This window comes from Manacus candei, unplaced genomic scaffold (genome assembly GCF_025592945.1).
Source record: "Manacus candei isolate 608988 ecotype Guabito, Panama unplaced genomic scaffold, ASM2559294v1 h1tg000028l, whole genome shotgun sequence".
Lineage (NCBI taxonomy): Eukaryota > Metazoa > Chordata > Aves > Passeriformes > Pipridae > Manacus > Manacus candei.
In genome coordinates this window covers 9,945,254-10,521,969 of record NW_026138076.1, presented here as the reverse complement: position 1 = coordinate 10,521,969, position 576,716 = coordinate 9,945,254, and the positions used below count along the sequence as shown (strand labels likewise).

Genomic DNA, 576,716 nt, shown 5'->3' with positions numbered 1-576,716 from the left:
GAGAGGGCCTCGCGGGAAGGCCCGCCGTGGGGCCGCAGCCTTTTGACTGGATGGGAAAACATGTCTGGGTTTGATTATCGTTACCCACGTTCAGCGACGCACGGAATGGGAGTCACCCTTTTTACCATTTAGAGCAGGAACCCTTGCCTGGTGAAGAGCAGCTACAGCGTGGAGCAGAGAGCCCTCAAACCCCTGAGACAGAGAGAAAACAGAGCGACCTATCATAACTTGTCGCTATAAATCCATGCTCACATCTGCCGCGGGGGCAGGCGAACTCAGTGGCGAGGGCTTCCTGAAATAGACGGGGACCTAGTCAGGCGACCGCCAAGGCCCCGAGCCCCTCCGAGAGATGTGCTCTGCTGGTGGGAGGGCCCTGTGTACATTTGTAGTCCTACCAGGTTTTTAATCTTTTCGTATTTCCACAAATACAGATTCCCTCATTTTGTTTGTTCAACAGAATTTGGCTCTGAATAGCAGGGGTCCCGTGTCACCGGGAAGACAGGGAGCCAGACAAAAGAAATAACTTTGCCCAGCCTGCCCTCTCTAGCCTTTATTTTTATTCCCCACATGGTTGGTTATGGTAGTTCCCCGTGCCCGTCGTTTTCCCACTGAGGTCGCTGCTGCAACGACGTCGAGCTGTTTTCCTCTTATTGTTGCGTTTGGCTCTTGACGTTAAAAGATGCCAGAACAGCCGTGGAAGCCTTATTCTTTGAAAAACAGGCTTTGTTTTTCCTTTTGCTCCCGCCCTGACGTTTTTTTCACTGCGGCAGAACAGATAGCCCGCTTTGGGCCAGAAGCAGCCTGAACCAAGTTTAGGGGTGAGGTAAAGCAAGGCGTTACCCCTCTTAGCCTTTCGCCGGCGCCTGGCTCCGCGCTCCTCTCCACTCCGACACCCCAGCCCCCAGGTGGGGAGCCCCAAGCCCCGGCGCTGCTCCGACGGGCGGGAAGGCAGAGTCGAGGCAGAGTCGAGGCTGCGGGCGCCTGCGGGTGCGTTCGTCGCCGGTCGAGGGGGTCGGTGCCGCCGCCCGCGACACTAGAGGGCACCGGAGCCCGCGGGAGCAGCCAGCCCAGCCGGGCCTGGCAGGGGCACTGCACCCCGCCGGCCGCTGCTGCCTCTGCGGTTCATTGAGCCATCGACCGGCATTGGAGAGAACGTTGAAGGGAGGCCGTTCTCTCACTCCCGGCAGTCTAAGGGCTCCAGCCCTGTAGGTCCAGCCCCGCAGGTCCAGCCCGGCCCCGAGCCGGGCTCAGCAGCTGGGAGTATGTGGCATGTTGTAAGCAAAGCAGAGAGATAAATTCCTCCTGTGACACAAATGAAAAATTTTCTCTCTGAAATCAAAGCATCTCTTCTGCTGATTCAGCCCAGGTTTCACTTCGGTTCATAACTCCCGAGACCATTATCTCTGCCTTTGTTCTTTCTAGCTGTAGCAATTAATGTATTACAGCAGTACAAAACCACAGCCAGACAAGACTGCTTTCGTTCTGCAACTATTTACTATTAGTACCAGCTTTGCCCCCTTGGGCTACTGTGCTTGGGAACCCAGCCCTGAGCTCTGCATGGTGGAGCTGGCTGGTGTGGAGACCACCCCGGGCGTCGTGGTCATGGTCATCCTTGACACGGTGGGCATGGGCCAACTCTCAATATCAGTCCCCTGGACTGACCACTGCCATACGTTCCCCCCACGTGCACAGAAGAAACTAAATAGGGTGAGCTTTACCAAGTGCCAAACTCAGGAGAGACACAACATGTCTGTTTACTGATCACCCTGAATTGCTCATGCTCCGAACATGGGATATAATTTTTCTGTTTCATGCCACAGTAGGTTTTCTTCTGATGCTTAGTGATTAACACACGCCTTTGGCATGACTTGCTGTGGAATATCTGGAGCTGTGGCCAAGGTTTCTAAATTGTAATTTTCAGTCTGTATCTCATCTAATTCTGCAGAGAGCATCTTCTGCCTCAGTTACACGATCGCTTGCCTGTCTGTTGTTGACAATCCTGGAGAGTACTCAGTTATATACACTCCTCTGGAGCGAGGTGGTTGCAGAGAGAGAAATGACAAAGTGAGATGAGAGGAAAATGCAGCTATAGGTCCCTGCAGCCATGGATGTAAAGCTACAATTCAGACTTAGCTTAGTCATGTAAGCCCTAATGTGGCTTGAGAACGGGATACAGCAGCATGTAGTTACATTTTGGTCCTTAGATTGCTTCCTCTTCTAGTCAGATATTCTGTTTTTTAATTTGAACTACTTTTTGAGAAAGAGACTAGTGTGGAAACTGGGACAGATTCTGCTTTGTGTAAACCTGGTGTAAATCTAACTTCAAGGGAAATATTCCAGATTGAATCTGGTATAATTAAGTCTAAAATTTGGCTCTGGAAGACTTTTCTTTGGCAGTAAAGTTAGAGAAGTACTGAGAAGAAAAATAATTAAAACCAGGACTTTGTGCTCTTTTAAATAACATATGCTATAGGCTCTTTGAACGCATTTGTTCTCCATGACAGCAGTATTTTAAAACTTTCACTTTGGTTCCACTAACCAAGTTAACCCTTGACAACCAACTGTGTTTAAAATACGTTATGTACAGAAACCTATAATTTTGCAGGACATTGTCCAAATAACAAACAAACTCCATTAAAATGATACGATTACTGCTGTGGCAGTAGCAAGCTTCCACTTGTTGGTGAAGTCATGAATTTCCCTGTCCTAGCCACAACATTGGCATTGAAATCAATCTGAGTTTATACCTTATTTGTCAACATGGTTTTTTTACATGGTGCAAACCTTGTTTTCTGACTGCTAAACTCAACAGACTGAGGAGCAATTGTCAAAAGGTTGTTGCTTTTTTATCCCTGGGAAGTAAACTCTGAAAGGAGTTCCTAAAGGAGCACTGAAAAACTGTATATTGCTACACATTTTTCTATAAAACAACAAGATGTCATGTAACAGTTTCTGTGTTCAATATCACTTTATTTGTTAGGCCCATGCCCCTAACAGAAAATATCTCACCATAATTTGATTGCAATTGGTGAGAAGATGCTGGCCAATTCTTGCCAGGTCTGGCTTTTATCCCTAGTGAAATCACAAGGACATCTGTCATTCTCTTGAGTGGTCCCAGATTTTCACCATGGGTTAATCAGATCTTTCTTTAGGGTGTGTAGAAAAAGGAGGGGGGAAGGGGAAAGAATCATTTATCTTTGATTCTTTGTGATATATGAAGAATATGGATTTAGAAAACATGTATTGCTGTTTTTAAATGGGGTTGGCATGTAAGAGGAGTCAAATCTTGTTTGTTATTTCAAAATACAGGAATATCAAGCCTTGTCAGCCTTCTTTTTTGGTAGAGGATCCTTGCTGAATCAGTGAAAAAAAGACATCAAAGCTCACTCTTTCACAGAGCAATCTTTTAATCTCTTTATTGAGTAGGTTTGTAGAATTAGGGAGCAGTCAGACACACATCATGCCCAAAGTCCTGCTGCAATGAGTTTATCCACCATCCTTCCTCCACCCTGCATGGGTGCCTCAGAGGAAAGCAGGTAGTAAATGTGGGAGGAGAGCCCAGACTGCATCTCTGAAAGAACCTGTGCTGCAAGAGCCAGGAAGATGGAGCCAATTCTGATTTTACACATTTGAGTGTTTTTTTGCAAAGAAAGGGAATTGTGGAGTAATCCCTCACCTTCCTGGACCCTATTTCTATCCATGTCTTGCCTCCTTTGTCCCACATTAACAGGTTGAGTACTGAAGGAATAGCAGTAAGTGTGCAAAAAAAATGCCCAATTCAGAACAATACTTTTTTTTTGATCAGTCAAGGACACCACAAAGAAAGAATAAGAACAGCTCACTTCATTCCTATTTTTTATTTTGTAGTCAAAGGGAGTAGAAGTGTGCTCTCCTTATTGTCAAGAAAGTACAGAATTTCCTTTCCATCTCTCTTTGTGATGGAAGAAAACATTTGTAAAGCCAAAGTAAATCCAAATAAATTCTTGCAATTCCTTGCAAACTTACATTTTTCTATTTTTAGTTATTTTTCTCCCAATGTGCTTTATACTACTATAAGAAGAAGGTATTATTGAAATCTATGCCTCTATGAAACTTTGTTGGGAATTTATTGCTAAGCAAGCTGCAAGAAGAGTCTCTGATTGTCTGGATCAATTTATGAAGGCTGCTCCGATTATCCTTTTCCAAAACATTGTAGGATTTAGTCAACTTGACAAGATGAAGGCCTTGAGGAAATGCTTTACACCAGAAACATCAGCAGCTGTAGAGCTGGGGGCTGATCAAAACAGTACTCAGAAGTATAACTGTAGCCTCTGCTGCTAACAGGGATGTTGGAGGCACACAGCTCTGCTTAGGGGAGGTTAAAATATATAGGTAGTTAGACAGTTGAAGTAGATAGAAGCCATTGCAAATATCTGAGGAATCTAGTGCTTTTTTTTCTTGCTGGGAGACAAATGGTCCCGTAGCCTACTTAGCACCTGCCAGTGCCTCTCTACTGCCCTTTGCCCTGTAGGGTTGCTTGTTCTGACAGCTTCTGAAGCTCTCTGGGCTTCAAATTCCTTCTCCGTATGTTGGCCTTTTTCATTGCTGCCTATCCCAATATTGATTTAGGAAAGAAGGAGAGTTAAAAATAGCAGGCTTCAGTACTGTCCACAGACCTTCTGCCTAGCTTTGCTTTAGGCCTGTGAATCAAAAACATTGGTTTAAACCATCATTAGCATCTGAATGAAGATAAAGGGGACAAGAGGAGCTAGGATGGGCTGTCACCTTGTGTAAATATGGCTTCTCAATTATATTGAAGAGTAGGAGAGAAGCAGATCACAGTGGAGTATGTTTGCATCCCATTTCAGCAGTGGGGATTATTTGGAATTAAGGATGTAACAAATTGACTCTCAAAAAACCATGTTGGATCTCTCAAAGAGTCCACTGGAGCCTGAGTGAAACCTGCTGTCATTCTTGGGTAGCTTTATTTCCTTCTTTCTCCTTGCTGCCATCATTGCCTCTAAACTGCTCTGCCTGCTGAAACACATGAGAAGCGAGGGTGAAGTCCCAGGTCACAGGGGTATGCAGTGTGAAGAGGGATGTGTTTGATGGGGGAGTAGGCAGTCATACTGTAGTGGGTTGCACGCTTTTATGAAGGTCAATAAACCTCGGCTCCATCAGACCACCGGAGAGAGTGGCTTTCCCAGCTGGAATCATTCAAACATGTGACCCTGCACTAAAAAACACCCCAGCTCCAGTCTCCAGGAATGAATTTCTGCCATGGTTAGTAAAAGTGTCCCAGAATATCTCAGAGTCACAGTGTTAGACAAGAAGAGAGCCAGACTCTGAGAGAGACACATTCAAATTGGGATTAAAACCAACTGCTGGCTTCCCACCCAGAAGCAAAAATAAAACGAGCATTGGCTGTAAACACAGGCACCACAGGCTCCCCCCACCCAGCTCCACAGCTTTGCCAGCTCTGCAACTCCTGCAGCATCTACAGAAGCCACAACAGAAAGGAGACACCACAAAAGTCAAAAACAGAGTAGTCTGTGGCGAGGTGTCTTTCAGGGAGGAAAGCTTTCAGATCTCTACAGAGGTTAAAATGTGCCAGGAGTGGCAGGTTTGAACCTGTTTGGGTCAAAAAAACCCTATTATTCTGAGAGCAGGTGGTGAATCCAAAATACCTCAGCACTGTGGCTTTCTTTAGTAAGAAGTCAGTGCGGAAAAATATGATGTCATCCTGGCAGCTTGAATTGGTATGGCAATGCAATGACTAACCCATGTGGACTAGTGCCTCTACCATTTGCTAAGGAGACCCAAGCATCAGTCCCACCACACAGTGAGCCTGCAGAGGAAGCCAGTGGGGCAGGAGAGTAACATGCTGGATGACAGGCTTTCTATTGGGAAAGATCTGGACACAGTCTGTGGGCTACTGAGTCCAGGAATTATGCTGAGACCTGGAAGCAGAACAGGACCACAGTGCACGAAATGCTACATGCAGAGGGTACAGGCAGAGTAAGTCCTAGTCTTTAAAGTGGTGATGACAGGTGTCCAGGCATATTGAAATGCATTGATGCCAGCCTTTAAATCCTCCATTCAGATAGGAAGTTTTTTTGCTGATGATTAGTGCCAACACAGTGATTAGGACCACAGGAGTTTGTCTGGGGCGAGAAAAACCTAGGGTAGACAGGACAGCTAAGCCTGTGGAGAAAGCATAGGCAGAGGCTTGTGTCCTCTTGCTGGGATTTAAATTAATTATTCACTTAGCATTCACTAAAGCAGCTACACGGTTACAAAGGTGAAAGTTTAGATTGCTTATCATTTCTGTTCATGTTAGCTTGGAAAACTTTAGGCCCACATGTACCAACACATGTAACTCTCCCTTTGGAGTTACAGTCTAGAAGACTGGGTTTGACCAAGTAAATTAAACGGATCAGTTTGCATTTAGCACTAGTTTTACAGGTCACTTCATAGTTACAGTGACTTCACCAGGTAAATCAGGGATAACTGTTGAAATCCATGAAGTTACAGTGACTGAAGTTACAGTGAGCAATGTTACAGTGATCATTCATGATGTTTTTTGCTTTTGGAAAACCAAAATGGTGAATCAGAAAATCTGTAAGGACAACATTATATGTAACAAGCTGTACCTACAGGGTACAGGTCTGTTAGATGTATCTCAGAAAAATCAGTATCCTAAAGGTGGGGTTCTAAGAAAAGTTTCTAGTGTTTTTGTTAAGAATATCACCAAAAGGATTTTGTTTTGGAAACATATGAAAAACAGAGCCAACTTTCCACTTCCAGCATCTCCCATTCAGAAGGAATGTGCAGAAGACCTTGATATGATATGAATTAAAAGGATTCTGCCTCTGCCAGCCCTAAATTCCAGGAAGTGAGACGCAGCATCCTCATCTGCTCTTACAGGCAACATTTGTTTTTACTCTAGCCTAAATACCACACTGTTTCCTAAATCTCAAGAAGTTGACCGTTCACTTAGATTCCTCAACCTCTCACAGCAGAGCTGCAAGCTCTACATAGGCATTTCAAGTGCTCTTGCATGACGTCCAAAACTGACTTCTACCCCTAGAGATTTAGAGGCACCTCTGGAAGAAACACAATGGATTCCAGTGTGTGCAGAGCTACTGGGACAGAGCTGATAGGTCACACAGGCTGCCTAGAGGCCCCTTGATAGCAATGCCCGGAGTGATGGGGCTACAAGATCTTTTCCTACCTGAAGCCAGGCTAAAACACCAGCCCATGATCCTGCAGGGGAGTAGATTTCATAATGTATATTCAGAGCTTCATGAAATCCTTCCATAGCCCTGTAGGGGCTACTTTCAGATTTTGCTTCTTTCCTTCCTCTCTATAGCATCTCCCATTATTCTACTTGCTGTGCACAGGCAGCAAGCATCCTACTTGTCTTGCACACATACTTCCAAAAATGTGAAGAAATCCTCTGGTCCTGGATTCTGAACTGGCAGATATTACCGAGCCAGTCCCTCACTCCCTACAGAGCAACTGCCCTGATGTTCTCTGAGTGAGGAGTGCATTGTGCTAGCAACATCTGACACTCTTCAAGGAGGTTGTGCACTGCATCTGATGGAGTCACTGGATTTGCTGCTATCATATAGAGGAAGGATGCAGATAAAGAGGCTTCTGCAATCACCAGACAGCTACTAAAATTTGGAGGTCCTGATCCTGAAGGACAACTGCGTCAATAAAAATCTTATATTTGTTGGGATGCCTATGCCTGCTGTAGGCTGGTAAAACACCACCCTCTCACCTCCCCCTCCTCTCACCAATTCTACTTACAGTGGCATCCCAGAAGCACAGTACTGGTGCGGCAGAATAAATAGTTAAGTATGCTGAAGTGGGTTTTCTCCTGATTTCCCCTATCTCCTTACACTGGTGTAAGTTAATTAAAAAAAAATCCCAAAAAAAAGCTGTAGCATACAAAATATTTTGCTAAGTATTTTCTGAGGTTGCTGAGGGATTTAAGTCGTGAGTAACATTACTCAGAGGTAGTATAGTTGCTTTTCATCTCAAAAAATAATTAATTAGACACAACAGAATATTTTGTCAAGCATTGCTCTTTCCCAAACATTAAAAAAATTATCTTTGTAATAACTACATAAGAATTAATAAGGGACTCCATAAGCATTTGGTCACACTACCTGAGGCCTGGGTTGAGATCAGTGTTCCTAAAACTCACTATGAAATGATTAATAAACTTCAACAAGTTATACCCATATGTATATCTCCTCATGTCAGAGGTTCTCTTTCAGCATCAGTAAGGAAGAAACTCAAAACATTGAATGTAGCTCAGTAGGATGTCTTCTATCTCAAATCCCTCTATGGCAAATCACTGATCCAAATGGGCTTCTGGCAGTCGTTAACACAAAGCAAAAAGCTTCAACAAGCCAAAACAGATCACTATTTTTCTGGAAAATTTTAACAGACTCTTGTGGAAGTTTTTTAATTTTTCTCTGAGAAATCTCTTCTTTTTTGACAAAATTAAGAAGACTCAAATTGTATCCTAGATCAAAAACTATTCAAAACACTGTCAAGTTCTCATTTTCCACATCTTTATGAGTTTCATGTTTCCTTTTTTTTTTTCCCTTAAGCATATAGAAAAAAAATAAAAGGAGAATGGGAAAGATCTCTGCTGCATGGTGACCCTCCCCAGCTTGAAAGCTGACACGGAACACTTGGGTTATCTCAACTTCATACTCCTTGGACTTGTTTACTCCTTTGTGCAATGATGAAGTCGTGCTGGCTCATTTTCAAGCTATTGCAACAGTCACATACTGAGACTCTTCCTCCATCTGTCTGTCTTCAGACTGTAGCACATTCCTATTTGCTGAACTGGGAACAGATAAAAACTGGGACAAGAGAAAGACGGGTTGTTTACCCCTTTGTGGCAAAACCAGTGGCAAGACTCTAAACTGTGCTGGTGGCACAAGCAAAGTGGATGCTTGCTGCAGTTATGGACTCAGTCAGAAGACACCTGAGAGAGAAGGAAATTGTGATGGATTTGGTCAATCTGGAGATGCAAGACTTCTCTAAATAATTCTGAGAACAGAAAGTGGTGAAAAACAGGGACAGGATCAAAGAAATATGCACAGTTCCTTTCCAGCTCCTTCTGCCTCCAGTATCATCTTGTTATAGTTGATATGACTGCTACAGGCTGAACAGACAGTGTGGCTGCAGTCCTAAGTGTTCCTGTGGTACATCAAAAGACAGGAAACTTTGAAGAAATGCATAATTTCATGAAAATATTGATAAATGTTTGGTGTGCTGCCTCAAGAAAATGAGATATGTTGCATTTGCAGTAATGCAGATAACATTCATGCAAGAAAAATCTAGAAGAATGTGACTGCACACAATATTTAGGCTAATTTTTACTTTATTTGACAACTGCTTTGAGAGGAAAACAGCATTTTAGAAAGATTTTTTGTTTCCTATACTCATATCATAAGGATTTTGAAGTGCAAAGGTCACTCATTTTTCTAAAGAGTGTGGTGACACAGATCAAAAAGTTATATCATGGCATTAAATTATCTTCATTACAAACTTTGATCACTATCAGGTTGTTATTATTCTTACTGGAGAAAAACTAAAAAAAAATCAAGTCCCACTAGCACAGTTTTGAAATGCTATCTCTAGTATTTCTTTTGAAATGCCTTTGAAATATTTTTGTCACATTATTTGTTCTTAGTAGTTTGTTTTCCTAATCTTTGAGTTTTATATTTTCACAAGGGTCTTTTTATTAAAAAAAAAAACTGAATAGCTCCCTCATGAGAGAAAAAGAGATGCCAAGTTTGTTTAGTATATTACATATCGCTTGCCACTTTGATAGTTACCTAATTTGCAGACATGGGCATAATTTCAAGTTGGCAGTGCCGCCTTAAACTTTGATTTCAAGAATGCTGTTTTATTAACATGATCTGTCAGAGTCCCATAAACCAGCAAAGTTGTGCAATGCTTCTTCCGTGTTTTCATCTCTTAGCACAGATTTGTTATTTTCAGAAAAGAATGACATTGCACCATTTCTGGAGCAATGTAGATAACTTCAAAAGTCACCTCTTCTAGCAAATGATTACTATAATCTATTATTTAATCCTCTAACTAATCCAGGAACTGTCAAAAACAGGTTGATTACTGCCTAGAACAAATGAATGGAAAAAATAAAACATAGGGAAACATATGAATAAACTACATACAGACGCACTTTTTTATCATACTTTTCTATGTACTTATATATGCAAGCATACTTCTACCTGGCAGTTTTCTTAATTCATCTACATTCCCCCTTCACACTTGGGTTTGTTTTCAACAGTCATTTACTTGATTTTTTTTTTTTTCAGAAAGTAATCAGTTAAGATCAGAACTCTGCCATGTTCAATGTTTTTTATACACATATATAGCTATAAATGGATATATATAAATACATGTAAGGCCCAGAGTCTGCAGTGACATGAGTGTGACAGAGCGAGTGTGACAGAGCAAGTGTGACAGCCCTTGTCCTAGCAAAGGCTGCAGCTGCTCTCCAAAAGCCTCTCCAGAGCAGCACAGCAAGGAAGATTCTGCCAATAAAGTCTATTGGAATCAAGTTGGGAAGCATCCTTGGCAGGCAAGAGGACAGCAGTCAAGAAAGAAGTTAAGGACCAAAGTGAGAGAAGTGAGATGAAACCTGGTGTGAGAAAGTGCAAGTTCATGTACCAAAAAGTTACAAACAGTTTTTGCTGTGAATATAAGAAAGATTAGTAGACAGATGGGATAATTTTGAGCTCCCAGACATTTAATGATCAAAATAAAATATATTAAAAAAAAAAAGAAAAAAAAGAAAAAGAAAAACAGATAACAGAAAGTATCAGGATAAGAATTGACATCAAAGACATCAGAGAATAAATGCCATTCTACAAGGCACTAGGTATTACCCTGTTTAGCTGTATTCAAGCATATCCAGGAAAAGGAAATCCTAGGTTCAGGAGAAGGGTTACCTTGAATAGGGTAAGATAAGAGGACACATAGGGAATCTGGCTATGTCAGTCTGTCAAGCTGAAAACTGAAAAAGAGTAAGTGTCCTCAAAATGTATCAACAGAGTAAATACCAGAAGAGAGAATATTCATTTAAGAAAAAGCAAAAGAACAAATATGCTAAAAGGTAATGGTAAATAATGTATCAGTAAAGAAGTAAATGTTGATCATGAACATGTTTACAATGATAACAAAATGTTTCCAAGCAACCAGAGTGATGAGTTTAGAGACAGTCCTCTAAAATGATGGGCTGGTCATCAAGAGCACTGCAGTGACCTAAGAGGTGAAAGACCCCCCATGGCTCCAGTCTCAGAGGACCAGGTTCTGTATAATCCCGAAGACCATTTGTTTTGCCAGAAGGATGGGACAGCAAAGACAAGTGGGCATCAAAACTGTTCCATCCCCAGCTTGGGGTACCAAGCTATGAAGCAGTGGTTCCTATTATGGGAAGGAGGTATCTCCTTCACCTCCACTACTATAGTAACCTCCACTATACACATTCCAATTCATCCCTTGCTGGTGGCTGCAGTAACTGTAGTCTGATTTTCCAGAGCTTTTAGATACATAGAAGAGGCTGAGCTTTGTCCATGCTGAGAATTAGTGCTGAATTATGACACTCTACAAACTACTGCAGTGCAGAAAGGAATAAATCTCTTTATTATGATTTTTAAATGTTCTAAATAAAAGGATAGTTATTACTTGGCTTGTTAGAAGCTCAGTGGTTGCTCAGGATTTCCTGAGCAGGTTACTGGGCAGGTCATCAGACAGAATACACTTTTCTGAAGCTTGCAGTAACTAGCTGCTAGCTATGGTTACTCTCCAGTATTGAATTAAAATGCTGGGGTAGGTGGCAGAAAAAAGACCAGGAATGGAATCAAAGCTGCAACCTGTTAACTTCACTGAGACCTGGCACACTCCTCTGAGAGCAGCTCAGCATGTTGTTAGTGCACGAGTTTGTGAAGGCTCTCTTCTCACCACACAGCCCTTCAGAAGTTGGCTAGGGCAGACGGCATATCACAAAATACCTTGGCGGTGTGCTGGATTCTCTTATTACACCACCAGGAGTAAAGGAACACTATTAAGTCAGGCATAGCTGGAAGTTGTATTTGCAGAGTGATCTGGACCTCATGTTATTTGTATCTGTAAAACGATTAACCCTTGCACTCTTCTTTCAACGCTCTGTTCTATTTTCTTTTCGAAATGATAAAGGGAATGAAGTTTGTGGGTAATTCCTAAGTAACTCTGCGCTCAGCTGCCATCATTGCTTGGTCTTAGGGGTTTCTCTCTCTTCAGGACTCACATCTAAGTTTATTCAAATAATGGTATATAGGGCCTAATGCTGTGCCAGCCTCTTCTCATTTTCATATACTTGTTGCTTCTTAGTTGCTCGAAGACACAGAACGAAGATTTCACCAAGGTGGACAGAAATATTTCCTTCTGCCAGCTCAGACTCAAAGGGCAAATGCCACCCTTGCTTTTTGAGTTTTCTTGTCATCTCTCCATCTCCCCTTCTTCTTTTCTGCTTCCAGAAACAACAGTATTTTGTCTTGAAGCAAACTTTCTACATTCCACTTGCTATTTTTGTCAGTGGTGTAAGGCATGCGCCTGCTTTTCATTACTCTAGCAATCAGCCAGATATCTTTCTCACAAAGCTTCAGAAATACTTTTTTGAATAGGGATGCCAGTATACCTCTATGGATGTGGCTCACCCTTTACGTCTGGGGACATCACCTGTAACTCAGAGGGCAGAGGTCTGTATTTTGAAGCTGAAGGACAATACTTCTGTTTCTATGTTCACAGCTCATTGAGTTTTAGAAATAATTTGTCAACTGCATCCTGAGTCTGTGCCACATGGCTCCACTAACATATCCACAAAATCTGTCAGAAAAATACACTGGTTGACTGCATTCAGTGAAAATGTTGCATGTTTCCTGCAGAGTGACAAATTCCAGCATTAAAATGAGGTCTCTGTATCAGCACACATGGAGGCAGAAGGGGATTAGAGTCCTTTCAATAATCAAAAATGTATAAAGTTGAGGCTTGATTCATAGCCTGAATCACAACTCATTGAATTTTCTGGAGTAAGTCCAGAGGCTGCAGTAGGCTTTGGATCACTTCCAGCCTCCAAAAAAATAAATAGCTGAAATTTAATATCCTGATATATATATGGGAGTCCACATTAGATGAGCTAATAATTTCATTTTGGACTTTAACTTTGTGCATCTTGTCAAGTCTGAAGCTTTTCTGGCCTCTTAAAAGCAGCTGTAGCATGAATTGTCTCAAGAAAACACAAAGTAGATGTCTACAGTGCACAGCAGGGTATTCTACAGAGATCCCAGAGCCACTGCTGACTGTACATTGTCCCCTCAGCTGCATGGCACCGTGCCCAGGCTAATAAGACCTGCTGAATGACATAGTTTGTTAGTGTCATAGCAGTTTGGATTTTAGAGCTTCCGATCTCCTCTGTTCCTTGCACCCATCCCCACATGGAAACTCCACCAGTTTCTGTCCTTTCCACTCAGCTTCTTATAGGATTGTTCCCTGATATGTTTCTGACAAAATGGCTCAGGTTAGCAAAAGTCACTTCTTTAATCCAATTAACTTAACGTGGTCCATCTCTGTTGGCTATAAAAAAAGGAATGGCTTTATAGGAGCCTCTCTGTTGGCAGATACAAGCGGCATGGAGCTGCTGGGACTGTAAGGATAAACAGCTGTGCTGAGACATCTTCTATCACCCAGCTGCCACCAAAAAATTCATCCCAAAGATTTTACCCCAGAAATATTACCATGGTCTGTCATCTAAAAGTGTCTGTGTCTTTTTCTCTTTTAAAAACAATGCACCAAGTCCTAAACATCTTATCCCAGGCAATGCTTGCAGCCTTCTACACTGACACAACTGTTTTGTTCTTGAGCAAAGATGTAGCTCAGCATTCAGTCAGGAATTTGGGATTCAGTATTAAATGCAAGTAGAACAATTACAAACAAAAAAAAATCCTTTACTGATTTCTGTGGTCACACTTCAGTTCTTACAGGAGAGAAATCAAATGTAAAAAGGAGAATGGTATTGCTCCATCTGCTACAAGTTTCAAAGCAGAAAAATTTTCCTATCGTCCTAAACACACAGACACCAACATGATAATATTTTTCCCAGACTTTTAAGTCTTATTCCCTCTTCAGACCATTGATTATGCTTCTCTATGAGAAGAAAGACTATAATTGCAGGTTTCTCTCTAAATATTAAAAGGCAGCAGTGGCAATTTTGCTGAAAGGAGATGTGGCACACAACATTTTCCCATTATGTTTTAAAGTTGCTTTTAAAGTAGAGTGAATCAGCACTGTTTTCCAAATTCCAGGAAGGCACTAATAACTCTTACGAAGGAGGAATGGAAGTAACAGTTGGTCATTTTACTGCAAAAAGTAGTATTACTCTAATAATGAATCATTTGAAACCTTCACATGGTCCATTATAACAATATTTTAAATCAAACTGTAAGAGACTTAACCCCATAAATCTGAAAATGGCCTAAACCCTCTGGGAATGACAATACTTTCTTGACAGGCCAGATTCTTTCTGAAATCAAGAAAGATTTTTACTTTCCTGGGAAAAGATATGAGACATTCATGTTGTCAAAACTCAGCCCACTGTTTTAAATTACAGCATCGCCAACTGACCATCCTGCGCTCTGTATTATAGGCATTTTCTCTCATCAAAATATTTTCCTGAGCAGTTTAACAAAATGTTCGTCAGTTCAGCATAAAGAGATCCCACACTTGCCTACATAGGTCCAAATCATGAGGAATCCAATTGAACTAACACCATACCACTGCACATCTGATATATGAGAGGAGAATCAGGCAAGAGAATGAAGCAGGTATATGCTACCTGCCATTTAATATAAACTTCTCAAACTAAGTACCTGTTAACATTAAGTTATACAGCTGTATCATGCATATTTGTGGGGAAAAAAATCTTTATACATATGTGTTTGTATTTCAAAATCTAGTTTCTTTTCCATTTAAAAAAGCATCAGTCTTTCTTACCCACCACAAGAAAGGTTCTTTCATCGTCTCAGACCCAATTTCTGATGTACAGTAAGGGTTTCCCAACCTTGTTGTACTGTAGAAGTGAATTAGCAGCATTTAGGAAGAGGAAGCAAAGAATGCCAAGAAATCTTCCCAATCTGGACAATATACAAGCACGGTAAATCTGGGACCCAACAGAGAAACTTATAAAGATGACCTGAAACTGAGGTCAACATCAAAATAAAGAAGCAATGTCATTAATAAAAGTGCATGTAATATTTTATGTTGTATGTGCTCTCTGTATCTGGAACTACTCTATATCATGTGCAAAGGTGCTTCTAACTAAAACCTGAAAAAAGTTAATGTATAGTTACTAATATTATATAATTCTGGTACTACCCTCTCTTTTTCTTATAAAGTTGTCAAAATAGCACAGTAGATATCAATCTCTTTGGCTTTTGCCCAATCTCTGCCTCTTTACCAAGGTTGCATGAGTAGCATTCCCTCAATAGCTCTTGACTTCATGATGGCGAGAGCAGAAAATTCCAATCACTATTCTTTTGTGATGTGCATCCCATACAGCAACTAAGCATGAGCTGCTCTATGAGCTCCCTCCGAAGCACGCCCCATGCTCTGACAGTCACGGTACAGGTTGGATGGGGATGGAGGAATTGGGAGGAGCAAGGGGCTTGACCTCAATTATTCCACATTTGTTTACCAGTCGGTTTGATTTCTTGCCTACCAAAGGGCTAATGTCTAGTTACTAAGCCAGACTGCCTATGCAGTCTGCTTGTAATTGCTATTCCTAAGTCAAGTTATTTCAGATTTCCTGATTCAAAACAAAACCCCTTTGAGATGCTATAGTCACTAAGGAGTAACCTTCCCCAGGAAGAACCATAAAAACTTCACAAAGGTACAGACATGGAGTGTGGAGAGAGCAGGACTGGAAATAGATCTCCCATCCACATAAAAAAACCCCACACCAGAGAAATCCTCCCACCCCTTTCTACATCATCACCCTGTGCCCAAATAAAACAGGAAAAATGTAGGAAAATGTAGAAAAAGTTTCTGAGCAGGCAGGAAATACCTCCACAAATGCTTTTCTCCTAAACATTAAGGATTAACATCTAGTGAAGAAAGCAAATGGGAGGGTCAGACAAACCTGTAAGCAGAAGACATCCCTTGAAGAAGCCTGCTACAACCTTCAGAGCTATAGCACAATGAGCACCAGAATTCCCTCAAGAGAGTGTAGTGCTTGTTTGAATGAGGTTTATCTGCCATAAGACAGATCTGGAGAGGAAAACATTGGCTGATGGAGTTTGACATATGGGATCTGAAAATGAAACACTGTCCACCCTTCTTTTACAGCTTTATCCACCAAGAAGGATCTTAGAGCAGCCAGCTCTAGCCATCTAAGCAGGTACCCAGGCTGAGCCGGTTGCCTTTCTGTATTCACAGAAAGAGAGGTTCTCCAGAGAGTGGTTCAAGAAAGCACTTACACATACTTAACCTTTGAAGTGTGCTTGAACAATATTGAATTCTCTGATTAAAAGAGGACATTTCTAATGTATAGCCATAGTCATGAGAGGTGAATAAAAGGAGACAAAATACTAAGAGCATCAATCCACTGTTCCCTCTAGTTGCAAACTGTTTTCAAGATTTCTCTTTAGAGCACATGCCTGCAGTGTCTTTAGCTAACCTGGCCTGTTGCAGAAGTGGAAGCAGGACTAGGTCTATAAAGAAATCATCAAATAAGAAAATCTTCTGATTCAAGGGTCTCTTAGACTTGGTTCCCAAGGGGAAATCCCTGGGAAAACACACTGATGAGTAAGATTAACAATAACACTGTCAACTCATCTTGTAAATCCACCACGGTATTTCTAAAATGGTTCACTCAAAACACTATAAACCAGACAATTTTTGTGCTCAAAGCAACAGAAGTGTTTGCTTATAGCAAAAGTGTACGTGTGTCTTCCTCTGACGCTCTTCAGGTATTTCAAGCTAAAATCCTCTATGCAGTATAATGACTATGTTTCCCAAAGAACTCGAACACACTGCTGAATATTTTAGGTGTATTGAAATAAAAATATTCCCTTGACAATGTTGTATGCTCAATTTCAGCACCAAAAAAAATAAAAGAAAGTACGTATGCAAATGCAGAGGCATACTTACAACATTTTATAACCATTACTTAGAGCAGAGAGTGGGTGGTTGTCTTGTCTTTGACAGTTCTCACATTTTTGCAGTCTGAGTAAATGTGGAACAACAGGAAGCTCTGACACCCTGTAAAACATATAGCACAGCCAACTCTTGTACTTCTGTTTTCTTCCAGTCAGTGAGGGTTCATTTTTTCTTGCTTCGGGCATTCAGTTTAAGAGTTTGTTTAAGCAGGCCAGAATACAGTCCATGAAGGAAAATAAGTGTGCTGAAGTGGCTTGAGTCTGTATTTTTTACATGTGATTTTATTTTTTCTTGAGTTGTCATGCTTAAAGTAAAATTGTTTTCAAATATGTGCTTTAATCATTATTATTCAGTATTAACAGAAAATAACCTCTGTACACATTTCCACTTGAAAGAAAAAAAACAAAACCAAACCAGACAACAATGATGTTTCCACCCAAGGAACCTTACTGCATGCAAGATTTTTTTGTATTTGTATTTCCTATTTTTGAATTAATAGCTTCTTATAGTACCTCACCATCTTCAGAGCAAAGGCTGCAAGTTTTCATACTGAATACTAGTATTTTGTTTATCTCTCAAAATTTGCAGTAAAGCTTTGGTAGTGTACCTGGATATCAAAGCCAGTGGTCTTTTGGCCACAAAATGACAGTAAAACCTAGTGTGCACAGTAATTCAATGTAAAAATTCTCTCCCTGAGTATTTAATAAAGCATATTCTTTGTTGTTGTTGTTGCTCGAAAATATGGATGTCTGAGGAATAATGTATGACTGAATGCATAGAAGAATATCATAGGAAAGCTGTCATGTGTTACGTTACAATCCAGGGTTTGTATGTTCAAAGTTCTTATGTCAGTCAATATTATCTTAGGAACTGGCCCTGCAGTCAACAAAATCAAAGAGCAGTTTGTCACTGATTTCACAAAAACATGCTGTAAAAGAGTAGGCATTTCTCAAAGTGAAACACTTCCTTCTTCCAAACCTTTTAGGCAACCTATAGGAAGATGTAGAAGACTGGAATGACTATCTGTTGAATGCAAAAGGGGAGATGGTTGAAGGGTACAAAAGCACCAGCACTCCTTGATATTGGCTGATCTTGAGTAGTGAGTAACATAGCCAACAGCGTTTCCAAAATTTGGTCTTTGGTTTTGTCTCTGATCCTGTACACTTTGTGGTGCATTATTTTCATCCTCCTCACTCAACATAAGAAGAAATGTCAGTAATTGTTCTCTAAGAAATGGACCAGGGAAAGTTCCAACAAACAATACTTTCCGTTATTGTAAGAAACTGAGAAACTTAAATAAATAAATAAAATCCGCTAAATCAGTGTTAAGGCAGTCACAGTTTTCCATTCAATTTTAGCAGAGAGCTATTTTGAATTGAGGTACAGTACTGCCCTAAGTGTTTGCACTGCATAGCGAATGCAGCAAAGTAGTTTGGTTCATTGAGGCTTAATATTGGACCAAAAAAATCTTAGAAGAATAGAAAAAGAAAGCTGATCAAAAATCTCCTGCATTGCTGTTACTTTTGGGTTGCCCTGAGCATGCTGCAGTGACTCTACAAAGGCATTAGCTTCTTTTCCTGTAGATATCTAAATGCAGTACCAACATCAGTCTCTTCAGGTTTGCATCTGAATATAAACCTTCAGAGAGAATACATTTCATTTAGACAACATATTAGCACCTCCTACCATTTCATAACCTGCACATCTGGAAAATTATTTTGCCCTCATGTTGCTGAGATGCATGAATGCATTGTGATCCTTTCAGCACACCACTTCCAGTCTTCTCCTGGTGGTGGGTGACTTCCAAATACCACATTAACAGAAGGAAAATAGGAGCATTTTTAGATTATTAAGTACCAGAAAGTATTGAAAAATGCAAACGAGGAAAAATAGCTAATTTCTCTGGCATGAATAATTAAAACAGAAATACACAAACACTTTTTGTATTAGATAGAAAACCTAATTCAGCCCTAACTATAAAGCCATCACCTATCTTGTCTTCTTACCTCTACTATGTATTTAAAAAAAAAATAAATGTGAATTTACATTATAAACTTGACCTGAGTATGTTTCCCCCCATAGGTATATCTCAAAATTGTAATTTATTTGCTAAAAGATGCAAAATGTTGGATTTTCCGAGTGTTCTGATAAGGTGCCAGTGTATATTTAGAGATATATAGATATATAGGTATAGATATCACAAAATCTTTTAATCAGTTTTTAACAAATTCTGTTAACAAATTCAAATGGTCTACAAAAAAATTATTGTGAGAGTTAGAGAATCACCTAACTGGAGAGACTTGGCTTTTGCCTTGGCTCACACTTATTTGCAGTCCTGCTCCAACTCTACTCTGACCTTAGTTTTAAGATTTAGCAGCTCTTTAACAGTCAGCAGTTCTCTAACAGTCCCTAGGAGGTTTTTCCATAAGGATCTGTTTGACCCTTACTACAATTCACTCCTGAATTCCTGTCCCAGTTTTCTTCTAACTGGATACAGCCCAGTAACCTGTACCTACAAACCAGCAAAGCCTTCTCAGTGCTTTCCCAAGAGGGTGGGAAATGGCTAACAGCATGAAGTGGCCCAGGCAAATATCACCATTCTGCTTCCCTTTCTAAAACAATTAAAGCAACACTTTCATGCTGTTTTCTGCTCCAGCAAGTTAGTGTATGAGAACAAACTCCCATTTCTTTATACATCCTGCTTTGCATGTGCAAAAGTATGCTTGCATGGAGACTTCAAGGTTTGTTTGCAGCTCCAGTTGTGTTTGCACATATCTAAGCCAGGCACAGGATTTGAAATGTTTGTCTCTTGACTTTTTTCTGCTGAGAATAAATACAATTTATCTTAGAAAAACAAACAAACAAACACTTTTTGGAGGGCTCTAAGTTACTGGAATATGCTGATACAGAAAGTATTGCTTTAGTCACAGTAACATTACTTTCACAATGCTATAGAACAGTTCAAATACATTTATTGATTAGCATTAATGTAATTACAATGGAAACTCCTGTTCTCCTAAGGTGAAAATGTATTTGTTAATTCAATGCTCCAGGGTACAAGCATGCAGTCATTCTAGCAAAGAAACAGCAAATTACACAAAATAAAGAGCCAAAGGGCGTTAGGACCACACAAGTGTACCTTGTTAGGACTGGAAAGGGTTACCTTTGTGCCATTCCATTCCCACTTACAATCATTGCCCCTCGAATGGATTCATGTTGTGCCATTTTCTCCTCTAGCTACAATAACAATGAAGTTTTCAAATCCCCGTCCCCTCTTTGATTTGATGGTCATTCCTGTTCCCTCTTTTATACAGTCTGGCAGCCTGAACAGAAAAAATCACCAATGAATCAAAATACTCCTTGTCATAGGGAAAGCTTTTGTTCTCCACTTCTTTTTTTTTTTTTTCGACTTTCACCTTTTGCTTTCACCACACCTTCCAAAGAGGACCTGGGGGGAACCACCCCCCGGCTCCCCTGAATTGACCCCAGACTTCATTCTTCTGCTGTAGTGATTCCCACTCTCCATTAGGTGGCATTAGTTCAAATTCCATCTTGAAACAAATTGGTCCAATGACTGTGCTCCCCATCAAATTTTCTCCTGGAGTTGGCTGGACCGTGTCTTCTTTCATTCCTTATCCGGGGATGTTTCCAACCCCAGAGCTATTAATTCTGTAGGCTTACCAGCATCACCTTCCAAAAACATGCCTTTTGCAAATGTGTAACATTTTGATGCTTAAATAATCTTTTAAAACACAAAATTTCCTATGAATTTCTATAGTTCTTTTCAGCGTGTAGAAAGAACTATGTGTGTACTTATATGTTTAATAGAAATCATGTGTATAAAACCAACAAAAAACCTATAAACTGTTGTCCAACATTATATTGCTTCTTTACAAAGAGTAAAGCTGTTAGAAGGTGAAAGGGAAGCAAGTGCTTATCTCACTCCTAAATCACCTCCAAAACAGAAAAAGGGAATAACACAAATCCATCAAAGCCAGTTTTTAGTTCTGTGAAAGACATTGTTACATAGTAGAAAGACTATGACATAATACATCCTGCTTTCCCATGAAAATAAAAAAAAATATTTCTGCAAAATGCAACCTAGGACATTCACAAGTTTCCTCAAGATAAGTGGAAGCCTGAATAAGATGAAATGGGAATCAAGGTGAAGATACAGAGGGGGGCATGCTCGCTGAGTACTGCAGTTTTTTGCAGAGCCTGGGGAAGCTGAAGCTGACAGTTCTAAATTAGGGTAAGACAGAAATAGCTTTCAAACATCTGTATCTCCTGTTCACCTTTTACACAGAAAACGCACTTTAATTTCAAATATAAAATTTCTTCAAATGTCCTGGAGTTTGTCTTGGTGGGAAGGGCATCAGGGTGAACACTAACAAAAGGAAAAAAATAGCAAATTTCTTCCACTTGTCTTTAGAGTATGGGAAGAACTAAACACAAGACTAACAAGGGGAAAAACAGTTATGAAAAGAACAACAGATCAGTGCTGTCCTTTGCTCTAAATGTGCGCTATGTTTACTCTCTTCTCTTCCTGCAGTTTTATCCAAGTCTTTTCTTTTTAGGTCAGAACCCCGTAGTTCTTATAGCAAAGGACCCACGAAATATGTCAGTTTTGTGTCTTCAGGTACACCATATTCCTGCTGATATTCCTGTACCTCAAGGCAAAAGTCTTCCTCCAGGAAAAAACTCTTTCAAAGGCTGTGTTTATACTGAAGATTTTTTTAAACCATCTCAACTTTGACTCTCAGCTATGATAAGGCTGGTTCTGGCAGCAGTTGATACTGTAAACCTCATTTTCTAACGAGATTAAATTTATGAGAGCAATTTGCCTGTCCATTCCTCTATCTGTCTCTCAAGCTTGTCCCACTCACTCTTCTCCCCTGTAATTTTGGGATCTATTAGCCAATGTCAATTAGAAAGGAGTAGAAGTCTTACAGACATACTGATGCTCTCTTCTCCCAGGTAGGTGCAGAGCTGGAAAGAGGATGACCTGATCATATCCTCTGATTTTGTGTATTTTTAAAGAAGTGGAATGAAGGCAAGGGTGGAAGTTTCCATAGGAAGGAAACAAGAGCAAAGGATGGGACAGCCCAGAGAACTGGAAATGACAGGAGGCAAAGGCCATGTTTTCCAGCAATAACACTGTCTTCTTTCATGAGGCTCCAGCATAAACAAGAATGATACACATCATCCTGGCAGCCTGCACTTCTCAGGATTCATTTCCATTTACTTTTGTGGGATTTCCCTCAATGTAAAAAGTAGCATCACCCCCTTTGCTTGTCTGATGGGCACAACAGCCAATGCCCTCAGGATGGTTAACTCCAGCACTGCTGCTCTAATCTCAGCAGCATCAAGCTGCTCAGGTCAGCGCTGTGGTAGGGGACACATGTTCTCCTACTCCATGGAGACACTCCCTGGTGCAGGGCAGCCTCCAATAACTGCTGGCCCTATTACACATGCTGATAGTACAGGTAATAAAGAAGCCCTCCGAGGATGAAGGTGATGATATCTCAGTCTTGTTCTGGAATATTTCCAAAATCATGAAGTCCTGAATCAAGGTGTTTGAAGGACTCAGTGCCTATTTTGTAAAAGGTCTCCAGCTGGGGTTTTCTTTCTTCTAATGCTCACCAATAGTGGCAGCTATCCTGCAAGGTCTGAGTTGTTTCCCTAAATCAAATTTCTAGCTAAAAACTAATTCTGAAACTTAGTTCTGAAGATAAAAAGATCTGCTCATTTTATCAAAAATTGTGAGACTGTCCCAAGAGGCAATCCACTGCTGAGGCAGACTAATGTGGAGGAACATGCATTTGGAACTCACTGACTTTTACCTTTGCCTAAGAAAGAAAAAAACCAAAAAGTTCAGAGATAATTTCTGTGCATGCAGAAAGTACTCATATTTACTCATACTCATCACTTACTCATATTTTATAGCTGTTGGAAAAGAGAAAAAAAATTGACAACTTTACTGTAATTTGACAATTTTTGCTGAAAATCCAATGGACCGAACTGCCACAATCTATTAAATTGTACATTGCCTGAGCCCACTCAGTCCTGCATTAATTACAAAAGACAAATCAGATCTTGAAAAATGTTTTATGAAGAGAAAACAGGCAATACCCAAATACCCCAAACCTCCTTTGATCTTTTCTTAACGGCAGCAATATTTCAATATAATGATTCTTGAAGCGGTATCTGAAATTGGCAGGTCCTGCTGAAAAACAACAACAACAAAACAAACAACAACAACAATGAAACCTCCTCGTGGCTTTTAATTTGACTAATGAACAAAAAATGCGATTTCAAAATAAAGTTATGAGAGTGGATGAAAGTGATGACAGCAAAATTAAAACTGATTCTAATGACATCAAGTAGCAATTTTTTTCTGCTACTTTCCCAGCTCCGCTCAGAGTTATTGCAGATTTTAGATAAGCAAGATTGACTCACCAACACTGTTCTCCTGTCTTCAGTGGAATCAGCCACATGTCTAAAGACTTTGTGGTGTCTTTACTATCACTAACTCAATGCAAGTCAGCATAGGATCCTGTATATTCACTCCAGGACATGTATCATAAGCCAGGACTGGCCTTTCAAGGAGACTAAAACAAAAAAGCAATATCTCTCTCCTTTGCAGTACCTAAACTGTGGGTATCTACTTGCTTTTGTGTAGTAACCCTGAGAATATTAGGCTATGACTGCTTTAGAACCTTTTTCTAGAAGAATAAAGCAATAGTGCTAGGTTAGTTAAAATCAAAGCATACTGGAGAAAAAATAGAACCTTTTTCTAGAAGAATAAAGCAATAGTGCTAGGTTAGTTAAAATCAAAGCATACTGGAGAAAAAATAGAACACCAAGTTTTTGTTCAAATGCATTGTACATGCCATGTACAAATGTCAAGTATGCTTCTTGGTTTAATGGTATTTGCATCATCTGCATGTATGGTTGACCACATTCTGGCTTAAACTTCATGCCATTTTGAGAAGACTGGGAGCGCTCATAGCATAAAAACAGACTGATTTTTCTCTGTCATTGTATACTTCTACAGAAGAAAGGGAAAAGATGTGTGGTTATGGCTATGCATTTGAGGTCAGGGTTGAAGACTGCATGATCCTGTGTGCAGTGGTACATAGTTCTGAACTAAAACTCACCTGCTACTATAGGAGTTGGATTATTTAGAATAAGATGACTATGTCATGCAAGATATTTCTCAGACACTTTGAATTCTGAAGTCTGAAATTGTGTTTTACATACCAACTATGTTTATGTTGTAGCTATGCATATATTATGGCCTGTTGGCTGAGGAAGCTAAAACTGGAAAGCAAATGGATTGCCCGGCTTGACCTTAATGTTAGGTCTCCAGTATTTTCTTTGGATGGCCTTCAGTCCACCTTGGGGTTTCATGCCCCTCAGCCTTTGGAAGTCCATTGGTAGGCTCACAGTTGACCCCTGTAGAGTGGCAATTAAAAAAGAGAGAGAGAATTCTTACAGAAAACTGGCAGCTTTGTTGCTATATTAATCGAGAGTTTCACAGCCCTCTCCTGCAGCCTGGCAGGCAGCACCCCTTGCTCCTCTTCGCAAGGGGATGCTCCTGCAGCTGTGAGTGGGCCCTGGCAGCGCCGAAGGCTCCCCAGGCCGGGGTTTGTGGCTCCGGGGCAGCGCCCACCCTGCCCCGCCTCCTCCCACTGTCCCTGCCACCAAATTACGTACATAAATAATGGTACCGACAGATAAAAAACCAAACAAACAGACCCAACACCCAGCCAGAGCCGCGGTTGTTGGTACTTTTCACCGCCCCTTCGCATAATTATTGTATTCGCGTTTCCTCCCACTCTCCCAATGGGCTACCAGCTGCAGAAGTCCTGAATAGCGAGCTTAATTGGGCTTTGTCATGCAGAATACCTCCATTTTCTATAGCAGGTTACAAAGGGGCCCTTGGCAGACGTGGCGGGCTCCTCTGGCGACGACGGGTCGTGCCTGGCTGCGCCCATCACCTCCGCACACCGCTCAGGTAGCGCGGCCGCCAGACCGTCCCGGCGCAGGGCCACCTCCACCCACCGCCCCCAGCACAGGCTCACCTCCAGCCCACCACTGTCCAGCGCTGCCCAATGCAGGGTCACAGCTCCTTTCGCACAGCTCCCCAGGCTGCTCCCAGACGCCCCCGGGACATTCCGGTCTGGCCGGGCCCCTTTCCCTTTGCGAACACGCCAAGAATGTCAGCCAGAGTTTATTTCCAACACGACTTTTTAATAAAACTCAGACATTATGACCGAGTGTTCCCATTTCGTAGCAAATCGGTGTGATGAGGGTTAATTGGCAAACCCCGGACTCAAAAGAGGTTAGCCATTATAGGTTAATCATACATTCTCTATTTGATATAAATGGTGTAGAGTACAGGGTATAGATATTCACCGTGAATTACAGCTAATCGTCATTTGGAATCTAAGCTACTGCTTCTGCCCATTTATTGGCACTGTTTCCTTCAGACTTATCTTTTTTTCCTCCCTCTTGTTTCTTGTTTTGACAGTTTAAATCCAGGTCTATATCACATAGAAAGCTAATAAAATTCTCATTTCATTGTTAATCTGATTTCATCGCAGTATAGGTTTTTACCCGCACACCTGCATAGCAGGGTGTAATTCCATTAATAATAATGATAAAAAAACCCAAATCAACATATTCATTGCATGTCTTTTCCCTGATGATATATTGTGAGCAGTGTGAGTTGAAAAAGAGCCATTTATTCTCACCGTGAATGAGTCTGCCTGGAACTGAAGACTTCACCTGCCTCCTCAGTCAATTAGGAATGTATCGAAAATTCTACCAGAAAACGAGTTAAATTAACCGTTAGCTAATTTCCTTGTGTCCCTCCTACATAATCCCCCCTTTTCAGCTTGCCCCAGAAATTACCACATGTTGCAAGGTTCAAATAGTGCCTAATGAAACAGTGACTAAATGGTTCGCTTAAACCCGCAGCGCTCAAACCTTTCGCTCTACCTTCAAAGCCTGGGGAGCTGCAGAGGTCGGGGATGCCCATCTTAAAAAGATTTTTTTTATAGATATATGTATCGAGTTTGGCAGCAAAATCTCCCCTGGCAGGGCAGCACAGTCCCTCCCTTCCCACTGCACGCTCCGGGGCTGCCCCCGCGGGCAGAAGAAAAGTGTCGTCCCACCCTGAGCAAGGCGCCCGTGGGAGGACAAGGGCCAGGGACCTGCGGAGACAAGACCATGGAGAGACTGCACGTACACGCGGGACCGCAGGACCGTGCCCCGGCGCGGATGGGAACACGCGTGAGCTCCCTGAGGGATTCCGTACAGCTTTATTTCTAACACCTCGTGTCGGTGCTTTCTCTGAGGGTGTAGAAAGTGGTTTGGAAGGGACCGCCTCCCAGGAGGCAGCATTCTGTCGAGGTCTCCCTTTCACTTTCTTTACATTCACGTGGAGGCGGAGGGTTTTTCCTCTTGCATGGCGGTTCCAAGTAAATTGTAAACCTTGATTTTACCGAGGTTCCTTAGTTTGAGGACGGAAAGAAAAAAAGCAGCTCTGGGTCGGCAAACTTCTGTGCAAAGTCCGCCCGAAGAGAAGCTTTGCCACGCAGTTACAAGCTCTCATTTCTGTCTAAAGCGGCTTCACTGAAGTGTCATCTTATAAAACTCGGTGAATTCCGCGAAGAGAGTCACTTATTTGAAACGGTGAGGCTAATACAAAGTCATCAAAGCACTATGGTTCTTGTCTTTAAGTGACAACCCTCTTTATAGAACTGTTTGAAATACGCCTCCTGCTTTTCAATGTCTCTCTATCCATCTTTGTCTGCTCTTCAGAAAAGCAGACAATATAAAGCAAAGCCTGGCGAGCTCCCCACGCTCTGGCTTGGGCAGTGCCAACGTTAGCCTTGAAATTGTCACTCCTTCATTAATCTGAAACTAGTTATTTTTCCAGAGCACACAGCACACGCTTCCGATCTTTTTGAGTTCGCTTCCAACAGCTTAAATCCCACTGGACACGTCGGCTGGGGTCGGGGCAGGGGGGAGGCGCGGAGGGGCCGGGGCCGACCCATTGCTCTGAGCGGGGCCGGCTGGGAGGCGCGCAGGGGGCCGAGAGGGGCGCGGAGCAGATCCTGTGTGAAATCGGCGCTTTCACGGCGAGGTTGAGCGCGCTGCAGCGCGGACTCACGGCCCGTGGTTCCCCGACTGGCACTGTGCGTTCGGGCTGTTTGTTATTCCGCTGTCATGCGGGACTCCCCGGCAGCTGCCGGGCGCACGGCCTTCCGCCACCAGCGGGGGCCAGGTGGAGCGAGGGCGCCTTCCCAGGGCCGGGATTCCACCGGGATCCCCGGGCCCAGGCTCCCAACTCCTCCGGGGTTTCTCACTCAGACTGATACCCAGTTCAGCCAACAAAAGGTGCGCGGAGGCTGCGGGACGCGCTTCCATCCCTCGTACTTTACATACTTTTCAAACAGACGCAAAAACTTTAACAACAGCAATAGTAATAGTAGTAGTAGTAGTAGTAATAATAATAATAATAATAATAATAATAATAATAATAATAGAGAGGGTGGGGGGAGTTTGTCCCCGTTTCTTTCCCGAAGGACTGCGTGCGGTAATCTTCAGGCCCTGGATTCAGGATGGGAGCGCTCCCCGCCCTACCAGTGTCAGGACGCTCTCTGGGTTCCCTGAGAGGTGGCAACAGGATTTGTCCCTTCCTGGGCATCTCATCTCCATGGGCACGACAGAAACTCCGCAGAGGGCATGACCCTTTTTGGTCGTGGCTTTCCCCTACGGCTCAGCCGTCGTCTGTGCCGTGTAAGAGGGAAAAAGAGCCCCGGGCAGCAGCCGAGCCGCCGCACAGCGCTGCCGGCGATTCGGCTGCCCCCCTTCCCGCAAGGGCAGTGCCAGGCACCGACACCGAGGAAGCGTCCCAGAGGGGTCCGCTCGGCGAGAGGGGAGGGAGTAGGAAATTAGGACAAGCTATGGATAAATGCAAAGGAATTAGTTAGATCGTCCCCTCTCCTTTCAATCTCCAAAACGGGGATAATGAGGAAGGAGAGTTTTCTGCAGTCCCCTTGCCTGGATCCCGGGGTCCCTGCGCTGAGCCCCGCTCTCCATGAGCGCTTGGGCTCCGACTGATGGGGCCTAGCCCGTCCTGTCCACTCCATGGAGGATGAGCAGCCGGCCGGGACCTCTGAGCTCTTTGGTCTGAGGGTCCCTGGAGCACAGGACGTGTCCTGCCACGGTGCCCCGACCACACCGCGGGTGGGAGCAGAGAGCTGCCACCAAGGGTTTGCGCTGCCCCGTGTCGGGGGCGGAGGTGCGAGACTGGCGATGGGCGTTGCGGCAAGAGCTCCGACAGCGGGGAGACGTTACACCAGATTCCAGGGCAGGACTGGAAAGTGCAGACGGGGGAGCGCGGTGCCTTCAGCACTGCGAAGTTCCGCCAGCCCGCGGTCGGCACTGCCCGTGGGCAAACAGGTCCTATCAGGGTATGGGAGCACGTTCAATCGAGAGATTCACAACCGGAGAGGTCGGTGCAGTGGGGCTGATCTCGGCCGTGCAGACTGAGGTCAGGGAGACTCCTCAAGACGGATGTTTTCCTTCTCCGAATTTTTAATCGGAAAGAGTTAAATGGAATTAAAGGAATGAAATAAATATCTGAGGAGGAATGCTACCCCGGCATGTTACAGAAGGTCGGTAGCGAGGTCACTCACACAAACATAACTCGCACCCCTCATACAAGTGCTCTGGCTTCCGTTGTGCGACCTTCTTGCGGGTCTTTGCCTGTGCGGGGCCCGGCGCTGCGGCTGCGCCGAGGGTTCGGCAGCCCGTGTGAGGCGCTCGGGGCCAGCCCACACCTGAAAGCCATCCAGGATACAGGCAGCTCCTCTGCTACCAGTTTATGCCAGGATGAGCGGCTCCAGCAGCGGCAGCCGCAGCCAGACACCACATGCTTCTCTTCTCCTGACTGCCCGGAGTGGAACACATCTGGCGGATAATGGGCAGTAACTGCAGCTGGATTATGTCAGGGCCGTGCTTGGATCATATCTCGTGCCAAAAACGGGAAAAAGGCTGGGAAGTTGCATGGAGCCTCATGACGTGAGGGCGGTACCGCAACACCAGTCTGAACCGCTCCAAGGCTTTGTCCTTGGCCTCTACAGAGAAGCGAATTTATTGCTCCCGCGGGAGCGATGAAGACATATGCAGTCATGTTTCCAGTGCTCTCAAACATCGCTGTGACAAGTACCAAAGAAAATGAGAGCTTTTACATATTCAACGCACTTGTAACGAGTGCAAAATTCACGCTGAGTGGCAAAAGAAAAAAGTTGTTATCAGGGTGCTGTCCCATATCCCCCAGGCCCTTCAGTCTCCTCTATAGCTTCTGTTCTCAGTCCTGTTGCTGGACATACCCTCTATCTCAAGGGTCTGCCTCAGGCAGGTCTGCCTCCCTGGATAATCTTGTTCCCCCTGCGGACATCCTCATCCAGCAGGCTGTTGGGCAAAAGACATCCCTCTGTCCCCCAGTTATGGGTTATCTGATTCCTACCAGAGTGAATAGTGGCAGCTGAGGTCTCTCCCGGGTCTGTCCCCTGCAGCTTGCTGGTCAGCTCTGCAGAACTCATAGGAACTCAACATCTTGGAGACTCTGGTGGAGCTATCATGTCGGGTGGCTGGTTTGTATTGATCGTAGAGTTTATGAGTTATGAGAGAATGAGGGTAACTTGCGGAAAGAAAAGCACAGCGACTGCATAATCCTTATTTCCATAGAAAACTAACTTCAAGAGGAATATTAAATACGGAACTGAACACTGCTTGTCTTGGGCACTGAGTGAGGAAAAACTGCACTTCACGCTTTGTGGGAGGAAAAAATGGATAGGAAGGAGAAGGAAAAATAAAAAAAGAAACCCCCAACACATTCTAATGTAAATTTGCCTAAATTTCTAACTGTTGAATGTTGCACATGGAAACCCTACAATACATATACTGCAAGTTAGGGTATGCTCAACTTCCACTCCTGTTACACTGACTTGGACTGCCTAGTGCTAAGTTCAGGTTGAGTTGGTTGTACCAGCCTTTTGAGATGTGTCAGGGCAAACCATTGCACCATTCCTCTTTTCCAAATTTTTTAGCATGAAACATTCACTTTAAAACAAAACGAAATCTGGTGGTTACAGCAACTGTCTCAACAACAGAGCCTGTGTGCAATAATCATATGCCACTAGTACCTCTCAACCCTTGAAAGGTACATACAAAACCGTTGATTACTATAAGACATAACTTCATTTTCCTTTTATTTTTTATTTTTAAGAAATTATTGAATACTGCAGTGAAGAGACTCCTTGTGTATCAGAGGGAAATACCAGTTTATTCACTGAGGTGCGTGTTTCCACAGAGTTACACTGAGAACACATACACTCTGCCAATTGTGTCTCTACAGTTTTAAAATATCTTTGAGTTTTCCAGTATCCCTAAGTCTTAATTTCAAAGACTGTCATGCTTTTTCTCACCCAACAAAGCTTTGTTTTCCCAGGCTGCTGCAGGCCTGTTAAGTCCCCCCTCTTACATAATGGGATGACACTGCTGAGAGGGTGGGCAGGACTTCTTGTGTAAATAAGCTCTCAGAGCTTCGAGGTTGGAAAAGACCCATTGTGATTACAGAAGCAAGCTAGACACAGGTGAACTGAAGCAGAAGAACGATAGTTTCCAGAGACCACCTCAGCAGATTTTAGGGAAAGAGAATGCAACCCATTCAGCCAGACCCTCCATGAGTTTGCCTGGGAGGATATCACAAGGACTTCAAGCCTTTTACCCTCTGGTCTCCTCAGGCTGGCAAGTGAGAGGACTGCCACTTCGGTAAACAACATCCCCAGATGCTCATGGCATCTGGGCTGCTGACCTCTGTACTCAGCTAAGGTAGTGAGATGGAACAGTGAGATTTTGTATTTGTTTTTTTTAAGACCAGGCTAGAAACATTGGTCCTGCTTTTTCTTTCCCTTCCCATCACACTGTGTTTGTGCTGGACACTGCCTCTGTCCCAAGCCCCAAAGCTGGTCCAAGCTGTGGGGCAGTGCCCACACCAGGCCCTCTCTATCCTACCCCAGCCCTGTTCGTGCACCTGGCCTCTCCTCCAAGACAGGCAAGCAGTGCCAGTGTCGGTGCGGTGCGGCTGCATCTCTCTCCAGCATTCAGAGTGCTTACAGGCAAGTCAAATTGGAGATTTACCTCTGAGCTGAAGCTCTGAAGTTAGGGATCAAACAAGAGAAATGTAGGGATTGTTGAGAGAATTATTTACCAAAAAGATTTTGCCACCGTTTTGGAGGTTGAAGTCAAAAGTGTAGATTGCATTAGAGGGATTGTGTTTCCACCCAAGGAAAAGAAGTGAGCGGGGAATAACATAGCGTGCAAAAGGCACTTCTGATTTGCTCATATGCTGTCTGCCAGTATGGCAGGAATTAGAAAAAAAGTTATAAAGAGGCTTATTTGGGACTGACTAGCTCCAGCTCCATCCTGCTCTGCACCAGCCATGTTCAAGGAGCTTGGGATGGGCCGTCCAAGGCAGAGGAAGGATGGGGCCTGTGGTTAGGTGCTGCACAAGTGGGTTTCTCCTCAGATCTGTTCCCTAAGCCGGGCCAAGCACTTGAATGAAATCAACACCGAAAACACTGGACACTGTCTTGGTGCCTGAGACAAAAAAAAAAAAAAAAAAAAAAAAAAAAAAAAAAAAATCAATTATTTCTGTGTAACATCGCCCTGGAATAACATAAGCAGAGCTTCAGTCTGGCGAAGGGCCAATGTACGCAGGCAACCTCCTCGGAGGGGGAAGAGGTGGGTGGTGGTGCTGAATGGAGCAACCGGGCCGGGCAGCATCGCCACGGCGGGACACGGGGCGGTGCGGGGAATCCTGGCGCGCAGCCCCTCGCTCCAGTCCCACTACCAGGATCGGCGGTCCTGGGCCAGTGGCAGGCGGGTGTCCCCGACGCTGTGTTGCCGAGCGAGCAGACGGGAGAAAGCTGTCAGTCGCCAGGAGGGCATGCGTTGGCTCTGCTTGTGAAGGAACACAAAGCTGCTGGGCTCAGAGGACAAGGCTGCATTTGCATTCCGGCTGGAGCGGAGTCCCCCCCCCTTCTCTACCTCGCAGCCGGCCCGAGTCGCAGGGGAAGAGAAAACATATTCCTGTTAGTAGCCGATGGCTTTTATTTTTGCTCTTTACGGAGATCTGACACATATACAGCGATGCTTTCACCGTACAAAGAACTGTGAAGAAACGCACCTTGCCCCAGCCAGTCCCCTTCGCTGCTGGGACTGGGCTGGTGCTTGGAGGTGGAGGTGGGTGTGGGGGGATAAGAAGAAAAAATTAAATTCTCGTCTGATCTCATTTATTTAAATAAATATAAATATAATTTTTATATAAAACTATTCACAGACAAACAGTCGTTCCAAACCCAAACGACCGATCTTTATGTCTTTTCTTATTTTTGTTAAGAAGTCCGCCCAAAAAGTTCTCTACAGGTTTTAGTTTGCTTTTCAGTTTTTGATGCCTCGCTTATCGGTTCCAAATGCGTTTGTTTTTTGCCTTTAAATTGCTTGGGGGCAGATGGAGGAAGGCACCCTGGGCCACGCGAGTCTTGTCCCATGTTACATGTTAGGAAGAGCAGGTGCTCTGTCCTGGGGTTACATAAATAACGTTTTAGTTGAACTCTCACGACTAAAACACTTACATTCCGAAAATATATTTATATATCTCTTTCTATTACTGCAAAGGGATGACAGTTAATCTCCCTGGCGAGGGCCAGGGAGGGCAGGTTAGCGGGCTGCCGTCCCTGGGCAGAGGTGCCAGGTGAGCCGCCGTGCCGCCACCCCGCTCCGGGCTGGGACCCGGCGGCGGCAGCGGAACTCCGAGCCGGGCTCATAACGGGGAGACCTCTTTATCTTCTGTAGCCGATGAGGGGGATAGAGATTCTTCGTCCTCCGACCGGGGGTAGTGCCCCTGGCTGGTGCTGCACTTGCAGCCCCCGTGAGAGTTTCGCTGGGTGCCTTTGCCTTCTTTCTTGTGCTTCACCCTCCTGTTTTGGAACCAGATTTTCACTTGCTTCTCGGACAGGTTCAGGTACGTGGCTATCTCGATCCTCCGCAGCCGGGACAGGTACATGTTGGAGGAGAATTCCCTCTCCAACTCCAAGAGCTGGGTGCTGGTAAAAGCTGTCCTCATACGTTTCCCGTTTTGAATTTGGCTGGATTCGGACCCTCCTGGATGGGAGAGAAGCGCGAACTTCAGCGTGACGGGGGAACGGGGAAAGGGGAAGAGGGAGAGAGAGAGAGAAAGAAAGAGAGAGAGAGGGAGAAAGAGAGAGAGAAGGAGAAAAGACATTCTCCCTCAGCTTTCCGACCCGGGGCAGCCGCTTTCCCTCGGGGGACCCCCTTCTCCCACTGCCCCCCCTTCCCCGGCGGCCGCAGGGCTCCTACCCATGCCGAGGCAGTGAAACCTCCGGGGGTCGCTGACGCTGTAGGTGGTGGCGGCGCAGGCAGGTGGGTGATGCGTAGGGTGTCCCAGGGCTGCGGCGGCGGGCACCGAGGCGGCGGGCGGCGGGTGCTGCGGCGGGTGGTGAGCGTGACCGGTCCGCGGGCAGCACTGGGCCTCTCCTGCGGCGGTGGGGAACTGGCTCTTGAGCAGAGGGATGGCCCCGCCGCCGCCGCTGCCGCCACGGGAGGAGTGCAGGTGCGAGGTGACACAGAGCGGGCACACGCAGAAGGCGCCGCTCTTTCGGGACGGGCAGCCCGGGCCCGACACCGACATGACGAGGGGAGAAGGCATGCTGAGAGGGATGAAGAAGTCCTGGCCGTGATGATGCTCAGGCAGGGACGGAGCTGGCCTCGAGGAGTCTTTGATGATTAAGGAGTCGACGTAGAAGGAGCGGGACATTGCGGAGGGCTGCGAGGCCGGGGACGGCTCTCCGAAAGTCGGGATTTTCCTGCTTGGCCAAGTTGCCACTGAAGTCCTGGCGAGTCGAGAAGGTGCTTATGTTTGAGAGCTGAACAAAAGGGTCCCTGGAGAGGGCTGGTCTTAAAGTTCCCCCGCCTGGATCCCCTGCGCCGGGGTTTTATATCAACTATTTAAACACGTGATGGCTGAAAGCCTCGCAGATCTAAATCTCCCCGGGTTCCCAGGCCGGCAGGAGAGGTTGCCGGGGGGGTGGGGGTGGCAAAGCGGGGTAGGGGGGCGGTAAAGTGTGCGTGTTTGCTCGTTGCCCGATGACTTCACTCCTTCGCCTCCGCCTCAGATAAGTTATAGCAGCAGAGAAAGAGGGGAGGGGGTGGCTGCCCCACGGCCGAGTTACACGTCGCGCTCGCAGGCATATCCCCCTCTCAACAAACCCGGGGTGTTGGGGTTTTCCCCGAGAAGAATGCTCCTTTCCTTCTCCAGGAGGGAACAAGAGGTGAGAACAGGTGATGCGTTGAAAGATGCGGATCAACGCCTTCCCACTCACACCCAGTCAAATAACACCCAAGGAGCCGTGGATCCCACGGAAGCCTGGGACTAACATCTTTCTCCAGTCTGGTCCACTCTCTGCACTCAAGACTCCTTCAGGAGGCCCTTTCCGCATCAGAGGAGCCAGGGACACAGATGCAGACATGGATATAAAGTTAGGGATGGCTCGCGTTAGTGTGTCTGCGCATACATATACATGTCGGGTGGGTTGAGTGTGGTTTGTTTTTTTTTTTCCCCCTCGCCCTTTTCACCCCGAGTGAATCTTGTCAAATTGGCAATTACTGCAACGGACAAAGCCTTCAAATATCTGGACACTTCTCAGCCAAATGGTATCAAAACGGAAAACTTCCAAATGAACTTCCCCGTCCGCTCCAGGACCGCAGTGCGCAGCGCTAATGAAAAGCGAACATGTCAGGGAGGGATTCTTTGATCTCCACCAAGTTTGCTGAAGCAATCACTCAAAGTAAAATTGGATAAACAGCTAAATACGGTCGGTGGCTCCGAAGCATTTCAGAGTGCATTAAAAAGCCAAGGTATTCGCAGATTTTCCAATGACCTGTTTTATGGGAGTTTAAGATGACACTTGTCATTAATAGAAGGGCGATCGTATTCTTCTTTGGCAGATGCGAAGCGCCCGTTAAAACCGAGTACGAATCCCATCCCACTTGATACGGGAAAGGGAAGCGACAATTGTGCTCTAAAGCAGAAAACAGACTACGCCTGATTACCAGGCTGAGCATAGTCTCGGGAGCGCAGCAATAGCCGAAACGTGTTCAGAAGCCGTTGTCGTGAGCAAGGGCCGGATCGGACCACGGACATCCTATTAGCCCTCCCGCACACCCACTCTCCCGCTGTTAAAACCCAGCAAAATAAAACCGCCTTCTTGGTGGAGCCGGCATTTCGGCGCCCGAGACCAGGGAGGCTCGGCTGTGCAACTCGAACCTTGCTAAGAGAAGGGCCAGGTCTCACCCTGCTGTGCTGTCCCGTCCCCAACCTGCCACGGGACAGTGCCACTGTGCGGGCCCCTCTGAGCAGGGGCCGGCTGTCCCCCAGCCCTGCTCGCCTTTCCCCCCCCGCACCTCCCCGAGCATGCACGATGCAACAGCGTTTTTAGGGACACTCCGCACTCAGCAATCTGAGGATTTATGGATGGCAATTAAAGTTTTATGAATTGCAGCTGAGGCTGGTTATGAAGCTATTTGAATGTGATTAGAATTCAATTAGAAAGTGTTTACCGGCCGGCGGGGGCTCCGGAGTGTAAACAGGCAGTTATTCCAGCAATGCGCTAATCCCGCGTCTTGTGACAACAATTAGGGGCTCGCGGGGTTTAGGCCGGTCGGCTCCGACCTCACCTACTTTTCCCCAAACCGCTGTCGAGGGCCCAGCCGAGGCCCCGGAGCCGTCAGACCCCAGGGACTGTTGCCTGTGCCGCCGCCGAGGCCCTGGGATCGGTGACCCCGGGATACGCGGGGGCTCTGCCTCCTGAGCTCCGGTGGGGCCGGTGAGATGCTAGTCACGGTCACCGTGGACAGGCATGGGACTCCTTTGTCTGGCTCCTCCCGTTTGAAACACTACTTACCTGGAGAAGATTTGAGTTAATATCTGCATCTTATTTTATTTTATTTTTATTCATGTATTACTTTCCTTTATGAGAGGCTATTCTGGAAAATGATAATAATAACAACAATAATAATATAACCCCAAACGTCAGTGGAAAAAGCTGTCTGCAGTGATGGAGTGGATCTGGGGAAGGGGCTGTCGTAAGGGAAGGCAGACAGAGTAAGAGTCAGATCAAAATTGCAATTTGTAATTGTTATAATAAACCAAGTGCAGTGATAAAAGAGAGAGAGTGAGAGAGGGGAAAGCACTAAGAAAAACCCACCCCTGAAAGCTAGAGCAAGAAAAGAAGTCATTTGAAAGCAAAGACATCCCAAACCAGGCGGAATGATGCAAGGCGTGCGCCCACATCACATCGGCCTCGTTACAATTTTATTTTTCAATAATTCTGTCCGATAAAATTTCATTGTCCATTAAGTAATCCCCGAAATGAGAGCTCTTATGAGCCTATAATGAGCTCTAATTGCTACGACTGGGAGAGCCACGTGGAAGGATTTAGAAGGTATTAAGCAGTTGGGTACAGAGCACAGGCTGTTACCTAGCCATTACTTTCATAATTCAAGGAGAAAATTAGTCCTTTTAAGGGAAAATCCTTTGATTCCCTTCATTCTGCTCGGGGTGACAGAGTATAGCTTTGTCTGCCTTTAGTTCAAGACAGTGTAACAAATGAGAATGTAACGAAATTGCCCCCTTTTGAAAGTGGAGCAGTTCAAAAAGAACATCAGAGCCGCTCCCCTGGTCCGCCGAGCGCAGGACTGGGTGCTGGTCCCTCTTTTCTTCCAGATGTCTCTAACACCTTTATGTAGAAGAGATTCACGGCTTAAATGACAAAGCAACTCTTTCCCTTCCCTCCCCCAACCCCCGCAGCTCTCGGCAGAAGAAAAAGCCACGTCCGCTCGGCGAAAGCAACGGCTTTTAGGCGCTCATCTCCCCTGAGTTCACGGGAGGAGCTGCTTCCGTGGAAAGCGCCGCAGCCCGGGGACAAGTTTCGACCAGGAAAAAAAAAAAGGCCAAAACAGCAACCCCAAAACAACCCCCACAGAGTAGCCGTAGTCGCAAACAGCGCTTGGCAGGATGCACCCCGGGCTGGGGCAGTTTCCGTACGGGAAAGCCCCGCTCAAAATAAAGCCGTGCGTGGGTAAGCGAGGGGCCGCGGGCTCCTGCGCTATAATCGCGTTTATTCGCTACTCTAACATTGATTTCCTATTACTTTCCAAAGTGATGAGCGATCTTGACGCCGGCTGTTCTGAAGTGAACGCAAGCAAAAGACAGGACTTGCCCCCAGCTCCCATTAAGGAGGTCATTATAAAAGCGTGAACAAGTCTATTAATGTTTTATTGAAAGCGCATCGTTAACTTGTATCCATCCTTTTCTAAAAGTGGCATTGTGATATTGCTGTCTGTGGCACATCTTACCCAATATAGCCCGAGATTTCTCCATTATCTGTAACCAAGCAACACTTTCTGAATACCAAAAATTGAAAAGAACCGCTTAGTCTTCAAGAAAGTCCTCAATAATAGTGGAAAAGAACAAAGATCCAGGAGACAACAAAATGCCACAGGGGTGACTTTTCATGAGCAATTATCTCTCATTAATCAGAAGAACAGCTGCAATATTAATTTTCTCTCTTTCTTCCTCTCTTTTCACAGTCCCCAACATTTGAATAATCATAAATTTTGATTTCATGGAGCAGCAACATTGCCAGAGACTTCGAGACACAAGCTACCTAGGCAGGGCGCACGCTTTGCACATAGCTCTTATTTTAAGGCTGCCAAAGAATAAAGCGAAGAAAAGAAAAGAGGGGAAAAGTTTGGTCTGAGTTGCTTTCCCCCCTCCCTTGGCCTCGGAGCACGGATTAAACCAGCAGCCCCTTCCCTCCACCCCTGCCGCTTTCACTCAGGGAAAGTAACGGGCGAAAGTACCGAGTGTCTGCGCCAGCTTCAAGCGTGGGAGTTTCAACAACCTCGCTGTCCATTTAACTTCCAAACATGAAGCCAAGCGTTGTAGATCTGTCCAAAGAGACAATCTTTGGGCGTAACACGCATTGTGAGACATCAAAAGGCCCTGGCGTTATGCGCACTGAGAAGCGCATTCAGCACGAAGGGTGCAATGCCTGTCTTTTCAGGGGCTCAGCCGCGGATTGTTTAACAAGTGACGTCGCCGCGGCAAGAAAACCACGCTCCTCCAAAGATAAGGATGTAACATTAAATCTCGCTTTTTTGGATTTCAAAGAATCTCATTAAGGGCAGGGGCTGGCGGCTGCCGCGCCGGGGATGGGAGTCGTGCCCCGCGGATGTGAGCGCGCAGTGCCGCCTGCCCAGCTCCTCGCTGCCTGGGGAAACAGGGCAGAGCCGAGGCCGAGACCCCACCACCCCTCAAACTCTGCCCGTCTCCGGGCACCAGCCTTTCTCTCCTCGGCCTCCGGAAGGCAGGGACGTGGAGCCTCCCCCCAGAGACCGGCTCGCAGCCCGGCAGCGGCCAGTGGGCTCACCCAAGAGTTTGAGGGCTGACTGCGGGCTGAAGAGCGTGGAGACCACTTCTTGCCCTTCACTGCAGATGCAGATGCCCTGTGCCCTTCCCTTCCGTGGGAGATTTCCTTTGCTTCCATCCTCTGTCATAAATTATCCCACCTCGACTTGGCACGGCAGCCCCACCCCGACTCCGGGAAATCAGGCCGTATCCGAGGAAATGAAGAGATGCCCCTGCAGTCAGGAAGGACAGGCCCCTGGCTGTCCTTCCCGGGACTGCCGAACCCCTCTTGCCCCAGTGCCCTCCTGCACCTCGTGGAGCAGGGGTGGTGGAGAGTGGTGGAACATGGAGCTCCAGCTGGAGCGGGAGCGACCACTTCTCTCTAGGAAGAAACCTGCTCCCTCCTTCACCCCCTTCACACCCCTTGGAGAGATGATGCTGCTACCACTCTACAATGTTGCTGCTTTACACAAAGTTACTCTTCCACCCCATTAGCAGGAAATTTCTATGTGAGTCCTTCAGGGCAACTATGATCACTTGCATTTGAGTGAGTGTTTCAAAAAAGCTCCAGCAGCAGCCTTCTGCCTCTCTCCCTTTACAGCCCAAATCCATGCCTTTTGTTTTCACCTATAGGCCTACAGTGACAACTGTCTTTCTCGTAATGACCAGCCAGCAGGCCTAATTCTGCTATCCTTTTTATCTAGAGTGGGAACTTTCATTATTCACTTTGTGAGGTTCTCCCTAAGTCAGTCAGGTCTGCACTTAAATACAGGTGTGTAAGCCTTAATTCTCTTCCTCTTCAACCCTCTTAAGAAGAGTGTTAGCTCTTGGATATGTTCCCCTTAGTGTCTGGAAGCACTTGTCTGTGCCTTCTTACCACAGTGAAGTCTACAGCGTTGTTTCTGCGCTGTTCTACAAGAGATTGTGTGGAGCAGAAAAAGGAGGAAATAGCCAGTGAAATTATTACCACAGTCTGGTCTGATATTTCTCTGAGCCTGGCTTTGCCATGTCCCTACCATTCTTCAGACATGGGGCAACATCAGGCCAGACACTCCAGGCGGTCTGGGCCCTGTTTTCATTAACAAAGAGGTAAAATTTTTAGCTGTTACAAATAATGTGTATGAGGGAAAGCTGTAGTGGTGTATCGTTAAAGGGGGTAAAATTAAACCACTACAGCAGCCTCAGTGAAGGTTTAAGCTGGGAGATGGAAACCCCAAGTTCATGTGAGTTAGAACAAGGATTCAAAATGCTGCTGTGGACTCTAGAACACACCAATCACTTCCAGTTTTGGTTTTACCAAGTGATGTCGCACAAATCAACATGAGAGTGATACTTTGTGGTAATACAGGCCCCAATATAACAAAGAACATGAGATTCTGCGTAATACTAAACATCTTACTCCATTTCTATCCTTGAAATTCAGCCCTCATGCATTTTGATCCTTACATGTCATGCTTAGGTTAAAGCATTTGGCTTGACAGTGACCAAAAAGCAGTCTTTTGAATTTGCTACCAGAGGAAGTGCCACTTTTTCTAAAGCCAGATTAACAGGTACAGACATTAAATGTTGCTTATGAGAAAAAATGAAGATGCCATCAAACGTATAATCATATTGTAGGAGCTAACTATTTCACAGCCAGAAAATCATATGAATTTTGAGTTCAATTCATGCAACCTAAAAATTAAAATGGTTATAATTTCTTCCTTTTTCCTGTAATGAAAGTATGGAGGTAGGATAGTTCAAGAACTGTAGAGTGATGAAGGAATTATCTAAAGAGAGATGATATCAATCCTGAAGACTCAGAAAGCAGAAAGGAATACAGTTATGATGGAGGTCCTCAAGGATAGTCTAAGAAGTAGTTGAACTACTTTTTTTAATTTGATTTCTTGCCACAGTCAATAGGACTTCACTATTCATAGGAAAGAACTGAAGTCAGTACCTGTGAAGACTGGAGTGCCATACTGGAAGAACTGCAATGACAAAACCAATATAAGCTGGGAGCTCCATGGCTGAACTTGATATTGTGACTGAGGAACCTGGACACATTAATCCATATTTATGATACATGACGATGGTATGGTCAAGTGACAGTTATCACAGAGCGTAATAGGCAAGGGCATTTCACTAAGGAGATAGAAATACTGTGCATATGGACTCTGAAAGATGCCAATCATGCATGAGGAAACCCATGTAGCTGGTCAAAGTCCATGACACCGTGCATGGAGAAACCTTGTCTGGGGTAGCAGACACTTTTCCGTGTCCATCTCAGAAAAGACTAAATCAGAGCATGTCCAATGAACAGCTTTAGGATTACAGTATCAGAGCAACATGGAACCTTATGAAAAGAGAAGACTCAGAGAGAGGAGGCATGATTGTTGCTTGTACCAGTGAGGTAAATATCCACAAGAGAGAGGAGCTACTCCGTGTAAAAAAGAGTATCACCACAAGAACAAGTGGATATACTCTGGTTGTGTAGAAATTTAGCCTGGAAAAAAAGCAAAAAGACCCTTCTAAGTATGAGAGAAATTAAGTTCTGGAATTCATGATGGGATTTAACAATGTGAATATGAAAAAAAAATAGTTTAAAGAGAAAACGTGACACATTTCTGACTGTTATATAACAGTGCCTGAAGTTACAGGATTTTTCTCTGAAGACACTCACAAACACTGCTTAATATCCATTTTGACATAGTACTGACTTAATTTTTAATTGTTGATTTTTTGAGGGAATGTGTTTTCAAAGAAATATGCTGGATTTGTATTCCTGAAAACTAAGGTTCACAGAGCATCTAGAGTACCTCTGGACGCAGCACTCTACTACACCCTCCCTGTCCTCTATCTCATCCTTGCATATTCATAGCCTGATTAGTGTTCTGGATACTGCCTCTGTTCCAACAGGAACTGTTGTTTTGTTTGTGGTTTTTTCTCCCTTTTTATATTTGATGTTAAGAACTGTAAAAAAAGCCATATGTACCAAAGTGGTCAGATTTTTCGTGTGTCAGAATAAACATTTGTCTGATTTTGATACAATCTATAAACCTGTACAAGAAATAAATCTATCCTCTTATTTCTCCAGTTCTCTGTTCACAATATAATCTTAGCTTTGCCCAAGCAGCTGTTATGTGAAAACAAATCTCTAATGCCTGTAGCTGGAAGCAGCCCTTTATCACATTCATCCTTTTATATGTATTTGTATCATCAATTTAATATAAAGAAACAAACCCAAAAGTTTCAGGAAGCAGAGTCTCAGTGAAGTACAGGCTAGAGGTAACCCACCTCTTGCTTTCCTATGAAGAAAGTAACATTTTGAAGAAGAACACAATATGAGCATGTCAAAATGAATCCAAAATAAAGGCTTTTATTAAAACAATGTATAAAAAAGTTTTGCACCTGCCTCTTCTTATTTATCATGAATACATTGTCCAAGCTTGTATTTGAAGCTTCCACTTTGAAAAATCAGGAACAAAGTAATTTCACATGTTTTATGATCTTGTGTAAGTATATTAGTTTGAAGCTTATTTAGTCTGCTATAATGTTGAGGCTTTGCCAAAATCTAACGGAAAGAGAATGATGGGAAGTCTTGAAAATTATTTTATAAAGTTTAGAGCACTACTCTAGGAAAAAACCCAGAACAACATGAAAACAAATGAAAAAAAGTAACCTAAAACAGGATGGAGCCTCTGAAGAAAGAAAAAGTATTGGAACCTAAACTTCCAGAAGATGGTATAAGTCACAATTTTATTGTGCAAACAAAATATAATTACTATTATACATTGACTAGACAAAAAAACATCAGGCAAAAAGGAGCCCAAACTTTGAAGAGCAGTTCAGACACAACTATCTCCACTTCAGCAGTCCAGGTTCTCTCTGTTACACTTCAGCTGAGCCAAAGAACTAATATTCCTATTAAAACACCTACGTGTCTAGAATATAATTAACACTACAGTCTTTAAGAGGTATGACTGTCTGCACTCAGACATACTAAGACAGACTTGTTACAAGCCAGAAGGTGGAAAGCTTTGGGTAAAATATTACTTTTAGTTCAGAGACATAAGAATAAGTCTGCAGTTATTCTGAATGGTGCAGTGGGAGTAGAATTTGGCGTGGTGTTTTCAAAGGTTAGTTAAACAAAATATGACCTTCTTCAGGCTAGGGGAACAAAAGAGGTCAGCTCATTCTCCAGAGCTACAAAAGGTCTTTCAAGGATACCAAAGAAATAAAAATAAAAGCCATGATCACACTTCCTAGATGCACACACAGAAACAACACTTGTATGTTAAGGTATTACCCAGTGGAAAAAAACCCTGGGAGCTTCCCAATCAATGAAGAGTCCTGCCAGTAATTTACCCACCATGGAAAAGAGTTACAGATTCAAATAATCAATTTTGTCCAAGGTCCCAAAACAAGAAAATTGTGGAACTAGGATTTGACCCAAAATCTTGTATTTTTCAGCATCTTGCAGTATATAACAGTGCTTCATAAGGCACCTTGAAGAACTGTAAAGAGTCTGCTGAATCTGATTTTACTTGAATAACTCCTTGGGCAAAGGAAGCGTAACACAGCTTCCCTATTCCTTTCTGGGTATGGATTTACATAGGTTATTCTCCTGCTTGCAAAGACATTCTGGTACAAGCTGGCCATTGTGTACAAACAGATCAGTTACCCAAACTTCAGTTCTCTGCTGCAGATTGGAATTGATACTCTAGTCTCTTTGAGGGGAGGAAACAACTCTACTCATATGTCTCTAACTAGCTGCAATGAATCTGATCATGAAGTGCCTCTGAATCAGGTGTGCAATTCTTTCCTCTGCTGCTGCTTCACATGCACATCAAGAAACTGTACCATTCCTATGGTGACTGGACAAAGCAGAGATTTTCACTTTGCTACATCAGGCCAATGCTTAGGGTGAGACTGCTAGCAGCCAAATTAACTCAAAGAAGGAACTGAATCCTGAAGAAAGGCAAGTCCTTTCCAATGTCTCTCTTGTTCTGAAAGGAAAGTAAGTTTATTTTTAGGTTGCAGATTATTCCCCTCTCTCATGCTTTACCACAGAGGTTGGAATTGTTATTTGTTCTTGACCTTCCTTAGGGACTTCATGCTCTAGGACTTAATATATTCTACTATAAGTGAATTTTTCATGCTTTAAACAACTCATAAGAACAGTTGTTTTTTCATGCTTTGAGGATCATGCCTCATACTATCAGAGAGAAAAAATATCTACTTAGAAGCAGAAAAGATGCTATTTTAAAAGTGTTCAAAAGGAGATAAAATTGATATGTCTGAAGGAGTCTGGTGCTAGAAATCTCTCTATGCTTATATGCTATAGGAATGAATATGTTAGCTGCCCAAATATTAATGAACATAAGAGTGTTCAGTGGAAATTTCAATTGTTCATGTTTTGATGATTTTAAATTAAAGACATCCTTCCCTTTCTCTTTAGATCAACATTTGTCACAGTAACTAATGAGGAAGTAATTATAATGTAATTGGTCAGAATAATCTGACAGGCAAAGAATTACGTTCTCAGTCCTAAAGGACTACATAGTTCTAGTTTTCCAACAGATTGGGTACATGTGGGTGGCATAGTGAAGGGTATTTGCCTTTAAGCAGGATAAAAACTTTTGCAACTTCTATTCTCAAGAAAATATTGACAGAGGCATTGTCTAATTCTCTAAAATATGTTACATGAAGGCATTTCACCTTAATACAGATTTATAAATCTTATTTTAAAAATTTAATCATATAAAAGCTACTTCTTTTTACAGTGACTTTGAGATTTGCAGTCCAGCTGCAATAGTTAAGTAGTCACTCACTGTTTCTTTAAAATGGTGAGTAAACAGCTTAGTCATTCAGTCATATTTACCAAGAGGAAAACAACTTTCCTCAAGATAAAGATAAACTAAAAGATGAGGCATTGAAAGATGGAAAACCAAAGAAACAAGTTAAAATAAAGACATTAATTTAAAATCCCTGCTGACTTTCAGGGAAGTATGACTCTTCACTTCAACAGCAGCTAGAGGAGGCTTGCATTTGTCATTGGCCTTTTTGGTTTGGGGTTTGTATTGTTGTTTTTTTCTAGAGTAGAAGTTGACCACAGCTTTACCCAAGTAACAGCATCTGTATCTCTAACACATCCAGCTGAGGACTCAGCCCGCAGTATTCCTTGATACTGTTTTCAGCACTTCTAACAGATCCTGTTCTCAAAGATGATCTTCAGAAGAAAGGATTGAACAGTTTTGTACACTTGCTCTTTTAAAAATATCTCTAAAACCTACTACTTGCCGTTCCCTTTGTATGTTTATATGATTTTGTTTATATTCTGTTTTAGTGGACTTCAGCTTTTGTACCCCCAGCACTGAAAAAACCCCATTGATTTCAATGCTAGATTAAACTCAAACAAAATGAAAAACTTTTTTGTGTTTCTGCTTAATTGATTATAGAAAAAAACAAAACCAAACAAAATTAAAAGCAAAATCAAGCAGCAAGGATTCTGCTATATTAGGTTCTAGTACTGACAGGAAGTGAAGAAACAAGTGGCCATACATATTTCACGTCAGTGAGTCTTACAAGAAAACCAAAACCCAATGTCATGCCTAAAAACAGCCAAGAGTTTATCTTGCCTGTAGGCTGTGTGAAACACAAGTAGGTCTTTAAGTCAAGCATATCACAAATTCTTTATGGATTAGGAGATTCTGCCTTCAGTATCATGTTGTCATGTGGCCCTTGGAAGAGCAGGACTATCCAAGTGCACCCATCCAGAGTTTTAACAGACTTGAAACTGTAAGGACTCTATTTTTCATTTTTTTATATGTTAAGGGAATTCTGAAAAAGAAGCATCAGCTTTTCTCTTTACATGAAATCTATGCCTTCTGTACTGCATTTATGACTTAAAAAGGGTGTCTTTCAGAAATACTATTTTCTATATAGAGGTATCTTTTGAACTCTTCTCATTAACCTCACATAATATAGGAAGCTAGACCAAAAGGAAAACAAAAAAAATTGCTACACAGAAGGAAAAAGCTAATAAAAATGACATGAATTGGAGATACTAAACATATCTTTTTACTCAATTCTGCATCATAAGTCAGCAACACAACTCTGACTCACTGTAATGGTTTGATGTTAAGACTTTCCTTTGCTTTTTGCACAGAAAATATTGATTAGTTTACCAGTGGTTTTACAGAAATTTTGCAAAATAATGAGTTAATCAGCAAGAAATGACACAGTGGAACTGATCAGAGAAACAAATGCAATCCTGTGACTCTAACAGTAAGTTCTGCTTCGTTATTTGTAGCACCTGTTCCTGTTCCTGCTTTCCACATTTCTGCAATATTGTAATCAAAATCTAATTTTTATTTTCTTTTATTTTATTTTGTTAAAACTAAAATGGTGGTGGTGACTGATACCATTAGCAGGAATGTTTACATTATCAGATGCATTTTTCCCAGATTTGTTGAGGTCAATGGGACACTTAAGCAGAACAGAGGAGCCAATCCACAGGTGAGTGGCTCTGTGTCAAGGGAAGGGATTGAGGTGGGAGGAGGTCTTAGGGCAGACCAAGCAAAGCACAGCCTGTTGTGAGTATCCTCAGAAGTTTGCTACAGTCGTGTAGCTTTGCTAAACTCCCCCTGTGGTGTCTATTATTTCTGTCTTCCCTTCTCTGGCTGCTGTAGCATCTTATCCTCCCCTGCTTGCCCTCTTCCCTTGCTATCACCACCCACTCTTGATTTCCTTCTGACTACCTCTTTTCTCTTAATTAATCAGGAAAAGAGAAGCTGTTTCCACCAGCTTTGCTTTGCTGTTGAGTGGTGGTAGGAGTTCAAAGAACAAGGTTACTTCTGCACATGCTGCTTGTTCTTTAAGGCCCTGTTGCATGAAACTGTTTCCTTCAGAAGTTCAACAATGTGCTAATTAACAAAGGAAAAGACGGAGAAACAAGATGAAGATCCTGGGAGGAATGAGATGAGTGACAACAGAGAAGATGTTAGAGGGAAGCAGGGGAAAGAAGCAATGACAAAGGGAGGCCTGGGAAAGAAGCACACAGGAAAAGGAGAGGTACAAACAATAAAGGAGAGGAAAATCAATAAAGCAGACATCGCAAGAGAGAGGTAACTGGAATAAAGGGCTACATAAAAAGAAACGTGACGATGATTTAAAGTTCCCTTTAGATTACAGTACGCAGTTCTTACAGAGCAACTCTGAGGACAGCGAGTACCTCAGTCAGAGAGAGCTGTGCATGATACAAATTCTCCCCTGCCGCAGTAAGGAAGTTCACTGAGGACGGAGGGCACTCCTGTCTGGAACAGCAGCACAGTGCTCCTCAGGCTAGACTTTAGGTTTACCTTCTTTTTTTAGATATAAAGAGAGTAAGTGGCTTAAAAAGGCAATCAGTACAAGCCCGGCACTACCCTCCCTGTTCCTAGAAAAAAGACAATGCACTATAAATGCGAAAGGTGTCCTACCATTTTGAGTCAGAGTAGATACCAAAACAGTCCAAAGCAAATGCTATGATGTGAAGGCACTCAGGAGTGTGTAGCAGGTGGCAGGGCCGGTGCATGGAAGGGAGGCATTGGCAGTGGAGAAAGTGATGATTCACATGATACTTCTTCAAACAGAGGAGAGGCCCACCTTATTCAGTATGTGGTAGAACACCAGCTGCACCAAATGAGTTTACTGGCTGCCTCTAAGAGTGGTCCAGTAGTGATGAGACCAGTGCTGAAAACTTTGAGCATAGCAGGTGCTGCAGAATACATGCTGAAACATCATGGGCAACTCAGCCTAGAAACTTAGCACTTCTATGTCATACCTGCCACAGCTCTTCATCTATTAAAGGCTACCTCATACTGAACAGCTCGAAACTGCAAACCATGCAACTGCATTTGTTAGGTGAGTAATGTACACCTAATGCAATGAACTAATAAAGGGCCCTAGGACTTTCTTTTTGTCTTATCTCAAATCCATCAAGTCAGATAACCAAGCTTGTCATGCCAAGCAGTGCTGCTCCAAGGGCTGAAGTGTGATGTAGGTAAGCCCATCCCTCCAATGTAATTTCCAAGATTTCCAGCATAGTGCTTCACAGTATTAACTCTCATTACCTGCATGCTACTGTGAAATAGGCATCTAAATACAAACAGGTTACCAAATTAATCTGTAGAGTGAGCTAGCACAAGGAGGTATAGCTTCACTGAAATCAGTGGGTTTCTCTTGTTTTTGTCAGTATTAAGTTTCAGGAATGTTAGACAGAATGAGTGAGTCATCAGTCCTGTTAAATCCAAATTCTACGTGTGAGACATGTTTTAAGAACAGTAACTAGGTAAGGAAAACCACACATAAGCATACTAGTATGAAAGCACACTATTACTCCGGGGAATTCTGTGTAATTCTGTAGAATTCTGCTATTTGGCAAACGAAACCTGTTACAAGTAGCTCATGACAAAAATATTGTCACACTTTTCCAGTGTAGCAGCAAAAGATACTGCCTTTTGCTTTACAGCACAGACAGTGTCATGGATTCTCTCACAACCACACTGCTTCTACCCTGCTTTTACACAGAGCAATAAGCACCATCATATCTTTGTACAGACTCTATTCCTGAGAAGTACACCATGAGGATCTTTATGAATAATGGAGAGTAAGTGGCAATGTAGTCTTCCAGAAAATAAGCTGATCAGTATTACGAATCCAGAGGAGGGCCACGAAGATGACTGGAGGGATGAGCACCTTTCCATTGAAGACAGGTTGAGAAATTTGGGGTTTTTCAGCCTGGAGAAGGCTCTGGGGAGACCTTACAGCAGTCTTGCAGTAGCTAAAGGCAGCCTACAAGAAGTCTGGAGAGGAACTTTTTACTAGGGCCTGTAGCGATAGAAGGGGGCCTTAAATCAAAACAGGGTAGATTTAGATCAGATGTTAGGAGGAAATTCTTTACTGTGAAGATGGTGAGGCACTGGAACAGGTTGCCCAGAGAAGTTGTGGATACCCGATCCTTGAAAGTGTTCAAGGTTGGATGGGTCTTTGAGCAATCAGGTCTCATGGAAGGTTCCCTGCTCCGTAGCAGGGGGACTGGAACTAGATGATCGTTAAGGTCCCTTCCAACCCAACCATTCTATGATTCTCTGATATACCGTAACAAGACAGGAAAAAAGAACTGCAGGTTTCAGAAGAAAAATGATCTAATGTGAGAAAGAGGCTATTGTAATTAAGATATATGAAGTAAAGTACTGGGAAAGAAAAGGGAAATGTAGAATTCCCTTCACACTGATGAAAGTGGACAAGGAGAGGGCTACAGATGTCATTTATCTGGACTTTTAAAGCCTTTGACGTGGTTCCCCATGATATCTTTCTCTTTAAATTGGAGACAGATGAATTTAAGGGGTGGACTGTTAGATGTATAAGAAAGTGGGTGGATGGACGCATTCAGAGGGTAGTGGTCAATGGCTCAGAGTCCCGATGGACATCAGTGACAAGTGATGTCCCCCAGGCGTCCTTATGGGAACCACTGTTATTTAATATCTTCATTAATGACATAGATGAAGGGTTTGAGTGCACCCTTGGCAAACTTGCAGATGACACGAAGGTGAGTGGTGTGGTTGCCGCACCTGAAGGACAGGATGCCATCCAGAGGGACCTGGACAAGTTCGAGAAGTGGGCCCATGGGAATCCCATGGTTTAACCCATGTTAAGCCCATGAGGTTTAACAAGACCAAGTACAAAGTGCTGCACCTGGGCCAGGGCAACCCCCAGTACCAACACAGGCTGGGACATGAATGGATTGAGAGCAGCCCTACTAAGAAGGACTTGAGGGTGCTGGCAGATGAGAGGCTGGACGTGACCCAGGATTGTGCACTTGCAGCCCAGAAAGCCAATTGTATCCTGGGCTGTATCCAAAGCAGTGGAGGCAGCAGGTTCAGGGAGGTGATTCTGCCCTATTATTCCAGTCTTATGAGAATCCACCTGCAGTGCTGCATCCATGTCTGGGGTCCCCAGCACAGGAAGGACACTGAGGCGTTGGAACAAGTCCAGAGGAGGGTCATTAAGTTGATTAGAGGGATGGAGCACCTCTGCTGTGAGGAAAGACTGAGAGAATTGGGATTGTTCAGGCTGGAGAAAAGAAGGCTTAGGGGTGTCCTAATTGCAGCCTTCCGATACCTGAAGGAGGCCTACAAGAAAGATGGAGAGGGACTTTCTACAAGGACATGTAGTGACAGGACAAGGAGGAATGGCTTTAATCTGAAAGAGGGTAGGTTTAGATTAGATATTGAGAGAAAATTCTTTACTGTGAGGGTGGTGAGACATTGTAACAGGTTGCCTGAAGAAGTTGTGGATGCCTCATCCCTGGAAATGTTCAAGGCCAGGATAGATAAGGCCTTGAGCGACCTGGTCTGGTGGAAGGTGTCCCTGCCCACGGCAGCAGGAGTAGAACTAGATGATCTTTAAGGTCCTTTTCAACCCAGGCTATTCTATGATTCTATGAAAAGCAGATTTACCTGGTTTTTTGACAGTTTGGGGCTGAATCCTCTGACATTATACATTAAATACTGCTGCAAGTATATGATCTACTAGTCAACTCTGTAAAATAAAAAAATCTGCTCTCCCTTTTTAAAATGTTTTCCTGCTACTACTGAATCCCCTGTCAGCACTGCCTTCTCCTGTTGTTACAACAGCTGATGGCCTACTTGTTGCTAAGGCTATTATGCTCACTCTGGTTTTCCAGGTTTTAAGTTTTGGTTTTGACAAATAACAAAACTGGAGAGAGAGAACAAAAGTCTCCACCATTTTTAGGGTTTTCTGGTTAGCTTTCATCTATGTAGTCCTAAAGGGGCTGTTCCTCTGCAATTTCATTGTTCATTGCACTCCATGCAAACAGTGGCCTTGGCATGGTGCCTACCATGGAGGGCTGCAAGGCTGCTGCAGGAATGGCAGACGGAGGCACTGACAGCACCAAGGGACATGCAGACACCTGGTCTCAGACCTTGTGTGAGCAGACTGGCCGTGGCAAGGGCCACTTCCCCCACATTCCCCTCCACTAGATCAGATTGCCCAATGGGCAATCCCTTAGCTCACAGCAGGTATCCAAAGCCCTTGGTTGACTTCATGAAGACCCAAAAAGGGGCTAAACCCTTGTGCTCTTGTGGCCAAGAAGGCCAATGGTATCCTGGGATGCATTAAGAAGAGCACTGCCAGCAGGCTGAGGGAGGTGATCCTGCCCCTCTGCTCAACCCTGAAGGCCCCATCTGTGGAGAGCTGTGTCCAGTTCTGGGCTCCTCAGGACAAGACAGACATGGAGCTCCTGGAGTGGGTCCAGTGGAGGGTGACAAAGATGATTAAGGTATTGGAGCATCTCTCTTATGAGAAAAGGCTGAGAGAGGTGGGCCTGTTCAGCCTTGAGAAGAGATAGGAGAGGGGACCTCATCAATGTCTGTAAGTGGCTGAAGGGAGGGTGTCAAGAGTCTGCTCGGTGGTGCCAAGCAATAGGACAAGAGGCAACGGGAAGAACCCGATGCACAGGAAGTTCCACCTGAATACAAGGAGGAACTTCTTTACTGTGCGGGTAACAATCACTGGAACAGATTGCCCAGAAAGGCTGTGGAGTCTCCCTCACATTCAACAACCAACTCGATGCAATCCTGCTCTAGGATGACCCTGCTCGAGCAGGAGGTTGGGCCAGATGACCCGCTGGGCTCCCTTCCAACCCGACCCACCCTGTGAGTCCGTGAAACTCGAGCACCGCAAACCCCCGGGGCCGAGGCCTCGCCCACCCTTCACGGACCCCCCGCCCCTCGCGGACACGCCCCGCGCGGCGGGGGGCGGGGCGGGGCGGGGCGCGCGGCCGGATGTTGTTGTTGTTGTTCCTGCCCCGCCCCGCCCTCCCCCCGCGGAGGGTGTCGGGCGCTTCCCCGCCCGGAGCCGCCGCCGCTCCAGCCCCGCCGCGGCTTCGCCGCCCGGCCCGGCCCGGCCCCGGGGCGCCCCGCCCGCCCCCTCCCGCCCGCCTCCGCGGTCGGCTCCCGTCGCGTCGCCCCGGTTCCTCTGTCTCAGCGGACGCCCCGGCCCGGCCATGGCGGACTTTGATGAGATCTACGAGGAGGAGGAGGACGAGGAGCGGGCGCTGGAGGAGCAGCTCCTCAAGTACTCCCCCGACCCGGTGGTGGTGCGCGGCTCCGGCCATGTCACCGTGTAAGGGCCGCGCCGGGGCCTGCGTGGCCGGGGCGGGCGGTGGAGGAGGCCCGGGCGGCGGGACGGGGGCGGCCGGGGGCTCCGAGCCCGCGGGGGCAACTCGGGGCGAGTCGGGGGCAGGCGGGGGGAGCGCCAGGCCGGGACTGCTGCCCTTCCCCGGCGGCCGTGGTGCTGCGAGGGGGCTCTTCCCGGCCCTGCCGGGCAGCTGGAGCCGCCTGGGACTCGCAAGCGGGTGCAAACCTCCACCCAGGCGCTGAGGAAACAAGGCTGGCATGGGCTGTGACTGGCGGAGGAATGTGAAGTATTTGTCCAAAATGATGAGCTGTCAGGAAGTCAGGTGCCTGTGTTCCTGTGTATAACAGGTATGTGCCAGCACATGACTGGCTGGACTATTGCTTAGGGTTATTTATGTACCTCTTTCCCACTCCCGTTTAACATGTGACCGCTAATATAGCTCTGAGGGCTTTAACAAAGAAGAGGCATCAGTTAGATAGGTACATGTAAAATTATGTGAAGCTGTGATTGATATGTGTTGTTTCACTGTGTTTACCATGGGAGCAACTTTAGTTTTGATTTGTGAATGTTTGGTATCTCTGACAGTCAAGCAGCGAGTGACCAGCTCGTGTAGTACTTTTCCATAATGTAACAGATGAGGATATCTTTCCTTCAATCAGTTGAAGTGTAGTTGTTGTCAGTTATGAGGTATACTATCAGAAGCTGAAATATCAAGCTGGAAACAAGACTCAGTAGTGCAAACTTTTTCTTTTTTAGCGTTCAGTGTTCAGCAGGACTAGTCTGGGAATAGAGACATAAAAGTTGAAGGGATTGTAGTCTGTTGCTCTGAGTCCCATAAATATTGATTTTCGGATACTGACCTGCCCAGAAATCCAGGGTTAAATTTAGAGTAGTTCTGTGGCATTTTGGTACATTGCTGCTTTAATATCTGGTTGGCATGAATACTAATAGCCAGACAGGACAGTTAGCTCTCTGATTAAAAAGAGGACATAAGTCATGGATAGACTGAGAGGGATTTGGAGAGCTCAAAGAACATAGATGGGGCAGGAGGCCGAGGAGGCCCTGTGAAGGAACAGAAGCGTGAAGTCAGTGTGTTCAGCTTATGACTGTTTATTGTGAACAGAAGTTGTACCAGTGATTCACTGAAAATAAGCCAGTAGCCTTAGCCTGTTTCTGGAAAACAGAACAAAACCACAATTAGATAGTTTTCATACTCGCAAATGAAGACTATAAAGAAGTGAAACAGAGGCAAACATTGGTTTCATCTCTAATACTCAAAGGTTTAGTTGTGCAAGACAAGATGAAGGCCTGCTAGTGGAATGCTGGGGAAGCTTGTGAAGTGTTAGCTGTGACTAGTTAAGGACATTGTGGTTGAAGGATGGCTACTTCATTAATTGTTCATTAGTGGTTACTAGTTTATTACTTTAAGATCTTCCTTAAAATACTTGTTCTCTAGGTTTTGGATGAGCAATGAAATATGTACATATGCCTCCAAAATTAGGCAAATGATCTTCATATGTTTTCTTTACTGTGCCAGGTGTCAACAGTTCATTAAATAGCATCAGCCACTTTTAGCTCTGTAGAGCCTATAACTTTTTTTGTCATTGATCCAGAAACTTATTATTAACAGTTAGATCCCTGTTAGAACATTCACTTGATGGATATAAGGGATAGGTCAAGTCCTTAGGTACATGATGAATTAGTCTTGCCAGTATAAAAGCATGTATACGTTTTGAAGGTCTGACAAAAATTATCTGCAGTTAAGCAGATACTGGATTGATCTGTCCCTAGCTCTGCAGATTGAAGAGTTGCTGACTGCTTCTGCGATGTGTATATTTAAACAGAAGCCCTCTTTTCATAGTCTGTTGTTATATCCTCTCTGATCTCACATAAGAGTCATAATGTTGAGTTTGAAATATGTCAATTCCATGACTACAGATTAGCATCAGAAAGACATTTACCATTACTTGATTTCATCCAACAGAGAACGGAAGTGTGTCAGAGTATTTTCTAAGCTGAGTAGTTAAAAGCAATTAAAGGAAAGCAGGTAAATATTATCCAAATAAAACATACAAAGGCTTTGCCTTTGCGGGATGTGGGGCTTTTGGTTAGCACTAAGAGTTTTCTCCTTAAACTCACTGTTTGGAGCATGCTGCAGACAATACTAATTTTTTTTCTAACATCATTTTTTTAAACTGTTTTCACACCGGCAGAGTTGAGGTAGCTTGGTAGACAGTAGTAACATTTCATCTAATTTCTGGTAATGTGAGGTGATCTCTTCTAATGGCAAGAAACTTGAAAACTGAGGAAAATATAGATCCTTACTTACAACTGAACTGAAAGTCCAAGGTATTTCACACTTGTTTCTAAAATCATATTGTGGTAGGAAGGGAGGTACATGATGAGTTTGAAATCATGAAGACAATATTTATGTGTTTTTCAGTGATTGTTTTCCTGTTCCTTGACCAGTTGAGCCTTATATATAGCAGACTGCATTAACTGGTAATACTGAATTTCTTAGTCTCTTGCAGTGTTGGAATGATGGAGAGCTGTTGTGTTGTGCTGATGAATGCCTTTCTATGCTGTTTGTTGTTACAGCACCTTGTGTTTTGATGCAAGATAACTTTTTGTAGGGGGAACAAAACCTTGCAAAAGATATTTTCACCCAAGTCAGTTTCTTTGATGTTAAACTGCAGTTTCAACCTTACGCTGTATCAAGGACATATGAGTGAAACCAGGGCTATGTGAGAGTAATGGAGTGTGTTAAGATTTGTGGAATATGTATTTATTTTGTAAGGGTTGGGAACATGTGAACTTAAAGTTGAGAGCAATGAAAAAAATGGTTTAGTGTCTCAATAAGAGAGGACAAAGAGGAAGAGGATAGCATGTATGAGTTCTTTTGTGTGAGAAAGATCTGAACTGCAAGCTGAAAAAGGTTACAAATTGGCTGTATCCTGCACTGTAAACTTCTGTACTTTGAAGTTTCCACCTCTCACCATTTCTTTCTCCACTGTACATAAGGGCAGGAACTCATCTGAACCTTTCAAGCAGAGTCATGTTCAAGAAGCACTTTTTCAGGTCCAGGAAGGTTAAAAGAAGTACTCATGCATGAGGTGAGCATGGATCTGTTGAAGACACAATGTAGAGTGGAAAGGCATAGAGCAAGCAGAGAAGAGTGTGTGTCACTGGAGATGCAGTATTGCACATAGGAAATCTAGTGCTATAGTAGGACAGCTCTCTGAGGAAATGCATCTCCAAAATATTGATTTCCAGTGTTTGATTTTGAGACATATTTTTTCTGCTTTTTTTATCAGAGCTGTTAAGTCTTTGCGGTGAACATGTAGTAGTGTTCTGTGAGGTTTCTAATATTTTTGTTTCCAAATTGCAGCTTGCAGTCAAGAGTGACAATTCTGAGATCACGTAACTACTTACAATGTGTGGTATGGTTTGCTTTTAATGTACAGAGTCACCCTTTTTTGCTACCTGTGTATGGTGACAAACTGTAATGGAGAAAGCTCAGAATTATGTTGGTAGAGTTAGATTCAGTTTCACTGTCCCACCATGCATTCAACATTGCCACAAGCCTCAAGGAGCAACTCTTAGTCTATTTGCTTATAACTTCGACCAAGTGTAACAGCACTGGTTGGAAGTTTCTGTGCTTTACTCTGCCTCAGTGTTTGCAATTTCAGGGTTTTCCAGTAGAGGTACCTTTGCTAGGCATGGCTTTTACGATCTTCATGAATATTTGTTTGTGTTTAATGGAGCTGTCAATATTTGAGTACTTTTGGATCATACATTGACAAAACAAACCGCTTTGTTTCTGTCCTGACAAATCTTCGGCATGAAACTGAGGAGTGTTTTCCCTGCAATTACATCTTTTCATGACTTAAGGAGGCTTTCTTGTGCCTGTAACTTACTTGCTCGTGCCTCAGAGTCAAGGGCTTCCGTAGTATTCTGGGTAGAGGGACAGCTGAAATTCTGTCTCATCTCTTGGTCAGGGGCTCAGCTTCATTTTAGTTCTTGCAGCACGAGCTGCTTTAGCTGCTTCTGAATGTGTGTGGGTCCAAGGGATTTTTTTCAGACTTTGGTTTCCATTTCAATTTACTGGCAATTTTAAAAAGCTTAACTGATAGGGCATGACACTTTCTGACATTTACATAACTTTTGCCTCAGCACTTAGTTTCACTCAGCAGTTTGGGGAAAGGGTCAATGTTCCTCCTGTGTTGGAGTAGTCAACAGGATTTTCAATGGTAGAGCTATGTTTCCAGTAAGTATAAGTTTTCTTTGTTCTGTGTCGAAGTGGTAATGCTTGGTCGCCATATGTTTCTCTGGTCAACAATTTTCATTTGTTATTCCACCAGTTTTGAGAGATTTATAGAAGTTGCAGAGCTGAGAGATAACTTATGTGTAAATAAGGTCTCTGGAAAAATCGTATTGTGGCCTTTCAATATACAAAGGAGGCTTATAAGAAAGATGGAGAGAGACTTTACCATGTCCTATAATGACAGGACAATGGGCAATGATCTTAAACAGAAAAAGCATAGATTTAGCTTGTATATAAAAAAGACACTTTCTGTGACGAGTGATGAAACACTGGAATGGGTTGCTCAGAGAAGCTGTAGATGCACCATCATTGCAGGTATTTAAAGTTCAGTTGGATGCAGCTTTGAGGAATCTGATCTAATGACAGAAAGGTTGGAATAGATGACCTTTGATCCCTTTCAACACAATCATGCTACGTTTCTACAGCTGGACTGCCAATATTCAAGTCTTGAGCAGTTTAGTTTCTGATTTGTGTTGTTTGTAGTATCTGATAGTAAGACTGCTCTGGTTTATAGTCAGAGGCTTGTTAATTACAACTTATATTTTCCACTGACTGCTGTTTACCAAATGACTAGCCAGTCATACAGTTTTATTCATGACTTTTAATCTGTATCGTTCCTATTAGAAGTTATAGCCCAGTCCAGATGCCAGAAAACATTCAGATTTTCTTTGAGGTTCATCCATTCATGAATCAACCAGGCAACTATAAGGTAGAAAACATTTTTTAGTTAGAAAAGCTGAAACTCTTCTATCTTTAGATCTTGTGAAACCCAGAAGATTCAATAACTCTAGCTCATTTCAAACTGCTTCCTAGCTTTACATTCATAGTTAGTATGTTTCTTTAAAGTTAGTTATCATTTAACCCAGGTTTTGTTACACAGTATTTTGTGTTTTGAAACTTACTATGTATTTCTTTTCTGAAAAACAAGCTGGTGTTGATTTGATTTTTTAAGCTTAGAACAGTTATTTAGCACTGGATGAGCTTTTCTTCAAGATGCATCTCTGTTGGTGCAGGAGGGAGGTGATTAAAATTGTGCCCTTAACTTACTTCCCCTTTCCCCATAAGTACTTAATTTTCCTCACTTTCCACTATTGCTTATATGTTTCGCTGAGTTTGGGGAAGAGTCAACAGTATCAAGAGAACTATGAGAAGAGACTCTAGGCAAGATGGATTTCAGTCTGTGTACAGTGGTGTGCTTTTGTCTGTTAGGATAATTTTAGGAATTTTAATAATGAGTATTACTTCCCTGAAATGAATGCTGTTGCTGATACAGACACTGAAAGTATAATGAGGTGCTTGTAATTTGTGGCATGGATTAGGGTTATTTATAATTTTGGTACAATCTTAACTTTGTTTTTGCAGGTTTGGACTAAGCAACAAATTTGAAGCAGAATTTCCTTCATCTTTAACTGGAAAGGTGAGTATCTTTGAATGGGAGCTTGAAATTGGAGTTCAGATTTTATTACAAAAACAGATGTTCCAAGTATAGACCGCTATAAAAGTAATAAATTTAACTGCTGGAGTACTAGTTTGTTTTTTGTTCTTTTTTTTTCATTGTAGGTTGCACCTGAAGAATTTAAAGCCAGCATCAGTAGAGTTAATAGTTGTCTTAAGAAGAATCTTCCAGTTAATGTACGATGGCTACTATGTGGATGCCTTTGCTGCTGCTGCACTTTAGGTTGTAGTATGTGGCCAGTTATCTGCCTCAGTAAAAGAGTAAGTTGAATTATTCATATAATTTTTGATAGTTACAATTGTACTGGCTTTATTCTCATTTTGATTTACTTTTTTTTTTCTTCCTCCACCATTAAAAGCTTTGTGCTAGAATTTACTTAAATCAATTTTGTTTCATACATTTTGATATCAGTTGTCTACCATACTGGTTAAAGTTACAAAAGATACCAGTTAGGACTTTGAGCTTATAACTCAATGAGAAGTAGTATAGCTGAATATCTCTCCTAGAACTATCTACTGTACAGTTCTTATTGTTATTGAACTAACATTCAACATGTTTTTAATAGCTGCATCTTCTCTGTGATGCACTGAGTTTATCAGAATTTGGCAGTGATTGAGTGACAAGTTGCTTTTGAGGAGCTTCTTATTACACTGTGGCCCAAGTAACCATATATTTTTGTTAAAAAAGGCTGTTTTTTAAAAGGATAATTGATGTTTCTTTTTGGATTTTCCTTCCAAGTTGTAGATGAGTAAGATTCTTTTTTTTTACATTAAGAACTTGAAACTAGCCTTTTGTCTGTGTACACTTGGCACTTAGTGTATTGCTCATAACAGAAGCTCATTACTTGTGCCTGGTTTTCACTTCCTTTCCCTCAGTGCAGTTAAGTAGGCTACCTTCCCACCTCTTCTGTTTTTGTGTGTGTAAAAATTGTCTTTGACTAGTTCTATTTCACTACTTTACGAGAAGTCTCTGTGCCTCCTCATCGTTTCCTCACTATTTAGTTCATCTTTCCATTTCATGGCAAGGTTTGTGTATATTCTCTCATGTCTAATACTTCTTAATGCTGCAACTTTTGTACAGTTCAGTACACTGAACATCATCATGTTTTTCTCTATAGAAGTCCTCATTTTATAGGGTCAATAAATGAAGGCATTCTAAAAAGTGTAGGGTGAACAGTAATTATAATAAAACCTTTGTATTTTTATATCCTCTAACTTTCTGTGTTAAGATCTTAATGCTTAGTCTGTTTAAGAGATTACTTAAGTCTAGTTTTAACTGTATGCAGAATAAAGTAGAAAAGCCTTCTGGTAATGTTGGTGTCTGTGGGGAAAAATCACAAAAATAACCAAAATAAAAATATTGGTGTCAGTGGAAATTATACCAAACATGAGGTTTTCTGTCTTCAAGCTGTAACAAACTAGTAAGTCTCCTGTAGCATGATTGTATATCCATAGCCCAAAAGTCTGCTAGAATAAATTAGAATCTCGTGATTGCTTCAACAGGTTAGTTGGTGACTTAACTAGCTCGCATAGAAGACTACCTTTACCATTCTAGGTCTAGTTCTGTTCATTACAAACACAAGGGAAGCTTGCATTGCTACTGTCCATGCTTAACTTCTAAATGAAGATGCTTCTGATGCTTTGTAGTTTGACCCATTTTTCTCATATAATGGGTTGTAGCAGGAAATGATAACAGGATGTAACCTGGTAGGGGCCGATGTTGCAAACTCTAATCTATTATTAGAATAGATTCACAAGTAAACAACTTTTTATACACTGTTAAACAGAGTCAGAAAAAATACAAGGGCTTCTAGCATCTGGGGTCAGAAAAGAGCATTTGAAGCTGAGGAGAGAGGTTCTGTGTGGGAACTTTGTGAAGCAACAGTTAGAGAAGTTCTGTTGAAGTTTTCATGGACGGTAAACTCCTTCCAAAAGGATTCATCTGAAAAAAAACCCCAGCCATGTATGCTTTGTTCAGAGGAGTTTGGAAAGAGGGTAGTGGTGTCATTGTTGCTGTAATATACAGAGACTGGATAAAAACAGAAGTGTCTTGAAAAAAGAATGAACAGCAGGCGCATGGACACAGACTTGGGGCTGAAGTTCTGTGAGTCATCCCAGAGGTCTGGCCTAGATTGTCCGTAAATGTTGCATTGTTCCTGTTAAAGCAGGTACCAGAAGACATTTAAGGACCTTTGCACCTTTTTCTGCAGTTGGATGTCCAGCATTAGTGTAATTGATCTTTGGACTCAGCTGTCCAGACACTGTAGATGGCACAATGGCACTAGACACTGATGACACTCAATGCCTGTGCTCAGGCAGTTTGATTATTCCTCCAGAGTAAGTCATTTAAGTCAATCTGGAGATTTCTGATCAGCATCATTTGTCCATATCAGCAGTTCAGAAAATGGATGTGTGCTTAGAGAGAACTCAGAACTTGGTGTCTGTTGGGCATCTAGAAGGTTAAATATATAGACAAATTAATTAGCTTGTGTTCTTAAAGACAAAATGAAAGGGAAAAGAGTGCTTTCCCAAGCTCTTAACTCTGAACTCTTAATCCTGGAAATGGGTGGGAAAGAATATTTTTTTCTGGTAGAGAAGGTAAGGAGAAAAGCTGTGGAATATATCTGAAGGACATATTTGGAAATTCTGCTGTAACCAACAAGCAGAAGAATTTTTAATTGTTCTAGTCAGGGCTACTTCTGTCAGAAAAACAGTGGAAAGTTACTACCACCTGAGTTGCTTGTACAGGTATGGGTGGATTCAACTTTGTCTTGGTAGATAGACCCAGAGCAGGAAAATACCAACTGATATAAATCCTTTAAAGCCCTCTTACGTGGAATTACAGGTTTTGTACCCTTTAAGATCTCAGTACTGAATTACATCCACAAGCTTGTAAGATTTTTCTTTTATGCAGGACTTTCCATCAGTTTGTTGAAGTGCTGTGACAAGTGCAGGAAACTAATGATATGTATTTTCCTAGAAGTGGGGAAAATGAAATTGCATTACCTGGAGCTGCTCAGCAAATTGACAGCAGTTGTAAATACTACCTCGTTCATCTATGTTCCAATCTTCTATTTGCTCAGTGGATTCCAGTAGAACTGTAACTTCATATTCTTCCACTAAAAAAAGTAAACTCATAGACTATTTTGATTTGCTGCTAATGACACAGTTTTGCTGATACATAAGACTAATGTACTCAATATGAAGTACTCACTAACATTTGAACTCTTGAAATGCTCATGTCTGACCTGAGCTGTGTCTTAGAAAAGGGTTGTGTTGATCAAATGATCTTTCATGCTTTGACTTCCTTTTGCTGGCCAGACTCAACCATAGGTATAGTCACAACAGCCAGGATTCACTTTTTGAGGAAACATGTTCTTGTTTCTTCCCTTTAACTTTTAGATACAGTGAATTATTTCCCACTAGTGCTCATATTGTAAACCAAGTATAACAAATGATCAATAAATAAAGTGTTACTTATTTTGCAGTACCTACACTTGTCCAAAAAGTGTTACCCAGAGAGCTTTCATAATTCAGTCCTGTCCTAAGTGATTCCTAATGAAAGGCCAGTTACTTGGAACTGATCTGTGTAATATCCTTTGCTACAGTGATCACAAAAAACTCCCAAGACAGTACAATTAGAGTTTGATTTCTGAAAGCAGGATGGGAGTGTTCCTGTCCTGAAATTCATGTAGATCATGTCTTAATTGCACAATAAAAATGTATAAGCCTTCATCTTTGCGCTTTTCTACTGAAATAGAAGACTAACAAATTTGTTCTGTTAAATTACATATGCAGTGAGCTAGCAAGTGGGAGTGTTTCTCAAGGATTTTATTAAATGAAACAACTGTACAATTGCTTACTTTTAATATAGAAGAGTAATTTTTCTCAGAATGACCAATTAAGAAATGTCTGGTTTAAAGAGTCTGAATCTATCTACCATACTCTTAAATTCCTGTGGTACTTTGTAAAAAAAGCAGCTTCAGAGTGCGTGAAGTTACAATAATTCTCTTAGTCTTTCTCTGAATTCTGTATTTTTACTGCCTTTCATTGACTTTTTAGATTCTAACGTGGGAATGTTATCACAAATTTAGATAAGATTTTTGAGGTTACAGACAGTTATTGAAAGTTTGTGTATAGTTGGAATACATGCTTATTTTTGTGCAGTGAAAAATAAGGTAACGGTGTTTCTCCTTAAATCATCAGGTGCTTCAAACTAGGAATTTGTTAAGTCACAGACATTTGTAAGCTTAATTGTTAATTATATCACTTTAATGCATTTCCATGCAATGAAAACCTTCCCTTCACTGAATTTTTCTTTTCAGTGCTTTGTTCAGTGCTAGTTTTGTAAGTCTTTGTAGAGTGTTGTTTCCTTTCTTCATTTGCATTGAGGTATTTGAGAAAAAACCTGCTACTCTTCACCAGTAAAATAAGTGTTTTATTTGATTCAATATCTTGTTGCCTCTCTCCTTTATGTGGTCTTGATTCGATTTTAATGAATAAAAGCTGCAAGAAAGTTGCAGGAAGTAGTCCCTCATTTGCAGATCTACATCATCAATGATCTTCAGCAGTTTTACTCATAGATTGCACCATAGTTTCTGGGACAAGTTCCAGACTGTACAAATGAACATTAAATCTTTTAAGTTATTGTTCTTTAAGTAAAAAGAGTGTGAATTATAATTCAAAAAGGGCTGCAGACTGAGGTGCCCATTTGAAGCCACTTTTCAAATGAATTGGCATTCATTTTCAGTATTAACTAAATGCTGTAGTTCCTGATGTGTAAATAGGATATATAATTTCAACAGAAACAGTAACAATGAAAGCTATGGTAGAATTGCAATACTGCTAGATTTTTAAAAGCTGGTATTGTACAAGTAAATTGCATGTTTCAAAAGCTTTATGGACAATCTCTTAAAATGAATAGAATTAGATATTTAATAGTGATCTGTATTAATACTTTCAAGAACTGCTTGTTTGTTTGTGAATTCACACAAAGCTGATGAATGCTGCTTAAGCCTCATCATTAGTTGTCACTTAGCAGTTCACATCTTCAGAGTGCTGTGTAAACATAAGCTAATTACAATGTCCCAAGTATTGATTAAGTTAAATATGTGGTGGAGGAGCTGGAATGAATTTTCTTAAATACAGTAGTCTTGCTTGTCAATGGATGATACTGATGTTAAAATATATTAGCTCCGTTTATTGAAGCTATGAATACATTACATTTATTTTCAAAACTGAAGAAAATGTATATTTTTCTCTTATGCTTATCTGCCAGGGACTTTACATTGGAAATACTCTTAATAGCCTAATGCTTTTCCAAGGAGTTCCACAAGGCAATTGCATTAGACAGAAGGTACCTTGCTTTTGAAGTCTCTGTTATGACAATTTACATTATAATACAGTTTGGAAGAACCTTTAAAATTGTAATATATTATGTTTATCTTAACCAGAGCTTATGTCATCTCTATGTTGGCTCTAGTCAACTTATTAAAACTTTTTTAAAAGTAAGACTTGTATGTATCAAATATGCATTCTTTACCATTGTCTTCAAATGTATTCAAAGGTCCTTTTTTATTTATTTACTAACTATGAAATGAAAACTTTAAAAGAATCAGAAGATTCAGACCTGGTATATTTTGCTTTAAAAATTGTTCACTATAATTTTGATCAGAAGAATCACCAAGTCCTCCACATACTAAACTGCAAGTGACAAAGCTTGTAGAACAATCTAAAAGTGAAATCATCATGTGTATAGCTATGTGGTAATTTTTTTTTCTGTATCTGAAATCAGATGTTCCTTCAAAGCACCTTGCAAAAGATCATCAGGTTTTCATGTGCTTTCCTAAAGGGTATAGTAGTGAGTTGGTGCATAATGAGATGTGGGAGCAGCTAGTTCTACCATGTCTTTTAATTTGCAGACCTGCTTGGTGGAGGACAGGGCATTAAGATTGGCATGAAGAACACAAACAAATATATCACAAAATACTAGTTTGTTTCTTTATAGGTCAAAAATGCAACCTTTAGTAATTAAAGAATATGTATTCTGAAGTTAAATTTGTAATTTGATTTGTTCTTAGTAATGGGTTTTGTATAAATCCTAAATGTAGTGTATCTCTGGTATCTGTAGCGAATATTTTAAATGTTATTTAAAATCTATTTGCATTTGTAATCAGAATTCCATCTCTGAACATTTTAATATTAATCAAAATAATGCAGGTGAAATTAACATTTCCGTGTTGTAACCCCTTTAACATTGTGATGGCTGAGGTATATAAAGGGATCGTGCAGTGGTTTGGGTTTAATATTGCTTTTTATATTGCTCTTCTTGTCCAACGTGACGTGTTTTTGAAAATACAGACATGAGCTAGCTGAAATTTGCATGGAGCTATTTTGAAAGAGCATGCTAAGAATGGTCTAGTTAGTTGTTAGATTTGGAAATCAGTTTAGGAAGGAACGTTTTTAGGATTCTATGTTAAGCAACATATAGGTAATGCAAAGTGGGTAGCATATGCAAACACCGTTGAGGAAAAAATTAGAAGGCAAAATTACCTGCAATCTATATGATAAAATTAAAATAAGTAGAAAGCACTTACTGAACAATAGCTTGTTAGACTATGGTACTGTAAAACAAACATAAAAGTGAATGGAGTTCTGGCAAATGAGAGGTAGTGACACACTTGTGTGCCTCTTCTCTTGACTTTTCTCCCAGTAGTCTAGGTCTGGAAAGTATTCACTTTTCCACTTCACTAAACAAATCAGAGTAAAACATTATTTTCTGCCTAAGTGTAGCATTCTCAGTAACTCAAGCACTATATATAAAGAAAATAACTTGTTATTTAACAAAAAAATAGTAGTTCAAGAAACATTACTACTGACAAAATGGTTGGGAGGGTGAGGAGGGCAGTTCTACAAAAGAGAAGATGAAAGGAATTAATAAATATTCTTCTGCCATACCAAACATACATGTAAAGTGACCAGGTACTTCTAATTTTTTAGCTCATAAAAATAAGTTTTGCTGAATTTTGGAAAAAATTGGTGAATTTGGAACAATAATGATAATGGAAGATATTTTTTTAAGTAGCCAGATTTTTTTCTAAATTGGTTAAGTAGCTGCAGATCAACTTGGGATTCTGTATTTTTCTGAAATCAGTCCTAGATGGACAAAGCACTGTAGAGGCTGTCCCTTTCAGAGGGATCATTCTCTTCAGCATACACACTAGTGAAGTGTTGGATTTTACAGGGTCTTCTATGGAGTTATTTTGTTAAGTTGTGCTGCCTTTCAGTCTTTCTGGCCATGTAACTTCTGTTCTGTTCTTGGCCCCTTAGATACTCATAACAGCAGGAGTCAAAGGAATGTTCCTAGGAACTGGTGCTTTATAATTTGTACTTTTAGGGAGGCCCCTGGCAGGCTCTGGTTCTGTATTGTGTAACAATTCATAGGCATTACCAGAATGCTCTAGGCACTACGAGTGGTTCGGAGGTTATGAAAACTTACTGATATAGATGTAAGCTGTTCCCTGCCAGCTGGCTTGAAGTGAATGAGAATATTTCTGGGCACAGTTTCATTTCTTAATAGAGATGTAACCTGAGATCCTTTAGTTTCTCCACCTACACTGGTCTTGAACTGTGTTCCATAGCATACTGCTGGATATTTTGGAAATAAATGACGGGGACTGAAGTTAACATCTCTGTAACCTTAAAAGAGAAGATGGAGGTGAAATTTTCATTAATGTTCAGTTTAAAATTTCTCACAGAGAATGACATCAGATGACTTATTTAATGGAGATTTGATCCTATTTTCATACATTTTATATGTTCATTTTCTGTGGCCTTTTCTGCGAGAGTGTCCTCCAGCAGGAGGTGGATGCTTTAGATCATCATGACCATATTTGAATAATTTGTTTGGAAGAATTGGAGCTTCATGGTTTTTGTTTTTGTTTTCTTGTAATGACAGAGTCAGAGTTAGAATTTAATCCTAGAATAAAGGAGTTACCAATCTTAATTTACTAGTCCAAGTAACAATATTAATTACAGTCCTGGTGTTTCATGGATCAGTTCAACATTTGTCTGCCTGTGAAATGTTTTTCCACATCTCAATTAGGCCTTCTTGAGGAAAGTGTGTTAATTTTGCCAAGGTCAAGACTATTTCTTCCACAAGGCTTCTCCATAGCATGAAGTTTTCACAATGATCAGCTCTAGTCATTGTCATCTCATTACAGAAAGTAGCTAGCAACACTTACTTGGTGACTTAGCTCTTACTGGACAGCTAAAATATCAAGTTAGCATCTTGAGTCTTTTGGGCTTTCTACAGTTGAGAGGAAATTTATATAAGACTTGTAATCATCTTCTAGGAACTTCCCTTGATAATTTGTCTCTGCTATGTTCTTCTGTTTGCAGACTAAGATGACTTTGAAAAATACTCATCTAGTATCTGTCAGTACATTGCTGATAATTAAATATCCTCTCCATTTTACTCCTGGATAATACACGTGGGGTGTATGTTTCTGTACACCTTCTCCATTCTCCACATATTTCATGGCTTTACTGCTTTCTTAAACAGTCTAGGAATCTGAGAATCAAGGCAACCAGTCACTAAGGAATTGTCTTTGGCTTAGATGTTAAAAAAATACTACATGTCAAATAAAGCTGACCTGCTCTTTATACCAGCAAACAATGTGGAAGAGACCTTTTGGTCTGTTTTGGTTCATTACGCTTTAAATTCATCTTTCTATGATGTACCAACCCAGGGTTGAGACACGTAAAATTTAGGTCAGTTTATGGATTGAGTGCGAGACAATATTCTCAGGGCTGTCTTTCAGAATGGGGAGTTTCATGAGGTCAGTTTGATGTTGTCAGTTCTCCTGCTCCAGAATTCTGCGATTATGTTTCTCTTTGCCTGATCAGTAACTGTGATCTGTGCTTTAGGTGGGATTTGCTTTCTGCACAGAATAATCTATAGGTAAGGCAAGATGCAGCAGTAGTAATCTTGTTAGACAAGGCAGTTATTTCAAGATCCTACAAAAAGCACTACTATTATATTTTTTTCGAGATATTCTTCAGTCTGTTTAGTATAGGTTCCACTCGCTTTCTTGCACAGATGTTGCAGTGGCATCTGGGATGAGCACCCTTACAGTAGTCTAAAATAAGAAGTATCCTAGTTACTAATAGGAGAGATGATGCAAGATCTACATGTTCACCTATGTAGTTGTTCAGAACACCTTTTCAAAGTACTGTGTGTGCTGAAGCAGGTATTCCAGCATGTCAGTACCTGAAATCAACTTGGGTTTCCCCTTTGTCCTTTTCGCCCTTCACAAATAGAGAATTCCTCAGTGAGATGGGAATCTTACCAATTTACAGTTCATAAGGGGTTTCCTTGTGAGAGTGTTCAAGATGAGGACTTGATTAGCACAGATGTATGTAATTCAGTTATGTGTGTTCTGAGTACAGCTTTGGAATTTCTGTGGTACCAATATGGGCCTCAAAATTGGCCTGGGGGATATTCTGGCATGGTGAAAGTGACCACACAGTTCTGTGACTCAGTTGACTTCTAACTTTCTATTTCATTGTTTGTGCTGATAACTAAATTACTTGGGTATAAATTTTGTAGTCAGAATGAATAGAAATTCCCACTTCTGTCGTTTCTCTCTTTAAATGAGTGGAGATAGTATAGTTCAGACCTCTGATAGGATCCTTTGACTTTTTTCTGGTCATTCTTTCAATACAAATTCCACCCATGTGACAATCAACAAAAGTCTGCTTGAAATGGTCTCTTTGTATTTTGAAATTTGAGCATGAAGTGTATTTGTTCAGGGCAATATTCAAAATTAATAATATTTGATTGTGGTGAAGTTTTGTATGAAGGAATTTGAAAATCTCTTGCTACTTGTTGGACTCGTTGTGCAACATTTACATGTGTTTTCAGATGAGAAGTCAAAGATCGAATGCATGTAGCAGGAGATTCTTCGGTTTTTCTTAGACAACTATGATTAAAATTGTTAGATCATGTAGTTACTATCCATGTTGTTTCCCCACTTAATAAAGACAAAGGGAGGTACTCAGATCAGCAACGTTTTGGGAGTCAAGATCCTTTTGTTTAATATTGTACCAATCATTTACTGATTTGCAGAAGAAGTCGAGGGGGCTTTGGCCCGTTCACTAGTTTAGTGTTGTGTGTGTGTTCCAGGTCATGTACTGCAAGAGGGGTCTCTGTTGCTGCACAGCCTTCCCGTCCAGATCGTAGCTACATCTGGAATTGTAAGCTAACTGCATTAAACACTTGCAAACACGTAACAGAAAGGTCTTGCAGTTGGTGATACATTCAATACTACCTTGTTTTTGCATGAAAAGTTCATATTTAGGCTTGGGATTTTTTTGTTCTTCCACATTTAAGGGAAAACATTTATTTTTCTGAATCAAGAGCAATAAGCACTGGTGAAAGTTTGTTCTGAGTTGGGCTTTTTTGGTAGTCTCATTTTTCGAAAGACACTGTTAGACATTACTATCTCTAAAGAATCATTTTACAGGAATGTTTCATTAAACATTGCATCTAGACAGTTGAAGAGGTCTATTTCACAAAATTCTGTGGGTAGCATTAAAGACTTATGTTTTTTTTCATGAAGTATGTTACAAAGCATACTTTCTTATCATTGGTATGCTAAAAAGTACATGAATTGCAGTTTTTGCTTTGCTCAAATATTGGACTGGGTTTTAAAAGAAAATAAAATTTGAAAGCTGGATAGTATTAAATCTTCCTAATAAGCAAGTCTCTCTTCCACTTAATTTGTGCTTTTGTTGTGGCTAACAAATAATTTGTTGTATGGGTTTTTCTGTACACCATTGATAGAATATATAAGCTTGTCATCCTAGTGTGCTGGAAATGCTACACTCAAATCAAGTGTTCCTTTCTGGTTTTGTATATCCTCACCTGCTCCTCACTGTAAATCATTGAGATGTCAAGAGCAGTGATTAATTAAGCTGCACGTGCAAGTGCTTTTTTTCACCTGTCAAGTAGGAAGAAAACTTACTATAGTGAATTGTGTGATGCTGTTTAATTCATTTCTTTTTATTCCAAACTCTGAAGTTTGCAGAAATATTTTACAGTCTAATTTTCATTAACATTTCTGTATTGATAATATGATGTGATTTGGGAACTATATCCCAGATTATACTATAGGAAGGATTATATTTAAGGCTCTGGGAAGATAAATAATCGTGGTCTTGAGGCTGCATGTATTTTTATTTCATGCTAGTCAAATGATTTTAAACTGTGTTATTTATGTAAACCAATTAATAGTACATAACTACCTATCGATTTCTTATTTATATGTATAATTTGTAATACAGATGTAGTTTTATTGGAATTTGAAAAGCTTGGATGTTTTTCACAGTCTTTGGGGCAAACAAATTAAATTGTATAGTGATCTTAATCTATTATTACAAGGTCCTGGAAAGGAAGATTACAAGGTAGATTCAGGTTTTGAATCAGTTTTGCCATTGGTTTAGCAGCGGGTGGGCAGGCAGATGCCTGCTCAGAGTAGAACCTATTGCCATTTTTCACCATTGATAGAGTAGCCTTTCAGAGTCAATGAGCTCTGTCAATGTGAGCTTGTCAAGGCTACAACTTCATAGACCTGAGAGGCGGTTTGAGAGGTCAGCCCTTTTCAGGTTTGCTGTGATGCAAATGAACTTTAATGCTTAAACAACTATTGGAATTTTTATGTCTGCTCCTTGTTCTTTTTTCTTCACAAAGTCATTGACGAGACATTCAGTGCTTTTTAAATTGGAAGTTGCATTGTGCTAAAGACCTAGTACAGATTTACGGAGGGCTGAAAGCAGTTAGATCATGTTCTTTTCATGGTGCGATTAGAATCAAATCGATTTCCCTACAGCCTTCAGCATTCAGATGGCAATTTTAACAAAGCTTGGGGGCTAGACAAGGGACAAAACGACTGAACTGAATGTTAATTACACTCTGCAGCCTTATTTTCTTTTGATTTGGAGCTGACTGGCAACTAAATTAACAAAAGTGTGACCATAACTGCTGCCCTATTTTCATTTAAAAGGAGAGCAGACTCTAAAAGGCTATCTTTACAAAGAAACAAGTGAGGTCTACTGATTATTGTTAAAGGGCACTGTCTTTAAAAACATAATAATAAGAATAACCCCAAAAATACTCAATTTCCAATTGATGTGATAAAATAGTCACTGGCACATCCACCTTCTGATAATTCCCTGACTTGTACTTTTTGAAATAAAACATAATAAAAAGTTCAGTGTAATGAGTACACATAGATAGCAATGATCTAATTTTTAATCATGTGACCACAATACATACTTAGATGTGTTTCCCCACAACCGCATCAGTATAAAACTAGAGACAAACTGGTGTTTGAAAACACCAGTTAATATTTGAGAGGAAATTAATAAATTTTTGTCTAATTTTTATTTTACTCCTTGTTTCTCATGACAACATTTAGTTTGATTTGTTAAGGTTCATTTACAGTACTAGTATTTTGTAGTAATAACAGCAAGATGCTCTCTCATCCTTTCCCCTCACCCCTCTCCACCTTGTAAGGAAGCTGCAGCTGCACTAAGTTGTATTTGATCCTTGTCATTGCTGCGTCCTTTTGCACCTGCAGCTCTGTTGGTCTCATCTTAACACCTGGCACCATGAATTATCCTCTTTTTATTCACAATCTGTAGCAAATCTCATTTAGAGCTAAGCAATATATATTCTGGCAGTCAAATGACTATAAATGTCAGTATGTGTTTCTCAAATGTAAATATAACTGAATAGTTATACTCAAAATGCTGTGAAACTTTACAGCACAGAATGTCCTTTACTTCTAGCATACATAATCTTAAAAAGCTGCGCAGAACAGCTTTCAGGATTCCCTGTCTGAAGTGTCAAGTGTGGACAGTACTTGCAGTACTGTCAGGCAGTAAACCTTTGCTTTAGAATCCTAAATATTGGGTTTGTTCTTTATAAAAATCACATGAATTTGTGCAATTTACTGTAAATTCTGCATTTGTTTTTTCGGTCTCTAAATCTGGATGTAGATGTAACAAATTTCTCGTTTAGAGTATTGTGTGTTTGTACTTGACTTCCAGCACTGCAAAATAGCTTGCAACATTTTTGAGTTTAGCTGCTGACCTTAGTCAGTGCACTTAGACCACTGATACTGAGGGAGCAGTGTTCCTGCTTTTTATACTTGGATCACTTCAAAATTTCTGCGATTTTAAAGTTATAACTGCCATAAGAACCAGACAGCATGTATATCAACAGTTTTTGTTCCAAAGTGGTTGAAAATAATTATGTGACTGTCATAAAAAGTTGTTTCTGTTCTAGATACTATTTAATAATGGAGAAGTTCTGATAGTACTGCAGACCACCCTGTACTCAGTCACTGTCCCGTACCTCTCTCCTTTTCACACAAAAGCAGCTGCAAAACAAAGTTTTTCTAAAACCAGTCAAGAGTAAAATTCTTTCTCATTTGTCTTCCAGACACGAAGATCGATTGAGAAGTTATTAGAATGGGAAAACAATAGGTTATACCACAAGGTGAGTGCCGCAGGGAGCAGCTTCGTACTGTTGGAGTTTGAATTGCACAGTATGGAAACAGATGCTTTTGTTGAACGAAAAATATGAAAGGTGGACAAATGGGCTAGTCTGTGTGCTGCAATAAAATACAGCTCATTTTTCTTCTTTTTCTTTCCTCCTTGTCTAGCTGTGCTTGCATTGGAGACTAAGCAAAAGGAAATGTGAAACGAATAACATGATGGAATATGTAAGTTAAAGGGCTGTTTTGTGAGTTTCTCTATTAAATGATCATTTATTTTGCTTCTGATCTTATTCTTTTCATGATTATTAATCAGTAAAGGTGTCAGGAGCTTAATCGCCTGAGTGCAAGGATTTTCTACGGTTCACAGATGCATGGTTTCATGTGCAGGACTGATTTATAAAGTTATGAAAGACTTGAAAACAAGGCTTCACTGTGTTCTGAAAAATAATAAATTAATTGCCAAGATAAAATAGCTTGAACATGTGCTGATGGAGTGTGAAATTTTAGATGCTGTATAAAGAATAACCACAACTTTGGTTACGCAGCAAGTCAGATATGGCTATTTTATATAATGCTAATCAAGTCTAAAAGTATGGAAGAAGACCTTTCAACTAAGCTGTTGGAGCTTAAGAAACCTTTTTAGATTTTAACTGCCCCTTACCTCAACTATCTTAAAAGCATCTTTATCTCCAATTGGTGTCACTAAAATATTTTTAAGTCAGTCTCTGGAGTTTTAATTCAGCCTTTGGCTGAGACTCCATAAACCCTTCTTGGAAATACACAGTGAGAAGTTATATGTGGTTTAAAATGACTGATGTCCAGTATGGGATTTCAGTTTGTTTAACTTGCAACTTTCTTGTTCTTTTTTTAGGTGCTTTTCTTATTTTCATTTTCAGAATGTCTTGGAAGTACATAGGATAGGATGAAATTAAGCTGCTAAAATATGAGAAACATCAGAATTTCCATAATTTCTTTTAATGCTTTAGGAACTGGGCGATAGGAAGGTTAACTTTTTAAAAATTAAGATTAGTTTTTGAGAAATATCTACTGTGTTAGTTGTAATTGATTTGTGATCTTCCATTACACAGTACTCCATCTATTCTTTGAAATAACAAAGCTATAATGCATATTAAAACTTCAAAGTTTATTAAACAGTTCAAAATTATATTAAAATTATCTTTATGTTTTAGTCTTCCCCTTTTTCCTGTTTCTGCATTAGATCTTATTTCTAGCCTGAAATATAAGATCTTAAACATGTTTTTTTTCAGAATGACTCTATTCAGTTCTCTGAATAAGTACATTTTTTAACATCTATTCTACCAAATTTTTTGGGTTAGATGCATGAGTGTGACTGAAAACAGAATAAATCAAATTTCAGAAAGTAGACTTAAGCTTTACCTAAGTGGTTCTTATTTTCCTGAAAACTTTGTTTTTCCACAGGAAACACTGTCAAAGCCAGTGGTTTCAGATTCAATTGAAAAAAACACAATGCAAGTTTATAAATACTGTGGCCCACCAGTGTTTACAGATGAATATTCATTTTATTAAATATAATTTATAATCAGTTGACCTGTTTACATTAATAGTATATATGCATGCACATACAGTTTTATGAGATAAAGGTCAAAGATTTTATTTTCATATGTGAAACATCTGGTATTATCTCTGGATATACTTAGTGAGAAAATTTTTACAAAACCTCACTGTACTGTTTTCTCATTTTCAGTGAACTGATTTGCTAGTCTCTTTAAAAACTGCCCTAATTGTGTTCATGATTTAATTTTAAATAATAAATACTTATCCTCAATTCTTTTTCAAAACAGATGATTGAAATTAGATTCTTTCACCCAAAACTTGGTGCTCTGCTGAATTTGAAATTTTCACTGTTGTAAATGCTAAATTAAATAAATAATTCTAGAAATTAAGAAAGACAAGATAATCTTACATCTTTGGCATAAACAGAGTGTTCCAGCTTTACTTCTTGCTCCCTTCTTGAAACCTTGCCTGAATATCAGAAGCCCTGGTATCTCTGCAGAATCCAGTGGTTGACTAACATCACTGATCAATAGATTTTGAGCAGTTTGCATCACTTCTGAAAATAAGTCCCTTCTGAATCTCTCAAAAAATAAATTTGTACACCTGATTTCAGTATACATTACTTCTAATGTGTTTGCCTTAGAAATAAAATCAGAGACTCATTTATTTGCTGATGTTTGGTACACTATCAGAGATAGTGTATACTTGCTAAGCAGCTAAGTGGTGTTCTTCTTTATAATCAAAAATATTCAGAAATAATTTTTAACTTTTATAAAGGTGAGTCCCCCTTACAAGTAAATAAAATCCTTAGTTATGTTACTAGATGCATTTATTTCTTTATGAATCAGATCATGCTGCTGTGTTATGACTCTCTCTCTGAAGAAAGAAGATGCACAAGTGAACATTTTCTTTAAGCTTCCTATTTAAAGGAGGATAAATACTTGGATTGTGTTCTGGAGCAGACCCTATTATGTACTTAGCTCAGAAACACATAGTTTTAATTTGAATCAAGACCATGAGAATAATCATGCAAAAGCATTAGTCAAGTTCTTGACTAATCACATTTGTAGATATGGGAACTTTGCAAAAGTTGGTACACTTTTCTATACAGGTATTAAACTATTAACATGATTTAGAATCCTGTATTAAGTGGAAATAATTCTGAAGTAAATGGAATTGCCTGTGTAATTGAAAATTAACTTTTTATGCATTGTGCCTTCTGGATTTTTTTTTTATTTTTTTCAAATGAATGCATTTATCTCTTTCATAATTTTTTCCCAATAAAGGAAACGAATTATGTTAAGGAATTTTGTGTAGTAGCTTACTTCAGTTCATTTTCGTATGTTACGTGTCAGTAGGCAAGCTTATTCAATTGAATTTGATTCTTTAAGAGTTTGGAGTTTCTACTGATGACCCCAAAACAATTAACATGCATGACTTTTCTAATGGTCTCCTACCTAAGACAAGCTCTGTGATCTTTGATTTTTGTCACAACTTGATATACTAAAAAAAAAAGGAATATGAATTATTATTGTGATAAATAATAGGATTGCTACCATCTTTAATATGTATTTGTTTTCTTTTTATACAGGTCATCCTTATAGAATTTTTACCAAAGACACCAATTTTTCGACCAGATTAGCATTTGATTTATTTATAGAGACTTATTCAAGTATGTTGTCTTTCCAATGGTGCCTTGCTTGGTGCTCTCCTGGTAGTGACATAGCATTGGTTCTACAGAGTCTTGTGGTGTTTTCATTCTTTTTTTTTTTGTTTCATTGGTTGTTTTTTTGGTTTTGTTTTTTTTATAAGAACATGTTCTAAGTGCATTTAGTCAAACTCTGCTGATTTCACACAGGTGTTAATTACTACTTAAGTTATTTTTACTTTTGCTACTTCTGTTTATTAACGTATCTTGATTTTCAAAGAGTCTTTTATATGTGTGCGCGCGTGTGTACATATATATATATTACCATAAATACACAGCTGAAAATTATATACAAGTGAACAGGTATTTTTTTATCCCAATATGACACAACTGATTGACTGTACATTGTGTAGGTCCTTTGAGTTATTCATTTACATGCTGAAGTTCCTTCTAAGATATTCCTAAACTTCTGTCAGTGACTAGTCAATTGTAAATATTTTTATTTCTTCTTGGGATATTGGCTAGTCTCTTCCAGCGAAAGGAGATAAAGTTCTTTTTGAAACTGCTTTTTGGAACCCAAATGCCATTGCATTAGTAGAAATCTCTGTGCTTTTCATGAAGAAGTCCTGTCAGCTGGTTCTGAAAAAGTTCGGCTTTGAAAGTTAAAAAGAAGCAGCAAAATGGAATTATTTTGCTTGGATTAGAAGACTCACTGAGAGAATTGCATGCATCTGGTTAGTAGAACTCAAGATCACAAAGATATATTAGTATTGCATTTTATACTGTACGTGTTTTAATTCAGTCTAATGCCATGTATCAGCTTTATTCCTACTGTTTACCAGAACCTGTACACAGGGGTGCAGAAGGACTTGTTTTACTAAAACTTATTGTCCAAGAGGACCTTTCAGGGTTTTTTTCGTTTATTTTAAAACTACATAAGCAGAAAAAGTTATTGAAGTATTCTTGAACAGTAGAGTTCCAGATGCAAAGGCCATTTAATAATCAAAGCAGGGTACACTGGGCAACAGCGGGATTTTAAATGTGTTAGACAGTTATTTATTACACCCTTTTCTTTTGCTCATTTTGGTTTACAAAGCTTATTTTCTGTGCAAGTATAAGACTTTTTTTAACTGGATATATGATGTATGCTTGGGTCAGGCTGGTTGTGTTTTGTTTCTTATGCTTATACTTTAGTTGTTCATATCTTCACAAAAGGTTTTGGTTTTTTTAATTGCAACTCTCGTATTTCAGAATTTGCTCTAGATACATAAAATTACTGTACATGAACGCTGATGTAAGTTAAGAACATGTTCCTTGTACAGTTGTGGTAGCAAGCAATAATGTGAATATATGAAAAAACAGATATACTCTGCTTAATATTTGTATGAATGAAAAGTTGATACCACTACAAGAATAGTCTTCTCTTTTTAATCTTTTAAATACAGGTACCTTGATGCTGTGAACTATTTTTCTATGTCTTCAAGATATTTATTCTCTGTAAAATATTCTCTAGTGAGTATTATATTCCTGAATTGTTCATAGTAGGAGTGGTCTAGAAAGTTTTAAGTTTTCTTAAATCTAAGCCTTCTGTATCTGTTCCCAAAACTCGTCCTTTGCTCAGCTTTCATCTGTGGATTCCTGCTGTTCACTTTGAAAATAGCTCAGCTATGCTTTTCATACGAGCCTACAAGTGTGTTTCTTTGACATGACAGAACATGATTTTTAATTAACAAATCCCAATTTCGTGCTTCCTCGGTCTTCTGGGTGCCACAATGGTCTCTCTCCAAAGTAAATGTTTATAATTTTCTAAAAATCAATTTCAACCTGTTCTTTAATACGAATCTGGGTCTGCAACGCTTCTCCTCTTGCCCAGAAGTATTAATTATAACCTCAAACTAGTTTTTAGCCTGTAAGGGAGGCCAGAAACATAACATTGATGGCAGCTGAGACTGGGGAGATTGGAGGTCCAGAGGAGAGGTTGAAATGGAACAGAGGTCATAACTGGTGATAAATTCTGATGACCAGAAATATATATTGATTTCTTTAAGTGTTGATTTTCAATAAAATGAATATTGAATCATATGAAGTCTAGATTTTATCAAGATTTTCAGTTGACTGTACAGATAATTTGTGTCATGGATGCAGTTTTCCACTGGTGTGGAAACCTATCCTTCCACATAGTGTGAAGGGATAGGTTGGATAGGGCTTGTGATACGTTAATAGTAGCGCCACATTCAATGTGAGCTGTTTGCCTTAGTTTACTACCCAAACTTTCCATGCTACATTCTGTGGCACCACAGATACCTTGCCAGCAGCACCCAAACCCACTGACAGTAAAGCTGCTTTAGGCACAACAAGTGCTGAAACCAGAGCAGTGAATAGAGTGTGGCATATGAGTTTACAAAGAGTATCTCATTAGTAAAGCTTCCACATAAGTGGTAGTGCTGGTTAAGTTCTTACCTACTTTTAGGTGCATCAGCAGTCATGGGCTTGGTTAGCAGGCATTTCTGTGTTTTAACTATGACTTTCTCTTAAAGAACTCTAGTACAGAGGTCCAGAGCAGAGCTCGGAGCAATTAAAAAGTTAAATCCCTTAGTAAGGAGGCCAGACTAATTCCCTCTAAAAGTATTTCCGATATTGTATTAAAACATTGACTCTGACCTAAAATACAATCAGGAAACTTGAGAAACTGCATATACAGAGAGATGAGTTTTATCTCAAAGATGTTTTTCTCCTGAAGAAGTAGTACACTCACCTAGTAAGAATGTTATAAAACATTCTGATACAATCCTTTTCAATTCATTAATTACAGTTATGGAAATTGAACATGGCAGGAACTTTAGTCACCTGTTTAATGCCTGCGGCAGTTGTCAGGATTTTCCTTTGATGTTGCTTCTGAAATATGAAATCTGTTTACTTTGTGTGCTAGTGAGGAGACATACATTACCTTTTTGTCTATTTGGCAAAGAAAGAAGGTACATAGTTTGAACAGACCAGAAGCTGTAGTAGGACTTCCAGGACACAGCCTACACTTTGCTAAAATAAATATTACATTGTACTAACTTGTTCAGCTTCTTGCAAGTCAGCAATTCCTACAAATAATCTTATCTATTTGAAATTTCCTTTAACAGTAGGAGTTGATATTAATCATTTAGCAAATGATGTTCATTATGCCTGTTTCACCTTTAGCCTGAAGAACTAATGGTGAAGGCATCAATGACTCCCTGTGAAAGCTAATAATTATTTTTAGATAGAGTGGCCTTTAACTGGTGAATAAAGATTTTTTTTTCTGTAGTATAATAGAAATAAATTCTTTTTAATCTTTTAGTGATAGATAGAAATAAGTCCTGAGGGAGAAGGTCTTTCTGTCTGACCCTACATAAATAATTCTGTAGAGCTCATCTATTATTAAATAGCTCTGATTTGAAGTTTATACTGGGATTGGCAAATTTTACCAGAAATGAAAATGTTTGTGGAGATAGGCTACAGGAAGTCAAGTAATTTTTTGGTAATAGCTCAGTAAGGGTAATTTTAATAAACTATTTATGCAAATCCAAAATTTCCCAATATCTAAATATCCAAAATGATACTTAAACTGAAGTAGAATAGATTATAAAATCTTCTTACAGTACTTAGATGTAAATTATAATCTCTAAACGAATTTGTTAAATGGTATTTTTTTGTAACTCCCAAGACCATGGTGTTTAAATGCTCTGTCTCTCATATACAGGCTTACTTAAAAGTCGGGTTTAATTTTTTTTTCTAAAAGTCATTATTTAGCCCTGAAGATTGTAGGGAAGAGCTTTAAAATGCAATTTGTAACTGCTTAGAAGCCAGAAGGAAAGGAAAAAGAACTTTTCTTTATTCCTTTCCCTCCACCCCCCACCCCAAAGTCTTAGTTTTAAATTGGTCTCCTTGTTTTGGAGCCCTAGCTTATGGTTTTTGAGCAGCTGGCAATAATGCAAAGTGCCCACCAAAAAAACCCATTTAAATTCTGAACAATTTAAAGAGATCACTTTAATTAAGAGTCAAAAGATATGTTAAGCAAAGAAAATCCCTGGTTCTTTTAAGTTCTCCCAGCACTGCTACTGAGTAATTAAAAGAAGAATCGTGATGGCCCTACATTAGGTCAAAATCCAGATGATTTTGTGTAAAGGAAATGCTCCATTAGAGAGGTCTCAGAGCCCCAAATGTCTTGGATTCATAGTAGCAATTTATTAAGGGTAAGTGACGCTGGCTAGTTTTGTATCCGTGACTAAAATCATTTATGTTGCTCTTCAGCAACTTTGTTTACGAAAAGAAAGCATTTCAGAAATAAGATCTGTATTCATCACTGCTAATTTGCTGTAATTTCTGTGCTTTTCCCTAAAGCCACATTGCGTTTCCGTCACAAACAGCTACGTGTATGATCGTTATAATGCCTTTAATAGCCATATTGTAGGTAGAAATAATTAACTTCTCAGGGACTAATAGGAAATATGAAAATGGAGTTAATGAGCTGAATGCCTATCTGCATGAAGGCTTACTTTGCAAACATCACTCTAGAAACCTGATTGTAATATGCATGACCATTATGAATGTTATCAATATACAGTTATGAGAGCTTCTTTTACCCTGTATTATTAGGCTGCTGAATGTCAAAGTATGTTGGATAAGGATAAATGAAGGTTTTTCCCTGATTTCGATGGAGTGATTATTTCTAATGGTGCTACCTTCTTAATTCCTGTGTTTATTCTTTGTAAAGTTCTCTTTGAATAGGCTGGGTGAAACAGGGGATACTGACGTAATGAGAAAATAGTGTCGTTCTTCTTAAGGAAGAGAAAAAATTTGAAGGGGAGACGTAGTCTAGAAGCAAAAAAATTTCACTGCTGGAAACATGCATTTATTCTTCATTAGTTACAGATATTCATTTGTGTTGTTTTGTTGGTTACAGAATTTTGCCATTCATTAATTTTTGAACTTTCATCTCTTTGCACACTGATGTTTCAGTTGGTGTGGGCTGAATTAGAGAGTATTTTTTTAAATTTAAAAACATCTGAATCCTTGCATGAAACTTCATTTGCTGACACTTGTGCTGGTGCGTGTATCTCTACCACATGACACCGGGGTAATATATATCCTTTATAAACTACATTTTACTGTTTTCATGGAAGTTGTCCTTTTAAAAAAGAATTCTGCTTTGTTTAGCTCATTAATATTTCATTAAGATTTATTTTCTTGAAAAAGGATTCATAAATGCTTGGCTCCTCAGAATACGACAGACCATTAGGAACAATTTAGTGAGGCAAAAGATGAAACATAGGAATTAGGAGAAGCAACAGCCAAAAGCTTGAGTTTGGAGATTAGGTTTGGAGTTCTCTGAGTACGATGGAAAATAGTTTTGAACTGAATGAATTGGCATTGAATAATGCAAGTTAAGTAAAAGCTAGCAGACCATTTCAGTAATTAGGTAGACTGTGTTAACTTCTATTTTTTTATTTTAATAAGTGTGTTATTAATTTATTTTAGTTATGCTCTAGTCGATAGACAATTCTATTATACAGAATAATAATGCGGAAGGTAAGCTTCTTTTTAAACTCAGTGTCTCTTCATTTGAAATAGCCAGACCAAAACGGAATTGCTGATGAGAGCTGCACAGTAAGTGCAGAACAGGCTTTTCCTAAGCTGGAGCCTGTAATGCATGGCTAATTGTTTCCAAAGAAAATTCTTGACTTGTCCAGACAGCTCCTGTCATGTGACAGTATATCTAAGGCCTACAAGTAGGATCCAGTTAGTACAATTCAAGTTCGTGTGAGTAAGAGAGACTTCTGTAGTTAGTTGTAGCTTTTATGGAGAAGGGAACCATTGACAAATACTCACTTTTCGAAAGCAAATAGTAGATTTTATGATGTTTATTGAAACATACTTTTTTTGTTGCTGTTTTCTCCTAATTTATAACTTCTTCATTGAAAGTTACTTTGCCTTGTGTTGAAAACTAGACTTAGTAGTCAGCTGAAGGTTTTTTTTTGTTACAGTGTTTTACATTTGTGAATCCATTTTTTAAGTCACATTTAGAATTTTTTCAGAAAGTCAGGTATCCTGATGCAATATAATTGATATTTTTAGTGGCTCTATGTTTAAATTGATTTCACTGTACTGATGTAAACATCTAATTCATCCACTCCAAGTGTTTATCTCTGATCCTTTTGTGCTTGCAACAGGCTTCCTGACTTGTTAGGATATGCAGTGTACCTACTGGTTAATATTGTCAATGAACAGTTTGGTTCAGTGAGATAACAAGGAATACAGAGTAGTTCCTGATTTGAAAAGCGTAACTTAGATTCTTGTTTCCATAAAGGATGGAGTATGGCAATCAGAGTAGCAAAGTAATTCCAAACATAAATTTGAAAGAGAATAGTAAGCTGCAAAACGGTGCCTAAATGTTGTGTGCTAAATTAGACCTGTGTAATTCAAGTTGCTTTAAAAAAATTGGCAGAGAATTGCATCAGATTGTGTGCACTTAGGAAAAACCTGTAAAATATATAAAACCGCAATGGTAAATAAGTCAGAAAGGGTGTTGCCTTTCAAGAGGGCAAACTTAAACCCCAGTATTCTGGAGTTAAAAATCCAGTTATGTTAAAAATCCATTTCAGGCAAAAATTATGTAAGCAATAATTTAACCTAGAACTGGATATTAAAGAAGCTGCTATTTACAGAGAGACTTGATGTTAATTTTGCCTGTTGGGCGCATCTCTCCTCTCATAAAGAGTTTAGAAAGATAGGGTTGCTGTGATTTCCACTGTTGTAACATTCCTCTTCAAATATTTTAAGTCTGGGTGAGAGACTGAAAGCTTACAAGACAGTACTGTGTTCACAGGGTGCATTGCTTTGGGAGGAGAAGATAGGAAGAAAAGGACTTTTTTTAAGGCTGCACAATTGTATATATGCGTATTTAAGAGTATTTAACCATGTCTGCTAAATTACTGAAGTTAATCTATTGTTGAATTATAGAATATTATTTAATGCATCAGCATTGTTTTTTCCTGACTTGACCCAGAATTGGAATGGACTCCAGTATAAATTTTTTTTAAAGCATTTCTTAAGTTGTATGTATTATAAACTAATAAAATAATTGTTAATGTATCTACTAAGCCTTGGTGTTTTTCATCTGTGTTGGGAGGGGGAGTGGTAGAGAGTAGAAGAAAAAGACAGAAAAAGCTGAAAAACTCTGGCATATGATTTAACGATCTCCTCTTGTTTCCAGTTGATAGTTTTAGTCTAAATTGGCAGGAGGGGGGAAGAGAGAACAGTTTTGGATAATTTAGGTGACAGTATATGTGACTTCAGGACTGGAGTTACCAAATTACAAGCATTACTTGCCTTAACTGTTTCAAAATGGTTTTTCATTAAGTTTGCATTTGGAATTCTTCAAGCTTTTCAAGCCCTAATGATAGTCGGATTTATTATATGTACTATCATTCTGGTTGAATGGTGATGTTGAAGCTGTTTGTACACTTATTTATATATACACTAATACTCTCAAACAAGATATGCTTTTCATCTAATTGAGGCAGACACCACCTGTTCAGAAAGGAATCAATCCCATCAGTGCAATTCACGTATTTTTAAGATGATCGGATATGAAATGCTGGTTAACCTGAACCTTATGAACAAAAACTAACGCTGCACTCTCCACTGTGCTGACGGCGGCCTTGGCTCTCATCAGTCAGCCGCTTTTTCTTGCACGAAACGTTTTACAGCTCTTTGGTTACCCTAGTATGGAAATCTTGACACCTTCTTTATAATGTGTGTGTGCATAATGTCTATAACATGTACGGGGGGGGGTGTTAGACGTGCACATGTCCCCAAAGTGTGGGTGGGGAGGGGTGCTCCCTCCCGGTGCTGTGAAGCATTCCGGGTGTTGTAATGTGGGCTTGCAAAGCGGTATGATACAATGTTGCTGAGCAGAAAAGCGCACGATAGATTTAATGTAGCCAATTGTGTACTTTTGAAAAAAAGAGTAACTGTTCAGTGTGAGTTAATTTTGGATTTTTTCAGCATCTCTCTTTTAGGCTTTGTGCTGCATTCTTCTGGACAAATGCGTATTCCATGTGGGCCACTGTTCTGCTAAATGCTCTCAGTTCTCCTTTTGCAATCAAGATTATGTTGCTAAGGAGATTTTGCTTTTATTGGTGCCATTGATTTGTGTTAATACGTTTTGAATACCTCTCGGTATTCTTCCGCAGACAAGGCCAAAAGAAAAACTTCCCTGAGTTTCCCGATTTACATCACAAATGGAGCGGTGGTGTAATGAAGCCGATATAAAGTGGGCAGTTGAAAGGGAACCAAAGAAGGGCACTCAAGTGAGAAATGAAGAAATGTGCCGAGAGCGGTCTGCGGGCCGCCTCCGGCCCAGCTGCGGGAGCGGGCCGGGCCCGGCGCCGGGGCAGGGGGACAGCCCGCGCCTCCGGCCGCCCGGACCACCCACTCGCCGCGCCCCGGCCCGCGGATTACCCGTCGCGGGGGCACGGCCCGGCCCCGCCCGGCTCCCCGCGGCCGCAGGCGCGGGGAAGCGGCGGGAGAGCGAGCTCTGTGGAGCTGCGGGAGCGCGGCCTTGGCCTCTGCAGCGCTGCCCTCACCGCCCGCCCCTGCCGTGCCCTCCGGGCCGGGCCCCTCGAGTGGTACCCCGTCTCCCCGCGGCTTTCGGATGGGGCACAAAGAGGCAGAGGGACCCGCTTTATCGAGGCACCGCTGTAGCCAGGCTGTGCTGAGTCTGCGCTCGGCCGCGCTGGCTTTGTGGTGCCCTCGGCGAGGTGGGGCTGTCTAGGCACTGCTTTATCCCTCTGAGCGTGCCTGCCCTTTAAAAACAAACAGACCAACACCACCACTCCAAAAAAGCAACCCCACCAAACAAATAAGCAAAACAAGCCTCAAACTGAACCTAACAGTTTAAAATAAAAGTACTAAAGAAACCCCAACCTCTAACCTTGTGTTCATGATTGCTCCACTGAAGGCAAGCCCCAGGAGGACATCAGGCCTCCTGCCTTCATGGACAAGGAAGGCTCTCCCTTGCTCTCTCTGGCTCTTCCACATTAAAACAATGAGCTCCTAAAAGACTCAAAGACCTGGTACTTCTTTTATGTGAAAAAATTATTCAGAGAACATTCACACCAAAAAGCCAAAGAGCATTCCCATGTTCCAGGGTTTGCTGTCACAGAGATCTGCCTGCGGTGTTCAAAACCCCTGCCCCCTGCTTTGCTTTGGGATGGCACAAAGAGGACCTGTGTCTGTGTCCACAAACAAGGAGCAATGTATGTACTTGCAAAGCACAGGAGTGGTTGCACTGCAGGTATTCAGAGATGAAGACTTCTGTTGTGCAGCCCCCCAGGTGACGTAGGAAGCAGTTGGAGCCCTGTGCCATGTGCTGGTGAATGAGCTGGGATGGTGACTGGTTTCAGGCACCTTGTTTATGTTTTGGTGACCCAAAGTCACAGCATGACATGACTTCTGATCCAAAGGAGCAAATGTGGTTTATATATGGAAGTGCTCTACCTTTTGCATCGGAAGTAGCAGTCTCCTTTATGTTGTATATTGCTTGCTGCAAAAACGTCCCATTGCATTTATGTAGGCTCAGCTTGCTTCTTTGCATTGGTCAAGCCAGAGGTCGTTGTTCTTAGGCTATTGATCATATTATATGTAGAATAAACTTTATGTCTTCTACTCTTGCTCTCTGCAATATTAAGACTCTGCCAGAAGGTTGGAAACTCAGGCTTGCTGAAAGGGTGGGAGGAGAAGAAGAACTCAACCTCTTTACTCATTTTTGAGGGGACCTCTGGAGGACTCCATGTTAAGTGACTTTTTCCTATTTGTGCACCTTCGAAGATCTGGATCTTGAGTAATTGTTTAATAAAATGAGAGAAATGCATAAGGATAGCTTATGAATGATGTGAAGATCATTTTAGCAGTGGGTCTTAGGATTTTATGCCATTCTGTTTTAATTTCACAGTTCTAAGTGAAATCCTTCATCGTGTTTCAAGAGAGTGTGCCAAAACACATCTTTTAATTTGTTGTTTCATACATTTTCCAATACACTCTGTGCAAAGGTTCTGGTTTTATATGAGATAATGAGTTTTGAGGTTAATGAGGATAAGGCCCAGCATTCCTACTGTATTGTGTGCCATTAGTATACAGTAGAAATAAATTGAGAAGCAGACACTGTTTTAAAATCCTCTTTCATTTAGGCATTTTGTTTAGCATTCAGAACACAGCCACATTACATGATTAGCTGATTTTAATGACTGTCCTCTAATCAGATAAATGGAAGTACGTGGAAAACCTAAAAAGAGAATATTTGTGGAGACAGTCTGTTTACATTGTTACACCTCAGCTAAGAGGATACTTGGCATGTATGATGCAGCTAAGAGAAGAATGTGGAAGGCCAAAGAAACCTTGAAGACAATTGGATCCAGCCTATTCTTTCTCTCCCCACAATGCAAGCTCTGATGACTTGGTATTTTAATTAATGTCAACCCTTACCATCAGCGCTCATGGGAACAATCATTAAACCAACACAAAAACATTTTAAATGGCTGGCAACCTACCAGATACTGAGCTAAGCATTCCCATGGTGGAGTGGATGGTTTCATAGCCAATTCTGCACTGGATTAAATAAGTACTCTAATAGTACTGGCTAGAAAGGCTATTATTTTCATACTAAACAATGCAGTATGGTTTCTAAGTTCTATTTTAAAATGTTTTCATACTTACTTCCCAACACTAGTATCAATGTTATTTATATGGATGTGGTTGAATTTTACTCTTTGTTGTTACTAAAACTTGTTTTTTCTTATTCTTCCCGTTCTTTTTTCTTTGTTTGTTTCCTTGCTGCTAAACCAAAACCATATATATTTTTTTTTCTCCCAGATAATGCACATGATCAGACACAGCCTAAACCAAAATTGGTTTCCAATGTAGCTTAAAAGCTGCTATCCAAGTGAATTTTGAAATTGGACAAGTAATAAATTTTTTTGTATTGTGTTACTTTTGCACGGTAGGATCTGGGTCATGTCTCTAAGTACCTAGTAGGTACTCTGTTGTCCTTACCGCTGCAATGTTTGCTTGCCAAGTGTACTGAGTAGTCTGATCTTTCTTATTCCTCGAAGGACTCTTTCCCTCCTCCCATTTTCTGTGTTTGCTGTTTGCTCAAATTGTTTAAACATGGAGCTCAATGACAGGCTATTAGCGCTGACCGGAGCCACACATAATGTGGCCACATGTTGTGTAAGCTTCACAGCTTGTCTGCTAATTTGCCTCAGGCCTGACCTGAAGTACCCTTACTAGTCTAGCTCTTAGCCCTTCCCCAGCAGAGACAGACACTCATACTAACTCTTATGACACATTGTTGACATCTTTGATTTCTGGCCAAGTCCTACCTCCCTTTCTGCCGAAGGTTGTGCCATGGCAGTCAGTGAATCTGCCTGAGGAAGAGAAGAGGACAGAGCCAGCTGTGCTGTAAGGATGGGGATGAGGGTGAGAACTCTTCCTCTTCTGGTGCAACCCATCAGGAGTTAAAGCCCGTGGTTGAAGTGCATTGGACTGGCAGTGCAAGAGGAGCTGCCCTGCTCTGCCCATGGTTGCGTGAACCCCACTGGCGGATCCCTGGGGAAAATACAGTTTCCATAGAAAGTCCACAAGCTACAAGGAAGTCACGTGGCAGGGAAGCCCAGGCTGGCAAGCAGAGAGTGCACTCTGTTTCATTCTTGTCATTAGGCTCTCTGATGCCACTGTGATGGGTAAAAAAAGGGGGGATATTTTAGTCAAGTGGGAAAACAAAAAGAGCAGCCTGTTTAGGAAGAAAATGAGGATAATGAAATACATACTGAGGAGCTCAAAGAATGTACTTGTATAAATGAACCTAGAAGGATCCAAGCCAAAAGTGAAAAGATCAATGCAGATGTGTGGCACTGGTATCCAAAAAGGAAATTAATTGGAGAGATGGATTTCAGATGATGAGCTACATTGATTGGGAAGAGGGGTGTGTGGTAGATTAGGCAATAGGATTGATGGGTTGATACAGTTGATCAAGAGAATGGAAGTATATAGAGGAAACCTTAAAAAGGCATTGGAAGCCCCAGCAACAGTGTATAAACAGCATTAAAAAAGACTGTAAAGCTAAGAACAGACTAGAAAGTGGAATATGAAAGTTTTGTGAGGGTGAAATTTAGGAGAACATGAAATAATAAAGTTTAGTGAAAATGAGTAAATTTTGAGCAAGGGAAGACAAACAGCACAGAAGGAAAAAGAGGAAATTCAAAAGACCTGGAGGGAAAAGAGTTAGAAGTGAAAAGGGGAGAGAGTTTTGTACATTAAAATCACAGGGGGAAAAACTGAAATGGTACAGAGAAAAGAGGAGGGGAAAAGAGCAGAAGTGTACCTGCAATGTACAGGCTGGGTTCATCTCTTTAGAAATACCTTTAAACCTTTTGAAAGGTGCACAGCTTTGGAAACTGCAAACCCCAAGATCACCAGCTCTGTTTCAGGTTGGGAACATCCTTACCATTCCCATTTAGTGAATGCACTTTCTTATTCATGCGATTTTTAAGTCATAGGAAGAACTCTTGCCCCATTTTATTTTTCTTTCTGCATCCTGTCACTCTGAAATGCTTCCAATATTCAGTCCTCTGTGTATCTCAGAGACTGAGACCCACAACATGCTCTTTTCAGATTCTTGTTCAGCTTTTCCTCATTCACAAGCTGAATTTCCTGACATAGTGAGATATGAGTAGCGGGGGAGGCTGCATTTTACCCTCAATAAGCTGCTGCAAACATCTTTTCCCATTAAACTGTGATTTTTTTTTCCTGAAGATGAAGGGTTGTTTTCAAAAGCATTGTCATGATCTAAGGGAGTTTTATTTTGCCCCTTCAATTCAGTTTATGACCCATATTATGAATGTAGGCTGTAAAACCTTCAGTTGTTACAATGTCCAGAAAGTTTCTGGCAAAGTCATCATCTGTTCCATAAAGGTGAAACTTGCTGCAGACAGATTAATAGAGTTTTTCTAGCTGAGGCATATAATTAGACCAGCAGAATTTTCATGCAAATTCCTCCCTTAGGAATAATGAACAAATATACAGATTTCAGCATGCCATGCCAGACCATGGGCTTAGGACAGATGTTCAAAGGATCTATAAAAAATTGAAGGCAGGCATCTAAAAACAATTTAAAGTTGATGTAGCCAAGTCTGTGACAAAGATCTTTCCTTGAAATGCCTGTACGAAGTGTGCAGTGCTCTAATTTACATAGCAAATAGGTGATCTTATTTATATAATAAAGCTTAAAAGTTTGAATTAGGAAAGTAAGCTTGTTTTCCTGTGTGCTGTACAAATATGTATGCTAGAGATGGACCTTATTTCAAAGAATGTGCAAGTAGTTAAACAAAAGAAGCAAATAGAAAAGCTGAATACAAGCAAAATATCTTATTAGTTCCCTCAGAAATAATGGTGCTTCCTCATCATTTCCCCTTACTCATTTGAGTCGTGTCAAAGCTAGCCCTGCCTGTCACTGCTAACGCATACCAAGCATCCTCTGTCACCCACACAGCAAGGATTTAGCTGGGGGGGAGGTGTGTGTTAATCAACAGGATTCTTCTGTGGTTTTTTTTTTTCCCTTCTGAGAAGCAATTGTCTTTCTCAGGTCTGGTATGAATAAAAAAAAAAGAGTAAAACCAGCATAGCTGACACAAAAAAACTCGAGACACTTTGGTGTTCTTCCCAAAATACAAGGCATCTCATCCTTGAAAAGTTTTGCTTCTGTCTAGTGGCATATAGATGTCTTGCTTTTCCCCATTCAGGTTAGTTGAATGTTAAAACTGATTTTCAAAATCCTCTTTCTTTTGCCCTAGTCAGCAGAGAACTGACTCAGCATCCCAACAACAATGCATTTAGAGCAGGCATTAGTTTTGAAAATGTTGTTTCAACTCTGTAAGAGACCATGGCAACAAAGATAGGATGAAGACCTTTGAAGAAGCCTCTGAATACTATTTAGAAGAAGGAGAATGGATAGGAAAACAGAGGGAAAGAGAGTAGGATTCATTTGCTTCTTAGTGATGCTACCATTTTGAGGGGCAGTACTAATTCCTATAATAGATTTCACTCCTGGGCAAAGAATGCTACCAAATAGCCCTGAATGAGTGCCACTTCCCATTGAGATAAAACTGAGCGTTTTTTTCCCCTGTGTTTGTTTTGACAAGTAGATTCTTTTGCTTTATCTCTCTTAAACAAGAGAAGTTTTAAGGCTTAAAGATTTGAGCCCTCTGAGAAATCAAAACTTCAGTCTTTGAGATTGCGCTAAGTATATTTACTCAAGATTTATGACAAATCCCACAGAAGTAAGGAGAATGCTTAATACAATTCAAATAGGCTGGAACTTACCATCTAAATAAGGACTAATCTACTGCCTGCCTGTGCTTCCCTAGGAAGGGACACCACCACTCCCAGTGTAAAACAAAAGAGGACTTTAGGGAAATAGAAAGTCTGAAAATCCTCATAGTCTATTCATGGGTTGTCTCCTTTTAACTGACATTTCAAAAGTTATGCCCGCTCATGACAAATGCACTTTTCAGGTTTTGCAAGTTTCATTCTTTTTATGATTTTTAGTCCATGCTAAGAAAATCCTATAATACTTTATCTTGCTCTAGCTATAAACATGGAAGAATTTTGATCAAAGGAGACTATTTTAACAGCTGTCTTTCAAGGCAACATGTGGAGCTCTCTTGGCAGCTTCAGCTAGTAAGGTTTGAAGAAAACAGAAGTCTTTGAAAAGTCTTTGCATGTTTGAGGTGTCAAAAATATTGAATATATTGCCTTTGCTTGGTGCTTTCCGGGATCTCAAAGCTGTGGTCAGGCAATAAAAAAGCTCTGCAGCAGGAACCCTTAATTTAGTTTAAAGAGATCTGAATGATTGTTTCTGTTTTGGGGGTTTTTTTGGGGTGGCTTTTTTTCCCCATAATCTGCTTTATCCAGATATTTGTCATCAAAAATAGAATTTTATTTTCTTGAATAAATATGGTCTGGGATTAGTTATAGAAGAAAAGAAGGGACTGTTGCTCTTTTTGCCAAAATAGAGAAGAGGCACTCCCCTCCCATTACCTTTTCACAGCCAGGGAAATGAACACTTCCATTATGCTGGACAATGTGGAGCAGAAGTAGCAGGTGGTGACTGCTACTAATCAGGAAGTTAAGTAATAGCCATACTTGAGCACTTTCTAAAGGATTACCGTTTATGGGAAGATTTGTCCCCTATCTGGGCACCCCTGGAAAGAAAATAGAGTGAGAAAGATGAAAAGATGCCTATTAGTTACAGATTTTCCATCCTCTCCCCAGCTCCACACACATACACACACTGCCTGCTGCTCCCCCTTTACTGCCCCAACCTGTTCAAATGACTCCAGCAGACAACTGGTAAACCCGTAAGAACAGATCCTGCACTTAATCCTGCCTCTGCTCCTCCATTCCTGCTTAAGAAAAGCCATCCTTTTCCCCTGAACACTGACTGGTGTGCCTGCAAGCTGTTGCTTGGCTGATCTAAAGGAACATGATTTACCTGGGATAGGCTTATAAATCGAAGTCCTCTACTTTTAACAGCACTTATTGGCAGGGAAGGGAAAGGAAGCTATTATTGCCATTTTTACTCTAGGAATTACTAATTTACTGCCTGACAGATGCCCACAAAGTGGCCTAGATTTGCCAAAGAGAGGTAATCCTATGTCACAAACCCTTCTCCATAAGGTATCACAATGCTAATTCTCCAACATGAGGAAATCACAGAATGGTTTGGGTTGGAAGGGACCTTCAAAAGGCCTCTGTTCTATCCCTTGTGCCATAGACAGGGACATCTCTCACTAGACCATGTTGTTCAAAGCCCTATTCAACATGATTTTGAACAGTTCCAATGATGGGGCACCCACAATTTTTCTGGGTGACCTGTTCCAGTGTCTCACCACCCTTACTGGAAACAATTTCTTCCTTGATTCCAGTATAAATCTACCTTCTTTCAGACTGGTCCCACTGATTACCAAATCTTATTGGCTTCATTGTTGAAGACAGGAGAAATTTTCCAAATCTTCGAGTAGGTCACAGTGAGTGACATTGTTACAAATCTCTAGTTTTAATGTCTTGCACTTTTGTCTGTTCTTATGTCAGCAGTGACATGTCACCCAGGCATACAGATTTGAGTAAGTAACCAAATTTGATATACAAATCCAAGCTCCAGAACTGCAGAATGTATGAGTGTAGTGGGTTGATCCTGGCCAGATAACCAGGTACCCACTAAAGCTGCTCTCTCACTCTCCCTCCGCAACTGGACAGAGGAGAGAGAAAAAAAACATCTAAGAATTCATGAGTTGAGATAAGAGTTGGGAGAGGTCAGTGACTGATTACCTTCACGGGCAAAACAAGACTCAAAGTGGGGATAATAGTTATATTTATTACTAACAGGATAAGAGCCAAAGAATGAGAAATAAAAGAGTCTTAAAAACACCTTCCCTCCCCCTCCTTCCTTCCACGTTCTCCCTCCTCCCCCCCAGCGGTGCAGGGGGACAAGGAATGGGGTTGCGGTCAGTTGTTGTTTCTGCCTCTGCTCAGGGAGAGGAGTCCTTCCCCTGCTCCCATGGGGTCCCTCCCAGAGGAGACAGTCCTTGATGGACCTCTCCAGTGTGAGTGCATCCCTTGGGCAGCAGCTCTTCCAAAACTGCTGTCCCGTGGGTCACTCCTCCATAGGGTGCAGTCCTTCATGAATGAGCTGTACTGATGTGGGTCCCCCACAGGGGCCACAAGTCCTACTCAGGAAAAACCTGCTCTGGCATGGGCTTCCCTCTCCACAGGCTGCAGGTCTCCAGCAGGACCCTGCTCCATCTTGGGCCTCCCACGGGGTCACAGCCTCCTTCATGCATCCACCTGCTCCAGGGTGGGCTCCTCCATGGGCTGCAGGTGGGTCTCTGCACCCCGATGGTTCTCCATGGGCTGCAGGGGCCTCAGCTCCTGAGCCTGGAGCACCTCCTCCCCCTCCTTCTGCACTGACCTTGGTGTCTACATTGTTATTCCCACGTTCTTGCTCCACTCTTCCCTGGCTGGAATTTTTTCTGCGCAAAAGTCTTTTGTTCTTAAATATGTGATCACAGATGTGTTACTATTACTTCAAATTGGCTCGGCCTTGGCCAGCAGCAGGAAGTCCATCCTGGAGCCGGCTGGCATTGGCTCCATGGGACAGGGGAAGCTTCTGGCAGCTTGTAACAGAAGCCACCCCTGTAGCACCCCTGCTACCAAAACCCAGCCAGAGAAACCCACTACAATGAGCCTCTTCAGCCTGCTAGCATCTCACAGGTTGCCCTCAGAATCCAGAGGGGATTAGGAACCCAAGTAGGGACCCAGCAGCTGTCTCATGAAGTTCACTGCTTTTCATGCAGGGAGGAGAGTAAGTGACAGAGTTATCCAGCACTGCCCCACATCTTGCCAAGATTACATATATTTTGTGTGCCTTCTTAAATTTGTCCACAGGTCAAAACTACCTCAGCAGTGGTTTGGTGGTTTGGTTTTTTTGTTTCATTTTTGTGTGTGTTGTGTTTGGGTTTGGGTTTTTGTGGAGGTTTTGGGTTTTTTGTGGGTTTTGTTTGTTTGTTTGTTTGGGTTTTGTTTGTTTTTGTTGTTTGTTTGTTTTGGTTTTGTGTTTTGTTTTGTTTTGATTTTTGGTTTTTTTTGAGGGGGGAGTGTAGTCTAAAAGACTGTGCTAAGTAGGGCTGACATTTTAAAATTTTTGGAGCAATACAGGGCATGTAATTCTTTTACAGTATGAACTTCAGATTTTCAGGTCTCCCCTCTGGACTGATCTGATTAATACAAATTACTTATGACCCCTGGACCTTGCTATACTGCCAGCATGTCCTGGAAGCATAAAATAATATCTTAAAGAACACCAAGTATAGAGCCCTCTGAATTTGCCGCAACTCCCCCAGAACAAAACCTTCTTTTAAATACAGTTTGTTCTAGCCATTTCAGTACCACTGTTCGCTTTCTTATCTGTTGACATGGAGGCTTAGCTTCCTCAGAACATTTTTGTCTGAAAGATCATTATTTTCTTTTCCAAGCATCCCATGAACAGACCAATTGTACTTCATCAATTTTAAATTTTGACCATCTGCCAATTGCTTTCAAATCTAAAGCCAATCAAAATTCAAAGAGATTCAGAAAACAGTGAAAGAGGAGCACATCCACTTCAAAAAGGTTACCCAACTGTTTGTTGTTGTTGTTTCATTTTGTCTCAGACTTTATAATGATGGCTTTCAGCATTTTTGCTCTGTTTATGTGTCCTTGTTTAAAAGTCAGGGCTGTGCCTGCCCTTCCCCAGGCTGCAGACACACAAGTGGGCTGCTGTGCAGTTCATCATTCACATTCGAGCCTCTGTTCACTCAGAAGTCTGGTGAATAATTGCCAAGAAAGACGCCTTCCACATTTATGTGGAGGGACTTCGCTTTCACAGCTGCTGTTTATCATAAATAACATGGCTTGGAAACATCATACAATGTCTGTGGGTTTTTATGGGCATCTAATTTTGCTTGTTTTAACAGACTACAGGTAAGCCTGATAGTTACAGATATTTCATGAGTAAGACTCTAACCTAGCTGTATGTCAGGGAAATAATAAATACTCTTGGTACCTAGAATAACCAAGGTCCAATGTTACTTAGCTTCTCAGGACTGAAATAATTTGTGCTATAATACCTCTGGTATCAGTAGGATCCCGGAAGGATGAGTTTGCTGAAGTTTGCTGAAGAGCCTTTTAGTTTTCTTCTAAAAATTAGAAAATTCTACACATATATGAAACTATGTTAAAACCTATTGCTGCACCTCAGATTTTTTTACTGACCACAGGGTCTATATCTTCTGAGGCCATCACCTGCATGAGCAGGCCTGCCGACCTTCTTGGTCATCAGGAAACCTTCTACCAGCAGGAGGCAGGGGCAGACGGCTTCCTGCTTTACAGTGACACCCTGATTTCTGTGCTCTCCCATTTTGGCATCCTACTGAGAAGCTGAAAAATGAGTGCTTCCCTGTGATGACTTGTGCTTATTTTTCATTATCCAAACTAAGACAAAAACATTTCACATGAGCTGCTTTGATATTTTCAAACCGGCTAGTCTTTGTAGTTGTGATTACTTTGTTATATACCAAGTATTTCTGTGCTATTCACTTGAGACTGAAAACTTTAGAAAAATACTGGGTTTTGAAGGTTTGGAGAGTGACTTTCTTTCTCCTATCAGCAATAGGAATGGTTATAATGTATTTTGTCTGTAATGGAAAAACAAACAGTAAAAAGTTATTGTTACTCATGTAAATGCAAGACAGGCTTTTTCCATATTCTTCATGTTAAATAAAAGAGTTTGGCAACAGATGGAAGACTAACATTACTAGCAGTTTAATAATGAACAGTACCGAAAATGAATGCTGCCATTGCTACGGTAGTTGAAGGTGAGAACAAAGCCTTATGGTGTTTCTTCTTGGGACCCTAGAAAATAAAAGTAACAAAGGCAAATGGGTTCATTCTGTGCCCTGTATGCTCGAGTATTGGCAAGGCAAAAGAAAGGCTAGGAGACAGTATCAACTGTGTTAAGTCAGGTTTTGTACACTGAAGGCATGCATGCATGCTGAAAGAGTGGAATCACAGCAGAAAATTACTTTTCAGAAATTGGCTTGAGCCATAAGACTCCATCTGTGTCCTTAACGAGAGGAAAGAAGAACCACAACCCACTGCTTTTCTTCTGCCAAACTTGAAACGAGAAATGTTGCCCAGGTGCCAATGTCTTAGGGAGAATTTCTAGGCTGTGAAACTCAGCTTCAAGAGACAGGAGATGAACTCAAGCTGCAAGGAAGAGTCTACGTCTCAGAGAGGGCTGAATTGCAACCATATTTCTCTCTCAGATGTTACCAGGGTGTTGTCTTCAGCTTCTCTGCAGTCAGTGCTGCTCAGGTACTCCTAATTCTCCCTTTACAATGTGTTACATTATTTTCTGCAGGAACTATGATGTCCAACTCAGGAATTTAAGTCTGGAAAACATAAGCTGGAAGTTATGAGTGGCGATGAAGAACATAACTTTTGTGGTTCAGGCTGTAAGCAAGGTAGATCTGCTGTGACTGTACATGGTTCGTTTTCTTAAGAAATCAGTCTAACTCTCTTCATCTTTTCTTAGTGGTGAAAAGTTGAAAAGAGAAATTGTGGAAAAGTACAAAATACTTAGGAAAGTGAAGGGCATGTGATTTCAGTTATAGTTTAGTTTGTAGTACTATAAATGAAATATGAATGTTTGCAAAGTACCTACTAAGTAAATATTTCCATATTTAAGCTGATAGTTTGTGGGATGCTGTTTTGAAGTGCTAAGGTGAAAAGATTACTAAATTGTAAAGTGTGTAAGATAGTGACTTATATAGGCTGAAAAAACACCCAGAAGGAGAAATTCTTGTTTGCTTATTTCACTGCTGGGGTTCTGTGCTCTTTTTCTCCTGGGAGAGCTCCTTCCTTTCCCTGTTGTTTGTCTCTCAGGCTGTTGGTAACATCATTAAACACCATAACATAGCTTAGACAGAATAGCCGTGAAGTACCAATTGCAGCAAAAATCACATATGAATCTGTAATGTGCTGGGCAGGGTTCTTGTCTAACTGTAAAGCCAAGCTAAGCAATAAGATATATAGCTTTTAATTTTTAAATGCAGGACTGTTTTTAATCGATATTCAGTATATCCTTGTTAAATGATGTTTTGCAATATCTACCCTATAAAGAGGATATTATAAATATATTAATATAGTAATTATATGAGAAATCTTAGCCTGCTTTTACTTTTATGTGAAGTACAAAATATACTTTCAGATGTGGTTTAGGTAGTTACAAGTATGGCATGTCTGATGGTGATGTACAATGTGGCAAGCTCTCAGTATCCACACATTACAAAAAAAGTGTGAATCCTACACCTACGACCTTAATTGAAGTTAAAGTTTGCTAGCCTGCATGGACCACCAGTATCACCTAAAGAAGAAAAAAGGAACAAATGTTTAAATCATTGAGCATCCCACCCACGCTTCTGCCCATTAGTTCCACTCAGCCTGTACTAACACTGCAGTTGTGCATCAGCAGTGTGCTACGACCATCTGGCTAACCTCAGAAAGACATGTGGGCAGCTTATCTTCAAAGATGAATACCGGCTTTTAGCAACAGCACTAACAGCTGTATCAAGCCAAAGAATGGAAAATAGATCTCCTAAGTTCATCTTCTTCTATAAAAGACCAAACGACCTGCAGTTGACAGTGCCATTTTAAATGAAGACACTTGGTCAGATTTGCCTGTATTTTTCCTGTTTCTTTGGAAGATGTGCTATATAGCTAGTTATAGTTAAAGAGCATAAATTATGACGTGAATCTGTAGGATATATTAGCAGATGAATATTTTTTCCTTGCTTAGTGGAAGTGAGGAATGTCCTATGGAGATAAAAGATGGGAAAATTACTTATAACAGTTCATATGATCTTTAGCGGTCTCTTCTTAATAAGCACTACATAATTACTGTGAGCTGTTTGAAACTAATTTTGGAGATGTCTCCTTCAACTCTTGCAAGTGTACAACATTTTATAAAAAAATTTGAACAGAGAGGTATTTTTATTTCAAATCAAGACCATTTAGCCCATCCAGCAATGAGAAGTGTTGCATTGTTTCCTGCTTACCGGTTGTGAAACTAATGTGTTCCAGAAAGGATAGACTTACCGGAGCATCTGAATTCCTACAAGGAGGATGAGGGTGAAGTACTTTTTAATTGTTTTGACTCTACAAATGATGCAAAACCAAGTGCATGGAGGAAAGAGTTGTATATTGGGAAGTGTGCTGCTTCATTCATCACCCTAAGAAAGAATCATGAATCATGCATACAAACTAGATTTGATTCTTTCTGCCTCTTGGCCATGATATTATTTTTCCTCATTCATTTATGTGAAACAGGAAATTACTCGTTGTCTCCCTTAAGAGAGCACCTTCATGTTGTTTGCTTTGTTAAATGATTCTGTAGGAATCACAGAATCACAGTATGGGTAAAGTTAAGAAGGGACCACAGTGGGTTGTGTGGTCCAACCTCCCTGCTCAAGCAGGGTTACCATAGAGCACATTGCACAGGATTGCATCCAGATGGTTCTTGAGTATCTCCAGCGAGGGAGACTCCACAACCTCTCTGGGCAATCTGTTCCAGTGTGTGTGGTCACCCACACAGTAAAGAAGTTTTTCCTCATATTCAGGTGGAACTTGAATGCATCACTTTTGCCTGTTGCCTCTTGTCCTATTGGTTCGCACCACCAAGAAGAGCCTGGCTTCATCCTCTTGGCACCCTCCCTGTAGACACTTACAGACATTGATGAGGTCCCCTCTGTATTCTCTTCTTGAGGTTCTGCTCCCTCAGCCTTTCCTTGTAAGAGAGATGCTCCTTCAATCATCCTGCTTCCAGTCCCTTAATCATCTTCATCACCTTCTGCTAGACTCACTCCAGGAGCTCCATATCTCTCCTGTACTGAAGAGCCCAGAAATGAACACAACATTCTGGATGTGGCCTCACTAGGCCTCACACCCCACGACTGAAGTCAGGTTCTCTGAGCTTCGGCGCTAGGGCAGAATAGAGGGGCAGGATCACTTCTCTCGACCTGGTGGCAATGCTCTTCCTCATGCACCTCAGGGTACTGTAATTCTCCTTATGAAAGAAAAGGTGACTCCATAGTAAGGATGCTGAATGCATACTCACCAGTCACAAAGAATAAGGATCATGCAGAATAGTCACATTTAAAATAAAAGTAAAAATACTTCTCGCTTTTTAAAGGGGAATCCCAGTTATCTATATGTGTATGACTGCAGTATCATACAGTCCTGAATGGATCATGGTGTTGTGAGCTCCCAGTGGTTTTACAATTGCTTGGTCAGCCACCCAACAGAAACGTGCATGCAAATGTATGTGTTCTCTGTACAAATAGTGTTTCCAGTGACAAACTTAAAAATAGATCATTATATAGGCTAGCAGAGTCCCTGCATATAACCAAGAAAAAGAAGATGAATGTTCATAATACTTTGCTAAGTGATTCTTTTCATCTTAACCCATTCCTTTTCTTCTAAGCTCAATTACTAGCCATACACATGGCAACTACAGATATATAACTGTGTGATAGGAAGATAAAGGGCAGGTAGAAAAAATTCCTCTGATCTTTTCTTATCTCCCGTCTGCAGGGTGCCCTGGAAGAAGCAGATGAAATAAACAAAATACAGAGATCCACCTCCAGACTGTCTTTCCACAGTCATGACTATCACCAGGCTCTTACTGATGTTTCCCTAAGAAACCATGTCTAGCTCACACATCCCACATTCAGTATCTCTGCTGTGATAATGTACTTTTTTTTTTAACTGAGAATACTCTTCCCCACACCTTCAGTAACTAACCACACAGCTTTTTAGACAGATTGTCAAACTGTATACTAACAGCCTTTTAACTCTACACTTTCCTCCAGCATCACTTGTTCTCCCACCACTCTCAACCCCACTTCATTATATAAGACCCTCCTTCTCCTTGTTTGCTTTGTAAAGATGCATCGGGAACTGAACCCAGCTGCTTCTTGTTTCAGAGGTAATTGCCAGCATTTCCACAGCTGCTCCAGGGATGGGTTGAGGTTTTAAATGGCTGGTGGCAGGGGTAGTTTTTCTTTCTCTCTTGTGTGCGGTTTCTGATCTCATACACTGATACCTACTGGCAAAGCAATGAGTGCCTCAGTAGTGATGTGAAAATGCCTTGGTCCTAAGCACAGCTTCTTTTTTTCAAAAAGCAGGAAGGGATTCATCACATCTGCACCAGAAATGGTACAGATTAAGGGCTCAGTTTTATTGTGAGATGTATATACTAACTTGTAATCAGACATACATGCTATATTTGTTCAGAAGGATGACTTGCAAGTGATTTTAATAATTCAACTTGCTTTAGCAAACTTCTGGTTGCTATGTGGAAATAGAAGAGGCAATTGAACTTTACCTGAATAACACTGGGGAAATGGCTCCCTGATTATCAATATATGATATGTGGTTTAAGTAGCATAAAAAGTGTTGAAGGAACTACATCAAAACTACAAAGACAAGCAGCCCAAAGACTGACTTAAAATTGCATAATTTGGCTTCTAAGTGCATACTTGCTCTGGTGCTGTTTATTTTCTACCTTGTCCTTGCTCAGAAGACTCTAAAAAAAAAACTTTAGGCTGTTTAGCATAAACCCTTGTTTCACATCAGAACTTCAGAGACAAAATCTGGTGCTCCCAGAAATGCTTAGTAGTTTTAACTGTATGACTGTTGTTGCTCTTGCACTTATCTTGCTTGTGACAGCGATTTTACCATGGGACTCTGTTGCGCTGCTAGAAAGTACATCCCATGCACTAGAGGGAAGCCAGGATCCTGTGGATTAAGAGTCAAGACTGTCAATACATATTGACTGCAACAGCAGGATTAAAGCTTCTAAATGATTCTGTATTAGAAATGGCTTGTGCTCTGCAGATTTAGAATATGGGCAAATCTGTTATGTGACTCTGTATCCTTGGTCAGCAGAAATCTTGGCCAGGATGAGGGATGCTGCAGAGTATGCAGAGAAGCTTTCCTTATCCAGAACTACGTGTACATCCGCAGCTGCTGTCTTTGTCTGTTTAGTTTTGTAAAAATAAAGATAAGGTTACCTTCATCCGCAGACAGATGAAAGACTTTCCCTGAGTCTTTCATTCTTGAAGTCTAGATCCCAGGGAATTCACAGTGTAAGAGCCATAGTCAGAGGTTTTGAGGGGTCATGCAGTGCAGTTAGGGTGCTATTACACCTCAAGGTAAGCTGAATTAACGAAACTACAAGTGTACCCTGTAGGTGAAGGCTGGTGTCTGCCTGTCTTGTGGCTGGGAAGTGGGAGAACTTCTTTTTCTGTTATTTTGTGAGAACCATGAAGAGCAATGATTCTGTGGTTCACTGGTCTGACATGGGAAGAATTAGCTTTGCACCTTTCTTATTTCACTTCTGACTTTCTTCTGTCCTGAAAAAGCAGGGCGTGTTTGATTATTGGAGTTCAATGTTCCTAAGAGAATGGTATTTGGATGAATACAGCAGAACTAAGCATGCTCTGAGAAATGGTTTGGTTTGAAGGTGTTAGTGAATCCTAAAGAGTTGCCACGGATCATCTTCTGGAAAACTGATATGCCATTCTCAGTCACAAATAAAAAAGCTTAGAGGAAGTCAGAAAGATGCATTAAAAGACCTGCTCACATCCTTTCATGTGTTAACTGAAAGGTGTTTGATATACTCAGTTTTTATGGCATGACAGGATGGAGGTGGCTGTGGGTTTAAATATCACAGCAGAATCAGCTGACTGCTGATTCTACCACTTTGAAAAATAGACCCTGATAGCAAAATGCAATAAGTTTAGTGAGAAAATCTAATATGGGAAGGCTTTTTTTTTTTGGTTGGTTGGTCAGTTGTTTTTTGTTTTGTTTTGATTTTGGTTGTTTTGTTTTGTTTTTCCTTTTAAAGTACTTCAGTCTCTTGTCTTGAAGTCTCTGTTTTTCTTTTAATACCTCTGTGTATTGGTTTGCCTGCTTTGGAAAAGAAAAGGGTAAAATGTGTGTTCATACATGTAATTTATCTGAAGTAGTGAATAGTAAGAAATACTTCTGTCGACTTCAAGTGATTATTACCAGTTTTCTATGCAAGGACTTCTACGGCCTTAGAAAGGCATACTTTCTTGATTCTCAGTGGCTTGTGACTGTGATGATCTATTTTCACAATAGAACACAAAATTGGTATTGAACTTCTGGTATTTGTTGCATTGATGCATTGGTACTGTTTTGTACTAGAAGCTTTTCCAGGAGCTGTGCTTCTGTGTAAACTTAAGCATTTCTGGAAAGGACTCAGCTACCTGACTTTTTTTTACATTGATCCAGAAATGGTCTGCCTGGCATTGTGGGCAGGTGCCTTACCATTTATTATTTGAGGAAAAAAGGGAGTATGTACTGCCTGGTTTTAGGATGGCATCTTTTTAACCTTCACATCCCTCAGAGTATTTTTTTTCCTCCCAGTAAGTTGGAACGTAGTCTGGTAGCATCTTTAGTTGTTGTCTGTGAACTTGCTGCTTTGTGATACTTTAACAGATAAAGGAAAATTAATTCTTCAGTAGGTAAATGCATGTATTCTATGAAGTAAATTTATGAAAGAAATCACTTTCAATTCTAGATCATTTAAATGTAACTTATGTATTTAAGTTGGTACAAACCAGTGGAAATTTCGTTGCTGTATTCTAGGTCACAACATACCGTAGTACTTAAGTTTCCCTTCCAGCTGATGATTTTTAAAGACTCCAGATAGTTTAAAGTCTTAAAATTACTTTTCAAACTATGCATTAATGGTCTTGTTTTATACTCTTTGAAACTTTACCCAAGGAGTGTCAATACTGTGAAAAATATGATTATATATTAATCTTACCTATAAGCCCAGGGTAAAGTTAATCCACGGGGATATCTAGTATCTTGTCATCTGCTGTCCATACATTGGTGTGAATCACACTGCTTGAAGTAAAAGGCTTCCTTTCTCCTGACATATGCAAATTCACCACTAGGGAGAAAATAGAATTAATCTTCAATATCAAAACATGAGTAGATGAACTCTGAAGCACCGTGTGCATTTGTCTAGTAAGTAATTCTTAGGTAAATGCCTATTTGGGAATAGTGCAGAAAATGGCCCTTTAAAAAAACTACAAACTGAGTAAATGTACTCAGATTCTCCTGTTTTCGAAATAAATTACTTCCATATGTGTTCTACCACTTCTAGGTGGACCTCCTGAAGCTATTCCAGTATAATTCACTTCCAACTTATATAATACAGTAAAAATATCTCATCTGCTAGTATATGTCCAAACTGACCCAGAATTGCACATTCAGGACCACTTTATAAGGAAAACTTGGTTGAGCAAAGAGAAACAGATGTTTCCTGCCTAGTAGCATGAAGTAAGTTAGTGTGTTGGAAAGCCAGCTGAAGTTAGTGGAAGGAGATCCAGGACTGCAGTTGCTATGATATTCTCTCCAAGCAGCTTCAGGGCTAAAGATTTTGATTTTCAGCAGCTTTAGAGGGGGGCCAGCATCCCTTTAGATGCAATTGCAAAAGAAGAATGCAAAAGGGGAGATGAGGATTACTAGGTCAGGAATCAGCAGCAAGTTGTTGTGTGTATATGGGGTTTTGGCCTCCGCTACTGTCAGTCCCTGGGGACTCACCAGATGGTGACATGGGCTCTTGGGTGCTTCAAGCACAGTGGCTCAGGTGCCTGTGCTGTTGGGATACTGTGTTGTGGTGGTTTATCAGCTGCCAATACCTAAGTGAACTTACTTTAGGCTGCCTTACGTGTCTCTCCCTTATTGGAAGCATTCTGAGAGTCCTTGACACTCCAGACTAAGGCATTTTATAAGAACATAAGGGTGAGGGGTGTGTGTGTGTGTGTAAATAACGCAAAAGGCCACCAGTTTCTCCAAAATGCAAGGCAGCTGTTGCCTCTCCTGTGGCTATATGTTTTCTTCTGCATAATGGTTTCCCTTTGTAGGCTGCTTTTTTTTTTCCTAAGGCCCTTTTTGCTTCTTCTGGACTGCTGTTAATATCCTAGTTTTCCAATTTAATTTTACAAGCTAGAGCATCTGGAAAGTGAGGTTCAAACCCCTTATGTATAGCACAGGCTGAAATTGGGGTATCCCACTTGCATGGAGAGTGCCAAAGACGCCTATTTATGAGCCACCCCCTATATACTCACTCTCTAACATTTCAGAATGTACAAAAGAATATTCAGAGTTCCTCAGGCAATACAGGAAACTTTAATGAGGCAACAAGACATGAAGCTGTGCAATTGTCCTGGAATGTCAAAAGGCTTGTGTTTCGTGCCTACTTTTAAGACTATTTCTGTATTTTATTGCATGAAAAATTTCAGCAAAATGATCCTTTATTTAACATCAGATTTATTGCTTAACTTAAAGAAGCCTATGTAGTTTTGGGGTTTTTTTTGTTGCAGAGGAGATTTTAGTCCAGATTATTTCTGTGTCAGACTAGTGCTGAGGAGTGATGGGTTCAAAAGAGGTAAATCTTGCCTTCATCAGTGTTCTGTATGCAAACAGAATGACTGGTGCAGTTTGGAGTTCTTTCCTGGAGTCTGATTGCTGGAAATGGAAAAATTAGTAGAAAGATAGTGGGTAGATTAGCACCCTACAACCACTGTTTGAGCAGATTTCTGGTGTGTTTGGGCTTTCTGTCAATTTTCTGTTCCACAAGGTTTCCTGAGAAACACTTTGCCAAGTGAAACTGAGGAGGGGAGGGGGGAATCACCACCAAAAGCCTATGTGTGTGAGGGCTTTTATTTAATGATTAATGCTATGGCTTGCAATTATACTTTGAAAATGGTGACAAGAAAAATTAATAGACTGCTTTTGTTTCATGGTCTCCATCCAGAATAGTCATGTACTTTGACTTTTGGGTATTATTTTATTTGAAGTAAATTTTGTTTTTATAAAGCATTCAGACAAGTATTATTTTCACTGATTTGTGGTCATTTCTAGTGTAAAGTACTGAGTAAATAAGTACATGGGGAAAGCTGTTCATTGCAACTATGTTACATTGAAACTAAGTCTGATTTATGAATAAAAATAGAGTTTTTTTGTTTTATCTGTTAATATTGGAGTGCATTTGCATTAGTCATGCAACTGCACAAAGAAGAGGAGGTTACAGTTGCTTAGTGGAATTAAAGGACTGGGAAACAGTTATTTTTAGACTCAAGTATTCTGTTTTTTCAATATTTTGTCTGGGCAAGAAAACTGGAAACTACTTGAACACTAGGAATTCATGAAGAGAAGGGACAGCTTGTAACATCCTCATGGGACTGATGAAGTTTTGTGAATTGCTACCACTAATTTTATTTGTTTGAGTTTCTAGGGAAGGTCAATAGATGTAAATGCAGTTTTAATGGGCTACAGCTCTCCACTGCTGTTATTCCCTATGTGCATATGACCTTGAGGTCTCCCACCCCCGTAGCAGAGAGTTAGTTGCCTCTGGGTTAGATGATCTGTGCAACTCCAGAACAGTCCTCCCTGGCAGATTCTTCAACTATCACATAAAATAGGTGGGAGAGGATGGGACATCTTTCAGGTTATGGATTAAGAAGAGGGTGAGGGAACACATGGCAGGATAAGGAAATACAGACCTTTATTTCTAGCCCTGACCTTTCAGTAGTGCAGTGAGAAACTGGGTGCAGTAGATAGCAGTTCTTAATTTATAACAACAGTGGTAAGCTTGGAATGATACAAATATAATAGAACTTTCTTACAGCTAACTTATACATAAAGAAAAACAGGGTAGAGGAAAGAATTGTCTGTTAACTTCCATTTCCAAACCTTGAGCTATTACTGTGATTGCATAACAATTTGTTCTCAAAACAGTCTTGTGTACAATTATGGTAGGTCCATCAGAGTCTGTTTTCTGCTTCTAATGTTCAAGTCAGTCACTGAATACATTGGTGGCTTTTGTTAGTAAAAGCTTGTATTCAGTTGAAAGGCAGTGCATTTACTTCTACAGATTTATTCCCAGAAATTTCTGTAATGTATAATCTTAGTATTGACAATATAGCTGCTACCTTGACAGATTGGTGGTGGCTCCTTTTTGAAAGCCACTCTCCAGCTGGGGTAACGCTGGTGCTCTCTAGCTACCATTTCCTAGGGTGTGACGGCTCTTCTTTGGTAACTTCAGAGCTTATTTCTGTATTTTGGTTCCTGAAACTTCTTAACGCATTTCTCACTTCTGTCCATAAACGTACTGAGAAGGTATTTCTAAAACAAGGACAGAATTAATTTATTGAATTCTTAAGTATTACAATGACTCTTCTACTAACTTGTTTATGTTGGCATGATATGTATGTACATAACTAGAAGGAAAAGTCCCCATCTGAACTCTCCTGGGCTCTCTGACCCCCAGTGCACACTGAGGCTTGTACAATATTTCTCAGTGGACTGTGCAGCAGTTTTCTTAGAAGTTTGATACTGTGTGAGATTTGTGTCATCCATCTTGATGACAGAAGTGATACTTTAGGTTGTCAATATTGCTGCTGATGTTTTTGTGGAGGTAAGGATACAAGCCTGATTCCACTTCAGACTGGTGGCAGTGGGCGTAAGGGTCCATGGGAATGCAGCAAGGGAGTTGCGTAGAACATGGCTTCAGCTTCATGTGGTAGCTATTTTCCACTCCTTAAATGGCACCACGCACCACTTGAGCCCAGCCCACGTGGATTCAGGAGTGGTGAAACTCTTCCAGCACCTCATGAGAGCATGCCTATGAAGGACAGAGTGGTGGGAGGAGGAAGGGGCTGTCTAGCAGAAATTTTGCTGTTAGAAAGATATTAGTGAAGGAAATGAAAGTTTTATATTACACAGGTCACATGAAATCATTAAGTCCTATGCACCATCTGCATTACACATCTCTAGAGCCATTAGGTTTCTGGTCACTTAACATGGTATTAATCCTGCATTATTTAGGAACAGCTTAAACATAAGATGTAGAGCATTACATTTATGACAGTTATGTAAGTCCTCCAGCAGATTACTGCAGTTAAATAAAAACTGCTACCACTTAATCTAGCCACAAAACTGCAACATAATTCCAGGATTTGTCATAATTATGATGACATTAAGTAATTCCCATTTGTTTTTATTTCTTTGCAAATGAGATTGAAGTATCATATCTTTCAAAGATGGCATATCTAGCTGCGTGACTCCCAGGTGCATGAATTCCGTTTGTCTGCTAATCCCTTGCTGGCTCTGGAGTTTTTTGGCAGCTAAACATTTCCTGGAGTGCACTGTAATAACAGGCAGCTGTCCTTTCAGCTCCACTGAAAAAGGAGGTAATATGGCAGACAGCATTTGCTTTCTCCCAGATCCATTTCTTACAGTTCCCTAAATTGATTCAAGTAACTGCTCTTAGCTGATGATGTACTTTGTGTAGAACCAGGATGGATTTTTCAGGAACAAACTTACAAATTATCTGAGAAAGCAGTGTGCAGTAGTTTGCAATCAAAGCACTTGTAAGGGGTTGATGTGTTTGTATGGACCAATGACTGCTTGTTTCAATACAGTCGAATATTCCCCCTGACTTTAATCTGGAAGAAGGGTCTGTGCAATGACGAACAGTCCCTTCTGGATTCTGGCTTTTCATCTCTTCCCCAGTCATCTTGTCACTCTGGGGATTGAAAATGAAGAGCATATCTAATGAGGTGTTGAGTTTTCTGCCATCATTCTGGCTTGAACTTCTCTGCTTGAAGCATCCATGTGAAGTAGGAAGTGTCCAAGGCTAATTAGAGCAGTTTAATGCTTTGGTATGTCTAGATGATAAATGTTACAAGGAGATACTTTTTTGAAAGGCTAAGTACTCTGAAGTTAACCATCATGGGTTGCATGAAATCCATCCTTTAATTTATGGATGTTAAGTAGCTAATCCTGATTACAGAATTTCTTCTCAAGTAAAACCTTTTATTAAAAAAGCAAAATATCTCCCTATCTCTGTTTTCACTCACAGACACAAACAGAAGTCTTCTGAGTGAAGAAATTGTGACTTATTTGCAAAAGACATTTCCACGTCCTGGTCCACCTGGCTTTTATTTGTCTCTCTAAATCTGACTGTATTCTTTTGCACTGAAGTCACGTTATCCCTTGGGCTGTACCTGGCAAGTTTTGCAAAGTAATATGTGAATCCAGCTCATCTCCAGGGCTGCAGCATAATAACCGCCTTCTTGGCCTGTACATGGCTAAACTACTGCTTTAAGTACTCTTGGATCACTGGGATGTAAACCATCTGATGAACTGTTGCTCAGTGTTTATCCTTTTATCAGCTCTCTTGATGATTGCACTTTTATCAATTTACTGCTCTTATCTAAGTGTGATGGGTAGGATGGTGTTCAGTATTGTTGTAAGCTATAGTTGTGTGATACCTGAAGTCTGTAAAGCAGTGGTATCAGCCCTGTGGCTTTTCAGTAGGAAAGCAGTTCTATCCTTTGGAAATGAAGGGCTACCTTGATATAAGACTAATTTGTCTTTCCTTAGCACGGACTTGATTTTGTTCTGGAAAGTTAAGAGAAAAGCAGTGTGGGATTTCTTCACCCAGATGTTTAGGACTACTTCCCTTTTTTTTTTTTTTTTATTTTGTTCCTTCTAATGTAATTTAACTGGTGCTCAAGGTTTAAAAAATAGACAACTTGTAAGCATACCTGTGGGCAGGATATGATTCATAAGAGGGACAGAGTGGGATTTCAGCCAGGTCTGATAAACTGGTAGAGAAGGGAAGTATTGCTGACTTACCAGCTGCTGAACTCCTTGAAGTTTATTTAATCCTGATGTCAGGCACTCTTTCCAGTGTGGGCAAACAGCCCATAATGTAAACTCTGGGGATGAAACTGAAATTGGTGGTCACTTGCATGTCTTGCAACATGAAAACAAACTTGTGGTTAAAGCATTTGTCAGGGGATTATGAAGGTCTAAAGTTGAAACAACGATCTTTTAGGAAAAAATAACTATCATCCTCTAGCAGAAAATATGTATAGCTGCTCTACTCAACACGGGCAGTGCATATATTATGCATTATATACCTTATAGTGAAGGCATCAGACACTTGGTGGTGTAACATGACTCTTCGGGCTTCCATGCAGCACTACCAACTTACACCACCTGAAGGCACAGTCCATTGCCTCCTAATAAATGTGGGTCTGGCATGGACTGGGGAGCAGGTTTCATCTTTCTAATAGCAGTGTAGCAGACCACTTGCTAACAGTACCCTCATCTGATGAGGGACTGAAAGACAACATGATTCATTTTTGGAGAGGAAAGATGTCTTGTACTAGCTTGCTCATTTCCAAAGAGCACAGCCATGGGTAATGAACTCTTGTTGCTCCTGAAGCAAGGGATATTATTTCCCCCTCCCATCATGCAGACAACCTTTGAACTCTACTTGTAACTCTGCCCATGACTCAAATGTGAAGTTGAAACTCACTTTTTGTTTGAGTTTGTTTCCATTTTGTTTTGTCAAGCTTTTGGAGGAGCTGAAAAACAACTTCAGGAAAAAATATACCTGAAGCTGTCAGGAATTTGGTCTCTGTATGAAACAAGGCCAAGCAGATCCTAGGTACCTCAGACTTGCATGGGTCAGTATAAAACCTCCTTAGTAACATGGGCTGAAACCTCTCAGTGCTTGTCTTGCTCCTGCATGAACTGGAGCTCTCTGGTCCTCAATTTTGCAGTTCAAGATTGTTGGAAACCTCACAGTGAAATGTGTGATGCTGCTGTTACCAACTCCAATACTTTGTCATACAGGCAGGGAGCAGCTCAGATGAACTTCTTGGCATTTTTCCTCAGCAGTGGTGGCAGTGAGTTCGAGACTGAGAAATATAGAATAAGAATTTTCTTGCTTCTTAATTTATTGTGGCTATTCATGGATAGATGCTGGACTTTTCATATCTCCTCCAGCTACTCAGCAAGACTGCATATGGTTGTTAATTTGTTGATACCATGTTTTGTGGCTCTTTGGAATTTGTGAATACATTTTAGCTTGTTTGCACAACTGCTAGTGGAAATGTTAGATCCCTAAAAACTTAAATGCTCTAAAGTTCATAGATCTTGTTTCAAATATCCCAGCCAAGCTTTGGTAAAAAAATTTCCTTTTAGCCATTTTACTTTTCAAACTATCCTTTAAAACACATGTGTAATGCTATGATTCCTGAGTGCATTTTCCCCAGATGAAATTAAAATATTTTTATATCAGTTGGGTGTGACAGCTGTAAGAGAAGACTGAGATAAAAATAAATGGCTGCCCTTACTGTGAAGATTTGTTACAGAATAGAGCTTTCTGTTGTGTATCAGAATATGGCATCAGTGTTGTGAGCAGCTGTGATACTGCTAGCATGAATTTTTCCCTCCCAAATCATACTGTGGAAGTTGAAATTCAGCCAGAACAGAACATAGCCCTGTGCCCTAATGATCAGTGTGTCACAGCTTCTAGAAACCAAAGGGTTAATTTTCAGTCCAAAGGCAGCACCTTTGGCAGCAGTGCTATAAGCCACCGCACTGGGCAACTTGGTGCTGGTATACAGTGAAGAATGCTTTTCTAGCGAAATGCAGTGTTTGGCAGTGCCCACAAGCCTGCAACACCCTGTTTAGTTTATGGGTGCTGAGATGATTATATCAACAACCTTGAAATTCTGGCCAGCAGCGCTTGGTGGTGGTCTCTCGAACTGGCTGGTCTGCATGTTTCCGGCTGTTGATTGCATTAGAGACAATTGAAAATTTATGGATGTGTTCTAAATATTGCTTATCTATGTAAGACACAGTTCTGGTTGCCAAAAAGAGGTACTGGGATCATGAATAACTAGAGACACGGTCTGTGCAAATGGGGTGGGAGATTTCCATAAATCAGAGGGTTTTATTAAGATGCTGTCTGAATACTATATAATGTTGGGGAATAACCATATTATAACATAAACTGGGCTTAATGGACTGTAGTGCAGGGATGGTAATGAATAATATCTAGATTCACTTGTTTGGCTATTGGTGTTTGGTGTTATTGGTTCTCATTGGTTTTTATGATCCACTCTGTGGATTACCCAGTTGCAGAACTGCTCAAAAGCCCTCTTGATGAAAAATTATACTTCTGCCAATGTTTTTCCTAATGCACAATGCATTTTCCCTTCTTACAATAAACAGAACATTTGTATTTTTCTGTTTTCTGGGCTTTTGTGAAGCATAAAATCTTCAACAAATGCTGAAAGTGACAAAGTTATCCTGTGTCTTGATTCAAGCCCACTTTACAGAAAAAAAAAAAAAAAAAAAAAGAAAAAACTGGTCCCTGCAGGTTCTGAGGAGTAGCACACAGACCTGCCCCTTTCTAACAGGTTCAGGGGTCCCTTATGCCAGGCTTTAGGTTTCTGCTTTTTGGCAGAAGAGGTGTAGCCTTTGAAGGCCTTTTGATGTGTTAGTTCTAGTGTGAGCACTCTACAGTTCTTCAGGAAGGTTGTCCAGGTCGTTTAAATTGCCACTATCTAAGTTACCACTTGCCAGTTGATGGAAGCCAGAAATAACACTTAACTGAGTGAAGTTGCTGGAGACATGCTTCGCAGAAGTAACTGCCTGATTTCCATTCTCCTGCTATTCTTCTCCAATTAGCTGCTTTCAGCATCAAAAGAAGTATGAAGATGCCGAGCCAAATTTATCTGCCTGTGTGACTCCAAATACATATAGCAGTCTAGTATCTGACACTGAGACCTCTAGACCAGAAGTTTAAAAATGGCAGTGACAAAAAGAGTATGTTGCAGGAGAATAATGGGCCTTCTGGCTGACTTCAAGTCCTTTACCTCTGCACTTCTCAATAAGGATAAAGGAATGCATAATAAGGAAGACTGTGTGAAGCATTGTCCAGGATGGAATGACACCCTGGATTGCTCCATAGTTAACTCTCCGAATGAAGAACTACATGGGTTATACTGATTTAAAGCTGTCAGAAGTGTTTTCCTCCACCACAGAATAGAGAAAGGACGAGCTAGATCTGTACAGTACCACCTCTGATACTCTCAGTGTTCAAAATGGTTAAAAGTAGTTCTTGTGCAAACCCAAGATACTCTAAAGTAAGCTGACTGCACTATTTCTCTAAACTTCCCTGCACAGATAAGGCTTGTTGGAGCTTCTGAAAGCCAACTGTGTTCAAACAAGCACACTGCAAATCTGTTTGGGCTCATCTCAGGCTCTGGCTGAAGTTGACGGAGCTCTGTGTAGAGAGCTGATAAGATATGTCAGTCTCTTGTCTCCTGGCTTTACATCTGAAAGAAGCATGTGGTGAAGATTGATTGTATGGCTATGGAGAGATTTGATTTTCCCATATGCTTCACAACAAGAATCAAAGGGTGTAGAGGTGTTTCACACCACCTCAGCACTGCTGCTGAAGGCCCCCAGGAGTTCATAAATAGGTGAAATCACTTGAGACAGGCCTGAACACAGCACTGAGGTAGCAGTCTTGTGGACTTCCACCTTGATGGAAAAAAACTTCCTGTAAGTTTTTACAGGTTGGAACTAACGTTTGAGATGAGTGCTCTGCACAGCAGTAATATTGCTGTGCCCAACAATTACCTGAGATACTGACAAATCAATTAAGAAGTATAAAAATCACACGTGTGACTTGAGATGACATCACTCCACTAACAGAGCAGAAACTGAGATCTGGATCTGAATGCAGGAGCTGTCGTGTCTGTGTTGCTTTCACCAGTGAGTTGGCTGAATTGCCACCTTTATTAACTGTATGCTATATACAGCTATATATATACATATATATGTCACTGAGGAGAAAGTGGAAAGAATGAACTGCATTTCCATCTCAATTTTTCTGGTATCCCCTGAAATTCAGGATGTAAAAAACCATGAACATTGTATCAACATCTACAGTAATGGGTAATTGTGTTGCTATAATTAAATCCGACTATCGGAATCAAGTCTCAAAACAGTGTTGAACTATGTATTAAATAATATCTGTCCCCTAATGATGAATTCATTTTCAGTTAATAACAAGTCTTTGTGAAGTATAATGAAAAATACAGTGCCATGCATAGTAAACTGGCCTCTGTTTTCTTTGACAGCATGCCAGTTCCTCAGCTGCAGCACTACTATACTATTCATCTCCATAAAGGACCCTTTTGAAAGCATTATTAAACAGCAGGAAGAGATGGTGTATGACAGCTTCATTAGTCACTAGGAGCCAAACCTGGCCACTTTCTGCTGGGAATTATTAGCACATTCCAAAAAGTCCCTGGGTTGATGGCATCCAAACTTTTTTTTTCCGAATTTTTGGAGTGTGGCCAAATCTCCATTTGAAAATTCTGGAATGGCAGTTGTCCTATCAAGAACTCTCTAGGTGAGGTTAGTCTTTATTTGTGATGGAAATCTGAACGTCTCTGTCTTACAAATCCAGAAATATTTGCAGGAGGCTATTTGATCTAAAACACACACACACAGGAAGTCCTCTCTGAGCGCAGAATGTGATCTTGCTGAAACTGCAAATGCCCCAGTACCATTATTACAAGCAAACTCCTTTGTATCAGATACAAAATTTGATTGTTTTTCACATTTCTGTGCAGTGTTCACTAGAGGTGTTTCCAGCAGGCAGGGTGCTCTTACACTTTACAGATGTTCACGGTCCCATTGAGAGCAATAAATGTGAGGTTCTGAACTAACATAGGCTCTATGTTGTTAGCCTGAGACCAACTGTATTTAAAGTGAGTCACTTCTGTGTCTTGCTCAACAAAAGTCTAAGGTACAGGACAAACATGAGGTGCAGAATCAAGCTCTTCCATGCATCTGTTGCAAGATTTATTGCTCTTTTGAAAATATCACAGGCACTTTGTAAAGTAAATTAACTGTTTAAAAAGAGTAAAATTAGCAAAGCCTGTGAAAAATCCTGCTGCATGTTTTAGCTAGCTTTGATTCCAAGAAAACAAAACCTAAAAGCCAGTTCTTTGTTCAGTGAAGCCTCAGTACCAGTGAAGTCCAGGGAATTGATGGAACTCATATTAAAAATACTGTATACAAAGAAGTATTTTACTGTCCAGCTGTTCTTAATTTCCTGTATATTTGTAAAAATGAAATTATCCCTTAATACATAGTTAGTTATGCTTTTCTACCCACATGGAACTTTCTGCGAATATTTTACAGGTAACGCCACTGATAATTAACAACAAACCTTCAAATGCCTGGTGCTTGAGTGATGACTTAATGTACACTTGCAAGCTTAGCCAAGCCTCTGGTGTGACTAAGCCAAAAGCAGGAGGGGAGATTGTGCAAGAGCGTGCCTCTGTATGCTATTGGAAATCTTGACTGTTTCTTTCTCAACTGGTGTGACCACTCCATTTGGACTGCTCTGTGGGCTCAAGCCCAAACGATGGGCTTGCCTCAGAGTCCCTGGAGGCTCCAGCTCTTGTTGAGCTTCCTTGCAGCGTACACCGGATCATTGTATTTGCACAGGCCTGCAAGCTTCAGCTTTGGTGTCTCCTGTTGCCAGTAACAACTGAGATTCTTCAACGCAGAGAAGATCACAGGAGACAACTCTCTTCCAAACTTCTTGTTTTCAACATAGAGTATTTGGTGTGAGAGTCAGTTCTTACGATTCTTGGGGGCTCTTCCTTGTTCAAACTATCTCAATGACAGCCTTGAAGTTAATGTGTGTTGGCCCACAAGCCTTGTAAGGGGTTTACTAGTAACAATAGCCACAAAGCCGCAACTGAAAAGCTGTGTGCTTAATCTACAGGATTAACACAAACAAGATGTCCTTGAGCAGGATAGGTTTACAGCAGTCTAGCAGGAGTTGTTTTCTCCAAGAGCAGAAAACAAAACTTTTACAGCCAGTGCCTGGGGAGACACGAGCAGAGCAGACCCACAGGGTGATTGTCAGCAATGGACTACTGGCTCTCCCTGCTGTTAATCCAAACGAGACGCTCTCCATTTTGGTAGCATCTGTCTCTGCATGTGTGTGATTCTATGATGAGGAATTTGTTTCCAGTTCTCTGCAAGCTGGAGCCATTGCTGCAAGTACTGTTTAGTGCAGCTTTTTCTGATGCTCTGACGTGCCTTAGAGTAGATCTTGGGCATGAACTACAAGATACCTACCCCTACACACTGAATTCACGTGTTCTTTCTGACTTCTTTTGGTGTGTGAAAGCCAATCCTTGTTGAAAGACAGGATTTGCCGCTGGTGGAAATAATCTGCTACTGAACAACAGAGGGTTGGAGAAGAGGGTGATGCTCGCTTGTGAATGGCAGCTGATTAACTCCATCTTCCACCACAGCTTCCAGTTCCACTCCGACAATAACAACACATTTCTTCCCACACCTCTTATTCATTTCTCACCTTATGATTCTGCAATGTGTTTGTTCAGTGGACTTTTGTTTGTGAACCTATCCTCTGCCCACTTGTTCTTGCTGTTGGACCTCACTGGAAACCCTCTCTAAATGTAATGGGGAGTCAAGGAGGGAAAAATATTTCCTATTTTTATACTGTTTTCAAAGCTACCACTTAAAGTGAACTTATCTGAAAACTAGTTTGAAAGTATTAGACCCTTTTCTAGTCCTCACTGAAAAGGATACTGTCTCTTGTTGATATTATTAATAGAATCTTTGCAGACTTAGAAAGTTGTCCGGATTTATACTTTCAAGTCAGTCTATGCATCCAAGAGAGCTAGGAGTTTCCTATGAAAAATGAAAAGTTTTTTGGAGTTTAAAGAGAATCCCTAACATGCATGAATAAAAAAAAAATCATACTCTCAAAAAAAAAAAAATTGCCAACACACCATATATAGCTTTAATTGTATAATTATTCTGCACCAGTTGGAGGAACTATGCTTATTAGGAAGGGCATGGGTTTATAGAATCTTCCCTGGTAGCAGATTTCTGCAAGAATAAAAAGAGAAAAGTGTATGTGCATGAAATGTAATCCTACCCCAAATGTTTTAGTGGACTTAGTATCTATGTGCTGCAGCTTTGCAGGTGTGATGACTAAATTAAGTTTCACAGCACTCCCTTGGGATGGTGCCCAGAGTAAAAATCTAGGCCTGGAGATTTGAAGCTAAATCCCTCTGAATAATTCTAGAAGCAGATTGGTGGGACTCTGGAGAATAGCAAAGTGAAGCAGGGGAGGAAGGGGGGATGGGGCTACTGCTATCCAAGCGGGACTGGATCAGAGGGTTGAGGAAGACATACCAATAAGGAGGGTAAAGACGTAGGAGTCTGAGTTAACAGGTGACTTGCGTGATGTTAGGGAAAAAAAATTATTTGCTTTTGTAATGCTGGGGAAAAGATTGATTGTTTCCTAATGCTCTGTGTAAAGACAGATGGAGCAGTGGCGGGTGAAGAAGGCAAGTGTGAAAAGGCAGTGGGTTTCCTGTGACTGTGTTACATCTTTCTCTTTCAGAAACTGTTTGTCAAATAAATCAGCAGAATTTGTACAGTCTTTTGAAAATGCTTCCAGCCTTCAATACTGTAAACATAACTGCTTTGTATAGTGAAATAACACATTACAAAATTTTAGCTTCCCTCATGCCTTATGTTCCCCTTGCATTTACAGCTCTCTACAACATAGCAGCTACTATCTACCTGTGTCAGCTGAATCTCAAACAACAGTAGTCTAAAACTGGTTATGAGGGATGTGGTGAACCTAGGCAACCATCAGAATATTTCACTGGCAAAACCTCAATAAGCACAGGTGCAGTTCTTCTTGAGTAGAAAGACCATATATTAGAGCAGTTTTAAGAAATAGCAAGAAATAATGCTAGAAACACTGGTCTAGAAGGATTCTGCTTCATTCCAGACATCTGACAACAAGACTTATGACCTGGGCTTATAGAAGATAGAAGTATTAGTTCTGTGAAGGATTTCTCCCACCGTCTCTGGGAATACCTGGTTTGAGTTTGGACTCAGAATCATTTCCAATTGGGAATTTACCTGGGTTTGGCTGTCTTGACTTATTGACATGTAATACATTACCTGCCATACTGACCGATTAACCAGCCTTCTAGCTGAGATGCCATAAACACCTCTGCACTATCCTATTGCAACAGCTATGAACAATTTCAGAGAACACCAATTACGAAAACAAGCATTTTTGACTCTGAAAAAACAAACCACTTTGAGGATCTGTCATCCCCTCACTTTATTTAAGAAACAGCATTGATGTGTCTGTCAGCATTTTATCCACGTTGCAGGTTCCCTATGCTGTGTGTGGTTTGGACACAATTGCCTCAGAGCCAGGTGCTATCACATCTGCATTGCACAGCTGAAAAGATGGTGAGACACTGAACTAATTGTGCAAGGGATTAACCCATGTCCAGCATGATCAACCCTGCATTTGGACTTGTAAGGCTGGATGGACTAGAGATTGCCCTGTGTAGTCACCTGGCAGTTTGAGCCCCTTTCCAATACCTATATGACATAGATATTTTCCAGTATGTGGAACAGAAAAGTTGATAATTTCTGAGTGATTTCTTCTCCATCAGTTGTAAAGTTAACCAAGTCTGTGGTGACATTTATTTGTTTTGAGAAGGCTTAGGAGAAGACTGAGGCCAGTACAGTAGCATTCAGTTAATAGCATAGAAAATGAAGACTCAAGTGCAGCACATCAAAGACTTTTCTTCCATTAAGCTGTGCCAGTGCTTCACATGATCTTTCTGAGTGGAGAATGATGAATACGTTATTTGAAGTGTGGGCCCAGTATCTACATACAAGAATAAACTCTCCAAGGCAGAAATGGCTTCTTAAGCCAAAATGACCTCTCAAACGAGACTGCAGGGCTACTGTGCAAATGGGTGCCAGCCATCTGCTACTCAGCTGGCAAATGTTGACTGTGCTTCAGGAGTTGAATGTTCCTCCCATGCAGTTAATTTCTTCCTTGGCAAAAAATGCTGATGTACAGTTTGATTTTAAACAATGGGAATAATGGGAACTACAAAACAAATGATCCAAGGAGCTCTGTTTCCCTCACTTGGCTCTGTTTATGCCCTCAGACATTACACTGAAAGAAAAAAAGCCATCCTGGCAGAGTTCAGGAGATACCCTGCCTGATGGTTTTTCAAAGGCTGTCTGAGAGGTAGCATTTGATTACACCAAACCTGCACTGCAAAGAAAGCAATCTTTCCCTGAAATGAAAATAAGCTGCTCCAGTCATAAGCGGTTTCTCTCCTTTTGGCCTTGGAATCATGGTCAGTGGTTGCAGGCATGGGGTGGTGAGGTCTGCACGGTCAGCTCTGAGGACTTGGAGCAGCCTTCTGTAGCTCCGGGATGGCTGAAGGCACCTTGGTTCCCACTGCAGCCTTGCTGATCAGAGGGCCTTTCTGAGCTCCACATGCCCAAAATCATTTAAAATGCACATGATCTATGCAAGTGCTTTTTAATCTTTTTTAACAAAGATACCTACACCTTTGTCTCTACCTCCCTATTCTTATGCTTTATACTTCAGATATTTATTGTACAATTTAAGTATTTACTTTAAAGAAAATGTAATTCAATGTCTCCCCAAAGATTTGCTGTTCCCCATAAACATTGCCTAGAAACATCTGCTTCCCTCATATGGATCTCATAATTTGTGCTTTGGATTTCATCCAGTGCTCTGTGGAAAAGTGATGCCTTCCAGAGACAGAAACCTGATTATGAGAAACCTCATGGGCAATAGTGAGTGCCTTTGTTGCAACTGATTTTGAAGACAGAGAGCAAGAAACAGAGAAGGGAGAAGCATTTTTTTATTAAATTTTTTGTTGGTGGTGGTGATTTTTTTTCTTTTTTTTTACAGACGCATGCCATGCACTCTTTTAGTCTCTTCAGTCAGATGCAGGATAGCCTCTGTCTGTCTGAGTCTCTGCCTCTCTGTGGTTGTGACCCTTCAGCCAGCTCCAACCACACCTGACAGACATGGGGGTCTCAGAAATAGCAATGTTCTTGATGTTTCACCAAAGTAGGTTAGTGGAAAAAGAAAAGAACCATTTTCTCTGAGTGCCCTGACTGCAGCACTACATTGTTAATTAGAAAATCTATGCAGCGGAGAGAACTGGCAAAGAATACCAGAAGTAAATAAGCTTTAACCAGTCACAAAATACAAGTCAGGACACCAGACTTTCAGTTTCAGCACTGATGAAAATAGTTGAAAATACAGCACCTACAGACTCCAAACATCTTGAAGAACAACCTGTGCTATGTTCTGTACTGAGTAGGAGCTGTGCAACCAGCAAGATATAGGACTCTTCCTCATCATCTCACTCCCTCCCTTCCTCCTTCCCCGGCTGTGGAAGGTGATCTGTTCTGCAGAGCAGCAGTCCAAGGAGGAGGTGGAAGAAGCCTTGCCCTTTGAGCTGCCTTCCCTTGCACCAACCACTGGTGCATAAGAAGGATAATGCATTCATTACCAGCCTATGTACTTTTAGTGCTCAGCTGTTTGGGTATTTCTTAGGGCTTGTTCTTGTGGAAAATAAGAACAACTTATGTTAGAATAAAACAGGTGGAGAATAAGAAGTGGCAAAAAATGGTGAAAGGAGGAACTTGACAGAAGAGGCAGGAATACAAATTCCTTTTCTGTGTTCAGTGTACAAATCCTATTGACCTAGCCATTTGTCTTTGAGAACAAGCCTGAGGAGGAGGTGATAGTTGTTACATACAGATCTAATGATTAGAGAGTTTGTCCAGGGATGCAGAGTTCAGATACATCCTCAGCCTGAAGTGTCTGTGATCCCTCACCTCCTACTTCCCTCCATCCCCGGGACAGTGCAGTTAAGCATTTGCATCTGAATGGAACCCTTATCCACTACTGTGATTAAAATCTGCATAACAAAGTCGGTTGGGCCAAATTTGCAGGAAGTCAAGTATTTTATTTTGGATTCATCTCTTCATTTAGCTTTGCTCCACGATCGTGGTGAAGCTCTGGATAAATAACCAATCTGTGCTGTATTGTACTGACCTCCTAAACATGTCACAAGACTTAATAGTTCAGCTATGGGAGCAGGAACTTTATTCACGTTTTATGCAATGCCAAATCCTTTGACAAACATTAAGAAATGGTCCAAGATTACCGTTGTCTCTGCACAGGAAAGGTTTTACTTCTGCTTGGAAAAATGCTGTGGGTCCACTAGGCTGTACATTCACTTGTGACATCCTACACTTCTTGGCTTTTGGTAGCTGCCCACACCCTTCCCTTGTGTTGTTGTAATCGGTTACATATGTCAGTTTGTTTTTGTACACATACTGACCTCAAATAGGAACAGGAAAATCTCTGTTTGGGAATAACCATGATGAGGTACATATCCTTTGTATCAGTGCTCATGATCCCTGGTTGTTTGGTTTGGGCTCACCTCTCTGTACACACGTTTTGGTTTTGCCAGGTCTATGGAATTTTCTTCTATTTTGCCCAAAGCTGCTTTTAGGGAGAGGCTTGCCGCCTTTAGCAGTGCATTTTAGATGCTCCCACATGCTACTATGTCCAAATAGCATTACAAAAATGCTACTACATGAATTGTTCACTTAAAATTGCTGAGTCTGAGGTCTTGGTACAGTACAAACCTGGGGCATAGTCAATGTAGCCATTGGATCTTGACTAAGTGAAAGCAACAGCTTCAGTCCACTACCATCCTAAATAATTTGCTTTTATTGTAGTTTCTTATTTCTAATTCTTCATCCTTTGGTCTCCTTACATCTGAGGAAATCTCTATCTTCTTGCCCCTCGCCACCCTCCAAGAAACCTAACACAAAAGTGTAGGTTCCTCTTGGTGGTTTAATGCTTAACTAAATGCTTCTCTCTCACTCCATCTCTTTCTCTCCTCTCGATGCCCCAGAGGAGTGTGCCTGGATATGGGCCACAAAGCAGTCCTCAGCTGAACAGTGCAACCCTGCAAGCATGAGCAGTAACATCTTCCTCAGGGTTCTTCTGGCTCCGACTTTGCTGTGCAGGAATGGAGCTGCCAAGTTCCAGTCAGAGAGTGGAGAGAGATCTGTATTTATGGGATCTGAGCATTGTTTATGTCACAGGAAGAAAAATAGAGTAGATTATGCTCACCAGTTCACTTCTGCCACACAGATGCACAAGCATCATTAATGTTTGAGTCCAGCTAAGACATGGTTTGTTTACAGTGTACCTCGACATCTTTTTCATTTCTGGGGAATAAGTGTCTGCTGGTTTTGAGTCAAATATTCACCAAATGGTACACTTTGGAAAGAAAGGAAAAAAAGTGAAAGAAAACAGAAATTTGAGTACAGTTTGCAGTCCGTCTCTTCAAAATGCAAGCTGTGCTGAGGTAAAACACTTCCCGGGACAGCAGCCATCTCTGGGTGGGGTTGTTTTGGAGGAGGGAGTTTAAGTAGGTATGGACATGGACAAGGAAACTGTTGCAGTTTCCCTGAAATCTGAGTGATGTTTTTAAAATTCCTATCCACCCTCAGAACGTGGGGTTTGCCGCCTGTCTCTGTTAGACAAACATGTCTCAGCTTAAAATCTAGCATGAAGTTCATGCCCACATGGCCTTCTGGCTGTAGTGAACATCAGCAAAATGCTTACTGGTTTCAGTGGGTTTGGACCACGCATCTGTCACTTCAGGAGAACTGATCCTTTCCTCACTGCAATCCAGCCTGAAGCCGGCAGAGTGTGGGCTCTGTGTCTGCAGTCAGGTGATGTGGCTGGATTTGGGAAAACCCAATGTGTGATCCTTCAGACCCTTCCCAGCCCTCTACTTGCTCATCAACACTGCCTATCCTTCATTTGTTTGTTCTACTCTTTATATTTATTATCATCTTTCCCAGAATTGAAAAGGCACCAGGTGGGAAACGTGGGACATCACTGCTCCTGGTCTGCCCTCTCTTGGGTAGCAGCGGTGGTGTCACACCTCCCCAAAGGCAGGCAGCAGCACATGCTTGCCAGAAGTTTTTTAACCAAGGTCTGGCACGCCAGCGATGCTGAGCATCGCCCGAACTAGTCCTGTCCTCACTGGAATGCTGCGGAAGCCCGAGCCTTGGTCCTGGCTGGCGTCCAGGAAGGGGACATGCTGACGTGGCGCACTCACAGGAGCATATAGAGCTTCTGAGTCCCAGGCAGCAGAACTGCTGAAGCACTACAGCTTTAGCCAGTCAGGCTGCCCACTTCTTGCAATTTGATCTGCGCTGTGTAGTGTACCCGCTGTTCTGAGGCCAGGGAAGGTAAAGCTTGGGAAGTGCAGTTAAGCAACAATGTGATGGCGCAGAAACTTGTTAACCTTTCAGTTGGGCAATCCAGTGATGATCAAGGAAAAGCAAAACCCTGTATATTTCTTCATTTTTTGTAATAAAGCTTCATAAAAGATTCCTTTTTTTCCCCCAATCTACACACTTGAGAAAGAGAGAAGGAACGGCCTCCAGCTCAGGATGAAAAGGTATCTTTTTAAAAGAGCAACTGTTTTTAAGAGAAGGCAAATGGAGCTTGATTGCTTGCTTTTGGTTTGTTTTGGGTTGTTGTGGGTGGTTTGTTATTTGCCCTGTTTTTGTTGGTTTTTTTTTTTTTTTTTTTTTTTTTTTTTGTAACAGCGTTGCTCAATATTTAATCTTCTGCAGAACACATAACTTCTGTTTCCTGTGTTACGAAACCCTGGAAACAGCCTTGAATTTTAAGGAAAGCGAGCACACTTCTTCAGAGAAGATGCAGCAAAAGAGCTCCCTCTGTCGTCCATTATATGTTTTGGCCAGTTTGCTGCAACGTTAGAACATCAGGTTAAAGCCAGCGGGAACTGGTGTTAAATTACATTGGATTGAGGGTTTATCTGCAGTATTCTGCTTTATGTCAGTTTAATTCAAATGTTTGGAAAAAGATGAGTAGCAAGCGTTGGCATTCAACACCCAGCTGAAAAAAACTCAAACCCATCCAACTGTTTTTGATAAAGTACTAAAATGCTACTTCTGAAATAAGTTCTTAAAAGCACAGTGGGAGATATATCTTTCATGATATCTAGAAAATATTTAACTGAACATGTTTTTGATTATATTTTCTCATCAACTTTAGTTACCAGTAAAATGGGGTCAAAATAAAAATCTCTTTAACCCTCGCTTTCAGAATGAGGTTGGCTGGGCTTAAGCCAGACTGATGTTTGTGAAGACATTTAACAATGACAGCTTGGACTGAAATCTGCCAATCTTATCAAGGGTGGGGATACTGACTTTGCAGAAAGAGTTGAATGACTGTGAACACCACTAAATGGATAAATGATGTTGCTTTAAAACAGTGGGCAGAAAGGTCTTCAAAGTCTGAGACAGGGATTCATTAAAGAGAGAAAACAGATCTTCAACCCAACTTGGTTTCTTGCTGTTCTTAAAGAAACATTTCACTTAAACGAAAAGCTGATGATTCAATGAAAAGCTAATTTTGTTGCCTTATTCGAAAAGGCTACTTCAGCACTTTCAGATTTCTTGTTATTTCAATAAGACCAGGCATGGTGGGACTTTTTTCTGCATATTATGTATCTTATTCAGTCTTTTCATCATATGATCACATTTTTATGATGGCATTTTCACAGTGTTTCCAAATCACATGGTGAGTTCTGTTAGCTTGGTCTTAAGTTTTATACAGACTCTTCTACTGATGGGAGACAAATGAGCACAACCTGGGAAACTGTATGTACACTAAGAGAAAAATTCTTACTTTAGTAAACACAGGGTACGGAGAGGTAGCAAAAAGCAAGTCTGTCCTAGAAAGGAAAACACTTCAGCCTTGCAATGAAAATAGAGAGAACCTCCTGATATACTTGTGTTCAAAAATTTTAAAAGCATTTAATTTGATTTTTTCTAATTAAGACCTCAAAATTCCCTTGTGTTTCTTAAGTGGGCTGTAACATAATGGAGATATGTTCTATAGCAGGTAAGAAATAAATTACAGAAAACAGCCTGGTTGTTTTAATGGGCTAGGTCCTCCAAGGAGGAAGGAAATCTTCATCTGCAATGGGATGTTTTTCCCTCCCCTCAGTGAAGGCACATGCTGCTGCGATGCATCCCTACCAGAGGTGGTCAGGCGAGATGGGCATCCTTGCTGGACCCCATCTACCTGTCCTCTTCATGTCCTGTCTTCCCCTCTCGGTGACTGTGTGACTACATCTCAGCTCCAACAGGGCATGGCGACTCCAAACCTTAATTACTACCTCCTGGAAAAGGCAAATAATACCTGGGAAAGATGGCTTTCTCCAAGCAAACTCAGTTTTACTTCAACAGACACCATATTTATTTTGAAAGTGACCTAGCACGTTGAAGGTGGCCTTGTCAGACTGCTGGCTTCTGTTTTGTACAGGCTGTGATACTAGCCTGTTGACAAATCAAGTGAAAAATGATAACAAAATTAGAACAGGTGCCTACTGAAAAAAAAGGAAGGCGGGGGAAGAGGCTTTTTTAGCTGACCTTCACACAGAAGTCCAGAATCCATCAGGCTTAACTACTCAGTCTTTGTTGCTGCCAGAACAGTTTTGGTGGCATTGTGCTCTGGGCTCCACACGCTTTCTTTTTTAATTTAAATCTCCATGAGCTAACTGTGTAAATAAATAAGGAGTACAAGACTGCACTGTCTCTTTCCAGAGTGCTCCATGATGTTGTGCGTGAGGCCAAGGTACCAGCAACCACCTCTCTGAGCAGACACCCACCCCATCTGACAAAACAGGTCTCCCAGAGACCTGCCTTTGAACTTAGTGTCAACAGACAGAAAGGTAGGGGGAAAAGAGTGCAGGGTGGAGACCCCCAGCCCCTGCCAGGCTTTGCTGCATATTTTCCTGCAAACCATGGCTAACAGCAAAGGAATTTTTGTAGTGTTACACAGGTTTCAAAGTACTGTGATGTTGATTTCCAGTGTGGTACTTTTTCAGTTTTTTCATACTTGTTTGGTCTTAAACAATCTGGGGAGATATTCAGAAGTAAATAAATGTCAGGATGCTCTGGCTGAAGCCCTCAGGGGGTCATGCTAGTCATAAGTCAGCTCAAAACCAGCTCAGACAGCCACCTTTTTTTTTTTTTTTTTTTTTTTTAATCTAAAGAAAGCCAGCTCACAAATTTGAAGGCTGTAATCCATATAATAAAACACAGGGTAGGCGAGACAGCTTCAGCAGCATCTGCTGAAAAGTCCCACAGTATCCAGAATGTACAATAATGGATGCTATCAGCCAGTGAACTCTCATTTACAGGGCCATATGCTTTACAAGGAATGTTGATAGGTTCTCCTTATCTCTGTTTGTCATCACTCCTATCCTTCATTTCACTGGTTCCAAAGGAACACACTCCAAATTGTTAGTGTCCTCCACTGAGCCGCTGACATTTCTTATTTCTTATGTTGGCCCTTCTACCCTGGACCTTTCTGCCCCCATATCTGAGTTCCCTTGTCATTTCACTTTAAAGATGACCAAGAGGTTAGATTTACAGAGCACAGTGGTACTCACACAGTTGTCTCTTTATAACTGGCTAGCAAGCTTGTCGCTTGCTGCCAACATCTGAAGATAGGAGCTTAGGAAAAAATGACACAACAAAGCACACAAACCCATAAAACTACACTTAGTGATTTGTTGTGTTTCTCTGTATCCTGTTAAAACAGGCCCTGTTTTCACCTGCAGTCCGAAGGCTGCTCTGTTTCCTGCATGCATTCTCTGCACAAACCTTGTGCTAACCCTCTTACACGCCAGCAAACTCCACTGAGACCACTGCTATTTTGGGGTGTTCTCACCTGCAGGATGATGCATCAAGGTGATGTGTCTGGTGTCCTGGAGTGCAAGCAAAGAAAAAGGATCAGTAAGACTCTGCTGTGTCTGGGCTTGGCAAATACCATATTCTGCATCACAGTGTAAGACTCAACATTGACAATGACATCCCTTTTCCAAAGGAAAATAATCAGGTATGGTGTGGCAATCCCATGGGACATGGAGGGTACAGTGGGGAAGAGGTGTAGCCCGATCCCCTTCCCTGTTGCTGCCCAGGGATTGTGCAGAACCTCCTTGTGCAGGGACCTCATAGCACTGGACATAGACAAGGAGCCTCCGCCCATGGGCACAAAGCTTGGTCAGGAGAGGAATGGTCAACCAGACCCCAAAGCACACAGCAATAGAGAGAGCAGATGGTGCTTGGGCTGCAAGTCCTTGGTCAGATCCATGCCGTGTAAATAGATATTTTCTCCCTCTGGGTTTTCCACTGAGCAAAACATCAGATAGGGGGCATTTCTCTTCCCGTTCCTTCAGACTTTTACAATTCTTACACTCGTTGAGTTTTCCAGGTGATTTTGCAGTAGGAGGGATGCAGAGCTGTGGACAAGGACCTGTGCTGCCATTTGCAGTTCTCATGTGTCAACGAGAAACAGCATCCTGGTACCATCTTCATGAAGTGGGGCCAGGTTTTTGCTGTTCGCACTTCCTCTCCTCTGCCAAAATTTGTGCCTCTGACTGGTTACACAGTGCAGGACGCTCTGTGCTGTACTTTTTGACATTGTAAAACTCAAAGGCAAGAATCTATCAGCTATCAGTGCACAGAGATTTGGTAAAATGCCTGTGGTGTGAGCAGGGAGAAGAGACTTGCCACAGAGCCAGCTGAGTTCAGATACAGTAAGGCAATACTATACAGGGAAATGAGGACACAGGAAGTTTCTAGGCTCAGGCAAAAAGGCTGAACAGACTAACAGTCCCCTGGAAGGCCTCAGCTGAGAGCAACAGCAGGAGGAGCGGGGCAGGTAACAGGGGGGCTGCGACCTTCTCTCCCCACGCTGAGTGGCAGAGCTGGTCTTGTGCAGATGGGCTGTACAGAAGGATATAGTGAAGCTACTGGAGCTGGCTTTGTGCTGCTCTCCTCAGCCGTAAAGACAGAAGAGTGAATGATTCAGGAGGTGTCTTGAATGCTTGTTTTGCTTCATGTTTCATTTAATTCCAAATTGAAAGTATTTTCTAACTCAACCACATTTTTGTCCTCCGTATTGTGTTATTACCTTGCTCTTAGAGGAAAAGCAGTCCAGAATTTCCTATTGCCTAGCGCAGAGGGGGAATTGCAGCTTCACTTGTACTGCTGCAAAATGTCCGTATTCATAAAACATGCTTGTTTCACAAAAATAAGGAAAGGGGAGGAGTGTTACTGCCTGTAATATTTTGTCTGACTTTCCTGTGTTTTAGCTCAGATGATTTTATAATGTCAGGAGAGTCGCACTTTAGAGATGCGTGGCAAACGGGCTGTTGTACGAGTCTTGCAGGAAAAGATTGATGGCAAGGTTGTTTGTTTTGACACATCTGAGAGGCTCATCTCTCATGTGCTTTTAGGAGTGCATAATGTGTGATTTTACTTGTTACATAAGGGCTCAGAGGACCTGCTCTTCTGCGCCTTCTTTTTCTGGAGCAGCTTTCAGTAACACAGCTCAGATACCAACCAAGCTTACAGTCATGCCTGAGCCACCTCCTGGTGTTGACTCATTGCAAAACTCAGAGAAGGAGAGATATGGGCTGGGGCACCAGCTGTAGACACAAAGGAAAACCATTAATATGGGAGAGACTGCCTGTAGGAAAATACCTTCAAAATAATAGGAGAAACCAGGATTCCTTCGCTGGAAAATTATTTTTTTCAGCCTCTCTATCCAATCACGTAAGAAGAAAGTAGTAAAGAAATCCAACTCACTTTTTAAAACTAAACAAAATTGCTTTTCTTCCTTAATAACATACGAAAGGTATGTCGTTTGTTTGTTTATGTGAGGCAAATCTTTCTGTGGGAGCACAAAACTGCATGGCTCACAGCTGTGCAAACAGAGGGCACACTTGCAACTGCCCTGCACATGCAGGACTGCTCCATATGGGGCAGTGGGTGGAAAAAAAGAGGCTTCAAAGTTTTTTTTTTTGATAATTGCTCCTTGTTCACTCTTAGCTCAAAGCTAAACAGGCAGCAGTGCTAAGCACAGCTCTTGTTACTGCCAGGGTTTAAACATCACGCCTTGTAGCAAATAGGGGATTATATTGTTGCTCAAGAAGAACAACATTATTTCATAACAGCAACTGCACTTCCCAGAAGTGTGTATAAGGTCCAGTTCTCCCCTCTCACCTCCCTCAGATAATCAAGGTGCAGGTAGCCACCACTCTGTCCTCTGAGAGGCTGCATGCAGTAATGCACTATACAGTGCAGCACCCTACTCTGGCAGCCCAAGCTACCCCAGTTTACTAGGTGTAGGTGCCAGAGGTGGTGCCTTGCCCAGTGTGTGCTGAGTCTTGTGCTCACATGTCCTTTTTTCTGCCTTCTGTCTTTTAGCATTGCTTTCTTCTCTTGGTCAGGTCTCTGGGCCTTACTCAGCAGGGAACAGGTCCCACTTTGGGATTCTGCCTTGTGTCTCAACCTTTGCCTTGCAGTGGATTCCTTTGGATTCTCTGGGTTTCGATCACAGCACCTCTCTCAGGTCCCAAACACTTTACCTGTATCCATGCTTGTCCAGCAGCCATTCTGACTGCCATTCCCACCACTGGCCTTTGCTTAGCAAACACTGCTGTAGGTCGATGTCCAGGCTGTGCAACTGAGGAGCACAGAAGGCTACTGGAAGATGGTGAAACAAAGGGCTGACACATGGCAAAATGCCACTGCAAAAAGGTTCCCTGCAGTGAGTGCAGTGGCCTGGAATGGCCTCGGCCTCAGGGCTTGGGGGCTGCTTTTTTCTGTGCCATGTTGACTTAACTTTGTAAGAAGCCCATCTTGATTGCATCTGAGCATCCCCGTGGAGTTGTCTCTTTGTTAACTGTGTTATCAATTAAAGCCTCGCTGCAATCTAAAGAACCTTTCTATTTACCCTTCCTGGCACACTTTTTATTGGAAATGGCTCTTATGCATTCTAGCCTGACACTTCTCCTGCTACAGAAGATATCTGAAAATTTTTCTCCCCAGTTCAGAGCCTTCTTTTGTCAGTTTTCCCATTCAGAGGTAGGAAAGGAACAGCTTACCTGCATTCCCTCAAAGCTGGCCAATGATAAATGCAGACACAGGGTGTTGTCACAGGGTGTTTATACTGGTCCGGTATAAAACAACAGAAACTACAAAAACCCACTGGATGCATTTTTCTTTTCCATAGAATAACATTTTAGAAACTGGACAGGAAGGTTTCCCATGTGATAGCTGTTAGCAAAGATAGACTGAATTCTGGTGATTTTAGGAGAGTTACTGGCTTTGGAGAATTAATTTGCATGGTATTCCCTAATTCAATTTGCTTGCAATCTGTAAATGTACTTTTCTCTACTTTTTCTAGCTTATGTTTGTATAGCTTGATAGAGAAATGAGGTCTGACTTCTGCAGAAAAAAGAAAACTCCCCTGTTCTTTGAGAGCCCATGTTCATTCATCTCCTTGCCCTCAGTGCATTTTTCTGTTGAGATCCCCATTCTCTGAGCTTATAACATTTCCCATCTCCTCTCCCCTCCAGGCCCCAGCAAACATCTCCCACTAGCCCTGCAGTTTGACCTTGGACCTCAGTTGCTCTCCCTATCTGACCCCAGCTGTGGATCCTGGCAAACCTCCAAGTCAGGGAGCTCTGGGAGAGAGAAAGGACAGAAATTTGCCTTACTTTACTCCTGTTCTCCCTAAGACACATGGCAGCTGCAATAAGAGGTCATCACTGGGCACATGGATTCACACTTACTGAAAGAATAATCTTTTTGTGAAAACTCTCCCAAAATCAAGGACCAAAATACTTATGCTTTCTGTACCAATTTGTAACAACACAACAATGCAATGTCAGGTTCTGGCACAGGATCCAAAAGTCTCAGAAGAACTGGGAGGGAAAGGGGAGATCAAGGCTTTGGGAAACAAGAGACAAGTCTAAATGCAGCTTAGACATTCAGTTATGCTTCAACCCAAACCATAGCTTTTACCAGTCACCTTACTGCTTTCAAGAATGTGTTTTCATGACTAGATATAAATGAGTGCTGCTCAATAACTAGCAATTTCACCCAAAAAAAAAGCAACAGGCCAGTGTGTGGTAGAATGCAAATAGCAATTGTAGAAGGGATGATATTAAAATACAATAATGAAAGTTGACATGTTTGGGATATCTGGGAACAGTGACCTGCTGGTCATCTCTCACTCTCAGTAATTGTAATTGACAGGCTGCTGCATTTGCAATAATTTAGGAATACTAGAGGAAAAGCGATCCAAAAGATATTTTGCAGGAAGTTCTTGGTAAAAATTGTCTCTATACACACACATCATTTTCTGAGAAGTTGAGTAAGCAACTATATTTCTATTTTTTGTGAAAGTAATACATCTCAAAGATTACAGGATCTTTGAGATTTATGATGAAAGGGCAGTGTCTGACTGCAGAAAATTTTATTTTATGCTTCTGGAGTATTTTCCCCACTTTACTGGCCTTTGACAGGGCTTCGTCTGAGAGACTCACTACTATAATTAATACAGTTTGTCAGCCCTCGGTTTCTGAGAGATCTCAGCTTTCTTTTTACAAAGCAGGAGAAGAACAAATCTCCTAATTGCAAAATGAATCTTGAGTGAATGAATGGATGTCATTATGCACAAAGGATTCTCTGAACTCTAGAAATCAGTGGGTTTACATTAAGAATGTGAGACCTGAACACTAATGAGGTCATTATCGATAACTATTTCTTCACTGATTTTACAAATGCCTATTCAATACCCCAAGGTTATGGAAAGTTTTATTTTGTGGGTAAAAGGAACTGTCTGGACTTCTTTTTGTCTTTGGACTTTTCACTTTCCTTCCTTTGCTCTGGTGCTTAGTTCTAGGAAATAACTAAAAAGTAAATATCTACACTGAATAAATTTTCCTCTGAACACTAGCATTATTAATGAACATTAATATCCTAAACAGATATCAGAATGAAGTCTATACTATGGCCCTGTCTTTGTGTCCTGTGCAAGTAGCTGATCAGAGTTTGTAAATCAGGCAGCACAAACACAAGCCCAGTGGTTGGCTGGCTGGTGGTATCTGTGAATACAGATGAATAAACAAACTGAGCATGTTGAAACATACGTCTGTGTTTATACAATACGGATTTTGAAAAACCTACCTGCTGTTTTGATAGAACGAGGGCAGAGAGTCTCCTGGGCAAAGCTGGGCTTTGCCCAAATGCCAGTTTTTGTGCTGAAAACATCTTTCAGAAGAGCGATTCAAGTTAGTTTTTCTGGAAAACATCACGGTCAGCTTTCCTACAGAGTAATCTTCAGCACATCCAGGCATCACTCTAGTTTTCTTCTCTTGTAGTACCTTAAAATCTTACAACTGCTATTCTTCCAGCAGGAAAATCAAGTAGACTTGCTGTCACTCTCCAGATGGGAACTGACATCTGCTGCTATAACATGCAATTGCACTTAAAGGAGGAAAGCAATGTGGCATTTCTGGGAGTCTGAGCCCACCATGACTCTGTCTTGAGGAGAAATCCAGGTGTGTACCTTGCTTCCAGCAGAAAGAAATCCATGTGCATTCAGTGGGAGAGAGCCAAGCTGCCCAAACAGATCCCAGTCTGGTTACAATTTCCTCAGATTCTCCTATGAAGCTGGGGGCAGATAAAAGAAAGAGGGATTTCCTAATTTATTCTGTGTCATTTTTCCCCTCTACTGGGAAAGTGAATATTGCCTGGGAGCTAGCAAAGAAATTTTACTGTGGGAATATGGATGCTACTTGAATGAAGAACTGTCTTGCTCTGGAATTTATGGATCAGTGCAAATAGCTGTTAAAGGTAAAACATTCTGTATACCTACATGCACTTATGTAAACAGGCTCTTTTAAATCAAAAACTCATTTTGAACCAGACTTCAAAAAGTATTTTGCAACAGAAAGAAAAGTAAAAATGCAGCTATCAAGAACACAGCCAAAATTGCGCTTTGAAAAATCACCTCAACAGAAGACTTGATTTATTAGATTTAAACGCTGTTTTATATCTAGATATTGATTATTCTCAAAAGGCAATCCTTTAAAATGCTTCTAGTCTGCCCAGTAGCTTAGTAGTAGGTACTTTGTCTGAGGCAAAACAACTCACTTCTATAAATCAGCTGCAATTTGGGAGGGAGTAGTATCTCTCAGTGAGCTTGGAGTCAGTTCATTCTCTCACCAAAATTCTAGGTGTTTTCAAGCTTTACTGATCACTCTGTACAACTAAGCTCAGTTTTGTTAATTAATAGCTGAGGATTTCAGCAATGTTATTTTCTCCCTGCTGTCTATAAAATAGACAGTCCCAACACTAGGGCCAATGTTGCATTGGAAGTTCTGCCTTTAAAGAACATATCAGGGCTTCATCTGAAGGCCCATTTGATAATTCCTTCATGAAGCGTGTCTAATCTAGATATCCTTTCCCTTTAGGGAATCTGAGGACAATAATTTCTGATGAATGTTTTCTTTTCCAGTGTTTCTGAATGGCAGTGAATCATTTTGACTTTTGCTATTACTGGTATTCTGTGCTTTTTTCTGGTCTTTTTCATGATTCTCCCATAAAAGCCTATCTCTGAGTAATAATTCATTTATTTATTAATTTTCTGTTTGAATGCTCTAATTTGCTCCAACATTACTGCCCCTTACAGGCCAGTTTGGGATTATCACCATAATTTGCTCATCTCTGTGTGGTACCACTTTGACAGCACTTCCCCAGCAGCAGCCTTGCTTGCTTATTTGGTGCAACTTTCTAAGGCACCTTAAACTCACCACTTCACATCTATTGACTATTGCTGTTGAATTCCCAGTTTCTTTTAACAACTCTTTGTGGAGAAGCTACAACAATATCCTTTGAAATATGGGCTATGTTCTGTAGAGGTAAATTGGAGCGGAGAGAATGGGCAGAGGGAGGGGAAATATCCATTAATTTCATTGAAGATTGATTAACAGCAATGACTTTAGCCTTTTCAGTTCTTGTTTGTTTGTCCAAGCTTCATTATTTCAAATGAGACAAAGTGCTCTCTCCAGCAGGAAAACATTAGAGACATAATTAATTCAAGGGATTTGGCATTTCCTGTCAAAATGGCAGACATTCATCAAGCTGTGAAGATTGCTGAGTTTCACGTCCGCTTAGGGCTGATGCTCAGAGCATTTTCCCAGCATACCTCTCTGCACAACCCGCACATCTCTGCGTTTTTCCTCCACAACTAAACCCAGTTCCTCGTGCTGACCCTCAGTCTCTTTAAAACCTCCTGTCAAACCCATTGCTACCACCTCTCCCTGTCCTTTTCTAGGGCACTAAGACACTGCTGGAACTTACCTGGTTCCCCGTGCCCAAAGGAGGAGCAGTGAATTACCAGCATATGCTACAAGAATGCTGGACTGCCTCTCTTTACTGTGATTTCAGGGGCCCTGGAGTCATATCATGACCTTTTTGCTGTTCATTGATGGGCTGGGCAGGACAGGGCAGCAAAGTGGGTATAGGAGCAAGGGTACAAATACTGAAAAACAGAGAGAACAGAGCTTTGGAGAGTTTAAAGACACAAAACATATGGCTACATGACTGGGTGCAAGCCAGCTCCAGACTTTCAGGCACATTAGCAGAAGACATTAAACAACACTTAAACAGTAAAATAAAGAAACTGTTCTTGGCAGCAAGGCTCTTCTGTGGGGTGCTATGCCCCTCAAGGAAACTTCCTGGCAGCAATCTGCCTTGGGCTGTGGAGACACAGCCGGTGACAGGGAAGGGCTTGACTATGAATAAAACCAGCATATTTAAATACTTATGTGGTTTGGTATCATTTGGATTTCCCCTTCAGCTTTTTGGCTCTTTCCATATGGTCACAGCTCTCACACTGTCATCTGCAAGACACAGGCTCATATATTTTTTTTTCCCTCTGTTACATCAGAAATGGAGTGGATCACTCAGAGAACCTGTCTGTTAACAAACCCTTGTTTTAGAGATTAGATGTTAAAGGAAGAGTGAAATGGTTTTCTGATTTGTCAAAAGTCTGGCAGATTAGACTTTAACTTAGCAGAAAAAGATTAAATTAGATGTGACAGTAGTACAAGAAGTCCATAGTATGGCCCTGTCTTGTAACTACACTGAAATTAGGTGAACAAATCTGGTCAATAATGGCTTTAGAAAAGTAAATGCAGCATCTAAATTTGACAGCTATGTGGCTGAACTGATAGATACGGTAATTGTTGTTGGCACACAGCGGAAAAATAGAATTACATTGTGTTTAATCAAAAGGACCTAGACTGGGATAAGCTTTGGATCCCTCCTCTACATGAAAAACAGGCTTTAGAACAAAGGAAGTTCTGCATAATGTTATTTAGTCTGCATGAACCACTAACTGTATGTCAGAGCCCTGATGAAGTCACCACTTAGAAACCATTAAGAGATAGTGCACAATCAATGTGATATACTTTGCTTTAGTTGGGTAACATGCTTCTGGCAAGTAATGCAGCAATCAAGTCTGGTGTGCATGCACAACAGGGGCCAGCAAGCTAAGATCCATCAGATATAAAACCCTGAAGCTTTCTGCCACCCTAAAAAAAGAGTTTCCTTTTAAAATGTGCTGTAAGGCCAGTCTTTGTGTTGTCTCATCTCTAATGTGAGTCAGGAAAGTAGATTTGTCTGAAAGGGAAAACCTCTAAGGAGCAGTTTGATATTAGAGAAAATATCTTTTCTGGCTCCTATAAAACTTTAATATGCATCTAATGCTGACACTAGTGGCCAAGGGAAGAACTGTGTTCCTTGCTTTGGTAAAAAAAGCATTTCCTGCAGGAAAGAAGCCTTGCCAATAGAAATGAATACCTGAGCCCCAACACATTATTTGCTGGGGGAAACATTTTAATTTAGTCATGCAGTTCACCCCCACCTAAATTCATTATATTATGAAGGTAAGGCAACTCCTGTAGTACCAAGGGGTTTAGTATGGGAGCACACAGGAGGAATGAGGAGTGGAAGGGCATGAGTGCCATCCATTGCCTATCACAGAATAAATCAGAGCCGAAATCTTCCTTTTGTGTGGTTTGCAACAGACATGGGCCTCAAAGACAGATGATTTGGACCCAAAGACATGTCATCCCTTTATCTAGCTGTAATTAACTGCAGGTGTTCCTGCTAACATAATGCAGATTTGAGTCTCATTTATTTTTTTTATTTGGAGGCAGCCCAGCTTTCACATTTTTGGGAAAATTCAGAAGAAAAAAAATTAATTTTTTTCTTATTAGGGCAGATCACATCTTTCAGTTTGAATTCTTAGCTAATTGTTTTCTTTTGATAATAATAATAGTGTCTGCTGCTCTCCGACAGATGAGCTGAACATGACGTGGGACAAACAAAAACTCAAGGTCTGGACCAATCATTAAAACTGAGTCTTGTCTATCAGAACAGCTATGAAGATACCTGTTTCTACTGGTGCATACTTGACTCTCTCCCTGACAGTAATTCAGTGCCATCAAATCCTCTTACTCAGTCTTCCTCTGCATGTTGTAAGAGAAAGATTTTTGAATGATTTCTTCCTTTTTGCTTCTTAGCTGTGTCAACTACAAAACCCTGTAGCCCTGACACGTCTCTTTTTATCCTCTCTCTCTTTTACATCAACATAAATCAAGAAAAACTCACTGGAGAAGCCAAGATGGTATAAAGCTGCTGGGATAAAGATGGGGCTGTTCCTCTATTCCATGCCGGCCTGAGAGCAGATACCTAACACTGTGTTGCCTGAATGCAGCTTGTAATCATATTCCTCTCTGGAAACTTGATCTTTCTTAAGGGAGCCCTGAGCTCTGGATAGTTGGCTTCTTTCTGGTCCACTCAGTCTCCAAAGAGAGAAAGGGGCTTGAAGACCAATTGAGAGACTGAGAAGCACAATTTACTGGAACAGGATAAGATCTGTATGGACTGTGTATGACTTGTGATGTTATAGTTGCATGATGTGGCTCTGCAGTGATGGCTGAGAGGAGCCGGGGGTAAGCTCCAAGAAGGAGCTTGTGCTTCTCCTTGTGCTGCAGTTGAAGCTGATTTAAGTGGACTGGAGCAACAGTGCTCCTTAGCACAAAGCAAACAGCAGCAAGAGATGCTGGGAGTTCTCTGGATACTTTTTGTGTTGAAAACAGCCACCACTTGCATGAGACTATTGCAACAGCAGAAAAGGTGAAATATGAAACTGCTTTCCCACTCTGGTTTGTAAGGAAGTATCGGGTTCTGGCAAGTTTGGACACCTGCAGCAATTGACTTCTTTCCAGCACAAGTCCAAAGGCATTCAGTTTTCCAGCAAGTAATTCTCTCCTAGGAAAGAGGCATAAGAGAAGGGGGAAATGGAGGGAAAGTGAGCAAAGATAATAGAAGGACAAAATTTTTCGACAGCAAAATGCTGTGCAGGCTACATGTTGGAAGGAAGAAAGAAAGGGAACATGCAAAGCAGAGCATATGTTTGAGGTAGCTACAGCTGTCATATTTGGTTTCAGTATTATTTCTTATCTTTGGGAAAAAATGCTGAGTGGAAAGATGTACTAATATGTTAAGGCTGTTAAGACGGGATGGAAAGTCTCGGTGATGCAGGGTAAGTGTATGGTTGGGGCAGACCATATAGCCATTTCTTTCGCCTCCCCCAAAACCAGCAATAAGACTGAGAGAACTGAACATACCAGAATAAATTCCTGTCTTGGCTACTTGGGAGAAACTCCAAGACAGCCCTTCTAATATAATCAGGGTTGGATTTTGGTCAGAGCTATAGGATGCATTAGGAGACTGCTGCAATAGTCCTGATGGGTGGTGTGCTGGTGCATTTAGTGCCACCAAGGCATTCCCCTTGCTTAACATGGGTATAGGCCCTGCTGTGACTTTGGTGTGTTCAGTAGGGTTTCCAAATATTCAGTTTCTCTTTTAAGTGCTTGTGTTATTTTTGAGAAGTATGACATGTTTTCATGGTAATATTACGATTTTCATAAATTTAAAATGGGCTTCCAAAGCATTTTAGTCCAAACCTTCCTGATGATTTAAATTTGTTGATTTTGTCTGATTCAAGAATCTACATTCTTAAATCATTTCACTCCTCAAAAAATGCATTTGAAGACCCTAACTGAAAACTCTGAGTTCATTTTAAGCGAGTTTCATTTTGAACAGCTAACTTTCTACACTGGCTGTGAGGTGACGTTAGTTAGTTTTCCTTTGGTTGGTTACAGCCAAGAAACTATGTTTGTCTGGCACATCAACATGGAAATCAGTAAGAGACATAAGCAAGAAGACGATCTAGTCCCCAAGGAATATTTTATTATGTAGAATGGATAGGAATAATACATATGCAAGTGTACACACAAAAAGCATTATAATTACTCAATATAGTGTGTATAGATGCATTTGCTGCTGACAATTAGTGACAACAAATTAAATGCATGAAGTTCCTGGAATAAAAACAAAACAAACAAAACCACCAAAACAAACAAACAAAAAAAGAAAGGGAAAAAAGTGGATAAATATTGCAAAACATAGATTTAACTCCCAATATTTGTGGAAAATATTTAATCTTTTTGAAAACCATACTTACACATTTGCAATGGACTTGATTTCTTATGAGTGGAAGTTATTCAGTCTCCCTGATTGCACTAATTCACCAAATATGATTTGTGCTTGAAATTTGTAGTATATTAATGGATTTTAAGTGCTTCCAGCAATTCCATTAAATACGGATGGAACAAATAAGTGAACACTTTGCCAAAGGTGGAGACACAACAGTTGTGAAACCAGACAGTGGTTTATGTCAAACACAGTCATTTAAAAATATAGCGGTGAATTAAAGTGAAAGTGACTTAAAGATTGGGTATTCTACAAAGTGTTGCTCTAAGTGAAGACAAGAGTATGAGCAGTAACATCTGGACGGAATAAAGACCCATCTGAGAACTAAAGTAAAATGGCATTGTTTATTTGAACAATTTCTGTGTTAGAAAATAGAACTTAATACAAAGAACAAGAGTCTCTGGGAGTTTTGACAATTGATACAAAATTTTCATCAGCTTTACTGTCCATGTTAAATTAGATAATGTTTAACATTTCCTTATGATGTGCCCACCACCTGATCACGCTGCCTGCTTTGGGCATCTTGGAGGTTTAAAGTCAACAGAAGGAGACAAAACCAGATGACAAGAGAGCAAGAGTGGCACAGCACTTAATTGTAGTATTGCAAGATAATCCCCTGTGCCTTTACCTGAGGCCGCATGGGAACTGAACATATGTGTATGCTTCTGTTTGTGAGAAAAGCACACATAACAGCCCAGTTTAGATTTTTCTTTTGTTTAAAGTTTTACTCCTATAGTGGTTTTAGTCACTGTGGAGGTGCCACATAGAGACACTTTTAGTTTCATAAGATCCACCGTCTTGCATATAACAATTTTCTCTATTTGGCCAACTTCTTCCTCATTAACCTACCAGGGAATTGTAGACACCAGGGTTTATTTAGATGATCTTTTAAGTGTCCTTCCTGTTTATAGAGTCATTAACCACATGCACAAGACAAACTAGAGGCCAGGGAATGGAGAATACCATGCTAACAGGAAACACCTTCATGTAAATAACAGTGATGCTCCACGCCATCCAGCAACTACATCTTCCTGCAGGATACGACCAGCTTTGAAACACTTGTTTGGAAACAGAAGTATTTCTTCTATCAACAGGATTAAGCAAAATAAGAGATGGCCATGTTTGCATTTACACACACACATTAAAAAAAAAAAATCACTTCTGAATTGGAGTTTAGAGGATTTCTTTGGGTTTCTGACAGTGTCATACCCCTGGGAGAGTTGCCTGATGGACTGAGATAATTTCGCTTTGAATTTTAGCTTGGCCATATGAATGAACCTTCAACTATGCATGCACTGGAGAGAACAATGCAGGTGATTGAACAGACTCCTGGAAGCAGACATTATTCCTAGGGTACCTATTAATGGTGTAATCATATCTGGTTTTATTACTGTATTTGTGCCATTATTTAAGGACACACATAGACACCAGAGCTGAGATATCACCAACATAAACACATCACCATCATCAACATAATATCCTGCCAGATTTCTTTCTAAAAACAGAAATGTCTGCACTTTCAAAAATGCTTTTCAAGTAAAATAGTGAAGACAAATTTGTTAGTTTTTATTAGGATTTTTTTTTTCATTTTGACATCTTTTGCATTTTATGGTGGTTCCTAGTGCTCATGGATGAAAGGTTTGTTTCCGCATCCAAATGGACCTTGGTGGTCCATTGGTAGGTGACAGTTGCCTGTGACCTTCTGTGGGCCCAGGCCTGCACATGGTGCACTGACCTCACCCACTCACAAACAAACAACAAAGATGATCTAGAAGCTCACTGGTGAAGAAAATTAAACACTGCAGGTCAAATGGAAATTAATTACAAGCTGGGCAGAAGAATTTGGAAGTCAACACCAGTTCTCACCCACGAATTGGGATGAAGGCAATCAAATGTTAGGTCAGCTCAGGTCACCCTGTGGCTTTGGTATCCATTTTTCACTCAATATAGGATAGGGAACTCTAAACATCTGCGACAGTGGATGAAGTTAACAGATGACTTAGATATAGTGATAGATCCTGTCCTGTACACATTGTGCCAGTGCAAACAAAATTATTTAAGAAAAAAGATAGCTCTTTGTAGTAAGCTGAAACATGATCACATTCATCTAAACAAAATTTGTTAATTTTTATATTTAGCTCAGCCTCTGATTTATGTATGAAATCTGTTTGGTAACATTTGTCTAATGCAATAAAACAGTTTTCAGCATTGATACTCTCTTAACATTTACATGAACACAGAAACAGTTCTCTGCTGCAATAATAAAAATTGGCAAGACTTACGGCAAAAGTACCTAAATGAAGTAGAACCCCAAAGCTCACTCATTTCCATTTCTATATAACATAGTTCTTTGAAATGACCTATGGACTAACGTAGGATGTTATTTTATGTCACTAATCCTTGAAAAGAGCTGTGAATGGAGATGGCATCAGTGCTTCAACTTAAAATGCAAGTCATGACTCCTTGTAACACTTACACATCTGTAACATGTACAAAAGTATCCTGAATGAAGAAATAAATTTTTACTGTATCTAGTGGTTACTGTAGACTTCTGGAACTATAATGAGACTGAACCCATCATAAGTTAACTTTGTGTCTTGAAATGGAGTTTCAATGTTAACTGGTAACAAAATATACAGAGTATCACAATGGTGATGATGGACACGGATGTCTTCACTATAGTCCTTTTTATTTCCAAGGCATTTACAAAAGTCCTGCAGGGTCACATGGGATAAAACAGGCCCAACTTTGTTGACCCAAAAACTGAGGACTGTCCTACCAATGCTTTTTTTGCCTCTGGGTGACTTCATTCTCTTTTTTTGTGCTTTACATTTCCTGCTACTTCTTGTTCTTGTTTTCTTAAAAAACCCACCCTCACACAGAACCTAGCACAGCCCCATCATGCTTCTTATCCATTCCTGAGCAGATGTAATATGTGTATCTGGCCTCTGGCTGGGGTGGTGATGAATTCCTGCGTCTTGAGAGCTCTGGACTCAGGAGCTTGCTGGATTTGTCTGTCATTTGGATGTGCTTGCATGGCTGGGAATTTTCCAGCAATATTGCAGCAGGTTTATCTCTTTCATGGATCATAGGACTAACATAGGAACAAAACCTAATTTCAATCTATGCAAAATGGAAAGCAACAACACTAGTAAACCTGTGTATTCAAGAGTATTTCTATGCTGCATTTATTTGAGGAAAGATTTTCCTGTCTCATAACTTTTATGTGTAGGAGGCTGTGGTATCTCATGTAAGTCTTCCCTGGCCAGGAGTCCTGGAGGGAAAAATTATTTTGTGTAAAATGAAATGGATAACAATCTATGCTTTAAAGATAGGCATGACCACCGAGGAGGTCCTGGGTCAGAGTATTAAATATTCTCCCTTGATCCCAGAGGTTTGGCTTCAACGCACACAGGGATCTGAAGTCTCCAATGATAGGTGACTACAGCTGCTTCCAAGGAGTCTCAACTGTAGAGTTTTACAGCCTGCATCTGGCTCACAGCTCATACATTAAACATCCTCCAGAGAGACAACAGTCTCATTTTTGTTCTCTAAACACTAGAACAAAACTACAATGAAAATCTAAAATGCAAACCTTTTCCCCAAACCAGGTGAAGGTCAAGGAAATAACTTCTTCTGCAAAAACATCAGGAAAACACATACAGAAAAGCAGATATCACAAATAAAAGCAAGCAGCTATTATAACACCACAAGCAATCTCCTTTTAAAACTGGCTAGCAGTGCGGAAAAGTTGAAAATGTTCTTTCAAATTACTTCCAACAGCAAAGGATAGGATATTGCACTGGGCACAATATTCTAGCAGGTGGGTCCCACTACCTTCTGCTCACATGTGTTTTCCATAATAAGTCAAAGCAAAGAACTACTTTTCATGATTCTGTTTTCAAAAGTGAACTATGAAGAGAAAATTCTACCATGGTTCTAATGTCACAAGAGGTCTAACAGCAGGTGGGGACGTGCACAGAGTCCAAAAGAGATAGGGAACAGGGCTCCCTATTTACCAGCAGATTCTCCGTGAAACGCATGAAGGGCTGGAGCTTAGGGGCTTCAGCCTCCAGTTCCTGTTTGTAAGGAAGCTATTTGGCAGCAGTGCTCCCACACTGCCCTAAGGCTTCTGAGCAATGTGAGGAGAGATGATATTCCCTGCCTCAGGATGAGCTCTGGCGTCTCCCTCCTTGCACGGGAGATACTGCAGGAAGAAGGACAAGCAAAACTGAGCATGGGCAGACAGATGTTTCTGTCAGAAGCCACTCCATCCTCTCCCTAAAGGACTTCCCACCCCATGCACCCTGCAACCAAGAGCTCAACAGCTCTTGGTTGACCACATCTCTGGCATAAGTGACAGAATAAGAACTCCTTCATTGCCACAGGAAAAAACCTACTCTCACTACTCACAGGTCAGGAGAAGTTTGATCCGACTGCTCTATCCATGTGGAAGAGCAATGATAATTTTATTACACACAAAATGTACTGCAACCCAGTGGCTCAAAAACCCCTGGACTTTGTTGCAGCATTTTGTGCTGACCGTGTTTCTGTGCTTTTATGATGCATATGTAGACTGTAGATCAAAGGCTATTTCTAAGTCATTTTACCTATAAGATTGTTGAGGTTTCCTGCTAAATCACTGAGAATAACGAAAATTTGAAGTGTTTTTATTAAACTTGCACAGTCATCACACAGGAAAATTAGAAGGTATGTCAACTTGGGTTTGAATACCTCAAAGAAATCAAAATGCTTAAAAATCAAACACTTAAACAAAAGGCAACTTATAAATCTCTTGAAAAGTCCCAGAGATCTTCCAATCTGTCTGCTGACACCTTCTGCCTGTCTCTGACCCTCCTAAATCAAAGAATTTATCTAAGTACAAAAGTTGACAGTTTGCGTTTAATAAAATTTGCTTGTCTTGTCAATCTGCAGAACTCTTGTTCCCACTGGCCATTTCCTTGATCATGCAATGGCCAGCAGCACTTACAGAAATAGATGTAAAAAGTGGCCTGATTAATTTTAAAGATGTTTATTTTTTAATACAAAATGTAGGTTGTAAAGAGATGCTGTGTGTTTCATAAATTCTGTTTTGAGGGAGTGATTATTGTTCCTGATAACACACATTGTATGACAAAACAAAAATTCATGTAAGGACCACACTTTTCTTATTTTCAAGGGGGTTGTAATTAACAATTCTGAAACAGTTTCAAATTTCTGCGCACAATTCTGCTCATCAGTAAAGTTAAAGATCCATTACACTTGCAAGCATCAGAAAAAAAAGTTTATGTCAATATGTGCTGGTTTTGTGTCTCTGAAGTTTTCCAGACTTACATTTCAGTCCTGTGTACTTCTACATGGGGTTTTTCTTTACCCATGTGCTTTAAGTGAAGCTTTCACCTACATTTTGTAGAATGTAGATTGGCATTAAGTTGTAATTTTGAGAAATGTGTTTCCTTGCACATCATGTACCAAGTCCTTATCATAAGGTAATGTTAGTCCTTAGCACTGAGTACCCTACCAGCCCTCACAAAACAGCCTCATGTTATGTTCTGAGGGTATTGAAACTAATTGCTTGTACTTAGTTTCCCTTTTGTTTAAAAGAAAGATCTTTTCTCATATACTGTAGAATACGCATCAGATGGAGGCAGTGTAGTTAATGCTATACAATCTGCACTTGTTTATAAGCAATTTCTCTTCCCTGGACTGGAAGGGAACTGTGGAGCCTTCCCAGTGATCATGGATGGCTACATCATCTGAAACAGCCTCTGAAATTTTAGGCTGCTTCAAGGCTATAAACTCTACTTGATAGCTTGGAGAGGAAAGCCAAGTATGTTGCGACCCATTTAGGCACCAGGCAAGATCAACCAGAGTGTAGAGAGCATCAGGCTGCTGGTAGAAGCCTAGGATTACCAGTAGGTCCTGCTGCATATTTTACCAATGCTGAGCTGTTGCATCTTCTTCAGGGAAGGGGAGAGGTAAAAGGGAAGCAGGTGAGCATGTCCAGGCCCAGCAATAAGGAAGAATGGGCAGGATAGCTGAAGAGCAGCAGACCCACTTGAAGACTCTCAGCCTCTCCCTACCTGCAGACCCACAACTGATGCCTCTATGGAAGGCTGTAACAGGGTGTAGGGGACTGGGTATGTGAGGAGTGGTGGCAAGCCTGCACAGACAGATGTGGTGAGACGAAACAGTGGTTGAGAACTTTTGAGTATGGTTCATTTTTCCCAACAGTGTTCATTGGCAACTCCAGAAATGCACACATAAACCTCAGTCTGGGTCAGAAGAAGCACTAAGGCGTGTCTGTCTCTGTTTCTCAAGACTTCATGGGTGTCGTCTTCTGTCAAGCTCACAGGTAGTTTTGAAACTTTGTTTCTGTCAAATTTAAGTGGTAACAGAGCTAATACTCTTTTATTGTCCCAAGCTGTCAGAATAGCTTTAAATCCATCTATTGGGGACATCAGTCAGGTATTTTTATATAGAATACATTCAGTTCCCAAGTCTCCGTAATTAGAAGCAACATGGTTTAAATATGTATTTTCTTTTTTATTTTATGAACTATAGTCTTCAAAATATAGATTCCTTAATAAAGTACAAAAACCCAAAATCCAATATTTTATACATTTCTCTTTGTTGTTACTTTAAAAGAACCAAAGTAATAAATATGAGTTTAAAAAAATATTTCTGAAGTGGGGTTCAGGCCTGTAACTTGAGTTTAAGTTCAGAAGATAATGCTGGAGGTGCATGGAAAAGCCTTGAAGCAGGTATTTTAAAAACACTTACAAATTAAAATTGAAATAAATATTGTTGAAAAACTGAGTATGCAGACTGTGGTATGAGGCTTAGAAAAAAGCAGCTGAGCTTCTATTGACAGAAGTAGAAGGCAGATTACCTTGTGCTCCTCTCCCCAAGGATGCTTGTGGGAGGCCCAGCTCATGAATCTCACTGTTGGACAGTGCTGAATTCTGACCTACATTTGGTTATAGAGAGAGTGGTTCTTTGGACAGCTTGGAAACTCATGACCCTTGGTTTGCAAAAGGCATTTTAAATAGCAGTATTTTGGACTCCACAAGTGATCTGTGCTTCAGCATAGTAAAACATTCCTTTAGTTCATTTTTCTCTTAAGAAACTCCATTCCAAGTCAGCAATCTCATCTTCTGGTCCTGGTTAAGGCATCAAGCAAAGGAGTCAGGCTTTTACAGTCGGGCTTATGCAAACATGCATCTGTGCACACCCTGTTTTGTTTTCTTATAAGGCAACTAAGAGTCACTCAAAGGTTTAGCAGTGAAAGTTCACAGTCTTAGTCCTGACACTGACTGTGTTTTAAATAGGTGGAGCACACAAAAGTTGTGATTTTTTTTGCCTGAGGTGTTAGTTGTTTATTAGTTGTATTTGCAGTGCCAATGAGAGCTTGGGCTTTTGTGGCACATCATCTGCCAAGCAGAGCAGACCAGCAGGGTGATTTCCTTGATAAGGAATCTGCTCTTGGGCAGTAGCCTGGGTTGTGAAGATCCAGCTCAATGACCACCTGGGTTAGCAAGTGTCAGGTTTTAAAGTAACGGGACAAGTCAAGTTGTGAGATATTGAATTTCATTTGAGAGTCCTAAAATCAGCACAGCCAGTGAAGCTGGGGGAGGCCTGGGGGATAGTGTGAACCCGCTCCTGGCCACACCAGAGTCCCTTCCCAGAGGAGGGCTGTGATGTACCTGAGCTTCCTGCAGCCACTTACTCTCTGCTCTGCAGAGTTTTTTTTGAGTGTGGGTTCAAAACCATGTTGTCTGGACTGAACACGTAAACCACGCTGTACAAACCTAAAGCTTAGGCTCAGCCTCCAGAAGGAAAGTGTGGGGGTTTCCTCTGTTCCCAGAAAGCTGTGTTAGCAGTCTCCATGCCAGGTTGTGGTGAGGAGGTGTGTGTGAAAATGGCCAGTACCAGATGGCTCACATGCCTTTGAGACCACTTTTTAGAAATATAATTTATTGTATGAAAAAATGTATTAGCATAATTTAGGGTTACCCTGAGCTCTCTGATTTAAGGCTACTTTGAATAATTTCTGGGAATCATAGACAGCCCTCAGAAGTCTCTAAAGCAGGGAGAGAGGAACCAGGTCTCTTGTATCATTATTTCTGTGCTGGTTTGTTCACTGGGACATGCAGATGGTCATACTTAGTTACCATTGCAAAAACTACTTTGTCAGAAGGCCAAATTTCTGTTTGCAATTCACCCATGATGGCTGAACAGGTCAGCCACAGAGTAGAGGTTTAACTTACTTTGGTTTTATCTGTATTTTTAAATCACACTAATATGCTATTTTAATATATATGTATATGTGTGTGTAATTATATTATACATATAATGTGTTATATACAGTAATATATATCTTATATTCATGTCATACTTGTTTATATATGTAAAATATATTATTTCCACTGACAATCTTACTGAAGAATGGTCCTGACAAGGCAATGGCCAGGAATGAATTTTAGACTTAAATTTGTTTTTAATAACAGACACATTTTTTGTATTCATGACATTAGACTCTACAGTATCTACTAGAACTATGCTGTCTGATTGCCTGCTAGATCACCATCCCTATTGTTTCTCTTGCACCTCCATATTAAGTTTTTATGCAGTACTCAACTCCATAGCAAAAGTTTTAACAGGACACTGAGTCTTCTATTCTTTCAACTTCTCTCCATAACTCCTATTGCAATGCACTTTATTTACTTCATTGCAACTCTTTTTCCATTAATTGACCATTTGTAATTCACTGGAACCATAACAATGACCTGTGCACTACAATGAGAGTAATGGAGTGTCCCCCTGACACAGAGCCAGCCCACCTTGAAAGCCCTGACATTACCATCACCCCACCGGATTAGTGGAGATGTGGTTTATATTAGTGACCTGAAGAAGGTTCATGCCCTCTGGGAGAAGGCTGTTCCCTGGAATGGCAATGTGATTAATGGTTTATTTACAGCAGTGACATCAAGGCTGTCAGGACTCTTCATCAGTCTTTGATGTAAAACACACTAAGAGGCCCTAGGTCATTCTTATCTGCTCAGAGAAGAGAAATCAGAAATGAGGAGTTGTTCAGTGTGGTCACAATTCTGGTAGGATTATTTTCCATGATGGCAAGAGAAAGAAGAAAATTACAAGGTCATTTCTACTTCACTGGCCTTACCGATGAGACAGGGTGACCACAGAAAGACCGTGATTTCTCTTTTTTGGCTGGGGGAGGGCAGCAAGAGAGCACTAGTGACAGGTAACGTGTTGAGAAAATGCAAATGTCTACATCAAATCTACAGGACATTGTGAGGGGGAGTTCTTCAGTTCTGCACAAATCACCAACCAGGACAGGTTTTTCATGTCCTGGGTGAAGTTGAGCTTTGATAGGTATTTTTAGGGATTAGAGCGTACTCTTCAGAACTATCATGTATGGACATTTCCAATTTTTAATATTTCATACTTCAATGCTATTTTAGAAAAGGCTTCCACTCCTTAAAACTTCCTGTGTTTTCTTGCTGAGTTGGCTAAGCATGGTCTGATTTTCCTCAGCTCTGTGTACTGGTAACTCCCACGCAGCCCAACTGATCAGTGAGATAATGTTGAGGCAGCGTCAGCCCTTTCCCTCAGCCCACTGATGGGAATGGGTTTGCTGATGCTCAGCACGTTTGCAGGGGCAAACAGCTCCTCCCCTGCCTGATCCAGATCCTGTGGTGCAGGACTCTTCCAGAAGAGCTCTTGAGTCGGGGGTTTTATGCAGTACTGTGTCCATGGTGCTTCGGTTCTGCATTGCCTTCACAGGGGACTTAAAATGACTAAAATTCCTGAGAAGCTCTCCTGGGACTAGTTGAAATAATAACTGAATGAAAACCAGTTACTGAATCGGAGCCATATCAGACTGAAAATAACATTTTTGAGGGGGAGGGGTGAAGAAAGCTATGTTGGAGAGCCTCAGCCTCCCCAGAACTTCCCTCTGTTAAGAGGTCTGGCACTTGCACTATCAACATGTTCCAACCTACTTGGCTTGGTGTGGGCTCCTCACTATTTCCCTGTGCCTGAGCAACACAACCTCATGAGACAGCTTTTCTGGATACGATAGCCTGGCAGACTGCACTCTTTCATACTGGGTTAAGATCTACACATAGCAAATCCATGACTTGCGGGAATATGCATAGGATATATCCCTGTGAACCAAACCATTGATCTTAATAGAGCCTTGACTTGTTTAAAACCCTGTTAACAGGCTTGTTTGGCAGAGCTGGCTTCCCAGAGCATATTTTGTGGAGCCTGCTCTCTCCTTGGCTTCTTGTAGAGTACTGTTTGGAAATTAGTGGACGCAGTGAGGACCACCCAAAGCAAATTATTTCCATTACACCTAATGAGTACTTAAACAAGAGTGTAGCATGTATGTGCAACAGGACCCAGAGATTTCTCAACAGCAGGTGTTACTTAGGGGAAGCAAAAAAGCCCCAGGATGTAGTAGGAACAAACCACCCGAATGAAGCAATCAAGAAAAAAGTTTACACACAATGAAAAGAGCTAAACAAAGCTGCACATCCCTGCCCTAACTTTAATCCTCTAAAAGGTCTTTAGACATGGCTTCTAGCCCACTGTAGTATTTTCATGGCAAGTATTTCTATTTGATTAGTGCAGTTCAGTATACAGAACCTAGAGCAAAAAGACTGGAAAAGACAGAAGAAAAAAATACACAGAAAGCAAGTCTTTGTTGATGACTTCCCCTGTTTCTCTTTTCTCCATTTCATGGAAGATTCGAGGTAACAGAAGTTTATGTGGCTGATGAGTCACAACCAGCGGTCATTATACTCAATACACACTATACATATATTTTGCTATTTTCCAGCTCTCAGAGAAAATTGCATAATTTTGTCATTTTCTAAAAGTTTCCCAGACCACTCCCTTTGTAAAATCTGTGAAAGGGCTTTTAGCTACTTTGTGGTCAAGGCTGTGTCCCCTGTTCAGCTTGCGTGTCCCAAAATACACTTCAGTAAACTCAGAACAAAGTTGGGCTACCCTCAGAAGACCCCACTCCCTTTCTTCTCTCCCTCCTCAATTCCTTGTGGGGACTCAAAAGCCTAATTTATTAAATGCTACAGGCTTTGTTGGTGATGAGCAGCTGCAGCATAGAAATCAGTGAGGGAAACCTGGATTTTCTGGCACCCATCTTGGTAAACATCCAGACTTCCAGCCTGTGTCTCTCCCATTGCTCTTGTCTCGCTATTGCAACCTGGGGCTCCTCCCTGGCCATGTGCATATCTTCATTCTCCCTGTGCCAGCCAGAAAGAGCCCTCCACTCCTCTGCTGCCTACCAGCCTGCCTACCTGCTGGAGGGGACATCCACAGCTTGAGCTGCTCAGGGCTGTCTCCAACAGTGCTTCAGTCAAAGAGTGTGCATGATGGGTGAGAAACCAGCAAGGTTTAGGGAGCACTCAGGCACCAGCAGCCCAGCTGCTATCTGGGAAGCTCTGTCCCTTGGGTGCTAGGACAGGGCATCTGGAGCTGCTCTGGGCTGATGCTGGTCAGATCAGGCTAAGGAGCATCCTGCTTTTGTCAGACTCCTTCCTACCTGCGGTGCCTCAGTGGAAAGCAGAGACTGCTCTCCCCTCACAGGGAGAAGTAGGTGATGTACGTGAATGTTTTAGGTGACCAGCAACCCAAGGGTTAAAATGCAGCTTTACTACAAACTCTGTTTTAGGTACAACTCAATCATTAGCAGCTGAATCATATCTGCTCCCTGGATCCCCTTCTCAAGGGAAAGGCAGCACTGCCAGCTCCCTTCATGACACACAGAAAGACCTGCTGGCTTGCTAGTCCTGCTCGCCACCCTGGAGTCAGCTCCCCACCCACTCTGCCTGCAGAAGGAGGTGTGTAGGCTTTATCCAGCAGTCAGTGTGAAGCAGGGGGGACAGTAGGCCCTTTTTTCCATCAGCATAAGTTAATGGGATGGGCCACAGCTTGTTTCCAAAGCCTAGTTTCTGCAGCAGAAGTCACAGCTTGAGCAAGCTGCTTTGCCTAAAGAGCATGTCAAATTTCTATTCTGTTTCCTGTATCCAGAGTCTAACATCTCTTCTTGAGTCTGATATAACCTTCTTTGCATCACACAGAGTCCTTGCTGTGGGATATATTGCAGGGTCTGACAGTCCTTATATTGTATGTAACAGTTCTTCAGGTGCCAAATTTTTCCAGTTTAACATGCAGCAGATGTGCTTGCAGTCTTTTCAAAGCTGTTTTAAAAAAACAACTACAATCAATCTATTTTCAAAGCTGGCTGAGTAACTAATGCGTCCTTGTTTAAGGGTGAATGTTTTCAGAACTACCCCGGGAATGGCTCATCATTTTTTCAGTGCTTTGTCTATGAAACATTTCATTGATGACTATTGAAAATTTACTACCAGATAAATTTGTTGATATGATATGATCTTTAAAGTTTTGGCATCTGGCTGGAAAGTTAATGGCTAATAGTCAAGCTCTGACAAAATGCACTAATTCATTTTTTCAAGAATGTACTGCAACTTTTTAGTTCTATAGGTGTTTCAATTATGAAATGCCTGTGGGTTTTAGATGAGGTGTCTGAAACACAGATAAACTAAATAGACATATAACACTCATGAACTGAAAAGCAGAGCAACCACAATACTCCAGGCACAATATCCCTTAAGAACTACAACAAGCCTCTTTTGAAAAAAGTGCAAGTGTGGAATGGATATAATGCTACTCCATCACAGTTAAAGACAAAAATCCCTTTGACTTAACTGGGAATAGTATCAAAGACAAAAAAATAATGTCTGATAATGAAGAAAATAGGAACCTTATTGCACTGGGAGAAATATAAATGATGGTATACTCTGTTGCTGCGGGTGAAATTTTGTTTGACAAGAATTGAGTGTGGGGCATGAACTCTTCTTCCTAGTACACAGAAAGAAGCAGTGTTGATACTGCTGTTTTAACCATACTTTGTAGTTATTTCTCCTCCTGTCGAAGTATAAACACAACAATGTTAGCTAAATTAGTGTCTTTTTTTAACACACCAGACTGCAGAGGCAGTTTTCTGCAAGGACAGACTGTACTATAGTCAGGATACAGAAATGGGGCTCTGGTATGAAGTGACAATGCTTCACCCCACTGGCTTACTAGGACATTGTTGCCTGTTCTTGAGCTGGCCTGAGAGGTGTAAGTTAACTTTTTCTGCTCCTTGATGTGGTGTTGAAGGTTTTTGCGTGGTGCCTCCACGGGTGGGTTGTGAGCCTCTTGCAATGCCCAGCCACAGCAACTTGTGTTACTCAGCCCAGAGAGAGAGGACCATTGACTGGGCGTCACACAAAAAGGTAAAGCAATGGTTGCTTGTTCTGTCTTAGACAAGTCTCTTATGATGAGATCAGTGGAGGAACTCTCACAACTTGAGTAGGATCTGGGATATGTATGGGAAGCCCAAGTCCCACTGTGACAATCCCCAAAGATCCTGCTCAGCTACTCTTCCAACCTGGAAGCAACCAAACGTCGTAGGCCTCCCCCCTTCTTTAGACTCTCCAGGAACTTAGGGCTACTGTACTTTCCCAGTAGTGCTCAGGGCTTTGGTTGAACTTACATCCAGGACTTGATGTTCCTCTGCTGAAGTCCCCTACAGGGGGCAATTCACAACGTACATCTAACAGGCACGGGCATGACAACCCTTTACAAAGTAGCGGAGGCTGTAGGCGAACACCAGGATTAAGAAGCCTGGAAAGAACAGCTTTCTTTTAAAGGATGGCAAGAGATGAAGAAGCAGGTGGCCTGACACCTTCTGTTCCAGCTCTCCCTTGAGCTAGGACATCTGGATCTAGGTCTCTCCTCTGTTTGAAGGCACTCAAATCCACTGGTCTTGTCAGCTGAGCAGAGTTCTACCTCCAACCTTTATTCTGCTGTACCTCTGACTCCCATCTTACTCTTGAATATGTACCCACGCTGATGGGCAAGCCAAAGTGACCAAGGCTCTGATGAGAGCCTGTATGTGGGATGGAGTTTGAGGTGGTGTAGCAGGCATGTCCTAGGCAGCATGGGGCACAGCCTGATGAGGAAGCCAAACTGTCCTATAGATAAACCCTGCTCTGGAGGCATGAGGTTAGAAGTCACAAGTGTCCAACAGTCACCTTCAGGATAATGAATTCACAATCTTGCCCTCTATCTTCCCGTGCTTTTTCTCTTGTCTATTTGTGTCACAGGATTTAATTTGAAATCAATTTTACTAACATAAATGCCAATATTAGTCAAGGGAATTAGGCTTTACTGGCAGCAGGAGAAGTGTAGAGTACAGCTGAAGGAACAACGTCCGAGCGTAACACATTAGCAAACCCTGAGTCAGCACAGGCACTGCACTGTAATCAAGAACATCGCCTGTTTACTTCAGAGTGATGAATATCAGTCATCTGCTCTTCATTAAATGACTAGATCCTTGATAATAGGAAATTTCCTGAAGTTATATTTGGAAATCTCATCCATCTCTCAAGAATTTACCTGCTGGCTCTTCACCTTGTGTGGCAACAGCAATGGCTTTGGCACCAGGGTGGCCAGCAATGAGGCTGGTCCAGCTAGAGGCACTGGACCAGCACTCTGGAAATCCCAGAGGCAAATTGGAGCTGAAGATGAATTGCATTTTAATTTAGCTCTGATCTACAGGCCAGGTGTGAAATAAAATAATGCCTGAGATATTAACAGTGTTCCTGGTTATGCTAAACTTTAAAAGTAATCTCTTAACCTTATGTAGATTAGGCCTCAGTCTTTGACATGGAAACAATTACTACTTGAATGTGGTCTCTTTTTCACTGTCATCCTGAATTTGTCTTGCCTTTTAGCAAACTAATGCATGTCGAAAAGATTAATGGATTAAACACGGCCAGGGATAAGCCTATTACACTAAAACTCCTTAAAATCAATCCATACTTTGTAAAGGAAGAGATCACCTGAAATACAAGCCTCAGGGAATATCTACAGGGTGCCATGACCATCCCCACACCATGGTTACTGTTGCAGGCACCACTAGATTGGACATGCCAGCTCTGAGTGTCACACAGGCCACAACCAAAGCTGGACACTGTGGCCTAGGGTGAGCTTCTTGCTACCTCACCACCACCACCCAAGCCATACCCTATGTAGCCAGTTTTAGCATTGGGAAAGATTTGCTCTCAGACAACTTTACTGGACTATGTTTCCTTTGACTTCCCAGAGGTTTCTTTTGCAATTCGTGGTCTGGGCTCAGGGACCAAAGCGACTGCTCCAGAGAATCTTGCTGGTGTCATTTTCCACTCTGCCTGCCCTCTGGAGCCTCATGCTTCCCTGCAGCTCCATGATATCTCTCAGCATTTTCTCAAGAGATTTTGAAGAATGTTTCACAAACAATTGGCCTAGAATGCTGAAAAAAATACCCATCTTGTTTATCTATACTCCAAATTATTTACCACAACTGGTCACTTTAAAATATAGTTTACAGAGTGTTTGAGCAGTTCATTCCATAATTTAAGGATTATCTTTAGAGATTCTGTAAACTATAAAATGTAAATAGAAAGAGGGACAAGAGAGCCTGACCCTCAAAACAGAGCCTTTAGAAAAGAGAAGGGAATCACTCTTTCAAGTCTAGACCCAGCATCACCTTTCTGCTCCAAGATCTAAAGCATACACTGTGCCTTAAATAACCTGCACCTGGGACTTACATCCACTGGAAGTGGCACAAATAGAGGTCAATAGAGATCTGATTCTTTTGAAACCAACCTTGCACATGTTCACTCCGAAGCCAAAGGGGTTGCCTACACAGTAGGCTACTGTTTGCACCTATGGCCAGGTAGCAGAGGCTCCATGTCTCCAGTTTCATGCTACCTGTTAAACTTGCAGTGCAAGATAAGCCTCATAAAGAGCCATATAACCTTCTCCATAGTTTGGCAAATCAGTGACAGTTAGTACATCAAGATTTTCACAAGACAAACTCTTAATTTGACCTCAACCCTGCAAGACCTGTCCATATATGAGTGCAAGTACTTAAGAGAGTTTATCTTACATGAGGGGAATACAATATTGGAGCCAACTAGAGACAGCATGAGCAAACACTGCGCAGCTCCCAGGGCATGGTGTTCAGCCCATTCCCAAATTACCTGGTTGTATTGCAGTTGTCTAACTTTGTTTGACTGCAAATTATAGTCATCATTCTCCTGTAACATGACAGCTCTATCCTAGTTGTATGTCTTTTGATACCGGAAAACCAGATGAACATAATAGCTGCAAAAAAATTCAGACTAAGACAAACTCTCTTCAGGAACATCACTTTGATGTCAAGCACAAATTAAAAGAGCCCAACAAGCAGGCCAGGCAAAATGAAGTGAGAATCACTGATCATAGTGTGAAATACAGAGTCTTTGGGAAAGTACAGAGGGTCTTGAGTCAACCAACAGTTAACTAAAGCAACAAATCATTTTGAGTATCTCTGCTGTTATGTTTTCAGATGCAGGGAGCCTGATTTTTAGAGGTGCTTACCCATCCTTTTCAGAAAAACAATGTTTCTTGAAGTCATGTCAGATGGTAAAGCCCTCACTGAAAAATTTAAAATATTTCCAATGTAGAATCTGCAACTATATAAGTAAATAAGATTACAAATTATATTTTAAAAAAAATGAAGCAACCTTGCTCTTTTGGACAGTGTTTACATTGCATAGATTTGACTGATGAATTAGAATCTGATTGATGGTCCAAAAATACCCACCTCCATTCCAGGAGACTGGATAAATATACAATGCTTTCTTGAGGTGAAAGAAGATTTTGTAAGAGCTGCATACATACAACATAGTACTTCGTGAATAAAAGATATTTTATTTCCATAGATATACTTGTCTTTCAAAACACAGTATCTTTCATTTTGCTTCAGATATATAGGACAATTTCTTTGTTCCTTTTTCTTAAGGAAAAAAGGCACATTTTCTTAAGGAAAAACAGGACTCACTTCTGAGAATGTTTTTCTGTCTTCCTTTTTCCTTAATTTTTTTCAGGATGAGCTTCATGATGAAAATCATATTGACAATTTGAAGTCACTGTAAAAAAACAACAACAAAAGTGTTTTGTCTTACCGAAATAACAGTGTAAAAGTTTAGATGCTGGCAGGAGCACCCTGAGGGGTGTAAGGTCACTTGTTAGGTTTTTCAAATCCATTCTCTCTTCATTTCAAATGACCACTGGAATGTCATGAGCATTTGGAAATCACTGTTTTTGCCTTGAAGGTATGTTGAATCTTTGCTGTGGAGAATGACAATAATGCCTTAAAATCTAAGTGACCATCAACATTTCCAGATGTGCAAGGAGGACTGATTTCTTTCTCAAAACTCCTTTTCAACACACAGCCAGCCAGCAACACAGTTCAGAACATATGGAAAAGGCACCAAGCGTCTGACCTTCTGTTGGAAGAGACCTTTACTTGAGATTTGTCCAGTGTGTATCTTACATAGAAACTAGTGCTAAGTATACAAAGCAAAACCACATTTTTGGCTTTAGTGAAACAAATTGCAGCTCCTCACACTCCAAAAGAATGTAGGCTACAGAAAAAGGAAGAAAAAAAGAAATAAAGCATCCAAAGTAAAAGAAATCCAATATGCTTAAATCCAAACCCTCCCAAATGTTGTGTTAAAATATCAAGGGATTAATTTCCTTTGATTGACACAGTACTTCTGCTAAAAAGGTCCTGTGCAACTCCCTTTCTCCATGCACATCTACGGTAATATTGATTTTCAATATTTAAATTACTGTTGATTCTTTAATAGAACACTAAAGGGAATAACATTATTAATTTTTGAGAATCACAAATCCTCACACAAATTAAATGACATATCCAAGGTGGTACACACTATATGTATTTATTCTATTACACATGTAATGCAACCACTAATACCATAATTCCTCCTTCAAAACAAGAGCTTTCTATTTTTTGTCTCTTTTCCCCTCTCCATGTAACAAAGCAATGTACCTTTAAATGAGTAAAATTCCCAAAGTAGCAAGCAAACAAAAACCTAAAGCTTGATTTAGTGTTGTAATACCATGGCAGTAAATGAGGACTCAGGAAATGTTCTATTCCAAAGGCATAGCTAATAACAGAGATTTAAAGCACTGTTATAAAATATAAACTATTCACCAATTCTTTGTTGGGCTGTACTCCAGGGAAACTGTATTCTGCTTTGCAGAATTCTAGGGCTGACAGAAACATAAATAGAATAAATGTCTACATTGGAGGAAGATTCTTCTTTTCCACATTGAAACTATCTCAGAGAATTTATAAATGTAAGTGAATAATACTTTATTTTGCCAACCCCAGGTATGATAAATATATCCTCTCAGAAGTGTATTTTAGCCATTTTTGTTTTGAAGCAACAACAGCAGAACTGTTAATTGTATGAACTAATGAACATCGCAGGACACTTAGCTAGTGAAGTTGCTTTAAGGTTGTCTAGCAGAGTACAATGCCTGTATCAGTCCAAGTATTGTTTGATTCTCTAGTGTCTAACATGTCTTTTTCCTTCATTTTGTGGCAGAATTTGGCTCCAGAGCCCAGGAACTAAAAGGTGATTACACAGCTTTTTGTGGTTATCACTCTTGCTGCCAGTAAAATGCTGTGAATCCTGCCATAGGCTCAGCCTTTTAGAAGCATTTGGAACAAATGTATTTCAAACTGTAAGAAATTATTTTTACATTATAGAAAAGGGTGTAAAAAGAACCTTTTATGTTAATTTAATTGGATCGGTTTATAGGACTAGCCACTTGGCAACAAAGTGATTTTCTTCTTGTGGATAAATCCTCCACTTGCCATTAGACCCCACTGAAATATATCCCCTTTCTGCAACGGATCTTCCACTTATATATTTTTGTCTTGTTCTGAAAAAGTCATCATCTGATGGATGAAAACATGAAATTGTTCAAACAGAATGACTGAAAGATGGCTCATCCAAAATACTAACTACATTTGCACTTTGTTGGTTGAGCCATTCCAAATTCCTGCACATCTTGTAGAACCCTCTCAGATATTTTCATTCTTCAACTGCTGTACAGAGGAACCTCGTTGCAGAAGCCCTCTCTTTATCTTCAAGACACTAGCTCTGGGAGGAGTTGATGTTCTCCTTTGTCTTGTCCAGGTTCAGTATGGGGTTTGTCCTCAAAGAAAGATTCCTTGTATGTATGGCAAACAATTAATAATAGCTGTGTCCTGAGGGTACTTGGTGAGGGGTGACACAGGCGAATGCAGCTGTAGCCAAAGGGTATGTGAGAGAAGCACTCATGCACAAAGAGCAGGCAAGAAAGTGAGAAAGGGGCCAGAAAAAATCCAGATGGACTTCAGCTGTCAGGACCAGCAAAACAGGGATGGGTTGGTATAGACTGAAAAAGGCTAAAAGTGAAATGTAGAAATTCTGGGTGGTTATTTAAGCTGCTGAGTCCAGTCACAGTTCAAGGGAAGAGACAGAATAAGATTTATTCCAGACAGCTTTTAGCTGTACAATAAAATGTTACAAAATGTTTTAGGAAAAGGTGTTGCTCAGAAGCAGTCCTAGATGAGTGTCCAGGGAGATGGCAGGATATAATGCCAGGTCTTCATAAAGAAACATCTCATGCTGCAAAAATCTGTCTGAAATTGATCCTTTAGTCACACTTCATTGGCCTCCTAGATAACTTTTTACACTTGAAAAATGAAGAGGATGTAAAAATAGCAATATGCCATGAAGTCATTAGGGACTGCTCACGTGTGTCCAAGAGAAAATATATGGCCTCTGTTTCCATTTTGTATCTGCTGAAGTCATTAGATTGTTGGCTGATAAGCTCGGGGATGAACAGGTTCAGGTCCTTGGCCACAATGCCCAGCATCTGATAGCAAATAGCCCCATCCGCTCCAACCGACTCTCTAGCCAGTACGTTCTGTTTAAAAAGCTTATGCCTCTGGCATGAGATCTGTTTAGTATCAGTACACATGGGCATTGACATGTTCCTTGTCAATATTTTTAGGAACTCAACTACTTGCTAGCTAGTGCAACAGACTGATGTTGGAAGGAAGCCCATAATGGAAAAAAGCCCATGGGTTTACACTGAAACAAGCTGATATGTGAATGAGAATATACATCAACCTTGGCAGGGCATGCTATTATTGAAATTTCCCGTCTTTCCCACTACCACAGGGTGCTTTATGCCTAGCAATAAGAAGATAATTGAAGACTGTGAGGGTTAGAAGTGATTTCTTTTGGACCCAACAGACCCTGGAGATTTTTACTACTATTACTACCATTATGCATGTGCAGAAAATTCTCTAGGGGAACAAACAAGGTCTGTGGTTGTACCATAGCATAAAATGGTCAAAAGATGTTCTGCTTCGATTCATCCTGACAAATGGTTTATGCCTTTAGACTTGCAGGGATGGGACTAAGGAGTGGATAGGGATCCCAGGTAAACAGGATGGGCTTTGATATCTCAAATCAGAGGTCCTTTCTTTTTTCTCCTTGTCTCATGCATCTAGGTTGAATGAGAAGTTGCTGTACATCAGGCCAGTGCAGGGGAGAGAAATCAGTCATTGCTATTTCCCCACACTCAGGTTTGATCAGATGTTACTTTTTTTAGTTAAAAAAATCTTCGTTAGCTCCAACAATAAGCAATTAGTTGATATAATTTGTGTTTTGACTTAAAGGCTTCAAAATGCCATTTATCTTAAATAAGCCTCTGATCTTGTTTTTCTGAACATGCTAAACTCCTTCCTCTAGTCATATCCTAAACCTCTCACAGACTTTTTCTCCTCCCTGGAGGCCAAACGTTATAGAGGGGCAGCTGATGTGGGCTCCTAGTCCTGTTCCTTCAGTTGTGCATCTGGAATGGTAGACAATCATCACCTCTGCCGCAGTGTTCACATCTGGAGATGGACAGAACAGAAGTTGCCTCCTCTTGTAAAACATTTTGAGTTCTCTGACATGTCTCTGAAAAAGAATGACCTCCAAACTGATTTGCACACCACAAAAGCAAATGTCTAATAATCCTAATATTTGCAAAATTCCTCCCATTTTTACAACAAGCAGCAACATTTATTTTAATTGTGCTGGCAAGGATGTTACCACAGGAGAGTCTCTGCCCTTTAAGTCAGTGCTGAGACCGTCACAAAGAGTGCACATTCCCTCTGATTATTCTTTTTGCTTCGCAGTCCCTCAATTTTCTATTTTTTATTTTTGGAAAAGATGGAACAAAGTCAACGAGTGTCTGCCTAAGGGAAGGACTGGGGACTGTGGATTACTGGGTCAAAACCTAAGCAAGCAGGGAGAGAGCAGGACTGTCTGTTGTCCTGAGTACAAACCAATAGGTTCCCATGGGAAGTGGCAACAGTGCTTGCTGAAGGGGGTTTTGAGAATGGGTTCAGGAGGCATGTTTTAATGGCCGGTTACACCACATCTTTTCCAGCACAACTCTGATCTACACCTCACAGAACTTATAGAGGGCTGCAGTGGGTGTAATGAATTCTATCAGCAGAGTTGGATTGTACATTAATTTCTTCCCCTGCAACAGAAGTTCCTTGGTATTCTGCAGGCCCTTCTCACAGTGAAGGGTGCTATGATAGCTAATGCTAGTGAAAAACATTCTGTCCTGTTATCTAAACAAAAGTTGATTTTAGGATTTATAATAGGTGTAAATAATTTTGTTGAGTGCAGAATAGGTGTTAATATTAGGATTATAAAGTGATATTTCTGTAATTCGTATCTAGGAACATAAATAGTAACTTAAATGCTTAACTTTCATGACCAGTGTTTGAAAATAATGGTCCTGTGATTTCATGTATGGTAATCTCTGGAACATTTCAGAAACACATGCTTTACAAATGTCAATGTGCACTTTCTGTGCAATTGGAAGATATGTTATCCATCATGAAAAGAGGGGTGTGCAGAGCTGCTTAGAAAACAGGCCATTATGTCTCTGCGGCATGTGACTTTTAAAGAGGTTTTAATGTGCTAAGTGTTGTAAAAGTCTTCCCTCCAACTTAAACTTCAAAAAGGCAGGAAATTCACAGGTAACATACAACATATACTTGGCAAAGTGCGAGTTTCTGCCATTGTCTTAAGCCTTCACGTAGCATGTGCTTTACTCGCTGAATTCTAGGTTTTCAGATTACAAAAGGATCTTTCTAAATAAAAGGGTAGAAAAGATGGTTTTCAAAGCTGAGGCATGCTTTTGTTCAGAGCTCTCCCAGGCACAACAGTCCATCATGTAGGAGCAATACAGATCTGTGCAGGTTTGCTTTTCCATGAAGTCAAGAATATAATGGCTTTTCTCCCTACCAAAAATACATTAAGTAATCTCTTTTACTTAAGGGGTTTCTTTGTGGAAGCCAGACCTGTTTCAGAAAAAAATCTTCTGATGCTGCCGCACCAGGGTGTGAGAGTCCCGATTCAGCATGCATTTCACATGAGAATGACATCTTTAATGTGCTCTAGGAAAAGTGTCTTTGAGGTTATGTACTTCAACACTTTTAGCTGCTGCTGCTATTAGGGAAACTAAGGCAGAAAAACATGCTAAAAAATCAGCAATATTAACAATATTCTAGTAATTTTCTACTCAGTTGTTTTCTACTGTTACTGTGGTAGCACAGCAGGGTGGGAGGGGAGTTAGCAATATTTTGAAAGGACTGGTTAAAATTTAAAAGACAAATTTTGTTGCACAAGAAAGGAAATATCCATTTATCTCCAGGATTTCACATATTTTTGCCATTAGCAAATGCCTTTTGTATTCTTCACTCTCCCAAAACCCCATCACGACTCATTAAAGAATTTTGTTTCAACAAACTGCTTGCCATTGTTCATATTTGGGGTCACATTTTCTAAGACACCTCAGAGTAAATTCACAAAGGACAAGGCCTCTGCTGTGCCCCTCGTTAAGGCATCTCCCTGGATCCCTGCATGTGCTGGCTGAGTGCTGGACTGCCCACATGGAAAATGGGAAAGTTTGTGCTCATGTGAAGAGACAGACAGAGGTGAGCCCATGGAGCCAGGAGCCGAGCACCCAACAGTGCTGAGGAGAGCAGGAGCAGGGCTTAAACCTCTGAGTAATCTGGGTACTTCCCTTATCTTCCAATTAATTAGTCCCAAACTCTCTGCAAGAGATAAGCCACAGAAGACACCTAATGGCAACCTGGGCATAAAGTGATTTTGAAACTGAAGAAGTACTAAGACATTATTTTTGTCCAGAATCACTCACAATGGTTAAAGTGCTAATGATATGAAAAGGGATTCAATAAGTATTTGCTCATTTTAAAAGCAGTGGCATGTTGTCTCCAGATCTCATGAGAACAATTAAGTTATTTTCAGTTTCTTAGTAACCGAGCGGATATAAAAGAGACCATTTAGGCAGAAGAGTTTTCAGTCTGGTTTCCTACAGGCTGAGGCAAAAAGGAACTCAAACTGCCAGATCCTGTCCAAATAATTCCAAATCCACAGACTAATTCTTATCAGTTTAGCTGAGGAGATATTTCGTAAATACCAGCTCCTGCAAACTTTGTGAAAATCAACAGCTGTGCAGAGGAGAAGGACCCCGTTAATGTTTCACTCCATGAAGGAAAACTCAGCTGCTCTCCATGCTGTTTGACTGCAGACAGCCTGCCAAGCCTGCAGGTATATCTTGGCCAGCTGCCCAGCAGCCTGTGGCTCCAGGTTTCCACATGGCCAGCCAGATTCACACATTTATGCTCCAGAAAAAGGAGCCTGGGGTGGAAAGGTGAAGCGGGACAGAAATCTGGCTTCATCCTTTCCACTGCAATGGTCTGTTTCACTTACAGATTAGGCTTCTAGAATGGCTGTTTGCAGTGATTTGAATCCTACTGCCTCTAATTTCTACTGTGTTTTGGAAATCACATTGCAGAAGTAGAGTTGTACCATGCATGGTAACTAATTGTAAACTGGTTAATTTGATATCAGTTGTGTCAGCTGCCTATTTAGGAGCTTAAGTAAGAGACAAAGGCAATAAAAAGACTTTACTAACAGCTAGTTGACATGGATCAGAAAAAGAAGTAGGACTTATTAAATGCTCCTGGTGTCAGAGCTCGAGGACAAGGGTTGAATGGGGCAGATAGCTAACACAGTGGGCTTCTGCTGTGCATTAACACCACAAAATGTCCTGATTACAGTGCTGTAGTGTATCTAGCAAGACACTGAACAAGTGACTTAAGATACGGCTAGCTGACATCTACAAATGCAGTCATCAAAAGAGAAATGTAACCAAATTGTTGTGTGGTGCCACAGAGACCAGTGTTTAAGGCACTGCTATCTAATGAGGTTATTAAGGACCTCCAGGAAAATATTAAATTCCTGCTGACTAAAGTTTTGCAAAGATTAGCATGTTCAGTCTCACAGCATAATTGTAAGTGCAGAAGAATCACCTTCTCTGGAGTTTTTTTAAGAATAGGTTAGAATAAGTCCATTTCAGATGGCTGGGCTGTCCTTTCTCTGTGTACAGTGTAGGGGGGTAGACTAAACACTCTTTTGAGGTCCATTCCAGGGTTACATGTCTCTTGGCTTGTAGGCCTGGACCATAAAGTCACTATGTTAGGCTTATCATCTATGACTTAGAATTTCTCAAAACTTTCCATTGACACGATAGCTTAAAGAGTACTAGAATCAAAAAGTAAAAAGTCTGCTCAAGACTGATGCATGTACATGTCATCATTCATGTTTAGTCTTTGTTGCTGTGAAATGAAGTTGTGAATTCCTCCTAACCGATGGGTATGTCTTCTAAATTATGGTTTCCCATGAACTATGAAATGGAAAATGGTACAAAGAAACAAAGAATAGAAGGACTCTTTCTACTTGTATTTTTAAGCAACACCCTTTAGTAAACTATTACCAAGTCAGATTGTCTTTTTGCAGAGACAAAATGTATACAACCTAGTGTAAGCAACTCTTTCAAACCTGGCAATTCCTTAATGCGTGAGCCTTCGTGTGTTTGGAAATTGGGTGGTCTCTCCTAAGACAAAAAAGGATCTTTGCACTCCTAGCCTGACTCTGAAGTGTTGTGTTTCCCCTGTTGTTGTTTTGTAGTAAGGCAGTGCTGCTGAATAGGCACAGTTAATAAATCCTCACATGCTGGTGTCGTGGCTGCCTCCATTCCGAAAGGGAAGGTCAGGGTACTTCCATAAGTACATCCATAAGTTTGGATGACCATTGCCAAACTTGTATCTGATGGGATCCTGGCCTCTGTCATAGTGGGGCTCCTTTCACAGCCACACACAAATGGAAGAAGGCATTTCAGCAGTTACAGATGTTTGCCAATCCAACACCACTGAGGAGCCAGAGAGACTGTGAACTGCTCTCACAGCACTGATAGGGACCCTCTCAGTAGGTGGTAGAGATTTAGGCAGCTTTTTTTGGAAAATCTTTCTGTTCCCACTTCTTCTGCTAGGTTTCCCTAAGGCAGGGAAGCAACTACCTGACAGAGGGGATTTCTTTGCACTGCTGCAAACTAGTTATGCATACAAGCAAGAAGCTGCTCTGTTCTCTGAGCCAACCAGTGCAGAGGAACAAACCCCTGAAGAAGAAGGAGAAGAGCTTCAGTCAGCTCCCCGAGTAGTCAGCATTGCTCCCCTCTCTGCCTGCCCCATGGCAGGTGGGAGGAAGGAGGTAGCTCTGGCTCTGGGGCTGCTCTCCTGGCACAGGGCAGGACATGAGTGCGGAAGGTGGGCTCCCGCTTTGGGCCCAGCATGGCCTGATGCAAGAGGAGCAACTGAGAATCAGCCCACTCTCATCAAAGTAGGACCCAGGGAAATTAAGTATGGGCATAGTCTGGCTCATGTGGTGGGGGATGATGCAGAGTAAATCACACACACAACATATCCATGATTACATAGGCTACTCCCAGAAAAGCAGAGAGAAAAAACCAGCTCTGCAGCACATTGTGCCAGTGGGTGAACTCAGGTGTTGGAGGAGGGTATGTCCACATGCAAGGGTACTGGGGAGAATTGAGTGGCTGTTGCCTTGCCTCTGGCACACACATTATGGAGTCTCCTTACTGTGTCTGATATGACAACCAGATGAAACTACTAGATAGAAGTCATGAATCATCAAGCCCTAGAAAAATGCATATGTTACACAGCTGTGCTCTGAGCCAGCCTCTTTCTTATCAGCGTTATAAGGCTGTGCTAGATGCTCTAGAAGCAAAAATAAGTAGTGAAGTAGTTGCTTGCTCTTCCTGCCCAAGTGGGTGCATTTCCCCAGACTTCCTGAACGAGTAAGTGTCTGGTCAGATCCAAGCAGGCATGGTAGCCCAGCAGTTTGAAAAAGCATCTTGGAAGAGCAAGAGCAATGTGTTAGGTTCAGTGTTAAGTAGTGTTTACTTACAGGGAAGTTATTGAACTGGTTCAGAAAACTACTTCAAAACTCTACCAGGTGTATTTCCAAAGACAGAAGTTCATCAAATGATGGGCTATTATCCCCTAACAACAAAGAATTTGCTTGTTTGGGTTTTGCTTTGTTTTGTTTTCATTTTAAAAAGCATGGTATTTATATAAAATGCTTATCCAGGAGAAATATTAGAAGAATGTCATGAAGCTTGTAAAATTAGACACTCAAGAAATACCAGGAGTCAAACTGCAGTACATTCTTAATTCATCTCTGAGTATGCTTAAATGGTAGTGTCTAACCACATGAATGCAAAAGTCTCTCATCCTCCTTGTTCAGAGTGGATGGTAGTTTCTCAAGTAATATTACAGCTTCTCATTCAGTACTTAGCATTCTGTCTTATTTACTGTGTGATATTTAAGATCTGCTTTGAAGATAAAACAGCTTGTTCCTGGCTTAGTCTGATACTTGTCATTATGGTAACTTGGTGTTTCACAAATATTACCACAGTTATTTTTCTGGTTCATTGAAATAAATGTGCATTCTGACAGCTTTGTGCATGGGTAGTTAGCCAAAGGAAGGCAAAAGAGAAAAACTTGGGATTTGGGAGTCTTCTGGTTTAGGGGTACACTGTGTGAATGCTCATGCAACTCATCAAACAGCCCAAAGCAGCTTAAATCAGGTACCTAGAAAAAGAGGACTGTACAGTAGTCCAATGAAGAGTTTACTTCAGCTAATCTAGTACTGTCTAGGAAGAAGTGAACAGTAAAGCTGGTTTGGTGGCTGATATTCTGCTGCATTAAGTGTAAAACTAACTTTTTTTCATCTGCAATCCCCTGCCTCATCTTCCAAAGTAAGTTATTCTCTGAAGAGTCTGGGTTATATCAACAGTTTTATATTGTACCTGAATCTACTATATTTCTACAACTTCTCTTTCCTTTGCATTAACTGTGGTAATGGATTGTACGGAAAAAATTCTAAGTACTTGTGTAATTTCAAGATAGTATCCCAACAAACAAGCATAAAAGGAACTATTTTAAATTTCTAGAGACAGCCTCAATTCATGCCTTAGCTGATATCGCCAATCTTAGTCTTATAAGTACTGGTCTTTACTTTTTCCCTGTGTGTAACCTTCCAGTTTGCTCTTAAAAAATTATTTCTGCCCCCAAATGTTTTGCAACACAGCATCATACAGGCATTTATTTGGCACCTGTGCTGCACCTACAACCTTAAAAAGTATACAGATCTCTGGCACTTTAAATAACTTAGTTACTGACCATCAGTAATTGCTGTTTATCCGTAGGGACCTAGGCAAGACCAGAGGGAGAGGCCATTGGTCACCATCTCCTTGCAGCAGAGGGATGGTGAATCTCAGACAAGCTGGGCTCTGTCCTGGCCTCAGGATGGGGAGCTGCTCTGGTAAGCAATGCCTTTGTGCATGGATATTTCTCCTCTCTGCCCACTGATCCCTGCCATTTCTGCCCCTTTGCTGCATTCTTGTCTGTCCCTCTGCTATTTTCCCTCAGAGGCTTCCCACTCTTGCAGTCATGACTTGGGTGTCACAGTTCCTGCACGCCTGTGCTCCTGCACCCAAATTCCAGTCCCATCCTCAGAGAAAGAGAGCTTGAGAGTTTTTCTTGTAAGTGCATGATGGGTTTTTTACTGTGAGCTAAAAAATGTGATTTTCCTCAGGCTTTGTTCTCAGAAGTGACTGAAATATTTGGTCCTGCTCCTGGTTTTTGTTATTACTGTCTTAAGGGTGAAAATAAGCAACTGTAATAGAACTGGAAAGGATTGGGAAGTGTTAAAGACAGGTCAGGCTAATCATGCAGTGTGTCTTCTATATACACAAAGACCTTAAGACGTTTATATTTCCCAAAACAGTGCTTGACAGCATAAAGTATTTACATGCAATACAGTATCTGTGAAATAAGTTCTTTTATAGGATGATTTAACATCAATAACAGTACAATTTCATGCCAAAATTATTTATACTTTGTCTCTGTTACAAGCTATATATTAATCAAGGATAGCAGACAAAGTACGGTGGGTGAGAGAAGCTAGGTCAGTGTTTCCCTCACGAGCATAGCAGGGGCCATGGACTGCTGTTAGACCCAGACTTTCGGGTGAGGTGGACCTTTTGTCTGATCCAGTATGGCAGCTTGAACAAAAGAGAGATTTTGATGAAGCAAACGAGGACAGACAGAAAGCTCCAGCTTCTTGAAGGTGCAGTAATAGCCAAGGAGAGAGGTAATGGCGCTGCAATCCCTTTGACAAAGGCTCGATGAGTGAGGCTTGAATCAGTCAAGCAATGCAGTAGCTCTGCTGACTCACAGCTCAGGACCTAAAATCCTGGAGGCTAGAGTCTTGGACTAGGAACACAGCATTAAATTGAAAGGAAGATGCCTTCTAATTTGAAGTGATGGCAAGCATCATCGTTTTTCCAGAAATATGTGATGAAGTAATGAATGCTGTACTGCAGCACACCTAATCTACTCCTTCTCTCCAGTGATTTTTATATCTTTTTGTCAACAGGATGTATTTTGTGGCTGCTCTTCGTTTACACACACAAAAGGGCAGTTTATATTCCCTCCCTATTTCATAGTACTGTCCCTATTTCATAGGGCCAGCTGCTTGCAAGAAGTTTCAGATAGTAAAACTAAGTGAATAATCTCCTGCTAGGTAGGAGAATGAAAAAATACATGTGAAATGTATTTTTTGCATGCTGGCTTTAATTTACTTGGTCACAATGTCACAGGGGACTAATTTTATCATTTTCTGGAGGCATGATTACATTATTGTTGTGTATGTCTGTCTGGTTTTATCTGCTGTGTATGGCATCACATCAAATAATATGAAGTGACATGACTAGTAGAGTCCGACAGAATGCTCTGGAAGAGCCTCTGAGCAGAGATGTCATCTTTAATGCATCTACAAGGAGTTTTGGAGTGAGCTTTGTTCATCCTCACCATTCCTTGTAATTAGTGTGCTAGAAAGACCCTGCTCCTACTGTGATGGTCCTGGGAAACAGTTCATTCATTTGCTGCCTGTAATGTGGGCCACGTCTTTTGAGTTATGATGTCCAGAGGGAAAAACAGCCTCTGAAGATATCAGCATCTTCTTAAAGGAACCACAGAGACACCCTGAACAATTTTTTTTTTTTTGGTGTCTGTTGCTTTTGTCTTTTATGCAAGTTTTCAAAAGTTTACATCCTTCTGACTTTGCTTCCTGTGATTCATAGCCAGAGTCTGCCCAACTTTCTGCCTGGGGCAAGAAGATAGCGGCTGGCAGCTCTTCAGGCTGTGTGAGTTTGTGCAGATCATATGCCTATGTACCCCTCTCTCCTGGAGGGCCACAGGAAGAAAGCAGCCTGAAAAAATGCAGAAAAGCTCTTCCCTTTGCACTAATCTTTGAATAGTATTGAGGAGGGAGGAGTCAGCAGCAAGGCAGCCCTCACCCCCTTGACAGTGGGGAGCAGAGCACTGGTCCTTGGCCTGGTGTCACCTGGATCTTGTGTGTTGATGCAAGAACTGCATATGTCTCTGAAACCTGCCACAATTACAGTAAGATTTCTCCCTGAGACTGAATGCCAGACCCCTTTCTACCTTCATGCCAGACAGCACATCTCCCCTGATGCTAACAGAGAAGGCTAAAATTAACCAGGAACGTACAAGCAGCTCCCAGATGAACCATGGCCAGAAGCCCATGATTAAAGACATAGCAGGCTGCAGGTTGGTTAAGGTTGCCAACAAGCCTCCTGAGCAGGAAGAAAACACTTAGAACTGTCAAAGCACTTAAAGGTATGATACTGCTTTCTGGGCTAGGCTTCTTTTTTGTTACTTTTTGTTTTACCTATATTTTTTTCAGGGAATTCACGCTGCTAACAGTAGGTTCCTGAGAAAGATGCTTCTAACCTGAACAGTGTTTCGAATTTTTAAAGGATCGAGGTTGCAGAGTAACCGAGAAAGGATTGCAACAGGATCAGGCTGTGCTGCTCTCCATTCTGGTGCTGACTCTCTCTAAAAACTAGAAACTACATGACTTTTTAGTGGTATTTAAGGCAGCCAGTACTTGAAGTTAATGACTGCATGAGATCAAACATGTTACAGTCTTTTTCTATATTTTATTTACTTAGTGCATTTGAATTTCTTGGGGGAGGAATCCTGGCTCTGCTGATTTCTGAGTACTGTCAACTGCAATAATACCAAAACATTACCCTTTGGGTATAGAAGTTATAAAGTTTTGTCCGGACATTCACTGTATTAGTAACTTTTCCTATTTCTACATGTCTTAGCACAGGAACAGAGGAAACATTTACACTTCTTTTTTTTAATAGGAAAAAGTGATGGCTAAACCACATCTTGGCAAGGGAAGTAGGGAATAGATGTATGAGCTAAAATTTCTTTTAGCTCTCTTTATATTGGCTAATTGTCAAGTTGACTTGTTTCCACCCATGGCTGAGTCCAGTACTGGAAATTTGTAGGTATGTCTATGTTTATATATGTAGGTATGCGAGGTGGACATATTTTTTTACAAAATTATTATGCTGTCACTGTAGAAAATAAAAAAATACAACTACAGCAGACCCGGTGTTGTAGATGATGCTTGTTTTGATTTTGTCACACACAGCATTAGATTTTACCACTGAGCAGTAGAATGGACTTGTCAGCAGGCTACTGCCTCAGGTTCACATGTATTTATTCTTCCTGAGTCATTGTATGCTGAAGGAACTGTAACAGCACATTAAGATAAGCACACAGTACATGAGAAAAAAATTGCAGTTAAAATCCATTTTCCTAAAATTGTTCAGCTACATCTCTTGAAATATTTAACACTAAGCCATACATCTAAGGCTCCAAAATTTGGGGTGATTTGACTATCATGTTGAGCCACAATGAGTTCAAGAGACTATATCCTTCTCCACAGGAGGTGGCAGTCTTGCAGAGAAGGGATCAGTCTGAATTGTGGCCCAGATTCATGGCTCTGGGAGAACCTGCTGCTCAGCTGCTGTCAGTGGGCTGGCGAGTGTTTGGTGCCTTCTGCACTAAGGAGGACCCTGGGAGAGCCAGGGACCCTCTAGTCACCCTCCTACTGCTTTCAGACTGCCTACTGCTCAGATTTGGATATCCAAGTAATGAAAACCAGAAAAATTACACAGATCTTATGATCTCTTCTCTACCACTATTTTGCTGTACCAACCTGGAAGTCATTCTTATTTTGAGTCTTAACTCCATTCACTGTATAATAGAAACAAGAGCTGAAACCATTATATTACATTTCTGGATGAGAAGTTCTTCGCAGGAAAGGATTTTTTGCAAACATAGCTGTCCTGCCTGTGCCGGATGGGATTGTTGGCATCCACTCACACTTTCAATGTTTTGCATGTGCAATTATGGATCCTTGTGTTTGGCCAAATCTCCTAAAATCTGGAATTTGAAATTTAGAGACTAAAGTGCTTCCTGAAAGGGAAGTGTCCACTATGTGGACCACAAGATTTGAAATTCAAATTCAAGCTCAACTCTTTTTCTGGCCAAGGAAATCCTCCAGCCAAAGCACTGCTGTAATATCAGGGAATAGATTGGAAAATCATCAACACCATGGAAGACTCTGTTGGTGAAAAGTGCAGCTGAACTGTTCAGAAATGCATTTTGTTGAAAGAAAGGGATTCCTTTTTTTTTTGCCTGTAAGCTGTTAGCAGAATTTTCTGATTGATAAAGGGATTTCTTTCACCATCTGTTTCACAGACCCAAATGGCTTGTGATTGGGTGTGTGAGGTCTGTCCTTGGTTAGGATGGCAGAGGATCACAGCTTATCCCTGTCTGATGAGTGAAAACCTAGAGATTGAAAGAACAACACTGAGACAGCTTTATTTTGTGCTATGGAATGATGGATGTTTATGATGCACAGGATGAAAATAAAGCATTTTGTATTGCTTTTTCTATAATGTGAATGACTGCCCCCTTAGTTTGAGTGAGGATTGCCTGTTAGCCTAACATAGATATTTTAACGACTTTTTCAGCCCAGGTTCTGTAATGATGATGTTGGCAAGGGACCCCATGAGGTGTACAGGGCCCCTCCAGGCGCCTTGCTGCTGCTGGCTATTCAAGCAGCATCTAGAGGTACCTCCTTTCATCTGCAGTGAACTGCAAGTTTGTATTCCCTACTGTCAGTTGTTGGATAGGCCATTGAGATCCACATCTGCAATTTCTGGGCTGGATAACAGACACTCTGTCCAATGAGAAATTTTTCTTCCAGACCTCAATTTGATTGTGACTGTCCCAGACTCTCTCATTTGGCCTCCAGCAGTTTGGATTGCTGAGGGAAGATCACCACAGCGCTCTGCCCAATGCATTGACCTCTGCACAGCCATGGGTCTACTTGATTTTTGCTTTGACTTCTTGTAGGGGGCAGCCTAGCCTCAAAGTCCATGTTCTTGGTGAACAACCCCATCAAGAACAGTCTTTTGGCATCCTGCAAAAGAGGTGCTGGGAGATGAAAAGGAAAGATAAGCTGCTTTTGAGAGCTCAACTGGTGCAAGCATGAGCTGTAAGGGCTTGCTGTTTTTCTGGGACTGGCTGAGGTGGTAGAAAATAAAAAGAATGAAGAGCCCTTTCTCATCTGCAGAATAATCTGTAAGGGCACACAAATATGTTTGCTCAGTCAGCATCCAGAAGGTTTCATCAGTTAGTCTTGAAAGTTTTATGATTCTTTGGCTTGATTTTTAGCCTTTCATCTGTGTACATTGAAGTAACAGCTTAATGCGTCCTCTGTTTTCCTCTTGTGAGTAGAAATAAGCCAAAGAATACATCTATCGAAAAGATGAGAAAGAAGGGGGAGGGTAGAGAAATGAAAAACCCCATTTTAAGTGCAGTTCGTTTCAGTCCCAGTGGAGGCGTGTGAGACTCCTAAGTGCAACTGTGATTCATCACGAGTGTTCAGCGGGGTCTGGTTTCTGCCAATCTCTGAATTCAGAGGGTGCTGTGGGAAAGATTGCCTCAATACAGAGTTGTGTATCTGTTGATGTGGCAGTGGACTAGCTCTGGAGCTTCCATGTATTAAATTACAAGTTGGTGCATTCAAGAATAAAGCTCTTTAGTGTGTCTGCATCTTAATTGCCATTGAATGAGAGAAGGAGGGAAGGGAGGGAGGGAATTAGATAATTCCATTTCTTTAGAGTATAAAAAATCATCATATTGTTAACTGGATGAGAGCCATTGCCAGTTCAGCCGTAGCATATGATCTGCTGAAGGGCAAGAATGCTTCAGGTATTTCTGAGTTTGGAATAATTGCATTTTCTGTTCAAGTAATACCTTGCCATGTTATTTGGCCATATGGTATAGCACTACAATAGGATGCTTAATTCAGCTTTAATGTGACTTAAGTGGAAGGTTACGAATCTATTTATATATACCCTGCTAAGTCACACTACACTGAAAATTGGACTGTGTGTTGAGGCACACACACAAATAATCATAGCAATGCTCTGAGTGTTCCTCTGATGTTCCTTAGATTACACTGAATTTGGCTTGGTTTGTTGGAAAATTTTTGGCACCCTTTTAACTGGGTTTCCTGTAACTTCTCTAAAAATTGTTTCAGTATCAAAATCCTTGTTTTAGACTCCTCTTTGTCCCCCAAACATATACTTATTCCCCCTCTTATGGTATAACATTACTGTACAACATAGAGATATTAAAAAAAGTTACCAGAATATAAACTACATTTCAAGTGACTTTATTTTTCTATGCAGTGCTTTATATTCAAGAGATATATCTAAAAGAGCAGATTTCTGTTAACTTTTATTTTAAATATTTATTCTTGAATAAACTAAAGCGTACTAACTACAGACGAACATGTAATGTATCCCACCTACACAGGCAGCAGTGCAAAAAAGATGCTCATCTGGAAAGAAATCCACTTGGACTAGAAAGTAACATGCATCTTGATTAGTTGTTCATCCAGAAAGCATCCTCTCCTTCCTGTTTTGAAGAGCGTTTCAGACTTCCTGTGAGCAACTGAGCTATTATTCTTATTTTTAGTTGAGATTGAAAACTGTTTTCTCTCAACACTCCGGAAGCTAAATGTCTTTGCTTGTAAGTTAGAATAGGTGTTAATATGTTTGATAGGCTTGTACTAATCCATTGGTACAAACCAGAAGTATGTGCTGTGTCTACAGCACATCTGACACCAGCGTGAGGACAGGGCCATATTTTTAGCCTCTTTCAGAAATTGCTACATCTTTGATTAATAATTTAAAAATGTGGGAGTCTTTCCTGTGTTCCTGTGTGCAAGAATGTGAAATCTCCTCTCATGAGTCAGACCAGATTTTGCATGATTCAGTTTGTCTGACTAATTAGATGACACTAGATGAATCGCAGTCTGATAAGTCCTGAAAGGAGATGATGTATCATCATCCAGGACAAAGATCCTGGCATTTGCTCTGGAATTATTCCCCAAATACTAACCCAACATTTTGGACAACTGTGTCTGGAAGACCAAGTGTGATTACAAACCTTTGAAAACCAACGTTTATGGCATGAGAGTCAGGGCTGTGACTACCAGCACCTCCGAAAGAGTGATCCCCTCACTTGCAGAACTAACTCAGTGGAAGTATTGCTTGTTGAGGAGACTCCACTGAAACCCCGATACCTAAATCTAACTGAAAACATGATTTCCATTTCCTGATCTTCTAGGATAGACTTTAATCTAGTACCACTTGTCCTCAGCAATTTTTCTTTTGCAATGACATTTCCAGGAATTGTGTGTAGCTGCTTAGAGCACCACCTCTGTACTTGAACAAGATAGCTGAAATTCAGCACTCAAGCCTCTGAAGGTGGACTATTTAATCCAAAACCATTTACCTCTCAGATTTGAGCTCAGGATTTATAACCCCAGACTGTAATCACACAAAAGTTAACTTTTGACAGTTGCGGGTTTTCTTACTGCGAGCATTTCTTGCAGACTGAGGCTCAGATGAGAGGATATATTTCAGGCTGAACAAAGTCTTTCTATATTTCATGGATCAGACTAGTGCCACTGCTGAGCAACAGTGGATTGTGGTTGTGTATTTTGGGTTGGTTTTTGGTTGTTTTGGGTTTTTTTTTAACTTTCTGTCTTTTTGAGGCTGGGACGGGACAGGACAGTTCCTGTGCCAGGCTTCTCAGCTCCTATCCCCAGCCCCAGTGAGACAGGAAGGCCGCCGGGATTACAGTCAATGCTGATGGCTGTGCTCCAAGGTGCACATTTCCTTCAAGAAAGCTCAGCTGGGAATGCTGAACACCAGCTGGAAAACCAGGTCCTACACAAGGCTTCTTCACTGGAGCCTTTGCTGCAAAAAGAAGTCAGAAGGAGTTCAGTGGTGTGAGATGCTGATCCTACAGGATTTTCCAAACCAGAAACAGCACAAAGTGCTTTGTCAGGGACCTCATGCAAGATGTACGTGTGGGCTGACTTCCTTGTCCCTGTCTAGTCCTGCAAATGAAGACAGGGTGTGAGGCAAGGGAAAGTCTGGCCAACATGTATGAACCTGACTGTGGCTCTTGATAAGGATGTGCCACTGTTTGGGAAGCAGTGTGCTGGCTGCTTCCTTGTGATCTCTCCCTTGTGCTGAGATCTGGGGCTCCTGACTGTGGCAGCATTGAAGGTCACAGGCTCCTCCTTCGAAAGCATCTGATGGTCCTGTATCCACATCAGGGCTTGTCTTCTCCTTCCCTCTCATCCTCCTGGCTGCAGGTGCAGTACCATCTCCCTCCCCACTGCTTCCACGGCAGTGACCCACAGCAAATGAAGATGCTCCTGCACCCTCAGTAAGGCAATGTCTCTCTTTTAAAAGCCTTTATTATGTGCTTGCACACCTCTGCAATAAGTTAAAAATACAATGGGGGGAAAAAAACTACTCTGCCCTGACAAACTGCTGCTCCTTTGCAGAAGCTTTTGTTTGTTTGCTCATTTGCAGCTCTTGTACATAGAGGATTTAGTTTCCTTTTCTCCCCTTTATTAGTAGGTCTGTGCTCTCATGCTTTGGATCTCCAGTTTAACACGGAGACAAATTGAGACCACACGTGGAGGCTGGAGATGAGATGATGACCTAGTAGATCTGCACACCAGGTGCATCACCTCTTGAGTAGTGCTTAGGCAGCACAAATGCCTCTTACTGTGCCAAGCAGAAAAAGCCACTAACCATTGGCTTAACAAGCTCCCTGCTTACTTTCACTGGTGCTGTCTGCCTCCATGTGTACCCCTTTCTTGCTGCTGATGGGCTCAGCAGTGCCTCTTCCCCTTCTTCCCTTTCAGACTGTGCTCGAGGTCCCCAAAACAACCAGGTCCAGGGCTGTACTGCTGCCCACTGTGATGCAGAAATGGGCAAGTCCTGGAGGTGATGGGTTTGCTGGGCTTGCAACCTCCCCAGAGCCCACAGGTGCTAGTGCTTAGAAACTGGGCTCTAGGGAATTTCCCTTTGCATTGACTGCTCCGACCAGTCTTTCTGTGATCCAGATCAATGACTATTGCTGTTTGGCTTCCAGTTCAGAAGAAGACAAATGCCTGGTTTAACAAATGAACAGTGAATGCATGTAGCTTTGTAAGGCTTCCTCACTCTGCTTGCCCTCAGAGAAAGCTTTCCCTCCATCTCTTGAGGCGTACAGTTGTGCCACCAAAATATCTTGGCTACTTCTCTTTGGTGCCTCTCCTGCAAGACATTTACTTCTGTCTTCCACAAAACAAGAGAAAACTGCATATATTGAAAACATTGTGGTGAAATAAGACCTGTCAGATTTAAACTATAAAATAGTTCAGCCTCTGTGATGTGCTGCTGTAATTCCATGGCTGTTCATTGTTTGAAATGAATTCTTAGTTGAATTCAAAATTCAAAAAATTGAGGCAGAAATGTACAAGAGCTGTTGATTCACGGGCAAGGGGATGTCTAAAGTTTACTCCAAATACACTGATGGGTTTGAGAGAGAGACAAATATCACAAATATCAGCTTTTTCAGTCATCTTAAATTCAACCTGGTTTAGGGTCTGTCAATTTTGTCTGACCCAGAACACCACCATAAAATCTGAGTTTCTCCAGTAGGTTTTATGGACTATAAGAGCTATTCCATACTCACCTCTGTTACAGGCTGACAGTAGGCTGAGACCTTTGCTGGGCAAAAAACTGCAGCAACAACTTCCCATGGGAACAGCTCGTGTCTGGGCAGCCTGCCCTGAGGTCCAGGGGCTCTGCTACTCTGCATCATGACATGGCAGTGTGATCTCCATCTCTCCTCCTCTGTTTTTCCTCCCACCTGGGTGCAGATAAGGTGATTTGAGCATTAGTTATTCATTCATAATTGTAGCATAAAACAACAGTAAAACCAGAGAGAATCTGTGATCCCTTCTCAGCCTAGTGCTTGGCCATTGAACCCTGGTTTTGAAGGCATTTGTACTGGTACCCCTCTGTTGTGATGGTTATCACAAATGTAAATATCTGACAGTGCTAAAAGGGAGAGAAAATCGTTCTTAGGTCACCAAAAATAATGGATTATGTTATGAAACCTTTTAATTTTAAACAACTTGATTTGGTCAATGTAGGCTGTTTGCATGCAGGCAGGACACTTCCCTACCTTTTAGAATTTGTGGTTAAAGTATTCTCCATAGATTACCTTTTCCACTCATCTAGCTTACACAAATATTTGACTTGAACAGATACTGCTATTAATCTGTTTAGAATGCTGCTATACTGTTTACACAGAGAGGAAAGCTGTAAGCCTGCTTGTCCAAATAGTTTTAAGCAAGGGCAATGCTGCTTTTTAGCACCTGGCATAAATATTTGGAAAATTTTATAAATCCCAGATAACCTTGCCTCTCTCAGATGTATTTACTGCTTCCTAAAACCTTTTCCCTTAAGGTCCTCTCATTTTTTCTGTTGTTCATTTGGGAAGAGCTTGATGTTTTTTTCTCTGCGAATTTTATTTGCACATCCTTCATGATCCTAATCAATGCTGTGACATTATGAATTAAAATGTTTGTCTACCTAGATTGGTACAGATAACACAGTCTGGCAGAATGCAGCAAGATCACTTGAAAGTGCCTGTGATTTGAGTTAAAACATGCCTTCTTGAAGACTTAATTTCAGAACAATGCAATAAGCTGTCTCATGTTCCATATACCCTGGCTTTCTTCTTACATCCATTTGAATTGCGTTATTATTCCCTTGAAGGTTTCCTATGCTGAGAGACATTGCCTTTAAATAATAAAATCCTTACCACCACTGCAGTCTGGTGGAGCTTTGTTTTGAGGCTGTCTTTTCTTTAGCTGAGGCGTGTCTGAAAGAGGTTTGCTTTTTCTTAAGATTTTATTAATTACCAATGCTTTTTGTAATTTCTGTTAAGAAAAATATATGTGATTGTATATGGAAAGGAAAAGAAAATCTTCAGTATTCTCTGAACAATTTATGGTTGGGGTTTTTTTGACTATGAGACAAAAGAGAATGAAATCAACCAGAATATTTTTATATGATTATGATTATTATACTAATACTTCAAGAGCAAGTCACCTGCTCTATAGTCTCAGCAACCCCTGCAGAGCAAGGGGGAGCTGTGTACCTTAGGGAAGGAGTGTGTTTTGTGCATTGAGATTTTTATACAAACTAGTGATAACTGCTGTGAGATAAAAATATATCTATGAAGTGTTTCCCAGCTTAATTTAAGGTGTTTGTTTGTTTAAAATAAATTTTAAAAATTGTTTAAATTAAAAAATAAAGCATTGCTTTTGGACGAGAGCTTCTTTGAATTTGAGATATCAGTTTCAGTGCACTTGACCTCTTGTACTAGTTGTTCAGTCTTTCAGAAAACATTAGCTCCTGAGTTTTAAAAATCTGGGTCTGTTGAATCACAGTCATAAATATTCAAATTGATGAAGACTAAAACTGATCACTGGAATTGTGATCAAGTGCATGATAAATAATGATATTATCAACAAGTGCAAACTCACTTCAGAAAAAATTATCTAGATTTTTAAATGAAAAATCCAGTTTAAAAATATGAGTAGAATTTGGAATGTCTTAGCATAATTTCCACCTGCTTCTGTCTCACTTGCCTTGGGGACAGTAACGTGGGGGGATGCAAGGAGCTGACCCAGAGGAGACCTGGAGAGGATGAGATCTGCCTGTTGGAGGCTTTGTGGGCACTGAAGGGGAAGAGAAGGCAGTTCAGTGATGGAGGAGGAGGAGTTCAGAAGCAGCTGTGGATGGATGCTCAAAAGAGAGCACACTGTAGAGAAGGCAAGGTAAGAACCAGCCAAGCCAGGAAAGGCTCAAATATATTTAGATATCTGCTACCAAAATTGGATATACAAACCAGGTAATTCGTATGGCTGTGAAGTTAGATCAGATCTTTTACAGTGATGTGCACAAATATCACCTGGAAATTGCAATCTGTTTTCCCCAGGTTCCATGGATCTGGTGAAATTTTGTGAATTGTCCCAATTGCCATGTGTTCAGGAAATGAATAGTCATACAGATAAGGAAGTGATGAAGGGGTGCATATTTCCTAAAGTCAGAAGATAAAGAGGCAACAAAATTTAGGATGCACTTTGAGAGGAACTGCATCATACTTACATTCTGTGCAGTGTCATGTGTAATTTCTTTTCAGTTCACAGGAATCTGATTTCTTTCCAGTCAGCTTTTTCAGATGCAGAAAATCCACTGAGTTGAATTTAATTACAACACAAAGATTAAAAAATGATTTGTTCTTCTTGAACTGGTGCTTTGTAGATGTTCAGAGTGCCTGTAACCCATCCTGTATATTGCAGAGCAGATCAGTTGCATCCCATCTCCAGGAAGCTTGCCAGAACCCTCTTCTCTGCATTGTCTCTGAGTCAGGAAATCTAAACATGTATTCCACTTTGTCAAACTTCCCAAAGTGCTCTATGTATTTTGGGGCATGGTGAGACTGTTTATACCTCCCTCAACCACCAGTGTGAGAGCATGGAAAGAAGAAAGGAAAAAGAAAAATGGGAAAGAAGAAGAGAAGTAAGATGTTTCCCATTGGAAACTGCAAGTAACGGTATACAGGTTGACTGATTTCAAAGTTGGGGGCCCATGTTCAGCCTTTGCATATAGGCAGCCAAACTCCTGGAAAAGCTGACAGTGATTGAACGGAGTACAATTGTTCAGTTAAACCTTTTTGGAGACAAGGAGAGGGAAAGAGGAAGGGAGAAAGGAAGAAGAGGTGGTAGATGTAAACAATGAATCTGTATTTAGTGGTGTGGAGAAATATTGTGAATTTGGGTACATGTTAACAAACAGTGTTCGGAGAACAGAAATGCAAATACAAACGTCTGACAGTTGATGCAGTTCATTTGAAATAAAAATGGTTACAGAGTTTCCTTCTCAAATGTCCTCTAATTCTGTTGAAGTAAAATATTGCAGTTTTAGGAGGTGAACAAAGCAAGAAGGACAGATTCTTTTTTATTATATTTATGTATACTTGATTCATTAAAATATTTGAAAAATATTCATCAGGTTAACCTTGAAAATGTTAAAAATCTCCACCCAAAGCTACCTGTATATTTCATATCATTACTATTTATATCCTTCTCCAAAATTCCCACAAAAAACTAATGCCAAGGCCAGATGCTCTCAGTATTTTGAAATGCTAGACACCTGTGAAGCTGTCTGAAAAAAACACAGATAATCCATCTGTAAAAGTTGAAGTTTGGAAGTGTTATGTGTCTCTTCATGCTTACCTGCAAGGAAGCAATCCTTTGCAATAGACCACAAGACAGGGCTCCTCGGGGCTGCCACTCACCTCTGCTCTGAACCTTGCTACCAAACACAGAGAGGTGAGAAGCTATTGAGTTAGATCTACTTTCATGTTATTAGGAAAGGAAGGCAAGAAAAGCCTCAGAGGGTCAGATCTTGGACACTCCTGCTGTCCCCCACCACTCCGCAGAGCTTCCTTCTGACCCAGGAAGTCAGGAGGGAAGTCACCATCTTACTTGCATTTTACTGTCATCCAGACAGTTTCCCCCATGTTTTTTGTCTCCTTCCTATGAGCACACTTTTCTTCAGTTACCACTGGGCTGAGACCTGTCTGTAAGGAGAGGACTTGGGAAACCAACAGGCTGAAGGAGGTGATTCTCCCCCTTTGCTTTGTGCTCGTGAAACTCCGCCTGGAGTACTGTGTCCAGATATGGGGCCTTAGCCACAAGAAAGATTTTGACCTGTTGAAATGAGTCCAGAGGAGGACCACTAAGTTGATCACAGGCTTGGAGCACCTTTCCCACGAAGACAGGCTGAGAGAATTAGGGTTTTTCAGCCTGGAGAAGAGAAGGCTCCAGAGAGACCTTATAGCAGCCTTACAGTACCAAAAAGGAGCTGGCAAGAAAGCTACAGAGGGACTTTTCACAAGGGCATATAGCAATAGAACAAGGGGAATGACCATAAACTGAAGATATTAGGAATAAATTCTTTACTGTGAGGGTGGTGAGGCACTGGAACAGGCTGCCAAGAGAGGTTGTAGGCTTCCCATCCAAGGAGGTCTTCAAGAGCAGGCTGGATGAGGCTCTGAGTAACCTGGTCCAGTGAAAGGTGTCCCTCCTCACAGCAGGGATGTTGGAACCAGGTGATCTTTAAGGTTTCTTACAACACAAATCATTCTGTAATTCTATGATTAAACAGTGGCCAGAAGAAGCTTTTTGGGTAAAAGTAGACCAGGACATGCACAGCGTAGTGCTCCCCCTGGCGCAATCTTCAGGCCATCAGCAGTGTGTGTTGACATTGATTCATGATAAATGTGATTCGGGGTTCACAGTTCTGCAAAAGAAGTACACACACCACAGAGCTTTTCCTGCAAATATTTGTGAAGTTACTGAACTACCCTCTTTTACAAAAAACTCTTTTCCAATATATGCAGGTTGAAACATAGAATTGGGTCTGGGTGGTGGTTAGGGTGAGCTGTCTCCTGTGGCCCTGGCTGGTTGCATTTGCCAGTGAGAAGAAAAGGGTCAGGAATTTAAATCTACTTCATCTCCTCTTCCCGAGCAGACCTCTGCAAGCAGGAGGCAGAAAGAAACTCATGCTTGAAATAGATGAGTCCATATTGCAATGTGTCATGGCAGGAAAGGTTTTGAAAAATGAGCAGCCTAAGCGTTATGTGCTGCAGAATAATTCAGGCTCTTCTAAGACTGCTGAAGAAGTTTCCTTCTTCGTCAAAAATGCCTGTACTTCCAGGACAGGCTCTGACTTTTATGGCCTTAGATGGAACAGAAAATGGTTTGAATTCAGGTCATCAAAACCACAGACATAAACACTGTGCTGTGTTGTCAACTCCTTCCATGAACAGGCAAGGGAATGCATTGGATATTATCCTCTGTGGTTATCTGTTACTTAAATATGCTGTCCCAAATTTATGTACGTAACTAAAGTCATGATAGAGACTACAAGACAGAACTCAGTACAGCCTCTACAATGTGACTCTCCTACTGGAAATCACAAAAGAAGAATGACTTGTTTCTTATTCCCTATTAACACATAAATTTCTGGACAGATTTTAGTCTTGCACTAACCAAAATGTAACAATTCCCCAAAAGGAGGAAGGATGACAGGAAGACTGAATGGTTGGGGACTGGGGGAAAGGATGAATGCTGTGGAACTGGAGTCTCTCCAGGTCTCCTGAACTATTTCTGCTTTTGCAGCACTGATTAGTTTGCAAAGCATTTTTTTGTGTTGTTTAAACCTCTCTGTTTTCATGAATGACTCATTTTAAGAAATAGTGTGCTGGCTAAAGGCAAATCTGTGCTGTGTGCTTAGAGCGGAAATATCCTTTCTTTTCCCCCACAAAAAAAATAGGTGAGATCTTCTGTGCCGTATAGTTAAATAGTCTGCCTGAGATGGAAACAGTTCTCCTAGTATTGCTGTTAAAATTACTTTCAAACCCAATAAATCTGAAAATATTTGTGTTGGGCAATTAAGGTAAGAGTATGACAATCCCTACTGAAAACACTAAAGAGCCATCTCTGTGGCATTAAGTGAAGCTCCACAAAATGAAAACAGGCAACAGATAAGGAGACAGATAATTCCAAGCACTAAAAAAATATTGCAAAGAAAATGTATACTTGAAAAGCATTTTTTCTGAAAACAAAACATGCAACCTGCAGCTCAGATATAAAAAGAGAAAAAAGAGTATGTTCCAGCTTGGCTATAGTGGTGGTGTAAGAATCAGCTGGGTAATGTCTTAGCATTGAAAAAATCAGCTAATCAGCAGTCAAATAATGGGTATTTTATCAAACTATTTTTACAACAGAGAGATAATTTAAGATCTCTCTCTGGGATTGCATATTACAGTTAACATTTAAGTTACAGACTCCATAAATGGTTTAGAAATGCTATAGTATATTGAAATTCTCATAGATATATAAATTTACAGTGTCTTTATGGACAAAAATATTCTAATGCATTCTTGCTTCCTAATGAAGTGGAGTAGATTGGGTTTTTCCTTCCACAGAAACAAATCAGGTGTCTGCATGATAAAAAAATTTCAAATGCTCAGCATCATTGGCACAAGAAAACAGTCACCTGCAACTGATCTGAAATCAGCTTGTAAGGAAATTGGTCCATAATGACTGGTCAACAACCTTGGAGACCATACCATACATCATAGTACAAGTAGGAGAAGTGGTGAAATCACTGAAGGAGAGGTAAAAATTAGAAAAACCTATCTAATTAAACACTGTGACTTGAAACCACAGAGCCTCCTGCTTCCCAGGACAGCATGAACTTCTAACTTGCTTTCAGTGGAATAAGTTTGTTGAATTTCCATTTCTTACTGTAGATTTTTTTGGTAGTGTTTTCTTTTTCACGTTGCCAGCAGGATTCCTTGCTGACCCCCTTTATACTTTCCCTTCCTGTTTAAGATCTCCTCTTCCTTTCTTTTTCTGAGCACTTTCAAATATTTACCACTAGGTGCACAAACAGATGGTACAGCACCTGTACTCATCCTTGGAAGAGAGACTTCCAACAGATTTGCTCATTTAGTGCTCTTATTCATTACGGCCAGAATATGCTTAGCTCTCAAGTGATTGCAAAGGTATAAAAGGCCCTATAGGATATCTTTCTTGTCTACTAGGACCAACAAAGTGGCTAGCTTAAGCTACTGCTGTTCTTGTGAAAAATGTTTTTTATTACTCATCTTTCAGATCGATGAAGTGGAAAGCAGTCTTCATCATTAGATGACCTACATGTTTTTTCCACAAGAAAACTTAATAGGCATCTCCTTGTTCAATAACTAAACCTATAGTAAGAATATATGAAAAATATAATTCCACATTATGGCAACATTCCTGAAGAATATGAATAAATGAGAAATATAATAGTAAATGTTAATGGGTTTTTAAATGTTCTAAATTCATAGAAAGGTTATGCAGATTTGTTTTTGTTGTTGTTGTTGTAAATGCACATTTTTTTCTTGCTTATTTGCTGAAGTATAGGTTACCACAAAGATTTTTAGTACTCCAAAGGCTGTCAGTTTGTGCATGTAACAGTTAATGGCGTCAAAAGGAAGAGTATTCCCCTCACCTCAACACCACAGTGGGCTGTTTTTCTAACCACCGTTTTGTTAGGTGGCAGGTAGTCATTTTGGGGAGATGGGAGGAGAGGACTGTTTCTAGATAGGACTCCCATAACATCTTAGTAGTGCCCCGCAGTTCACCCCTGGACTTGTGTTTATGCATGACAACAATGAGTGTGACACTCACAGCTGGAGAAAATATTGACCTTGTCATGTGACACTGTATTTGACTTTGAAACCCTGACCCAGATATGGTGATTATGCCAGAAAATAGGAACTCCCATTTTCCTGCCAACATTCCTGGGTGCCAGATACTTCAGAGAGCAGGAGAGAGCAGGAGCTTGGAGCCCCATTATCTTATGTGCTTTATAACTCACCCAGGGTTTGAGGTGGACGGAAGGGGTTCACACTTTTTCACTTCACACCTCAGCTATCACTTTATTTGTTCCCCTGTATCCAGATGTGTACTCACTCTCTGAGACTAGTGTTACTTGCAGTGCCTTCAATTCTTCTCATCACAGGTGATGAGGAGAAGGAAGCAGGAAAGCATCTCTGTGGAGATGTTTTGTTCTCTTGCTCATTCCCGGACACCTCCTGTGGCGCAGAAGCAGGGTGCTGGTCAGGATCCTCTCTCTGACCCCATGTGGCTCTCTTCACTTATGACTTGGGTGTTCGTCATTTCATTTCCAGTCAAAGCTGCCTAGTTTGTGTAAGAGCTTGCTTATTTCTTGTTGATGTGTCATCTTAACATACTGAAATGCTACCACCAACACTGCTGTGTCTCCACAGGACTTTTGGAAGGAGGTCAAGGATATTCAGCTTGCACAGTGTGTTGAGTTTCCCTGCTGATCACAACAAGGATGTGATTTGATTAGGTATTCAAGCATCTATTTTTGGTTTCATTTTTTTTCGGCAGGAGCATTATTTTTGCTGATAACCTCTCAACTGGGCAGAATCTCAGCATAACTCTCCCCAGGCTGATTGATGACTTCCTGGAGCTGGTGTTGCAAGGCTGTCTGCTGAACACTGCTTCCTCCAGGGGCTCTGCCGAAGCTGTTTGGGCTGTAAATGGATTGTATACACAGGCAGCCCAGGAGTTGCAGTATGCTAATGTTTTATGGCTGTTTTTTCCTTCTCATTATGTCTAATTTTAGTCATCCAGGTGCTGTGGGCTTTCTCTCCCCCAGTTGTCTTGGTTGCATGAACTTGTTAGGAACTGTTTATCTGACACTTATATTACCAGGATAAAAAATTGCTACATTTGTATTTTTTCATCTTTCAATGTAGCTGTACCCCTCCAGAGGCATTATCCACCGTACTGCTGCAGAAGTATTTGTTTCCATCTTTTAATTTGACTGATTTCCATCCTGCATCTGCTCTTTGCTTTTAGAGTCATGGTGAAACTTGAAGTTCACATGTGTGATAAAGATCTGTATGTAATGGATCTAATCAAGATTTCTTCTAGAACAAACTGTGGAGATTGTGCTGACCTGCCCGACCAGTCATCCAAAAAATATGTTTATGGGTTCAAGTAATTTATTAGTCTTGGCTTGTATGTTATTTTTTTTATATTGCTCACCATGAAAATTTCTCTTGCTAAACATGAGATCCTGCTGGGGATTTTGGTAGCTCTGCTCCACTTCTGTTCCCGTGTGATTGAAATATGTTGTTGTTTTTCTTCTATAAGTGTGAATCTCTTTCAGTTAACAGAGGTTTTTGTAGTACACAGACTGCTGCATCCAATGTCTTGATCTGGATTCCATGCTTTTACTCATCCCAACTTGTTAATATTATCTGCTGGTTTTTAGAAAAACAATTTTAGCTTTTATTTCCTGTCAGATCAACTTCCAGCCTCGTTTATTGCCTCCATCAAAAGTCTCTGAGATGCTACTGTTTAAATGTCTTGAGCTGTAGTATAAATAGATCTTGCAATTTGTTTATAAACAAGCCTTTTTGCACAGATCATAGAAAAGGAAAAAAGCTATACAGGCATTTTAAAAAGCAGCCCCACTTAGGCCAATGCATGTTTATTCAATAGTCTTGGCTCCTTCTGGAGTGTATGATAAATAAATACCTGCCTGAATTAGATTTACTGCACAAACATCTCCCATGGACTGATAAAGGATGTAGCAAAGCAGAACAGAAAGTCCCATCCTGTGGGGTGTTTGTTTGAGCAACCCCACTTGGAGAGGTTTATTCCTCCTCAAATCTCATCATCCCTGTGGGGCTGGGAAGGATGTCAAGTCTGTGGAGGTGGATGTGCTGCTGCCCTGTCCACACCATGGTCCTGGGGTCAGATGGGAGCCTGACCCCAAGCAGTGACTCCCACGGCCGAGGTGTGTGTGTGTGTGTGCGTGTATGCATGCACAAGAACCCCCAAGCAAAATTCCCACCTCCCCATGTGCAGGGCATGCATTTCATCACAGCCTTAGATTGCTTCCAGATGAGCGGACACCACTACAGAGGAAAGAGTGTTTGCAAAGGGGTGATGCTAGAAATAGACTTTCTGCTTGGGTAGCCTTGCTGCAGGCATGCTGAGCCTAGTCTCCCATCTGGCATCAGGAGAGAGGAGGAGGTGTGAGCTGGTGAGCCACCATGGCTCTCTCTCCCAGGGTTGTTTCTCTGCTCTATAGTAGCCGAACCAGAAAACCATCTCTGGATCAACTCTCCTCCCTCCCTACAAAACCGACAGGAAAGATGGACATCTTGGTGGTATGGGCTCTGAATCATACCAGAGGGCTGCCATCTGCTGACAATTATGCCTTTCTAAAAAAATTAATTTAATGAAGTGCCATTAAATAGACTTTTGGGGGCACACCAAGGCTCTTTCACTTAGTGTGATTATGACGAGGAGAGAACTGCCCATTGCAGCAGTCAATGGAGGCAGGACTGTGCCTGCCTGGGTGACCACTCAGACATGGGATGAGGGATGGTTGCATAGGTGGTGTACCCAGGAAGCAGGCTCTGGAGGTTGCAGGATATCACAAATAAGGTTGCAGAGTTGTATTGCCACAAAAAAGGAAAACATCCATGGCTTTGCATAAGCAGGCATATAGCCTGCAAGAAATGTGAAGTAATCCCACTGTCCTACTTCACATGGATACTGCCTCAGCTGGAGTATGGCAGATGATGCATTTCCAGAATGCCTGAAGAAATTGGAGTTAACCCAAAGGGCAGCAATGGGAGAGGACATGTTTCAGAGTCCTGTGATCATTGAATGGAGGATGGATGAATTAAGCTTACTTTTATATTAAGAAGGGCAGTGGTACAGGACCAGGCTGCAGCCTTGAAGGATGGATAAATGTTACTGGGGCTAGTCTGTCCTCCTGGGCAACTATAGAGAGGATATAAACTAATGACTTTAATTTCAACCAGTAAAATCCCTGTTAAACACTGGGAAAAGTTTTCTCTTTGGGGAGGAGGGAAATAGCTCTTGGGAATAAATTCTGTGACAAGGCTGCAAAGTCACCAGCTGAGTGCCAACATCTGTCTCCTTCTTGGGAGGACAGGGAGACAGCAGGCAACCTGGCCTCTCTTCCTTATCCTCTCCTTCCGTAGGGCACAGGATGTTCACCTGGCACCTATCTCCCTCCCTGTCCCTGTAACAGATTTATTCTCAGGCAATGCTAGACATTGCAAAGTTTCAAAATGTATGAGTGTCAGTGTTGCAATTCCAGATTGTTTCTTTTTCCCCTTTGAAATGTATTATGCTTGGTATTTTAATGACTCCAGTTAATACCTCAGGTTTTTTTCAGTGTGTTTTGATTTTTGTTCAGAAACACAAAAACATTAAAATGTGTCATTTAAAGGAATTTTGGAGAAGTGCAAACCATGTCCATGTACTTTAGAGCTTGGGAAATTAAGAACTTCCATATGCCAAGATACAGCCCTGGGTCAGAGTATAATGTGTGTGTTCACAGCATGTAGAAATGGTAAAGCATTGCAGTCAGTGTCTGGGAGAATTCAGCATTTGTTTCACGTGAATTGATCAGTCAAAACCTGAAAATATTCTTGGCAAGGTTCTAATTAGCATGACAGTTTCAGGTTACAGCTGCTGCAAGTGCCAGAGGACTATGAATTTCATTCATTTTTCTTGAAGATCTTGGAAAGCATTAGCACAAAAGTTTTTTTTTTCTTTTTTTTTTAACTACACTTGATAATTACAGTTTCCATTTAGTCTGACTCTGGCATTGGATAACTTAAAACAGGAATTCCATGGCTTTGGAAAAAGAAGTTTTACATGGCAAATTTAGATACCTCTGTGAAGCGGATAGTTGAAGAGCAGCTGTAGTAGCTCTTCATATCTAAATTAATGGGGTTTTATCAAATGTAAACACAATCCCCAGAAGTTCAATACTGCGACATGAGGCCCCAAGGTGTTTATCAGAAAAGAAGCATGAGCTGGTATCCGCACCTCCCAGCAAACTGGGGACATAGGGGGATGGCAGAAATCTTGCATCGGTTTGCCAATACTCTTTCCGAGGAAGTTTCTCTTTGCAATAGTGGAAGCTACTTTATTTTCTGATGTCCAGAAATACTGTCCTAAATCAGAGTAGCACTTTCAAGCACAGGTTTATGTAGTTTGAGCTATATTTTAGAAGGTCTGCTGCTCAGATATGGGTTTTCCTATAAAAAGTATTTTCACACAAACCCTTCCTTGATAAATGTATTTCCAAAGTTGTTGGTGTAAGGGTTTGCTTACTTTAAAAGTATGTCATTTTTGTGGAATTTTTTTTGCTTTTAGAAAAAAGTAAATGTTCGTCAGAAGTGCTGTTTATTTATTCATCAATCCAAAGGCTAAAACATTTGACCCAAGCATAAATATTTTGGCTGTAAAGTTGCCACAAACATCCATAGGGATTTCTGTTTGGGTACCTGAGACTTGTGTTTCCCTGCAGATGATCTTCAGCAGATATTTGGTTTATGTGATGCACTACGAGCATGACTGCCATGAGGAATTGCCTTCTTTTCTTCACTAAGAGAAGAAAATGCTCTGCTGTATAAGGACTGTGACTTTCCTCTAAAACCTAACCAATGTGCAAGAAGGAAAGCACCCCTTTCCTCATTCAGTTCAGGTTAAAAATATTTCTTACTTCTTCCATTGCAAAAATTTTGGCCATTTCAGCTGAAAATTTTTCAAGAGCAGAAGAAGGGATGAATAACCTTTTTCTGTTGAGTTCTGAAATAAATCTTTGAACCACATTTAATAAATATTTTATTTTGCTGTTGCTGCTTCTTTGGTGTCAGCCCAGAGCAGATGCTCACGAGTTTACTTCTTACTGACTTTCTTAAGCATCATTCTTTTTTTTCTGTATAACTTACCTCTCTTTTTGATCCTCAGAAGGAACCATCATATCACAGTGACATAGAAGATTCTCAGATAATTTTTACCCAAAATTATCTTTGCTTAATTTATAAAAATTTAATTTCTTTTAAATTCAGGAAGGATGATGAATTTTGAAAGCAAAATAGCTATTTTTCATTAGGCAACCAGGAGCTTGTTTTGGGCAGAATAAGAATAATGCAATGAGAGCAACTGATTTAAATTATACGGCGATTTTTGCTTTTTTAAAGCATTACTTTGGCTCTTTGAAGGTCTCTGAGTTGTTCTGGATCATGTGGCCTTCCTACATCTGCCTTCTGTTTTATTTTCTTTTTCTGGGCTACTCTTTGGGAGAAGAGGTTGTTTTCCTTTGGTTCACAACTTTGAATGTTATCTTTAAGATACGAGAACTTCCAGGAAAATCAGGCTCTCATTTAGTGCATTAACATCCTGTTACCATCCCTGAACCCTCCCAGATGCTGTTCCATGTTGCTGCCTCCAGCTTGGCAGCCAGCGACGTGTCCCACCAGTGTGAATCACAAGCCCTTCTCTGGGAAACCAGGCATGTCTGAGCATACTGTGTGCCAGCAACAACAAAACAGCAATAAATAATGAGCCAACATGATGGGGTGACACAGGCAGTTCTCCTCCAACATCACTTCCAAGGGATCATTTCAAGAGAGTGATCAGTTGATCCCAAGTCATAGCACCAATACTTTTCTGCACTGTTGTGCAAAAGTTTAAGCTTCACTCAAATACTTTCTTGTCCAGTTTTTCTGCATTTGACAACAAAAATTGGCTTGCTTTTTTCTTTTAACCTCTTTGTAAAAATTACGCACTCCTGAAAAATGCCTGAAGAGCACCCCTAAAGGACTAAGGCTATGAGTCTGAAAACTTGTGTTGCTCCTGGTTGGCAGGCTCAGCTTGCTGTAGGAACCTGTCCCTGAACACAGAAGGCTCTTTTCTGACTTTCAGACCCATTCCTTTCTTTTCACTGTTGTTTATCTTTAGTGCTGAATGCATAGAAAGAGAGATAAATCAGTTAAATTGCTGGTATATCATACTTATATAAATGCATAACTGATGCAGTATGTATTTCCATCTTGTGAATAGCTAACCGCTGCTCAAACTGAGATTAAGTCAAAAGTGCACAGAAACCATCTAGGGGTTTAAAAAAAATAAATAAATAGCAGATTCTGTTGACTCTGGTGTGGTGAAATGCACATCTGAACTCCCTGTTGTATGCATGAGGTGTTTCCTCATTTACCAGACAGAAAATTTTGGAAGAACTTCCTGTGCTGACACATCTCACATCAGAACTCAGCATATAATAACAGGGAAGGAGGCTGTGACTTGGGATTAGCACAGTGCATGCAGGGTCCTGTCTTAGTGGGACTTGCTGCACCAGCGATGCCGCAAAAATTTCAGGAGCCCAGAGCAAACACCACAAAAAAATATGTAAACATTAGTGAGAAGAAAAAGAAAAAATGTTGAAGGAAATCGATCCTTTTATATTTCATATTCTTTTCCTTCTGGATATCTGTCACACAGCAAGCAGAGCAGAAAGAAATAAGCAAACAAGCGGAAGGTGCCTTAGATGGGTGGACGTGGGCGACAGAGGCAGCAGGAGAAGGGAAAGAATTTGAATGTGCATGGTGGCAGAATCAGACCTCCTGTCCTGGGCTGTGGTCTTGCACCCCAAACCTGCTGTGGTGAGCAAGAACCTCCTTTGTCTATGGGGAGGTCAGGGCTGTCCGCAGCTGCCTCCCCTCCCTGTTTTGAAGGGTGCAAGTTTGTGTGCTCAGTAAAGCACTAAGCAGGAGGGAGTTGGAGTCTGTAAGGAGCCCTTAACTGCTGGAAATGGGTTGAGTTAGAAAACAATGAAAGGTAATGACAAGAGACAGCAAGAAGTTGGAGCACGGTAAAAAATGTGGACTATTGTGAAGGAAAGCAGTGAAAGGCTCACTGCCTCCATCAGGAAGGGAGACATACTTCACCACAGTAGTGGTTAGGTTATGTACTAGGCCTTTTCCATCTCTGATTTCTGAGCTCATACAGCCAGGCATGTTACCTATAATTAAGCATACCATCAGGCACCATTTACCCAGGGGTGTGTCTTGGCTCCTCTGCTCTTCCCAACGTGATGCAATTACCTGCATTAGACATAGCTCCCTGAGCACAAGCATCCATGACTCATGGAGGGCTGTCTACCTGTCTGACTGCTCAAAGACTCAATTAAACACTGTCATGGAGCAAAACACAGGGTCCATTTGCACTGCAGCATGCCATGGCAGTCTGGTGCATGAAAGTACCTTGAAAAGGCGCCAGGTCAGGACCATGGGGGGGTGTGGTGGCACCTTCCTGCATATGCATATGGACAGCCATATGTTGCTCCAGCACTATATCGACAACATCAGGCTTAATACAAATATTTCTCTCTCTAAAAAAAGAGAAAGTAGAAAAAAAAAAGTAGAGCAGAAGAAGTGATGTATGCTAAATACTGTCCTTTTTAAAGGTGTGATCTCTACTTGTTCTGATTTCAGTGCTGGTTTTTGTCAGTATCAATTTTAATGTTGCACACTTGGACTGCTGAATAGCAGCAATTCCCAGTATGATGTAGGGGATGGTGTTAAGACTCCAGCCTAATACTTGAGACATCCTGGTTTTATTCTCTGCTTTGATGGTCTAATCCCAGATTCATCCCAGCTAAATTTAGGCATTGCCTGAAGTAGGAGCTTTGCTTCCTTTCCAGAGGAGCTGGGGATGATGCTGGGCTGTGGTCTCTCTGTGCCTTATATTTCTCAAAAGCTGGAAAGAAGGCTGAGTAGATTGGGGAAGGGCTGGTAAAATACAAAGAAATTGGAAAAGAAGAGACACTACTACCAGGCACCGAAGTGAAGGACTGACCCTCAGGTAAAAGCCGTCAAATCTCATCTCTGAAGTAGGAGAAATGGTCTTTATGTCGAAAAAGAGTGAGGAGGAGGAACATGTTGAGCATAGCAAGGTATGTTGATGAGAAAGTAATGGGGAGCAGAGCAGGGAACTTTAGTTTAGAAATCAACCCTGGACTGTTTCCTCATGCACCTGTGTTGTGCACCAAGTAACTCTTAGGATTTGAAAAATGTTAGCTTCTCCTTATGGACTTGTCAGGTCAAAGTTTGGATTCTCTGTAATAATTAGGAAAAATGGCGACAGGCAAGCTCCTATCTTTTTGTAGACCTCTGGAAGAGGCTGGGAGTATGGGGTGAGCCATAGTCAGGGGAAAGAAGTGTTCACAGAGGTACCAATAACAGTACTGCTTGGTACATCAGCACACACTGTAAATGCTTTTCATGAAAGATGGTAGATTGACAGATATTGTGATGGTTATTTTTCAGAGGAGCATACCAAGGTTAGAGCAGATGTGGTATTTAAGAGACCTTAGTATGTGGCTACATATTGTTACCATAATGTGCAGAGAAGAAATCACTGGATTCCTGTAAGCAGATGTCAATGTACTGCATCTGGCTTCTTTTTTTTGTTTTTGTTTTGGTGAGTACAGCAAGTATGTTATTACATGACTGTGGTAAAGAGCAGTGGACTCTAATGACCCCAGAAAATTAATCCTTACAAAAGCTCTATGCGTAGTAGCATTACTATTGATGTTGGCAAAAGTCTTCAAAGGCAAAGCATGAAGTAAATGTAAGGTGTTTACATTAGCATTCCAGAAGTTTGATAATGAACAGCCCCATGGACATGCATTTGCTCCCACCATCTCTTTTGAAACATGTCACAGATGAGAAGTGTTGCACTGATCCTGAGAATGACTGCTGACTTTTTGAAAATGTTGTCCTAAATCCTGCTGTAGCTCTATTGTGGTTGTTGATAGTGCCAATTTCCTTCATTTCTGCAGCAGGAACCTATGGGATTGGAGTGTTTCTATGCATCTAATAATTTGCATCTTAGTGGACTTTGGCTTTACTATGCAAAATAGTTTTATATGAAACAAATTACAAAAATATATATAATTACATAATACAGATAATTACAAATTACAAAAAAGCTGTCACTCTACATAGGAAAGACAAAAGGAAAGATGTGTAAAACAATGGGAAAATTAAGCACCTCTGGCAGCTTCCCTGTGGTAGACCTGTAATCCAGAAACCATACCAAAATACTGTCTCTCTCCTCTCTGCCACTATTCTGTTTGTCTACATTTCTGATTTTTTTTAAAGTGCTTGGTAATTTCTTTCCCATTCCTAGCATGACCTTTCTGAAAGTTTTGGTTTTGGGTTAAGAGTAAAACCAGATTCAGAAGAAAGCTTCTACTTAGTGACACAGCACGTGAAACTTCCCACTAGCCTGTGGCACCCAGTGAAGCTTCCTTCTTGAGGGAGAGCTCTGCCTTCAGCAGCCACAAGAGGTATTGCCCCACTCCTGAGTTGTTAAATTTTCCCCTGAAGGAAGAACCAGAAGCATCTTCTCGAAGCCTGACAGGTGGAGTAGACATCCTGCTAGTCAGTACAAGCTGCTATCCAGTCACCCCACCAGGCTGTTGCATCCTGAACACTTCACACTGCCTTGGTCACTTAATTGGAGAGAGGGACAGGCTAAAATTAGCCCTCAACTTCCTGAGCTTGTCTGCATCTTATGAAATAAAGATGCTTTGGGGAGCTCTGAAATGTGGATGTAGTCCAGAGGGTGAAGGGGACAAACATCTAAGAAATTCATCCTTAATAAACAGTGTGCCGTGGTCTGTGTGAGCCAGTTGTCATTTCTGTAATGATTTGGAATAAGTCACTCCACTGTGCTTGTCCTTGCTGTGACTCCCCAAGTCTTGTCTTAAAGGTGAGATAAAATAAGTTGCCAAGGCTTATGGTGACTTGCCCAGGGTACCTTGATGGGTTATTTGGCTAAGCAGGGTGGGAGCAGACGTGTTTTATCAAGACACTTGCTACCCTGGATGGGCTTGTGTGCTCTTCAGCTCCACAATACTTAGGAAAATTACTATGCAAATGTGCAGGAAACATGCTAGACCTTCTGTCCAACAACCAAAAAAGAGATAAGGGACACTTTTTATTCATTTATTTATTTACTCATGAGCTCCCGAAGTGACAGTGTGACCAGAAGCACTAATGGGGTTTTTTGAATGTAGATTCAGGGAATGCTCTGGGGTTGTCAATCTGGGGCAAGGATGTTGTCAGTGTGAGAGAAGGTTTAGTCTGGGAATGAAGGTGTGTGTGTGCACTGAAAAATGCTGAGCAAGCTTCTCAGCTTTTGAAAAAGATAGTGAAAGAAATCTGATAAGACTTCCCTGGGAAGTCTGGACACTCACCCTGTGACATATAACAAGTTGTTAACCAGGTGACCTGCCAACTTTCATGGTATGTTCCCCATCACTGGGAGTTTTTGAAACCACAAGTTAATTTTTCACTGAAGAGTTGTATTTAGTTCAAACTGGAGTTAATTCAAGGAAGCCTTCTCACCTGTGTCATAAAGCATATCAAACCAGGTACTTGTGCTAGTCCTTTTGATTTCAGAATTTATGAACATTTTCTCCAAACAGTATGTTCACTGGATATATTTCCCAGATTGCAAAAGATGTTCTGTGGGATTTTAAAAATTTATTGTGATTGGCAGTTTGCATTAACTTTTGAACCAGGAATGCATTTTCCTGTAAAGTACAACTAATTTCCACCCCCTCCTTTTCTCCTCCACCCTGGTTTGTGAATTGGTTTCCAATTTCAAATACCTAATTGGAGGGATTTTTGGTGTTTTATATTCTGGGCAGAATTCATAGATTGCAAACTTTCTGTGATCCATTCTATTGCAGCAAAATTCTTTCCAGAAACGTTATGCTATGTGTTGCTGTTTTGTGACTGGGACATGTGGTAAATCTACTTCAAGAAGGAGTCAGTGCCAGATTTCACAATACATTTCTACATTGTCATGCATATAGAGGAAAATCAGAAACATCTGTCCTCTTGTTTGTAATTCATTGAAAGAAATACTATAAGCACAAACTTGTATAGTTAGTAGAAGGTGATGCAGAAGAATGAAATAAAAAGAGCCATGTGGAAGCATATTCTGGAGTTTATTAATAAAAAAGGCAAATTATTAACCATTATTTAATCATGATAAACATTGGTGTTTAATATTCTGCATCTCTTTAGGAGTTGTATTTGATCTTGTGACATGGAAGGCTATGATCAGCTTCCAATCTCTGAAATCAATTGCAATTTTTCACCTTTGCTGAGGCTTGCAGCTGTGTTTCCAAATATTGACTCAAATTTTATATTTTATAAATTATTTTTTCTTTAAAAATAAATTTATTACTGCGTTGCTCTTTAGACCGTCCTTTGGGCCAGATATCTGTTCGCTGGGACACATACTTCCCTTCTGTTCACATTTTGTCATGGACAGCAACGTCAGCATAACTGTATGGAACATTGTTCCAGGCCCTAGAAGTTAAAATTGGAAAGATATTACTGGTATGTTAACACAAAGAAAAAACCAATTGGTTTTACTTTAAGAACAGCAGACAGGATGGACAGCTTCTTAGACCCGGTATGATACAAATTTTTCTATAAGTTCACAGGCACTGCTCTCAGTAAAGACAACAAAATTACTGTCACATTTTTTATGCTGGGGTGTTTCAGCTCTATGGGATAAACTTAGCTGTGTTCTTGCTCTGAGTACTTGGAAAGCATCCCTTTATGTCTCAGTTTTCAGCATTCCTGTACATTAGGAATAAACTATCTCCCATTTTTCACCCTTCGTAATTCATACGGTAATAGCACTTTCCCTGAGTGCTTGTTACAGTTATTTTTTTGGAAAACAGCATGCATTTTTCCAAACACTGCTGGCTGATAATATGACAAGAATACACCAGTGTTCTTCCCTTAGATTAACAAACCTCAGTCTAAACATAATTGAGAAAGTAAGGGTTGAGTGAAATGTTTTAGTTCAGACTTCCTTAATGAATCTAGGCAACAATTTAATATGCTTCGAAAAAAATGGGTTTATCATAGCAAATTATTTTGCTGGGGCAAGACAGGGCATAGTTTTAGAAGCCTCTGTATAATTTTAAAAATATAATCAAAATACTTTAAGCATTATTTTGTTTCAAAATGCTTTACAAATTGGAACACAAATATTTCATCTTCCTAACTGAAATTATTTCTTTTAGTTTACTGAAAGCTTTGAAAAAGAACTGTTAAATTTTTTTTTAGCAGAACTTCCAATGCACCATATAATCAGTCACATGTATCACTCATTGGCCTCATATTTATAACCCTGTCAAAATTACCAGAAGGTATATAATTGAAATGATGTTGAAATATTTTTTCACTTTTGTTTCTAATTTTACCTGGATAGGGTTTGTCCTCTCTGATACTCACTCCCATGTGACTTCTTGTGACACTGCTGCCTTTTGTGTGTGCATCAGTAATTACAAAGTTGGATACAGTGCTATACTTTTGTAAAGACCAAAAGAGTAATATTATTCAGTAAGTGTTAGTCAGAAGTGATAGATAATTTACTTGGAATTTCCTCTTTATATATGCCCTACTGTTCTTCTAATACCTCATTAGGAACCTTTGATTGTGCAGAGAAAATGCCCAAGCTGGCATGGCATTTTCTTTGCTCTTATGGCAATTTTAATTGTTGGTGATCATGACAGGAACAGACAAATTGAAATCGAGCAGTTGTAACAGTTTAGTGAAGATTCAACAAGTTAGCAATGTCAAGAGTGCACTAGCTTGTTTTTAGGAACACTATCAATGCACCCTTTATTATGTGGGAACAGTTGTGTCTTTGTTTTGGTGGTGCTGTTTTTTGAAAGATGAGTGAATAAGAGACCATTGATACTTTTTTTACCCCCCAAATCTTATGTGTGTCCTTTGCCTGGCATGTCTCTCTCTGAAGTGTAAAAACAGTGTGCCACTTTGATTTTTACATATTTGAAGAGCCAAAAAGTGGGGAGGAGCAGTGAGTGCCAACACTGTAGGTAATAATGGCTAATTTTATCCTGAGACACATCAAATGAGGCTATTTCCTGGCAAAGCCAGTGAGCATCACTGCTAGGTTCCCAAGCCTCTAACAGCTAGACACATGTTGATGAAGGATGAGGTAATTTCCAGATGAAGGGTGGCAAGTGCTGCAAGAGTAACTGTGGCAGGAGAGCTGGTGGTGGGAATGGTCTCCTCACAGGTTGTTACCACAGTTACGCTCCGTGGATGTCTGAGGTAGGTCCCATGAAGGGAAACAGAAGGGAAGGTGGAGAAAAACAGTAAGTTACTGACAAAGTCTGCTCTGTGTGTTCATATTTTTTTTCATTCAGTTCTCACCTTGGTTGTAACAGAACAGACTTTGCATGACAGATGGTTTATTGTTTTTCTCCTGTAAGATGCTAAAAAAATTCTGAGCAGAAACATGCAGCGTTCCTTTCAAAAAGGCACTTTGCAAGATCTGAGCTCTGGCTGTGAAATACCTGAGGTCTAAGTCACGTAGACCACAGGGAGGAAAAAAGTGGTGGGGCTTAACGTGTAGCATTCAAAAATATGCTTGCTGCTTGTACTAAATTGTCTGCAATATTAGTATGGGATTCAGAAAACATAACGACTTCCAGATATTGCCAATATTAATATATAAAAATATTTCTTTTTGTGGTATAATGTTAGTTGAAAGCAATGAAAAGAAAATACTGGAAATATAATCTTCCTGTAGAAAAAGTAATTTTAAGTTTATAGGCCATACGACCACATAGTGAGAAGAAGCAAGACATCTTTAGAACCATAATGAAACTTATGCTTTTGTAGAGAGTAAAGAATGTAAGTAAACCTAATTCAATCTTTCAGGTGAGATTTTTTCAAGTAGTTATTGCAAAACTGTGTGTGAATATAAATATATAATCATTATGAAAATAAAAATAAAACATAAAAATTATTTCATCTTAGATATTGGTCAAGATCTGGTCTATAGCTGCAACAGCAAGTGGTTGGCTAGATCATCAAAGGCCCTAAAATACAGGGTCAGAGATAGTACACTATAATAGGAATGGTTATTTAAAATCATGGAATATGCAGTGTGGAAATTTCTTTCAGAATTCTCTATTCCATAATGTAAGACAAAAGTTTGTCTCTGGCTGTTTCAGTTTTAGCATAATATTTTTATGGATGTGGTATCACTTTAAAGCTCATCCTGTGGCTTTAATTCATTACATGAAAGCTGACTAATCTTTATGTATATTTGTGAACGTTGCAGCAAGCATAAAATAACATTGTGCTTAATAACAAGTTATTCCTTTATTTGTTTTGTTTAAAGATATAATGAATCTTGAAAGTCAGGTTTGATTAACAATACTTTTGTTTGCAGTTCTCATGCATATCCAGTGTCTTACAGAATCATGGAAGAAAGCACTGGAAAAAGTCATAACCATGGGCAGACTTGTAGATGTAAACAAACCTAAAATTGTTACCTTAAGACAAAAGAAAATTTGTCATATCTCTGACCTATCATTCAAAAGATTTGATGATATTCCTGTAAATCCAGAAAAACCCTCTAAATGTGGCCCTGTAAGAAGGAAAAAAGGGACAATGAAAAAAAGTCCACCACCACAAGCAGACAACTTTTAAGCAGGCTGATGCAAGGTGCTGAATGAATGCAAAAATGGACCCCCAAGTATTTAAAGCTGGATCATTCAAAGGTCTTCTGAAAATAAGGCTACTTGTTTCCTCACAGGAATCACATGACAGTTTTCAAGCCCTCCACAGTAGCTCAGATCCTGCCTCCACCAAAGTAATAGGACGTTACACTGGCTCAGCTGGGACCAAGTTTACATTCACATGCTTTACTAAAAGTAATGCTGAAATTAGAAAAAAATAATGTTTCCAGTCACGTTAAACCTTTGAGTGCTGTAATACCTTTTCTGTTTACCTGTGAAGACCTATCACCTGATAAACCTTGGGGTTTGTTTTGCTGTACTTTTGTGGTCATTTTCTTTAATGGTTACTGTATCAACTTCACAGATTTGAATGAAACAAGGAGCTGCCTTGGTGACCAAATTCTTGTTAATGATTTAAATGTGTTCAAGGAAGGGAGTAGGATTTGCACTCAGCAAATGAGCTCAAGCTCACAAGCTCGTATTTTATTCCTTCTTTTACTTGGAGCTGCATAACAAGAATGATTTATTTGCAAATGAATTACTTTAATAATAGGTTTTGAGTTACAGAGAATATAGATAATCTTGACCCCATCTCTGCAGCTGTAAAAGTAAGAGTGTGGGTGTGGTTGTCTGGAGGCTGGCCAAGATGATCCAGTTCAAGGAGGTGGATAAAATAACATTTACACTTACAGTAACTGTTTAAAAATGTAATCTGAGTTCTGCCAAATTCTTCAAGTTCATTTTGTGAATCCAGTTTGTTAGGGTTGCCAACACTCAAGTCTTCTCATCCTAGTTTTTTGCAAGTTATCTCCTCCTGCCAGAAGCATTTCACTGCAATACTCTCACTACAGAGCACGAGGTTCCACCAGCCTTGCTCTGTAAATGGTTATGGTGGGACACTCCTTGCTGTCAGCCTGCCTAAGTAAGAAGTGACTGAGCCTGGCCCATGAGACTCAGCACGGAGGGGGGACGCAGTCCCAGAGGAAGTGTTCCACTTACAGCTCTGTTTGTGTCTGCTGCAGCAAATGCTCCCAAGCCAAGTAAGGTCAGGTGTTTGTTGGATCCTGGAGGAAGCATGTGGCGGAGAAGATGGAGGCTTGGAATTTGGAACTTGTCCTTCGGAGCTGGAGTTGCAGAAGTGCTCTCAGGCAGTGGGGGCAACCGGTACCAGGCTCCTTGTCTAACAAGGACACAGAATGAGATCTTGATCATTTTGCAGTCTCACAGTTGCTTTTAAAAAGGGGGTAAGTATTGTCTGAAATAGCCAGATGACTCCAACCGGAATAAGCACTCACTCTCACGGTGTTCATCCTAAGGCAGCACCTGTTTGACGACACAGGGTGATTCTGTACCATGTCTGGCACAGGCTGCCACACACAGACTATGTCTAGTCCTTGCAGCCCCTTGCAGCTCACCACTGCACTGAGCAGTTGTGAAGTGCTGTAGAGCTCCTGAATTGAAAGTGCAAGGCAGCATATACAGCTAGGAATAGCAATCACTTCCAATGGCATACTGGGAGCTGTGTTCACCTGTGGATGGGTTATTGTTCTTTTTAGACAAAGACCCCAAGCAGGGTGGTGTTTGGGCTGTTGCTGCAAAGTGTTTTGAAGAGTTGGCAGCCTCTGCTGGTTGAAGGTCCATGTATACATCAGGTCCATTCAGCCCTCTGGTTAGGACTAATCACAGAGTTCTTGCTAATACCAACCTATTGCATGACAGCATCCATGAGTAATGGATTTCTACTATTACTGTGCCACACTGCAGAATGGTTCACAGAGCTTAAGACTTGAGGATCCTCTGTCTGCCCTGCTTATGTTGCACCATCATACTCCATCAACTTTGGCTAAAATATTCTTTTTTCAAATCAGTGTCTAGTATTAAACACATAAGAGATGTAGAATCAGCTCTTCAGTGGCTTGTTCACGTGGTGAATTATTGTCTTCACCAGTTAACATTTCTGCCTTGAATGTGGCAAGCTTTTTCAGGTTAAAAAGGTGGTGTGTTTTTTCAGATTAAAGAGTACTCTTAGTACCTTTTCTTAATGAAGGTACATATATGTCAACACTGTCATCCAGTCAGCCTTATTTTGCACCTGGATCCTGCAGTGACCAGATTTGTGATCTCCTTTTGTCCCTCACCTTTTCTTATCTAACACGTTTGGAAAACTTTTCTGATTTCAAACAAATTTGAAAGACTTTAGAAGTCTCAAAGAAAAGTATTCACACAGGCTTGATGAAAAATTGACCTGGGTAGAGGAGAGGGACTTGGAAAAGGGAGAGCTCAGCTGTCACATACTCTGTTTGGAAGCCCAGGGCCAGCCAGTCAGTGTTAATATATTTACAGGCCACCTGCAGTGAGGGTCATCTTGTGTCTAGGTAGGGGAGTCATAAGAGACATGAAACTGAGGAGAATTTTCCCTCAGTTTTGTTTACATCAAACCCCTTTACACCAAAAATTGATATGATGCAGCTCTTAGTCTCACTCCAAAGCCTGGTAAAGTTATGGAGAAGACTATTCTGGAGGTGTTGAAAAACACCTAAAAGACAACACAGTCATTGGTCACAGCCAGCATGTCTTCATGAGGGAAACATCCTGCTTTTCAAATCTGATTTCCTTTTATGACAAGGTAACTCACCTAATTGATCAAGGGAAGCCAGTTGATGTAATCTTTTTGGATTTCAGTAAAGCTTCCAATACTGTCTCTCACAGGATCCTCTGGACAAAATGTCCAACACAGCTGAATAAACACATCATGTGGTGGGTGAGCAATTGGCTCGAGGGTCGAGCACAGAGGGTGAATGGGGTAGCATCAGACTGGTGACCTGTCACTAGTGGGGTTCCACAGGGCTCCATCTTTGGCCCTGTGCTCTTTAGCATCTTTGTAAATGACTTGGATGCAGGACTGGAAGGGATACTGCAGACAACAAAAAAATGGTAGGAGCTGTTGACTCCCTTGAAGACAGGGAGGCCCTGCAGAGAGACCTCGACAAATTAGGGGACTGGGTAATCACCAACCATATGAAGGAATAACAGAAAGGAAAGTGCCAGATTCTGCACCTGGGATGGGACAACCCTGGATGTACATACAAACTGGGGAATGAGATGATGGAAAACAGTGCTGTGGAAAGGGACCTGGGGGTCCTGGTCACCGGCAAGTTGAATATGAGTCAGCAGTGCCCTGGCAGCCAAGAGGGCCAACCGAGTCCTGGGAGCATCAGGCAAAGCATCGGCAGCCGGTCAAGGGAGGGGATTGTCTTGCTCTTCTCTTCACTGGTGTGGCCTCACCTTGAATATTGTGCAGTTTTAGGCGTCACAATATAGGAAAGATATGAAGCTCTTAGGCAGTGTCCAGAGGAGGGCAACAAAGATGGTGAAGAGCCTTGAGGGGAAGCCGTATGAGGAGCAGCTGTGGTCACTTGATCTCTTCAGCCTGGAGAAGAGCAGCCTGAGGGGAGACCTCATTGCAGTCTACAACTTCCTCATTAGGGGAAGAAGAGGCACTGATCTCTTCTCTCTGTGACCAGTGACAGGACCCAAGGGAATGGCCTGAAGTTGTGTCAGGGGAGGTTTAGTTTGGATATTAGAAAAAGGTTCTTTACCCGGAGGGTGATTGGACACTGGAACAGGCTCAGGGAAGTGGTTACAGTACTAAGCCTGCCAGAGTTCAGTAAGCATTTGGAGGATACTGTTGGGCTGATGGTGTGACTCTTGGGGATGGTCCTGTGCAGGGTCAGGTATTGGACTCGCTGATCCTTTTGAGTCCCTTCCAACTCAGCATATTCTGTGATTCTGTGACAATATAATAATCTTTTGGAATAAATTTGCTCAGCTTCCATAGTTCTCTGATCTTCAGTTATTCTGCAGCAGGGAAAAAGAAGTGGTGGTTTGCCTGAGGTCCTACATACATGGTGTCAGATGGTCATCAGTGTCCTCAGAACCATTGTATGTAGACTTTATGGATATGTGACTTTGCATTTAATTTTATTTTGAATTACATTTTCATTGCCAGGAGAATATTCTTATCATACTTAGGTTCAATGAAAGCCATTGCACGTTCTACTGTGTAGACAAGAAAATCCTCCCAGAATAGATCAAGATTGTTTTTCCTTTAAAAGTTCTGAAACTCTGCATTTTTTATGGGAAAGTGGGACATTGATTTTTAAAGGAAATTCATTATAAAAATCTTCAACAGCTTTAAATAAGGTGTAAATATTTATTTTTCCCTTCACAAGGTTTTATTCAAGTCTTGAACAACTTAAGGTGATTCAAACATTGAAATTTCCATTCAGTATCAGCCCAGAATTTACAGAATCATGCAGCCAAAATTCTAGAAGACATTGAATAAACTGTACCCCAATCTTCAACATTTATAAGTCAGTTTAATCAGAAGGAAACATGAGACTGTAAAATTGTTTAGACATTCAAATAAGTGAAAATTAATTGTGAGGAAATTTTTCTATCTCCATTCACTAAGCAAATTTAATCAACAAGATGTGCTAAAGGCATCATTTGAAGCAAGCATTTAGGAGTATTTTGTTTTAATTAGGAGATGGCAGTTTCGAATACAACTTTTGAATCCAATCCAAGATTTTCAGTGTACACGGAGTGTTTCCAAAACACACTTTTAAATATTAGAGCTTCAACTCTGGTTTTAAGTACTACAGTTTGATGAGCTGTTCTGGTCTGGGGCTAGTAAACAAGTCTAGAACTTGCTGGATTTCTCCCAGTAGATAAATCGTCATCCACTTACTTTTAATGTTGTCTGGATTTGTCAAATCTTTCCTGCAATCTTTGTCTCCAGGATAACATGGAATGCAGTCATCTCATGGGAACGTGGAAAGCTTTTCAGTTGTAATAATAACATTCAAGTGAGTTTTTGGTGAAAAATCTGCCTTGTGGCTATAAAAGAGGTCATTTTTCTGAAGCTAAATTTTCACAGCAATCTGCAAAATTTTTGATATATCATTCCTGTTGAATTTTAATAAGGGTAGACTGTTTGGGTTTGTATGTAGCAAAGATGTTTGATCTATATCCAAACCACGGGTCTGTTTTTTTGAGCTTCCCAACATACAACAGTTGTACAGGTAAGAGAAAGCTAGTATGGATGCAGGACAGTGTGAAATTGTCAGCTTTTGTAGTCATGCTATCCATGGATTTAATTGGTCAAAAAAGATTTTTTCATCCACATGCAACACTCTTCTGGCTGTTAAGAAGGTGTGTGGATATGGGAACATAAAGTTATTCCATGCTGTGCTTAGACTGAAAAATTTTGTGCAGTTTAGAGAGAGAGATGCTTTTAAATTTTTTGTTTGTTAGTTTGTTTTGGCATTTTTAAAACTTCTTTTGGTTCCTGTGCTATTCTATTGCCTTTACTAGCCCAACACATCCTAACACGATCAACTTAACTAATACTTCACAAAAAAAAAAGGTCCTTATTAATACTATACTAGGCAAAACGTCTGTTGGTTTTGAGAAGCACTGTATTTTTCAATTTTATAGGGATTTTTATTTCTGAAGTGTCGGAAAAGCTTCCCAGGTGCAGACAACACTGTGGATAGTGCATGTAAGCATTGCAGACACCTTGTTACATCTCTATCCACAAACATTTTTTGACAAAAGTCTAAGACAACTGCTGTCTGAGCTACCAGATGCTTTCTTCTAGACAGCTGATGCTGGTCCCTTCTGCTTTTCTTGGCACCTCCAAAAATACCTGGAGACCTCAAGGTATCTTGCTGTGCTTACTGCAGGGAAGACCAATTATTCATGGTAACAGCTGGGCTCTTTGAACCCAGGCTTGCTTTATCCCCTGAAGATATTGTGATGGTGTGCTTGTCACTCCATCAGAAAGTATATGTTTTTTGACACACATGCACAAAAAAGGTCTGATCAGATGGGCCCAGTGTCAGGGATCTGGAGGTGGGTACTGCAGGGAGAAGGAGAAGAAGGGAGTGGGTAATCCAAGCTGCAAGGAAAGCTGAGAAATGGAGCTAAGTCACAAGTTCCTGATGAGGCTGCCTCCAAGTTTCCCAGACATTCTTTCCCATCAGGGCGGCAGGCAGCAGGGCTCACCCTGTGAGCTGTGTAAAGTCTCCCTGGCTGGCCAGGGAGTCTTTCTGGCTGGAAGACAGAAGATATTTCTGGTTAGTCTTACCCTGGTTGACAAGATCACTACTGTGCTGATTTCTTGTAGCTACAAAAAAGTCCTTTCATCCCACAGAAGTGATGTAAGATCTGATCTCTAGTGGGCTGGTTTTCTTTTCTTGGTGTGCTGCATAAAAAGTCAGAAAGGTTTCGCTTACTTTTGCTGCTAGCCTGGTTGTTACATGACACTTTTTAAGAGCTGCTTAAAATCTCAGCTGACTGAAGTGGGGGGGGGAAAGCCTGTTTTGTATTTTGTTGCACAAAATATTATGTTTATCCTTCATTAGATAAAAGAAAATAAAATCTAAACCCTTTGTTTTAATGTGGGTTGAGTCTAACAGGGGAATTCTTTAGGTTTCCAAATTTACAAAGTGTTCTTCCTGAGTGCTTAACTGTTCCCACATTTGTAAAAAGGAGGGGAGAGGAAACAGCAAAATCGCCCTGGACATTAATAATTGTTTTCTGATTGTTTTTTTCTTGTTCTAATTCTAGTAAAAGTTTCTCAAGTCACAATATTCTGCTGCTCTCTTCTAAGTGTCTCCTATGGAAATAAGTTCAATGTTGGGAAATTTGTTTGGAGTTTGGCTGTTTTGCATTACAAAGCATTTTTACGTCATAAAGCTCTGGACCAGGTCTTTACTTCCATCATTAAACAAGAAGAGACAGAAACTCACTTGGCCTACATTGGCTTAGTTCCATGGATTTTACTGCTGTGAACAAGTTAAAGATTTCATCTTTTGCAATAAGATTCCTCCTTGTGAGATTTATTTTCCTTTGTTTATGCAAATAATCCCCAAAACGTAAAAGAAAAACATTGTATTGTTTCAGCCTTGCTTAACTCATGGGAGAAATCAGGTGTGAGGCAAATTGCAAAATTACAGCTCCAGCTGCAGAAGCCCACAAGTGGCAGGATTGCACTGGATTTGCCCACGTGGCTGGGATAGCCATAAACTAAGTTAACCATCTGCTTAGAGAACAAGCAGGTAATTGAATCTTAGCTTAAGCTTGTGCATGTAATAAGACGTGGCTCTTTCCTCTGTGCAGCCTACCAGGAACTCATAGGCAGGTTCCTGACAAGTCCACAGCTCTCCTGGCACAATGGCACAATGGCACAATGGCACAATGGCACAATGGCACCAGCCCTGCCTGGTTCCTGGCCACTCTGGCAGAGGTGCTCCCACTAGCCAGGCATGACGAGGACTGAGTCAGTGACAAGTGCAGCAGTGGTAGTGCCCAGACTGTGGGGCAACAGCAGTATCACTGTTTACATGGTCCCAAAGCCAAGGCGGTGCATTCCTAATAACCCTCTGCTGTGAAAGCCTGTTGATTTATTTATGGATTTATATCAACCAGCCACAAATCATTGGCTAAAATAAAAGAAGGGACAACCATACACATTGATGGCAGCCACCTTTGTTATCTTGTCAGAGGTGGAGCTTGATTTTGACTCCTGTTTTTCTGTGCTCTAGGGTAACAGATATTTTTAGATGCATGAAGATACCAACAGTTGAGGACAGAAACCACAAATTTCTGAATACCCAGCTTGGCATCCACTTGTACCATCAGGCTCCTCCTCCCTTCAGAAAACTCCTCCTAACTTTCCCCATGCAGTTACCTACACAGAAAACAGATGTTTCTCTTTGCAGGACCCTTTCTTTGATGGGACTGATAATTTTTCAGGCTTCTGGAGGATTTTTTTGGGGATCCTATTCTGTTTTTTTTTGAAACCTGAACAAGTTGAGTTGCAGTAGCATAGAGAGTCCCAGCAGAGTGCTGTATGGTTGGAGGGTATGTAGGCACAGCATCCTGAAGTGGAGTGGACAGATGATTAGCCTTCAAAAAAAGGAAAGAAGAAAATATGAAAAATCATTATTTGGGATGTCTGGCAAGCTTACTTGTGAGGCTCTTTGAAAGGGACAAAGTGGTGTTTGTAGAGGTTGTTATTCCATGAGCTAAACCAAGAAGACAGGAAGCTCCTATCAATAGCTTTGTGGTACTGAAATCAGACTGATTTTCCACCTCATCCTGTCCTTTCTAGCAAAGAAGAAAAATGCGCACCCTTTAAAGTGGAAAAAACACAAGGAAAGTCTATGTAAGCAAGCTCTGAAGAAGTGCTGCATCTGTTTGACTTGGTGTGACTGTTCTTCTATGCATGGGTTTATACACTCTCAGCAGGAACAGTATACCCCGCTGGACAGGACAAAATCCTGGACAAAAGTCCAACCTGGAGTCAGAAAAAGGAAACCAGTGTAGGAATAACCAGTATCTGTCAGTCTCAATGACAATCATTCTGCTGCTTGCTGTGGGCTGTTTCTGGTTATCATTGAAAGCATTTCATGCTCAAAAGGTACCCTGTACAGGCTGGTAATTCTAGCCACCAGCCAAGATCTCCTGCTCCCCATATAAATGTGATAATTCCAAAGACATGGAAGTTTTGCTTTTCGCAATTATGTACTGAAAGCAGAACCAGTCTTGTTTCAGGTTGGTAGCAACAGTTACATTGCTGAAGAAGTCAGGAAATTAACTGCACTGTCATGGTACAAACAGCAAAGTATCCTTGTTTCTCTTAGGCTCAGTGCAGTGCAGTAGGCAGACTTCAGGGAAAAAGGGCTGGGTCAGGCCAGGACTTAACACTGGAGAAGGGGATGTTTAAGTGACACCTGCAGCAGGCACTGGTGTGTATCCAGTTCCACCTCACTGTTTTTACCACTGCTCTCTGGTGCATGTGGTGATGTCTTCTGTGATGTTTGGAGTGTGGGCTATCTCCTCCATTCACCCTAAACAAAGCAACATTACTGCACTTTTCTCATTGTCTATATGGAAATTGTAATTGTCACTTTTTTCCTTCCTCCAGTTAAAGGAGGGAGGTAGGAAGATCTTTTTTTTTAGAAATAAAACCTATGAAAAAGAAAGGCCAACATGAAAAGTTATATATATTTCCTTCCTGGACTCCAGTTTATCTGAAAGCAGCTCAAGCTTCCCTTCTCCTTCAGAGCCCAGGTTCTGTTCTCCTTCTTTCCAAGGCACCCCTGGTACAACACTTGGTTCCACAGGGATTTGCAATGGTATCTGCCTTCTGTTAGCCCATCAAATGCAAAAATTTGTAGAATTAAGAAAGCCAAAAGAATGAAGCCAGGGCATGACTGGATATGCCTGAGAACAAGGCATATGTTCTCAGGATATGCCTGAGAATAAGGCCTCTGACTGCTGCCTTACTTACTGTACCTGGCAGCACTCAGATAACTTTGCCTTGATATGGTACTCCTGAGTTTAACAGATGCTATGTAAATCACTGTACAAGTGTAAACCACCGCATTGTTATGTGTATGGCTATGTTTATCACTCAAGGGCTGCTTACCTTGCTTCTGAGTTATTTTTAGATTGGTACACTGATTTTTGCATTTTGGCACTGGGTTTGGTTTTAAAAACCACTCAATTGTGGAAACCATTGAAGAGATAAACCTGAATCTGTTTACAGTTGATGGAAGGAGTTAATTGAAAGAACAGTGTTTTCTTCCTTTGATTACCAATCTCTTTCAGATAAAGCAATATCATGTTAAAAGCATCTTAACCAAATAAGATATTTTAAATGAAGGACTTCATAAAAACTCTTGAGAGAGGCTCTTTTAGTTTTTATTTCAAATAATCCTGGAGAGTTCAGCACAAAAGTCTCCTGTTCTGATGTAAATTGCCTGGAAAACAAAGCACATAAGTTCAGCCACTTCTCTCCCGTACGCATGTGTAAACCTGCAGTTGCACAGGTAGTCCACAGACAGGAACAGACTACTGTGACAGCAGGTTATGACAGCACAGGTTCTGGTCATGGAACTTTTCATTTTTGATTCCTATGTGGCATCAACCATGCTTTGGAGAAACAGTTTAATGGCTTACTTATTTAGGGATTTCAGCAAAGAACTCAAAAGGGTAGTATTAATTTGGATAATTTACTGCCTTTTTCTGCAGAACGAATGGACTCATTTTATTTTATCTTAAGCTCTTTTTAAAATCTGATCAAATAGTTTGGGAATGTGGAGTTCCACATATGAAATGTTGCTTATGAGCAATTAGAAATACATAATACTGTCTCTGTTCTTATTTTGGGTGAACTCTCTATTAAGCAAAGAACAGGCTTGTAGGTCTCTGAATGTCTTGGTGCCAGCACATAATAATTTGTAGTGTTCTCAAATTCACCATGATCATGGAAACATAGTCCAAGTCTTGCTTATGAAATGCTTTCACCAGCATTGTTATGTGAAGAAGTACTCTACTGGAGATACAGCTCCAAGCTCCTTACCTTAACTTGGCTTCTTTTCCTTCTCCAAGCCAGGGTAAGTTCTACTGCTAAGAGCATATTTTATAGCTGTGCCTACACCAGTGCTAGTTCCTGCACAAGAGCTCTACATAGTCCATATAGCCAGATAACCCTATATTTAGAAATGGGCAGTAACAAAAGTCAGTGAAAGAGATAAAAAATTTATGCAGAGTGCCTGAAGGCATCTTCAGGGACCTCTTCAGGTTCGGAAATCCTGAGGTGCAATTTGAATGTAATCTGTTATGTTTAAAATATGTAGAAGAATAATGCTCTGTGGCTCTGATCAGGTTATGTTTTGATCAAGATGTGCTTTGGATTTTTTGCAGAGCTTGGAAGTGTATTTCCTTGTGTTGGTTTTAAGCCTGCTGTTTTATAACCTGATTCATTGTCGCCTATTTCTTCTGTGTGAAGGAAAAGGGAATAATCATCCCCTGTTTATTTTCCCTGTGTCTTTCATGATTTAATAGATCTTCATTGCGTCTCTTGTGCTGTCTTGATCTCTTGCAGTTCTACTATTGCCTTCAGGGAAAAAAACCATCTGAATATATCCACAGATGAATGCAGTGAGAGAACATTTTCTTCTTTAAATCATTTCTGGTGTTTCATAGAGCGTCTCCAGAGCACCAGGTTGACATTTTCCCAGTGATCCCGATATCTCTTTTCTGCGTGGTAATGGCTATTTTAGAGCTTATTACAGGTACAGTTAGAGTAATTTTTCCAAGGTACACTACTTTTAATGTACCAATCCAGCTGTAACATGACAAAGCTACATAATTAAAACTCTTACGCCAATACTAGTTCTGCAAAAAAGTCATGTATAATTCCAGATAAAGCACGGCTTTGTTTTCTTATTTTTAATTGTCTATATGTCATAACTGATTATCCATTTTGTCTCAGCTATTAGAAGCTGCAATTTACCTCCTTAGGCAAACATACAATACACTGTTCACAGAAACTCGAATATGTTGCATCTTCTTTCATTTTGCTGTAGTGTTACTAGCACTGTGTGAACATTTAGAGGACTTCCATGCCTATTCCTTTTTCCTTTTTTTCTGATTTTTTTTCCCTGTCATTTTTTTTTGTGAATTTTCTGTCAACATTTTAATAAATGCATTTGAGAACTTCATGATCTTCAATAAGTAGCTATTGGATTGCAGGTTTTTGTAACTTTGTGAGAAAAAATAGGATTTAAAGTGTGTTAATTATGCAAGCTATGCAATCAAGTTACGTTGGCTCTTTATTTAGGACTGGCTCAAGCACAATACATTGAAAATTGTATAATTTATGGTGCTAATTGAATTATTTAATGCAGCTGTTAACTATAAAGGAAGCATAGAGTTTAAATTCTCTCCTAACAAAGAAGTGTGCACCTGAGAGAAATGCTGTCTTCCGAATAGGAATATTTGAATGTTTTTAAAAAACAATCTCTTAGGACATGGTTCTGTTACTGAACCATGATTCCCCTCAAAGGTAAATGCGTGGTTTTGGTGGTGGTGGGGAAAAGAGCAGTTAGTAGCCATCAGCAAAATTAAATTCCTTTCTCTCCAAATTTCCTCCACCTGGCTCGTTCATCTACCATTTCTTTCAATGGTTTGAGCCCTAAACATAGAGATGACTATAGACAAGGACTGCTTATATGTAGTTCTGCACAGACAAAAGGGATCACTAATCTGAGGAGCAGACTGAAATAGCTCTGTCACTGAAGCTGTGCATTGCACACTTCACTGCTGGCAGTGTACCATTTACCCTGCATGTGCAAGAACTCAAAAGGCTTTGTTTCAAAAGTTATTGAAATGACCTTCCGAGAAGCCAATTAATTCTATTTAAATACTTGCTAATGGCCAGAGAATAAACACAGTGCAAACTAAAGCTAAATCTTCAAATGCTGTTTTGCAAATAATTAGACTCAGGGCCTGCAAGCAATGACCTGCTATTACAGTTTGCCTGAAAGCCCTGACATTTTTCCTCTGACAACAGTGGTATTGAATGCAGAGCTGTTCTGAAAGAGCTGCAGTTGCATTCATTGACAGTATGCCCGAGGGTAAGAGACTTGCATTTATACAAGGTGTAGAAAATACTTAACTTGAAAAATCAGTTCCTTGTGCTGCTTCCGATTAGAAAAGCCTTCGCCAGCTCTGACTATAGATCCTGCTAAAGCTTCATGGAAACAGTTTCTTTTTACTCCTGTTTTTGCAGGTTGGATGTTAGCTCTTTGTGTGTTTTAGAAATTTTAGGCAGAGATTTCTGAAAGTGGGAAGGAAGGAGCTGCTCTCTCCTGGGCCGCTTGGTTGAGATGAGAGGAGATGAGCCACACAGGTGACAGCAATGTGCTCTTCTTTTAGGTGTTCAAACAACCCAATGGTGTTTTGTCTGTGAATGTTTAAGACCTGGAAGAAATAGGTAAAGCATTTTATATCTGCCTTTGAAGAGAGGTGTGTGCCTGTGCTTTCTGGTTCAGTAACATTCAGTATGTAGCACTTGTCTTTCTAAAAGATGTAGGACCTGCTTCCTGGCTGCCCAGTTTGCTTTGTGTCTATGACCAGCAAAGACAAACTGCCTGAAGTGTGAAACTATCCCGAAATGGAGGCACATTGCTCTTTAAAGCCAACACTGAGAGATGACACAGTTAGTATTAATCTATGTGTGCAGGCACACAGAGATACACAGCAACAAATATCAGTTAAAAACAGAGAAAAGAGGCTTAGATGCAGTTGTGGTTGAGGAAAAAGTAGTTAGAGAATCCAACAGTTGTCTTGGAGATCCTGTATGCTACCAGCTTTCTCTCTTTGTGAGGGAGTCATGTACTTCCCATGCAACAAGTTTCTTATTTGTAGCAAAAGACTTGCTTCCTTTTCTCTTCTTTGTCTTACTATGTGTTTGCACTTTTTGCTTGCATATTATCTTTGCTTAGGGTCAATACAGACACACTACAGATTTAATTATATGAATAATCTAATTTCCTAGACTGTGAAGAGCTCTCATGAAAATATGATGCTATCCTAACAGAAGATTTAAAGATCTGTACATTCTCAAATTGCACGTAATTTTTAGTTCTTTTTTTGTTTTACATTTATGTCACTAATTGATTTGTAAAGTTACAACAAATGTAACCCAAAGATGGGCAAGAGCACTGTTCTTATCCTTAGTACTTAAAAGAAAAAACTATTTCAGCAAAGTCAAACCCTCTGAAATGGATCATGTGGCAAATTTGCTCAGACATTACTGCCAGACTTTGAACCATTGCAGTAGGATCCTCATTTCTAAGACCTTTTCATTCTGGGGACCTTGTTCCAGTATGGATAGGCAAAGTTGGATGCAGGATGCTCTTTTTGATTCCTAGAACTTGATGATCTGGAAGGAAATCTGCTTTCAAAATCAAAAAATTATACAGATGAAAACTTTTTGCCTCTGAGTGTCTTAGCTGGTTCACAAGACTGCTCAGGAATAAAAATTCGCTTGCCTTCATATGGCTTAGCTCATAGTAAAGGCAAGAGTTGTCATTTAAGCTTAAAGTTAGCCATGGATCCAAACTACTCTGAATAGTGTTTGCAAGGTTGGAATCACCATTATTCTGTAGCTTCATGCATAGTTTGTGCTTCAGGAGAGTAATGCATAATCACTGTGTCCTCATCTGCTTGGTGTCAGGTAAATAATCATGAGGGTTGTTATGGGGGGGTTGGGGTTTTTTTTTTTTTGCCTTAGAGATCTGAGGGAAAAAAATAGGGAGAGAGTAGCACCACCCAAAAAGCAATGTACTATCCTGTGCTTGATCATTTCCTAACAACTATTATGTAGGTCCTGTAGGAATTAGGGTTTCTCTCCTCCAAAAAGTGGTGGGATCGAAAGCCCAAATGAGGTGCCCCTGCACAAATGCACACAGCACCGACAATAAACAGGAGGAGCTGGAAGCCCTCGTGTAGCAGGAAAACTGACACAGTTACTATCATGGAGACATGGGGGGATGATTCCCCCAACTCAAGTGCTGCAATGGATGGCTATAAGCACTTCAGAAGAGACAGGCAAGGAAGGAGAGATAGTAGGGTAGCCCTCTATGCTTGGGAGTGTTTTGATTGTCCAGAGCTTAATGATAGTGATGTTGAGAGTTTACGGGTGAGAACTGGAGGAAGACAACAAGACAGGTATCCTGGTGGGAGTCTGTTATAGACCACCCAGCCAGGGTGCAGAGACAGATTAAATACTCTATAAGCAGCTGGGAGAAGTCTCACAATCGCTGGTCCTTTGGGGGGACTTCATCTTACCGGATGTCTGCTGGAAATGCAACACAGCAGAGAGGAAACGGTCTAGGAGGTTCCTGGAGTGTGTGGCAGACAACTGCCTGGCATAGCTACTGAGGGAACCAAGTAGGACCTGGTGTTTGTGAACAGAGAAGGACTGGTGGGAGATGTGGTGGTTGGAAGCCTCTTGGGCACAGCAGTCTCCAAATGATAGAGTTTTTGATTCCCAGAGAAGTGAAGAGGGACTCAGCAGAATTGTCACGTTAGACTTCTAGAGGGCAGACTGTGGTCTGTTTAGGAGCCTGGTTGAGAGATGAGGGGATCGAGTGCGCCCTCAGTCAGTTCACAGATGACACGAAGTGGTGAGAGTGTTGATCCACTAGACGGTAGAAAAGCTCTGCAGAGGGACCTACACAGGCTGGATTGATGAGCTGAGGCCAGTTGTATGAGGTTCAGCAAGGTGAAGTACCAGGTCACTTGGGTCACAACAACCCCATGCAGCGCTACAGGCTTCTGGAAGAACGGCTGGAAAGCTGCCTGGCAGAAAAAGACCTGTGGGTGCTGGTTGACAGCCAGTTGAACATGAACCAGCAGTGTGCCCAGGTGGCCAAGAAGGACGATGACATCCTGGCCTCTATCAGAAATACTGTGGCCAGAAGGACCAGGGCAGTGATCATCCCCCTGTACATGGCACTGGTGAGACTACACCTCAAGTACTGTGCTCAATTTTGGGCCCCTCACTACAAGAAAGACATGGAGGTGCTGGAGCATGTCCAGAGATGGGCAACAAAGCTGGTGAGAGGTCTGGAGCACAAGTCTTATGAGGAATGGCTGAGGAAACTGGGGTTGTTGGATATTAGAGAAAATGTCTTCACTGAAAGGGTTGTCAAGCACTGGAACAGGCCACCCAGGGAAGTGGTGGAGTCACCATCCCTGGAGGTATTTAAAAGATGTGTAGATGTGGTGTTTAGGGATATGGTTTAGCAGTGGGCTTGGCAGTGTTGGCTTCATGGTTGGACTTGATCTTGGAGGTCTTTTCCAACATAAGCAATTCAATATTTCTAAGATTTCTAGTGAGGGTAGTATAGATCCAGTTGTAGAGGTTGGGAAAAGATTCACAAAGAAATGTTTGTTTTTGTTAAAACCCAAAAGGTTATATTTCTGTTCAAGTCATTCGTCTAGGAAAATTTAAGTATCGTTAAAACTGTTAAGTGCTTTCTTTGGTGTTTCAGTTGGTTAACATAGTCCCAGAGAAAGTTTAACAGCTGCCAGCGTTTTTGAAAATGCTCTGTAAAATAAAAAGAAAATATTTGAAAATATTAAGATACCCTTTTCAATGAAAATAAATATCAGTTTTAAATAAAAATATTATTAGCTTTATAATTTAATTAAACTTCACTAATGCAACTAATTAAAATTTTGATTATACAAATTAATATTTTGCACTGATTGCTTAATGACTGAAAGACAAACATCCCATTGCAAGGAGACAATAACTCAGTCATTCAAGTGTGTTGAAATAGTTCTGCAGGTACATACAGGCCTAACAGTACTGTATTGTGCTGATGCAGAGTTCACAGGTGCCTTATTTTTGTAAATTGTCTCATTATTCGACTCTTTTCTTGGGCATCTCCCTAAGTATGTTCTGCCACATGGGAGTAGTTTGCTGGTGCTGCTCCACTCCCTCTGAACAGAGCTGCTCCTCTGTAGGGCAAGCGATTGGGTGGCTATGAACGAGAGGGAACAGGACACAAAGGACATGCAGGCTATGTGTGCAGTGAAATAAATAAATGTAAAGCATGCTTCAGAAGAGGGAAGAGTGTATGCTAAGGAAGAGAAGAAATGGCTGTGTCCCACGAGGAGGAGAAGGCAGGGAGGGATGATCATGTCCCGTGGAGAGCCCCAGACGTCCAAGGTAGCCATCTCTCATAGCACTGTGGCCAGTTTACCCCTCTGCAGTTGTAGAGTCATTTCAGGAATGGTCCTGGTAGGCTCTAGAGGAAGTTAGACAGCTGTGCTCTGCCCTTGAGATGAACATCATGATGTGATGGAAGGACCACAAGGATGAGGCAGTAACCAGGAAACATGGCAAATTCCTCAGGGCTCCTGTTGTTGACAAGTCTAGCTGGGGCATGAGGGAATATATGATTATTCCAGGAAGCTTTATGATTTTAGCAGTTGGCTTGCAAAGAACCTGGACTTTTTTTATTGTTCTGCACAATAATTGCATATTTCTTGAGATGCCATGAATACATTAGATTCACTTTGCTATGATGCTTTAGATTTTATTTGATCTCTTTCTTTTTGTACACCATTATGATGTCTTGCTTCATTGCAAATATTCCTCTGTCCCTTAACAATTAGGAGATTTCTAGTGAAACTCATGTGTAATTTTATACAAGTGCCTGAGAGCCAGCCTGCTAAGTCTGCTTTATTTCTTCTAAGAGAGGTTTGTTGCCCTGGTGGAACTAACTGCTTTTGTTTCCAACATGGTTGAGAAAGGAGGAAGATGCATGTCAATGTGTATATGTCCCATATGCACATTATTCTATGTAAAATATGGTTTTCTGTATACATGATAATAAACCATAGGTATAATGATGTGTATTTGGAGTATGGATATAACTTCTCTTCAAATTCATATGATTTGGTGAGAGGTAGTATGTGTTTACAGTAGATACATTCAAAAAATTGGCCCAGCCTGTACTTGGTGTTGTGGTCAGACTGCTGTTTTCTGGGCAGCCCTTGCAAATGTTCAAGACTTGCTCTTAATGCTATAATTTTAGGTCCCAAATAAACTTCAGCAGAGTGTTCCTGAACATCAGGAAGCTTTTTTTGTTTGTTTAAGCGAAAGAGTGACCAAACATTGGCACAGGTTGTCCAAAGATGTGGAGTCCCCATCCTTGGAGATATTCAAAAGTCATCTGGACATGATCTTGGACAACTGTCTCTAGGTGGCTCTGCTTGAACAGGCGAGTTCCAGAAGCCCCTGCCAACCTCAACTATTCTGTGATTCTACTTCACATTGGAGCTGGTTTGTGCCTGTTCATGTTTAGCAAGACTTAAAGAACTTCCCTGGCTTTTTAAGCACACCTATCATTCTCTTAAGAAGAAGTAACCAAAGGAACAAAATTTTTTCTAGGAAGAGATGAACTGCCAAGATACTTCAGTCTGGTACGTCTTCTGTGCTGCTACTACCTAGATTTGATTTGCTCAGGACTAATGGCAGGCCTTCCAACATGAGGATTATTCACATGAAAGTTACCGCTGCTTTCTGTCTAGCAGAGATGTGCCAGGCAATTCCTAGGACTTGGTACAAGTTTCTTTCCACTAACTTCTTAATTAACTTAGCAAAGCATGCCCTGTATTTGATCCAGCTCAGCCACCCGCTTGGATGGCACACAGTTGAGTTTTCTGAACTGGAACGGAATGCAAAGCACCCAGACAACATTGGCACTGCATAGCGAGGAGGGAAGAGCTCCAGTATGTCAGGAAACTAATCCATCTGTTGCTTTTCATCTTGGTCTGCAAACAATTTGCATGGTCCAATTGCCCATGACTATTTCTATGAACCTGTGATTGCCACGTTCTTATCCCAACTGTTTCAGTGCAATTTTACCCCTTTGAGTTCTGTATATAAATTTGAGTTACAGAGCAACTAGTAATGTTCCAGTGTAGAGGAATTTTCTAGATTTGCTAAGAATACTAGCTTTCTTCTCATCCCAGCACGAGGAGGAAGCAAGGGATCTCTGTGGTAGGAAAACTGGACTCTGAGCCCACCCAAGGCACTGGAAGCCAAGTCTCTTGTGGTAGCTCTAGCAGTGGTCTATGCCTCTCAGGTCCAGGTCCTCTGCTTCTAGGGCTGTCACTCTTGCTTCCTTCTCACCCCCCTGCTCTGCTGCATTCCCTCTTGCTTTTAAATGCCTCAGCATTGGAGCTCCTGCCCCTCAGTATGTACATGAGTTAGGGCAGATCCCTCTTTCCATGCAGGTACATTTCATCTTGAGAAGTAAGTCACGCTGATCAGTGCAGTCCCATTGCAGACTGAGTCAATCTTCTATCTGCTTTCTCCAGATAGAAGAAAAAGTTAATGATGAAAGACTGGCAATATTTGTCATACAGCAGTCTTGTGCAGCCTGTGATTTGCAGTCCATGGCTGATCCATAAGACAGGAAAATAAAAGGAGACATGATGGCTACAAAACACCCTACCTTTGGGTCATAGCAATGGGAACGTACCTTTTCTGACTGCAATGCCCAAGAGAAAGTGTGCAACTAATAAAAAGAGATACAAGGACAGTGATTTCTCTTCCCCCACAGTGGTAGATTGTCCTTTGGTTTCAAAATGACTGGGAAACATTGCTTTCAAGCCTGCTAGCAGGAATTGATCCTCTGGGAAATAGTCGATGTGAAGCATAAACGAGTTTTGAAAACATTCTGGCTAATAGCTGACTGTGACCAGCTGATATATGTAAGTGAGAATAGCTGTTTCATGTTTTCAAATACTATTTAATTAAAACAGACTGGCTACCTCTCTCAACTTTGTGGCCACGGCAAAGCCCAAGACAGGTAGCTGGCTGTTGCAGGGAAGCTATTCCTGGCTACTATTAGAGATGCTGTTTTCAGCAGTGCTTGAAGAAATACAGTTGCCTCTGTGTTGTATCTAGTCAGCTTATGTTTCAAATGAGAGCACAAATCTTCTGGCAGGCGTGTGGTTGCAGTTATGGAGCTGGGGACCACAGTGAGAGTGGGGGCTAGAAAGGGCTCTTTACCCTGGGTCAAAATTGGGGCTGCTCTGCAGCCGAAAAAAGGCAAGGGTAAATCCAAGTCAGAGAGTACTGAGAGAGATTCTATTTTCCAGGGTTTTTTTCCAACCAAACTCCAAAATATTTCTGTGTTGAGAAACAAAGGAAGACGTTTGTGTCTCCTTTAGTGAATGGTGGAGCAGTTAAGGAATTTGTCTAGTTATCCTATTGCTATTTTGCCCAAGGAGGGAGCACTCAGGAAGACCTCAGCCTTTCCTCTTGAAGTTGTTCCACTTTGGATAAACAATTAACATTTACTAGAAGAGGGACTGGTGTTCAGGAAGTCTAATCTCTCAAAAGAAGACCCGCCAGGCTACTGATTCATGCACACACGTGTGCTCTCTATCAATGAATAGTTAATGTTTTATTAAGAGTGGAATGGATCCAAGGGGATGATTCAAATCTCCTCCCTGGATCCAATACTTGGCTTTCAGCTAATATACTTTTTGTTCCATTAGAAATGTCATTGCTTTTACACAACTCCTTCTCCCCATCTAAATGCCCTTCTTTGTTTCAGCTGACTTTGTTTTGTTACTTGCCTAGACCCTGCCCTCTCCTTTGCTCCTTGACCTTAAGAGTAGGAGATCTGTACCTCTTTATTTTTGAGATTAGCTTGATTCTATGGAAGAGCCAAAAGTAGGTTTTCTTTTGATTCAAGCTGGGGAGGGCTAAAATGTTCCCATCTCCACACCGTCTCCTGAAGCATTTGGAACACATTGCCCTTGATGAGCCTGTGGATGCTTGGCGCTTCTCAGCAGCCTGTTCCAGACATTAACAGAAGTACAAGGGTGCATTCAATGCTCATCAGACCCATTTTCATCGCTGCCCACCTTCTGCCTCTCTCGGAGTGGTCTTAAAGCCAGGGATGGCAGTTTCCCAGGGGAAACACAAACTACAAGCACTAATCAGCACATGCAGGCAATAGGGTCATGCCACACTGCTTCATGAAAGGAGAAACCCTAAGGGAAATCCCAAGTTGAGGACCTACACATCACCTTTACTCTGAGAAATATAACCCCAGCCTAAAGCTGAACCTAACTTGGACCTTACCATGCAAACCATTAGGGATTTCCATCTGCTTTTCAGGACTATAAGGTGTAACTTGGGCTGTGATGCCTCAGCCTGGGGTTTTGTGCTGAGGTTGTAGATAACATTTCTCTGCCCGCACAGTGACATTAATATGCATGTTGTTGCACAACATATCCTGATCTCTGGGAGTGGAGGCAGACAGGGAAAGTGAAAGTGGGACTGAAACAGATGGAGGAGATGAGGTGGTTGTCTCTGCACTGGCTGTTGTCATGACTGGTTGGATCAGCCACAGCCCAGAGGAAAATTAATGGTCATCCAATGGTTGATAGGAAGATAAGTGGCATTTACAGGACTGATCTCTAATTGAACTTCACATGCAACCATGAACATTATTCATTAACTTTCTGCTTTCCTTTGTTCCTTCTGTCTTTTGGCCAACGTGTCCCTTCTAGCCAGCTTCCCTATCCCTGAAGATGTCTCTTGTCTGCTTCAAGGGGTGATATGAGAGCTGCATAAAATGATTGTAAAAACACCCATGGTAACTGGCTCCTTGTCTAACCAAGCCCCATCTGTTGCAAACCACAGTGATTGCACTGATATCCCAGAACCATTAAACTGTTCCATGTGGGACGCTTTTCCATGTACATAACCTTGTCCACAACAAAGTCTAGCAAAGGAGTTGTGATGTTAGGAAAAAACAATACAAATCAAAACAACAGTTAACATATTGGGAGAACATGTCAGCAGCCTGCCAGCTGTAAATTATAAATTCCATTTGCCCACCATGCGGCTGTGGAAGAGGAATGTGAGTGCTACTATCACCTACGCTCAGATCTCAGACCAGTCGCACCAACCGCTTTGCCTCAACTTGGTAAAAGTTGGTTTTGTGATATCTGTTGTTCTTCATGTGGAGCAAGCTGATTTTGTGAGTCAGAATGTGTATGGCTTTGCAAATTGACATCACCTCCAGACTTCTGGGTTTTTTTAGAGGACAATCATTGTGTTCTTAACATGTTTTCTCCGTTTTGTTGTTGTGTCCACCCTCAGCATGGCAGACTTGGCTCTACTTGGCTCTCTGAATAAACTCCCTCTTAGAGAAAAATCTGTAGCACACTCTGCCACAGTTTGCAATATGCATATGGCTTTATTTTATCCCAAGTAGCATTTGAGCTAACTTGGGCAATGCAAAATTAATTCAGGTTATTCTATCCAAGACAGTTTAGGCTAAGTTTTGCCATGATAGGGAAAGAAAGTAAATGATGTAATTACAGTGAGATTTAGTGCTAGGTTAAAGGGCAGGATCTCACAGGAAATGCAGTAAGAAGGAAAAGTCATCCCACTTTTGGAAACCACAGCCAATGTTCCCTCAGAAACTCGCCAGCTGCCATTTGCCTTCTGTTTTGCCAATGTTTTTATTAGTTCCTTTGTAAAGGTGCCAAAAACACCAAAGAACCTGGGAGCTTTTTCTGCAAGCACGGATTAAGTCTCTCCTAGGTGAAATGGTTGTTCAGAGACTATACTGCAACAAAAGCCAAGCAACACCACCTCAAAGTCTACTTTGGGATGGGGAAATTACAGCCTAGTAGCCTCCAGCTAAGGAAAGAGATATCTGAGCTACATCACCCTCGTTAGAGAGATGATGTTCACTTTAAGAAGCATGGACAGAGTGACCAAACTGAAACAAGCTCTGATGATTTTCTCATGTAAGCCCCTGCTGTACTGCCTTGCTGGCCTTCATTTGGTCTGTGCAAAACACAGCCCACCTGCAGGTTTTGTACATCTGGTCCCTACCGCTGCTTGGCTGACTTGGGAGTGTGTTGGGACCAGAGATGCACAGGCTGTCTCCCACCACTAGCCTCACAGCATGTCTCTGTGTTTGATGCAGCTGGGAGTTTAAATATTTGGTTGAAATGCAGGTCCTTTTGTGTGGTGGGGTTGGGCTGTTGAGCCTGCAGCTTCCAAGTAATTTAACTCACGAAGCATCTCTGCATCCGCCAGAACCCTGCTGTCTGTTTTGTGTCTTTACAGAAGTCTTGTCCTCTCTTTCCCGAACAACATCGTCTCCTTGTGGAGCCTAACAGATACAGGCAAACTGAAATTGTTATGCTACCAGCAGGGTATCAAATTTCCATTTTTCATTAGAGATTTAGAATATGTCTTTTTTAGAAACAAACGAACACCAAAAAAAACCCACCAAAACCCCCAAACCAACCAAATAAAAACAAAAAAAAACCCCACACCACCCAGTGGGGAAAATATTTTGGGAACCTGGTGTTTTTCATGCACAGGCCAAAGTCAAGCCTTCCCTTTCAATAACTGAAATGCAATAAGAAAGATACAGCTGTGACTCATTCAGACTCTCCTCTGAAGATCTGTTAACCAGGGGCTCAGAAAGGAGGCTGCTCTGCAGCAGTTCACAGGACTACAATAGATTTGTAATTTCCAGCTGCTTTTAGGATGCTTCCTAGTCTCTTATTAACTTATAGACTTTTAAAGTAGCAGATATTTTAGGATTTTTCTACAGAAAACTGAAAGAAACATTCTTCATTTTCTTTCCACTCTTAAGTGCCTTTTTCTGGTTTTCCAGATCTGAACAGCAATTTGCATTTTCTTTCTCATTGTAACTATCACGCTTTAACTCTCATTTTATCTTTGCTAATGGCTACATTTTTGTGAGCCTGTGGGACCTGTTCCATGAGCACTTTCCTTTTCCCTCTGAACATGTGGTAACTTGGTTTCAAAACATTGTCTTTAGCAAGTCAAGGTACTCTGAAGGGGAGTTTTCCCGTGTTTCGTGGTAGCAGTGAACAGGCAAATAAAAATACTGGGTTTGAAGCACATTGGACACCTCTTAGAGGAAAAGATTGTCAATTAACAGACTTTCTTCTCTGGTGAATGGCAACAACACAAACATTTCTGCGACTGCAATTTTCCTGTCAGATGAAGGAAGTTCTGATCACCACTGCAGTTCTTATTCTGCATGGGTGTACTTCTGCAGACAGCAAAGGTAGTTCAGAGGTCTGTCCATGCCCCACTGACTGCAGCATGGGTGGCTCAAAGGACACTGGCGGGCATTGCTGCCTGAGAACTTGTGCTCCAGCTCAGCAACACTGCAGAGCAGATGGGAGAGCAGAATGGCCAATCCTGCCCTTCTTTTCTCAATGAGGTTCATGAAAAACAACTTTTCACTCTTCTTCGAAAGCTTTTCCATCTGGACGTTTCAGGTTTTTATATTTTTTCATTTCAATATCTAATCTAGAACAATTTGAGGTGCCACGGATTTCACAGCCAGTAATATGTCAGCAATACTTGCCCATGTACCTTCTTTTTCATTAATGCAATCTGCTAAGCTGGAGATAGTTCCCCATCTCAACAGGCAGTGAGTAGCAGGGAGCAAAGCCTCTGGCCCTGGTTCAACAAAGACACGGCTGTAGTTCCACCAGCAGCAGAAGAGAAAGGATGACAGGATTACTGCTGACCCTCTCATACAGGAAGGTATCTTCTCCTTTTCTCTTGAAGTAACATAGGCCAGCAGTCCTGTTTGAGCAGCTCCAGGACCAAGTTCCGAGTATGAGACCTCTTTCTTCAGCTGCAGCAATGCTCTCTGCAATGTAGACTGGAGACCTAAAGAGATTTTTTTTCTTATTTAAAACAGGTTGTTACACACATCAAACTAGAACAGGCCTTCCCATAATCAGAGAGAAGGGCAAGAAAACTAAACCAGAAAGTTGGTTATAGAAATTGCTGTCCAGGTAAAGAGTGTCTGTTAAGCTTTCATTCTGGCTGCAGATGAGCCAAAAAGCAGCCTCTTACTACCTTGAGTTAACACTTTGGATCAGAAACCTGGGGCTTTTTTTTTTTTTGGAGACACTCAGAGGGACTATTTTAAATAGGATTTTGGCAATGCTAATGATAATATGCCAAAAATATTTTATCTCCACTCAACTTACATCTTGTTAGTATTGAACTAGCATTCTATGAAATGACTGAGAGTGATCAAAGGAAGATGAAACAGACAAAAAACCCACTGCGCAGTGTAAAGCAAATAGATTATCAAGCATGTCCTTTTAAAATAAAAACAAAAAGCCCTTTCCATTAAAAAAAGAGCAAGAATACTTTTTTGTGTGTTTTTAGGGTGAGATCCACAATAGTTTCTAAAATGATGTTTCAATTATCTATGATTTATTTTCTGCTGTTATGCACTTTCCTTTTCCGCAGTTGTTGTGCTGTGTCCTACAATTGCATTCTAATGATACTCTGGCATGCGTTTTGAGTCTGCAACAGCAGACACTGTGAGGCCATGTAGCATATTCTGATTGGTCTCTGAGATCCTTTCTCAATGAGTGATTTTGGCATTGGAAGGGTTATTTGTGAAATAAAGTTAAGGAGTGCGATTCTCATTCATAAGACTACTCTTGCCTTTTAAGGAAGACCTTTACAGCCAGTTTTCCATGTTTCCTGTCAAATTTTTTTCATAGAGAAGCTAAACCGGGGTGCTGCCCACCACCCTCTCCTCTGAACTCTCATAAATGAGCAGGAACAGGCATTGCAATTCCAACTGACCAGTAAATGAAGTGTGAAAAAAAGCCTTACCTTTCTATTTTAAAACAGAAAAAGGTTTTAAACTGCTGTACATGGAGCAGGTATTGAAACATTAAAATAGCATATATCCTGTAACAGATGATGAGAGATGAATATTTCAGTCTTTCACAATTTTTACTCCATTTTCCTCAAGTGTTTTATATAGCTCTGTTGAGACACCTTAATTCCTATAGGATATTCTCTCAGCAAAGATTTCCAAGAATATTTCCAATTTGCAATACAGGGAAAGAGAATACTTAAGCAAAAGCAACATCTTTAATATAAAGCCCTTCTCTCCACTTAAGAGTCTGATTGTACTCTCGTAAAGGAATGAACTTAGAATACAGCGAGACAATTTTGAAATTATATAGTTTTGGGCGTGAGTAATGATGCAGACTCTTGTCAGGTATCAGTTAGCATCAACTGAAAATACTTCTAGGTTCAAATTTCTTGGGGAAGCTCTAGTTCAGAAAGTAAGAAGGCAGAGCACAGCAAGGGGAATAGGAAGCAAGACGCACCCAAAGTACCTGGTTCTGAATATGTAACTCCAGACTGATACTTCCAAGCCCTGTTCATAAACCACTGGTAGGTTTGCGATAATACTAGTGGCACACAGAAACTCATTGCTGTGTATGTCTAATAAGATGAAGGAAAGGTGAAAATAAGTCATACAGTGGTGACCTGAATATAGAGGGGTACATTTTAGTGGTGGTTTCTTTCTCTGTTGCAGATTTCTTGAAGTTTTGTAATATTCAGCCTTAATTTTCTCCACAGGTACAGTTAACATGCTCGAAAATACATAAAGAAAACTTCTCCTTCCCACTGTAGGCATACAAAAGATTCTCAGATTTCTGCTGTTGTCTTTTTAACAGTGACGCTGTTAAAAAAAAAATAATAAAAAAAAAGGTAGCTGCTGCCCCAGGTGTGGCTAAATGAGCTTAAGAGGATGTAAACTTGTTTTTTTGGAGCCCTCACCAGCTCCTGGAGTAGGAAAAGGGATTCCTTTGGAATGGGTCGTGAAGTACTTTTCTGCTTCCTTGGAGAAAAAAACCCTGTAAACATTTGACAAGCAGATCTCTCACTTGATTATACAGAAGACACAGTTTTGGCCAAAAGCCAAGTCAAATCCTGTTGTGATCACTACGAATCTTTGGACAGGCTCTGTATTAAAGTAGAACAAACTGGAGATTATCTTTCAGAAAACAAACATAAATACCCTTTCAAAATCCAGCAATTCCATCATCTTGCCCTTATATATCTGTTTACTCTCAGTCTCCAAAACACCATTAGGAACTGAGCCTAGCTCTAAGGTGTGTGACTACTTAGTCATGGTATATGGAAAGGACTTAGAGGAGAGAGAGAGAGAGAGAGAGAATGAGATGTACCACGCATGTCTGTGCAAAAAGAAACTGTAACCTGAAGTCTGCTGTTATCAGTAAAAACCTGCAGTTCAAATTCCACTGTCCTTTTAGAGTTTTGTTGACTGTAGAGTGAAGCTGCACATCTACCTTTCCATCTTTAGTGAGGATGCTGCCATAGAACCTTGGAGGATGCATATTGTGAGGAGTGACAGAAGCCTACAGCTTGAAATGATCAAAACCACAAACTGAAACTGCAAAATATACTATTTCATTAAACATACTCCTAATTAAACATATAGCTAATTAAACAGCAACATATTTCCATGATTACCCTAAAAATATGTTGGCATCAGGAATCAAAAATCAGCATTATTCATCTCAATGAAGGTTCATCAGTTCTTTTAGTCTGAGTCATAATCAAGTTTTCTGCAACATTTTTTTTAAATATTAGGGATAAAAGTGTCTTATTTGCTCATTGTTTCTTTACTGTCCTCATCAGTATAAGTGTTTCTTTTTAATTGCTTACAGTTCTGGTTTTACATGAGATTATATTCTCCCTTTCCCTCCTTCCAGGTGTGTACTTGCTTGAGCTGCTGGTGTGTGAGAGCACAGCTTTTCTATCTACAATGCTGAAGCTCATGGAGATACTGCCTCTGCTGTAAAACCAATTCCACAGTATTTAGCACAAGTGTGCCGTTTCCTCCTCTCAGGCTATGATATTACTGTGGTCTTTCATATGCCAGAACTGGAAACATTTAGGAGTTTCAGTAGGATAAATTTTTATGAAGTTACATGTCCCTTGCAGGTGACACTGCTGTAGCACAGGGAACTTACTCTTTCTATTTCCCCTCACATCTTTTAATCCCTGTATGAAGGCCAGGCAAGGCTGTTCTCTGGAATAATCCTGAACATTAAAAAAGATGCCTGATTAATGCACGTGCACATGCAGCATTCCACAGAGATGTGCCTGGTTAACATTAATACTGCTGTCAGTAATGTATTTTCTGGAAGATTGGGTGCTCAGCCACTCTAAGAAGAAGAGCACTGACCATGCCTGGAAACATTCATGTGGTGTTCAGTCCCAGGACAGACTTGCAAATGGAGTATGCCTTGCATTCTGTCCTGATGATCTTTATATTGAAAGTATCATTAGTGAGTGAACTATTATTAGTAAGTGGACGTTTTGCTTCCTAGTGCACTAGTTTTGGCAACTGAAAAGACACATACACTTGCTCCTGTCATAGGTAGCACTCAGGAAGTGCAAGCAGGTATATCACTATATGGACTACATGAGGATGCTGTAAGAGAGAACATAGCCTCTGTGGGGAAACTCTTGAAATCTCAGGCAGGTGCCTGAATTTAGGCATCTAATACTAGCTGAGAGGTCCCACAATATCTGACATCCACATGGATCTGGCAGCAATGACACAAGAACTACAGAAGGTCCATGTTATTCTGGAGGCTGGGCGTCTTCAGTATTTGAGTGTTTTGAAAGGGCAATAGAAGCCCTGAGTTGCACCCCTAAGCCAGGAGGCAACAATAAAAACATAGTTCGGTTCCTAGCAAGTTATTTTCCGTAGATAATTAGTGTTTGTTAATGGGAACCCAATTAGCATGAATCAGGTATTATTTCAAGATTTTTGATTGCCTTTCTGCCTCCTGTTGTGGAAAGAAACATCTCTGTTATGAAGTTAGGGGAGCCATCAGCTATGAGACAATATTTGAGCTCAGTTAGCAGACCATGAAGACTACTTTAATGCCTCAGTAACAATGCAAATGCTGCAGACCAAAGCTTCCTGCAACACATTTTTAAAATAACAACAACAACAATAATGATAATAATAATAATGTGATTTGTCTTGCTGAGTTGCAGAGATACTGTGTTTCCAGCTAAAGGCTGTGTGGTTTGCCTTGTCCCTTCAGGAAAACCTGCTTGGTTTTTCCTGGGGAAGATGGATAGTCCTCATTCTACCTTGGTCAGGTCAAGAGCTGAGCAAACATGCAGAGTGGTAGGCAGCTCCTTGCCTATGGATCAACACCACTGCTTACACCCTCTCCCGCTTTCTGTTTTTCACTCCCTTCCCCCTCCCTGCCTCCATAAATACGACAAGCGGTGCAGCATTACACAAACTCTTCTTCCACAGTGAAAACATCTGCAGCTCGAATGCTCCTGCAGAAATGTCACTTGGGGAAATTGCTCTTCATTTTGCAAGAAACCTCTCTTTTGAGTGCTCAGAGGGGCCAGAGAGGGAGGGGACACCGAGTTTGACATTAGTTCTGTGTTGTTTTTCAGGGATTTTGCAGAAGAATGTTGTGTCTGATTTTGTGGATTGTCAAAATGAAGCCAGATGGCAGTGGATTAAGTGTAATGCTGCTTTGTTGTTCTTGGGTTCGCGACTGCGCTTCCCCTTGAGCGAGGGAGCCCTCCCTTCACAGCAGCCCTAGCCCTGTATGCCCCTGGCCAACAAGGGCCCCTTCCCACGGGCTCCTGAAAATGCTGCCCTGGAGGGGGGTAGAGTGGAAGCTTTCTTTTGGTGAGGACTGCTAATTGGAAACTACTTCCTTGACATTTTTCATGCCTAGATTATTCACCAAGAGCCTGTTTGCTGCGCTTTCCATCCGACGAAATACAGGTATTTTGCAATTGTAGTAAGGGGTTTTCTTGCTGAAGTGAAGTTGCTGGGTGAGCAGCTGAGCCAGTGAATCCTGGTTTCTTGCAGATTTGTGCCTGGTAGCTGGATTTCCTGATGTTTAGAAAGATGTGAGTTTAATTGAAGTGTTTCCCATGAGGCATTCAAATATTTCAAGCCTTTAGTTGATACCTCAGTGTCTAATAAGGGATGTATTTATGCCTCAGTCTTCTTCTTGATATGAATGCTTAGTGGGGTTTCTTTCCTCTACCACTCTGTCTTATTTTCTTTATGCTTATGGACACATACTATCTTGGAAATCATTATCCTTTGTCAAAGTTAGGAAACTGGAAAAAGCCACTGGACTCTGAAGACATAGAGGGAAGACAGGCAAGCAGACACAGACAAAAGTGTGATTGCCTCAACTTTGTTTCCCTAGGAAACTGGGTTAAGGATAAATTATTAATTAGGGAAAGGGTGAATTTAAAGCTGTGATGCTGAGCATTTTTTAGTTTCTTAATTAAAGATAGATAGGCAGAAAATTTCCTCTTGTAAGAATTGTTCTTCTCTATATCCTCTCCCCTCAACATGACACCTTTTTCCTTACAGGATAGCTTTTTACTCTTTGGGTCACAGAGCACTTTCCTGTCACTCACCCAGAGCCTTGCAAGGGCCACTCAAGCCCTGCTCCCCATGCTCAGCATCTACAGACCAGTTCAATTCTCCTCAGCTTATGAAAACACTATCAAAGGATGTTCTACAATTTTCCTTTCTGACTGCAGCATCATTTCGGCATCATTTCATAAGCTTAATACTTTCCCTTTAATTTACTCCTCCATGATCTTTCATTACAATTTCTGTTCAAACCAACAAATTTTATTTTGTAACAAATCTGCATGTTCTCATGTAGACCAGTAACAGTCTGTTCTGAGTTTGTCATAAGGTCCTTGGGCCTGGAAACATTCTGACAAGAACCTGCTGCTTCTTAACAAGGGAGAAACCACAAGCCAAGTCAGTGCTGCTGCCTTGCTGTGCTCTGCCCTGTTCTTTCCTAGGACAGCTTCTCAGCTGCTCAGGAATTTGTTTGAAAGTCAGCTGTGCTTCACAACTGTTCAGAGCTTTTTAGCCTTCTTCAGCAAGTTACCATCCCCTTCCTTTTTTGAAAGTCAGCATTATCAGAAGGCTGACTTATCAGACTTTCATGTCACACGCAAAGCCCTGTGCAGATTCATGCAATGTTGAATTGTTCTGGAATTTCTTGTGCAGATCTGATCTCCTGATCTCATCTGCTTAGCTTGCAAAGTCTTTGATGTGCAGACTGTCTGCATGGCTTTTACAGCACAGTCTACTCTGACAGATTTTAGCTAAAGAAATTGGGGTAGGAGAGGGGTGCAATTAGGATAATATTTGCTATTATATTACATGTTATTACAGTGTATAGATAGCTTTCATCCAGTCACTGTCTCCAAAACATAATAAGCAACGGCAATTTTATAATGACCAGCTATTACCCAGATGATCAGAAAGACTGGGTTTTCCTAATCTTCAGTTCAGTGATTTTAGAGATATTTTTTTCCTGATTCTTGAGGAGATACCCTGGTTCTGTAAAGTACTTTTTTTTTTTCTGAGAATTTGTGTCCTAATACTCAGCTTGTAACCTCTGCATTTCACCTTCTGCCTTGGTGGTCCAGTGGGGGTGGCCCCAGCACCAATTCTGAGTGTACTTTCATCTTCCTTGTACTACACTGCACAGTCCAGAAGGTATAAATTAGATATATTCAAGTATTCCTCTAATGTGCTTAGTCTATTTTAAGTAGAAAATTCACTAAATTTCTGTTAAACAGAGGTAAGTTTGGATGTCCTTTTGTTTATGTTTATTCTCAGAAGTATTTTTCATTTATAGTGTGAGCTTCTCCCCCTCAAATTCTTCTCCTGTTTTCTTTACTGTATCCTGTTGTAATATTCCCTTTGGAAGGTCTTTTAGAGAGTATTTCTTTACGGATTCTAAAAACTTCCTTCCTGGCATTTGCATTCTCTCTTCAGATGTCAAAATCAAAGATAATGGTCCATTGCTGATGTTTTGGGAAGGGAGGGGTAGGCAAGGGAGTCTGCAGCCTCAACACACTCAGCAAGTCAACTTTACATGCAGTATGAGGGACTTAGTGTGTATCAACAGTAGCTCACTGTTAGTCAGTACAAGAAGGAGACATTGAAATTCAAAGCAAGCATTTTGAAAATTGTGAGTATTTTCTGATCCATTTCCCCACATACAAAGAGAACAGATCTTCCAAGGAACTTTGTGAACATGGTGCAAATCTAAATATGAATGGCAATTTTGTCCTCAGGACATGAATATAGACTTGTTCTCTCGGCAGCAGGGATGTGTGTCAGGGATGCTCTCAACAATCGCTTCAGCCTGAAGCCATTGACAGATAATAGTAACGCCATTGACATACCCTTAGTAAGTACCTCACACAGTGTAAAATGTCAGCACCAGTTCCCTGGCAAGCAGCAAGAGGAAAAGTCAGTACCACGAAGCACAGCATTGTACCTGTGGAGATTTGGGTTCAGCTCCTGCCATCATGTCATATACAGAAATAGTTTGATGACTCTGCTGTCCCACATCTGAAATATTTCAAATGTGGCCTACAGAGGCCTAAAACCACAACAGCAAATGTTATGTCAGTGTTATCAACTGAGATTCAAATAGATGAGCTGTGGTCCAAGTGCTTTTTTAAAAGCTTCTGCTTTGAATGTCTGGGTCAGACCTTCATTTTTACCTTTTTAGAAGTTAAAGACATCCAATAGAGATTCTCCAGATATAATTATGCTGGAAAAAGCACAAAAAATATTCAAGACATCACCAAGGCAGTGAAAGCTGAGTTCATAGTTTTGTAATATCAAATAAGTCTTATCTTCTCTATTTTGCTGAAGAGCTTTATATGGGTTTGCTGCAGGCCAGAACACACTGAAAGGGGAAGTGCACTATGACACTGACCCAATAACAGGAGATTTATAAGTCAGCTAAATGGACTTTCTTAATTTCTTTTAAACAGTTTTGATGGAGTTGCCATTTCTAAGGTGTTTCATGGTAGAATGCATAAAAATAAATGTTTACTCAAGGACCTCCTATTTGAAATGATACTTAAGCAATCACATTGTAGACCACAGACAAATTCATCATCATCACCATGATTATTGTTAATAATAATAATAATTATTATTATTCCATTAGAAACTGTTCAAATATCATTCAACTTTTTGTTGAATTTTATGTGTATGTATGCATTATATATAATGTATTATACAATTATATATCCATTTGTTATGATTTTTGAAAGCATACAACATCTGAAGTTTTTAGTGTAGAAAACAAGTATCAGATCCATGAGCACCAATGCCAAGGAATCCTGTCTTGCTCTAGATTCATGAGTGCTGTGAGCCTCAGGGGGAGATTTTAAGGCTACTTTCCCATGCTACGAATAGGACCTCTGCATTTTAGTAAGATATTCTCAGAGAGATGTTCTGCTGGTGAAAATGCTATCAATCTTTCATCTCTACCTGAAAGCTTACCTGCTTTCATCAAAGTTGTTTAATTGCTGTTGAAGTTCTTGTCATCTGGTTGAAATTGTCAGTGGTTGAAATTCTTCCTTGAATCGAAAAGTCATTATGTGTTCTTGGAGACTGACACTTACATAAATACAGTTACATGAGCTGCTGCAAACTTAAAATGCATTTCCTGTATTGCAGAAGAAGGACAGAAGCCATGAAAGGGGCCAGGGCTTGCACTACATGGGGAAGGTCAGCAGCCCAGCTGCTCTTCAATCCCCTGTTTTCAGACTTTTGGCTTTGTAAGTAGAGGGATTTAGGACAGAGCAGCACTTACTCATTTGAGCTTTAGCTTGCACCTCTGAGCTAAATATCTTCAATCATCACCATCTCTCAGTTTGCAACAGGCATTGCTAGGGAAGTTCTCTGTGTGTATGTATAATGTTATACTCTTTATTTGCCTGTATAAATATAAATAGGTTTTTGCATCCTTACAACTTTTCTTTCTGATGTAATCTATCCTCTATGCATTGCACTCTCCCTTTGATAAAAAAATTAGCAATTTAGCAATTGGCACTTAAAGGAGTGCACTTAGGCTGATGCTTAACTCTCTTAAAACTTTCTTAACTCTCTTAAAACTTAGAGGTTATCTGCAAGATGTGCACTATACCCTGTTTGCTGAGCTTGCTGGATCAACACGCTGTGCCTCAGTCTCCAAGCAATAACGTGTTCCGACAGAACATGCTGGGCTGCTCAGGAAGCAGTGTAGTGAAAAAATCTCCCTGCCTTCAAGGTGGCCCCTTTCTGTGTGCTCTCTCCTACCAGCTGATACCTTCTGTGGTATGCTGTGTGGATATACTAGAACTTGCAGTGTGTGTGACCAAAAGAACACTTGAATGCCTAAAGGCACATCATTCCTCCAGTTGCAGCAATTAGTCTAGTAAAAGATACAACCTTGCCACACATGGAGAAGATCTCTCACCTCTCCTACTCTTAGTTACCTGACTCAATTTACATCTTTGCAAGTTCCTATAGTATGTGTGGAAGTAGCACACTTTAAAAAACATGCCCCGTATGTTTTTTAACATGCCCTGTATGTTTTTAATCTAGCCGTGCTAAATTGTACAGGCTTTGAACACTTCAAGGGACAATCCAGGGTTCAGTGCTGAGTTTTGTCCTCTTATGAGAAGGCAAGTATCAGCACAGTAACCAGGCACATCTGAGATGGCCATGGGCTCCTTCCTGTTCCCAAAAAGACTCTGCAGAACTACCTAGTTTGCTCTGCGTAGAAAAAAAAAGGCAGCTACAAGTGAGAAACTGTCAGACATGCATACATATACAGATATTAATGCATTTCTTTCTCCTGCATGGGACACATCTGGGTCTCCAGAGAGTTTCCATGACTGGCTCAGGCCAGCACTGAGCCTTTTGACTGCAAGGCGTTGCAAGTACTGCAGGAGACAGCAGTTCTCCTTGATAAATTGTGCCTGTGTGGCCTACGTGGAGTACTCACACTGATATTAAAATTGTATTTGCTGACTTATTTTGCAAAGCCATGGGCAAAACGAGGACACTTTGACACAGAAAGAACAATGTTGAAATTCACTTTTTAAATAGTGCTGCAGAGACTGTATCGCAGTCAGGCTGTGTCAGCATCCCATGGGTCAGCACAAAATATCCATGTTGGTTTTGGACTGACTACACACCAAGGAGCAAAACTCTGTACTGGCTTGTAATATATGCAGTACTAAAAAATGGAGAGATTGAATAGATGTGGAAAGGACAAAATATCTTGGCTCTTGGGCCACAAGATTATAAATATATATATAAATATTATAAATATATATATAAATATTATAAATATAGTGGGCCACAACTATATTTAAAGTAACAGCATGCAGAAAGTGGCTAAGAAAGTAAATGTGGCTCAAATTTACCTTGTCAGGAACAAATTAAATCAGTGTGGTAGAGGAGCCAAAGACAAATACATTTGGAAATGCCTATACACTGAAGTTGGGAATCTGGGTAGCAAGAGGAACTGGAATTTCTCGATAATCAAGATAAATTCAAGTTAATTGTCTCATCAGGTTTCAGTGCTGGTGGGATTAATATTGTATTGTCAGAATATTGTATAAGCTGTTTAAGCAAGCTAAGGATGACAAAAGAAGTTGTGTGAGAGGAATGATTTTGTCTATGACCTGGTGATATATATCTGCTTAACTTAGAACTGGGAAGTGCAAAATCTTGGGAAGCACAGCACAATAAATACACTGATTGCCAAGGCCCAGGAGTGAGCAGGGGTGGACAGGGGTGATATTATAAGTCACTGAAATGAATCTGAAAACAGAATGAGCTACTACTGCATGTGGGAAGACAACTGTGTAATTATGGGGATCTTTATTTGAAGATTTGCTGAAGATTTTATTTAGCTACCTGTGAAACATCGCTAGAGTAGCATTAACTACTGGATGATAGTTCTGTAAAATACATGTTGTTATACCTGGGGTGGAAGAATTCTGCTTTCAGGCAGCCTGATAGATAAAAATTATTTTATCCACCAGACTGGAAATCAGGGGTTGTCTCAGGAAGAACTGATCATGACCTAGTTACATTCAATATAGTTGAAGAGAATACAGTCCCAAACAGTAATATTCATTCTTGCTATTTTGAAAAAGCCAATTTCCCAAAGCCAGAGACAACCCTTAGTAAAATTGACTGAGAAGAGAAAAGTATGAAGAAAACTGCAAGTTTTTCAAGAGGAGGAGGAGGAGCTTGCTAAATTGGCAAGACATTGTAAAGACAATTGTATGGCAAAAGAAAATAGAAAGTAGAAATGGACTTACACACATGTACATGTGTTTAAACAGGTTTAAATTTGTCCACACGAGTCTGTATATGGAGTTATGTAGGCATACATATCTACAGACACTTATGTAGGCATGCATATACGTGGTACTTACATACTTAAATAAACTGTGTGGCTTTATACTGAAAAAATGGACAATAAAAGGGAGATAGATATCCACTGATATATATATGTTATGAAGTATGGAAATTACCAGCAAAACCTAGACCAAAATCTATTCTTGGCAAGCAAATGGTGTTCTGAATGTGTTTTGAATTTACATAAGGGGAAAAAAATAGAAATGGTATGGGCTGAGCAAGGGTCGAAGGCACTAAAACTATTAATAAGAAATATATTAGATGTATAGATGGCTAAAATGTTCAGAAAATATTTCTGGCTTATGTTTGGAAAGAAACAAGATGATGTACACATATCATGTGTGGATGACGAACTTTTTTCCAACCTAAAAGAGTCTTGGACAACTCCTACTTTGAGGAAAAAGCTTTAAAGCAGTAGCCCTTCTATTACCTACAGCTATGCATCCTAAATTTTTGTTTGTTTGTTTTTGTTTAAATTGGCTGAGAAACTGTCTGGCCCACTGCTGTGAACTTTTAATAAATTTGGGGACATAGGAGAAATTTTCCAAGACTGAAAGCATGCTCATTTTTTTTGCCAATGTCCTAACAACACAAACAGGATAATTCTGATAACAACAGGGCAGCTGGCCTGACCTCACTTCCAGCAAAATAATAGAGAAGCTGATATGGGAATTCAAGTATAAAGAACAGGAATATTATTAATGGCAGCCGATGATGTTTTCCTTGAATTCAGGTCTTGTCAGGTAAGCTTGATTTGCTTTTTTAATGTAAGATTACCCACTTGGTTAAAAAGTAACTATATAGGCATAAAAGACCCTGAAAGAGTTCAGTTTGATATCCCACCATAATTTGATGAAAAAGGTTGCATTTTACTTTCTTGTGTAAGAACATGTGCAGTGGCAAAGAGCTGGTATATCAAAAGGAGTTGATGCAAAATCACACTAAAAAGATTTTTCTAGTGAGATTCCAGACCCAGATCGGGACTCAACCCTCTTCTGTTAATGTTCACATCTTAGTCTTGCAGGAAAAATACCAAACCACTCAATCATTATGCATGGTGCTACAGAAAAGGGAATCTAAACTGCCTAAAAATGGACTTCAGTTTTAAAAAAGTACACTTTAATATGGCCAAATGCAAACTTATAAACTTGGAAACAGAGAACATGCAGCATATCTACCAAAATGGAGGAGACAGCTTAAGAAAAAAAACCAGAGACTTTGGAAAGACTTTGGAGATCTTAATGCACAACCTTAGAATGCAGTCATAGCCCGGTGACAGGGCAAAATATCTAGTGTGATCCTTGAGTATGTGCACAGAAGTAAAATAAACCAGGGCAAGAGTCTCACTTTGTCTGTCTTCATACTATTGTATGCATGTGGAGAGATTCACAGAGTAACATCAATGACATCAGTCACATACAGCCAGCACTCTAAAAGATGATTTAAAAGTTGGAGGAGAATGCAGGGAATAGCAAAAATCTTACCTAAGAGCTAGGTAATACACCTGCTATATTGACAGGTTTATACCACAGTCCTTTTGTTCCCCATAAAAAATAGATGCGGATGTCAGCATGAATGTAACACAGGCAGTGGTACAAGATACAGACACCACCTCAGGACAGGCTCTTTCAGCCAGCCAGGAAACGCATAACATGAGTTGATGACAATAACTGGAAGCAGTGTCATCAAATTAGCAATAAATTATCCATACGTTTTTACAAGTATGAACAATTACTTTCCAGAACAAGCTACCAAAGAGACCAGTGGACTCGCTACATTTTGGTTCTTCAAACTTAGTGGACCAGTGGACTCGCTACATTTTGGTTCTTCAAACTTAGTGGAGTGCTTTTCTAGAAAGACTCCTGGTTAAACCCAGGCATTGGTTTCCATAAAGGGCACAGAGCAGGGGATATGCAGCTTGTGACATGGAAGAAGTCAGGAAAGATGACCTCCATCTCTCTTCTAATCTTGAACTCTATGAACTGCTCCCAGTATATAAACCTGGCTGTGAAAGTTAATTCAAGAGCAGACTGAGCACAGTATGTACTTGTACATGCTTTCAGTACAGACATTTTACTCTGCCTTATGCTATTCCCTTTACTGTGTATAACAACGTATGGGAGAATTAGAATCTCTCTTTATGCCAGAGAATTCTTTGGTAATTAGGAGAAAGTCACTTAATTTCTCTTTCTTTCTTTGCCCACTTCTAGAGAGTGAACCCAGCTTTTTTCAGTCCTTCCTCCCACACTAGAGGAACTGCAGCAAACATATCCTTCCAAAAAGGCATAAATAATCTGAAAACTGGAGTAGGGCACAGGACTGATGTTTCTAATAGATCAGAGAGCTTTCATCCTGCAGAAGGTCCTAATGTTACCTTGGTCAGCAATTCACTCGTACTGTGAACCTTGATGAGATAAAAATAATTGTCCCAGGATTCGTTATGTAATGAGCTTTCTTTGTAATTTAACTAATGAATGTGCTGAGAGACCAGCTTAATCTTTTAACTTCAAGAATTTCTCCCAAGGGAAAACATATAGAGCCTGCCTATCTATAATATTATCCTCTCCCTGCAGCCAGAGCAATTTGGCCACTTGAATGTTTGTTTTGCTTATGTATGTTAAGTTCATGTGCTCACAGATTTTTCTGGAGGAGGTGGAAGGACCCCAAGCTTTACTTGAGATTTTACAGCTGAGTCTGTGGGCTTTTCCAATCAGAGCCTTTCCTGATGGATGCCATGTGAGCTCTATGGTGGGATGACTTTAGTTGCTGGTATGGCACAAATTGCTGTTTGGGGATTTTTCCCAGTAGAGCCATATTTAATCCTGTGCCGTCTTAGTCCATGAAAGCAGTCCATTTCAGAAAAACAGTAGTCTGGTACTAGTATTGGTTAATTAATTGAGGACAAAATATTAGAATACTCTAGTTTTTACTTTCTTCCTTCTCAGGAGTCATCAAGAAAATGTAAAGATACAGGATACAGAAGATCCAGTAAATTCTTATGATAAGTGAAACATGACTTCCCAGAGTAACATACACTGTGTAAGATCTTTGCCAACTGTAAATTACACCAAGTAGGTCAACTTTGGAAGTCAACATCTTATTTAAACTGTCACACTGTACAGAATTGCTTCTTTAATATTGGTGATTAATGAGTGCAGAGTGCAGTCTCATTTCCAAGCAGACCGTCAGTGACACTCAGTAGTCCCCAAAGAGTCCATAGTACAAGTACTTGGCAATAGTTTTATATTTTGTGATCCAATTCAGATTGCTGATTTTCCACAAAGGGAAAAAAAGAGAGGGAACTGACATGAAAACGCTGGCCTACATTCTGGAGTTGTTTCAACACCTGATTATTCTCTCAGAGCTTGTTCTTGTTCTCCTGTATGTCCCTACAAGTCAAGGTGCAATCCCATGTGAGAACATTGAATCAAATGCTCATGCCAGATGTGTATGTGGCCTGCCATCGTGGAGGTTCAGGAGAGACAGTGTATCCTGGGGGACTTCAATCTCCTCCTCTCTGGTCTGTCCCCACAACCCTAAGCTGTGACCCACAGCCCTTGATGCTCCTTTCCTGGCACCATTCCTTCCATCGCTTCTCCACTGAGGCAGTGCCAGCCAGGGCTACCCAACTTCCACCTCCTGGTCCCCATCCTACCATCCGTCCATGGGGCTCAGGGACAAGGGTGTATTTTACCATCGTGGGTATATCACAGAAATACACAAGGAATCTCCAATGCTGTTGAGGACCTGAAAGAGACAGCATAGCTCAGTCCCCTGCCAGAACTGTGTGGACAGGAATGCAACATGCACTGGAGATAGCTCTTTCATTTCCCTTTTTGCAAGCAGTCTGCTGGTTGGCCAGGACCAGGGGCTAGAAGAGAGTGGCCAGTGACAGGCAAAGAGCTGACCTGCCCCCTGACTCTTCTGCTCCAGTTTCACAGAGCTGCACAGGCCTCTGTGTTTGCAGGACACAGTGATCTTTTCAACCCAACACAGATGGCATCCACTACAATATCATCAACTAATATTTCACTATTACAATTTCCCATAATTTGACTTGACTAATCTTCTAACTTAGCTGGCACAGTGCCAATGATTTCAATATATGCTGAAATCAGTTAGTTGAAGTAAATAAATGAGTTTACTACAGTATAGCTTATGGCATGTTGTCCTCCTGGAATTAATTTCAACAGTACTGAAGTATGTAATATCTGCAGCTGAAAATGTCTGTCCTTGTACATCTATTTGCATAGCTTGAGATAAATGTACAAATTTATTTTAAAATTAAACAGACATAAATATGGGGGTTTTTTGCCTCCAGTGTATGAATCTGTAACAGGGAATTAGAAGTTTATCAAACAGTCAGTGCACTGCACCGGTCAGATCCATGAGATGCTGCTGTCATTTTGATGCAAAATAATGAATTGTAGTTGGCAAATGCTCTTGCTTTTCTGTGCTGTTGGTGAAGAAAATCTGCCAGAGCCTTTTGCCAGCTGCGGGCAAAGAAGAGAATCAATAAATAATGCAATACACAGGCTGGAGATAGTTTCAAAGGATAGCTTCAATCTTCCCAGCAGATGAAAGATAGGTTTGGCTAGGATCTTCCATCAACAGGTACAGATCACGAGTTCTTTGGTTCAGAGACATTAAAAAAACTCATCTTCTAGGGAAATGATTTGCCTGGTGTGTGTAAGGAAGTATAAATGCCATTCCAGGAGGAAAAATTCGGACAGGAATGAGTGCCCAAGAGGGTTGTTTGGGTGAGCAGGAGAGTGAAGAGCAGTGAAAAGCCTTTCTTCTGAGCAGAAGAACTTCTTAGAGAGTTTGAGTGGAAAGGAAAACAGGAAAACATATCATGAAATGGGAAAGGCTATTAAGCAATCCAGTAACATTAGTGTGAGAACAATGAATTCGAACTGGCCGTTAGTCTGGAAACTTAGAAAAGCCTTCTGGCAGTGGGAGGGAGTAAAAACTTGGCTAGTTTCTAAAACAGAAATTAAGTCTGTAACTGTCTGATGTGGTCACCTGTGGCAACAGGGCTCTGGGCTTTCTGATCTGGGGCGAGCAGCCTCGGAGAGACCTCCCATGAGAGGAAGGATTTAAATTCAGGCTTTGCTCTGCAGGGATATATTTGCTAATGTTTAAGCTTCTGTAGCTTAAGCGTGTTTTTAAAAGAACGTTGCATATGCATAGTTCAATTTTGCAGGCGACTGACGCATGAGGCTTTCATATCTGGCCTTGTGACTGCCGTGGACATCTGGTCCCGTGCAGGCTGTGTCTCTCAGTATTGCACCCATCCTGGGGGAAGAGCAGCAGCTGCACAATGCCCCAGATCCAGGACAGTACTGCTGGGTTTTGAACAACTGCACACTGAGCACTGGCAGGCTGGCTTGGCAGGGACCCATCCCAGGTTTCCTAGAGCAACTTGGAGCAGAGGTGCTGTGCTGTCAGGGCAGGAAAGGTAAATATTATTGCGAAGAAGCATCCATCAGGCTAAGGGTACGACTGTCACACTTGCTGGTAGGACTTGACAGGTCCCTTGATGATTTCTTCTAATAAATATTTAACATGGGATTTTATAGTCACAAGCAGCAAGTATGCTTTTAAAATGTTTGAAGGGAAACAAACTCGTGTAAGAGTGAATTGGAGACCAAGACCTGGTAGCCATAAATGTTTATATCAGAGCCTGGGGATTTCCTTCTTGTTTTTAGTATATACTGCAGTTTCTTGCTTCAAGTCCATCTCCAAAGCTGCCTTGCTTCCTGAATAACACTTCCTTCCTTAGAAGCAAATGCTTAAGATGGCTGAAGATGCATTTATTAGTGATTCATATAGTTGGAAGATGAGGGTTTCTTTTCCTCCACTGAAAATATTTTTTGAAAAAAGATCTTTTTTGCTGCCACTGCTTTTGTTACTAACACTCACACTCAGCTGTTGCATTACAGTACAGCAGCAAATACTTCATTTACAGTGCACATCTTATCCCCTTCTTGGGTACTTTAAAAACTGAAAATGACTCAGTAAGAGGGTTTGAAACAGTCTTAATTTTGCAGCGTTCAGAAAATTAACAAAGCTTGTATTTTCAGAGAGCTGATTCTGGAGTTTACAAATTGCTCTTATATGGTTCATGAGTTTACCACCAACTTCAAGTGTACAGGAACAAGGTGAATATTCAAATTCCAAACTATAGACTTGGGGTTAGAACTTGTGGGCCTCATCTTCCTTTTCCAAAGGGAAAGTCAACATGAATCTTTCATCTTGAAGCAATTTTTAAAATGGTCCACTTGACTGTTAAATGGTTCATTTGGCAATCTAAAAGAAGAAAAGAATTGCAAGTAAGAGCCTGACTGAAAACAAAGTTTGGTATATGCCGGAAAGAAAAGTAAAAGCTTCAAATTACACTATTGTATGAGCAGCCTGCTTATCTGCCTGCGGGAGACATGACTGGAAGGGTGTGGTCTTTTAAACCTTAAACTGCTCAGGTTTATGCAATTCAGCTTTTCTGTACCTTCTGTCATACCACAGGCTTCCCGGTCTGACACGGCCACCGACCGCTCTCTGCCTGCTGCAACACGGCTGAAGGTGGAGTGCAGAGCCCCTGCCTGGCCACGCCAGCCCCAGCCTGGGGATTTTACACCTGCAGGACTCTGCCAGCAGCAGATGAGAGGCAAGCTAAAGCCAGATATGTGAGTTGAAAGACTTGTATCGGGTTTTGTGCTGTTCCCACTTTCCCCCTTCAATTGGGCATGAGTTGTTCAAGAGGAGCAAAGGTGGAAGAAGATGATCTGGTAAACAAATCAGCCTCATTTTGTGGCAGGGGGAGCAGGTCCGAACCTCAGCCTGCACTCTCTGGAGCGCCATGCAGCCAGGTAGTGATAAATATCTACTCTGACTGTCATTAGTGATTCAGCCTCCCCATAATCTAATGCAGAGATCATTTTCATAATCTAACAGAGAAGGCCATATAACGTACCTGTAGGTTGCTGTGTTTCTTGGTAGTTAGTGTTAAACTACTTACATACCTACTACATGCTAGTATGCAAAGTACCTGTGCTTAGTTCATTACCTTTTTGCTAATCAGATGTGTTTGGGTTTCTGCCTTCCCTGTTGTTAAGAAAGTCTATTTCTTCTGTAAACTGTGTTGAAATCCAACTGATTATGTGTGGAGAGGTGCCATTTGTACTGCAGCTGCTTTTTAGCCCATCATTTTATTAATCCTCTGGAAATCCATTTCTTCCCCCCTCCCCCCAGGTTAAAACCCACAGTCTCACTGCAGCTGTAGGAGGTAAATTGAGGCTACAGTCACTGCTGCTGTATCTTGCTGCTTGATTTTATGCATATAACTGCAGCTGAAGTGAGGAAAGAAAGAGAACTTGGTTTAGTTGTTATCTTTAGCTCATGTTATCCTCCACTTACTTCAGCTTATCAGTTCTTCACTCAAATCATCTTGCAATTCAGTAGAGGTATATGCAGGGGTTGCATACCTGTGAATATGAATGAATAGAAATAACTTCTTATAAATTTGATTTCTACCCAGAAGCCTGATTGTTCATGTATTTGCACGGACATGCCAACATAGAACCCAAAACTGCAATGAGGATATGTGGACATCCTCACACACTGAAATACATACTTAGAGTATTCTGTAGACAAGAGGTCCAAGTACATAAATCAGCAGGACCTGTTCACATGTTTGAACATCGTAATGTTTTGGGGTGTTTTTAATGACCATGGATGAACTTCTTGACATCTACCAATGAAAATCATAAAAAGCAGGAAAGATATGCATATTAGACATATTCCATGCTTTCCTACAGTGCCTGATGACTAGAAAAGGGTTCATCCAACAGCAGGAAAAGCAACTGTACGTTAGGTGACTATACTGGGCACTTTTCCCGCAATCTCCTGTAGTAACAGAGCTCCTTGGTCATCCCACTCTCCCAAGCTCTTTTCATTTGATCATTCATGTTCATGCAGAACAATATCAAGGCAGCTCCATCAACTCATTGAAACAGCACTGTCTATTATCTGCTGTTGTTGGAAAAGCACAAATGCTGATCTGCAGATAAAAGCCAGGATTCACTGTCAGGCATTTGGAAAGCTGCTGCCATGTGAGGAGTTGTATCCTCAATACTCACATCCACTTTCCTAAGACTGAAAGGAAGTAATCTGTTACTAATTTGGTATTTTATTCTTCCATCCCAAAACTCAGAGTTTATGTGTATTTTCCAAAAATATAAATTGAATTAATCCGGGAAAGTTTGTTTCCTTGTTATCTTTTCTTTGCCACCTGAAAATATTCTTTCTCCCACTGCTAACTTCTCTTACTTGTTTGTGGTCCTGTACAAGTCTCCTCCCCTTTGCTCACATGGGTTCTGCTTTTTGGATGGGTGTTTCAAGCCCATGTGTTTGAGCATTAACTGCATCAGGACTTCATTGTACACAGAGTTGGCAAGAAGAATTTTCCTGGCTCTGGGTTGAGATCGTCTGTCAGAAGAGAAAATTGAATTGTCTTTTGGAAGAAGTTTGAAGGTGCTGGCATCTTCCCCGAGCATAGCCTTTCTTTTGTAAAATGGGAATAAATCTTGCACGCAGGATGAGATGATAGATTAGCTTCATTTCACTGCAAACCAGGAAATCAAACAGCATTGTTTCCAGAAGCAAGGTAAATTAAAAAAAGGCTTTCAAATGCAGAGAGTCTTTTCCAGGCTGGCTGCTGGAGGGAAGCAGTCCAGTATTTCTGGAGCCCTCAGCCCTGTTTGCAGGGCTAGATACTGCAGGGGCAGGTGAAGGCCTGTGGCTGATATGGAGGTGCTTTTGAGAAGACTAATGAGGCCCCTCTCTTATTAAAATGGCTGGGCACTGGTGTCCTGCAGGGCTGCCTGACTTAGCACTTGTTTGCAGTACATGTCCCATTCTTTCACTGAAATTTGTGCTCCTAGAAGCTGGGATGCACAAGTGTACAGTTGATGTTTCCAAGGCTTTTCCCAAAGGCTCAAACTGAATCTGTAAATAGGATTGTTACCTGAATTATGTGATTCAAAGGGACTCAACATGGAAGATAAACTTTCACCTTCAATACGTGTTCAGGGAATGGTTAGTTGGCAGCTTCTGTTGCATACAACAGCTTCCCAATGCCTACTGCTCCCATTCCTCTGAGTAAACATCAGTTAGTCCTTTACAAGGAACTAAACACTCAGACTTCCTACCTGTCTAGCTGCTCCTGGTAACTCTCTCATTGGTCCTCCAGTTTTACTTTAATATGCCTACAACATCCTTACTAAAACAAAGAGTCTTAATAAAGTAATGGTTTTCATCTGCCAGTAATTTCTTGTTAAGGAATGATGGCTATTTCTCTGTCTGGACTGATACATCTTTCAGAAAATGGCTTGTCTGAAAAGAGGTAAGTTTTGATTGGATTTTGGATATAATTCTTGTCTATTTTTTACTTGTCTTTTCCCTACTCTTTTGCTTTTCATGCCTACAGATACATGGTATAGTTACTGTTGAGATGCTGATGTTAAAAAAATACAGGTGATGCTGTTATTTTATTTTATTTTCTCCTTCAAAGATGATTTTGTGCTATATATTTAACAGTATCAGTTCACAGAGGATTTTGCAAGTACAACACAGTTCTGAAAAATATAGCTCTGGATTTTCATAGTTGCAGTCTGAGAAGTCATCTAATCATACTACTATTATTTAAAAGAATATTGCAGTTTAGATTGAGTCAAAAAGTGTTTGAGGCACGGAAATAGTTGTGACTTGTAGGAGGAATTTCAAAGAATTAAAAAATCCTCTTGCCTGCATGAATGCAGCAGATCACATCTGATCATGAGAAAGGATGCAGGAAGCAGGACAGTTTGAGCATGTAATTCCTAATTGGTTTCTCATCACAGAGCTAACAGCACACAATTGGTCTTCACACCCACAGAACCGGTTCTGGAAGCAGATATTTATTCAGCCACAGACTTAACTATCTTTCCCAGGCTGGTGTCACTCGTGTGTCCTGGCTGACAAAACCTTAGTAAGCCCCTTGTTTTTAAGGAGAATATTACAAGGCCATCAGCAGCACATGCATGCTAATTGGCAATGGGCTTTGGGGAAGTTCCCACAAAGCCCCAATTAAAACAGTGATGAATCAAGAACAGTGAGTAGTACTCACATACTCAGGGATGTTGTTTCCCAGCACTGAGCAGATGAGGGCAGAACCAGGCTCTAGAGGATGTGTTTTGGTAGCTGAGGGCTTGGTCACTATAATAAACAAAACTTACTTGCCGTGACATTGGTTGGACAGGGATATTAGTCATTATCCTGCTACAAAAAAAAAAAAAAGATGCCCTGGAACAGAAACTATTGCACAGCTTTATCTAGAGAGACCTGCTTCCACTCCTGCTTGAATACTTTGTGTTTATCCAGTCCTTTCCATTTGGAAGAAAGTTATACTGCACAGCTCACTCCCAGATGAGCATTAAGGACTATCTGCAGATATAAATGGGCACTGTCAGCACTACTTCGTAAGAGAGGTTTGTTCAAGAGCCCAAAAGTAACCTGTATTAGCCCCAGAAAACTGATAGATCACAGTTACTGGGCTTCAGGGTTCAGCCTCTTCAGTGTGCAGTATGTCTCCCTCTTTCAAAGACTGCTTGTTTCTTAAATGTGAAATTCAGCACTTGGCATTGCAAAATGTCTGTAAGCTCATCAAAATTTCTTCCCCGTGCCCACTGAAATTTCAATTTATGGCTGCATATTGCATGTTTGCCTGTGATTTCATAGGCTCTCCCCGGGCTGGGCCACTCTTCCAAGCTGTTGAAATTTACTTGTTGGCTACCTTACCTGTGCTTGTCCTCTCCTTTCTCCAGGTTCCTGAATGGGACTGGACTCCAGCGGCTGTGACCCTGGGACTGGGTGAGAGGGAATGCTTTCAGATTGTGTTATTTTAAAGATCAGAGTGTCGCTGTTTTGTGCAGTTCTTCAAAAGGGACTAGTTTTTTTCTGGTTAGAATGTGTTTATTCAGTCATTTTTTGTGGATCCAAGTGGCAGGAGGAGGAAAGAGTAAGACACAGATATAATTTAAGTTACAGACGTTTACAGACCTGCAATTTAAATTATATATTGTATATAATATTTACTAATGATTTTTATTATTATATCTAATAGAATAATAATTATATCTAAATTATAGTACTGGAGTTAGGTGCAACATAAGTGGAATTGAGATACAGATAATTAAATCCTTACTCCATTGAATTTGCTTAATTTTGCTTTTGAGCGCAACAGACCAGAGGTTTTAACTCAAGCATTTGCTTCTCCTGTTTAGACAAGTCACTCTAAGGAGCGAGATGCTGCAAGTTGCTACTGTCCTCCCATGGGTCCATGTTCACAAAGCAGAGAATGCAGTCCTAGAATTCAGGAGGACTTTCCCTCAGATCAGATCTGAGAACATCTCTGTTCAGATTGCTTCACGAGGACTCTTGTGACAGAAGCTTGGCCTTGGCCCCATGGCGTGGGAGCAACTAGGTGCCCCTTCCCCTTCTCACCTTACCATGCTGTGGGCTGCTTCTAAAAAAAGGTCCCCACAGGGTGTTATGAGAACTTATTAAGTAGTTTGTCAAGCATTAAGAAACTCCTGGATCAGAGAAGCAGTTGTAAAGGCACAATGTAATTAAAGCTTGGCTTATTTTATTATGTGTTATTAGCAGGGCTATCCATCACATGTTCTGCACTTTGTAGTTATTAAATATTATCTCATGGGCACATGTGAGAAGATGCTCTGTGGTCTGAGGGTGGCAGGCACCATGGCTGTGAGAGGCAGGTTGAGGTGTAAGGCTTCAGTATCCTGTGGGGAAGAAGTCCTCCACTGCTTTTTCATTCCCTCTTCATCAGCTTTTTCATTCCCTGGCACTGGGAGGGCAGAAAGGTAGCATCACCCACCTCCCCAGCTGACCCACTTGGGGCCCTGGGAGAGTATTGCAAAGACAGATTAAGACTTACTGTGACGCTGTATTAAGTTACGATTTTCACATTCCCATGCATTTTCCCCTGCCTATTGCATTGTTATTTTAAAGTTAAGTAGGGCAGGCCCACACAGAGAACACATGGTCTGCATTCCCCATCACAGCAGACTCACTTGCAGCAAGGACCTGGGACACACTCCCTTATGCAGTTCGCTTGGAATGTTGTACTTGTTTCTGGCTACCAGCATCTTAGAAGGTAGCTGGGGCATGTGGTTGTCCAGCCACACAAATACAGTTTTGTCACTTGGTCAAATGGCTGAAAGCAAGCTTGTGGTATTTGTGAGGTTGCCAGTCTTGCCACAGTCAGAGCAATCAGCCAAATCGGAGTGGTAACGCACCTTTTGTTACATAACTAACTGTGCAATTTTCTAATTTAGTATGTGAAATGCTGATGGCATTTATCATGTCAATTAGGATGAGCATATGTTTAGGAAGCCCTTTAGGAGTCAATCATAATTGCTCACATAGCCTTGCTTCAGCCACATGATTGACTTCCTTTGGGTAGGTAGACCGTGTGCCTTTGGGCAGCAGTTACCCACAGCCTGCCCATTTTGCTACAACACATCTTTGCACTTGGAGTCTGAGCATGTAGTTCTGGCATAAGCTGTTGGTCCAAGTCTGGGTTTACTGAACTTTGAAAAAAGCAAGACACAGAAGTTGCTACCTCAACCAACACAGTATTTGACAACTAGAGACATGCCAGCAACAAGTTTTCTCAGAAATACTTCTTTCTACTAAGGTGAGTTCATTCCTAGGACATATTCCTGGTACTGTGGGTAGGTTAACATGTGGATATGTACTGTCTTATTCAGATCTTCTCTTCGCTCAAATCTTGACCAGCTGTTCCTAATATTCTCAAATTACTTCTGGGCTGATTTTTTTCCATTTTAACATGCTGAGTAAAGTTCTGTATCCATGAAATTGTCAGAAAGAGCAATTCAGGTTTGTGTGGGCGTGTGAGAGACAGACAGACAAAAAGGCAGAATATATTTCCATACATTCCTAACAGACATTTCAGCTATGTAATTCCACAATGAAAAGCTTTTTCCAATATTGGTTTATTCTGAAAATTCCAGCATGAGCAACAGAGAAAACCACTTTTTTTCAAACAGTCTGGTTCTGGTTTGAGAAGTTGTTGTGCTTGCAGGCACAGTATGCCATTTCTGTTAGGTTTCACAGCTTGAGCTGTGAACAACTTAAAAAGTTGGGGTTATTCACCTACTATACTGTACCACTGGATTTTTCTATTCAGTTGGAAATGCCTTTCATCATTAAAGGCTCTACAAAGAGCTTTGATTGTTATAAGGTATGAGAAGGACTTTTTGACTAACAATAACTTTGAAAAACTAGTTGTCTTAAAGGTGGGACCAAGCAGAGAAGTAGTTTTGGAGCTCCTATTTATTGTCTCAAAGGCATCCTGTATTGACTGTGCTGAACTTTTAAATACAATTTTTTTCCTCTAAGACCCAGTTCTAACAGTCTTTCTTATCCGTCTTAAAAGCCAAGCTGAATTCTTATCTGCTAAATCTTTATCTCCAGGATCACCAGCTATCCTCCAGCTACTGACTTGCTACCTGGAGGTATGCATCTCGCCTCTGCCCACAACAAATCTCCAATTAACTACACCTCAGGCAGAAAGAAAATGTTGTGACTGTTCTTTAGTTAGAATAGATTTAAAAATAAGTGAAAAGAGAAAAGAAAAAAAGAGAAAGATATACGTAGGAGGGTAGCTGATCTCAAGGCATGATGATAAGATTTTGAGCACCTTAGTGTTTTATAACCTTCCTTCAAACAAAGTTTCAAATCTAGGCAGACTGACCCACCCCTTTGGCCTTTAGTGCAGCTATGCCAGAATTGGTGCAAATTATTACATAATATTTTATAGTCAGATCTTTGAAATGTGAATCACTGCCTTTTTGAATCTAAAATACTGTATAATACATATTATTGGAGTATGGGTCACTCTATGTTCTCCACAACTCTTACATAGTATCACTTTGAACAGTAAAGTCAGTGTAATCTGAAAAAAACCTTCATTTGGGTAGAAGAAGTTAGTGGTACAAAACATGGTAATGGGAAACCTGGGAGGCCTGTTACCACGGAAGGCAGTTTGATTAAAGATAATAAATTAAAACAGTTAAAATTTTACAAAAGGCAAACAGTTTTGTATAAGCATTCAACCTGATACTTCATTATAAAGTCCTGAATATGAAATAAGTGGTGTGATCTCATAACCCTGTGCTCTAACAGGAGCAGTAAGGTTTATACCCTTTTGAGTATGGTCACAGCTAACCCTGTGTAACCTGAGGGCTTTGTGCTTTTGCTTGTGAGGGTGAAGGAAGACCTCTGCTCCCTCCTTCTTGGCTCTGATCAACTCTTCTCCCCAGTGTGGGTGAGCCACTAGATGGGGACAATGCCTACATCGCCTAACCTGGTCAGGTCTAGCCACTGGCAGCTGGGCTGATGCTTCATTAAAGAGCTAGTTCTGTAACTGTGAAAGCTACAGAGCCTCCTAACAATCTGATGTGGGTACTTTTTAACATTAGAAGCAAGATGGCAGTCTCCAGGCTCTCAGCTGAGTATCGAGGCAAGTGTTGGTTGCAGCATGCTCACAGGTAGAGCGGTGAAAGGAAGGCCAGGTTAAAGCATCTCTGGAAGAATAAGGAGCTTCTAACTTTACTTGGCAGTTGTTGCCGTGGGAGTTAGGTGCTGAAAAAAATCTCCAGAGCAGTTAATTAGGGGTGAGATAAGAAAGGGTTTATTATGCCAAGGCAAAGATGTTACAAGACGCGCGCGCAGGCCGTGCCTGAGATGTTACATTTTATAATACCATCCATCCAATCCTAGATGTGTCCACCCTGTGGCCTTTACTCTGGACCGCCCCGGGTCCACCCCCTGAAAATGGGTCTGGGGTGCATTTCGGGACCCCCTGTTCATCCCATCTTCATCTTCATCAGAGCACAAAGGGTACATAGTCACCCAGTTTTTGACCGTGTTCTGTGGTTTAGGCCCTGATATGCTGTTCTGCCAATAATCTAGGCCTTGCCTTGACAAAAGACTAAACATTTCTGCTGTATTCGGGGGCAGGGGTGATATAGGGAGCATAGAATGGGGTAAGAGGGTTAAGGAATGTGTAAACGAGGGTGCTAGAGGGAAAGGGACAAGGGACAAAGGAGGGAGGGTTGCTTCTTTTAAAATCTACTTATAAAACTTATAAGGCTTACCAATATTAGAAAAATAAAAAAAAACATTAGGGGTTTAAGGCATCACAGCTGACAATGCCGCTGTGGCAGAGTGGTTTCCTTGCATGCCTGCAGACCAGCACCATACAGTGTCATGCTGAACCACATAAATGGATGGCTGTGACTCGCTCAGAGATGCACATTCGTAGGAGATAACAGCCCATGCAGGGGCTGGGGGAAGGATGCAGAATGACTTTGCTATCACAATTTAGCTAAGAAGAGCACAACACCTCAGTAGTACCTCCACCTCCTACAGGGTTGTACAGCAGAGAAACAGGGCATGAAAAAGCATCTGCTTTTAATGAGCAGGTACAGGATTTGTTATGCACACACTCAAAGTTCAAAAATAAAACAGGAGCATTAATCACTTAAACACAGAGAGAAAACCAAACCAAACAAAAACCCAAACCAAGTCAATCTTACTGTACTATTCAGAATCCCTTTTCCTTTCATGTGCTCCCACCCTTACCCTTGATTAAGGATTTCATTACCACCAAGCTATGCTACTTCATAGCCACTGGGGCTAAATTCCTCTAACTGTTCTGCTGCTCATCTGTGTTGCTCCTCTGTTTTCCAGTGATGCCTGCTCAGTGGCTTGTCTTTCACCATTGGTGATTTAAGCCAGTAGCTGCCCCTCCAGGCCCTGCGTCACTGTTTCTCTGGCCTTTAGGCAACTAGTTTTTCCTTCCTGTGATAGCCAATTCCTCAATATCTTTCATCATTTAAATCTTTTCCTTTCAGCCTCTGTTACTCACTTTTTACTACCTGAAGTTTCTTCCATTTTGTGCCATGCTACTTCCAAGTGCAGCCTCCTGAACAGCTGGGTTAATATTTGATGGTGTGGGTGGGCAGAGGCAGTGGGGTTCTGCCTCTCTGCTTGGCGAGCCCTCCTCTTGCTACACTACCGCCAGTGTAACTGTCGTGGTAAGTCAGTATTTAGGCTTAAGATTAGTTAAATGCTTCTTGGATGGGACAACTGTGGGCTTGGCTACTCTCCATGTTTACTGTCCATGCTTTTTGTCTGGGTTATTCTCTTAAATGCTTCTGGTGGCTGCAAGTTCCTAACCAGTGAAGAGCAGTAAGGTACAAACTCTGTCAAATCAGTGGAGGCTATTGGGTAACTTTTTAAAAAATACGTTACCATGATAGTGGTTTTCACTGTGGTCACAGCCTTGGGGGTTATTTCATGTCCTGATGTGACCATTCTCTTTCCATCTTGTGGCTGAAAATTTAGCAATCCAGATGACAATGTTCTTCCTTCATCATTTGCACTGTGCTTCAGGTCTCTGCCATGGACTGAAGCTTGATTTACTGCAGTGTCACAACACTGACATTCTTACAAATCAGTACTTAATTTTCTTTATCCAAGACAAGCTGTGCTAGACACTGTACAACTATGGGATCTGAGCTGTTGAAAACTACCTTCACAGCAGCAAAGTGGCAAATGCTGGTGATGTCTGATTAGGCATGGCACCACCACCTCCTCTAAAATCTCCTCCTGCCAATCATCCGTGCAGCAACCAGTTTCTGTCAATATGGTTTTTACTGTAAGAAGCATGAGACTGCCAAGGTGGCATCCACGCTCTGCTGAGGCTGCCAGTGGTGGTTGTAAATGAATGTAGGATTCCTTCCCTCTCTTTTCCCCTCTCCTCTTCCCACAAGAAGGGGCCTTGAAGAATGGAAGTTCAACCCGGTAATAATTGCCTTTTTTTTTTATTTCACTGGGGTTTGCCATTTATCTGTACAAGTTTCCTTGCTTAAAGTGTTTTATTCCTCTTATTTTTTCTTAGGTAATAGAAGAAGTAGAAATAAACTCTGGTAATCAACAGGTCAATTTTAAATTGCCTTCCCCCTCTCTTCTACACCATTCAAGAGGAATTAAGGCTTTAATCTTCCTGAAAGGACATAAAATTAATTATGTAGATATTATGACAGCACATAAATGTTATAAATACGAATGACTGTAAACATTGCAAACAACAATCTGTGTGAAAACTCTGTCACATGTCCTCTATGCTAACCTTTTTGGTGGTATAATCACCCTCTCAAAGATGGCAGTAATTTCATTACTTGATATGTCCAGCAGTTTATGAAAAGGTTCATCATGGATGAACATGGACTGGGTTAGCTAGGAGAGGCTGAGATTTTTTTTTTTCAGAATTTATATTATTTATATTATTATGTGGTCTAAATTTTCTAAATAAATTATTAATATGTCAGATTCATAAAAAGTATCTGTAATGTTACCAGGACAGTGAGACTTTGCTTCCTCTGGGGCTTCTCTGATCATTTTTGCTGCAGCAGGGCATGGCCTTAAGGCAGTGATGCCTCTCTGTTGTCATTGCAAAAGTAATTGCAGTCACTTTGGAGATGTAGCAACATTTCCAGCTGTACCTAATTTGTATCAGGGGAATTGATGTGTTGTACATGTGGGAGCAAAGAAGCAGTACTTTCAGGATTAGGGCACAAAGTTGGGAAGGGGCTGTTTGGATGCCCATGCTCCTGTTCCTGCAGACTGCTCCCTCCTCAGAGCAGGGCTTCAGCTTTAGCTTTCAACAGGTTTGCTGATGGGAGCTGTGTGTTGGGTCTCCTGCCAGCAGCAAGCAAGAATTTCTGTCCTTGTGAACATCCATGAGGCAACAAAATGTTGGGGTTGGTTGTATTCTGGTGTATGGTGCATGGGGAGAGCACCCACATGGATCTACCTGTGTATGGTGGTACAAGAGAACGTGGTAGGGGAGTGGAGGAACAGCATGATAATGCCCACATCCCTGGTTGCCCCAGGTGCAAGGTCTTTTGACAACATAAGAAAAAACAAAGTTCATAATGCAGTACTATTTTTGTCATGCTTTACCAATTTTTAAATCATTTTACGTCTATTTTTAAAGCCACAATCCTGCAAGTTCCCAAGCCATGTGTTGCCGTTCTTGCAAGCAGTCATGTTGATTTGAGATGGGCTTCCCCTGTGAGTGAGGGATGTGGAGAGCAGCTGAATGCTCTCCTTCTCTTTTGCAAAACACAGCTGCTGGTAGATCAAACACCAAATTGCAGCTACCCCACTGCACTGAGAAGTTGTCTAAGGGCTTCCTACTTGGACCCACTTGCAGTGCCCAAACAATCCCCACCTCTTATCATCTTTTCTCTTGTTTCATTTTGCTGTGTTTCACCTTAATGGGACCAAATAATAATTCCTATATTAAGATAACAGGCAGAGCTGCTTTCTGCACTATGGAGAGATGTTCATTCCTTCACAAAGGGCTGTTCATAAAGCTCTCATGAATATCTTTACAAAAAGAAACATTTGACCCAGTATAGAGTATTTTAAATATTTGCAAGGGTTCTGATTCCACTGAAGCTACTGCTAATCAAGAGACAGAGCTTATGCAGAACTTAGACTTGCAAGCAAAACCTATTATTTTGCAGGCACTTAATGTAATTGCTGTATAAGAATAAGATCTAACAAATCACTGAAGTGAATGTATGACATTTAATCATCTGGTAAGAGTTAGTGGAGGTATTATTTTACCTTCATGTCAGAAAAACCCTGCCATGTTAAAGTTTAATCTCTCAGGTTTAGAGCCCATGAGCTTTGCATAAAAATAAGGTTTTTATTTATATGAAAATATGCTCTGTCATAGACAGACTTCTTTTATTATTCTTTCCCTCATTTGCCCTCAAACGTGTGTGTCTGAGGCTGACACATTGTCTCAGCAAATTAAGTCAAGCTGGAAGCAAGGGTAGAGTGTTACGGCAGAGCACCAAAAAAGATTTACATTTTCAAGCAAGAGCAGTAATTAGGCCATTGCATATTTTATATCTTCATGTTTATTTTCAAAGCAGTATAACAAAATAAGCATTGATATAATGAGACATAAGTGCTCCAACGAGCAGTTGGGGTTCATCAAGTAAAAACTACAAATTACTCTTCAGTTTTGCTGCCACCCACAGAGTTTACATCTCTAAAATACCAGCAGACAGGTGCTTCGGCCAGAGCTAATTGGGTTTGTAGTTAGTGACCTACTGGGTTTCTGTATTACAAATTATGAAGGGAATAGGCCTATTTTTTAGTGATACAGTACTTGGCATTGTGTTGTCCTCTTCAGTATGTGAGGTATTTGGTGCTTTGGGAAGTAAATGAAGTTTTGAACTGATTATGCTAGTGCAGATGGTTATAACTGCTTGACTTCAGGCAGATAAACTTTGAATGCAGGGGCCCAGGTCCATTGCTACTGTGGTATGAGGATGGTCTAGAGGGTCCCGAGCTCTAAGTTCTCATGACCCAAATTGTCTTCTCTCTGGCTACACATTAAGTGTCTGTATGCTTGTGTGCATTGGGTGAAGCTGCTGCTCTCTCATGCTGTGCTGAGCAGGTGGTTTGGGCAGTAACCATTATTCTTAACTATATTTCTTTCTTCTTTCATTATTTCTTAGCTACTTTATTGCAATCTTTATCTACGCACAATGCTGCTTTTCCAGCAGAAGTAATGTGGCCACAAAATCAGCTGATGGAACTGCAATTATATGCTAATTTAAGGTTTTCAACTGTTAAATGCCAGTAGTATTTCTCTCTATTTTGACATCTTCCTATACACTTAGAGTATTTGTGTAAATTGAGCTAGATTTAAGAAAATAAAGTCCCTGGAATTAACTCTCTCTTTTTCTGCCCCCCTTCTTTGCTTCACCCTCCTATCCCAAAGATGCAATCCTTCCCTAATACCTGCTAAAATACTTCATAGCCATATAGATACTGCAAGTATGGTAAGAGAACACAACGCAGAACATAATTCTCTGGCTTTTCTCCCCACAGATCTGATGGCACTCAAGCCTCACTGCAGCTCTAATGAATAGAAAACAGGCTGGGTATTCCCACCTGCCCCCTTTTGAATTGCATCAATTCTGATTATGAGCCAGAAAGAAGAAGAAATGGAAGAGAGCTCCCCGCCACTCTGTGTCACCTGCGGCCAAGCACATTTACCTGAAGAAAACCACTTGTACAGCTACACTGAAGAAGTAGATGATGATCTGATATGCCACATTTGCCTGCAACCTTTGCTTCAGCCATTAGATACACTCTGTGGTCACACCTTCTGCACAGCCTGCCTTACAAACTTCCTTGTGGAAAAAGACTTCTGCCCCATGGACCGCAAGCTTGTGATTCTCCAGACATGCAGGAAGTCCAGCATACTAGTGAATAACCTCCTGGACAAGCTAATGGTTAGCTGCCCTTTCACAGAACACTGCTCAGAGGTCATGCAACGGGGTCACCTCGAACAGCATTTCCAAACCCAGTAAGTTGTTGTTGATAGACCTTTTTTTCCGTCTTTTCTTGAGTAGAGGAAAAAAACATCATCAGTTAATGCTGATCAAAAGAAACAGTTAATGTAAAGAAAGATTTGTTGATTTCATCCCCAATGAATACCTACAGTATCATTAATTTAGAGCTCAATTTAGTCCATTATATGACAATATCTCACTCTTTTCTTTAGAAATAAATGCATTCAAGGTACTTCATGCTATAGTTAGCAGTTCTGGGTGGATATCTTGTGGTTAGCTACATAATGGAACTGTGTATGTAGTCCAAAGAGATCTGTGAGTTTTGGGAAGCTGAGTTATTATAAATATTTTAATAGCACATTAAGAGTTTTATAATTGCCCTTTCTTCAAACCTTTTTTGAATCACAAATGACCTATATGAGAAGTAGAGCAGAAAATATTCTGGTTTGGTATTGGTCTTTGGAGCTGAGTGCTCTTTTCTTCCAGGTGAGCACTTACCCAGGGCACTGCACCGTGGGGCTCACAGAGTGACATAGTCTGGAAAAGCATCCTGGCTGAACTGCCCCTCCAGGCTTACCTCTCCTGGTGACCAGGATACTCTCCCTCCTGCCTGGGGGAAACATGCCCCCCCAGGGAGCAGTTTGGTTCCTCTGCAAGGAGAGTACTGATGACAAACGATTCTCTGTTTTGCAGAGTAAAAGCATGTGCTGCTGCTTTTGTCTTTCATCTTCTACTTTTTTTAAGGAAAGGAGTAAATATGCAGGGCTGTGATTTCTGATGGCAGACAAATGATTTGGCGTAATCTGGGTAAGAGCACCTCAGGTTGAAGGAGAGATGGGGTCTAAGAGATGCTCTTTTCTGTGGTCTGTATCTGTTGTCCAGTGAAATTACTTCCCCTGTGGTTTGCAGGTATAAATCATGTTGCTAGGTGTGTGCTTTGGTGTGTGCATTGTGGAGGAAGCCTTGAACAACCAGTGCAGGGCTCCAGACTGCTGCTGGGAGCACATTCCTGCACAGCAGGCTGGTGAACCAGAGAGCAGAGATATGTTCACATGGCTGCACACTTCACAGTCTTGAAGCCCATAACGGGAAATGGCTCTGCAGCCTGCCATTCAAACATGTCCCCATTTGAACTGGAGACCTCATTTCCTGAAGCACCTGAATTCTCACTAGGAATTTACTCATTGAAGATATTCACTGAAGTTACAGTGTTTTAAACAACAAAAAATGTGACCATTTTACATTACTGAAACCGGAAAAAAACCATTAGCAACAGGTTTATTGACTCCTTGCAAAGATCAATAGACCACTTTTCACATGCTAGAAGCTTGGTGTTTGTGGATTTGGGTGCCCTTGGTGCACCCATTTCTGGACCTGGCTTTCCTTGTGAGGGTGCTGCTGGCTCATGGCATGGCAGCAGGTCCCAGACCAGGCCAGCAGTGCTCTGTGAGGTTAGCTGTCTGCTACTAAGGGTAAAAAATAGCAAAGTTAATAATAATTTTCTGCCTTTGGTCAGTACTCCTCTGACAGGCCTCAAATGCTAATTTCAATAGTAATACAGGTAGAGGGACTGTCAGTCTTCTGTGAGCTGCTGTCACTGAAATCATGTTTCTCCAACCACAAAATCTTGAGGCCTTAATGCAAATGTCCTTTCCCTTTGCTATACATATAGCTGACTTTAATGTGTTTTAGATCTTCCTGTTTGTGTTAACTTTTTTTGACATGATAATTCTGTGGCCATAAAAGTAGCAGGACATCCACCCCCACCTCAATAAATAAACAAATTAGAACATTGGTTTTTAGATGGAAGCCACACAACTAGCATAACTGATTTCTAGTGTTGATTCTCCTACATGGACGTGTGCAAGTCACTGCAATGTCTTAGTTTCTCCTCCTTAAGGTAGTAGTAAAGGCACCCTTCACTACATATCTTACAGAATTGCATGCTATACACCATGATTTGGTCCTGTAAAAGCATGACAAGTTTTATTCTAGCACTTCTTATTGAATGCCAGTGGCCTGGATCTTGCCCTCAAGATCTTCAAGATCCTATGCCTCTGGCTTCTTGGCCTGAGCCCAGTCAGGGTTAGAAAGAATTGTCTCAGTAACATGTTCCCACAGTCTCTTGGGGTTCCCCCTTCCCTATGTCAGGCTCCTTGCACGAAGTCCCAGCTTTGCAAATCCAGGGAGCAGGAGATTGGAGAGGTTCACCAAGGGTCTTCTTAGCCTCTGAGGTAGTTTGGTACAGAGCATTGCTACATAGGCTGGATGTTTGCTTTTTGCTACTCATGACATGGATTTTCCTCCCTCAGAGTGGCTGGGAGGGCTGAGCTACCTGAAGAGACAGGAGAACAGGAAACCACAGGGAACTTCTGCTGTTGGGGGTTTCAGCTTTCTGGGCCGTGGGTAGTGCAGCCTCACTGGCATTCCCACTTGATGGAAGAAACAGGAAGGAGCATTCTGAGTGACCCCTAAAGGTGGACTTCTGCAACCTTGTTCTTGCAGACACTGTGCAGTACCATTATTTTTTTTTTAAACACAGCATTAATTAATTATCACCCAAGGTATCTTATGCCTCTGCCTAATTTAATTTTTGGAAATGCAGAAACCTCTCTTGCCATCATCCCACCTCCAGCTCATGGCAGGGCAGGAGAGAAGGACACTGTGCTCCGTCATGCCCAGGGACAGATTGAGCAGACTGAGCTGACGCTGTTCTCTTTAACTCTGATGAATCAACAGAGAGGAGACAAAGTGTGGGACTTTGCTAATAAAACTAATACGATGATAATCATAAACAACCAGTGCCTGTGGTGAGAACAGCTCAGACCCCATCTGAAATCTTGACAGAATGTGATCTGTGTACTCAGTGAATAAATTAAAGTAGACTCTGCTAGAGTTACTAGGGCAGTGAAGTCCTCGCATTTCTTGCATGATTCAGGTTCAGAACAATCCTGGTTTTCAGAAACAAAATCAAAGTTTGCCCTGATCAGAGACGAGGTCACTGATGGGACAAGGTGAGCTTGCTGTTTTATGCTTTGTAATTGACAAGAGAACTTTATAATTTTTTTTAAACACTGGTTACCATGGAGCAGTCCACTGAAAGCATCCTTATTTAAAATGTTTGCTCTTGTATCCTTCAAAAAAACCCTGAGAAGGGACATGTCCTTGGATTATTACATGATTTATGTTTGTACAAAAACATCTGACTGGATTAGGGGAATTCATACTGAGATGCAAACAGCCAGCAGTTGACTGTGATCTTTTGCGGTGTTTTACTTTAAAAAGGTGTGGTCTTCTGATATCGCCTGCTACAAAACTCCATGGGGGGCATTTTTTTCCCCCCTTGTCAGACAGCTACACCCTTCCGTGATGCAGTTCAGCTCGTAACCCATCTGCTTGTGGGCAGTGATGTAAACATACCAGCTGCCTCTGAAGAACCACTCTGAATCCTGCAGGAGGCAGGTCTCTTCTCTGAGCATCGCTCTCCTCTGCAGCATAAGTCACTGTCTCGCCAACCACGCTGTGCTGTCCCTAAACCCTCACATCTACCCATCCGAGAGTCAGATCGAGTAATCCTCTTACAGGTCAATGATTTTTGCAGTGTAGCTTCGCTTAAGGGATTTAAGCTTGATTCATAATGTGCTACCATTGCGTTGAAATGGAAAGGCTTGCTTAGAAGGGGCTTGGCTGGCACAAAAGCTTCTCGTTGTGTGTCCCACCAGCACAGAGAGACGGTGGGAAGGAGGAAATCTAGCAGCAGTGCCAGCACTGCACTGAAAATGAAGGCTCTCCTGTTACTGGTCCTACCTTGGCTAAGTCCTGCAAACTACATAGACAATGTGGGCAACCTGCACTTCTTGTACTCCGAGCTGTGAGTACGCACAGTCGCGTTGGCGTCGTGCTCTCTGTCTGTCTGTCTCACCCGAATGGCGGGAAGGGGCTCACCATGAGCATTTTGGGGCGTCTGTCTGTCTGCCTGTGTGTCTGTGCCTGTGCATACGTGCAAAGAAAATCCTGCAACATCTTACTAACAGCTTTAAACCGTGCTGCTTCCCATCCGGAGGGCTAATAATAGCAGTACGTCCCCATTGCTTTCTGCTTTGGAAGCAGCTGAGACATACTGAGTGAAGCTGCTTTTTTGCGTATCAACTTGCTTTTCTGTGCCGACGATTTTGGTGGTTGTTGGGTTTGCCTTTTTTTTTCCCATTTCCAAATCTGTGTTTCTTCTTTATTTCCTGTAAATAGCTTTGCAGGGAGCTGGGCAGAGAGAAGGGCATCAGGATAGACACCCCCAGTAGAGCACTCTCTGTGTGTACATGCATAATGTTCTGTGTGTAAAGCTGCATGCCTGTAGCAAAACGCTGAGAAGCCTTTCACCAGAAATAATTCACTTGAGACAGGAAAGAAATTTCCCATATTTCTGTTTTTGCCCACAGCAGAATGTTATTTTCTCTGTAATGCAAATTTAAATGTAGCAATCCATTCATATATCTTCATGCTTTAACAAAACCCACCTCAAAAAACCCCATAGCTCATCTTTCCTACCCATAAAACAAATATTCTATGGTATCATCTGTAAATGTTACAACTTTAATTTGTGCTTGAATGTTATTGTACTTAGTTAATAGGGTTTTTATGACTAGAAATAGATATTTGTTCCAATATGATTTCATTTATTATGTTTTGTTTGTGTTTTAACAAATTGTTAACTTTCAAGATCTTCATTGAGATAATGAATGAAATGGCTAATTCTTCTCAAAAATGAATAATTACTGTATTATGCCTACGTAATAGATAATGTTTTAGTAACAGTTGTGATTAGTACCAATGAGAGTAATTTCCAAATGACTTTGTCTCCACAGAGAGACAAAAATAGCAGTGTTTTTCAGAAATACAAAGTCCCCTTTTAAAATTCTTGTGTGATGTGCATGGCAACTATTAATAATTTAGTCACACTGCGTACAACAGCTCAGGATTTCTGTATGCCATAGGTGTTTTTAAACATTTAACAAATCTGGTGTTGAGGGTTGCAGCTATGCCCTCATTTTAATTTGCTGGGATTTTGTTTAAGAATAATAATTTAAAAAAACACAAACAACAAAAACAAAAAACAGTTAAGCCAAGCAGACTACAGGAGCAATCAAGCTCAAAACAGAGCAGATGAACACTTATAATGGAAACAATGGCATCTGGGACATCTAGTTTCCAGGAAAACAAACCAATGAGATTAATCAGAGCATAGGCGGAGACACAGTATACTTGCTTTTCTTGGGGAATTCAGGTTCACTGATTCTGCCAGGGTAAAAGGCTATGATGTACGGTAGCTATTCATCTCTTATTTATTTAGCCTTCTAACCCACAGAGATGTTAGTCGTGCTGGATGCTGGCAGTTGTTCTTAATGGAGTGGGTGTGGACTGGGGCTTGGACGTGCATCTTCAGCTGTCAGCAATGAGAGGTGCACATCCCCTCCCCAGTGCCCAGCCCAGGATGCTACCTGGCATCTTGGTGCCAGGAGACAGTGCTCAGGACCTCCCGCACCACTCTGTCTCTGGCCAGGGCAACAGGAAGCAGGATTTGCGGAGGCTGACATAATCCAAAAGGGCACCAGGCAGTTTGAGCTCATTTCAGGAATTTCTCCTCCCCTCCACATGTATTTGGTGCCTCTGGCTGCTGCTGGATGCTGCACAAGGCGTTGACATACTAATCTGTGGGATGGTTTCAAGGTCCTTTTTAATAGCAGCAGTTAACAGAAAAAGAGAAATCCCATTTTCGGTCCTGTTTAATCAGTTTATACAAATGTTATGACCTACAGGTTGCTACTTCAGTTGCTTGGGCACTTATATGTGGGATGTTTTTAATGCAAAGATTTGTGATACCACAGCCACCAGTGGCCCTGACACAGGGGGGCACAGGTTAACTGCCACAAACTTTTGTATCCCAAACCCCACAGAAGCAGCTTCATAAATCTTTCCCCACAGCCAATTGAAGAGAACCTGCTGTATGTAGTATGGCTTGCATCACAGCTCAAACTAGACCTTAGGAGGCAGAAAACTTTTTTTTATTATATTATCACACTCTCTTTGGTTGCTGGCCAGTAAAAATACTACCCTCAGTCAGGACTCATTATTTGCTTGGCTGTCAGCCACCGGAGATACCAGCCGAGGAGGAAGAGGGGGATGACAGGTTTGCAAGCAACAAGGGAAGAGCTGGAGGACTGTGGGGGATGCAGTTACCATCACTGGTGCTGGTGCAAGAGGAAGAATAGAGGCACTGGGATTCATACTGCTCTCCTTCTCACACAATCCATCTCTTCCCTTCAAACAAAGGTTATGTTATTTTTGTTGCATTGTTGAGGTTGGCTTTGATTCGAAGGCATTTTTGTTCCTAAGTGCAGAGTGGGCAGCTTGGGGAATAAGGATTACACTATAGCCCAAAATCCATCTGGAGATGCAAGCTCTGGAATCCATCTAAGAAATAAAGAGGAGATTTTAGGAGATTTGAAGAGGAGAAATGAAGTTGGGGAAAGGCTGTGCCAGACCTTTGCACTTTAGCTGGATGCCACATGGGTAGGAAAGAGAGGTGTGTGGATGTGCTGTAGTGGCACTTTATAGGACAGCTTATAGGTGCCACTATTTTTAATTTTCTATTAGCAGTCTAATAATTATAGACATTCTCAGCAAGCAAATACATACCTCCTGATATTGTCACCTGCACTAAAACTATTTCCCTGGTCGTTGCCTGTTGTCCCTCCCTTGCCCCCAGCAAAGATATTGGCACAGATGATGTTCTTGTCCTTGCTCTCAGTCGAATCATGAAGAGCAGCACGTGGTAAGACAAGGTCCTCCCTCCTGAGGAGAAGCCCATGGAAACCTCTGGCAGAAAGACAAGAGAAACCTGTGAGGTCTCCCTTGTGAAACCTCTGAGAAGGGGGTGGGATGTAGCCACACCAGCCCAATGGCTCTCAGCATTGTAATGATCTACATGGGTGTTGAGAAGACCCCATCCCAGGGTCCATGCCTTCTTCTTTATATCCCTGTAAAGTGGCTTTGACAAGCATCTGCTCTCTTTAAGATATCTTCAGAAAGAGAATACTTGCCCAAACATTCTTTTGTGTCAGGTTATGTTATTCCCTCCTTTTAAAAAAAAAGATATATGAATGAAGAGGCAGTCTGTGGTCACTGTAAGAGGCTCTCCTGACTGTGAGGGCCTGGTGGCACTGCTCACACCGTCACTGTCCCTCTCACTTCATAGCATGAGAGCTGTGTAGCAGAGTATTTCTCAATAGCAGGGTTTTCTGCACCTTGAGCTCAAAGAGCCACTTAGAAATAAAATTGAGGGGAAGGGAGTTGCAAGCCTAGGCAGTGACTAACCTCACCTTGTCCCCTCAGGGACCTCAATCACATGGAAAGCATAGGTTGGTTTTCAGCCTGATCCCAGCTGGGCACGTGGCCATGCTGACCGAGTGAGTGCCTGGGAGGGCTCTGGGCATTGCGTGTGCTCAGCACAGGTCGAGCACTGGGGAGCCTGTGGCAGCCGCTCCTGCTGGCACTGCTTTTCTCCAAGGATTAAACAGCTCCTGGCCTTCGTCCTCTCTTGTAATACACCAGCTAGATCTATCCCACTAATCTGAATCAAGCCATTATTTTTTAAAATCTGTTGTTTGTCTGGGGGAGATGCATAACCTACACCCTTGCGCAGAAAAAAGTACTTTTTTTTTCTTATCCTTCTGGAGTTTTACATGAAACAGTCAAAGGAATCTCACCAAATTAACTGGCTCAAGTTTCCCCATGTAACTTTTATATGATAACTACTCTCTTAAATTTCAAAACAGCACTTTGGGCTGGAAGAACTAGTAAAATTTAGTTTCTCTGTTCATTCAATTTGAAGAGATGCAAGTTGCAGCTGTCTTCTAAGTGTCATTGAGCACGCATTTTTTATGGTAAAAACAATAAGGTGCACCCTCCAGCCCCCTTCCAGCACTGAGCTGAACTGTGCAGCAAACTTATTTGATTTCTGTTCAACTCAGTGGGGAAACTTGTGTCTGACTTCAAGTCTGTCCTTGTGAAATTAGCCAAATGGAGGCTGGAGAGCACAGGACATGCATTATTTGTGACAAAATTGATAAGCCTGGAGCACCTTTTGGACTCATTTGTTAGTCCACTGCAAAAGCCACGTGTTGGCCTCCTTACTCTGTGTAAAGCCGCGTATATGGAAATCTGTAGCAGAATTAAGCTGTGAGGTTAATTAAAGCTGAAAGTGCTGGAAAGCAAGGCTTGAATGGAAATATTCTTGAATGAAAATATAAATGAAATATTTAGGATAACTGCATTGAATAGGCAGGACAAAACACACAGATAAAATTCAAAGGGTCTTTTCCAGGATATTAGAATTGGATGTCTCTTAGGGAAAGCAGAACTGAGATGAATTAAAGCAGAAAGGCATGAACATGTCAAGGACTACTCGTTAGCTTCACCTCTATGCTTCACAGAGGCCAGGAGGGAACCAGGAAGCTGGTTTGCCTCGAGAATTCTGAGCTCTCTCCCAAAATTTCCACCAAAGAGCCACTAGTGTCCCTTTCCCAGCCTGTTCTCTCACTGCAGTTTGTCTGACCTCACTCCACCAGCCCTCTCGCTTGCTCTTCCAATCCTGTCTTCTGCTTCATACCTCTTCTGGTCCTCAGTTTTGTTTATTCCCCTCATCTTTCATGCCTTGATCCTGCCTCTGTCATTCTCCTTTGTATTTCCAGCCTTTAAACTTGCACAGGAAAGCTTGAGATTTTAGCATGAATAAGGCCTGAAAGCCCCCAGGTAGAAGCCGATATGTGTGAACTGCAAATATGCTGTATTATTGTTAAAAGTATAGGAGGGATTGTAGTCTAAACTCATAGTATTGAAGTGCCCAAATTGAATTTTCTAAATACACTAAGTGTTGTATTCAGGAGTGCTTGATACAGACTGTGCAGTTAGCATGGGACGTGCAGCAGAAAGTAGTCATTTAATTGACTGAACTATCTGGGTCCAGTCATCCTCGCCAAAGACTAATTGCCCTCTGTCAAATATGCAGAGCCTTCCCCTAAGCAGCATGGTGGGGTCTGGATGTCTCCCTCAGTGTCTGCCACCCTCTTCCAGAGACAGTACCTTTCCCCACCCACACATCCCTCCTGGTTCCATAGCTCAGGTTAAAGAGTGCTGTGTTTTTGTGGTATGAGTGTTACTGGTTAGCATCTTTTTCCCCAGCACTGTGATTCTAGGTGCAGAAATAAATTCATTTGGAACAGCTCCAGAAACCAAAAACCCTTTGAGAGCATTAAGAATTTGTTGATTCTGCCCGGGAATTTCGTGTGTCAGGAAAGTTGGCATTTCAATCATAGACTGAGAAAGATCTCCTTCATTTCCTTCTATTCATGCAAGAAAGCCACCTTTACTCCATTCACAGCTACCTACACATACCTGAGATCAGAATTAGACCTTTTATTCTTCTGGAGTGTTTTCTCAAGGCTTCTCACACCTTTGGATAAGGCTGACATTGGCCAGCTTCAATCTCAAAAAATATATTTTGTTGCCAAAATTAAAACCTGAGCCAACCAAAAAAAAGTGAAACTCAGCCAACCTGGAAATGCAATGCAACAATTATGGTTGGCAGAATGGTTTCTTTCCATTAATGACTTATGTCTCAGTTATGTTTGATTTTCGTGTAGGCTGATCAAAAGAAGTGTGCTTACAAGCTTTGCCTGTGTAACAGGAACACAGAGGGGTCAAGTCTTATTCCACTTGGAGGTGGCTTTACAACAGGAAATCCACTTTGGAATGGGGACCAGAGAGAGCAAAGCACCAAAGGTCTGGTGGGGTAGGAGGAAGGAGTGAGGTGAGGGGAGTTGCAGGTGGTCAGTGGTTACTCACAAGCAGCAGACTCTCATTTCTTGTCTGACATTAAGCCACACAGGCCGTATGCTGCAAGTTTGGCCGACCTCCGCATCTCTCTGACAATTAACCTAGTTTAACACTGGCACTGGCAGCATGACAAGGATATTTTCCCTTGAGCTATTTCTCTGACAAATCTGCCAGAACTGGGCTGTCCTGCAACGTGAGGATAAGCACTGCTCTTGCAGAGCTCTTATGCCTGTCATAGCTTAAATCCTGCTCTGAATACTGTTTGGAGATCAGCTGCAACACAGCTTGTTTCACTGTAGGGAAGCAGACTAGCAGATCTGAGGGTCTTCTTGGATTTTTTTAACACTCTTGACCTTTTCGGGGAATCTGCCTTCAAGGTCCCAGGTCCACAGAATAGCCAGCTGTGTTTCATGACCTTCTCCATGATAAGAGCTATTGTTCGGGAGCTAGAGCTGATTTTCTGCATCTTGGCATGTGACTGCATGTCCATACTGCCTCCCTGAGCCATGCAGTGACATGTGCACAAGGATACCAACAGCACAGGATACAAAAGCAAAGGTTTTTAAGTCACATTAGCAGCAATGCTGGACTAATAACAGCCTGTATGACAGCACATGTATGACTTCTTGGGCCTTCTGTTTCAAAAGGAGGCTCCAGGCTGTCCCTCTATGTTGAACTGGTACCTCAGTGGAGGTATCTGTTGGTCAATGACATGTCTTATGTCATGACTAAACCCCCACTGCCACCAAAGGACTCCTGGCTTGGAGCTGAACTCTCGGGATTAAGAATGTGAACTTCTTTCAAAACACGTTAGAAAGCTGAATACACCCATAAGCCTCAGCAAAGTCGCAGCTGGTGAAGACTGCATTTTATGAGTGAATCCTTGGGCTCTCTCTGGAATGTGCTTTATCCATTAATTTAATTTATTAATTGACAACTGATTCTGAAAATAGAGTGAGGCGAGTTCAGGAGCAGCCCAGTGAAATGGCTGGAGATTTCAACAGATGCTGTGCAACTTTTTCATTAAAAAAACCAACCAACCAACCAAAACTGTAAAGCATCCATACATATTGTACAATATATCCTCCCACTATGAAGGAAAATAGGCTGACTGTAGAAGTGGGCAAGTCAAGTCATATTTCTAGGAAGTTTCTTTCTCGTTTCAGTTGGATTTCTGTTAGCAGCATCCTCAAACTTTATTGATAAGGTTATGTTCTTCTCAGCAGAGCTGGCAGACAACCAGATTTGTAATGATCACACATTGCATTGACTGTATCTGCTCTGGTATTCATTCTCTCTTCTTTTTATCAAGACACTGAGCTGAATATAGAAATACTTGGGTGAGGAGTAAGAAATCACAATTGAATCCTCTGTCTTAATGGAGTTGTCTTGCTCCATGACACTGTCGTGACACATGGCACGAAGTAGGCTAAGACAAGATGTTTGCAGTTGCTGGAGCCATGCTTAATTTTTATTTGTTCTTCTGCTAATTCACTGTATGTTGCTAATTCACTGTATATTATTTACCTGAATAATGTAAAATAAGTGAATAAAATGTCTTTAGAGCTATAAATTTCATCTAAAAAATTCAGACATTAGTGTATTACTTTGGAAATTGCTTTTCCCTCCTCCACTCTCTTGAAATCATGTTGGCAGGAGGCAAGCATTTTAGATCAGCAAGTCATTTCTTGTGCATGTATTGGGAGGCTTACACCTCTCTTTATATTATGCATTGCAGTCCCATCATTTACTAGACAGTGTGTAATATATTCTTAATATAGAATCTCAATAATTTAGTAATCTCTTACTTAGAGGACAAGGGGAATCTGACATGCTCCATGGGTTGTATTTTCCTCTCTCCTCTGCAGAACTTAGTGAACAGAGATTAGTAAACTGATGGTCTGGTTCTGTTTTGTGTTCTATCAAGAACAGACGGTACTAATTTTAAAATTCAGGTATTTTCTTTTCTCCTCCCATATGTGATAAGCATTACTGCTAGACATCATTTTTAATATTAAGCTAGCACTAGTGATGTCCCACTGTTTTTAACTTTCTTCCCATGTAAAGGGAGTAGTGGAATGGTTTCACAGAAACATCCAGAGAGGCCTCTTTGCTTGTGTATTTTATAACTCAATAGTATGAAAGGTCAGAAAACATCCCTTGTGGAGCAGGCTTTAATGGAAAGGAGATGGGCGTGATTAACCAAATCCATCCTGTGATCCATGGGAGAGCACTGGAAGCAGAGACTATGCTGTGCTGCTGCTATTATATGAGGATGTGTAGGTTGATATGGATGAGCAAGGCTGTTTCGCTTGATATGTATAAGCACCTCCTGCCAAGCAGCTAAATTACAGTCAGAAATAAGTGCTCTGTATGAAAAGCACATGTTGCAACCCAGCCCTTTGCCAAGCAGGTTTTGCAGTGGGAGTGGGAATCCCAGGAGTTGGTTGTGACTTGCCCGTGTCGGCTCCCAAAGGAACCTCACCAATGGTTCTGGTTTAAACAATTGGCACATCTCTCCTTCAAGCATTGCTACCTGGTTTGTATTTACTGCAAAACAAATAACAAATAAATAGAAAGTGCAGTATGTATATACTGGCATTTCTTTTTTTGTTCTTGGTACTGCTGTGCTTACAGTTGTCTTCAGGATCTGTTGTGGGGATGAGCAGAGTTGAAACTTTGAGTTGAAAGTTGCTGTTACTTTGCTCCAATGCAGCCTGTGATGAAAATACTGATACTAACAACATTAGTAAATCAGTTTAGATATGCTGAGAAGATCCTGCTGTGGATGCCCAGTGGTATCTACTGCAATCTATGCCATCCTTGTGTCCCCCTACCCCCCCTCCTATGCCCTGGCTTAGGACTAGCAGGGTCCTGCACATCCTGCACAGCCTCCAGTGTTGGAAACATGCTGTATTCTCCACATCTGCTTTACACCTGCACTGTGCTGTCACGGGTCAAGGATATGGCCAAACAAATGTACTTTTCTTGGTGCCGTGTCTGTAGATTTTCTCAGTATCCATTTTTAAATGGCATTTAAATTTTGCATATCTTGATGATTTTTACTGGATTGAGTGTGTGCTGTTTCTAACAAGCATGCCGCTTTCAGTTTCTTCCCTCAGAGGAGATTAAATTTCGGTACACTTTTATTTTATCCTTCCAAGGCATGAATGTAATGAAGTTGGACAGTAATGGTTCCTGCATTTCAGTTTTTTTCTGCTCTTTCCCCAGTGGCCTAAGTATCTGTAAGTTTGAAGGCACTTACAGTTATGGTCTTTGAGTTCAAAATAAATCAGAGGAGAATAGACCAAAGCAGGACACAACACTTAACAAGATATATTGTGTACATATAAACTTGCACTTAATATGTTGAGCTGACAAAACAAACAAATGCAGATTTGCCTTTTTTATAATCGAGGCTTGAATTAATGTGACCTAAATGAACAAAAGAAATTTATGAGGGGAGGTCAAGAGTGAGAAATCCTCTTCTAGAACTGAAGAACTGTAATCCATACCAGACATTTTCAAAAAACATTTGCTCCTATTCCACCTATTTCACAACACCATATCCTCCCCTTCCCTGTCCTCTCCTCCCCTCCCCTCCCCTGCCTTCCCTTCCCCTCCCTTTCTCTCCACTCCAGCACACGCTTAATTACATCCTTTGTATTTTCGCTAACTCAATATTGGAGAGAGGTTAATAGTCTATTTCTTAGAGAGAAAATGCATTTCACAGATTTTCTTTTTGTTAAGGGCTGATAATTGTTGTTCAGATTTTCCCGTGCTTCATGTCTTCTCTGTTATTCAAATCCCCAGGAAATAGCAGTTGACAACTAACACAAAAAATACCATAGTGATTTTGTGCCCTGTGGTGCTTTACAACACCAAGAAAACTCACAGCTGACAGCATGAAAGTTTTTTTGCCTGTGACGAGGGAGCTCGATTTGCTTGTATGTTGGGTAAAAATAAGTTTGCTCTTAAACAGGTGCTTATCTTTATGCAGAGTTGTGTAAACTTTCTTGACACTACCTGCCAAGCACATATAGGTTGTTTCTGCCCTATTTATATTTTGAGAGAAGATTTATGTTTTGAGAGAAGATGCAGGTTTGAAAGTCTTAAAATAGGTTTTTCTGTTGGTTCCCTTGACATGACTTGTAAAGCTCATTCAGTCTCTGTCATCACCAGTGCCAGACCGTGTTTTGGTTTCTTTAGCCATTTTCCACCTGACTGCTCCTGGCTACTCTAAATCTTTGTCTTTCCTTTGCTTGCTCTCAATTCCTCTTTTCTTCACACCTCTGCCCTTGCCTCTTGCCTCTCCCACACGTCTGCCCCACTGGGTCCAGCAGTACCAAGAGATCAAGGTTATCCAGGAAGTGTGGCCTTGAACACACACAGCAGGACAGCAACATGTTTCTTTTCTCTGGTAAAGGCAAATGGAACTGGTTTAAAAACACAAGGTGCTCTTGGACTGAACTGTGAATAGAGATTACACAACTGTAATGTTAAAGTCATGTGAAGTTGGTTAATTCAATTAATCCATTGATAGACGCTTCTGCCGGGGCTGCACAAGCGCTGTGGTGGAAAGACCCTGTCTGCTCCCTTCTTTTGTCTCCAAGCACCTGTCTGGTCTGTGAAACAGTCTATGGAAGGGCTATTCCCTTGAGTGTCCTGTCTTGTTCAAGGAGAGTAAGAAAGAAAAGGAAAGAGAGAAACTGGCTGATTTGATCTGTTAAAGGCCCTTGAGGTTGACTCCAACAATGCTGAAAACACCAAACCATGTGTCTTCCATCACTTTGCACCATTGCAGCACTGCAAAATTCTGAGCTGGTTATGTTTCTTAATTTAAATTTATGGATTATTGTATGAGTAATGTATTGTGAATATAAGCTTCAGAACTTAATTTCAGCAAAACATGTAGAGCTGAAGGCTAAAAACAAGGAAACCTGTATGGATTGACCAGATTTGGTGAGACTCTCTTTATATTAACTTCACTTCAGCAGTCTTGGTGAACTCTAAATATTTATCTGTTAGACTAAACATAGGTTAAGGCAGGCCATGAAAATAGCTCAGTTGAAGAGCTGACATCTAATCAGAGTTTTATCAACTGATCTGCTGCCTAAATTACCGTCTGGACTGAAATTCTTAAAAGAGTTGCAAACTGCCCTACAAAACCCACTACAATTGGTGAGAATAAAATAAGACAAAAAATAAGGATCGTAAGTTCTCTCCCTATATCGTTCAATTCCTCTTGCTTAGTTGATTTGTTTGGTTCAAGAATCTGGCTCTAGTTGTTCTCTGCCTGCTGTTCCAGTACCTAGACAGAGGACAGTATGGAAGAAGTAATGAAAACAGAGTGATATCAATGTGCTTGATTTTTTCCTCACTTAAATTCGTACTATACAGATATTATCCCATTGACTTCAACAAATTACTCTCTTGAATTTCATTTGAATGAATTTGGAAGAAAATAAGGTTTTGCATACATGGACAAACTTCTATTTTTTACACCTATAGAGCAGAGAGATGGAATAATAGAGATCAAAAAAAATATTTTTGAGAAAGGAGCATCTAACCACACTAATTCACAGCATGCAGTTTTTAGCAGAAACAGCAATTTTAAAAAACAGAACATCCCTTGAGGGTATGTGGGTGAATGAGTTGAAACAATATGAATAAAATGTCATGGACTCCAGCTTCTGCAATCTCTGTGACAACCTCTCCCTCCCTCAAAAAATACACACCCCTGTGTGGGAGCTTTGTAAAACCTCAGACTGCACTTTTCCTATCCCTTGTGACAATGGTAGCTGTATGACAACAGATCTTAAAAAATCAGGACTTTTCTCATGCTTTCTTTTGTTGAAATTTATCTCCCTGCATTGACAGACACAAACTCTGTGACCTTCGCACTGACCAGAAAGTCCCTTTGGAGTAGAATATTTTTGGGAGAGTAGCAGGATGGCGATAAAACAGTGTCCCATTGCTGAATGGTCAGATCTGCCCCTTAAGGGCAAGGGTGTGAAAAGGTCTCTGTCTCCAGCATTGAAGCTTGTTAAGTCCTTGTAGGGGTCATCCACGTCACTACAGATAGCTTCAAGGGGTTTGGGGGTGAACAGGTCTGCTGCACGTCTCATAAGCTACTGAAGAAGCTGAACAGCATAGTTGTAGGCTAGGGATTAATCCTGCCCCCCTCTCACCAACCCCTCTGTTTGACTAGAATGATGGGGATGAAGCAGAAATCATTTTGACTTCTCTATTTCACCTCGGTGTGCCAGGCACAAGGAAACGGAAGGCCCAGGTTTGGGGGTTTTTTCTGTTGACTGAAGGGAAATTCTGGGCTTGCAGTTTCTTCCTTCAAAAAAACCTCAGTGTGTTTTTTTTCCCTACCTCTTGGCAGTGCCTCAGGGTGGGATAGGTCTGGCACCATATGACACACCTCCCTCTGTCTGTCCCCGTCCTCCTGCCTGGGGCTTCCCAAGGCATCAAGGAGGACAGGAGACAGCCCGTGTCCATCTGAGACCTGCTTTGGCTTGCTGCATGGGCATACATCAGCAGGATTTCAAAACAACCTTGAGATAGTGTTTTGCCTCAGAAGGTGCATGCCTTCCTGCAGAGCCCAGGAACAAACAGCATTTCTCTGCTTTCTGTGGAACAACTGGCCCTGCATGGATCAGGTGGCTTGCCAAGGAGGTAGATGAAGGGAGACAGGTAGAGCCATGGGTATGATCTGAAATCCTCCTACTGGCATTCTGTAGGCATGACTGTGACTAAGCAGGAGAGTGCTGATTTAGGGCTATCTCAGCTGCAGCTTCTGCACTGAGACATGCCTGTGCTCCCGTTTGTCAGAGAGAAACAGGTAAACTGGATCCTAAGTGATTATATAGCTTACATGTCCGTTTTTCAAGCAACTGTTTGCTATTTGGAAAGTTAGTCAGTCTTGGTCTCCCTGAGCAATGTTTTCAAGAAAAGATTATGACTGTGTGAAGCATTATTCTGGAATCACATATTGTGCTGTCTGCTGATGACAACTCCCTCAGCACCTTTTTTTTTCCCCTCTCTGACATTTCCAAAAAGAACAGCTGTGCTGCTTATGGTCCCCTGTGCCAGGGAAGCAGTTGCTGATGTTATTCTCCCCTCCCTTCTGGCTGCTTTGCAAAGAATGCTTCTTCCAGGTCTTCTGAAATTGTCACATTGCAGAGAAATGGTCCTCACCCTTGCAAGCCAATGGTGAGTTGTCAGGTACAGGACTGAGCACAAAAATTTAGATGACCTGTGATTCTGCATCTTTAGAAACACATGGACATTTGAAATCCCACCCTTTTTTGTGCTTTGATAAGGTAGATGGGTGTCTATTATTTTCATTCTCCTCTCTTCTTTTTGCTAGAGATGCTGAGGAGATCCAATGGAGAATAAAACCTTCCTATGGTTAGGGCTCTATGGGACTGTTTTTATTCTTACTCCTTTTTGTGCTATGGTAGTTTAAAGAACCCAAAAGTGAGCCAAATCCTGTGTTGTGGGAGACATTGAACAAAAAACATTGTAAGCAGTAAGTATTTTTTATTACACATTAAATAATGTGAACCTGTAATTTGTTTTCAAGATGTGGCATGTTGAGGGGTAGACCCTGGCTCTCACATAAACCCAGACATTGAACAATGAGACATTTGGTGCCCAGAAGAAAGGACAGGGAAGACGGGACAGAAATTATCCCAAAAAGATGGTTTAAACACACAGGGAAGTTAATCCATAATAAAGTTTGGTGACGTGACAATACTGTTCTTACTCTAGGGTAGCTTCTCTGGTGAATACTCTTACTCTGGAGCAGGCATGTCTCCTGGGACGTTATTCTCAGATGCATGTGTCTACATGTATAATACACATAGTGTACCTAAGGTGTCATTCCACAACCACTACAGTAATCATGTATTTGCCTGTTGCAGACAACCCCTTAGGAAGCAGCACCATCTCTGGAGACTGAATGTGGTTAACCTTTGCAGAATAGTTTGTGCTCAATTTTGGAAGGTCGTCTTAATGTCACTATCTAAGTACTCAGAAAACCCTCCAACATGATGCTGTAACAGCTTCAATTAGCTTTTAAAGAAATAAGAACATAATTTGGCACAAGGCTGTTCTGTTTGCAATCACTAATTGTTAGGTATTTAGTTCCCTTTCTTCCACCTTCTCCTTTTCTCTCTATATTGCACTCTTAGAAGCACACAGTTCTGAGTGTCTGGCTTTGCCCTTCAGGCAGCAAACTTGTTTCAGGGCAGTTAAGGAAGTTCAGAAGCTGAAGATAGGTAAACCACCAACCACTGGTCCAAGGCATTACAAAAAATTACTAAAACAGAAATCCATGTCTCAATTTCTAATATAAATATTTAAATGCACTATCAATTTTGTTTAGTCTGTCTACTCATTTTTCTTTAATCCTCAGCGTCCATGTCAGGCTGAGGCAGATATTTTGGAACCAGAGGAAATTTTCTCATTGTGTCTGTAAGACTATTCTGTGTTATATTGCTTGTTGAGCCATCTGCATTGACAGGCTGTTGTGGTTACATTTACATGAATTAAGTAGGACTTGTTTTATATATGTTTGAATCTGGGCTGCAAACATGTCCAATGCCCCCAGCATGCTGCTGTCCACTGGACATTGGTGTAGATGTCCAGCTGGAGATCTTGTCTGTTAGTGATGGCTTGGGTCACCTTGAGTGATGCCTTTGCTGTGAAAATTAGCAGATGATGAGGCATGGCATGAGCATGCTGCTGGAGGTTAGATTGCCAGCTGCCTTCTGAAGGACCAGGGTCATCTCAGTATGAAGAAGGCAAATGTAATTATCCCCTTCTCAGAGCTGATAATGAAATGACATCATTTCCTATGCCACCTTGGTTTTCCTTCAGGGAGTCCATCATTACTGCTAACAAGACCCAAGTCTACTTAAATTGTGACGTTAACAAAATCACAGCCTGCACTGGAACAGCCTCGGGCACAGAGGCTGTCTGAGTCACCCAGATGCCACAAACTGTCACAGAGAATTCACGGTTTGGATTCATTTCAGGACAGCCTGACGCACAGCAGCCCAGACCCATTTTGTGGGAGCAGCAAGGTCAAGCAGGATGTTCCCTCTCCTAGGACGGCAGAGGCAAGGCCACTGTCGTGGATAACCCAGGGGAATATAATTGCAGCTCGTGCTTAAGGTTCAGTACTCCAAACCTGCTGCCCAGGTTTTCCCACCCTGTTCTAGGTGCCCAGTTGCATGCATGATGTTTATATTTTAATACTGAAAGCAAAAATAGTCATTAGAGCTTGAATATTGGAATTTTCAAGGCTGCAGTGTTGTAAAAGGGGAAGAAAAGAGCAGCTTTCTAAAGAACGTTTTGTGACTTTTTTTTCTGTTTCCTGTATTTTAGTAGGATAAGCACCAAGTTAATGTGTTTTGTAACAGGATAGTATGAGATGACTGCCTCTTATCCAGAACGTTTTTAAAAAAAATGGAATAATTAAAGAAAAAGAGTGTAAACATCCAGTATCTGAAGTATCTGAAGGGGGCCTACAGGGAAGCTGGAGAGAGACTCTTCATTAGGAACTGTAGTGATAAGACAAGGAGTAATGGGTACAAATTGAAAGAAGGGAAAATAGGTTAAATATAAAGAAGAAAGTCTTTACTGTGAGAGTGCTAGATAATCTCATCTAGGCGTCCTCTCCCATAAAAGACTGGACCGCATGGTCTCTCGGAGTCCCCTCCAGACTAGGCTCTCCTATGATTTTACAGTACTTGTCTTTGTTAGGGAAATACACTTTGTGTTGTTGGTAATGTGGTACCCACTTCTGAAGGCATCTTTTGTAATTAAGGAGTTTCAGGGTTGAATTCCTGTTTGCACCCTAATTTGTGTGTTTTATTCCTTAATTCACTAGTTATATCTTGGTCATCTAAGAAAACAATACACAAATTTACAGAGAGGTTCTCAACCTGTACCTGAAGCCTCTAAGGACATTTCTTCAGCTTCAGATGGACTTGTGTGCCTAGATGGTATTGGCAGGTTTTTCCCAAGAGACTGGCTGGACGATGAGAGGGCTATGCCTTTTCTTCTTAAGAACCTCTCCCAAATTCAATTGAAAAACCACAGCAGACTTTGAAGCAGGGCTCAGTTTCTCCCTCCGCAGGTGACAGTTTTTCATTTGGAGGCAGCATTGGACTCCCTCTTGCTTAATATACTTCTGAATAAGCTTCAGCAGGAGGAGCAGAGATCAGCCTTGCCCCAGCCTGACCTGAGCTTTAGTGGTTAGAACATCCAGAAAACTGAAGTGTGAGGGTGCAAGCTCTGTCAGCCTCTCCTGTCACCAAGAGCTGACAGTGGTCTGCATACAACAGGAGGAAAACTGCACCCCTGCCTTTTTGGATGCTTTCCATGATATTGAACTCAACACTGCCAGTAAGTACCTGTGCAGGGATAAGGGTGACCAGATTGGGCTTTTTTTAGATTTGGCTAAAGGAACTCTGTTTAAAAGTATCTCTGATAGTTCTGTTAAAAAATGGTGATCAAAAAAAAGTATTTTTCACAATTTTTACAGCATAAGTGAGCATTTCCTACTATGTGAGCTTTCAGAAGACTATAAACAACATTCCAACCATACTTGTGCTGTGGCTGGATTTAGGCTTTCTAAAGCCCTTAAATGCTTTTACAATGTCTGTTTATTTTAATGGACGGGTGAAATATCTCACTGAAATATCTCATATTCAACTGGGTGGAACCCACAAACAGTGAAGATTTTTTCATGTCCAATGGTGCTGGGGGTATTTGTTCAGTAAACTGGCTCATGATGTCCCTCTTATCCATCTTCTTCCAACCATATGTGCAAAAGAGAAGACTGGAGAGCTAGGAGAAGTAGAAGCCAGAACAGTGTTTCTCCATCCAAATGTGCTGTTGGCTATGTTATCTTCACACACACACACACACACACACACACAAAAAGAGATTTTAGTCAATAGGGTGACTTATGTACTCCTTATGCCGGTGTCGATACTAATTCAAGTGGAAACCCTGAAACTGAGCTCCGAGGCACACCAGGAAATGTTGTATTCTTTCTTCCCCACCCCTACAAGAAGCCCATGTTGTTTTAGGGTCTTAAGACACAGTGATTCATGAGTCACATGCAGTTTACTTATAGGACTGATTTGGGGTCCTTGTTGAATATTAGACATTGGATTTGATATGATTATGGGAAATATATATGACATTTTAAAAAGCTACTTAGTTGTACCAACAGAGATGTTTGCTCAACACTCAGATGGGCATCTGATATGGATCTCTGTGGTTTTTCAACTGCTGTGGTCTGCTGAGATCTCCTTTTTGTGATCTTCCCTATGAGGAAACAAATATGTGTTTAGAGCTTGATATGTACTAAGATGTGATAGCAATATAATTTAGATACCCATGCTGACATAAAACGGATCTTACGTGACTTTTGTGTCACAATGGTCAAAGAGAACTGCCACAAGAGCTAGAGCTGTGCATGGCTGTCTATAGCATGTTCTATGAACCAGACGGTCTGAAGACAGAATTAGTTATTCACTGGCTGCAGCTCCCTTGTTTCCTATAATTTCGGATTCCAGTGGAGAACATAGTAATAAACCCAAGGGCTGGGTTGAAAACATCTTGAAATTGAACACAGTAGTCCCTTTTTATTATTTTATATCTAGAGATTTTTGTGCATGTGTAACTGCTTTGTGCCAACAGAAGCCTCAAACCTGCTTTCAGGAGTGCTGGCCTGTTGAGTCTGTGACATAACAGATATTGTAGTTAGTTTTATTTTAAAAATAAATGTGTGCTAAGTACATGTAAATTCAAAGTTTCTCTCTGTCAGGTTCTTCTGTCTGTAGCTGCAAGAACTGGGTTACACTGATCCTGTCAGTCTTGTTAAAAAACCAAAGACTGCTTGCCCCATTGCAAGCATATTTTGCTCACTGCATCATGAAGCTTTTATAGTATAGGTGGGGATAGTAGGAGGGGAACACAATGCTGAGATACTGAGTTCCAGGAGACTAGTTATACCTGTTGAATATAATCCAGTGATCAAAACACTGAACAATAATCATGAAAAGCACATGAATCAACAGACTGCATGCTTATTCTTAATGTTAATTATATGTGTACCTGCATAATTTGAAAAATATGGTATATTGGATTGTGTGGTACTATGAAGAACAGCATTGCAATGGCTTAAGAATTTCTTTTTCTTTGCACTTGTTATTTTTGTCACAGATAACTTGATTTTAGCAGCATTAATATTTTTTGAGCTTTTGTGTATATATGCTGTGATTTTCCTTAGGTTCATCTTTTTTAGTTAGTGTTCTAAATGATGAATATTTTAAGTGATCACTGCAGCCTCATTATGTGCAGTCTGAATTCCTACTGTAAAAAGGTTGTGTTATTATAATTTTATTAGTATAAGGCAAAATCAGTGGTCAGTATTGCCAGCAGAGTGCTAGTGCTGTTCTTTGAGTGGTCTTGGATGGGCTTGAAAAGCAGATACGAAGCTGAAAGCTGCTGATGGCAGGTCTTATGTTGCTTTCCAAATACCCAGCTGACACATATTGCTCATGATTGCTCCCTTGTGCACAACTTCAGTAGATAAAAGAATGTACAAATATTGAGAAGTACTCAAACTTTTCATGAAGAAACCTCTCAAGGGTCTTTTTAATTTGTATTCTCACTTTCTTTTGGAACAACATTCAAGTTTTACTCTTCTTCAAGAGTGGTGAAGGTTGGAGGCTTTAGGTATCTTTTATAATAGATAATGATACCATTCTGGAAGGTGATGAAAGAACCCGGTAAAGTTTTCATCAAGCTCCACTTTTGCTGAAGTCAAGAGGAGTTTCCAGTGCTTTAATACAACACTTGAACAGGATTAGTGGGTTTAAATTATGTGTTATATGTTGAATGCTATAAGTACTGGAAGCCATTGGCGAGGTTTACAGGCTCTTACCAGCTCAAAAATGCTAGTTCCATGTGTCTTATTTTTCTCAGTTATTTTGCTCTGAATCTCCTAACCAGTTACTCATAGATTCCTTGCTGTGTCACTAACAGAGCACCTACCAAGAATTAGAGATAGTGTGCTGCCTCTCTGTTTTCCTTGTTTGTGTCAGCTGGTGTGAGTAGATTGCATATGTAGATCACTCTTAGGGAGCTTCAGTCTTTAATTAAGTTCAGTATAAATAAATACAGCTCTTGTTTTGCCTCACACAAAATCACTCTGGTTCTGTACTTCTGGCCAGTAACTTCCTTGCGATGACAAATGTTTGTTTATAGTAATCTAGGAGCAAATACTAGGCTGACTGCAGTCTCTTTCACCCTGGTTAACTCCTCATTTTGTTGCTCCATGTCTACTTGTGCTCTACAAGCATTACATTTAAAGGCAGCATTGGAAAACAGAGAAGCTCTAGGAGCAACTCAAGGCTATGCCTTATGTGAGCAGTGGGAACAGGCTGCTGGTATGCCTTTGTGCATTCTGAGAGCATTTGTGGCTTGAACACAGGTGGGGAAGGGGCAACAGAAGGCAAAACCACAAAGTCAGTTGTGAATATTGGCTTCTATAAAGTAGTGGTTATGTTATGCAAACACAGAAGGTGTGCTGACCCATAAAAAAGAGCTGTCATTTCCAGCCTGGCTACTGACTTGCCCATCTCAGCTCTCTCTAGCAATTTACAATTCCATTCTCCTCTATGTTAGACAACTGCAATTTGTTGGAGTATTTTTAAGACTAGAACATGAAATGATAATTGAATCTTGAAGAGAAATCAGTACAGTTGTAGTTTCAAAATCATCAGTGACAGAATAATGGCCTCGAATAAATGTCAGGAGAGACAGAGAACATGTTCTGGACCAAAAATTTTTACATAGTCCCAACAACAACTGGGGTCATTGCACAATAATTCCAGACATGATTTTTGCCCACAATTGCAGGCAACTAGTATTGTTTACCTATTTCTTACAATTCCCTGTTCCCATGATAGACGTTAATGGTCCTTTTAAAAGATTTCATAATAGATGCTGATGATGCTGGTTGAAATACAAATTTTTGAGTTTTAAAGAGAAGGGAGAAAAAAACTTAAACCACATGTTACATGACACTTTGGTAGCATGTACATGAAGTCAAAACTCTACGATTTATTTAAGATTAAGAATGTGTTCCAAGTTCTTTCAGCTCTCCTGAAATCTAGTAGGAAATGTGGAAATTCCTCTTTTCTCTTGGTATGAGCAGTCAAATTTGAAATAGGGATTTGGTTTCCATTGAATGTTTGTTCAGTTTGTGCCTGGCACCAACTTTGTCTGTTGGTAGTTTTGGAAACTCTGGGGTATGAACTCTGAACTGCAATTCCATTCTTCATCAATGCAAGATACTTTCAAGGGCCTGTACCAAAATCACTAGCCATGCTTACTCCTTCTCAGCAAACAAATCGCAGAAATGGGAATATGTCACTGTAGCTGAGGACTAAATTGTAATCATAAAAAATGATCCATATTTATTTTCCTCATATGCTTAGAAAACCTTACTTTTTTTAATCTATGGGAACTGTGACTCGTTTTTCTAGTGGTGGACCCAAATTTATACAGAGTAGCTGATGTGGAAATGTAAGTACACAAATACTCTTGCGCACGTTCCTTATATAATGCACAAATATATTTTGTTTGACAGCATCTTAGTGCAAAAGCATTGTGAAAATGACAGCCCTTCCCTGGGGTCAGATCTTTACAGACAGGACAAAGCACAACTTTAGGCTTTGCTAGTAAGGTAGTTCCAGAGTTTATTGAATTGTGATGTCTTCATTAATACAAAAAAGTGTGGAAAAAAACCTTGGGAAACCATAATAGGAATAGGCAGAAATTAAACTGAAAAAGATAGGTATTTGAGAGGTTTTTCCTATATTGTGGGAAATTATTTAAGCTTAATAACTTTAGCTTAAAGAAATAAATGTTATGAGGACCTTTATAAATATTTGTAGAGTAATAAAGCAGAAATATAGAACCACTAAATCTACTCCATGTTTATACTATAGTAAAGGCCCCTGGCTGACAATAGAAAGCAAATAACATGAGAAAATCTCTCTGACAACTAGGCAGATAAGCCATTTGCCTCATCTTAGCTTCTATCATATCTATCTCTGTGCTGACACCAAAAAGAGCAGTGTTTATGGAAGCGTAGGAAGGAATTGCTGATCCTCAACCCTCTGGAGGCAGCGGGGCTCATGCCACTGGCCCATGCTACCCTCCCAGCTAGCCCTCGTGCCCCAGGTGTCAGGAAGCTGTCTCTAAAAGGCTTTTGTTTATAGGGTTATTGAAATGAAAGAGCAGTAGTAACTGGGACAATTTCCCACTTAAGCCTCTGACACTGAGAGATCATCAGGGACAGGATACCCAAGTGCATCAATGCCAGGGTACAGAGGGCACAGAACAGCAGTGGTAAGCACTTGGAAATGTTGCTGGCATTATGGAATTCAAGTGCAGGTGCAGAGAACAGCCTGTTTCTAGTTGCGTGCTTAGATATGTTTTTTGCAGCCTGTCTTTCAGCAAGTGTCCACTGGAAACTATAATCCAGGACTTTAAGCTTTGCTTATTAGATGGTTCATTCCCTTCTTTATCAATATTGAGGAATGTTTAATGCGGGGAGGACCTTTCTAGACATAGCTGATGATTACAGTAGCTTGAGGAATGCTCTTGATATTCTTTAAGAAAAGCAGAAAAAGCAAATGCATTAAAAAAAATTAGATACTTCTTTATGAAGCTTTTTTTCGTATGCAGCATTCACACAGTCGTTATTCCTTGCAAGAACTCAGAATTATCAAGGAAAAATCATTGATGTTAAGCATTCAGTTCCAGGATGGATTTCCCTAGAAAAAAAAACAAGAAAAAAAAAAAAAAGAAAAGAAAAAAAGAGACATTTTGCACATAGGATGGGGATTCACAGAAGCCAGTTTTCTGAGCAAGGATGATATAACATCATTGGGTGCAAACAGCAGCAGCGTAGTGGTCACCTTCACTGCTGAAGACATTGATGTCTCTGGCCTCTTCAGCACCCATATAGTTGGTCCTGATGGGGACTGTGCATTTGGTGCATTTTAGCTTAGAGCTGTAACATGGGATTTGGCTGGAGTTTAGATGCCTTGCTCCTTTCTCATTTTTGGCTACATTTCCTGGTGCACAGTTGGCAAAAGTAAGAGCAGAAGAAGGATGTCATCCCTGTCTGAGAGCTGATCCAGTCACTTCACTTCCTCATGATGGAGTTTCAGAAAACTTTAGAGTTTAGGTGTTTGGCCTGAAATCCATGTGGTGGGTATTTGGGTTGTGTCAGTCACTGCTGATGCACACATGGTGAGAATGGTTCCCGTGGGGCAGGAATTGTCAACACCATCTTGTGAGTCAGGCTCTCCAGTTCAAGCCCCCCTCTCCTTTCTTCCCAGGCACAGCAGGAGCCTCTCACCAGGGTCTCACAAGTGAGGTTAATCAGCACCAGGTTATCCAGGACGCTCCTAGCTGATCAGCATTGGTTGCTCCCTCAGCCTTTCCACTGAATCAGTTCAGGGGTACCAGAGCAGTAGGGAGCATTTGTGTGACAGGGGGTAAGATACACACTGTTGGTACTTTGGATCCCAGCTTGTGTCCAGCCCAAATTACACAGGGATGAGGCTGCTTGCAGTGAGAGTATAGCTGAAACATACTTGTCTACCCTGATCAGGGTTTAGTTTTGGATCAGCAATGACAGCCCATTATGCAGTATTTTCTTCTGCTGGGCAATCGTAAGTGCTTTGTATATATTATTTTTAATTTCATTCAGACAATATGTCCACGGCTGCTGTACTAAAGCAAAATAGCTCCAAAATATGAGCGTACTGGAAGTGAGGTTGGGAAAGCACCACTTGAACTGGGCAGGGAGGGTTCCTGCTCTGTTTATTTGTGTCAGACCTGGCTCACAGGCGCTGTGACTCTTTAGATTCACTTTTTTGCCCTGTTTCAAGTCCGAGACAGGAAGAAAGAGGGATAGCCTGTGAAGTGACACAGGAAGCAGGGTATTTTTAAGAAAAAATGCATTATAAGTCATGGAATCATAGAACAGTTTGGGTTGAAGGGACCTTTAATATCATCTAGTTCCAATCCCCTTCCATGGGCAAATACATACATGGTTTTTACCTGTGGTATTGTTTCATTTCAATCACTAGAAGAGAAGCAAAAAAATTCATGTAGTTGTCCTTGCTTATGTTTTGGCTTTACATTTTGTCCCTATGTCAGCCTGGGTAATTGAAATCCTTGAGGTCAACCTCATTTTCAATCCTTCCTTTGCTGTGCAAGTCAGGGATGCTGCAAGGAAAAATCTGTTTTCAAACCACTGTTTTGATTTGAATTTCAAATGATGTGAATATGTTTCTTTTGGCCTTGAGTTTCACTGAAGGTTGTTTTCACAAATTATAGGACCAAGTTAAGGCAGCCATGGTGTTTTGGATCTCCTTGCTCCAGTACTTTGGATGTGCTGCTCCTGAAGCCTGGAGTGCAAAGCCTCCCTTGCATGTGGAGCAGGGTGCAGAGCAAAGATTGCCCTGTGGCTGCTAGTGTTGATACTAGCCAGAATTGCAGTCCTGGGTGAAGTTTCAGGAGCCACCACTGCTCTCCACTGCCTAGTGGTTAGCTCGTATGGCCAGAATTTCAGACGGCACATTTCTGCTTCATGAAAGAGGCTATGCAAACAGAAGAAGCTATTTTCTCAATTTCCTGTATGCACCTAGTGACACTACATTAATGACATGAACTGCACAACACACATTATTAATGTCTGTTTATCTCTCTCGAGTTTGGCCTTCAAATTGTTTCAGTATCATACAGCTGTATGGATGTACTTGCTGTCCAGTGCGACCGAGAAGGAACATAAATCTGTAGTTCACCTTGGCCTGCAGACAGTGTTGGGTTCACTTTCTGACTGGCCTGTGTTAATCAGGTATCCTGCTCCTCCAGCTGTAAATCAGGCATTGTGATTAATAATCACAATGAGAGAGCTAATTAGTACTGGCATGTAGCTGTTTTATGGATTCCTCTTTTCTGGGAGCCAAATCCAACCATATGGAAAAATGTAGCTGAGACACTATAAATATGATTCCACTTAGACAGTAATTTCTTCTGTTTTCTGTTATCACAGCAGTGTCAGCATAAGCAAAACAATGAAAGTGAAGAGATGCCGTTGCAGATTTTATTACAAGTTTGAGGTCTTGGGACTTTTTTTTCTTCTTCAAGGACACTGTGTTAATCTGAAGAAAGCAGGCTTGATTTGTATTCATTTATGCCTGCCACAATTATTTAAGAAATAGCTCCAGTGCTCACACTTGAAGAGCTTCGGTTCTCTTTTAACTATTTCTGGCAGAGTTAGAAAGATATGCTTTGTGCTTTGTGTCATGACAACTTGTCTTCTCCAATAAGCCACATCTTAAACTGTGTCAGTCCTCTCTACATTCAAAGTAACTGTCTTCTGTTCATTGCTGTTGGATTGATGCTGTTGACTGAGTGTCTGCAGTGCAGCCAGCAGCAGTAAGTGAGGATTTCCACAGAAAGTGAAGTCTTTAGTAGTAAAGTGCAGATGGGCACCAGGCAGTGGTTGACTCCAGATAGCCGGGAATCCTTGGGCAGAGCCGCTTCTGATCTTCATGTTGATCTTCATAGAACCCACAAAATATAAAAAATCATATGTATTTAAGGATCCATTCACAAGGCTGCTGTTCTAGTATCAGCTACTGAAACTTTACTGGCATGGTGAAAGCAGAGGCAAATGAAATAAAATGTAGAGGAGTAAGAATATCTCTTATACTCTAAATCTTTGCAGGATCACTGCAAAGCAGAGACTGTCTTCTGAGAACAAACAGTTCTCCCCAAAGCCAATTCTTTGTGTTCACTTTGTTGTGTTGTGTTTTTAGACTATTTTTAAACTATTTTGTCCAAAATTACTAGCCTGGATCAGCAAATGTGACTTGACTGCAAGTGAGAGATGTCAAGGATGGGTTTCCAAAATGCTGCATTGGAGAACTTTAGATAAGCAGCAAGAGGGAAAGGCCTTTGTGCTTCTGCTTCGTGTGAAATCTAAAGGAGAGCAACCTGCCACAGTGTAGGATTCTGGGGGAGTGAGGAAGTCACACCCTGTTTTCTGGAAGGAATAGAAAAATACCTGCTGCAGGAGAGGCAGGAGAGCTCTTCCTTTCTGGTTTACATAATTATTTTTGCAGTCTTGCCTTGCAACAGGTGCCTCAAATAGCTTTTTTTCAGTCTTTTGCAATAGTTGACCAACCTTCTCTTCCATAAGAGTATTTTCTACTGAGATTCCTCATTTTGCTTGTGAAAGGTTTCAGAAATAACTTCTGTTACAGCCATTCCCATCCAAGCCTTAAAGTATATACAAAGCCCTTACATAGTTGCATCAATATGACACAGTTTGCTTTAGGGCTTTTTCCCCTGTTTGAGATGAACATTGTCAGAAGTGGTATGAGGTAAATGATGGTAAATCATAATTTAGTGCCAAAAAAGGTTTTTCAATTGTCTCATCAAAAGCCAATACCATAGGAGAAATTAAACTGCTGCTCTAAAGCTAATACAGAGAGCTCTGTGACTTCTTCTTTCTTTCTGTCCCAGAAACTGCTACCATAAATCATTTCTCTTCCAAGGCTTCTGTTCAGTGTACTACTTCTTTTCGTGACACTTAACCCACTAGCATTGTGTACTGCATGTATTATGCATTGCCTTTTGTGCATGCCATATATTACGAAGAGCTTTCTATCCCTAAGGGTTTCTACATCTATTTCTGTGAGTTTGCCCTACAGGGTACTTTCATGAAAGTCATCAGTTAGCCTTTGCTATGAAGAAAGAGATAATAGTAACTGAAAGTAGGTCAAGCTCATTAGATTATGATTAAAAGGTAGATTTCTTTTTCTAATGCGGTGAATGCAGTTCTAGTGGGTGGGCACTGGGCAGAAGAGGTGCTGGAGAAAAGTCACAGGTGCTGTGTCCTTGGCCACTCTGTATTTTCAGTTATTTTATAGCTTTTGTTGAATACTGACTCATAAAGAGTACAGCAACCTTCAATTTCATTCTAGCGACTTTCTTTAATGCATCTTAAAAAAGAAATGCCACACATGGTCCTGCCTTCACGCTCTAGGATGAATCTAGAGCAGATAGTTGGCACCACCAGTAAGTTGGTTTCAAAGCAGGCTTGTAATTTGCCTCTTATAATGCTTTATCTTCAGCTTTTTTGGGAACATGCATGTCCACCACAAACAGAGGATTTTGTCACTGTGGAGATCAAGTTAGGATTTAGGATTTGGATTTTCCTTCAGAAGTATTTTAGGACCTGCCTTGAGCTCCTCAAGCTAATGAAATCCCAGGTTGACCTTGGTCTGAGGTCTGAGGACCTACTCTCAGTACCTTGGTGGGAGCCCTGCACTCCCTCCTTGTCACTGGTGGGGCTGCAGAGGAAGTGGGACACACCTACCACCTCTTGCACCTCTTCCTCTGTCAAGGCACTGACCTCTTTATTTTAGTGTCTCAACTGAGCTGGAATAGCATTGTTGGCAACCTCATCTCTGTGGCTGAATTTGAAAACAGTTCCTCAGGTGCAGTTCAAGTAGTAAATGGTCTGTATGGGCACCTTATGGGGAGTGGATTCCCGAAGCTCTCAAGTGTTGAGCTCCCACCTGCAGCTTTCCCTTCATTGATTGCACTGGTCTCTACAGACAACAGTACTGTGCTTCAGGTGTGACTGCCTTGGTGACAGGGAGGGTTTTTCAGGGTGCAGGACTGGGTAAAGCACCTTTTATTTCACCAGCCTCTGATTTAATTAGCCCCCTGCTGTTCCTGTTGTCCTGCATCTGCAGTAACTGTTTATACACGTGAGACTACATGCCAGGCTGAGGCTCTCTATTGTTCATTGATCAGCAGTAGTCTTTCTATGTAAGATGTTAACTCAGCTCCTTTGAAGGACAGATTTCCTTCTTTTTGATTCTGTGTAACATGACAGGGTTGGCATTTTTCCCTCTTGTTAATCATCCATGTTTCACTGGTCACCACAATCATCACAGTTTGTTCTCCAAGTGATTCCTTGACACCAGATAATTTCCATAAGTACGCAGCATTTAAATGCAACTTGCTATCATGTGTCTCTTTTCCTCACTTGTCCTTAGATGTAAAGGAGCATCTCACTATGGCCTTACCAAGGAACGGAAGAGGCGTTCCCAAGACTGCTCTCCGGACCATGGCTCCAGCTTAGCGGTAGCTGCCCTGGGCCCTGAGCTCTCAGCAGCTGCGGCCATTGCCTTAATGACAGATGAGCCAGGGCTGGTGAACCCGGCCTTCAGCCCCACCTCGGAGGACAGCCAGCTGGGCAGCAGCCCCGGAGACCTGCACCGCAGCAACCGAAACAGAAGTAAGAGCTAAAAAGGTGGCTTCAGAGCCTGGTGGCCTCTTTCAACATTGATTTTTCTGTGAAATATAGGTTGTTGGAGGATTTAAAAAAAAGGGGGAGGATATCGAAAGCTTTCATTTTACATGGTATATCCAGTTGTGTACTCAGTGACCAAATAGACTTGAGTTGAAAACAAAATGGCTTGGCCAGGGGCAGCATCAAGCTGAAGATAGACTAGCTGTACCCATGCAAACTGCAAGTCTTAAGAAAGATTATTTAGACAAATCAGCTCAGTTGGAAGATTAAATGTTATGTATGATGTGCTGGGGAGATGGTGTAGCTGTGTAACGGCTTCACCAGAGCCTGGTGGCCCAGGTAACCCCCATGGATGTGGACACATACCCAAAAGCCTGTTTGGCAGTTACCAAGTATTCGTAGGAAAAATACACCTTAAGAATTGCCTTACGATCTTGGGAGGCGTCTGCCAGCTTCTCAGGAAGGTGCAGCTCGGAAGAGCTGGTCCTGCTGAAATAACCACAGTCAGTGACAAGTTGCGTCAGGAAATCTTGCCTTGATCTTTCACCCTGTGACACCGCACTCGTCTCTGATGAGTGTCATATTTGAAAAGCATGTCCTGCCACAGGCAGACTCAGAAGTGTTAACTGTGAGTTCAAACTGCGTATTTGAGGATTCTAAAGCCAAAATGGATAGCCCACCTTGTTGGACCAGTTGTGTCTTGAGAGAATTGATAAAGGGCTGAAGAAAGACCAGAAAATGAGCAGTGCTTTCTTCTTGTGTGCATGGAGCTGGAGGGGCGAGGAAGGGGATAATGCAGGAAGAGAACTCCAGAATCTCAATAAATCCTGTCAGTTTTATTGAATTTAGAGGCCACAGTCTGGTTTAAGGGAATGTTGTACTATTAGATTACAATGTTTGGCTAGCATACAGAGCTGGAAGAGACAGAACAGCAACTGCCATGAAGATGTCTTTAGCAGGATGGAAAAGAGCAACATGTTTTGAAAGTATTATGACTTTTCTTTTGTATTGCCTTACTCAGGTCAGAATATGTGACATATTTGATCCTTCCTACCTGATAATCCTTGAATTTTTGACATGAAATTGTTGGCAATCGTTGGTGGCTTTGGAAGCCTTGCAAGGTTTTGAGGCAGTAATAGTAGTGGGGATTTTTTCAAGAAGAGTTTTTAACAACTTCCAGCCTTTTTTTTGTCACACTTTTGTAGCTTGGGAAAGGCAGTGCTTCTTCCTTTTACTTGCATTTTTCACAGGATTTATGCTGAGATTTTGTCTTGGCAGAGGATTATTCTTTCCAAGGCTACCACACTCACAGAAGATGTCTCTTTGTGGCTGGCAAAACAGACTGGGAAGGAGGCAATTCCAGGGTGTAGAACTGAGGTAGGGTAATTGTACCCAAATTCGTGTGGGTGCAGCCTTAGAGTATCAGCAGGACTCAGGTGGGAAGGTGAAGTGCAGGCAGCCCTGTTGTTGATGTTATAGCCCATCATATGCCAAGGGCTGCAGAAATGCTATGGTTCTATCTCAGAACTGTTGAACTATATTGATTTGTTTTTTCCTGCTGTTGCAGCTCGACACTTTGAACGTTCCACTATAAGAAGCAGATCTTTTAAAAAAATAAACAAGGCGTTCAGTGTTCTTCGAAGGACAAAAAGTGGAAGTGCTGTTTCCAACCAGACTGACCGTGAAAGGGAAACTGTTGGAAACTCTGCTGCTGGAGAGGAAGGTAATGCTTTGTTCTCCTTGTGTTATCACTTAAAATGGGGTAGGGGATCCTATCCACATGGGAACCGGATGTCCATGACTGACATGCCTTTCATGTGGTGGACTGTGTGTGATTAAAAAAAAAAAAACCAAACAGAAAACTCAATCTTTCCTTATTTTTTATTTAAAAAGATGTAAGTGACTAGCAGGCAGGACTGTTGCTGGGATGTGTGGGACCTCATGTAGGGCTGTTCTGGTAACAACCTGAATGCTACAGCCAGCCTAGTATCTAGCACACAGGATGTGGGATCTGATGTCTAGGATCTATCACTGGAGCTGTCATTGACTTGCTCTGTAATTTTGTTCAAGTCTTCATCAGCATGTGCCCGTCCCCCTAAAGCAAATGGATCGCAGTGATCATACTTTATAGGAAGTTAATAAGTTTTGGCTAATGTTTATGAAGCACTAGGAATTTCCATTGGGAGGATGGTATGAAAGTGCAAAGTACTGTAATTATTCCAGCATTTCTGTGGGATCCTTGGTGACAGACTTGTATTACCCAACCCAGGCTGGTGATGAGGTAAGAATGTTCTGCTCTTAAACGGGGGGAGAGGCAAGTTTGCCTCATGCATGTCAGGGATGAGGGGTCTGGCAGGCAGTAGCACCTAACATTTGACATTCTCAAAACAATAAGCAAATGTTACTAATCACTCTGGACCATAATTATAAAACCAACATTGGCATTCAAGCATCAGTAGGACGTGATGAATGAGTGGTAATCATTGCCTTAATCAAGGTCTTCAGTGAGCTTATTATTCCTTTGCTTGAGACCTCAGGAACTCATGTCTCTTCCCAGACCAAATGTCCAGGATACAGGCTTTAAGAAGACAAAATATCCAACTTCTCTTTGCTCTGTATTCAAGTTCTCATTGAAACCCCCACAAAATAAGGACAAAAGGCCACCAAATGCTACTTTTAAGCATCATTGTTCCTGAAGTGGTGAATTGGGGAACCATGTTCAGTATTCTGCTTTATTTGCTTATTCTTTCAGGAGAGTTTCACTATGTTACTGTGTTTGTGGTACTTACTCTCCTACCTCACATACTTGCTGATGTAGCCAAAATAATACGTGGTTATTCAAAACTGTGAACCTTTTCCATAAAAGGAATGTGAATATCCTCCTTGACCTGGAAACATTATTAATAACTTTACTGTCCCAAATATTTTATTATGTTTCCCCAAGTAAAATTTTGCAAATAAGTTGTTTGTATCTCTATATAGGCAGACAGGTATATTTCTCATTCCCAAGCAACTCTTCAATCCACTGTAAGCAAAAGTTTGCCTTTCTTCAGAAGTGGAATTCTGCATGTCCCAAGTCCATACTTTTGAAAAAACACCTCTTCAGGATGGGACACAGTGATTTTAATGACCGCTTTCTGCCTAGACATATAGTTGACATTAGTAACTCTTCCACTGAAAGCTTGGTTTCATGTCCAGAGTGTGTGGATGATCTGGATGTCAACAGCACCTATGCAGTAGCCCAGTGTAGTCCAGGTATTAACAGAAGGAGGTGTGTACTCTGACACTGGCCTTTACATTTCCAACAGAATGAAAAGTACTGCTGTCTCAATTTTAAGAAACATATAATGGGGCCCTGAAGTGGCAATCACTTCAGGGTCCCACTGACAGTATCAAGGTTGTCCATTCTCTCCTTGGCTCTGCTTGCAGTTTCATTCCTCTGTACCAAGCATGACTGTAAACTTGCAAATGTATTTGGCTGCACTGGAAAAACCAGGTAGGCATGTAATTACTTAATAAGCAGTTACTCTTAACTATGAGATCACAGAAGCTGGGTACCTAAATTACTTTATTAACTACATTTGCAAAGAATGCATTTTGATTACACAGTTCTGGAATTTAATCTTAAAAAAATGCAAGCAAATAACTTGCAGCAATACAACTTGAACAAAAATCTCTATTCAGTTCTTTGCAACAGGTGCTTTGTGTAATGTCATTTCAAAGGCTCTCTCTGTTTCTTCTTGTTGGAGGAGGAAATGAATGTACTTCTTTCTGTAGCAGTTATCCTGACAGCTGGAGGCTGGTTTTTTTCTCCAGCTTGTACATGTTCCTCTTTCATTTATTTTTTTTAAATCCTCAGTTGCTCTGAACAGTCTGCTGTTGGACTTCTGATTAGAGCTGTTGGTCAGTCTTTAGGGATAGCTACAGTATGCTCTACCCTGTGCTTGCTGCAGCTCTGGTCCTAACTCATCGAAGAAAAGGCAGTCCCATGTGTCTGTCTCCCCATTGCCACTCCACTTTCCCAGGCATGGAGATGCTTCTGTGGTGGTGAATGGAGATGGTTCCTGAGGTTTCACAGGTTCATGTTTGGGACCACCTGAGACCACAACTCAGCTGTGCCTCATTGCTCGAGGAGATTGGACAGCACTTCACCAACTTTCCTCACCAGGCTTAGTCAGTGTATGTACACAATAAAGCTGTGACTATGCCAGCCTCACAGTGGGCACAGAGTGATGTGTACCCTTCTTGCTGATAACTTCTTATTGATAAAGGAGCTGTCAGATCATCTGGCAAAGCTCAAAGTTCATCTGACCCCAGTTTTCAGAATTTCCTCATCTTAGTTCAGATGTCTCTGTTTGATCTGTGTTTTGCCCATATTTCAGTCGAGGGAGCTCTGAGAATGAAAACCATAATGAGTATCTATGTATTGACCTTCAGCATTCCACTGCAGTGTGTGTAGGTGCCTTTAATTTGAAGCTACTATGTTTATTGGGCCAATGCTCAGTTGCAATATGACTGTCAGAGTGCAAGACAAACTAATCATTTCTGATGTGGAAGAAAAAATATTCAAATTCTGCTTAACTTGAAGCTGAATGCAGTACTGGTTTTGGAAAACCCCTTTGATATCTATAGACATTGAAAAATATGATGTATAATGTCAAATGTGTTTCTGTTATAATTACAGCAGAGAAATAGTTACAGTCTAATGCTATCTTATACCTGGAGCTGCTAGCAGTTCTGCACTGTGAAGATTAGTTCCCTATTTATGTTTCTAGTTCGTGGTTTGATTTGTTTAATCAATGTTATATGTGCTATTTTGAATTTAAATTATTCAGGCTTTCTTTGTGCCTCTGTTTAAACATTTTTGTGACATTTTCAGCAGAGAATTGTTAAATGTCCAAATCAAATAAAATGTTAGATGTGAATGAGAAGTGCAAACACTGATGAGAAAATATTTGAGGGAAGGAGTTGTTAAGATTTTCTCATTTTTAATAATTTGGTGTTTATCAATAACCCATGCAAAATAATATTTTTCTGTAGTGCAGCACCCAAGCTTGTGATATCTACCGAAGAGTAATTTTATTAATAGCACTTGCAGCTACAAATAGCTTTCCAGGACTGAAGTAGAAATTCAGAAAGTTTAAAAGAGGTGGTTTTATTCTGAGACATGAGGGAAGGTGACAGGGACATGCTTACGGCACTGATGCATTTAAGATGTAATATCCTCTGACTGGATCTAGTAGTGTAAATGACCTTGACAATCTACTTAAATGGTGAAATATCTCCAAGCAAAGACTGCTCCAGCTTTGCTATGCTTATTTGTATCATTGTGCTTTTAGCTTGGCATTACACTTTTAATTCACTTCCAAGAAAGACTATAAACAGATATACTCTTTGCTTAAACTGATCTACAAATACAAGTTGCAAACCAGCTAATGTTTTAGGAGGAAAGAATTTGCAGGTGCAACTGAAAAAACCTCTATACAATTTTACAGTAAAAGAGAGCTGTTTCTGGCTTTCAAAAACATTGATTAGTTCCATTTTGCAGTCAAGCCATTGTAAAAGAAATTGAATTTATGATTGCTTGAGGATGACAAATGTTTTTCAAAGTCAAACTCATTCTTAGTCTCATGGTAGGTGCAGTTCTACCACCTGTTATTGCAGCAGTCAAGACCAAGGCAGCCTCAGCAGGCACTGGCAAGACCACGGAACAGTTCAGTTCAGTGGGAAGCCTGTTGTATTATATATATATATATATATATATATATATATATATGTATATATATATACACATATATATATGATAGATAGATGGATAGATATGCTTCAATATTTGGAAAAGTACATGAAGAAAAAGAAGGTAAGTGAAACACACATGGTATCAAGCATTTCATGACATTAAAGCTCTCTATGTGCAGAAAAGAAAGTGGTTTATTGCACCCCAGTACAAGACAGTGCAGCCCAACTTCTGCCTCAGGAAGGCTGCACCCCACAGAAATGCCACACTGTTTGTGTTTTTCCCAGATTTGATTCAGTTGTGGTTCTGATTTCCCAGAACAGCTGTACAGAACTGGTTCAAAGTGCTCTGCTCCGGAACGATGAGCCAGGCAATTTCCAAAAGAAAGGGGTTGTCTCTGTAGCATTTCCTCTACTGCAGACTGATAAATTTTCCTGCTGTAAATAAGAGAGCCACAACTCTTTTGAGACACATTCAGCTCTACAACAGTTTAATTTTAGTTATTTTGGGGCTCCTTTGTTGAGAGGAATGTCCAGAAGGAAGAAGAGATGTTAGAACAGGCATCGCCTTCTACCTGCCCCCTCTATCAGAGCAGTATCCCTGGAGAATTAATGGAAGGCATTAAATCAAAATGATGGCAAACCACTGGGAGAATGAAACACTGCATGAAAATCCATTGGGATGGAAGTGTTGCAGAATAAAGTCCCACACCAGTGCAAGGGCATGTGACATTCAGAGACACAAGAATTTTCCTACAATAAGTTACACAAGCTTCATTTAAATTCTGGTGTCCAGATGCTGGGAAGCATGAGTGTGTGTCCCTGCAGACAGCATTATTTGTGGCGATGGGCTGGCATCTCACATCAGTCAGGCCTTCTGATCTAAATGAGGACTTGCAAACACAGACACAAGTTTTGTTTACAGTGACCTTTGATTAATCTGGACTCAAGAGTCACAGCAAACCTTACACAGTGCTTTGAAATACCAGGAATGAAGACAGAAGTTACACTCATGGCTGCACTATCGGAAGGAACGTGGTACGCATAGAAGTCAGCTGAAACCTGAGCATTGAAGGAACACTATCATTAATTACTATAAACTGTGGGGATAAAATATTAAGCATAGTTAAAATTTTGTAGTACTATCTCATGGCCACTGTACTAATGAATGTTTGGTGTCCTACATTGTGCCAGACAAGCGGAGTTTACTTTGCAAAGCTGGTCTCTCCTATGTTATTTGTTACTGTAATGGGATGTGTGAAAATATAAATAAAATTGCACACTAGTATAAGGGAAATATTTTTTGAGGAAAAAGCTCACACAATCTTTCTGAATGCAGATGACATTTTATTATATTGACAGATTCAGAGTCCTCCATACAACCCCCGGTGACAAAAGCACAACACTCTGTGGGAAAGCCTGCAAGAATCACCAAAAATGAGACAGAAAGTCTCCTTTCTAGATTCAGCAGCTCTTCGATATTTAAGGACTGGAAATATAAAATGGTAAAGAAAGGTATGCAATACTCCTGGGTTTTCCAACTCTGGAAGACCTGGCCTAAGATAACGGAGAATTCCAATAAGACTGTGAGGGCTGGAAAATGGAGTATGTGAAAAATGATACTCCAGCCTCACAACAGGCTGAGTGATGCAAATCCTCAACCCAGTTGGAGCTGAAGACCCTTAAATTGGCCTGCTGAGGCCCCATTCACTGTACACAACCAGATACCATATCCACCTTTTCTGGGCATGGTATAAACATTCAAAAATTCAATTCAAAGACATTGCTTTCTAGACATGGCATCATCTTATAATAGGTGTGGTAGGTTTTGATCAAACTGCACACAGTGTATGTAGGCTTTTTGGTGAAAAATTATTATGAATTCTCTTATTTTAAAGAAATGTGTATTTGTGTATTTTATACATTTAGTTTGCCAGATGTTACTGTTAGTTTATCAAAATAGACATTGGCCTTTCATTTACAGCAGTCTAGGTTGTTGGCAATACAATGTCTGTGTATATGTCTGGAACAAAAAGAGGCAAGTCTTCAATGAAGAGAGCAGAAATTAATGGATCATGGAGTTATTTTTGTTGCTTAGCCCGTCTGGAGAAAATGGTTCAATTTATTAATTATATTTGATAGAGTGCACAAATCAAATAAAGGCAAGAAGTAAGACAGTACAGCCTGCTAACTATAAAAGAGAAGCATTAGAAACTTGTAAACTGGCAAGAAAAATGTCTTGAGAAGATTTGCTCTGTTGTAGATTGCTCACTTCAGAAGGAAATTAGGCATTAAAAATTCCTCTAAAAGAATCTCCATAAACTCATATTGAAAGTCAGCCAAGTGCAACTGCAAGACTTAACAAACCAGTTAAGGCATTGTTCAAGATGCAAAGAAACTTATATAAGTTTATACCCTATGTAAAGATATATGTAAGTCTTGTACAAGTGTAGAGACTTGTTCACTGCCACGTTGCCCTGATTTTGCTCTGGGATTACAGACTGAAGTAACATGAGAGTGTCAATAGCTTGTTCAATGCACAGTTCTCCATTGACAAGAATTGTAACTGAATAATTCCTTTAGAAAAGTTTTCAGATTGAGCTATGGGAAAATGAGTGTCTGAGTCAAAAAGCACAGTTTGCTAGGATGTGAAGTGAGTCGTGCAGTGGGAAATGGAAGTAGTTCTACTATAGGAATGTTTTGGTCATCTTCAAAATATATATATATATACACATATATAAATTTATGCTATTTGTGTTCTGAGAAGATCTAGGTATCCAGATTTTCATTTGCATTTTACACATAGCTACCTTTGTAGCCACACTAAGAATGTAAAATTTGCATGCTTATTCTGATGCAGGGATCAGACCACTAGTGATTTTTGAGGAGTACTTGTATCATCTGACTTAAAGCACCCCACTGAGATGCCAGAGTTAATTGCCTCATATTTCTTAAGCAGCGGTGGAGAACATTTGGCACTTCCAGGGGTGACTTAACAGTTACAGGGGTATTGATTCCTTTGAATGCGTGTGCACTATAAAGGAAGTCAGAGCAAGTGGATCACCAAATTGTGCATTTGACTTAGAGACCTGGATTTAGATCAAGTGAATCCACACTTCAGGCTAGAGAGAATTGAACAAATTATAAGCTGAGCAATAGCATTTAGAAAATAGAAGAGTATGGGGAAAATGAAGCACCTTCCGTTCCTGAGACATTAGTTGCATGCCAAACTTAAGTAAACATGTATTAGGGCAGGAACTGCTATTACAAGAGTATAAACTAAATGAATACTTGAGTATTAGGTTGGAAAAGGCTGTGTAGTTATCTAAATAGACTTTTATTGCCTGTCAACTCTTGTAAAACCACAAAGTCGAAGTCTGTGCTACCGGTAGGTGCTTTTTACAGATGTGGAGGAGGACAGCTTCCCACCCCGAAGAACATATGATCAAAGAAGTGGTAAGGGATGCAACATGGTGTTTCTCAATATTTTTTTCCTGTACTTTCTTCCCCCTTGCTCTCTCCCAAAAGGTTTTGGTGCCTTGCTGGTTTGTTGCCTGCTAATTCTGTACTAGCAAATATTTATTCTATCTCAGATACTGGTCTGTTAATTTTCATTTTACACTTAACCACTATTCAATAACAATTACTGTACTTTCATTTCTAAAATAGGTTATTGAAAAAATACTAGCAGTTAATTTTTTGGTTTACAGGTTTTTCATATAAGCACTGGATTGGACCCACATGCAAAAAATTCAAAAGCTTTCTCTCACCTGTGAGGGATTCAAAATTATTGAAGGCTGACACACCTGTGCTGTAAAACTCCTAGGTGCTTTTACTTCAACATTGCTCACTGCTGAGTGTGGACCTAGAAGGAAGGAGACATGCTGTGACATGCTGTGAAATCAAACAGGCCAGTTGAAAAGTATTGTTTGGAGGAGGATACTCTTATCCAGTGCATTATAAATACAAAAAGACCTCTGCCCACCATTAGTCCCTCCTCCCCACAGCCAGATTGCCACGGCCAGCAGAGATCTTTCCCTGCAGGCACTTTGAGCATACCACAGTTTTAACACAGATACATCACAGTAAGAGCCAGTCATTCCTACTTCCTGGAGCTCAAGCAGTGATGAAAGGAGAGGAATCCGGTAGGGAAACTACTGTAGGGTTTGGATTGTCCAAGATATCTTGTCCTTCTGTTAGCTGAAGATAAATAAAATGCTTCCTTGGATATCACAAGCCAAGCACCCAGTCCTCCACTATGGCATCAAAACCAGAGAACAGCCTGGGATGCTACCAGTGAGACAGAGCGTACAACCCAGCACAGAAGGGATGGATGTTTGTTGAGGTGTCCACGCCCATCTGCTCTAGGGCCAGCAAGGAACTGTGGTGTGGTTCTGAGGTGTCTCTGGGGACTAAAAATGTATTTTGTTCCCCTAAAATGTGTAACAGTTTTTAAGTACATTTCATCTGTCCGGATTACATCAAAGGTTTAGGGCTGTGTTTTGTGGGGGGAAAAAAGGAATATATTAATTGTGAAAAGATCCCTTCAAGTCCACTCAGCAAGCATACCTATTCTTTCCTACCCTCTTACTATAAATTATATCCATGCATAAAACCTAGTTTGGCTAACTGGCAGGTACTTGAGCTTGTGCCATACGTATTTCAACAAAGTAAAGCTGTGATGTCAAATAAATACCTTATGTGCGTTTCCAGGTTTTCCCAGGTTGTATCACCTGATTCCAGATGGGGAAATTACCTGCATTAAAATCAGCCGTACCGATCCTCATGAAAGTCTGGCCATTAGGATTGTGGGAGGCAGTGAGACTCCCTTGGTTCACATTATTATACAGCATATTTATCGAGATGGGGTAATTGCCAGAGATGGAAGATTGCTGCCTGGAGACATGATACTAAAGGTACAGTACTGTGGAGGTACAAGATAAAAATATCCTAACAAAGAATAAGGTTAAGTCAATTATAATGATATTTGCAACGTTGCATGCAGAAAGACATTCAGTTCCTCTACATGCTGTAATGATTTCATTAATTTCAACAGTTTTTGAAGTTCATGGATTTGTTTCTGTTTCCTAGTAGCTGACAAACCACTCTGATTTCTCCTCAAACATGGTGGATCCAAAATGCAATGTAGGACAGTAGACTGTCGGCATTTCTGCCCCAGTGGTGCAAAACTTGTTTCTGTCAGTAGAGACTGGGCTTTTTGTCCAGGTTGTTTCCACTGAACTGTGGGCCTAAATCTCAGTTGGTGAGGGTTCCACTGCCTCATATTCCACTTATACCAGGATAGGTGACAGGAGGCTGATGAGTGTTATTTCAGCATCTAGCTCCTCTGTATGATGTGTTCAATACCACAGGAGTGTTAGACACTGCCCACTTTATTTTGTGAGTGTTGCTCCACCAGCAGCCCCAGGTGAAATCTTTAAGAACAACTTGAGCGGTCTCCAGGCATTAGCTGTTGACTGCTATTTCTGCTCATACTTCTATAGAAATGTACAAGAGATGAACAAGAATTGGGCCAGATGGTTAAAGATCATATATCTTTACATCTTTACATCCCATCAGCAACAGCTTTTGAATGGGAACTGCACTCTCAGTTGCCCCAGTGACTTGGAGTTCAGCGAGGATGGTAAATTATATTAATACATCAGTCTTTAGACAAAAAGAGTGACTACAAAAAATACTAGTTCCTTCCTTGCTTTGATACTTTGATGATGTGTATTTGGAGTGCACAGGTATATTCACATTGCAAGCCAGAGGTACGGCTGCAGCTCACCCAGGTTTTCCAAATTAGAATCTCTCACATTTGAGAGCAGGCTGCTTTGTTCACTGTAGGCAGGTCATACTGCCATGGACAGACTGGTACTGATGCCCAGGCTAACCATTGTGGCATTAGCTGGGATAAGGCTACAGGAGCTGGAAGTTGCATGGACTGCAAAGATCTGACATCATATCTCTGGGTTGGACTCTCGATGTCCATCCCACTGCCTGCTCTGGCATGCCTAGCTGGTAGAGTTAGTGAGTAGTTCCCCAAGTCCTACTGACTTTTTCTACTACATATTCCATATGAGTAATTACTAAGGATACAATCCTCTAAAGTTCAGAGCACCACGTATAAGCCACCATGCTTCCCTAGCTTTTGCTGACCCCAGTGGTATCTGAGGACACTTGAGGCATGCCAAGGTTGTGCCACGCCTTCTACTTCATGTCAGACAGACCCTGGCCAAAGAGGTTTCTCGGGATCACAGTGTGGACATACTTCACTGTAGTAGTGTATAAAAATGCCTCTGGATTGTGGTTCTGGGTGTTAGCTGGATAAGTGTCTCTCAGTTGTGCCTTTCATGGAGGCTTTTTGTCCTGGTGCCAGCACAGAGTGGCAGAGTTACTGGCACCACTGAAACAAAACTGTTCCTACAGGGCACATCCAAACTGCACTATGAAGCTGTGACTGTAGCACGGATGGGCCCAGCTCAGCTCTCCCCAGCTGTGGCTCATTGCCCAGGGATTTACTGAGGATTCTTAGGAATTTCAGCCCCATCCTGCTGCAGCTCATGCTGTTTATGGTACCCAAGCTGGCAACTTTTGAGGTGTGTCTCTCTGGGTGCAGACCCCCCCCACCAGACTGTAGCAGGGACAGCCCCATCATGCCACACTGGCAATCTGCAAAAGCAAACACCAGCCAAATGCTTTTGTCCATGCTGGGGACCATTTCTGTTACATTTTGGAGACATTTCTTAATATTTAAATGGTTCAATCTGTGCAGTGTAAAACTATGTGGAAATAACTTGTCTGATTAGGGTTTTCCAGCCAGCAGTGAGTTACAATCTTGTAACTGGTTTTTATTTAGCAATATAAAGTGCAATGCCTAGTCATTCTTACACATATGGACATGACAGGATTGACTGGAAGCTCTTTCTTTTCACCATCCAAATTAAAAAAGTAGTAGTTGTGCAGTTTTACTGTCATCTGAGTTAAATCTTACCTGGAAAACACTGAGAAACTTTAAAAGTCTGATTTCTGGTGTGGTAAATCATCACAATTTCTGGTAAATATCCAGGGCATTTAAAGTTCTACTTGAGGTTCTTTTCTGCATTTTAATTAGAGATTCATTACTGGGAAACATTTTTTTTCTTTGACTGTACCGAGAACAGCTGGGAGATAATGAAGGGGAGAAACAGGAGGAAAGTGGTGTGAGTGAAAGGAAAGGTTGGCAAGGCAAGTTGAAATCAGAAGCTAGTGGAATAAAACTAAGATCTATGAAAGGATATTGAAGCTTGGGAAGAACAATAAGAAAGACGGAAAATAACATGTATGTCTGGAGACTATCAGGGAGAAAAGGGAAGAAGGGCAGAAACTGTCTGTACAGCACATCCTTTCCTTGGGGGAAAGGCTGTTCTGCACTGCAAACTTGGCCTCCTGCTTGACACAGTTTGAAATAGCACGTCACTTTGTATGAAGACATCTGTGTAAATAGAGCTGCTGTTTCCAGTGCCAGCTCGGAATAGACTGGCTTCCTGCTGCTGATTTACACTTCTCTCTTCCAGGTAAATGGCATGGACATCAAAAATGTGCCTCACAACTATGCCCTGTCAATCCTGAAACAACCCTGCCACGTGCTCCGACTGACAGTGCTCCGAGAGCAGAGGTACCGATGCCGAAACAGCGGACTTTCCCTTGATGCTCACTGCAATAGGGATGACAGTTTCCATGTTGTGCTAAACAAAAGCAGTCCAGATGAGCAGCTGGGAATAAAGCTGGTTCGCAAGGCCGATGAGCCGGGGGTATTTATTTTCAACTTGCTGGAAGGTGGCATGGCTGCCCGTGATGGACAGCTTCAGGAGAACGACCGGGTGTTGGCCATCAATGGGCATGACCATCGGTACGGCAGTCCAGAGAGTGCAGCCCAGCTGATACAGGTTTGTCATCACCACTTTGACCACAGTTTTTGAACTGTGCAAAAACCAAGCAGTGTGTTTTCACCATCCACTGCAAAGCGGGACCAAACATTGAGTTTGTGTGTTTGGAGAAGGGAAGGAGACATTCAAGCTTGGATGAGAATTTACTCCTCTAAAAGCTCCTTGGTTTCATTGTGTCTTCAAGGGTGAATGTGGGCATGGACTCTCATGTGTCGGGTAGTGGTGCCTGCTACCATCAGGCTTTAGAACATACAGATCACTGTAAACATCTCTATCCTCTGAGCATCATCAAAGCGTGATGCCATCTGCCAAAAGGCATGCCAACCTGCACCCTGGAAGCACTGGGTCCGGTAGGATCCTAACTCCTCCAGCTCAGAAGGAGTCACAGTGCTCTCTGGTGCAGCCCTGGAGCAAACCAGAGTAGCCTAAGGCAATGGATGGCAAGTTTCAGAATGAACAACACCCTCCCAAACTCAGTGATTTCCCATGGATGTGTTTTACAACTGAAGGTAGTCCATTCCTTATAGGTATTTCTTACCTAAATCCAGCATATAGAAATCCAAATGTTTTGGAAAAATGGATTTGTAGCTCTAGTTTTTATAAATCTCTATTTGGATGCTCATGGAGAATTAAAGGAATGCCTCTGCAATGCACTAAGCAGTCTTAACACGAAACTGTCACAAAAAAAAACAAACCTGTGCCTTTCTTAGCTACAAAATCAGTCAGCTTCTGCCTTATTTCCCCTCCAGAACCATTTTCATTTGTTTTCTCTGTTTACAGACTATGGGTTTTTTTAGAAAACTTCAACATAAAAAGCAAAGCCAAGAATCTTTTGTTGCTTTTATCTCGTATTTATAGCACTTATTATACTTGTGCATTTTTAAGTTTCATTTGGAGGCATGTAGAGTGTTCACATATTGAAGAATTTCATGGGCTTCAATAAAAAGATGTCAAATCAGGCTGGCTGCTTCCCCTTTTCTGACAGGTATAATCAGGGTGATATAAGTCGGACTGAAAGAAGCATTCAAATGCATTCGTTTTGTGGAAAGGATTCCTCTGTTAGCATAGAATCATAGTTGGTTGTAGATAACTTTTATTAAGAAGTTTATAACTTAGGTAAAGAAAATGTCATCCCCTTGCATAATGCCAGTTGTTGAAATTCTGGTCCAGCATCTTTCTGGATTACCTTATGTATCTCACTAACTGGGAGCAGAAGGCAGAAGGGGAAAGGTTTAAATTCTCTGAGGGCAACAAGTCTGGAATGAAAAACTTTGTGAAAGAAATTGTATTCTTGGAACAGTTCTTTATGGCTACAAAATAAGGCAAAACAAGACTTCATAAGCAAAAAACACATGCAGCCTACAGATGAAATGGAAAAAATTACTAACGAAATAACCATTCACATACAAGTGTTTAAAAACTCAGCTAAAGCCCTTATTGGGGTCCAAAGAGTGGATGTTATTCATAATAATGCTTTTAATACACACCAGTTCCTGGGAATTTAAACAACATGCCCATCAAAGGGGAGATTCAGATTTCCAAACAGCCAAGATTACATTGCATTGGTCTGAGCTCTATGAATCACATTTGTCTAATGCAAAATTCCCAGAACCTGTGTCTTTTTTGTCATGTTTTTTCATCAGTTATCATTTACCTTTCCTGTTTCCATGTTATGCCAGAGAAAAAACGTTATACTGAAGCCACAAATGTTTTGCATTTGCTTCTTACACGAAGGGATATTTCACTGTGTCCTCTGATTTCTCAACAGCAACCTGGCTGTTGAGACCTCAGCATGTCACTTGCGGTACGTTGAGGTCTTCTGATTTGTTGTGGCGGAAGCTACAAATACACCATTGGTTTCTTTAAAAACAGAACTAATATTCATTAAAAGGTGGTGGCTTTTAATGTTGGACTTCTAAAGTTGGACTAAGTACAACTGGAAGAACATCAGATTTCTGTGGAATCTGATAGTTTTGACTTTTAAATAATGAATAATTGAGACAAGTCTTATTCATCAGGCCTATAGTAATTTTACATTAGCATATGTGAAGCAGTTTTTAATCAGTAGATTAGATGTCTGGCTGTTTATAAGCTCAGTCACAAGAACTGAAATGAAGAAAACGTGTAAGTGCTAATTAGGAACGTGCACGCATCTAGCACGTGGGAGTTTGCTGCTTCCCTTTTGTCACGTCATCTTTAGTCATGGTCTTGTGTCAGAAGTGGCACTTTTAATCTAAATAACATGACATTCCACATCTGTTTTCCATGAGAGTGACAAGAAAAGGAACAAGGTAACAGGTCAGTGGGTGCTCATGTGAGCACATCAAGCCAAGCTGCATGGGTTGAGCCAGACTTTACTGACCCCAGATGTTCACCCTCATCTCTCCCTCTTTCCCTTACCGCAGTTCAGAGCACCTGTGGTGGACTCATGAGCCCCTCTTCATCACAACAACTGCTTCTGACAAGCAGGTTGTGATGTGGAGTGTATCCACGTTCCATTGTCCCCGTTAGAGATGGGGCAACTTCTGCTGGGAGCAGCACCACTTCCTCTTTTCAATATGCAGTTGCCTACTAGATGCTCAGAAGTTGCCACCATGTCTCTGCCTTCCTGCTTGATTTGCTTTGGCTGTAATACAGATTTCAATTATAGTCGATTGTTTCAGCTATTACTTGTACTCAGTCTCAAAGTTAATCTCTTTTCTTTAATTCTTGCTCCAGCATAAAATACAGAAAAAGAATTGTATAAAAAGCAAGGGGTAAGAGAGAGAGAAGGATCAGAATGAGTCAGTAATGAATATTCTGATCAGTAGAAACATTAATGGCTTTTTATTTGTACGTAAATACAAAAGCTGGTCTTATTGTTTGGATAACTTTTTAAAACACTCTGGACTTCTGAGAAACTACTCAACTTGACTGACCTGGAGACAAATGTGATATTGCAATAGAGACTCTTGTTGAACTTCTGCTAGTTGTTCTATGAGAATTAATCACATTTACAACCTTTCTCTAAATAACCAACTTTGAGGCTTACCATGTGGCAGCAGATGAGTTTTAAAAAGAAGTTGCGTTAAGGTGAAGTTGTTCATTTTAGAGAAAACTGGATTTTCATGGGGCCACGTGCCCTTGGGAGGTTTAATCTTGTGTTGTTTAGTTCCATTTCAATCATATTACAAACTAGGGACCAGAATGGTTTCCTTTCTGACATGATACAGCAGTCTGTTTTTGGGTACCAGTTGAGTTCAGAGTCCTCAAATTAATATTCCATAAAAACAGGTCTGGTAAAAATATCCAGAAAATTATTTTGAAATACATGTGTATGCACCAAATTATATATTATGAAGCTGTGGAGATTTGAGTTTCTGGTGAAAAAAATAGTGTTCCCCAAGATTCGGGGAAAGCAACAAAGTGCACATTTTTTACATTATTGGAATTAGCACAGCCTGAACATGCATATTGCAGGCCTGAAGTTAGAGATTTAGGAGAAGTAGATTGCTTTTTCTTAACTAAAATTACATTTTTCAAAAGCTTTTTTTAACTCTCAGCTACTACTATTGAATTAAGCTCCAGAAAAGACAAACCAAGCTACAACCCCCAAAATCCCAGAGGCTTTCTCTGGCTTCTGTTAGTTGTCTGTGGGAGATTTGATTTCAACAGCGCAACTGGATCTGGGTTTGGTTTCCAGCTGCTTGCTCAATGCCATCTCTCCTTGGAGCTCCTCCCCAGAGAGCAGGGCATGTCACTGTGCCAGTGAGCAAGCCAGGAGGTCTGATGCCTCCGGAGCTGTGGTACCAACAAGCACTGCAGCTGCAGCCCCAGGGGGATCAGACCTCCAGATGTGCTTGTGTGGGGGCTCCACGCTCAATATACTGAGCAGTCCCTTGGATATAACCTGAGAGCAAGCAGGTAGGAGTCTCTCTGGAAACTGGTCCTCAAGAGCCCCTCCTGCCTGGCACAACACCAAGGTCTTTAGCCTAGAGGGGAGGAGATTAGAGGATTCATTTTTACATCCTCTGAGTATACTTCTATAGCGTTGAGGTTATTTCTACACTGCTCTTCATTTTAGTTCAGTATGTTGATTTGCCCCTAAGGCTGACTTCTATGATTTACCCAGCTAAACCCCAGTCTTCTCAGCTTTATCTTTGTAACACTGTTGTTTTGAACAGATTCATGTGAGTCTTACTGAGGGGTGAATAAAGCCATTTGCTTCTAGGGATACAGTGCTGATTCAATAAGAGAAAAAAAAAGCCACCTGTACACAAAATTAACACTGATATCAGGCACACATATAGCACCCTAAAAATAACACACAAACACAACTCAGTAGAAGCACTACAGCATCTCTCAGGCACATAAGTATTATGACTGCATTGTGCAAAAAGGCCTAGGAGCACTTTGAGCTTGGGTTAATTGTTTTTGAAGCTATTCTTCCAAGAATAAACTCCATTACTTTGTGTGCTTCCTTGTGCCCTCCCTCTTTCTCCATGCTCTAGTGCAGTACAATTTTATTTCTCGAAATGGTTGCACATTTATTTCTTTAAGCTTTCTTTCATTTGTCACACTCACTGTGTGCAGGTGAACTTTGTTACATTGTTTAGTCCCCATTTTCACCAGCCAAGGCTTAAGCATGTACATCATTTCAAGGTTAGTTGCATCTTTCCCAGCTTTCCTGTCTGTCAGGCAGCAGCAGCTCTGGTTGTCTGTCTCTCTGCTGTGGCAGGCACATGCTGCTTTGCAGTGCTGTATACAGGTGTATGTGAGAGCTGTGGTGCACTGTTGTGGATTACTGCCTCCAGCCTAACTTGGGGCAGATAAGAACGGGTTTTTTGCGTTAACACCAGATTTTCAAGAGAAATATAAATGCCTGGCAGGAAACTTTTATGAACTTTATTGACCTGAACTGATGCTACTGCTTTATGTCATTGCAACATTAGTGGGAAATCCAAACCGTGCTTTAATGGTACCCACGTTTCACGAACGCTGTGGTGCTGAGGTGCAGGGGTTTATTGACTAGAGCAGTGCAATTCACACTGTACCTTCTCCCACAGGCCAGTGAGAAGCAGGTGCACTTTGTCGTGTCGCGACAGACCCGGCAGCAGACCCCCGACATCTTGCAGGAGACGGGCTGGAGTTACAGTGGCAGTGGCCCGCAGCCCTGTCCCTCCGAGAGAAACAACCCCAGCAAGGTGAGTGCACGGGCACTCATGTGGCTTCTCTGCCATCCATGGGACAGGGGAATGGGAGGGCAGCTAGTGTTTGCACGTCTCAGGGTGTTGTCCCTGCTTTCTATCAACCAGAAAAACATGTCTTGCTTCACAATGGAAACATAAAAGCTGTGCTCCTCATTATTTATCCATTGATTCTGCCCTGGCTCTGTCTGAGGTGGGGAGGGAAGGAGAAGGCAATGGGCAGTGGTGGGGCAGGGGTTGGTGTGCACATAGCATCCTGGCCACGGGCATGGACCTGGCCAACAATGTGAGCCAGCACAGGGCAATGCACTCCAAGAAACAGAAGAGGTTTATCTAAAGTTTCTTCATCTGAAACAAAGTCTTCAGAGAAAAACCTTTCATGTGTTGGCCTGAAAGATTCACATAAGCTGCTTGAAAATTATGGTAATTACTAGTCTGTTGCTCATTTATTAAGATACCCTTGCCTTGACTTGGCTGATGGTTTGGTGGCAGGGTGCAGCTGTGGTCTGCCTGGCCGCTGCAAGCACGCTGACTTTCTGTGGAGCTTTGGACCCAAAGCATCGGTTCTGCTTCGGCAGCAGCTGGAACTTGCACATTATGAGGGCTGTGAGGGCCGGCAGTGCACAGCATGGCTGGACCCAGGGACACAGCACAGAGCAGCCATCTCACCCAGATATGGCTGTGGTTACCAAACTGTCCCTCCAGCTGCTCCTATGTACCTGGTTACATGTGCTTAGTGCATTTAGACTTACAATATGCCCTCTGCATGAGGCAGAGAGATGCTGATGGTTAAACATAGGAGGTTTTAAAGTAGAAACCAGTGTAGCTGGAGCTTTGAAAATATGTTTTATGAGTTTACTCAGTGTTATTCTTTGCACTTTAAACAGAATAAGGCATGTCCTTGCAGGAACTGAATTTGTTTATTTCACTGAATTTAAAGTCACATGCCTGGCTAATTTGCATTAATTGCTCTGTATGTCACCACCTATGCAAACCCACCAACCCTGGCCATCCGTGCCAGGGGTGCATCAGGGAGGTACACAGGCAGGGTTTAAATTCTTTCTGCCTGATGGGCAGCCAATTCTGTCCTTACAAGGCCTTTGGACCAGACATTGGGTGCACAGTTGTCATCAAGGAGGCAAATCTAGCTCTGGATTTACAAATGTTAAAAGACACCCATTTTTGCAGGTTTTTTAAAACTACATTGTTCAGTGGTTTTATGTGTTAAAAATGCTAATGTATATTTATTTTTAGCTTTCCTTTTCCACGAAGTCCCAATCACAGCCCTTGTTAGGTAAGACTGGATCAGCAGGAGTTAAACCAGAGAGCAGAGTCAATGCTCAGTAGCTGCTGTGGGGTAGCAAGAAGTGCCCAACTAATCATGCATCTGCAAGGCATTATTTCCTAATGAAGTAATGATGTCCTTGGGGAGATATGTGTAGGAAAGCAATTAGCTTGTGTTGCTACTGTATGATTTCTATGGAAGCTCCAAGCACCTGTTAGTTCTACCATATTCATCCAATTAATTGATGCCACATGGGATTATTTGGGAAGATGATTTGTCTTCCATAAATGGCCTGAGATTCTCATTTTCTCACCCTGTACTGAGAGGCGTTAGAGGGGAACTCTTGGTAAATCTAACATTATTTTGGGTAGCTGTGAGATTGAAGGCACAATGTTGACTTTGCAACAGTCCTTTAAAGACTAAGGACTAAGGGTTTTAAAGACTAATGAATCATCTTTTGTTGGATAGGCCATGGCTTTTAGGGGGATTTCCAGTTTGCCACAAGAGATGAGTACTACATAAGCACATAAGTGGGTGTGCTGCTGTGGGCTTCTGTTCAGTGCCACCATTTGGGCACTTTCCAGGGAAGATCGCCACCAAAAAAGAAAATTCTGAGGTGTTTCTATCTCCCTTTAGCTTCATGTGTGTGCAGTGGAGAAAATGCTCTGACAGTAGATCAGGAGAGCAGTACACCCAGTAGACAAATGAGCTTCAGGCACTGTGGGCTTTTGGTTGCCCACATTAGTTGCCCTTTTACAGGGCATGAATGTGTCAATTTGAATTTCTCATTGTTTTTTGCTGAAGGTTTAGCTGAACATCATTTTTAATTCAAGATCGTTAAACTGCAGGCTTTGGTAGACTTAAAATGTTATTTGTTTTAAATAGACATTAGTGCAGGAGCAATGCTTCCAAGCCAAGGGGCCTGTACAGTGTCCTCAATGCAGTGCCTGCTCCTACCCAAAACCAGGGTAATGCTTGTTGGCTGGACTTCACTCTCAGAGGAGTTTCCTGAGTGTGGTTAGATGAGTCTGCTACCTGCTGCCATCAGTGGGATTGCTTTATTAGGTGTGATTAATAGAGATTGCTAGCTGACTTGAATTCTGGTTAATTTTAAGGTGTATTTTGTCCCCTGAGCTTACTGTAGCAGGTGATAGTAGCAGGTCAGGAATGCTCTCTTTGAGGGAAACTGCTCTTGCTGTAGAGCATATATGTAAACATGGGCTGAAGTCGGCTCTCTATCCTTGGCTGTATTCAGCATCAAGAATAAATTCTAGCTTCTAGCAGCCGCCTGGCTCACACAAGGGCCCAGGAACTTCTTTTGGCCATGATGTTGGCCTCATGACAGCCTGCCTCCATCTCTAAGCCATGAGGAAGTGGCTCTCTTTCAGGCCAGTGGCAACCAGCCATGCAGCCCACAAGGCGCTGCATGAGAGGAGGTCATTGTGACCTTGTCCTTCTCTGGTGGCAGTGATGCTGGGTGTATGGTGTGCCAAGAGATTGGTCCTGCACAGGGTTTCAGGGATCTGTTTTCCTGTGTACAGAGTAGGGGAAGCACAGCCCAAACCTCTTCTGGCTGCTGCCTGGATTCAGAAAAGAGGAGATGTCAGAAACACTTTCTTGTGCAGCTGAGTTTGCAAAGCCAGGCTGTAATGCATAAACAGGCCAGATTCAATTCCTTTGAAGTCACTGGGAGCTTTGCCATTAATTAAACAGCACTTGTTTTTAATTGGAACTGTTTTCTTACTCTTTTCTAACAAATTGTCTAGTATTTAAAGCAAAGAAAATGTTGCTCAAGCAGGCAGTGTTTCCTGACCATATGAGCAGGTTAACCTTCAGGTGAAGTAGATTTTCCAAACAGACACAGCTATGTCTTTTGCCTGCAAGACACGTGTCATAGCTTCGATGTTGAGATAATCTGCTGTAAATATTTATTTTCCAGTAAATATATAGAAAAGGAAAAAAAATAAAAAGAGGAGGAGATGAACTGTTATGTTTTTCTTCTCCTGACCTCCAAGGTTACTTCAAAATGACAGAGGACAATTGTTTAGAAGAGAATGAATTGAAATGCAGTCACTGATAAACACTGCCTTTTAACTGGTTTACTCACTATCAGTTGTACCTCCAAGTAAGCTTTACGTGTGTTTACTAAAAAAGGCTTTATGTTCCTTTCATCACTGCCTTTGTCTCAGTCAAGTCACCCCAATTCCTTTCTATCTGCAACCATGTAAAAATGATATGTGGAAGAATAGCTTCAAAGAAAAACTGGTCTTTTGTGGTTGAGCACACAAGTACTTGTACCTTTATAATTCTTCATTGAAATGTAACAGGACAATTTGTTCCCAAGCACTGCTTTGAAATCTGTTTCTCCCTGTGATGATTCCTCAAAAAATAGTGATAAACTAGCTAATGCTCTAATGGTTTGGTTGTCTGAGACTTGATGGATAAGTAACAGGACTGCCCTGTAACTTGGAGCCCCAAATAGAATTCCAATGTCATGTTTTGCTACAGAATTTCAGACTGCAGTTTTGTGAAAATCAGAAGTGCCCCTATCCCACATGCTTCAGAAAGTGGCCTTTTCCTGATGAAAAACCATTCCTTTCCAAGGGAAAAAGGACATTTATACACAAACATGGATGAAACATTAAGTTTAGTTTTCATAAAGATAGAACTACTATTTTTAAAACATTTACACCTTAAAGACAAAAGTGAAAGGTTAAAATCATCTGGATCAGAACATTTATATTCTGAAGGTTTTAAAATCTTCAGAAATTTTTAGATTCATTTGCAAGCCATGAGCCCAGTTATTCTGACACAGTGACTGCGTTCTGCATGGACCAGGTCTGATATGTCCAAAAAACTGTGTTTGGTTTTTGTCCTGGTGACAGAAAGAATTCCTCTTTCCACTGAACTCTCTGCCTTTTTGTTCCTGGCATTCTGTAGCAGCCACTGTTCATCTGCTCAAGCATCTAGATATCCTTTGCTAAGCTCCTGAACAGTCCTGTGTTTTGTTGTCAATATTGCATCACGGAAATCTTGATACAGAGTTAGTTCTACCAAACATACCGTTAAAAAACCCACAAATCCAAGACATAGCCTGCCCTAGTCCCACAAAGAATTCTTGCTGTAATCTTCCATGTCCATCATTGTCACTTACGAAAACATTGTGGACTCATCTGCTCCGCTTTCTGTGCTGCTGGCCCAGGAAACAAGGTGAAATGTCTTTGTGAGATGTCAGATTTTTAAGAAGAGATTATTTTGGCTTTGAGTTTCATAGATTATTTTTGCATATTATGAATGTGAGGTCATAATATGCAAAAAAACACTTGTGAATGAGACGGTGGGTTTTAATATACATTTGAAATGTCTTTAGAGGCGTGGTGTTATATCTACATATGAGCCTGGAATGGATGATGCTGTTCCTGCATGAGAGGCTGGGATTGTCAGGAGCAGATGCCAGGAGTACTGCTTATGAGATACTTAAGGAAAGCAAAGCAGTGAACACTTAAATCCAGATTTTATTTGTCTTTTGAAAGTGAATATCTATCTTCTAATATGTCCTCAATAATTTTTTTCCTTACACCCAAGAGAACTACTTCTCACTAATTATATAGATGATGCACAGACTGCAAGCAGTAAGATAAGAAGCATGACCTGATAGTCAAAGATATCCGGATGACTAGTGATATAAAGAACTTTTTTTTTCTTTTTAAATCAGGTTCCTTATTTACATTTCAAAGACCTGCTTGTATTGCCTTAGCACTAAAGCAATTCTGATTTTGGTGGGAGTAGTGCCTGATTTTAACTATTAAAGCACAGTTATCTTGGTGGTAGCTCTGACTCCACAGATGCCTAAGCCCCGCAAAGAATCCTGAGTGCCATCAGGAAGAGTGGCAGGCATCTGGGAAGTGCTTTGATATTCCCTTGATGAATATTTGTTTCGATAGAAAATGCCTAAGTGTCAGGGAGGTCACCATGCCCACTGTGTTTGTTGTTGCTGTTTTCTCCATCACAGAGCACCCTTCACACTGTCACTTGCCATGAGAAGGTGGTGGCTGTCCGGAAAGATCACACAGAATCGCTGGGAATGACTGTAGCAGGCGGAGCATCTAACAGGGAGTGGGATTTGCCTATCTATGTGATAAGTGTGGAACCTGGAGGAGTTATCAGCAGAGACAGCAGGATAAAAACAGGTAAAATGAGGGGATTCTGAAAGTCTGCTTTAAATCAAGGGTTTCTTTGGAGAAACAGAGGGATAGTGAAAGAGCATCACACCCAGTTCACTTGCCCTTCATTCCCTATGCTCAGCTTCAGTCCAGTCACCACCTGGAAAGCTGGAGGGAACTTCTGAGTGTGAGGGAAGGGAAGGCACCCAAAAATTGGGCAGAACAGCTGCAGCCCAGCTGGGCCCCACAAGCCTGGGTCTCAGTGCCATCACTGGCACACATGGGAACCTCCCCTTTGTGTCTGCTCATCAGAACCCCTGTGAGAACATGACAACAGGAGCAAAACAGCAGGTTTCCCCTTTCCTCCTGCTGGGAAATGACTGCCTCTCAGTGGGATACACTTTCCAAAAACTATTTATAATGAGGTATCACGGAAAATTTAGCGTAGTTAATTTGATAAAATTTGAAACAAATGAATATGTGATGTTATAACAGTGCAACAAGCCTCCATGGCTTAGAGCAGCTCTTAGGCAGTTGTCCTTCTCATTGGGGCAGACCACAAGAAGAGGTTAATGTTCACATTGCACTGCCTGGACTGATGGGGAATACACCCCTACCTGGAGAAGCATTCAGGCCAAGCACAGAGGGCACCCAAGGAAGCTCTGGTGTGAGAGCCTGGTGCCAAGGGTAGCAGAGCACTTGGTGCTGTGGCTGCTTGCATGACATTAATGATGTCTTTATTGTTCTCCCTGTAGTGATTGAGGTCATCTTTGCATTTTTCTCTGAAGCTGCTGTGCCTACATTATAAATAAGGCACACAGAAAGAAGTTTTGGCTTCAAACAGGCATTAATATGAAAATAATAACACATTATTCCCACAAAGCAAACTTTACAAAGAGCCAGCTGGAGTGGCAGTCCTCAGCTTAGGGAGAGCTGGGAGAAAAATACCTTTGAGCTGCCACTTTTCGAGCCCAGGTTGAGTACAAAAGTTCTTAGCTGGAAGTGGACATCAGAGATGTGGACTAGCATTAGGTGCCAGTACCAAAGCTTGTTGGTACAGCAGGACCCTAGCTGTTCGTTTGGCTCTGGATGCAGGATATGACATGGCAAGAAACCAGGACCAAATCCTCTGTCCAGCCTCTCAGTACTCCTGCATACAGGGACCTAGACCCTTCCCTCATGCCTGTGGCATGTTTACTAGCATATGCTTCACATCCACGTTAAACCATAGGATTAACAAACAGCCTCATCAGGCAGCAAGTTCTTGGCCATGGCTTTGACTCACTTGTTTGTGGGGTTGGGGAGCGGATCCTGGAAACATTTGCAGGGGTTTTTATCATCCGTTTTATTGGTCTCAGGTGACATCCTCCTGAACGTGAACGGGATTGACCTGACAGGAGTCAGCCGGAGTGAGGCCGTCGCCCTGCTGAAGAACACCAACTCATCAGTGGTGCTCAAAGCCCTGGAGATGAGAGCATGCGAAGCCCAGGAGGAGCAGGATCACCTGCCACCCCCTGAGCCTGCACAGGAGAGCAGCAGCGAGTGGTCACCATCCTGGGTTATGTGGCTGGGGCTACCACGGTAAGTCCACAGATTGCATCCTCTTGCTGAAGGGGAGTGGGAGGAAAGATTTGTATTTTCTGGCAGTTCTTTCTTTTCGTTTGATTCATTGCACTGACATGTTAATTAAATCCAGGCTCTGTCACACACTTGATTCTAAATACCTTTTGTAAATGGGTACGTGTACATGGCAAAATAGACATGCAGTTCCCCTTGCAGGGGAGGATAGGATCCTGAATTGTTTGTCTTGAAAACATATCTGGCACTTTGTGAGTGAAAGAAAAACCTTGCAGAGATACAGGACCTTTCTGGGGTCCAGGCTCGACCACCCTGCAGAAGGCAGACACCCCTCCTGCAGCCCTCAAGCTTCACAGCCCCTTAGCCAAATCCAGCTGAATTGTTTGACTTTACCCAGATGTTGCAAAGTGCATGAAGTTGGCCAGTATCTGCAAATCACCTCTTTTAACCCCACCCCCGGCTGAAAGAAGTACATTTGTCATACACAGGAAGCAGCTGTGTTGTCATTTCAGTTAGGATAATAAAAGCCACATCGCATGTCTTGTTCTCTCAAACACACTTGGTGAGCAGAGCGTACTACAGCTTCCTAGACATTTTGTAAAGTGTAAATGAGGACGTGAGTCTGTGAATATGCAAAGTTAGCATCACAGACTCGAAACTGGTATTCAACTTTAAGGAATGCAGAATTTTGCTTACAAGTTTCTCTTGTCTGTACTCCTAAACCCTGGCAGCAATTCTCTTTCTCTTTTGCGGGAGGGCACGAAAAGAGGGTTTGCAGAACAGGTGGGCTTTTGCTCTAGGGACAGTTTCAGGACTCCTCCTCATTTCCCACTCTTGCATAACGGGTTAGATGCTTTCCCTCCTTCTAGCTGAGCCATTTTGAGCTCATTCACCTTGCAGCAAGGTCTGCTGTGAGGGACAGATGTTTTTCAGGGCTTGATCTCAGGCTAATGATGGTATAACATGTGCTGAAGCACTGTAAGAGCAGAAGGCAGGCTGTGTGTTTGTCACCCACAGGCAAAAGGTTCCTCCTCCAGTGGAGAGGACTATGTACTTATTCCCATGAAAGAAAAGCAGTAAAAAGAAAAAGGATTAAATGGATGACCCATAACTTGCTACCCCAGGCAATGGTAAATTTTCCTCACCCAGTCTCTCTGGAGAGAGGAAGCCCAGGGAGGTCCTCATTCTTGCTGACTTCTCCTGCACCTCTGAGCTTGACCAGCAGCATTGTGAAGGCACTAGAGTATTGGTGGTGCTCCCAGCAGAGACAGCAACAGACTAGTGGCCTTATAGCTGCTGTAATCTACAATGCCATGTCTTGCCTTCTGTCACCATCCATTGCTAGATGGACTGAAACAAGTGCACCCTGCCTATGCCACCTTCACTAGGCTGTATAGAAAACCTTAACTGCCTGGCCATCATCTCCTACCCACAGCTACCTAAGTTCCCATGTCCTTAGGAGGTGGTGGAGATGAAGAACAGAACTCCACAGTACTGCAGTCTTGCATCCAGAGTTCACATCAGTCAGTTCCACTTTGTAGTTAGGGAAAAAAAAAGATGGTTTTCCCATTTTAAAAAGAGTCTCTGAGTTCACTCTATCCTCCCCCATTTGAAGGCTGCATTGTGTGAAGGCATTCTAACCCTTTTGGTCTAAAGGAAAATCAGCTCCAGCGTCAGCAAGGCTGAAGACAGGAATTCATTGTAACTCTATCCCCAGCTGCAGTGCTGTGTACAGAGCACAGCATGGCCCTTCTCCTTCAAAGAACATTGGTATGCTGAGCGGGTACACTGCTCTGAACATCAGACTAGGTCCTGAGACAGGGACCGACGCTCATTAGATATACCAGTAACAAAAGGTGCACTGTATCCTTACTAGCAGCTGGTTGGTTGAGTAGGGGCGTGTGAGGATCAGGTTTGTGATTGATCATTAGGTACTATCAGACCTTTCAGTCTTTTCCAGCATGAGTGCACTTACCCTTTGATTGAACTGATTCTCCAAGGCCCACATAAGACATCTGAAGTCCTTCAACCAGTTCTCTCACTAGGACATGTATCATGTTAACTCGTTGCACTCCAGGCTGAGCATTTAACCTTTCCCTATCTAGCTTTCAGTTTGCTTTTGGCAAGGATCACACCTTACTAGATATTAAGGTACTGTCACCAGTCTCATGACATTTTCCAGGCCGTCAGAGAAAATTACTCTCTGTCCAAATAGACATCCGACAGGTCTGTCTTGGCAAAAGTACCCAATGTGCTGCTATGGGGCAAGATGGTGAAGAATCACCTACTTTAATTAAAACCATTTATTGGAGGGACTGCTCCAAGATATGCGAGTCTAAGAATGTTTAGTACAGCAGATGAAAAAGTAGAAATCTCAAAATGATGATTATAGAGGACCATGCAAGGCACTTGGGGAGATTGGCAGGAAGGGCACACCTACATAAGACAAACTGAACAAATAGAAGAGGTGGTAAAACTAGTAGGCCAGGAATAGGCATGATTTAAAAAGGAGGAGGCTGGATGGTGGATTATTTAAACTCTGTTGAGAAGGTAAGGATGTGGCTCTAGACAAGCCCTGGCAGTTCAGTGTGTGTATCTGTTCACAACAAAAGGGTGGAGAGAGCAGAGGCAGCCTGACCTCATAACTTAGAGTGGCAATGTTCAGGCTCAGGAAACCAACAGGAGAGGGTCTTTCCTTCTGTGTTCCAAAAACATGAAAATCACTTGAATGGTCCCATAAAAACGTGCTGAGTTGAACTAAATACTAGAGCATGTCTACAGACCTCTGCCCATGACTGATGAAGTTGAAAACAGGCTAACATGAAGTTGAAAACAGGCTAACATTAGTAATAGTTACATGATTACATGATTAAGAGTAGCTTACTGCAAATGCCCATTTTTATTAGAACAGAACTCTCTCCTTTTCCCAGGGACTGCAGGCATATTACAGAGATGGTCACAGACAAGAGACACAAATAATGAGAGTTATAGAACTATACCATTTTTCTATATCAAGTTGGTAGCAGCAGAATCAGACAAGTTATCTGATCCCTCACACTGAAGTTCAAAGACTTGGAAAAGCCATCTTACATAATTTAACATTTGTGGATCTCACTTAAATTTCAGTCCTTTCCTTATGAGATATTAGAATTGGCTTTTGTTACTTTTGTATGGCTTAATAATGCATAAACAGCTCCTCTGTTCTTTTTGTAGCACAGTCCAATATGTGGTGGTTATAAAATAGATGCACATGTGCATCTGACATCTGTCAAAACTTGGCCTGCATGCGAGCAGAGGGGCTGTGGGCTGGGCGTTTGAAGGAAAGAGTGATGCAGGACCTTAAGCATTCCCACCTGAAGACTTATTTCAGGGTAGCAAATTGAATTGTTTGTTGTTGAGGAAGACAGCTCTCCTTTATTGGTAGAGGGACATGGTGTTATGAAGCATACAGAAAGGAAATAACGGGGAACAGCTGGTGAAAAATGTTTCTCAGCTCTGTGATGCTGCTTCTACTCTTGCTTGTTTTCCCGCTCTCCTTTCTTTGCTCTCCTCACGTTTCCTTCTCTCAGCTAGCACTTAAAAATACTTTATAGATCATCCTGTCATAACATTTACAAACATTAGTACTTCACGAGTGCTTTTCTTCATCTGCAAAGTGAGATAAGAAAGATAGGAGGTGGCCAAAGTCATTAAGCAAAACAGGGGTAGAACAGGAGGTAAACTATGAAATTAGGACAGAAACTCCTCCAAATTAACTTAATCTGGGTTCTAAGGCTCTGATGGACGCAATTCTCAAATATTACTATATTCTACCACCACTTGTGTACTGTAACAGGACAGGGGGAGGGAGTTACGCTTTTTATAGCTGCTATTGCAGTTGGGCTGGTTTGCATTCCCAGAGCATAAGGCTACTCGCATTTCATGAAAATCAGCAGGGAATCATACATTTAACTATTTGAAAATAGGCACTTGAAAATTCTTTGTGCATCAGTAACTGATGCTCAGTCATAGTATTTTTTAGGATGGGACCCTGTGGCTAGACACTGCAAACTGCCAAATCTCTCTCTGAGACAAGTTCATATGTAAATTATTCCTTGTTCTCATCTTTTGGAGTGTTTTGGAGGTAGAAGACTGCGAGCTGCTCTCTTCCAAGGCAGAAGGGGGTTCTCTTTAGTCTGGTTGCAGTTTAGTGGGTTATGGCAGTTTGACTGAGTCAAAACACACAAACTGGGGCTTTTACTACCACAGAGAAATAACCTACTCAAATACACTGTGCATCTTCAGATTACAAGTATTTATTTTATTTTCTCTCTGTGGCACTTTCTAGACTTGTCTTTATGATTATACAGACCCAAATGAACTCACTCCCTTTGGGCTGCTTTTTGCTCAGGCAGAGCAGGCATCTCTGCTTAGGCACTGAACTGTTCAGAGCAAGCAGTACCTGCACTACATGCAGCTCAGCTTTGCACATCCTGCCTGCCAGCATCCTTTTCACATTTCTGACAGTGCTAATAAATACTTGATGGATGGTGCACTGCCATGCTTATACTCTATCCCAGAGGATGGAGATAATTAAAAATCAAGTTAAAGGTGTAAACACCTCCTAGCCACTCCTATTCTATCAAGAGTCATCTCTAGCTATGGCCAGTGTAATGGGTTGCATTTGCCTGCACCAACACCCACAGCAGGACGAGAGAAAATAGGAAGAGTGAGAGAACTCAAGGGTCACCCATTACTGTTGTGGGCAAAACAGACTTGGCTTAGGGAATTATTTTTTTCATTACCAATTTGGGTATTGGAAACCAAAGATGGCAAACCTGTAAATACTTCAGAAAGCTTTTTCCTTCCCTTTTCAGAAACTCAGCATCACACCAGCACCTCTCCTCCTGATTTCCTGGTCTCTGCTGCCTTGTTGTCACAGCAGGTTATATTCTGTCCCTTTGGCAAGGCAAGAGGCAGTGCAGGGCCTTGGAGTCAGGATAGAGTAGTTGCTCTGTGCTGTTCCTTGTTTCCCATGTGTTTCGTCTTCTCTGGCAGTGAGAACAATCCCAGTGCTAGGATACTGTGTCTATTTTACTTAAATTCAGCATACACCTTGACAGCAAAGATGTATTTATGCTTTCTGGACTGATGGAGACCATGCAACTGATAACCTTACAGACTGCATGTACAGAATGCACATAAGACTTGTTTGGCTTCATTGTGTTTTCTCCTTCTGTCTTTACCTGCTTGTCTATTACTTTTCTATGGCATTAGGATTCAGCCGATCACCTTTCCACTTCAGGAATGTACTCCTTAAGGCAGTGAGTGTAGAACCAGGCAGCAGAGACCCCTGCCCCCAAAAATCAACACTGAGTTATAGCACTAATGGCTGAATCCTGGCATCACTTGGTCATGACCTTGATAAGTACCATCAAACATAGAGGATTTAAGTGATTTTGCACATTGAAGAAGTCCACAGATGGTAAAGTAATAATGCCTAGCTGCTGAGGAAAGAAGCACATGTCACCTGTTTCGTACATTAGCGGCCAGTGAATTCTTGTGCAAATATTACATACCTACCATCCTGGCAGCAAGCAAGTATTTGTAGGTCCTGGGGGACTAATCTAGTATTACTATAAAATGTTGCTATGAAAGACAGCAAATGCACTATTTGACAAACACAATTTTAAAAAAGCTAGACATATTGGTCTTTAAAGGCTATTTGTCTTTCTACAGAAGTGTTAGCTGCTTCTTAGAAACCTAAAAAGTCTCTGAATAGAGCTTGTAACAGTTGCTTGCTGTAAGCCAGCCTATATTTTCAGATAAAGAATAGCAAATGGATTTTCAGCCTGAAAATTCAATCATTCCTGGATACATTGCTAATGATGAGCGAGTTAAGTACTATGGACAAAAGTTTCCATCGCTCACTCTGTAACTAATGAAATTAATTTGGTTAAAAAAAAATGTAACAGAAAAAGTACTGAAATGAATGTACTCAGAGCAATAGGCAACATATAAGAGTCTAATAACACTATTCTTGCTTTCCCCTATTCCTAGTTTCAGCTATGCTTTGACTCAGCATAACATACAGTATCATAAAATACATTCAAAAGACAAATGGAGGGAGAAGTAGATTTCAGCTCTGTTACTGTAAAATGCTGTGTTAATCATTACAGTGAGGAGAAGTTATCTTGAGAGCAGACTCAGTTCTCCAAAGCACTGACTGACGTGGATAAGTTTCTCCCATCTTCCATGCTGTGACTTACCACATTACTTGACAAGAAAAACTCAGGATCCCTTCTTCCACCAATACTTGTCTTTGTGTCATCTCTGTCATTTTTGTAATTCATTCCACTGGCCTTAAAATTATTTAACTTTGATATGCACTACAGTAGTAAATAACTGACCACTTTGACATAGTTAATCGCATGCAGGCTCTTATCTGGACAATAAACAAGAAATTGGACTGTACAATGTAAGTGAAATAGAGGTTTTTGGATTGCTGATTTATGAACATGAACTCCAGTCTTAAGTGCTGTTCTCCATCACACCAACTAAATAATTTGCCTAAAATTTTACCGTATAAACCAACCAATTTAATACTTTAACCCCAAATTACTTAGTAATTTTACTTTCAGAATAACTGGTTGTGGAAAGCAGAAACAGAAGTGTAAGTATTTAATACAGTGGTACTATGGTGCTATTTTGCACCTTCAAAACACTCTATGGGTGCACAAAAAGGCAGATTCATCATGAATGGTTCATCAGAATCTGAAGTTAACTGTAAGACATTTAATTAGACTGGTTTGTTTCAGGTATTTGTACAGCTGCAAAGAAATCGTATTACGAAGAAATACATCTGGAAGTCTTGGCTTCAGCATTGTAGGAGGTTATGAAGAACTTACTGGAAACAAACCATTCTTTATCAAATCCATTGTTGGGGGAACACCAGCATACAACGATGGCAGAATTAGGTAATGATAACTATATAAACAAAAGTAGCATTTAAGTAAGTTTTTCTTCTCGGTAATTTGTGTTTTTTTTAAAAAAAACCACCATGTTTCATGAGGACAGTGGGGGAGGGGGGAAAGGACTCATTGATACAGAACTAACTCTGACAAATCTGGAAACAGGACATAAGTATCCTGAACTTTAACAGATCTGCCTTCATAGCAGAATGTTTTCAGATATCTAGTAATCACTACTATATGAATAAAGATAACTCAGTTTGATCTCTGGGGTAGTACAAAGCATGCCAGCACAAAGAAGTTTTCCCACATACTCAGCTCTAAAAAACCCCAACCAAAAGCCTTCCCTGCAAACACCAATACAAATTTAAGAGAATAGATGCACAATTATGGTGCAAATTTAAATCAACTAACAAGCCTTAAAACATAAGTTTACTCAGAAAATGGATCATTCCAATATCTAAAGAGGGCCTACAAAAAAGGTGGAAAGGGACTCTTTACAAGGGCATGCAGTGACAGAACAAGAGGGAATGGCTTTAAACTGAAAGACAGCAGGTTTAGATTAGATACTAGAAAGAAATTATTTAATGTGAGGGTGGTGAGGCACTAACAAGTTGCCCAGAGAAGTTGTGGATGCCTCACCCCTGTTCAAGGACAGGTTGGTTGGGGCTTTGAGCAACCTAGTCTAGAGTAGAAGGTGTCCCTGCTCACAGCAGGGTGGTTGGAACTAGATGATCTTTAAGGTCCCTCCCAACCCAAGCCCTTTTATAATTCCATGATGATAATTCCCATCTGAAAGAACTATATCCTGTTTTCTTTCAAATATGTCTAATTAATTATAAATTTGTAAGAAAACCAAACAAGTGAAGTATTTTTCACCTGCTTTATTATTCCCTTATTCATGAACAGTAGTTAGCCAGAGAAGAAACCATTGTACTCATTTCTACCCTTTCCTCCCAGCTTAAGGACATGCTTTGGCAATGTTTAAATTTGCAAACATTTAAGATAAGAAATCACCTTGTTTAATTGTTATCTTGCATTTGCATTTGTTTTTTCAGATGTGGTGACATCCTCCTTGCTGTCAATGGCAGGAACACATCAGGAATGATGCATGCCTGCTTGGCAAGGATGCTCAAAGAACTGAAAGGAAAAATTACTCTCACAATTGTGTCCTGGCCTGGCACTTTTTTATAAAACAAGTCTTTGTGGAGAGTATGACAAGTAATTTAACACAGGGGGGAAAAAAAAGGAACATCAGTCTTTGCTTTTTGGGGGGCTCAAGTATGTATTTATAAAGAAAAGGTTTGTGAAACTTCAACCTGCATGTCAAGAAAAGTCAAGTTTAGGCAAAGCAGCAAAACCTGTCAGAAAGTCACTTCAGAGTGATCTAAGCTACAGACTTAACTCTTTCCTTCCCTGTGTTCTTAAGGGTTTTTTGTTGTTTTTTTATACATATATATATATCTATTTAATGCATTATGATAATAATGAAATTTAAGGAGCAACAGCTCCTGCTCACCCACTCTATTTTGATTTACAAAAAGAAATCCATGAATAACTTATGGAAAAATTTCTTGCAATTTTTCTAGTTGCAATAATCAGGTGAAGGGTTTTATCCAACACATTAATAGCACTTTGATTTTGTGTACCTTTTCATGGTCAGCATGAAAGCTGGTATTTTCAAGACTTTCAAGTACTGTTTGTTAGTCTGTAAAACTGTGAATTAAATTTCTAAAATAATTAAAAATAATTGTAACTGTGTACTTGTACAGACATTATTTTCATCCAAAACCAGATGACCTCATTTCCCTGGTATGTTTTGATTAATACTATTAAATCTGGGATTTTTATATAGAATTACTGCTTTTAATGAAGTACACTTCACCCTGCTATTGTCATGGAGTAAGTCTTCTAGATAGCGCCCTGACTGGGCAGTACAACTTTTGCAGGACCACCATAACAATCACACTTGATACTGTTCTGAATGAAGTAAATCTGAAAGTGATGATATGTCTCTTAAAATAGTTCTTTGTCTTTGAAAATTACCCACGTTCTATAGTCTTATTTTTGACTCACAAGCTTGCACTGGGAAGAGGATACGTTTGTTAATCTTTATCATGTTAAGGACAGCTGTTCCCCTAGAACAAAGACTAAAATGAACTTTCTCTTAAGCCACCGAAAAGCAGCAGGGATGATTATCCAGCTTAATTCATCCTTATGCACCCACACAAACCAGACATAATTACCAAGTGTATCATCACCACATTTAGTGTTCCATTAGACTAAGAACAATCGGCACCTTTCCCACTTTCCCTAATTTTTTTTTTTTGTTTCACCTTAATACAATACAAGGTTCTTGAAGAGTCTGCAATTTCTGCCTGCCCCCGTAGTAACGGATGATGTTTCCAAATAGGACTCCAAAAGCTAACTAAACCCACACTGTTCCAGATGTTGGCATATAATAAAATGAATGCACACTGTTTCTAAAGTCAGTAAAGGAATGACCTTCCCGTTGGCTTATGGAAAAAGGAAACAATTTAATACAAAGAATTTAAGCCCTACTTATATTGTAAGAGCATAAGCCTCTAGCTTTAAGATGTTTTCTCACTGTTTCTTAAAAGACAAAGTCAGTCCAAGAATCTTAACATGAAAAATTCAGTCTTTTATTTTCAAAAAAAACCCAAAGTAACCTTTGATTTCAAACTAACAGAACAAGATTAAGAGCAAATTATTATAATTCCCAGAAAAATAACAAGATTTATAGTAATCTATTTCTGGCACTAATATATATGCAAGTAGGCAAAAATCACACAAGCCTATTCCACAGGGGCAGCTTCAGTGTTTTCCTGTTCAGGAGCAGGTTCACCACTGGCTTCTTTTCCTTCTTTGCTTCTTTTGGATTTTTTGTGTTTGTGCCTTCTGTGGCTGTCCCCTTCTTCACTGTCGTGACGACGTCTGCTGTTACTAAATAAAGAGAGAGAAAATATGCTTCAAACACTTGACACTTCAGGCCCCATTTAATTACAAAGGACCAAAAAAACAGCTTCTGCATTCATATTTGAAAAGTGGCACCTGCTCCCATTCCACCTCAGAGCACTTGGATGTGAGTGCCAAACTGAATTTTTCATTAAGCAGTACATACATCCACCAACCCTGTACTTTTTGTTGGGAAAATGGAATGATTTTTCACATTTGTAACTCCTATTCTAATAGCAATACTTTTAAATAATGTCATGTCCCTATTGGCATTCCTTAACAATTTGACATTCTTGTTGACCACATTTCCTGGAGATAACCTTAGTTTCTAACTTAAAATGGATCATGTAGAAAAATTTCCATCAAGTGACCATGAGGGATATTTTACTAAGAATCACTGCTGAGTTGTTTTGTTTATGCACTGAATGTCAGCTTCACTCCACCTCTTTCTGACCAACCATTTTTACCCTTCTTTCCCCAAATTCATAATTTCTGTTCACCAACCAAGACTGTCACATACACCATTCAGTATGACGTTACCCAGGGCCAATATTGCTTTTTGTCTGTCCCCATTTTATATGGCAGATTTGTTCCAAGCAGCACACTTGAGTGTTTACAGTCTTTCCACAAAACTCCAGTTTGTTTGGGGTTCTTTTAAAAGTTTACTCTATTTTTTTTTAAACTGGGCAACTCTTTCATATCTTATTAAAAAAAAAAAAAAAAAAATCAAACCTTCGAGATGACTTATGTCTAGTCTCTTCTTTCTCTCTGTGTCTCCTGTCTCTGTGTCTGTCTTCTTTCTCTCTACTTGTTCTATGGCGGTCGTACCCTCTTTCTGCATAGTCTCTGTATCTGTAGCGTTCTTCATCACTGATTCAAAAAGAAGATATTTTCAGGACAGTAACACCAAGCAATACATATATATTAGAAAAAAAAAGAAATTTTTACTCTCAAGCTACATGACTGGAAAATCTTAATATTGTTTCTAGGTGTCTATATGAGATCCACAATGCTCAAAGGACATTAAAGCTCTTCACCTTACACAGTAGACTTCTGTAGTTAGTGCAATTTTGAAAGGAAATTGTTCAATAAAAACAAAAGAAAAAAGAATACAACAGTGTCCCATTATGTTTGTACAGGAGTTACCAAGCTGTTAGCTTCAACCTGTATCTAACTGCAAATGAAATACAATCCTGCATAAACTTCAGCAATGTCTTCAGATCAGTGTATGTAACACTCAACACTTATCAGCATACTTTTTGACTATTACACCATTTAGGTAAATTAGGTTAAATGTTGATACACTCGATCTATTTCCTTACATCAGCTTCAAGAAAATGAAAAGCTGGATACAAAGAGACTGACAGTAAAATATACTCAGTGGTTTTGAGTTGCTTTTAAAATTAATTTTTTTCCAGTGCCAATGCCATCTCTACTTCCACTCCTCTGTTGGATTACCTTGACTGGTGTCCTGACACAATGCTGGTAAAAACCCCTAAATATTGCAGGCTAGGTAAGATTTTAAAGGCTTTACTTAAAAACATATTTTCATATTTTGACTTGGTGAAAAGGGCAGTTCCAAGAGTTCAGTGAAATTTAAAAAAAAAAAAAAATAAGAACACTATCTGTTGTTAGCCAACACCACTCAAATCCTACATTAGCATAGCTTAAAAAGGCATGATCATTTAATCATTTCTCTACTAAGAAAATCCTACCCAGATAGTGTCCAGCATCATTTAATAGCACGACCTCAATGCAAATGAATTTAGCGTAACTATTTATATATATCATGTGAAGTCTTCTGTAACCATAGTTTGGCAGAAGATCCCCAACAAATCCTAAAGAAAGGCACAATGCAACCAGGCTTTCTGAGCCAGTAATGAAAACAGGAAACAATTTAGATACTATCAACTTGACAAAAGGCAAGTGTTTTGTCTTTGCCAACATTTACCATTAAAGAAAGTATCTTCCTGCAGTCCCTGACAGCGGCAGAACAGATCAGACAGATTACACAAGGAGAACAGCTCAAGTCTAAAGAGATTTCTCATGTCCTGGAGCAGTGAGAACTTAGATCACACCAATTTTATCTCCCATAACTTGGATCCTCTGGCCGTTTCCCAAGTGAAGACATTACATTAATGATTACCACAGCTATGCATGAAAACTCAGAGTGAGAAGGCAGAATGTCTGAAGCAACAGCACTAGTCTTTCTGTGAAACTGTATAATTATATCATTAAGCAAACTTCAAAAATTAGCAATTTAAGAGACTGCAGAGAAGCATCAAACACCCCATAGTAAATCCTGCTTTTCTAAGGAACACAAAATTATTCACACATCAAAATCAGGAAAACTACAGCTATTACAGAACTCAAAAGTTATGATTTGCCACTGAGTAATACAACTTCATTGATTTTTATAACGCATTTATAACTACAGATCTGAGAGTAGGCTGATCACATCCTGCAAAGTACATTTGTGACCAGATGACACAGAATCGCAGACTGACTGAGGTTGGAAGGCACGACTGGAGGTCATCTGGGCCAAATTGCTGCTAAAGCAGGGCCATCAGGACAATGTCAAGACTGGTTTTGGATATCTCCAAAGATGGAGACTTCCCAGCCTCTCTGTGCAGCTACAGTTTCCTCTCAGTATCTGATATTGCTTCCCAAAACTAGTATTTTGACAATCTAATTAAAAAGTTAAAATCTGAATGTGTAGCACTACCTTCTGATAATCTTGGCATAAGAAATCAGATGGCTACTTGTAGACTTATGGCTTGGTTTCAAAGATGAACCCAAAACCTTTAACGTTAACCCACAGTCTACATCTGTTCTGTTACACAGCTATTTTAAAACACTCTAGAAAAGTTTAAAAATATTATGGATGCTCCTTTTTAAACCTTATTTTGGCAAACTATGAACAAACCATGACACCTTGTTAAGTGTATCTGAAAATAAACGACTTCTATAAGTAAAGTAAAAAATCAGTTTGCCAAGATCAGTATGTTGGGAACTTTCAGGAACACTCTAATGCTGCTCAGTGCGTTTTGACCTTAATCACACACTGATCGTGGAGTCTCTTTCAATTTGCTGACTGTCAGGACACCAAGTCCTATAAAGCTGCTCTCTAGTCAGACAGACCCTTATCTGCTCTGCTGCATGGGATTACTGGGCTCCAGGACCTTAGAAATACAGTTGCTCGGGTTTTAGTTTGTTGTTTTGTTTTTTTTTTTCATTTTTCAAATTGCTGAGGAAAAACCACAAAATGGTAAGATATCAATGAAATCCCAAAGTCTACGTTTTTAGTCATAACTAATTGACTAAATGCACACTTTCCTCTGAGGATAGCAGGGTAAAAGCAAAACAAAATATAAAGACAGCTGGAAGTTCAGCTTTTTAAACCGCATTTTGGTTATACTAATAGAATAAAAACAATTCCCATTTTTTTACAATTTTAAGAAATGCTGTAGCACAAACACAGGCTATTTATCTGGAAAACAAATACTAAAACCATTGAAAGCAGTAATTTCTGAGCAGTAAAAGCTAAACATGATGCTTACTCCAAATCCCACGAAAGTATCGCCTGATCAAAGTTTAAACAAAGAGAATATAAATAAAAGTTATAAATCCGTGCAGTCTCTAAAATAGTTCACATTCTCTTCCTCACAGCTCAATTCATTTTATTTTCTTAATTGCACAGAATTGAAAATCAGCCTTCCTAAAAACATTATGTCTGCATGTTCTTTCTTAAGCCTCTCCCACCTTTTCTGTGATTCCCAAACCAACTTATCCTAGTTTAGGGCCTCCCATTTTCTTACACAGCCATGTGGCAACAGCTTTGCTACAGATGGTGGATAATTTAGTCACACAAAGTTGAGGCCTGCTCTTCCCCCTCCTTTACAGATAACTCTGGCAGCAGCACAGAGATTTCTCAAGGCCTGGAAGCTATTAAGGTTCATTTCAAGCACCCTTGAATGACCAGGGTTCTTTCTGGCCTTCAATCAAGCTGTCTGAGAAACAGATGATTAGAAAGGTCTTCAGTTGTCAGAAACTGACCCTGGAACATAACACATGCACACAGGAGAGGACATCACCACACTGGCATACATGGAAAATCCCCCATCTTGCAGTGTGCACCCAGCTAACAATCATCAGGCAAAAAAAGCAATCTCTCAACCGAAGTAATGTTGACTCTGGGTGCTCTCATTCCTCACAGCATAAAACCACTGGTAAGAACAATCTGCCTAATAGCTAACATATATATTCTGCAAAAATTAAAACTTAAAAAAAAACCACTAAAAAAAGAATCAAATATTTACCCCAAAATGCTCAGCAAATAACAAGCAGAGGAAATTTAGAAAAATCTGGCAAGCCAACAGACCTCTGCTCTACGGAGTCATAGAGCATTGAATGCTCAACATTAAATGCTTTGTACTTGTGCACATGAATCACAGAACAGTTGCAGCTTTTTTTTTAAAGCCATTAGAGAGTTGAAAGCTGAATTAAGTTATCTGCCATGATTTTAATCATCTGCATGAAAACGAAAAAAATTATTTCTTGACCTTGAAATAATAGTTTTAAAGAAGACAGATTATTATCCAGCCAGTTTTAACAACTAAATTAACCATTTTAGCAGGTAATAACAACATTAATTAAGGTCAAATGTTGCAACACATTGCTCTTTGCACCAAATCCGCAACTAAAATTCATTTAGTACATCTACAGGTTTTTTCTAGACCTACTGATGTCAGAGATGGGTATCTTAATCATTCTCAAGGCTTAAATCGCACCTTTAAACTGTAAAGCGCTATGACCAGTTTGGATGTTTACTGTCCATTTCTTTCACTTCTGTTTTACATTTAGAAATTTAGAATTACAGTTTCCAAGGGAAAAGGGTGAAGGGGAGGAAGCCACACCCTCTAGCTCTTTGGAATATACAGCTGAACACTACATTTTAATGTTGTAGTACACTATTTAAAACAGACAAGGGTTTTGAACAGAGTTACAGTATGGTTAAGACATTTCACTAACCTGTTGAACGCACTTGAAGATGGACTGTGATCTCGGTCCCTTTCCCTGTCTCTGGTACGTTCTCGATCTCTGTCTCGGTCCCGGTCACGATCCCGATCTCGGGATCGCTCTCTCTCACGTTCCCTATCTTTCTCTCTTCGTGCATAGTAATCCCATTGCTTGCTGGTGTCTAGAAGACTAGACCACGAAGGTGCAGAACCCGCAGGGTGTGGAAAGGTGACTAAAAAGAGAGATGTAGGTATTAGAAAGAACAAAATTAGAAATCATACAGAAATTGCAATACTACTTATGCACGAAAACACAGAGGTTTGTCAGCCTCCTCTGATGACGTTTTTCAATTTTCCCCTTTCAAATTAGAGTTAATTCTAAGCAAACACCACATTTTTTCTATGATGCTAATAAAAGCCTCTGGCCCTCATTTAAATACTTCTTATGACGATGTATAGAACCAGGATATATACCCCAAGGACTGCCTAAATACTTTTGGAAAAAAAAAAAATTAAAATATTGTGCGAAGATCTTCTGAAAGAATCTGATTTTATGTGGTCAAATGGCTTTGTTTTGGGGGAGCAACAAAACAAAAATAACCACGAACAAAACTGCATTTGAAACTTAGTTGTTCTGAAACCACAGTTCAGAAAAAGAAGCAAAAAGGATGCTTCCAACTTTATATTTAGATGCTACTATTTTTATCTTTCCCCCTTTAATATCACTGTATTTAAAAGTGATATACGTTAGTTATAAAGTTCTCATTCACTAATTTATATTCTATACTGTGCTTTGTCATGCTTTTCTGATTAGAGATGTAACAGGAGCTTTAGATATAAATTTAATCTGGGAGAAGAAATAACATTCCCACTTGTACTTTGTATGATGACATTTCTGATGAATACTCAGGACAACCACCACCACTAAAATATAATAGTTTAAGAAAATTAAGCATAGTCTTAATCTAAAAGATGATATGCTTAAGAAGTTAAGAAGGAAGACACAACACTGTCTCAAAACCGTTTTTTAGGGGGCTAGCAATGGGAAGAGAGAGGGAAGATGCTTCTTTATTGCTTTCTGCCAACTCCAATGTAACACATAATTACTATTCCTAATGTCCCAATTATTCTGTCCTGCCCTCCCTCCCCAGAAGTCCCATGAATGCATCCCGTAAAAAAAATAACAAAGTCTGAGTATTTAGCTGGAAACAGCACTCTCTAGCGGACTTACAGTACTGAGGACTTACTTCTCCCTTTCTGTTTATCTGCCTTGCTAGCTTTCCTAACTTTCAATAAATCGTTTGTTTTGAGCTCCACTTCATCATCTATAATATGAGAACAATATTTACTTGACTTCATGGTGTCACAAAGAGATTAACAGTACAATTAACATAAATATTCACTGAACAATGTAAAGTGTGTTACTGATACTGTATTTAAGACTGTTGAGTTATAAAACCAGTGGCTTCTGCTGACAGCTATGTTCAGGCTGCCTTGCCTGTAAAGTCTGAGATATTCCTGCCCCAGAAAGCTTTGGCAGAAGCTTAAGACAGCAGTTTGTCAAGCATCCAGAGGAGGAATACAAAAGACCTTTTGAGCAGGCAGCGGAGCAAGAAAAAACATTTCATTGTTAAAACACGTTTGCAATGAAAAGTATTATAATTCATTAAAAAAACATTTATACAAGGTTTTGCCACTAATAAAATGCTTGACACTGTTTAGCTCCAGGTCTACAGACAAAATGAAGGGTTAACAGAAAAAAATGCCCAAATACAATATTATGCTGTTCATTATACTGCCGAAACCTGAAATTCTTCGAAGGAAAGCAGCCAGAAATAGCAAAAAGACAGCTGGACTTTAAAGACTGCTAATTTCCTTGACTTGCCACGATGTCAACAACACATGTATGGTCTATGAGACACTGGCTGCCAGAGCATTCTGATCTAAAGTTTAAACTTAAGTTTAACTTTAAATCTATACTACAAAACAAATATTAATGATAGTATAAACTTTTACAATAAATTTTGGTTACTGCACCACATCTGGAGTAAATCTCATCAGAGAAAAGTATGTTATTTCCACCCCAACAACTTGACATAAACCAGTAATTTGACACTGCATTTTTTTATCTAGATTTTCACCAGGAACTATTCACAACACACAAGAAGTTTACTTTTTAATATGAATTGGTGTTCTGCACTTACTATACCAAATGAAGTAATTTGTCACTTCTACTATTTTTACATGGATTATTCCAATAATTTCTTCAAGAAAATAGACACTTGCAAAATTTAACATTGATTTTATTTTTTAAAATAGGAAGAGAGCTTTGAACAATTAATAGTTTTGGAGACTTGAGTCCTGTTTTGGAGATTGTTTAAAAATTTAACGCTTCATGCTGTCACAGTGTAAGGCAAACTGTTTCATGTATCTTCTTCATGCCTCAAAAAATACTGACTCTGCAACTGTTTCTGTAACATTAAATGTCTTACAAGTTCATAAGATATAAAGAACATTTAGAGCATGGAACAGAGAATTGCTTGAAAAAAGACCAAACAAGCATACAGTACAAGTTGCTTCAAATGCAGCTCAGTAAATTTCAAAGATCTGACAGCAAAGGTAGCACTGAATTGTGGAAGATTTAAGAGCAAACCAACAAAACCACATCGATGCAGTGGAAGAGCACAAAGACAAAACAGACGTTCTTGAAGCTGCAAGTTAAGAATGTAACCTTCCTAATGGGCTTGCAATGGGAAACATGCCTTTTCTAGGGAAAAGACACCGAAGTATGAGCTGAGGAATTTGTATAGGCAGAAGAAAGGCTAGAACATTCCATTTGCTCATCTTCCCCAACAATTTCACCAGGAAAACTAGGAAATAACAGACTGTCAAAGACGACAACAGGTTGGAGATTCAGCACTATCATCCAAAGCAACTATTAAATAAATATACTTAGTGATTGTTAATCACAATGATCATCTGTACTCTACTACACTGCTGAGCTCTCAACATATTAAGTTCTGATGCACAGAGAGCACTGGAAAATGCTGACCAGTGACCACACTGCGCAATGGCAACCGCGAGAGTATGAAGTTGGCCAGGAAAACATCTTTCACTAAGAGACAGCAACAGCAATAAAATGTCACTGAGCCTCTACAGATCCAGAAGTCCATATGACAGGGACAACTTAGAGACAGACAATTTGCTTTGTGAAGCAAATACAAAATTTTACCAGACTGTAGAAGACTGGGAGAAGACTGGGAAGATAGGAGCAGACTGTGCTCCTTGGTCTCCATAAACCACATAAAAAGGCAAACATAATTTTTTAAATCCTGCTGAACAAGTTCAAATTCAATGTTGGCATGACCATGATAACAGTTATCTTTTAAATATCAGAGCTGCAAAAACATAAGCATGCCATCACCTCTGAAGGTCAACATAAAACTTGGAAATATTCTCATGTCCCTGACAATACTTGACAGAATAGAAAATTCTAACAAGAGACACCAAAGTGGAAAACATTCTATATTGGAGACTAAATATTAGATGCAATATACATACTAATGACTGTAAGACTGCTTTCCTTATGATACTCTGCATGGCCTTAGTTATATGCCTCAGCTTTACCTTTTTGCTAAAACTTCAGCAAACACAATTTAATTACTGAAAAAATAGTGTAAAGGAGCTGTTTACCCACATCAAGAATTCTTGAAAACATAGTAAGCTTCTAATGCATGAAAGCAAACATTTGATAACTGATAAGAATCCCGAGAACCAACAAAATACCACTTGTTACTCCATAAACTGCTACAAATTGCAAGGTCACTGCATAATGTCATTTTGTATATCCATGCTGAAGACTTAGGAACATTCAGGAGACAGATGTTCTGAACATTTGATCTGTGCTGAACATTATTTATCCCCATATACAGGCAAAACTTTTCCTACAATTTCTCCTCCCAGCAGTTAAGAGTTCAAGGGAACAAGGAGCAAGGCAACAGAATTCAGCTGAAAGAAAAGGCACTAGCCATGGGGCTGGATGGCAGATGTCCGAAGGGAGACAGAGGTAGTGACTGGTAACATGCAAGGTCCTGCAGCTGGGTAGGGGCAATTCTCAGTGTCAGTACAAACTGGGTGATGAATTAATTCAAAGTAGCCCTGCAGAGAAGGGCTTGGGGATACTGCTGGACAAAAAATTAAATATGAGCCAGTAATGTGAGTTTGCAGCCCAGGAAACTGCTTGTATCCTCGGCTGCATTAAAAAGAAGAGAGGCAAGCAGGCTGTGAGATTCTGTCTCTGTGTGCTCTCATGAGACCCCACCTGGAGTACTGCATCAAGCTCTTGGGCCCCCAGTACAAGAAAGACATGTTAGAGCAGGTCCAGAGGAGGGCCACAAAAAATGATCAGAGAGCTGGAACATCTCTCCTAGGTTGTTTAGGTTGTTCAGCCTGGAGAAGAGAGAAAAGACTCTGGAAAGACATTACTGCAGCCTTTCAATATTTCAAGGGAGCTCATAAGAAAGCAGGACAAAGAAAGACTTTTTACCAGGGCCTGTTAGTTACTGGACAAGGTGCCATGGTTTTAAATTGAAAAAGGGTAGATTGGACATAGGGGAGAAATTCTTTATGATGAGGATGGTGGTTGCCCAGAGAAGTTGTGGATGCCCCATCATTAGATGTGTTCAAGGCCAGGTTGGACAGGACTTGAAGCAATGTGGAGTAGTGATTGAAAGATGTCCCTGACCCGGCAGGGAGGTTGGAATGAGATAATCTTTGATTGTTCCTTCCAACCAAAACCATTCTGTGATCTTTATCTTCCCATTTTATCTTTTGGCACAAGAAGCAGAGCTGTGCCAGGTAACAGTTCTAAACTCACTGCAGGTCCTGTGGATGCCTGCAATGAAGCTTGTATTTTAGTTCACTCTAACTGGAAGAATGGAAAATGAAGGTTTTCAGGATCAGATTTTTTTTCCATAACAGTAATTAAAAAAAAAAAAAAGACTGACTTTGCAAGAGGATAGTTGAAGACTACAGTGTCTTAGACAAACAGTTTCTCAAAGGAGAGGTACATCACTTAGGATTTTTCAAGGACTGGTCCTGCTGGTTCAAATTCTGATGATATCTCAACAGTACTTGTTTTTCTGCTTCAAAATCCCACCAGTTCTTGAAAAATTCTCCCTGATTTGTAGTCAGTATTATGGAATATAATTTTTCAAAATCACAGTTCTGCAAAAGCAGCAGGAAAAGATATACAGTATACAAGTAAGCAAAACAATAGTATTCAACAGGGGTTATATTTGCAAAAGCATGTATCTATTTACAATGGTCAGCAATGAGCTTTCATAATGAACTACTGACGGGACCTGTTTAGTCTTCTAGCTAAAATCCTCATAAGTATATCAAACGATTTGATATAGCACTAGTCAAAATTTTCAAATCCAGCAACCTTACTTACCACTGCCATATGAAAATGCGCGAACAGAACGACCATCATAGCCAGAAGAATGTCCACTGTTGAAAAGAAAATACATATAAAACCCCAGTTTTACCATCAGAGCTACCTCCATCAATAAATACATACTTTCGATATTCTTGCCACCAGAGATGAAAACCCAGCATTTGTTACAAATGGATTTAAGTTCTCCATTTTGAGCATTACTAAATAAGGAAGCTGTCTATCAACACAAATATGTATATTTCATGTTTTACTACAGGAGGTGAAAACAAAAAATTATGGAATTTTAAAGAAAAATATCTGTATCATCAGTTACTCTCTTTATATTTTCAATGAATTTCCTATTTCAAATGTTTCTCATATCATAATACATTTCTGCACAGATACTGAACTTAATCTACATTTGCTTGAAAGTGCATAATTCCTGAACGAAGCTGTTAAAAAGAACAGGTGGACTTAAAATGTGTAGTTCTATAAATAAGCTATTAAATTAGCTACACATTTTCTAGGACAACTTCTTCCAGTGGCAGTCAACTCAAGTAGGTAAAAAACAGAAGGGTTAAAAAAGATAATACTCACAAAGGACATAATTCATACATACATAATTCTTTCATGACTTTCAGCACTTCCTACATAACTTGCATGAATTATTTTTGCATATTTAACCTAAGTGTTAATTCTGTTCTTGAAAGCACTTCAATACTGACAAGTATGTTTTGGGTTAGCTTAATTCAAAAAGGAAAAAAACCACCAATGGTAATGAAAGGCCCATGCAACATCTTAACATTTAAAAGTATGAGAAATAGTTCCCAGGTTCCATAATAAACTTGATTTTTTCACATCATGTTTCAAAACTACATAAATATTCACCACAAGTAAAGGCAATGACCACTGCTTAACAATGAGAAGCAGCACTCACAGCAACTGTCAGTATGAAATAATAAATTTACTTTCATGCACATAAAATGCCTCCAGTTATGGTTTTTTCTTCAATTAAATCAGATGAGAATTTTCTCAGAGATTTACATCATCATCCTCTAGCATATATGTTAATAGAATTTTCAATTTCAAAGGAACAGTTGCATATATCTTCCTTTGGTGAGATCCAGAGGACTGACAAGAGGCTTGTACCATCTTCTTAAATGAGCTTTGTATATGACCTGGTTTTGGCCTTTAGCTAAAGACAAATACTTTTCAAGGACTGTCCTAGCTGACTTTTTTCTTCTTTTTTAGAAATTTGTATCTATATATATAAATACATGTATGCATGTACACATACATGTATATAAAAAAGAGGTATTGAAAAAGTACAATTAGGCCTATCACAGCTGAACACTTACAACAAACAGAACAGAAATAAAATTTGTATTCTGTGGAACTCTGGAATGTCCTGTAATTTTTGAGGGCTTGAATCTGTGGCCAAATTGTTTGCTTGCATCTATAGAAAAGGATATGGGAGCGGAAAATTATAGAGTTCATTTAAATAGGCCTTCAGCTTACTAAAGAATACTTTAACAATTATTTACCTTGATTTTGTTCTTACGTCTTGGCACTGATATACTGTCAAAACTATAAGTTATACTGATACAGTGCCATAACTAAACTAGTAAGTGGTCAAATAACCTACTCAAAGAATAGGTTGACAGGTGAGACTAGTAACATTTCTGTAAAATTACTGTAAAAATCTGAAACTGTCTCCCCTATCCCAGATAAAAATCCATAAAGCACTGGCCAGTGTAAGAGTGCTTACTCATTTATTTTAGTTACAGAATACTGATATATTGCTTTATAAGATTTCAAACAGATAATCACCTTTCTATTGTGGGTATGAGGGACGGTGGAGGACCGCCAGGTGGTGGTGGAAAACCTGTAACAATAAATAAGGTAAGGGGAGGGGGGAAGAAAAAACTACTACCCATAAACACATAGAAGAACTCAGCTAAGCTTACAATAACAAACGAATCCCAGAGAGAACAATGCAAAAATTGTTTCTGTGTAAATGGGTTTTATTTTGTAAGACTAAGAACGACTTTCCAGCTTTACAAAGGTAAAACATTAAGCATGCATTATGAGCGCTTCAAATAAAATATTTTATCATTATTAGAAATATGCTAATTTAGAAGCATAGAAAAATTCCTGACTATCTAACAATACTTAATGTACAGCAATCAAAATTACTTAATGCATAGCTGAGAAAAAAAGATTTTAAAGAAAAGAAGGAATATACATCTGACAACCTGGCTTATTAGGTCCACCAGTCAACAGCATTTTCACACGTTTTCTCTTCCACCTGGCATCAAAATAACTGAGCCTACATATATACACACAGTTTAGTATTTATGACTGTTTATTTGTATAATTAAAAGGAAGTTGATAAGCTGCCCACCAGTTTTCGTCTCTTAACCAAATGTGGAAAAAAAATCTAAGCAAATTTACCTGGTGGTGGCACTGTTATTGGTATACCTAAAAAGACAACAAATGATATATCAGATACAGTAATAGTTTATGCTTATTACCTGTAGATCTAAAACCAGATTGAGCTATTACTACATATATGATCAAGAAGAATGATAACATATTTTCTGCATCCTCAGATGAAGATCTCACACTAACACCAATTGTTAAGATTTTATGCAAGCTTTGTGAAATCCAGCTTTTAATTTAAATTCCTATTCTTTAAGATCTTATTTATTAAGAGGCAAAAATAATGAAGAATGACTCAGGATCTCAAGATTAGCATTAAATTCATAAAATGTTTACTATACAGAAGAAAAGTAACATCCCACAGACTACATTTGCTTTATTTTATATTCCATGGCTAGATGGAAGGAAATGCAATTGGTTTATGACCTTTAATAGCTTGGCAGAGGAAACAGTAGGTCCACATGAACAAAGTATTCTAGCAGCAGTAAGTATTACGGATGTTTGAGCCAATGCTATGACACTGCAACTAATCATTGAATTGCTACTTGGAGGGAAAAAGATTGTTTGGTTCTCTATTTTCTTGTAAATATCTGAAAAAGAAGCATCCTTTAACAGAAACATGTGCAAGAATTACTCTAATCTGGTGTTCAGATCGACCTTAGTTGTTACGAATCTAACTAAAACTTGAGCAAATTTTTCCCAACTAAATTAGCTTACCTAACAAAATATACTGCCTGAACATGTAAACCTATCTTATTGACTATGAAAGGAATGATACAAGATAAAAATAATCTGTATACTTTATAGGACATTACCTTCTAATGCTTTGCAAAGAACTAGCTTTACCTCAACCAAACACACAGAATTGTACTACATGAAAAAAATAAACTGGGCTCAAACAATATTGTCAGAAAATAGACTACTTCACCAAGCATAAAGCACTTTTAGTTATGAATGACTCTGCTTCCATTAAAAAATATGTATTTTCAATCTCACTTTTCACTGCAAAACTTTGGGGAGGGAAAGAACAGAAAACTTTTGCAAGTGCTTTCATCCGTTTTGCCATAGCTGTATAAACATCCAGACATTAGTACTGGTCACTGCATGATGAAATTTTTATTATTAGTTCAATATTAGAACTAAAAGACTATGGTATGGCACCATCATTTTACTAAATCTACATCAGGAAAAGCCAACTGCCCCTAGATTGCCTTGGCAAAAGGACAGAATGAAGGAATATGCAAGCTGAGGAAGAGTAATCAATATCAAAGTTCACTAATTGCTGGTGATTACACCAACATGAATTCCTACCAGCATTAATCCTACAGGATTAAACAAACTGTGAAATACAATTGAGGTTTCAGGCCAATCCTGAAGATTTAAAATCTAATCTCTCAGCCAAAATGTAAATCTGGAGGCAGTGAGGTCCAACAGCCAAATTTCTAAACTGCATGAGCCATTTTCTCTTCACCAGGACACAAGGTTTCCAGTGTGCATTATCATTGTAAAGAACACTCGAAATCACACCATAAAATATTTGACAGTGTGACATTTAAAACACTAAACAATCCTGCTGAAAATTTCTGAAAGAAAAAGAAGACTGAGAACTCAAACTGTTGCATAGGCCAAGTGTTTTCCATTAATCTTTTTCATTAAATTGTTCACATGAATAGATTCTTCACGAGCCTACAATATAAAAATTATATACATAAAAATATATAAAAAATACTTCTTAACAGCTTCTTACGCTAAGAATGTAAGCTAGAAAAATATCACTTCTCTCAAATTGATTTTTTAGCTCTATGCTTGAAAAGATTTTAATTGCTGCACTAAAACCAATATATTGTTAGCACTGAACATGGCTTTCAGCACTATCCAGAGAACTGCCTGGAAAACCATCAGCTAATACTCTTTACAAAAAGGAAAAAAATCTGATTAAACAATTAATATATTCCTCAGAATTTTATCTTGTGCAGAAATGAAAGTAAAAATATCATCACAAGACTAAAAGCCAAATGAAAATTTTAATTTGAGAGCCATTCAAACAAAACTAGGACAAACTGAATACAACTAATATCCAGAGATCAAATGTCCACATAATTTTAATGAACTGTTTTTTGTGGTGTATTATACAAAAAAAAAATGGATAAAATATCCATTTTTTCCTCCAAACCTTTAAGAACATTTAAAAATTCATGATTAATGCTTATATAATTTTTAAACAGAAGCTAATTTACTTGAAGGTATAACAATGGAAAAAACATTCTACATTCCAAGTTAGCAAGTAGTAGTGAAAGATCTAAACAAACGTTTTTCCTCGCTTTCTTCACTAACATACACATGTGACACAAAACAAGAAAATAGTTAATGGAAAATTGAGAATTTCGTAACTCTTCACTCCTTTGCCTTCTACTAAAGCAATGTATGAAAATATACTTGTAGTGTCATCAGCCAATTACTTCTTCTGAGAAAAAAGACTCTGAAATATTGTGTAATCTCTTGCAATGAAGGGACTAAACTTGCTTACCAATGCAAGAAGGTGGCTTAGTATAGACCTTGTCACATCCCTACAACATGTTGCGCTGCCACAAAGACACATCAAGCCTAAACCCAAATACTCAGACTCGTGTCTCAAAAGCAATCCAAATGGCATTAGTGCAGCATTTTACCTTATGTGCTCAAAACTGCTTTCAGGACATTGTATACCATCCTACTAATTCAAGGCTGGCAAATATTTACAGAAAATATTTACAAGTGGGTTTTACTAAAGAAAAGCAATGCCACATGTACTCTGCTTGTGGAGTAAGGAATCAAACATGATCAATGCTGCCAGAGTATAACAACATACTGCAAATTAGCTGAACTGTGTAACAGCCCACAGAAACGTAATATAACTCAACTTGGTGTAAAAACTTCTTTTGCCACAGGCTAAATTACGTCAAATTCCCTCTATCACAAAATAAAATGTACACACTCAGGTTGCTGAGGCTGAGAGGATGTACAGTCATTTGCCAAATCGTGGTACATATTGCAAAACCCTGGTAATTATACAACAGAAGTTCAATACTTAAGAGGAACTTTTTTTTTAATATCACCAATACATGGCACATTTTAACTACATGCTTAAACCAAAGCATGTAAACCAACTTTCAAAGCCTGGGGAACAGGAGCATCCACGTTCTTCTTTAGATGTAAATTACCCCAACATAGCAATAAACCAAGCAAACAAAAACCAACACTTTTTTGCCACAGCCAGTCATCTCCTAGGACTATTTGAAAATTTTCTGCATTTGGCCCTTTGAATCGTTCCAGGACTTGTTCCTCAAAAAAGATTTGAATCACAAGAGTGAATGAATACAGGACAAGAGATCTAACTTCAAAGCAAGATCCTTTTTCAAAGGCACTTTCGGAGGATGTTTTATATTTGGAATACTTAAATTTTCTGGCAAGTAGTCCTGGTTTAATATTGGTTAAGCACAGTTTTTTTCCTCCTCCTCCATTGAACCTAGGAGGGATGGCAGAATCTATTTTAGGAACAGCTTTGAAGATAAAGAGCTGGCAACTGCACAATTAAAACACAGGCCTGAAGAAACCAAATCCACAGTTCTTAATCGTTATTTTCTAATCTACTCAAATGACGGAAGGATGTTCAAGAAGACCTTCTGAGTAAGTGTATGTCATAAACCTGTCTGTAAACCATAGGACTAAAGCCAAACCTGCTTGCTAGATCTGTAACACATGTGGCTTTCTTTCACCTTTAAAAATTCAACAGGTGAGAGATTTCGTAAGAACAGTCCAGTACCCGCATGTGACATTCCTGCACCAAATGTGTCTGGGGTGTCTGTGAGGGTTCTCATTTTTTTTTAATAATATACAACTTAGATCACCTTTTCTGAACCACAATTACAATTCAAATAATTACTTTCTAAAAGCTTGTCATGCATTACATTATCAGAAAGGTTTTAATGCAGCTTAAAACCACAGTGAGCATTAATGTCACATTCTTCTCCTTTCTGTCCCCTCCCTGCAGTAAGAAAACATCACAAAATTGCCAGAGCAAAGTTTTTAAAAGTTTTTAAAGTTTTAAAATTAGTAGGAGCAATTGAAGAAAGCAACTTCTTCTATGAGGACTTAAACCCTAGGAAGGTACACACAACTCTCAAATAATAATGTTATTTCTTTGCTTATACATAAGGGTATTAACAGAGAAACTTTTAGAAGATTCGCTGTGCAAGAAGAATAGCAAAGAAAATGCTAAGCATGATTTTCAGAACAAGTAAGCAAAAGAATGCAAGGAACAGACAAATGCTTCACTTTCCTACTTAAATACTCCACAAAGTTTCTCCATCTATTTTAATTTCTCACTGACCAATCTTCTAAGTTCCTTGCTAAATCCTTTTGAACTTACTGCCTAAAAATTACCAACACTCAGGTAACTGCACTATTTGTGCAAATGCCCATGATACTTCTCCCAGTAAATTTCCATAAATATCAAGTTCCAACAAACGTTCAGGAAATACCAGTAAATTTAAAAACAGATTTAAAAATGGGAAGAGTTCTCAAAAAGCTTTGATTCCTCTAAGATTCACAGACACAGAACACTGGAAAAAAACATCAGGAGCTAATAAGACCTCAGACTGAAAGAAAGGCTACAGCACAAATCTGATACTTACCAAACTTCTGGGAATTCATACATGCTGTGAGGGAAAAGGGGAATTAGAGCTTCTCTTGCTGCTATGACCTTAGACATCAGAGAATCCAACTTGTGACACAAATTCATGGTATGCTATACTTTTAGTTTTGTAGAATGATTTGTTAACATGTACTTCTCAATTCCGTTAGCACTTACTGAATTACAAAAACAGCTTCTCACTTCAAACATTTTCAAGAACACAAGAATGAACAGTCTCTTGGTAATTATTTACTATTTGGGATTATGTGGAGAAAATGAAGATAAAAGTTTCTGTTTCTGCCTTAGAGATACATTTAAGAAAAGAGCAGAACACAAAATTCTGAAATTCTGCACGATGCACCTCAAACATTTGACGTTAATGAATCTCCCATTATCCACATCCTATGTAGTGCAGGACATTTACCTGGTGGGGGAATCAGAGGTGGAGCAGTACTGACAGTTGGAGGGGGTGGGAGGAAAGGAGGTGGTGGAAGGTGGGTAGGTGGAGCTCCTGGAGGGAAAAATGGAGGTGGCTTGGTAAAATTGTCTACTTCAGGATTAGAGCGTTCTGAAAGAACCTGTAAAATATCAAACTCTAGTTACAATTGCTATGTGAAAACGGCAGAAAATAGGTTTCCTCTCTTTCCCGTTACTACAACAGGAAGGTATCACTTCACACATTAAGAGCCATATTCAGATGGTTTAAGTTCTACCTGCATACCTATGCTCAATGTCCCACAGTTGCCAAGTACCTTTAAAGGTCTAAGAGCAGTCAACAGGGGACAACAAACGTGAGACTTCAGAGGGAATATAAGCCATCTGAATATGGCCCAAAACACCATCTTAAATTTATATAAGGGAAAATATTTTAAAAATCAATATGAAAAGCATGAAAAAAACCAAGACTATAAATTACTTAAACATTGTGAGATCAGATGAAAAACACATGGCAGCGTTTTTAATATAAGCACTACAATCCATTATTATTTCCACTGTTTTACCTTAACCTAAGTTAAGTTGCATGAAAATGCAACTAGGACACCAAGCAACCTTGATTCTTCTCTCTGATTCTTCAGGAGAGAAGAAGTGTATTTCCTCTTAATAAATTTACTTGCTTTCTTAATATAATACAAGTCTAAAGACTAAGATCATAAACACTCATCTTGCAATTTATGTGGTAAAATAGTACAATATATTTAAAAACAATCTACTATCAACTATTTATTCCTTCTCAACTTATTTTTAAAAGACTGCATTTCTTATACTACATATGAGGGGGCTTTCACTTTCAGCATTAGTGTCTGGCACGAATAGGGGACAAATGAGCAGTTTAAATATTTATCTTTGTCACTCAGTAAACAAAACCTAATCCCATGCAGATCTAGCAGAACCAATGCTGTCTCCTGGACTGTAAATCTGCAGTATCGCTCATTTCCTTTCAGTAAGAGGCATACCAAAATATTTATCTTTTGAAATTTATCAAATGTTTCATCTTAATATATTTCAGTAACTGCCACAACTTTATTCCTGAACTTAAAGCTACTTATGTGTTACTCATTCATGCACACTGACATGTTTTAATCAGAAGCTATGGGGAAAGCAAAACTGTCTTTTAGTCAAAGGTAGAGTGCAAATGTAGAGTATAAAACCTGTATGTTGCTGTTTTCATTAGCACGCCGTCGTCCTTCCACCCTGCTGATAGTGATGCTCTGTCCAATCACATCTATTGTGCCAGATATTCGCCTGCAACACAGGACAAGCCAGATCAGCAAGCAGAATAAGAAAAGGGGAAAAAAAAAAGAAAAAGAAAAGAGAGAGAAGAAAGCCTTAAGGACTGCTCTCATTCCATATGTCAAAGTTCCTTCTCCTGTAGAAAACATAAAAGACTGTTTCTGAAAAACATTAAATGGGATGCGTTTGCTGAAGTATGTGAGTGTATAGGACTAAACAATGTAGCAATAAAGACTCCTGCAGGAGAAAGGCTGACTCTCTAACACTCTCCTTCCACCCCATACAAGATAATAATCTACTCTTCTGTTACAAAAAAAAAAAAAAAAAGAAAAAAAAAAGAAAAAAAGAAAGAAATCCCAAAACTTCAATAATAAAGTAATAAATTATACAGAACTTCCACAAAAATCTAATGTAAGATAGCTATAAACTATTAATTAGAAACGATTTCTAAATTGCATGAAACCACAATGAAGAATTCCATGGAAGATCAAGCAAAGGTAAGATAGAAGGCACAAATAAACATAAGCAAATCCTTCCATGTGTAGTATTGATACTGCAACACATATTGAACAAAATGAGATGCTACCTCTCTTATCCTGGAATACACAATCTTATAGAAAGTATATGAAACTAGTAAACACTGACTCCCAGACTAAACCTTCAAAAAGAATCTTAGACCAGCCATTCATACTCCTTTTCCTCAGTTTTTTTCAAAACACTAAGTCTCTCTCCCTCACACACCTCTAAAACATTTCCATGATTAAGCACCACGTTCACCTCCTTTAAAGAAACCAGCAGTAGAGCAGCACGAGACCCACCTCAGTCTCTCTCACAATCTAATCAGGCAACAACAGAACACAATATAAATTAAGAACACTTACTTTAGAAGTAATTAGTAATGAATTTTTAGAGAAAGATGACAAGAAAAGCGACACATATACACATTCTTTCCCCCCCAGTTTCTGCCAACTTGCATTTGACAATTTCTTTTGAACAACACTTTTACTTTTGATCTCTCAGAGAGATCAGTTTCGCCTGTTTTTTTGACTCTGTGAGTTTCATTATTTTTTTGACTTTTAACTTTTCAAAGAAGATTAAAAATGCTACACTAAGGGTAAAGACATGATGGCATTTTAGTGGATACAAACAGTAAAATTCAAAGCATAATCCATATCTGAAAATCTTCAGTAAATCAACTACATGGGAATATACTGACACTAAAGAAGTCCTCCAGGTACCAGACCAGAAAATATAACGAGGATCTGAATGTCATCTAGAAAAACTAAAACCTGATATCTGTGACAATGGGAATCATTATTTTGAAGAGAGGAATAATCTATATTATAGAACTTTCCTATTTGCAGCCCTAAAACAAATGAAACCTAGAAACTAAGCTTTACAGAAAATGTATAAGTCTTATGCAGATAGAAAAAAACCTATCTGCACAAGAGTTATAAAAGCTAGGTTGGATAAGGCCTTGAGCAATGTGGTCTAATGGGAGATGTCCCTGCACAAGGCAGGGGGGATGGGACTAGATGATCTCCAAGGTCCATTCCAACCCCTTAACATTCTATGATTCTACCTGATCCACAGTTCATTGCTAATTTCTAAAAGAGATTAAAAAGTAGGATTCACTTACATCAACTCCATTAGAAAATGAGGTACAAAATTACAATACTAGTAGTTGAGAAAAACAAAGGTATATCTGTGCCTCACCCATAAAGGAAACAATAGCAGAGAAAATTGACAATATTTATTAATAGTATGATATATTACAGATAAAAGAAAGATTCAGAAAAAAAACATAGAATTTTTTTTCTAGTTTTAGAAGACATGTTCTTGTCTTTTCTGCATCTAATGTACTACTAACCACATGAATACAAATAGCAGGGACTACAGCTGGAAGTTGGAATTACAGGCTCAAAGTTCTGCCAGACCAATAGCTCTGACTCCAATTACTCAAATACCTAGATTCCAATGCAGCTAAAAAAGATGCAGTAGACACTAGGGCATGAAGAAACAATTAGATCTCCCAGAGATAATATGAAGTTCCTTGGCAGACTGCATACTGAGGATGATCCAAATGCCTGTCCTCTGAGCTTTTCAATATCTGGGTTTAGAGCTTCCGCCTGGATTTTAAAGCAAGTTTATTAAGCACAATACTTCGGAGTAAAAAAAAAAAAAAGAACTAAACAGTCCAGTGGTACAAGAGTCTGAGAACACAGCCACAAAATAGAACATGTAGACTATACAGCAGCTGCTCCAATGATAACACAAATTTAAGAAATTCTCTGGTCTTCTCATACCCCATCCTAGGAGTTAGATTATTACACTCTAAATTCTGAAATAATCAACACCTGCTTTCCTAAACCTCCCCAGTGGTCTTGCATGGCATTCCAGCATTGCTATACCTTGAATTATTATTCTGCTTTAAGTAATTAAATGGAGAACATAGGTATTATAAAACAATTGTTAAACCAATAATTGTTTTCACTGTCTCAGTCTTCACTCTGACAATTCATTTGGTTTTAGAGTTCTCACACATTTGTACTTCCCCATCACTGGTATCTTAACTATCTAAACCATATCCTAGAAAACTCATTTTACCTAGCTTTAGTCCTTGTGTATGATAGATGACACTATTCTACAGCAAGAAGTCCCCGCTTGGCTCGCTCCACTGATTTACAGGGCTTCCACTTGGGAGTGATGTACACAGCACAGTCAAGACTTTTTCTCTCTTGCACTGTCTGCACACTGCCAGAAACTCTTGGAATCAGCACTGAAAACACACACAGTGACACCAATGCAAGAGTACTGGTATCAAAGCAGTATGTGCCTCAACCATACTACAAGAAGAATTTTGGCTTGGGAAGCAACCCAAATACACCACTGCACTACCAAAGGAAAGGGCTCAGAAAGTGCACTGCCGTATCTGACTTGGCCGTGCTGATCCTCATGGAGTGAGATGATCATTTTAAGGAACTTGGGGGCACAACCTAAATGTTCCAAAATCTGCCATAGACCTTTCCTGCTCGCAGTATCGAAAGCCTTGGTGAGGTCAACAAAGATTATATAGAGACCTTTGTTCTGTTCCCTACACTTCTCTTGCAGTTGTCTGAGAACAAATACCATGCCTGTGGTACTCCTGTTGGCTCTGAAACCACACTGGCTTTCAAGTAGAATTCCTTCTGCTATAGCAGGTATTAGTCTGTTCAAGAGTATTTTAGCCAGGATTTTGCCAGCAATGGAGAGCAGAGTAATACCAACCAGACGTGCCTGTCTCGTATCGGCCTTTTTAGCCACCAACTCGCTTGTAACAAACGTGGGTAAAGCCCTTCCCAAGTCTTTGTTCGCGAAGCCCAGCCATGGCGATGATGATGATGACCAAAGGAAGCAAATCTAGACTACCAGTTAGTTGGTTCCTAGACATCAATTTTACTGAAATGAACGGAGCTTTCACTTAATTTTTCTAGATTCTGAAGAGTAACACCTATGCTCCCTCAATCTCACTCAGCTGGTGCTTAATAATTATTATTTAAATAACGTTGTATAGTGTTATGTCCATTGTTCTTCCCGACAACTGCCAAGAGATTTAATTTTCATAATGATGGATGACTTCAGGAATTTGCCATCATACCTTGAACTTCACAAATTCCCTATTTTCAAGACTCCAATAATGATTTCATTATGTACTCCACTAGAAGAGCTTGAAATTGAACAAGAGGAAGCATATATTCTGTTGCAGATGGAGCAGCAGATGACACTACTGTCAAAAACATAAACTGCACAAAAGCAGGGGAGGCATCTGAGTGTCAGAATTTAAGTTTGGCAGTTTTTGTAAAAGGGCAAATCTGACACCTTGGATCGTGTTTAAGGCACAGCAAGTTGGCACATGGAAAAATTATCTAGACATTATCTAGACTAATAATAAGATGTTAAGCAGGCATTACTAGGTTTCTGTCTGTGCTGTAAGCAAAGAAAAGGAAGAGCATGGTTTGTCTCTTACACAATCAGGGCACCTGGGATACAGATGAATTCCCAATGGATACACCCAAATAAAAAAGGCAGTCCACATGTGTGGGATGCATGTGAACCCAAAACAGAGTTCATACAAAGTGTATCTTGAAAGGAACATTCCAGCAACTCTGAGTTATTTCACTCTAATTAGAGAATGGTTATTTATGAGCCATTTGCACTAAGAATACCATTCTCCATGGAGATTTAATTCAGAAAGATAATCTCATTTAGCAAGATGAGTTTATTTAGGTTCTACAGAGCAAAGAGAAAGAGGGGAACAAAGAAGCAGAAAAAAAAAGACAAACCTAATTATTTTCCAAGTTCATAGCTTCATATCCAAGTTCATATCCTTACCACAGATAATCTAAATAATCTGCTTTTTGGAATATCTCCATACCACTTTTCAGAACTCAGAAATAGTCTAACTACTGGATGTCACATTTATTCAGCAGACTTATAAGATAGTCTACTAATTATAGAATTGTAATGTACTTCAAAACCCATATTTAATATGTTTTTCTGTTCCTTCTTGATTTGCTTATGTGTTTTGTTTTATTTTCCTCCTCTTGAGGACATCCTCAACTCTGCTGAGTTCACTTACCACTGACTGATATAAATCAGAAGCAGATTTACTACAGAAATCATTATTATAGAAAATAGACTTTTTTTTCCAAATAATATCTGAGTTTCCATCATTTAGTCTTGCAAGGTTAGTTCGTGAAACAAGAGAAACCTGTATTTTTTCACAGTAATGACAGATCACAAATCCATTTTCTATAAAAAATCTGCTTACAGAAAGGCCCAAGCACAGATAAAGCTAATAAATAGCCCACTGCACTGATGGGTTAATTTCTCTGAAACTCATTTAAATGTAATGCACTCTTTAGTCACTGTAAAAGCATAAATGGAGGTTAAAAACCAGAAAACTTCTGACAGAAAAAGTTTTCTGATGGAGAGCTGTTCTAGGTATTGCTTTAATGAGAAAATATCAGCTTTTGAAGCCAGCTTATAAATGAAACTTCTACTTATTTTTCTACTACTAAAGAAAAATTCTCTCACAGTCCTTGAAAAGTGACATAAGGAAAAGCACTGGTCTGAAAAGATATAAGATATTTCTATGAAGTAGCTGGTTAGGACAGGTTTGAAATACATCAAATCCTCTTCATGTTCTAGAAAGCACAAAAGTCAAAAGAGGTTCCTTCATGATTTTACCTTAATTGTGGCTATGGACACGATAAATCTTTCATTAACTACCACTAGAGAACAAAGATTTTACTTTATACCATATTGTGTGTATGTGATGTCCATTCACTAAACCATTTCCATTATGAACCTAACTCATCCTTCAGGGCTACACTATACTTTATGCTACTCAACAGCTCTAAGTATTACAGAAAAAAGGCAAGAAATTCAGGTGTCATTTCTAAACAACTAATATCTTAGTTATAATTAAGATAGCCATTGTTTATAAATTCAAGCAAAATTTCTCAGAGACACATTATATGAACAAGCACTGAATTTTGCTTTGAATTACACAGTTAGGATGCAATTCTAGTGAATTAGTAACACTGATTTGCTGGTGAGCAATAATTCTGTTTTGTCACCTACAACTTCCATATTGGCAGGGAGTAATATCACTGCTAGGCCTCACAGGTTTTTGAGTTTTTTTGAGAAATTCATCTGCAACTATATGCAAACATCTACTGTACTCAAACCAAAAAGGTAAAAATAGTAAGCAAAATTATTTTAGTGTTTGTTTACTAACAAATGAAAGAAAGCAAACCCCACAATCTGTTCCCAGACTTGCAATCTAAGAGCAATATGTAATGCAATATCCATATGTAAAATCATCCATGAAGGAACGCTGCAGCCCTGAGTAGTAAGTGCTAGTAGTAAGCAGTAATTTAACGTTAGCATCATGCCCTGAATTTTTTTCCCCTTTACCTTAATTACTGTGATTTATCCCTCCGGTATTATTCCTCCCACTTTCTGATGCCTAAACTGGCTTTTCTGGAGGCAGTGTTTGTCTGTGACTGAGAAGAGCTGCTGCTTCTTCCAGTGAGATAAATTGCCTAGGTCTTTCCTTCTCCTTACCAATGCTTCTATACTGAGCTGCATCAGCTTTCCCTCCTTTTCACAAAACGTATCAAACTACTGCTAGAAGCCTAGAGAAGTTTTATTACTACATGAGAAATGCTTCCAGCAATCTCACAACAGGGCTATTGCAAATGCCTCATGGTATAAAAGCAATTATTTTAAATTATCAAAGAGTTGTATTGCTGAAAATTTTCTGCCTACCTATAATAAACTCTTTAACTAAAGAAGAAAATAAATCCAACCCCACAAAACACTGCTTGGATATAAAGAAATTAGTAATATAGGCTTTCATATACAGAAAACAGTAGCTGCGTTAAGCAAGTCAATCAAGCAGAAAACTTATATGGATTGTATATATAAGACATATTCATTCACTGAGCCAATCTCAAGACTCCTGGGCATACAGTTTTCTTTCAGAATCTCTCCTGATCACTTGGTAGAAATACTTCTTTCTTTACAGAAGAATCTATTTTAAGCAAATGTATCCAAAGGAGCAGGTATTAAACATGGGAAGAAGTCAGTTTTGCTATTGTAACAACTTACAATTACCGTATTCACACTAAATGCACATAAAACAACGTACTCCAACCACTGAAATGCACAAGTGATACAACTGTCAAAGTGACATGTCACAAAGTGATACAGTTGTCACAGCAATTGTAGATTTCACACAATCACAGAATCTATGCGACACATTGTTCTACAACTTTAAACTTGACTACATTTTGTAACATCCTGGTTACTAATTACTTCTTAAAGTAGTTTAGAGGTTATCTGTGCACCAGTGAGATGAATAAAGAACTGAAATCCTGTAACAAAATCTGTGCTAGATACAGATTAGGAAGCTTTACCCTGTGAAAAACACATCCCAGTTTGAGAACTCTGTACAAGAACAACACATATCAAAAACAATTCAGAAAAGAAAATTACAAAAAATAGCTATAGGGTTTGCATAAAGTTTGGAAGACTATTTTTGTTTCTTAGACAAAGAAAAACAGAAAAACAAAGAACTAAAAATCCAGTAAATACAGAGCAGTATAACCTGATAGCTCAGAGAAAAATTTAGGCTACCAGAAGGAATATTCTAGGAGTGAAAGAAAATTGCAGGCAAGGATATGAAACAAGTTTTTTTTCCTGCCCAAGAGAAATACATTTGCATGTTGGACTGACTCTTACAGGATGGGATAATTGAACACAAGTGCCTCTAAATTAGTCGAGGTACTCATGGATGCAGCACTAAAAACAGGTCATAGCTCAATTTTAACAGTCAATGATGAAAGTGTACAGTCTGTTCTACCTCTCTTACTATCATTTATAATACAATGGCTTTTAATCTGAACAGAACCAAAACTCTTAAACAGGAACACTAAATAGCTAAAGTAAAATAAAATAAATAACTAAAGTAAAGAAGCAGCACAGATTCATCCTAAGCCAAGTGCCAGGTATCAAACAGCAGTAGCTTAGATATAAAAGACAGAACTTCTTAAAGCCTGGGGCTGGGAGAAGGAGGGGAAGATACCTAGGAAATAATTTATCTCATTTCAAAAAAAGTATTATAAATTATTAAAATATGGAGAAGCTAAAGCTACCTTACAGGAAAGAGACTGGGTTCCAGGAATTCTTCCTGTTGTTGAAGTCATAACTGTTTGATTCCATTTTGTTAAACTGAAAAGGTGTATTAGCTAATACTCACAAAAGCCCAAGCTAGAAATATTTTGTTGGACAATCTAATTCTACAGAGAAAACATAGTGTCATACATCAACAACTGGATTTTTATAGCTGTCTTGTTATTTGGTCCTGCTGCTCTTTCTCCCTTTTCCTTCTACTTCCTCTTTCCCCAAAAGCCAAGAAGGTAGCACAGCATTCATGTGTGATTAAGCCAAATGTGATTAGGGTATCTCTTCCCCTCATTTCTACCTGTTACAGAAACATATTTCCCTTTTCTTCCTACAAAAATCATAAGTTTCAAACTCACAGATGTAATAGTGGAGTTTTTTGGGTTTGAGTTACAGCTAACTGACCTGTTTGCTGGAATTCCTGATTTGAATAAGGCAGGCGGAGACGTGAAATCAGGTTTGGTCGACTGTACTGCCAACTCTTTCTCCAAATTTCCAGTTCTGCCCTGCTGTACCTTCAAAATAATGTTTCATCATTAGTTCATCCTCAGAAGCGTAGTAGCTCCAATACTCAACATAGAACATAGCCAACACAAAAAGAAAGTAAGTCCAACTTTACTTGGAATTTTAAACAGTTACCTCTGCGCAGCTAACAAAATTACGTATTTGTAAGGATATACTACTTAAGTACTGTGTTTAATAGACATAAGAAACAATATGCCAGAGAATGAATTATCACAGAAGATTAGATACTTTAAATATTTATTTTCCAAGCATTTGATTTGTACATGAACAGACCAAACTGATTTTCTTATATAATTTCCTGTATGAAAAAATAACACCTTTATTTTTAAAAGAAACAATTTTAAAAAAGATCTTCATAATCTTAACAGAGATATCTAACAAGCCTGCTATCCAACAACAAACCATGAGACAAGAAATTTGAATGGATTCTCCATTTGCCTCACTGACCATGAGATCTAGTAACCACTTAATTTCCAAGTCATACCAGGAAGTCACCTCATACTTGAGGTTATGCAAACTGTAAAAGATTTTTCATTAACTCAGATTGAATACTTCAAAAACATCCTACTGTTTCTGAAGTACTGTAAAATTCCACCGACACTTTATTAAAACTACACAAGATCTTTAGTGCAAGTACTTCAAGTACTGTTTTACTTCAGCAGCAGTTATACATGAAAGAAAAACCTACACTAAAGACAACTTTGTGCTGAGTCCGTTTTTAAAGTCACTCCCACTGTACCAACCATGAAGCAACATCACTCTACATAGCTAGTTCACTCATGCTATATCATCAGATGAGCCATGATCTCACAGCTTCTCGTAGGCAAGTGAACTACTAGGTTTCTGCAGAATCTCCCTTCTAAACACAGTCATGTCTTTCCCAAACTCACAAAAATGAACATAAATAGTTAAGAGCCAATAAAAATCTAATTAATCTTTCGTATCCAGAAATATGAGACGGGAAAAGGTACCAAATAGGTATGGTATAGGTTTGATATATGTATTTCTCTGAAAAATCTGTAAGACTTCTATTAACTAATGAGTAACTGGAAAATGCAGGAGACAGTCTTGCCAGTTACAGGAGATTAAATCAAATATATCATGTAAATTACATGAGACTTAGTATTACAGAAGAGAGGGAAAAAACCTCATAATTATACGTAAACTCCTTGTAAAACATACGACAAACTCTTACAACACAATTATTATCTGTACTGTTTGATCACCACAGTCAATACTGAGCTAGAAACAGGCAAAGTTTTAGTTTGGACTATTTATTCTTCTTCCTTTAGGACAAGAGTTTAGAGAAGTTTGAGAGTTCAGTCAGATGCAAATTTTAACTTCTATTGCCCACTATGTCTAATGTCCCACAGTATTATATTAATGATAACTGAGGATGGCAAAAAGCCCCAGAGAGCTTCTGATTTGATAAAATCAAAATAACTCAATACCCTCAAGTAGCACATGAGGGAACACAAAAATACCTGTCTGCAATTGACACTTCTGTCACAGGAATATACAGAAGAAAGCAACAAACAGTTCCAAGTAATTTTAAAGACAGTTCAAGAATAAAAATTACTGCATATTGAAAATCAGCAAAATAAATAACCTTTGGATTTTAATTTCAACTCTAGTATCAAACCAATGAGTAAATGAGAAAATGAGAAGTTGAAAAGAAAGTTTAATCCTTAGGATAAATCCTATCATATAGATTCTTCTGCTTTCTGAAAATCAGCATTTCTGAATGGAAAAATTATTATACATAACTTGATTTATTGCCTTCTAATCCCAAATGGAAAACAGAAAAATATGAAGGTTGATTTTCATATCTCAGAGTTGTCAAGGATAACTGTTACAAAACACAGTAAGAGCTAAAACAAAACAGTAAAAGCTAAAACACCACAGGAAAAATAAACATGCCATAATCTACAAAAGCTTCCCAAGCACATCTGCACAAGCAAATGCACTGCAACTAAAAATAAATCATCACATAAAGAAAAATTAGTTTCACTGGGAAATTTGTTAGTTTACCAAGCCACTAACTCACATGCTTCCAGAATAGTGACGAACAAAGCAACACTTTTTAATCCGCATTTTGTGACATACACAGAAGTCACTGATGTAAGATGAAGAGTATGAAATAATGGGCTGTGTCCATTTCAGTTGTTCTTCTATCAGTCTGTGGTGGCATGGGAAGCAATACTCAAGAAAAATGAGAGCAACCAACAAAAGTTTACTAAAATTCACCTTAAAAAGATGGTATCTGCCATCGAGAATCTCTGCACTTGGTCTTACTTCCATAGCTTTGTCTTCAGCCTAAGTTAAATAACACATTGCCCATTAAGAAACCATACAACTCTTAAGTGATGGGCCACAATCTCAATAAAGGTACAGATGCAATCTAGCTGTAGCTGTCTGTCACACTATCCAAACAACTGCCACTGAAGCAACACACTAATACTCAAGGTTCAGGGTAGGGAGTCAGGTGCAAACTCTTAACAAACACACTGAACTGGGCAGAACAAGCTTACAACACACAAGCAGCTTTACAGGTCAAAAACCCATTTACAATACCAAAAAAGTACTATTTACCGTAATTTTATTTGTGGTTGAGGTAACTGGTAAAATTTCAAGACCCATTCGTATTCTCTTTTGTTTTTCACAGTAAGCTTTCCAGGTATCTTCATTGAAACCATAGTTAAAATAATCAGAGAGATCAGCCCCTTTAAATACAAAAGCACAGGTTTTTAGAACATTACGAAGTTCATCTTTTCTTCACTGAACACACATACGCCACTACTGATAACAGCAAAACTGATTAGGTACTGACCTAAAAACACACGACTGAAATGGACAATACATCAGTAAGCATAAAGTATTCATGGCTATGATTATAAGAACATTCAAATTTAGTCAGAAAGAATATCTTGCTTAGCATCGTGAATTAGGGATCAAGAGTAAATACTTAGAAAACATCCTAGGATAATTCCCCATATCTTTACAACAAGATAAATGTAAGATCTACAGTTTTGCTGTATGTTAAGTGAAGAACCACTCCCTTTTGCTTGTTCATTACATTTTGCTTGTTTGATGCCATGAAGTATTTTTATTTTAAGAGAGGGACTAAATGAAAGTCAAATGCTCAGAATACATTTCAACAGTTCAAACACCAGATTATCATCAAAGGTTATTTTTCCTATTTTGTAGACACTATTTGCACCGCCAAAGCCATATACAAACACTGGAAAAAAACTATACACAGCAGCAAGATGTACTTCTACTAAAAACACCAACCAATGCTGGTATTATTAGACAAGTGTGGACAAATCCCTTGAGCCAACGAGATAATACACAGAGAAGACTTATGGAAAGCCCATGTGGAAAGCCACAGTTTCCTTCTTCAAGGTTTATGGATGTCTATGCATGAATACAACGCAGCACAAGCAGCTACGTTTCACCATTCTTCCTGCTCAAACCTGCTAGAACTGTTTTCCATTCTGCTTTACCTTCTGTCCCCTAGCATAGACCAGTGGCAGTAATCTCCCCAGAAACACAGATTTCCAAGGAAAGTTCAGGATATACACATACCATAAAAAAAAAAAAAAGGGCAGGTCCTACAGTCTTTTTCCTAACATATGAGCAGGATGAGTACTAAGAAACATGGCACAGCCACACACTCTCTGGCACAGCAGGAAGGCAACAAGTAACTTAGTTGCTTTTTACAAGTTAGACTGCACAGCACCTTCTAGGGATAGGGCAGGTGGCACCTGTATGCAGTCACCAGGATTACTATTAAAATAACCTACCGAACACCTATATATCAGTTAACATAAACCAGACATTACCTGGCTTTCTCCACGGTTTATCTTCAAAAGAATCTAAGTCTACTTCCAGAAGCGGCACACCATTAATACTCCCTGGTGCATCTAGATCCAGTCCTTTAACTTTTGCACCTGTAAAGAAAAGTTACCAAGTTAGAGCCTTCTGTCTCTACTAAATGGAATTTTAACAGTTGCAATATGCTTCAGAAATAATAACAGAAAGAAAAAGCTAAATTTATCAAGAAGTTTTGGAAGTTAAAATTATTTCTTTAATCCAAAACTATCCAATGTTTGGGGTTTTTTTGCATTTTTATTAATAGTACTGTGTAAATTTTCTTACCAGAAGATCCATAAGCTCGTCCTCCTGCCTTAATATTGAGATTCACAGGTGCTGCTCCATAACTTCAGGAAATTAACAAAAAAATGAATTAGATAAAGGAAACTTTCAAACCAGAAGAAAACAAAAAACAAGAGATAGCTAGATCCAGAAACAAATTGGACCCAGGCTCAATCACCATCCTGAATCTCTAGCTTTCCAAGCTGGCAACACTGTAAAAGTAGAGAGATCAGCCTAGGAGGAAGAGAGAGTACCTTTCTATGCTCAGTAGCAACTTCTCCAACTAATAAACAGTTGTGAAGCAAGTCCCAGTCACTCCTCCTGAGTTGAAAGGATAAAGACCTTGATAGAAACAAGAATGGACAGAACCAGAAGAAGAGAGAGAGAGGAAAAATGCAATTCATTTAGGGATACAGATGACAGTCTGGGGATTAGAGTAAAAATAAAATAAATAAAAAAAGGAAGGGGTTAGATGGATCATTTTCTCTCTTCATAATCATTCCATTTAATCTGTACAGAAGTGGAAAATACAAGCATCTCTCTAAAATTATTGAAATGCTGTCTGTTTTAAAGTGCTTCTAGCAATCACCTATCCCTGTGACCAACAGAAAAGTACATAACTTTTCACTTTCTAAAATACTTGAGAGTTTTCTTCATAAAAATGCAGTCAGAAATCTAAATACTGAACAGATTTAACTAGTTTAGGAATTACAGTACAGTTAATTTGTAACATTAAGAGCTAGCTTTCATTACCATTTATGTGCATCTTATTCTCACAGGTGACTCATAACATAATAAGATGAAAATATAATTAGAAGGCAAGTGCATCCACTTCTATGCAGTTTTAGTTTTCATTCAAGGGCTAGAACAGCATAAAACTGATACAAAACATTTAACCTTCTGATCTGCCATGCTGTATTTGTGCATGACTTTGTCAAACAAATCCAATGGGTTTTTTTTTAAACAGCAGTGGACTACTAAAGGGAAAATCATTTAATCCTATAAAAGAAACTTGTTTACTGGAGTTAAAATGAACAGCAATGCTCTGTTTGTTTTAGATTACTAGCCTTCCATGAATTTTCTGTCCAATTTGCCCAGAAAAAAAGGTTTTTCAGAAAATAAGCATTTCTATATAAAACTTTCTACTCCAATTAAATTCAGGATCATCTGCTCATTGTCTTCTGTATTCATGGAAAGAGCACCAGCAAATCCACGGAGAATACAAATCTAATTTTGCTTTAGTCTCATAAAATTTGAAGTCACTGCCAACATCACAAGAATACTGCAAGTTACTGAGAGCGGAAAAATAAAGAACTGAAAGAATTTCTATTTTTTTAAATATTACATTGATTTGCACAATAATTTAGGATATGAAATACTGAAAGTTTAAAAATATCGTTTCAAATGGGAGTAAATCACCTTCATTCCAAAGTTAAGAACATAATGATATATATGAGTCAGACCTACCTGCAGACCTGTCATATTTCTATTAAGAAACAGCACCCTAGTAACTCTGGTTTTAATAAGCATAAAAATATTAAGATTGTCAAGAAAAACAAGCAAGCCACTTTTCTCAGAAAGTTTCCATGCAATGAATAATACTATTTTATAATTTTGGGTAAAAGTAACACTGTTGAAAAGCATTCAGAGAAAACAAGTTCTTTCTCAAAAGCAGAAGAAGTATGGGGCAATAAAAGCAGCAAAAAAATTCTCATATGGTACAAATGCCTAAACCATGAGCTTGAGAAGTAACCTCTAGAGACTGGCAGCTCCATCCTGAACTACATTAAAATCTTATTTGAGAACATCAATAGGAATTGAAACTACAGAGGTCTAATTAGAACTATATCCACTATAAACAGGATGACAGACAAATATCTCATGTCTTGGCACCCAACCCTTTGCAACCAAAATGTCACTATCACAGTAAGAACACCAAAAATGCTATATAACATAGCCATTCCAAAATAAAAACCAACTCTCCTCTTTACAAACTTAATACAAAATCTGAAAATACAACTCATACAACAGCTCTTCCTTGTACTTCACTGATTTCATTTCACTTTATTATCAAGTCATCTATCATTAAAAACATTGCTGAAAAAACTCCTAATTAACACTTATTGCACATACAATTTGTCATTGACAAGTATTAAAGAGACTAAGTTAAAAATTAAATACAATTTTAAAAGTGTTTGCAGATAACTTACCTAAACTGTGGAGCTCCTGTTTTAATATCTCCTATGGTGACTTGAACATCATCTTCATCATCATCACTATCACTATCACTATCATCCTCAGCCTCTGCCACTTTCTACAAAAGAAAAAGTCATTGCTTAGACAATAGGCAGTCACCTACCTTTAAAGTGGAAAAATAATCCAGACAAAATTATCTGCTCTAGAAATCTTTGAAAGAAGAAAATTCTCCTCTTCCTAGTCCTTAGAAATGAGTAGCATTAACAGTAAATTTAGGAGGTTACAAGTATCTGAAACATGACATTTCCTAAATAAGCATAAAATAGTTTCCACTATCTAATATCCTTCTTCCCTCTATCTAGCTCATACACATTGGTTCTACTCTTACCTTGTCATTCAGGAAAGAACTTAGAGATATGCAAGACTAGCTTCTTGCCATCATCAATTATATATCCAGAGTAACTCAAATACATGTTTTTCCAGTTGATTACAAACACTGCACTTCAGAGAAATCTATTCATTCCTAACATCAGTAAACTACATAAAATACTTCAGATACAAGAGTACACTTTATGTGTTCTGTCCCACAGCCTTTAAGCTTGGTGGTATACAAAATAGACATGCCAGCTCACACCAAGAGTTCACCTCGTCCACTATTTTGGGTTTGTTAGGTGTTTTGTTTTGGTTTCCCCTTATAGGGACCACAGAGGAGAGAAAAAAATCCATATGATGTTCCTCCCTAACTCGTTCAGCTGCTGATTATTATAAGCTTGGGGCACCTCCTAAGCCAGTTATGGTTTGGTTTTTTCAGGAACCCCCAATGGATCTTTCTCTCAAGTACTTGTCCAGACTTTCCGCAGACTCATGAAAGGTCCCAGCAGTGACACTCTTTGGCAAGGCATAAAGATCCAACATATTTTATTTGTTTTCATTCTGACTCCTATGACCTTTATTTAGCAGACACAGTCCTCATATGGAAGAGACTGTGAGGAGTCAATCCTTATTTATAGTCTCCATACGTGATTTTGTCAGCCTCCATCATATCCTATGTATGTCTTTCTCCCAGCTGAGAAGTCCTTGGCTACTCAGCCATTCCTGGTATGAAAACTACCTCAATTAGTCTTGCTGCTCTTCTTCTCTCAACTTTTCCAGTTGTAGTAGCCTTTATGACAGGAGGGGAAACAACAGCAGTCAGAATTCAGGGTGCAACTGAACCATGAATTTATGGTATAATGATATCTTCCATTTTGTTCTATATTCACTTCCTGCTGTATCACACGGTTTAAGTGCTTTTTAGACTCCAGACTAGCACTTAACCATCAACTTTGTGGGTCTGTCTACATATCTTATTGTGTCCCTAAGTGGTAATGATCAACTCAGAGACCATCATTTTATTTGTAAACCTGTTTTTTCACCAATGAACATCACTCTTTCTATACAGAATTCAATAGCTGTGTATCATCCAGTCAGTCCTTGCTCCTACTATCTTGATTAACTTTGTAACATCAGAAAACTTGTGATTTCACAACTTAGCCCTTTTCCAAGTAAACACATTAAACAGCACAGGTTATGCACAACATTCCAGAGAATTCCCACTGGAGGTGACCTTCCTTCACTATGAAAACTGAACCTTGACTTCTACCCCATGTTTTCTATCTTTTACACATTAATTATCCATCTGGGACTCATTCTATAACTGCATAGTTTTCTTAAAATCCTTTGGTGAGTAACTTCTTCAGAAACATAGTGGAATCCAAGTGAACTTTATCAACCAAATCACCCTTATTCATGTACTGGAATCCTTCAGGAAGAGGCTGAACACACCAAAGCCAAGCTGATTCTGCCCAGGCAGCCTGCAGTTATCCATGCACAGCTGACCTCTAGCCCTTATCTATTATACTGTTAACTTACCTGGTACATAAATTAGACAAAAATAAGCAGCTGCTTAGAAGATAAGATGTTGGAGTGCAGTTCATCCTTGCTATACAACATTAACATAATTTACATAACAATGATGAGTCTAGTCATGGGGCAAAGGCAACCCTTCTCAACCAAACCCCATTTCTCTTATAATGAATGATTGCTTAGCTTCCTCCTCACAGAAATATTCCCTTTTCCTTATTCAACCAACTTGAACAACACCCATTTTTCTAAGTTGCTGCTGAACCTTCATGCACACCATTTACCATGAAGTTCTCAATTTTATGGAGATATGCTAATGATATCCTAACAATGCTAGGCTTTATATAAGTGAAAAATACAAAGGTATGCAAGTACGAGGAAACTGCACCTATGAGGATTTCCAGAAATACTTTAAAATCAGCAAGTCCAAAAAAGAGTATTATTGTTGCCTTGTATCTAACAGACTAAATTTACCACCCACTTACAACATTAGCATCACACAAAACACCTTTGATGTACTTTCAATAAATATCTTTTCATCTTAAACAACCAAAGTAAGTTTTTAAGTTTTTATAACTTTTTTCCCCCAACTTTAAATTTATAAAGTTGTACTATCTTTCAGAAGAAGTTATTGAAAAAAAATACTTTTGAGAAGCCAGCCCTTAAAACTTACACAAATATCATGATCGTGGTTTCTGCATCATTCAAAAAAAATTCTTGCAAGACACAAGCTAAAAATTCCCAGTTAAGTAAAACTACAGTTTTGTCATAGAACATATTTAAATTGTTCCAATCACAGTAAACTGAGTCCTCTTATCAACACTGCAACTGTAAATTTAATTTCCTGGTCCTTTCCTTCATCACACTAACACTGAAATTGTAAGACACACTAAACAGTGACGACTACTACCAAACAAGTCTGTTATGTTGCCCCTAAAATGCACAGGTAATTCATCTCTTGATCCATATTTACACATAGTTCTGCAAATAGTGATTGTTTATCCCATTCAAAAAAGAAAAATGATCAGAGGATTTTATTTTCCTATCCCTGAGAAAAAAAACGGAGCATCATTTTGAAAAGGACAGCTTGGATAAAAGACAGCTCTCTTCAAGCACCATCTTTCCTCTCCCCCTCAAAAAATATAAGTACTATTAAATTTATTGTCTGTAAATTAGATTTAAAAAGTGGAGCACACCTGGAAATTTGACTTCCTAACTTAGTAATTTCTACAGTTTCTGCAGTCTGCAAACACCTTCTAGAAAAAATAAAATCAAAGGTGTACACTTAATCATTAATTCATTTAATTATAGGTCCTAGTCAAATCATGAATTCCCGATAAATCATAGAATCAAAATATATTAAAGCAGTATTTCAAAAACACATTTAAAACTACCGTTTTCACAACGCCATTTTCTGCAGCTTCCTCTTCACTTCCAGGTGGGGGTGGAGCACTTAAATAAAAACAAACAGGAAAAGATGAAACTAGGTATTTATGCATGTATTATTTCACATGTATCAGCTGCTGATGAAAAAAGCTTTGCTAGATCATTCCAGATGAAAAGCCAAAGCTCCAGCTGTCTTCTGCACTAATTAAAAAAATCAATTTATTAAAAAAGAAAAATCTATATTATTTAGCTATCGTACTAGCTGGATGTTTGCAGAATAGTTGGAAGTAATGAGGCATTAGACCCGGATCCTCTTTTGAAATCAAAGTGAAATATTTCATAATATATGAAGGGAGAATAACAGGGTTTTTTTTCCCTGTAGACTGACACTTTTCAAAGACATAATGGAAAAACATTTAAACACCCACAGGTAATGTTGCACTGAAACAGAATTCCCATATCTGCATTGTGAAATTTTCTTCAACCATATGGAATAGCTACAATTCAATTATTAATTCAATTATATTTTAACTGTAGAGTGAAAACTGTAAAAATTTTAAAACTACCAGTCCACCAAAAATGACCAGACCAGTTCTGTCAATCCCATGCAAATAAGCTCACTGAGCCTACCTACTGCTGTTTCTTACACAGCAATTACTTTAACTTCCATAGTTCCATTAGCTATTAAGAGCTGCACCACAACAGCGGAGTGAGCAGGTAGCCATTTAGAAACAACATTCTTTCACTGAAAAGGTATTTCTGAAATGAGTGAGCAACTGCCAATTTTTATGGAATTGAATTATTCTAATCCCATATTCTGTTGGCAAAATACCCACTCGCAAGTTTTGCACCAAAACCCAACACAGCCCTGGTATTGCCTCGGGATTCAAGCTTTGAGTTCATCACCTGGTAAAAGGACAGATTAGCTACAGAATCTGAATAACACCTCACAATTTTTCTAGATATGAAGAATACCAAAACTGATAATATTTGTTATGGTTTTTTGTCCAAAACTATGTAATGAGGCAGCCAAAAGTCAAGCTAGACACTATTGACCAGAAAATGGAATAAACTGTTTCTAAAGATCATTCTGGTCGCCATGCAAGTAATTTTCTTAAATAACACTAATACTGACAAAGATGCCAGGTCAAGAACATGAGGAATCAACTGATAAGGAATAGCTTCTAAATAAAGAGCAAATAAATAACTAGAATTCTTTGTCTTGGAAAAGAGATGGATTCAAGACAAATGCAACAGAGGTCTAAAAACTTGTTAAGTGACAGAAAACAACTCTGCTTCTTATATTACAAAACCAATGGGAATCAAATAATTACATCTAGTAGCTGCTTCACAACAATATCATATATAGTCATGTGGTGGAGGTCATTACTGCTTTATCATTCTGTGCCTGTCAAAAGTTGACATGAGTTCAGAAAAGCAACTGAGCAAGCTTAGGAACAAGCAGTTCACCAAGGGTAACTAAATGCAAAAGTTTGCACTGAAAAATTGAAGCAACGATAGAAAATAACAGTGAATGCTTTCATGCACTGGCTTTCCTTTTATTTGTTTAATATATCTTGACAATCAAAAATTTCCATATTTTACCAATTGTGGGACTTCCTTCATTCAGCACAAGCAACTGATTCCCATTTCCAGTCAGTCCTTGCTACTAATCTTCATTAACTTCACTAGAAGTTAATGAAGCATCTTTGTGCTCTACTACAGCTCCTTATAACTCAAATAGGCTCCCCCCAAATAATTCCAAAGCATTTTCAATTTTTTTTTCAAATACTGTCTTACTAGGGAAAAAAAACAACCCCAAAAGCCTAAGCAGATGTGATGTTTAGATCCACCTATCTGGTAACCTTCCACTGCTTCCTTGTATTCTTCTTTTTGCAACCACACAGCAAACTCTTTGGGAGACAGGCTGTCTTTTAGTTTCTAAATCATCTTGAACAAATGAAGTCCTGAACCATTACTAAGACCACAAAGATGAATGATTACAGAAATAAGAGACCTGTTGACATTTTATGAGGGGTTACTGTCTCCATACAGTTAAAACTTAAAATAACTTTCATAGTCTAGTGACCTAATTTCACAGAAAAGCCAAGTCCAACACACTATCTTAAGGACATTTTCAAAGACATCAGAGCATGGTCAGGTGTCACCAACTTTCAAGCAGCTGGGAAGAAGAATGTAAAGAACACAATTTTTGTGCAGCCATGCTGCAGGGCTTCCAGTTGCCAAGATACTCACCTAGATTTTTCTTCCTCTGCTTTCTCTGCTTCATTTTCATCTACCATAAGAGAAAAGAAACACACCACTTAAGAATAAAATCACCTGAATATCAACTATGACAGATATCTTGCTATGCAGATTGGGTAACTCTTCAGATTACTACTGAAGACGTGTTCTTAACGTTTCAGTTTTGAAATTAGTCGAGCAGACCCTCGAGCCCTCTACACCGACAGGTCCACCACATAGGCAAGGCTTAGTTTACAGGTTTCATCACCATTTGAACGTACAGAAAGTCCCTAAAGTTGTAAAAAAGTTTATGTATAAAAGGCTAAGGCTGTTTCAGTACTGCAACGCCGGGACCCCGGCCAGGGGCCAGCGAGGGGACGGGAGGCCGCCCTGGGGGTGCGTGTGAGGCGCGGGCGGCACGCGGGGCCCCCGCGCCCAGGCCCAGCGCGCCTCGGCCTGCGCGGCCCGGCCGGAGCGGTCGCGGCACTGGCAGCGCCCCGGACACCGGGCAGGGCAGGAGGCCGGGAGCCGCGGCCGCCGGGGGGCTGGCCGGGAGGAGAGAGGGGACTGAGCAGCCACGGGGGCGGCGAAACGGGGGGACACTGCTCAGCGGCCCGGCGAGGCGGCGCACGCCGCGGCCTGCGCACCCCCGCACGGCCCCCCCGCCGCGGCCGCGCCTAGACGGCCCGCGGGGGAGGCGGGCTGGGCACGGGGGTCGGGGAAGGTCCGTACCGCCATAGAGCCACTCCTCCTCCTCGTCCCCCGCGGCCCCGTCGGCGTCCGCCGACAGCCGCTCCGCCTCGCCGGTAGACATGGCCGCCTCCCGCGGGACGCGCGGGCCCGGCCCGGGCAGCGCCCGCCGCCGCCGGGCGGCCCCGCCGCGCCGCCCCGGGACTCTCTGGTCGGCTCGGGCCGCGGGAGGGCGGCGCTCGGACGGGCGGCTGCGAATGCCCAACGCCGCCGCTCGCGGAGGAACCGCCGCCGCCGCCTGGCGCTTCCCCTCCCCCGCCGCGTGAGTGACACGCACAGGAAGCGGGCCCGGCCCGGCCCCGCGGCGCCCCGGGCACGGGCTGCGGGGGGCGGCCCGGCCGGCCCGGCCCCGGCACTGCCCGCCCCACAGAGCCGGCCCGGCCCGCTCTGTCTGCTGCCGGACTCACCTCAGCTGCGCCTTCGCCACCCTCCCGAGGCGTGGTGTGCCTGCGAGAGCCGCCTTCCCTGCTTTTCGCTGCCCTGTGCTCTCCTGCATCCCTAAACGCCCGTCCGTGCCCTCAGCAGGGATCATGGGCAGCGTGGCGACCTCCTCCTCGAGAACATCCTTGCCTGTCTCCAGAAGCAGGACTGGGCTGAACACACGTGCCGTGCTTCTACTGGCGGCTGATGGCAGCTGCTGGGGGAGCGTAACCACGGGGTAAACACGCTCCTGCTTCTACTAGTGCTGTCCTAGCTCTCAGCTTTTCAAGGGACTCTCCCAGCTGGACGTAGTGCTTTAGCTTTAACAACTCTTTGGAGATTTTTTTTTTTCTCCACAAATTTCTTGATTTTATTTTTAGCTCCAGTAACAATTTAGCATTCGTAGTGTGCTTTGAGCATTCTAGAGTGTTTCTATGCATTTAATGAAGAAATTGCTCAGTTTTAAAAGCAATGGAAGTGGCAAGCCATTTTTCGTGATGATTTTCTCACTTTACATCTGTGAATGCTAAACAACAAGTGCATGATTCATTAGAAAATGTAAGTACCAACAACTGTCAAAACAAGTTTTGACCAGTTGTGGGTACAAATGGAGCTTGTGGCATTTTAGGATGTTTGTCAAAACTCAAACAGGGAGCCCGTTTTTCACAGCAGGTCAGCTTGTGAGAAGTCGGACTAGAGGGTTTGACTGTAATATAAACTCATCACAACTCTCAGTGGGGGAAGCTTATTCAAATTGCCTGCATAGAAAAGCTTGTTCAAAAGTTTCATGACATTTCACTGGAGTTCAGATGAACAACCAACCATCTCAAAAATTTTGTCATATAAAATTTAATGTTTGGGTATCATATACAGGTACAGATTATGTGGTGTAATTGGGTATGTTTTCATCATGCAATCTCATTTTTTATACATACAGTAGTGCAAAGGCATTTTTCACCCAAAACATTTCTAAATAGTTGTTTCTCATAAGACAAATCTGTGTTATAGTACTTACTATTAGACATCAGTGTCTGAATTTTCATTCCCGTTTTGTTTACTTGGTCATTTAATACACTTCTGGCTGACATTAAATGACATGGAAGAACTCGAATAGTTTTCTTTGATTGCAGACACAAGGAAGAAGAAAGAAAATCACATTTGTGAAAAATAACACAAATAGAAACCAGGAGTATGTGTAGAATGTAAAATCTCTTAAAATACATTGGTGGAGATCCTCAAAGCAGTTTTCCTCACGGAAACCTTCAAATAGAAATCACACTGAGCTAGTAGTGATGTAAAAATCCACCTTGAACAGCTTGAGCAGCTTCAATATTGAAATCTGACCCAAGCAGGCTAAGTCTCAAAAGTAGTTGCCAGCCTTCTACTGCTCCCTGGGAAGATCTTTACTCACCTCTGGCTCTGGTTGGAGAGAGGGTGCTCAGAATCTGTTTCCTGCTTTGTTTCAAAGGACAGAGGGCTGTTGGCCTATGTGGCTTTTTAACTTCTGCCCTCAAAAGTAACAACTCTCACGAGTCCCAGCCTGTGGAAGGGACCTTGGTGTTTCTCCTTGCTGCTTCACAGAGGGAGAGCAGCAGCTGTGGCCTGTAGAAACTGCTTCTGCTAGGGCCCTGAGTAGCTGAAAGCTGAAGATAAAAGAATACATCTTTGCAAGCTGCATAAACATATTAACTCACAGGTTACACTCCAGAAACCCACAAAAAGATATGAAGTTTATGGGAAACTTTTAATACAGTTCTTTTTCTAACACAATAGTTGTAAATTTGCACATGGGATAAAATAAGCTGTAATAAATACTAAACATAATAAATGTAATAAAATAAACACATAATTTATTTAATAATTTTCAAAATTTCATAATTACTAGATAATTTTATTTTGTAATTTAACCACTATGCTTTAAACTGATTAACCTCATTTTGTCTTCTGGATAGTAAGCCTTTTTTTCAACATTGGCATATGCAAAACTAGATGCAATCAACATCGTATTTATAAAGTAAAAAGCTATTTACTTTCTTAAAAAAGCATCTGATGTTTTGACAATATGTCTCAAAAAAACCCGTCAACCTTTAAAAAGAGATTAAAAACAACTTTTTAAACATTATAAAACTAAAAAAACCTTTTGAAATAGTAGGGAAAGCCATAATATATATATAGATTTTTGCCTATGGCACTCAACCATACAGCAAAAACTCAGAGATACATAATCTCTGAAGTAATTCAATGTGAGAGGAGGATAATTCTACTTGTGTAAAAGCTTAGGGGCCCAGTGGTTAACCATCCCTTCTTGGCATCCATTTTTTGAATCAAAATAGTCAAGAAGGCTATTAACTTACATTTTTTCTGGCATCATGAAGTTATATGCCCTAAAGTTAAAATAATAGGTTGGGGTTAGAACAGCACAGAGAGAGAGGAGGTAAGAATGCATCTGTGTAGGAATGTGCATGGAGCACAGTGGAAGGAGAGGATGTGATTTAATTACTGGAAATCTGGTGGTTCTGCATTACTCGTGTTTTTCAGTGTTCTGCAAACAGCTGAACCTGTGGGAGACCTAAGAAGACCAGTTAAGATGGGGAGGATGAACTAATTAAGTATTTTATCTCTTTGTTAATGCTGATAATCCTACTGTGCCAGAGGTATCGTCCTCACTCTGTACTAAGGAAGTTGCCCAAGTGAAATACCGCGTAGAACACAAGTTTGGAACCGAGCCTTCAGTTTTCTGGGGAGAAGAAACTGTGGGTCCTTGTTATGTCGTTTTTGATAGTTAGCTTTGAAACTGCTTTTGAGATAAAGGGCTTTTAAAAGGAGAAAAGGAATTAGACTAGTTTGTCACGTCTCCAACTGTATATCATAAAAGTTGCACTTCTTGAAAGAGAACACTCCTCGTCAGTACCTCAACCAGTGCATTTGTTAACAGCAGCAAGAAACACGGAATCCTGTGACAGGGAACAGTGATGAAAGTTCCACCCTTCCAGTGCTGTAAATGCCAGCAAGGCGGTTGTTTTCGCGGCGTAGCAAAGACCGGACCCTGAAGACCCCCAGCCTTGCCCACAGACCCCGCACGACCCGGCGGTGGGCGGGGCCGGCCCCGCCCTCAGCCAACCCGCGCTCGCTGCGTCATCGCGCGGCGCCCGCGGCGCACCGGGCACGTGGGGCGTGTTGTGCTGTCACGGCCATGGCGGGGTCGGAGCTGCTGCGGCGCCTGAGCCGCCGGGCCTGGGAGCCCGCGCTGGCCCGGGCGCACCGCGCCGCCGTCCTGCTGGACGCGCCGGCCGCCGAGGCGCTGCACTGGGGCGGCGGGGCAGGCGAGCTGCTGGCGGCCGGGGCGCTGGCTATCGGGGCGCTGTCCTCGGAGGCGGCGGTGGCGGCTGGCGCGGCCCGCGTCGTGTTCGTGCTGAGCGGGGCGCTGCGGGGCGGCGCGGCGGCCGCGGTGCGCACCGTGCTGGGGCAGGGCGCCGTGCAGCACTGCGTGCTGGTGTGCGGCGGCGAGGCGGAGGGTGACGGGCCGACCGAGCTGGAGGAGACCTTGCGGCGCTGGATGGGCGAGGGGGGCCACGCTGAGGTCGTGCTGCGGGGCCCGCCGCTCCTGGCACCCGTCTCGGCGGAACTTTGCCTGCTACCCGCCCTGGCGGCGCTCCTCCCGCCGCTGCCCGGCCTTGGTGGCCCCGGCCCCGCGGAGGTCGGGCTGGGTGCGCTGCCCGCCGAGTTGCGGGCGGCCGTGCGGACCCTGGTGGGCGACCTGGACGCTCTGTTCTCCGCCCTGGGCCTGCGAGAGGAGAGCTTCGCCGTGGGGGCCCTCAGCAGGATCGTCGCCGCTGAGCTGGCAGGCTACGCCCCAGCCAGGAACAGGAGGAGGACGGCCACCAACAAGGCCTCTGTCGTCTTTGTGGACAGGACGTTGGACCTCGCTGGTAAGACATCCACTGCTGGGTTGGTAGCTGTCATCCCTGCAGGCCCACACACACCCCACCAGGAGGGTGTCAGATTGTTTTGGTGGCCTGGGAACATGTTTGACACCATGGCCACGGTGGTTGCTTGCACATCCTTGCACCCCAGTGGGTCGTGAAAACCAAGAGTGAATCAGAAGGCTCTGCTGGAAACCTGTTTGTTTCTGGCACTTCCACTTTGCTTCAAACTAGAGACCTTAACTGTGCCTTTGTGTCACCCCAAGGACTGAAGGAAATGGTCTGCATGTTTCAGATGCAGCCTTATGGATTGCTGTGAAGCATTTCCTAGTGTATCTGCGTGTCACTCGTAGCATTATACCTGTCCAAGCAGATATACATCTCTGTATACCTGTAGCTATATCTGTTTGCCTGGTTGTGTCCCTGTCTGTGTGTTTGTTGGTACAGGAGTGACTACATTCACTATCCCATCATACCTAACTCCTGCTGACACAGGCAGTGTGTGGGCCTGGTTCTGTTTATGTTATCTGTAGTCAGTAATTCAGGTCACAGTTTTTTGCCACCACATATCCCATAGCAAATGCTTGGTACAATGTTGAACCTGCAGCTCATCTCTTTCTGAATTTTCTTCTATCTTTTTTTTCTCCCATAATTCTACCTGTGTGTCTCCTTGCACTGCTGTGGGGTTCATAGCTGTCAACAATGTGCTCAAGAGCAGCTATGGATCTGGGCAGTTAGTGCTGTGCTGAGGTTTAGAAGATTGCTTTGAAGGCTGCAGGAGAGTGCACTTGAATGAGGAGCCTTGAAAGGAAACTGAGAAGAGTGCCTGTTTGGGGTGGGAACTAGGCAAGGATTTATGCACTCGAGTTGTGAGAAGAATTAAAAACAAGCAGAAGAACCAGATGTGGGATGATAGGGAGCTGCATAACAAGGAGGCATGAAGAGAGATAATTGGTACCAGCTTAAACCTGGGAGAGGAAGTGTGGAATATAGTACTTCAGTAGGAGAAGATTTTTGAGTGATAACAGCGGGGCTGCGGTGGTGCAGCTTTGGAGGGGGAACAGCAGAGCTCTCGGAGTAAGGATGAGAAATTACAGGATTTAGCTTTTTAGGATTCTGTTCTTCTCACTACCTGTAACTGAAATTGAGATCCCTTCATGCAACCATTCTTTCATTACCAACAAATGTCTCCAGAATTCGCTGGCAGTTTCCCTGAAATATTCCTTTGGACGTGATACTCTTGCCATCAAGTACAGTGCAAACGGAAGGAAGAAAAATTTATTGCGTTTCAGATGTAAAGCACTATATGGACCTGAATTTAGTGCCACACAATGAGATTTGTTTCATGGTTTGCTAAAAAACTGTACAGTAAAAAATATACAACCCTCCCAGCGTTTAAACTGTGAAATCAGTTTTAAAGAAGTGGGAAATGGCAGAATTAAGTTGTACCTGAGACCCTATTTTTCTTAGACATATTCAGCTTTTTATATACTGACTTTCCTAGCCCCCTACCTCTGATTCCACTTCTTGGCCTTCAGGTGAATGAGTCTGTTGAGTTTCAGCCTTACACTTTGTAAAGGCGGAAGCTTCCTATCTGCAAATTTATGGCTTGGTATTGGCAACTGGGCCACTGGATCTTTTTTTCAAGCAATGATATGTATTTGCAGTCAGCAGTGTAAAAATAAGTAATTTTGCTTTTCAAATAACAGCTTGGTACAGATGGAAGCCTTTGAGGCAGACTTTCTAATTTGGAGCTCATTTCAAATAACTTTTTAAATCTTCCCTCTATAAAGATGCAAGATTTTGGATTTGATTTGTGTCTTATTTATACCTGAATCTTGTCCAACATGTGGGCTGCAGAAATGAGCAATGGGTATGTATCCATGAATTATGAGAATGCTTTTCATATTCCAAGAACTTCCATGGAAACTTGGAAGTTCATTAGGAGTAGGTGCTGGACTACTTTCTGATTAAGTAGTACTTTTCTGATTAAGGCTACTGCTTTGAAGAAGGTGACTTTGAATCACTATCGGAAGCCTGTTCAGTCTATCAGTATTTTCTAACTCAAAGACCTGGATAGAATACAGCTTTAGGTATCTCTAGATGATGTGTAAAGGAGTTCCAATAACAGATGTCTGGTTTTTGGCTCACGTTGCATTCCTATCTAGAGCAAATAAGATGTTAAAGTAGAATAACAAATAAGTTTCAGTAATACCAGTAGATTTCTAATAGCACAAATCAAAATATGTCAAAAATGCTTTTTTCTGGTACTGCAATTGCAAAACTACTGAACTAAGAGAAAGCACTGTTACTTAAATATTAATAACTTTCTGTTTTAAAGAACATACTAAAAAAGTATTAAGTACATTTTGATAAAGAACCTCTGGTGCCAGTGTCAAGAAACTATGTTATTGTGACAATTATTAAAAAAAATATAGTCACATGTAACATGGCACATTTTTCTATCCAAAAAATGAGAAGGCATCTGACTGACTAGGTTAGCTTTCTAGGTTCCATGAAGCAAAGAATCTCTTCTGAGTGATTACTCTAAAATTTGGATTGAGCTCTCTTGAATACTTTTTATAATATATTTGTTTATGTTCAGCATTGCTTATGTATGCTGTATTTACTGAGTAGAGAGGAAAATACAGAATTAAGATAATTAATTCTCATTTTTGTCCTGTGTGGTATAACATTCAGCTGAGCTCTAACAGGGAATTTATTTTTATGACCTTTACTGCCCTCACTGAAAGGGCATGGCTTCAACTGGGGATGACAGGGATTCTACCCACCCCTGCAGTGTAGAATCTTCTGGGTGAAGATTATGTTCCCCAGAAGGTGGGACATGTGTTTTTATGCCCTGGGGAGATTGCATGTTTAGTACTTTGTGCTCACTTCTTGAATTCTGATTGTATAAAACTTTGTTCTTGGTGTCCCTGATCCGTATGCATGTGTAGTGCTGCTTTTGTTTGCCTACTTATTATTTTAAGGTCCACTACTTTTGCTTTAAAAAGCACAATAAATCCTTCCAGCTAGAAGGGCACCATGATAAGTGACACTCATTAAAGTCAGAGCTAACTTTGGCACTTTAATTCCTGGTTTTTTATCTCCTTAATATTTGCACCCCTAAAGATTTGCATTGTGGTACCATATTGTAACTCTACTCTCGTTCCACATGTTTCTTAGTTACCACCTTGCCAACATTCACACCTCTTATGAAGTAGTTTTTGCAGCATTCCAGGTTTCTGTTTTCATTTGTTAAGCTCATTGGTATCTTTCAGATATTGGTGTTCAGAACAGCTTGACACATTTCTCTTTCCAGTCTCTTTGAGGTTTGCAGCATTTGGAATGTGGCCTGTTGTAAGCACAGGGTCTCACCCAGTGGTATGTGCAGGTGATTCTGAAATCCAATATAGTGAGCAAAAGACAGAGAATAATGAATTGCAGGGGGTGCCTGTGCAGTTATTGTATAGTTTTGAATAATGATTTTTGTATAGGTGTTCTTGAAGTTGGATGTTTCAGTGCTGTCACCAGCAGCACTTTTATTATCTTTAGCACTTTTGCATGTGTCTGTCAAAGTCACAGGCATGTTTCTCCACAGCCAACTTGTGTTTAACTTAATGTATCATCTCCCTCACTGTCAGCCAGGCATCTTCTCCACGTCACTCCCCTGCACTGGTTGTAATGTTGTCAGTGTTTTAACAGATACAAAAAGCACAATTCAGGTTCATGAATGAAGTGCAGGTACCATTTCCTTTCAGTTCCTGGGAGCAGCCACAGTGACAAGAAGGTGCTTTAATCGTTCTACTGCATGATCCCATTCATAGTGGAGGATGACAGTGAAGCCTAATGTGCTTTTCTGGTAAAGTCTGGTTCTGACTAATCTCTTTGATTATTTTTGTTCTAAATTGTTTTTAATTGTCTATTTCTTTCATTATATTTGTCATGTTCTTAATGTGGAGTGCTTTACTAATGCTCTTTTTGTTTGCAGCATCTTCCAGGTTGATGCATTGGTGAATTGACACTAAAGTCTTTCTAGAGAAAACAAACCCATGGTTTTTTTCTTCTTTACCATCCAAGCGAAGGCTTTGGAAACATAAATACTGAGACCTGTGGAGTGCAGTAGTCCCCTTTTTTTAAACCAGGCTGGGGCTTTGACACAGAAGGCAACTGATGCTTAAATTATTACGGTTACTTGAGGTTGAGACTGCAGGTATGAAGAGTAATGCCAGGTGAAAGTAGTGTGGACACTCAGTACTGCAGGTCCGAGTACAGCCTTTGCTGTGGCATGGTTTGTAAAGATTTGGCTATCACAGAATAGGCACACAAATTTTTGTAACAGGTTTCTAAATGCTTAAGATCTTCAACTTGTTATAGAGGCTTTACACAGATAAGCAAATAAATGGAATGAGTTTTCCCTGTTTAAAGAAAACTGCAGATGACTAGGTCAGTGCAGGACACCTAGAAATTACACAAACCTTGAACAGATGCTTAAGTGTTTTTTATCTCCAAATTTGCTGCTCTTTACGTATGTTGCAATACCTGTCTGTGAGGGATGGGGAATCTATCATATTTTTATGGCAGTAGTCTGATGCTGCTGTGCTTGGTTGCAGACTTCTGTGCTCCTACTGCTGGACTGCAAATTGTATTTTTGGAGGAGGGAGGAGTTGGGGTGCTTTTTTATTGATTGTTGTAAGATTCAGTAGTCAGCATAGTGGGATGGGTAATGACTACTTTGATGTTCTTTCATGTGTATGAAGGAGAATGTAGAATCTGTCTTTTGGCAAGGTAGAAGGGTGTTCTAGTTTGCCTTTAATGCTGCACAATGGTTCCTGGGAACATATAGACTGCTTTCCAGCACTGGTTAGCAAAGTCATCTTCAACTAACACTGGATTAAAGAATATGTCAAAACATTGATAAGGAACTGGAGTCTCAAATATCTATCTTCTTTCAAGGGAACAGGTGTGAGCATTTCTGCCTTCTGATATTTTAAACTATTCTCGCAGAGGTGATGTATTGCTTAAGAAAGTTGCATCAGAGGAATTGTCCCACTAGACTTCTTTATTGTAAAATCTTCCTAGTGATGATCTTATTCAGAAAAGCATTGGGTGAGTGTACAGTGTTGAAACATCATGAAAACTGGGATGGGTTGGTCCGTGTATCTTTCCATAATTACCCATCCTGAACTAGTCTGTAAAGCAGGTAAAACAGCAGACGTTAGAAAAGCTTGATAGTAGGCCAAGATATGCCTTGCATACTGTTACAGTGCACACTGTATTGAAACTTTCTTTGAAGGAAAAGCCCCCAGTAGAAATTAGCTGCATTAGTTGTTAGCTAATGAGCAACACCTTTGTAGCAGAACTGCTTTCTAAATCAAACTCCTCATGTTTAGCAACTGACTTTAGAGTCTTCCCGTTGCCCAAGCTCTCATGTTGCTTATGTGGTATGCAGTTGTTCCTTAAATGTGCTATTTTTTTGGTTTGGTTTGGTTTTGAACCAGTCAGTAGAGCTAGTATGAGAACATAAGAATTGGAGCACAAGTGGTATGACATGGAGCTCATAATGAGCTTAAGAAAATATTTTCTAGTATTTCTGTCAGTGATGCCTTTCTGGGGGAAGTAGTGAGTGCAGTTAATGAGTTCCTGGCTGCTGTTATAGAATCAGTTGGTCGACTTTGCCAATTGTGCCAGCTACAACTTATCTAAAATGTCACATATTTCAGTTTGTAACTCTTAATGAGAAGAAAAAGTGAAATTAGAACAGCATGATACATAAGATTTCCTGTATCCTGAAGGCTGATGTTGCCTGTCATGAAGAATCCTATTTTGCAGTGGTCAGATAACTTCTCCATGTCACTTTAATGCCTGATCTGTTTGCACGTTGTCAGCATTAAAAAGCATTGCTTGCCTTGAGTGCTGGTGGCCATGAGAAGCTGCTGAGTGGCTGTCCTCTGAAGTGATGAGCAGAGAGCATAGAAACCACTCCCATGCACCCTGCTGAAGTCACAGTGCAATTGGAAAGTGACTCCCTGTGATTTCCTGTCCTGATCTTTTGAGTTTTGACTGTCTTTTCAGTCTTGATTAATTGGTGTATTTGGTCAGGGGTGACAGTGATTTTTAAAACCTCCAGGAGATGTTTTATGATTTATTTGATGATTAAAAATTTATTTTACTACCGAGGAGTATTGGTTGTGGGAAAGAGACTGAATCAACTTGAGTATGCTGTGAATTCCCTATATGCCAGGAAGAAAGGAGGAATGTTAATAATTAATGTGGTTTCATTTGCATTCAAGGTGTTTCTAGTTTATCCAAATGTCTTATGTAGCTAAATGTTGCTTGGATGCAGCATGTATGGAGAGATAGACATTGCTTCCAGCATATGGGGGAGGAGGTTGGGATGGTTACTGTTTGTTTTCCCTGTGTAACTTGGTGAGTGTTGCAGTGTGGCGTACAAGTGACTGACCTGGTAAGAAGAATGTAGGGATTTTAGAGAGCAAGATGGCTTAGGAAGTCACAAAGACAACACAGCTCATTTCATCTGTACTTCAGTGATCTAAATCTGGCTGGGGATGGTAGAGAAGAAAGTTGTCATTCTGTGACTGTTCACTGAGTCTTTGGTGACATAAATAGTAATCCAGCTGAGCGTTTAGGTGCCCACACTGCGGTACCACCACATGCTGAACACGTGTGCCTTTCTTGCCTTCTTTGGATAAAGGCATTGCCAGCACAGAGTTTGACGTTATTTTTCTCCTCCTTTTTCATCCTTGCTTCTATTTTCAACTTCTTCTACAATTCACAATAGTGGATAAACCATGGAAAACCATGTTTTACAGCATGGATACCTGGTTGCTGTAGAATCACTGGAGACAGTCTTCTGCTTATTCAAGAGCAGTTAATAATCTGACGTTATAAATGTTTTTGATGTAAGGGCCTTGTTTGAATTTATGGAGCATGTGAAGCTACTTCAGCTGTTGTAACAGACCTCCTCTGCCTTTGGAAACTATGAAAAGATAAAAGCAGATAGGGTGCCATGCGGATGGACTTCGATTGAGTGGGACCGTAGCCTGAAAGATCTTTCTCCTGCTGCTCAGTGGTGCTTCAGAAGTTCCTGTTTTTCTGTTTAAAGCCAGAACAATACTAAGCTCAGCACTGCTGTCCAGCCCTGTGTTGATGGCTGAACTGTAGATTAAGTGGCAGAATACAAAGACCTTCAACTTGTCTCTGACCTAAAGGCAATAAGGTTTCTGGTCCCCCTCTCTTGACTTTTTTATCTGTAGTGTGTGTCATGTTTTTCTGCTTTAACTTGGCTCACAGTCGTCCTAACATTTTATAAGTTGGTTGTAGCACCTGTGTTGAGTTCATGAACGGAAAAAAAAGCATGTGTGTTTGAAATCAGGAAAATTGGAGAAAACATGCCAGCTGGAATTCAGAGTTTCTCTTGGAACATGGCCAGATTGACAATGTATACTCTGTAACTTGGGTTGGTTTAGTTATTTCATGTTTGTTTCACCTGAGCTGCCCTCAGTCCATATAGAAGTGATGATCTTGATGGTGACATACCATTGGTAATTGTTTATTTTAATATCAGGCTAGCCTGTCTGGGTAGCTATTTATGCAACTTGCAAACGTTTCATTTAAGCACAGTACTATTAGTTTAGGTAGAAAAGTATAGTGTGCATATAGTGTATAGATAAATGTTTGACTGCTTGTTTTAGTAACTATTGCAAGTATTATCTAACAACTCCTTAGGCAAAGAAAAATGTTTTTCATGTCTAAGTGCAAAATCAGTGAATATCTGACAGCTGTAAAACTAAGTCTAGTTTGTGCTTTTTAAATTAATTCTTCTGAAATGTTATAAGTGCTTGTAACTTCACACATTCCAGAAATGAATTTTACTTTTGTAGCAAAATATCTTTGAAAAGGTAAGCGTGATTCTTGATGTTATGAATACCAGCATTGTTCTCCCCAAAACGTGGTTATTATTTTGTTTTCAATTCCTTGTGTTTGATTAGGTTTTTTTTCCTATTTATGCACCTAGTTTTTTGTTTGTTTGTTTGTTTGTTTGTTTTTTCCCCAGGAGCAGTTGGTCATCATGGTGACAATCTTGCAGAGAAGATACTTTCTGTGCTTCCCAAGCTTCCCGGCCACAAGACTGATGTGATGGTTAACATGGTGGAACTTACAACACTGCAGACTACAGATGAAACTTACAGTATTATAGCACCTGGCTGCTTAGCACAACCAAAGTAAACATTCTTTTCTTATTTCTTTTTTTAAAATGTCAAATGTGTTTCTTATCTGTCTTTGAAAAAATGAACAAGAGAACAAGTCTTAAAAAAACCAACCTACCAAAATAAACAACAACAACAAAAAAAAACCAAACCAAAAAAAAGCCAGTCAGGCTTACAGCAAAACACCATCTGGTCGTAATTCTGCTGGAATGTAATCATCTGTATGTGTGCATTAGGTGACCAGGCCAGATAAGACTTCCAAAAGTGGGAGAATCTCAAGACCTTTTAGATTTGGGTTGTTTAAATTTCTGTAGATTACTGTAGTAGAAATCAGTACAGAATAAACACTAAGAATTTCCCTTGTGACATTTCTTTTTCTGCCTAAGTAACAGGTTATGCAAACAGGTAGGTCTTAATTATGACTTCCTTTTCTCATAAGCCTGTTTATGATTATAGTGTGAGCTGCATGCTAAATTTTTGTTAGACTACCAGTTAATTTAAGGTTTTATTCCCATTTTTCAAGCACAGTACCTGTGAAGAAGGATAATAAGGCACAAATTTAGGTATACAGGCAACTTCATAAGGGCCTGATTTTAACTTAAACAAGGACAATCCAAAACCAGTAAGTTCAAACAATTGTATTTAGCTATGTATAATCTGTAGCTAAGACTTTACTAGCAAAGTGCATCAGATTTTATGTTTCACTTTCCAAATTTAGTTGTCCAATCTGAAACTTTCCTGCAGCTTCTGTTATTATGCATAAACAGGAAAATGCACCTGATTCTGGTTTTACTCCACAAAAAAAAATTTGCTCAGTAGTGCTCTAGAAATTAATGAAGTGCAAAGGAGATTAAAAGTTCTTTCTCTTTTGCTATAATGTTCTCCTCATATGTTAGAAAATGGTTTTTCAAGATAGGCTATCTAATATAGTTTCCGTTCTTCAGATTTGACTCCTTTTGGTGTTTCACACCTGCACTCTACTCCTCTCCCCTCTCTCCTTCTCCCTGCCCCCCACTCTGCAAAGATTTCAGATTTCCACTGTGTCAACATTACACACATTATTTTCTGAGAGCCTCCAGATCCTTTGTCACCTTCCATCTCCCATACATGCTGTAACTGGGTCCAGTTTCTAGGTTTCATATTGTGTAACTCACTTCTTCTGCAGGAGTTGGAGAGGAAACATTTCCTCATAGAGGTGGACTCAGTGGTAAGTTGCTACTGGGGTCCCTAAATTAAATAAAATTTATTCTGGTTTTCTTCTCACTCTCTGCTTTTCAGCCAGTCCCTGAAGTAGAAGTGAGATGTCCTTAAGATTTGTCTATGCAGAAAAATGAAGAGGTCGTTGTCCATGGTAGAACACTGTGGTAGCTGTTTGTGCTAACTTTGAGTAGCTACCAGAAATAAAGAAAATTTTAACAGCATGAGCTAGGGAAAAAAATAGATATTTATTGCTCTGAGATTGTTGACCTATGCTATCACTCCATTGTTTTTTAACACTGACGAGTCTAAAAGTAGTACTGGTATGCCTTCCCATGGTGAAATTATGACTTCAGTCATATATTCATGTTTTCAGGAATAGCCAACAGAGTTTTATTGTGTTCTAAGGCGGCTAATAGTGTATATATATATTTATATATATTCACAAAGGTTTGTTTGTATATTTACTGGCTCATGGGAAGGTGCCCTGTGTTAACAGTACATTTAGACTTAATATATTTTGCAAAGTCTTCTATGGACACAGCTGCTTAAAGAACAACAGGATTTGGCTGCAAGATGCAAGTGTGGCAAATTTGGATGACAGCAGCTGACACCTGGTAGCAAAGCAGTGGTGCCATTACCATACCAGTCTATAACAGCTTCCCCAAAATACTCTCCATTTGCAAAGTCACGTTACAGAATCTGTTGCACTGGAAATTTTTAAGAACAGATTAGGCAAATACTGATTTAATCTTGCCTTGGAGCAGACCAAAGGGACTAGATGGCCTTTGAAAATCTCTCTTGTGATAATTGTTCACAACTGAAGAAGAGTAGAAGGCCTTAAAATAGTCTCCAGATTCCAAAGAAAATGGCTCTGTGATGTTCAACCTGTGTTTTACTTTTTCTCCAACTATGTAATTAACAGGAACAGTTTATAGTTTAAAATAGGCATTTCCAAACTAGTTTAAGATTATTGATGATGAGTAATAGAAACTGTAACAGTGGCTGAACACGTGGCTGAAGGTGGGTAGTTGTCATTCTGTTCAACAGATCTGTATTCTCAGTGTTGGATTATAAACACCAACATTAATCGTCTTTGCTAGTGTAAAATGATTGTTCTTCTGAAGCACTGAAAGGGATTAAAAATTCCCACCAGTAAGTTTCTGTGTCAATTCTGTAAGAAATTCCATAGGATGCTCTCAATTCCTCATAAGCATGGTTATTGCCATTGGTAGCTGGCTCAGAAGTGTTACTTGTAATTGAAAACTTAAGTCTTGATTTATATTTGTAAATGATGCGTGGCAAGTAGTCTTCCTCTGCTTGTAAATTTTCTCTTTACTCTGATTAGTGAACGTGCCAGCACCTTTCCCAGGAACAGGAGCGGTAACTTCAGTTACACCCAAGTGGAATGTGTGAGGCTCTTCTACATGAAATTTTGCGATCAGACTGTGGCATTTCAGACTCACATATTCAGAATATTTTTGTAATGTTTTCATTGTTTTCTCTCAAGTAGTATTTGAACATGCTTTGGTGAGGGGGCAGAGAGAGAGACAGAGAGAGAGAGAGTCTGGTCCTTCCACACAGCTTACTATATTTAACTTTTCTTGTGGAATGCCACTCCAGCAGAAACATCTGGGCTCAGTTACAGAGTTAGCAAACAGAATTAATGAATAATTTATGATTGGTGTGGTGAAATAAAGCAGGGTTCTTTTCTAAAATCTAAGGAAATAATGGGCTTTTTTAAAGATTTAGATGAAAATGTAAATGCCATATGCTGCTGGAGTAACTGTACTTTGAAGGTGTCCTCTTTGTGAGGAAGGGAGTTTCTTAAAAGAAAAAACATTCTAGAGTTCTTTGTTTTATTAGTCTTATTAGCCTCAAAAATCTTACAGAGTAATTGTTTGTCCTGCTGTAGTCACTGAGATGTTGCTGTTCCAGTGTGACTGTCAGTAGTTATGCTCTTTGAGAATTGTGTCAACATATTTTATTCATTTTTATATACAGATGGATGTATGTAACAGAAAAGAAACAGGTCATAGACATTAATCTAAAGACATCCACTCCTAATCAGAACTGTTGATTTCTGATTTAGAAAAGCAGTAGCCATCCTGTCCTTTCAAACAAATGGCACATAATAGAAGTGAAATCTTAATTGTAGAGGTGATTTGAAAAAATTAATTACAGTTCTCTTGCTGGTCTTTGTATTTTGGTAACCCACACAGAATTTTTGGGGAAATTCTGCCAAGTTTCAGCTTCTGATTTTAAGCCTACATGTAGTGGCTTTTAGGAGTCGTCTGCTTGGATGAACATCAGGCTCTGTGTATTTGTGAGCAATCCATCCTGTACATTTGATAACAGTTTGGTCACGTTTGTTTGTCAAAGCACCTATCTTGTGTTTTTCAGACTGTTTTTTTAGCATGTGGAAACATCCTGCTGTCAGTAATGAGTTTATCTTGATGGAAGTTTATAATTTTCATCTCTTACAAGGTGGGAACTGAGGTGTGTGGAGGCCCCATGGCTCCCTAAAGCCCCAAATTAAGGTTCAGATGCTTGAATCTTGGCCACAGGTCTGTGGTGTATGGGAACAAGAAGTAAAGGGTTAAATGACACCATGGACAACTGTATATCTGTGTTTTCTCTTTTTTTAATCTGCTCTTCTATTACCCAGGAACACTTTTGATGTGCTCTGCTATTTTGCTGAATAAACTGAATATTTAATTCCCTTATGCACATTTCAAGAACTTGATGAATAGAGATTTCTAGCCTGTTTTTCCACTCTTGCAGAAAGCATTGATATGCAGGCCAAGTGTTTGAGACACAGCACCCCCCAAGTATTTCCTTATGTCTTTGTGTGAGGGGTGGAAAAGTAGATGTTCTGGGGGCAGCTGATTAAAAATTAGGACATTCCTGAAGATGGAATGGTAAAACTTCAGGGTCTGATGTTAATACCAGTTGCAAATACATGCTTCTCCCGGTCCTCCTTAGTTCTGAGGTTGTTATTCATGTTTTAGACCAATTAGTACTTTTAACAAATGCTACAGTCTGGATGGAGAAGAAAGCCCTATTCAGCTGCACCTCTGCATTTGGGCATAGTGTGATGATGCAGTGCTCTTCTGGTGCAGGTGGGACTTGGACAATCCTGAGAGTAAAGGAAGGCCATGAGGTGAGGGGACTTGTATTCCAGTCCTGGTTCTGCTGTCAGCTTGCAGTGTGATCTTGGACAGGTCACTTAATTTCTTTCTGTGTCTGATTCCTCTTGTAGTCCTTTTCTGAGGAACTTGATTTTTAAACCAGTAAAACAGGGAGTTGCTCAGGAAGTTTGAAGACTGTAAGGCAGAAAACTCCTAGGGGTTCTGATCTTTGAAAGGGTACAAGTAACAATGCAAATGAACACAAGGAGAGTTAGGGTGTCAGAACAATCAAAGGCAGGATCTCCATATGTCCTTTCTTTGGTACCATGTCCCTCCCACTCCTATGAGGAGTGCTTTGTTGCACTGGGAAAGGGAGACAGTTTTGAGTTGTACCGCCCTGACCTCCTTTCCTGTGAAATGATGGAACAGCAGTTCCAGTGCTTTCTGTTACACACACTGCCGTATTCTTTGAACAATCAAATGTATGATGTGAATTTCAAATGAAAGATTTTTTTGTGCTTGTATGGCAAAGAAAAGAGCAACAAGAATTAGAACTGAAGAGGACAATAAAGTCTCCCTTAAAGCTGGGACATAGACTTTTTTTGAATGGTTGATTCTATTCTCTTGGAGTTTTTTTGTTTAATTGTTTTTTTAACCAGGCAACAAGCATCTGAAGGATATCAGTGATATTTCTTTTTGTTTTTAACAGTGAATTAATTACAAGCTAAACTTTGTGAGGATGGTTCTTGGATCTCTTTCATATTTTCAGTTCTTTTTAAAGTATTTCCTTTATGTCGGCTGTAGGTATTAATTAGAAAAAAACCCGCAACTTTTTTTTACATGCATGAGTTTATAAAAGCTTGCTATAAGAAGGTAATTTGAGACAGTGTTATTCTTGAATGAGCTGAAAATTTATGGCAGAAATTAGAGTACTTTTTCTTTCTGGAATGTTAATATTAAAGAGGAAACATTAATACCACAGTAAGAAAATCCAGATGTCACGACTATATTCCTTCATATCCATTTTGAGTCTTGCAGAGGAGGAAGGGCAACCTAAAACAGTGGATGGCAAGGCTCCTTCTGACGGGTAGAGCAATGGCTGTGCGCTGAAAACCTCTTTTGGATGTGTCCTGGTGCGTTGGTGGTGGTTCAGCAGCAGCGGGATGCTGCCTGCATGGGGCTCCCTGCCTGTCGCTGCATCTGGGGTGCTCCTCGATCTTTTCCGCTGCTGGACACTTCCCCCTGCTGGGAGCTGCGCGCTCCTGCTCTCCCAGGACCCGGCCTCCTGCCTCTTCTGCTGTCCTGCGCTGAACTCGGCTTTAAACCTAAACTCAACCCCCCAAGACAAAAAAAAGCCCAAGCAACCAAAAAAGTCACTACCCATGCAGCTTTTTCCTATCTACCTTTCTGTACAAGGTGAGCAGCACTTTTGTGGAGAAAAGGAGATCTTAACTGCAGAATTTATGAAAAGCAGACGTTCCGTTGCATTAAATAAAACTCTGAAACTTACTTTCACCAATGACAGGTGAAATTGCAGCTCAGCCCTGTGCTTCTAGGACTCCTGTTGTGCTAATAAGGTCCATTTACAGGGAGATGAATTGCGCTTTAGAGGGTTTTTATGTTGGGACCTTTTGCCTTTTCAGCTAAGTGGTAAATGCCCCAAGTAGGAATGCCCCCAAACACAGTATTCCCCACTGTCATCATGCTCCTGGACTAGCAGCCTTCTTGCTCACCACTTTTATTTTAGTCATAGGGTCTTAGAGTGCAGTCCTGAATCGAGGCCCATTCAGTTTCCTCATTGTTTGAAATTTCTCAAGGCATCTTCTTGTGGGGAATAACAACCCTGGCTGCATCAGCTTCTGGGGTTTGTCAGTGAAGACAAGCTTTCCAGGAGACACTTTCTGCTCAGTTTCAAACCAGCCTGAATCAAGTGAACATAATTGACTGTTGCCACGGGACGAGATGAACAAGCTGATAAGATTTATTATATCTTACAATAAATGTGTGTATTTGCTCAGATCTTTTCAACATGGGACCTCCTTGAAATGGAAAAAAAAGAAGAGGTGAGAGGGGTGTGCTAAGAGTGGAAAATTCTGGAAAGAGGTCAAGACCTCTAGCTTGCCTGTGCTGTGTAACATACAACATTGCTAGAAGACCTTGCTGCTGCTCTGCAAAACCCCAGTTTGTTGCAGTAGTAGGTTTGCTGGAGTAACTGACAGAGGAATCTCATGAGGATTTTTCATCTGACCATTCTCCTGCCTAATAGGTGCCATGTTTTTGTCAATCGCCTGTTATGACAGAGCTCAGAAACCTTAGAAGTTGTCTTCTAGATAAGGTGAAGATTGAAGCTTATTTTCCTTGAGATAAAGAATGAATTGGGCTGACAAGCTCTCGGCATCAGCTGAGCGGTTCTTCCTTATCTATGCCTCTCAGCCTACAGAAAGGCCTTCTGGGGGTTGTGGGAAACTGGACTGTTCAAGATTTTGTTCCTTGTGCTTTGAGGACCTCTAACTGCCTGTTTGTCTGGGCTACCCAGGCTTAGTAATGAAAGTGTTCAGACAGAATTCAGATTTTTTTTCCTTGGCCCTCTGACACTATCATAGCCATCCTCAGAGTGCAAGGTTCAAGAAGTTTCAGATACTGTTGCCTGTAGAACCAGCTAGGTGAAAATGGCTGAATCAGAACCTTTCATGCTTAACTTTTTGAAGACATATTCTTAGTTCTTCTGAAGAAGGACTCCCTGTATTTATATTATTCTCAATATAATCTCTATTTGAGTACTATCATTAAGTCCCAAATTTCTGACTTTCCTTTATCCATGGAAAGACACAAAAAATTTGAGTGTTACCCAGAAGTTGTCCAGCTGTCAAAAGGTCTCTGAGTATGCAACTGGTTAGCAGAGCAAGGTAACTTAATGCCTATAAGGAAAGTCAGTGAGTACAATCCCTCAGCTAGTTTATTGTCTAATTGTTCCCTTGTTAGAATTGTGCTTTGTTCTGCAGGTACATTCCTTGCAAGATATAAAGAAGGACAACTCTCTTTCTGATTAACTATCAGAAACAGTAACACTGATGTCTGCAGTCAGGACAGAACAATCTTTATGTTGCTTAGGGGTGATGGTTTTTTGGCTGTCTGCAGCATTTCTTTTGAAACTAACATCGCTTTTTTGTTCCCTTAATGCCTTTGTTTGTGAATTTTGTTTCTTTTTTCCCCTCTGTAAGTTAGCAAACTGCTTTTCTTTTGGTGTGGCCACAGTGCATTTTCCTGCAGATGTATTCAGAGCTCAATAGCAGCATAAAAGTCTGTTAAAGGAGACTTCATGATTCTCTAAAGTGAGCTCTGATCTCTCTTGTGTTATAGTAGGATCTCCCAGCGACTATTGCTTTGGCTGACTTTGTGAGATTTTTCTTAGACTAGCTCTTACTCTGCTTGGCCAACTGCCTTCAAGTTTGCCTCCTCAATGACCCCAGCAGCGAGGTTTGAAAATGCAGTGGTCATGGCCAGGCTTCGCGAACGAAGATTTGGAAGTGATCAAATGCAGTGATATGCATTGGCCTTATTACATACTGCAGAATTTCTCATTTGCTGTTCAGTCATAGTGGCAGAAGAGAGTGTGACTGAGTGACCTGGAGGGGTGTTTTGGTTTATCATTCTTATACTATAAAGTAAGCCTGCTGTATCTTACAACAGAGAAAAATGTGCCGTAATAGACTGATGAGAAGAACAAATGACAGCTGGTCATTTGGATGACAAAGTAATGTTTGGGAAGGAAATGGTATTATCTGTTGGCAACAGGTTTGGTTGTAAGTTTTGACTATATGATTGGGGTTATTTCTTGATTCCAGACTTAATATGAAACAGGAATAAAAGCTTAGGCAGGCTGAAATTAGTATGAAGTGAGCTATTTACCTGTCAGAGCTTAAAGATGCTTTTACTCTGGAAAGTAGACAGAATCTGTGCATACTGAAATACTTTGCTTTTATACAGATAAATGCTTACGTGACAGTTGAGTTTAATTTTTTATGACTATTGATTTTATTTTTTTATAATTGAGCCAAAAATCCAGCATCCTCTTCTGTTATTTAGCATGGCTAAGTAATATTTAGCATGACTTCTGTTATTTAGATGGCAGATCTTTTGGAATCTAATTCATAATGCCTAGCTCTGGTGCTCACCTCTCTAATGGGTTTTGCTACTTTATAGCTGCTCAGAGTTTCAGAAGTGGTTGTGAAAATTGACCAAACCACACCAGTTTTTATGCCCTGATGAACTGCAGCCCCCAAAACAGACCACCTGTGGGCACTGGATGACTGTGCTACACCAAGTATCACTTAATTTGCATAGATTGTGAATATATTTTCTAAAATTATCTTCAATTGGTAAAGATTCCCATCCTCTGTAGGAGAGAAAAGTCTTATGACCAAACTAATTCTCCCCACAACTGTACTAATTTTTTAAATAAGCAACCAGAAAAAGAAATCCATATTGAGCAATTTTCAATTACTGTAAACAGCCGCAGAACATGTGCTGAACGTGTATGCTCCATGTGGATGCTCAGGCTCCAGTTACCCCTTAAAGAAGGGAAATTAACCTTCATAGAAAAAGCTACAGTTCTTATTAATGACAGGGGAATATGCTGTGGCTTCAAACACTTCTTTGCACAGGTTGGAAAATTGGTTTGGTGGTAAGAAGGGTGTGTGGAGAATTAGACAGCACCCAACACACTGCTTATAGAATCCCTTCTTAGGAGGAGGATGCAGAGTTAATATCATATGACTACAAAAAGTGACTGAAAATCCAGAGATTTTGGATTAGAACAAAATTCTGCTCTCCTTACTCATTCTGTGGCAGGCAGAAGTGTATCAGGAAGGGCTTGTGAGAAGATATCCAGAACACAAGATAAATATATGCAATGTAGACAGAAGTCCTTATCTCGTTCTCTATGACAGATCAACCAGAGTATGGAAATGGTTATAAAAATGAAAGCCTGAGGCTGAAGCTTTATTCTTTTTGAATAGATGTCAGTTTGGACAGCTAGAATTGTCCATATTAGGTTTGCATGAGATCTGAGGAAGCTAGGGCTCTAGGTTTGAATTGAAACATGACAAATATGCTACTTTGAAGTACCAGAGGGGAATAATGAAGATACACAGGACCAAGCCCTCAAATTCATCTAAGTTTCACCAACATGATAGCAGAGAATCTGACCCTGCATGTTCAAACAACTCGTCTTTAGGATGTAAAGTCTGCTTCAGATTAATTTTTTTTTTACTATTTATTTTGGATCTCCAAGTATCTACCTTAATACTTGTTCTCAACTCATAAAGAGAGTATCTTCGTTTTAAGGCTATAAGACTGTTATGCTGTAACAATGATTTTTGTGGTAACTGAGTCATCTATGGAAAGGTCTGTCTTTCCATCTGTGAGAAAGATGTATTTTTGTACATTAAGCCCTCAAAATGGTGAAGAGGTTGCATTGGTTACTCAAGGCTTTAGGCAAGCAATTGAGGGAGAGAGGTCAAAGACAAAGGAGACTACCAAAAAGTGACCTTGTAAATCAAAAACATTGAGGAGAGGGAATTCCTGGCATTCCGTGGTATCTGGTTATATTTTCTTACATTTCTCTAATAAGAAAAACACACTTCAGATGTGTTCTTGGTGAATGTTTTCACTTGTCTCATCTATCTATGCTGCCAAATGCGACTCAAAATATATTGGTCTTACATGCCTCAAGAACATCTACTGGATAGCTAACTAGTGCATCTGTAAAAGTGAACTTGGCACTCCAATGCAATCCCTGAATGTAGATTCAATTGTCAGCACCTCATTACTAACTGCTCTTTCTCTGGAATCATTTTTATTAAAATAAACTTATGCAATAGCTTTAAAACACAGAGTAGAATGCTGTAATGTAACCTATTGTGTTACATGTAATGTTCTTAAGTAATATGTTTGTTGTAAGGATCAGATTTACTTTTCATATAAATCATCGCTTTGTCCAAAAATGAAATTAAAATTCTGGACAAGTAACTCTTTAATATACACATTTTAAAGAACTGCTTGACAAGAATTTTGCTATACCTAGTAGTGTACAAAATCCTACTCAGAAGCTTTCAGTTAATTTGATTCGTACAGTAACTCAGTCTGGCATTCTGCATAAGATATCCTGCAGCTTGTAGGAATGAAACATTTTACTGAACCATTTTGTTGGCCTAAAAGGCAACCAGTTGAAACTCAGACAGGACTAAGTGATGGTTATGAATATGAGAAAGTTTTAGGAAATTATTTGCATGCACTTTTTTCCTTCACCCCTGCACGATTTGTCCAGCTGTTAGAGGAGCAAGAGTGGATTTTGGGGCAATGCTGGAATGATGGGCTGCTTTATTAGTGACCAAGAGGGCTAAGAAGGTTGTGATGTATCTGGAAAGCCTTTCAGCATCAAACCTTCTCTTTATTTTGTGAAGTAGTGTATATCCACATCTGCTAATTGGAAAACAGAGTGGGTCAGGTCGCAATAAGCAATTCCACTTCTGAAAGTAGAAAGAATTTCACTTTTCAGTGATTTTTCTTTTGTTTGTCTTGAAGGAAGCAAACTGGCTTCAGCATTCATCTGGATGCTCAGTTGGTTTGTTTCTGGCAGTCCTCCAATTGCTGAGGTGTGCTTGGCTGTTTATCTGGATCAGCCTGCTTTTAATTGTTGCTCTGGGGTCTAAAGATTAGGTGCCACTTTTGTTTTTGAATGGTGGTGGACAGCTGGAATAACCTTTTTTTTTTTTTTTAACTACATGACAATGAATCCACATGCTATTCAAGGCTATACATCTTACCTTTCTACAGGAGACCCTTTGGAAAAACCTTTGAAGACTTCCAAAGAGTGTATTATGGTTGTGGGGGTGGGCATGCAAGAGAAGAAGAGGAAGAAGCACTCCTAGACCTGGTCCCATGCTGAGTCAATGCAGTCCTGAATACCTGTCAAGAAGTGACAACACTACCATGTATTTGGAGCTAAAACTTGTTTTTCCAAGTCCAAGTATGATGCGTAGCTATCCACGGTGTCCCAGTATCACCATAATTGTTTAAGAGCCCCATTAGTACTACTGTTTGAATAATGGAAAAGTGTTAGGGTAACTGAATGTTCTGTGACCTGTAATAAAGGCTCTTCCACAGAGATGACTGCTGTGAACCTTTTGCAGAAGGGAGGCAACCTTACCAGGGGACTAATAGTTGAAAATTCTAATAGTATGTATTATGTGTTTTGAAATAACATAATGTAGAAAAGGAACAGATAGGTATTAGAGGAAGGACAGAGTTAAACTATTTTGGAGTGTCCTGACCACATCTTAGAGCTAGGACATTTTGCCCAGTGGATAGTTAATCTTCTTTTCTCTTTGCACAGAACATGTTCAAAATCATGTCTGTATACAAGATGGAGCTTGGTGGGATTTAATACTTAAAGGATTAGTATGACCTAAACATCAGTCGGCTTCTGTCAAAACCAGCCCTACTTTCCTGAGATGCATCTTGCTTGTTCTCCATTCTCTCTAAGTAAACTGCCATCTCCCTGGGCTTAGGGTGTCAGCAGGCAGGGTTAAAATGATCCAACCTTGTGCTTGGTAAGTACACTTGCTGTAGATCAAAAAGAGGAAGCCTTAAAAAAAGATTAATAAAATCCCTCTTTTATTGGTACACTTGACTTCCAGTAAAGTTTTTGAGATAATCCAACTTTTGAAAAAGACACACTGGAATTCATATATTTTAAGACAATCAGAGACATTTGGTTGCAGGATAATAATCATGCAAGATTATAAACTTCAGAGGTTCTTGAAGTCAGTAAGTAACTGTCATAAAAGGACTTCAGGCAAGGATGATGAACTGTTTCTTGTTGGTGCAATTGCCAGGCATGGCTTCTGTTCCAGGCTGTTTGCATGACTAATGCTTCCCTTTCATTCCTGCCTCAGCTTGGTAAGCAGCAGCAGCTCTGCATGGGTTCCTTTTCCTAACCCCTTACTATCCCAAAGTGCCTTTGTTTCCTCAAGACTTGCCTGAGGGTAACATCTTCCACCATTAGCATGAGGACAAAAAACATATTGCAGTTTGCACAGTAGTCATGTAATGGTGTGAAACATCAGTGGCAGTCCGTTTTGTAGACTGTGAGTAGAGCTGGCTTCAGAAATGGATTTAGGGAGCGCCTGGTCCTTTGCCAGTCATTTCATGCTTGTGCTGTTGCTTCTTCCAGTAGTTCGGCTGGAGCAGCCTTACTTGCTTAGAGGAATTCTCTTCCCAACAAAAGATTTGATAGCTGCTGCAGAAATGTATTTGTAAGGCTTTTGTGTTCTCAGTGTTGCTGGTCACAAGCTTATACATGTAATAGAACAAGTCACTGTTGTAGCTTAACAACAACAATCAGTGTGGACTTCTCTTAGAGGGTTTATGTTGCTTGTGACAGTGAGAAGATATTTATACAATATTACAATTTTTGGGCTATATTTTTATTCCATCTGTGTACTGTTTGATGAATATTTTTTTACTCATTTTATTCTGATTATATAGCATTTTCTAGAAAGGCACAGTTAGTGAATTTTAAAATTTCTCTATAAAAGGAATTGCTAGTCACTCTGTAAATCCTCCAAATTAAACTCTGGCTCAATATGGAGTTTATCTTCTTATCTTTTCTATTACTAAGGAATAAAGAAAAAAAAAGTGTAGTTTAAGGAAACTGCCTTTATGTTTCACAGCATATAATCCAGTGGAATACTCCATATTATATTGTTTCCTTATGTTTCACCTTTTGTTGACCTTCAAGTTTATGGGTTCAAGTGGATATTAATGATCTTGGGAATAGCTAGAATAAACAGAACTCAAAGGTGATGAGAACCCATAGCTCCACAAACTATTTGTTGGACTGGGTAGTTTTGGTTTTTGACACAGGAAAATGCTGTATTGACTGTGTATAATCAGATGAAACATTGTAGAAGTGCTGTCTGTCTAGAGGATATCAGTTTGAAAATATATATATATATATATGTAAAATTCTATTTTAAAAAAAGTTCTGAATGTTTTCCAAGAAATTTTCTCTAAACAAGTGTTCTAGTATTAAGCTGAAACAGAAATTTTGTATATTACTAGTCTATGTAAATGGAATAGAATAAGAGGATTTATAAATCAGTTTTCAGATATTCTGTGTGCATATTTCCATGCATACATTTGTGCTGACTTTTATTATGGTAAAATACAGTCCATGAATTATTTTTCTGCTAGCTTGAATTATTTTTTTTTGGTTTAGTGCACACTGGTGCCATTGGTTTATACTATTATTCTTTGATATTGGAAGCAGCAATGAGTGGAGTTGCATTACTTTTGAATAACATCATTAATGCACAGCTGCATTGTCTCATGTATGTGGTTATTAGCAAGTAAAGTTGTTTTCTGTCATAGATGCTAAAGTGCATATGTTAAACTTTTTGGCTTTCTGAAGCCAAAAAGCTTATTATATGTGTATCACAGCATATATATATATAAATATGTCTGTATTTAGATCAACGTGAAACAAGACTGTGGTTAAAATGCTTGTCGTTACAAGTTTACATGATGCTTGGACTGAGGAAATGTTTGATAAAACTGAAGATGGTGGGTTTGGCAAGAGACAAACCTGCCTCACATGGTGGTTGACCACACTCATCAGACTTGTGTACATATTCTAATTTATAACTATGACCATCTGTAAAGTAGATACATGAATGAGCCAAAAAAAGTTAAGTTTCTCTTTTATTTTTTTTAATCAAAAAAAAAGGCAAAATGTAGAATGCTATATTATCATTTACTTTTCTTGGGAGGATTTTTTCCCTTCTTTTTAATTAATTCCTGATGTGAACTGAATCCTTGCCAACCTTTTAATAATTAATTGTTAAATTTTATTGTCATTCAGTTCACCTTTGAAACCAAAAATATATCAAATTTTAGGAGTCTGATTTACTGTCCATTATCTGTGAGGGAGGGAAAAAGAATTTAGCCCAAAGCAAAGAACTTTGGGTAAACAAAGGTAAACAAAGAACTTGTGGGACAGTTTGGGGTTGCTGTGTGTTTGTTGTGTTTGTAAGTACCTCTGAACCGTTTCGTTTTTAAGTTTTCCCATGCTCTACTGATAACAGGGAGCATATTTCTTCCTGCAAATCCTGTTCCATACTTCACATGCTTATTTGTAAGATGAATGGAAACTTATTCTGTCATGATACTCAGTAACAAATTCAAATCATATTTTCCCATTACTGTTGGTCTTAGTCACTGGTTGCGTCTGGTGAATCTTATTTTCTCTTTTCCTAATGTTAATTAGCAGTTTGTTTTATCATTTTTTGTCTGAAAATGATGGCAAAATTTAAGTTAACTTGACTGGGTGTACTACACTGCCCTGCAGTGTCAGTATCTGTAGGTATGCCTTTATGAATCTAAATATCATAGGTTGAATATAATAACTTGCAACTGTTCCCTCTCTTATTGCTGTGTTTTAACCAAATTTCCCCTTGTGCACTAAACAGTGTACCCTTCATCTGTTAGCCAGAGCTTTCCAAGAGTAACCCCTGTGCTCTGCCTGTTGGATTTTTTTTTTTTATGGCCATGTTGAGTCAGCTGTAGACAAAACCAGTAATGAAGGAAAACGTGGGCTGTATCCTGTGGAGCTGCCTGGAAGTTGCTCCCAGCTGTCAAGGAGTAGGCAAAGCAAGTTCTCTGCTTCCCACTTTGGTTTGCAACATGATTCTCTATGCTGGCTCAGTGTTGCTGGCACAGGGAGATCCATGCCAAGATGAAAACAGGGGAGAGGAGGCAAAATATTATGAAACTTTTTGACTTCTAGTGGCAAATTTTGTCTTTTTATGAACAAGTCTATGTATTAATCCAATTAATACTGTACTTCCTTGGTATTTATATCTGTATATTGAACTATATACAGTGAACTGAACAATAAACTCATTATATAAATGTGTTACTTCTCACCCTTATTATTACTACAGATATTTCAGGTAATCCAGAGGAGAATCCACTGTAGAACTGTGTGGCTGATCAGCAGCTCCCAGTTTTGCTCACAGCACTTTAGCCTTGCTGGCTGCAAGCTGATTTCCAGCACTTCAAATATTATTTCAGAACTGTTTTTAAAATGCCTGGCAGCTTCTGTTTTATACATTGGTTGTTTAAAATAAGTGTTTTAAAATAAATCGGTGACAAAAGGCTCTTAAGAATTTAGTCTTATTTTAATGATTTTTTTTTCTGTATCTTTAGAATGGGATTATATTTTTAATTAAAAATCTATGCTGCTTGTGTCTTGCAGAAAAGTAATTCTATAATTTGATAATGAAATTTTCTTACATCTAATAAATAGTAATTTGGGCATATAGGACTATGCTTTAATGGTACAGAAACATTTATATACCAGGAAGTACTCCTAGTGTAGATGTAGTAAATAGCAAAGTATATCACATTGGAAAGGCCTTTAGTTTTCTTTTGGGGAAAGTTCAATAGTTTGCAGAACTAACAATATAGAAAATTCATTTATGTGACCCTTTCTGTTGTAGGACTTGATTTATTTTTTGCTTAAATATCTCATGAAACACTGAAATATCTTCTGAACTTTGCAGTGCACTTTAATTGACAGATTAATTTCTCATAGCTTCTTTCATCTATTTTTGTAGTGGGATTATTTCTTTAAAATTCCTGTTTGCAGTGTGGAAAAATGCAAATCTCAAGACCTTATGCGTTGTTGAGGCAGAAAAGTTGGTGTTTTAACAGCACTCCCCATGACCTTTAGTGAATCAATTGTTTTATCAATCAAATTATGCTAGTATGAGTTAATTAATTAACTTGATCTTGATGTGACACAGCCTTCCTGGAGTATATGCAGAAAGGAGAGAGAGGAAAGAAGGGTCTGTATAAACACCACATGCAAAGGCTGAATCTATCAGCCTGCCATTAGCCCTTTATCTAAGAGGCTCTTGGCATATAAATCAAACAATAACCTCTCTGTTTTGACTCTGTGCCAAAGTATACAGCCACAGTTGAGTCTAGGACAGATTACACCCACCGAGTGGCTTGAGGGCTTGGAGTGAAACTGGGAAATAACCATTAAATTCTTCAGAAACATGTTTATGTTATTTAATGTTGGCTGTTGGACTTTTTTTTTGGTACCATTTATATGTTCTAATCATAAAAACTAGTGCATGTAAGCATTTTAACATACATCTAAGTGAGAATGTGAGAATAATGTTCTAAGTTGAAGGGCTGTGAAGAGCTTTTTTTTTAAAATGTTTTGTGTGTTATGCCACATTGCAATATTTTTACTAATCTATGGCAAAGGTGGTAATATCCATGCTCCTGCAATTTTCTTCAAGCACAATACAAAGATGACATGAGGTTTTTGTTTACTATTTTCCTCAGGTTAGGATGGATCAGAAAATAGTTCAAGTTTCTACTGTCTGAGGGGCATTTAATTAGGCTGAGCTGAGCTTCCAACTACAAAATATCCACCAGCAGAATTACAGTCCACTGCTAAGGGCCACTTTAAAACTTATTTATTTTACTTTCTTAGAAATAAATAGATTTAGTCCCTTTTGAGGATGTGCAATTTACGTTTATCTAAAAATAAAAATATTGAGGATTTTGTGTTTTCCTGCTGAATCTTCAGTTGAACACATTGACTAGCCCATCAAGTACATGTGCTCGGGATGCACACAAGTCACAGCCATGCTAGAAACTGAACTCCTGGAAATACTGATAGCTGTTTCTGTATGGAAAAATTTTGGGTAAATTGTATTGGAACCATTTGGTCACTTTTAGAAGGGTGAAATTAAGAGCAGATTAATTCTCTGAGCCCAGCTGTGTCCTGGGAGCATGGCGATGTGGAGGTCAGCTCTTTTCATCCACACGGCATTCCCTGCAGCTTCCACACACGATCCTGTGACCTGGAGCAGCTGCTGTTTAGGGGAGGGTGTTCCACATCTTGTTGGTTCTTTCCAGTGGGGGGCTACTGTGCAAGGAGTGGGGTGCAGCCAGGGACTTGGCTATCCCCACCACAGTTGCCGTGCTGGCGCTTGTCCCCGGGAATCCACAGTATATCCGTGTAGCCTTGGCACAGCCTCCACTGTCTCGGAAACAGCAGGGCAGTTGGAGGAGGGAGGATGTCTCTTGATACATGGCCCCTCTCTCCAGGCTCATGGACAGATCATGGCATCTTATCGCAGGCTTGTGCTTCTCTTTGGTTTATCGGTATTCAAATGACATATTGCCAGCAATGGATTTGTCCTTCATAGTTATGGCCTTCTGACCACCTGGTGTTGTTTTTTGAAGTGCTGTGCACTTAGTGTGGACGTTTTATTGCCTTTAAACAAATGTGTTATTGCAAAGGCAATAGTTGGCAGCATGCTTACTTTTTTTTTTGTTTTTTTTTTAGCAGTCACTCAGTTTTGGGCAGCTTTGTGGTATTAATGGCGCTTTAATTTAATCTTTACTGAATTTTTCCCTTCTGCCTTCCTCTTATGAAAATATACAGGCGCAGCTGAGGCAGCTGAGCTATAAAGCTACATAGACGAAAGGTGAAAGTTTTGCTGATACAGTAACCACAGAATCTGTCACATGTTGAGACTATCACAATTTTCTTTCTGATTTTTTTTATCTGTGAAAGTACAAAGATGAATTTGTCATGCTGAAATTCTGTCATTTCAGTTGATTAATTTTTGAACCCTGTCACATTTATTTTCTGTCACCTATTCAGAGCCTGTGTCAGCAAATTGTTCTTTGAAATCCTGTGCCCTTTGCCAGGTGTAGAAATAACCACATTTGCTTGTTCTTCCTTCCTTAGTATATTGCTTGTATGATGTTCTCCACCTGGTTATTTGTTTTTTCTGTTGTTGGATGTGCTTTCACCTGACCCCAAGAGGTTTAAAACCAAAGAAAAACTGTACAATTTTTTCCCCTTTATTAATTTGAACGAGAGGAGATCTGGGAAGGAAACTGTACATAGATACTGATTTCTCAATTTGACCTTCGAAAAGGTTATGGAAGAGACTCTTGACCTGTTTTTCAGTAAGCTTGGGAACATGGCAAGGGTTACGTGTAACTGAAAGAAACGCTGGTGTTTTATAAGGAGAAAACAGGATGACCTGAACTTGTCCTGTTAGGCAAAGAAGTCCAGACAAAAATCCAGTAATAGATAATGTACATGTCAGTTTTATGTTCCTTGACTGGGAATCAGATCACATCAAAGTAATTTGCAATGGCTTGCCAGAGACTACTGATGTGGCTGATAATTTTGGTGATTATGGTAGGCTGCTTGGACAAGAGTGTTTGACTTGTTCTTATTGGTTAATTATTCATGCTGATTGAGGAAATATATTGGCAAACTAATATTATAAATGCTAAGTGGGCTAGGAATGGACTATTTATGTATCTGAAAACGTAATTGTAAATGGGGAATACTTAGTGATTGAATGGACCTATTTTCTAGTATAGGCTTATTGCTTCTTGCCCTTTTGCTCTTGCATTAGAGACCTGGAAGACAATATTTTAATAATTTATAAGTGATGGACAAGACCTGGAGCAGTAAGGGAAGTAAATATCTTTCTATACAAAGCACTAGTCCTTTCAACCAAGGGTAAAATTGTGGTGTTGTGTATTGGACCTCCCAGGGAGGTGCCCCCAGGTGCACTTCTTTAGTCAAAGACTAAAGTCTTTGACTTTAGTTTTGCATCTCCTCTGAGAGTTTGTTCTCCATTGACTAGCACTTGATTTCACCTATTTCCAGACTACTGCTTCCAGCTTGGTGATAGCACATCTTGGTGCCACCAACCTCCCCTGTTCTCCCCAAATGTGTTCAAAATGAGTAGCTTTGAGACAGCCTACAGACGATCACAGGTAGGTAGGGGCACTTTCTGTGTCAGATAAACTTGGCAATATTGTCCTTGCAGGACTAGACCAGACCAGATCAAAAGAATAAGTTACAATTATTTTAACAGACGCAAGATTAGAGATTTGATTTTCAACTTGTAAATGTCTAGATGAAGCAAATTAATATAGTGATCTGAGCTGTGTTGAAAAATAACCAACTTTTTCCTGTCTGACTCAATGCATAGTCCCCCACGGAACGTGTTGCTGAAAGGCATTCCATGGGAATGAGAACGAGCTCCCCTACAGTGAGTGTTACTGAAGCTAGCACACCATCACCAAAAGAACTGCTTACCAAACTGCACCCTTATTTCTGCTTAGGGCTTTGGCTTTGTAGCCCTGGCATCTTGCTACCATTGAACAACAGACTTCATTGTTTGGTCTTTCCTTTGGTTATTGTAAATTTGGGAAGCCAGCTAGTTAGCTACTTCATGGCTAAACTGTTCTGTTACTGATTTTTGGTTTTCCACCTCTCCTATCTTTAATTAAAGAAAGTGTGCCTCTGAAGACTGCAAATCAGAGCTGCTTTGAAGCACCTGCAGCTATCTTCAGTCAGCATGGAACATCTCGGTCTTTCTGACCTGGTTCTCATCAGCCCCCCTCTCCTGGCACTACTGGCAGTTGATGTCTCATTTTAGGGTTCATATAGATTATGGATCGGATGATTTGGTCCTTTTTCCCCTCTTTCTCTTCACGATTCAGTTTTGAAAACTGCATGCAAATACCAGTAGGGAAGCTGCATCTTTTAGTTGTCTAGATTTCTCCCTCTTTGTTTATATCCTTCTTTATTGTTGTTTTAAAGTATGAATTATATGCAGTTAAGTGTTAATTAGTTTTGTAACAGAGAATAACTCATTAAAAAAAATGTGTGTTTGTGTATGAGGGGAAGGGAGAAATTTGCAATTATCAAATGTCTGCCAAAGACTGCTTTATGTATATAGAATGGTATAGCTGTGTCTGATGGGGCTTTTCACAGACTTCAGCTTTATCTCTGGACATAATGCAGTATTTTTGATTAATAAACTTCCAATTTTATACCAGGTAACTGCTACACTTGTTTCTATTAAATTCTGTTTTCTGAGATGACTGGTTAATAGGTACAATGACCATAACAACTAAAGGAAGGGACAGGGTATCAAACTCGTGAGCAAAACTCCGAATTTCTTGGTGAAACTGGTTAATCTCACAGGCCTCTGAATTTTAATGTTCTCTTTCTCAGGCTTGCAGTGCCCTGCAAAACATTTTGTAATAAAAATGCACAGAAGTGGACACTAATATTTGCCTAATTTTGTGACATTTATTTTGAAGGGTGGTTTTGAGTTCCTGAGCTGCACTGTAGTATAACTGTAAAGAATTTATTTTTTCTCAAGCAAAAACTCATCCTTCAGACGATATCTTTAAGGGTTTTGTAATGCATAAAGTATTTTAAAAACCCCAAACTATTTAGTTTCAGAAAACTACTTTCAGAGTGCAGCGGTTCACTAGATAACCTGTAAAATCAATAAATAAGTGTTGGGAGGTCAAGGAATGCAAGAGAAAAGAGAAATTTGAATTGGGGTACTAGATCCCATACAAATCACTGATTACCAGTGTCACTGGATTAGGGCATTTGGACCAAAGCAGAGGAACTCAGATGAGAAAAAGAGGAGGGGAAGGGCACCATGACAAGGGCTGGAAGGCAGTCGCAGCCAAATGTCTCACCAAAAGGGGAAGATAAGATAACGTATTGTCCAAGTGTTAGAAATCTCTAAAAGGAAAATGTGGTAACTTCTCAGATCAGGCAGGAGGCAATACCACAGCCCTGTACTGCATCCTACTGACTCATTCCCAGCAGTCATTCCTGTCTTCTCACTGATGAAGGTTAAGAATGGGCAGTGTTTCCAAGCAAAAACCCTTCTCAGAAAGGGTAATAGAGGGGGAATAGGAAAAGTGTTTGCAGCAGAAAACATAGAAGTACTCTTGTGGCTCTTTTTCCCTATTAAAAAAAAAAAATAAAAAAGACTGAGTTTAGGAACTGTTGCTTTCTCTGGGTTGACCTAGTCAGTTGACTGTGTTAGCTATTGATATATATTGATCTCATCCTGTTTATCTGTTGTTTTATATATGATACCTAAACTACTAGGTATTCTGCAAAGCAGTGGGAAGAAAAATGTCTACAGAAACTCGATAGATTACACAGAGATGCAAGCATGCAGGAGTGTGGTTGACTCCCATCTGCTTTTAGGCTGTACCACAGTTGTTTTACTTTCTGCTATTTTTGGTGTATTAAAGCAGCCCTCAGGGACCCCTCAAACTTTAGTCCTTGGGATTAAAGAAAACCTACTGTGGCTAAAGGAGGAAGAAAGAAATTAAAAGCAAAAAGCAAGTCAACACCCCTCCCTTTTTTTTTTTTCCTTAAAGCATTAGTATGACTTATTCATATATTTTTAGGTTTTTGTTTAGTTTAAAATATTTAGTCTGTTATTTTGGAGGGGTATTATAGTTTAAAATATTAACAAGTAGAAGTACCAGCCGAAACAGGGACTTGTAGTGATTATACAAATATAGTGCATGATGCTTTCAAAGACCTTGCTGTCTAAAGTGACAGGACTAATCAACACATGGTGTGGAAAGGGAGAGCAGAAAGCAAGGATAACAGCTGAAAAAATGGTGTAACCTTATGTACATTCTTACTTTTACTGAGGTTTATAGATGTTTTGGGGATGAATTTTCCACACTTTATTGTTTGCTAAATATCTTTATGAAGTACAGGAGTAAGAAAGATGAGACTACAAAAATGTGCAAAATTTCGGAGGCTTTTATTTTAGCTTCCTGATGTTGCCTGTTTTCCTTTTTTTGAAAGGCTTAGCTCCTGGCATCTGTGTTTATGTGAGACTCTCTGCTTACATTTTTGGTCATGAAGAGAATTGTGAAAATAAGAACAGATTAAAAATCTTGAAAAGAAGTTTGAGTTTTCTTCCAAGTAGGAAAAAAAGTTTTTTTAACACTAGCTTCCTGCTCATTTAGGCCCAATTCCTGGTCTCTCTCGATTCGGTATTGCAACTGCGTGTTCAGGAACAGATTACTTAACAGGCAAGGCAGTGGCCTTGTAAAATTCAAATGTGAGGCACAGTTGTAAATGACAGTGAGACATACCCTGTGAACAGGATCAATAGGCTGCATTTAAAAGTGATGCCTGGTGGGGAGGACTGCATCGTAATTGAGTAGATAGTGTATAAAAATAGCATACCTGAGGATCATAGAATCATAGAGTCATTAAGGTTGGAAAAGACCTCCAAGACCATCAAGTCCAACCTCTGACTGAGTACGCCTATGCCCACTAAACGATATCACAAAGTGCCACATCTGCTTGGGTTTTGAATGCTTCCAGGTACAGTGACTCCACCATTTCCCTAGGGAGCCTGTTCCAATGCTTGACAACCCTTTCCATAAAGAAATTTTTCGTATTGTGTTGAAGCATCTAGTTGCTTTGGAAATATGTTCCTTATTTCTTGCACTATTGTATGTTAAATATCAGTGTGCGTTTTCTTGTGAGGAATCCCTTTGGAGCCGCTGCCCATGAACAGTTGAAGCATCAATGCTCACATCCCACTTGGTGATGGAGTAGAGGGATTTGCTGCAGATGTCCCTGGATGGCTGCTTTTGGGAGGTGCTGCCTCCTGACCCTGTTACTGGAAATTTAATTTTTAAATTTCATTTAATATTTAATTTTAATATTTTTTTTTCTTAAAGCATGGCAGTAGGGTGAAATTTGCTCTTCCTAGTCATTTACAATTAGTTCAGAAGAAGAGTAACTCGACGCTCTTCCCATGGTCCTTCCACCCACTCAGGCTTTGACAGAGGATGTGGGTTTCTAGGATGTCTGGAGTGGGGTTGGCAATCCTCTTACCTGATTTGGGAGATAGCTCAGATTTGCTAAATACAGCCCTGATGTTGCAACAGAGCATAAGCACAGCTGCTCTGTAATGGCTATCAAATGAATTATTGGGGTGTCTTATTTTCCATGAAACAAAGCTTGTTTTGGCATTTTTATAAGCCTGTTGTAAATTACATCAAAACATATTTAGGAGTTAAGTGTCTCCTGAAGAAAAAAACAGAGGGAAGCTTTTTCTTTAAAATAGAAAATAAATTAAAAAAAAAATTCTACATGGTTAATCTCAATGTGTGGCTTTAGCCCCAAGCAAGGATTTTTCCTCCCTTCTCCTCCCCTGCCAATGAGAAAACACTGAATTCATTCACACCAGCAACAAATGCAGCTTCCTGGAGGAGAGAGAAGACTGACAGGGAACTGAGTGCAAATGAGCTACATGAAAGCCTAATTTAAGTTTAGCAACAGCAACGATAAAAAGGAATCTCTAAGTACAACAATCATAAGAACAGTTATATTCTGCTATGCATTATCCTTTTCATGTATGGAGAATCCATGAATCCAGAGTGCTGAAAGTTCATCAGTTCATACCAACAGCCTTCAGAATTGGAAGTACTGGCTTTGGGATTTAAACTCCCATGATGAAGCTAGAGCCTATCCTTTCCATAGCTTTTTGGTAGCTGAAGTAGTTTGAACTGTTTCTGCTATTCCCGTGGTTAAACAGTAGTGGTTACTTTGAGGATTACATGCTTAATTATTATATGTGAATTCTAATGCTTTATAATTGGCAGCAAAAAAATCTAGCTTCTTTTTTCTAAAACTGTAGCAACTGTTCTGGTAAGAATAATCAAGCTTTTATATCACTTTATTTTTGCTTGTATCCTGCCCACCTCAGAGATTACTAAGTAGAAGCACTCATCTCAAAATATAAATGTTGTCTTAAGCCTACTCCATTATTCAAGCATTGTTTAGTGTAACCCTGTCATATTCTTATAGTGATCCAGCTGCCAAAGCTCTCTGGGAGTCCTTCATGAACCTCAAACAAAAGGAAGCTGTGATGGAGGCCAGGAGACACCTTGTGGAGGCTGCAAGCAGAGAAAATTTACCTATTAAGATGAGTATGGGTGAGTAATGTGACATAGCCTTCCTGACATAACCCTCTTGGAAAAAACTCACCCATCCTTGGTTCACCCCCATCCTTGGTTCACCCCCATCCTTGTCAACAGATTTCAGGTGAGCATTGTGGCTACCATAGGATCTTTCTGGTATATAAGTGAGACACAATTTTATTTTGTTTTAAATACAACAACCTTAAAAAGATCAAGAGCCATGAAGAAGCAGTGGGTTTCTAGAAGGAGCGTTTTAAAGGCATATGCGAATGATTAGCAGTGCTACTTGTCTGTATTTTGCAAAGCATGAGAATTTAGGCTTTCTTAAAAAGCCAGCAGGATTTGTGTCCTGAAAGCAGGCATTGTAAATAGCAATTGATAGAAGTTGTGCAGATCTTACATATGATTACTTTATATAGGTAGTAGTTTCATTACATAAGTAGTGAGTTTTACGTGAAGTAAGGCTGCCTGCCTCAAGAGAGTTTAAGCTGAAAAACACGTCTAGACACTCTTTAAACCTGAATTCTTCAAAATGTTAGAGATACAGATTAAAACATAATGGCTTTCAATAGCTCTTTTAGAACCTCATTCTCTTTATATACCATACTCAGTGATATGCAGGAATTGATATAATGTTAGTTTTATAAAAACTGATATTGCTCTATACAGCAGTATTTTTCTGTACTGTATGTACTCTTGGGACTATTTTATGCTGAACTTTTCATCAAGAGAGAAAGGTCCTCATGGAATAAGAGCAATAGACTTTTATCTGTGACTCCAGAGTAAACTGCCAAGATATTCTGGAAGAATTAGATGTACAGCCAACTCATGAACTCTTAATAACTATAACATGTAATATATTGTATGGTCTTTACAAATACCTGGTAGATTATTAATCAGAAATTCTAAATTTATGTAACATTAATGCTGTAAGCTGTTTTAAAGAAATGGAAAAGGAGCAACTGTGAGAGGGCTATTACAAATTTGTCTGAAGGAGGCAAGGGACAGTAAAGAATAAAATCCTGTTTAAGCTTTCAATGTACGTATCAGTATTCACCATAATAAAGTTAAGAAGCCCCCATGTTGTTGTATGACATGCACCATTAAAAAAATTATTATTAACATTGAAACTCTGTTATAAAAGTAATTTCTTCTTGTCTTCGAGAGGCAACAATCCATCTATGACCTTTGCTCCTTTGTGTGAATGATTAGATTAGCCACCCTTTCTTCTGTGTCTCCTTCCTGTGGTATTCAGTGAAGGCTGCAATAACCTGGTTCTTAATCATAGTAGGTGACACTTACAGATGGCAGTCTAAATGTCTAATGTATGCGGGCCCAATGTAGTACCGTACAGAAACATTTAGGAGTTGATGGTGAAACAAATTTTTGATTTTTTTGTCTTGGTTTTTTTTGAAATGTAGCATAAACTAATGTTTATGGAATTTTGTTCTTTTGTAAATTGTATATTTATCTTGCACTAGTATCATAATCAGTTGTTAACTTTGCAGTTGAACTTCAAAGGATGAAATAAAATTCGAGGCAGTCTTGTAAATGATAAACAGGGATAAAATGAGAAACAAAGAAAGGAGGGCACTACAGTCACCAAAATAAAAAATTCTTATTGGGCATAAATGCAGAAAACTCAAAACTCATGCCCAGATGTCACACTGTGTGATGACATGTATTTATTAATGACTTTTTAAAACAGATCTGCATTTTTACAGCATTCATTGCTTGTTTATTGTGCTACAAAACATCTTAGTTCTCTGTCAGGAAGCTGAAAATTGTGTTGTTTATCAATTGCTGCATTTGCTGAGACAGAAAAAATTCTAGTGGCCTGTTCTGGTCCTGATTGCTGTGTTTTCTTGAAAGGTTCCTTCCACTGCAGCTGTGATATGAGGCAACATTGGCTGGAGAGAAGGGAAATGCTTTCACTCTGCTCTGTGCTTAGACTTGAGTTTTTATGATTTTACCTCAGGTTCTGCATGTACTGGAAGATCTCAGTGGATTGCACATTGGTTTTCCCAACACTTAGGATATTTTCTGAGTTTTTTATGGCTCTAATATTAAATGTCAGTGAGTTTTTCTAGCATGAAAGTTTCCTCTTACTCTCATTACTAAGACCGGCTGTGTCAGATGGTTAGAGTATTTTCCTTACTACTACTTTCTTGCCTTTTTTCCCCCTTGGAAATAAGGAGTGAATTACATTTGAAAGCAAAGCTTTGAATTACATTTGGTGTAGCCAAGCCCTCCTGCAGTGGCCACCTGCCTGAAAAACCGCATCACGTGTGACACTGGCAGCATGGGAGCCCCGTGAAGTGATTGGAAACTTGATCCCATCCCGTTTCCATATTTTCAGTGTAAAGGAAATAAATTCAGTTGTTTTCTGGGCTTTGAAAGGCTGCTCACTGCTCTGAGGTGTGCATGTGCTTGCCCATGTTTCCCCGCAAGCAATGTGCCTGATGCCCAGCTTTCCTCTTTCTCTGCCTGGCTGCGTGTGGCAGGAGCTCTGACAGTTGTGGGAGGACAAGCAGCTCAAGTTTTTGCTTTCCGATATCTTCTGAATGTGTCTGCCTCCTCCTGAGAGGGAAGGACAGTAGGAAAACTGTAGAAGGGGACTCATATCTTTTCTCCAACACCTCTAAATGTCTGCAGGCCACTGGGAACTCCATCTGCTTCCATTGAAATCAGCAGGAGTGGAGAGAGGAGTTCTGAGGAAGGAGAAGAAAGAGGAAAAAAGGAAACAATTTTGATCACATTTTTTGAACTGGGTAGATTGGAGCATTACTTTCAGATGTCCATGATATTGTGAGAAATAAGTAAGATGGTTTTGTTACAAGCAGGGATTTCCATGGTTACCTCATGTTGGAGGTCATTTGAGGAGATTGAAGAGCCATTTTGTGGTCAGGAGTTGGCGGGTTGCAAGTTGTTCTGGTCACTGTTACTGACTGCTGCTTACTGCCTTATTTGCTGTTCTTATTGTTCTGGTTGTTCTGGTCACTGTTACTACTGCTGACTTACTGTTTTGCTTACTGGTCTAGTAAGAAGGTGAATCGGAAAGTATGTAAGGCAGTGAGACCAATTTGGGCTCACTGCCAGGGGACCATGTGGCCAGGGGCAGGGAAACAACCTGATAGGTGGATGGGAACAACCAATGAACTGTACCAAAAGGCCTTTTGAGGAAGAGGGGAGCAGGGCCTGGCACGGGAGGTGCAAGGGAGTGGTTATGTAAATCAAAAGACCTTAAAAAGGCTTGTCTGCTCCCAGTCAGGTGTGCTTGAACCAGGTCACGAGTTTGGTGCACCCAGCGCTGTTAATGAAGTTCTTTGTTTCACTTTATTTGGCCGTCTCTGAAATTTTAATTAGAGATATTTCTCACAATATGCATATCCATTTTATTAGTTGTATTAAGGAAAGTGGTAGTGGGGTTGTCTGAAAGTTCTGTTAATTGTTTCGGAAGGAGTCTATGGAAAGAAGGTGGTTAAAGTTGTAAGTTTTGGTGGATGGATTCTTGGAGCAAGCACAGTTTCAAATTTAAGACCATCTCCTTCACATTTGTAAATACAGCAGGATTCTGACCTTTTTCTGTAGCTCTGTCATACTCAGGTTTTCAGGTGGACCATTAAGTGGTCTTATACGATCTTCAAGGAAGATTTGCTTTTTTTTTTGTTTCTTTTTTTCCTTCCATGTTTATCTGAGAAAAGAGCATATTTTATCTGTCACTCACTTTGTGAGTGAAAGAACTATGTTGTTGTTACAAACTTCATCAAGTGATGGAGGGTAGTAAGCTGTTCAGAGCTGTTCATTGCAAGCATTTTAAAATTCTGTTTCTTCTTGAAAGAAGAATTGCAAGTCTTAGGAAGAGACTTAGGGAGACAAAATGCCAAGTGTTGGTCCATAAAACCAGCTAGAACATAAAACTGTGGAACTGCTTTCCCCTTTATTTGCAGAACAAAACCTGAGTTGCGTAGCTATGGAGCATATTTGATTTTCTGATGTCAGCCCTGGAGAAGGCATCGTGCAGAATTCCAGCCACCACAAAAGCTGTGCTGGATGTGCTACATCCAGTTTACATACTGCTTAATTAGTTTAATCCACAAATACATGACATGAGTATAATGGTTTTTAAGATGTAATTTCCTTGGAGTTGAGTAATGCTGTCAGTATTGACTTTTGGGGAGTGTTTGTTTGATATTGCTTACTGTGGGCATGTGGACACTGAACTTCTTTACAGGATGAAACCATGTTACCAATATAGTAGTTACATCTAAGTTTTGCCTTAACTCTTTCAGCTAGCTACATTTCTCAAAACAGTATGTGTTTGCACGTAAACAGGTATAGCTGTCCTTTTCTAGATGCAATTTAAATAAAGAGGCACCAAAATATTCCATGTCAATCTATATATACACACAAACACTGTAAAAAAAACCCCTAAAGCCAACAAACAAGGCTTTTTAAGAGCTACATTTTGCCTCTGAGGTAGTTGCATTTGTGATTTAGATACCCAGATGAATACTGATAAATACTTGATAAAATCTGTTCAGATATCCCACTGTGTAGGTGTAAATTATTTTGGCATAATAAAAATCCTGGTATTTAAAACAATGTATTTTATTTAAAGAATTAAATATTTTTTTTAAAAAACTATTTGGACAACAGTTTAGAGGATTGTCTTAATAGCTTTTTGGTGAGATTTATAGCATTGTGCTAAATTCACGTGAGATTGCAGATACTGGATAGGGATTACTTCTGCCCACCTCTTAGTAAGTCACTGTAAGGAGGCTGCTTTGAGGCAGTGGAGAGGTTGCTGCTTTTTACATTCCTCTACTTCCCTTCTTCACAGGACTGATGCATATCTTAATCATCCTCTGAGCAGGGCAGCCTGTGAATCTCTCCTTTAAAGCTTTGCTATTAGCATAGTACTTGGCAGCGGTAGAAACTTTGCTACTATTGTTCTTTTGTGGCTTTAGCAACACCCTTGCTCTTCTCTTTGAAAAGAGCACAGTAAACCTTGATCAAGTCTGAATTCCTTTATTGTGTCTTTTTACTGGCATGGAGACTGATGAAAGTCAAAACACTGGTATAGTAACAGGAATGAAGTGCAGTGTGCTGTTACACAAACCCTTGTTAGCAAAAGAAAAGCCATTTGGTTTCTGTCCATTTGAACTGTACAAATACAGTTTTAAAAACCAATCTGACTATAAATTTAGCAAAGGCTCAGTCTTTGTGAGGTAAAAAAGAGTACTGTGACTTTTTCAGACGGGTTGGTTTGTACGGATTGAATTGAACTCTAAAATTGATTTGGGTAGAAATGGGAAGATGCTGACATTTTAGTTTAGATATATGAAATAACATTTTGAGTTAGAACAGTATGTTAAAATGGACTATATAGATCAATACTTTATCTGAAAGCATAAAGAATATAAAATTGCGATTTTTTGGTTTTTTTAATGAAAAGTTGCATTGGACTGTAATGATGTTTAGTCTGCTATTTGCTCTTTACCAAACCAGTGTAAAAATATTCAAGATTCAATACCATCAATGCCTGGAATAAGCTTTTGGGATAAAAGCTACCTGCTTAGAAAATGAGCTAATAAAGTAGATAAGTACATATATATCTTTCTAGATAAAACAGATCTGATTTCAGGTATCTAAAATTCACCCTGGTCAACCATTAGGACAACTCTGTGAGAGAGACAAGTAGTAAGACAGTATCAGTCTGAGTTTGAGGTTCTTACAAGGGAAGAGAAGGCAGATAATCATTGCAGAGCTCGACGTGGTCTGCGGGGTGTTTGAATCCATTCTGCAGCATGTCTCTGGGTAAGTGATGGGTACCTGGATAACAGCTGGGCTTGGGAGACACTATAGCCACCCACTTTGGAGAGGACACCATTTTGTAGTCTGGTTCTTGGGGTGTTTGTTACATGTCTGTGATGCCTGTTTACCTGGTCTCCAAATTCTTCGGGAGACCAAGCTGCAGAATCACTGAGGCAGTTTCCCTCCAGGTATCCTCATGAAGCAAGTGGCTTCCTGTACCAACTCAACTGAAACAGGCCTGGCTGAGGAGTCCCAAATTCTTGACAGTAGGTCTCACAGTACTGCTCCAAGGGCTCCCTCATCGGGGCACTTTTCGAAGGAGAGGGGATGCTGATTTTCTCTGACCTGAACTCCTTCCATTGTGCAGCCTGGATCCTGAGCAGGCGGTTCCTGAGTTAAATTAGTCCGCTCTTTGTCTCATGAAATGTAACAGAAGTCCTGCAGTGTAGGACTTTCTAGCCAAGTGGACTTGTTTTTTCCTGCCTATTGCAATACTAAGTTCCTGATTTCTCCCTGTAGTGCAGCTAAAAACGTAGTCTTGACCTGAAGCAAATGTTCCCAACCTCACTGATGGTCAATATAGCAGATGTTTTGTTGCATCACTCACCCCCGGAGGCTGGAAGGCGTTTTGCTTCTCAGTGTGCTAAATGTTTTTGAAGACTTTGAAGTGTTTCTGTAAGTTTTGGATATGTTCCTATTTGGGGAGCTTCTGTATAGGTCTTTGCATTTCTGGGGGAATGGTCTTTGAATGTAATGGGGTTAAGCTTTCCCTGATAACTGTTAATGAAGATGGTCTCTCTGAATAGTAATTACCACATTGAGAGCTGTAGAAAGAAACTGATATTATGGCTGTTTCACCTTGCAGCGTTACATCAGGCTGAAGCTCAGGGATTCGACCCTGTTGAGGGTTCATCTAACTAACTAAATAGATCCCATCTTCAGATAGTCATTTGGGTTTGCCAGTCTAGGACAGAAATGTTGCTCCAAGCTCCAGATGTTTAAAGAGTGTGAAGCCTTCTGCTGTTTTTCTTAAGCAACTAAACTTTTCAGATAATCTCTGTAACTCATTAGATATAACAGAAAAGATGAAGGACACTGGTATTCCCGCCCATGAATTTATCTGTTTTTCAGGAGATATGACAAAATAGCTGAGATGGAGAGAGATTCAGGAGCAGAAGCTTGGTTTTCATCAGTAAGTGACACTGCATTTGTATGTAGTGTTGTTTAGAAACATCACCAGCTGAGGACCCATCTTTGCACTAATCATTATATTTCTTTCAAGTTGAATGGTGGGCCAATTCATTTTTTTTCACTCTCATCTGCCAATATTCAGAGTAGCATCTGAGAGCACAAAACAATTACTCAAAAGAAAAAACAAACATAACTTAGAATAGCTGGAACTATGTGAGGTGTGATGCCCATATGCATATTTTGCAATTTATCCATCCCTTCTTTTTCCATCTAGCACATGGAGATTCCTATAGTTGAAAGAAACGCGATTTATGAGGAGTAAGTACTTATGCTCTTGGTGTGAATCCTGTACAGGTTGAAGAGTGAACGTAGTGCTTACTGGGCTTGGAAACAACTATTGATTTGGAGGCAACAGCGTGACAGAAGCTTGGTGGTAAAGAGAAGATAAGGCAGTGGCAGAAGGCTCATTTTAAGAGCCCAGACATGGATCCTTTCTTATCAAGGATCCTGGAGAAAGAGTTATGTAAATATGAAGCTGACTGAAAAGACTTGGCAGAAAGTTTACCCTTTTTGATGACTGCTTCCATCATAGCACAGAATGAGTGGTATCAACAAATAGGGATGAACTGTAGAATAACCCCATGCTCAAATCAAGGACAGCTTTAAAACAACTAGATATGTTGGACTTTGTTCAGCTGAATTTTGAATATGTCCAAAGATGGCAATTCCACAGCCTATCTGGGTACCCTGCACTGGTCTTACCACCCTTGTGAAGAAAATGTTCTCCTTTATGCACAGTTTGATTTTTCACTTGCTGCAGTGTGTGACTATTGCTTCTTATCCTCTCCCTGTGCATCTCCCAGGCATCTGATTCAGTCTTCCCTGTAATCACTCATTACATCCTTGAAGGCAGGAAGTAACACTCCTCACCACTTTTGTATCTTGAGATTAAGCAAACGCGTCTTCTTTAGCCTTTACTTGTGCATCCTTTTCTCTAACCTCCTAAACCATTGTAGTGACCCTTCTCTGGACCTGCCTGAGTGTGTCTTGTACTATGGAGACCAAAACTTCATACTCCAGATATTGTCTCACAATATCTGTACTAAACAGAGGCTTATAATCACTTCCCTCTGCCTGCCAGCTGCGTTTGTGCTGATGCCGCCTCGTACGTTTCACTTCCATTGGTGCAAGGGCATATTACTGATTCATGTTCAACTGGACAGACACATTTAATCCTGAAGTTCGAAGAACTTAGGTCAGAGATCCACCAGTAGACTATTGCAACGACATAATCACAGAAAAGGTTGAAATAAGGGCTGGAAAAAGAAGATTTTGATTGCTGCAAAACAGTGTGTGGAGTGTGGCAAAAGGCTTCTAGTGTCTACAGTCACTCCTGAGATGTGTTCTTACTGAGTAAGGTTGTTTCTACAGTTGAAAAGAGAACTGGAAACTGCTGTGTCCCAAATGTTGAAATATTGTGCTAGCAAACAATAAATTTTAATTGTCCTTGTTAGACTTTTGCTCAAACACTGGAAATACGTAAGAACGAGAGGACTCCCTGTGTGCAGTTCCTTAAGTTTACTGCTGTTAACTGTGTTTGTTTTATTTGAGCAAAAACTTGAGGATAGAAAAAGAGGTACTATGCCAGCTCCAAACACAGATGGTGACACTTTAATACCAATGAATTTAAAAGTGAAAGAACTCTTAACTGGTGAAGCAATACAGTGTATTTCATGAAGAAGAAGAAAAGTCTAAAACCAAAAAGGCAGCTGTAGGTAGCTTGTTCTTATCCAGCTCTGTCAATCTTGTAGCTGCTCAGCTGATTCAGTCAATTCTTCTTTCTGCTTTTGTTTTTTCTTTTTTTAACAACTTAGCAGGTTCTTTCATTTGTCTCTTGCCTTTCCTTGTTCCCCTCCCTCTTTTGCCTACTGAATTGTCCTTCAGTAAGTTATATTCCTTTATGACTTGAAGAAAACACCACTTCACTACTTCACATCTACCTGTTATTTGTATACTGGTTTGTATTATCTTTAATGACAGAGTACCAATTTGAACCTCAAAGTGCAATTTTTTTTCTGGGAAACGTACACAATAAAATTCATGTTATTGAAGTGAGAAGAGAGAAAAAAATTATGGTAGAACATCTGTGTCATTTACACATCCTATCTGAAAAAAAATACCTTGGAATCCAGTGTAGAGATAAAAAGAATGGTTTGGAGTGTGCAACTCCACTGAGTTGTCCTACTGCAACAACAGCTATAGCTTTTGGGAATGAGTTTGGAAGGAGTCCTGGGAGTTAAGTCCTGCCTTCTGCTTAAAGGAAACTTGCCTAATTTAGAGAAGGAGATGGAGATAGGTAATGTGAAGTGGACTCATAACAAAATTAAATAAATTTAAAGCAGAACAGGTTACTAGATGTTTTAATCCAAAACTGCAATTACTTAGGATAGTATTGAAGAAAAAAAATAGAATTTTCATAGAGCATTCTGTAGTCCCTATATTGCAAGGAGTTTATTTGGAAGCAAAATTTCTCCCTCAATATTTTAGGAAGGTATTCCCCACAGGTGACTATAAATGGCTTTTTGCTGTTCTTATTTAGCAAATCAAGTGTTGATCAAATTTGTTTTGAGTGTTGTGAGTTGGTTTGGGTTAGGGCTTTTTGTTTGTTTTATAACTACTGAATTATGCATTGTGTGAATTACCTTAAAAAAGAAGTATTATATTGGGACTACTCACTCTTGATTTAAGTTTAAAGAAAGACTTCAGCTGGTTCTAAAGTACCAACTACCATGATTTACCCTAAGATCTTATTGAATTTTTTTTTACTTTATTTTTATTTCTGTGACTTCATATTCTTGCAAAAATAACAGCTCCAAGGTTAAGTTAGCTTAAAAAGTCTCAGTAAAGGTATTTTTGTCTCAACTGTCTCTTGTTCTGTGAATAATGTACTGCATGCTAAGCAATCTCTTGTGGTGTAAGATGGGTAATGGTTCACGCCCTAATAAAATTGTAAAGCATGTCATATTTGTGTCTCATACCTTATTTACTTTGCACTTCACTGCTATAAAACAGTTAGCAGATGGAAGTGAAACGCAGAATCCTGTGCAGTGATGAGAAACAGAGAAATAATCTGGTGGTATGTTTTCTTTGATTAAATTGTAGTTGGCACATGGATGCAGGACTATTTGGCTAACTTAACTGTTCCTTTTAAGAAGAGAGTGAGGTGACAATAGTCTTCTATGGGTCTGGATTTTTTTTAATAAAGTTTTGATTTTTTTGTTATTTTTATATCAACTTTTTTTCTGGGCAGTAAACCTAAAGACTTAAATATGAACTTGGGGCCACATCCCTTCCCTGTCTGGTTGTGATTAGAGCTGACGATAATTCTTAAAAATTTAAAAATAAACACACATGTATTGTTCTTGCAGGAATTCTGCAAATATATAATTTCATTATTTGTATTATTTGCTAATGTAATACTGCAAAGCTTATATTAACTTCATTATGAAGTCTATTTGTCTTAATAAAACTATAGTAAAAAACCTATGTTAGTGTGGTCTTTCTCTGGGCAATTTAGATGATGTCCACAATAAATGGGAGTAAACATTAATGTGCAGATAAACATTTGTGAAATTTTGAAACAAAGGTTTAATGCAAACTATATTGTTATAAATTTTTTATACTGTTTAAATTAAGAGAAAATTACTTTGAGTTAAAACTTGAAAATTTAAATAGCATTTATTTGCACGTATGTTGGTAACTAGTGCTGTTTTGAGAGATTTCATGAGTAGCATTACTTCATTTTCTGGAATCTGTAGCGGTAGCAAATTGGTGTTTCTAATGTCTTTAAACAAACAACTTTTATACCAAACAAACCAAATCGACCAGGAAAGGTTGAAATGCTTCTTCCAGTTTTTGAGTACTCGTGAATTAGTGTTCTGATAAAGCTAGATCAGAAGTCCTCTATAGAAGTAAGCTGATTAAAAAAAAAGAAAAAAATTTGCATACACACATATTTGTAAAGTAAGGTATTCAGGATACTATTCATCACTTACTGAATGCTGATGCAATTTCCTGAAGAGAAGTCATTTTGTTACTATTTTCTGTTCTCTGCTAAAATTTATTTGGTGGGGTTTTTTCAGGTAAACACCTGAGATATTTTTTTACTCACTAAGCTTACATTATTTTTTGCTGATGTTGAGTTCTTCTCAGTCTTGAAAGTAAATATTTTCAAATTTTAAATTTGAGGTTTTAAAAAAAAGTCACTGTACTAGTAGACTGTCCATTTGTGATGATCAAGACATGGTTAAAACACAGAAGCAGGTCCCTTAAGCCTCTCTGTAGCTGGGTGAAAAACAAAATACTAATTCTTTAAGTCTGGAAAATGAAATTCACTGCAACTGCTGTTATTTAGATCTGTGGGGAAGCAGCCTGGTTGAAGATAAGGTAGAACTTGCTGCAATGTGTGCTGTGAGATCTTCATTTCGTAGGGTGCGTCAGCCACAGAGACTGTTTTACATCAGCAAGAGAGTTGATGAGTACGGGTTGGGAGATGCTGACTCTGGTGTCTGCTTGACATTCAGTGGAAACTCATGGCGCCTGCACTTTGCTGGAACACTGTGGTAGTTGTGGCAATCAACACAGTACTGTGCTTTGAGCCATCTAGTCAAAAACAGAGAGGGAACAAACTCGAAGAAAGTGGCTGAAAGTAATTCAGAAGGAGTGAAGTGTAACTGAGAACAGCCTGTGCTGAAGGATTTAAACCAAAGATACAGTACGTGTTGGTGTGCTTGCAAAGTCCCTAAGTGTAAAACTTGAGGTGGAACATGGCAATTCAGTAAAACTGGGTGGTTTGCCCAGTGCTTTTTTTCCAAACATAGTTGTGTAAGCCTCTTCATTCAGTCTCAGAAAGGATGACTCGTTACACATGAGACATGGTGAATTACATGTGGATGTACTCATACAATCATCATGTTTTCCATCCCCTATTTATTTGCTTACCACCCAAAATGATTATTAGGATATTCTCAGCTGCAGAAGTCTTCCAGAAATCATTTGAGAAATAATCAGTCCTGTGAATAACATAGCAAAGAAGAACAATGACCTCCCTTTCTCTGGGACAGCATGCCAAGAACACGATGAAGTACTTCAGTGTCTGAAAACATATGTCGTAGTGCTAAATGAGGACATGCGCAAGCCACCTGAAGTCCTTCAGGAATATTATTTTAAGACAAACAAGTTGATTCATTTCTGTGAGAAGTTTAGAGTGTTCCGGAGATAATTCAACGAAATTTGTAGATTTCATGTCCTTTTACAGTCACAGTCAGTTACTGTTTTCAAGGGCTACCAGCTTTTAAGGGCTGGAGACCCTCTGGTTGGAATGTGACCTACAGAGTACTCTGTATTTATTAACTTGGTGGAAGAGTTAAAAAGTAAGTAATAAAATATGACCACAATACATATTTAGTCACGATTAAGAGGAGTATTTGGGAAATTCTGGTATGCCAGCATTAAATTAGAAGTTTTATATTGATGACAGCTCCTAGAAAGCTTAATTCTGGAAGACAAGATTTCACCTGTTTATTCAAACAGTTCTAAAATTTGCTTTAATATTTGGAAGGGCAATCAGAGAATATTGTAGACACTGGCTAGAGAGGGTTGTTACTTTTTTGTGCATACTGATTTAACATTTAAAAGAGGGAAAACTGAATGGTAGAGTGTACGAAGAAGGAAACAATGGTTTGAAGTGCCAGAACATTTAAAAACAGAGCTCTGAAGGACAAAAAAGAAAGAAATTATCAGTTCATATTGAGACGCATAAACTGCCAGTTATATTTATCAAATCCCTCAGGATGTATTATGGAAACATGAAACAATAAGTAATCTAGGAGTCATAAATCATGACTGAGGTCATATTTAGGCATCTGCATTTAGGTGCTTAAAACTGAAAATCTTGATTGTTATATTAGAGTGCTTTAGTTATCTTTGTCCCATATAATTGATTAGGTTTTATTTGTTTTAAGGCACGTAAAAGAATTTCAAAAGAGTAGTCATCAGAACTGATATTTAAGTATGGTTTCCACTTTGTGAGAGAGAGTAAAATAGCATATGGCATTTGTTTGAATATAAATTGTCTGTATAGGAACACTGTTAAAACATGGATTTAATGGCACCATACACATCTAGTGATAAAGAATACACTGCTTTTGAGATAACTAACTCAATGCTACCGTTGATGAGACTGAAGCCAAGTCTGGTTAGATGTTTAAGCTCACATGGCAAGTGCTAGTTGAATAAGTAAGTAGAGTCAAGTTTTATTTGTTCCAGGTGTATGCCTCTATTCCAGAATTTACTAAACCTCAGTGTAGTTATAACCAGTCTATGACTCCATGAAAACCACTGCTGTACCTTTAGACGTGTGAGATGTGACAGACTCTGCCTCCCTCAACGTCTTCAGATGCACTGGAAAACCTATGACAGGCAGGGAAAAGTGGCTGTCCTCCCCTGTTTATGTCCCCCAGCTGTTGTTAAAGTGGCAGGAGGAATGGGGGTCAGTAAGGGCCAGGAAGGAAGGCCAGTTGCAGCTCTTCCTCGATGGCACAGTGCTGCAGGGAGCAGGCAGCAGGAGGCTGCCACTGCCATGTGGCAGTGTGTTTAGGGGTGTGCTTCAGGGACTGCTGAGATCCCCCAGATGGGCTTATCCTGGGATTGTTCTAGTGGGGACTTGCTCATACCTGTAACCATGGGGTTATCTGGAAAGTGATGTTCCTGCAACAGAAAAGGGAGAGGCTTACAAGTGACAAGAGCAGATGAGTTCATGTCTGTGGGAGATGAGCATGCACTCTTAGAAATAAGCTTGGGAATTCTGCTTTCAGTCTGCTGTAAGTTAGAACTCGTTGGGTCCAGAACCTTATTCTGGAGAAGCCAGCCAAACAGCATCTCATACTGGCCTACTTTCCATCTCTCCAAAGAACTAGGGATTAGTTGACGTTCTTCTCTTCTTTATTAATAGTTTGAGGGCTGGATGACTTTTGAAGTAAGCTAAACAAAAGTTGAGATCAAATTATTTCTGTGGCACTTACTTTTAAAGATTGCTATTGAAACTTCCCAAGAATTACAAAAACATTTTGAATTAATAACAACATCTGGAAATTGTACTAACAAGGAGACATAAGGGGCATCATCTGTCCTGCTAAATTGCTCTCACTTGGTTTGTAAAATATCCAACTCCCTTAGTACAGTTTCCCAATTGGCTTTGTGGAATACAAGAGCTTTCTACATTCCTCTCAAGTATCCGGCATTGCTACTGGGAGAGATAGGTCTATATTCCTAAGACTGTGGACAAGCAAAACAATTTATCTGGATTTTCTTCAGCCCTCTACTGACTTGAAAAATCTCATCTGTGAACACAAGGGTGCCAAGATTCTTTCTTATTCATGGTCCTTTCAAGTGAAAAATGGACCTCAGCAAAAGCCTCCAGCCAGTGAAGCTCTGACTGTGTTCTTGCATTAAACTGAACAAAGTTTAAAGCTGTGTGTATTTGGCGGTTCCTGTATTCTTGGAAGAGCATCCACTTATTTACTCAGTTGGTAACAAAATGTACTTTCCTCTTTACTTGTTTTCTTTACTTGTTTTCTTTTACTGTGGAGATAATTAACTGTTACATGAAAAAATAAGGCCTCTATGGTTGGAACACTGCATTGATAATTCTGACCTTTGCTCTTTTGACACCTTGTTCATCCATAAATTTTTATGTTACAAAAATATGCAGTTTTGGATTATGAATTTAAAAAATTACTTTTACCAGTAAATCTATCTTGAAAAATAATTATATTCCTGAAGCAATGCCTACATTGAATTACACAGACTGCAGCATTAGTTTAAAATGGAAAAAAAGTCATACTGCTGAATTGTGTCTTGAAATCTATAAATGTGGTTTGTCCAGTTAACTTTTTGTTTAACTGTTGAGGTGGAAGTCCTTCTCTTCCACTCAGTCTACTCTCACTACTCAAAACCAGATTTTTGACAAACCTTTAGTATCGGTTGCTGGTAATTTCTGCTACAGTATGTTTATCTTGAATGATCTGCTTTACTAGTAACAGAAATACTTCTTCCCTTCAGTCTAATCGTGCACATCATCATCAGTACATGTCGTATGAACTGTGTTATTTTTGATGTGATACAATGTTGCAAGTGTTGGTATTCAGTGCTGCTATTTTCATAGTTAACAAAAAATTATTTATTTCAATTAATTATTAAGAAACAACCAAAACCAAGCTACAACTTCTGTAATGTAAAAGTTGGCAAAAGTGATCTGCAGTTCTTTTGAGATCTGCCCTGAATTCTTGAAAGTTGGAGGTGGAATTCCTATGTCCCAATATGTTTGCAAATTAATTATCATAGCAGTGAAGGATTGAAGGCGGCCATTTGTATTGAATTAAGTCTTGTGAACATTTATGCAACTGCTCATTAGATACTCATCAAACTTCACATTAGACTGAGTTAAATTTGTTTGCCTCAATTCATCTCCACTACTGGAAGATTGGTTGATACAGTGATGTTTTTTAATGTCTTGTGTAAATATATCCATGCTTTATTTATCCCCATTAGTTTTAGTATCAATATTGAACCTTAATATAAATATTTTTCATGTATTCATAGAGACCTTTTTTTTTCCAGCTGGGACAGGGAACTTGTATAAACCAGGCATTTCTATTTTGCTTTAGTAACTTTATAATCACTATAGTAACCTCTCTGTGCATGTGTCACAATTTTGAGTTAAACTTCCAAGAATGGGACTGATTGGAGCTGCATGAAGTGCTCGAGGAGGGAGAGGCTTTATATTGAGGCATTTCTATGGCCTTGTTTTTACTGGAACTATATCACCTGGTACGAATTGTACCTGCTTTTTTACGATGAGGAGGCCTAGACATTATTTCCTTCTTCTGTCATTTCCAGGTTTTAACTCCTCATTTACAGCAGATGCTCTTATCCTAGCCTCAAAATCCATAATTTTGCAGTTTATACTGTTAAATTTCATCCCACTTACGTTAGTCCAATTCTCAAAGCAATCCAGCTGTGCCTTCTGCTCTTTCTCCATGTTAATGATGTTCCACAAGCTTCTGACAACCCCCATTCTGGAACCATTTGTTACCAGAATTTGTACTATAAATATGTACATGCACACAGATGAACACACTTTTCTTATTATATGCTAATACTTCTCTATTGCATATTACCTGCCATCTACATTTGGATGTTTCTTAGATATCTTGCAATTCTTCTAATCCTAGTCTTTTCTCACTCAAATATGGCTATGGCATAGTTAATGCTATGCTAAATCCATATGCATTATAATTAATTCGTTAACTGGTTACATATCAGTTTGTCATTATATTATTTGATAAATGTACTTTGCATTTTATCTCCCTTTTCTGTGTGATGTAAGGTATTTTTTTTCTTGGATATTTGTCCTGAAGCTTTTCATACTCCTGACATCAGCTAATACGATAGCTAATTTCACCATTTCTTAGACACAAATATTTGTTTTCTCTTTTCCTAGACTAGCCTAGTCCCTGTTATCACTTCCTTTTTATCCTTCATTTTTCAGAGTACTAAAACACAGAGCTGCTTTGTCACACTGACATTTAGCATCTCTTGGATGGAACAGGTCCTTCAGTAATGAGCCTGATCCCTAGTCCATCATCTTTCTGCTACTTCCGTAATGTCCAGTTTCGTTCCTTACACTGTTATTTCATTCTGTTGCCCAAGATTCTTATATTAGTGCACAAATATGTTAATTGTACCAAACTAACCATGCATAGTTTCTTAGCTGAATCAATTCCCCCACATCATCAGTCTGTCAACATCACTCACTGTTTTTCTTCTCTGCTCCCCATCCTCCTATATTCTGTTAACTTTTGAGTTTCACTGTGATACTTCCCAGTCACCACCTACCCATTTTATCGTCTTTGTTGTACTTGGCAAGAGGCATGAAGCTTTGAAATGTTTTTTTGTTGTTGGGTTTTCTTTTTTGTTGTTTTTGTGTGTGTGTGTGTGTGTGTTTGACTTTTGTTTTGTTTTAATATTGCTTTCAGTAGATATTGTTTTTATCAAGTCCTGTGTTGGGATTTAAAGTAGATGACAGAGTTTGGGACAAACATACCTGTTTCACAGGTGCTGCTTGATAAGTATTAATGGCAGAGGTTATTTCCCAGACAGTACGGAATTCCTTGCATTTGTGCAAGAAAGGTTATCAGTATTTTTAAATCCCTTAAGGGTGGTTGAGGTCATGCTTCTCTTTTCCACATCCAGGAATTAAAAAATTATCCAATGCTTTGTCAGCATAATGTAGCCCTCACAAGTTAGACTTTGATGCCCACACAAGACATCTGGCTATGCATGGATGTAGAGTTTGGAGCAGAGTATGACTGTGATGGAGCAGGAAGAAGAGAAGAGAGCAAGACAAGATGCTTACAGTAAAGTCTTCTGCCAGTAATTGCCATCTTCTGCCTGTGAATCTCAGAATATGCTTTAGAAGAACAGTTGAAATATGATGGTGTGATTGAAATCTATCTCCTCTCGATTTCTTAGGACCTGTCTGCCACATTGCAACACAAAATGACTTGAAACAGCAGGGGGACTTTAAAAATCCAAGAGGCTGGTGGGGTTGAGATTAGATTAAATTTAGTCTATTGTGCTGAAGTCTCCCTCTGTGAGCAAGCAGCAGGAAGGTGATGAGGATTTAGGCCTCAGGAAAAGTAATTTAATTGTTGATTACCACCAATCACTTTCCTAAATTCCTTTCCTCAGCTTCTGAAATAGTTGTATTTATCAGCTAGCTATCCAGGGAGATTTCTGTGTAGAAATTGGCTGGAACTCTCAAACCCTGGATCTGAGTGGTTCCATGGGTATTGTAAATATCACAGATGAGATGCTGGACTCAGTAATGCCAATGTAAGTTTTGTTAATGACTTGCTAAGGTCAGGATTTTACTTATATTTACATATGTGTTGGACTTTCTTTTGGTCATACTCTGAGGGTGGGAAAGAGTTTGATTGTTTATCTAAAATGGTGCTGAATGGATCTCAAACTGATCCAGTGCTGCATCTGGATTCACTTTCACAAGGAACAATATAGAACAAAACTCTTGAATTTTTTTTTAATTGAAATCAGAAGTCTCGAAAGCTCTCTTATTTTACTGTTTCGTATGAGGGAAGGCTGGCAACTGCATGTTTTCTCAATTGAAGCAAGTTATCAGATTTTGAATATGCTACAGTATATCAGGACTGCTCTAGGTAATAATGCAGTCATTATCAAAGGTATGCTGCAAGGCATCATGGTTGACATTTTCAAATCACCGTGTAAATCTGCCTGACACAGCTTTAAAAGAAATAAAACAAGACTGAAAGCTCCAGTGTTTAGTCTAAAAACACACATGGCCATGGTTGCTGTTTTAGCCTATGTGGGCTAACTGAAAGCCTTTTGTCGGCCCTCCGGCCTACTGAGTGGTGTCAGCTTGATTTGTGTGTTAATTTGCTGACTTTTCGGTTTGATGCGTTCCATTAAAATTCACATAAAGAGCCTGTGTGCTTTTGCTTTATTTAGCAGCTTTCCCAAATCTAAATGCTCTTCCAAAGACTGCCCTTGGTATCACTGAAAATAATAGAAGGAGCTTTCAGCATTTATTCACTGTTGGAATAATTTATTCGCCATTTATATGACACTGAAAGGATAGAGGGAGACGGGGAGCCTTGTAAAGTGATGATATAACCAAACGCAGAGAAAAAATCCAGAGGCAGTTTTAAGAGAATTTTCCTTTATGGAACAGTCCTGAGTAAAATGATCGGTGGTGTCAGCCATGAACCACTTAGCATCAGCTCACCCTAGTGTCTTCCTGGCACCAAAGACTGTCCTGTTAAAGGATCCTCCTCACTCCATTCATATATCCCTGCTCTTTAAGTCTGGTTTGCTTGAGGAATATAACTTGTTATTGGCAGAGGTTGCCGGGAACCAGCCCTGGACTGGATCACAATGCAGACTTGCAACTACGATGGTGTTTTGACATAACTTTTCATTGCCTGTTGATGGCATGTGTGATCACCTGTGATGAATTTCTTGGGGCAGATGATCTGCCATGGGCCTACCTTCCTTCCTGAAAGACATTCTTTCTGAGATATGAATTGGTTGAGCACTTCAACTTGCACTTTAATGTTGGATGGAACAATGGCTAATTTTGTAGTGTTTGTATGGCCCAAATGGTGCCCCTCATGCTTTTCTAATAAGGAGACATCTACAGGCCCATGTGTGGGCACTTGGCTGTCTATTTTCAAATAGCCAGTGAAATTATGCTATGCTAATTATGTCTCAGAAACTGAAGAGTCACACCTTGGAAGTGTTCCTTCCAAGAACAACTCTGGAAAACAGTTCCTTGCATCATTAACATTATATCTATCTTTTGAGTCAAGACTAATCAAAAATGCATCCTCAGGAAGTGGTGAGAGGGTGTGAGTTTGGTGTAAGGTAAAAGGCTCACAAATTGCCACTGAACTTCTGGTAAAAACAGAAAGATGTTTTAGAAGCAGTTGTCAAGTATTATTTCCCTAGCTTAAGTTAATGTCCCTCTATGTCTGAAAACAAAAAATTATATTGCCCATTATGTCAGCATCTGTTGTGCATTGTTAAAAAGCTGACATACTACAAACCTTAAGCCACAATTCATGGATGAAGTCTTTGTCTGACCTGTTGCTGCAGCTGAAGCTCCCAGTGACTGCAGTGAAGCTAGGATCAGGCCCATAGCAGAGAGAGCCTCTACAGTTCTCTATAACCCTTTCACTGTAATTTAAAAAGATTAGGTTTGTATTTGCCACCACTGAATGCTGTTTCCTTTTTTCCTTTCCACAGGCAGAGTCACCCCAGAACAACTCAGTTCATACATTAAGCTTTTCAGAAATAATCTTAAAGCTTTGGAGAACCATTGTGGTCTTCTACAGCTTGTACTGGCCACAGTCCAGACTTTGAAACACCCTCAGACTTCCAAATGGGACAACTTCCTTGCCTTTGAGAGATTACTTCTGCAAGTATGCATTATATTTAATTTTTGAATTTCCATTGCATTCTGTAGCTTGTATTTTTTTAAGAAGTGTATTGGATGTCTTGTTAAAGAGCTGTTCCTTATTGCCAAACTGGTAAAAAGAATGGGAACTTACATACGTAATATTTTATAGCTTTTTCTAAGGACTTTTATAAATAAAGGGGTAGGCATTAAAGGTGAGGTATACTGAATTGGGTGACAATTATACATCTATATAAAGTTGCAATATGATATAACTTTTAGCACTGAGTCGAATTATTGTTATTATTATTATCACTACCAACCAGAAGACACTTCTTGAGGTAAGATGCTGAATCAGATACAGAGAGGAGATAGTTATGATGTCAGTGTAAAACTTGTGTAGTTTGCTGAGTAGATGAAATCATAGTTGGAAATTCCATGCACACAAGAGAGTAAAGTTTCTCTTGTTTTCAACTGTCACCTACCCTCAGCTTTACCACCACCTCATTTTTTACAACATCCTGTTGGTAACCACAGTATTATTTACATACCATTTTGTATCACAGGAAATTAAGAGTTAGTGGTATATTGAACTCTATCCTACTAACCTTTGGAGATGTACCAAAGAAAGGAGCAGTTTTTTCTAAGAACCTGGTAGAGTTAATTTCTACTGCAGTTCAGGGAAAGCTCAAAATTTTTCTTCCTGTGCTGTCTCTTCTGCCATTGTGTTGTTTTTAAAGGAACCATGTTCAGAAACCCTAGCAAGGGGCAAGTCTTCATGAGCTAACTCCTACTGAAGTTAGAGTCAGCCTTAAATGAGGGAAATATATAGTGTTGTTCTCAACTAAAACCAGATGCTTCTGTAAAAATTAGCCATCTTTTTCTAGATGTGGAAAACAAACAATCAACCTGACTCTCCCCATGATCTTTGGCAGCAGGATAAGATCCCTGATCCTTTAAGAAGAATATGCCCACACTTTATAGTTTTGTAGTCAATGAATTTCTGCATGGTCTGGGGAGAAAAAAAATGCAAAACTTAGATAGTAGCAAGCTCTTGACTACATTCATTTTAAAAACTATTCTCTCTTGGTAAGACTGAGATATTTTTTAATACCATTAGCAACCTTCTTTCTCTAGTTAGAAAACAAGCACATCCCAGGTAAAAGAACTCATTGCAGCCATTCTTCAGTTTGTCTGGACTGTAGAAGATGGGACTGATGACCCATAGTCCCCTTCTCTCTCCTGTAGTGAGTCATGTCACATAGCTCTTCTCAGAAGCTAAGTTCCATCTTAAAACCAGTTCAGCTTTAAAATCAAAATAAAGCTGCAAACTCAGCATTGTTTTCACAGCAACAGGCAGCTGCCTATATAAAAGCCATGCAGTAAATCAGCAGGGAGTAGAAAAACAGAGGTAAGAAACAACCAAACTATACATTTCGTGAAAAAGAAATGTTTAACAAGCACTGTCATAATCGTAGGTGGCTTTGGATTCTACCCACTGCCTTCCACTCATCATAGTAGGGTAAACTGTGCTAGCCAAAGCAAACTTTCTAGGCTAACATTTGTAGCTGTTCCTTAAGCACATACTCATTTTCAGTAGTTCAAACAGCAGTTATTTTCAATTACATGGACTCTGTTTTGGAGACAGTTTTCTGAGCACATGGCCTGTCTCTGAGCTGTTGACAGGGGTTTGTAAGAAGAGCAAAGTACTGAGACCCAAGATATTTTTATTTTAAAAAAAATCAACTAGGACATTACATTGTGAACGGTTGGTACATAGCACACTGCACTAAATTTTATGTTTATTATGGAAGTTTATTTCAGCAGTACTACTGAGAAATTATTTAGCATATTTGTTATGTTTCAGGTATTTTAAAATAAGAAAGAATCATAGGTAAAAAGTAATTGTTTCAACATGAAAGTAGTATTGTTTCTGTTGTGTATTGGAACCACATAAAAGACAACTGCTTGTGAAAGATCTGCTGGGAGTAATGTTATTATGCTCTGACAATGTAGGAATTCAAGATTTTTCGGTGATGGATGCATGTCAAACTCCAGCTGATGTTAAAGGAGATAACCCAGTATAAACAACTGGTGTTAGAATCTCAGATTTCCCAAAAAAATAAATCTACGCAGTTTTGGAATTTCTGTCATTGCTGGATCTCTCTGATGGGTCTCATGATTCTCTGCTTAGTCCACTTTGTGCTTTTCAGAAGAAAAAAACATTGTTGACAAGAAACCTTTAGTCTAACTCTTACGTTGAATAATCTTTTCTGTTTTTCTCTTTCTCCTTGCTTCTTGATTCACTCCTTTCACTTGCAGGTACTCAGTTCTAAAATGTCCTGCTAGAGGTAAAAAACAGCCCACTTCTACTATTTTACCATAACTAAAGATCTCTTACTACATTTTTCAGACTTACGTTAGCTCAATAAATTTTTTACATCTGCATCAAGAAAGTTTGGTTTTGACTGGAAGTGCACCTACATGCTTACCACAGAGTTGTCCTCTCCTTAACTGGGATGGATGGATGGTCTGAGAGCCAAATTGGATTTTGATGGAATCATGACCTTGACCTCAAAGGAAAGAGGATCATGTGCTGGTTAAGAGTAATGCATTAGAATGATTAACCTTGTTGATCACAAATTTTCTCTATGTTCTGCTGCTCTACCTCTGCACATGATAGAGCTTTCACTACCCAGAAGTTTTAAATGATGTGTGAATTGAAACAGTATATCCTATTTATCAAGAAGATATCCTGCCCCATCTTATTTTCCGTCTACTGGGGTCCTCTTTCTATTTTTTCTGATTCTGACCATCCATAAAACTGATAGATGGGAAGGGGAACACAAGCTAAATACTACACCAGACTGCCTGTAACTCCCCAGTATTCCTCATGCAACTGCCTTATTTTCCTTCAAGAGAGGGTTTAATATTTAGGGAGGTAGCAAAGTAAGAAACAGTGTTGCCACTCCATACTTTTTAGCTATACCCCTCTTCTTCTACAATGTATGACTTTAATGTTTAATGTGGGTTCATTAAGCAGGATGGGCCCATAAAATACAAAAGCACAAGAGGAGCCATCTCCAGGGTAAATAATATGTGACACTGTGAGAGAAAAAAAATGTTGTTGTTTTTATCTTATAATACTCATATATTCACTGAGAGTGATTTCTACCTCCAAATTCAGTTTAAAACTAAGCAGCAGACAGTGTGAATGGGGCCATAATTGTGACTCAAGGAAAAGGGCTGTTCCTATTCAAAGGGAGCTGCTCTGAAATTGCCTGGGCTGGGTGCTACCTCTTAGAATTGGCTGCGTTGTTCTGGCATAATTTTGCTCTCAGATTTAAGAGAAAGTACTTGTCATACTGAGTAGTAGTCTATTTTGTTAATAACCCCATCCATTTAAATTCCAAGGTTGGATTTTATTCAGTGACCTCTCCCCAGAGGGGGAGGTGGGTGTTTCTTCTTTAAGATGAGGATATTTTCTTCTTTTTTAAGATGTCTAACCTTCCTTTTAAAACTGCAAAAATATACCAGCACTGTTGTCTTAAAATAGCCATATTGCCCCAAATAAGGAAATCTGGAAGATTATTAAATTCATTTTTATTATAGTGTTGGGAAGGGAAATGTTGCTATTTTTCATGGCACAGAGTTTTTGTACCTGCTGACCAGCAGTTCCCAATTTACCATGAAATTAGACATCTTCAACATTGACCTAGAAACCATGATGCTATGATGCTACCATTGGATATCAGAACTGTCAAAGTTTTGGTTTGTGATGCTGATTGATGTCACATAATCTCAAGAGTAATTGGAATTAAATTCCTACTAAATCATACTAAAAAAGCCCCACAAAACCAACAAATCCATAAAATTGATCCCTAACACATTCACAGCTTCATTGTATAGATGGGTGGATATGGTTACCTTTATGATGCCTATCCGGCTAAAAATCGTTTCAGTTTTCACCTATTTGAATTGTCCAACTTCTCGCACTTAACGTCCCTTGATCTGGGACCAAATCCCTCTGAACTTTGACTCTTTTAATGACCTGCACTGTCTCTGAGGTAAGTGCTTTGATGATCTAGCCAGTGCTCCCATACATGACATTTTACAGCTAAGGCATCAGAAATGTCATCAGTGAGTTTGGAAATGGCCTATTTCTAGCAGAAATTGTGGACAGCTATTCAATTGACCTGACAGTCCTGTTGCTCTTGGATTTGAGCACATGATCAGCCTACCTCGCTCAACAGTGTGTTACTTCTATGCTAGTCTCTGCCAAGAATATACAGGTGAGCACTGCACATCACCTTGACTGCTTAGAAAAACCAATACAGTGTGGCAATGCCAATTAGCAAACAAAGGTCTCACAAGATAGGCTGCCATCTATCTGTATATCACAGTCGTTATTATGTGTGAGTTCGACATAGAATATGTGATGTATCTATCAAAATCATTATCTTCTAAAGTTATCTTACTCCTTTTCAAAGGATGACTTGGTAGTTTTTTAAATCTTACCATTTCTTTTCCACTCTTCTTTTTCCAAAACTTTGCTGTAATAAAAAAGAGAACACTGTAATATTTCAGCAAAGTTTTTAATGACTTCTGGTAATAATATAAGTAGGTCAAATATTCTGGTGGTGGAAGCTGTGTACATATACTTACATGGAGGGCTCTTGACTCATGTTTAAAATTCCAAATACTAATTAAATAATTTTAACAAATTTTATTTTATTTCTATTTTCTCGTTTTGGTGCTGTAAAATTTGTCAGAAGGCAGTTTTTATTTTTGTCCTTGGTGTCTTGAGAAAGAGAAAATACAGACATGTTTTCAAGAGAAACAGAAACTTCATGCCAGATGTCATTCCAATGTTTTTACTTTTCTGTTGGCAGAAAGTGGTTATGAGGTTAATAAAATGACATCATTCTTTCTCCTATGAATATTGGAGTGCAAACTCACAAAAAAAAAAAAGAAGTGGAAAAACTGCAATACAGCTGAGTATTTTATATTGTAGTTAATCTTTCAGTAGCAAGATCTAATAGCTAGGTTGTTAGTAACCATTCCATTCTGTGCTGTGGTTCTCTACCATTTTTACAAATGCAGGGTATGCATGACTCATTACTTCATCAAAGGTGACATTATTATTTACTTGCACATATTATGGTAGGCATTGTTCACATATGCATGCCTGCACAGAACCCTCTGCCAATAAATTTAGAAACTCTTAAGACACCAGCTTGCAAATTTTCTGTGCCTAGAACTCACTGTAGTTTTCATGCTTCTCTACAGGGTACAATAGTTACTGGATGACTTTTATTGACTCTAAGCTGGAATAAACTAAAAGCTTGAGCATCAGTTCCAGGCTGCTGAAGCAAGCAGTTTGGTAAAAAAAAGTGAGGAAATAGAAAAGCTTTTGAAGTACTTCCTCTTGCTCTGCAAGAATAATTCACAGTTCAGCCATAGAGACCTTTATTTCTACATAGAATAGATTAAGATCAGTGACATTCCTTGTTGTTATTATTTATATTGCTTTAGTCAACATGTAATTTATAATTACATAGCTCAGCTCCATGCAATAAATAGTCTTTTTGGTGGCCTACAATGTTGATCAATTAATCTCTTTAGAAGAGATATTGCAACAGTATTTGGAAAGAAGACCCATCATGTTAGCTGCCTGTATTTAGAGATTTTACATTTAAAAAAATAAATCTTGACATTTAATCAGTCACATTTCAGCATAAAGCGGCATATGGAATTAATTGTCTTGGTGGGAGTTTTGCATGATACCATGTTGATTGCAAAGGTCATCCTTTGGAATTTGGTACCTTTTGGATGAGATTGAAGTTTGGACACTAGAGGATAAAATGTAATTTGTTGACGAAGTGAAAATAGTCATACATCAATTACTTAAAGTTCCAAATTATTTACTATAAGGTCTTATTTAGCCATTTGTTTGTTAGACTTGCTGCATTTAAAGTGGAGTCATGTCCAGAACATGTAAACCATTTGGATTCTGCCTTTCTACATGTGATATTTTTAACATTGCAAGTATTTATTCTGTATAAGATTTATGTCGCATTTCATGGCCTTGCTTAAAAACTGATGTATACAAGCCATGAAATAGTGTTACTTCTTGACACCTGGTTCACATGGTCTCAGATTGTTTCTTTTGCTTGCTCAATGCCTCTTACATTCATGATACCTTGTTTCTAACAAGAATTCAGTTGTATTATGTGTTTTCTATACATTTCTATAAAACAGAGCCCTAAATTGCTGGGAACACCTCAGTGTTACAGCAATACAACAAAAACAGTGGACTAAATTTGAGGAAGTGATGAGCTCTTTTGAGTGTGTTTGATTTGGTGCACCATCTGTGACAGTCCATAGAGGAGGAGCTTATTGGTTACAATTCAATACCATGTGCTAAGAGAACTTGATTATGAACCATTTCACAGATTTGGCATGCCAGAATTAAGTCATTCCAACAAGTTTTGCTCAAAAAAAAGATGTGTGTGTATATGTGTATTTACACATATAAATTCTTTTATATGTATATAAATTCTATCTATATGTGTAGATACAATTCTTCTAGTCAAAATAATTTTCTGTGAGTAGAATGCTCTTTTCAGACTACTTTGAATACATTTGAATACATGTATTTTGAACAAAATACATTAAATAAATGCTTTGAGAATGAACAGAAGCTATTTTTACAGACAATTTATTAATCTGTTGAAAGAAAACTAGTTTAAGTTTTTCTAACTCTGGCTGACAAGAGGTTAAAATATTTTAAGTGTGGTTATGATATCACATGGGAGTTAAGAATATCTTTCTGTATTCTTGTCAAAGAAATGTGTTTTCATATGGTCTTAAAGTTACAAAGTACTGCCATTGTGCCTCTTATTTAAAAAGCAGAGACCTCCCTTCCTCATCCTGTGAAAGAGCTAGTATTTTGTATCCAGACACAGGTCACCTAGAGCCTCTAAAATGAGCACTTAATGAAGAAATGTCTTTCTTAAGTGAACAAATGTCTACATCAATAAAATTTTAAAAGCTTTGTGGGAAGAAGGGGCTAAACAGATTAAGTCAATTGAAACTGTTAAATTAAAGTTCTGTGTACAAAACCGAAATACTTCTTGTTAAATGAAAGAATTCCAATGTATAAATGATTGTAATGGGACCCAGCTTTTCAGGGGGGAAACCAGAAAACGACTATTACCTCCTCTACACGTACACACATATTTGTTTTGTCAGAAGTTTAAACAATTAATACCTTTGTAACATAAACTGCTTACTTTCTGTAAAAGATAACATTAATGGGACTGAAAGACAGATGCCCTGAATCCCTGCCGATATATGTAGAGGAGTCGTGAGGAGGCACAATATTTACAGTATTGAACAAGTCACCATTTACTCATGCACAGATAATTGTGCTCCAAGAGGCAGTTTTTGTTGTGTGTACTCCCAGTAAGCCCTTGCTTTGCTCTACATATTGCTCCACTGATGAGAGTTGTGTACTACCTGATTTCCATTAGATGTAGGATCTGATTTCCAGTCCCTGCTTCTGAAGGAGATTGTTGACACCCTCACAAAAGAAATTTGTCTTGCTTCTTTCTGTTTTGAGTTGCACAGGGCAGGCTGTCATACATGAAACAGGTTTTATAAAAACGCTTTTCCTAAAACATGAGAATTATCTCCAATAGTCTGGGCAAATCTCATGGCTTATTAACCTGCAGAAAAATTACATGAACTATTTTGGATCTAACAAAGTGGAGTCATCAAGCACTCTTGGCAGCAGCATCTTTTATTTTGGGAGGAAGGGATTTGTAAGCAGTGCCTTTTTAGGTGTGGCTTCTGTGGTCACAGGTAAGCAGTGCAAGACTGCAGATTCATCTTTTTGCCTCTTAACTACAGAAATCCCATTAGCAATACCCATTCATCAGCCTCCTGACAGACAAGTTAATTGGCAAGATTTTGCTGAGTACTGAATCAAGTGTGTTATTGTGGTGTTAAGTCTATGCTAATAAGCTCATTAATTTGATGTTAATTGTGTGTTACTGGCAGGCAAAGTCATATATGAATGGAGATGGGAAGTTAGGCAGCTCCATCTATGCTCTAGCATTTAATTTTGTATCCATTTTGTTCATTATGATACTCATGGTTATCTGATAAAAAGATTTGTTTGGTGTAATTTTTTTAATGCTTTCAGTCGAGATGGTTCACTCAGCTTGTCATAGTCTGAGTTAGAAAGGCAGGGTTTTTTTGAACATGATACGTAGGATTTCTTAGCTAATAATCCTAACTGGATTTTTCCCCTTCTACAGGTTTGGAGCAGGACTGCATTTCCTTTTGGATTTTTTTATGCTTTCGCTAATTATATCATAGCCTTTAAGGAAATGAGTATTGCCTTATTTTCACAGCCCATGTGTCCTCCCTAGGTAAGATTCCAGACACTGATGTAATAATAATGAAATCAACACCACAAAGCATAGTGTATAGTGAGAACTTTACTTATAGGAACTGCTTATCATTTAGGTTCTTAGCTCAAAGGCAGTAATCACCAATCAAATCTTTTATCTGAAAACCAGTTTGATGGTGCCAGCACTGTATATCCGGGTTTGAGTGTGATCATATTGGTTTGTCAGCTTGGTTTTCCTTCCTTTGGAGGATATATTTGATTATTTCCTACAGACTAGCAAGGAAAAAGCAGAGAAACAACACATCTGAAAATTAATGAAAACTTTACCATGGGCTATAGCCAAAATTAACAGTGGGGCTGCCACATTACATTCCCTCTGTCTCCCCAATTTAATGAGTTGTATATTTCCCTTTCAACTGGCCCTCAGAATTCCTTGGATCACAGACATTTCTGTGCACATGGAGCATGCATAGACATACCAGTGCACGTTACTTTCAGCAGGAAAGCAAGTATATTCATAATTTGATTTCACTTATTTGATGGAAAGCAAGGTGGTGTTACTTTTCTGAGCTTTCAGACCAGCAGAGATCGGAGTGGTCTTGGACTTAACTGCTTTTCCTGACTTAAGATTTTATCTTTTACATGTGAAATGGAACTGGCAGTGTGTTAGAGAACTCACAAAACTCTGTTGTTGTTGCCTGTTTTCAATGACAACCCCACTCCCAAAGGAAGCTGCACAAAGCTACACAAAGAGACAGTACTAAACAACAAGTTGATGTGTCTCAGTCTAACTATAGAGCCATGGTAGATTTTTGTTCATTATTATTACATCATTTTTTGCAGATGTATAGATTTTCTTGATATCATTTGCTCCCTTCCATTAAAGAAGGCTTAACTCTCCTTGTCCAGGTTAGAAAAGCAAGTCTTGTTTGAAGACAACATGCTGACTCAGCCAGCACGATATTAATGGAATTTTACCTCTGCAGTAGGCCATGAAGAATAACTTTTAAAATCAGATCTGGCTTGCCAGAGGTCTGCCTGTATAATACTTACTGCTGTGCATCCTCTTGAAGATGACCAGATAGCTCTACTTAAAACAGAGTTGATAATCTAACTCTTTCCCCTTGGAGAAGTGTAGAATACTAGAATTTAATTAAAGAGGTTACTACATCTGCTGTCCCAAAGGTATATGTAACAGACAAATGACTCAATCTAGTAGGTGCTTCCCACATGATCCTAAGTTTTCCTGGGAAGTCAAGAGAGATTTCTTCTAGTGGTTGTCTTTCTTTAGATTTTCTCCAGTTCACGTCTCTTCAACAAAGTTACCTTTTATTGCCATGAAGTTTCTCTAGGAACTTTCTCGGTCTAAGAAGATGTCTCTTTGGAAGCTTGCCTGTTTCACCTCATGGCAATGTTTGTGGGCACAAGAGCATTAAAGTCAGCATACTATAGACCTGACAACAGTGGATTTATACTCAAAGCTGCCTGCTGGCTGTGGTGTTCCTGGCTTGGCACAGGGCACTGTGAAGGCTGATACAAGACACTGGTGTAACAAGTCTGCTTCATTCTCATTTGTCCCCACCTTCCCCCAAAAAGCAAAAGGAAATATTTGTTCCATACCTATAAATTTACCTGCATTTACCTTATCTGAGGCTCCTGTAGCATTGTATTCTCTGTGTTTACTGTTCTGTGTATTTAATAGGAATGCTTTGTTAATTAAAAATGTGGTAGACATAGAAGAAAAAATTAAATTTCCCTCTGGATGTCCCCCCTGCACCACCCCATCCCAGATTGTTTGCCTTTGTGTGCCTTTAAAACAAATAGCATATGGTTCTGTGACTGTTCCTGTAATTTAAAGTAGTCATGTTGCCTGCAGAAATGAAGGGCACCACGCACACATAAAACTTGCACAGTATTTTCTAATGAAATGCGACAGCCCATTTGTGCAGCTGTGTCTAATAAGGCATGAATACAGTTAACTGCTGTTTACCTCCTCACATTGTTTGTTTGAAGTACAGAAATGCTGTACATTCGCATTAAGCAATTCAGTATAGAAATCTGACTTGGACTGACTATTGATGGGAAGTATTTAATAATTTTGTAGCAGGTTAAAACATATGGTTGTAGTTACAATAAATAAATGACTTGGTCCATAAACCATTGCCATTCAGCGCAACTGTCACATTGATGTAGGTTTATCCTTCGGGAGAATAAAATGTAGATAACAGTTAAGTAATAAATGACAGTCTGGGTCTTTGGGGAAGGGAAAAGTTTCAAATTCTTTTTAACGAGGGCATTTGTAAGAGAAGAGGAAAAGGTAATGTACCAGAGATGAGAAACTCTCTAAACATGTTTTAATTCTACCCATCAGGTTTTCTTCTAGTATTTCTTCCCTACCCCTCCCCCAAGTCTAGGGAAAGTAATATAGCTGCTAAGCCATAGGCAGCAAAGAATTCACACATACATCATAGTTGCATCTGACTTACCCTTGCATAGTACTGCCGCCTTTCCAACAGAGCAAAAGTGTTCTTCTCTGACAAAAAATAAGGAGCATTTTCCTTTAGTTTTTAAAAAATGTCTCTGGTTTTGTCTGAATTTCTTAACCTGGTATTCTTTTGCAACACAGAAACAAAGATGACACAGTTAAATTTGGGAAGATGTAGGCACTGTATTAAGTTATCTGTAACTATTAATAGCTGTAGCTATTAAATGTATTTGCTCAAAATATTGTTTTCCAGTACTAGGGTCAAAGTGTTCTTAACATAAAGGATCGCCAAGGAAGACTGGCACAGGTCCCCAATGGTCTCTTTTATTAACAGATATTTTAATAACGGTTGTGGTGTCCCTGGTGTCCAGGCTCTCACTGGCTTGATTTGTTTTAGTTCTGTTTGCATTTGAAGGTGAATTTTTTTTCATTATTCTTTCTTATATCTATTTTAACAGATACAGTTATGATAAGAACTCTGAAAGTCTCTGCTTATGTAATAAATACAAAAAATAAAAAAAGCTAAAATCCTTGGTATCTTATACCGCTACCTAAAGTTCATTATCTGTAATGGAGAGTAGCCTTAGCTGGATGTAAGTCTTCTATTGTAACTGTATGATACATAGGAATAAAATTCAAAATACATGTTCTTGTAGCAAAAGAAAGAAAAAAAAACAAATTAAAAGCTCTCTTAGCCTTCTCACTTAATTTAATTATCCTGCTCCCCTCTGTGTAGGCTTTTTCTCACTCTGTAGATGTATTTTCTGTCCACATCATTTAATTTCTGGAATTCCACAAAAAGTACTCAATACTCAAGGAGTCAGTACATGACATTCAAGTACTCTGCATTCCACAGCAATTCTGGAGAGCTTTAGAACAGCTCAGTTATAACCTTCTGTGTCCTCTTATCTACTGTTTCTCTTGTCTTAGTGAGAGGTTGGCTTTTGCCACCACTACTGGAAAGCTGATGCTTCTTCTCCTGTGTCCCCTGGAAAAAAAGACTGTTTTCAAAGCTACCAGCTGTAGGAGAGAAATGGTTCACTACAACTTCTCATTGCATCTCCAGAGATGGCAGCAGATACACAAGGGCATACACTGCCAGTGCTGCTGCTTCAAGGGAGTGTCAGTCACTGACGTAGGCCAAGTTTTGCATTGTTTACATGCTGGTTTAGTTTCATCTGCTTGTTCACTGCAGAGAAGAGGTTGAATGTACTGAAGACACATGTGCCAACTCTTAATTGGTAGGGGTCTGACTGCATGCATTGGCAACAAATGTATAGATTGGGAAGGAACCATGTGTTTCAGGGGACAGAGTAGCTGTTAACAGGAGTTAACAGAAGTCTTGTTAACGGGATGCAAAACTTCAGCGATTAGCTTGAGGTTCTGATTTCACTGAGTTTTTGTGGCTACATGGAATGAAATTTTTTTTATGTATGAATTCACCGATGTAAGACTAGCAGTTTGAACTTCAAACGTCAGCAGCTGCAAATGGTTTTGTTGCCTCTGTGAAATTAATTGTTGCCTAGCCTGTCACATTGTGCATTTGTGTTTTCTTAATGGCCGGAGCAAAATCTCTTTTAGAAGTGATCACTAGCACAAAATCAAGGGTTTCTTTAGTGTCTGGTGGGTGGACTTGGAGAAGAAAAGATAAGCATGGAGTAGTGTGCCTCTTCTCATCCTGTTTCCCTTCTGTAAGTCAAAAGAGGAGATGCAGTTCTAAGACATCACTAAAGCACTCTTGCCTGGCACCAGTTATCTTGTCCTTTTCCTGCATGTGCTGGTCATAGGAGTTTTCATAAAATACGTAGAGCCAGAGGATACCCTTAAATCTTTTAACTCTTAAATGTTTTCAGTAAGTAGTGGAAGGGGAATGGAATTTCTTACATAAAAATACAAAAGCTAGATGCTATCTCAGACAGGGAGAACCAAATTTCAAGCACATGGGCTCTCAAACAGTGGTGGAAACAGCAACTCATGGATGACCAGGTGACCTGTTTTTCTGTCCTGAAGAACTGAAAATAATTTACATATTTTTGTTTTTAAAGCATTTGCATGTCATCTTGGTGTGATTATTGGCACATGTTGTATTGATTCAACTTTATTGTCGCATTATTCTCTCACATTCAAGGGCCACATGTGCTCCACATCTGGTGAACATTCAAAGGCCTTTTGAAAAACATCACCATGTTTTTGTTCTTAAAAATGCTTATGACAAATATCACACTCTTGCATCTGCTTCTTCTATTGGTTGCAAACAGGATGCACTAGGCTGTGTCTACTGTCCAGTTACAAAACCACCAATGATAACACACTACATTTCCTGTTAACTGAAGTGATTAACTGCTTGACTGTTGGTCCTTGTTCCATGCACCAGAATGACTGATAGGAACGAATAGGAATGCTCTCTTTTATAGTTATTCATGATCAAATATAATCTTGTTTTTGAGGAGGGCATGCTTTAAAAATTGCTAGCATAGTATTCAATATCAAAAATGTCCAAGGAACTCTCCAGAAAACATTCTGGAAAAAGTTGAATGTTTTCGGAGAGATCTGCCAGTACTGTTCTGGTACATTGGTTTGGTACATTGCTCAGTGCATTTTATAGTGTGACTGCATGACTATTTACCATGCTTCCTGACTATGGCGTTGCATTATCATGAACATCTGATGGTGTGGAGTATAGGAATTGTGAATGCCATCTGTTTAGAATATGTGGTTCCCTGTATCAAACCAGTTGCATGCAAAGAATACTGCAGTGTGATTTTCACACATTATTTATTTTGTGGGGCAAAGTTAAAAATCATGATTAGCATCTTCTTACATTTTACCCTTAGGTGCATATTGTATAAAATCTCATTTGGAGATACCTAAACCCAAACTCAAACCTGAAACATGTTTAGTTGGGCTTAGAATGAAGGAGAAAATATTCTCCTGACTCAATAATGAACTTCATTTCTCTTTTGGGACTTGACTTCTGACACAGAGAGAAGGCCAAAATAAAACCCAGACTGAGTGAGGGCCCCGACTTAAACCTGCTTTTAATTAAGTCTTGTAAAGGAGCTTTTCTGCTAAAACTCTCAGGTTGAAGAGTTCATGCAAAAAAACCTCCCTGTGGCTTATGAACAGCCAAAGTGGGGACATTCAAACACACATTTTTGAATAGTTTAAACCAGAAAAAAATCCAAGTGAGAAAGTGCATATTATTTATTCAATGCAGTTTTTAGCAGGTCACTCCTTTTCCAGTTATCTTACTTTTTCATTATTCTGTGTGTCTCAGTTTAAAACTTAATGCTGCTACAAGATGTTTTGATATTAACAAACATGAAAACTAAATTGCTTTGTTTTCCTTTTTTCCTAATTGCACATAAATCTGACCCAGTTCATCTGGACACAGTTACAGGGCGTTAGACATGTAATACACATTTCAAATCAGAATCCTTGCACCAAGGCAAAGGTCAAAGTAATTTTCTTGTTTGTTTGTTTTTAAAGGGATTAAATAAATGTAGTTTTACCACAAGGAAAATGACAGCCCCCATTGCTCAATTATGGCTTTGAAGTTCGCGTTTAAATGGGAGAAGAAAATTCTGTCTGGACCAGTGGCAGGGATAATTTCAGAAGTAAAGGCTGCGTGTTTTCTGTGCAAAGTGCTGTTCTTTGTGCAAGACTTCTGCTAGATCACTTACACTATCAACCCCAGACAAGTGCTTATACCACATTAAAATAAAACTGTGGCTTCAGTGACAGGCTGTAAACAAAAGGGGTGGGATACAGTTAATGGCAGCAGTGTAGCGCTAAAGAAAAATAAATAATTTCCTTTAACTTGCAACTGGCAAATGCCCAAATCCTGAAACATCATCAATCATCCTTGATGACTAAATGAGATCATAAACCGAATGAGGAAAAATAAACTTGAATTTAACTTAAATTGTGATTGGCACAGTAAAAATTAACTTTCACCCAAAAAAATGTTTTTTTCTTCCAAAATATTTCTAATTGCCACCCTTCTCAACTTTTCCCCACCCATTGCAGAACTTCCAAGTGCAATTTACTGTTGGTAATGTCATCCTTCCATGTCTGTTTCAGCATATGCTTTTAGTTTTTATGTTGAGAAGCAAGCTGCTTTTGCGTTTCTTCCAAAAAAACATTTTAAGTGTAGTCTTCATGTAAATACTGAACATCATGTTATTCAAAACCTCATAATTCACCAGTCTACCAGCTGAATAATGTAGCAGGCATAGAAGATTGAGAAGCAAAGAATGTTATACAGACCAGAAGAGCTATTCTGACAAAAATCTGTTGGGGAAATATTTCCTGAGAAAAAATACATGAAGTTTCTTTTTCAGTTCTTCATACATCTACAGCTTATTTTGAACAAAATACACACTCTAGGGAACAGTTATGTACTGTCAGGAAAATTGACTTGATATTTTAATTTTTACAGCTGTTTGTGTTTTGCATCAGGACTTTTTACAAAGTTTCTGTATCATATTCCTTGAGAGAGATGTTTGTTCTCCTGAGTGAATGGCTTTACATATAACAGTTTAGTTCTGGAAAGTTGGAGACCTGGTAGAAATAGTACTAAAATTCCACCAATGGTATGAAGTCCTGACATTGTGAAGTCAGTTTTGGAGTGGGCAAACTATTTAATTATTTAAAAGATAAAGCAGCATGTCACAAATATTGCAGTCAGGCAGTGATCATTATTGATTATTTGAAAAACATGAGACATGGTTGGGAGAATCAGTTTGACACTGATTTTGATAAGCAATAAGCAAGGAGATTTTGTAGTTTTAGACCATTGGTTTAAAGGCAATGTTACATCCTAGCTATTCATGGCACATACCAAGTTGAAAATATCAGTCTGGTTCTTAGGGGTCTAATTGATGCCAAATTGGCAGAGATTGAGGAGTAAGGGAGCTCGGGCTACCCTCTAACCTCCTGAGCTTTTGCATACTTACTTTATCAGTTGTGTAGATAAGGGCTTTTGCTTCACCGTGCTGTCAATCTAGTCCTTGCTCTAAGATGAAAACACTGAAATTAATTATGTAGCTGGAGCCTGGGTTCAGCCATCCCCTGTGATATCAGATGTGTAAAGTAAACCTCAACTGGTAATTAGTGTATTACTGATGAGTGTTGGGAACAAACTATGTGAGTGACCTTTTCAATAGATACTCTGAGAGGGTTTTTTTCCTCCCTTAATTAAAAAAAAAAAAAAAAGGCATAAATGCTGACTTAGAATTGCTCTGATTATGTTGTGTTAAAATGGTGATCGGTCATGCGGTTTATTTATTTATTTACATACTAAGATTTGAGGGGAAAGCTGTTCTAGACTGAGCTGAATTTCTGCCAGCATATGATGATGCCACATTATTTTGTGTGGAGAGAACTTTGTAAGTTGAGAAAACTTGTGATTTTGGAGCAATGTCTTTCGAAGACTTGCTGCTCATTGCAGCTCAGAGGGGTGCAGCCAAAATAGCATTTTAACTTTTTTCCCCCAGTTATACATGTCCATTTTTCTGTCTGTGTTGACAGGGGGCTCAGTTTGTGGATAGATGTTTATCCTTTTATATGTGATCATGTTCATGTAATCATTCTTGACAGAAATTGGGGGCATAAGTACAGAGGATTTTGAGATAGCCAGTGTAGCTTTTGTGGACGTGGAGGTTTTGATGTTAGTCTGTGAGAGTTGTCCCAGTGGCCAGTGAAGGAGTGTTTGGATGTGAGAACTGTGGGCTTTGTGGGAGTGCCCTGCTGTTGTCAGGAGAGGGAAACACAGCTGCCATGCTCTAGGGCCACACGACCCTTCTAAGGCCACAGTGTCTTTTGAAAGGGCCAGTAGTAGTTGTTAATTGTAACACGTTGTTCTGGAGTATTTTGTTTCAATTTTGCTTTACTCAAGTTACCATGTTTCTCGAGTGGTTCTACATAGAAATTTAATAACCTTGTCTTCTAAATTCATCATGTTTAGATGAGATAGATGGGTAATGAAACATGTGACCTACTTCAAGGCTGAGAACTGGTGGAATGGTACTTTAGGACCAATTCTCAGTTATTTTGCAGTTGGCTCACTGTTTGCTAACCTGGACAGAAAAGAAGAGCCAGGTGGTTGTGCTGTTTCCCAGGAGAGCTGCTTACTGCTCAAAGCTATGTCAGCTCTTGCAAATCCCATTGATACCTCAATCTGAGGATACAGGCTGAGTTTGGACATCCCAGTAGTCCCAAAAAATATTCAAATCAAGAAATTTTCCCCATTGTTTTGCCATTGCCATCCACAAAGTTGCCTTCACTGGGTGGTTTCTACATTGATAGCTGCAGCATCGTAGCCTGTTCTAAACTTCATGGCCATGTCATTAAATGTTCTGAATTTCATAGCATTCTTTGCAGGGAATGGCATGATATGCCAGCTTTTATATCTCACCCTTGCTCTTTTCCTAATGTTTGGGTTATTATTGGTCATTTGGTTGTTGATCAGTTACCTACTAGTTATTCTCAGGCTAAATGTTTTGATTTTGCTGTGAATATGCCATTGTTCTGTGCCATTTAAGATAAGGATTTGCCCTTCTTACCAGGATGTTAATAGCTCCACACCAAAAGTAGTTAGCTCCACGTATTTGGAAGAATAAGGGTGTGTTCTGGAAGATTAGGTGAGTAACAAGTATAACTTTCAGGCATCTTCCATGAATTCAGCCCTTCGGATTAAATGTGACATGTTGCTGTTCCTGTAGTTATCTAGAAATTTAACAAACTGTTTTTTTGGTAAAAGCAGCAAGAATTAGGGGTAACTGAGAGATTTTAGAATTTTTGTTCTGATAATCATTTCTTCTTTCAGTAACAGCAAATACATATTTTCCGTGTCCTTCACTTTATCCATGTGTACCAAAAAGTTGCAAATTTTAAGTGATCACTAAACTAGTTAAATAATCATTCTTCTTGTTCTTCACTGATCCTTTGGGAGTCTGGTACTGGGAAGAAAGATTCCAAGAGACAGTTCTCCTGCAGGAATGAGGAATTCTGATTGCTTGTTTCACAGTATTTGTCCACTCAGTGGACTGGTTTGGGTGTCAAGATCTGACAAAGACAGTTCACTCCCAAGGGGAGTGGAAACCATTGAGAGCCGTGGATAAATTTAGGTAGCTTCATTTTAATTTTCCAATGCTTCTGCCGAGGATCATCTAAGCCCTCACAAAAGTTTTGCTAAATAAAAGAAAACTGTTGCACTTAACGTGTACATTTGCCTTTAGTGCCTAATGTAACATTTGTGCCATATATGCACATAATTTTTCACTTTGGTCATGAAGTATATAGGAACTTCTGGTTTTTCTTCAAGGAATTTGGTTTGTCGGGGAAACATCTGGTTTATGTAAATGAGCAAGGAATTCAGTACACGAGAAGATGATTGCAAAATAGCATCTATGTGGTCTCTGCGTCAGTCATTCAGCTACATTTTGTAAAAATAAACAGTTGTTACTTCCATGTTTGCTGTTCAAGTGTGCGGTGTTAATGAACGTGATTTGCTCCCGCGAATTTATAAAGCTACAAAAAAAAAAAAAAAAGAGAGAGAGAGAAAAAGAGAGAGAAGCAGCATGTCCGCAGAAGAAACGACGTAGCAGGATTTTCCTGGTGTCGGGTAATTGCTACAGAAGGCCGAGCTCAGTCGGGATCAGTTTTCCCGGCGGCCGCTCCCTGCTCTCGCCGCTCCAACAGCGCCACCTGCAGGGCCCGGCCGGGCGGGAGTCGCGCCGGGCAGGGCGGCAGCGCCGGGAACCCGCGGGTTTGTTCCTGCCCCGCTCCTTTGCCTCCTGGATACAACGCACTCCGCCGGCTTGGTGTGCGGGGGGCGCGCTGGCCTCCTCCAGGTGTAGAGCGCTGCGCTCTTCCCTTTGCTCTTCTGCGTAAAGCAAACCAGTAATTCACCTTAATAAATTCAAAGCGCCATTAAGCACAGAGAAACAGTTCTTGTGTCAAAGTTTGATTGTTGTTATTTTTTTTTTTAATCTGGCTTCGTCTCGGCTGTGTTTTATTAAAATTATTTTGGTGGCATTTCTGTCGCGTGTTTTCTGATGTGGAGAAACAAATCAAAACCCACTTATCACATGAATCATTGTTAAAATCAGCAGTAGTCCTCTGTGTAAAATCTGCCGGTAAAAGCCGGGAGGATGGGGATTAAACCTGGAGCACATTAAATTAGTTCCAGTCTATCCCAAGTAGGCTCTGCATTGCTTGCTTAGGCAGGCAAAACGGAAACAGGCACTTTATAACGAGGCTGGTTTAAAAACTGTGGGGTTCATTTGAAAAAGATTTATGTCCCCTGCTTATATAAACATTACAAACGTGGGCTGCAAGCAGGAGGCAAATCTTTATCGAAATCTCTTTAAGAGCTTTTTCATTGTGAATAAAATGAAAGCGTGTACTCTTGTTTGAAGATTCGCCAATATCTGTACACTAATCTTTTCTCAATGCTCTGACTAATTAAAATACAACTCAGGGTAGAACAGCAAGACCACCAACCAGTAGTTTGCTGGGGTCTGACAAAAGAGGCAATAACTGAGGTGGTGGAGAGAAATTATTTGGTTGAAGAAGGAAAGATTGTCCTGAGACAGCTTTAGGTTTTCTGTAGTGGTTATTAAAAAAAAAAAAGTGAAATTTTAAAGAGAAACAACAGTGTCTAGATTTATCTCCGCTCACCCCCTCCCTGGTGGACGCTGCCATTCTCACACAGTAACACAGAAATTTTGTGAGGTTTATGATCTTTGCTAGGGCCTGCAGCACTGTCTACTGGTAAGATCAAAATATTTGCTCCAGAAAAATTAAAAGTAGTCTGGGATATGAGAGTTCCAGATGTCAACTGAAGTGGCTACTCTCATTGTAACGTTTGTGGGTAATTTAATTGTGATGGTGTTATTTTGGAAGTTTATTTTTAGAAGGATTAAACATACATTAGTGCAGTATTTTTAGTACTAACACAATTTTATTTCTAACTGTTGCAATACCATTTTACTTCATTTAGTATACATTATAAAAGTTGTTCAAATCCTGCATTTAACAGAAAGTGCTTTTCATATTTCATTTTTATGTTAATAAACAGTGTCTGAAAGAGCTTTGTAATACTAGTCTGCCTTCCAACATATGATCCAAGACTCAGACAAATGATTCAAAGTATTTTGTGCATTGTAATATATAAGCAGTCTCCTCTGGATTCTCTCATCAAACTAAGGTGTGGCACACCTACTTTTTTGCTGCCATGGTGTCTCCATACAGAATATCACTTATGACCCTCGTGTCTGATTATCGTGTTCTGAGAGCAGACTGACAGATGGCTTGTTAGAAAAGTGGGAGTTTTCTATGCTGCAGGGGATGAAGAATTTTCTACTGGTTCTCAAAGAAGAAATTAGGATTTTCCTGCTCCTGTAGTGGTATGAGTATACTGCAATGATAGAAGTTGAAAGCACTCTCTCCCTGAGGTGTGGGAAGCCAGATATGAAGGAAAGAAATTATATCAAAATGCTGCATTTCCTCTCTTGTAAGAGTTGTGCAAGAGAGACTGTGAGGTACATAGACCTACCCATACTGGCTTTTGAAAAAGAAGCCAGTTTATAGGGAGCTCCACCCTGTGACAGCTTGATGGCTATCACTAAGTAGGTTACAGTGGGCTCAAAGTGAGCCTCTGTTGTATTGACATCAGCGTACCATGACTCACAGTGTAGGTGGGGACCGTAAAGGGAATTCTTTGCTGCAGTGAATGCTATTTCCCTTACCCAGGACTCAGCATCAGACTGTCAGAGCACTCAACACTTGGTAGCGTGAGAAGCTATCGCTGCTTACAGGTGGAGAAAAACAAGAAGTCTCCATTTGGACATGGAGGTGAGCATCGGTCTCCAGAGTATCAGTCTGGTGCCTGACCACTGGGCCATGCCTCCTTTCTCTGCTACCAAAAAGCACAATGGGGAACTAAAAAATATCTTGGAACCTCAGCATACACAACTGAATTTGTGTGGGTTTGTTTTGCTTGTTAGATAGGTTTGGGTCATGGGGGTTTTTTATATTGCACATACAACCACCTTTTTTCACCTTTTTATTGCAATCTGAATTGTGTTTTATCTCAACACAGCTTGATATCCTCCTAGAATAAATTTTTTAAAAAGTAGTTAATCTAAAAGTAGCTTAAGTCAGGTCTGGTCTTATCTTTAAGGCTGGATAATTTTTTTTTTTTTAGTTAGAATGAAGTGGAATATACATTTGTCCAGATCTTCGGAGTGAAACTTGAACGTAAGAAATCCTTTCTGCATGAAGCAACTGGGAAATATATATGAAAGTAACTGAAAACTTCTGAAGTCCTTAAGTGTTTGGAATGACATGCATGATTTAAGTGTTTTTAGATATTGGGACCAGATGTCCTGTGCTCCAGTCATCTCCCTTTGCACAAATATAATATCATGAGGGATAGTTATGCTGACTCAGACTTTTGGCTGAGTGGGAGGGAAATCCCAGAGGAACAGAAAGCCACATTTGTTTTTCTAGTTGTAGCTCATTCTGGACAAATGGATGGGGAGGAGGTGTGGCAGGAGCAATCCCTGGCAGCCAGGATGCCCTCATGTGGCCCTTACAGCTGGCAGCAGGAAAACAGTCAGATGCATTCTCTGTCCAGAGCAAGGAGCCAACAGCAAAACCACTGCTAGTGCCACCCAGCATAGCCTGGCTCCATGGATGGACAATGGGAATGCTGAAAGGAACAAAAAGAGGGGAGGATTTGCTGTATGCCAACCACAGGAAGGGCATGTGGGCCAAGAGGCAAAGAGCATCATGATGGACAAGTAGGTGTTGGGTATGCTGTCTAATAAATAGCGTCCTAAAAGTTCATATACCCATGCACAGGTGTGCCCAACCCAGGGCATGCAGTCTATTCACCCACTTCATATGAATACTAGCATTGAAGATTTGCACTGAGCAAACCCTCAGTCGGCGAGGCAACACCAGAGGTGACTGAAAGAGGGTTCTGGGGTGAGTTTGGGCTGTGCAGGCATTTCCAAGACCACAAACACCCAAGCAGCAGCCTGATGAGGACCTGGGGGCCCTTGGCAGCCAACCGTGCGAGGAGGAGGCAGTGCCGAGAGCAATCGAGGGAGATTTAAACAGTTCCAGGGAACACAAGTGACTCGGACTGTGGCAAACAGGAATGGGCAAACAGGGACCTGGCATGGCAGTGAGGGCATGGCATTGGCAGTTTGCAGGGCAACTGGGGCAGGCAGGGTGAGCAGGAAGGGCTTCTCTCTGACCATCCAGGAGTAGCCAATAGAGGCAGCAGACTCAGTAGCTGATAAGGACCAGCAAAGATCCTTTCAGCCCCAGTCTTACTAGTATATTAGTTTAAACTCCCTGAGTTATGCTATTGACTTGCTGTAAAGCTCGATCCCCTGTAGCTGCAGGAGTGGGATTTCGGAAGTTTTTCACCATAGCACTGTCACAATTGAAAAATAATTTTCATTTTGCTGATGCCCATGTTTCACGTGATGTTTTGTATTAGGCATATGCTGAGTAGTCATCGTTACTGCAGTTCTTGCACATTGATAGGGAAAAAATGTCATTTTCTTTGAAGTGTCATTGTTCTGACATCCTCTGCTCTCTGAAAGATGGTAACCTAATTAGTTTTTAATGGTAGTGGAAAACTAGACAGGAAAATTAAGGTTTTAACCTGATACATTTCATAGGATGAAATGAGATAGAGTTGTGTAATTAAGCTTCTTTTATTCTTCCCAACCTAAAAAGGGGAGGGAAAATGTTCTTCCTTGTGCAAATCATGCCACAGCGAGCATCCTCCAGTGGAGATGTCCTGTCAGTGAAAGATTGCTTCCACACATGAAAATGGATGAGGGGCTCCTAAGTTATAAACTTACTTATACATGTGACATCTGCCTTTAATCACCGTGAAAGCCTGAATCCTGCTTGAAACATAGTGAGTCTTGTACAAGAACTAGAAATGTCAGTAATGTATTGTGATAACATTTACTGTACTGATTATCAGCTGTGGTGCTTTGCAGTGGACTGATAATCTGCCTTTGCGTTGCCGTTCTGTCTCCTTCCTGTGGTTCCAGCTGGGACTGTGGGCAGAGCAGTGGGATCTTCTCCTGTACAAACCTCCTATGTCCATATATTTTTGCTTTGTGGTTTATGTCTTATATTATGTTTTTGTCTATCAGCATACCAGGGTGTAAAATATTTCAAAGACAGAGCAAAACATTTCAGTATGTATTACCTTCATCCTTTCTGCTATTTGTAAAGTATTTTTCCCTCACAGTCCACAATTCCTTTAACTGTAATTAAGCACTGTGCCAAACAGTTTACGTTTTTGTTCACCAGATGCATTTTATGCATAGTGTTCTATTGCGTGAGACCACTGAGTTGGTGCTTTCTGCTCATTTTCTGTCCTTTCACCCTTGAAAGTCTTTGCGAAATATGCATGCCACTGAGAGCACCTCCACCAACTTGAGAACTGGAAAAATCATAGCTTCAACTTCCCTTGTTTCTCATGCCTTTCTTGACTAGATTCAAGAGCTATCTCGTACTCTGAAATTCTCTTCTGTCTGAAGAAACATACATAAACTGTTTTTCTTCCTTTTGATAAGCAACTGTCTCCCACTCTGAAGAAATTTACCCTTTCAATTGTTTTGTAACTCCTTCCAACATTATCTCTAGTTTTTCACAGCCTCTTGAAATGTGAACACTGGGACTGGGCCTGATATACAGGAATTAATCCTGTTAGTGCCACGTACTGTAATAAACCTACTCCCCTACTTCTGTCCCATGGATACTGTATTTTGTAGTTATATTGGTCCTTTTGCCATGGCTTTGAGGTAAGTATGTCCATTGTGGATTGGATCAAAATGTAGCTGAGTTGGTTTGATTTTTCTAACATAGTTCACTTTTTCTGCTCAAAAGCAGCTGCCTGCAAAAGATTAAGAGAAGAGGACAAGGTTATATGATACTCTCCCTGCTCCAACCATTTTGAGTTCTGCAACAGTTGTGGTTTCTCTGTATTTACTAATATTTGATGGAATTCTTTTCCCCTGTGAGTTTTCCATCATCTTTGTGAACCTAAGTAAGAATTTAGCAGCACAACAACCTTTGGCAAGAAGTTCCACATCTGGGCAAATTGCAGGAAGAACTACCTCTGTTTAATTTGCTTTTTAACTGGCTTTTACCAGCTTTGTTTATTGCCTGTTAGTCTTGTGTTGGGACAGAGAGTGAGCAATCATTCCCTACCTGCTTTCTCTAGTCAACTCTAATCCACTCTCTAGTGATTTTTTTAGGCCTTTTCTCACCACTGGGTCATCTGTTTTCCCAGCCTAAAGGGTTATAAGTAGTGATCTAAGCAGTGATTAATTCCTTTTCTTTGTCCTGAGCATCTCTCGAATCTTTCTCAGTAACCATCTCCTGGAATAGAATCGCCTCCTTCTGCAGATACCATCTGCACTATTGAATGACCGATTTGGTTGTACTACATTTTTCTTGATTTATATCCCTTTTATTTGTTTTTTCTCTCTGTGGTTTCTTATCCTTTCCTTTGTAGTGGCTGAACTCTTTCCCATTGTTTTCCTCAAAGCTGATGTGAGTTTTAACTTCATAGGGTATTACATTATCCCCGTACCCCTTTTCTCTATTTTGAACCCCTACCATCTTCTAGCAGTTTTCTCAATATTCCAAGACTTATAGAAATAAACAGACAACCTAAAAAAACCCACCCACACAAACAGCCTGACATGCATACACCAAGTTCTTTCTCTGATACGTGTTTTGTCTTGACTGTACCTGTATTCCTTTTTCGTTCTTCTGACACTATTTTTGCTATGCTGATTCATGTTTTTACTGAGCATGCCTGTAGAAGACATCACAGCTAAAAGCTTTGACTATGTTGATGAGTCTCTTATGTCAGACATGAGGTGATTTAAGTAAAATTGTCCTTATCCTTGCATGGCTTTGTCTAATAAAATCCAGACTTGCTAAATATCCTTTTTTTAGTATGCTCTTGTTGCTGAGCCCCCATGAACCCATTAAAATATCTTCACACAGCTGTACACTTAGATGGTCTCCAAAGAGAGAGAGGGAAAAACTCACCATGTGATGTAATGATACATTGCCAGACAGCATAACTCACTGCAATGAGGTGATTTCTGTGCTGTGGAAGATCAGATATCAGTGGACATTTGAATTTTCTCAAAATGTATGTATAAGTCTTGCAGTTCTGACACAGTGACTGAATCTGCTTCTTGTAGCACAAGATACGAAACTAACTGAAGAAGTTCCAAGATGATTGAAAACAGGAAACTGTTGTGCTCAGTAAAGACAGAAGAAAGGTGTTAAAAGGAAATCTTAAATATGTTGTTCAAACTATAATTTCTTCTATGTCCTAAGGAAATTAGGTTGAAGAAAAATACTGGATTATACTACTTTGGCTGTGGGTTATAGCTGGAATCCAATTGCTTATGTCATGATCATGGGCTAGGGAGTTATTGGCTGAAAGAACTGTCTTGGGCTTTGCTTTTGTTTTGGTTTTAGAAATGATAGGGATTGAACAGCTTGTTTTAAATACTTTTGTTGTTATCACATATTAGCTGTTAAGTGTCAGTGCTGTGTTTCTGGAATTATGCAAGACACTTTAAAAAAATATCTCTGACCAGAAGAGCTTACAAATGTTGTGCTTTTAAAAAACCTTATGTTGTCAGTAAATTTTTCTTGCCTTTGGCTTGTCACTGTGTTCTGCAGTAAGTGCTAACGTCCTGGTTAGATATTCAGCAGGTATATCAAAGGCCTTTTGATGTCTGTCATGTTGACTGATAGACACCAATTAAGCTTCTGGCCATTGACAGTATATTGAAGAAGTCATCCAAAGAGCGGGTGATTATTTATATATTTTTCTTTTATCTCTTGGCAGCCTTAAATTCTAGTTCACATAGACTTTAAGCCAGCACTGTTGCATAAGGAAGCAGTCCAATTCTTGGCCTTCACAGCTAGTTTAAGTTTTTCTGTGGCCAAGCAGAAAACCCCAGCAGAGAACCAGTATGGTTAAAATTATTTGTTTTAGTGCACAGGCACAGAAACACTTCAGTAGGCACAGAAGGAAGAGGCTGCTGTGGTGAGTGGAAGGCGAGAATGAAGGCCAACTGGGAGAGCATGCACATCGGATGAATGTGAATCTGTGCCTTTGACAGCATGAGCCAGGTTAAAAATAGCTTCTGAAAAGCTTACTCTTTTCCTTTTATTTGTTTTTTATTTGTTTATGGTAGAATTTTAAGACACTGTCTGTCTACAAGGGGTACCTGGAAATTATCTCTGCAGTTTTGAGAATATAGATCCTTGGACAATGTTCGGAGGGGTGATAAATGCAGAAAAGGATTCAGGAGATAGAATTGGCTCCGTATTTCATTAAAAGACAGAAGAGTCATTAAAAGTAATGACAGAGGAGACAGGTCCTAGATGCTTTTACTGTTTCCTGTGTCTCTCACTAGCGGTTTAGTTCTCCAATGTGTTCTTTATATGTGTGTTCTTAGTTTCTGTATCGTCTATCAAGTGAATAGGCAGACGCTGCCATTAAAGAGAGGAGGATGCAGTCTCTTGGACTTGGCAGAGGCAAGTCATAAAGCTGTTCTGGTCCCCAACAAAAGGCGATGTGATCTTTCTCCTGATCTTTAGTGACTTACACTTCTTTTTTTACTGGAAGCAACCATTTACTGCCAGCATCTTACACCTCCACTGTCAGTCTGCTGTGAGTTCCCTGGATGCTTTGTCTGCTTTCCCCTAAGGCTAAAGGTTGCTCCTTCCCCCTGCAAGGTTACACTTTGTCAGCCCAGCTAGAAACATAAGTTTGTGACTAAAACTTTACAGATGTGCAAACTCATTTCCTGCAAGATATTGGTTATGTAAAATAGCCTGTCTGAATAACTGGATGCTCTATTCAGACAGATTGAGGTGTTTCCTAATGGTGAGAGTGTAGTACTTTGAAGACCTTCATTTGTTGTGCTCTGTTTTGGGTTGCTTATTCTTCAATCATACCTTACAGATATGTAGAGAAGACAAAGTAGACGTACATTTTTATCAAAACCTGCCCAAGTCAAGAATTACAATGATTTCTAGAGCTTCATATGGAGAAACATAATTTGAGTGGTAAGATCATACTTAACTGATATTTTGTGTCAAATCACTGGTCACTTATAGCTCATTTAATGAAAACTAAATGCTTGAAATTATTGTTTTGCTGGGACTAGGGAGTACAGACGTCTTCTTACCCATAAGGAAATTATGTGCAATCAACCCCAAATCTCAGATGGCCAAACAGTGTAAAACAACAAGTAACAGAACTGCAGCATTTGATTTATGGGCAGCTGAGCGCTGCAGGCAGCTAAGACTCCTCCTTAGTTTGGCAGCGCCTGTCGTTTTCACTAATATGACTATTGCTGCAGAGATCTATTGCCATCAAAATATCTGAGCCAGTTTCCCATACCTTTGAGGTCCTCCCTTAGTGCCGTTGTCGCTTTTAGCAACTAGAATCTTCTTGCCTCCATCTGGGCAGTGGGAAAGTTAATATGCTGTGCGACAGAATTAGAAACCACAAGTCAAACCCAGGTAAAACATGAAAAATCAAATAGAGCGACTTTGGAAAGCTGCTTGTTCCACAACTCTTTTCTGTCCTAAGTTTTCAGTAGAAGGAGCTGTTATTAAAAAGAGTGGTCCAGGGGCTTGGGGCAGCAAGTGAGCCAAGGCCTTGTGAGTTTCCACTGATCCTTTTGCTGGTGTTACCTGCAGTTGGGTTATGAGGTTGTTTTTTAGTTTTGTTTTTCAGCAATAAAATTCTTCACTTGTATAAAACTGTGTGGTTCCCATTCCAAAAAGTTCTGTTAACTCATGCGACCTCTGAAGGAATTAAACATGTTTTACTTCCTAAATAGAAAGCCGCTAGAATATTTACATAGCAAAGTAGTCTCTAAAGATTTATCTCCTTCTTCCTCCTGGATTTTAAAAGAAAATAAATTCCACTTGCTTGAAGTTGATTTTTGCTTTAATATTTTTAATGATGTGTTGAGGACAGTGGGCTGGAAGCACAGGGATTAAAATGCTCAGTTCTCTTTTCAGTTTTGTCAGGGACACATGTTAATTCAAGTAAACTCTGACCCTCCTCTTCTCTTCCTCCCAAGCTTGCTCTGTTTTTTAATGATACATATTACTTTAGATTCTTACAGGTTTATTTAATATTGAAAATAATACCTCGCAGAGAATTGCAAAACGTTTTTTCTTGGGTTTGTTACACTTCCTCTTAGGTCCCGTATTCACATTAAAATGTGAATAAATCACATTTTAAATGTCATTTTGTAGCACAATATCATGTTCAGTGTTTAAAACTGAAAAAATTATTTTGTACTTTCTTCATTATTCTCCCATCTGCCAAAACTCAGGTCTTCTGCAAAAATCAGCAAATTGACGTCAGTTCATTTACCCTTAGGGACACTAAATTATTACATGGCTTAAGTTCTAAAAATAAATAACTAAGAAGGGTGGAGGAAAGAGATTGGAAAACAACAAAAAAAATCTGTCACAAATTCTCCCTGGATTCTGAAGAATATATGATGATAACATTAAAATGTCCAAACAATTCAACCAAGCAGAAGGTGTTAGAGCTTGGGCCTTTTGGCTGTCTCTGCATTAAGCAGCATTAATGTTTTTATATAGCCTTTGGAAAGCTCAGAATTGACCTGTTTTTATTATTTTTATTGGCTCCCTTGGCGATAGACAAATGGGGCTAACTTGAGGCCAACATAACCAGCAGGAAATTTGGGTCATGGGTAGTTACATTTTTAAAACTTGTGTTTTAGGGCTGTTCAATCAGGGTAATTGATTGATTGTTAGGCGGTGCGGGGAGCCCCTAAATTATCAGAGGTGGCCAGTACTGACAATCTGCCAGTGGATTTTGTTTGAGGCAAATTTCCCAGCTCCCTGTGGAACCGTGCTCTGCAGTGAAGCTGCAAGTCCCATTTTTTTCATGCACAGTCCAGTCCAATTGGCCTGTTTGGACAAAATAGCCTCTGAAATTTGGCAGTTACATTTGAAGCCCTCTGTGGTGCCATTTCCCAAGAGATAAGGGAAAAACATTCCAGAGAAGTTCATAGCCCAGAAAGACCCTACATGCATTCTGAAGTTAATGGTTTATTACAGCTCTTTAATTTTTTGTCCTCTTTCATTTTTACTTTGAAGATAAGAGGTGGCAATTGTTACTTGAAGTTGTTGAGTTTTAGCCTGCCCCATAGTAAATCACCCTGAAAGTTTAGGCACAATTTTTTTTATCATGTATGTTTGGAAGTTTGCCAGAGTTGCAACTAAAGTCAATGGAAGCCCCTGCTCCAGGACAAAATCAGGCCCAAGGATGAAGCCGAAAATTTAGAGGAAGTGTTTGACCTTGTGCTTTCTACCCATACCACAGGAATGGATGCTTCCATCCTCTTATCATACTGGTACTTGGAGAAGATCTAATCATCAGGCTTTTCAAGTGCTAAGGTGCTGCTATCATGAGTTCTGAAGAGAAAACTATAGAAAACTAATAAATTTACTGTCTGAGCAGCAAGTAAGTTACAGCACCATTTGCTGACTAATGAGAATGTGAATACTGAACAATGTTTTATTAAATGAGCTCTGCTATTATGAGAAATAATAGCTTGCAGGTGCAGGCAGGAGTATGTCTGATACTAACTGACAAGCACTACGGAGCCAATCTGACATGATCTTCCTTTTGTTTTTCAGACTATTGGCGAATCAGAAATGCCCAGTGTTTTGAACCAGTTGTTGCCAATGATCAAGTCTTACAATGAGAGAACAAAAGATGATTATACCTGTGAGGACTTCCTTGTCTTACTGGTATACATATATTCTGTGGTTGGAGAAATCGAAAGTGGAAAAGAGCTGGATGCAGCTGAAGAAGAGGTGAAAAAGGCCCTAGTCAAGGCAATTTGTGATGAGCCAGAGCCATCTCCTTTGTTGCAGAAAATTACAGGTAAGATTCTGCTTGTGTGATGAGAAATTGGATGGCTGGGAATGTGGGAACTGGGAAAAGTGTATAAAAATGGCTTGACTGGTCTGTGGTGCTGAGAGTACATGAGTAAGCAAAAGGATTTCCTGTAGCTTTGTTCCATCTCCCGTGTTCATATATGCCAAATGCTGACAGGCTGTCCTTGAAGAGTGCTGAGTCTGATGAAAGCTCTACAAGTTGTTCTTTTTGTTAAAGATTGGCTAAGTTTGTGTGTTTTTGTAAGGTAATCTTTTCCACAATTTCTTTTACTGATTGGTGTAAAGTTGACCCTGGGAAGTCAAAATTAGTCCTGGAAGCATGTTCAGTGAACCACAGTTGCTTTGTGAATACAAGGAGCTGGCCTGTCCGACATAAAAGAAGAAATGTGTCTAAAACCAACACTGAGCTTTTTGCTGAAACAAGATGAACATAAGCCTTTAAAAATAGCATGCTAAGCCTTTTTTTAGGTGAGCACTCACAGAGCAGGAAAGCCATAACCTCTTGCTGCTGGTGTCAGATTTTAGAGAAAAAATATTAAAAACTTTATTTGAAATGAATGAGTTATGGCTCGGGGTGGTCTAGCGTGACAGAAGGGACATCACTTCCTGTTATCAGTTTTTCTCAGTATTTGATAATACTGAGGAGGTCATTGACCAGGTCATCTTTGAGGTGGTGAGCATATGAACAGAAATCAAGATGTTTAGAGGAGCTTACAATTGAAAGCCTTTGCAAAGGATGGGCCTAAGTGTGGAGTCTCCAGGGAAGTGTAATAATACTGCTGTTGGTTATTCTGGTACTGTTCTGCTCTTAGTTTGAAATACAGATGTGGTCTTACCAGTCTGCTGTTGCTTTGAGTGTAAAACACTGTAATAGTTGAAAGACTTACTGCAGGAATGGACATATTCAGTCATATTTGCAATGTGCTGTTATTTTAATACTCCTGACATGGTGCCCACAGCGTTCCAGGCTTCTTGTAGGCTTTTGCTCTCCTTTTTTTTCAATATGTACTGTACATCTTGTCCACTATATGGTGTTTCCTCGGAACTTCAGTGGTGTCTTCTACTGGATGCAGTGTAGTAATTTCCAAATCTCCATTTTCATATTTTCCATTTTCTCCTGTGATCCGAGATGTTTTAAATCACAGTTTTATCACAGTTTCTCTTCATTGGGCCTAATGTAAGTATGCAAAGATTTTAAGTCTCTAAAACTTCAGTCAAGTATCAAAGAGAAGCTCTAGAGAGACCCAGTACAGGTAGTTTTAGACCAAGCACATCATTGTTATGTGAGGAAGTTAATTGCATAACACAAAGCCGGAGTCCTTGCATCCTTCTGTCTGTACCTGTGTGTTTAGCACAACTATGTTTGTGCTATCTGCACAAGTATATGATAGTATGCTTCCATACTTTTTTGATTCATCAACATTCTTCATTTTTACATCTTATTTAGTTCTTTTTGAGTTATTAATAGGAGAGGGCAAAGCAAAATTAAAACCTACTGTCAAGACTAAAAATAAGGATTCTCTTGGGAGCAAAGTATAAAATGAAATTTCTAGGAATGCTCCATAGGTAGTTTTTAAGGCTTTATTCATCCAGCAGTTTGCTTTCTTAGCATTAGTGGAATTTGCTGAATTTGCCAGTTGCTATATTTGCAGTACAGTTGAATTGGGAAGACTAATAAAACTTGACCAGCCTTAGACGTACTCCTCCTTGATCTCTCTTTTGCCAGGCCTGTTTTACAGCCTGCTGTCCTTTGAACCTTAGGTACTTTGCTCACTACTTGAGAGGCAAAGCAAGTCAGAACCAGAGGAGCATCCACAGGCTTTCCTTCAGAGGTGCAGCAGGACTCTGTAGCAGGGCTGAAAATCAGGGAATAGATAGCGGTGCTGGTTTCTCCTTTTTGTACAATCACAGATATAATGTTGAGACATCTCCTGCTACCAGCAGAACTTCTATGAGCTACAGACTGACTATTCCTTTTAGCAGATACTGGTTGGCATATTTTCACAAAGGCAACCCAGCTCTGCAAGTTAGCAACAGCCATGCGTCTGGACAGATCCTGGTTCAGACCTACAGCATTCTACCCTCATTTTACTGTAAGAAACAGAAACAAGAGAAAGCCTTTTTGCTCTTGCCACAAAAGTTAATTAGACTAAAAAAAAATTGCAATAACTCTTGGAATCTCTCACTCATGATCAGAAAAAGTAAAATGTTCACAGTCTTTTATTTTAACCTGTCCATCAAGGTGAGTGATAGGAAGAATGTTAAATGGGATTGTTTCAGGAGAGAAGACTGGGCCAGTTACTGGGTGAGTTCAAGACACTGACTGCTGGCTCACTCCTCACCTCCAGATTGAAGTTTCAAACCCTACTGGCAATCCATGATTGGACAGCTGGGGTTATAGCAACAGATAGAAAAATTCACTGTTCCCTGTAAAAAAGCTACAGAGAAGTTATAATACATAGGCTGCAAAGCCAAGCGCTCCAAAGCTGAGAAATGTCAGTAACTCTGTTTCCCTTGTAACTGTCATTTGACTCCTGTGTGCGTTGTAGCACAGTCTTCAATTTCATGATTATATACTGTATTTTCTATGAGCCATGGCTGCTTTTGGTGTACGGACTGAACACCACAGAGGACTAGAACAATATAGTTTTGATTATTCTTACACGCGATGAAGAAGTACTTAAGAAGTAAATGAGATTGTATGATATTCAGCAAGTAACTTTCTCTGGATCTCAGTTTGAAGTTGATGAAGTGGACTGGTGCTCTCAGCTTTGTGTGATTCATTTTGGAACTTGAAGCAGAAAACCATGGAATTACATTTTCAGGTGCTAGTGATTATGTGTCTTTGAACAAAGGGGACTTTGTGTTCTGCTTCCTGATACACCTGGTACCTGATGTTTTGGGTTTTGTTTCATCACAGTGTTGCACTAAGGCTGTTTGGTTGGTTTAAGTTGAAATTCAAAGCCATATCTCAGCTGTGGCTCTGAACTGCTTCCTCAGCCTTTTGCTTTCCACTTTTCTGCAAGGCATGGAAGTTGTGCAGTCTTGAGAAATACACATTTTTGTTGGTTTTATCTGTTGTTCCCATACAGTCACTTGAGAAATAAAATGCAAAACCCTTGTAAAATTTTAGAAAACTTGACTTTCAAGGTCAAATTATCAGTGAAAGTAAAGGTTTATACGAGGTATCTTCTATTCCTATTTTACTTGTTAAATGTAAACTTACTAAAGCTTGTCCACACTTATAGGCAATCTCCAGTCATATAACTACCTCACAGAACTAGTGCAAATGTCCTCTAAAAGAGGCAGCTCATAGGTGTACATGGTATATTTGTGCTGTTTGATTTTACCTAGTGAAACTGGACTAGTATCTGCAGTAAAGAAAGCGGTTCTCAGAGACAGACAGGGTCTGTCTGTCCCATTGGCCACACTAGGTTTCCCTAAGGTAGCCTAGATGATTACATCCCTCTGCAGAATACTTTTAAGATGCAGCACTTGAATAACATTATATTGTGTAAGAAGCGTAAGCCCTTCCAATTTCCTGGCCGTTGAGTGTTAGGATTTTCAACCTTATTGTTGCTTGAACATGTGTTTTCCAAAATATTTATGCAATAACATTCTGCATTTACGTAACACCCTGTTTCATTGAAGCACTAAAAAATATCCTGGAACTGTTAATTAAAATGAAAATGCAATGCATTAATCACCCAATGAGTTTTAAGAAATATTATACAATTTTTTTGCATGCATAATAATATAAAAGTACATTAGCATTGTTGTGTTTGATGGAACTGTTAAATAGTAAGTGTAGTGGTAGACTATCTTAATGCCTTGGGTAATAAAACTGCATGTAACAGTTCCAAGATTTCTCCCTGGTGTGATTTACCTTGAACATATGTTCTCCATCACTGATTTCAGCAGAATGTTACAAATTGGAGGGGAAACAGAATAGACCAAAACATAATGGAAAATGATGCTTTTCCCATAATGTTGGGTTTGGGAGCTTTTGGGGTGGGGCTTTTTGGCAGCTGTTAAAAAAAAAAAAAAGCTGTAAAAAAGTGTATTTATCTTATAATCTTATCTGTTCATCTAGTTCTTAAATGTCAGTGTAGAGTTGTGTGCAACACATGCAAAAGCAATGCTAATAGAGCCACAAAGCAATTAAAAAATTTATTTTTTCAGCTGTGCTGTTCTCTTCTTTTTCATCTGCACATCTCTGTGGGAGCTTTGTAGAGCAGATCTGCCTTTCATGGTGTGCTCTGGAGGCCAGCAGCCCAGCCAAAGGCATAGGCAGCCAGCTGTGCTGCCCAAATGCAGTACCTCTCACCTGGCAGTGCTGTAGGTATCAGTTGCATCCTCTTGAGCACAGGTGTGGCAGAAACCCTCTTGTGCCAGGAACTGCTGTTTATCAACTTCTAAAACCTGAAAGTTTTAATCACAAAATGGATTTCTGGACCTTTTCTGCCTTTTTCTAAATTCTATGTGTTGTATAATGCAGGGGGAAAAGCAAACTGAGAAATCTTTGTTTAAAGACCAAAGTGGAAATGCAGAGTTCTTTTAATGTCTAGAGTCTTGCATTGGGGTAGAGAGGGGGCTGGGGCTGGGGAGGGGAAGTACAAGCTGTCTGAAATCTGTCTTGTAGCATTTTTAGACCTATGTATAAATTTAGGGACTGGGAATCATAAGATCAGATTCTTCATCTTTTATTTGTCTGGAGATACGTCTGAATTTTGGGGTTCTGGGGGAAGGAGTTGGAAGCTATTTCTTCTTTTTTCCCATAGGTTCGGGTTGAATTTGGAAGAACAGGGTAGAGGTGATGGACCAGTGGAAGGTTCCCTGCCTGTGGCAGAGAGAGGTTGGAACTAGATGATCCCTTCCAACCCACACTATTCTGAGATTCTGGGATTCTGTGAAGTTTAGGCATTGCCATACTGAATTAGATAGATGGTGTCTCAGCTGCTTGTCCTCTGCACGTGATTCTTGGGGGGAGATGTTGCATGTTAATGAAGTTACATACTAATGAATGTTTATAACTTCATTACCTTGATGCTACTGTGGCCCAAGTATCATTAATCCTAAAATCAATCCTGGTTTTGCAATAAACGTTTACATTCCAAGACAGTAACAGCCAGTTCCCTTAGAGGAGACATACTCACTTTTATTTGGTTGTGGTTTTCTCTTCACTGATGGTTTGGAGCAACAATTTCCCAAACCTGGCTATATTAAGGGTAGGTAGGTATGAAATTAAGTCCTTGCCTGAGGATGTAGCTCCTTTAGATTGAGTGTGCCACCTGCCTTGTGTAGGAGAGGGCTTTCCCAGCTTCACAGTGGAGGTCTAGCTCAGGTATCTGTAGTGATTTCCCTCCACACACACACATTCATACAGTTCAGAAAAATATACCATTGTTTAAAACATAAAATACAAGAGTAAATTCTGAGTGCTTTTAAATTTTCCATGCCTTTATTACAAGTGTTTTCTTTAAAGTTTCCACTAGTTCAGTGGAAGGCTAGCCCTATCCCTCCCATGAATAATAGCTTATTTCCAAGTAATCCATGGGTTTCACAGCAGAACTGATGGGAAAAAAAAGTCATGACTTGAAAAGAAATTAAACACTTTGTTAATGGCAACATGTAGACAGAGAAGAGTTAATCTGGTGTTCCTATGTAGTGTAGATATTTGTTCTGAGAACTATAAAATAAAAAAAGCTGCAACCAAGCTGTTTCTTGCTATCATTGAGGGAAGTACAGAAAAATCAAAATTAAATATTGTCTTTTCTAAGTTTACAAAGATTTAGAGAAGTTTTAATTAGCTGTGCTGTCTTCAAGCCTTCTCAAGAGCTTCTGTTTTGCCCGTTCACGCTTCAGGAACTCAGCATTTACATTATCTGCACAAAAAATAAGAGCCATGTGTTAGCAATGCTGGGTCCTGCTGTGGCATTCCTGCATGTCTGGGTACTAGACTCAGGTTTAAGGATTGCTCCGTGATTCCAGGCATCTGTGGAAATCTGTCTGCCAGTAGGTTTAGTAAAATAGGCATCAGCTCCCCACCAAAACAAAGGTTTCTGATTGTTGTGGTTTAACCCCAGCTGGCAGCTCAGCCTCACACACCCACTCGCTCGCTTCTCCCTGGTGGGATGGTGAGAGAATCAGAAGAGTAAAAGTGAGAAAACTTGTGGGTTGACATAAAGACAGTGTAAGAGGTAAAGCAAAAGCTGTGTGCACAAGCAAAGTAAAACAAAGAATTCATTCATCACTTCCCATGAGCAGGCAGGTGTTCATCCATCCCCAGGAAAGCAGGGTCCATCATGCTTAATGGTGACTTGGGAAGACAAATGCCATCTTTCTGAACATCCCCCCTTTCCTCATTCTTCCCCCCGCTCTTTATGCTGAGCATGACTCCATATGGTCTGGAATATCCCTTGGGTCAGCTGGGGTCAGGTGTCCCGGATGTGTCCCCTCCCAAGTCCTTTTGCATCCCCAGCCTCCTGCTGGTGGGGTGGTATGGGGAACAGAAAAGGCCTTGACTCTGCGTAAGCACTGCTTATCAGGAACTAAAACATCCCTCTGTTATCAACCCAGTTTTCAGCACAAATCCAAAACATAGACCCATACCAGCTACTGTGATGAAAATGAACTGTATCCCAGCCCAAACCAGCACGTTGAGCTAAACGGTTCATGTTAAGAGTTCAGAAGGGTTACAGAGGGTGGGAGAATACCTTCTAAACATTTTGAATGTCCAAATAGGCTTCTCTCAGAAATACTGATTAGCTTCTACTAGTCCCTGATGCTAAAGGGTCATTTTCAGGCCTAATGTTAGTGGGACAGCTTTGCACTCCAGTTTAAACTGGGAGGAAAACCTCTTCCCACCAGGTTAGCCTGTTTATATGCATGATTGTAGGCTGTGTTGTTTGATTATTCTGCTCTGTCCTGTAACCTGCAGCTACATAGTGAAGGCAAATGCCAGAAATGTCACAAAGTGTGGCCTGTGTAGGGCTAAATCTGCTGTGATACAGGGAGGAGCAGTAAATGCTGGTGTGGTGTGGCTGTGGTGTGGCTGTTGCTTCCACCATGGGTAAATTTCAAGGAAGAAAAACTTTGTCATAGAATAGCCTCTAATCAAATGATTAAAATGAAAGTCAACTCAGATTATGACAATGTTTCTTTCTCTTTCTCCCATGCTCCCTGTGTCTCCCCCAGTAGCGAGGAGGTGATCCTTGCCCTACAGAGCCTTCCCAGGCTGGTGTGCAGATAAGATACAGTTGGAAAGAGTTTTCTCTTTTGCTTTGTACAACAATGTTAGAGCTAAATAGTTTCATCCTGCCACCATGCAGGCATTATTACTGCAGCCAGAGAAAACCCAGATTATTTTCTTCCCAATTCTGAAGTGAAAGTTGGATGTTCAGGAGACTTTTCCTGTTGCCCCAGCTGATTTTATAGACACCTAAAATACTCCTCTCTAACTGGAACAGGGTGTGTGTAAGATGATCTCCTAGTATCTGTATCATTTTCTCAATGTGTTTTGGACACAACCCAGTGGAAAGCATTTGTGGGCCAGCAGTCCCAGAGGACGGTGACGTTCACTCTGCCAGGAGCACTGGGAAGACAGGATCAAAGCTGTTTTTTGACTGTCTGAGAGGGGCTGCATAGGGAGCTTCTGCAGTTTAATTAATCCTGAGATGCTGCCACTGCTGCAACACATCAGTCCTTTGCTTCATGGTAACAGAGCCATTGGGTGAAAAAAATCACTTCACATGTCCTGAGATATTAATCTGATTTACACAACAGTCAGAAGGATTCAAGGGTTTTGTTGTAATCTCTGCAAAAACAAGGAGAAATTGGCTATGCACCGAAGCAATGACCTGCTCCACTTTAGCCACTGACTCTGCAGGTGCAGAGTACATGACCTAAGTTTTATCAGCTCCCCTTAGGATCCTTGAGCTCTCCAAGACCGAAGTACCTTTCTGCTGTGACCTTTCTAAAAGCTTTTTCCCATTTTTGTTCAAAATCTGTGGATGGCAAGTGGAAGATGAGTGAGCCAAATCAGCAGTCGCTGACTGCAGGCTTTGTGTCACTGCTTGGGTGGATTCCTGGGCTATTTCTCAGCTGGGAAACATGGAGGGTTTTCTAGTGAATTGTTTGGAAGACAAATTGCAGTAGTTTTCTGAATTACTTTATATCTAGATTTGCATGGGCATATTTTTTGTAGGTTTTAAAAATAGGAGGCATATCTTAAATATCAGTGTTAAAAAGCTATGTTCCTAAAGGCAAGAAAAATCTGATTGCTCTGTACACATGCAAGGATATTTTTTTTAGATTTCGTGATGTATGTTAAAATGTATGGTAGAAGACAATGCCAATGGAAAGCCAGTGCGTTGGGGATTTTTTTTAAACTTTCATATGTTGTCTGTTTATCTTGTCTTCAGCACCTGGTCTCAGTTGACTCCAAACTGGATAGTGATTTTCGTTGAAGTGTTTATAACATGAAGTCTTTTTTTCTGTTTTTTAACATGAGACATATGCCTGCAGCTCTGCAGGCCACTGTCTCGCTGCCAAGTTAGCAGACAGCCAACTGCAACAGGAAACTGATATGGTGTGATTTTCATTAATGATTTATATTCTTTTTCAGCATGCAATTTTAATAGCATTTAGAAGATGCTTCTAACATCAAATACATCTTTGCTTTAAGAATAAAATGAAAACAGAGACTTCTTTAGAATTAGGCACCTTTTTAAAAGGTTCTTTTATGTGCATGTGGCATGGTTAAATAATTTTTTTCTTCTTTTCATATGAGTGTCTTCCTTGACAAACCTTCAAGTTTTGACATCATGTTGTAAAATTATGAGTAAATTCTTGCTGTTTTTCAGAGCACACCCAGCCTGGCAAACCACAAATGGTAGAATATTAAATAACTGTCAAAATTAAAGAAAAAAAAGGAAGAAAAAAAAAGATTTGTTAGTAACCACCCTTATTACAGAAAACTAGTGAGATTTTTTGAGAGTTGTCTTTCTTTAGTATACAGACACAAATATTAAGGTTTTTGCTGTAGATTGCAAAACTTTGCTTGGTTCATTTAGAGTGCTTGCTTGTAAGAGTTTCTAAGTATTCTATTGTAATTTTTGTCAAGTTGGTGTCTGTTTTAAATACCACACTGTGTACTGGATCTGATGGCACAAGCATCACCTCTGCCAAGGTAAGCAGGAATTATTGCCACCTTTCTGTATTTCTAGTTATTTTATTCAGCTCAGTGGTGGTGGTAGTTCTCTAGTGCTTACCATGAGATTTTATCAGGTGCGAATTCTGTTCTTTGAATTTTGGATGGTCAAGCTATGTCAGGCTAGCAATCTCCACATATTTTAATGATGATGCAATATGCTGAAATCCTGTATTTCAAGAAGCAGTCAAGCCCAGACATAAAATGGAGTTACACAGTCCTCTGGTATCGCAGAGTTAAACAAATGAAATCTCTCGAATAATTGACAATAACCCATCTTTTATCTTGCAACACTGTTGCTGTGTTGGTCACCTTAACATCTCAATAGCAGAACCATATGTACTCAAGCTCTTACAGTATAAACATAAGAGGCAGATCTCTCATGGTCTTGTATTTTAAATCAACAGGGAGAAGGTGCTCTCGTAATCCCTTTCTCCCTATTTGTTCTTGTTTAGTTTTAAATTTTATAGTTTAGTAAATGTCACTGCTGATGGTTAAAGTTCAGGTCAAGTTACATTTTGCTGTGACCCCTCTGCTCTCTTGCAGACACTGGGACTGTGGTCTGTCAAGACAAGAAAGTTCACAGATCATAGCCTAAGGATTTTTCCCCCACCCCTTTTTTTCTTGGATATCATTTCGTCAGGCAGGAAAAGTAATGTTTGCAAAATTGGATTGAGGGTGCTTTGTTAATTGAGAGTTTTGTGAAAATAACAGAATGATGTTTATGTCCTACACAATTTTAGAAAGTCAAATGCATTGCTGAGGCTAGTCTAGTACCAGATGTCGGATTCTCTTTTAATTTCCCACTTTATTCATTAAAATAAACATTATTGTAGAAATAGTTGCCTGATGAGAGGTGGCAGCAGCCAGTCATAACCAATTAGACACATTTATCTAATGAAAGACAATACAAATATGTGTTTGACTTGCGTGGATTTGTGTTAAAGTGGGGAATGTGTGGATATAATATGCAAATGTTCCTGGTTGATTCAAATCTCCAAGCTTTTGTTTCTGTCTGTGCATATTTGTTTTACAGATTTGTGTACACCATGTGTATTGATGTAGCCTCCAAGACCTTAAAAAAATAAGAGAGAGAGAGAGGTAGAATTAGAGTTACAAAACAGCCTTTGGGGAACGCCTATAGCCACAGAGAAGTGCTGCTGCCAGTTCACCAAGCTGTGCTACCTAGATGACATCTTCTTTCCCTGGCTATTAGTGAATATCAGCATATCTGTACTCAGAAGGCTCCCCAGAGATATGCCACGATCCTAGAGGGAATTCTAACTTTCTTCTCTTAAAATATTGAGCAATTGGAGAATATATAGGCATGGCAGATGTTGTGTTAGCTTGAAGTTTATTAGAATGGAGGCTGCAAAAGAGAAAAACCTAATAGAAATTTGGAGAGAGCTGTGCCTCCAGTAGCCTTGCTAACAGCAGATTGCGAGTCAGAGAAACTAATTCTTCTCTTTCTTCATCATCTTTTATCTTTGTCGCCTTTCTGTCATCTTCTCCATACTCTGCCCACATTCCTGCAAATCCTGTGCACTAAGTGGCTAAGAAATGGCAGAAGTAGTAGGGGCTAATCAGTTGCCTCTGTTCCTTACTGTTGTTCGTGCTGAGAAACGGTAATTCTGGCATTTGTTAAATTTTGTTTCCTTGCCTTCCAGAACTCACTGTTGTTCCTTTGATGCTTTCAACATAATTTCTGAAGTAAACAAACAAAATACTTGAAAGATGAAACAACATTTTAACTGTAGAGAATGATACTTATTTTACTGGCAAGTTCAAATAATTTGGCTGCACATCATAGCTATCTGCTGCTTGTACTAGTGATCAGTGCAATAGCAGGTTGTCTTCCAAATGGACCAAATATTTACCAGCAGGTAAACATGCCACCTAGGCTTTGTCGGTGCTTGACAGCAACAGAGTATGGAGGCTTATGAATAATTGGTTCAATTTGAGATTTTCTGCCTATATTTCTTTAGCTTCTTTTCTCTCTTCATGCCACAATGCTTTTCCTGTACCATCCCTCTCATATTGCTCCCTGTCCATCTGTTTTTACATCTGCCCCAATTTCCAGCCAGCTGCCCCAGTTCTTCCCTCTGCCTCTCCATCCCGAACATGTGTCCAGTCTGCCTTTAGCTCCTTGCTACATCTGCTTTTTTGTTTACCTCCTCTAAAAGTCTGCCTTTGGTCTCAGATTCCCACCTGCAGGGTGTCTTGTACCTTTACTTCATTTGTGTAGGCAAAGTACCTTCTTACCCTTTCTTATTCCTAATTTCAGGTCAAGCATTTATGGTGGGGAGACTTCAGTGACCAGTTTCTGTGTCCCCACGTGAAAATGTTCTTACTGTCTCACTTATAGATCTCCTCTGTTCCCTAGAACAAGCTACTGTAGGATAGTTCCTTCCACAACTGGTTATGAAGTGAATTTTTAAAAAGGAAAAAAAAAAAAAAAATTTAACAAAGACATTATGCTTGTTTTTTATAGCTCTCTAAACTCCCTGTTCCTACATTGCATCCTCGAAACACAAGACTTGTATTGATGGATGGAAGTGGAGAACACTGGGTTTGTTCCCATCTCCCTACTTCAATGCAGATTTAAAATAGGAACTTTGTTTGTCTGCCTGTCTTTTTGTGGCCTAGAAAGAGTTTTTTTGAGGGCAGGACTCATCTTGTTTAATTGGGTGCCTTGAACCAGACTTAGGAAGTACCTATTCCTCTGTTTCCAAGGGAGAGGTGTGGGAACCATCCTTCACCAAGTTGATGATGTACCTATGGAGCAGGCATACCTTCCTGGCTTATGGTTTGTCTGCCAGGAGCCACAGCGGGATGGTTGACAGTCCCCAGTTTGCTCCTGGGGGCTTTCATCAATGAAGGTCAAGTTGCAAAGTTTGGATGTTGCTTTATTTCTGTTTGTAATTATTAATTTGTGCCTTTTTCTTTCCTTTACATTCCACAAAATGCTTCTTCTTCAGAAATAGTCTTATATTGGAAGTTCATCTCCTTTCACCGACGCTGTTCTTGTCTAAAGGTCTGGATGTTTTTCTTTGAGTTCACAGTCCTTAAGTTATGTTTATGATGGTTCTTTCTCAGTTCTTTTGTCTTAGACATAAAATACACATTCACCTGGCCTGTGTTTCAAGAAAGAAGAATTTGTGTAAGTGGTAATATATACTTATTTACAGGTTTTATTAGACATTCTTTGTTACTTTTGCTTCCATGGAAGTGCATCATGCCTTTGATTTTGTAGTAAGTGGAGGTTTCTGCACTTTTCGGTGCACGTCCCTTCCTTAACTCCCTCTGTGGCCCTGGGTTTGAGGTGCCATCTTGTGTGTTGCCTGTGCAAATAATGTCTTCCAGTCTCTTACTTGTAGGAGTGCATAGAGTCATTTGATTTGTTTTTCCTTGTAGCAGCTGTGATTGTTGGATTTAATATCTATTTGATTCTAGTATATTTGCTATTATCTCTTTCCTGGTTTTCTGGAGATAAACTGAGATGAGTCATAGAGCACTTATTCCCAGAGATAGCTTCAGCAATTGAAGAGGAACCATGAATACTTCAGGCAAAAGTACTAGATATTAGGCATAGATGGTATGAAGGTCACTGGTTTTTGTTATTTTTTCCCCCTCCGTAAGTAGATGAAGTTCTCCTCAAACAGACTGCAGAAATACCAATTAGTGTGCTTCATTCTGAAGTGTAATCAAATTTAAAATGTAAAAAATCCCTTTCGGCTACAGTATAATCAGACCCCTAATTATGAAAGGCATATGTTCTCCTCCATCTTTCTTCCCTCCACCCATGTAGATAATTGTTCTTCTTGAATGATTTCTTCATTGGAAAAATCTTTCTGACGTTCTACTTCAGGTTTGCTCAAAGCAATGTTGTTATCTGGTGCATTAGGTTTGTGTTGTTGGATTCTTGCAAGATAATATACAATATGGTTACACTGATTACTTGCTATTTCGTCTGTCATCTGTGTTTTGGAATATCTCAAAGCTTGTCAGTCTTCCGCTGGGGATTACATCATTTTGGGGGTCTCAACCATTCTGAAACAAAAGCATACTTCAGTGGTAAAATATGTATGCCCGGACAGCTGGCAGTCTTTCAAGGCTCCAAAGCTGACACAGAGTTAATCTCAGAGAAATGTATTTTCTTATGTTCATAGTAACTAAACAATTATTTCCATGCTTCGCTCCCATTCTTTTTTTTTAACTTCCCTTTCTTAATGTAGGGATTTCTTTGCAGATAATAATTACTAGCATAAAATACCTTTATTTGCTTTTTTCACAGCAATTGCAGAATGTATTCTGGGGTGATTTTGGTTTCTGTATGGTCTTTTGACTGTTTTGACAATGGTCAATTCAAATTAATAATTGTTTCTTTAGTGATAAGCCTAGTCTTGTTTGAAATGTGCAAGTCTCTCAGTTATTAGCTTGCCTTTTTTAATCAGGGCAGACTTTTGAGGAGAAAGTTACCTGCACCTGCTAAACTACCTTGTCCTTTGTTGAATTCTAACGACCAATTGTATCAGACTGTACACCCCATCGCATAAGCACCATTTGTAAAGTCTTCATCAGAGCTGAACTGAGGGACAGTTGGTTTGCAGCAGTATCCACTGTATAAAATAGCTTCAGCAATATTACAAGAAGATGCTAGAAAAAACAGCACTGCAAAATTAGACTAAGAATGTGCAAATTTGCCATGTGTGTACTTAATCTAGATTTTCATTCTACTCCTACTACTTTGTTAGGTTTAAAAAATATATGATGCAATAACTTGTTCTGAGGAAAATCTCCCAGATTACCAACTCCCAGCTTTTATTTGGGCAGCCTGATTCCAGGCTCATACTGTGGTGGGTCCTATTTTGGTACCAGCTTCTGTAGGAGGGCTCACTTATAGGCAAACTCTGCTTTGGGAGCTGCTGCATTCAGAAGCACTGCCTGAATCTCTCTCTCTTAGACCCACTAGGTAAGGATGTAGCCAAAGTGAAAACATCTGCGGAATATTCTCAGCTTTAACAGGGTATCGCTTTTATTTTCCTAAAGTGTTATTTAATGAAGTATTTTTATCGTATCTCCCTAATCTTAAAAATTTACCTTTTCATTTGAGAGAGGATTTAGACATAGAGTGTGAATAACTGATATGAACTAAAAATAACAAGTAAAAAATGTAAAAGAGCTAATAGTACTAGTTGATTTTAATTGCCATATAGCACCAATAAATAAGGTACTATTGTTGAGGGTATAGGTGTGTATCTATTTCTATATTTGATTCAGTAGAAAATCTGTGTGAATTTCGGCTTGATTTTTTGATAGATTTTTATTTAATTTGAAAATATTTCATCCTAAAAGAGATATGGAAGTGGGGAATTTATACTTTTGTTTCATATAAGATGCAGGCAACATTGGCATGACAGATAAGATTTTCTATATGTAGAAAAGCATTTTAATAAGTGGAAAGTGAATGTGAAAAAGTTCTGGGATTTTTTTTTAAGACAGAACTTTCCAAAGACATCCCTTAAAAAGATTTTCTATCTCCTTTTAAATTATCACAGATTAATGAACTCTACATTCCTCTTAATTTTAATGGAATTTAATTTTAATTACTTTTTTTTCTTGTGTGCAGTAGCTTTCTAAAATAAAGAGATTAGATGGCCTTCACATTCTTTTCAAGGCAAACCACTGCCAAAAGAGCACTTTGTAAGCAATTAAGCAGAATTGTGCAAGCTCTTGTTGCTGTTGTTTAAATCTACAGCAAATCTGATTTCCCACCAGTTTGCATGCAAGTCATGCAGTCAAGTGTCTAAGTTATGCAGGTTGTGCAAATTGAAAGTTTACTGAAGAGCCTGTATAGTTTTCAATGGCAGCTGTCCACAGGATCCTTAACGCTGAGCCGAAAATTTATCTTTTGATTTGAATGGTTCTCACCCCTAAAAACATTAGAAGGTCTCAACAGCATTACTATTTTTAGCTAGATAGAGCTTATGTCTTTGAGTTTACTTAGGCATCAGACCAAAGATCATTGAAGTCAATATGAATTCTTCCACTTACATCAGCATGCTCTGGGTCATGCCCTTAATAAACTCTTGTGTTTGCTCTCCAAACCAGAAGAGATTGCAGTATAAAAACTGGTGCTGTACAAACCAGCTATAGCCTGAAGTTCTAATTGTATCTTCAGTCAAGCAAGTGGAAGATAAACATCCCACGAGAAAAGTTTACTGCGTTAAAGTTACCTTTCAGCTCACCTAACCTGGGTAAAAATATCTTGGTGTCACCACCCTATACACACACCAATGTGAGTGATGAGAGGCTGGGGTGGGCAACAAAACACCATACCAGATTTTAAAGTGTGAGTGTTCAATTAGTAAGCAAATGCTGGCTCATCTGTGAAGTAAAAAAGCATTTTGATCTTTGTTTTGAAAGTCTTTCAATCACGATAGAACAATTGTATGTGTACTGCAGATGTTTTGAAACATGTGGTGAAGATGATAGTAACAATTAAGAAGCTCTGTATCGGGAACCCTGAAAATATGCTTGGAGTAGAAGGTCCAGTAGGCTAAAAATTAGGAATTCAGATATTGTACTGTATGTAAGTACAGTAAGGAGGAAAAAGGAAATATGTAATATTATACAGCATTACTCTGTTACTGTTCAGAGGAAAACATGGAAGAAAAAAACCCAAAAGGCTGTATTTAACACTTTCACATCATTACATTATAGCTGAGTAATGCTGTGGGCTTAAAAAACAGTTTTATAAGTAAGAGAAAGGGAAGGGAAATACCCTAATATTAAAAATATTCCAGGTAACTAATGAATTCAGGATAAAAATGTGCGATAGAAAAAATAAAAGTACCTGATTTGGAAGCTTGATTTTAAGGCAAGCATCTTCAGCCTTCTCTCTGAAAAGGCTTAGACAAGCAGAATACTTTCTGCATTAAGGAAAGCTAATTTCTCATGGGTCTGTCCAGGTCCTTCCTGAATGTCACAGAGGGGAAAAACATAGTTAAATAGAAAATTGCAGTCTGACCTGAGTTGACAAGAATACTAACATGAAAAGTCCTTCATTTGTGGGTCTGAAAGTGCAAACCCTTCTACTTGCTTTTATTTGGCAGATGTATTAACGTTATTGGAAACTTTAATGATAGTACCCCTTTTTTCCTGTGTGATTCTGAATTTTATCTTTGCAGCCAGAAAAACACAAGCTACTCAAATGTGATAATAGTATTCATCTTAAAATTTAATTTTATTTTGTTTAATTTTTAAAATAGCTTTTTTTTGAGCTATGAATAGGGAACTGAAAGAAATTTATATCATTATGCCAAATTGTTGTCTGCTTTCCAGTTTTGTTCCATGCTTAATTATTCCCTTGACAAACAGGATAGAAAGTATTTACACATCACATTCTATGATTAGTCAGCCTCTGTGTTTGTGTCTGGGTCAGTAAAAACAGAGCTACTGTTAAAGGGTGGAAGTAATCATGCTGGCTTATGCCTGTAGTCAATGCTTCTACCTCAGTTGGCTACATTTTTTCCAAACTGTATCAAATACCATTTATAAGGTGTTGCAGTGATTGAGGAAAGGACTGCTAAGGGACTGTTTAGGCACAGCCTTTCACTTACACTTTATACAATTAGGTAGCAGAGGTGCCTTGGTATTATTAGTGGTTAATTGTTCGTGTTAGGTGCCTAAGATTAATTTTTGATCCTGGCAGATTCTCAAAAGGTGTTTGTTAACTACTGGCCCAGGAATGAGGACTGTTTGGATTGGTGATCTTCACCCCTAAGAATCAAGTCCGTGTGATTTTTTTTAATTTGCTTTGTGGTCAAGTCAATGGAGCAGTTTCTTTGAACACAATTCACCATCTACTTTGAAAAGATTACCATTGAAGGCATTTCAGTACAATTTTCAGTCACTGTGGGCAAAGTGCTCCCTTGCTGTCCCAGCTCTGATAGAAATTGCTTCTCTGATATATTGCAGATGCACCCGGAGGGGATCTCGGCTCAGGTTTCTGGACACTTATCATAAAGCTACAAGGCCCTTGGGAGGGCACCATTCGTCACCTCGGGGATCTGAAGTTCAGTCTTATCTAAGACAAGAAACTGAGCTGTGGGGTCCATGTTTCCCCTCATGTGCCTAGGTTGGGTGGAGAGCAGGGCAAGTGCTAATGACCAAAGTGGAGAGGTGCACACTGTGAATACTGGCTTTGTTTCTAAACCCTGTTTATCAAAGAGGAAGGTACTTATTAGCACAGAAGTGAGAAGGCAGTGTTGCTGGTCTGCAAGTCATTGTTATCTAGATTTTTGCATGGGAGTAGATGGAGAGAAGAATATGTTCTTCCAAACAGCCTTATCCAACTAGCTCGTTTTATAATTTCCTTCACACAATCAATTTGCATTTTTTATGAGCAGTGTCGCTTCTGTTTTTTCTCTACCAAGGGGAAATGGAAGTAAATGGCTCATTTTCTGGTATGATTTTGACATCTTCTACACTTCATAATATCCAATAGATTTTTTTCCTAAAGATAGTCTTGAACACAAGTGTTTGCATGATTTAGAGTAGGCGAGACAGATTTTTTTTCACTGATACCTGAAATTGTGCATGAAGCTTTATAGTGTATGTTCTTACTTATGAGTTCAAGTTGTGTTTTGTTCAGATAAGGTTGCTCAGTTTAACCCAGGCAAATGCTACATCATGAGCAAGTACCATCATATGTAAAGGTCAGCGTAGAAAAAGCAAGAGGTCACCATGAAATAACCATGAAGATTATTCATTATTATAAATATTAACATATAAGGTCAAATTTTTGCTCAGTTTTCTTGAATACCTGCAAAAAAGGTATTTCTATATGTAGGACAATGCAACAGAAAAAAGATTCTTTCTGGACATTAGTCTAAGTACAAGTAATGAAAACCTAACTGTTCCTGATCACTGTAGATCAACAGAGACTTATAGTAGTTTACAGCATTTTTTTACAGGTCGTTGTTGGTTTTAGCTTGGATTAATTCCCTGATCTGGTTCACAGTGCAGCTTGTCTATCAGCTTGTACCAGCATGGCCAAGAAAACTGGTTTGCAGTGCCAGAGGGTGCCAGGAGGGTTGATGGACTCCTGCCATCATCCTGCCTGCTGGGCTGCCTGGACAACCATTTGTTTCATGAACTTTATTCGACATGCTTAGCCCTTTATCAGCCAAATTCATGAATTCCATAGCTTTCACCACAGCATTCTCCTGGTCTTTCTTCAGTCTTTCCCCTAGTTGTTGAGCTGTTAGTGAAATAAAATAGCAGGCAACCCTCTTGAGACAGGAGAAGTAGTGTCAGCCCTCCCCTGGCACTCTTCAGCACATAGCTGCTGCTGCCATGGTCCTGCAGCTTTTATCTCCTCGTGATAGCAGAAATGCATCCTATCGGGTGATCAGTTGTGTTGTTGGTTGGGCGCTAAGGCCCACTTCCCATTTTCCTCCCCATCCCCACAGCATTTGTCTCTAAGGGCATTGGTTATATCTTTATACACTCTCCTTTATTCATTTTAATCTAATCTACCTCCCTTACATCATTCTCCTCTCTTCCTGACAGGAAGTCATGCTTAGAGGAGCTCCCTTGGTCCCCTGAGAGTCTCAGGGAGATATCTTGTACTGTTGAAGGCTGAAGGTCCAGTTTTACACTTTGTGGAACATGATCTAGACACAAATTACATTTTGCCTTTCAACAACAAGGGCTGTTCAGCCTGAAGAAGAGGAGGCTTTGGAGAGATCCAGTAGCAGTTTTCTAATGCTTAGAGGACCTACAAGAAAGCTACTGAGGGACTTTTTACAAGGGTGTGTAGTGATAGGACAAGGGAGAATGGGTTTAAACTGAAAGATTAGATATTAGGAAGAAATGCCCAGAGAAGCTTGTGGATGCCCCATCCTGGAAGTGCTCAAGGCCAGGTTGGACGGGACTCTGAGTAGCCTGGTCCAATGGAAGGGCAGTGGGGTTGGAACTAGATGATCTTTAAGGTCTCTTCCAGCCCAAACCATTCTATGATTCTATAAAGCACTGCATTTTTAACACATATCTCCAACAAATAAAGCAAGAGGAGAACCAGTTAACAATGGTTCCTTAAGGCAGGTATTCCAGTTGTCTTGGAATTTTACAGTGCCTCAGTATGGCATGTTTATGTCCCCCCTCAGGAACATAACTTCTAGGATATGGGGTTGCTATAAAGCAATACCATAGTGCTGGCAATGTGCTTGCTTAAGTCCTAGCAATATTTTTTCATACTTTTTTCTTTTTAAGTAGCTATTTGTTATTCTGCTCCACAAGGGACTATTGCTTGAACACAATAGTTAGATTTACTTTGTTCCCCAGAAAGTTATGTCTTATCTAGGCACATTTATTTAAAAAACTACATAGCTTTTGCAATTTTTTTGATAGATATTTTTTCCCCATAAATTGTACCAATCTCTGCCCAGATGAAACATGAAATTAAATTTTAAAACTGCAAACAGTTTTTATTTTTAATCAGGTATACAAAGCTTTCTTAGATGTGCTGAAGGCTTTTAAAAACTGAGTTCAAATGCATTTTGATAAATTTAAATGCAAGTTTTTCCAGTTAATAATAGAACTGACAGATCATACTGTCCTAAAAGCTTCACTTGACTAGACCTCATCCATTGCTATCTAGTTTTTATCCGTAAATTGGAAATTGGTTCTCTGTATCTAACAACCAAAGATTTTCTCAGCTTCAAGCGAGCTAGCCTTTGAATTGAGCTACGTGAATAAACTGGCTTAAATAAAACGTTTTCCCTGCACCTGCAGAAAAAGCTGCAGCTGCCAAAAGATGAATACTTCAAAAAACTTGGATCCCTAGGATCCAGCCAGTGATTTCTGCCAGTTTAGTACTTTGAAGTTCTTTGAAAATTCAGCACCAAATGCACAGTAATGGGGGTTATTATGTAAGTATAGCCCTTTAAAAAAAAGTAACATGATCTCAATTTGGAATCTTAATAAGCAAAAAAAATCCAACTAAAATGAAACTGTTGGTGGAGGCAGTTTTTAATACCTGCTCTTTATTCATCATCTTGTCTCTGAAATCAGCATGAGCTTTCCATATGATTCTGTCAGTGCAGGTGATGGAGGTCAGCTGCCAGCAGGTATTCATTTAAAAAGCAGAAAAAGATAAACCAAGGAGGGAAGCATCATTTCCCTAAGTCACTAGGGATGGAGGGTGTTCATCCAAGGTTTCTGGAGGAATTTCAGGAAACAGCTGAGTTACAGTCATGTGTAACTTACTGAAAACAGTTACTTCAGCAAAGGAGCAGATGTGGCTGACAGCATACACTTAGGAAGATGGGTATAGTTACAAACCTTACTTTACTACTGGCACAAAAAGTGAAGTACTGAAGAGAGAAGTGTAAAAGCAGAAGGAGTAGATGGCTGCTGAGCCTTGTAAGCACAGGCAGGAAACCTCTGGGGTGCAGGGGATGGCAGTGCCCAGGGTCAAGAGTTGCAGGAGGCAGCAATGACCCATGTGAAAAGATTGAGATAGATGCAGTTAGAAAACAGGTTACAGAAATTCACTGTGAACAAATGCAGGGTGGCAAACATTGCAAAGAGTATGTAATGCTCTCTTTGTCCTGTATTGAGTGAAAATGACATCTGGTTAGGTTTTCTGCAAGTAAAGGATTAGCTGTATGTTTAAACTGGACAGCAGTTGTCAGATAAATGAATTTAACATTAGCATCATTTTGAGGAGTTTGTTTTGCATAAATTGAGATTGACATTTACAAATAAAATCATCCTTCTCTTTGTTATGTTGAGCTTATGTCATAAATTACTTGAAAAGGTCAAGAAATGAAACAATGGGAAATGAATAACTGGAAGATCATATAAGGAACCAGGGTTATCTGGGAAAGTTTGAACGAGACAGGAGAAAAACAAAAAAAAATCTAAACCATGAGTTTTCATATGAAGAATTTTGTGCAGAGTTCTTATTTGCCTGTAATGTGGGGATGCTGAAATTAAAATGGCAGACAGTTTAAATGCTGTCAGTGGAGGTGTTTCAGATGAAGCTTTTCACTTGCTAATGTGAACCCAGGAGGCACACTCAGTGTGTGGTGCACACACACACTTTCATGCACCTCCATGAAGGTATGTGCCCTGGAAAGTCCTCCCATGGCTGGAAGAGATGATTCCGCAAAGACAGGATCTAGTGCTAAATTCCTTTCTCATGCTCTTGCCTGAGCAGAGTTTGCAGGATCATATCAGAAACAGTCACATTACAGGGAACACATGCTAGTATTTTGGGCAGTCAGGTGTCACAGTTTTAAAGTTAGCACCATTTCATGAGAAAAAAGCCCTCAATTACCAGAATGATATTTAAAAAAAAATAGATGAAATATATTCTATTAGCAGTGATGATGTGGTAGAAATAGAAATAAAAGTGACATATTTCACAGTTAGACACTTCAAAGGATACTCCTCTCCCAGTAATCCTCTGATCTGCTTCATGTCACAGGTCACTTAAACAGTATTTACAAAACTCCTGGCTGGAGCATTCACTCAGGATTTAAGGTGTCACAACTTTTTTTGACATAAAAAGTTCCAAGGCACCAATATTTCTCAGAAAATTTTACATCAGAGTTAGTTTTTCTGTAGACTTGTTTTTATGAATATGTCTCCTCAAGACCAATGTGAAACAAACCTGGAGAGGGAGAAAAGTTTTCTCCTGACAGCCATGTGATGAGGTTATGCAGTGCCTGGTAGCTAGCTGGATGCTACCTTTAATGTGATCAAAAAGGTGAGGACCAAAGTAGGAGTCAAAAGGCTTGACCTAACTGTTGATTGTGTCAGTGATGTGTCAAACCAAGAAACTGGTGTGAACTCTAGGTTTCAGTTACTACTGAATGTGAATATTCATTTTCTTCTTCGAGGTGCTTTGCCTTGAAGAGTAAAATGCAACAATTAGTAATTGATGCCATAATTTTGAGTGTGAGCTGGATTTGGATGTAAGGTCTCTCTTTTGACACCAAACTCATTTTAGGAGGCTGGTGTTTAACATGTAATACTTGGGCAGTGATGGATTCTGCTGTCTCAGGCAGGCATTGTCCTTAATTTTAGGTGGCCTTTCCAAGTCATGACAGTTTGGGAATTTTGTACTGATCAGACAGTTGCTAGTTGCTTCAATTACAGGGGTCCTATGTTCTACTCTTTCCACAGACTAAACTTACTTTTACTCTGTCTTATTACTCCAAGCAAATAATGTCTGAATGAAGCTGACTACTGCAAGTCCCTGTGCAGTTTCTTGCAGTAGGAAAGCTGCTTGGTGAAGCCCCAGTGTCAGGCATGTTTGTAGGTGTTTAAAGAGACTTTTATCATACTTTTTTTTCCTTTTTTTGTATTTGCAAGAAAAGAGTATATTCAAAATATTTCTACCACACCGAAGTGAAAGGACCAAGTTCCTGGGGTCGTAGCTGAAATAAAACTCTTGACTATTTTACTATTGCTGAAATAGGAATGCCTGGTTGCTTTGTCCATGAATGACTTGAAGGAAGAAGGATATTTTTTCAAACCTGTTTAATTAAGATGCCTCTTCAGTTCTCCCTGTCCTTCATTTCAATAGATTTTCAGAGGCTTTCAAACCAGAACTACACAGGGCTCTATTTCAAGTGTGTTGTAAAGAACTAATAATATAGCCTCTGTGGCTGGGGCACAGAATCTTCCTTATATAGCTTTTCTGAACAGGATACTCTTGTTCTGCAACAGATCTTGTGTTGTTTATTCCTGATAACCATTCTCAAGCCAGTATAAATGACACTTCCAGATAACTTTCTTCCTCCCTGATAACAATCTGGTAGTTTATACCACTTTCCAGAAGTGTACATTTCTGTTTAGTTTTTTAGGGTGCATTTAGTATGGCCAAAGTAGTAATTCTTTCAGTATCTGCCAGCTAGATCAGTTTTGAGAAGAGTCTCTTCAAAGCAATGTCTGTTTAGAACTGACTTATTTATGTGCAGTTTCTGTTCCACAACAAAGCAGTCAAAGAAATGGAGCATCAGTTCCTGGTGCCTGAGAAAGAGGCCTGAGAAAGGTCTCAGAAAACAGGTATGATTTAGAAGGTCATTTGTGAGAACTCTGTGTTCTGAATAGCTGTGTACTCATACACATTTCAGATCTTATTTTTAAGGCTCCGTTTTTTTGAATGAAGTACTGACGGATGTGGAGGCGACAGTGGGTCATGCTGAGAGAGAAGTGATTGGAATCCAGGGAGGTAACTAGCAAAGCTCTTCGATGATGGTGAACTCAGGGTAGTTATGGAGTCCCATAAATGACTTCAGCATATTAGGGGGGCACTCATGTAGGTTGCTGGTGACCTGGAGTTGTCAGTACAGGGGAAGGTAGGCTGTCACACAGAATGGAACTGGACAATGTCAAAGAAATAGAAATTGGGCAGAATTTCATAGGTCAAAATATATGTTGAGACTACTAATGAGATTATCTTGGATGGAAAGAGTGACTGTACAGCCAAGCAGATGTGGCATGAAAGTTGCAGAATTTGGGCTAGGAGATTTCCTCTGGTTCTGTTTGCTCACATGCATGAAAAGTTGACTTTAGCTGAAACAAGTTAAGAAGAGAGCTTGTTGGATGCCAAGGAAGGAGTTTTTGGATGCATTTTATAGGGTGGAGAATGTCTAATAAGAATAGGGAGCGAAGCAAGAGTGTCTTATGTGGAGGCACTAGCTGGTTTGAGTTACATAGCATTACAAAGGCTAAGAGGGGTGGTGGTTGCTCTCTGTAAACATGCTTGGGAGGCAAGACCCAGGCAAACAGTGCTGTTCACTGCATCTACCAGAGGATAATACTCCTGTAAAAACAAATAGTGTAAATCTGATCATTAGTAATGTAGGAAACCAGTAACAAGTTTCTGACTGTGGAGTAGCACAATTGTATGTCTGTCCAAGGGCGCAGAAATACCCCTCTAATATCCTATTCTCCAAACAGAACTCTGTAAATATATAGGACAATACAGTGGAGGGGCCTACAAAAGCAAGAAACTAAGAACGAGGGGCTGATGATTGTTAAGAAATACTTTTCCAGTCCTTTTTGTTCATAAGTTACAGGGTATCAGAAAGCTAAACACAAGGTATGTAGGAGTTTATTGGCTGTAATATTTCTCTTGTCATCCCTTTCAAACATTTTAAAGTGCTTTCTAATTTTTTTACTGTTCTGAAATTATTAGTAGAAAAATGAAAATATTTTTCCATACTTGTAGGGGAAAAAATAGGTTTTGTTGGATCTTACAGCCCCTGAGAGGCAGGGCTGCCGCAGCTTCATGTCCCCAGGTTCAACCAGTAGCAAGGCAGAAGATGTATTCCCAGCAGCTACATGCATCCATAGCACGTGTATATCTAAATTACTTCCTCTGAGTCCTCAGTTTAGGTTCCCCTCTTGCCATTGTGCCCCAATGTTCCTCTGGGCTTGTGCAGGTGGGTCTTGGATGCACTGATATACCCAGTGATGGGCGTAGGGGTAAATGGGCAAGGTGTTCTTTGGGCTCCTCTTCCTGCCATCATCTCTCTGTGCTCCTTCGCTGGTGTGCAGACGAGGTTTTGTCATGTAACTGACAGTAACAAACTCAGCTTTGAACATAGTCCAAAAAGCAAGCAGCTCTAGGAGAGAGGGGGGTCTCCATTAAGTGGCTGCACATCATGGATCCGTGCTTACAGAATGGCAGGACTGTACAGAATTAAAACCTCTAATTCAGCAGAGGAGAGCTGAACATGGATGATGTGATTCAAAAAGGAGGAACTATTTAGAACAAGAACATGGGAAACATTGAACTTGACTAAATTTTCCCAGCAGACTGGGAAAAAAGAAGTAAAAAACAGAACTGCAACATGGAAATGTCTAAATGATGGCAAATATGTTTGTCAGATGACATTGGAAAAAAACATAATGTGGATATTCTCCTCTGGGTATGCCTTTATGATACATAGAAATACTATATTAATTTTGAGCTTTTAGGTAAATGTTATAGAATATTACTTAAAATACAGATATAGAGATAGATTTACCTTTTTTCAACAAATTAGATCATCCTCTTATCTCCCATTTTCACTTATCAATTGATAGATACATATGGGTGTTCCTGGGGGATTTTTCTTTAGTCATAACTAACTCATTCCTACGTATCAGAGAAGTCTTCTACATGCATTTTTTGACATGGAGTCAGCTCTAATACATCTCTGTTTACAGTAGAAGATTGCTGCCCAGGTACCTGCAATTAAATCTGAGCTGAGCTTTTCAATAGCAGTTGATATGTTCACCAGCAGAGTCTAAATGAGTTTCAAAAAGGTGATGGAGAGCTTCCCACATCCCCTGACAGCTCCATGCCCTCTGTCAAAGGCACAGAGAGAGGACTCCTGGAGTCCTCTCGTCCTTTCTGGGCTTAGAATCCATTTGAAGAATTCCTGCTTCCCAGCCTTGCTAGTATCAGTCGTGGCCCTGGGAAATGCAGTATGACACAAGTTCGTGCTTCAGTTGATCCTGTCTGATAAGTTCTCTGTTTGAATGTTTCTACTCAACAAAATATTTCTAAACAGCACAGTATCAGTAGCATAACTCCCATAAAAACTTATCTAGATCCATGATAGATATGCTGAAGACGGGGGTGTCTATAGAGGATGACTTCATTTTTCATTGTTCAAGCAAAGCCCATCACTTTGAGCCCCTCCAGGGAATCTGTGTATACATTCCTCAGTTTGTCTTTCTGTCCAAGTGGAGTGCCTTACTGAGGTTGCTTGTGTGACTTTATGGTCATAGGAGAAGAACTGAGTAGAATCAGAATCACAGAATGATTTCTGTTGGAAGAGGCTTTCAAAGGTCCTGTGGTGCATCTAGACATCTTTCAGTACATCAAGTTGCTCAAAGCCCTGTTCAACCTGACCTTGGAACGATTCCAGTGATGCGTAGTCCACAACAGCAGTCTTTCCAGCTTTTCTGAACACCCACCCTTCTTTTCTGCAGGAAAAAGGCAGTTACTCAGCTCATTTGAAACACTCAGGTGATGAGAGGACTTCCCTTATGAAACTCTGCTCCATGGTCCTCCCCTCAACTAATTCTAATTTTATTAAAATAATGCATTTGAACAATTCAAAACTTATTATTTGATGCCTACCAAAAATTACTGTCAAAGATTCTCTTTGAGAACTCATCTTGAATGAAGATGAGAAGGGGCTCCTATTCTGTATAGCTCATGAAGTTCTTACATTTTACTGATCTTCATTACAAATGCAGTAAAAAGCTCTACTTTTTTGTGGTGGTCATAGCAGAATCCACTTTAATATGGACACATTCCCTAGCAGTACCTATAGATTCTCCCATTTATATCTTGCTTTCAAACAAAAAGGCAAGTGAAGTCTTTTTAGTCTTTACAACATAATTACATGCCAGGAATATATAGATTTCAACCAATGAGTGATAGTACTTCAGCAATAGCTGGAAGCTGTTGTTACAACACACTCCAAAAGATGTTCAGAGTGGTTGTAAAGTGAGATGAACCAAATAAATTAGTCTGTAGAATAGCTGCAAAGTCTGCCAAGCATACTCTATCCACCTCCATCTTCATGGCTCTGGCTTCAGCAAGGATGGTGTGGCTCAGCCTCCCTTTAAGAATGGATGCTTGGAGTGTGCCTGACTGCCAAGATCTGTGTCATTAGGACCTCCTTTCTTAATGACTTGAAAAATTGAAAACTCGACAAATACAATGTGGTTTAGACTATGAGAACAATTTGAGGCCATAAGAAGGGGTTTCATTGCTCTGTGGTGCTGTTCTCTTTTCCACCAAAGCAGTAGTTGTGCAGCAGTAACTGTGCAATGCATTTATGTTGTGCACGCAGAATGGGCCTGGCACATCCCCAACACACTGGATTCTCCATGGATGGGCTGCACAGCACATGTTGCTGTACAGACTGTTGCATAGCTGAGATTTCTTTTACTGAAATATGTGAGCCATGTGTGCACATGCCTGGATTACGTGCCATGACTGTGCAGCATCATCTGGCCAGGTCTGTTTGAACCATCCATCCAGTGTGATGATCCTGTGCCACAAAAATTGGGCTTCTTACATGTTGGAGTAAGAGAAGGGAGTGAGTCCTTTCCATACTTCAAAGTGATGAGAGTTGGGAACCTCAAGACTGAAAGATTTAGGAAATATGAGTCTTTGGCTTTTTTTCCTTAAACTAATTTTGTCTGGGGTCATAGCTAGGCTTGGCTACACATCTGTCTCTAAACTTCCATAAGGAAGCACAGTCATTGTAAATATAAATGTCTTTAAAACTTCCATTTAATGGATAATTCCACAAATCTACAGTATTTTAAAATTGATTTTTCCCATATTTAACTTCTAAGTGTACTGAAATAGAGACTTTGCAAAGTGGCATCTAAAACGTAGCTGTTAGAATTGCGAGCAGCTGTGTATGGGAAGCACACAATGCACATAATGTACTGTGACAGCAGGGGAGGTGGTTTGCAGAGAATTGATGCATTTTTTTCTTTCAAGGTCACTTTAGACACCACTGTGCAAATCAGCCCTCAAAATTATAAGAGAGAAGAAACTAATAAATATTTTTATGAATGCAGAAGTTAATAATAAGAGTGACTGCAATAACATTTATGTGAGCAAGAATTAAAGATCATAAAAGCATTTTTATATGAAAGACATGAAGTTTCTGAATAATCTGTAATAGAATTTACTCCCATTTGAAGCTCAAAGTAGGGTTCTTTTTGAACTGAAACAATGTGGTTAAAACTTTCATTCAAATGCAGGTATTTCTTTTTATTATTATTATTCTATAATCACAGAAAATATTCATCCATTTTCTTTCTGGTTTAAAAAAGACATATTTCAACTTTATGAAGTAGGTGTTCTGTGCAGAATGGGTGCTGATGAGAACCATGCACAGAACAGGAAGTTCAGAAGACAGGGGATGGCAGCCGAGAGCGGCTCCATCTGCTCTGGAAATGCATTGCTGTACAGTGCAGGCCAAAACAACTGACAACACAAAGTCATTATTTATGGAAAGACTCTGAACTCTGGCCGTTTGTCAAGTTGACTCAAGAAGTCTGCTGCTGGGCCTGATGAGCTAGCAAGTATCTAACATAGATTTGTGCTCTAATAAATGTCAGATACAGAGGCATTACTGAAACACATTGCTAAAATATCAGGAGAAAAGAGGAATGTACATCAAATAGTGAAAGACCCTAATTACTGACTCCACTAATAAAGACTGGAAAGCATCAGAACACTTTAATTTCAAAAGAAAAGTGTGGGTGAGACCAGTGTGATGTGCCAGCCCCTAAGCCAATGGCAGAGCTCTCATTGACTATTACAGAGTGAGGGTTTCACCTGCCTTGTACAGCATTTCAGTGTACCTCTCCATCCATTGACTTCATCCTATGGGAGCTAGGATGGTTCATGTGTTTGTTAAATAGTTTCCACATCTTCCTATTTGGCAAAAGTTCCAGTCCCCAGACCAATGAAAATATTCCCCCTTCTCTTTATAATGTGCATCAGCAAGGACGAACAATATCTTTTAGACTAATAAAAAATGTTTGGGATGATGCTGTGCTTTTTTGTGCTAACCTCTGTTGAAAGCTGGAAGTTAGAAAAAAATCAACTGAAATAAGTGTGGCTAATCTCATAGCCAAGTCAGGTTGGGTGCATTTTTTTTGTCTGTTGTTTGGGGGTTTCCCAAATCTTGTCATCATTCTCAAACTGATGATGTATAACATGTTAAAAAATGACTAGAAGGAAGACTTCTTTCTGTAACTGTATAGTATACTTGCTGTATACAGTCAACAACTAGAAATTCATATGCCTTCCTGCTCAATTGCTCCAGTACCTGACTTCAATAGCAATGAGTAACTTGAAGTTGTCTTCAAAAATTGCCATGATTCTCCAGTTAGTTACAGGCGTTTTCCTTTTGCAAAAATATTGTCTAAACATAGGCACTTCTAAAAAAATAATAGACCCAAACCTCCTAGTAGGAAGCCTGTCTGAATTCATTGCTTGGCTGCGTGACACACAGCAAGGAAGGGAGCCACATGTTCCTGTCTGGAAAGTGATCAGTTACATTATTCTAAGCATTAAAATGTGTCCATATGCGTGCATGTGTACACACAGACATGCATACTTCAGATCATGCTGATAATGACATTTCCAGTCTCACAAGAAAAATAGACTGTGTACAAAATCCTTTCTTATCAGGCATAGAATTTCATTGTGATCTATCCCTTCAACTTTAAAAATACTCTGTTATGATGGCAAGAGCAGTCTTAGAGTGGTTAACTGATTCTCTCATTTAGTCTGTTACTGAATGAAGGAAGGTGTCCATTAATCTTCTACTTCATTTATCATACTTTATCTAATGTAAATGCAAGTTATGTATACCTGTAGTTCAGTATAAAATAGTGTATCTGTTATAGTCCTGTACAAGGGATATTCTAGAGAGCTGAGAGTCTCATGATGAACTGTAGTCATGCGACAGTCATTTGTCACATGCCTGTGACAGTCTCACCTGCATACTGGCCATTAATCTTCAAGATTAATTCTTCAAGAACGTGTAACTTTACTGTCTCCAGGCAATTTTGAGTCTCCCTGCACAGAAAGGCAAAACTTCTCCCTGCATCCTATTGAAGGAAGCACTTCCTCCAAAAGTGCTCTCAGTGAGGTGTAAAATGAGCAAGTTTCTGTCTAGAACTAGTGGTGAAGTTGTGGATCACTTGCATCATTGCAAGTGTTCAAGTCCGGGTTGGACTGGGCTCTGAGCAACCTGGTCTAGTGGAAGGTGTCCCTGCCCATGGCAGGAGAGAACTAGATGATCTGTGGTGGTTTCTTCCAACCCAAACCATTCTAGGGTTCTGTGAAGCAGGACATTAATGAGGTTGGAGACGGAGGGAGGGAGGGCAGACAGCCCTATTTCTGCTCACCTGAGAAAGGCATCCATCACAGGCTTTGGCAAAAGTTGTGGGGTGGAAAGGAAGAATGCCGTCTTTCAGGGGGCTACTGGGGCTACTGCCATTAGTAAAGGCTGTAGATGATGAGGAAACAGCTGATATAATAGACATGCTCTGCAGCATGACCCAGCCTATTTAGGAGGAACTGGATCAAAGAGACAGTAATAGTGTTTGTTGACAGCACTGAACCTATGTGGGGCTTTATCTCTTAGTCAGTGGGGGGTGCAGAAGGACTCTCCTAGTATGGGGTGCACAGTGGACCAAAAAGTCAAGATACAAGCACTCTGAGCCATGCTGGATCATGTCTTCCCTGCACTTTTCCTATCACAATCCTCCTTTTTGTCTGCTTAAAAACAGACCCTTTGGGGGCTCTGAACATTAGGTCTGATCTAATGGTGAGCCTTCTACAAACAGCAAAACCATGCAGCAGTGGCTTTGTTCTGTTGTGCCACATGTTACTGAACAGTTTTATTATGGTCATGAAATTGAGATGCATTTTTCTCACTCCATGAGGAATTTATTTTTATCAGTAACAAAAGGAATTTGTTTTGTCAGTAAATGTATTTACTTTTCCTTCACTGAATTGTAATTTCCAGTGCAGAAGACAAGTCTTGGGTTTGGGAAGGGGAGAAGGATCAGATATTTTACAAATGAGCAACCAGTTTCTAAGTTCCGTACTACAAAAGTTATTGAGCATTTTTACTGCATTTGATACTCATTATACTGTACATGAGCTGTTCTTTCCATGAGGAATCCTGCAGATGTAAAGGCTCACACAATGGTTGGTTTAATCAGAAGTACAGAAGGCATCCACAGCTTTTCTGGGCAACCTCTGCCAGTGCCTCACCATCCTTGCAGTAGAGAATTCTTCCTAATATCCAATCTAAACTTACTCTCCTTCAGTTTAAAGTCATTCCCCTTGTCCTATCACTATATACCCTTTTAAAAGGTCCCTTTCCAGCTTTCTTGTAGGCCTCCTTTAGGTACTGATTTGCTAGGTGATTTTCTGAATGTTGTTGTTCTGCTAAGGGCTAGCACTGAAGAGAAGAAAGAGTATTTTTATTAATCTCTCTTTTTTTGTTTTTGAGAGAGTGACAACTTTGCAGATTACTGAAGGTTCTCTTCTGCAATTGGAGTTCAGTCGTATTCTTTTAAATTGTCAGCTGAAGTCGCTTGATGCTGTGTTATTGGTAGTAATGGTGGCAGAATTGGGCTCTTAAGTTACAATATTGTCAAAGAAGCACTTACATATAGTAATAAGATCATTAAAATGTTTTCACTGAGATTTGCTTTGAAAAATAGTCATTTCACATGTCTTTGCTGCAAATGTTGATTTGTATGTGTGTCCATACTCATTTCCAAGGTGCAAAATTAGCAAATGACTTGTGGAATGAATCAGTAAAACTATTGTGCTCTGTGCAGAAGTGAATAAACTAGCTATTTTAACCCCAGCCTTGGCTTCCCCTCTCCTGGGCTTCCTAGCGGATCCTTTTGAGATATATCTGTTCGCAAAATAAAGACACTTTTTATGCTTTTTAGTACTTGCTGACTATTTGCCAAGGATTTCTATGAAGTATCTGTGAATATAGCCTGAGACAACATGACACTGCTTCCCCTGTTTCCTGTGGTGAATGGCCAGCCCCAATGATAAACTGTAAAACTACTCAAGGTAGGAAGGGTGAGCTGCCAGAAACTATTTATCACTTCACTGGCTTTGTACCATGCACATCCGTCTGAAGCTAAATTGAGGTTATAAGAGGAGTTTTCTTTTTGCTTTGGCTTTGCCAGCAATAAGTATCTTGCATAAAGATGAACATAGAAGTTCAGTGTTTAGCCCTTAGATGTTCCCATGCCATGAAAAGAAGATGGAAGTGGTAAAAAATTTAACTCAAACACCTTTTTACACTAGTTTCTGACAACTAGTCCTATAATGTTAATCTACCATTAACTTTGATAAGGTGAATACCTTATTGGAATGGTGAATTCCAGGATGATGCTTATGTACTAATACATAAGGTTAGGTTTCATCCTCTTTGGATATTTTAGGAGTTTTGAAACACTAATATCTCCTGTCCTTTCATTCTATTTGATGTTGCTCTTATGGATAAAAAAGTGACTTCTCTTTTCTCTGTACAACCTCTTTTTAGAGATGGTAGGTATTCTAAGCTAAAAATAAAACTTGCATGATATTCTAAGCCAAATTATGGGTAATTCTTTGCAGTTCAACTCTTTATATACCCATAAATCCACATGAAGTTAATCTTCCTGCAGTAGAATGGGAGTTTAAATTTTTGTGATATTTCTCTCTTACTCAGTGTCAAGAACCGTGAATCCCATGATACGTAACTATGTTGTAAAATGGAAGGATCATCAAAAAAACTCAGCATGCATTTGGCAACCTAGCACTTCTCATTTTGGCACATTCAAAGCAGATGTACATCTTCATTATCAGTGCTGATTGTTTTTTGATGTTAATGGCTGTGCCAAGTGTTGCTTCACCTCAGAAAAAAATTGAATCCAAGAAACAACAGATTTGACTTGTAAAAGGATGGTACTTGGTATGCAGTCACTGTGATAGCAGGTGGCTGATGATGCACTACATGCTTTTATACATCTTCCAATAAGTTGCTAGTTGTAGTTGTTGCAAAATGTGGTTTTGCCAAGATTGATTCCCAGTGATTGTATCACCCCTTTATAGCTTCCCTTTCTACTGACTGAAGTTTGCTAAAGTTCAAGCTGTTATTTTTGAGCAGTTGGCTCATGCTAACAGGAATATTGGCTGCCTGTCTCATCAGCTCAAGTGGGACAGGGTGCTGAAGTCGACCACCCTGCTGTCTGAAGACAAGGAGTCTGAGAGCAGAGCACACTGCTTGGGAGCAATTATGTGCTGGGTGACCTCCCAGCCACTCCACACAAAGCATCTCCTTTCCCATGCTTTCTCCAGACCTTGGCAATGACAGAGAGCTAAATGGATGAGAGGGTGTGGTGGGAGAGCAGAGTTGGGGATGAAGGGAGGCAAAGAAGGCTTTATTTCTAGACCTTGAGTGTGTATGTAAGAAGTCTTTATGAATATTTTGCGTAAGACCCCAACACTTTAAGTGGGGCATATTTAAAATTAATCAAAATACATCATTCAAATGAACTTATTTGCATAACCAAAATTCCATCATGCAATCAAAATTCACTTACTTATTCTTTAAATTTATGACAACAGCAAACTTATTTATGTTCAAGCTTTTCTGAGCATGTCAGAAATGCTTAATATATCACTTGGAAAATGTTAGTGCAGTAACTATGTTTTCTTTTTATACCAAAATACAAAAAAGCATGATAAAAATGCCATGAAGAGAAGTCATTGATTGCTAGTCCATGCTGCAGAGACTGACCAACTGCATAACACCCTTAAGTAAGTAAATTGCTTTAAACACAGATAGCTAAGCCAGCTTCCTTTATATGGTTCCCAGCCCCCACCCAGGATTCGTCATTTCATTTCAATTGATGTTGACCTTGCTGTAAACTGTGAACACACAGATAATGTGTCAAGTCCAACTCATAGTCTTGGTTTTGCTTTATGAAAGAAAAAAATTGGTTTTGCTCCATTATTTTAATGTTTGTACTTAAAGAACTTTAAAAAGGTCAATTACTTTCAATACTTTGATGTATTTGGGGATTTCTTTAATAAAGAAATGGTGGTATTAAAGCTGCTCAAGTAAAGGCGATATTTTCTTATAAAACTCCAGTTCTCATGATTCACTGCCTGGTTTTACCATGCATTCCCCTTTCCTTTTGAATTTGCTCTTACAGTGAAGGGTATCTAAATAAATACGGTAGCACAGAAGCAAATGGAAAACATCTGTTGTTCTAATTCAGGAATTTAGTGAGTCAGGTTTTATGAACATCTGAACTCAGCACTTTTACATATTTGTAGCTTAAAATTATTCTTATAAAACATATACTTAAAGGGAATACTGTAAGAAGTGTGGAGAGTGTGCTTGCACTTTGGAAATGCCAAAACTGAACAGGAATGAGAGGAAGGTGGGTTTTTTTGTTTTGTCTTCTTTTTAATGGAAATGATTCAGAACCCCAAGGAAATAAGAAGAGCATACAGTACCACAGTGTGGCTTAGGCTGCTGCCTGTGTCTGGAAATAGCCAGTACAAGGACATAAAAGACCTGCTTTTCTTAGAGTGATAGGCATTTGTGTTCTCCAGCTATTGGGGGTTTAAAAGATTTACTGAGCTAGTGGATCTTGTAATGACAATAGCAGTGTACAGCAGAGGGATATTCTGTGATTTATAAATTGCGAGACTAAGGGATATTTGGAATAGATGGAAGCACAATTTTTTTTTTACAGGAAATATGTAGGTACTGTGGCTTAAAGAGATTACTGTAATGTAACAACTTGTTCTGATAATGAAGTAATTTTACCTGAAAAAATGCCTTTCTCAAGTTGTAAATGGCTTCTTATGCTAGTATGGCCTATTTTTTGTATCAGTGATCATTGTGAACGCTGCATTTAGAACCCCTTCTAAGCTTTATTCTGTGCATGTCTGGTATTTGAGACATATAAGTATCACTGCATTGCCAGAGCTGGATGTCATTACTTTCTTGAATCACCTACTGTTCCCACATTTGTATCTCCCTTTGCTTAGAACTATTGCAAATGTTCATTAATTCAGTACCTGTTATGTCATCTTTACTTTGAAAGCCTGGAAGATCTTTACTCCCACTCGTCTTCCTCAGCTGTAAATTGCTAAAAGTGGGATTATATGAATTCATTCATGTACCAAAAGGCAGTTTGATGCCCCTGCAATGGCTCTGGCAATTTGCATTGCCTAAAAAGTCTTGCTTACAATAGTGCTGGCAGCTGTGCTCCAAGTAGCTAGGTATGTCTGTCCATGCAGTCTTTACTGTCTCCTTTGTGCCTTCTCAAATTTCCATGCTGGTCCGAGTTTAAGATTTTTAGATACTGAAAATGTTTGCTTTTCCTTCAGTATATTTACATTTCCAAAAATATTTCTACATTATTTTCACTTCTTTATGTAGAAAGCTGGGGCACAAAGCCTAGCATTAGAAATGGTCTTATGCTACTCTATGCTCTATGTTTGCAGATGTAATTAAACTGAAAAGTGAGGGGCTACAGCTTTGCTCACCTACTAGAATGACAAAAGCCATGAGAGTAGTTACTGATCTTGGGGCTTGACTTCTAGACAGTTTTTGTTAAATCTCAAAGTATACACTATTGATGCTGCATAAGTAGTAAGTAAAGATGATGAGCTTTCAAGTAAAGAGCACAATTTCCATTTGTCTTTGGAGCTGTCATCATGGTATCTGAGGGGCTTGAGGCTTTTAACCTCTCAGGTGGATGGATATATCAATCTAGAACAACTGGCAAATTCTTAGCAGGAATGAACTGGTATAGTTCCATGTAAGTATGAGCATCTGTGTTATTTTAATCCAGCTGAGAATTTGTCCCATAATTTTGGTAACCTCTATGAGTCTATGTATGGTCGCCATCCTTAGAGAATGCTGCCATCTACCATAAGCTAAAAACCACATTCAGCTCCTTCTTGTCTCAGTTTAAGGGCTCCATTTTTGCTGGGTTTTTTAAAAGAATAAATGAGATTGAGGGGTCTCGTGAGGATCATCTCCTCCTCCTAATGAGAAAACCAAAACTGTATTCCCTACCATAAGAGATTCTCTAGCAGGAGGAGATGGCTACCTCTGACTTGAAATGAAAAGTTTCAGATATCCCACCTGTGTCAGACACACCTAATTAGTCCTGCTCTGTGATTTACTGGCATAAAGGAAAGACTAGCTACTTCATAGGAATTTTCCATCCTTCAGGTCCATAATTTTGTGTTTATATACATATATATGCATGAAAATAAGTGTCTGGGTTTTTTTTTAGTTTCCCTGACCAAAGCTTTTCATGTAACAAGAAAAATGTCTGTCTTTATCACAAAATTCAAAATTCCCAAAATGTAAAATGGAAATACACTGAATGCAATTTTGGGCTGTAGCACTTATGAAGTAGAGGCAAAGGCAAAACATGATGAGGAATGACTCCATTAAATTTAGGTACTTTTTACATCATCTTTTGTCTTCCTAGTAGATGCACTGCTCTGAAGATGGAAAAGTCTTAAGAGAAACAAGCTTCAGCATACCTAATTTAATGCAGCACCCAGAAGGTGCTACAGGGGGCACAGCATCTCTGTGTCAGCTTCTTCTCTTGCCACCATTTTCTATATGCCAACAACTGTGAAAAGGTTCTTTGGAGGGCTGTCTTATGGTAATCTGCCAGAGTTTTGAACCAGAAGGTCTTCCTTGAAAAGATAAGGAGCTGTCAGAATCCTATTGCCACATCAGCCCTTTGTGTTATGCCAGTGTGGGGATGCAGATCTTTTCCACTGCTTCGTGCCTTTAGTATGCTGACCCTATTCATGTAATCAGCAATACCCTTGGATAAATGCACTCATGATTTCTAGATGAAGGACTTTGACTCTTATCTTCCAACCTTGCATCTCAAAATTCTGTACAAAGATTGATCAATGCTTTCATCCCCGCTGTATAGGATGTGAAGACAGAGACTGTGACACATTCAGGATGACAAAGGGAAGGGCCACTAAAGCCAGGGTTAGAAACAGAATTTCCTGACTCCCTGTCTAATTTCTTGAGCAATGACTGTTTTCTTCCATCCCATTCTCTTAATATATGAAGAGTTTAACTGAGTCCTTTAAATGATTTTCCAAGCTCAAGTGGGTCCTTTTGGGCAGCCAAACTTGAAACAGGCAAGACAAGCATTCTTGCTGTACCCCGTGCTTATCAACATGTCAGGTTGGACCAAAAATGTTCTGTAAAAGTTATTCTGTGTTGCAAGAAATCCCCTAGTTAGATTACAGCATCAACAAATTTTTACCAGATTTTTACTGCCAAGTTCACTGGGAGCACATCTGGAACTATTAGACATTGTCGTGTCTGGCATATCATGTTCCTTTTCCATTTAGGGCAGGTTGGTCATCATTGGGAGAAATTCTAGCTGCAATCTGATGTCCTTTCCCATAGGTAACATAAAGGAATGGCCTGAGTTCCTTGTTATTGATGTAGTTAAAGTCTATAAACTGAATTAAGAAGGCATAGAATCAGCATTTGCATACTGATACATTTGTTAAGAGTTTATTGGGCAAAGTATTTATATGTACATATGCATGCAGAGGGAGAGAGAATCATACCCCCAAGTCCCAGATATTTTGCATTACAGAAGATGGAGTCTAACAGGATCCTGAAACATCCCGCAGTGCATCTGCCAGCCCTGAGCAGAACCAGTTCTACCTAAACCCTCTTTACTTGACGTTTCTCTGCACAGTTCTTAAAAGCTGCCATGAACTACCCTAAAACTTCCAAACTTCCCTAAAGAATCAAGTACTTAACTCCCCTTACTTCAAAAGTTTCTCCTAACATCCGGTACCTTGAATCTTCCTGCAACTTAACTGCAGCCTCAGTGGCCATAGAAAAGTCTGTTAGGTAAAGCCTGACTAAGAAAAGTATTTGAAAAATGCTCCCCTGTTCCTTCCTGTCTTCTCTACCCCAGACTAAACAAACCAAGGGCTCTTATTCTTGGTTTTGCTAGCTCTGCAATGATTTCAGGCACTTTGCTCTGGGCTCTCTCCAAGTTTTCCATGTGTTTTCTCAAGTGCAGTGGTCACAATGAGGAGTAATAGTGCAACGGAGTCATCCCTGCAGAGCAGAGGACTGATTTATTTTGTGTTTCTGCCATACGATTCTTCTGTCTGTAATTCCCAGTATGTGGGGCTTGCTTCTTCTGCGATGGTGCAGCACTGTAAGTCTGGATTGTTCCTGTGCTCCTCTTTCTGAAAATAGGCGCTATACTTGCCTCCTTCTGGCCTTTTGAAACTTCAGCCGTTGCCTGTGCCTCCTCAAAGAAAGCCTGTAATGGGTCTGAGATTAGTTCACTGACTTCTCTAAATTCTCTCAGGTACAATTTATCTGGCCCAGCTGACATGAAAATGTCTCAGCTTATCTAGTCTGGTTTTCCTCTAGTCTATCCATGATCGTTCTAACCATCTGATTATGTTATCTTTCCTAGCAAAGGCTGCGGCAAAGAGGCATCAAACTCATTAACCTTCTCAGTAATAACTGTGGATAGATTTACCTTTCATTCAGTAATGGTATCTTAAATTTTTGTTGTAATTTCCCTTCAATTTCTTCCTTCCTTTACTGTTTTCCCTTTCCCTCCTTCATGTGTTTTCTTGCCATACCTCTCAGGGGACATCAAAAGCATATTTATTTATTCTGATTTTGACCCTTTCTGTCTGCATTTCACCTGTAGTGGTCTGAGCTGAGGTGCACTTCCCATGACTTCTTATTTCTGAAGTCAGGAAAGTCCTCATGATTTAGCCAGGAGGATTTCCTTCTGTTCCTCTAGGTTTTTGGCCTTGTACGGGAAATTTATGCTTATATCTTGTTTTGTGTCTTTTAGGAAACAGTAACTTTCCAGAGGTCTTTTGCCTTGTAGTAGTTTTGATTTGGTTGTAGTCTTTTATACAAAGTTGCTTAGTTTTTTCATCTTGTTTTCTTAAATATAGTTCCTTTTTGTGTTCCTGTTCTTCCTCTTCACTTCCTGAAGCAGGTGAACTCAGTCATTTCAAGATTTTTGCTCATGTAATTGCCCTCTACAATCTCAGTAAATTTCCTGATGTTCATAAAAATTAAATCTCAAAAAAAGTGCCTCTAATGACTTTTTCTATTACCTGTATAAAAAACAAATGATCAGCTGTACATTTCAGGACTTTTCTGATTGTTGTACAGGAGCTAAAGGTGATGTAGCTAATTAAACCTGAAAAATAATTTTTGTGTCTTACATGATCTGTGAAAAATACTACAAAATCTCCAAGGGCGAGTTTGTATTGTATTTTTAGTGCAACCTCAAATGCACATGTGATTATGAGATAGCTTAGCATACCCGAGCTGCTGGTGGTGAAGCTTGCCTGTGTCTGCAAACCATGTCACAAGTTTCTGGGACAAGAGAGGGAAGTACAGAGCTTTAGATTGCACAAACCCCTTTCACAAATTCAGCTACTTAACCTGCCTGGAGGATGAAACACTCTCAGCAACACTCAAGTCTACCTGGCCAAGTCCTTTGCGTGATAGCCTTCGATGTCTTGCTGTGATACCATGTGGTGACATTGGGCATACGATGCCTGTGCATCATCCTACAATGGTCTGACAATTATTGCAGCGAATCAGTCTGAGCTGCAAAAGAATTACAGATGTTTGCCAGGAATGAAGACTTGTGGATCTGGGAGCATTAGCAGATCTGTGCTTTACAGGAGAGTGTACTCATAACCACAGGTGATCAACAACTTGCTAGTGGCAGGGAGCAAGTGGCAGTAGTTCTGTAAAGAAGTCTATTGCAATAGGGTATATAAAAATGCTAAACATGGAGTATAGAGGCTTTTTGAATACTGTATTTTAGGTAAGCTCTCTTCATGTAGACTTTTAACCATCAAGATGAAAGGTTACAGAAAATAAGCTATTGGATTTATAGTTTTGCACTACAAGATTATGCTACATTGCCTTGTTTGCATGGGAGATAGGTAATAGTGTTATTTTTAGCGATGCTGATAAGTGGTGAGTTGTGACTGGTTGTTCCGGGAGTGCTCTTGCTTTCACTTTTTTAATTGCCCATTCTGTGAATTTTTAATGCCTTGCATATGACTGCACTATATGTAAGGTTAGGATGGCAAACTTCTATGTGAACATGAAGGCCAACTTACACATAGGTATAGGCTTGAGATGAGCGCTGGGGTGTGTCAGGAGAGGAAGGTTTGGTCTGTATTGCCCTTGGTTACAATGTTGTAGCATCTTACCTACAAGTTCAAGTTGTCTCAGATTGCTTTCTAGAAAACAGTGAAAACATGGCCACAGCATCACCTGGAACCTGGAGGTAGCCTGAGATTGACCTTCCCTGAGTGACCACAAGGCTGAGCTCAGAGGGGTCCTGGAGACAGCTGCAGGGATGCAGAGAGTGCAGATAGGGAGCATGATATGTATGAGCCTGTTCCCCACAAGAGCTCCTACTCATCTTTGCCTCAATGCCAGGTTGCTCAACAGCATTCCTGGAGGTCCATTCTTCTTTCAATTTTGAGAGATTGAAGGTCTACAAATCTGTCACTCTACTTTTGTGTTATGGGCTTTTGCACCTTGTGCTCCTGAAATTGCTGACTCATTGGAGCTGTACACTCTGTGGATGGTTTGGTGGCAAGTATTGGATACAGGGAGCTTTATTGTTCACAGACAATAATGAAAATACTCCTTCATCCATAAAGAAAAAAATTTTACCATTTTTATTTAAACTTTGTCCCTGCATAATGAACAACTTATGAACTAAAAGAAAATAACCATTTTCCACTGTGTCTTTGCCATGTATGCACTGGGATACTTACCTCCTGGGACAACCCCTTCTTTTCTTTACCATGTAGTAAAAGATCAACAGGGAAATTTTTCAAATTGCTCTGGCATACATCTTCCAAAGATGAAAAAGAACTGTAGGTTTATTTCTTCTTTGCATCATCCAGACACAGCAGCACATTTTCTGACTACAAAAAGGGTATATTCTAATATTACATAATTTTAGAAAGAATGGTACTTCTGCTAGTTGCATCTGTAGAAGTTCTGAACGTCTGAGCGCCAGAAGAAACTGCAGCTGAGAGTCAATGTTGCATGATAATGCTGGAAATACTCTTCTGAGTTCAGTGAAAGTGTTTGTTCTTATTCTAAAAAACCTGAAATTAATTAGCAAAAACTTACAATATGAGGGAGACATATTAGCATTCATATCCGAAGCTATGATAATGTGTGAATTGGAAAAAAGGAAAGTTTAATCACTGTATGCTAACCTGAAACTACTTTAATCATGGTTACCATGTGTTGTTTCTTTATGGCAGCCTTTTTTTCTTTTTTCTGTGCTTTGAAAAGAAGTTTGGGGAAAGAAGCATATATGTGACAAGCAGCATATGCAAACTGTAAGGTGGAAGTGGTAAATGAGTAAGACCACGTTTGGAAGAGACAGATGGTGCTTTTTCTTGATCATATGGCAGCACTGGCAGTAGAAATGTTTTGGACTTAGAGAAGTGGAGAGGCCAGACACGTTTCCTAAATGCAGGATAATTTATTTGTAGAACATGCAGAAATGCAGGGAACAAAAACATTTAATGGCCCTTGGAGAAGTGCGTGAACATGATACATTTATATGTGGTTTACTTTGAACTCCTGGCCGCTGACATGGGATCTTTGGTTATGTGTTCTTGCTTTGGCTGATGACACCTCCCACCATTTCTTGTCCCCATTGCCAGTTTCTCCTTTTCTGGTATCTGTTGCAGCTCTTGCTGCAAAGCACCTTCTTCAGACCCCATATTAACCAAAATTGTTGTATCTCTGCCCATGATTATTTCTATTGTAGTTGTTTGTAGGTTAACCTTCAGTCAGCTGGGCATATATTCTTGATTAACAGATACAGCCATGGGCCTGTTATGGCAAAAGTCTGGTTATTGGGCTAGTTTATCATAATACCAGAAGGCATTAAGGTGTCCTCCATATGTTTTCATAATTACTTAAGCAGCATCTCAGGTCTGTTACTGCTGAAAATATGTAATTGAAAGAAATTTCAGAAAAATAGTGCAGCAAGAGAATAATTAAACCCTTTAATTATCATTTGTTTGATTGTGTTGTGTGGTTTCTAGGAAACTTTCTATTTCTTATTGTAGCTTGAACAGCTACAAATTGAAGTAAATCTTCAATGCTTTCAACTACTAACATCTGAGTATATAGAACAAAATGTTCATAGCAATATATGGAAGATGTATGCTGGGCAAAATCCTTTCTAGAATGTGGGAAAAAAAACACTTAAAGACAGTTTAGAGTGAAAAAAATAAAAAAAAGACAAGACAGTTTGCAAGCAAAACTGGTATGAAAATAGAACGTACTTTTGAAAATCCACTTGTCACTTTTTTTGTCCTGCAAAGATGATAAAATTAATGGCATTTCACACACTCGTGGAAGCAAACAAAGTAGAATTTTCAGTTGACAGGGTGAGAAGAATTTTGCTAAAGCTACAGTCGGAAGTGCAGAATTACAAGCCTGATGGGGTCAGGAGTTTAAACTAAATCTGTTTGAAAATAGTGTAGTCCTGCTCACAGATATCTGAAATCTTAAAAGAAGATTGAATAGTCAATGCTTTTTTACTTTCACAGCATTAAAAAAATGTTTCTTTAAATTTACTGGTTTTGTTGACTGAGGGAAAATATGTTTGTACTAAATATGAATTACTGGGAGTTTTGAGAGGAGAATTATGAAGACAAAATACTTCTGAAAACTTCCACACATTACGAACATCGCAAAAGAATGGATGCTGATTAAATGCTCCTCTACAGATTGTGATTGTATTCATAGAGAAGACATTTAAAGATTAATTTTTACACCTTTTGCGTCATTCTTCTGATACACCCCCGCAGGACCAACTCAGCCATGGAGAGGCACATCAAAACAGTATGAATGATGTTGAAGGGCATCATGAGTGGCTAAAAGGAACTTCTTAGGCCCCACAAGTTCTTTACATGGGTTGGTACAAAGTCTCGCATCTTTGAGATATCATCTGATGTCAGAGTTTGTGAAGACAGCTCCACACCTGGCTATTAGTGCTGTTTACACGTACATTTTATATATATTTGTAATTACGCTAAACTTTATTTTCAGATGGGCATGAGAGCTGTTGATACGGTCAGATGTTTTCTGAGTTCCTCATTTAAGTCTAGGCTTGTCCTTAATTAAGAGTTAACTTCAGCTGAGTTTCATTAATTTCAAATAGTAAGAACCCAACCACCTGTGGATTCTCTGAGGGCTGTGGTGTTGCCTATCTCTGTCCCTGTCCCTAACTCACCCCAGAACTGTCTCATAACTCAGCCCACTCTCAAAGCAATTCAGCGTGTTGGCTCATCCTTACTCCTCAACGGTAAAAAACACATTTCCCTCTGTCTTAGATTTCCTGCAGCTGACAGATCTTCCATTTGTTTTGCAGCCCCAGCTTGAAATGATTTTATATTCAGCAGTGAATTGGCAGCACTATTGGCTGGACGAAGTCACTGTGATCTTCCTTCCAGTTCTGTGCTGGATGAATGGTGAAAAGTTAATCCATTTACCTGAACTGGAAATGCTTAGTTTCATTGACCTGCTCCATATTACATGTTAAGCAGTAAATTAGAAGTGGCCTTTATTCAATAAGAAGTGTGTAATTTTGATTATAGTGTGAAATTGCAATATCTGACCAAGCAGGGACAAATAGCAGTGGTGGTGGGGATCAAAAGGCTTATCCAGATTCATCACTGAGGCTGTGAAAAGTATAATTTTGATGAGACCAGTAGGAAGAGAGGATTGTGTGGGGAAGATCAACTCTCCTCTCTTTATTCCAGGAGTGGGGAGTATTTCAAACAAGCATTTCACTTTATCGAAGTGAAAATGCTCAGCTGAGAGCACATTACCCTGCCGCCTTTGACTCAGGTACTTGAGTTTCTTTGCACTGAAGACTTTGCAGGATATGCTAAGTTGAAATCGTGGAAATTTTAGTTGACTAAGTAGTACAGATTCAGACTCTTAGTTTGTAGAGGATTAACCTAAAAGATACCTTGAAATGGGTCCTTGGAGTTCTGAAGTTTATTTTTGTTTCTGCACAGCTGGTGTACATGTGTTTCTTTAAAACCGCATGTTTAAAGTCTTATGAAACACTAAAAAATACGCTGTACATATTATGGACTTGCTTAGCAAGTCTTAGTATCTTCTTTCCTTCAAAAATTAAAAATACTATTTTACTGAATTTGTCATAATAGGTTAGCCCAGATTATTGTGGTTTTTTGCTGAAAAGCAGTTGTCTCAAAAAAATTTGATAGGTACCAGACTACAATTTGTATCCCTTAAAGGTTTAAAACAATGAACTTATGTGTTGTGATGTTTGCTTTATTTTGTTTTCTGGAAGGCCTGGAAGCAGTAATCGGAATCCTGAATCCGCTGAAGGTGATGGCAAATTCTTGGGAACCAAATTCCTTAGTCCAAAATGTCTTTTTTTGTTCCATGCCTGTATGATATACTGCTAGTCACCAGCCTCAACTGACTGCAGCAAGTTGGAATAGCATTCACAGCAAAAACTTTGATAGTCACTAGACTACAGAGGCAGACTTACAGTAGGTCATGAAGATGGAAATACTAAAAGGAAAGGTAAAAACAATGAACCGAAGATGTAAACAGTTATTAGCAAAGACTACTGGCACAAACTTAGGCAGTGCAGATGTAACTACCTGGGTATTTCCCAACAGTGGAACCTTTAGCATAAATGCCTTCAACTAAGTTTTGACTGACTCTCTCGTATAGTGTATTTGTCCATGCAGCTACTACTATATGAATAAAGACTTTTTTGTGTGTGTGCATTTCAAAATGCTTAAGGTGAGACTTTCCCTACTTCTGAAGCTATTAGCTATTTCTCATGATAGATTAACCAGTCAGTTTTGATATCTCAGAGGTAAGACCTCAGAGACATACAGAGGTGTTTTAAAAATAATTTATTCCTTTAAATGCAGAACTGTGTGGGTTGGTAATGCTAAGTTAAGAACTCCATGGTCTGCATTTCAGTTGCTTGTAGTTAAATGTAAGCCGAATCTTGCAGTAAGGCTGGTTTTGGAGAAATTAGGCATGATTTGGAATAACTCACATCAAGAGTTGTCTTTCACTAATTAAACAGCTTGATTGCTGTTGCTCTGATATGTTGCACACCAGCTTACCCATCAGTGCTTGAAAGGCTCCCCATAGCATCTTTGGCTTTTGCTTCACTGCTCATTAAGGCACCATGTCTAGGGAAGCTTAGGCAGTCACAGACTCCTAAAGCCCTAAGATATGTGAGAAGGGGACTCTCTCTTCTCTCTCGGTAAATGCCAACCTTGCACAGCTATTGCAATCAACTTCCAGCTGACATACCAGGGACCAGATTTGCTCATTGATCTCAGCTGTCTTACTCTGCTCCATAGGTCCCCTGATGGTTTACTAACTGTAAACTTTTCTTATTTGTGGGTGCACAACATCTGCTTTGATACAGCAGTGAATATGTACATAAAAATATATGTATGTCTATTACTGCATATCTTCAAACCATGGAAATACCCTATATGACATTTCTAATAATGTATAAAACTATGAATGTTTAAAGAGTGTTAAAAAATGAAAGACTTAAGGATAAAAGAATTGCAGAGATTATACAGCTATCCTAATAAACTACAGTAAATCTTGCATTCGTAATACCCACCCTCGAAAGTAATCTAAACATTTAACCAGAAGCAGTCTTAACTCCCTTTGGTAATAGTATGAAGTGAGAATGGGGGAAAAGTCCTTAAAAATAGGTTTAAATTCATCTGGATTGCAAATGCTTTAGGTGCAATCAGAAGTGTGCCATAGAATAAGAGTAGGTCTGTTTGTATGCTTAACTGTGCAACTGTTACCTGGTATGTCTGCATTTCTCTTAAATGTAACTGTGTGGTACAGCCTATACATAATTAACCTAAAGTATAACTTTGATTAGATTCTTCTTCTGGTCTGTTCTCTTTTGCCAAATTTGTAAAATGTCTATTAACAAATGATATAGATCTCAAATGGGAAATGTGGAGCTTTAGTACAAAGTTAGGGCTGGAAGGAAAGTAATCCCAATGTCCTTTTGCAACTTGTAAATTAAATCCTATGGCCGTGTGGCCAAATTTGCAGAAAGATTTGGGCATTCAGAACTATTTCTACCATTTCTTTGCATTCCCAGGCAACCATTTATGAACCAACTATTGTAATGAAATAGACAAAAAGCATATAGGATATACTAACAGCTTTCACAGGGGGTTTTTTTGTTACTTTTTAATTTCATAGATTTTTTTAATGTTTGAAGAATATATGTAGGAAATATGCAGCGACAGAGTAGAATTTGGTCAGTATAGCTAGGGCACAAGGCTTTCAGAAGGGAGGAGAGTATTTTCAGATTTAGCCTGCAGGTTTATTTTACAAAAGAGATTGAATTTCCAGAAAATCCCTTCCATGAAAACTCTGCTAAAACTGTTCAGTACAATCAAATAAATTTGGGGGGCGGGGAAAGGAAAATAAAAACCAAAACAAGAATCCAGACTATTTTACTGGTTGTGTTTGACATCCCCTGTGTAAACTGATCTGTTTCTGATCATGGTCGTGAAATGTGAGGTCTGATTGCAACAATTCTTGACCCAGACACAAACAAACAGTGCTTCTCACTTTAATTTAATATTCGTCTATGGTTGAAGCACCACCTCCACTAGGGAATGTAACTGCCGTTTTCTTACAAACATACAAAGTAAAACAGCATGACTGCAGAGCCTCCAAAGGCATAGACCATGCTGTGTCTTTGACTGCCTTCCTCCTTATCACCTTAAATCTACAATAGACAAAGCCAGTAGTTGGTTACTTACTGTCATTTACAGCCTCACCAAACTGAAAGTATGTATGCGATCTTAAAATAAACTCAAGATTTTTGCAAATTATGGTCTCATGAAGTGAATTCTTTAAGCTGTTTGGACAGGAGCATGCATAAAATTTCCTTTGTGAAAAAGGGAAAGCAGCATCTAAAGAGCAAAAACTATTGTGCATCCATGTCAATTGAACACCATAAATTGCTGGTGGAATATGCTAGTTGGGACCTCCTCAAGCTCCCATCTGTCTTATGCGAGGGGTAGTTCTCCTTCTCTGAGAGCCAAGTTTGTCCCTAAGGAGAATCCAAGCAGTCATCACATGTTTTAGCTGCTCCAGACTTGGCCCTGATGCAATGATTAAAGCCAGAAATTGTTGATAACATTTTCCTTCTTTGCCTGTTTCTCATCTTGAGTTTTATATTTGATTCCCCAATATTCCCGTGTCCCGAAGTGTGATTCTCAGCCTTGTGTGTACAGACATTAGCTCTTGAAAATCCGAGCTTATTTTTCCCGAGTTTGTATTGGGTTTTATACCCAGAAAGTTGAGAATCTGTCAGCTACCTAAAGCTGGACAAATGTAATTTTGGCTCCTTTTTGGTGTCCTGAATCATTTTTCTTTTCTAATTTCTCATTTTTTTCTGATCACTGGGGCAGCAGACCCAGACACTTAAAGCTGTTTGCAGCCTCCCTGCCTGGGCAGCCTTCCTTGTGCCATGCAACCCCTCTCGTGCCTGCAAGCTTTGCCTGCCACATAGATGCTCAATAAAGGCTCCTGTGATTATGTTAGTCTCTCTCCTCTTGCACCACCTGAATTCAAACTTGAACTAGAGAGTTACCCCATTGTCATCCTCCATGGGAGGAGAAGTCTGTGACCCCAGAGTGGCAGGATTCAGGCTCTACAGCCAGCCCAAAGGCACAGCCAGGACAGCAGTGTCCCTCACTCCCCACCATGGGTAGGCTGGGCTTTTCCTCCCGAGAAATGCCACTATTCCTCCTCTCCCTCCATCACTTAACTAGGCCAGAGCTGTATTTCTAACTAACCCACTGCCAGCATATTTGCTCTGGTAGTTTTGTTTCTCATATTAGGCTGTTCTTGCTCAACCTCAGCTCTCTCACCTTTCCTTCTCTGATGCTTTCTTTTGCAGTCTTTAAAAATTTATATGCATTTAAGCTGGTGGTTGCCCTGCAGAGCTTACACTACCTGAATTACAGTTGAATTGCAGCCTTTTGCGGAGTTTGGCTTTGCTGATCTTCGCTTTAGCAGTTGTGTAATGAACAACAACCCAGATCTTCCTCTTGCTGTGCCATTGGTCAGTATATGGCCATTTGAGAAGGCAATCTTGCTGTTTGGTTCGAAGTTTGTCAAAAGTAAGAGGGGCAAATTTAACAAACTTTGTGAGTGATTTGAGAAAATTACCACTGGGATTTGCTTGTCTGGCGGGCCCTGAAAACAGCAGGTTTCTATCTGCAGTTGTTTATTCCATGCTATAGGCCCTTACTAAATAGCAATCTGTTCCCAGGCTGTTGTATCCAAGTGCCTTACAGAATTGAGATAGCATAAACAAGGAGCAAAACACATTTCAGGTGCTGGTGTTTCAGCGATCAGGGTTAGTTTGTAGTCTTGAGATTTCCATGTTTGGAATACGTAGGGTGGAAATGAAGGGTTTGAATTCCATCCTGCTGATTGGGGGGTACTGGCAGCTTTCTCAATTATTGGGACTGAGACCTTGCTGTGAAGTGATTACCTTCAAAAAGTTCATCAAAATAGAATTGCTTATCTTTAGTCTCACTGAAATCTAAGTTATAATTATTGAAAATTATTGCAAACTTACCATGTCACAACAGAGGCGTGCAACACTTTGGGGTAAGATTGCTGTTTTCTGAGTGGTGTTAGGGGATATTTACTAGCTCTAAGCTTTAAAATTATCTTTTTTTTGTTTCTTTTATAGTGAAGCATTTTCAGTCTACTCTTCTTTTTTTTTTTTCTCCACAGAAGACCATTCACAGTCCAGAGCCTTGGTACTGGGGGAATAGCTCCTTTCACATTAATATCAAAACAACAAAACTATATGAATGCTTTTAATAGCCAACAAAACTTCTTTTAAACCCAAAAATCCAAACTCACATGAAGATCATTGTTTTTCTATGGCACTGTCCTGTAAGCCTCTCGTACCCTGAGCTCCTGGCATTCAGTTGTTTAGGCAGGATTGTCCTATTCTGTAGAGTCCCAGCTGCTGTCTTGGCACCACTGCTCAGGAGATGTTGCTCAGTTCCTATCTAAGTCTCTCTCCAGCCAAGAGCCCTTGCAGGACAGCAAGAGTATCCATTGCTTCTGTTGGCAATGAAGTCTTTCTTTTAGCAATACAAGATTGTGGTGATTTACATAAAGTGAAAGAGACTGCAGTTTTGAAGGAAACAAACTGTATTATGTGAGGTTTCTTCTACAGAAGGAGCAAAATGTTGTGCAATGAGCATTCTTTTATTGTTTTTTCCCTAAGAAATGAGAAACAAATTATGCAGCTTTTTTTTCAGCTGTGCTGAACACAAGTTGAAATGGAAGCTGAATCTTGCATTCTTGAGAGCTTCAGAGCACAGCTGTCCTCCTCAGAACAGGTCACTGTGGATTCTCCCTCACAGTTTTGTGCTAAGAGCATCATATTTGCGCACACACCTCAGTTTGCCATGTGTTCCTAATGTAAAAGCAGGCAATTAAAACAGTACCCTTATCACAACATTCATGCAGTGATGCATTGCTTTGAAAAGAAATTCCTATGCTATTCCACAACACATGTGAAAACGATAAAAACGTGATTTTGAAAGGGAAATAGGTTTTGGGGTTTTTCTTTTTCTTTTTTTTTTTTTTTTAATTTGCTCTCTCCTTGCACTGATATTTTAAAGTTAAATGCTGAACCTGGTTAGAGAAGACACTTTTATTTTTAAAATATCATAGGGTTTATATTAAGGTAATTTCTAAGTTAAATACAGTAAACTCTGCATCTTCAAGTGGGATATTCTTAAATCTAGAATTAAGTATAATGAAATAGTAGGTTTATTTTTAAAATGGAAGATTTTCTTTTCCCTGTCAGCCAGTATTGTATGTATCAAAGGAACACCACCTCAGCATTTCTGAATGCTGTTGTTCCATTACATGTATAATTTCTTCATTAACAAAGAGGCATTTTGCTTTTTTTGAGACTGGAATTCAGACTCATTGGTCACAGAGGAGAATGGGACTTCATATGGAGAGAGGTGGTTTATTCACGCATCATGAGAATCCAGCAGAAAATGGAAGCAGTGCCCTACAAAGTTTGTCACACTTAACTGCTGGTCCTGCTGCAAGTTTTTGTAATGTCTCTTGCCCTGTGGATTTGGGGAAGCCTGAGGTCAGCACAGATCCCACTTGTTGGTTTAAGGTGTGGGCACCATCAGAGGAGTCAGCTGCTCAAAGCAAACAGGCAACCTGGGAACAGCTACTGTTGTCTCCTCATATTAGATGTGCTGGTGGTGCTCATGTTACAGTAGAGAAGGCTCTTGTTGAGTCCTGTCACAGTGAGTTTGGATCAAATGGAGGCTGACCATTCCTGCCTGGCCTAAAAAGCGTACGCCAACCTCCCTCATTGGAGGTGTGGGAAGAGTCTCTCTCCCACTTACTCAGAGATAATGTCAGCTGGGGGATGCTTCAGAGATTGATCTGTTTAGCCTTTGCACAGAACATCACATTCAAGCAGTAATTAGCAATGGAGTGGAACTAACACAGGCAAGGCAGGAACAATGCTGTGGTCCAGCTACTAAAAAAAATACTACTACCCTTTTAAATTAAATCAGTGTCTGGGGAAAGTTGCTGACTTGTGTCTTCCTCCCCTGTCTTAGCTGCTTTATCCCTTCTAACTCCATTGAAATATTTCTAGGCTGAGTTTCAGGAAAGGCTGCAAATAAGAGCATTTTTCTCTGATGCAGACACAACTGATTGTGGATATACAATGATAATTATATTTCTGTAGTGAAAGTGAAACATTCTGCTCCATTAACAGCTTTGTTATCAGTGATTATGATTTTTATGGGATAGTATTTCTGTACTCTTAGCAGCACTGTATATGCAATTGAAAACTAGATGCAGTAAATTATGGTGAAACACCAGCAGTCCAAAGGTTAATTTGATTGTACAAGTACAATCCCAGAGCTACATATGAACATATGCTCTACATACTTACTAATGAGTAAGGTTAGACTGGCATGAGCTGTGCTATATTTCCTGAGTATTCTTCAAGAGTTTATGTGTGATCTTCGATACAGATAATGCGCAGATCTGGTTTTCAGGAAGTGCCTGTTTAAGCATAAAGAAAATGGTAGTATACAAATTGCTAGCTATAAGCTTGACAGTTTTTCAACTAATGGAGGAGTTGAGTGGGATCTGAAAGGGTGCCAGTAATTTGTGGTTGGCATCACCCTTGGGTCTGTGTGCATTTGGGAAAAGCACAAAGAAGGAAACCCATGAACCCAAAGCATTTGCGAGTTGTAGTCAGCTGAGCTGTTGCAAGGGAGTTCTCAAGGGAATCTGGTTTGTACATTTTTGTTTCAGTCCAACTGGCTATAGGTTGAGAAAAGGCTATTTCACAGCACCCACCTTTGCAAAATCATGCTTATTGGATCATCTCTGTCTTTTGCCAAAGGATCTAGGCAGCAAATGCAGGGTGAAATGAAGCTCCTCATTTATATTTCTTCTACTGATTTAGGGTATTTTCCTCTGATTGCTTGCTTGCTCTTTGTGTAGTTTCAGACTTTTCTTCATCATATCTGATTTACATTATTATAGCTTGGCATACTTAAATCCGGTTTAGTGTTCACACAGTCAGTCTGTGTGTCTCATTGTGGGCATAAAATTTGGTGGGTTTATTTAACATCCATGATATGGCAGAATCCAGGTGTCTTGGCAGCTAATTTTGATGAGCTAACACAGAAACTCATCAAAGTGGAGATAAATGATACTCTTTCTGCCTAGGAATTGTAGGTTCATGAATTAAAGCTACACATATTTTTACAAGCTGTGGCATTGCTCCAGTGTTGAATCCAGATGTGAAGTGCGTGCCCAAAAGGTAAAATTAAACTTGTTTGCTGAGCCAGTTTTCCTTCTTGGAAGTGTCCTTGAATGATCGAACTGCAAATGCTTCAGGGGAATATTGACTTTCAGATACCTGTGCTCCACAAACTTCCTAATGTAACCAGAAATACTAATGAAAAAAATGTAATCAGATGTACTCCAGAATAGCTGAGGAATATTTTTTAATAAATCCAGACTTCTCTTTCATGAGAGAAAAGGATCAGCTGGTGGTTATCACTGAGACTGGCTTCCTGTGTTGCAAGGGAACACTTGCCCCATTGTTCTCTTTTACATTGAGTAGATCATGGATTACTGTAGGATTTAGTGAAACCTAGGGCTGACATTTTCAACCAAGCTTTTCTTCATTTTTAACATTTTGAGATGCTTGACACCAGTGTGGCATGCTTATAAGAGGGAGAACATAGGTGTTGCAAATGTTGGCAAACACCATTTTGAAAACCCCTTGAAAGGGTGTGAATATACTTATTATAAAGTTCACCTCCATATCTTGTCTGAGCATAGAGCACTGGCATGGCTTGGGCATGGGTGTGAGAAATGTGGAAGGGTCTCCTCTGTGTCTGACAGCCCAAGGCAGGTGGTATGTGTGAGCTGTGGGTAGGTGGCTTTCTGCTGGGGCAAGGGGGCAGCTAATTTAATGTGGGAGAAGAGGCAGCAGCTAGAAAGTAAGCAGTTCCCTATATACCTCTGTTATTGCCAGTTCAACTTAATTCAATTCTGATAATGTCGACAGATCTCTCTGTACAACATCTTTCAGCCGTATGGAGCTAGTCTGGCAGCTTCCACAACCCAAATAGGCGTCTGGCACTATCTGTCATCTTGTTCATGAGGCTCAGACAGTGTTTTATCCAGAGTCATGTAGGAGCTCATATATACATTACCCAAAAGTAGATCTTGTAAGTCTGCAGTGACCTTGCTTGTGCCATGGCTTTGTCCTGGCCTTCTCATCATGGAGAATTTTGGCCCATGCCAGGCTCTTTCCCACAGTTTGAAGTATATAGACATCACAGAGAGCAGATCACTTATTTCTTTGGTGCAGCCACTCCTGCTTTTCTGTGTTCATATAAGAAGTGAATAAAATATGGCTGTAGAAAAACACTGCTGAGATTGTCCACTCCCTTGTCAACTCTGTCAGCAAATAGATCATTTGTCAAGGGAAGAGAAGGGTCTCAATTCTACTCTCCTAGCTGACAATTTCAAATCCAGGCAAAAAGATTGAGAAATCTTCTGTGTATATGATTTAAAGTACAATTTTCCTGTTGGGAGGAATGTTCAAGATTTAAGTATGACTTGCCTGTTGGGAGGATGTTAAGATACTTTAGACTGAGGCAAGGCTTCAGGGGGTTTTTTGTGCTTTAAAAGTTTTATATTCTTCCAAAATACCCTTTTTCTGATGCACTCACTGCATACCAAGGTATTTCTAAAAGACATACTCAGTCTATGTCACCCTATTCTCTTCATATGTGATCCAAAAATGTTCATACTTCTAAATTTGTGAAATCATATTGATTTCCTTGACAACCGACTAATGTTGCAAACAAAGAATTAATTGTTTTGTTGTGGCATGAAGCAGAAGGGGGATTTAGATCACACTAGGGAAGAGTAAAGTGCCTATACAAATGCAAACATACTGTAATTGCAATAGCAATATAACAAAGCAACAGCTATGCTTTTCTTTAACTAAATCTTCAAATTCGTCCAGCTTGTTTTAGTGTTATAAGTTGCTTTCTGGGGGAAGATGTACAAGAATATCAGTTAATTCCTTGTGCAAGGCTGAAGAGCTTATCTCACTCACTGGTCAAGCATCCAAACTGCAACTGGCCAAACATCTGCAGGCAAACAAAGGCAGCTGTCTTTCATGACGCTGGAGAAATCCACACATCTTGTGCTGGATCTTCAGAAAAAGTCGGCAGAAAAACCTGGCAATTCCCTCTAGAAATACCGGCACGCTCCTAATTTGTTAACATACAGTGCCTTCTTGTGGGCAAAGGAGCTTACTGCCGGATGGAAGCCTTGGCACGGCAGCTCCTTCCCCTCCGTTCCCTTTTTTAACGCAAGACAACTCGGGGAAGAAACTCAAGGAATGTAAAACATGTGGGTTTAGATACAGAAATTGCAAACGTATGTGGAACCATCCAGTTTGTCGTACATCACAATTTTCCATTAATGAAAGCTCTCTTTTGAAGTCTTTAGAAACGGGATGAACATAGGGTTTGACTTTCACAGTGCTAAGAAACGTTTTTCTTTTTTGATTTTATTTTTTCAAGAAAAAGTTACAATCTCACACAAAAATAGATGTAGCAATAACTTGTCAGGCATTTTCTTGTCATCTTCTCTCTTTGCATGAAGATTTTTTTCTTTCAAATTCAGACAAACGTGCATACATGCACACGGGTGCCATATGCTCAGGCACACATGTACAGGGCTATGTGGATGGGACAGTAAATCATCTTTTGTCAGTTCTGATTACCCTTTTCTGCTTAGGGAATTACCCAGCTGTGCAGGGTACCTCATACTCCTCTAGTCATTGATACCTCTAGCAAGCTGAGGCTGCAGCACCTATCCTTCCCCACAGCTCTCTGCCTCAACGATTCTCTAGGCGAGTGTATTTACAAGCCTCTCTTCTCCCTAGAGCCAAGTGCGTGTAAACTTGGGGGTTTCAGTTACTGCAACAACGCTGCTAAACCCGGAGCAAAGTGCCAGATCTGATAAGCAGCAGACTGGCCGTAGGTGCGTGTTGTGGTGGATGCTGACCGAGGAGCAGGGGGAGGCTCATTGCTAAGTGTAAGGAGGGCGCCCCAAACAAAAGGCTGTAATCCCTGCTTTTCTTGTAATTGTCACATTCTTTTTGTAACATGTTTATAGTAAATATAATAGCTGGGTGCTTCCCATTCAGCAGATTTTGAATGTTTGTGAGACTAAACTGCAAATCTGTTTGTTGCTGAGATGAGGCTTACATTTGAGACCAGTTCCTGAATTTGCTGCTTCGTTCATGCAACCAGTATCAGTCCAAGTGTGGTGGAGTTGAGTCTAGTGAAGGCCCCTTCCTGTCATAAATAAGATTACTTTCATTTCACTTGTGGAGTGTGTTATTCCTCAGAGTAATGAATTTCCTCTGTGCCTTTGAGCACATAAACATGGTTTTCATTAGGTTTCTATTAAAAAAAAAAAAAGCAGAGTAAAATTAATAAGAAGACTATTAACTCCATAAATGCAGATGTGTTTTCACTCTATAACCATGATGGAAGTAAACAGATTCTTCACTGAAGACTACAGATTGCAGAAAATGAAACAATTCTGCAGACTTGAATTCTGCTATCAGAGAACAAAAGTACTGGAAAATCTGACTGTTAAAAACTAGTTTCTTGGGAGGAAAAATAGACTATCAGATTAAATGTAGACAGACAAATAGCTTCAGGCATTCTACTTAATACGTAACATATGTGATAATAATAGTTTTAAGCCATAGATTCTGAATTAGCGTTGCAGCTAAGGGTTTGAACATTGCTTTTTTTTCCTGTCCTTTAACAGATATGTCCCTGCAGTTGCAGAAAATGGAATAGCAAAACTTGCAAATATTTTGCTGTTGGACCCTGTAACTCATAAAATTCTCATGTACCGTTTGTATTTGTGGCTTGAGATCTCTGTCAAGTGGTGAATCCCTACAGCATCCTTGCGGTTTTCTTTCTTTCAAAGCTGCCAGCATTTTAAACGGAAACCCAAAAGTCACAATGCACGCAAAGCCAGGAATTTGCAGAAATGACGGATCCTTAAACTGCTGGTGTCATGTTCCACTCTCACAGTCAAAAGTATATCAGAAAATGATAGAAATTAGAAATTAGAAATTAGAATACATGCTCTTTACACTCATCTAATATATTATTTTGTTGAAGAAAACTGAGGTCACTTTCTAACTACTCAAATCCTATACAGTAGTTTTAACTTTCTCAAAATTAAGTTGCTAGACATCAATGAAAACTAGACTTCAGTAACAAAAATTACAGCTTGGTAACTAATTAAATTTCAAAACATTACCAACCTCTTAAGTGTAATTTTATGTTGTTCTATAGGTGTTTTAAGCCTTATTTTCTCCAAAAATAAAAATTCTGAAATTTTTATGCATAGTTCCCACTTTCATTCTGCTTAGGCAAATTCAATGTGAACAACAAAAAGGCATCACATAATCAGTTTTATTCTTTATGCGAATCAAGACTTTTTGCTTGAACACATAAATATAAATGTTTCTTTCATATATCAAGTCACTGGTTTTAGAATAAATTATCATGTTTTAAAATGTTATTCTCATTATTTATTGCCTGGTAATTCTGTAAGGAAAACTGCCAAGTTTGCCTGAGAGTCATTTGTAGTCTGATGCTAAACCTTTTAATTATTCTTCCTTGCTATCATGCAAGTTTTGTTGTGCTATTACTGTGCAGATGTTTGTTATTTAAAATGGTAAGGATGAAGTTGTTTTAAAGAGCCAGTCTCAGTTATAGGTGAACATTGCTTCAAAACCTCAACAAATATCAGCTCCTATTTCCCTTAGTTTTTGAGCAAGAATTTATTTTTTGATTTTTAAAATTTGGGGGGGTGGGTATGGGGGTAAAGATAAAAAGCTCTGCACATTAAAAGTTGTGTATGGTTGTTTAATATTTGCTCAGTAGTGTGCTATTCCCTAATCAAGCCCTTGCAAGATGTAAATCATGGCCGCTATGTCACTGTTTTGGTTGGAAGAAAGAGCTGTACAACAACAAATCTCTAGGGACAGCAAACTTCTGCAGCTGTGGAAAGCTGGAACTATTTGCTATTATTATGAAAGGAATCAGAATTTTATTTTTTTAATGTGAATTTGTAGTGAAATTCATAAGGTGCACGGGGATGTAGTGTGAAGATTTTACAGCTCTGTAGCAAGAGTGCTCTGGTAGTAGAAAGTAAGTTGTTCTAAGTGTCAAAGCAGCAAATGTGAAATTATAGCCCATTTCTCACCTCTTCCCTTGTCCATCTTAGGAAAATTGTATGTGAATAATCATAAAATATTCCTAAGTGTAAAATGCCAGACAAGCATTTGCAACTTCAGTAAAATATCTTCCTGTCGAATGAAAGAAGGTGTTTTCCTTCTAAAAACATGCTGGTAATTTTTATCATAATTTTGTTTTCATGGAGGTGTTTTGAATGTTTTTCATCTTTAACTTCTGAACTACAGACAGTATAAATGAAGCCTGAGCACAGAAATGTTAACTTCTGCAGAAGTGCAATGTGAATACTTGAGTTAATTTACATACTGTTTATCACAGAGAGTTTAGAGCTAGATTATAACTTTCCATAGAAATATTCTCTTTCAAGAAAAGAAAAGAATATTCTCTCTAACATACTCTGCTTCCCCACTATTAAACTGAATGACTGCAGAGGACATTAATTTTTGACGTATGCAAATCCTTCATATGCACAGGCTTCTTGATTGTAATATTATTCCCAGATGCCCTAATCATATGTTAGGCCTTGATTAATTAAAGTAATAACATAGTCACACTGGGATTTTCCCTAACAGTAAATCTGGCACACTGGTATATTCAGTTTGAAAGAGAGAAGAGTGGAGGAATGTGAAAGATAGCGTGCTTATTGACATGTGGCTTACACCAGCGGTAATGAATCAAAATGAAATACGGATGTGGAAAAAATAGTTCCTGTTGGACCAAAAGATGGCCCGATCATATTTTGACATCTGAAATCAGCCTTTGCATTTCTTGCAACAGCATCCTATAGGGTAGCATGTCTCAAATCCTTGGTGACGTAGAACTGGTTATAGTGTAACGTAAAATGGGTATAACACATAATATCTTATATGTAACTTAACATGGGTTGTTTGGAGAACAAACAAAAAAGCCAGAATCTTTGAAGAGAAATGGATAAACATTGAAAATAAGTTTTATTGCTGTTATCTCTTTAGTAAGTGAATAGTTACTCGGCATAAATAGCAGTGCTGGGTTTCTGCAGGACTGATGCTTCTTGCTGTTGCTATTTTGAAACAGCTTGCAATCTGCCTGGCTTTGTTCAGGGTTGTTCATAGCTCAGCTTTCACAATTAATAAATGAGCCAAATTTACATACCTCCTTATCCAGATTCAGATCTATTTTAAAACTGCTGTGGAAAGAGATGCTTTCTAGTAACAAAACCACCTCTTTATTCCTAAGCATTGCTAAGAAGCAGTAAAAGGTGGTGGTGTGTTTGGTAAATGTGCCTCAAGGGATCACACGTTGAATGTGACTCTCATACTTTGTTCCCAGGTAGGTCCCGTTTTACACTGCTCTGACTAGTTTGAAGTGGCCATGAATGAGCACAGATCATAGTTTTTCCTTCAACTCACATGAAAGACATCAGGCAGAAACCAAGTGTGTGATATTTTAAAATGTGTGATAAAAGCATCAGTTTGGGTAGAGCACACAGTGCCTCCATAAAAGTCTTTCTTCCCCCCAGATATGGAAATTCAGAGACAAGCCAGTAGACCTTCACGAGGCCACCACCCAGTGTGTGAACAACACCACTGGAATTAGAGCCCAGGAGATACTTTTGTGCAACCCTGTAGTTAATGTGCTGTTTCATGTGACTGCCTTTGCATGGAAAACATGCAGGCACCTGGATTGCTCCAACTGCACTAAGAGGAGCTGAGGGATAAATCCACCCTTCCTGGCTGTTCGTGGTCACAAGCAAGCCCTATGCCACCGCCAACCTGCAGTGTTGGTGCACAACTGAATTGAACATGAAATACAGGGTCATCTTCACATAGTCCATTTCGGAACGTTTCCTGCCCTGCCATGTATTTTAGTCCAGTGTAGAAATCCCACCTGACATGTTTTGCAGCGCCATGTGGTGACTGCAGCTAGGCAGGATTTGCTGCTGCTCTTTGGGCATTCACAGTCTTCTCCAAACACATCAAACAAGTGAGCTTGCACGCGGTCATGTTTACCACTCCCCATTTTAGGGAGATCTAAAAATCCCCTAGATGGCTCTGTTTCAATGAAGAAAAAGATTCTACAACCTTTCTGAGGAGTTCCTTAAAAAACAGGGGGGTTTATAGTGTACCAAAGTGAATGTTGAATCAAAGTTCCTGGATGTCCTTGTGCAGCCTTAACCACCTCTGTGTAGACAATTATTTTCTCTCAGTCATTTTTAGAGCCTGGATTGCTTGGGGGTTTTTTTTACATCCTTCCCTTCCCATCCTGCATATCACAATGGAATCTTACAACAGAGTCATGTTGGACATGTTGGTGTCTTTCCTAAAACATTCCTACAATATGAAAGTTAAATCCCAAACTTTGTGTGCCAGATAGAATTATAACTTGTTGGTCCTTCTTCATTTTGAACTTGCTTTTCCAACTAGCATACTTTACCTCCTTCTTCACTGAAGTATGTTATGAAAGGTTATCAAAGGCTACCATTCTAGCAGTGTGTCATATATTTAGTAAGACCTACATGCATGAAATAAAGAAGTATTTTGACATTGTTCATTCCTGATCTCATATAGTAGCCCAAATATTATGTCATGTGCAAAACTCACCAAAATATTAGTGGCCCAAATCAGCAGTCTCAGAAGTCACTCTAAGAATATCTAATCAAAGAACACTGATAAAATATGATGTGTTACAATACCTAGCCTAGAGCCACTTTTTAATTCAAACAGACAACCCAGTAATATTATATGCCTATTTTATATTTAACTTATTTTTAATGCATTTTATATTGAATGTATTCATTTATTCAACTGCTTTTTGGTGGAAGAGTAAAATATGATCTCTCTTTCTGATAGCACTTTTTCCTTTCTTGTAATGTCCAGCCTTTTGGGGAGCTGTATGTTGCTTAGTACAGCTTTAACATCATCTTTACTGCATGCACATTTTGCAAAACCAAAAGGAAATTCTCATCTGTCCTATTTGGATAGGGAATATATTTCACCTGAAGTATACAGAAATCTGCTGTATGTCCAAATTGTAGTAAAGCTCTGCAGCTATGCAGCAGAATCAATTTTCCTCTGTGTTTTTATAAATAATACTTACTTCAGTGCAAAAGTTTTCCAGTTGCAAGGACATTATTTGCAGGATCCAGTTGGTACAGAATCCTGTTTTGGTCTTCTGAGTCAGATGGATTGTCTGCTGTAGCCATTTCATCCTTTTCTAAGTGGAATCTGTAAGGAATAACCTTACACAATGTGGTATTTCCCTCTGTCGATAAAACCTAAATGTCTAGGTATGGCTTCTCTTTATGGAAAAGTATAGCAATCACAGTCTCTAATTAAAGGACAACACAATTACTGTTTAGAAGTCTAAGAAGATACTCAGAGTCAACTGAAGCTATTTTGGACTTGTTAGACAGTGCAGTTATCTAGATAAATAGGATTCCCCTTCCTGTTGAAATGCCCTCTATTATCTGCCCCTTCAAAATCTAGCTAAGGTTACCCCTGTGGCTTGTATCATCTTTGTGTCCAAAATAATTTTAAAAGTTACCATTTTTAGTGTGACCGGGATATTTTTTCTGCTGGTGAATTTGATCATAGATACATTAGTTCTCAAATGTCAGAAATTATCTTTCTGAAGATTTTTTTGTGGTTTAGATTCTCTTTAAAGCAGTGTATTTCCTTTTCATTTTTTCCCATCTCATTCCCAAAAGAATTAGCAACAAACTCCCTTTGAGAAAAAAACATGGCTGAGGAAGAAAAGTGCTTTTGATGATTAAGGTCCTGTTCAAACAGTTCCTGCTTACACTATGGAATCCATAGATACTGGACATATAAAGGAGAGGGTTAGAAGATAACTAAGACCCCTCAGGCTTGGAATGTAATCAAAGAAGTATTGTTTGGGAATGACTTAAAGGGAAGTGGAGTGGCTAACATTTTGGCCCCAATCCAGCTACCACTGGAATTGATGGCAGAATTCTCACTGACTTCAGGAGCAGCAAGAGCAGACCTTTTGTCTGGTGAGGACAAGCATATGAAAACACAATGAGAAAGATGACAACCATGCAAATCCAGAAAGACAACTGCCTACAAATTCCTTATTTAAAGGATGTCTCTGCCTGGGTACATAGCTTGACAAGAGAGGAGTGTCTCATGTCGAGTTCCTGGGCGGTGCCCAGCTCAGTCAGCAACACCTTTTGGTGGAGGCAGGATCTCACTGTAGAAATAACAGCGATTCCAGGAGTACAGCTTTGTATCTTGCCAGCTAAAGTTGTAAGAGCAACTGAAAATTAGCTAGTAACATAAGCAGAGTTGTGCTGGGTAGGAGCAGAGAGCTGGCTATCCTGGCAATTTGTTTTCTGTAGAGAATTAAAGAACAGCAGCACAGGTCATATAGAGCACAGTACATCCTTTGGTGCACCATCCCAACTTCCCTAAGTCAGTAGTGGGTTTTTTGGTTATTATCTACATTTCAGAACATTGTGGACCTATGTGCAAACAGTTGAAGTCTGCACTCCAGACATAGCATCTCCCATTTTATTTATGTTAACAGATCTGCAAGTTAGTAGATGTACTTCAGTAGCTGTACTGTAGGGCATCTCTTCTGAGGTCAGCACCTGAAAAAGTTGGTCTCTACTTCTTTCCTGCTGTCCCTGTTGTGTGAGTGATTGGAGGCACATCTCTCGGGGCTAGTGGCTAGTTTCCTCCTAGTTTGCAGCTCAGGTGTTACAAAGCTGGCATTGGACTCTAGCTTCTGGTTGGACTTAGATCTCTTAGAAGTGTGTGGTTTCCCTAAAGAGCAATGACAACTGGGACTGGCATTCCTTGAAGTGGAAGAGTGCAGATGCCTTAAGCTTGATTAGGAACCAGCACTGGGAGAAATGGCAAAATTCACAGAGAGAAAAGTACACCTTTAGGAAAGGCTGAGAAGAAAATAAATATATAAGGTATAGAAACCAGGGGGAAAAAGGACAAAGTAAAAGAGAGATTTGACAACTGTGCTGGGACCTACGAAAGGGGCCACATCTCTACTGGCACTATCCCAAGCCATGAACAGGTCTGACAACCACAGAAGAAGCTTTCCCCATGTAAAGATTGGAGAGGTGTTTGGTAGAAAGGCTGCAGTGTAAACTAGCTGCACTTTCCCTCACCTTATTGTCATATGGTTCCCATTTATTGGGTGGAATTGAATAGCTGCAGACTTGCCACTCTCAGAGGAAAGAGATCATCTTACTTACTGTAAAAGTCTTGGGGGCATTTTTTCTTGAATGTATGAGAGGGACACCTTGGCCGTGACTTGTGAAACCTTGCACAGTGCACAGCAGGAACTGCAAGGTGGTTTTGCTTCAGTGCAAGTGTGAATGAAGGGCATGTGTGGACACAAATAACATTCAGCTGCTGGAGCAATCTTCACTGGGCAGAAACAGTCCTGGTATTCTAACATCTACACCATAGCTTTGGCAAAAGAGTGTCTGAAGCAGGAAAAAATAAAAGAGGAATGTGGGAAGAAATCATTTTATTAAGGATTCTGGGCATGAAAATAAGATTTTTTTCTATCCACCTTTCTCAGGTCCAGACTGTTGGGAGAAATGAATCTGGTGCCCACTCAGCGCTGGTACAGGCAGAGTCATTGTCCTTTGTGATTCTTCCCTTGTTCTTCCCTCTTCCACTTGCCCCATGTCCACATCTGTCAGTTTTTGGTCTTTTGCTTTAAATTCCAGCTGCTGAGTTTGAGCTACTACCTGGGATGAAAAATAAGTTGCTATCCCCCTGTGGCTGAGGGAGAGAGACTGAAAATAAGAACCTGAGATGTACCAAGGCTAGTGAAAAGAATTAAAAATTTAAATTGCTTGTGGATTTTTGAAGCCTTTTTCCCAGTTTCTGAATGTTAATTCAGAAATAACTGAATAACTCAAACTAATCAAATTGTGCAGTCAATTTTCCTTGCCAGCATTAAGCCATGTAAAGCCCTATTGTTATTTATTTAATTGTTTAATAATTTAATGTTATTTATTTAACCACAGAGGGTTTGGAGGAATAAATCATTAAGTGAAAGGTATTCAGCTGTCATCAACAATTGCCTGTTTCAGGGGTAAAATGGAAGGCTTAAAAAAAGTGATATCCTTTGTATATCAGGTGGAAGTCCTTTCTCCAAGCTTGTTTCTCACTGTGCTAAATAATCTCATCATTTTTGTGTTCCTCAGATTAATCAGAATAGTCAGATTTAGTAAATTAATTTTTTATATTCCATTTTTGACAGTTACTCTTTAACTGAGCATTTCTCCAAATCACACGACTATTTTTAAAATAAATTATTATCTCATAAACAAACTCCCTTCAAAAATTTTCTTCATCAGGTGTTAAAACTATTGAAGGAAAATTCTGATTGCATTCAGACTTGAGCGGTTTCTATTGACATTGGTCTGCTTTGTAGGTGTAATGCTCTGTAACAGACAAGGGAGTTAATGAACCAGTGAATCAGTCACACTGGAGAGAAGAACCAGAGTGCCTTCTGCAGAATTAACTCTGACGTGCAAGTGCTCAGCAATTAGAGTAAGGAAGGAGCCAGCACTCAACCGTCTATGGTTGAGACCCTCCAGATAATGTGCTTGCATTTCATCCACAACCATCACCCAAGGCTTTTCCATAAACTGAATGGTCACACGTCAGTATGGAAAATTTACTTACAGGTTACTAACCAGTTACAAAATAAGAAATTTTTAAAAAGCTACAAACAAGGTGCCAAAAATAGCCACAGACGTTCAATATGAGTGTGCCTCAATTTCTCCAGGCATGCTGAAGTGTGATATTACTGAGTGTCTTTACCTCTTCTCTCTCATTTTGACTGTAGAGCAAAGGGTTTACACTGAGCAGGAACTCAATTACAGTCCCGGGGGTGAATAAAACATGAGTGAGGAAGATAATATTAGGAAATTGCACCACTGCTCACAGATTTCTTTGGCTGTATTTTGACAGCTGAATTAACATGAGTTATCTGTGCTCAAGTGAACTTCTAGTATAGCACAGCTTACTCGAATCCTGCAAAATTATACTGGAGCAGCACAGATGAATTAGGGAGTCTTCAATGTGCCTGTAGAGCAGCATGGAGAGATAAACTTGGTAAAACTAAAGATTTTGCGTCTTTGTTATAGCTTTAGACAAATCACACGAGTTAAAGGTACCATTATTTTTGAACTAATGTTTTTTTCTTTATGGTTGGAAGTCTGGTGACGGATGAAATTTTGTTTTTCACTTTTGATTAGCACTTTACAAAAAAGTATATTTTTTAAAAACTTATTTCATCTCCCTTCTAAGGGATTTCCAAGCAGCTCTGGGACAAAAGGCTTCTGGGACTTAAAGTTTTGCCTCTGATTCATTATGCTGAAATACCACTTTTGGAAGGACAACTCACATCCCACATTCTCTGTTTACTTATATCTCATTTTGCTCTGGAAAGAGAAAGGAAAATTGTGTCTGGCAGACAAAATGAGACTGGAAAATTAGCAGGACACTTGAGAATGATGTTAAAATTGCTTTCCTCAGCCAGCACCCACGAGCACCTGGGTGCAGTCAAGGTAGGAGCACCTCTTGCTTTAAAGCTTTCTGGAGCCCCCAGGAGCATGTGTTTGATACACAGTGATGAAAATGAAAGGCCATGAACTCAGTGGAAGTTCAGTTTGTTATTTTTGTTATGTAGTTACTTTAACAACCCCCTCAAAAAGTTATATCTTCATTCTGGTAAAGCCTTGAATTTTCCAAATGAAACTTTCAGGAGGGAATCTTTATCTGTGTGTTCTACATCATTGGCAAGGTTGCTTGTTTCTTATATCTAGAAAAAGGTCTTTTTTTCTGGGGAGAAGTCCCAGCTGCAGACAGCCTAATTCGTTCTTGGCGCATCCTAGGATTTACGTTGGTGTGGGGGTCAGAAATGTAGTAACTCACAAATCTCTCTCCTGAGCTGGGCTCAATTATTCAGTCTTCCCCCACACACACACTTTTCCAGTTGCCTTTTGGGAAAGCTAAAGCCTTCCCTGAGCAGAGCAGAGGGTCTTGGGGCGTGTTGTGTGGTATTGTGCCCAGAAATGCCACTGGAAAGAACAGAGACTGGACAACATTGTCGCTGCTTTCTGAGGGGATGGAAACAGGGCTTGGCAGGAGAAACCACTCATCTCCTGTCCAAGGAAGGTCACATCCTTGCCCAGCACTCCAGGGGGCAGCTCCTCCAGGCTGCAGCATGGGCACAAGAGCTGCATCTTCTCAGAGGGCTGCTGTGAATTACTGTGAGATCTGGGGCAAGTTATGTCATTGCTGCCTGCCTCAGTTTACCTGGGCTGTGTATGAACACTAGAAATACCCTCAGGTGGGAGCTAGATGCAGTGATTCGAGCTTCACAGTTCTGAGATCTCTGAGCTACTCATAAATGTTCCAGGTGCCATTATTCATAAGCTACAGCTGTGTGCTTTAAAAACACTTAAGACTTGGCCATATCAAAATGGATGTTGACCAGACACAGTAAAATATATATCTACCTAATCTCAAACCTGGATTTAAGCTTCCCAGCTACTTCTAGGTGTTAGAGCAAAGATAAGCAAGACAGCTGCTGAAAATATTTGTTCCCAGAAGCAGATGGACTATTTTTACTCCTTCCTTCTAAGCACACCCACTTTTCAAGGAGAAACTGGATAAAAAATATGCTATTTTGGCAGAATTATGAGGATCTGAAGGACTTTTGCATGTAATCTGCAACCTTCAACTAGAACTGTCTCTGGTGGCTCCAGCCATAATGAAACATCACATTTCATGCAACTAAATGGATTTTGGGGCTCTCAAACCATGAAAATTACCTGGTAAAACTTAGTCCAGACCCTAGTGTCATCAAAAGCATGTACTGAGACCTGATATGGGAAATATGGTTGTGAGTTAGCTCAGGTGCACAGAGTCCTACTAAAGGCAGTAGGATTGTATATGCCTTCTCTACCTCTTTCTCTTTCATGGATTCTCTTAATCTGTTTGGACTTTTTATGAAACAATGTGCTATTGTGGAAGCATTAGCAGAAATTCTTTTTAAGTAAGATATTTCACTACTGTTACACTGATAGTGGGGAAAGTCCACAAAATGCCAACTTTCCTCCTTTGCTGCCATTAATGGTACAGCCATTAAAATCTTAGGCCACTGATATATATTGCTATTAAGAAATATCAGCTGTTATAACACTAGGTGAAACCTCTTTGTTCAGTAATAATTCAGTTTCTTGCTTCCCTGAGCAGTCTGTTCCAATGCTTGACCATCCTTTCAGCGAAGAAATTTTTCCTAACATCCAATCTAAACCTCCCTTGGCACAAATTGAGCCATTTCTTCTCATCCTGTCACTTGTTACCTGGGAGAAGAGACTGACCCCCACCTTGTTACAAACTCCTTTCTGGGAGTTGTAGAGAGTGATAAGGTTCTCCCTGAGCCTTCTTTTCTCCAGGCTAGACAGCCCCAGCTCCCTGAGCCACTCCTCACAGGACGTGCTCCAGACCCTTCACCAGCTCCGTTACCCTTCTCTGCACACACTCCAGCACCTCAATGTCTTTTTTGTTCTGAGGGGCCCAAAACTGAACACAGCACTCAAGGTGTGGCCTCACCAGTGCTGAGCACAGGGGCACCATCACTTCCCAGTCCTGCTGTCCACACTATTCTTGATATAGGCCAGGATGCCATTGGTCTTCTTGGCCACCCGGGCACACTGCTGGCTCATGTTCAGCTTCCTGTCAATCCAAAATCCCAGGTCCTTTCCAGCCACTCTTCCAGTCACTGTAGCACTGCAGGGAGTTGTTGTGACCCAAGAGCAAGACCCGGCGCTCAACCTTGTTAAACTTCGTACAAGTGGCCTCGGCCCATCGATCCAGCCTGTCCACATCCCTCTGCAGGGCCTTCCTGCCCTCCAGCAGATCAACACTCTCACCCAACTTGGTGTCATCTGCAAACTTATTGAGGGTGCCCTCCATTCCCTCATCCAGATCTTTGGAGAATATATTAAACAGAACTGAAATATACATTCATAAAAAGTACTAGGCAAGCAGAAATATTGTTTCAGGTTGTATGTTAACAGCTATTGAAAATATATGGACAAAGGGTTGCAAAATACCTTTTATTCAGAGTTCTGATAATTGTTTCCACCTAATGAGATGCTTTAGAGAAGCAGTTGGAGATAAAAATACTGTATACGAAACAAGAATTGCCTATTGTGTCGGTTAAAGTTTGGCAATGGGGCAAACTTTGAAATATATCATGGGGACAGAGCCAATAGAGTGGAGGTTAAAGAATTGGGATTTAACAGAGAAATGGCAATCATTCAAAACAATATAGGTAAAGGTATAAAATAAAATTGGTGGGAACATTGTCTTGTAGTAGTAATAAACATCAGCTAGTGTAAACTGTGTGAGAAAATAGTGAATGTAGAATATTTGACTTGGCAATTTTAATGCAGTAGAACATTCATGTTATATATGATATTAGGATTTTTATTTATTTAGAATGTCTTGCACATTATCATTCTTTTTGTTTCTTTATCGAGAGTTTTGCACATACAGTGATAAGAAAACAACAGCAAGCAAGTAAGTAGAAATTCAGTCAATACTATCTAGTGGAAATAATTGTAAAGGAAATTAAGAAGGACATTAAGCAATAATATGGTTGGAGGGAGGGAATAATTACAGCAGAACTGCTGAATTTTGTTTCCTTTAGATTTGTGTCTCAAGTGTACTAAAAATCTTCTCTCCCCTCCTTCCACTTTTGTAGTTCAACCCTAGTAATGTGATGGGAAGCATTTTCATGTTATTATCAAAGATATTTTTATTGAGGTAGAACTCTAAATTCAGTGTAACACAGCATAGGAAACAATAGCTGATACATCAAAAAGGCAGACACAACACACACAAAAGTAGCAAAGCTGAGTTCAAAATTCATGGCTATTTTCATTTCCCATTTATTTAGTCACCTTGGCAGACACAACACCATTTTTTGAATTGTTTCTGGTTCATTCAGCACATCTCTGTCTTAAATCCTCTCCTGGAGTGCAAGTCACACTGCCTGCAAAAGCTCTGTGTAGGAGAACTAATCAACTGTGAGCTCCCTGTGGATGTGACCTCTGTCAACAAGCTGTTTATGATTCCTAGAATGGATTTAAATGGATACCAGTTCTTCCTCTGCTGTGAGAAGCTGTTGACATGGTTGCAGTTGATTAAAAAAAAATCCCTTTATCTTACAGGAGAGTAAGTGAATCATAGCTTTATTCAGAGACCCTTCAGATCAACACCTTGCTCTTTGTACAAAAGCAAAGGACAGCAAAACCACCTCTGGGGCATGCTGGTGATGCCCACCCAGAGCTGATTTTCCAATAGATTTTATGCTGCTGAGACAGACAGACAACCAGAAGGATTCTCTCTTCCTTTTAACCTCAAGAGCAATAACTTAAATGTATACTGCTTTATTCACCAAGTAAGGCAGGGAATGGGTGAAGCAGAGGAAGGCGGGCAAGTTTCCTTGCTGCATATCCGAGCAGGCTCTTTCCCAAGACAGCAGAGGTCAGTGTGCTCATTAGGAAAGAAATGGGGAAATTGGGAAGCATTTGGGATATTTCAATCCTTGGCTGACAAAAGCAGTGTCTTTCTTCCTCCAGAAAGGAATTGCTAATTTAGGTTAGTTTTTCTGTCGTTAAAAAAGAACATCTTTTGACCAGTAGTAAATACAAAATCTGCATTTGAGAAGAATCCTCTGAATTCTCACTACCATTAACCTGAAGAAGTTATTAAAAGGAATTTAGGGTCAGAGACTCCACAAATTAATTTCTGTCACTTGGAGGACAGGAAGGTGTGCAACAACAGACCCTGTCTGGGCACGTTTCGGTCTTCTCCCTAGAATACCAAAAAGCTTTTTAGTGACAAGTGTAATTTGCCAGAACAGACCAAAAGAGTTTATTATTGTGTGTATGTCTCACTAGAAAGCTGCAGTTTTGAGCATGATAAATTTTACACTATTCCCTGAGATGTCAGGAAATACATGTTGGTCCCCATGTGGCCCTCGTGCAGCATCTTTCAGATGACCCTGGTTAGAGCTGAGAGTGGTGTGACACAGGAGAGATGAAAGTCCGGGGAACAAATAGAAATTGCAACAAGCTTTGTATGCAGTCAAGCAGTTTCTTTCAGTCTTTAGTGCAGTCCATGCTATATTACGTACCGTGCATATTTTAAGCTTCTATCCTTTCTTATAATTGTAAAATCAAATCTAGCTCTGTTCTGACAGCTGGCATCAAAACTTAACTTTTTCCTACCTTATAGGAAAAGAAAAAATAAGCTGTTTCTTGCTTGGTTGTCTGGCTGCTAATTTTTTGTCCAAACCCAGCAGGTGGAACAGAAGAGGGCAGTACAGGAGTGTCTGAGCACCCAAACTGTCAGAGCTAAATAGGGTGGTGGGTAAGGATACTGACATCTAGGAAGCATGTTTTGTTTTCAGTGGTAACAAGACAGAAGCTCTTATAACTCCATTTGCTTTCTTCAAATAAATGTTTTTGTATCATAGACACACTGTAAATGAAATTCAGAATTGTTTAGTGGCTAAAACTAGAGGATGATATTATTTAGCATGTTGGGTTTATTTATTGCTATAAGAGAGTATCATTTCTTGTGGGGACTGAAAAAAACAAGGCAGCAACTTTTGTTTCATCTAAGGATAATCTGGGATATTAGACACATGTATTCACGTATCTTTCCTGAACTGCAATAAAATCAGTGTTTCATGGGGAATGCATCCCTGCATCCAGCTGCTTGTGTTGGGATTTATGGTGTGGCTGAGCAGGGGGAATGTGCTGAGGCACTGCTTAATCCAGAGGCACTCCAAGCATGTGCCATGAAGTGAGGAGAGACAGTTCTGCCCTCTGACACAGGACAGCAATTGAGCCTTTTAGTGCAATTCTTTCCCAGAACAGTGGTGCTGTAATGTCTCCACAATGATGTACAGCTCAACAAGCACATGAATGAGCATCCAGTGTTGCTGTGCATCCTGCCATCCTAGTTTCCCCACCTCTCCTGGAAGAGGGTTCACCCACTGAACTTTGCCTTTCTCTGCATCCCCACCAAAACAATCTCCTTACAGGGTGACTTGAATGATTGTAGGCAGAGGAAGAAGAAGGTGATCCCCCAGACAGGAGGAGATCCCTCCCTTCTCTCTACAAAGGAGTGGGAACACAGCTTAAAAAGCACAAGGCCAGCTCACTGGTAGGAGTGGGAACTTGGCAGTCTGGTCTTTTAACACAGGAGACATACTGGACCAGTGTAAGGCAAATTGGTCCTCTGAGCTACAGACTTTTTTTAGTCTTCAGAGATTGACTTGAGTGTCACAATCTTCCTAATAAGTCTTCCCCTTATTTCTTTAGCTGTGGAAGCCTTACATTAGCTAACACAGAAGGATGCAGTTATTTTCTACTACTTGGTTTGAAGAACCTGTTAGAAAAGACTTGATCATCATTTATGGTAACACAGATCTCTTAGGGGTCACTGTGCCACCGGATGCTGTACAAGCAGTTTCAGTACAAGCAAGAGAGAAACTTCTGCTCCTTAAATCCCTCCTAACATGTGTGTGCCAAGCACTGATATAGAAGACAGCATGGGGGTTCATCTTAGCACTGCATGCCTCGACCCAGTTGTACAATGTCAATTTTGAAGACTCAAACCACAGATACAGCATGGAGAAGAAGTGTACTGAACCAGTATACACTAGCTGCTGCATTTGTTTTTCAGGGTTGGGTATGGTGAACTGATAATGGGTATTTGCCGTTCACATAGCTGAATGAAAATCTCACATGCAGAAAACCCCAGGACATATAGAGAGGAACTCAATCAAAAAAGAAAAAAAAAAAGGATCTATTTAAAACTGACCTTCATGAAATTAGTGATTCCTTAAGCAGAAGTCTGCCCTGCATTGTATGTCATTGTGGAAAAAGGGTGACCTAGACTCACTCAGATTTTTTTCTTTCATTCTTTCTTTTTCCTTTTCAGAGGCATCCTCTAAGAATCTCCTCCCTTTTTTATCCTAACAATTCTGAAATGTTTACTTCCACCTCATTATCTTTTATGGAACTTAGCAGCATGATCATTTGTTATCTTTAGAGCTTTTCAAACAGCAGAAGGTTTCATTGCAGTTTTGCATGTCTTTGCTGCCTATTAATGTTACTTTTCTTTTATTAAATCACTCAGATCAGTATGTATATCATAGCATTTTCTCTTTGAGTGAAGTAACTTTCTGTTTTCCTTCTGCTTATTCTCCTATACACTGTCACAGCTGATGCTGTTGATTCAGCTTGATGGGCTGGAGACTTGTTCTCATCTGGTCCTGTGTTATGAATTAGTCATCGGAGGGCATTTTTGGTTTAGTTTCAGTGGAAAGGAATTCAGTTTGTGCACTCCGAGGTTACTCTCTAATGCAAATCAAAGCATGGCAAATGGGAACTAGGAGAAGATTCTCATAAAAACTCCTAATTCAAAAGAAAATTTAATGTAGATACAGCTAATGGAATTTCATGCCTATACCATAAAGGTACTTTAGAAAGTGAGTCAGAATTACTTCGCAGCTTCTCCACATGCATTTTTAATGGAACACACAACTAGCTTTAAGCATGGTCATACATGGGTAACTGAAGTGATACCACCACCAAATGTCTGTTCTAGGTCAATTGCGTGCTTTTTTTTTAAATATAATCTAGATCTGTTAGATGTTCTTAGGCTTGGAGTTTTAGTAACATAAGTTTTTTGGTATAGAACTTGTTTTGCATAAAGTATTTTAAAGATAATAGATGTGGTAAATATAGATATAGGTATATTAGAAATAAACATTGTCGGAGGGTGGGGTGTGTAGTAATGTGACAAAAGCCTTATCTTAATTTGATTTCTAAAATGTTTAGGCTCAAGCATTGGGAATCAACAATCAAATCCCAAGCTCTCTTACCAGGTAGATTTATAAGCATTAAAAATGAGCATGCACAGTGCTGACCTCTTTTCAGCCGACATAGATTTACTGCTAGATATGCAGCATCAGTAAACTTGATGGCAAGTGGAAAAAAAAGCTCTTGAAATGATACAACACGATTTGACAAATTTAAGTTCTTAACTTGAGAAAGCTCTTTAATTTGTTAAAAGCACAAATGAGTATATGCTGAAACACTACCAACTAGTAGATAATTGCCTGTGGTCAGTGTGTTAACCAGCTTTCTTCAAGTGATCTCTTCTAGCTCTTTTCTACATTACTAAACACAGTTCATGGTTCTTTGTAATTTTTTTTTTTTTCAGTTAGTTAGCCTCTCAGTTGCAAAACCTCTTTGTAAGTAGCAAATAGAAGTTGATGAGACTCATGCTATTACCCAAGGGAGGATGACTGAGTAGACAGCTACCTTTAAAAAGTCTGCTGCTCCTTTCTAAATTTTTCTGTTTTCCCTGAGGCCATACCTTGAACATCAGAGGCCAGAAGGCAGTGTTAAGGCCAGGAGTGGTTGTATACAATGGCATAGCCCTTTTCAGTCTAATGAATGTGTGGAGGGATCTTTTTAAGTAGTCTATAGAATTGTGGGTTGTATTGCTGTTTCTTTGAAGTAGCTTTTTCACACTGACTTGTGCTAAAATTCACGCTTTCGTCCTTAGGGTAGGGAATCTCCTAGAAGTCTGTCAGAGCAATTGGCTTAACTCCTTTGATTTGAAAGATATTGCAGTATTGAATTACCAGAGGTTTTCTCTTAAGAAAGAAGAGAAGGGGCCTTTGGGAAAGCCTGAGCTGCCTGTACCGAAGCAGTGACCAAACAGCCTTTACTTATACTTTGCCAAGAGCTGTCTGATCACACCACACAATTATCCCTTTCTTACTTGTAGCTGCTAACTGCCCTGAAAGGATGATTAAAATGTGTTCAGTGTTGTTTTAAGTCACTTAATAGCTGAGCGGTTGTTGCAGTTATTGGATGGTTAAGATGCAATCTGGAGGTGGAGATACAAAGGCTGTCACTGTTGAGAAGTGATTCCAACAGTGAAGAAAGTGTGAGCCTTTCGGAGTTTGTTGGCAAATGAGACTTTAGGCTCTGTTTCAGGGTTGTTTAGAGTATCTTATGTATATAACTTTGAACTGAAATTATGTATATAACTTTGAACTGAAATTATGCCTTAAAGCAGTGATATTACATACCTTAATACAGCGTAGTGAACTTTAATACTAATGTAATTCATTGACCTGGTTACATCATAATAGACTGACCGAAGCAGAAATAGTGCACCCATCATCTTATAACAGATGGGCCTTAAAATGAATGGAAGAAATCTTACCTTTAAAAAAAAAGGCCAAAGTTTTTTATGACAATGGCTCCTATGTATTATCATTGGACTGTCATTCCTGAATGATCCAGAGGGATGCAGGTGTACTCTTCAGAAGAATTTGACCCATCACCTAGTTTAGTGTGTGTCTAGCTCTCTGATCTGATATGAAGTGTATGATCCATTGGTTAAATACATCTGTCTACCTGTCTAGGTAGACCAGGCTGTAGCCATTGATACAAAGAGGTTTAATTAGCTATTCACAGTGTAGCACTGAGTGATCAGCTCTGTGCATTCAGAGCTGCACCCATACTGCAGTCTGACCTCCTGGTAGTTCTCTTAAGAAAAACAAGTTAAATTTGGCGCTTAAAGATGGAAAGATTTAATTAATCTGGAGACCTGTCTTGCTGACATCTGTCATAACATTTTTGATTGCTAGTTGAGAATATGCTGGGAGTAAAATACAATTCCAATATCTCTGACATATTAACACAACTGTAATGAGATTTTCAATGGGACTCAGTTTTGCTGCAGTGTTTCTCCTGGTGAAGCAAGGGATGAAATGCATTTTCACTGGAAGTAGAGTGCAGCTCATTCAGAAGAATATTTTTAATAGTTCCTAGAGGTTTCAGCAGTGAAATTCCTGTTGTAAAAACATGTGATGTTTGCAGATGGTCTTCCCAATTTGTAAAGTAAATGTGGTGGCTGTTGAAGCTACATGTGACAGCCAGGCAAACTAATTGCTGGTTTTAACACAAAGCAGAGGAACCTAAGACAGCAGCAGCTCAAGCTTCATTATGATTCCCAGTACCCCTGGAAGATTCAGGCTATTTTGTGTGCCAGTTCAGTCTTTTTTGTTTTGATTAATCTGGCTGTTGTGGCCTATTTTGCAGGTATCCATAAAAACAACAAGGGTCTGTCAAGTCAGGTCACTTGAATCATGGTTCTTGTGTGAAAAGGCTCGTGTTAAGAACAGTGATTGCCTAAAGAAAGACATTTGTACCACACAGAGCTCTCCAGAGCTCTCCTTTACAAGTCAAGACCCTTGTCTCCCGCCTCTTCATTAGCCAAATGAGCCTTTCTGAAACAGATTTTAAGCCCGTATTTGCAGAACACATTAGTGCAATGTTTTGAGGCTAATTAACTTGTGTTTAAACTAATATTCCTGGAGTCTCTGTTTCTTAAAACTTCTGCTCAAGTTTACTGATAATCTCATTTTAACATAGCCCCTATGATGTCACTTTCAAACACTGCTTTTTCAGTAACTTTGTGTGGATTTTTTTCCTCGTAAAGATGTAACAACAACACTCTAACTTACAAGCTAGCAAAAAGATTGTCAGCTAAACGAAATTAGTATTCTCCAATAAAAAACTGAGTTCATAATTGCCCACAGCTGCTCATGTCTTCCAAGGTTTCATCTGGTAGTATTCGATGTGTCCTCCCTAACTGTTTTCCCATTGAACTGAAAGTCTAGCTATAAGTCACTGAGTCCTCTCTAAAATCCAAGGAGCTGAAAAGCACACAGAACCATGAGGATTTGGGCTTTTCAGCCCGTTTGTATTGTTTGTGGCTTACACGTTGGTTTTGATTCTGGTCATTCCTGCCTTCTCCATCTTGAGGGCAGCAAAGCAGATACTCTCACTGGGGAACTTCTCATGTTGAGTAGGATCTCCAAGCAGCAGAAAATGCCCAGTCACATCCTGATCTCCTCCACAGTGCTTACTAACAAGTAGACTTAGGTACTCTGCCTCTAATTCCTCTGCAATGCTTCATAATAAACCTCATCCATATTAGGTCCCATGTTCCTGGTAATTTCTATGTTTTGTGGGTCTGTAATCATCAGCTATTTTTTAAAATTTTTTTTGTGGGTTTTTTTTCCCCTTTATAGTATTTTAAGGCTCCCTAAAACAAACCTGATAAAACTCCTTCCTTGGAAATGATACACGGACTGTTGCTTCCTGACATCTGATTATACATTCTTGCAGTAGCTGCTCTTAAAAGTTCATCAAGAACATCAAGAAATATTTGCCAAAAGAAAAGAGTGCTCTTCCTCACACTTGTCCCATTTTTCTATTCTTACCTACTTTTTCTCACTTTTTTTTTTTTTTAATACAAACCATTTCTCTGATGAACAAGTCTTCTTTACTGACTCTCTTTCTGTAATTCCTTCCATATGTTTATTGTCCTTTGCAAAAAGTATGGAGTAAATGATTCCTACTCAGGTCATGTCATTTTGTTTACATTCTTAGTAAATATGAAGTACTTGATTGGAGCCCTTTAGGCATCTCAAATATGAATCTCTTTTTCCTGAGTCTTCTATAAAAACAGGATGCTGAATTCTGTGGAGCTAACCTGGCAAGGAATAGGTTTAATAAAATAAATAGGTGTCAGCATCACAAATTTATTGACAATCATAGTTGTTTTTTGTTAAATTATCTGTAGTTTAACAGCTTACTAAACATGTAAACCAAAAAATTATCTTTCTACAACTCATTTTCAATACCGACTTTATCTTTTGACAGAGCCCCATCATTGCCTGGGCACCTTTAGCCTGCTCTGTGCTGCAGCAGTGGAGCTGCTAACCCCATGGCACCACTGCAGTGGCTGAGCAGCCTTGGCCTGGGTAAAGCCTAGGAAATGGGGCAGGCTCGCAGTGTTTTGTGAAAATGACACAATTTTTGCTGTCTGATCAGTTAGAGGCTGAGAAGTAACAGATCACAGCTTGCTGCCCTTTAACGATGATGGATGGACTGCTCTGTTAGCACTATGTCCTCTGAAAGACTGGAGTATGTTTGGCAAGAGCGTCCTCAGACATCTTAATGGTGAAAAACCAGCAAGGCTTAGCTGAGCATGTGTGAGCAATGATCTTTCAGAGGTTTACAGCTCACCCAAACTGGAGCAGACTTTCAGAGGAGCGAGAAAATGCATGTCCCTGGCTGTAGAATGAGGCAATTGCTAAATGCCACCTCCCTGTTCTTTCTCTGGAGTACAGGCAGCAGAAGGTATTTAAAATATACTTTTTAAGAGACACATCCCCTGCTTCATCCTTCTCTCCATTCATCTAAGCTTTCTAATAGTAAGGCAGGGAATTTGCCTTGCCATGCTGCCTAGAAATACATGATTCAAGTCCTTCACTGCAAGAATAAATTGCAGATCCTACAGAATCCCATTTGCTAACCCATGTACACCACAAAACCTCTCACTTCTTCTGCCTTTTAGAAACATATCACATACAACTATTTTCTAGCTTTCTGCTTTCCTTTCAGCCTTGGCTATTTTATTACTTTGTCTCTCTCATGACATTTCCACACTTCTTCAATGCAGAAGCAGTTCGGTTTATTAGGGAAGTTAAAGAGTTACACATGTGTTCTCTGATAGCTTTCCTATTCCTACCAGTCTTTTCTGATGGCTAGGCAACTTACTCAGAATTTATGTTTTTAGAGAAGGAAGGAGAATTGTAATAACTTTCTGAGAGGAAAAATATTTTCATTTCTATTAGAGACTGATTCCCAGCTTTGAGCACTTACTTTGTCATTAGTGGGTTGTAAACCTCTCAGGCAGCTGCCCCATAGCTATCCACTGAGCTATTTGTCAGGGTAGAAAAATGTGCCTGGTGAAGCTGGTCACCGGCAGCCTGCAGCTAGACTGAACCAGGCTTTCAAAAAGGCTGCCAAACATTGCTGCACTTTTAATAGTCAAAATCCTACATTAGCATTTATGGGAACATTTATAGAGAGTTTGAGCAATTGTATGGTTTTTCTCCTAGATGTAATATTAAACCTCTGAAATACAAAAAATTGTTTTAAATGATCGCCGGTGTATGTAGAAAGACAGAGCAAGGAAGTGCTTCCCTCACCACCAAACCAGACCCCCTGCTCCTTCCCAAGCAAACATATCATATAATCTCATTTATAAACTTATCAAAATCTGTCTTGAAACTGCTTTTATTTCCAGCTGCATCCAGCTACTCTCACACAAAAGCTTTTTCAAGACCTTGTTCCTTTGGTGGTTGGATACTTTTTTCTACTTTCTAGCTTACATATCTTCAATTTACCTGTTGCTCAGCTGAACAAGCCCCATTTTTTCTGATAAAAATGATTTCTTATTTCTGTAGTCATGCTCACATATCTTCTTTAAGTCTGTTGCAGTTTGAATTCAAGTGTCTCGAACACCAGTGACCAGAATTGTTTCTGTTGCAGTTTTACCATTTTTAAGATAGAACCAGCATGTCTGTGTATCTACAGGAAGTATCTGATGAGTTTGCATGTCTCATGCAGTGCTAGTAGCCCAGAGTCACTCCTAGAATCAACGAATACCACCTAGATTCTTCTCTTCCTGTTGTTTTTGATTGCAGAGTCCCAGCTGATGGAGAGATTTCCTATTATTGCCCACTAAGTTGATGGCCTTGGTGAGGTTTGTCTCATTTTGTATTGTGTGCTCATCTCCTTTGTCTCATTTCTCTCATTTCTCTTGCTTCAGGACTTATATGTTGTCTATTTCAGACTCCTACTACCTTTGACAGTACCTCGTAGTTTTGTCATCAACACTCCTACTTTTTGTGCAGAAGTCATCAATAAACATAGTAAGGCCAGTCCTCAAGGATTGTTGCTAGGACTGTCTATCCCAGGCCATCATTATCTCTTCTTTAGCCTGTTCCTTACATTTCTTTTATTAAGTCCCATCTCTTCACTCCAGGCTAATTCTCCAGGTGGCATTGTATCAAATGTTTCACTGAAATCAGAATAGTCATCTACCAGACTTCTGTCAGATGAACAGTCAGTTTTCTCACTCAGAAATATGTGTGGCAGGTCTGGTTATCACCTGAATTTGTCAGCTTTTATCCTCCTTCCTCGTTCATTTTTAGCACTTGTTTTTTCTTTTCAGAATCTCCTTGAACTTTTATGCCTATTTGAAAGGCAAGTGACTAGACCGTAGTTGCCTGTGTCATTTTTCCTCTTTCCTTACATTTATTTACTGTATTTGGTGTTCTGCAGTTACTCAGTTATTCAATCTTCAATTGAATACAAGTGGGGATGTGCAGAGAAACGACTTGCAAACAGCTCTGTGGGGGTTGCATATTTACAGCCATTGTGACTCATATCAAATTTGCTCAATTTACAACTGCAAATACGTTTCTCCGGCTTCTATCTCTGTGAAAACACTCTCAGATTTTTAAATCAACCTGTGTTCATTTTGGCTGCACACATTGGAGCCTTGGATCCTACTGCTTTTCTGTTCTGTCAGGATTTTGGTTAGAGATGTTCTCATTCTGCCTTCACTTTGTTTACAAGAGTTGTTTGAAGCAATCTTTGCAAAGGCCAGACCCTGAATTTTGACTTTGGTGCAGCACTCTGGAGGAGCTGTGAAAAAGACCATATAAAAAAAACCAATTAGGCAGGTATTATACATATTAAAGACTCCTCACAAATGGATTGGATTGCATTCCATTTACCATTCCCAGGATAAGATATATTCTAGCTGATATCTCTGTACTTTTTCCATTCCGTAGTGTTGGTGGAAGCAGAAAGTAGAACAGTTTATTTTTATCTGCAGAGTAAGCGTTTCTGACTTTAAATGCGCTGGGGGCTGATGGTAGCATCTATTCATAGTTGTTCTTTAGAGGAACAACACATGCCTTATTATGCTTGTCATAGTTCTTCTGGTCTACAGATTAATCCTTTTTCTTTTTTCTTATCTCAGATTTATATTGCTTTAGTTTATTCCACGTTAATGACTTCGGCCTTTGGTTGAAAGTGGGAATTATTTCACAGAGTTTGGTGTTAGCAGGTGAAACTTTCTAGAGTCTATCTATAGTCAATGCAGATAGATTGGCCTTTCCAGGAGATTTCCTGGGATGAGATAATGAGTGTGGACTAGATTTCTGTTTTTCAGATGGCTAATTGTTAGAGATTAATCACACTTTAGAATATTTTAAATGGCCAATAATCAAAAAAAGTGATGTTCTGAGCAACAAAAGGCCTAATTAAACTTCTGGGAGTGCCCAGAGTTACAATAAGATGTGATAAGACAATTCAAGACTGGGAGATCAGGATAGAAGCTTAAACATGATATTCCACCTAATGCAGAGAGATCATTGCTTGCTGAGTGCTCTGTGCAGGGACAGCTGGATGAGTCCCATCAGTTCAGAAACTGGAAGCAGTACAGCTGTGCCCAGAAAATGCAGCATTCCAGTCTTGCCATGGGCAAACCTGGTCAGTTTGGGTGAAGCATCATCCTTGTGAGATGGTGCTTTTCCTGGGAGCTGAAAATAGTGTGTTGCTGCACCCCAGTACAAATTGAGCTTGATCCAGGAGCTTGAGCTTGGTGCTGCCTCCTGCAGTCTTCTTATGGCACAAAGACTGCTCTTAAATAATTTCCAGGCTCTGCCTTCAGGTTTTATTCAGTTATTGAGGCTGTTCTGCCCCAGCGAAGAGAGGAAATAGAATAGTGTAATTTCTAATCTTTTCATGTAAAAATAAAAATACAGTAAAAAAAAAAGAGAGAAAGGTCCCAAATATGAGGAAAGTAAGACATTATTACATCACAGATAATGGAAGCTGTTATGATTTTACATCTGGAGATGGTAAAAACTTCTCGAATAAAATGACATGGAACATCACCATGACATTGGCCAAGACTGTAATGTTGCACAGAATCTGCAGTAAACAACACTGGTTATCTGAGAAAAAAAACTCATAGTAATAAAGTGTATGGAGAAGCTTTCTCCTTTAATATTTTTTATTACTTGGAAATGTAAACATTTTCTTACTCCACAGTGATTCAGTTCCAAGGTGACATTTGCTACTGCTGAGCCCCTTGGCTTGCCAGCACTGCCACACATCACCGTTGGGAGGGTGGAAGTGATGCACATTAAGGCTGCTCTGGTGGGAACACTGAGTAGGACTCAGTCACTCTCCTGTGCATGTCCTCTGCAGCACCTTCTGTGTGTGTGGTGTCTTCTCATGGCAGGAGGAATGAGAAGGAATGAGTGAAGGGTGTCCACAAAACAGCGATGGCACAGGGAAAGGTTTTTAGAGTGGCCTTCTGTTACTCAGTAACATGCTTCCTTGTAAACTCTGAAGCAGTATAGTCAGTATTTTCCCCATCTGAAATGAAACATGGTTATAGTAGGAGTTTGGGGACTGTCCTCCTCTCCTCCACGGGCTTCATTACATGTGGTACATATCCATGGAAGCGAATCTGTGTCTGCTGATCATTTGAGTACCTACTAGCTTAGATATATAAATGTTTATATTGCAGTTATACAATTGGCATTGTACGAGCACCCTGCACCTGCCCAGTCCCAGGGCAGTGAACAGCACTGGATTGGCACAGATCAGCCTCATGGCAAAACTGCCAGCCCATCAGATTTGACTGGCTGCTTGCACTTACTAATGTCTTTGTCTCCTAAACAACATCAACAAGAAAAAAAATCCAGTTGATCCTGAAATTGCATGTCTTCTTTAATTCTTAGGCAGGCACAATTTAAAGGAAAAAATCCCTATGCTTCTGCCGTGTGCTTGAAGCGTAAATCATGTTATCCTTGCTCTTTTGGTCACAATAAATAAACAGATGTTGAAACTTGACTGCAAGATTACTAGTGTTTTTCATTATTTCTCTTTCCTGAAAACATTAACAATTTATACTAAATGCAAATGAGTACAGATAGCAGGCACTTTCTGTCAGTTACTGTTTCTTCAAGGCCCTTTTCAAAGCTGTGTTTTCATCAACGCATACAACGTTTTCAATTTGTTTTAAAGACAAAAAAATCCTAATTCTTGAGTGCTTAAGAAACATTCTAGACCAATTCCACAAGCCATTGAATTGTTTCTTAATTAAAATAGCACAATTCTTTCTAAATTGAAACTAGAGAGTTTAACCCTAATTCAACAAGGCACTTAACCACTGCCCTAACTCCATCCTGTCACACCTTCTAAGTTGAATGTGTGTTCATGTCTTCTGCTAAACTGAGACCTCTGCCAGCATATTTTTTTATCTATTGCACATATTATGAATTATTATCTGTTTTGTGAATATGATTGCATTCCACTTAATACTCTGGGATATTTCCTGCCTCTGTACATGAACTTGAGCCTTGCACTGCTGATCATTTTCTTCATTGACTGATACTTGACATCTGCACTACAGTGTGCTTTACAGTTAATAGAACAACAAAAAGAATAAAAATTAGCATAGATTGTGTAATTTTATGTTATTCATAGTCAGGGATCTGCCATGCCTTGGTAGTGGCCATGTACTCAGAGGAAGGGGCGTTGGTCCTTTGGCACATGGTGGTGTTCGTCCTTTGGAAAAAATTAGCACCATATTGGTCCATCTTCCCGTAGTTGAGTTCCTTCTCTTCTCTTTGGATCCTTTCCACAGTGTCACTTCTTTTATTTTGCTTTTCACCCAAAGTATGCTTTATGCTACCTATGTCTTGTCTCCTCTATAACAGTAGTTTCAATTAAAAAATTAACATAAGGTGGGATAATTCATGCTGTGCTTTCTTTCTAACTTGCTTTTTTTATTGCATTATTATTGTTCTTTCTGCCCATGCTTTTTACTGGCTTGCCTTTCCTTGTTTGTCCACAGATTTTTAGGTGTTTGGACTGGGCTGTGCTCTAAGGTTCTCTGCAAAGTGCAGTGCGGTTTCAGTGGATTATAAGTAGATGAACATAGGACGACTTTTAAATCATTTTTGCTTTCATGAAGAAAAAAATCTCTGTGAAGGTACTTTTTATAGGATGCCATCCTCACTGAGATGTGAAATATTGCCAAAGAAAGAGGAGTCATCTTTTGAGTCAGCAATGATTTAAAACAAAATAGTTTTCCAATAGGTGATGAAAAATATAAACAACCACTTAAACTGAAGCTGAAGAGAGAAATTTACCAAGACCTCTCCTGGTTTATTTCCGACTCCAAATGCAATACCGATTTTGCTTAAATATTTCCATGAGATTCATGAAGAGCAAATGCCTCTGCAAAATATGGTCTTCCTAATCTTATCAGAGACATAATACTTATTCCAAATAACATAATCACATATGCTGTAGGCTAAATTATCATGTACCTTTTTACCTAAATACAAAAAAGCATTCTAATATCAAACTCTGGTAGGTAACAGACAATACAGCTTGCTTTTGTGCAGGAATTGTATTGTTCATGATTCATAGCTTCAAAAATTGACTCAGGCATCCCAAGCCCACGTGTACAACATTGTGCTTTAATTGTACCAATGGTGGCACTTTTTTGCTGTGTATTCTACAGGGAAAGATCTGAAACAAAGTATCATCATATTAGGCCATTTATTCAGCAGATCAAGAGATACTCACTAGGGACAGGGGTTTGCCTCCAGAGGGTCTGTTGTTTGCACAGCAAGCAATGCAGTTGAGCTGGTAACAGAGAGTAGGAGCTGTGCATGGATTAAACCACACATGCTCCTTGCCATGATCTCCGTTGGTTGTGATGGAAGGGCTCGAGAGGGCTGTGCTTCAGTGTAACTTCTCATTTGCTTGCAGAATATGGACATCTGTGCCCTGGATACACGCCTGGCCTAGGTAGCACATGTGACCAACCAGGGGACTCACACACAGCTTCTTTGCAGCTCTCCTACAGCTTCAGCCCCTTGCTGGAGGTGTCCCTCAGTGAGGCCAGGGCACCAGGGAGATGTAGCCCTTTCTTTGTGTGCATGGTACCACTGACAGTAGAAAACCAAAATTACTCCAGTGAGGGACAAGTGAATGGTGTGAATGCAGAAATTTTCAGTGTTCCTGTTTCTAGTCCTTTTGCCCCCATCATGTATGGCTTGCAATGTGGCAGGTTGCCATTAAAGTAGATTTTCTCATTTCAGTGTGGAGAATTGTGGCTGTTGCCATCAATATTATGTTGTAAAAAGTTTTTCTTTGTGTTGTGCGATGAAGCCCTTTATCATAAATATTTCTGTTTATTCTCTAAAAATTATTAAGCTTCAATTATCCTCACTTGCAGGATAAAAGAACAGCTGTTTTGCCCTTATCCTGTTTTATCCTCATATTCCACCTTGGTATCCAGTGTTAATGTCCATTTTCAGGAGAAATAGCATGAGGAACAAAAAAAAAAAAAGTGTAATATGGTTCTTTCCCAGTACAACCCCTGGTCTCCCAGTCTCCAGCAGAGCACCACAAACCATGTTTCTCTGCTTTTCAGCATCATAAATATTTTCACACCATAGGCAGCTTTGTGCTACATTTGGGGAGGCACAGCATGTCATAGATCTTGTGCTAATGATGGAATGATGAGAGAAGGTCTTGTGCTATCTGCCAGGTAGGGAATTATTCTTTCTAATGCACTGGCAGTGATACTATAAAGAAGAGGAACCCTTCCTTTGTCCTCCTAATGCCTGTAGTCCCTGGGAGATGTGCCACTTGACTTTCTCTTCTAGTCAACTTTTTTCAGCAGGCCACAATAAGTTGTCCTTGTTGCCATCAGCAAACCTGCTCCAAACTGAGCCTGGAGTTAGGATTTTATTTAGGCAGCAGCAGTATCTCATGTAGCTGGCTAAGTCAGAAGTCCTATGGGTGCATGTCAGCTCAGTCAAAAGGGACTGAGACTTGGAAGAGATGACCAAGTAGGTGAAAGCAAGTATTACTATTTCCAGTGGGGACATGGGCATAAGTGTGAGTGAGTCAGCAATTAAAGGGGTGCAGGAGAGTGCCATCACTCAGAGGCTGCACTGAGCTCAGTAGGACTCCATGCAAAAGTGGTGTCGTCCCCCTAAAACGCTTGATGCCAGTGTGAAGGCCTCAGCTTCCTAATTTCAGGCCTGAGTTGTGCCTGAGCTGCAGGATGGTGATTTACAAGGTCACCCATCTACCACTTCATGGCCACAAACTTTCCAAATTTTGTGGGAAGTTTAGGAACGAAATGGAAATATTCATCTTTGGTGTGATTGACATATACTGTGAATATAGTATCATTGACAGTGTTAGCAAGTTGTGTTTTGAAAAAGGCAGGCCTGTAGGATACTAAATTGGAATTTGAACTAAAAATCACCAGAGGAATTACCATGATGACCACTTATGCTGGATGTTACTTTTGATTACAATCACTTTACATATTTTATTTAAAAATGAATTGTCTACCTGTAGAAACAGTAGAGTAGTAGGATTTCTCTTTCCTGGCAAGCTGGAATGCTAATATAAGATTGAGGGTATTGTGGATGAATTTCAGTAGGACTTCATGCCAGAATGCTTTCTGAAATCAGGATTTCAGGAGTCAGTATGGTGAGCTTGAACAACATATTTTTCTTTTAAAATTGCAGTTAGGCTACAAACTGTAATGTCATAGATAAACATCAGAGAGTTTATTGTTACACATTTTGTGTTCTGTCATAATTACACTAAGCATGGCATTTAGTCATTCTTTAGTTTCTCTTACAGTTGGGTAATGTGGTGCTGGCTGAATAGTGCATAAAGTATGTCAAGGTTGGTATGTCAGTTCTCAGATTTTCATTCTTAAATTTCAAATATTACATTTGTGTTTATCTGACAGGTCCATTTCTTACTACCATGAACTTCGTAACCTCGTTACAGTGGATTTCTGCCTACTCTTAGCATCAAAACTGTCATAACAGTGTGGATTAATAACAGGACTGGCCTATAGGTTTTAGCTTTTTCATCCAGTCTTTCCCTGGAAAACAGCCTTCTAGCGCTTTGGCTATTATGGTTTAATTTGAATTTTAGAAGGTAAACTATGTCATCTTTTTAAGGGAATTATTCTGAGCATGATTGCGAATTTAAAGCAAAAGGTACTTAGGGGTTGTACTGTAATTGTTAATTTGAATAAGAGAGGGGAAATTAAAATTGTAATTATTCTAATCTATCATTTTTTTCTGTCATTAAATATAGCCCATTGAATGCAGCCTAAGTGCCCATTATCTTTTTTGGTTTTCAGATGGTTTTTCACCTGTGCTATAGCATGCTGGGTGAAGAGGCTTTTTTGAACAGATAATTAATTACACATAGCATTAGAATGTCATTATTTTTGTCTTCATTTTTAAAATATTGTTTTGTTTCAGTAGCTGATAAATAGATTACAACTATTAGTTTTGTCATCTTATGCTTCCATACATTTACATTATTGTATAAAGCTGCCTTCACTAGTTTAAGGATACTGTGAGTGCTGGTTTGGCTCAGAACTTAAATTGGGAAAGAACTTTAATTGGGAAAGAAAATATCTTTAAGACATTTTCTCCATTACCGACATTCTTAGAACTATGAGTTGAAACAGTTCCATGCATTTTTAAAAATACTCAGTCGGACTGTTGTTTTCAGAAGAAAGCATTTTCCAATCATGTCTGCAAGCCTGAGTTGGCAGTTTGAGGGATATACAAACAAATTGGACTGTGAATGCAAAAACCATTGGTCATATTCATTTCCATTGTCCAAGGTAAAACAAAGATGGAAAATTCAAACAAAAATACTGAAAGACTTATTTTACTTTGTTGTTTTAAAAATGTGATTCATTGTAATCAACATAAAGAGGAAAGGTTTTACAAAAATAAAGACATTTACAGAACTTGCCATGTTTTCCAGATGTTCCCCTCCAAGTCCGAGTGGGTAAAGCCTAGACTCCTATGGACTTCTTCTGGTTAAGGAGGCTGTGCCATACTGGTACCAGTAGTACTTTCTGGTTGACCTGCTGCTACCTGGACACGAACCTCATCCCTTGTCCCCACACATTGTTTGTCCTTCACATACATGGTACCTCTTAGAGTACCTTGTGGAGTAGGTGTGAGGCAGCAGATCCAAGGGTGAAGCTTTATAGCATCACTGAAAGGTGTTGGCTGTTGCACAAGAAGCAAGAAAGTCCTTGATAGGAAAAAAACTGTCCTTGCCACAGTGCATCCACCAGTCTGAAGACAAAAGGAGGGTATCTGAGAATAATTTGCAGAAGGCTGAGGACATTTGATTGTATAAGTCCTGGGGTGGTATGTTCGTAAAACTCTGTAGTAAAGTCTGGAGTTTTACTGAGTTCTTGCAAGAACATTACTGGGAGGCCTTATTAGACTTACAAAGCATTTACCATGGCTTTATTAACATCTATGAGTTTTTAATTAAGATATGGATGACTTGAGGGAGCAACTGAATGGTTCCCTAATGAATTTGTTGCAATAATTTCCCTCAGAAAGCACATCGGAGCCTAACTTATATTCTTGCAATTAATTTATGCAATTTATTCTAGTAAGTGCCTTAGTTTTTCACTGTAATTGTTCGCTGAATTGACAGGTTTAATTTCATGTAACATGAGAACCTGCAGTACTAAGCTTGCAGCGCTTCATAAAAGTTGGTATTACATGTTGTGCTGTTGGATTTTGGCAAGAAGAAGGCAATAAAATATTCCTGTAAAATAGAAACATCCAAAGGACAGATATTAAGGCCAAAAATAAAAAAAAAAAAAATTACTCTCCAAAAGTAGCTCTTAAAGACGTATTTAATCACACAGTTAAGTGGCCAGATTTTTACATGTGCAGCTTTAGAGCTTGTGATCCAGCAAAGTACTTAGCCATGTGGGCTGTGCATCCCCTGCACACCAAAGAGTGGTTTCCAGAAGAGGGTTCAAAGATTTGATGGCAAGAACATTTCCAAGCACATCACTGGCTCTTGCTCCCTTCCCAGTGAGCTCCAGAGCTCACAGGATGTGTCCCTATATAATAAACATCAGATATGTGCTGAAATGCCCTTGGAGTCCTACATGTGTGATCCCTCAGAATTATCAAAGTCCTTCACAAAGTGTTAATAATTATCATACTGCTTTAGAGAAAGAACGAGTTTATTTATAATGCCTGGACCATGTACCAAGACACTAAGGACAGGTCCGTAGTTCTCATTTGTTACATTTGGATGGAGGAGGGGAATAATCAGTCACGTGCCACTCTGTAATTATAGATCTCGTTAGTTCACAATGTCTGTGTCCTCTTCTTAAAGCATCTTCCTTCCAGTTTCAGAAATAAGTAGAAAAACCGGTCCTGTTTGGTTTCTGGGTCACTCCATACTGTAGAGCAGAGCATCTCCATTCATTCTTCTTTTTCCAAGCTTCTTGTGAGAATGGGTTAGTTGTGGTACTAATGGTTGTGCAAATGTGTAGCTTAAGAGGAGATGTACTTTCTCTGATGAAAAAGTTCAAAAGTAGGTAAAAAATAAGGACCAGTATCTCATCCTGGTAGGCACTGAATGCAGCTCCTGACAGTCTCATTTTCCTCAAATTCAGCACAAGTGGATGGGAGCAGAACGAAAGCAGTATCAGTGGGGTTGGGCACCACTTATCTCAGAACTAGGTTGTGTTCTTCTTGGGATGTCATCAAGATCTCAGATATATGCTTTAAAATCTTTACTCCTGTACAGGTTAGTGGTGATTTTTTTTTTTTCCATACCTGGGCTTCAAGTCTGACAGGAAATCCATAAATTTCACTTAAACACCTTTTCCCATATATAATAGGGCTTGGGATTCAAAGGAATTCATTGAAGCATGCTCTCCAAATGGCATTTAACTTCCCAAGAAAAAACAGTAACAGGAAGAGTTGTTTTAATTAGCACATGAGCTGTGCAGCAGCTAATGTATTCCACCTCTTCACTGTTGCAAAAAGAGCAGATTTCTTGGTAGCATAAAGCGAGCAGAGAAGAGGGATTGTGTTCTGCTCTCCATATGCTGCACAGCCCCATTCATGGGCAAGGTGGGAACAGGAGGTGATTTGTAGCAGCCTGCCACTTGTTCAGAACAAGCTTCTGTTGTTCTCCAGGCTGAAAAGAAACTCAGCTCCCCTCTACAGCCCTACTGCAGTGCAACAGGTAGACAGCACCCTTCAGAGATTTTAATTTCAACAATAAGGGATTGCAAAGAAAATTTATTCTTTAATTTACATTTTAAAAAGGAATTACTGGATGTCCCGCTGGAAAAAGAGATCCCTAATTTCCCTGGACATGATATTTCTTGATTGAAAGTCCCAAGAAAGCGCCATTTTTGAGAAACCTTTGAAATTACACCTCTTTTTCCTCTGTCTGGTCAGCCTTAAACTGGTGCCAGACTGGATCTTCAACTCCAGTGCCCCCCTGGGGTCCCAAACTGGGTCCACCACCGCACTCCAATGTGGGGACTGGAAACATTGGGCCACTCTCTGCTCTGGTGCTCCTCAAGATCCACTCTGTGTTGCCAGAAGGCAGAGTTGAACACAGCCCAGCGCACTAAGGCTTACACACCTGTTGTGTTGGTTAATGAAATGATGTGGCCTGAGAAACACATGGTGAGGGTGAGTGATTTCATGACCTCCTCCAGCCCATGAATGTGTCAGCACAAGCTGTGAAGAAAAGCCCAAGCTCCAGACAGCATTTTCCTGGCAATGAGGTTCAAGTAATGAGTAATGTTACAGAGGCTGTACTTCACCGAGAAATTGCTCAAGAGAAGAATGACCCAGTAACAAAAAGCTGGGCCAGGCAAGGTGAGGAGCATCGCTAGGGCTTCCAGCTACAAAGGCAGACCATGTCTGCTGGAAACTGCACTGCAGTTCCAGAAGTGAGAAGTGACAAGTGGATTTGAAACAAATTTGGGTCAGAGTATCAGAGCATGCAGATCTTTAACATACATTAAACAAAAGTATTCCTCTAAGTTATTGTGCACTCATTAAAAAAATTTACTAATTTCAAGTCCAAAAATAAATGACTGTCTGCCTTAGAATTATAACATGGAAGTCATTGAGGTCCAGTTTGTGCTCACTTCATTGCTTTGTGGGCTATAATGGCATAAATCCTCAGCAGCTTGGTTTGATGTAGCCCTGCAGCAGTCATTTTATCTGTTCTATTGCACCATCTGGGGATCCAGCTTGGAGCTTCTCAACAAAAAAATATTCAGACAAATGAAACCTCAGTGTCTAATCACCATCTTGTAGGAATAGTTTCAGACCTCTATAAGTGTGTGTGTGTATGCATATATGTTATATATATTTTAAATATATATATGTATATATTCTGCTGCGCAGATCACACAGATGTGAAAGAGTGATTCAGGTTAGCTGTTAAAAATTCCCTGTAGATTTTGAAAGTGCTACCTTTTTTATTTTTTCTTTAGCGTATAAGGATTCTTTCCTCTACAGTTGTAGAGGAAATTTTGTTCAGGGTCCTCCTACACAAAAATCCAAGCGCTTTCTTGAGAGTTTCAATGCCTGTTTTCAGTGTCAGGCTCCACAGGCACAGCACAATGCAAGCCAGCAGACACTGGGCCTGCAGGGAGACCCTGTCCTCTCAGCAGGATTCTGCGTAGACATAGAGTTTTGCTGCAGGATCAGCTGTGGAACTGGAGGATGGACACACAAGCCACTACAGCAGCATCCCTGGAGAAGACAAGAGCAATAATCAGGAGTTAGTGTGTTGGTGTGCACATGTGGCAAGAAGGGTTATTTTTTGATGGATCTGCTGCCACACAGACAAGGAGTCAAGTGGGAAGGAGGCAAGCAGAGATGTCAAAAGGAGTAGTGCTGTGTTGACAAGGCAATAAAAATAGCAGGTGACCCACTTATCTCTCACTTGGATAATTCTTATCAGCAGATCAGCTGAGAAAGCATTTTTTCAATGCTTTTGTGCAATCAATATAGGTCCCTCGGTGAGGGGGATAGAGTCAAGACTAATAATTTCTCTTCACCAAGGCACTACCTGGCCACCTGGAGGGACCTTTTACATCAACCTGTAATTGGATTTTGGCCTCAGTGGGCGATAGGCATTATACCTTAGCAGAAGTGCTTTGATAAAATATATTAAAAGTAGTAATTGTGCCACTTTGAGGGATAAAGGCTTTTTTGTGGTAATACAGCTCTTTCCCAATGTGTGGCTGTCATTTCTGCTGTATTTAGCACAAATTCTTCCCATTTTTCTTGTTGCAAAGGTAGGAAATGTCTTTGGAGTCAGCAGGATGCCAGCGAGAGCCCAGGTATGATGCCTGAGGAGCACTTCCCCTCTTCATGACTGTTTTGCCCAAGGAGATCTGCAAACCATCTGGCTCCTTTCCATATAAGTGGGGGACTCTTCTTTGGGGCCTGCTAGCATAGACCCTTTTGTTTGCTGTGGAGAGCAAAACATACCCTATGCTGACGAAAATGCTGTGTGATTGAGGTTACAAATGTTAAAGAGGTGCTGTTCACTTTGCATGCTGTCTAGGATTTTTGTTTTCTTGCTTAGCTTGTGCCATGCTGAGGACATGCTATCTAACAAGCCCCTGAGTTTCTGGAATATAACATGATGAAACTAATTAAAAATTCCCTCCCAATTATCCTTTTCTTACTGCTTATTATCAAAACACGTGAAAGTTTTTCACTCACTGAGCTGCGTGTTTGTTTATTTCTTTAGGCTGTGACTCCTTACTGAACCTGACATCTCAGAAAGCCACAGAGGCAGTGGACAGTATCTTTCAGTCCCTCAGGGATATTACAAGAGTTCGAATGCACATGAAACAGTTTAATTCCATACGTAATCCAGGCAGCAACACCCACCAGGCAAGTGGATCTTTCTTTTCCCTGTGTATGTTATTTCTCTAGCATACTGTCAAAATTACAGCACTAATTTTGTTGATGTGCTAATACTATATGCATTCTGCCCACGTAAAAGGGATTTAAGTATAGATTTTATAATTGACCTAATAATCAAGAATTTCCTCAAGTCCTTTGTCCAAACTTAAGCATATCCATGTCAATGTCAACAATTAATTATCTGAGGAAGAAATTTGAGCTCTGCTCTGCAGCACTGTGATACGACAAAAAATGCCTGTGAAATGCGGGGCTGGATGTAGGTGGTTCTTGACTAAGACCTATCATGATGTAGCAAAACAGGATTTCCACATCCATACAGCAACAATATTCCCATGTATTTTCTCTTCCATCGCTATGAGTGTGAGAGGGAGACCCATTTGTAAATAGGTGACAAATGCATCTTCTGTTTCTAAAATAGGAACACATGAACTGTGATATTACTTTAGGTCATCAAGATTAATAGACAATTTTTTTCTTTGTCTCCCCCAAAGTGTTTTACCTATTTCAGTTAAAAATAGAGTTTTACAACAGAAAGCAGAGATTTAGAGAGAGACCATAAAACTTGATTCTAGCCTTGAGCCAGAAAAAAATCCTTCCAAACTCATAACAGTGCTGTGGGCCATCAGAGGGATGTATTTCAAATTAACTATTGCTTTGTAAGAACGGTAATCATGACTGTTGCAAAATGTTGCTGGAAATCTAAGGTGGAGAAAACCTGTTCCTGAAGTCTCCTAACAGTTAGGACCAATCTGGTGTCCAAAATGGGGAAAATTGTTGAACATTTAATACCGTTCAGTGTGGAGGCAGTGAGATGATAAGAAAGGTTTCCTGAAGGTGTAGTTAGCATCAGTATGTTCTTTGCATATAATCCAGGTTGTCTGCTTAGGGATAAGTGCTGTAACACAGGGATATATTAACACCTTGCAGCCCCTTAATCTGGCCATGCGATCAATTTAATTGCTTGAATAGCACGAACCTTCTGCTGAGGGAAGTCCAGGAGGTTTATAATAGTAGAAATAAGCAGGCAGTATGTGATTATCCATCATACACACAGCTCTCTACCAATGGGCCTCTCTGTTGACTGGCAGGTGTTAAATGCATGGGTTGTGTGCGATCAGTTTAGCTCCTCTGAAGAAGTAGTGCCCATCTATGACCATACACGTTCCCAGCTCTGCCTAGTGCTGTGGGACTGGGTTTAGCTTATACACACTTTTTTGCTTCATCTGTTAGAAGCTGGGAAGGCTCCATTTCTACTTGAGACTCACAAAAAGGTCTTAGAAGGACTTTTTATAGCACTGAAATTTGTATGTTTTACATAAAATGACAGATGTTTTCATCAGGTTATCAAAGCAGTTCATGTAGTGACCATGCAAGAGAGTATTTTTTTTTGCCTGTTATTGAAACTACTTGCATTTTGATCTAAGTATATTTCTCCCTTCCTCCTTCCCTTCCTCTATCCCTATATCCATTCCTCCTTCCATCCCTGACTCTCCTTTTCTCATTCTTTTTCTTTCTCTCTCTCTTTCTCTCTCTTGTTTTTATAATCTTGTCTGAGATGTAGCCATTGAGGTTTCTAACAGCTATTTTAAACACAGTTTGAGCCCCCAAAGAAACTCCTTAAAATTTAATAGATTAATTTCAAATCATAAAAGATTTTAATAATAATTGAAACTATCACAGTTAAAAAAAGTAAGTGATCATACTGTCTACATTTTAGTAACTGTGTAGCCTAACAAGATTGTTTTGAAGGGCACTAAATTTTGCCGCTGAAAATTCAGACATGCAAAGTCATAGCACACTTTTAACGTCTTTCGAGTACATAGTTTTGTCTGAATCAGATGATGTTTTTCCTTTAATTTTGTGCAGTAAGCCTCTCTGTTAAACTGTAATTTGATCTCTGCTCCATTTCATTCCTAATGTTTTTCTGTTCCTCATCTATGAAGATATTAAACAGATTTTTATACATAGGATTTCATGACTGCATGTGTATTTTCAAACAGTTCTTTATTGTGTGACTAGATTTGACAGAAATCTTAACATGTTCTAAAAGATCCTGCAGCTCATGTCTGCTGTAATTTGCTTTGTTGGCTCAACTAAAAATTATGCACATGTTGTGAGAAGAACTAAATTAGTAGTATAAATCTTTGTTGACAGGCTTGTATTCAAAAACTGTAAGTTTTGTTTCTCACTGTAAAGTGTTGGATGAAAAACATTTCTTAATGACTCCAGAAAATTTTAGTTGCAAGCCAAGTGGCTTGCTTTTTATTTTCCATCCATTTTAACTTTTATTTTGCAAGATGTCTCTTGTAGATATCATCTTTGCAAAATTAATGATGTTACACTTGATTCCCTTAAGAAATCTAGGAGATGATATATACCTGGGCTAGTCCCAAAGGAAAACAAATGTGCTAATTTGAAAGCTGCTAATTTTCTAAGACAGTTGCACTTACTGAAATGGTTGTGGTTCTGTTGCAGTTTGGGCAAAGTTAAAAGCAGCAAAACAAAGCTCCATCTGTAAACCAAGTGAGCTTGCATTTTCATTAAGAGTATCTTTCCAAAAGTCTCTAAAAGTTTTATCTTAAAAACTTTTTCAGGATGGCAGAGTGGTTTAAACCTTGGTACAGAAATATGGAAATTACTAGGCTACTAATTTATATTCAGCCTGGGTTTGTGGACCCTGAAGAGAATGCAAGGTTGATCCTTTGGGAGCAGATCTTCCAGCATGCTGACCATTTGTACGGTTGCATTTTCCACTTTTCCTGATCCCTAACTTCTCCGAAGCTCTGACAGTGCTTGCTAATGTTGGGGTTTTCTCAAAGTTTTCCACAGGTGGAAGTATTATGTGGAATACCATGGCCATAAAAGCTAAAGGACTAACAGGGACTCCTTAGCTCTGCTCTTCCATAAGGGGCAAACAGACAGGTTGGCCTCTTCCCAGCTCTGCTGAAATCCAGACTTTAGTGGGGACGTGCCACCTGTGGGAAGGCAGGAGTGGTTAGGAAGCCGTCCCTCCTGAAAATCTCTGTTTAAGTGTTAATAAAATCATTACATAGGGAATGAGATCTGGGTGTATAATAGGCAACAGAGTGTAATCCCTATTGTTGTCTGTTTCTGTACTACCTCCGAAAAGATTCCAGAGAAACTGTAAGTCCCCCTTTCTTCCTTGCCTCCCTTTACTGATTTAATACACATGGGGCAGAGTAAATGTGTGGCTGTCTTCCAGTCTTTTCAATCTTTTTATGTTGTGCTGGTGCACACCATTTGCAGTCAAGGTCACAAACTCTCTGGGTGGTTTCCTTTATAGGATGATGATTTTTGTAACCTTTAATGGAAATAAAATATGGAGCAGTTACACCAAGTCTAAACAGGTTTATTCACAACACCTTGTTCTTTTGTGCAGGCTTCTTACAAACCACTGCTGAAACAGGTCATGGAAGAGATCTGTAATCCTGATCGACTTGATCCTGTTGATATTGAGCATATGTCATCAGGCCTCACTGATCTCCTTAAAACTGGATTCAGCATGTTCATGAAGGTAAACCAGCTTTCCCAAGCTGATCTGTAAGATTTTCTTGAAGTCAGAGCATCCTACGTCAGTAGCTGATTTTATGTATTTGAGTTGATACTGTTCAGCAGAACTTAAGGGGAGATTAGGAAAGTCAAATCCTTGCAGGGAGACTGGTCGCTTGAGGCACCACTTTGCAGTTACAGTGCAGATAGCTGCTGCCTGCTGAACAAAACAAGAGGCATGCCAGTTCATTTAACCTACCTGGATTTCCAAAAGTCATTCCACGAGGCACTCATCAAAGGATTTTAAGGACACCAAGAAGCCTTGAGGTAGAAGAGAAGTAAGTATGAACAGTCTGGTCTCACAGTGGATGCAGGAGGACTTCATAATTCAATGCCTTCTCTATAACTTGATGTAGTTCAACTTGCAGTAAGGATGAAGGAAGCCTAGTTAGAATTTGCTTTCTGGATGCTCTTAGCATGTTTTAAGACAGTCATTCTACAAGAATTTACTCTGTTTTACAAATTAGCCTATGCTAAGTGTTTGCTAAATATTTACAGAGATGAAGTGTGGAGCTGCTATCATGCTGTACATTCCGCTTTGTCCTACTGCATATCCTAACTTCTCCATTGAAAACAAACCCAAATTTACATCAAACCACATCAATACTATGGGTATGAGTACAGTATGTTTCTGTACCATGCCCAGTGTTCTTCTTCCAGTATTACCACCACCACTCTCAGCACGGAAGAGGCATCAGCAAACTATGTTAGGCAGTGGACACAAGTTGCAGCAAGGGAAATTCCAGTTGAATATAAGGAAAAAAACATTCACTGTAAGAGTGGTTAAATCCAGAGAGGCTGTGAATTCTCCATCTCTGAGATATTGAAAGGTTGGCCAAACAAAGCCCTGAGCAATCTGATACAATTTTGAAGTTGGCCATGCTTTAGGCAGGGAGATGATCTAGATAAGCTATGAAGATTCCTTCCAACTTGAATTTTTCTGTGATTCTATTGTAATAGAAAAGAAAAAAAGTTTTTTCTCTTTCATGCAGATGCCTGCTAGACCTGCATTTAAAAACAGCTGACAAAAATAGTTTTGACCATTGTGTTACTAGTATTCTAGAACCCATTATCAGAATAAGAAAGTTATTTTTCTGTTATTTCACGGAAAGTTAGTCTTGGGCACAAATCAAATCTGCCTGAAATCCAGTGCATATTTTCAGGAATCTCTTTCCACTGTTGAAATGGATTTCCAAAATGTATTCAGTTAGGTTCCTAAATCTAAATTCTCAGCTCTTCATAGCTTATGATTAAGTCCCAAGACAAAAGAGACTAGCTATAGAAATATTTCTTTCCATTCATGTATCAGAACTGAAAAAATTTATGCCAACACCCCCAAAAATAGAACAATTAAAAACACGTTTCACTGTCAAACAAAGTAAAGAAGCTGGTGCACATAAGGCAGGAATATAACTTATCCTTAAAAACAAAAAAAAAACAACAGGACTCCAGAAGGCCTAAATTTTTAGATGCAGACATTGACACCTTTGGCTAGTTTGAGGACTACTCTATCCTTATTAATAATATGCGTGTGTATGTGTGAGACATAAATGTATTATGGCAATATGTACCTGTAAGTACCTGCATCTCTGCTAGTAAGACAAATATCCTACTAAGGGGTATATTGAAGAGACAAGCAAGTGAACTTTGTGTAAGATTAATATTTCATAGGCATCATCACATACCTCATAAATATATGTCCATGGTTGCTCCTTTGGTTTGTAGCCTGGTTTGTTGGCATGTGCTCAATTATTACATGACTGAATTTCTGACCAGCCTGTATTTTTGACACAATCACACCATCAGCGCAGTAATTATTTTGTGAGCTTCCTTGCATTTTTGTTTCTTCCTCAATGCCTGAGTATAAATGCCAACTCACATAAAAATACTTTGGTAAGTGATTGCCTCAGGTATGTTAATTCAGGGCAAACTTTTAAAAATATTTCTCATCCAGAAGTTGTTTCTCTGGCAGGTGTGTTTGTTTTGAAGCTATGGGAAGGTGAAGGGGAAAGGCCTCCCTGCCTCAAGGACTCCTGTTTTGACTGCTGCTCTATACCACACATGTTTTATGATGATCTGAGCTTGCTATCACTGATACCAAGTACCCTGCACAACAGCCTAGTTTCTGGTGATTGCCATGTTTTTCTTTTTCCAGTTATTCAGCTAAATTCAATTGGTTGGTCACAAATACCAGAATCATTGGTGCTGCTATCCTTATTGGCAGTCATCCTCCATAGGACAGTAAAGATAGTTTCTGCTGACTTTCCTCAGAGCAAAAAGTTGTTTTTTGTGAGCTGCCATGAGCCATGAGAACAAACCTGTCCTCCAACCACTTACTGCTTCAATTTTAGAGTTTTATTGACCCCTGCCACCCTATTTTCCCACCTCTTCCTCCCTCTTTTCCATGCAGACGCACACACCAGCAAAGAGCCCTCTATCCACCAGCATCCTGAGGACATGCAGTATGAGGGGCTTGGAGCTGGAGAGAAGGCCCTGATGTCTCAACTGGGACACTCTGCTGACTCAGGGCATCCCCTCATCCTCTTCCTTTGGGCTCTTTCACTTCAATGTAAAGGTTTTGAGGGTTTTTTGGTTAGTCTTTCTAATTGCCCAAGATAGCTCTCTGAATTATTTTTAATGCATGGCATTTTGAACTGAAAGTGAATTTCACTTGGGGATTTATGCAAAATTCAGAGTTCACAGTAAATTCAGAGGTCTTGGAAATGTCCCAAATCAACCGAACTTTAGAAGGATCCAGAAGATACATGTTACTTTTGTTGCAGTCCATTTCAGTTCTTCTTCTGTATCACTGAAATGAGTTGTATTGAGCTACATGCAGCCAGTTCATTCGAGCAAGAGCCTTGGGTGGTTGTACTATCAAACAAAAAAAAATTGGCAGAAACTTGCATTCTTAACATAGCCAAGTATTTTGTACCCAAAGTATTGTCCTCCTTCAAAACACTTATGCATAGCATAACAAAATTACAGATCCCAAGACCCTTTGCATTTCAATTTTAATTTAATTTAGAGTTTGCATGCCTAATAGTATTTTTAATACACATTTCTGGAATTTGTGGTTTGAACTTTAGTCTTCTGAAAAATAATAAGTTTTATATAGGCACCATGTGTTTGGATCTAGGTTTATTTTGACTGAAGGAAATGATTTGTCAAGACGTTTTCTCTTTAACATTGCCCTGAAAGCTTGTGTTTTCTGATTAATGTTCTTATACTGGGTGTTTTTTCAGTGTGCCCAATCTTCTGCACACATGTTTATTTTGAGTTGGTTGTCACTAGGAAAGACATTAAGAATCACAGAATCACAGAATGTTCTGAGTTAAAAGGGACCCACAAAGACCATCAAGTCCAAGTCCTGACCTGCACTGGACCATTCCCAAGAGTCACACCATGTGTCTGAGAGTATCGTCCAAACACTTCTTGCACTCTGTCAGGCTTGGTGCTGTGACCACTTCCCTGGGGAGCCTGTTCCAGTGCCCAACCACCCTCTGGTCTTTTTTTAATATCTAACCTTAACAGTGACACAACTTCATGCCATAAAGAAGTATTTGAGTTCTTTAAATGACCCTTCATTCAATGTAATTCAGAAGATTCGTGAGATGGAGTGGAGCTGTTTGCTCTGGTGACAGGGTTCAGAAGAGCAAGAGCCATGAAAAGGAAAAAAATAGTATACTTTATTACCTGACAGAATGCTGTAGCAGAGTGCTTTGTCAATTTTCATCCTCGTCATCTTTGTGAGCAGTTATTTCTTTAACTTTGCTTCAGTGCCTTCAGCAATTATGGCATGAAATACTTTAGTATTTTATCAAGTAATAGTTCTATTTGCTCTGATTTGTAGGTAAATATTTTTAGTCTTACACTCCACATGGTATTTGTAGTAAAAATTGACATTTTTTCATTTGAGGTTGACAATATGTTGAGTGCAGATAGTAAGAAGTGAGAAAACTGATGTGGGAAAGGGCATAAAGAAAGTGTTTGTAAGCTCTGGTGTATCCATTTAATTGGTCTGTTGGTGTAAATGCAAAACTGCTCAGTATTGCACTAGTTGCAGGACATCCTGCAATTGTAGTATATATGCTATCTGTGCCATCAGGTCAGTGAAGATGGCTGACAAAGTGGGTGCAAATGAGAGAATAAACACCCATCACACAAATACTCAGTTCACTAGTACATCTGTCTAAGGCTTTTGTACTGGTTTCAAATTCCCAGGAATTCAAGAGCTCCTTGCCTGGGGAGCAGCATTGAACAGGGAGTCCTATGTAATCAAAGTCAGCTAGCCTGGAGAGAGAGTCTGCCATCTCTCCGTACTGGCTTCAAAGGGAAGAGTCTTTGCAGAAGGTTGCCAGGCAGAACGCCTGACAGACCTGCAGGATGAAAAACTGCCCAAAGACTAAATATAGGAAAGCCAAATTAAGGAAAAGAAGGAGAGCTGTACCCTCAGAAGCTAGAGCCAGAAGGATCAAAGGTATCTGCTGTGGTGGTGAAAGGAAAGGAACCGTGCTGCACCCAAACACAGGCTGATGACCACTATCATTCTGTCAAATGAACGCTGTTAAAAACCTATGCTCGTGGAGGGGCAGGATATGGAGATGTAAAAGGAAATTAAACTGTTCTGTTACTTTTTAGAGCCAAACATTTTGGTGATGTGACAAGAGCAATTGCGTGGGCTCTGTTGACATCACTCCCAGAGTAGAGAAAGGCATTGTCAGGGCAACATGTTTTCTCAAGAAAGAGTTTGCTAGGAAACAGCAGAGTCGTCAAACTTCTAGAAGTGGTTAAGAAGAAAATTATGTAAAGCATCACCTTCACATTTAAAATCAAAATGCAGTTTTATAAAGTCTTAACTGAAGTGGAATGTTTGTGCCATTTTAAAGATAAATGTGGAAAAATGAAAAAAGTATTTTCTTTGAGGTAAAGTTTCTCTATATTAGTTACAAGGCAGTCGTACAAGTATTGAAAATTCTGAAATTAAACAAGCTAGAAACTGATTTTATATTGTAAAGGACCTGATTTATTTTTATTGGATCAACTGTAAAAGATTATTCGCTGCACTGGTGAAAACACATTGCATAAATTTTTTTCCCTAGTTGACCTCAGCCGGGGGTTCTGGCATGTTTAGGCTGGACTCCTTTCTTCTACTGGGTAGTAATTTATTCCTCATTCCTTAAAGCCTCATGCATACATATGTCCAAAATATACACGTACCACCCAAGTACTCTCCTCCCACTCTGGGAAAGGGAGGTAAGTAAAGTAGAAAGAAAGGAGAGAGAAGCCCTCAGACTTCATAAGAAACTCTTCTAGGTTTCAGTGGAATCCATGGAGACTTTATTTCCCTGGAAACAGTTAATTAGCTTTAACTGGACATCATCCCCACTGATTTCCCTCTCAGCTGCTACAGAAACCAGCATTCTATGAATATTTCTTTCTGAGCTTCCTCTTTGGTCTTCCTCTAGCAGCTCAGGCAGCCAGTCACTGGCAATGTATAGATTTGGACCTGGATGGAGCAACTACAAATAATGCTTTCCTTGATTTTACAGGTGAATCGCCCTCACCCTGGTGATCATCCTCTTCTGATCATCTTTATGGTTGGTGGAGTGTCAGTCTCTGAGGTCAAAATGGTGAAGGATTTGGTAGCAACACACAAACCTGGTACCCAGGTAAAAATAGCTCTAAACATGCAGTTCTTATCTAAATGAAACATAAGAAAATTAATCAAATCATGTTCCTTATAGCACTGGTACCAAACCTTCAGAAAACCACTGCCACGTGGACAGAAATGATGTTAGGGTTTTGCTGTGAAACGTCTGTAGACACCAAATATTCAAACACCGGTGATCTGGTTTTTTACATGCTATAGGCAGCAACAAAAGTACAGACTCAGGTTGGAAAATTCAGAACAGACTGACATTAATTTGAAGGAACTTTCATCATGTCTCAAAAGATTAGTTTCTTTTTATTCTTTATTAACAGAAACATTTGCTGTTCTGAAAGGCTACAGGTTCCCTGGCATAGTGCAGGGGTACTCTGAAGGAGCCTGGGTACCACCTGACTTATCTGTGGTAATCCTGAAGGCAAGCCACTTAGCATTGCTGAGGAGCAAAATAAATTAGCCTAGACACAGCTGTACTGTTTCTGTGTCTGGCCAGGTATCTGTGATAGATACCTGACCACTAGACCTTAAGTAGCCTGAAGCAGGTGATGTGGAGAAAGCCCCCAAGACTCTGCATCCCTTGAATGTGCTGTTGGACTCCTTGAAGGAGGATGGCTCTCACAGTGAAGCTTCAATAGCATCCATGTGGCTGGTCTTTGCCTTGTCCGCTCTCTGGCAGCAGAACTTGACTACAGTAGCTATCATCTGAATGGAGAAGGGAGGGAGAAGAGGAGTAGGATGGATGAACTCTGGTGGCACCATTAATTCTGGAGGACCGCTCAGGTGTCTATTGAGTACTGCAGATAAAAAGGGTGGTATAAAAACTCCAAAGTGCTGTGTAACCAGATTCTTCATAAACGTAACTCTAGTTTCCAGGGTGGCTTGTGAACATCTTATTTTCAATTCCTATGGAATATAGTTTTGATTAGAGAGAAATCAGTAGCAAAATGGAGCTAACCAAAGGCAGAGCAGCCCCTCAGTTTAACATGCGTTTTCCATATTTTAGTTATCTTCGCAAATCAGTCTCAAGCAGTATTTTGTAAGATGGAGTACCATTTTTAGCGATGTTTTTTTGATCTGATAACACATTTCTCCCCTATTAGCCTATTGGTAATCTCCCCAAAACAATGAATTGAATTCTTTTCCCTCTTGGAGGCGAACTGAGTTGTGACACACTGATGGGCAAGTTAATCCATGCACAAAATGTATTAAAACACCCTGGAAGATAAACAGAGGGTTAACATCTGAGTTGGTTGAGAACTATGCAGGGGATTTTCAGCTGGCTTTCTGAAGGAACTTAAGGCTTGACAGTGGTGACATTGGATCTGGTGTTGCTTTGCTTTGGCTTAACCCTGGCAGCAGGTCACCCTCTGAGGCAGATTCCTAAAGCATTTTAAGCTTTTACTGCATCTTGCCCTTTGTGCAAATGTACTGTGTTAGAGGTGAAAGGACTTTAAGGGAGAGGTGGGAGGAGGAAGAGAAAGAAGAAAAGAAGCAGTTGTGCAAGTCTCTCACATAAAAAAAGTTTGTAAGTTTGTTGGATTTACCTGGATTTCTGCACTGTAGCTGTGAATATGCGCCACCTGTTTAGGATTATTCTCTTTTCAAGAAGCCTGGCATTTATCTAACTTGAGCCAGGGTTTAACAGAGCTTTTTTGTATTGTTCGAGCAATCAGGTTCAGGCATCAGAGGAGCACTGGCCTTCCAAGTCCCTTCCAGTCAAACAAAGCACTAACATTTGTACTCATATTGGCTCTTGGAAAAATGGGGAAATGTTTGAGTGCAAAAATTGAGGAAAGTAACTGAATGAAAACTGACAGGGTGTACTGATTACTTCAGCAGTTGTTTGGAATTGAGGCAAATGACATTTAAATGTGGAAAAGGACACATGTTTCCATCCACAGAACTGCTTTGCATCTGAATATGAATGACTATTTTATTTCTCATGGAGAAGCACAAAGGAATACAGTGTTTCCTACGCATTGTTGGGTTTTGGATGGTGGTAAACAGCTCCCCATACCTCGTGAGAAGTACCTTATTTTCAAAGGAAGAAATTACTTCTCTTTCTCTGCTCCAATCAGGAGAATAATGAGGAGCATGAGAGGAAGTTTCACTCTCCCTTCTCCCAACATGCACAACCATCTCTGATTGTGGCTGAGGCAGGCAGACGGATAAACCCCTCCAGATGCAGCAGCAGATGTTAGCTGCATCCTTCCCTGCCCTCTGCTGGGGGGAAACTGTCCGTTGGAGCTCAGTGGGTCAGGATGGGAGCTCCTGGCTCTTCCACCTTGGCTGCCACCAGGAGGGGTAGCCCTTCAGGTGAGGGATGAAAGACAGACACGCTCTACAGAACAAGGAGGTCTGCAAAGGACTGTCCTGAAGAGAGCTGCCTGGAGAAGAGGTGGACATTAGTTATCTGGGGAATTCCCCTCTTCTCTTTAGAAATGAAAGAACAAACATTCACTATTTATCCCTCTTGATGAGCCCTCAGAGATACTGGGGGGAACAGAGGAAAGTCCTGCTGTATTTGGCAGCATCCTTTCTGAGATGTTAAAGTTGCAGATCTCTTTTTTCTCTCTGGGCTTGCTTTTAGTTGCACCAATCCCCTCAGGGTTCAGTGGTAGGACTCCAAGAAGAAATTGCTTTTATCTGTCAATGGCTATTGGTGATGTTTGGCTTGTACACTCAAAAAACTTTGGTAACGTGTCGCTTCATGCTTTTCAGAGTTAAGCTGCATGATAACAAGATGAGCACATACTGTCCTACAGTCTGATTCTCATGTAATTTAAGTAAGACAGCGTCAGCCTTTGGCATCTGCGAGTTACAGAGAGTTTTTCAGGCTTAGGAAGGAAGAGATAATCAGTGTCAGTTTGCTGCAGATTGTGTGGGAGGACAAGGGAAGAGGAGAAGTGAGGGGAAGACTATCACCAGTACAGAAGGGATCCTTTCAGTATCTGAAGTGAAAAGATGAAAGAAATAACAACAAAAAAAGTTGAAATGCAGCATTACCACACACTTAAGCCATATGATGGACAGCACAAGTGCTTTGAAAACTACTACAGTACATGGACACACAGACATACTCCATTGTTGATGTTTGTGCTTCCTGTCCTTGGATTTGCACTGAAGAAGCAAATTCATTTTCAAGTAGGTTAGTATGATTAATCTGCCCCCACATCCCCCCCTGCAGTCCTAACCCTATGGACTGTAAGAGCAGTGTCCTATGACTTCGACCCTGGGTTAGCTCCACACAGCAAGAGTGTATGCACTTGCTCCTTAGTGATAGCTTTGCTCACACTAGGCAACTATATACTAGTTTTCACTTAAGGAAAACAGATACCTGCATCTAGCAGGTTGTGTATCATGGTTGTACTGAGCGATGGCTTCTTTCATCAGACCCATCTGGTATTAAAAACCACAAGAAACCAAAGCAACAGTATCTGACAATGCTCAGGGTTGACCTGATATGCAGAACATCATGTGCCTGGTCTGAAGAGACATTTCTGAGCAGGGACTGTGGCTCCCTGCAGCAGGCCAGCAGCATTTCTGTGGTGCTCATCTTATCTTCAACTGAGAAAAAACAGGTATCACTCAGATCTGTGCTAAAGGAGAGGAAACCAGTGTTTCCTCAGCTGGTGCCTCACAGCAAACGCAATGGCAGTCAACAACAAATCACCTGGTAAGATGTGGGTAGAAGTGTGTCAAAGCACACATTCATTAAGAATACAATGCTACCAGTCATTATGCTCCTTAAAGTGATTTAACTACAGTTATTAGAGAGCAGACAGTTTCACTGGACAAGTCGTATGTCCCTGTCAGTAAACACCAGAAACACACAGCCTGTCTAGAGCTGGGTGAAGCAAACCATTCATATCCATGGCTCATTAGCACTGTCTCAGTTCCCTTCAGTCTGACTTGTTTCTTGTTCCCCTTCTTTCAGGTAATCGTGCTCTCCTCTGCACTCCTGACACCACATAGTGCTGTTGAGTTGTTGTTTGTCCCAGACCACCTCCAGCCTGACACTGATATCTGACAGGGGAGGATCTGTGGAGAAGATGAGTGAGCGCCTCACCCGGAAACATCAAATCCCTGGTCTGTCGTTCTTCTCAGTAGCCCTCCAAAAACTGACGTGTCACCTGCTGCAGTTACAGCTCCAGGTGAAGCAGCTGGGTATCTGGCTGAAAGGGAACATGTGCAGCTAATGGGGAGCTCTTCAAAATGGTCCAGTTGTCCAGCAACAAGTCCCCCCTCCTTAACAATAGCACTGTGCAGTTTGAATTGCTCCCAACCCCATTCGATGTAGTGAGGGTGATTGTAATAATTCCCTAGAAAAGGAGCAGCTGAGGACCAGGTGGTGCTGAATTTTCCCTCCTCAACAAGCAGTACTTTTTTCTCTGAAAATTCCTAATGGTTTTGCTGGGGTTGTGTTTGGTGGGAAATGCTGCTGAGGGAGTGAAAGGCTAGCAAAATCCACCCTTCGTCATGCTACCTTGCAAAATATGTGTGCCTTATACAATGTGAACAGCCTCTGCTCTTACTTCGTCCCTCACTGCAGAGAGATCATGGAGCACAGCCCTGATTTAGCTGGCACAGCAGCTCCCAGTCCAGTGATGCTCTACTGGCAGGACTGGTAGAGGCAGGGAAGCGGAGAATCAGACTCAAGGCCTGGGTTACATGGCTGCTTCTCTCTCAGCTTTCTGTTTCCTGCTCTAGTTTCTCCACCCACAGTCCCAGAAGAAAAGATTGTTTCTGACAGCACACATATCTAGATTTACACAGGAGGGCATATGGGCTGTGTTGGTTGGATGGTAACCCTGGAAGAATCCTCCCCTCACATGGATTTGAAAAAAAGAGAAAAAAAAAAAAAGGCAGGGTCACATTTTCAAGAGGCCACAGCACAGATCCATTCTTGAACTAGATTTATGAACAGCATGATTAGAGAACTGCTTTTATTTTATGATCAGAGAAGAGCTGCAGTCAAATTCAGTTATGTAATTTTTTTTATAAAACTTTGCTACAATCTGTTATAAAAAAGCAGCAGCCAACAGAAATTATAGTTGCATATAGCACCGAGATTTCCAAATTGCAGCATAAAATGGTGGAGCTCTGAAGCTGCATCCTCTCTCTTCATTAAGGAATGCTATGACTACAGCTTACAATGAGATGAGAATGTGAAATTATAAGTGGCATTCACTCTATCATAGCATTCTTTACGATGCCAAAGAGTAGCTTAAATGGGAAGTTTTCTACATTTTCACTAGCTAGCATTAGTTCTCCTAAATGTTTATAATGGTCTTCAGAAAAGGGTGCATTTTGGTTTAAATTCGCTTTTGAGTGGCTGGAAGGAAACAATGGACCAATTATAAAGCATGGACAATGTCGCCTCTATGGAAGAGAAATTTATAGGAATGACTATAGAATGGAACTTTGTGTTATAAAAAATGAGAAATGTTATGTGATTGCAATATTAAAATCGCAAGGAATAGTTTGAATAGAGCAACTGGAAAGCAAACAGCCAGTCTCTTGGTTTCTTTTCTCTCATTCTGTACTGTTTAATCTTAGAATATGGTTGTTTTGCAAATTCTGTAATCAATAAAGCAATGCTCTTACAGTGCCAAACCTGATCCGTCTTCTCCTTTTCTCCTAGTATGCAGAGCTACACCTGCCAGAACTGCATATTCCTGCAACCCCTTTTGCATTATTTTATTGCCCCTAGGAATCTAGACCTTTTATCTTAGGAGGTGTCCTAGAACGTTTTCCGCACTCTGTTCACACAACGGCTCTGTAGCAGAAAGGCTCATCTATGTCCGGTGGCCATTGCTGGCCAGTGAGCTCAGGTACTCACACCTCTGAGATACCACTGCTTTCCTGAGATGATGGAGGCTGGCAGGTGTGGTCTCCACTCCCTCACCTCTCTTTCCTCAGATGTTCTCAGGTCTCTGACTTGGCCATCTAAAGATGTACTGTATTGAGAAGACAAGGGGTGAGTCTAAGCAGACACTGGTGATCTTCCATTCCCTGTGGGTGAAGTAGCACCTTTGACTGAAGCAAAAACTAGTTTTCCAGGCCCCCCCCCACACACTTTGGAGGAATCTTCTCAGCCAGTGAGGCCACAGCTGTGGCAATTGATACTGGAACTCAGCCACCATCTCATACTCAAGTACTTCTAGACCAAAACTGCACTGGAATCTTTCCAGTGGCCCTAGTGTAATAGTAAGCTCTGATTTGTAGGAAATTGCTGTAGCAGCTACACATAGCCTGTGCTCAGGGAATAGGTGAGATGAGAGACCTTCTCCCAGTTTCATGTGGGTAGGAACAGCACAGAAGAGATTTGCTTGGGCAAGTGCAGGACCACAGCAAGGAGTATTTAAGTCCTCTGCCTGTGACACTAAGCAATACTCAAAAGGCAGGAAGAGAAGCCACCCTTGGCAAATAGGTTTACTACTATATTAATAATGTAAGTTCAAATTGGTAGGGCAAGCTCAGTTTTGTTTGCAACTCCTGTCCTGTCACTTTGGCTCGTAGCTCATCATCCAAAAGATTGTCAGCAGGACCCTGTCAGAGTTTCCCTGCACCAGTTACTACAGCTGTGTGCTAACCAGGTGAGTCTGTACAGCCGTCAGCCTCAGCCCAGCAGAAACAGCCTCCTCAGGAAGGCTCTCAGTAAAGCTACTTTAAACATGAGGTAGTTGAAGACTTGCAATTTAAGTTCTTCATTGTGATATAGCTCAATATATTTATTTTTTTTAAGGAGAAAGGGGCAGTCACTTAGAATTTGTATTCTTCCCAATTTCGACCTACCTCACACCATTCCTTTCCAGTTGAGAAATATTGAAGTATTTTTGACAAGGGGAAATGAAGAATCTCATTTTCATTTGAAAGGTCTCTGCCTTATTCAGTTCCTCTCCTAAAAGAATTTCTTAAAAAGGAAGTTGTAAAGCAGTTGTGAGAGCTACCCCCCTGTGGTTTAAGCTAATAAAGGAACAGTATAGGCAGAAAAGGCCACCTTACTGTTTCTGCAATGTATGTTAACGACCTTGAGAAAGCTATTGCTTTATCTCAACATTTCTCTGATTGTCACCCATTGTTTCCCCACCCACAAACAACACAGGAGGAAATATGCAATTCAAAAATTTAATGTTGAACAAGGCAGTAAGAATGAAGAGTCCACTCCCTAGGAGGAGTAACTGTACACAAAATAAATAAGTTACAGTTTAAGCAAAAGCACAACTGGCTTTTTAAAGTGCATGTGTATAAGGCCCTTAGGCTGTGAACTCCATTGACTCAATATTTAAAAAAAAATTCTTTATATAAATCTGCCATGTGTTTTAAGAAGGTCTGGCTCCGCTCAGAACAAGCCCCCAGCTTCATTGCCTGGAGCCAGCCATGCTTCACATCTTTTCTGCCTACTGCACACAGGAGAGACAGAGATGTCTTAGAATGGCATCTGTAATAGACTATCACTCCAACTCCACACTCATTCCTTGGAAGCTCCCTGTTGGACCGTTTAGTCTGGAGACCATAAAAAAGTTGTTTGTAATTAAATACAATTACACTCTGCAGACAATAGTTTTGCATACAAAGAATCTGGTCAAGTTGTCTGCAATAACATGGCTAGTAGAAAAATAAAGGACCATTGTTTACAGTCTTGATGCTCAGTCCTGTGCACTTACTTTACACTTCTTTTTACAGAACAATTTCATGTTTGCTTATTTGTTTTGAAATACAGGGGAAAAAAACCAGTTCTACCGTGCAATAAAATTAAACACATACATCATGCTGTGTCCTTAATTCACGTGAGAACAAGACTTAAGTGGTTACTTCTGAACAGTGACCTGAGGTTCAGGACATTTCCCTGCTCAAGTACAAGTTGAGTTACAGCTAAAAGGCTGTTTCTGCACAAAGGAAGACCAAATCTGTCCAACTGGGGTAAAGACAAACAGTTTCATTTACTGAAAAGTTCATTTTCCAAATGAAAATACCTGTTCTGCAAGTCACATCCTAGAACTATTTTTCAAGAGTTTTTGTGTTTTGGGGTTTTTTTCCTTTTCCAATCTGACATTGTTCCTTTTTTAAGCAACTGCTTAGAGACTTCTACAGCCATGTAAAAGGCTACTCAAACTCCTTCTATCACATGCCTTGGACTCTAGAAGTGCCAGTGTTAAATACCCAAGGTTTCAATCTCCGGCAAAATGTCAGGTAGACCAAGGGCACCGCTGTCAAACAGAAGTGACAGTCCTCACTTTGGCAGACAAAGCTTGCTTAAACCTTCTCTTCAGATCCTGCATGTTGGGTGATTTTGGCCGTGGAATAAGAGAGGTTCTCCTCCTCTCAGGGGTGCTGGTTATTTGCTGTTTACTGACTTCTTTACAGAGGAGATGGAAGGCATTGAAGACATTGTTATAGTTTTCACTGACAGATACTTCATAGAAAGTACAGCCCAGCATATTGGCCAGCTGAAGTCCCTGCTGAGGCTCCACCTCTTTGATATGCAAGAGATCAGCTTTGTTTGCAATGATGACAATGGGGACCGTGTTCCCTGGATGCAGCTGTCGCACATGATGGTAAAGGTGACTGAGTAGCTCAAAGCTCTTGTAGTCTGTGATGGAGAAGACAATCACTAGGGCATCTGCCCAGCGAATGCATCTGTTCAGCTGCTCATTACAATCTAGACTGTGTTCGTGGATCTGAAAAATGAACGGTCTCAAGTTAGATAGCTGCAGTCATAAAAGATTAAAGGAACCTGTCTTCAGGAGTCTGTAAGGCCAAATAGCATTTTACAGGTTCAGAGAGATATATTTGCATTTCACATTGTAAGTATGAACTTAATCTGAGCATAGCGAATAAATGCAGATGTTGATTCAGCTGCAAAAAGCTGGAATTTAACACTGGAGTTTGCTCTACTCAAATGGAAAATTGACCTGAGTAGTTCTGCATGCAGAGAAAGACTTTGTAGTTCCACAGAATGGGAAATTAACTGGCTAGACAGTAAGTCTGGGGAAGCAAAGATATGAGCTGGAAGCATTTAGACCTGGAGTGTTGCCCAGTTCAAAAAGGCAACAATCCAGCATTACTCAGGTCTATATATTCAAAACTTTAACTTGTGACACACTAATGAGCGCAGCCACAATGTAGCAGACTTTGCTTTCTGTCATACACATTTATGAAGCTTGTTGGGCAGTGATCATAGCAATTTTTTCCACATGTACCTTATTTGCACAAAATTGTTTCTGGGTTTGTGCCTAATGTTCCCAATATACAGGAACAGACACTTCAGTAATTCAGCCTCCAATGAACAAATGATTCATCAAAACAGTGAGTTGTTTCCTTTTACTACCAGCACACTGCAGGCACCCAACACAGCTGGCTTGACTGGTTAAAACACTAGTTGCCACCTCTCCCACACAGAACACCAAACTCTGAAATGGACAGCAAAATATTTCTAGAAAGACCATAACAAGATGCTGCACAGAAGGACACAAGCACACAAACACTTTGAGCTGCTCTGGTAAACTGCATGGTTGCATCTAGCTCACCTGAACTCCTGGAGTATCTTGTACTTGGATGGCCAACATCTCTCCATCTATCTGGATGTGCCTGCTGTAGAGATTACCTGACAAGAACACCAACAGGTTCACAAATACAGCCACCACTCTGCAGACAAATGTTGCTTCTGCTGCCCATTAGTTGTGTAGAGAAACTTGTATTGGCACTTATGAGGCACAAAACCAGCTTAAAAGCTTTCTGTGTGTTAACAATGTTTCTGATGTTACTAGAAGCCTGGGATTAAATCTTGTATTGATTTGTTTTGAAGCTGGGATTTAATAGTGTGCAACTTGGAACTTAATCACTTCTTAGGGACTATTTTAGCTTGGATGATAAAGGTTAGAGTGCAAAATAACCAGCTTTTATTATACAGAAGAGCAGTTTGCTTGTCATTTTGTATTTACACACTTAAGTGAAGCTCTCTGCTGGTTGGCCTGTAAGATATGCTGTGTTGGTTTGTTTGTTAGGCTTTTTCAAGTAATTTCCTCAACAGAATGCTGCACATTTTACATTGGCATTAGTTTAGACTCCCCACTGTACTCACTGAAGTACATAACATCACCTCTCCCATTTTCCTCTTTAAGCTGGCCTTGCCTAGCCCATGTAGATCCTGGCACTCAATTTGCAAAGAACAGCACAACAGTAGGTTTACAGAATGTTTTCTTGTTTCAGCTAAAAGACTCCTTCAAAAAGGGGCACTTTCACCACATAAAGCGAATTCTGTCAGAGACCGGGGCTGCAGTACAACCCATCTCTAGGGCTGCTGCGGTCACAAACCGCGTGTGGCTATGCTTGGCGTGCCCCTTTCGGAGGGTGGCGAGAGCAGACCGGGGAGGGGAACAGCTCCCAGCGAGGACACCCCGCGGCGGCTCGAACCGAAGGCGGCACCTGCCGGGTCCCCCCCCAGCCCCGGGGGACAGTTCGCTCTTCCTTTCCCACCTGTGACGCGGCTCTGCGCCGGGCTTTGGGCACTCGCTCCCAGGGCGCGCACCCCGCGCCGTCCAGCCCGGGCACCTCCGCCGGAGGCACCGACCGGCGGCGAAGCGGCCGGGCCCCTCTCCCCCCTCTCCTCCCCTCGCGGTAACCCCCTCCCCCCATCCCGGCGGGAACAAAGCCGCGCCGCCGCTCGCCTACCTGCGTTCCGCTCGTAGTCGCCGATGAACCGCCGGGTGAGGAACCGCACCACGAGCGCTGCGGGCAGGCACAGACAGCTCCGTTACAGCCGCGCTCCGCCGGCCCCGCACCCGCACCCGCCCCGCTGCCCCCTCCTCACCTGTCTTGCCCACGCCGCTGCCCCCCACCACCGCGATCTTGACGAGGCGGGGCCGGGCAGTGGCGGGGCCGTCCCCGCCGGGCGCGCACTCGGCGATGGTGCACATGCTCTGCGTCAGGCGCATCCCCGCTCCGCAACCCGCGACTCGCACCCGCCGCCGCCGCTCCCCCGGACCTTTTCTCGCCCCCGCGTCCCGCCCCGGCCCGCGGCGGCCACTCAGCGCGACAGAACCCCCTCGAGCCCCGCCCCGAGTCCCGCCCCGCCGGGCAGCGGGGAGGGGGGAGCGGCTGCGGGGAGCGGGGCTGAGGCCCCCGGGCCTCTCGAGGAGTGGTGGAGTCTGTCAGAAACGAGCAGTTTGTGTCTGTGTGTGACCTCCCCGCTTTTGTGGAGTCAAACACCTGCAGCACCGAGAGTTTCCGAAAATCACACCGCCGGGGTCGTCTCCCAAAATCCTTCCAGGCTGACTGAAACGCGCGCGGAGTGTGTAAAAGCTCAGTCACCTGCCTGCTTCCCAGCCTGGCGGGGTACCTCGGTCCTGTGGATGTCGGTCTGTGTGTACCTGCCATACCACACCTCCCTCCATCCGCCTCCGGATGCCTTACCGCCTTACCTTGCCTTCTTGCCTTGCCTTGCCTTCCCTTGCGTTTTGAAATAAGCACACAGAGTAGGAGCCGACTGAAACCGGAGCGGCTGCAACTGTGAAGGAAAGAGTTGAAACCAAGGGATGAGGCGGAGGAAGGTCTGTGTCCTTTGAGCTTGGTAGTAAGACACGGAACAGAGTGGGGGAGAGGAATCGAGGAAATCATGGATGTGGCAATGGTTAAAGAAACAGAAAATAATGGCAAGGGAGGAGAATTATAAACGAGAGGTGAGTGGGAAACGGAGGACTGTACCAGCCGAGGCACAGGGAGCAGTTCATGTAAAGCACTTGAAACAGTTTCTGGCATAAGCAGGAGCCTGAGCAACAAAATGGAGGAATAAAACCTGCCCACATGTCAAGCAAAGCTTGCTAGGAGAGAGGTAGCAGAGGAGGATAAAATCAGTCTCCCACGTTCAGGAAAGAGACCTCATAGGAAAGGCCACTAGATAACACTGAATGCCAATTACAGAAAATAAAAATAAATAAATAAATAAACAAATAAATTTTAAAAAGCAATAGCCCCAAACTGTTTGGCTTAAAAACACAGCAGGGAAAAATGTTAAAAGAGAGTCAGGGGGTAGAACTGGGTAACATTGGCCAAAGATGGGCTCTATCTCGTCAAACACACATTTGTGCAGAGCTTTCTATAAGCTCCAAAGCTACGTTTGCACATGGAAAAGAAGATAATGGGAATATAACGAAAAAAAATTCTGCTCCTGCAGTAGCTCCTGCATTCCAAGATATGAAGGTGAGAGCAGACTCTGAACAACACCTGGGGCTGAGCCATGCTGGGTACAACAGAGAAGCAGCTCTCTTAGCCAGCTACCAGACCAACACCAGAGGTGATGGTAGTCTAGCTTTGTGAGTAGTGAGAATATTGTAAGACTAACTACATACTGAGCTCATAGGGGGAAAAAATGTTTCCTAGATGCAGTTTAAAATAAATAGATGGGTAAAACATAGATTTGTAAAAAGCTGTTAGAAATTAAAAGGGAGAAGAGTAAGAGATATAATGAGAAAAAAAATCAGCAAGGCTGAAGAACTCAAGGACTTGAATACAAAGCAAATACTGGATTTCTTTATGCCAGAGCAGCAGCAATGACCTGGACATTGTATCTTGAGCAAAGGGAAAGGGTTTCACAGAAGATTTCCTGGCACATTGGTAACTAAGGTCACTGAAAATAGAAAACTTAAAGGTAGAAGTGAGGAGGATCGCTCTCATAAGAAAGTTTTGTCTTCAGGATGCAGAAATGCAGATGATGAATAATGTCAGCTAGAAATAGTTCAACCACAGAAAAAGAAACAGGGCTGTCATGCAGTGAGAAGGGCATACAAATTGAAGGAAGTCTGGCAGTATTGAGAAAACTAATAAGCATTTTGCTTTCAATTTTATTAAAGATGATTATGTGAAAGATGGATGCAGAAGGAAGATCAGTAATGGGAAGAAAGTCATGGGTAATTACTGCAGGGGGGAAAAACAAATGATCTCATCCAGAGTGCAGACAGGCCAAGTGTATGAAGATGAGGGTGCTAGGAGCAGGAAGTTTTACTGTAGTGCTCAAGCCAGTCTGGAAGACTTGCATTAAAGAAAGGAAGGGAAATAATTTACAATAATCTGGACAAATTTTGAAGGAAAGAATAGTTAAAGGTGTGGGGATAAATGGGATAAAAATGAAGTATGTGATTAAATGAGATGTTTCTTCAGCAGGAAGTTCAGCAGGAAGAAGTTCTATCTTTTCCTGATAGAACTTTGTTTCCCTTATTCTTCAAGAAAGGCAATGTGGTAGATGTAATCTATTTGGGATCAAAAATACCTGCTGCTGTCCAGATAGCAGTTGAAACAGAAACAGCTGTTGAAGCAGAAAAGTGTTTGGATCAGGAGACAATGACAGAGGGGTGCTTTATATGGGAAGTGTCAGACTGAAGGAAAATGCTCTGTGTGATTCATCAATGCTCCTGTCGTCCTTCATATTTTCCTTACAGTGGTGTCATCAAGAACACAAACATGCTAATGAAATGTGCTGTTGACAGAGCCAGGAGGCGTCACCAGCTCAAACAAGGGTGGGAATAGTATACTGGTGAAACTGCATGCCTCTTAGAACAGTTTTAATGAAAATACAATTAAACTCGACAATACCAATGACATGCAGAAATTAATCACAAAAACTTCTTCCACTGGCTGTAAGATCAGCACTTGGATAAGAGAGACTAGTTAATCATGAGGTGAGTAAGAGTATGTAAAAAGGGAAATATAAACCCAGCAATGTCAAATAAGTAATTTCAGAAAAGACCTGAAGTAGAGTATGTGATTCTGTTGTCCAGCCAAGAGTAAATCAATGCTTTTGTCATGGTTTAACCACAGTCAGCAACCAAGTACCACACAACTGCTTGCTTACTCCCCGCTGCCTGCCTTCGTGGGATGGAGAATCAGAGAAAGTAAAACTTGTGGGTTAACAACAGTTCAATAATTAAAATAAAATAAAATATACAAAAGTGATGCTTGGAAAATGGGAGAGCCAGAAAAGTTAAAATTAAGGGCCAATGTCAGCTCAAGAATAAGTGTGTATAAGCTCAGTTGGAGTAGCAAAACACCAGAACAGACCATTAAAAAGAGTCACCACTAACAAGTCTAATTTCTCTAGATTTGAGCTGGAGGATTTTATAGAAGGATGATCCCTTGTAGAGGCCTACAGAGAATATTCTAACACCATTCCATAAATAAATATTTTGACCTAACATATAGCAATGCATACAGCAAAGTGTCTCCAACATATGAAGGGGTGTGGTAGAAAAGGGGAAATGGGAAAGAGTGATGAAAATTAGACCATGCCTTAATAAACTGGTTTTATAAAGGAGATTATTAATTAGGGACTGGATGAAAGTGCTAAAATAACTGGAGAATGGAATCTTCTTCCTCTGTCTCAAAACACCAAAAGCAAAACAAACAGGCAGACTGCAAGGTGGAACTTCTGGAAAAACTGAGATACAAAATACATTCTTGTGAAACATATGTTTGAGTGACTGAGTCAATTGTTGTAGGAAGGCACTGGGACAAAAATTAAAATTATCACTGTACCAAGAAGGAGTGCACATTTAAAAATTATGAGAAGATACATTTTTCAGTACTTTATGCTAGCAAAGAATTCATGAGCAGCAGTAAATCATCTTTTCAAATTTTGCACAAATTTATTAAGTATTATGGACCAGAAAGAGCTCTAATGTGGTGTGGACAGGCTTTCTCATCCATCCATCTTTTTAATAAAAAATGTTATGTCATCCTGTCAGTTAGGCAGAAGTGACTGCTGTCAGAAACAAGGCCTTAGCCCAGATAATCATGGGTTGGAGCTGGTGTGAATACAAACTTCCACACTTCAGGGACACATTCCTGAAGTATATTTTATGCCGCTGTACAGAGGGTATGTTTATATGCAGTTTACACCTGCAATAAAGACACTTTCATCAACAGCCAGGGAATAAACCTTACTTTGTTATCTAGTGCTTTGGTAACTCTAATGCATGTCTTTAGAGAAACAAATGCTGTGGACACGGTGTTCAGAAAAACAGACTAAGTCTGCTCATTCCTGGTAAGTATTTACTTTCCAAAGCACTGTGAGTTCTGTCTTTGGTTTTATAAGTGTAAATACAAAAAAGCTCCCTTTTTATGGCACAGCACATGTATCCCACAGTCTCAACATATAACGCCAAGTGGACCAACCCCTGTGAAAAGCCCGAAAAGACTGGAGCTTACCCCTGCTGTCACACAGCCTTGCGTTGCCTTCCAAGAGCAAAATAAATAAGGGAGGGAGCAAGATATTAAAAGAAACTACATAAACAGGAAAACAACTTCTCTCTGTACTGCAAGAGATCTCCTGAACAGCAAAGGCCAAGCTTAGGCCAAGCTTACCAAGCAAGATAGGATCTTCATTCCAAGGCAGAGAAAGGGGGGAGAAAAGGAACAACATGCTCCATGCACTCTCACCTACCCACAGATCCTATGTGGTTTCTATAGCAGCACAATAGCAGACATTTTTCTCTCTCCACAAGAAAGCCTGAGTAATGTTCTGCAATTATATTAGTCTGCATTTTAATCAGATTTTATCTTCTTTTAAGCTTGCATTTTTTTCCTATTTCCTCCTTATGTAATGCTCCCAAACTCTAATCCAAGAAGTGAAATGCTCCAGGTTTTCTTTTTCATTCAGGGCTGCCCATCTGCTGCCAGTATTTTTTTGTGCTGGTTTGTCCCCTCACAGTACAAGCAGTTGTTCTGCATGCAGAGTGCTGGTTTGATCCAAAAAGTGTTTGTGTGGGGGGAAGCCCCAATTACAGAATCTCTTGAATTAATAGAAGCTCTAATGCTTAATTCAAAAATGTATGGGAGACAGCATAGCAGAATTCTTGTTTTCCATTTTAAGAACGCCTCAGAATCTATATTAAGCCCTCTAAAAACTGTGGCATTAAAATGCCATTACCAGCCTCTTTAAATCTCACCTGATGTTATAACAGAGTCAGTTCATCAGGGGGCTAACACCTGGGTTGCATTAGGAAAGGTCAACAGTCGTGCTGTGCCAGGCAAAGTGTAAGATGATGCTTACACTGGCAGAGGAGCGCTAGGAGTGGTGCAACTTCTCTCAGTTGCTAAGCAAATGAAGACCTTGTTGCATATGCATTCTGCAAGTCTAACCTCTGCAGATCCTTTAACTTCATGGAATCATCACCCAGAAGTTGCATCCCTGAAACTATGGAGAGGAAAAGCAGTTGTGGTTACCACCTCTTCAAATTTCAGCCAGCACATCTGGGCATGCAGTGACTGGCCCTGCAGCTGTGCTGGTGAGAGGCCGTGGTTGCACATCCTGCCATGCTCAGGGGTTCAGCCAGGATGACACAAGCCCTCATTAAGCATGGTTTGAGCTGACCTTGTCTTAAGTGGAAAGATACAGAAATCTTCAAATTTCTAATATAACTTCACAAGAAGGATGTAAATTCAAGTCATGCCTACATACTACAACAGAAAGTTATGATGAGTGAATGTGTAGGTTGCAAAGTCAAATGCAGAAATTATAGGAAATGCCAGAAATAAGATTGCCTGGTCAACCTTAACTCATCCTCCCACAGGTATATGCATTTTATTAGAGCCTTAATTGCATAATGTCCCACAATTACACTGTCTCCTGTCATACTGACAGTCTGTCTTCTGTTTGCCCATGGGAACAGGGCACCTAAATATACTGGAAGATCTGGATGTTATTCAGCATTTCTTTTAAATCCTCCATTAATCAGCCCATGGTGCAACACAGAAGGTATTCCTTTCGTATAGAAATTACTAACCCCTTTATAGGCTTGTGATGGTGGGAGCTCTCCGGAAGTACCAGGCACAGTCTTCCCATCCATTCTCCAGCTGCAACTGGTGCGGCAAGGGGCTGCGAGGGCAATCGGGGAGGGGGGGGAAATGCCAATTTTACACAAAACCAGGAGGGAAGATAGTCTTGTTTAGCCTAGCAAATGGTGCCTATGAGAGGCATGATAATTATCTGCTGCCAACTCACATGAGAGGGATCATGGAGGAAAGGAGAGCTCCTTAGAGAAGGGAGCAGCTCATCAGAGGCTTTTCCTTATGAGTGGGTTTTACAGACTTTAAATACCTAATGGAACTAGGCACTCCATTCCTCATACCTTTCAGTAGGAAATGGATCCACATGCCACTTTACAAATACAATTGTTGTTAACAATTTGTAACAGTTTAAAAAAAGTCTACAGCTACAGAGATCTCCATAAGGAATGAGGTGATCCAAAACATTTTTCGATATCCAAACTAGATAAACAATAAAAAGGTAACAAGGAAAATTGGAAAGTAAATTATTCCCACTTGGGAAACACTACTAGCAAGCTATATAGCTACATAGATATCTAGGCTACAAGAAGCTAAGTAATGTGTTCTGCTTCACTGAGTTTCTATATCATAGATTTCTATATTCTGTTTTGTTTGAAGCTAAAGACCATTGGTGACTCCATGAAGGATGTGTTTTAAGACATTAAAATGAGCAAGCATTGCTGTCTATGAGGTAGTCTTAACAGTCTTAAAAACATTTTATTCATTAAAGTTTCAGAATCGTCATTAGCATTCACACAATTACTATGCAGGCAGATGACTACAGACAGGCAGCCAAAAATTGTCAGAGGAATTGCATTCATTTTTATTAGCAAAAAAATGACACTCTGCAGCTACTGCAACACCCAACATTTTAATAGCAATCCATTTTTCAACAATACCCTGTTCAGCTGGCTAAACATGCACAAGGATTAAACACAGGAAACTTAAGAGCAGGCTCTGTCAGCTATGTTTGTTTTCTATAAATCCCTTTGTGATGATGATGAACTGCACCATAACAGAGAAGAATGGTTTAGTGTTATTGTATAGATGACTCATATACCATCTACAGTTTGACAAGAGCACAGGTTTTTGGTTTGGATTTTTTTTTCTAAATAAAGGAACTAGTCAGTCCAAAAATAGAAGCAACACTTAGAAGAATGCAGCTCCTAGAGGAATTACAAATTCCAACTACCGAAAACACAGAGGTTGGTATGCTGGGGCATCTCTGCTGAGGATATTGTGTGAAAGCCATTAATTCTTCATCTGGAATGTAAATCTATGCCATCCAAATGGGATTTAAACATTTCAAGGTAGAACTTCAGTTCCCGGCTGGAACTTGATTTAACCGGTTGGGCAATTTTCATGGTCATTTTTATATTTGCTTTCTTGCTCAGAGCCCAGAGTTATTTGCCCTGTGTTACCTGCAGCGCTGTGGTGTGGTATGGCTGGAATGGGTCCCTAGGCGAGGAAGGAAATGGAGCCCCGCTCCCCCAGCTTTTCTCCTCTGTTCATCCCAGCACAGCCTCCCCCACCCGCAGGCTGCAGGGTAATTGCACGGCTGGTGAAGTCGGAGGGGACACTGCTGCTGCTGCACATTCAGTTGCACATTTTAAGGTTTAATGCCATATTAATAATAGGAAGAAAGAAAAGCAACAATTACAGAGAGAAGGAAAGCATTTCCATGTGTTTTTTATGCTACGACAGAGCACTTTTGCCTTCTCCCCAAAATATTTAGAAGCTCTGAAAAGAAATAATCTTGTTTGCTCATAATATCCTGGAGATGTGTTTCTGTGGCTGAACTACAACTTACCTTTAAATCAGTCTCACTGATAACAGATAAAAAAATCTCAACATTTGAATCCATTAGTCATGCTTTCTTTAGAATGAATCACAGAAATCTCCACCAAATGATAAAGAAAAATCCTGACAGAGAACAGCTTATTTTCTAGCTTCTCACTGGAAACTATAGAAGTAAGAGCCTCAGACAGGCTGTGCCTGGGTGCCTCATGCACTGAGACACTATAGACTTGGGTGAGTTTTATCCAGCTGTCTAGAAAGCATCTGTCATTCAAACCAGGTTGAACTACAGCCTGAGAGGAAGTTTCTTGTTCACACTGTCTAAAACAAAGCCCATCACTACTAATTCTTGTTGGACACTGTTGAAGATGTGAAAGAAAACCTGGGCCTAAACTAGTTCCTCTGGGAAAGGTGACTCTCCTAGGTGCATGCTGGGGCAGCAAGTTTTGTTGAGAGGAGCAAGTATAAGGACCAGGGAGCAAGTCAGCTGGCTAAAGACAATGGGACTTTCTATCTGGATCTGTTGGTTTGACATGGGTCTTCCTTAATTTCTGATTTCCAGGGAGTCATACTGTTACAGGATGACCACAGAAAAGATGCAAATAGAACACAGCAATTGCCCTTTGTCCAGGCAGGACAGATGGCTTGGACTGGCAGCAGCCCTGAACATACCAGCACGTCACTGGGCTCTTCCAAGGCTCTCAGCAGTAGACAAGCCACCATTTAGGAAGTAGGACTGGGCTTGGTTTTGTTGTTACAAAACGTAAAAATCTCTGCAATATAACCTAAACAACCAAGAGAGCCAATGGCTTGTCCTCATTTCAGTATTGCTCCTGCTTAGACCTAACAACAGCTCTATGCTTTTTGCATCATGGACATTTTCCTGTGCTTGGAGAAGGGTGCAGAGTGATGGCTTCAGGGCAACTTAACTACCAGTGGGCTTCGTCTGACCTTAGGACTTCTCTGCCTTCACATATTAAGTGGCAAAGGGAGGATCAGAGCTACAGTCTCCATAAGTATTAATGTGAAATACTACATTTTAAATGTAAGATGAAGGGGCTTTAAATGCAAAGTACTACCCTTTGTCCCTTTATTTGAGTATGTAAGAAAACGCCTCATTACGTATCACTGTATTACTGATGCAGAATGTATTTTCCTACAGGTTTAGTTCCACTGTTCAAATTAATAAAAGTTTACATTAATTTTCATGGTATGAGAATAGAATTACTAACTACAAAATGCATTCTCACAGTCTGAAGTTGGGGAGAAAAGTATATTTAGAAAGTCTGGAAAAATTCATGGTTTTTCACAGTTGCATTTGTAAAACACTGGCTTTTTATATTGAAAAAGAATTCTGACCAAGACTGACTTGTGACTCAAGATATTACTTCATATTGCTGAAAAGAATACTAAGAATCAGCATTAAGCTAGCTGTAAAGCAAGCTATATGCTTGCTAAGAACATATAAAAGAAACTGTAATAAGTCAGGCTTAAGAGCAATCCTAGTTAGAATCAACTACTGGAAAATTAGACAATGTTGAAATTTAATACATATTGCAGGTTTACTACATTCTAGACAAAGAATCACTGTATCTGCAAGTCTAACTACAAGTAGTAATTCTCCCCAGTAGTTATTGTCAGCATCTTTCCTGAATTCCCATGGGTGTGAAAGGGAATAGGCTTTGCACAAAAATAATTAGGAGAACTAGCTAAATGAGGACTTATTCTAGCCAGCTGGATATAACAACTCAGCTGTAGATACCAGCTGACTCACTGCTTAGAATCCCACATCTCTCACATCTTGGCATATGAAATAGCTGAAACATCACAAACTGATAATAGGATTTCTAACTGAGAAGTGGAAGTATTTTGCATTAATATTACATATAGCTATGAATAAAACATTAACACATAACTAGAATGTTTTTCACTTGTATTTGAGCAGTAATTGCAATCTCAGCTGTTTCAAAATATGTATTCTTTCAAAATAACAGAAGGCAGCGATACATAAAAGACTCATTCTCTTTTGGTCTCTGAATCAGCTATGAAAGAACTGAAGTTTCAGTTTATGCTTCTGTCCTTTCAGCAAGCAGTACAACTGCATTATTACTGATCCAGGAGAGATTGTAATGTTATTATTAAATCTGAAATAAAAACTCCTGAAAAAAAGTCAGTGCTCAGTAAAAATATTCTGGAGGAGGGAAAAATAACAACTGGCCAAGACTACAATAAAGCAGAATTTTCTCAAACTCTACTCATAGAGTATATTCTAAACCAACATTTATTGATGAATGTCCCACTTTCTTTGACCAGCAAATTGTTTGCAGAATTGGAAAACTTTGTTCAGAGTCATAATAAGAGATTATGCTTATGGAAAGAAATTTTTTCAAGAATCTCTGGAAGCTGTATAATGGCTCATCTATGCCAATTTAGCTTGCAATTTTTTCTAACACTAGGGCAGACTGTCCTCTAGCTAGCAAAGAAGTACTAAATGAGGATATTTTATTTATCATTTCTTTTCATTTTAAATAAAATTCAAAAGCAAATTAAGTGGGTCTTGTTTGTCTTTCAGGTCTCTAGCTCTAGTAGCACTTGAAAAAGTGCCCAACATATTCTCAGGGAAAAAATATTCAAATACAATAGAAGAAGCATCCAACAAGTAAAGAATGGAAAACGAGTTCTGCAAAGGAAGGAAATCATAGCCTGCACGGGCAATGGGGAGAGAGAAAGACACTGCAGACAGGCTGGATATGAAGCTTCATGGCAGTACTCTGGAAAGTGAGAGGTCTGGGGAAAATGCATTCACACTGTAATATTTTGCAGTCCATAATGCATAGGTTTTTAAATGGAGCCTTACAGGCATACTTTTTTCAGGTAGTTGTTTCATTCGTTACATCCTTGGCATTCTGTCAGTCACCAAGAGTGACAGCAATGATATGCAGCAGCACTTATGGACTGAGAGATGAGCCCTGCTGCCCATCACCCAGCTCTGCCAGCACCTATGGACTCCTGCAATCCAAGGAACAGAAGGAAACACAAACATGATTCATATGCATCAGAAAACAGATTAGCTGTTGCCATGAGCAGAAGAGGTAAGAAACCTTCCTCTTTTGCTCAGTTCAGCCCAGCTGCAGCGCAAGACCAGATCCAAAGCTTACTGACATCACCAGGGTTCCTGGAGCTCAGTGGCCTTGCCTTGGGGTCTCCAGAAAGTGAGTGTCCTACTAGATCTGAGGTGCCCAAAGTTAACTTGAGAGCCACCACTTAGCAGTAGGTACCAAGATGTAAAGGGACAGCCAACACCTTGAGCAGCAGAGATCATGGGTCTGCCTCTGGTCACACCTCAGGATGAAGCATGTCCTGATCCCCTTGCTCCATCACCCACCCAAGCCAAGCCCAACCAAAGTCCTATGCCTTTTCTCACGACCAGCTTTCTGTACCATACAAAGTCATATGTCAAGCCCAGCCCTTGTGCTTGTTTGCCCACTCCTACCCCATGCCTCGAGCTATCTTTTGGCATCCCAAGCCAAAAGCATGGCTCCCACATTGGCAGCTTTCCTACGGGCTTCTGTGCCAGGCCACTCTCATGCCTGAGGGCCTGCTAGGCAAGAAGCCAGAGCTTCCCCCATACTCCACCAGTGCTGATGGAACGCACCAGACAGCAGCTGGTTGCCACCCCGCTGGTGGCAAGAGGAAGGCAGAGACAGCTCCAGTTTTGGGTTCCTGTCTGCTCATGGTCTTACCAGTGGTACGGGCACTGGTACACAGCAATGGTGCTGTACTTGAGATGAATGGCCTGAGTGTCAGGTCAGGAAGCCCTGCCTCCCACAAGTTAGTCTGTTCACTCTCACAAGGGGTATTTTTGGGTGAAATTTTTGTCCCCTCAACATCTGTTCACATATTTTTGTCTGTCTAATTGCCATAAAAAAAAAGGTCTGTCATCACATAAGAAACTGCCAGTGGTTTGTAGGTGAAACTTGTGGCTTCAAGCATGGCTTTGTCAGGGGATGTAGGAGGAAACATAAGCATGTTGGGTGTGCAGAGCTGTTGGAGCTCCCAAGGAGAGGCTGCCAGCACGGGCGAGGAGGATGGATACAGAATAAGTACAATTTATATTTCATCACATATTACTGGAGGACATGTACTTCATGTCTAGAAAATGAAGCTGTTATTACAAGATGAAAATCCATACGCCAAAAGGCTTGTTTTTGGCCTTACTGCAAGGCTGTGCTCTTAGGAGCAGAGCTGTTGTGAAACAGTAAGGGACACGCTCTGATTCACCGTGCGATCCAGCAAGAGCTTCCAAACCATGGAGCAGTTGTTTTTCTTATAGTCTCCAAATGGCTTTTGTTTGCCTGCCAAATTCAGCTGACATGTCCTGCCTTGCAGCCTTTTGTGAAGAAAGAGCAGACCCAAATGTCACACGATGTAGTCATGTGTAAGGCAAGCTCCTCTGGGCTCAGACACACCTCAGCCCACAGAGAAGGCAAAATGAAGGTAAAGTTAGACAGTACCTTTCAAGGAGACAAATGGAAGCAATATGTGCTGTATCAAGTACTAGAGGGCTATGATTTTGTGGTGCATTTGAGAGAGCCAGAGTAAGATTAGTGCGGCTCTGAAAGTAACCCCAAACAAGACCACTGATACAAGAACCATATGAGTTCTTGGATCAGCACCATTGCTCTAGGAGGTTTCTTAGGCCTCCTGCTAATGCCTTTCTTCATACTTACTTCTTGAAATCCCCAGTATTGAATCAGCTTTAACAAGAGGAAACATGCTGCACACAAAAATAATATTAGGGGGGAAAAGGTAAATGTAGGTGATTTCCTAATTGCAGAAAAATCAAGATAGCACTTTATTGTTTTCAAGAAAGCCCAGGATAGTTTAAGAAGCTTCTTTCTCATTTCCCTTCTCCTTTCTTCTCCCTTCCCATCCTCCAAGTCTGCTGATGGATATTATGGGGTGTTTGAATTGTGGACAGAGAGTGTGCATTTCTAAAACATGCTCTGCTACTCACTTAGCTATAAAATATGTAGTTAGCCCTCTCCAATGGACCATGATTCCCTAGGAGAGATTAACTTCTATCAATTTTTCAAGGTGGCAGAGCCACCCACCAACTGCTAAATCAAGGCTGAGGCAAAAAGTCTGGAGGCTTTACCTGCCTTGTTGCCTGTGAGGGTCATCCTCTCCTGGGGGATGGCCAAAGAAGCTTCAGGAGGACCTCGACAGGACTTTCTGTGTCCCAACAGAGCTTCACAGCGACTTTGCTATCAGCCAAAGATAGCAGGATGGATGATGCTTTTATACAAAGCCAGTCTATTTGTTACATCCAAAGGATCACATGATGATCTCGGTTGTATGAACACTGATGCTATGAAGTTTCTTAGACCCAGCTTTACTAAGACACTTGGGGATAACAATGCTCAGAGACACTGGTCAATTCTTTGAGTGCAGATCATCAGCTCACTTCTTTCTCTTCAAAGGGCAGAATGATGGAGACTGCCTAGAGCTGCCCATGATGGCCGAGAGACTGAAGTGCTCATCTCAAAAGCAGAAAACCTGTCTTCAGCACTCTCCTCAGTCTGAGGTGATTCAAAGCCATATCTTGCTCCCTTGAGGAGTCTCCTCCAGTTTCTGGACTAGATACTTCTATGGAGACAGGGCATTCTCTGCGTCTTCTCTCAAAGCAGAGTGATAGAACAAGCAAGAAAGTGTCTCTCTGTGTCATCTACTATCGTAACATTCAGCTGAAGGAATGAGGCATTGACTTTAGTCTGCTTCCAGAAGAGCTTATAAATTTTCATCCAATCCTTTACAGCACTAAATATTCAGCGGAGAAAAAAAAAAAAAGGAAAAACTGTACTTGTTATTTCATGAAATACAGAAGTCTTCATTGGCATTTATTAACTGAATTGTAAGAGTTTAAGAGCTGTATACTTCCATTCCAGCTGCGGGAATAACTAACATGAGCAGACTTCCTCTTGAAATATGAAAGGTTTCTCAAGCGAAAGGTTTCTCCAGCAACAATGACTGTTGCTAGAATGCCATGGCCCATACGAGCAGAGGCAAACCAATGATTCATTCATAATTCTAGCTGGAAAGGTAGGGTCTGCTGTCCTGCTGATGAATGTAACCTCCTATCTCTCATTAGAGCACAGATTGGAGGCAAGCCCGAGTCAACCTTTATTATTATAATGAGTCATATGCACTTCAGCAACTGTCCAGACCTCCCTGGGAGCCCTCTTATGCTAGGTGAAAGAAGAGGTAGTCCAAAGACATGACAGCTTCACAGACCAGTCCTGTTCTCTAACTATTACAGTCACAGGTAAGCTCTGCAATCTTAACTGGGGCTCAAAAACTGCAGATTCAGCAGCAGGGCAGCCTAACAATAACCACCTTGGGGGAGGAGGGTGAATTGGTTAGGGTCATGAGCAAGCGCATGGATTTTGTGGTGTTCATTTTCTCTCCCTGTCCCAGCTCTGCTTTTGAGAACAGTGGGGGATGGAGACTGACAATGATCCAGATCTCTGAAATGCTCAGAGAGGGAATGACAGTCAAGTTCAATGACCTCTTAATTGATAAGCAGGGAGCCAGTAGCCAGGATAATGGGGACAGGGAAATGCGCCTCCATGTGCCCTGCACCCCAGGCTTGCTGCTAATACTGCCCTGTCTGCCAGAAATGTTTAATGCTGTTCTAGCCCATTTTTGTAGGCTGACACTTTGTTATTCAGTATGGGATTTCTTATTAAAAGGACAGATTCAGGTTTTACTCTTGAATCCATTTTCTGGGGACCCAGGCACGTCACTAGACATTAAACTCACAGGCACCAGAACACTTGTATCCTAAAGTTTGCCTTGTACCTGAAATCTGAGAAATACCATCTTACAAATAATTGAGTTAAATAAGACAAAAAATACACAGAATAAAAGATGTCTTTTCCAAAGACCTGTGCATATGCAACATACTAGAACCCTGCGCAAAGGTTAAGTTTTATATCAGGTATTGAACTAAAATAAAAATATTTTTAAAAGCAGTGTTCAGTGGAAAGGAAGATTATACTCAATAAAACTGAAAGTAAGCTTTTGCAGGGGCAGGCAACAGTAAGGTAGCTGATCGTTTAGAATGAACTTTTGTCCTCTGATATCTACAGCTTAATATCTTCAGAATACAGAGGCAAAGAAAAGCATGGAATATTGAAAAGCAATGGAAATTAAAAAATAGTTGTTGAGTTGGACCGATGTTGCACATTTTGAAAATATCTTCAGGAACTTAATGCTTAAGCAAAAACAATAGAACAGGTTAAAAATCCCAACAACCCAACACTGTCTCAAAACCACAACACAGAAATTAATGTGTTAACTCTGGAAGCTGATGAGGTTGAACTTGCAGGGCATGAAGTAGCCACGAAACCTTTTGAGATTACCATCTTTAGATTAGAGCCATTTTTGGTAGTAATTCCTCCTGTGTTTATAAGTTGGTTAATCACTACTAGACAGCTTGAATGCAAATGAGAACTAGGAGCTGGGGGAACTTGTAAGACAAATTCCTAGCTGACAGGTTTTAAAATGAGCAAGCAGGAAAAGGAGAGAATGAGATCAGACTGCCCAGACCCACTACCCTACTGACTTGTTGGTATGTGGAGAGGAACAAACACTGGTAGAGATAAGAAATACTTGTAACTCAGTATTAAAGTGTCTGATAGCTTCTTTACTAATTTTGATGTAATACTGATGTTTTAAAGCATATAAAAAAAAGACCTTTCAGAGAAATGTGATCCCATGGCCTCAGAAATTACCCCCACATAAAAGAGAGAGGTAAAATAACATAGTAATACTCCAGTTCCAAAATGCTAGGAGGAAAATTACAGGCAATTTCAGTCCCATTGCTATTTTCTTTACTGCTTTGAAAGAATGCAGTAGATTGCATTAAGCAGGCAGGCTTAGAAAATGGTTCTCTTTTACAGGGTGTTATTGTCTCAAAGGCTTCAATGCCTTTGGAAATGTCCACACAACAAAATAAAGGATGCAATGTAGTGTGGTAATCCTCAACAAGCTTTTATCTTGCTACCACAGATAAGAGTAGCATCAAAAACATAGCGGGTAGAAAGGGCTTTTCACACCAGCCTGTGTCTGTAACATCCACATAGACTGCCCTAGGGCAATTTATCTTTGGCTTGCACGTTTGTGCTCCAGTCCATGTCTGTCCATCATGTTGTGTAGGCATGTTTTCTGTCTTTGCAGTAGATGCAAATGATAATGATGCCTAATTAAGAAAACTCTCCCTCACCCACTGAAATCTGAGCAGGCTAGAGACCAAACTGACCGCATGCAACATCAAACACTATCACAGACACTCAGCAGGGGGGTTATTTTGCATATCCATTTTAAATATAATACCAAGAGAACAGGACCTGTTAGAAAAGATCTGCAGGGACGGAATTTTTCAGAACACAAAGACCCATCTAGTTCCCTGACTAGTACTCATTACTGGATATTTGGCAGTTTGTGTCTCTATGGGTTTGGAGACAAGAAGACCAGAAGTAATCAGTATAACCATTTGTCTCAAATCCAGCCTAGTAAGTAGTGACCAGAAGGTCTGGTTAACATATCCTGCTTATTTTTAAGCAATCATCCTTAAGACTGTTATTTGCACTTAGGCAGCTGCTGTACAAATAGGGCAAAGCGATAGGGAACCCTAGAGTAAGAGGAGAAATGAAACTGATGACACTAATTTGGGTTCACAGGGACCTAGGCAGGCTTTGAACAAAAAAGTAAGGCACAAAGAGACACATCAGTAGCAGTAGAAGCAGTAGCTTTCTGTGTCCATGCTTTGTCAGTCCAGTGGCTATCATTTACCTGTCGATTATACAAGATACAACACACGTTTATCACCATCAGCATAACTCACTATAACACCGAATCATTACATTCCTTGTCCTTTCCCACACCAGTAACAGAGTCATCTGCATGTTAATTCTGTTCAGGAACTGCATGTTTATACATGAGTAGTTAGAGCTAGTTGGGAAAAAGTGGGTTTTATTGCACTGAAAAATAAACTGCTTCCATTAAAATTCTAACCTTCACACCTTCTTTCCATTTCTGAGATACAGCTTCTTGAAAGAAAAAAAATAAAACAAAACATGTTGAGGTAAATCTAATTGTTGTCTAATTGTTGAGGTAAAACTGATTTCTTTCCACTTTATTTAGCCGAAAACAACCTGATCAGAAAAATATCTGGATCTGCAGGTCAGGCTGGGTATGCATTGACTGGGATAAGTAAAATTTCCCATCAGGTTGGGAAACATGAGTAAAGAGTCTCACCTTATCCCACTTGTTCCAGCTGTTTGCCATTGCAATGGCATGTTCAGCCTGCAGTCATCTCAGTATAGAAACAAACATACCAAGCTAGCCTGGATATTAGAAAGGTGCCATCTGAGAACACGGAGTAGGTTGGTTTATCCACGAGATAAAATGCATGTCTGAGACTGTGACAGATGCACCTTTAAGTTCTGTCACCTTTAAGTCAGTCACTTTACAGGGATGCAACACTTCTGTATTAATGGCTTTCTATTGATAACCTCACTGGTGTATGTTTTTCTAAAGCAGATAATGAAAAAACACACAACCTTTCCAATTGAGGAATAACCTCATCCTTTTCTGTTAAAATAGCAGTAAAAGCAACCCAACAAGGTCATATAGTCCAACCTCACGACCCCCACGCCAGGCAGGAACAACTAAATTTAAACCATCTATCACAGGAACTGCTTACTATACTTTTCTTGTCTGTTCAAACATTCTTTTTAAACCAACCTTAACCTTTCTCTTTCAAATAAAAGAGGATGGATGATATTGTTCTTGCTCAATAGACTTCCTGCTGTTTCTCACTTTCTATGTGTTGTTTTTGCTGGATATTTTTCATAGTCAAATGCCTTTCCTAGAAATCTTGGCACCTTGTTGTTGCAGCTTAAACTGCTGCTGGAGTTTGCTATTGACTAATGTGTGTAGACCAGGATTGATGTAGTTTTTGTAAGAAAAGCAAATGTTTGCAGGAAAAGAATGGGAATATACGTTATTGTGGGCATTGAGATATGCATTATGGAGATGGTATGTTTTCTGTTTCTTATCTGATAATTTCCTTGATTTCCCAGGACTTATTCTCAGTTTATGTAAGCGATTTCAAGTGGGACTGACCCATATCCATTTATACTAAGCAATAAGCTGGCTCTCATTTTTGACAGACAGTGTACTCAAGCAACCTTAAATAAGAATTCACAATATTTCTCTGTAGCTTTAGCTGCACTGTACATTATGGTGTTTCCCAAGAAAAATATAAACCTGTGGGAAAACACAGACTTGTTTGCAATACACACTACTGAGAAAACAGCAAAAAACTCTTTTTTTTTTTTTTCAAAAAACAGATTTTATTTGTAAGATGCTATGGTTCAAAGGTATATTTTGGCCAAAATGCTATGCTCTGATGGAACAGAGCACACATCACAAGAAATCAGCTTCGATAAACAAATGTAGCATTAACACGGTTATTACGTAATTATATCTCTGCCATTCTATGTTGCTAAGACTGTAGAGTTGTGGAACATCCTGGAATAGTAAGGGAATGAGTACAGAATAGCTATTTTCTCATATTTCAAGTGATGCAGAAAGAGGTAACAGTCTACCCATTTTCACTTTGCATTTTTTTTGTTTTCATGAGCAGGAAAAAGAAGGAAGTCTCCTGCCAGTTTTCTCCTCATATGTATAAAACTAATTATACTGATTTAACAAGGGTAACTTTGTTCTCAAAATTTCCAAGTTTCATTCCAACCCCTGCAGCTAATCATGACCACGGTTGCTGATAATGAGTAGTAAATTGTTACAGTCCTCAGAGCCTGATAGGTACATTCCAGTCTGCATCATGTAGCCTTGCTGCTCTATACATTATTGTTCACAGATGGTAGCTGTCAAACTCTGTCAACTTCATATACACATTTAGAGAGTTACATCCGCATTCCTGAAATTTATGACTGCACAGGCCTCACCTTCTAAGGCCTTTAATTCAATAACATGTCACGTTCCTTCAGTCTCACCCTGCTTTAAAATACTTTCACCCACTTACAGGCCTTCAATTTAGGAAAAAAAAAAACGGCACCAACCCTACTGAGTTATTACAATGTAAATATTTTAATAGAATGGGGCCAGGGGGAGAAGCCTATCTGGCTTTAAACAGCCCCATTATTACATTAAGATTGATGATCAGGAGCTAATGGAGCATTTGCTTTAAAAGTTTATTTAACTACAGGGAAAGTGGATATAGATATGTGTATCTGTTGACTGCCACATCACCAAGTCTTGGGTAACAGTACATAATATAAAGAGATATTTGCCCTGGCTTCATTGTCAAAAGGGTATTATTTAGACTAACTGCCTAATATTTAAGCCCCCAAGCAAAATAAAATAGGTAGGAATAATTTCCATTTAATTTTAAAAGCACTTCTTCTTACATTAATAAATATTGCCTTTTGAAGATGGATGTCTGAGGATGCTGTCACTAATAACATGAATGTAAAAGGAGAAATTAATTCCTTTGCCCAGACTGAGGAAATGAAGTGCAAATAAATAAATAGGGCAAGTAAAATATAACAAATAAATTGAAAGACATTTTTACTTTTTTCTGTCTAGCAATGCAAACACATAACTAGTAACTCAGAGACCATGCTTGCTGAAGGTACTCCCCTCTTCTTCATGGGGCTCCTCTACCCAAGTCCTGTTGGCTTAGGAAAGGAAATATATGAAAACAGCCTTCCCAAACTTTTGCACTTTCAAATTGGCCTTGTCTCGAATTCCTCCAAGACCATCCTCCAGAAAGGACTCAAGTAGAAGAAGCTGCAGTAGTGTAAATTGTAAACTGACAGCATCTCAGGGCTGGACTCAAATCAGTCAGAGTTCTGAGCTGGAGCTGCCCTTGCATTTCCCATCCCTGAGCTACTTAAAAAGACAGCAAGTCTTTAAAACTGAAGGAAGCTGGATTTTATTAGGATGTACACATGGCAAGTATCAGAAATTAAAATAATTGGTTCATAGCTCACCATGTCCCACTGTGTCCTGAAGTAAAGGCTTGGGGTTTTCTTTTAATTTCACCTTTTCCATAAATGAAGAACACCTGAGCATCACCCTGCTGACACCCATGTGAGTGGCTTGGCAGGAATGCCTGCCCTATGAACAGCAAGCAGTTTCACCACTAAATCAACACTGGTCGTGTTAGAAATTAAGGTGGTCTCATGTTGTGAACAACTGAACCAAGTTTTCCTCCTACATGTCTTTCTGGCTAAAGTAAGCCAGTTTGTTCCATGAATAATGCAGTAGGACATATCTGGTCTTGGAGAAACACTTCAATCACACCCCCACACCCTC

General features: G+C 40.2%; 6 protein-coding genes across 10 annotated transcripts; 3 read left to right on the top strand and 3 right to left on the bottom strand.

The window, feature by feature from the left end:
* Positions 1-33,133: 33,133 nt before the first annotated feature.
* Positions 33,134-34,147, bottom strand: GSX2 (GS homeobox 2). The gene is made up of 2 exons (XM_051790391.1): positions 33,691-34,147; positions 33,134-33,474 (listed from the first exon to the last, which is right to left on the bottom strand). Exons 1-2 carry the CDS (start codon positions 34,145-34,147, stop codon positions 33,134-33,136), a joined length of 798 nt encoding a protein of 265 aa, XP_051646351.1.
* Positions 34,148-51,696: 17,549 nt separating this feature from the next.
* On the top strand, positions 51,697-81,635 carry CHIC2 (cysteine rich hydrophobic domain 2). The gene is made up of 6 exons (XM_051790394.1): positions 51,697-51,970; positions 57,672-57,726; positions 57,870-58,025; positions 71,272-71,328; positions 71,495-71,554; positions 74,457-81,635. Exons 1-6 carry the CDS (start codon positions 51,852-51,854, stop codon positions 74,505-74,507), a joined length of 498 nt encoding a protein of 165 aa, XP_051646354.1. The 5' UTR covers positions 51,697-51,851; the 3' UTR covers positions 74,508-81,635.
* Positions 81,636-205,828: 124,193 nt separating this feature from the next.
* Positions 205,829-317,541, top strand: LNX1 (ligand of numb-protein X 1). Of its 2 annotated transcripts, XM_051790380.1 has the most exons (13): positions 205,829-205,957; positions 237,599-237,759; positions 251,141-251,621; positions 282,696-282,937; positions 284,520-284,675; positions 290,051-290,203; positions 293,402-293,604; positions 296,248-296,619; positions 301,665-301,802; positions 307,103-307,280; positions 308,612-308,834; positions 315,629-315,787; positions 316,840-317,541. In XM_051790380.1, exons 3-13 carry the CDS (start codon positions 251,236-251,238, stop codon positions 316,973-316,975), a joined length of 2,346 nt encoding a protein of 781 aa, XP_051646340.1. In that variant the 5' UTR covers positions 205,829-205,957; positions 237,599-237,759; positions 251,141-251,235; the 3' UTR covers positions 316,976-317,541. The 2 variants fall into 2 exon arrangements, with proteins under 2 accessions (XP_051646340.1, XP_051646341.1); XM_051790381.1 differs by lacking the exons at positions 205,829-205,957; positions 237,599-237,759; positions 251,141-251,621; positions 290,051-290,203 and adding an exon at positions 254,935-255,478.
* An 881-nt stretch (positions 317,542-318,422) lies between these two features.
* On the bottom strand, positions 318,423-359,089 carry FIP1L1 (factor interacting with PAPOLA and CPSF1). Of its 4 annotated transcripts, XM_051790384.1 has the most exons (18): positions 358,932-359,089; positions 358,212-358,251; positions 355,964-356,021; positions 352,682-352,785; positions 350,475-350,536; positions 350,159-350,266; positions 348,906-349,036; positions 348,561-348,629; positions 346,194-346,303; positions 337,976-338,069; positions 336,751-336,904; positions 331,667-331,693; positions 331,043-331,097; positions 329,231-329,286; positions 325,023-325,100; positions 323,789-324,008; positions 319,490-319,627; positions 318,423-318,745 (listed from the first exon to the last, which is right to left on the bottom strand). In XM_051790384.1, the coding sequence occupies exons 1-18, from the start codon at positions 359,011-359,013 to the stop codon at positions 318,598-318,600; spliced, it is 1,734 nt and encodes a 577-aa protein (XP_051646344.1). In that variant the 5' UTR covers positions 359,014-359,089; the 3' UTR covers positions 318,423-318,597. The 4 variants fall into 4 exon arrangements, with proteins under 4 accessions (XP_051646344.1, XP_051646345.1, XP_051646346.1 ...); XM_051790385.1 differs by lacking the exon at positions 348,561-348,629; XM_051790386.1 differs by lacking the exon at positions 325,023-325,100 and having other exon boundaries at positions 358,932-359,088.
* Positions 359,090-362,547: 3,458 nt separating this feature from the next.
* SCFD2 (sec1 family domain containing 2) lies at positions 362,548-551,308 on the top strand. The gene is made up of 9 exons (XM_051790383.1): positions 362,548-363,298; positions 371,370-371,538; positions 395,641-395,768; positions 415,665-415,840; positions 445,500-445,749; positions 536,271-536,416; positions 539,850-539,984; positions 545,572-545,691; positions 549,625-551,308. Exons 1-9 carry the CDS (start codon positions 362,563-362,565, stop codon positions 549,715-549,717), a joined length of 1,953 nt encoding a protein of 650 aa, XP_051646343.1. The 5' UTR covers positions 362,548-362,562; the 3' UTR covers positions 549,718-551,308.
* Positions 551,309-552,804: 1,496 nt separating this feature from the next.
* On the bottom strand, positions 552,805-556,689 carry RASL11B (RAS like family 11 member B). Its single transcript, XM_051790393.1, has 4 exons — positions 556,504-556,689; positions 556,365-556,421; positions 555,221-555,297; positions 552,805-554,371 (listed from the first exon to the last, which is right to left on the bottom strand). The coding sequence occupies exons 1-4, from the start codon at positions 556,625-556,627 to the stop codon at positions 553,904-553,906; spliced, it is 726 nt and encodes a 241-aa protein (XP_051646353.1). The 5' UTR covers positions 556,628-556,689; the 3' UTR covers positions 552,805-553,903.
* Between the last annotated feature and the right edge of the window lie 20,027 nt (positions 556,690-576,716).

Coding starts and splice junctions, on each gene's coding strand:
- CHIC2 (XM_051790394.1), top strand. CDS start 51,852: ATGGCGGACTTTGATGAGATCTACGAGGAGGAGGAGGACGAGGAGCGG. Junction 57,727..57,869: donor CTTCATCTTTAACTGGAAAG/GTGAGTATCTTT, acceptor TTTTCATTGTAG/GTTGCACCTGAAGAATTTAA. Junction 58,026..71,271: donor TTATCTGCCTCAGTAAAAGA/GTAAGTTGAATT, acceptor TTTGTCTTCCAG/ACACGAAGATCGATTGAGAA.
- SCFD2 (XM_051790383.1), top strand. CDS start 362,563: ATGGCGGGGTCGGAGCTGCTGCGGCGCCTGAGCCGCCGGGCCTGGGAG. Junction 363,299..371,369: donor CAGGACGTTGGACCTCGCTG/GTAAGACATCCA, acceptor TTTTTTCCCCAG/GAGCAGTTGGTCATCATGGT. Junction 536,417..539,849: donor CAGGCAGCAACACCCACCAG/GCAAGTGGATCT, acceptor TCTTTTGTGCAG/GCTTCTTACAAACCACTGCT.
- FIP1L1 (XM_051790384.1), bottom strand. CDS start 359,013: ATGTCTACCGGCGAGGCGGAGCGGCTGTCGGCGGACGCCGACGGGGCC. Junction 349,037..350,158: donor TAAACCGTGGAGAAAGCCAG/GTAATGTCTGGT, acceptor TTGTATTTAAAG/GGGCTGATCTCTCTGATTAT. Junction 318,746..319,489: donor AGACATAAGTCATCTCGAAG/GTTTGATTTTTT, acceptor CTCTTTATTTAG/TAACAGCAGACGTCGTCACG.
- GSX2 (XM_051790391.1), bottom strand. CDS start 34,147: ATGTCCCGCTCCTTCTACGTCGACTCCTTAATCATCAAAGACTCCTCG. Junction 33,475..33,690: donor GTTTCACTGCCTCGGCATGG/GTAGGAGCCCTG, acceptor TCTCCCATCCAG/GAGGGTCCGAATCCAGCCAA.
- LNX1 (XM_051790380.1), top strand. CDS start 251,236: ATGAGCCAGAAAGAAGAAGAAATGGAAGAGAGCTCCCCGCCACTCTGT. Junction 290,204..293,401: donor ATATAAAATGGTAAAGAAAG/GTATGCAATACT, acceptor GTGCGTTTCCAG/GTTTTCCCAGGTTGTATCAC. Junction 307,281..308,611: donor AGACAGCAGGATAAAAACAG/GTAAAATGAGGG, acceptor TATTGGTCTCAG/GTGACATCCTCCTGAACGTG.
- RASL11B (XM_051790393.1), bottom strand. CDS start 556,627: ATGCGCCTGACGCAGAGCATGTGCACCATCGCCGAGTGCGCGCCCGGC. Junction 556,422..556,503: donor CAGCGGCGTGGGCAAGACAG/GTGAGGAGGGGG, acceptor GCCTGCCCGCAG/CGCTCGTGGTGCGGTTCCTC. Junction 554,372..555,220: donor AAGATACTCCAGGAGTTCAG/GTGAGCTAGATG, acceptor TTCATTTTTCAG/ATCCACGAACACAGTCTAGA.